The following is a 576,716-nucleotide window of genomic DNA, read 5'->3' as shown; positions in this document are numbered from 1 at the left end:
CTTGACTTTTTCCTTGCAAGTCAGTTGCATTTACCTCTCTCTGCAGATCTACTTTCTCTGTTTCTCTGTGCGTGTGACCAAAGAGGTGACCCTGTAGCTCCCAAGAGGTAATATCACTGTAGTTTAAGCAGTCTGTCCGGATTTACCATGGTACCTGCTGGTCTTCATTCCAAATTTTAGACAGAGAAAGGGAGAGGGAGAGAGAGATACAGAGAAAGAGAGAGAGGTGACAGTTCATCTGGGCTCTGGCCCAAACAACTGATTCTAAGCTGTTGGTCCGTGGCCACTACCCAAGCATTCTCCAGCCAGGCTGAGCATCAGAGGCACCTGGGGGGCAGGGGGTGGGGGCATGAAGGAAACTCAGTAAAATAAAGATTTCTGAGCCACCTTTAGCTTAGTTTGGGTGGTTGTGGCGGCACTGGCCAGAGAATCAGTGTTTCTAATAAAGAACCTCGGTCATTTCAGCCTTTGTAGGCAGGCATTTGAACTGTAATAGAATAAGAGTCAGGAATATAAGGGGAAAAGACATTATTCAAATATGGAAATATTTGGATTTTTTACGAGTGTATGTCTGTCTATACATTTCTGTCTTTCTCTACATATGTATCTGTAGCTCTGCCTACCTACCTATCTATTTAATGTGTATCTATCTTATAATTAAGTATACTCTACTGGAGTCAGCTTCTGAGAAACTAAAATTGAAGCCTATATTTTTAAGTTAGGTCATCATTTACATCTCTTAATACTTTTTATAACACAAAGGTATGGGTTTAGTGAAACTTAGGTTTCTTAGGGTTTTCCACAAATACACAGTACTGTGTTTTCTACATTTCACTGTTGAGCTAATTAGTGCTTTTGGAAACTCAGTTGTAAATTGGTCTTCATAATGTTATCAATAAGGTTATATAGCATTATTTCCTTTAGAAATAGTTATAAAAAAGACAGGTTGTCTTGAATGCCTCTAGAGTCCTATTCTGTGTCTTTATCACTCGAAAATATTCCAGTAAATCCCTTGCCATTATATACTTCTTTGTTCTCTATCAAAAGTCCTCGCAGATCCTTTTTTTAAAGTGTAGTGAGAGCTAATTAAAAAGTCTTTCCCCAAAAGATATTTGCATTTTAACAGAAATGAACATCCTGAAGCCTTGTGGTGAAATTCAGTGTCTCAGCTGTTATTAAAGTCTGGGGCATGGATTTTTCTTGTAGGCATTGAAATCATGCCATTCAGGAAGACATTTCCCCTACTGGGGATATTCTCACTATGAGACTAATTGTAGAATACTTCACTTAGCATCAGTATATGAAAGGGACAGACAGTGTTTATTGTCCATTAAAAACAAATCTTCATTGAAAATAAACACAGGATATCCATAAACAAGTGTTTATTGTCTGTTAAAAACAAATCTTCATTTGGAAATAAACACCAGATATCCATAAACAAATCAAGGAAAATTTTGAGTAGAATGAAGTTCTAGATATTTCATGAAACTGATCATGCGATGCTTCTGATAGTGCTGTTTTTATTTTAAGAAGTGCTATTTTTAATATATATTCATATCTGGAATCAGTTAAGTATGTCCTCCCTGATGGTATTCTTCTAAACATACTACTTCCTTTGAGAGGGTTTTAGCAGTCAATCAGCAAATATTTAATGAATATTTTTGACTTAAGTACTCCTCAGTGAAGAAATATATTCAACTGTGGACCACAAAGTAATTATGTTATCTTTATAACAATGATTTCAATATTAGATTTGGGGTGCTGTTCTAAAAAGAGGTGTGATGTATTTGTCACTAGAGCAAATCACATGTAATAATAAAAACGAGTTGTAGAGTCCTCTAGTGCATCTTAGGAAATAAATTCCTTCATTTGAAAAGAACTCCTTCAACATCTTCTATTTTCTTGATTTATTAGAAAAGTTTTCATAAGTTGATTTAGGTATGGAAATTTACCATAATAAATTATAGAGAATTTTCATATTGGTTATTAATCTATAATCTTATATTATAGAAAACAACACATATATTTGACATGCCATTAAAAATGTCTTCGAGATATTTGATGATCATGTCCTTTAATAATCACTTCAATAACATTTTTAAAAGACCACTTGTCTCCATAAAGAGAAATATTTTAATGTTTACTGTTTTCATATGGAGAAAATCAGAATGTGGAACAATCTTTTGTTTTGCCCCAATATTCATACTGTTTATACTTTAGGGCTGCATAGTATTTGTTTAGAAGTGAGGACATTTTAATATAGAAGGGCATATCTTCAATCTTATCCTGATGGTTTATGAAACTCAAAGCTGAGCTCAGCTGGAACTGTAAGAATTAAAAAGCCCCAAGCCCTCAAACAAACAAACAAACAAACAAACACAACCTTCTCTTAAGTTGGAGAATGTTTTTCCCTCTGTACATATCACTTATGTTTTTTAAAGATCAAAGGACTTGTCCATTTCTAGGAGTACACCCTGGCTAGAGATCATGGATTTTGAAGAACCCGGCTGACTGTGGAAAGGCAGATCTGCAAAGCCACAGTCAGGAGGTCCGGTAGAATCTAATTAAACATGAATTGGGAGAGCGGGGGAAGGGAGAGTTGCCAGCTCAGAGCACAAGTGAGCGAACTCAGTGTCCAGCTGCAGGAGTAACAGGAGGGATGAATATACTAGGTATTTGAGCAGTAGTAGAGGAAGAGAAAATAGGATATGAATATACTGTTAGCTAGGATATAGGGCAGAAACATTTGTTCACTGATGTATTCAAATATGTAGAATATTTCCTGGCATATGAAAGGTACTCAGAAAACACCTTTTAAATACACAAATGATTTAGATTTTAAAGATTCTCTCTCAATTTCAGCTTTGTGTGCTGGAAGTTAAGGGCACATGTAGTGAGGCTGCTAGATTGTGGCACTGACTGGAGAAAACACTCTTCCCCTCTCCTTCCTCCATGCTCCCATCTTGTATTAGTTCTTAACTGTATTTGAATTGGATATAAAATTAATCAGGATATTTACTGGATGTATAAATGCCAAACATTATACATAAAACTGGCCAATTTATGGTGCTATCTATAAATGATGGGGTTACTTTTTATTTAGCAGTTAGAGGAACCTCCAAAATAGTATACTATTGAGTACTGGAGAAAACTGTTCTGAACTCATTTCCTGTAACTCTCTACATTTTTTACCTTGATATGATATTTTATTGATGAAAATATAGAATCCATCAATCCTCTATGGTTAAAAAGTAGAAGTAGTAGCTGGTTGATTAATTATTTAAGGGAATAAATAGATTCAGCAGGAGGCACAGATGGATTTGAAATGAATGTTGTTTGGAAGCTTATTAGCTGAGTTATTTTAAAGTGTCACATCATAATAGAAGCACCTAAATAAAGAAAATGTAATTTGTTGAAAGTGTTGACTAACTTAGAGAATATGTCTCAGAAAGTTATATTAACTTGGAGGGTTTGTTTTAGAGATCAGAAGTTGCAGGCTCTAGGGAGAGGCTATGAATTTTCCAGGATTTTTTTCAAGACACGATATCATAGATGATGAAACACACTTTCTTCTTCAAGTGTACCCATTTGCTTCCATTCTCTCTATAGAGTGGACTCACGTCTTTACACCTTGCAGCCCAGGAAGACAAAGTGAATGTTGCTGAAATTCTTACTAAGCATGGGGCTGACCAGGATGCTCACACAAAGGTAAAGTGAATCACTTTCCATATTGTGGTGGGTTCTGACTTGGATGACTCCCAGTAGCCCCCACTCAGATTTCCCCCATTCCAAGCACCCTTCCTCAAAAGTCCATTCTGAACTATGATTCTCTTTTACTCACAAATCTATAATGGCTCTCCAGTTTTGATGGAATCAAGTCCAAGTGGAGATCATGATATCAGGACCCTTTATAAAAAGATTCTAATTTTGCTGGCTTAAGTCAGCCTCTCTCCTTTATTGCTCTGGCAATCTGGATAACTTGCTCTTTTCCTCCTGTATTTGCTTGCCTCCGGCCCTTGGTCTTGAAAATGGATTTTCCTTCTCTATGCCGTGAAAATTTTCAAGCCCATTTTAAGCTATATTTTTGTGCATCTCCTTCACATCCTCCCGTCAGACTCCGTTTTTCTTCTCTATTTTCAGACCCAATTATTCGTGTCTTTCTCTTAGCTCTTTGTCAGATGAAGTCACACACGTGTCTGATTTCCTTTGGTGTTCAGTTCCTTGTGCTCAGGGATCTGCTTCTCTCCATATTTGTATCCATAGGAAGTGTAAATAAACTGCTCAGTAATATTTATACAATGGAGTAGATTTTTTACCCTTCCCGCCATTACTGAGATTCTACCTAGTCCCTCTCCCTTTGAGTATTAATCGCTAGAGTATGTATGCATTTATTTATTTATCTATTTATGTATTTGTTATAGCTTGGTTACACTCCTTTAATTGTGGCCTGTCACTATGGAAATGTGAAAATGGTCAACTTTCTTCTGAAGCAGGGTGCAAATGTCAATGCAAAAACAAAGGTAAATGAAATACTTATATTCATTTTCATTTTTCTATAAGCAAAGAGGTTCAGGCATATGAATACTTCACTAGCTCACCATAGCTTCAAATGTATCTTTTCCATTTTAGTTCTTTTAAAGGGACTTTGAATAAGCAATATAGCTTTGTACAGTTGTTTGCGACTTTTCATTCTCTAAACCTTTGTCAGCCATGTAGGTTAGCTTCAGAACTACTTTTGTTATAGAGCTGAAGTAGCATTTATCCAGTTAACAGTTTACTACAGTAAAAAAGAAGCCTGCTGGGTAGAACAGTTTGATGATCTAGAAAATTATTTATGTTATTTTAAGGCCTTGGTCCCCCTTCCTGAAACATCCTTCTTCTGCATGAGGAAATGTAGATAGACAGCCTAGATTGTGTCTTTCATTTAGAAAAAATTTAAAAAGATTTTGTATATTTATTAGAGAGAGAAAATAAGAGAGCACGTTAGTGTGGGAAGGGGCAGAGGGAGAGAGAGAATCTCAAGCAGAATGCCCGATGAGTGTGGACCCCAACCTGGAGCTCAGTCCTAGGACCCCGAGATCATGAGTCTGGCATTCAAATGACTGAGCCACCCAGGCATCCCTCATTTAAAAAATTTTTAAACTAATATTCATTAAGTGCATGCTAGAAGTCACATATACATTATTTATGACTTTTTATATATTAATTCATTTAATCCTTAAATAATCTCATAGGTGCTATTAGCATCTCTATTTTACATAGTGAATTTGAATAACTTATCTAAGGTCACAAAGTATTAGTTGGAAGAATTGGAATTCCGGGGCACCTGGATGGCTCAGAGGGTTAAAGCCTCTGCCTTCGGCTCAGGTCCTGATCTCAGGGTCCTGGGATCGAGTCCCACATCGGGCTCTCTGCTCGGCGGGGAGCCTGCTTCCTCCTCTCTCTCTCTGCCTGCCTCTCTGCCTGCTTGTGATCTCTCTCTCTGTCAAATAAATAAATAAATAATCTTTAAAAAAAAAAAAAAAAAAGGAAAAAGGAAGAATTGGAATTCCAACTGAGACAACCTGCCTCATGGCCAAAGCTCTGTTCTAACTTCCTTCCCACTCCAGATCATTAACGTCAACTCACTATACCTAAAATCTTATCAGTGGTCATTCACTCTCTTACCTGGCATTTATTCCATGCTATCAAATCCTGTTGATTCCTTCTCCCAAGGAGTTCTCTGATCTAGTCATCCCTTTTCATGATTTTAAGTCTCTATGATGTGACCCAATGTAATGTAGGGTGCCAGATGACCATTTCATAACTTCCCTACAACTAAACTAGCTTTTTAGTGCTTCACTTTCTCCCAACTAAATATTTTCCTGTTTTAACCAGTCTTTTCCTCTCCTAAGATGCTCTCTTATTTAAATCTTATCTATCCTTAAACTACAACCTTTATAATGCTTTCTCACACTACTTGAACATTTTGATTAGTACATTCTATGAATAACAATAGTGCTTCCTTTTTTTTTTTTTTTAAAGATTTTATTTATTTATTTGACAGAGAGAGAGATCACAAGTAGGCAGGGAGGCAGGAAGAGAGAGGAGAAAGCAGGTTCTCTGCTGAGCAGAGTGCCTGATGCGGAGCTCGAACCCAGGACCCTGAGATCATGACCTGAGCCAAAGGCAGAGGCTTAACCCACTGAGCCACCCAGGCATCCCAAGTGTTTCCTTTTTTTAAATGCTCATATAAGACATATTTTTATTAGTAGTACATACTTTTAAATCTCTTTGTGTTTTTATCGGTGATGCATTATAAAAGATGTGGTATGTGGTTTAAAACAAGTGAGGTCACCTCCTCTTGACCCCTGAGGGAAGGATCCCTCCCTCTAAATATAGAGGAGATAGCTGAGAACAGGACACCCAATATCATTTAACATTTAAATCCGTTTTCTTTCACTTAAAAAAAAGGCTTTTTAACTTGTGATACCTTTCACTTATTTTTTCCAAGTCCCCACTCCCTGCCCCTAGCAACCACCAATCTGCTCTCTGTATCTATGAGTTCGGATTTTGTTTTGTTTGGTTTAGATTCCACACATAAGTGAGATCATGCAGTATTGTGTCTTTCTCTAACTTATCTCACTTAGCATGATGCCCTCCAGGTCCGTGCGTGTTGTCCCAAATGGCAAAATTTCATTTCTTTTTATGGCTGACTCATATTACATTGTGTGTGTGTGCACGTGCAATTTTATTTATTTCTTATTCATTCATCCACTGATGGGTACTTAGGTTGCAGCATATCTTGGCTATAATAAATATGCTGCAAGGAATATGGGAGTGCATACAGCTTTCTGAGTAAGTGTTTTTGTTTTCTTCCCCAGAAGAGGGATTGCTAGACCATATGGTAATTCTATTTTTCATTTTTTGAGGCACCTCCATACTGTTTTCCACAGTGGCTACCCTAGCTTACATCCCCATTATTCCCACCAACTCTGTTACATTTGGGATATCATATGGAAATGCTTAGTGAGGCAATGATGTGTAAGGTCTGGGTTGGAAGTTGTCAAGGATAACACAGAGTTGACTTGATCGTAAATGTTTTTACCCAGTGGCAGCTGAAGGGCCCTATCTAGTAAAGCAAGGTTGGAACATAACACCAGACTTCAGTGCACTCAAGTTGTTTCAAGGGAAAGAGAAAAGAATAATACAACTGCTGCTAGTATGTATAAAATAAATTGCAGCTCCAGGTTCCTTGGTCCAAAGAAATATGTAATTACATGTTTGCTTATTTTTTTAAGTTTATGTATCAGAAATTCTTAATGCAGCTATGTGAGTGGGCTCAACTAAATTAGTGTGAGTTTTCAAAGTCATCATTCAAAATGGTAATGATTAGAAAAGTAAGAAGTTTTGGAAGTCAGTCTTTTTATATTCTCTTAGAAGCAGAAACAAAATTGTATCTGTACATCACCATATTTACAGGTGAATTAAAGATAGCTATTTTTAAAATTATAAACAATATTATTGACCTTCGAGATTCAAAATTTCATCTGAGGGACGCCTGGGAGTCTCAGTGGGTTAAGTCTCTGCATTTGGCTCAGGTCATGATCTCAGGGTCCTGGGATCGAGCCCTGCATCAGGCTCTCTGCTCAGTGGGGAGCCTGCTTCCTCCTTTCTCTCTCTTCCTGTCTCTCTGCCTGCTTCTGATCTCTGTCAAGTAAATAAATAAAATCTTAAAAAAAAAAAATTCATCTGACTCTAGCAAGAGCAGCTGCTGCCTAGTTTCTGAGCAATTCTTGAGTTCTCATGACATTGTACTTTGAGCTTATTTAAAAGCTCTAATAAGAATTCTCAGGCATCAGCACCCAACACCATTTTTTCCTGTGTCAGATCACACATAAGCACACAGGAAAGACATTCCTATTGGGATCCAGATCTTCTCTTGAAAGGAATAAATGCAACTATGCAATGAGACTTTGGAGGAACTTGAAAAGTTACCGTAATTTTTTGTTAAGTGTGTGATTGTTGAGATAATATTTACAAGCCAGACCTATTGTCTAGAGAACATTGGTTATCTACCTGGGGTTTGTTATGCATTCAAATAGACATTTGGTTGAGAGAAAAATCTCATTTTAATTTTTCAGGTTTTAATTTATTCATTTATTATTTATTATTGTTATTTTTTTTTTAGTGAACTCTATAGATTTTACTTGCTTTTAGAAGTAAATATAACTTTTAATATGTCTTCAAGGGAGTGGATAGCTACATAAATGGAAAAATGTTCTTTTAATAAACATCTCAGGATTTTTTTCACACAGAATGGCATTTTTGGGAAATTTGTGTTTTCTGCCTCACATCTCATGTAACTATGGTTTTAAAAATTTGTTGCTATAAAAATGTAAACATATGTGTTGCCTTTAGTCCTCAAACATTCATGATCTGGTATAATAATCTGGAAAAGTGAACTTGTTCTATGAGACTATTAGTTGTTTAAAATGAAAATGAAATCCTACAAACATCTGCTTGAGGAAAAGTATATTTGGTTGATTATATGATTAATTTGCAAAGAGTGCATAGAACGACAGCACGTACAAGAAAATTTTCTTTATAAAATATGCTGCAAAGATCATAGAGCTCTTCAATGAGAAAGAAAAAAAGTGAAATGTTTGTCAGCATTTTCATGGCACTTTAGATGAGTTAAAGAAAAGTTTATGGACAACATATATAATCCTTCACCAGATTTGAAATCTTGGCTCTTCCCATTTGTTAATGAGGAAATGGAGGGTTAGAGGGGTTTGGTAGAACTGGGTCTAGATCTCCTAGCAGAATGGGCCCAAGACCGTGGATAAAATGTAGTTGAATGTTCACATAAAAGTTTTTGAGTTGCTCCAGACTTCCCTTGCAAATATACTTGTGCACCAGAGGTTTGGGGTAAAGGTTAAATTAAATCAGGCCTGGAAGACACCTTTCTGGACACTGTGTGTTGAGGACTCTGTAAATTGTGAGCTCTTAGGGGCAAGAATGCTACTCTGGCATTATTAATTTACATAAGCACAGTGTCTCCTACTTAGCATAAAGCATGCGGTTAGTAAATGCTTGCTGAATGAATTCACTTGGTTGCTACTGAAGAGGTGAACAAATTCGGTTGGAGAAGAAGAATTTTCAGGGAAAAAAAAATGCCACTTACTTCATGCTTCTCAAATGTGCGTGGATTATCTCCTTTGAGAGCAGAGACCCTGCAATAGTGATAAGTTTCTCAGGGTCCCTATAATTGGCTTCTATTTCCAGGTTTCCTGGGGTGATGCCATTGGAGGGAGAGATAGCTGACATGGCAGAGCTAATGATGTTCCAGACTGAAAGACATGCAGACTGATAGACTCTCACAAATATAGGGACATCCCCGTGGATGGAAAGGCCACAGCAAAAGCATAGAAGGAGTCACGGGGCACCTTGTGTACATAGACGGACACTTTATGTAGGCAGGAGTAGCCAAAGTGCATGTTGGTCATGAAGCAGCAGTGACACTAGGTAAAAGGGACATATACTCCTACAAGTTTATGGTATGAATGAGCTACTCAGAACTTTGAAACCAGATAATGGATAGAATTTTATCTGGGTGAGGCAGGTAGATAATAAAAAAAGTAGTCTGATACCCATTGGCTATCATGATCTACCCAGGTTCTGAACCTGGAATAATTGCAAAGAAATTACTTAACTGTTATTTTCCATTTCATCGTCTCTGAAATTGGAAGAAAACATTTATTCAATCATGTATACATTCACTTAGTCACTCATGGTGGTGTATGAGACACCACCTATGTACCATGCACCCTCATTTTTAGGATGACAATAAAGATTCAAAGACAACTACAAGGCCTGGCATCTGGCACAAAATAAATGTTCAGTGAGTGGTATTAGTGTTTTGTTTGCCTCCAAGGATTCCAGTGCCTTTGTTTAATGAATGTGAATATGCAGCCAACCTGTTCCATACCTGCCACCCGTTAGAATTCTGAGCAAGACTGTCTTCACACTAACCTCAGCAGCAGTTCCTCACAAATCATGGATTACAGAGCTTTCATCTAAACTTCCAGTTTAGACCAGAGTGTTAAAAAGAACTTCATTTTTAAAGTCATTTTTAATTGAGGGTGGGCCACTCATCATCCAATGAAATCTTCCATTCTCTAAGCATGGTCTTCTTTGACCAAGCTGCTCTCTGAAAGGAAGAGAAGATTTAGATTTACCCCCATCAATTTAGAATCCCTAAAGCCGGCACAAAGATTCATTATTAGAAAAGTCATGATAGGGGCGCCTGGGTGGCTCAGGGGGTTGAGCCCCTGCCTTCGGCTCAGGTCATGATCTCAGGGTCCTGGGATGGCCAGCATCAGGCTCTCTGCAGGGCAGGGAGCCTGCTTCCCCTCCCCTCCCCGCTGCCTGCCTCTCTGCCTACTTGTGATCTGTCCAAAAAAAAAAAAAAAAAAAAAAAAAAAAGTCATGACAAACAAGCATTTTTTTTGTATTTGTATTAGAGTCCTCAGATTTCTGTTAAAAACGTTACTTTCTTTATCCCTAAGGAAGAAATCATTGTGATAACGTTCTTTTGTCATTATAAATCTCTCAGTATACCCATTTTTAATGCCAATTAGTTAAAAATATAATAATAGCTCTGATTTCGAGTTTGTCAGCCCTTCTATTTCATAAGCTAGTCTTTTCGCTTTGTTTAGCAGACCATAAGGTGAGAAGGAGTGTTTGTTGCTGACACATGGGATGTTGGGGATAGGGAGCTCCAAATAAACAGCATCCTTGACGGTTTTGTTATAAGACTAAGAAATTCAACATGAAGTCTAACCGAACTTTCCTTCTCCTGCTGCAAACCTATGCTGGGTCCATGGCCCCCGTCACCTACAGAACGGCTACACGCCTCTGCACCAGGCCGCCCAGCAGGGCCACACGCACATCATCAACGTCCTGCTGCAGCACGGGGCCAAGCCCAACGCCACCACCGCGGTAAGCCAGGCGCCGCCGCCCAGCACCACGCCGCCGCCGCTGCCTCCTCCTCGCCGGCCCCGGCGGCCCCTTGTCTGAGCTGGGTTCAGACACACGCCCCTTCGATAAGGCCCCCGCACTCTGGAAAGCCCGGGAATTCTGGAAGGGCTTTCCAGAAATCAGCGTGACTCTCCGGCCGCGCTTCCCGGGGAGGGAGCGCAGTCGGCCTGACTCGGCCGTCTCTCCCGGGAGAGTGGGGCCCTGCGCCGAGGCCGCTGGAACGTGCTCTGCTCGCAGCTGGTGCTCAGATGTGAGCGCGAAGGCCGCCCCCCCACCCCCGCCCCTGCTCCCGCCCGGCCTTCTTAAGGGAGCCCGGCCCGCGAGGCTCCTGGCTCAGACAAAGCTCTTCGGGATGTGGAGCCATTGAAATGTAAACTAAGCGGTGCAATTAAACAAACCGGGGTCCCCCGTGGCCCGCGCTGGAGCCCGAGTTGCTCGCTTGGGTTATTTTGCTGCACGGCGAGCTTCTGCACAGCTGTAGCTCAATGCGTGACCGAGTTCCCTGGGGTGACGTCCTACCTGCAGCAGATGGCCTGACCTCTGACGGGGAGTAACGGTACTCGGTTCTGGCTAAATCATTTTCGGAGGCAGCGTCCGCAGTTCACGGGGTCCTTTCCTAAACACAGTGCAGTATCTTGTAGAGAATGTTTGACAACCTCAGGGTTAAAGCGTCAAGTGCTTCTTATTAGAAGAGCAGGCAGATGCAGCTTGTTGTGTTACCATGGTGACCCGGGCCATAGTCTAAAGAAGTTACAAAGAGATTCAGATGTAATGGTAAAAACTAGTGATTTTCCTAAGCTGTGCCTGGTTTTGGAAGGAAATGCTGGCTCAGGCGGAGCAGCCGGTGAGCTCATTGGCTCGCAGCGCGGTCCTCCCTCTCAGTTCTCCCTCTTTCTCTCTTTCATTGCACTCTCTTCAGAATGGCAACACCGCCTTGGCCATTGCTAAGCGTCTGGGCTACATCTCCGTGGTCGACACCCTGAAGGTTGTAACAGAGGAGATCACCACCACCACCACGGTGAGTAGCAGCTCGTGGGCGTGGGTTCCACCGTCTTGGTTTTCAAGCTACATACTTTTGCGCTTACAAACTATGTGGAGCTTTTGGTTTGGAACTTTGGGTGAATGTGTGGTACACCATAGAGGAATGCAGATGTAAGTGCATTGACACAGCTAGTGGGGGGGGGGGGTTGGCTTTCTTTCCTTAACATAAATCCATGTAAAATATAAACATAATTGTATACTATTGAGTTCCTTTTTGGGAATTTTGGAATTTTGGCGGCGGTGGGGGGTGCCGGGCGCTGCCTTGCCCTTTCACTGTAGTTGGGTGTGACACCTACTTCTGGCTAAGTGGTAGGACATCCAGAGCAAATCTTAGCCAGGCCAGCCTGTGGAAGGACCCATAACCTCCTCATGCCATGCTAACGATTGGGCCTAATGCATTCCCATGAGAACGGTTCCTCCTTCCTTCTTATTTCTGATTATCATATTTTTTAATTGAAAAAGGGAGTTGGTTGTACTTAGTAGGTCAGCTGCATCTGTATCACGACAGAGCATATATTTAAAATTTTTTATTTTTGCTAGTTGGGATATGATTGTTGATTATTTTGGAGGAGCAGGGATCATTGATGGCCTTGTGGGAGAATGAAGTCTCTGGGACTAATGAGTCCTAAGGCTCTTGTACCATTCGGTTAAAGCAAAACTGAAAGGAGGCTGCCCCACAGGGGAACTCACAGCTGAAAGAGGAAGTGCTGTTCTCTTTCACACTTTTTATTAACTTCTTTTTTTCTTAAGCATGAACTCTAAGAACAACAGCTCTTTAATTTCTCTTTTTAAAATAGAAACATAGGGTGACGGTGGAGCATTAGATGTGTTCTTCAGAGACAATAAGATCACAAAACAACATAAAAAGTCTGAATGGGGTTCTAGTAAATGCCTTAAGTAAGAAAGGATATGTGTAGAGTTTTAGAACACTTGTTTTTTTGGATAGATACGTGGAAAAAGAAAGAAATTTTATTCTTCCGACTGACACCAAGTTCCTGTTGACACTGAAGCAGATGGAATATAGTTGGTTTGATACGAAATTTTTAATAGAGTGGAGTATGATTTATTAATGAACTGCAAGACATAGCCTGAATTTAGATGGGAGAGAATAGTACTGCTTGTTTTCTCAAGCAGAATCTTAAAACGTTTGGCTAATACACCACAATATTTTTTAAAGATTTAAAGCATGGCTTTAATAAATTATATAAGAGAAAAACAAGTCTTGTCACTACCCATCGCTATACTTCTGAGTTGCTATATATGGCTGAATCTTAATGACCTTTTCTTACTGTATGATTTTTTTATACCAGGAAAATCTTCCTATTAGGAACCTATACATATGTGTCTTTATTTGGCATCTTTGAAACAATGTGAAAATCACAAATTAGTGAAGCCTGTAGTGGCAAGAATGGCCAAGTACATCTGTTCTTAGAAGTTAGGTTTTCCGTAAACTTTTCTGGTTATTATTTGCATACATTTTTATCAAGTGACCACTAGATGGCAAGCTTGCATCTTTTTTGCTACTTGACCTGCTTTTCTTCCATTCATTTCATTTACTAATCATTTCTCCAATATTTATTGGATATAAAATATGCTCTGAGCTCTGTGCTGAGTGGTGAAGAGTCATCAGTGGTGAAAACATTACCCCCCCTTCCCCCAGCAGCTTGCAGTTTAGTGGGAGTGGAGAATGGGACTTACGTTTTGTAAGAAAATAAATTCTTCTTTAACATCACAAAACTATGGAACTTACATGTTCGGTTTCAAATAGATCCCAGGCTCATAAATATTACTTGGAGGGAATTACTTTAACTATATAGATCTATTTGAAAAGAGAAACAATTAGCTTGCTAAATACTCTGACTAAGCAAGTTCAGATATCTTTCAAAAATTAGACATAGAGTCATATCTCTGCCACATCTAGCTTTAGTGGAATACAAAAACTACTTTTAGAACTCCCTGTGAGCTTTTCTTCTGTTCTGGTAGCTATTATTCTCTACCCTGCCCAGCTGAGCATTTCCCCAATTAAAAACCTCTATATTTAGAAGTCAAGTTTCTAGGTAAAAAGCCAGCAAACAAATATAAAATAAAACATAATGGCATGTTTGCTTTTAGTTGGGGTAAGAAGTCATTGCCCGTATTAACTAAACAAGTACCCACTTTTTCTAAATGGGTAATTGTATTGGTAACATGTTTTGATGCTGCCCTGTTCTTATTTTCTGCCTCTCTTAGAATTGATTCTGCTCTTAGAATTGTTGAGTTTTATTGTTTTGTGAAATTGAGTTTCGGGTGAAGGATTGAAAATATGGACTTACTCCTGTCTCTTATGTGGGCCTTCTTGCTTTGCACTTTCTCTCTTTGGGAAGAGATTTTCATTCATACTTTTTTTTTCCATAACGATATTAATGGTATTAAAAATGAGTATTTAGTGATTACAGATATGGCAGGCATTGAGGGTAGATCTAGGTTTCAAATTTAGATTGTGAGATTCTAAGGTCCGTGTTCTTAACAACTCTGACGTTACTGATCTTGACTTTACTAAATGTAGTTTAACATGTATTTTGTGAAAGAAGTGTTTTCACCTAGTTTCTATAGAAATAGTTTTCTATTAAAAACAACCTTTCTAGGGGCGCTTGGATGGCTCAGTGGGTTAGGCCGCTGCCTTCGGCTCGGGTCATGATCTCAGGGTCCTGGGATCGAGTCCCACATCGGGCTCTCTGCTCAGCAGGGAGCCTGCTTCCTCTTCTCTCTCTCTCTGCCTACTTGTGATCTCTCTCTCTGTCAAATAAATAAATAAATAATCTTAAAAACAAACAAACAAAAAAAAACCAAAAGAAAACAACCTTTCTAAAGAGTGCTTTTTGTTTCTTTCCATGGAGGCAATAATTCAATATTACTTTCTAAAGTGAATTTGGAATTGCTCACTGGTGGTGGGCTGATAATAGCACGCTAGACAATTTAATAATTATTTGAAATTAATAAAATTAAATTTAGTTTGATGTTATTACCACTTAAGTATAATAGTTAAATTACAGTTACACAACTAACATACAAATCTTACATCACTAGATTTACACCGTGTGCCTTTGAGCAGCCCTGTGAGTTTTCTTTCATCAAAGAAAGTTTCCTGTGCTAATCCTTCCGAAGTTCTTTACCCCACAGTGTGAATAAAGTCATTGTGTAGAGAGAGGAGAAGGCAGCAGTCTGTACAGGAGAAGCCACTGCTTCAGAAATTTTTGAGACATTTTGGAGTTGTGGTTTGTTTCCTTAACCTTTGCTTTTCTAACTTTACTTTGGGGAACCCAGCAGGCGCTGTGAGGTGGTTTAGCATTCTCCCAGGATCACATTCATTGCGCGTGTGCTGGAGTGGGCGTCAGAGGGCAGAGGACACATTTCGGGCAGCAGAAGCCACCAAACTCAATCGCCTCCTAAGGCAGTTTGGAAGACCGAGATGGGGCTCCTCCCTCTGCTTATTGATCAGCCGTCATTCAGATTTTGTATTATTTGCATAATTTTAAAATGATATGCTTTAAGTTGCATATAATCACTGACATGTAGACCCAGAATTACTGAAATAAAATAACATCATAAATTGCTGAATAAACTACTAAAATAAAAATGACATTATAGTTCTATTACCATTTAAACAATGGAGAAATTTTTGACAGTAAAGAAAATGTACATATTCGAAGTCTTAAATTTTATCCGATGCTGTAAATCAGTTAAAATGGGAATCTTAGAAATAGCAATGCAGTAAATACACATGAAGTCATCGGACACCTTTTGAGGTGGTGTCAAGATCTTTTCTTTGAGTATGGGTCCAACTGACTAGAAGGAGGCTAAAAGATCATTCTCACACAAAGAACAGCAGTATTACATAGTATATCCTACTATATCCTATAATACATATATCTTGACAGTATTCATCGTGTGTGTGTGTGTGTGTGTGTGTGTGTGTTTAAAGATTGATGTATTGTTTTTTAGAGAGTGTGCACCAGGGTGGGAAGGGAGAGAATCTCTAGCAGATTCTGCATCGAGTGCAGAGCCCGTCACCAGGCTCGATCTCATGACCCTGAGCTAAGGACCTGAGCCGAAATCAAGAGTCAGACACAATCACCTGAGCCACCCGGGTGCCCCACATTCATCCTGTGTATTATCTTAAAGTGACATTATACTGAGGGCAGAACCTTTTTAAACTTTCAACATATCTTTTTTTTTTTTTTTTTCTCGTCTGCTTTGTCTTAACCACACCTAATTGAGTACAAATTATTTTTGGTGACTGACCTTTGTTGAGGTTCCCAAACCATTTACATTGGTTTTTGTAGAAAAATGTTTACACACTATTTCAGTTATTACAGACACTCTATTAACATGTACCCTTGGTATAAATAGGTTTGTGAACAAAACCAAATTTAGCCTGTCACCCTACTGATGGGAGCCATTGTGTGTAGACCTTAGTAGGTGGCATATTAGCCACGATCACTCATCACGATGTGGTGAATTGGTGAGTATGTGATACAAAGGAAATGGTTGATGAGGGGTGTGGGCTAAGGGGAGGCCAGTTAAGCCCACTGTTGTGTGAAACAAACCAAATATCTATTTACAAAACAGCATGTTAAGGACTCATGTTTTATTTTTTACATCTTTCCCACATCGTGATAATATTAAAACTCTTTATTAAGGCTTCCATCTATCCTATCCTATTTATATTGCCGTATTATCTGATTTAATTACATACTATTAAATTTGTGCATAGTACACTACCCATTTTAACTTTAAATTGGTTTCTAATCTTGACTATAGACTCTTAGATTCTGTAGCAGACAGTTGCCCATGATCATTTAATTATATCTTTGTTTCCCATGTACTATTTAGATGCATTTTTGTAAAACCATATTTATATTTTGATAATCAAGTTTTCAAAGTTCACTGCACTTTAAAGAAAAGATGTATTTATTTCTTATAACATTACTCATAAGTGAGAAGAATTATTTATCATCTACTCAAATATTTATTGATGGCCTTCTAAAAGGTCAAGCACTACATCATGAACAGATGCTTGCTGTTCTTACTACATTGCATAGAGAGGGCATTTTTACTCTCTGTACAGAAAAATATCTGTGACCAGTGTGATCACTGTGTGTTACTTTTTCTGTTGCCACGAATATTTGCTGGTAATAACTTTGATAGTATTCAATGACCAAACTAAAGCAATGGTATTTCCAGTCTTAGAAATTCCAGTCCAGTCTTAGAAATTCGAAGAAAATATAGTCCTATTATCCATGTCCGAAAATATAAACAAAGTATATCAGGCAATATAACTTAATCATTTAGAAATATTTCCATCACTTATTTTCAAATAGAGAAGCATCCTCTTGTGGAATGTTTCCTGTGAAGGGCAGATACTCTAGAACATCTCCGCAAAATAAACTTCCTGGTGTAGTCTAATATGGTAGCTATCCCTTCACATTTTTGAATCATTTTATTTACACTGAAGATCTTATAAAAAGAGTTTCAGAAAATGCTTAATGGATTATCATAGCTTAATAGGACATCCCTGTCTTTCCCATATTTTAAATGCAAATCACTTTCTGCAGTTTATACACTTTTCCAAATGGGTTGTGATTTGAGCTGCACAATAGATCCATCTGAGCAACTGTTTCACAGCTGAACTCACAGGACTCTGACTTAATTGTCCTGCCATGGTATCAAAGTAATGGAGTTTTAAAATCTTCTCTAATGATTTTAATATGCAGCTAGAGTTAAAAACCATGGATACGGAACATAAGTCTTAATTTATCCATGTTAAATTTGTAAGCTAATTACTATTAAAATAATTAAATGAGGGGGGCGCCTGGGTGGTGCAGTCGGTTAAGCACTGGCCTTGGTTTCACCTCAGACCATGGTCTCAGGGATGTGAGATTGAGCCTGGCATCCCGCTCTGTGCTCCATGTGGAGTCTGCTTTAGATTCTCTCTCGCTCTGCCCCCATCCCCCCCGCTCATGCACTCTCTCTCCCTCAAATAAATAAATTAATTTAAAAAATAAAATAAGCCATACAATAGTCTTCTTAAGTTTAACAAATACTTATTGACCAGCTATTAATATCTAGAATTTTGAATGGATGCTTTTGTCTTTCCTAAAGTTGAGTTTGTTTTCAGTAAATAAGACATTATGGAATTATTTAAATACCATAATCAACATTTGGGAAAGCTTTACTCTCCAATTGTACCTTCATCCAGAGAACATGAGAATTCCCTTACTTTCTTGGTTTCTTCCCATTCTTGAACTGGTTTATCACCCCAAACAATATCTGTTTAGTTGTTGTGTGGATTTCACATATATTTTGCCTAATTTTGTATCATTGATTTTTTCAATATATATTTGAGAAGCACCTGCTAGATTTCAGATTCTTTGGAAACAGACCAACTCTTCAATGACTCACTCTCATGTGGGAGCAGAGAAGGCGCAGACCGCTGTGTGTGGTGTGGTGTCTCCCATGTCGTGACCGTACACAGCAGGAGGCAATCACGGTGAAACAGACTCATCAGGGAGGATTGGAGAATGTTTCTCCAAGGGAATTACATCTAATATGAGCCAAGAAAAGGGGAGAAAAATATTTCTGGTAAATGAAGGAATAGATGGAAAAATTTTGAGGTGTGAGAGACCGTGACCTGCTAACATGGCTGTAGCATGAGGAGAGAGGGGAGGTCTCCCTACCTCTCCTTACTACATCACCCAGCTCTCCTAGGCCATTTGCTTGTTTTCTGAGGAAATGGGGAACCACTGAAAGGGTTCACAGAATGCAGTATCACATTATGATTTCATCAATCCCTCCTGACACACAAATATTATACAGGTAGATGTGAATACATTTTCAAATTAGTTGAATTTCCTCATAAATCTATTTGAAGTTCTCTACTGCTTTCTGAAAGAAAAGAAATTGGTGTCATTCAAAAAAGTCTGTAATATCCATGTAGCAAAGCTTAAAAACCTAAGATAACCTATTTACTGTTGTATTTTAGTGACTTTAGTTGAAGAGTTGACTTATTTTGAGAGATTAGATTCTTAGAATTCCCATAATGGTGCCAGTCAGTGCACTTACTACATTTTCAGTGCAGACATTAGAGATAGGAGTTTGAGACTTCATTGTCTGTAGGTGGTATTTGAAGTAGTGTGATTTTTTTTTTTTTAAATCATTGTGGTATTCCTGGTGTCTAAAACAGTGCCTGGCATGTAGTAGGCACTCAAAATGTTTCCTGAGTGCCTGAATGACTAAAAAGTTCAGAGGATCTTAAGTTACAAGAGGAATTTAATACTGAATTATAATGATAATAATGATGTTATACTAGCTGACATTTATTGAGGGCTAACCTATTTCAAGCACTGTCCTTAGACCTCTTGTGTATATTATTTCATTTAATCTTCAAAACAACTTTATGAAGTAGCAGTATTATCCCTCTTTTATAAATGAGAAAATTGAGGTCCAGAGAAATGAGGGAACTTGTTAAGAATTGATAAAGTTAGCGTTTGAACCCAGGCAGCCAGTCTCCAGAATCTGGTCTCTTAACCTTACATTGCATATCAGGAATGGAAGGCGGTGGACTCGACAACTCGGGAGTGCCTTTGTGAAGGGGAATAAGTAACAAACCAGAATTATAGACCAGTGTAATACCAGAAGGATGATTGACTCTCTACTCTTGGTCCTCTGATCCCAGAAAAGATGCATCACATTTTCTGCCCAAATAGTTTGTCTTGCACATTGTTTACAACTTCTTTTCCAAAGGCTTTGTTTTTAGTAAATTACTACACTCATTGCTTCTTTTTAAAACTTTTCTGGAGACATTACTCAGTTCATTTTATGGAAGTCCTGAAAACATTAACCTGCTTTCTCAATATGATTAATTAATGCCATCATTAAAGAATTTATTTTTCAAATAGGAACTCAAAATAATGAACTGTTTTATCAGTTATTTTTATTACCATATAATGTATTATTTGCCCCAGGGGTACAGGTCTATAAATTGTCAGGCTTACACATTTCACAGCACTCACCATAGCACATACCCTCCCCAATGTCCATAACCCAGCCACCCTATCCTAACCTTCCCCACCCCCCAGCAATCCTCAGTTTGAACTTGTATGACTTCACTGGAGTCAATGATCATTTATCTTCCAAAAGAACAAATGAATTTTCATGAAAGAGAATAAGCTCCCAAAACATACATGTGGGGAGATGAAATGCTCAAGGACTTATGGCTTGCTGATGCTATCCACGTGACCTCCTCTGTGATTGCTTTCTCTTTTGTTTGATTTTAACTTGCATATCAATATTTTTTTTTCTTCCCAGACTATCACTGAAAAACACAAGCTAAATGTTCCTGAGACGATGACTGAGGTTCTTGATGTTTCTGATGAAGAAGGTAAGACTTTTATTTGGTCTTCATTGTCTTACACAAAGGCAAGCAAGCTATCCTTTTTCTCTGGAACTAAGCTGGTACCGTGAGTGTGGGTGACAACCTCTTAACATTTCAAGTCACTTTTTCGCTTCTGTTTCAAAACATCTACTTTTGTCATATGGGGAAAGAAGATAGTGATTTGTCCATTTTCAATGGGTATTATCTTTAATGTCTTACTAAGTAATGACTGGAAAAGGGGAAAGACGCTGGAAATTGGCCATATGTTAGAAAAATCTACCTGATAATACAATTATTATTAATACATGTTTTAATTATGTTAACATGCTTTTTTTATTAAAATGCCTTAAAGTGAAAGACTTTGAAGTATATTCTCAATGGTATATTGAGAAATCTGTTTCTGGTTGGTTCAAATAATCAGAATAAATTTTAATTCCAGAGGAGAGGAGCTTAGATAAGTTTAAAAATAACATGTAAGTCATACTAATTCAACGTAAGAATTTGTTTAAATCATAAAACATGCTCTGTATAGCTTTAGAGTTGACAAAAATTTTCAAAGGTAGTGGATTTCAGACGTTGTGAAGTCTGTTGCTCTAACGGGAGTACAGGGGACTGCCTGGGGTGGGGATGGGGCGTTGTGCTGCAAGTCTGTCCCTCCACGAGAGTTTCCAGCTCCCGACTTCTACTTCAGTTAGAGGAGTTGACTTTTCTTGAACAAAAAAATCTGCCAAAAAATCATGAATGCAGCAAATGAGGTACGTAGCCAAATTTCCATAGTACAGCTTTTGGTCAAATGTGTATGTTTGAAAGACTATTGCCGTAAAGAATTGTACTAGTTAAAACTTGCCACACACTGGAGAAGGTCCAAAAGCTTCCCACTGTAGACAAAGAGAAACTCTGCCAAGGATTAATCTGAGGGAAAGAGCAGCCAAAACCCAGCAGCAGAGTGCACACAGCACACACCAAAGACTCTGAAGCATCAGGTCCTGGACAGTGGATGATCTCTTCTTAATACAGCATTGCTTTAAGGAGCAGGGAATATAACAGGCTTTCTGCAATGCAGAAGACAGAGATCTAGACAAAATGCCAAGATGGAGGGACTCATCTCAAAAGAAAGAACAAGAAGAGAGCACAGCCAGAGATCTAAGCAAAACAGATTTAAGTTATACCCTGAACCAGAATTTAAAATAACAACCATAAGGAGACTAGATGGGTTTGAGAAAAGCATAGAAGACACTAGAGAATCCCTCACTGCAGAGATAAAAGAACTAAAAAAATGAGTCAGGCTGAAAAGAATAGCACTATTCTTAATGTTAATTGCTTTTATTGAGAAATAGTAAAAGTAGATTTTTAGGTTCTTCAAGATATAATCAGAAGGTGAAAATTTACAAGGAGATGTCATTATCTGGAACTAGTTCGTTCACTCTTTGGTAACAGGTAGTGAGTTATCTTGGCTTTTGTGAGAGCTTAGGACATGAAGGAGCAAATGTTTGGTCACTGGGTTATTAAAAGTAAATTAATAATTGTCAAAGTTAGCATTTCAAGTATTATAACAATTTTATGTTCCTTCCTAATACTTGCCAGCTAATTTTAGCATTCATATATGCACATCACATCTTCTTTTGTGGGATCATCTTTTTTAACAGCCCTTAAACAGTTTGGTGACAACTTTATTGATGGGGAAGCTCTTAGTGATTCAGGTACCTTGAGAGGAAGCTATTGGAGTGAAAGCTTTGCTTTTCATTTTTCTTAACTGGAGAGAAGCAACTTGCTTAATATTTAAATGTGCATGCCTAATTCTAACCTGTTTCTTTTGAAATAGCATGTGTGATGTGGATGGAGTTTTATATGTATGCACGTGAGCTTGTAGATTTTATTAACTCAGAAACTAAAGCCATAAATTGCTTATCCTATTAATGATGTTGCTGCTGTTGTTGAGACCTATTACTATAATTAAATTACCTAATGAGCATCATACAAATATTTTGCCAAAACTAATCTCTCTTCTAAGAATACACATTTAGAGAAAAAAATAATTCTTTGTAAGTTGACATTTAACTACCAGGAACCTGTTAAAACTAAGTTAGACTGCATGACTGAATAAACTTCATATCATTCTTGGCTGAAGATAAGTTGTAGATGTGATTAGAAATATGTGTAATTGATAGTTATCATGTGATTCTTGAAGGTAACTAGGAATAAAAATGAAAGCCCTTAAAATTATGTAGGAGGAGCTTCAGCATAGAGGGGGAAAATGACTGATATAAAATATTCTATCTCCCAAGAAGGATCCAAGGTATATGTGGTATCACTTGAAGCAGATCTCTTCCATGAACATCTAAATTTATAAATCAAATAAATTCAAGTGATTATTTAATTTAAAAATAGTTTATTTCCTAAATACTTGTTAAATAATTCCAATGCCAGTGCCTTCAAAGTATTGAGTGCGATCAAAGAAATTCCATTTATATGAAACAGTTTTGGGACCTGCTCATTGCCTAATGTAATATGTATGTATAATATCCTGTATGCTTTTATTAAAACTGTTAGAGATTAAGAGTTTTTAGTGATAAAAGGTCTTGTTTTGAGAGGAATATTGGCTATTGATCAAGAATATCTTTTATGGTGAGAGAAGCTTTCCTTCTTTTAGACAGCCAAAATCTTAGTAACATTCTTTTCCTCAGAAAGAAATTCAAGTTGAATAATTTTTATGTATAGGGTATATCTGAGTATTGTGAAGTAATTTTTAGTGCAAAGAATTAGTATAAAGAAATTCAGCTTTCATATTGCCAAACCATTTAATGTTTTATGGGCTTCAGATATTTTCATGGAACCTGTCATTCATAAGGACAAAGTGCAGCCACATGTATTTTGAAGGTATTAGTCAATTCTTTCTTTCTTTTTTTTTTTTTAATTTACAGCTCTTTTTTTTGATAGTTGTGAGTGTTATCAATACTCAAAAGGATGTTCAAGCCAAGTACAGCTGTCCTTTCAGGCTAACTTGGTAGAGTAATCGGGATATCCACCTGTGAATCCAATCAACCGATAGTAAAAGTGATTTTACTAGAACTGCTACCATTGGGGAATCAGAGGTGAACACAGTACATGTCTTTACAAAACATCGATGGAGAGATAATGTAGAAGTTAAATGAAGTAGAACAGAAGACACTATGTCACCCACTTTTCATATCTGCCTTGGAAACTAAAGTTGGAGAGACGCAGTGCAGTCCCGTGGACTTGCTGAAACTGAGAGATTTATAGGAAAGTGACACAGGTTTTCGAGACACAGTGCCTTTTAGAGGTTTTAGAGACACACTTCCACACAGTGTGAAGGCCCTGAGAGGAGAAAGTGCATGAGAGAGACACAGAGTAGCAAAATAATACAGTCATTTGGTTTGGCTCATGCATTAAAATATTCTGGACTTCACTGTTGAATGTTTGAGTTCTTACCTGAAAAGTCTGGGAAATGACGACATGTTAAACATTTTGAATAATGATGGAAACAAATCTGATTATCACAAAGATTAAACCAGCAGTGATATACTAAAGGAGTGTATTAGGAAGAAATTGGAAGGAGGCTCAGATATTTTGACAGAAGAGAAAACATTTACTAAACATCTACAAAGCTAGGGGCTTTGTCTCATTTAATCCCCAGAGCATCCACATAAGCTAGGCTATAGATTCCCCCTCATTTTTTTTTATTAAAGATTTTTATTTATTTATTTGACAGACAGAGATCACTAGTAGACAGAGAGGCAGGCAGAGAGAGAGGAGGAAGCAGGTTCCCTGCTGAGCAGAGAGCACGATGCGGGGCTTGATCCCAGGACCCTGGGTTCATGACCTGAGCCGAAGGCAGAGGCTTTAACCCACTGAGCCTCCCAGGCACCCCCCTCATTTTTTTTTTTTTCAGGTGAGGAAAGGCTCACCTGAACAGGAGGAGACTAAGACTTAAACATATTAAATATTTTGTGCCACAGCACATGGCCATCAAGTTGTGGGTGGGGAATGTAAAACCCAGTGTGAGAGCCGTTATAATAGCTCAGTCAGATTATATATAAGTCCTGGTGGGACAACATGGTGGAGACATGGAAGGAAAAGATAGAAATGGGAATTCAATCTGAGAATATGGTACCATGCATACGAAAAATGCAGCTGCAAATGTAATCCTGTACGTCTTCATAGGATTATGAGTTGATCCCTACCTTTGCTGACTCAGCTCCATGGCAGTAAGTTACGTGGTGGGGCTCAGGGGTGATAACACTTACATAGCTAAAATACCTGTAGAAATGTGACCCATGTGTCCCCTATACTCAAAGGTTTGTGTGCGAATGGTTTGTACAAACTTCTCCACCGGTTCTCTAGAATGATGAGTACTAATGGTAGTCAAGAGAACTCCAGAATGGCTGAGTGTTATGATGAAATGTACAGGAACCATCCATTGTCTCCTTTTGTCACACTTCAGCTGTGAACACTTGACAGTGGGCTCCTCCTCATGTAATATGAGTCTCCTCGTATTACATGACAGATTCTGCAGCCAACTATTTCTTTCACTTTCTCATAAATAAGAATAGAGCTTATCTTCCCAAATGTTAACAAGTTGGCTGTTTTTTTTTTTCTGGAAATAATTTAGATTTATATGCAAACCAGGTAATGCCTGTGGCTTGGTAAACCAATTCATAGAATTGATGTTAGAATTTTTTTTCTCCCAGAAATAAACAAAGGGGGACCCCAACTTACTTGACTCATAAAGTATGGCCATATATAGACTTACCAATTACATAAGAGGAAGGAAGTAGTAAGAACAATTAAGTCCTACAAATCTTATCATAAAATGTTTGATCTTATTTGATCACTATTTAGACACTGGTTTTCTTTCTGGACTTTTCATCATTGCTTACCATCACGAACATTTACTTTTGCCAAGTTACTTCACGTAGTATTCTCTAAATAAGTGATGTGTATTCCTCCTTCATTCTCACTGTTTTTATTGCCCTCCATGACCCCTTACACATGAGCCTCTCATCTGAAGTAGCGTCAATCTCTGTCCATTAAAGTTGAATCCAAACAAATGATCATCTCTAATATCCTTCTTCAGTGACTCCTTCTCCAGCTTCACTGGAATTTCCTAGGAATATCACAAGAAATTACCACAAACTTGGTGGCTCAAATTTATCCTCTCACAGTTCTGGGAGTGAAAAGTTTATGGTGGGACCATACTAACCTCTGATACTCTATGGTAGAGTCTTTCTGGTGTCTTCAGGTGTCCAGTGGCTGTCAGTGATCCTTGGTGTTTGTTCCTTGGCTTGTAGACACATCACTCCAATCTTTGCCTTCCTGTGGCATTTCCCCCTGTGTCTCAAAGAACAGTGTCATTGGAGCTATCCAATGTGATGTCACCTCAGTCCTTAACTTAGATACATCTATAAAAGCCCTATCTCCAAGTTAGGCTCCATTCTTAGGTTCCAAATAGAAGTGAGATTTGTGTGTTGGCGGGGGGGGGGGACGACACTGCTGAACCCACCACACCATCCTAAACTGATCTCTCTTTCTCCTCTCATCTTTTTGGTTCTTAAGGTTGACCAATATCATGCATTTTGTGTTTGACCCTACTGTTATCTGTAGATTGCTATTATTGTTACATCTTGCTTTGTGAGATGTTAAAAAAAATTTTTTGTTGTTTTATTTAATAGATTTTTTTTAAAAAAAAAGATTTTATTCATTGGAATGAGAGAGACAGAGAGAGCACAAGCAGGGGGAGAGGCAGGAAGAGAGGGAGAAGCAGATTCCCCACTGAGCATGGAGCCTAAGATGGGGGACTCAATCCCAGAGCCTAGATCATGACCTTAGATGAAAGCAGACACTTAACCTTCTGAGCCACCTAGGCACCCCATGAGGGAACACTTTAGAGAGGAAAATGTATGTAAGGGTGGGCGGGCACCCTTTAAACAACATAATTTTAAAAACTTTACTCACGTTTTCCTTGGAGCCATCAGATTTACGAATATTTAAACACAGTACAGTTTTTTTCTTTCTTTATGATATATACATTTAAAAGTATTTTTGCATAAATGAAATTGAGCTCGTATTTCATTGATGTGTCACATTTTTACCGTTTTGTGTTAATAAAAACAATAGCTAGCAATTAGTATATCTGGCATTTGATTACACATTCTTATGTTATTTAATTCATACACCTACTGTGTGAGATAGATTATTAGTATCATTCCCATTTACTAGTTGTGGGAACTGAGGCTCTGGAAGATTAACAGGCCAGTAAATAACAGAATTAAAATTTGAAGCCAGGTCTATCTAATTCTGAGAACTCAACTTTTAATTAATACTCTGTGGAGCCTAACTTATTCTGCTAAAACTCTGTAAAAATCTGATGGTGTCACTGAAGAAGCCATGAAAATATTTTTAATGATGAGACTTGTAAGTGTCAAATGTTAAATGCATTGTCTTTGAGAGAAAAATCAAATGGTGAATAAATGATATCTCCATTCATTGGAAGGTCTTTTTTTTTTTAAAAAATCTATCATTAGCTTTAAGTAATTTAGACAGCTAATAACCCTTTAATGTATATCTGAGATCTTAAGATCATATATATAAGCAGTGAAATGTCAGAGACCTATCCTTTTTTTTTTGAGACATATCCTTCTTATAATTCCTTAGTGTTGTACCTTTATAAATTAGTGTTGATTTAGAACAATTACTTGAAACAAATGAGAATATAATAATGAATTTTTAACTTAGTTATAGGAATGAAGTTGTCCTTCAAGTTGTCCTTTACATAGGTCATCAGGTTTAAAGTGTGTCATTAATGTCTCAAAAAGTTATCAAAAACAGTTTCTCTCAGCCGTATTATTTCTCCATGTCAGTATGTTAATGGCGTATAGCACGTCTGTGAATGAGATATTACTTATTCAGTTACCTGAAAAAGATATTTGTGAAAGTATTCTATTCCTAATCACAGGCAGGGAATGTACCTTAGCATTTGGGCTTCTGAATATGAACTACCACACTTAGTCATTGCTTTCTGCCACTACCTGATTACTTAATTCTCTTTTTTCCCCTGTTGTTCACCTTTGGGAAGCCACCTAGTTTCCAACAAAACATCCTTTTTATGCTCAGATATCTTTAAAATTGAATTCCAGGTTTCTTGAAATGTCACAATCTGCTCACTTCGTTCTAGTGTTCTTTCCCTAATGTGCATATCTTGTTAATCTTATAAATCATATCCCTCCACATACTATATCACATATTTGTTTTAGAGCAGTAGATATTTCTTGTTGTTGTTGTTAAGATCTTGTTTATTTGTTCAAGATAGAGATAGCGAGAGAAAGCATGAGTCGGGGGGCAGGGAGAGGGAGAAGCAGACTCCTCATTGAGCAGAGAACCTGAGGGAGGGCTCCATCTCAGCACCCTGGAATCATGACCTGAGCTGAAAGCAGACGCTTAACTGACTGAGCCACCCAGGTGCCCCGAGCAGTAGATATTTCTTAGCATATTGCCAATGACATGAAGAGATTGTTAATGCCGGACATTAGGTACGAAATTATTGGAACTATGTCTAGAAGTTCAGTAGTCTACATAGTAGAATAAGTTAAATAATATAGCTATAAACCAGCTATGGCAACAAAGAAATGAATAAAGAAAACTGACTGATATTAAGAGAATTACAATTCAGGTCATTTCTTTTTTTCTTGATAAGCAATAGAAAAATGGGCCAAATATTGTTTCTTTGAGTTTTAGCACTTCATGGTTGCATGTGTTTTTTATTGGGTGTGTGGTGTTTTGGTGATGTAAGTGCTTTTCTGACATTTTTTTCCACGATCTTCGCCCTATTTTGTAGTTAATACGACATTCAACAAATAATCCTTCCTCCGTCTTCCTCTGATTGCTTCAAGGTGACGACACAATGACAGGGGATGGGGGAGAATACCTTCGGCCCGAGGATCTGAAAGAACTAGGCGACGACTCGCTACCCAGCAGTCAGTTCCTGGATGGCATGAATTACCTGCGGTACAGCTTGGAGGGAGCCCGCTCCGACAGGTAGTCCCCTAGTCCTGACCCTTGGTACCAGCCAGAGGGCAATGCGACCCTTTTTCATGATGATAATTTAAAAAAATAGACATAATTAAGGATACTTAATAGGTACTGCACCCTTGAGCAACTTGAAGTGCCTATTTTAAAGAGCAGGAAACGGAGGGCTAGAGAGTTTAAGTGACAGTAAAAGCCAGACAACTAGTAAGAAGCAGAGCAATAAGTAAAGAGCTCTCTACATTTCAGTATAGTGTTTGTAATCATTTATCACTTTTTTCTCAGGCGAATAAAAAGGACCATTTTACCTTACGGGTATTTTTGTTAGTGGTACAGACTCTGTGACTGAAAGGGTGTTGTGAAGAAGGATGAAAAAGAAACAAATTCAGAAGCAAAGTGCCTGAAATTGACTTTCATAAGAAAGAATTAGACCCAAATCCTCCAAGATCTTGAATACAAAAGCAATCTGAGCAAAATCTGAAGGAGCACAGGTTTTATAGGCAAATCTGAAAAGGTTTATGTCATATTCTGCAGTATAAAATTTTTGATTATTACCCAACTGGTGTTTGTTATTTTTTGAGGCAAGCTGAATAAGAACATTCCATGGTACTTCATCAAAAGATTGACTGCCGATTTAGGTTAACATATGGCTGTCCGTGTAGTGTGAAGTTTTTCACTAGTCAGTAATCATAGGTTTGCAGTTTTCATCTTGGCTGTATTCTAAGCTGTAGTTAACATATTTGTAGTCTAAGAAATATATACCTTAAAGTGTAGTTAATTCTAAATGGATAATTAGCAAAAACAAATTTTTCTTGGAGTTTTCCAATGAACATCAATGCCTCTTCCCTACTTCCTTCTTTCTTTCTTTTTTTCTTTTTCTTTTTCTTTTCTTCTTCTTTTTTTTTTTTTTTTTTAATAATTCAGTGTGCATATAATAAGTACCTTTCTGGGCTGGCTTGTGGTAGGTGCTAGAGGTACAGACATGACCGGACTTGAAAGCTAAAATCATAGTTTGATGGCATGTGAGAGAAACTAGGCTAGTAGTATCCACAGAGTATAACTAAAGCCCCAGGGCTCAGGCTTTCTAGAGGAGATGGGCTCAAACTGAGACAAAGTGATGGGTAATGATGGTGAGGAAAAGGTGGAGAGGGCATTCAAGCTTTAATGAGATCTTGAGCAAAGGCTCATGGTATATGAGAGAAGGAACAGCACAGTTTTGGTAGAGCATAATGTGAAGGAGGGGAGAGCTCGTCTGCGTTTTGGATGGCTCCCTCTGACTATACACTAAAAGGATAAGTTTTAGAGAGAATTGTCAAAGGGCCAAACCTGGCAGTTACAAGCATCTGAAAATCTATGGCAGGAATATTAGCTGAAGCTGTTAAGAGAAGACTTGACCTTTAACCTTAGTGGTAGCAATCATGGAGAGAATTTGGGAAATGACAAATTTGAGAGCATATCTGTGCGGTAAAAGTAGCCAGATTTGGTGATGGATTTCATGGGATGGGTGAAAAAGAAGAAGAATGTTTGATTGACCCTTTGGCTTCAATGACGTAGATGGAGGGTGGTCTTTGGAGTCAAGAGACAGAAGAGGAAGCCACTTGAGGTGAAAGTTGGGGGGACTGGTGACGGGACCGTTTTTTTTATATACTGGGTTCTGACAGACAGGTAGACTGAGGCATCACTAAAATTTCTAGGAAAAGATTTCAAATTTGGAGAACATGAAATATATGGCCTTAAACAAAGTCATAATAATCTATAAATAATCACATCACTGTCAGAGGGGAAAAAAACCCTTCATTTCCAGCATGGTCTATTTTATTAAGTTCTTGATCTGATCCTTTTTTCTTCTTTGAAAGTACTAGGTTATGGAAGATTTAGAACAATACTTTCCATAAAACAGGGTCCATGGTTTGATGATTCTGCTTAAACTGAACACTTACCAGCATGTAAAGATGGTGTATGGAACAAACAAACCATGGTCTGTTCTCCAGGTCCTCACTAGCATTTCTAGAACCCCAGATTGTATTCATGATCTCCAACATGGAATTACAAGCAACATCTCATTTTCATGGATTTCTTGTTTCACTGATTTTTTAAAAAAAATTTCTTTATGCAATTCAATCGGAGTTTTCTTTTTTTGGTAACCATTTTTACTTTTCGTTATTTATTTGGTATGCTTTCAATAGTACCATGCCCAGGTAGGTATTAAATAGCATGAAAACACTGTGACACTTCCTGGATACATCCACATTTCCCTGCTCACTGTGCAATGTGCGTAGTGTGTGTGTGTGTGTGTGTGTGTGTGTATGTGTTGGCAGGAGGTGCTTATATTCTAGAATTATGGATTTGTTCTCAAATTAGGATTTTTAGCTATTGAATTGATAGCTGAGTTAGAAGGGTGAATATATTACCAGAATACAAGTCTGTGACAAGACTCTGGCCTTTTACTGTCACAGCCCCACCTTGTGGTTGATAAAACATTAGCATGGCTTCCCCAAAGGAACCTAAGTCTGTGTATGGTTAGAATGGTAGAAGAACTATTCTGATGCCTAAATTTTACATGAATGCAGGAGAACAAAAATATGAATAATTTAATGTAAATTGATAAAAATATATCCAAGTTCTTATTATTTAGATTTGATGTTCATTTAATTATTGCTTACAAATTAAATTTAGTGTAAAATGCTAAGTATCAATGGGCCACAGAAGCTTTTCCATGCATTAAGCAATTGAAATTTTTAGATATTTACTAGTTTAATGAGGTTCAAAAGCTTCATTAATTAAAACTCTAATACCACAGCTTACTAAGATAGTGATTATTACATTTTTGATGAAATTACAGACTGCCTATTATGTGTCCATAAAGTAGTTTACTGTAGTGCAGAGAATTAAAATTTAAGACCATAACTTTTGGCATAGTCCTTCATTGAACAGCACATGCAGACTTCTATAGATATGTGTTATTATGAATTTATTAACTGAATGGGATGACCTCTGACTTAATGAACAAGAAATGTTTTGGATCATAAAATATTTAACCTTGTTTCTGATGTTTTAAGTCAGGATAGAAAATTTTTTACTCAGAGACTTGACTTATTCCCAATGTTTCTGCTGATCATTATTCCATTACAGTAATTTCTCTACTGCTGGAATATTCTAACTTTATTTATTTAAGCAGATTCTATATATATAAGAGAAAAGGGCAGTTAGAAACTATAAAATTGATTAAACATTCAATTAGCATTTTAGAAGGCAGTAAACAGTAAGCCAGAAACACAGCAGTAGAGATAGTTAGGCATAGTTCCAACTCATCCCTTCTCCCTGGCTCCCTCTCTTCCCAACTTTTCTCACTCCCTGTCTTCAGATCCTAATATTTTTCTCTCTCTACCCTAATCTCCTTTTTGGTTGTAAGTCAGCTCTTTCTTTTTTTCCTTCTCCCTTCTCTTTCTTTTCTTTCTTTCCTGTTGGGACTTTAAGAAGGACAAAAAAATAACAACAATACCCCCTTCCCCCTCCTGATTCAAACCAATTGAGAGAGAGACCTGGGTATCAGGTAGATAAATATCAAAAATCCACCTTTATTATTGGCATATTGGTTGCAAAATACAGCTCTGCGCTTAGAGCCAAACAAGCTCTTTCATACCTCATTCCTACAGAGACAGACATCCACCCAGCTATGGTCTCTCCCCAAAAGTGGCAGTTGGGACCTGGCTGCGTTTTTTCCAAGTTAAGACCTTTGCAGTGGTGGCAGTTATGTCACGAGGCAGTTACGTCAGTGACTGGGTCTCTACTTGCTGTTGTGAGCGGACATGTCTAGTCCTATACCTCAGTGCCTCTTGCTCCTTTTGCACTGTTTATCCCTATCAATTTAAAACCTTTGCATGTAAAAAGTTACAGTTTGGATTTTTAATCCTAAAGCCACAGACAGAGATTCAAGTTTAGGCCAGAGTCAGTCCTACCAGCCTGCAGCCTGTTCATGAAGTGCACCATCAAAACCCAACTGCACACCTGTAAAACCAGCCCCAATATCGATCAGCTGCCAAGACTGAAAGCCCTGCAGTTGGGTACAAGAAGACATCTGGGTGGCCCCAGCCTTGGCTTCTGGAGTCTCAGTCTTCTCTAAGACCCTGTAAAACATAAAATTGTGAGTTACCAAGTTAGATTTAGATTTCATTTCATTATAAGCTAAGGTTTGTACAGGATCAGTCAGCTCCTTTAATTCATGTCACTTGCCTTCTAATATTCCAGATCTGTTTTGGGGACATAAGAACTACAGCTAGGGGTGCCTGAGTGGCTCAGTCGGTTAGGCGACCTCACCTTCTGCTCAGGTGACGGAGTCCCAGGATTCAGTCCACATCAGGCTCTCTGCTCAGCAGGGATTCTGCTTCTCCCTCTGACCTTCCCCAAATCTCATGCTCACTCTCTCTCTCAAATAAATAATAATAATATTAGAAACATTTCTTAAAAATATTTATTTAAAAAAAAAACTACAGCAGAATAGGAAGGAGAAGGCCCTCAATTATTATGAATTATCTACCAAATGATGATTTCCTCAAAGATAATGGAAGTTGGCTATATTGACACCTCATAAAAATGACAGTATACAGCTTATATTAGGTCTATTTGAAAAATGAGTTTAGCTTCTACTAAGAAATATGCTAACCAGACACTTAGTCCATAATTCTACAGTGCTTCACTGGCCAAATACCCACTAGCTGAAAGTAAATGAAACTTTGCTTCTATAAATATTGTGAAAGCTTGCATATCTTTTTCCCTATGGGCTTTGGGCTACTATTTTGAATGTGGATATTTAATTCCTGGACCAATACGAATAAAATACAGCTTCTGTGAGACATCAGTCTATTTGTCATTTGATCGTACAAATTAAGAAGGAATGAATTGCACTTATGCAAATGTCAGGTTTTGCCCATCACATTTGCATCTGTAATTCAGAACTTGGAAATTCCGACGTATCCAAAATATAAACCCTTGATTCCCAAGGCCTAAATCCCATGTTGAAGCCAAGCCTCGTTTTCGGTTGTGTCTCTGGCAGTTTGTTTCTGTGCTGACAGATGTGTTTGTGTCCTGGGCTGGTGCGTAGACTCAGTTTCTTGCGCTCTTGCATCTTATTGCCACAGCAACCAGCACTCTGTGTGCCTCACTCACCACACAGAGGACGTGCAAAGGGAACAATGCCGCCCTTTGAAATAGCGTTGTTGGAGACACCAGAGACAAACAAGAGGAACTCCACTTCCGCAGGAAGCATGCCTCTGGCCGCAGTTCATTTCACTCTGTACCTTCCAGGGGAATGCACCCGCGGGCAGTCGCTCGCAGTTGGACAGGAGGGGAATGAGGCATGCAGAGAATGGAAAATGAGCAAAGAGGAAACCCGTGCTTTCTTTCTGTGCTCTCTGAGGGTGGTCTCGTTCCCCCTCTTCATATTTTTCTTAGTTGCAGGGAGGTTAACGTTTAACACAGACTGAACCAGTCTATTCTGGCATAATTTCCTGTGTGAATCTCTGGTCCTGGCAGTAAGTGAGCTAGAGTTTGCTGGTTTCAGACATTTCTGGGAAGAAAAGAAATCAGATTAGAAGTATCAAATTTTAACTTCTGGATTCCCTTGTGCCCTTGCCATTGAGTGCTAGGAACCAGTCAAAAGATGTGTTCCTTTAGTTGTTGGACAGAGAGGTAGGGTGACACAGAGACCTGTGTTTCCTTCTCCCATGGTTGCAATTCGTGGCCCCCTGGAAGTTGCACCGTTAGCTAATAGCGCGCTTTTTTCACTCTCCTGCTCGGCTCATCCTTCCATCCTCCCAACCCTGCTCCTGCTGTTGGTATATGACCATGGCCTCCTGCCAACCTACCAGCCTCCGATCCTTCAGTTCCGACAGGTCTCACACCCTGAGCCATGCCTCTTACCTGAGGGACAGTGCCATGATTGACGACACAGTTGTCATCCCCAGTCACCAGGTATGTGACTTTTTACTTTGACGTTTCAGCTTTCCGGAGAGCTTTCCGACGGTACCTGTTGCGGGAAATGTCCAGAGAAAGTTTTTCTGTCTGAAAGGAAATTGTCTTAATTCAGTTGACAAGCTGGGATAAGAGTTGGAGGGCTTTTCTCAAGCGATATCTATACGCGGCTTGTTACTTCAGCTAGACTGAATTCTTCTGTGGAGGTTAGATGTGAAAATGAATGTCTTTCTAAAAATCTCTGGTAAAGGAAAAAGTGAGATAGGGTGCATTGAAGGTAGGAAGTGAAAGGTACCTGTGAAAATATACCTTGTATTTAAAATTGTTATCTGTTATCAGAAAACCATTAGAGATTGTTATGGAATATTTTAATCTTAGATGTGATTTTTATCAGTTTTGGCTGGTTAGATGTAGGGAAGTAGATGGGAATACCTGCCCTTTGCTATGATGACTACACAAATGTGGTCTTATGTCATTAGTATAATTTAAATAGCAACGTGTTATAAAAGATACATTTTAATGGCTCGGTCTTCTATTTTTAAATGAAAAGATGGTAATATCACCTTCCTGTGATACCACTTTTAGAGTTCATTATATTTTATTTAAGTGAAGGAAAGTATTTTTATTAAATCCAGTGCTCTCTGTATTTAGGTGTCAACTCTAGCCAAGGAGGCAGAAAGGAATTCTTACCGTCTCAGCTGGGGCACTGAGAACTTAGACAACGTGGCTCTTTCTTCCAGCCCTATTCATTCAGGGTGAGTAAATCAATATTATGTATCCAGATCAAGAGGTAAAAAGAGATGAGCGTGAAAATAACAGCTTTGTCCAGTAGCTTTAGCTGATGGCTAGCTTACAGGGGAAGTGACCTTTGTTTAAACTTGTAAATAACAAAGTTTTATCCAGTGTGGACTCTACCTACACAAATGAACCAGCAAAAAAGGTTGAAGTCAGCATAGAAAAACTGACTGTTGTTTTAAAATAACTAGTAGAATTGCATCAGACAGCTTGCTCACTAACCAGAATAAACCAGTGGCCTCCTTACTGCACACATTTTGTCTTAAAGACACCTTAGAAAGAGGATCAGGATCATTTGGTTTCTAGAAAGTTCTATGTACTAAGATTAACTGACTAGTTTAATAAATGCCTTTTCTCACATATCTGTGCATTTAAAATAATGATTATGGAAGTTTGAATCACACAAATATATAGAGGAGTTCATATGCTGTTTGAAGTAGAGATACATCAAACAAGATGACTTAGCTTCTCAGCCACCTTCTAAAAAGTCATCCAGGTAATATGTATATCACTACTAAAGAAATGCTGCCTGTTCATATAAACTCATGAAAAAGTAGGATTTTGAGTTAATAATTTTAAACATACTTAAAGAGGTTTATAAGGTGTAAGAATTCAATTATGCAGAAAATAATTTTCTTAAGGAGTTTCAAATTGTAATCTTCTTGACAATTGGGTTTTCCCTGACATTTTGGTAGTTTCAACCTGTGTAGTAATTTTATTATTAGATACAAACTTTGAAAATTGTTTTTACTTAATCACTGTCATTTTCCTTTTTAAAAAGCCCCACTTTTATTTTATCTGTGCAGTACTTCGATTTAACTTACTATCCCAAACTGTTTGTCCGTAATCCCCAGAACTAATTTGAGTGGTAAATAGATCCTTTCTTGTTTTTATTATTCTAAAATATTTTCTCAGAAAAACATTTAAAGATACTTGTCACTGGAAATTTGGGACCTTTTAGTCTAATTTTCTACTATAGGCTCCTTGAATATAAAATTAGTAATATAGATACTGAAATTAATCATAATATTCTTTTCTTTGTTAAATAAGTAAAAGCCAGTATCCTGATGCAAGAGTCATTTCAAGGGAATAAAAACCAAGTTAAACCTCATCCAAATTTACTAACATATTTTTAGTTATAAAATGAAATAATTAAAATCTGACATCTGTACATTATTCTAAAAGCATAACATTGCATTATGCTACTAAATTTCTCAACCATCCTTAAGCGGAAAAGAGGCTTGGACCTACAGTATCAGAGGATAATAGAATCTAGAAACCATAATAAAATATTTGAAGACTATATCGAGCCTACAAAGTGACAAGATTATTTTAGGCAAAGTGTGATTAATTATCAGTAGCCGAATTTGCAAGAGTCAAGGTGTTAAGTGATAATCCTTCAGTTTTCAAAATAAATACTTTACTTTAAAAAAGGAATTTCTTAGAATCTTTTAACTGCTGAAGGGCAATAAAATACTCAGCTTAAGTACATCAATATGCAAACTGATTGTATAAAATTAGATAAATGCATAAGCAATTCTAGTTGATAATGATGAGATAAGAGCATCCAGTGGTTAGAAGTTAACCACTTGTTGAGATAAGGGTCTTTAAACTCTTCATCTGTCATACACCAATTTTTTTATAAACTTCAAATATGACTACTGATTGTAAATAACTTCAACTCTGGCTGTACATTAGAATCACCTTGGAGCTTTAAAAAACGTACCCAGGCCCCAACTCAAACCAATTACAACCAAATCTCTGTTGCTGGGGCCTTACCACGGGCATTTTCTACAATCACCAGTAGTCCAAATATGTGTGTTTTATGTATTTGCCACACCATTAGAAAGGAACAAATTTGCTTGATAAAGCTTTGATTGTTGGGGAGATCTAGGTAATTAACGTATACCTAGTTCTTTCAAAAAAAATTTTTTTTAATCACTTCTATTCACTTATTTGTTCTTCCCACATTGTTGAATTCTACAAAGTACCAAACGTTGTGCTGGGCAGTAAGGAAAACAGATAAGCAAGATCTAGCCCTTATTTTTAAGAAACACACCTCTCTGTAGTTGGAAGATGATCCGTGGGAGAGAGATAACATGGTGGTTAAGAGTGTGCTTTGGGGTTAGACCAGTCCTGACCCTGACACTCTACAGTATGTGAAACTGGGCAGGTTCTGTAAAACATCTGAGTTTGTTATATTATGGACCTCATAGAGGAGGTTTGTGGATTAAATGCTTCTTAAATAATTAGCATTTTTCCTAGAAAGAGTAAGTGCTCAATAGATTATAGCCATTAGTATTTATACAACCCTCATATACATCTTCCAGATCCTTCACCAATTCCAAATCAGTTAAGCAGAATGTATTCTGAATCCTCTAAATGACAATACCACTATAGTACAATTTATAATAGTAACGTTTAACCTGTTATTTTTATCAAGCAATCTGTCACCTAGCGGGGCCTCTAGAATTTGAACACAGTGCAACAGATGACTCTAATGGGATGAATACTTATGTTGAAAACACAAGGATTTTGAGTGTCATGGTGTTTGAAAGCTACTTGTTCATTATACATGACACACCTGTGTAGTAGTAGTTTTTATGTATTTTTTAAGGAACTAAGTTTTTCCTTAATTAATTTGGAGAATTTTTAAGCCACTTCAAAATCTGCCCAAAATGTAAGAAATAAATTATTTTTAGACAGAGGAGATAACAAAGTCAGCTTTTTTATGCACATGCTATTGAGTTTGTGGATAATGTTCTATTTGATCCCATAAAGGGATTTTTGAGAAATTGAAGACACAACTTTTACCAATAAGCAGTATTAGTAATTTTATTTTTCCAATGACTAATTGTCCATGACTACAAAAGAGTAGGTATCAGTGCTTAAAAAAAAAATCTGTTCTGCCCAATATATACAGCCAACATCCGGCCAAAGAAAGGCTGACAGTAAAAATTTTTGGTTTTGTTCTTTGGATTATTCACTGATTCACAATCTAATCAATAGTCATTTCTAGCATCCCAGTCATGATCATACCAACATAAGCGCGGGCAAGAATTTGAATTTTAAAATTCTTCTCCATTTCAGACACGCATAATGAATTAACAAATGAAAGGCACAATTTCTAGTAATAGTTTTGTAATTCATTTTAAATGTTATTATTTCAGTGGTGTTATTTTTATAGTTCCTTAATGCCAGCCAAGTGCCAACAATTAAATGCCACTTCATGATGTTATGTTACAAAATATAGTAACTAGAAGTCCATAAGAAAGTGATCTTTTAAAGGACTTCTTTTTCATAAAAACATGTTGACAATTACGCTGTGAACCTAAAGCTACTCGAAAAAAATAAAAGCAGTTTAAAAAAACCTGTGAAGGCAGTTGGCTCAAACAGTGGAACTTGATCTTAGAAAATCAAGAAAGTCAAGACCGTTTCCCATTTTACAGTATTAATATTTATCACCTACCTAGATCAGTTAATTTAGTTGTTTATGTATTTCAAACACCCTAGTTTTTTTAAGGCACAGGAAGGTAAATTCCTTTGGATGAAGAAAATTATTATTATTTGTTAAGATTTTATTTATTTATTTGAGAGAGAGAATGAATGTGCATGAAAGGGGGAAGGGCAGAGGGAGAAGCAGACCCCTTGCTGAGCAGGGAGCCTTATACCAGGCTCCATCCCAGAATTCCAGGATCATGACCTGAGCCAAAGGCAGTCACTTAACCCACTGAGCCACCCAGGCACCCCAAGGAAATTATTCTTTAAGTGTCAAAACAAGTGTTTTGTAAGGTTGGATTTCTGGTCCATGAAGCATGTATCCTTTTGTATATTGTCAGGTGCTGAAAATACAAGTGAATTGTATGAAAACTTAGGGAGCGTTTTGCAGAAGAGCAGACTTGGGCAGAAGAGGCATGAAAGGACTGTAAAGTGGGATTAGACAATATGATTAGTGAGGACGGCAAAGCACAAAGCAGGGAATGAAGGTCTTAAGAAAAGCCCTCTTTGCATAGTTTTTTGTTACGTACTGTAGGTAATTCATGTTACCTGCTCTACCTTAGAGTAAATGCTACTGTTTGTGATTGAGGCTATTCTTTAAATTGTGCCCCTTTTGTTTGCATTTCTTTGGTAGAAGCCCAAAAGGGCGTTACCGTTATTTTGAACGTATTAAAAAAAGGATGAGCGAAAAGTTTGGAGACAAACTATGCCCATCAAATAGAAGACTCTGGGATGTTCATTGTAAGAACCCTTGATGTTTTGTAACCTTGTAGACCCTTAAACTTGGTCACATGGCCTCCGCAAGCCGGTACTGAATAAGGCTACAAATCCAAATCCAGAGATTTTATCATATCCCCAGGTCCCTCAGCTGGGAGTCACCGTGAACCCCCATACCTTGCTCTTCTCTCCGCATTTGCATAGAACTATATCTCATTTGTATTTCCATCTTTTTTTCAATGAATACTGTATTGGTGTATAAGTAATATATTTCGGTTGAAAGTCACTTCTGATTTCCTTCTTTATATTTCACTTTATCCATTCCTTCTCTGTGCTGAAGTATCTGTTCTGTTGCAGCCGCTCCTCTCCATGTCTTGATCGTGACAACAGCAGGTGAACTTCTGCATAATTCCTTCTCTGACCATGTGGCCTCCCCTTCTGCCCCTTTCACCATCTCCTTCTGCATATACCCCATCTCAGGATGCTTTAGTGTGAAGATACCTAGCCAGAGAAAGAGACAGATTTATATTCTCCAAAGCGTGGCCATTGCTGAATTCCCTTTCTCTATGGTGGAAAGAAAGTGGGTCCTTTTTTTTCCTCTCTTTGGAAATTAGGCGGGGTTGCACCAAAATTAATGTAGACCTACTGTGAAGGCCTATTTTGGCCATGGGTCTCCATGTCTCCATTTCTTTTTGTGAGAAAAAGTGCTCCATAGAGCTGAAGAATGTCATTTCCGGAAATTATGCAAATTGGGTGAGCTATTCTAAAGTTCTATTAAAGGTTATGATTTTAAGTGTCACTTAGCAGGGTTTGTTAGCTTTTTTTTTTTTTTAAGCTATATTCTAGGTGACCCAAAGGCTGAAAGTTTATTAATAGTGCCTTTCCTTGCTACTACAGCTTTAAGTGAAACCTTTTGGTATTTTGGAAATTGTGCTATAGGGTGATGCTAGTCAGTGTTCTAAAAATATCTATTCTTTATATTTCAGTAAGATTAGTTTTAAAGGTTCTTATCAGACTGCTGATGCTAGTATTTATTATAAAGTCATGTACCATGATGCTACAGATCATCTACAGATAACACAATTTTTATTTCCCACTTTTGGAAATTTTGTATCCGTCCTTTTACTTTTTCTGAAACACACACTAAATATTATGTCTCTGTACATGAACACAGTGGGTGATAAATAATTGGTGATTTTAACAAACTAGAACCAATTTTTTTCAAAGTGATTTTACATCCGTTTTCAGTCTAAGGAATTCAGAGGATGAGGAAAGAATTAAAGGAATTACAGAGGAAAAAGAACTCATGATGTTTTCTCACATAAACCCAGAAATCAGATTTAATTTAAGGTCCTCTTGCTATGTGTATGTGGATCACTGAAGCACCCTGAAGACTTTTTTTTCCCCACTATTTTCACCCAATAACTAACTCTGAATGCTGTAATCTCCTCCCTGTCCCCACCCCATGGTCCTGAATGAATTAAAAGTAAACCTAAGGATTAGTAACTTTTGGGGTGGAGGACGTTGTCCTCAAAAAACCAGAATCATTGTTTTCTGCTGCCTCCTCTGAAAGCATGTACCTGTTTAGCTAATCAAATTGTGTATTTGCAGGCAAATCATCTGCATAATAATGGTGGACTGCTTTTGCTTTTTATTCTTTTTAAATTGTGATAACACTGTATTCTCACAATTTAGAAAAACGTCAATAAGAATTTCTATTTTGCATGATTGCTGAATTTCCTTTGGAGAGTAAGATACGCAATTAAAGCTGAGTATATTCTGTGATAAATTTTGTCTGTACAGTCTTCAGTCAGTGTTGAGTGCAATGTGTGTACATATTTTCTCCAAAACTGTTCGTTGACTGTTTTAACCGTACAGCAAAAATAATATATTTTTCTTGGAGTAAAAGCAGTTTATTTTCCAAATAAAAATTCTTACAAAGCATCTGATAGTCATGAAACATTTCAGTAGGTTTCCTAACTTTAGTTAACAGGAAATGGCACATAGAATTTTAACACCAGATCACCATAGAGTTTATTTGGCCAAAGTCTCTCATTTTGTGGATGAGAAAATTAGAACTTGAAGACAGGAAGTGACTTGGTTGATGGTACAGCAACAATTCAAGACAGAGATCTATTTAATGGTAGCTGGCATCCAGGAGAGAGCATGGTACTTGCCGGATTTTGTGCTCTGTGATCATAGTACCTTTATAGCTTACTTAACTAGTGAAGTTCATAAACTAGTAAAAATTCCACTGTCACATTAAACTGCTTTAGCAAAGTTCCCAGTTCATTTTAGATATCCGATAAAAGTTAGTTTCTTTCTTTTTTAGGTATTGTATCGCACTGTAATTTTTAAGACACTTGAAACACATAAAATCATCTGGGTGTAGGGCAAGGAAAGTGATGGGAACAAGCATTTATTGAATTATTACTGAATTCTAAATGCTTTTCCCAGGCATGGTTGAATCCTCACTGCACCCCTAGTGGTAATATTATGATTCTCCCTCATCGACAGACAAGGCTTCATTCTTTAAGCTCACAAACAGCAAAGCTGAGCATTAGTCCCTACGTATATCATTTCCTCTGGATGTATTTAATTACATGTTTTTACTTTAATTCCATTTTTCTCCAAATGTTTGCAGGTTTATCTTGTCCCCTTTATAATCTCCTGAAGATATGAGAAAATCACATTTACTTAATCATCTCTAGTATGTGAGCTGATTTATCTCATGACTCATAGCTTCCAGCCCTGCACTTTTTCCTGTGGTACCAAAAAGTAAATGGTCTCTTACAGTCTGTTTTTTACATCGCAGAATAACCTTACTAATTCTACCACCTATCCAAATGGTGAAACCTTCTGATATCCTGGTGTTTTTAATAGAAGTGTTCAAATGCTTACCCAGTTGTATATTATAGACTATTGGGATTGACTAGCATGGTTTATCTAAAAGACATTCCATTAGCACTTGAATCATTATTTCTCTTATTCCCTCTTATTTGAAACAAATCATTCTTTCAGTGTACAATTCTGCATATTCAGCTTTTTTGTTAGTTGTTATTCTGTAATTACATTATTTGAGTCTGATTTCTATGGAGTATTTTCTTGCTGAACTTTCTCTTCATTTTGACAACTAATTTTCAGTTCTTTCCTCTAACCTTTCTGTTTCTCTCTCGACCTCTTTCTCTTTTGCTTTCCTCTCAGCCCTCCAGCTTCTGACTCTCTCTCACTGCCTCTTCCTCCTCTCCATCTCCCGTCGGCTCCTTCTACTCTCCCTTCTTCTCTGGCTAAGGACAATTCTCTTACTAAAACTTGTCACTTTTGTTAGTCTGTTAGTTCCTTTATTAATTGAGAAAGACACAAAGGCTTGTTTTCTTTGGAAATGTGATTTTTCTTTTCTCCGAATTATGCAGATTGACACCTTTCTTTTCCCAACTTGCTGTGAGTGGGTGCAGTGTTTAGGTATTACTTTCCAGATCTAGAGGATGCTGAGACTCTTACAGTTAAATATATCTACTTGCAGATTTCAGTCTTTAAATTCTTTTATTTTGATTTTCCAACATTTTTTCTTTCTTCATGAAATTTTCACTCCTCATGGAATTGTTTCCTCTGTTATATTTGAACTCTTGATTTTGGTTGCTCCCATTTTCTACCAATCATCTGTCAGGGGAAATAAACATATTGAGTCTCTCTTTTTTTCTTTTTTTCATATCGGATCTCTTATTTGGGAGCAGGAAAAGACCTGTAGAAGAAGAATATTTAACATTGAGTGTAGTCCTTCCCAAAGATTCTGCTATTTTTTGAGCTGAAATATCAGTGTAGTAATTTGAATGAGTTCTGACTGGATTGGCTGTCTAGAGTCCAAACAATTAAATTACCTTCAATTTTGCTGCCATTTCTCTTTATTAGAGATAAATATATACAACCTCTTACAACTTGCTCTTTTTATTCTTCCATTCATTCAATTATTCAACAGTTATTTATTGACTGCGTACTACGTGCTCCATGTACATTGTGCTAGGTGCTGGGGGAACATCGGAAGAACAAGGTCATGGCCAGTATGTTACTTACATGGTTCCTGTACGTGGTCATAATTCACTTATTGACCAGGAAGCAAAGTAATTTTGAGTAAGAGCTGCTTGGCAGGAACCATTATGTTTTCACTTTCAGTATCCTTAGTTCCATGCAGGGCACCCACCAATACGAGGGTAACAAACATTGCATGCTTCTCGGACAGGGGAAGGGAAATTATGGAGTAAACCAGAACAAAAGAGGATTTCAAAAGGAACAGTCAGTGACACAAAATCAGAGAAAGGAATCAAATGTGTAGTTATTGAAACACTGTTACAGCTAAGAACATAGCTACTGTCACTCACTTGTTTTTAGAAGATGCACCCCTAGAAGTCATGCAACATGTTCTTCTAGTTGGGGACATCATATAGGCCATAAGTCATCACTGGAATAAATATAATGGAAATGCAATAGCGTATATTGTAAGTGTGAAAGCTTCCTAAATGCCTTCAAAAGGTAGAAAGACTGGTAAAATTGAGTAGATGTATTATAATAATTTCTTAGGAGTTTGAGTCCCTGTTTTGTTCATCAATGGTGACAGTAATCAAAAGATGAAAAAACAGTTAGGGAAAGTCGGAAATACTGAAACGCATCTCAAGCAGCACTGATCAAAACTCAGTGTCTTTGCCCCTAGCTTTTATAAAAATTGACATTAATAGCCTAGTCCATTCAAAACAAATAAAATGGAGAAGAAACTTTTGTGTTCATCTAGACATGTTATCAGTTTTTTCCCATCCTTTCGAGCAATACTACCTTTTAAAAAACTAATATAATTTTTTAAAGAATTTATACTTAGACTAGTAATAAGAAAAGCAACCAACCTTTTTTCATTGTGTTTTAATAAAGACCGGAAACATCCACTCTTGAGTACTAAACCATTGATTATTCTCCCCAGTTTTTGCCCTATGCTAAAAACTTAAAAGGCTGGTGTGAATGGTAGTTCTAGGCTGGCTCCTGCATGTGGGAAGGATGGTGACGGCTCTTCTCATGGTCTCATTCTGCATGATGGGCTTCAGGAAGGCACTCCGGCTCCTCTGCATCCATTTTTATTACTAGCAACAGGATTTCTGTTGAATAGCATGCTTCATGAGTTCTGTGTAGTGCGATGAAGAAGATGCTAACATATTTTTCATCACTTGTCAAAAAATAACATCAATGTATTGTGTTTCTCTCCTATAACTTACTTGGATAAAATATCTTCCAAATGTTTTAAATGTTGTCATGGATGCAATATCTAGATGTGGTGAATCTGGTGTAGTTCTTGGGCTGGTTAAGCTCAAGTAGATCCGTAATACACCTGTATGTTGCTTTCCTCTTTGTTTGGCGTATAAAATCTTGCAAATGCGATGAAAATTGGGAGAGACCAAAATGTAATCTGTATAAGGGTATATACACTGTTCGTTTGTGTCTTTGTGTGTATGTGTACAACACTCGGATTGCCTGGTTTAATTTTCAGTCCTTGAGGAAGTGAGTACCTCCAAGACTTTAATGAGTGTTAGGACTATCAGAGTGACAAGAAGTCGAACTAAACTCTATCAGGATCCATGAAGACCATCACACAGGAGATAACATGAAAGTTTAAAACTAATCCTTTCTCTTGGTACTCTTAAAACGAGGAGTCACTTGGATTATAGTTCTTTTATGCATGAACAAGTAACTTAGTAAAATAACAAAATAATAGTGCTAGAAGCCTTTACATTTCTCAATTTTTAGCTGGGATTTTCCACATTGAGATTTACTATAATTTGGAAAATCATGAGGCACAGATCTCTTCCATCAGCAGGAGCCCAGGGTCTCTCACCTCAAAACACAGAGTGGAGGGGATTTATAATCCCACTTCCTGCCCATCCCATCTTTGCTTCAGTTAGACCAAGATGGCAGAGAGCTTTCTTAAGTAGGAAGTATATGTCAACCAGTGCTGATTCTATCTAAAACATTTAATTTTTGCTTTTCCTTCTTCATGAGAATGCAGTAAGTTAATAACCTGCATCCTGGGTGAGAAGACGTTAGAGCAGGATGTGTGAACATGAGCCTGGTCTTGGGAGAAGGCCTATGGATCTTTTTTTTAAGTCCTAGAATTATATTAAAATGGGTTGGACAAGATATAATTTTGAAAAGTCAGGTTGGATTAGTTTAGAAAAACTGCAGTTTGATCTCTCCTCTCTACTCTATCCTTACTATTTCCGCATGTGGATTTTTCAGGACATACCTAGACAGAAGCAGAGGTCTTTGTGTTTATAATGAAAGAAGACTCATCAGTGTTCATTATATAATTTTATTCCACTTCCTAAGTCAATTGGACAGATCTTTAATTCTCAGTTTGTATTTAATATCACCGTTGTCAACAAAAACTAGCAGAATTCTTTAGGTACAGATCAAAAGAATGCAAAGGCTAAAACAACGACACAACAGAAATAAAGGCATTAGCATAAAGTGAAAGAACTCTTAAGGACAAATAATGTGCCACCATGCAAATAAATGAAAAAGAACAAAGAATTAGGAGAAAAAAATTAACTTGACAAAGCTCGACTGTCTGCTTCCAGCATTTCAAAACGCAGCTCATCTTCTATTTTAATTTTTAGTTTCCTGGTTAGTTTTATGGTGGATGCCCGAGGTGGTGCTATGCGAGGATGCAGACACAACGGGCTCCGTATCATTATTCCACCTCGGAAATGTACTGCCCCAACTCGAGTCACCTGCCGTCTGGTCAAACGCCATAGACTGGCGACAATGCCGCCAATGGTGGAAGGAGAAGGCCTGGCCAGTCGCCTGATCGAAGTTGGACCTTCTGGTGCTCAGTTCCTTGGGTAAGGGTTTCTGCTAAACCTCCCACTTAGTCACCGATGAGCTTGTGTCCTCTACATGAGATCACTAGGATGGAATGAATAAAGGTACGTCGATAACATTATAAAAGAAGATTGGCCCCTGCAAAATTATTTAAAAAATGGGAAGTAGCACCTCAGTGCTTGACTCCAATCACATGCCTCTTATTTTAAGGCATTAATGAGTTCGACATTCAGGTGAATTATGATTCCCTCTCTTTGGATGGGACAATAGCTTCTAGGCTCCCAGTGTGAATAATCATGTTTTAACTGATGGTAGGTATTTTTGTTGTTGTTGTTGTTCTTAATTCTGAGATTCACATGGTAAAGCCCTAAAGAAAAAGCACTACCCTATTCCAAACATACATTTAAAGTCCTGTGTGGTTACGAAACAGAATGATTATCTTTGGAAAGCAGCGTTGTCTTTATAAGAGATCCAAAAATTTACTCCATCTGATGTGTCGTTTCTGTTATCAAAATTGCTATCTTGAGTCTTAAAATTATACCAACAGTCTCTGTAGTTGTAGTTTTCATTAAGACAACAAAATCCAGACCAACTTCTGCCAGGCTCATTTTAGCAATTTTGAGCAGGGATTGGCATTTCTTCCTTCTGTTTGTACCACTGCTATTATATATAAGAAGTGGTGTCTCAGTGTGCCAAGAAATGACTGGCTACTGCTGAAAACCAACAAAAGGATCAAGTTTTGGAGGGGGACAAGTTTCAAAATATTTTGAAACAAATCAATATTGTATTTAAGTCTTGTCGTATCAAGTCTTTGTGCTCAAAAATTGGGAGAAAATAATACTAATCATGAACTCTTTGCCAGGGTCGTTTGGGGGAGAGGATTTGCTTTAGAACTTGGGGAAACGTTCTAAAGCCTTGTAATTTGGAGCAAATGATTAGCAGGTTGCTGCAAATTATGTTCACACCTGAAAAGGGGTGTCTGTATTCCCCAATTATAGAAGCCACCTCCCATGTCCTCCTAAATGACCAGAGACTTAGAAGGAGCCTGTGAAGTTCTGGGTTGCATCAGAAATGCCAGTATGGTTGGAGTAATTGCCCAACGATCCCTTTCATCTTCTGTACCAGGCCCTTTCCCCTCCCTTATGCCCACATAGTTTTAGGCTTTTTACTAAACTTCCTATCTGTTGAGGAATATCCATGAAAACATCTGCCCTCTCTACAGAGTCAGAGTTTTTATTATATTCCCAACAGCTTTGTCTTTCCTGTGGAGCACATTTTTTGTTTATTTTTTTTGGCTCGTGCCCTGGCAGTGAACGTAACTAGGGACAGATCCAACAACACCCAAGTGTCTCCTTCCACGCGCCTCCATTGTACACTCTGGGTCTCAGTTCCTTGCTCTTTGTGACCAATGGAGGGGGCAGAACCAAACGCAGTGTGAAACCAAACTTCACCCTGTTGATCAGCCGGTGACGCCGGGGTTCTGTGGAAAACAATACCTGAAGCTTACTTATGTTCTTTCTTTCACTGCTGCTTTGGATGTACTCAGTAAACTTCACCTGCCAACGGCTCCTCCCCCACTTAATGAGGGAGAAAGTTTGGTCAGCCGCATCCTTCAGCTGGGGCCTCCTGGAACCAAATTCCTTGGGTAGGAGTGACTTAAAACAAATCGATGGCTGCTGGCCCCCATTCTTCTCCTCCTTCTGCAATATGATTTCTCTTTTTGTCATTGTACCCATGACATGTCCCTCCCTATGATTTAAATTCTGTATAACCTATCTTGAGTGGACCATTTCTGACCCTTGTGGTATGTGACTTTTTATTTTTGAGTGATGTTTTTTATATCTTTTCCCTTAAAGTGCTGTGACCTTCATTTTCGTTTAAAGCATGAGATCTGCCTAGTTGTACTCTGTGCTAGTTATGATGTTGTGATAATAAATTCGAAGTCTGTATCAAAGCAACCTGGACTGAAAAATCAAAAGCCTCTATAAATTTTGAAGTGAATGCGACCTAAAAACTTCAGGGCTGTGCATGTTCTGGATCCTGAGTCTAATAGGCATGGGACACAACTGGGCTGTCTGCTGAGGTGCTCAGTTAGGGCCACACTGTGTACACATGCCTATTGTTTTCTTGAATGAAAAAAAAAAGAAAAGCAAAAAACCATGAGTGCATGTCTCTTTAGTTCCTGAGTAGTTAACTTTCCTGACATCTTTTCATTTACAACACATCAAATTATGCAACATTTGAGCCATTTTCCTTCTCAAACCATTTTGTCATCTGCACCTTGTAGAAAATGTTTTAGGAGACTGGCACACATCATGGATATGCATGCACATTTCTTTTGGTTAAATGTGTTATACTTACATTGATCAAAGGAGAAGTTCCAGAATGCCACATGCACTCACAGGGAAACATTATTTGGCTTAAGGTAGCAGCATGTCCCTAAGGATTGGTGCCCCCAAGGTGGAGTGCTACTGTGTGACCATATCCTAGCCAGTGGGCTCTGGAGGACAGCCTGCTATGCCCCATCCCGAGAAAGAGAACAATTCCAGGTCACTTTGCAACAGACAGAGTCAAGGTGCTTGTCTTGCTGTTGGTTAGCTCTTGTCCACACTGAATGTTCTGCCTTGCTGTGTCAGGCCTGTGATCGTGGAGATCCCCCATTTTGCTGCCCTTCGAGGAAAGGAGCGGGAACTGGTGGTCCTGCGCAGTGAGAACGGGGACAGCTGGAAAGAGCATTACTGTGAATACACTGAAGATGAGTTGAATGAAATCCTTAATGGCATGGATGAAGGTACTTCGTATTAAGGATTTTAAAAGCATTCTAAAGAGGAAGAATTTAAATGATCTGTTTCTTTCTGATGACCTAGGGTGGTGTGTATGTGTATGGGGCAGGGAGCGGAAGGGGGCTTGGGTATGTGTGGTCTTTGTGTTATTTTAGTGCATTAGAGGATAATATGATTTCCTTTTAAAACTTTTTATTAAGGAGATAATGAAAATTAAGTTCACTCAAACTTCTACATGTAATTCAAGCAAGGCATCAGCCAGGGTAGAATTTCATATACACACCTACACATAGAGTTAAGAATTTTTTTCCCCCCATTGGGACTTTGATCTCTGTAAATCCCAAATCCAGCTTGCGCCATCTAGCCACAGGTTGAAATATCTCAGTGTGACTGAAGGGAATTGGCTCATTGTCTGGCCTTAGGCTGCACAAAAATGAAGTTCCAGTCCTAATACCAAGATTTTTTAAAATCTTTTTAAAAAAAAGATTTATTTACTTATTTGAGAGAGAGAGAGAGAGTATGGGAGAGAGAATGAACGAATAGTGAGCAGGGGCAGAGGCAGAGGAAGAAGCAGACTTCCTGTGTGGGGAGCAGGGAACCCTATATGGGGTTCCATCCCAGGACTGTAGGATCATGACCTGAGCTGAAGGCACGTGCTTCACTGTCTGAGCCACCCAGGCACCCCATGGTTCCACTTTAAGTAACCACACAAATAGGGCAAGTTCTTTGCCTAAGCGCCAAGAGCGGTACAGAACTGGACACACAGTGGTCTGGCAATTTGTCAAGTTTACCAGGCTTGTAGACTATAGTCAGAAGCTTCAGGCGTGGCTTCCGAATAGTAAGTGTAGCTGAACATCAGCCACTTTAGTATTTGTTTCTGCATCCTGCTGAGGTGGAGTAAAGTGGAATAACCCAAGAGGTTGATGGAAAATTATGCCCTCTAGATGCATAGGTCAGTCCTTTACAAGGAGGATTGAAAGATCCGACTTCTTCCTGATAAAGCTTGTTCCATGCAATATTTAGCTGTTTCTGTTTCTTGGAGCCATTTCCTTTGTCTGCATTTAGGTTTAGGATACTTTCCTCTGAGACATACCTGTCATTAACACTGCCACAAGCACTGGCGTCTTGTCCTTCACTGAGTACTCGTATAACTCTCCATAGGTGTATAAAACCTGTTTTAAAACAAAGAATCAGATTTTTATATTTTTATGTCTCTGTGCTTGAAAATGCATTCTTTTGTATGTATGTGCTAGTGTTTGCAGGTCCACAACTCTCCTGAAAATTCAGTGATCCCCTTAGTGCAAATTTTCTGCCTTTTAAACTAGTCCGATTTTCATAGTGCCCTAGATATCTACACTAATGCAATTTACAAAGAGCCCATTATCCTATCTTTCTGACAGTAGATGATATTTTTGGTAAGTTAATGGTTTAAGAGGAATACTCAAACCCTGAATTCATAATCACTGATTTTTTTTTTAAACATCTGACTTTTTCAGAGACAGCCATGTCACTAGAATAAACACACAAACACAAACCTTACCCTTAAAGACAGATTTTTATCCCTGTACTCTTGCCCTGAGAAGTGAAAGGGCCGTTTCTTCTTAAAACCACAGTAACTGGTTTTTGAGCTAACTTTGAAATTTGCGAAGAAAAGGAACCCAGAAGCCATTTCCTCTCCCTCCCGTGAAGCAAGAATAGGACAGATTTGTTTCCATTCCAGGTTTGCCCTCAAAACCCTTCATTTACAGAGGGTGCCGGGCCCTGCACTACTGCTTCTGGAACTGGATGCTTTTCTTTTCACAGTGCCCTGGAAAGACCTAGTTTCCACAGACAAATAAAACGTGCAGACTAAATGATGATAGGTCTTGAAAGACTGGAGGGTTTTTTGTTTTGTTTTGTTTTGTTTTTGCTGGTGTGTGTGTGTGTTTCTTTGTTTTGTTTTCTGGTGTTGTTAGGATAGTCTTGCTTTTTAAAAATTTTCCTATTATTAAAAAAAAAAAGGTGTTTTGCTTCTTTGCTTGTTTACTATTAACTGTGCCCCGGAGTTTGCTAGAATGGTTTTGGAAAGAAATCTTTGCTATATGAAGATGGGTCATTTCTTGTCTCAGTGCTGGATAGCCCAGAAGACCTAGAAAAGAAGCGAATCTGCCGCATCATCACCCGTGACTTCCCACAGTACTTTGCGGTGGTATCGCGCATCAAACAGGACAGCAACCTGATTGGCCCAGAGGGAGGCGTGCTGAGCAGCACCGTGGTGCCGCAGGTGCAGGCCGTCTTCCCAGAGGGTGCGCTGACCAAGAGGATCCGTGTGGGCTTGCAGGTATGCTCGTGTTGGATAGGAGTTAACCTAACATGGATTTTTACCCTAGTGATTCAAAGTCAGCTGGGAAATGTGGTGATTCAAAGTCAGGTGGGAAATACATGGTGAATGTGTCAAATGATCCACAGGTGAGCAACAGCTTTTCTTAGAGATGGGAGGTCTCCTAAAGTTTTATATGAGGGCTTAGTACTAAACTTACAGTTGCTGTTTTTGAAGTCACCAGACTGATTTCTGAGCTAAGAAACGATGCATTGAGTAAGAAATTTGACAAAGATATCGACATATTGATATATATTGGTATCAATATATATCAATACATATTGATATTCTGTGCTATTTTCTTTTTTTTGAAAAGGCTCAACCTATGCACAGTGAGCTGGTTAAGAAGATTCTAGGCAACAAAGCTACCTTCAGCCCTATAGTCACTTTGGAACCTAGAAGAAGAAAATTTCACAAGCCAATTACCATGACCATTCCTGTCCCCAAAGCTTCAAGTGATGTCATGTTGAATGGTTTTGGGGGAGATGCACCAACCTTACGATTACTATGCAGCATAACAGGTGAGTCACATAAGACTCTGATAGTAGAAAGTTCTGAAAGAAGAAGCAGATTGTTGTAAATATTAAATTACCTTTGTCATTAGATACCTGTGAGGTTATATGCATTAATTCAGGAAAAGCATTCTAATTTACTAGGCAAGTGAAAGATGAAAGAAAATGAACTAATATTTATCAGATATAGCTTGTATGCCAAACTATTAGACATTTTATATGCATTGGCATTTTAGTCCTTACAGTGGCTCTGTGAGGAAGTGTTAACCCTATGCATTGAAAAGGAAACCAAGGCTGAGAGAAGTTCTATAACTTGCCTGGTATCATACCATAAATATTCAGCAGAGTTGGAATTCAAACCCAGATTTACATACCTCAAGGCCTAAGGTTTACACCTTCATGTAAGACTTCACCTTATATTTTCCATGTAAGACTTCATCTTATATGAAAAATAAATAGCATCTTGAATAATTGTACTCAGAAGTTCAGGCATCTGTCTAGGAATGGGTTTATCTTTATCATTGATCTGTTGAACTAACTTAGGAAAAACAAAGGTTTTTAATAATTAACTGAATTTTGGTCTTTTCAGTTAGAAATTGCAGTAGCTTTTGGACAACTACCACACTGTAGAAAGACATTCCTAGAACGCTGTTTTTTTTCTGCTCAATATTATCACCATAAATGCTGAGAGGAAAAAATCCACACAAATAACCTGTGTCAGGACTACATTATTGGACTGATAGTTTCCCTATTTATCAATAACTACATTGTGTTGGCATTCAGTAAATACACTATTGTCAATGGGAATAATCACCATCCCTGGCTGTTTAGGTATTGTTAGCATTTTTTTTTTTTTTCCATTTCTCCTCCATATGGAGAGGAATGTTCACCCTTATTTTGCTCTCTAATTCTCCCTTCTTACTAGTGGTTTTTTTTTTTTTTCTGTACTTATGATAGCAAACCATTGACACCTTATCTCGTAAGTTTAATAATATGACAAGGTTTTAAAAAGCACAGACTACAATGAGTATAAAGGGAAATCTTATGCTTCATTTTCACTTTGCCAATTACCCATTTGTGGTTGTTATCAGCATTCCTGGGTGTCATTCCCATACCTTTTGTTCCATGCGTATACGATTAACCTTTCTATAACGTGCAACATGATGGCATGGAAGCAAAAGAAAGAATACTGAAAAATGTCTGTGACACATCTGCCCTTGTAAGTGATCAAATGAAGATACCACCTGGGCCTAGACACCATCGAATCTGGTTATTCCAGCCATAGATCCTCAGATGGGGTTGTACGAAACATGTCCTTACATTTATTTGTTAATTAAAAAAAACATGTTAACCACAGTGCTCGGATTTTTGTGTTTTGCTCTTTTATATGGTTCTGCTAAGAATTCCTATTTTAGAGGCCTGCTAGAATAAGTTTCCATGAACTTTCTCTGATAACACATTTCCTTCTTTAGGGAATTTTAGTGTTGCAGTTTATTCTCATCTCGAACATACATTCCTCCTACAGTGCCTTAAGACTATTTTATCCTTATCTATGCCAAGGTAATTTCCCAGTCGAATGAAAGTCCATGTCCGCCGCCTCCATGGTGATCTTTCTGTGCACAGAGGCCATCCTTCGGCACTTATTCATTTGTTCCCTCACCTTTCAGGATTACTGAGTTCTTAATATTTTCTAAGCATTTTTTTTTTTTTTGCCAGCCTTGAACTGCAAATTGAGAAGAAATTTTATTTCTTAAAAATAATTCCAGAAAATATGAAGTTCAGGAACCAAAGATTATTTGGATTTTTTGTTATTTTAGCAAAGTATTAACTCCTTGGTTGATAGAAGTTGCTTTAAAATCATCAGCTGTTACAATTTAAAATGACCTTCAAAGCCTACAATAAAAGCTTTGAAATATCAGTCAGATCTTAAAAATAGAGAACAAACTGCGGGTTGCTGGAGGGGAGGTGGGATTGGGGGATGGGTTAGATAGGTGATGGGTGTTAAGAAGGGCACTTGTGATGAGCAACTGGTGTTGTATGTAAGTGATGAATCACTAAATTCTACATTTGAGGCTAATACTACACTATGTGTTAACTATCTAGGATTTAAATAAAAACTTGAAGCATTAAAAAAAAAAAAAAGAAAGTCAGAGAGTGGAACACTTAGTAGGTAATCTGAGGCAGTTATTCAAAGAACCCCCCTTAAATGAAGTTCCTTTGAAGGTAGTATTCCCTGTTTGTTTTCAGTGTGTCATTTTTTAGCATGTGGTTTTTAGACATGTTGTTCCCAATGTCATTCTGAGGGGTGGATGGGATGACGTGGGTGAACACAGCCAGAACCACAGAGACTTTATTTTACAATTCAGAGTCTGGAGTTTTGCCTGATTTTTTTAAATGATCATATTATTTCAGGTGGAACCACTCCTGCACAATGGGAAGATATTACAGGAACTACGCCCTTAACATTTGTCAATGAATGTGTTTCCTTTACAACCAATGTGTCTGCCAGGTATGGTGATGCAGCCCAGAAAAGCCAGATATGTCTTTTGTTTTGTTTCTTATGTTCTTTGAAACTGACTCTTTTTGGTCTGCTTTTTAACATTGTCTGCATTTACTTTCATATTTTAAACTGGACACTCCAGTAAATGAAATGGTGATGAGACAATAAAGGACAACCAGTCAGATTAAAATCGAAGAAAAAGAAAGGATTGTGACCATGACTCTGTTTTAGCAGCCACCACTGATTTTTCCAGTCCCAAAGGTCTTAGGAAAGATAAATTTCCTGCTGTCAAAAAATAGCCTGAACTACTTTTTCCAACAGAATAATAAAAACACAAAACCCATCATGGCTTGCTCGAATGGTTTAAAGGTTTCAGTGACTTTTACGCATTCAGACATATGCACATGTTACCCACGCATTACCCAATTACATATCACACATCTTTTAAAAGCTGAAGCTATTTAGTTTTATATCAGGTACACACTAATTCCGTTGATAACTATCAGTTCCCATTTGCATTGGGATTCATGGATAGCTAAGCATTTTCCCATTTAATTTGATTACTGCAACAACTGTGTGACTTAAAAGAACAGGAGGTATTGTGGCCATTCTACAGATGAGAAAAGTAAAGTCGAGAGTAGTTAAAACTTAAATTTCTATTCAAGGATATAAGAAAAAAATAGAAATTCATGAACAACTCAGTAACGGCATGTGGCATACCTGGGTGTGGTGGCACGTTTTTGTTGTTTCAGCCTCTCAGGCTCAGCTATTGAGTCTTGGGCTCTGTGTGCCAGTGTGATCTGCCGCTCAGGCTTCTACACTCTAATGCAAGACAATGGCAAGTTTTAAATGACCGGTACCCAGAGGTACTAAAGAATTCAGAGGAGGGTATTTGCATTGGAATAGAGAGGATGCTTAGAAGAGGTGACTCATGAGACGTGTAGGAACCTTATGGGCAGAATGAAAGTGGAAGAGAGAGTAACATGAGCCAAGATGCCGAGATAGAATGCAGAAAGAAAGGGGAGAGCAACAGTGATCCATTTAGTCTGTGGTTCAGAAGTAATGCAGGATTGTGCATTGTTTATGGGAGGCCTCGTGGGATAGACCAAGAAGTCAGTATTGTGAGGGTACTTTGTGCCAATGAATTATACACTTAAAATGATTAAAATGATGAACTTGGTATATATTTTATCAAAAGTCAATTAAATAAGAGAGGTGGATCAAGAACTTGAAGACAAGAGTCGGTAAAACGGTAAGAAAATCTCAGCAATGTTGAAAGATTATGGGAAATGAGTCAAGAGAGGGAGGGTGATCATTGGTGGGGAAAAGTTTCAGAGCAAGAGGATGTGAACCAACCTTTGAAAGTGTGTATACATACCAAACTGAAAAAATGTCCACTGTGGCCTCTGCTTTCTTAGTGAAGTTACCTTTCATAGGGCCTCAGGTGAGGCAAGAGCTCAAGGAGTGTCCTAAAGGTTTAGCAAAGTTACTAAACAGAATAAAATAATATCTGAGGAAAAAGTTGCCAGGCAAGTCACAGACTTAGCTGAGGCTAGAACTCATAAATTGGTCACAAAACAGATGATGTCTTCTAGGAATTATGTTCAGCAATGTTTAGAAGTTCTGGAGCAAAAACAATTTTTAAAAAATGGAATTATTTCACCTTGACAACTGGAGAGGTTGTTGGAAAAGAATGAAGAAAAGCTGGGTAGATTTTATTGGAAAGGGTTTCAGGAAATGAAATAAAGAATAGGAGAGGGAATCAAGGAAAAATAGAAACTCTCAATTCAGTGAGATCCTTGTCATGTCTGACACTGAGCTTACATGCTAGAAGATTCTAAAACTCTGAGGTATAGCTGAGAAGATTCAATACTCAAAGATCCTCCAAGGAAGAAAATTATAAATAAAGCATTTGTTAGTTGATCTTAAACACCTAATCTTTCTCTTTTCCCCACCCTCCCTTCTTCCTTCCTACCTATCCTTCTACCTTTCCTTCTTTCACTTTGTCTTTCCTTTAGTTTCTCTCTTCTCCCTCTCTCCCTTCTTTTTCCAAGAAACATTTAATGACTATTTTGATCATAATGAGAGGACTGTTGTTTTCTTATTCAATTGGTGTACTTTAAATTTCAGATAACCGACCTTATTCCATTTTGTAGGTTCTGGCTGATAGATTGTCGACAAATCCAGGAATCTGTTACCTTTGCATCACAAGTGTATAGGGAAATTATCTGTGTACCGTATATGGCCAAATTTGTCGTGTTTGCCAAATCACATGACCCCATTGAAGCCAGGTTGAGATGTTTCTGCATGACTGATGATAAAGTGGATAAGACCCTAGAACAACAAGAAAACTTTGCTGAGGTGGCCAGAAGCAGGGATGTAGAGGTACTGTATTTACAAAAATAATTTCTGTTAACCTGTTGTTTATGCCCTTACTAATAGATTATATTTGAAATAGTATTTAATAAATAGAGCCATAAGGAAAAAAAGACCAGTTCACACTTTGATCAGTTAGTAGGTCAAGGTCCAAAATCTGCCATTTTTAGCCAGTTTGGATATAGGGATATACAGTGTATGTGAGGAGGTAAAGGGATTCCCATAAAATTATCTTGGGACAAATTATAAGTTACTGGTAAAGTATGTAAGTTACTATAATAGTTTAGGTATCTTTATCTTCCTTGTTGCTTTTATTATTTTTAGTACTTAAGAAAACAGTCAGGAAGCATATCCTTTGTATAAATGTGAATATGTCAAATCCAGGGCTTTCTATATTACTTACTCGTATTTCAGAATTTTCTTTCTGTGGGCCTTTGGATATTGAGGTCAAGTAACCTAACTCATTACAGTGTCAAAAACTACCCAATCAGAAATTTAAATTTAGGACTCAAAGAGATGCCAGTTTTGGGGGATGAGGTGGGGAACATGAAACAGTGTTAGAAATGAAAACATTAACCTTAAATGCCACCATGCATTTGAAGATTCCTGTACCAGTAGGAAGAGAGAGTATTAGCATGTGCTTTGTCACAGATAAGACAAAATGCCAGTCAGCAATTTAAAGATTATGTATGTATATTTTAAGAACTTTGATGTACCAAGTAGTACCACCACTTTTTGTTGTAAATAACAAGTAATAATTATAGCTCTTATGTCCTGTGTTACTTTTGTCTGTTTTCACCAGGTACTAGAAGGAAAACCCATCTATGTTGATTGTTTTGGCAACCTGGTGCCATTAACCAAGAGTGGCCAACATCATATCTTCAGTTTTTTTGCCTTCAAAGAAAACCGACTTCCTCTCTTTGTCAAGGTAGTATATAGATGGCCTTTTCTAATGCATTTTACTTAAAATCAAGTGAGGATTTAATTTCCTTTAGAAGGAGATAATATTTGCTTTTCAGTCATTGAAGTAATTTTTTAAAACCATATCTGTGAAATTTTAAAGTCCTATAGAGCCAACCATTTTTATTTTTGAAGTTCAAACTCAAGCTTAATTTTTACTTATAGACGATGTTCAAGGCTGAGAATTAAGACAAATAGCCAATTCATTGGTTAGAAAAACTGGCTACATTTTTTCCAAATTTTACAGAAAGTCTCTCTTTCTTTTTTGCTATCATCTCTTTTAAATATTTATTCTTAAATTTTAAAAACATATGAATTTCATGTGGAGACCAAAAGAATCCCTTAGTGACAGTACTTTGTAATAAGAGCTCTGAAGGATCCCAGGATCTCACTTGATCTAGTAAGAGGTTATCTAAGATAGAGCCGTGAACTGGATATATTTTCATAAATTCATCCAACAAACATTTATGGAGACCCTTCAGTACATCATGAATTTGTTTTCTCTGTTTAAGAATATTAATCCAAGTTAGGAGTTTGGCAGCGATATATACATATTTCATTCCAGAGTCCAGTTATAAAAAGGGACAAAAATGTGTGATGGCAAAATGCAAAGGAAGTAATAATACTGTACTCTATTTCTCCAGCTCTTCATTTTTTTCCCTTGCTTCTCACAGTTTATTTCACTGATCTGAAAGTCCTAATGCTCAACTCTCACAAGATGGAGGCTGGTTTCCAACAGTTTTTTACTGCAATGACTCTAGTTTGTTAGTTTGTTAGCAATGACTCGTTTTAATCCCTTATGATTTTCCAAGGATATGTCAGTAAATCTCTTTAAAATTGTTAGTCTGTGAAGCTTTCCCAAGATCTCTATTGAGTCCTTTGTTGTGCCATTTCTGGTTTGATTGTTTTACATGATTAAAGAAAGGCTCTTAGAAATCACCACATTAAACTACAGCTGCTGAGGGGCAAAGGATCCATTTAACTCAAATGGCTCAATTATTAAGCTAATACTTGATATTGTTGATGTGCAAAAGTCATTCTATAAACAACCAAATACAGAAATGAGCAAAGGACTTAGACATTTCTCCAAAGAAGGCAAACAGATGACCAATAAGCATATGAAAAGATGCTCAAGGAAATTCAAATTTAAGGCAATTCAGATTCAAATCACAAATGAGATACTTTGTACCCATTAGGATGGCGGTTGTTAAAAAATAAATCTATAAATGAAATAAAATGAAATGGTAAATACATGTTGACAAGGATGTGGAGAAATTGGGACCCCGATCATTGCTGGTAGGAATACAAAATGATGCAGCCACTGTGGAAAACAGTATGATGATTCCTCAAAAATTTAAACCTAGGTAAGAATATGATCCAGCAGTTCCACTTCTAGGTAGATACCCAAAGGAACTGAAAGTAGGGACTCGAACAGTTACTTGGCATCCCAGTGTTCATAAGAGCATTATTCACAGTAGCCAAAAGGTGGAAACATCATAAATATCCATTGACAGGTGAATGGTTAAAATATGGTCTATAGGTACATAATAATAATGGACCATTATTGAGCCTTAACAAAGAACATTTTGATACATGATGTAACTGGAATGAGCCTTAAGGATATATGCTAAGTGAAATTAACAAACACAAAAGACATACTCTGTTTCCACTTATATGGTGCCTAGAGAGGTCAAAAGCCTAGAGTCAGAAAATTGAAGGGTGGTTGCCAGGGGTTGAGGGAAGGGAGGAATGGAAAATTCTTGTTTAATGGAAACAGAGTTTCAGTTTGTGAAGATGAGGAAGTTCCGAAGATGAATGGAGGTGATGGTTGTACAACAGTGTGAATGTACTTATTGCTACTGCACTGTGCATGTAAAAATGGTGGAAATGATCAGTTTTATGTTACATCTATTTTAACACAATTCTTTTAAAGAATGAAATTCTGATATATATTGCAACAGGTTAAAGCTTGAAAATCTTATGCTAAGTAAAATAATCCAGACTCAAGAGGAAGAAACATTGTATAACTCTATCCATTCAGGGTACCTGGAAGAGGCAGATTTAGAGACAGAAAGTAGAATAGAGGTGACTCAGGGTGGCAGAAGAGAAGTGTGGGGAGCTGTCATTTAATAGGTACAGAGTTTGTGTTTGTGATGATGACAAATTCTGCATAGTAAAGATTTGATGATTGCACAAGTTTGTAAATGTGCTTAATGCCCCTAAATTGAACACTTAAAAATGCTAAGTGTAAAAATGGAAATGATAAATTTTATGGTCTATGTCTTTTACCACAATTTTTTAAAAGCTGAATGATTCTTTCAAAAATAATTCTAAATGAATATAGAAATAGAGAAAGGAACAACTCCAAATGTTTGGCATTATCAAATAAATTTATTTTTTCCTCATTCTTTTGAGTATCATCTAATTAAAATAAATAGCATATATCATATGTGGGTGAAGTACACATGCCTTTGTTGTTCAAGGTACGCGACACGACTCAGGAACCTTGCGGGCGACTATCATTTATGAAAGAGCCAAAATCCACAAGAGGCCTGGTGCATCAAGCTATTTGCAACTTAAACATCACCCTGCCAATTTATACAAAGGTATTGTCAAATCTGTTGTAGTGCAATTCAGTCTCTATAGGATTTAATTTTCAAATCCTTTAAAATAAGTCAAACAAAAGCACTGAATGCAAGCATGTAGAGCAATCATTTTTTTTTCTTTTTTTTTCAAAGATTTTGTTTATTTTACAGACAGAGGGAGAGATCACAAGCAGGCAGAGCAGCAGGCAGAAAGAGGGGGGAAGCAGGTTCCCTGCTGAGCAGAGAGCCCGATGTGGGGCTCGATCTCAGGACCCTGAGATCATGACCTGAGCCGAAGGCAGAGGCTTTAACCCACTGAGCCACCCAGGCGCCCTAGAGCAATCATTTTTGATTCCCTGTCAAATTTTTGATTTTCCATTTAAGTAAGGACAAAAAGTAGCTCTCCTTTATTTTGCATTAAATTTGCTCTGATGGAAATTTTTTTATACATACATATTGGCTATGAAAGAGAAAATATGAATTTAAGATTTGGGACTAATTTTTAAAAATAAATTGGCTTTGTCTTCATTGTTTTTATGTGCCCTTCTGGGATGATACTAGTCCATTTGGCCCTAGCAACGTATTATGAGTCCATTAGCTTCTGTTCACTGCCAGTTCACGGGTAGATTATATATTATTAAATTCAGAGCAACCTCATGAGTTTTTAATCTTATTGCTGAAATAAATACTTGTTCATCTTGTAATCCATAATATTTGGGGGTATCAAACTAATTTTTCAACTATTTTTAACATGATTAATGTACAAAATGCTCCCATGTTACAAGAGATAGGTTCCTTGTTGAAAAGGAACAATTCATCAATTCCTGACCCAAATTCTCTTTTAACAGATATTACTTTCTATTCAGACTGCTCACCATTACAGAATTCCTAGCTTACTCTGATGAAGTTGAAGACAACAACTGAACGAATTAAATGCTGGGGATAACTTAATTTTTATTACTTAAAAAAATTTTAACAAATATCTTTTCAATGGGACCCCGCCATGGTGGTCTGTAGGGGGCTGTAGTGGTTGTCAGTGTGTCTACTAGAGGTTGGGGAGGGGGACAAGTAATGGCAGGTAAGACCTGGAGGAGATGTAGAAATCTATTTAAAACCCTAAATCTTGACTCCACAAAAGAAAGCATGTTCGACACTTCTTTTTACCCACTATGGTCTATTTTTCCTAACCAATTATTCTTGTAAATAGAGATCAGACACACAGAGAAAACCTCATAGCATCATGGTTTAACATTGCAGATTCTCTTTGTATGATAAAAATAAAATATTATCTGTAGATGTAAACATACGTGTTACTCCAGTAATTAGAATACAGCAATAGGTATATCCACCCAATTGAAGATAATCTCATTTCACTCCAGTGATGGAAAATGTACTTTGGGGTTTGTAGATTTGTGAGTCACCAAAGAGGAATGCCTGATAAGAAGCACAACAAAATATATACTGTAGGCAGCCCACCTGAGTGACATATACAGATGAATGAGCTTTGTCTCTGGTCTCAGTGAACTTTCAGTGTTCTATAAAAGCATTGACTTTATTATTACACTGTATTTCTAAGTTGAAACATATCATTAATGCCATGATGGTCCAGGACAACTTTCCAGTTCGTAACTCAAAACAAAAAGGAAAACAATGCCAAACATTGTATACACTTCAGATAAACTTTAGAATTGAGTAGTTCTTTATTATAATAGAACTCCTAAATATTGCCTGTGTATTGGAAATATTTTCACCATATGCTTATTTGTGACCTTTAACATTTTCAGCCAATATCTATAATGACTGGTATATACCATCGCCATTTCTCCAGACATACGCATCAAATCCATTAGCTAGCAAGCTTTAAGGCCCTAGTAAACTAGTATCTGAAATAAGTGTATTTGTAATTTTAGTTATTTTGCCTAATAAATTAGTGTACTTATGATTTTGGGTTTTTTGCTTCTTGAATCTACAGACTTCCATATTTAAATCAATCCTTTTAAATTTTTGTGCCTGTCTTCTATAAACTGTCAGAAGAAAAAACAAGAGTATGCTGACTATATGCTTGCCTGTTGATGTTTGTTGGCAGTGTATTTAATCTTCTCTTCTAAATACTCTCTACTCTTCCTGCTCTCTTTTTCCCATCTTGCATGGCATCTTGGGGCTGCAAGGAATCAGAGTCAGATCAAGAACAGGAAGAAGAGGTAATTGTATGACATTGTCCCTTGTTGATGGCTGTATTTGCTATAACCGCTAATAAGAGCACGTAGTTAACCTGTGTTCTTAGAAGGGTTATACAGTTTTAGTAACTGAAGGGTCAAAGTTTTAGTTAACCTCTTTGAGCCTCAGTTTTCTCATCTCTTGGATTGAATTCAACAATAGTAAATCTTTCCCTGTAAATTGTTACCCTGTCTCTGTGCAGTAATTTATGTTTCTCTACTGACTCCTGAAGGCCAAGCTATTATTTCAGTTCTCAGAGGTTGGTTTGGTGATACCTGGAGGTCAAAACTTTTCTTTTTCCCCTAATATTACTAAGACATTATTTATTTATTTATTTATTTTTTGCCTCCCATGTCTCCACAAGCTATAGAGGAGTTTTCCAGAGGCTACATTGACATGATGACATGATCACCCTGACTCTGGAGTGTGTCCTTATGTGCATTTGGGTTCTAGCATTTTCTCAGTGTTAATGTATAAAATGGAAATTTACTTGTATATATGAAACATAAAAGTTCTTCAAGGTCCTCAGTAATTTTTAGGAGTGTAAAGCAGTCTTAAGACCAAAACGTCTGAGAACCACTGAGACTAAAAACTTTAAGGAGTGTGCAGTTCAACCATTAGACTGTAATATTATAATGTGGAACTCTATTAATAATGAGCACTTCTTCGAAGGTAGACTCTTTATTAAGTGTTCCATGTACCTCATTAACACTGATCCTCAAAATTGCCCTGTGAGTTCTGTGCTGTCTTATAATAGATGAAAAAAGTGAGTCTTCAAGAGGTTGCCTTGAAGAAAGAACCATTTGAATAAGACCTCTATGATAGTTCAGGCACATTTGTGTTTGTTTCCCGTATAAAGATGTGAATGCCCAAACATCATCATAGAAATGATAGGAAATTCAGTCTACTTTCCTATGTACATATTGGTTCCTGTTTCTAAGATAGACAAATGCAGTTGTTACTAGTTGCACGTAAAGATTTTCAAATGTACTTGTATTCTATTTTTAGTGTTATTCTGATGGATTTGGAATACAAAAACATATAAAGAAAAATAGGTACCCTTGTACCCACCAGTTTAAAATGTGAGGCCCTTTTAGAAAATATACATATACATATATATATATATATATACATATACATATATATATACATATACATATACACAATACAGGGCAGATAATTGCCCTGAATTGACTTTTGACTCCTGCCCTGGCAGCAGAGCAGGACAAGGGGAGACGATAGCCTCATTGTCCTGCTGTATGTAACTATATATGCAGTATCGTGACAGGATAGATGTCATCCTTTCCCTCTATTGTCCAGCCACTCCTTGTCTCACATACTGTTTCCTCTCTGCAGTTGGTGACCCCCTTACCAAACCTGTTCAAAATGGTACCTACACACCTTCTGAGAAAAGCAGTGTAATCATAAAACCATTTTTTGCTATATATATTTAAGTGAGTTTCTTGCATTAGGTTTATGATTGTTCTATTGAGGACTTTTCAGGAGTTGTGCAGGACAATAGATCCAGTTGGTATTCTTTTCAGGATTTGGATTCTTGGCTTGTAATTAATGACAATGAAACTCCTGTAGAATGTATTACCCTGGCATGCTGTTCGTTCTTTCTGCCTTTTTCTCAACTAAATTGACACTGTTGAACCGCCCCCCACCCCCTCACTCTTTTCCTGGCCTTTTCCCTCATACACATGTATTTCTAACATTAAACGCACCCTCGATCCTATCTTGCTGGAAATAACATATTTAAAAAAGCTTTCCACCTATAAAGTCTAGAAAGGAGATTTGTTTTTTCAAAGTTAGGATGAGAATCAAGGAGACTCTCAGGAAGAACTGTAGCAAATTACTTTGACCTCTAGCTTCTGTTATCTCCCCATGGGTGTGGTCATGAATAGGAGCTTATTTGCACATCAGGGGGAAACCAGATGCAGTTTGTAACCATTCAATTTATGTATGTTTTCTTTCAGATCGATATGACATCAGAAAAAAGTAAGATTTTAAATAAAATTGAGTTTGTTTGAAAGCTGGCTACACTAAAGAGAAGCATGAATTAAAATGCAGCTAGATGCCATTACTAACCACTATAATAATTATATTTTTATATTGTCCTTATTAATCATTAATGTATATTTAGAGAAGCAGCTTGGCCAGTTAAATTACAAAAAAATATCTAATTTGTGAGCTAATTAGCAGTAAAATGCAATGATTATTCATCTAAGCATTCACTTTCTTTTGATACCCCTGTTACCCCTGCTATTGCTGTTACGCTTGTTTAGAAACCCACCCTACCGTTTTTGTCCTTTTGTTAGCATAACATTGTCATCTCACTTTTTTTTTTAAGCACTGACATGACAGTATCACTTTTTATATTAAGGAACATTGACTTCGGGAGAGCTCTCATTATTTTTATAGGCTACACCTGTGAAAGTGATACTGTCTCAGTAGTTCTCAGCTACAGCTCAGCCTCCCCCACCCCACCACCTCGCACCTGTTACTGTGGTGAAGTGTAACGGACTTCTTTAGGGCTGAGGTCTAACAGACTTCTGTGAAACTTTCTGGAAAACAAAAACAAAAACAAAAAAAAAAACAAGAATGCAAAAATCAAAACCTCCTGGATGAAATTACTAATCGCAACACTGTACCATTATAGGGCTAATTTTAAATAATGATGCAAATCCCAAACATATTTTAGTACAGAGAGAACTGGTTTTTACAGACCTTAAGGGAGCTATTAGAACTCATTTTGGGTTTGTAATAATTAATTAACATTTTAGTTTTGGGACCTATTTCTGGTGATTGGTTTCTTGTGTGGAAGAAGTTAAAATTTTCAGGTTTCTTTCTTGCTTCTATGCCCCCAAAGAGTTTAGGAAAAAAAATACAAATTTTTATTTTTTTATTCACTTAAAAGTTCATTTTGATTCACTGAATTTCAGGTTGCTATTCCCAAAAGGAGAAAACTTAGAAGCACATTTAATATGGTCATCTGGCCCTATGCAATGATCTGGGACTTTTTTTGTTTGTTCGTTTTGAAGACCTAGTACAATGTAAGTTATTAGGATGCTTTTTTTTTTTTTTTGAAGATTTATTTATTTAAGAGAGAGCAGGAGCAGGGGCTGAAGGACAGAGGGAGAAGCAGACTCTCTGCTTAGCAGGGATTCGAAGGCAGGGCTTGATCCCAGGACTCCAGGATCATTACCTGAAGCAGAAGGCAGCCTCTCAATGGACTGAGGCACTCAGGCACCCCCAGAATGCTTTTAATTGAGAGTTTCTTTGCTCTTATGTTAAATCGTCATTCAGGACTAGATTATTTGAGGTTCTGGATGTTTTCCTTTGGCTTGTACTTGAACAAATTTGCATTAATATAAATTATTTTAATATATATATGCATAGTCACAGAGTATATCTTCTCAACAAATACCGATTCTCTCAAGAGAAGACTCTTAGTTGTTAAAAAAGTGACACTATTGTTGCTTTAATTAAATCCTTTTTTAAAAAAAGATATTTTATTATCCCATTTTCTTCTTCAGGACTACTATGTCTATTTAAATGGCCCTTTCCTTTGTCTCTTGAACACTAACTAGTAGAAATTCAAGTTTAATACATCCCGCTGGCTCAGTTACTTAAAAAAGAAAAGGGGGAAAGCTACAATATTGCTATAATGCCACAGATTCTCCTAAATGACTCCTAAGTGTTGTGAGTATTTTTTAAAGTTTAAATTTAGATGCATTTTTTTAGTTTAAAGATAATCCTTAAATAATCTTCATCTAGGTATAAAATAATCCATAAAGAAGGGCTCTAGTGAAGGAACTCTTTCCTAAGTCTTTTCAAGAGCAAATCCTAAAAGAGTTTGACCAACTTCTCCTTTTTGCTTTGAGTGGGTGCAGGTCCCTACTACCTGTCCTTCAGATATACTACCGCATTCAGCACTGATGTACAGACTTGTAGGGAAAGGAATACGCTTCACCACAGTAATGTTTCCATATTGTTCTAATTTCTTAACCATCCTCCTGCCCGTGCATTTCAGCAAAGCCACCGCTCCCACCAGTTTCCTTCCACCTTTGCTTTGCATGGAAATAACTTGGCTTACATAAACTGTGCGTGTGTCCCGTGTGACTGTCTCTGATTTGGATTGCCATGCATCACATTTTAACTTTGGACTCACATATAAGTTTAATCACATTTGTTGTTTTGTTGTTTTCTTCTTTCCTTTCCTTTATTTCCCTCCTTGGTCTGTCCTTTATGTGTCTAAACCAGGAGGTTGCTCCAAGGAAAGGACCATGCCTCTTAGCACAAGACCATTCGTTTCATTGTTAGGTGTGAATTTTCCTTAGATGAAATGCCGGTTTGCAGCTGATTCAGACATCTTTTATATAGTCATTGTATATTGGCAGAACAAAACACTGAATTCTGGATTTTCATATGATTAAAAAACATATATACATCATTAGGAGGCATTCTGAGTTTGCTACTACTGGCTTTCTCCTAGAGGAAATCAACTTTCTGCAATTTCTAATGCTTTTTTCCTTTTTTTTCCCCATGTTTATATTTTTTTCAACATTGATCTGTAACATCTGAACAATCTTGAGATATTTCTGTGTAATTTCACTGCGTTCGTTCTTTGTTTTGATCTGTGATGGTGTGTGTGTGTGTGTCTGTCTGTCTGTCGTGGCTGTTTGTTATAGCTTTGTTGTATGTGTGGATGTGCTATGAGTGAGAAAATTAAGCAAGTTATTTCCTGCTCATTTTTCCTTTTCAGTTTTTTTTTTTTTTTTTTTTAATTTTTCCGTTAGCCTTGCTTTGCTTTTGTATCCTGAGACCTTGTGGATCCACCATTCCCGGCCCATTCTGTTGTCCCTCCCGCCACAACAGGAAAAGACACTGTGTCGTTTCAGTCCTGATTACATTTGCCAATATATTTTTTTGATTTCCATTTTACTTTCAATGTTTTTCATTCACATCAAAGATGATGAGACAGAATCTACAGAAACATCTGTCCTGAAAAGTCACCTGGTTAATGAAGTTCCTGTCCTAGCCAGTCCGGACTTGCTCTCTGAAGTTTCTGAGATGAAACAAGATTTGATCAAAATGACCGCCATCTTGACCACAGATGTATCTGATAGGGCAGGTTCTATCAAAGTGAAGGAGCTGGTGAAGGCTGCTGAGGAAGAGCCAGGAGAGCCTTTTGAAATTGTTGAAAGAGTTAAAGAGGACTTAGAGAAAGTGAATGAAATCCTGAGAAGTGGAACCTGCGCCAGAGATGAAGGCAGTGTGCCGAGGTCTCAGTCGGAGAGAGAATTAGAGGAAGAGGAGTGGGTGATTGTCAGTGATGAGGAAATAGAGGAGGCTAAGCAAAAAGCACCTTTAGAAATCACCGAACACCCATGCGTAGAAGTTAGAATAGATAAAGAGCGCAACATCAAAGCAGAGAAAGACTCAACGGGGCTAGTGAACTACCTTACTGAGGATCTAAATTCCTATGTGTCTCCTCATGAAAAGCCACCACAGACAGTTCAAGGGATAGCAGGGGAGAAACGTGACGCTCTGGCTACTGGCAGGAGCTCTGAAAATGAAAGGAAAGATGCACCCCCACATGACACGCAGAGTGCCCAGAAACAGCACAAACCAAGCCTGGGAATAAAGAAGCCAGTGAGAAGGAAATTAAAAGAAAAACAGAAACAAAAAGAGGAAAGTGTACAAGGTAGTGCAGAAAAAAGTGAACTTAAAAAATGTAGTTCAGAAGAGTCATTAGATGAAGATGCAGGTTTAGCCCCTGAACCCCTCCCCACTGTAAAGGCCACTTCACCTTTGATAGAAGAGACTCCCATTGGTTCCATAAAGGACAAAGTAAAGGCCCTTCAGAAACGAGTGGAAGATGAACAAAAAGGTCGAAGCAAGTTGCCTGTCAGAGTCAAAGGCAAAGAGGATGTGCCAAAAAAGATAACCCACAGGACACATCCAGCTGCATCACCCTCTCTGAAGTCAGAGAGGCACACACCGGCATCACCCTCCTCTAAAACAGAAAGACACTCTTCTCTTTCCTCCTCTACAAAAACTGAGAAGCACCCTCCGGTATCACCATCAAGTAAAGCTGAGAAACACTCACCTGTGTCACCCTCTGCAAAAACTGAAAGGCACTCCCCTGTGTCTTCAAATAAAACCGAGAAGCACTTGCCTGTGTCACCCTCGACAAAAACTGAAAGGCACTCCCCTGTGTCATCTACAAAAACAGAAAGACACCCACCTGTTTCACCTTCAGGTAAAATGGACAAACGCCCACCTATTTCGCCCTCTGGGAGAATGGAGAAACATGCACCAGTATCACCTGGGAGAACAGAAAAGCGCTTGCCTGTGTCACCAGCTGGACGAATGGAAAAGCATCCACCTGTATCAACCTCCGGGAAAACTGAGAAACACTTGCCTGTGTCGCCTTCTGGGAAAACAGAAAAGCAACCACCTGTCTCCCCCACCTCAAAAACAGAACGAATCGAGGAGACAATGTCTGTTCGGGAGTTGATGAAAGCTTTCCAGTCAGGTCAGGACCCCTCTAAACACAAGACTGGACTGTTTGAGCACAAATCAGTGAAGCAAAAGCAGCCACAAGAGAAAGGCAAAGCTCGGGTAGAAAAAGAAAAGGGGCAGGTGCTAAACCACAGAGAAACACAGAAAACAGAGAGTCAGACAATCAAACGAGGCCAGAGATTTGTAGTAACAGGAGTTTCCGAATCCAAGAGAGCAGTCCGTGCTTCCTCCGTAGGGTTTAAGAGAGAAGATCTAGTTGTAGAGAAGGAGAAAGCCCTTAGCCACAAAACACCTGAACCTGTTCAGTCAGCACCAGAAGAAGAAAGCCATAAAGAGAGTAACGTTCCCAAAGAAAAGCTGACTGATGACCAGGGAGACATGGACCTCCAGATCAGCCCAGATAGGAAAACTTCCACTGACTTTTCTGACGTCATTAAGCAAGAATTGGAAGACAATGACAAATACCAACAATTCCGAAGGACTGAGGAGACAGAAGAAGCACAGCTTCACTTAGATCAGGTACTCACTAGTCCTTTCAACACGACATTTCCACTAGATTACATGAAAGATGAATTTCTTCCAGCTCTGTCTTTACAAAGTGGTGCTTTGGATGGCAGTTCTGAGAGCCTTAAGCCTGAGGGAGTGGCAGGTTCTCCGTGTGGCAGCCTGATGGAAGGGACCCCTCAGATTAGTTCAGAAGAAAGCTATAAGCACGAGGGCCTCGCAGAGACCCCTGAGACAAGCCCAGAAAGCCTTTCTTTCTCACCAAAGAAAAGTGAGGAGCAAATTGGGGAAAGAAGTGAAACAACCAAGTTAGAAACACCATCAGCAGCTCTTTCGGAAAAAGACCATCCCTCAATCAAAGACGTCACTGATGGTTCTGAAGAACAAGGTGCTGTGGTCGCTGAAGGCACAGAGCCCTCAGCTGAGTGTTCACTGAAGGAGGCCACCCCAGACCCTTCCAAAGACACATGTCCTAGACAAGAAGATGATTCCCTTGGTAGCTGTAGTGTGTTAGTAGCAAAAGAAACACCCAAAGGAGTGACTGAGGAAGCATCCTCTGATGAGGGTCAACTTACGAATGTTGGTTCTGCCCACAAGACGCACACTGATTCTGAAGCTCAGAAATCCACAACCACTGAGCCCTCAGATGAGACAAAGGCCTCTCCACTGCCTGATGCTTTTGTAAACACAGGCACAGGAACTGAATCAAAGACCCAGGGAGTTGCCAGAAGTCCCCAAGGGTTAGAACTTGCACTCCCCAGCCGAGACAGTGAGGTCCTCAGCCCTGGTGCCGATGAATCATTTGCAGTGAGCCACAGAGACTCCCTGGAAGCCAGCCCTGTGCTGGAGGATAACTCCTCACACAAAACTCCGGATTCTCTGGAGCCGAGTCCTCTGAAAGAATCCCCTTGCCGCGACTCTCTAGAAAGCAGCCCGGTAGAACCAAAGACGAAGGCTGGAGTTCTCCCAAGTCACTTCCCTCTTCCTGCAGCCGTAGCCAAAACAGAACTCTTTACAGAGGTGGCCTCTGTGCGGTCCCGGCTGCTCCGAGACCCAGACGGCAGTGCCGAGGATGACAGTCTTGAGCAGACGTCACTGGTAGAGAGCTCTGGGAAGAGCCCCCTCTCTCCAGACACTCCCAGCTCGGAAGAAATTAGCTATGAGGTCACACCCAAAGCCACAGATGCAAGCACACCCAAGCCAGCTGTAATTCATGAATGTGCAGAGGAGGATGACTTGGAAAATGGGGACAAAAAGAGATTCACACCTGAAGAGGAAATGTTTAAAATGGTAACCAAAATCAAAACGTTTGACGAACTTGAACAAGAAGCAAAGCAGAAAAGGGACTACAAGAAAGAACCCAAGCAAGAAGAATCTTCTTCATCCTCTGACCCAGATGCTGACTGTTCAGCAGATGTGGATGAACCAAAACATATGGCAACTGTAGAGGATGAAAGTGATGTCCCTGTGGTAGTAACATCAGAGAGCAGAAAAGCTTCTTCCTCCTCTGAGAGTGAACCTGAGTTGGCACAGCTGAAAAACGGTGGTGACACAGGCCTCTTACCAGAGCCAGTTATTCGAGTACAACCTCCTTCTCCACTTCCATCCAGTGTAGACTCCAATTCCAGTCCTGAAGAAGTACAGTTTCAACCCATTGTTTCCAAACAATACACTTTCAAAATGAATGAGGATACTCAGGAAGAGTGTGGTAAATCAGAAGAAGAAAAAGACTGTGAATCCCATGTACCTGAAGAGAGTCATAGTATTTCTACTAATGGCCCAGATAGGTCTTATGATGATCTGAACAGAGATGCTGATCAACCAGAAGTCTGTGAGGGCCATGGGTGTGAGACCAGGAGTCCTAGCAGCCCAGTCACTCCCGTATCTTCAGGTCTCTACAGCTCCCCTAGGGAGGATATCAATGAGCAGCTAGCTATCCATGAGGAATCAATACCTCTGCAAGACACTGATGAAAAAGACACAGAAGGAGAAGAGCTTGATGCTTCTCAAGTGGCATCTCTACAAGTAGATTGCCCCAGTGAAAGCTCTTCGTCTTTGTCCTCCTCCTTGCCTCACTGTCCAGCATCTGAAGGACAACAATTAGATGAAGACATATCCTTTCTATCTCCTGCTACAAAAATAGAGGATATCAAAACTGACCAAGCTTTTGAGAGCTTACCGAATGACTTTTCCATGCAAGACTCATCAATTACTACTCAAACAAATATATTGTCCATGGATGTTCCAGTGTCTGACCCTGCTGAGCCTGATGAAATCTATGATCCTCAAATAATAAGCCCTTATGAAAATGTTCCTTCCCAATCTTTTTTCTCCAGTGAAGAAAGCAAAACTCAAACAAATGCGGGATACACAAGTTTTCAGTCTTCGGAAGTGCATTCTGTTACCATCACATCCTCTGTTGAAGACACGGTAGTAATAAGCTCCTCCAGTACAACTGTTTCAATCCAAGAATCTAATTTTGAGCACCAAAACATGGAAGAAGAATCCAAACAAGAAAGCACCTTGTGGGAACAGCGATCAGATCAAGCCCCTTCATCTTTAGAGCCTTCTGTACCAAATACATCAGCAGTTGTTACTGACCAAATCAGCAAAGTCATCATCACAAAAACAGACGTGGATTCTGATTCCTGGAGTGAAATCCGTGAGGATGATGAAGCCTTTGAGGCTAGAGTGAAAGAGGAGGAACAAAAGATATTTGGTTTGATGGTAGACAGACAATCACAGGGTACCACCCCTGACACCACTCCTGCAAGGACCCCAACTGAAGAGGGGACTCCGACCAGTGAGCAAAACCCATTTCTCTTTCAGGAAGGAAAATTGTTTGAGATGACCCGAAGTGGCGCCATTGACATGACCAAAAGGTCCTATGCCGATGAAAGTTTTCACTTTTTCCAAATTGGGCAAGAATCCAGGGAAGAGACTCTCTCTGAAGACATGAGGGAAGGGAGTCCTGGGGCTGAGCTCCCACAGCGGGAGACATCAGCTGAGTCACTAGCTCTCTCAGAATCAAAAGAAACAATGAGTGATGAAGCAGACTTACTTCCAGATGACCTGAGTGAGGAAGTAGAGGAAAAGTCTGCTTCAGATGCTCAACTCAACACCCACATGGGGAATTCAACCTCCACTGAAACATCAACAGAAGAGGCTCCTTCTGAAGGTGCTGAGGACCTTCCCACCACACAGATGGGTGACATGCCTCCTAAGTCTAGTGTGAAAAAGCCATCTTGCCCTGACTCCCCTGAACCAGTTGTACACGTTCAGTTAGATTTTTCCACAGTTACCAGGTCCTTGCATTCAGATCGGGATGATGATTCTCCTGATTCTTCCCCAGAGGAACAGAAATCAGTAATTGAAATCCCTACTGCACCCATGGAGAATGTGCCTTCTACTGAAAACAAATCCAAAATTCCTGTAAGGACTACACCCACATCAACCCCAGCACCTCCATCTGTGGAGAATGAGAGTTCCCTTTCTGAGGATTTTTTACCCAGCCTGGATGAGGAAAGTAAAGAGGATGAAACAAAACCAAAGTCTAAAATCCCCGTGAAGGCACCTGTCCAAAGAGTAGAGCAGCAGCTTTCACATCTAGATTCCTCTCTCCAGAAAACAGTGGCTCCTCAGGGTCAGGACATGACAAGCAGAACACCAGATAGTAGAAGCAAATCTGAATCTGATGCCAGTGCTTTGGACTCAGAGACCAAATGTCTAGTAAAAACTACAAGTTACACTGAGACAGAAACAGAGAACAGAGAGAGGGCAGAGGAGCTGGAGTTAGAATCAGAAGAGGGGGCCACCAGACCAAAGATATTTACATCCCGATTGCCAGTTAAGAGCAAAAGCAACACATCTTCCTGCAAGGGGGCTGTGAGCCCTATGAAAGAAAGTAAGGAGCATTTCTTTGACCTTTACAGGAACTCCATAGAATTCTTTGAGGAGATTAGTGATGAGGCTTCCAAGTTAGTGGATAGACTTACACAGTCAGAAAGGGAGCAAGAATTAGTTTCTGATGATGAAAGTAGTAGTGCCCTGGAAGTTTCAGTAATTGAAAATCTGCCACCTGTTGAGACCGAGCATTCAATTCCTGAGGACATCTTTGACACAAGGCCTATTTGGGATGAGTCCATTGAGACTCTGATTGAACGCATCCCTGATGAAAATGGCCATGACCATGCTGAAGGTATTTGCCAGCCACTGGGATTCCCTGTGCTACGCATGTCATAAATTTGATATAGTTTTTTTTTTGTATATCTTTTATTTGGTGATTTGTGTCTCATTTTCTTTAAGCTTTCTGTAGTGGTTACTGTGTTTGTGTAAGCCCTTTGTGTTTCGTGCTTTCTCTGTGTACTCTTGTCTATGAAAACAATCTCAAGATTGAGTAATGAGAATGCTTATGGAAAACATAAACATAATAAACAGGCAATGGTGATCTTGCCTTTCTCGAGCCGCTGCACGTCAGGCCATGCAAGCTTTGAGTTTTGTTGTTCTGGAATCCCAGGCTTAGCCTCAAATTAGGCACTTTCACTTTTGCAAATGAATATGTTGGGCTTTGTTTCATATGGTAAGGATTCATAGCTTTTTCTTCTTACCCTTAAGTATTTCAAAATAATTTGTACTCAACTTAATAAATTTGTAATCATTAGGAAGCCATTTGCCCAAGAAGATTTCACATTATCACGAAATCCCAATTGTTGTGGATCTGTTTTTGATTCAAAAGGTTGGATCTCAGATACCACTGGTAAACACTCAAAGCAAACAAATACAAAGCAAAAAAACAAAACAAAAAAACCATGCTCTTTGTTTTAGTGTTAGGTGAATGGAGAATATATTCTGATTAGATGCAGCAGACAACAAAAACTCAAACTTTGCATGATGTAAGTGACTGTGAGAAGATGATGACCCTTTGAATTATAAAAAAGGAAACCATAGATGGCTTTGAGAAGTAGCCTCTGGTCTTCCAATATCTCTGCAATAAAGACTATTATTCTTAAATTTGTGTCATAGGAAAATGTCATACCTAAAATGCTGCCCATCAATTATTGGAGGTTAAAAACCAAGGGGAAAATGACAGCTTGTGGGAATAATATATAAGCTTACCTAGTAGTAAGCAGACAGAAATTTCACACAAAAGACATCTATGCCTATTGATACAACTGACACAAGTATATACGCTTTTATCCTTCCTTCTTCCAGGGTCACCAGGATCAAGGAACATTTCTCTGGCCAGACTAAAAAAAAAAACCCAGGATGGCCTGATTTAACCCATGGTCTATGTCTCTTATAAATCTTGGATATGATTTCTTTCAGACATGACCCGGAAGTGATCTATGCTGCCACAGGCAATAATAGGAGGTCCTAACCCGTTACTCTACTTCGGCATCCTATTTATGATTTTTCTGGTTTTTGATGAACAAGACGACTGTCTTCTGGTGGGCAGTATTCTCTCAGATAATTTTAAAAAGAAAGTCCTAAGATTACTAGAAATCAACAACTTTTATAATATGTCCAGTGACTAGTCTTGATTAAAGAGATATGGAAGCAGTTGGTTTTCATGATTTATAATTAAATTGACTCCCCATTCCATTCCAGAAATCAGACAAACACACATTTTAAAATGATTTGAAATATAATAGCTAATTTGTGCTATTATCAAATATTTGGACCAGTGACTTCCTTTCTTTGGATGATCAGTACTGTGGTTGCTCTCCTGTCATAGACACCCTTTGGCCATTCTGTTTTTGACCTTCTATAGATCAACAGGATGAGCAGGAACGGATCGAGGAAAGGCTGGCTTATATTGCGGATCATCTTGGCTTCAGCTGGACAGGTAAAATTAGTGTAACTTACTTTTTCAACAGATCTTGCTTTGTTTAAGAAACACAGTTGCATCAGCCAAGTGTCATTAACAATGAAAAAGTATTTGTTTCCTTGGGTGAGACCACATGGAATAGTGAAAAGAATAATAAACTCTGAGCTAGAAAATCCAGACAGGCCTTCTGTTATCTCTGGAATTTAGAAAAATAGAATTTTAAATCGGGGGATATTGAGAATATACCAAATGTCACTCTCCTCCTTTGGGAGCCATGGATATCCAAATTTTGAGGGGATTATTGTGTTTCAGAGTCATTGTTAGATGCAGTTGTCACAAAATTTAGTTGGAGATTTAACCCAGGTCTCCTTACTTTAGATACCTTATATCAGATATCTTCATTGTGAACAGTACTAAATGTGCTTTGGTTGCATATTGAAATACATAGGAATAAGATGTTTCACTAATTTTCTGAGAAATAGGATTTTTAAGTATAAAAATTGCAATGTATGTAAAATTATTAAAAGAAAATGAATTGTAAAATCAATATGAACAGAAATCCCTAAGACCCTTAACAAAGATAATTAATAACAGGGCAGAGAGAATAGTCATTTCCTCACTTTTTTTTTTTTTTTAGTTTTTTAAAAATTTAATTTAGTTTTATTTTTTATTTTCAGCATAACAGTATTCATTATTTTTTCATCGCACCCAGTGATCCATGCAATCCGTGCCCTCTATAATACCCACCACCTGGTACCCCAACCTCCCACCCCCTCGCCCCTTCAAACCCCTCAGATTGTGGACTCTGAAAGTCCATAGTCTCTCATTTCCTCACTTTTACACATTTAAGTAGTTGTTAAATACTGATCAGGTTTTTTTTTTTTTTTAATTGAGGGATTTAGGGGGAAGGAAGGACATCAAAATATCCTTGATTGACTAATTAAATAGGTGACATCCAGAATTATTTATTTTGTTTCTTAAGTATGTGTGTGTTTGTGCATAAAACGTAGTATCTATGTACTTGTTGAAAATTCAAACCCCACAACCATACAGAATGGTAGAAAATTGAAAGTGTAAAGAAGTTTCTCATACCTGCCTCTGGTCTTCTTGCTTCATACCTCAAAAATAGCTGCTTCCACTTTCTCATGTATTCAGGAAAAAATATGCAGTAACCACACCTAGGTGTACTATTTTAAAATAAGCACAATTTTTCTCAATGGTATTCCTTGTAAATATTCCATCAGCATAGACATCTATCTCATTCTCAGAAATGCTATTTAGTTTTACTGTGTGATAGTATCATAATTTTATCAGTGGCCTTTATTGCTGGACATCTAGGTTGTTTCCTGTTAATGACAAATATTGTAGTGCATTGATGTATTTTCATGAGAATCTCTATAGGGCATGTTACTAAAAGTAGAATTGAATATCTGAATAAAGGGTATGTATTTTTTAATTCTGAAAGATATTTGCTGATTGCCATCCAAAGAGTACTTATTTGCGCGCACACACACATACACACCACAGTGTATAAGTGTCCATGTACTATGTTAATGGTAGACTTTAAAGGAAAATTTTGTGGCTTTTTCCTTAGGTCAATCAATGCTTCCCAGAGCTTTTATTCAAGTGACATCAAATTAAAGAAAGTTTATCCAACCAATGTAATATAACCACAGCCAGTCTTTATCCAAATATCCAGAAATAGGATTTACAGTACTTAAAACATTATTTAATGATGATTAAAAGTGAGAAAGGCTGTTACTCCTGTTCTCAGTAATTTATTTTCCATTATCTTGGTTAAGAGTATAAGCCTGTATTAATGGTCCAGTCTGCATTTTGGAATTAAATGGGCCTGAATTAGGCACGTTTTATCATCCGTTGCCTCAAATGTAGTGTTTCCACTGTGAATGTGATCAATTCCATACCTAGTTGTTGTTGTTGTTGTTTTTAGATTTTTTATTTATTCATTTGATAGAGCTCACAAGTAGGCAGAGAGACAGGCAGAGAGAGGGGAAGGAAGCAGGTCCCCTACTGAGCAGGATGCTAGACAAATTCCATACCTAGTTTTAAGGAGGACCTCCACAGTTAGGGACAGAAAAACAAAGTCATCTTGAGAGTCACTTCTAATGCACAGGAGGAGAAAACGAACACTATTACGGCAATAGAAAGAACGCATCATTTACGAAATCACAGAGCCAGGTGTGGAGATGCTGAAGTTCTGGTATTTATGGAGTAATATTTTCTTTTCTAGAATTAGCAAGAGAACTGGATTTCACTGAGGAGCAGATTCATCAAATCCGAATTGAGAACCCTAACTCCCTGCAGGACCAGAGCCATGCTCTCTTGAAGTACTGGCTGGAAAGGGATGGGAGGCAGGCTACAGGTAGGTGGGAGCTCTATGTGAAAAGCATTAGGCGAAAGGCTGAGCTCTAAGTCTTGCTCAACAAGCCCTTTCATTTAAATTCAGTAAAACAATAAAATACTGAATGTTGTCAATCTGAAATACTGCCATAAGCAAATGAGAGCAAGCTATGACATTTCTAAAATACGCATCTTGCATAACAGTTCTTACACTATATTCCCATGAATAATGTCGGTTTAGGGGAAACTCTGGCTGCTAATAGAAATGTTATGAAAGACCTAAAATTTTCTAAATATCGGGAGTGGACACTGTTCCTTTGTCATTGTTTTCAGCTCCTGAAAATTAGTGCATTGCCTTCAGCTCCTACTCTCTTTACTCCTAAATAACTTAATTGAGGGAAAGATGTCACGTAGATATGCTTTATAATGATTTGCATATAATATTCTGACCACATCAAATCAAATGAGAGGTGATAAAGACCATTACTTCATCTCATTCTTCCGCTAGTCTAAATTTGCTACTTCCTTTAGTGTCTCTCTGAAGATCACCTAGAGAGCTCCCTTATTTATAACCAGTCTACTGGTTTTTGCCTTTCCCTCTCTTGCCATTCTCCTAGGTAGGATTGCCAGATTTGGCAAATGAAACTAGAGGACACCCAGTTACATTTCAGAGAGTTAACAAATAGTTTTTTAGTATCGGTACCCTCCATGCAATATTTGGGATATATCTATACTTTATAGTTTATTCATTTTATCTGAAATTCAGATTTGACAGTGTGTCCCATAATAATATCTGGCAATTCTATTTTAGAGCTTATGCCTAATGCTTTCCCACCTTTCTATGCATGTATCTTTTCTGTTTGCTTATTTTTTATAAAGACCTTTAATTAAGCTTTGGTTGTTTCCTATACAAATATCAAAATTCTAGTAAGACAACTAAATGAAAGAGATCTTAAAAACAGTACTTACCCCTCAAAAGTAATAAATGAGAGTTTTCTCTACTATCCCAGATACCAGTCTCATTGAATGCCTCACTAAGATCAACCGAATGGATATTGTTCATCTCATGGAGGCCAGCACAGAGCCTCTCCAGGAGCGCATCAGTCATAGCTATGCAGAAATTGAACAGACAATCGCACTGGATCATAGTGAAGGTCAGACAGTTTGTGGGTGTGGGTGCGTCTTGTATCTGTGGTTAATTTGGGCAACTGGACCACATCTTCCCTTTTTTAGAGGGCAGTCTGTGGACTTTGGTTATCACACATTTTTCTCATTTTATAGGTACCCATACTGCTCATTCTTTGTTATTTCACCATTGTCTTAATCAGTTGGGACTGCTATAACAAAATGCCATGAACTCGGTGGTTTAAACAGGAGAAATTTATTTCTCACCATTCTAGAGAATGGAAGTCAGAGATCAGGATGACAGCATAGTCAGGTTCTGGTGAGGACTGTCCTTTGGGTCACAGATGGCTGTCTTCTTGCTATGTCCACACATGGGGGAAAGAGACCTAGCTAGCTCTTTGGCCTCTTCTTATAAGGGCACTAATCCTGTTCCTGAGGGCTCTACCCTCATGACCCAATTACAGCCCAAAGGCACCTCCAGATATTATTGCATTGGGATTTAGGGTTTCATCATATGAATTTTAAGGGGATGCAATCACTCAGTTCATAACAACATGGATGACCTATCCATTTCCCTTGTCTCAGTTCCTTGATGGCTTCTGATACTTGTGTCTGTTACTCTACATGAGCTACCCATTTCAGTGCTCACAACCAAGACTGTATCATCACCACTGACTTTACTACTCCAGCGTCCTAACTTGAAGCATTACATTTACTTCCTCTTTTGCTTCCACACCAACATTTCTTCAGACCCACTGGGACCTCCAGCCATTCGCCCCGCCATCTTGTCAGTACTCATTTTTTCACATTCTCATTCTCATTTATTCACATGCTCACTCACTTTCTTTCTTCTTCCCTCTCATCTCTATTTTATACCGAGAATTTTCCTCTTCTTTCCAGCTTCCAGCATTTCTCTTCTCCTTATTCACAACTGATGACCACACTTCATATTTCCTAGAAAAAATGAGAATCATCTGAAGGAAATGTCCATTTCTTTCACAAATCTACCAACCTACATGCATCTCAGTGCCTGTACTCTGCCTTCTTTCTGCTGTGAAATGTCTTTGCTTTGCTAAAACTGTCATCTCTTCTTTTTTTCTGGATTTCATCCCTTTTTATCCAGTAAAGGACCTCATTGCTTTAGTTGTCCTCTGTGGCATTCTACAACTAGACCATGCTCAACAGCACTAAAACATGCTTTAATAGAGCCCATCTTCAAAAAACAAAACAAAGCAATTCCTTTCACCCTATATCCCTTCCTGTTTGTTCTGTTTCTCCATTTATTTTATAGAAAATCTCTCCAAAAATAAAGTCCAAACTTCCTCTATCTGCTTCATGTCTTCTGGTTCTCTTTAGAGCTGTCTCTAGAGTCCATGCCACTCAGTCTTTTGTCATCACCACCCAACAGAAAACAGTCTCCTAAAACTCACCAGTTATTTCCTCATTGCCAAATATAGTGAGTAATTTTTCAGTCTTCACCTCATGTGCCCCTTAGTAATATTTGATGAAAAAATTAATCTCTTCTTAAAATATTTTCTTCATTCACTTTCCAGGATACCCTCCTTCCGTGTTTTTTCCCCCCAATTTTACTGGCTATTCTTCCTCAGTTCCTTTCTGTAGCTTCTTTTCCTAGATTTCAGTGATGGTGTGTGTTACTGTTCAGTGAAAGCTTGTCCTATCTCCCATCTCTCTCCTTTTCCATAAAACCCAGAGACCTGGGCTCTCTGTAGTTCCCTGGGCACCTATGTGTTCTCAGGCTGTGGGTCTCAGCTACTTTTTGTTACCTCCACTCTAGTGGACTCTTCTCCTCTCAGAGCATCAATACCTCAGTACCTGTTTCTCTCACTTACTTCAGGCCTCTGCTCAAAATCATCTCCTAACAGGACTCTTTCCTGACCAATCTATCTAACACACTAGCCCTATTTGCTCTGTACTTTTACCCTGGTTTCTTTTTCTTCTAAAATATGTCATAAATTTGTATCTGCAGAAATAAAAGTTCAGTGAGGACTTGTTCATTGCTTCATGTCTAACATCCTAAACAGCACCTACTATGCTGTCGATACTCCATATAGATCTGTTGAGTGAATAAATAAATAGATGCACGTCAGTCATACCTCTACCAAAAATTTTTCAGGGGCTCCTCCTTGCCTTGGATATGGTAAAATTCCTTAGCCTGGCTTGAGAGATGCTGTGTGAAAAGGGTACTCACCCCAGAACGTTGTTAATACAAGTCAATACTTCCAAAGCACCTAGAACAGTGCCCAATGCATAATCAGTATTTAGAATGTATTACCTATTGTTACTCTTTAATATTTACCTCTTTAATATAAGTGAGCTGTGATTAAATACTGAATTAAAATTGTTGTGCCCCGCAGGGTTCTCAGCCCTTCAGGAGGACCTATGCACCACACAGCACAAGCAGAAAGAGGAGCGAGTTGCTTCTAAAGAGAGCGAGTCTTGCGAGCACCCTCCTATTGTCTCAGAGGAAGACATTTCTGTCGGTTATTCCACTTTTCAGGATTGCATCCCCAAAGTAGAGGGGGACAGCTCAGCAACAGATCTCTTTCCCCAGACTCACAAGGAGCAAGCCCAACAGGATTTCTCAGGGAAAATGCAAGATCGGCCTGAAGAGTCATCTCTCGAGTGTCAGCAGGAGTACTTGTGAGTTTCAAAAGAAAAGCCTGTCATGTGCAATTCCAAGGAACAAGCCCGTGTGACAGGAGTGCCAGGCATATACTGCTGTGAATTATTTTCAGATAGTTTGCAAAGAACCCCACCGATAACAAGGGCCAGAACTACAGACAAAGAGCAAATGTTCTGAGACAGAATTGTGACAGCATTGTGTGGGAGGCCTGCTTGCACCAACTTCCTGTTCTGTGACCTTGGGCAAGTCCCAAAGCCCTTTTGGTTTCTGTTTTCACATCTTTAAATTAGAGTAATATGCACCATATTCATCTCATAGGGTCACAAGTCAAGGACGTGCCCGTGAAAGCGTTGTTTCAACTATACAATTTCACGTGAACCTCATTCTTATTGCTTGTAAGAGTCCTGCCCCTCAGACAGGACTGAAATGCTCTGGTATGTGCCAGTTGTCCCATAGCCCGTTCAGAGCGTGAAAAGTCAGTGTAGGTGAAACAGCCCTCGGTATGTTTCTCCAGAGTGGTGGGGTGGCTAAGAGTAGAATTGGAAACACAGCAGAGATGATTCACACAGAATGAAAGACCATTAAAATAAGGTGGGGTGTGGTCAGAGTGGGACTAAAGAGAAGTTTTCCAGAGAGCTTCTGGTGAAAGGAAACGACGGAGCAGGCAGCTCAGAACTCAAGTTCTGGCCTTTCTAGAAGCGAAGGAGAAAGAGAGTTGTTTGAACGGCACTTGCTATTTAGAGGAAGAAAACAGATCTTGCAAAAGGCAAATGCGTCCCCTGAAATCTGAGACTAGTGTGTCAGGAGATTGCGTCATAGCATGGCTCTTGTCATTAAGTGAGCTTTGTGCTGGGGTCACTGGAACTTAAGAAGAGGTGAAATGGGTAAGAAAATCAGCCCTTTTTCCACTGAGCCACCACCTGCCAACCACCTTTAGATTTTAGGGGAGAGCAGAAAGAAGAGAGGAAAAAAAAGGAAAAGATGGGAAGCAAAGAGGGCATATCAGAGAGGCACTCTGGGCACTTAACATCTGTGGAGTGACAGAAATTTGCAATAAGTTAAACAGAAAAAGCAGAAAATTCTCTTACTTAGAAAATGAGATTACAAAGATTGCCTTGGAGTAACTCCAAATTATATCAGTAGAAAAAGTTTTAACTAGGTCTCTCCATCAAGTAATACAGTTTTCCAGAGGTATTGTAAGACTCCCTCTCTATTTACAATTATGATAGAGATATTAACATGCAGTTTGTATATTGGTTCTTAAAATTTTTTTCCCAAACTTTGATTCTTGTCTCGAAAGCCTTATTATCTACAGAACTTTTTCATATAAACCTCCTCAAATCTTCAAGATCCCCTTGAGTTATCAAAGAAAAGATGAAATTATAATTTATATACTTTGTGGGGATTAGGAAATGGTAATACATTTTGGGATAATTTTTATCTTTAGAATACATCTTTCCCTGTCAATGCTAGATCAATGATCTGTAACTCTATACGATATGTTACATATGATTTTTATTCAAATTTCCTTTCTTGGCCACATCTACAAAACTTATTTTAACTTCCATGGACCATGAAGATAAATTCCATTTTCCTTCTAATTCTCTTGCTTTGGGAGTAGGAAGAATGTGTATACTCTTCTGGTATAGCTTGGCTTTTCCATTTCAGTGTGACAACCCCAGGGACGGAAGTGTCAGAGACTCAAAAGGCCACGGCTGTATCTGGCTCTCCCAGCAAGACCCCTGAGGAAATTAGGACCCCTCCTGAGGAGGAGAGGCCATACCTCCAGACCCCAACATCTAGTGAGCAGGGAGACTCTCCCATCATACAAGAACCTGAAGAAGCCCCAGAACATGCGGAGGAGAGTTCTCAGAAAACCAGCCTTGTGATTGTGGAGTCTGCTAATAACCAGCCCCAGGATCTTGAAAGGCTCAATGAAGATGAAGCTTTCCATAAGGTAAGAATCTCTTCGTTTTCCTTGCCCATAGGAAGCAAAGCTACAAACCTTCCCCAGTTTCCACTTCTCTACTGGCTTATTTTTTTCCCTGAAAAAAAATTAACCTGGGTCATGTGAACCCCTCAATCCCTTTTAAAACCTGGGGCCAACCAGAGAATCTAGAAAAAAAAATGATACACATTCCAATTCTAGCTATTTGACCACGAGCTGTAATTTTACAACTGAAAAACCTTTTGCTAAGGAAAATGAACACTGGGATGAATCAAGATACCCGATAGAGCTTTTCAAAATTGATAACCACAGGAGTACAGACTAGTGGGAGGGATTCGCGGGGCCTCAGGTAGATGCCAGCCACGGCATCTTGTGGGAGCCAGACTCCGGGTAGATCTGCCTGTGCCATCAAACGATGAGCAGGCAGACTGTGGCTGTCCCATGGGGCTTACTTCCCCAAACAAGTTTTTCTTGTTAAAGGAAAAATTATTTCCAAAATAGATCTCCTTATGTCTGTTTTAAGAAGGACTTTGAAAAGGGACATGGTACGTAAACTTACTGCTGATTCAGAACATCGGGATCCCTGACTGGGGCAAGAGTTGACGTCACACTCTTGCCTTTGCCCTTACGTGAGTTTTGATGTTGCGAAGAAGGGTGGAGACCGTCTTAGGTGATTCACAGACCTGTACCCCTGGGGATAAAAATATATGTTTATAAAAAATAAAAAATTATATTTAAAAAAAAAAGAAATTCATTTAAACCGTTTCTTCTCAAAAGGCATTCTAAACTGTTCATATCCCTCAGCATTAATGGCGGGGGTTTGAGCCCTCCTCAGAGCTCCTGAATCAAAATGACTCTCAGGGAGGGAAGCAGGACCCAGAATCTGTTTGCATTAAACATAATTTAATATAAATTAAATTATATATTTTTCCTTTCAGAATTCAAAAACATTTTCTACCTCAAAGTGTTTTTGAAGCATTAATATATGTCTTAGTAGTAAAGAATGAGTTATATAAAAGAACTGAAACTTTTTGGGGAAACAAGTGATACAACTTATCTGCGGGCTTAAGGCCTACATTTATTTTGGTTCACTATGAGGATGACATCTGCTAGCAGGATTTGTCTAAAATCATAACTATAATTAGGAGAGGTTCAGGCAAATGAGAACTATGTCCCAATTTTGGCAGTTACCTTAAATAATAAATTCATCCCATGAATGGAATTTTATTTTAAGTTTACTTTTGCACAGAATTATTCATCTCCCAAGTTCTTGGCTTAAATGAATTCTAGTAAAAGTGTTTCAAAGATGCTATCTGGACTTAGAAGTTAATGAAATTGAGCCTAAGAATCCAGTGGCTAAATGAAGTATAGATTTCAAACAATTATCTGCATAATTCATTTATTTTTTTAATGCACATAAATAAATTTTGATAAGTCCTTCTGTATTCCACTTTACACAGGTCTGTTCCATTTATTCTTAATGAATATCCAGTTACCTCTGTGATGCTTCTTATTTTGACTCTTAACTTCTCATGACCTTATCTTGAGGATCCAATTTCAGTCACTTTTCGTGCTGATCATATTTCTGGGTGGCAGATTCCCGAATGTTTTTAAAGTAAAATTTGCTTAAAATTTTGCAGATCTTCCTTTCGTGGAAAAGCATGTAGAAATACATCAGGTATTCAAAAATACGTCGAAAAAATTTCATTGAGTCTTCTTTAAAAAAAAAAAAAAATCATCCTATTAGGAAAGTGATTTGATAGAATGCTCCTGAGATATGTGTTCTAATCTAAAATTATGTCTTCAGCTCCATCTCTGACTCTGGGCCAGACCCATAACATCAGACTGGCCAGTCCATCTTAACTTCTCTGCAAAATGAGTCTAGTATTCATAGGCTGCCTTTTTTGTTGCCAGGGAGATGCTCCACTGGCTAGTTAACAGCTACTGGGAAATTGTGGCTTTTTGCAGAAAGTTCTGCTACAAGCTTAAGTTATTTCTATACCTCTGAGTTAATCATTCCAAGCCTAAAGCCTGAGTGTAAGTGGCTTATAAATGGTTTTTTGTGTTGCTTGAGTTCTGTGTTTACATCTGGTGGTTTATCAGGAGTTTAAGTCCAAGCAGTGATGTGGACAAGCTGCACATTTCTTCTGACAGATTTTGACAGATGGGCACTCAGACAGCTTTCATAATTCCATAATTTTTTTTTTCATTCATTGAACAAAAAATCTATTTTCTTATATACACCTGTTTGCCCTGCTGGCTTTTCCACCAAAGCCTCCAGGAATGAGACAACTAAAGCAGAAACCAGTAGTGAAGACATTCCTTAGTGTGTTAAACAAAACCATGCTTCCATGCTTCCACCAGGAGCTAACAGAGGAATTAGGTGAGCTGGAGGCCAGCTCAGATGAGGAGGCGATGGTAACTACCAGGGTTGTCCGCCGACGAGTGATTATTCAGGTAATAGCTGTTACGTTACTGCACGTCCGGGACACTTCTGTCCCCGTAACCCTTAGAGAGTGGTAGACCTGGAGCAATGAGGGCTTGGCATGCTCTTCAGGGAGTGCATGGCCATTCAAAAGCAGATCCCTAACTCTCCTAAGTTTGGTTTGTTAAAAAAAAAAAAACAATGCAGTGGTGATGACGTTGGCAGCCCACCTCGAGAGAGCAAACAGCTAGAGTGAGAGCGCTTCTTCCGTTCTGCCCACCTCACCTCGCTTGTCCGTTTTTGTTTGTGTGTTTGTTGTACACCTAACTTTGGTCCAGTTCGCCTAAGCATGTTATCACCCACCCTTTTTTTTTTCTTTCTTTCTTTCTTTTTTTCTTTCCTTTAAACATACTACTTGACAGGACTCGGCATCTCAGCAGTGCTTCTCAGTAGCTTCCTTCATTTTCTAACATGGCTCCCATTATAAGCCCTTGGGAAGAGTTTCCCAGAATCAGTGCCAAAGACAGAAGTGACCCTTTTCTCTCAACCGTTTAGGGAGATGATATGCCTGACATACCCCCGGAAACAGTCACAGAAGAAGAATACATCGATGAGCATGGACACACTGTGGTCAAGAAGGTACCGTCCTAATGTGACTGATTTCAAACCTCCTGCTTAAAACGTATCAGTCCCCCAGTACGGTCCCTCAAAAACAAGATCCATGAATAAAATATCTTTCAGGTCACTAGGAAAGTCATTAGGCGGTATGTGTCCTCTGATGGCACAGAGAAAGAGGAGGTTACGATGCAGGGAACGCCCCAGGGACCCATCAGCATTGAGGAAGGAGATGGCTATTCCAAAGTCATGAAACGCATTGTATTAAAGAGTGACACCGAACAGTCAGAGGTAAGAACATCAGATTCTCCAACGTGATTTTATGGACAAGTGTGAAATAGAGTCAGAAGAGGTGGGTGACATTGTTTACCCACATTGGCCCCACGGCTCCCCATTACATGGCACCCTACTTTCAGTTGTACATTCATTTTTTTCTTCATGATTTTGTGGCATTTTAAAATAACCATCGAGGAGATTTGTAGCCATTGTATTCATGATCTCTGTTTGGTCTTTCTTATTTCTGTTTTCTGTTCAGTTCATGGTTGCGTACGTAACAATAGAAATCCAGAAGTCAAATTTTAAAAGACCAGAGTTCCGTCGGCTGGCAAGCAGTATGTCACGGAAAGTCCCTTGCAACTGCATTGTGGCACTTGTTCCACAGACAGCGTGGCAGCCTCTGTAGGGCCCTGTTGATAAATATTTGATATTTAAACTTGTGCATTTCAGAGTTGCTAAAGGCAGGGTCCAGAAATTCCCTTTCCTCTAGTTTTCTCTTTCCATTCTACTCTCTTTGAGAAACATTTACTCTCTTTGATGTGTAATTTGGGACACCATCACTGTTTTGCATTCATTCACATCCTCAAAATGTTATTATCAGGCACAAAGTTTTTCCAGAAATCTACTTTTTTGGTTTCTCATATCTTTGAGAGTTTCTCCTATGGGGATTAGTTTTATCTTCTTAATGTCAAAACCATTTAAACATGGAGGAGAGAGTTTATCAACAGGCTGTTATGTCTGCATTGCACTGAGCAATTGGTTTCTTATTTACAAGACTTCCTGACGGGTTTTCATTCAGGTGACTCATGAGTTTGGTGCTGTGTACGTAGACTCTTCCACAGAAGCATCACCAGTTGATTACAGGCTTTTTCTTTCTTTCTGTAACTGCTTCTCTTTTCCAAAATACTGTTTTCTGGAAGACCAGTATATATCATTGTATGGTTTTGGGTTTTTTTATTTGTTTGTTTGTTTTATATGAAAGAATTCATCACTGTGACATTGTGGCAGTCAGAAACCATGTATCGTGTGTCCTTCATTCATTAGGTAACTTTGTCTGAGCCCAGCATTTTGTCCAGTACCTCACAATTTCAGGCTGAACCAGTGGAAGGCCGTAGAGTCAGCAAAGTTGTTAAAACAACTATGGTACATGGAGAGAGGATGGAGAAACATCTGGGTGATTCTAGTTTAGCCACTGATCTTCCTTCAGCCAAAGATGACTTTGAAGAGGTATAGAAGCATTATCACTTTCATGTTTTTGTGTGGTATATGTATATTTTATGTTTGCTTTGTGTTTAAAAAGAAAATGGTTATCATCATGTCATTCCATATGTGTATTCATGGAAAGGTGCAGAAAAATTCAAGAGAGTAGAATTCCTGTGTGAATAACTTGTACAGTGAGGTAATGTTTCCACAACTTGTGGTATTCATCAATGTCATCTTAAATGCTTTTAAAAAGCTAGATGACTAGAATTCCCTTCAGCTGAATCAGAATCAGAATCTCTGGAATTAGGTCATGATTGTACATCTTGCTAGGAAGTCCCAGAAGTAAGTTCCCAATTAATAAGAAAAAGAAATAAATAGGTTGCAAATTATCTTTACTAACTAATATTCTCAAATATTTCTGAAGATTGACATTAAAGAAGATTCAGTTTTATTTTAAACCTAGAAATAAAGTAAGTATTTGTCATTATTTAAGCTCTGATTTTCAGGAACTAGGATATGGGTCCACAGTGACAGACCCACAGACCCTTACTAGGATTCAAAAATTTAAAAATTCTGAAACCGAAACAAATTTTGTAGCTTAGTAGCAAGTTAATTTGGTGGCAGAACTTAATATGAACTAATACGGAGCTATTAGGACTTGGAAGGAGTTTTGGTCCTCCCTAGAGTGAATATTCATATGGTTTGCTGTTGATATATGTATGAGTTTGATTACAGGATACTGCCCCGGCCCCTTCTGGGGTATTGAAACATACAGTATGTATCATATTACCTTGCTAAAATCCAAAAAGAAAAAAAAATTCTGGGTTCTGAAACACATCTGGCCCCAAGGGTTTGACTAAGGGATTGTGGACCTATGCAAATATCTACAAAACACTTTTTGCTATTGAGCCCTTTTGAAGTTAAATGTTACACGTGTGTCCTCTTTTTTACCCACAATATATGCCGAGATTGTATATGAAGGCGTTGAGGTATAAAAGGCATACCTTATTTAAATACTTTTAAGGACCTTGGATAATCAGAAGATGAATTGTGTGAGTTGTACACTTTGGGTCTTATTCATTTGTTGCTTGTTTTGCCTCTAATCATTATAGTGATCGGTAGAGTCTCCACTGGGAAGAGAAGGGGTGAGGTGAGGAGCAAATCAGAAGTCGGTCAGTGCAGACGTTATTTACCTGCATCGTAGTACATGTCCCTCACAAATGGGAGGAATTTAGATAAAACTCGATTCTTTTATTTGATCCCGAGATTGTTTTTATTTACCCTTTCAACTATAGCTTCTTATACTCATTAGCGATTAAGCACCGGAATAGATTCTTTTTAAGTCTATGGTTTACAATGGGTTTTGTCCTGTTTTCTTTTTTCTTTAGGCTTTGACTTACACAGGTAGCCACATGAAAGTGCACTTCCCCAGTTTAGTAGAGAATGAAATCCTGAAAGAGGATGGATCAGTCATTAAAAGGTTTGGGTTAGCATGGGGTTATGCTTTGCCAACTAACACCTGGAGTTTTTTTTCCCCAATTTTAAGAAAATAAAAACAGCCTCTACATATACCCTAACATCCCTTGGGAACTTCCAACTCTTTCTGCATCGTACACTTTTGTCAAGTGGTAGATCTGTCAGTTGTCATGCCTGTAGCGTCCTCTGGATGCTTTGAATGTAATAGCAAGGCTTGAGGAGAACGAGACACCAGTTGACACAGTCACTCCCTGGGTTTTAGCAAGGCATCCATTTCGCTGAGGCCTCCTGGCTGGGATCTTCCATTGTGTTGATAGACTTGGAGCTCATATGAGGAGAAATCTAATCAGCTGCTCGCAAATTAATCTTGTGACCAGCTACTTTCAGTTCAGTCTTAGCAAATCATAACTGTGTGGTACATGCTTTGGGTTTTTTAAAAATCTTTTTTTTTCTTTTAACCTCCTTCCAAAAGCTTTAAGCTGTTTCATGATTCCGCATGTGAGTGGCAAATAACATGAGCATGAGTTTGATATCCCCAAACCTGAATGTACCTAGCAATGCTGAAACCAGGAACTCTATGAAGTTTAGAAAGTGCCATAAAAGCAGTAAGCACCTCACTTTTGTGCCTAAGAAAGGGGGCCAGCTGTGAAACTCCCTGGTTAGCCTGTCCGTATCACCTATTTGATGTATGAACTCGAGCACCCTTGCCTCTTGCCTCATCTCCTGGCCCTTCTCTCTGGTCCTCTAGCAGCACAAAGCTAATGATGCGCTCTCAGCTTTGCAGTGAAAAGGCACAATGGAAACTCAAGTTACTATTGTGCTTTCCACTTCATTGTAAAGAAGAAGAAGATTGTCATTTATAGTACTCTACAAAGCTATTTTTAGCCCGTAGAACATAATAATTAGGAACAGTGAATTAAAGGTTCTGTCACAATTCCACCCTCCAATCCCATGTGAACAGCAGCAGCAGCTAAGAATTGAAGAGTATAATTGCTCAGAGAACTTTAAAAATGCTATGTAAATTAAGGATAAAGTGCTTTTTGTACTCTGAACTTTTAAGTCTGTTATTCAGTTACTCAGACAAAACCACATAAACCATGTGCACACCCCAGCATCATGAGCTCTTTAAATTGGACTACATTTAGGGACCAGTTAATCCAAAGTTCTCAGTCATCTCAGTTACAGCTGGTGAATTTGAAGCCAGGGATACAGACAACTCAATTAAATTCTATAGCTCTTTAGTTCCAGAACTGTATTTGTCATGTATAACACGTTTATCTTGTATGTTGCTGAAGACTTTTTATCATACCCACTGCCCCCCCAAATACATGAGTAGATTCATTCCACTGCTTGAGTTATATGCATATGCATACTCACAAACACATTCATCTATACACATCTGCACAAAATAACCAGAGTTTGCCCTATGACAGGAACATCACTCCCCCACCCCCCTACCGCCCCCACCCCGCCAACCCCCACCGCCAATGCAATGAAGGCTTCTTTAGCTCTTGGCAGAAATAATCAGATATTTGCCTTTTGGGAGATGCAAATTATGAGTGCTGAATAGTTATAAATCTAATTTCAACCACTGGAACCAAATTTGATCTTGTTATCAAGAGGAACAAATTTGGTGCGCCTGGGTGACTCAGTCGGTTAAGCGTCTGATTCAGATCATGATGTCAGGGTCCTGGGATCAAGCTTCACATTGGGCTCCATGTTCACTGGGGAGTCTGCTGGAGGACTCTTTCTCCCTTTGCCTTTACCCTAGCTCTCTCTTTCTCTAAAATAAATAAGTAATTTTTTTTAAAAAGGAACAAATTTAAGTTTGCTTTCAGATACAAAATAACTCATGTGAGGGGCGCCTGGGTGGCTCAGTGGGTTAAGCCTCTGCCTTCGGCTCAGGTCACAATCCCAGCATCCTGGAATCTGAGCCCCACATGGGGCTCTCTGCTCAGCAGGGAGCCTGCTTCCTCCTCTCTCTCTCTGCCTGCCTCTCTGCCTACTTGTGATCTCTGTCTGTCAAATAAATACATAAAATCTTTAAAGCAAAACAAAACAAAATAACTTGTGTGGTGTCGAAGGAAAGGAGAGAAGTTTGAAGGAAGGGTAAGAAGAAGAGAACATGCGAGAAGAAGGAAGAAGGAAACAAAGATGCTCACAAGAAGGTTGAAAGTATTTTGGCTAATAGAAGTCTTAAACAAAGATCAGGATGATCTTCAACGCATGGCAGCGTTAAAAGGTAGAATAATGGTAAGGGCAGAACTTCCAGCTCCTTAACACTAGGAATCAGTAAGAAAAATTCTGGGTAAAGACACAAACATTTCTTCCGTGGTTTTTAGTGAAGATGCGTAACATCATGGTTACAGATTCAGGTTCTGGAACCTTTGAGTCTTGGCCCTGCTTCATACTAACTATGTTATTTTGTATTTGGAGCATTGCTTGAAATCTCTGAGATTCATTATCCTTATTCATTTTAATAATAGTGCCTGGCACATAAAAATGCTCACCACATAGTAACGGAATGAATAATTATATTTAGAAGTAGTGAGAAGAAGAGAGGGTGTACAGGTTACAGCATAATCATTTTCAAGTAAGGATGCAGGAAAATGGTAGTACAAAATATCACAGTACATCAGAGCCCCTTTTGTCAAAGAATCACTAGTCAGGAGGGAGCCAAGAAAGCAGCAGACTCTTCAATGGCATAGAAGACCAAAAATGGGCAAAGTCTAAGGAGATCTGAGCAGATGGAGAAAGAATTTGTCTCTCGGTGTTTTTTCTCTTTCCTCTGTCTTCCCCACCATCTCTAGATGAAGTTTTGACACCTGGACAGACCCTCATCTCTCATTGGCAGTCACCTTCCTCTAGGTTGACAGAATAAGATTCCAGTTTTTAAAGATCTATAGCTCATGGAAACGTTTTTCTAGAACAGGATGCAACTCTAAGGATTAAGCTGGCAGCTAAGATGTTTTAAAAAATCAAAAAGTATTTTTCTCAGCCTGTCAAAAAGTACATATGGAATCCCTGCTTCAGGAGGAGCCGAGCTCTTTCTTTTTTTTTCCTTTTTTAAGATTTATTTTTTTATTTTAGAAAGAGAGAGCATGAGTGGAAGAGGCAGAGGGGAGGAGAGAGATTCTCAAACAGATCCCTTCTGAGTGTGGAGCCCAATGTGGGGCTCAATCCCACAACTCCAAGATCACAACCTGAGCCAAAATGGAGAGTTTGATGCCCAACCAATTATGCCACCCAAGCTCTTTCAAATCAGGGCACCTTAGCAAAACAAGAATGATTATACAGTTACTCTTGGAGAGAATCCTATTAAAGCATGGTTTTAGTTACTTGAAATAGTTCTTAAGGTTTTAAAAAACATTCTTTATTCCGAAAGACTTTAAAACATTGCATGACTCATGTCAGACGGGAGAGGCCACGTTTAAAAGAAAGATGTGGAAAGATGGCTAGTGTGGAAGTATCCATAGGTAGGACAGTAAAGTGCTTTTATGTCATGGTTACCCCCATTCCAAAGATGGCAGCTGCGTTTCAGTGAAGAAAGCATAATTCTTTCTTGTCTGCTTTCCTCCAGGACAACAATGAGTAAAGCCAGTACACAGAAGAGGGCTGTGGTGAAGGACCAGCATGGAAAACGCATTTACTTGGAGCACCTGGAGGATGTACCAGAAGCACTAGACCAAGATGACCTCCAGCATGACCTCCAGCAACTCCTTCGGCATTTCTGCAAGGAGGACTCGAAGCAAGAGGCCAAATGAGGGGCTGCCCAGTCCTCACACCAGAAACCATGCATTCATTCAATATGCAACTTCCTGTTTCATTAGCAGAGTGACCTCCCCAGCCTAATGGGATACCCTGACACTTCCACTTTTAGCAAATACACACCGCATTCTGTTTCAGTTTTTCCCCGTCCTCTTTCACTGTAAGCTGATTTGTGACCAAAGAGAGCATCCTTCAGTCTGGATGCTGTATCCACTACTTTGTTGTGTCTGTGCTAAACTGGGAACTGGCCACCTCCGTCGTTCTTTGCTCCTATACAAGCTTCACGAAAATCCATCGATCAGAAGAACTTCACCTACAGACCTCTTCAAGTGATGATGTCCAGGAGTCCTTCCGAGGGATACCCTCGTACCATGTATATAGCTCAAATGCTCAGATGAACAACATATTAAAATTAAAACCACTGCCTATCATAACTACACTGGGCATCATGGAATAAAAGGCCTCTAGAAATTGCCGAACAATGGTTAATTACCATATTGCTAACACAATCGAGTGATAATACAGTTGGACTGCAAAAGCAGCCCTTCAGACCTACCAAGTCCTTAGAACTTCCAGAGTAGCCGTTGCTCCTAGTAAAAGATGGTTAATAACCTCAAGGACTATCCTAACTAAGCACTTACTGCTGGTGCTGGCCAGCCTTGGTTTATGATTCCCCAACGGCCACACGAGGGAGGGGAGAAGGGGAGCAGAAGGCAAAAGGAAAGAAACAGTGAGGTATTCAGCGGCTAGCCACCACATCCTGTGGCATTCTAGCATCTTCAGGTCTTTTAGATTTTGGACACATTGGCAGGGTATTTTAAAAGCTATAACTACTGTAGTTTTCCAGTTTTCATTGCTGCTTTAGCAAACCACGCTGTCTTATTGGTGGTACTTTCTCCTGGCCACTGCACTGTAGATAATCCATTGGAAACAAGATTTACCCCCTACGCAAAAGGTTAAACTCCTTCACCCTGTTGGAGTGGTTTTCTTTCCTCCCCTCCGGGTTTATATCTTCTCTAATACCTGCATGTAGCATTTAAAAATCAAAACCACAGTCAAAACTCTTCTAATCATACTGATGGTTTTCATTCTTTTGACCCTGAGCAAGCACTTTTCACTCTTCTGCTGGGTCTGTTTTTTAGCTTGCAGACAAGGTTGAGAAATCCTTACAAATTTGGTTTTGGTTAAAATTTTTGATTTATTTATTTGAAATCCAAACTCCCTTGGAAACTCTTAAGTGCATTTGTGCACTTTTTTGTTTGTTTCAGAGAAGGAACTTTAATCATCTGAGTGATTTCCATGTCCTATTCCTTATTCCTCTAGTGGTTGAAACTGTGTAGCATTTTAACATATATATATATTCACAAATATATTCATATAAACAGTATACATTTCGAATCAGTTATTTGTTAAAGAAAAGTATATTCAATGAAGATGAAATTTAAAAAAAAAAAGAGTCTATCCTCCAGGGATTGAACATTTTCCAATTCTATCTGGTCTTTTCCTGTTGTGCAAAAATGACTCATTGCTCCGAAAGTCAAAAACAAATGTGACAAACAATGGCACTTCATCATTTCAAGTAATGTTGCCAAGGGAGAAAATTTCCTGGGAGGGAGGTTTCCCACAAGCCAAATCTCTTAAAGCCTCAAACGCTAGCACTTTCTGGCAGTTGGATAGGAAATAAAGCTTTCTTTGGCAGCCAAAATGAGAGAGGCTCAATGGTGAAACTTTTTGAGACACGCCATGGCCTTCTTGTCAAAACCTTCACTGGAGCTCAAGAAAAGCATTTCTGTTGTGTTCTTTGCAGTGCAGATGACGTCTGTGTAACAACATAATGGTTATTCACCTTTTTTTGATTTTTGATTTTTGCTGTGTAATCAAAAAACTTGAATACTGTGAGAAGAAGTGAATTTTCAGTTGATGAATCAGCATCTTGTTCCCATGGTGATAACACTAATTGAATATATCTATGAGGGCATGTATTAGTTACTGGAAAAAAAAAATACAACACTAACAATACATAGCTGCAATGTGTACAATGGCTGATTTAATTAAATAAAATGTACAAGTGTTAAATGTGGCAACAGTATTTCTTCTTCTTTACCACTTAATCTGTGATTTTAGGAGATACGATTACTAAAGCAATGACACAGATTTGAAGCCAAAAAGGGCACAAATCCCTCCTTTCCTTGTAGTTTTTATTCGGGGATGAATATGCTATACGGCCCAACACCGTATTAAACAGGGAGAGGAACAGAGTTTGTCTTTGCCCTCAAAAAACGTTTGTTTTTGTTATGCAAAAGGAGAAGATTTATATTTAGTTTTGGAATCGTTAGTAAATAAAAAACAGGGACTTGGGGGCCCGGAGGAAATGAGGAGAGAGTAACGAGGGATTCCTAAGGCAGCGAGGCCCATGGGGCGGGAGTATCCCTTTTCAGTTCTCATTTATAAGGCAGTGGTGTGCCAGAAACACCCTCCTTTGAGAACAGCATTTCACTGGGGTGGGTGGCAGTGTTAGGTACCTCATAGCCTGAGAATTAAACATTAAATGGATACGTCAGTATAAGTAACAAAAGGGCAGAAATATACAAAACTGAAATCAGTTGTTATTTGGAGAGGTTTCGGTTTTTTGTTTTTTGAAAAATCCCTTTAGTGCTGCTGTAGTATTTTTTACTGTAAAAACAGTACAACAAGGTTAGGAAATCGAAGAGGTTTTACATATTTAAGAATTTACATATTTAAAATATAAGGTGGGGCCAACCCTCCAGACTGAGGGATGATTAAGCACATCTCATGAATGACTCGAATTAGGTATAAAAAGGTGAAAATTACATCGAAGCACATTGGAACCGGCTTGACTGGAATTTGAACTTTGGTTCCTAGTGGTGTGATTCCATTTATGTCAGCATGGAGGGTCCGGGTGTGGGCAAGGAGACCAGGACATAAATAAAACAGATAAAGAGCATCTAACCAAGTATTTAGTGAGAACCAGCATCACTACAAGGTTTTCTTGAATAATGGAAAAAAGACGGCCAGCTTACTTTCATTATAAATGTCTTTGTCTTCGGTTGCCACTCTGCTTAAAAATTATACTCCTTTCCTTCAGCTAAAGTCTGATTTCTGTTTCTGATCTAATTAAAGCTAGAATTACAATCTTAGAATGAAAACCACCCACGTAAATACGTAATACAACTTTGGTTTCACTGCAGTAATGGAACATTTGAGAAAACCTTTGAAATATCTTCAGAAGAACCTTTATTCCTAACTCCTACACACAAATTATTCTTTCTTGGTTATCCTCAGACTCCCTGGGAAAAACAAAAGTACTCCTTTACTTTCAATAAGCTCCACAGAGTGGAATGGACGGTACATGTGAGTATCCCGTGGGCAGCGCAGCTCTGGTGGGCAGGAGCACTTGAAAGTGGTATCTGTCGTGCGCCAGCACGTCCCTTCGGCATGGGGGTTGTCCAGTGGGTAGGCCCTCGGAGGGTTTCGGGGAGGCTGTATGACAAAATGGCGAAAAAGGTGATCCCAGTGTAAGACTGGATGGAAGTCAATCCGGCTATGGCAGTACTTGGGTGACTCTGCGAGTTGACCCTCTGGAATCCTCACCAGTAAAACAGAAGAGAACCACGCCTGAGAACGCTCGCGCTATACCAGATGCAGGGAAGGGCAGCAGGCCCTTCCACTCCGTCATCCCTTTAATCTGGAGGTGCTGCAGGGGCCTACGTGCCCTGGGATCCCAGGAGATAGTGGCCTCTATTTGTGACCTTCCTCCTCTTTGGGAAGGCTGAGCCTCGATGGGGGAGTTGAAGGCCATCACCCCTAAAGATACAAAAGTAGAGTTCACCACTTGCTCTTTGGCTCTCCCAGCACAGTTTTTGTCAGTCAGGCCCCTTAGTGCACTTCCTCCTCTGAGGAAGAATTCTTCAGGTTTTCTCTTTCTCAACAGGCCTTCAGAACTCAGTTCTGGTTTCCAGTCCTTCCAGTGCCCTCCACATACCCTGTTTTGGTTCTCCACTTTTTCCTTTACCCTCAGAACTGAATTAGATAAAGGCACCCAAACTCCTCTACTGAATGTTCTCTACCGGCAACTGGTCCAGCATTGCTGCTGCAAAGATCCGTGCCGGCGGGGCCCTGGGCTGGCCTAGCGGTGGGGAGGAAAGGAATGGCACTCTCCGCGGGTGTGCAGAAACAACTGAGGGGCCACGTTGCATGACATCCACACCGGGCCAGTCTCTTCTGGGTGTTGATGGAACTCCGCTCTGATCCAGACCAGGAGATAGAATATTCATGGCATTAGGAGAGCAGCACTTTCTGGATGAGCTGGATCTTGTGTGAATTTTTCCAGTGACTCACAAATATCTGCTACCTTCAACACCTTTCCAATCACACTGTCTCACCTCAAACAATCAGAGGGACAACTTAGACTCGTTCGAAAAATCCAGTTACTGTTCAGACTAGTCTAGTAGTTTCCTAGGGCTGCCATGACAAAATACTCCAGGATGGTATTTATTTTCTCATGGTGCTGGAGGTTAGAAACCTGAGCTCATGGTCTCAACAGATCAGTTGCTACTGGGGTCTTTCTCTTTGGCCTGCAGATAGCCACCTACTTGCAATGCCCTCAAGTGGTCTTTCTTCTTTGGGAGTGCATCCCCAGTGTCACCGTATATATGCAAATGTCCTCCTTCTATCAGAACCCCAGTCAGACTTGATTAAGCCCACCCAAATGGCCTCATTTTAACGCAGTCACCTCTTTAAAGGTCTATTTCCAAATGCACTCACAATCGGAGGTACTAGATGTGAGTGCTTCAGCCTAGGAATTTGGAGAGGACAAAATTCAGCCTGTAACATTTGGGTTTAGTCCAAAAAGCAAAGCCCATGAGATATTCTGAGCAGGAAAGGATTTAATGGAGACAATTAGGAACCGATACAATTGTTGGAAGAGCTCCCCCCCCCCCTTCCCCAAATGAAGGCAGGGAAGCTGCTGCTGCCTTGAAGAAACCCATGGTGCAGAAATCAGAGCTTCTAGCTGCCATGGATGGGTTTGGCTTCATGTAGCAATGAAGTTTATGCTTTTCAGGAGAATACCCAGACGTAGCTGCACAAAACCCTTCACCTGTCTTCTGCCAAAGTCCTACACACTGCCCAGCCACCTCTAAACAAGTAATGGCTTTCCTTCGCTTTCTCTTTCAAACCTTCGGCAAACACTTGCTATTGGCAGAATCTAACACACAGCCCCACTGGAAAGGGATTCGAGAGAATATAGTTCTGAGGCTCTTCCCTCAACCTGCAGAGAATAACGTAGAATAGGGTGGAAATGATGCCAAGCTGGTAACCTTTAACCATAGAGGCTAAGCCACAAAAAAATAGTCTTCATCCATCCACCAACTCATGCATCCACGATCTGCTATATTCCAGGCATTGAGCTAAGTGCTCAGGTAGACTGAGGCCAAGATGACCATGATCTTTACTATTGCCAGTCACCATTGAAAGTGCCCTTGAGATTTCTTTAGTTTCTACCCCAAACCCATGAAGTAAATACAGATGAGGAATCTGGGGAGCAGAAAGTTTGAGTACCTCTCCCAATAATGCAGCTAGAAAACAGCAAATCAGGGGTAAGAACCTAAGTAAACCATGTTCCATCTTTGAAAGAAAATCCTTACCCCTTGAATTTATAATCTTATAGGGGAGACATATGGAGTCAATGCCTTCATGAATAATTAATTAAACATTAATTTGCTTGGAGAGAAATACCTTTTACACAAAGAAACAAACCCCGCTCTGTACCATTCTGATTTCTGTCCTTCTGCAAAATCTCTTCCTTTTTTCTCAAACCCACCTTCCCTTCCTCACCTACCTCATGCTCAGCTGATGACCTTGACTCTGTATTATAAGAAAGTAGGTGTGAATGGGCATGGAAAACTTCAGTGCTGTATGGGTCAGCGTTCCCTAGAGAAAAAGAAGTAATAGGATGTATGTATCTATAAGGAGACATTTGTTATAAGGACTTGGTGCATGTGATTATAGAGATTAAGAAGTCCCACCATCTGCAGTCAGCAAACTGACACCCAGAAGAGCCAATGGCACAGTTCTAGTCCAAAAAAGGCAGACCCAGACCTAAGAGAGGATGTCTCAGTTCAAGTTGGAAGGCAGGAAAGAACTGATGTACCAGGTCAAGGCAGTCAAGGGAGCGAGGGTCTTACACAAGGGAGGGCCAGGTTTTTTGTACTATCAAGGCTTTAGTTGATGGGATAAGGCCCACCAACATTGAGGAGGGCAGTTTGCTTTGCTCAGCCTACCAATTCAAAGGTTAATCTCATCCAGAAACATTATCAGAGACATATTCAGAATAATGTTTGGCCAAATGTCTGCCACCCATGACCCAGATAAGTTGATGCATAAATTTAATCATCACAAGTGTCCCTCCTATCCCTACCTCCAAAATTATGTATATCTACCTCCACCCTACTACATGTTAAAAAACAAAGTCTAAGTTTTACAGATCTTAATGGCTTTATTCAGAGATTTATGAATTGGGCAGCACCTTCTCTAGCAGATAGAAAGGAGTTCCAAGGAGCTATACATCTGCACAAAATTAAACACTTTTAGGGCCTCATGGGTGGCTCAGTCAGTTGAGTGTCTGCCTTTGGCTCAGGTCATAGTCCCGGGGTTTTGGGATTGAACCCCACACTGGGCTTCCTGTTCAGTGGGGAGTCTGCTTCTCTTTCTCCCTCTGCCCTGCTCTATCTCATTCTCTCTCACTTGCTCTCTCTCTCAAGTAAATAAATAAAATATTTTTAAAAATAAACACTTTATAGGCAGAAGGGAGCAGCAACAAAGAAATTACACTAGGCAAAAAGTAGGTTAGTTATTGCAAAGTTACTTTTCTTTAGGGGATGGCTGGGGTCTACCAGGCAGACTACTTCACTAACATTGATCAGAAGGTTCCTGACTGATATTTAAGATTCCATTTCTGGGAGACCTGAAACGGTAATTAAATCTTGATTTGGGGGGCACCTAGGTGGTTCAGTGGGTTAAAGCCTCTGCCTTCAGCTCAGGTCATGATCCCAGGGTCCTGGGATCGAGCCCCACATTGGGCTCTCTGCTCAGCAGGGAGCCTGCTTCCCTTCCCCCCTCTCTCTACCTGCCTGTCTGCCTACTTGTGATCTCTGTCTGTCAAATAAATAAAATCTTAAAAAAAAAAATCTTGATTTGGTGATGTGGTGCTCAGCATCAGTGACTCCATTTTCATTTTGTACCTGTGGTCTTGGTTTTAACACATTCTTGGTTCTCAGCAGTGTTCTCTATGGTTCTTTCTCCCAGCTGAGACATGCATTCGGATTTCTCCTGGTTGCAAAGGAAAAAAAAAAAAAAAATATATATATATATATATATATATATATATATATATATATACACACACACACACACACACACACACACACACATACATATATATCCTTCAATCCGGGCTTTGCATCTAACTAGTGCTTTCTCTTTCACTCTTATTTTTCTACTTCTTTTCCTTGTTTCCCTCTTACATATGCTTCCCCAGTTTCTATTTCTCAAATTCCTTCAGTCTGGCTTTGAAGAATCTAAAAATTTCATGCATTAAAATCTATGGATCTGGTTCATCAGAGGTCACAGGGAAATCAAAAGCCTGAAATGGAAGAGTCATCATTCGAATGCCTGCAGTGGCCAGACAGGAAAATAACGTATGAATTGTCTAGGCATTGGGAAATGTGGCAAACTTGAGAGAGTGTGCTGCATGTTATAAATATATTGAGATAAATATAAATCATCAATAATTAATGGACTATTTAGAATAGAAAAATAGTAAAAATACAAAATACATCTGAGAACTCTTTTTTTTTTTAATATTTTATTTGTTTATTTGACAGAGAGTTAGAGAGAGAGCACAAGTAAGCAGAGCATCAGGGAGAGGGGGAGAGAGAGAAGCAGGCTCTCTGCTGAGCAGGGAGCCCAATGTGGGGCTCGATCCCAGGACCCTGGAATCATGACCCGAGCTGAAGGCAGCCGCTTAACCAACTGAGCCACCTGGGTGCCCCTGAGAACTCTTTTTTGAGATAAGATAGATAATGGCCACTAAAATAAAGAAGAGGTAAAGAGGCAGAAATGTGCAATGGTAAAAAAGGAAATTGGAAAGGGTACTATTATGATTTATAATAAAATATATATATTTGCTTTTCATTTATTTCTGACACAGAGCTCCTAAAACCCTTAGAATTTCCTGGGCAACGAGAATATTCTTTGTTACAATATTTGATCCCTTACCTTCAATTCCTGAAATGACTTTAGAGCTGTAAGGTGAAATGTATGTTTTGTTATTCTTAACAGGCCCCTTTCCACCACACCTGAGTCTATGTTAATGAGGTGACTTTTGGGAAGCACCTAGGGATGGGGGCTGGTTGCGGGGGGGGGGGGGGGAGAACAACCATTAACAGAGGGGAGGAGCTTTAGTTCCACCTCTGATTTCCAGGGAGGGGAGAAGGGGCTAGAGATTCAATCAATGGCCAATGGACAGTGATTTAATCAATCATGTCTTTGTAATGAAGACTCCATAAAACCCCCAAAAGGAGGGAGTCCAGAGAACTTCTAGGTTGGTTAACATGTAAAGACTTTGGGAGAGTGATGGACCTAGAGAGGGCATGGAAGCTCTGTACCGCTTGTCTAACACCATGCCATATGCATCTTTTCAGTCTGGGCGCTCCTAAATTATACCCTTTTATAATAAACCAGCAACCTCGTAAGTAAAATGTTTGTCAGGGTTCTGTGAGCTGCTCTAGTAAGTTCATCAAACCCAGAGTTTGAAGAAACCTTTAATCTATAACTGGTTGGTCAGAAGCACAAGTAATAACATGGGCTTTTGATTGGTGTGGGTGTGGGGGATGTCCTGTAGGACTGAGCCCTTAGCCTATGGGATCTGAAGCTATCCCCAGGGAGGTCGTTTGAGAATTGAGTTGAATTGTAGGACTCCCAGTTTGTGTCAGAGAATTCTTTGTTGGTATGGGAAACCCTCCCCTCCTCCCACATACTGGAATTAGGAGCAGAACCCCTCTAGCAAGATAATCAGAGAAGAAATAGCAATAAGAAAATGTTACCTAACTTTATGTAAGCAAATGTAGAAACCTGAATGAAAGAGATGATTTCGTTTAAATGGAAATTAATAAAATTTACCACAAAAGAGATAACAAGGGTAAACCCCAGTGGGATGATAACTTTATGTGTCTACTCAACTGGGCTAAGCATGCCTAAAAAGCTGGTACAACATTATTTCCGGGTGTTTCTACTTGCTGTTTCCAAGAAGATTAGCGTTTGAATGGGTAGATGAGTAATGAAAACCTGCCCTCAACAACGTAGGTGGGCATCATCTAATCCACTGAGGGCCTGAATGGAACAAAAGAGCAGAGGAAGGGCAAATTTGCTTTACCTGGAACATGTAACTTCTGCCTTTGGACGTTGATGCTCCTGGGTCTTAGGCTATGGGACTTGTACTGAGACTTAAGCCATGGACCCCCTGGTTTACATGACTTTCAGTGAGGACTAGAACTACACCACTGGCTTCCCTGGGCCTCCAGCTTGCAGACAGCAGATACTGGGACCTCTCAGCCTCCATAACTGCAGGAACCAATTCCTCATGATAAACCTCCTTCTATCTGTATATGTCTTATTGATTTTATTTTTCTGTAGAACACTCTTAATATATCCAATGACCATGGAACAAATTGAGAAAGTAACCAAAGATTTAACCCCACATGCAAACTCCAGATCTAGGTGCTGTCACATAATTAATAAGCAGATAATTCCAATACCATTTAGACTGCTATAGGGCCCTGGAAGGGAAAATAAGCTCCCCAATTTTTTTTTTTAACAAAGCAAATATGTCATTGATAGCAAAACTGAACAAAATGCATTCCCAAAACATCCAAAATAACAACAAAAACTCAGACCAATTTCACTAAGGAATAACTATGCAAAAGCCACAAATAAAAGAGCAAATAAAATTTGTCATACATTTTGAAAATTAAACTATAAATTAAACTGTCTTCATTCCAAGATTTAGAATGGTTTCTTACTAATAGCTGCTAATATAAGTGTCCACATTGAAAAGTCAAAGGAGAAAAAAAAATGTATAATTATTCCCAGGGATGGCCAAGAGGCATTTGTGAAAATTTATCATTCATTCTTGATTTTTCTGTTCTTTTAAGAAAATCAAGAGAGCTATTCTTTCTTAAAGCGATCAAAGGATTTATGTGTATGTATAAATAACACTTCTCCAACAAATGTTCAAATAAATTTATGTTAACAGAATTTAAATCACGCTCATTTTAGCACAGCTTTTGCAATAATTTGCCATAATAGAGAAAACCTTATCTCTGACTCCACACCACACACAACTGGTTTGTTTCTTGTAAGGTGATATCAGTTATGGAATGTTTATGAATCCTGTCATATAAGAGGTTCAAAATTAATACATTCATTAAAATAAGTTTTTCTTTAAAGCATGAGAAATGAATGTGCAACAGAAGTTGCTTTTATTTATCATGTAATACAATTAGAAAGAATTTACATTTAAGATTATTTCACAAATGAACTTGCAGTTTTACCCAAAATTTGCGCTTCATAGGAAATAATTTTTATTTCATGCTTTTTTGTGAATTTTCTTTAAAAAATGAGTTTTTAAAAAATGTATTAAAACACTAACAGGGGATATGTACCCCTCATGACAAAATTCATCTTGCTTAATGATGAATACCAAGAGTATTCCTATTTTAAAACTGTGAACAAAACAAAAAAGTCTGTTATTTCCATAACTACATAGAATCAATCAGGAAGTATTAATTAATGCAAATTTTTAAAATCCAAAGAAATAAAGCATGAAAATTGGAAAAGAAGAGGCAAACACTATCAATATAGGCAGATGATATGTTTGTGAAGTAGGAAAACTAAACAATAAAACCAAGAGAAGGATTCGTCAACATTTTTGTCACCATTTCCAAAATGAATATAGAAAATATGTATATTTTCTTAACATAGAAAATTTCCAAATTAAAAATAAAAATGGAAGAAATAGTTCATGTAATTTACAACAGTAGTAAACAAGATGAAATGCCTAGTTATAAATTTAACAAGAAACATACAGGGCCTATTAAAAAATGCTTAAAGGTTTTACTTGGCTAGTTGGATGAACATATACTCTCTTATATATAATTGTAAAATATTGGGAAGATGTCACTTCTCCATTACTTTATTTTCTACTGTGATTGTAATAAAATTGCTTGTGAGATTTTAACTTGACTTTCTGTGACAAAAAAGTAAACATGTGAAATTAATCAAGATTCTAGGGACTTAAAAAAAAAAAAAAGAATGTATGTAGCAAATTAGCCCTACCAGATATTAAAATGTACTTTAAGCTAGTTTCTAAAACAATTTAATATTAGTATAGTTACTAGCAGTGGGAGTGTAATATAACTAACATGAGTTTGCTCCTTTGTGAGTCACAGATAGAAACTACACTAGGTGAGTTGTCACACGAAGGAAACTTTGCAGCAGATAAGATCACAGGGATTAATTTAAAATGCCTAGAGGACTAATGGAATAGATAAGAAAGCCTTGTATGTAGAAGGAGGCACAGGGTCATGCAGGTGCTTTGACAAAACATGCCTATACATACATTGCATGTTGTATAAATGAGGCTTGTGCTCCTCCTCAGGCAGAGATTTTAATATTATAATAAAGTAAAGGTAACTGTTGGTCATTCCAGCTCACTCCATGGTCCATCTGCGCAGGTGCGAGATGGGGATTTAGCGCAAGTGGGTCTGGGCGGTCTGGGCCACAGGATCTCTTCTTCAGGCGGTCATTATTGTTTGAGGGTCGTCTTGATTTCCATCTGGGATATTATGCCCATCCTGTGGGGTCTTTTGCCTGAGTTAAGAGATAAGCCAGAAAGAAGAGCTTAAGGGAAAATGTGAGACAAAGGTCAGTGGGTCCAAGCAGGTAAGTAGTAAAGGTCAGGTCTTGGGGTCTAGCTGGCGCACGTGAACAATGAAATAGAATGGAGAATCCAAAAGAGAAATCGATCCAAAATAAAAAGAAATTTTCCATATAATATGTGTAATCTTTCAAATTGACCAGAAAAGAGTGGACCATTCTACACAGTGTTAGGTCAAATGAGTAAGTATTTGGAGGAAGAAATAAAACTAAACCCCTCTTTCTTACTTCATTAAAAGCAAATTATAGATAGCTCCATTATTTAAATATAATTTTTTTTAAAGTAAAACTTATAAAGAAAGCAAAGGCCAGTTGTTTACTACCTTCAATGAGGAAGATCTTTGTAGACAAACAAATAAACAAAAACAGAAGCCTGGGTGGGAAGAAAGCCCTGTACACTTGACTATTTAACATTTGAGTATTTAACGTTTCCACAAGGAAAAAATAAAAATAAGAGATAAATGGAAAATTATGAATTTACTCATTATATGAAGAGATTGCATATGTTAACAACTAACATAAAAATAGCAAAGACCATTTGTACAGGCTTAGGAAGATATTCAAATGACTTGTTTAGGTGGGAAAATAACCCACTAGGCAGCTATAATTATACATCATAAATTTAAACACTAAGGTGCTATTTTTAAATGTATCGATTTGGAGATAATTACAATTTTCATAAGACCAAGGGTTGGCTCAAGTGTGGGAAAATGGGTTGCCTGTTCCAGTGGGAATAAAAAATGTCTTTCAGAATTAAATATGTACAAATTCTTCGACTCCACAGTTCTACCTTAAAGGATTTATTGATAGTCTCCACGTGGAAGGAAAATATTTTGCCTTTTTAAAATAATAGTTAAAAAACTGGAGACAAATTTGATATCCACAGTAAGATTCATAATGGGACCAGTATGCTGTTGTTGTCTTCAAGAATGTTTATTGAATAAGTGTGAATAGGTAAGGTCCAAAGGAGGGGGCATAATATGCCCACAGCTCTGTAAAACTTACTTATTTCTGTAGGTGTAAAGGTGTGACAGTCATTCTCCAAGCCTATAGGTAAGGGAGACTAACCCAATACCATGTAGCCTCTGGCTCTGTTTCATTTCATTCTTCTTTTTTAAAAATCACATGCTACTTGAAAGACAGGCATGAGGGTCCGGTTATATAGATGATGAAGCCCAAGTGGAAACAGATACTGGTAATGAGCTGTTGTTAAAAAAGCAGCAACCACAACAAAAATAACTAACACTTTAAGTAATTTTAAACAAACAGGGAGGTGAATTAAACAGGAAAATATTGTAAATACTCATAGCGAGGGAAAATCTCTTGTATTATTTGCACGAAAAGAATTTCAGTTACTTGTAAATCTAAATAATAAAAACATCTATTAGTTTCAGCTTTCACTTCAATATAGACAACAATGTATGGAGACTTTGCTGCGTGTCTGGTGAGTCCTCTACCAGGAAGGAAGTGGTTCGTGTGGTATCTTTCCATCGTAGCAAGAAAGACAATTCCCCAAGTCTGCCATTAGAGGGCAGCAGATGATCGGTCATTTGCGCATCACCTCCAAGTGCCGGCTGCCACAGTTAAATGGAAATCTCCCAGTTCAGGAGCTTTGAGACTGAAAAAGTTGCTGATTTTATAGATCTCAGCTTTACCAGCAGAGAGAGAGAGAGAGAGAGAGTGAGAGTGTGTGTGTGTGTGTGTGTGTGTGTGTGTGTGTGTGTGTGTGTGTAAAAGTAATATCAGACTGTGATTTCACTCAGTAAACCGTGACTGCCGTTAAGGTAAAATGTAACCATGTTAAAGTGTAACTATTGAATAAGAACTGTTTAAGCCCAAACCTGTCTCAATACTATTCTATTCTTTTAGGAATACCTAACGGTTTTTGAGAGTTCTTGTGAGCCAGATACTGTTTTCACTACTTTAGCTTGTCTTCTCTACATAGCACTCCTGTTGAGGTAAATGTGGTTATTATTCCCATTTTGCAGATGAGCAAGGTGAGGACAGAGAGGTAAAACAACTTGCCCACAGCTAGGAATGGTAGGTCCAGAATGTGAGAGCTCTGACACCAGAAACCGAGTTTTTAACAGCTCCATCGTGTAATAAAACTACCAGCTTAATGGAAGGCAATCCAACTGTCTAATAAAATCTTAACAGTTGCATATGGCTGGCAATGTTTAGCTTTGTCCTTACAGAAAATGACTTTTGGGGGGAGCTTTTTAGGGCATATAACCATACAATTGTATCCTATACTCTGTACTTCAGCAATACTTTGTTACTGTAAAAACATTGTAATGTGCCCATTGCAATGACTGTTGATCTCTGAGCTGATCTCTGCCTGCCCCGGATTCCCTAGCTGCTGGAAACCACACAGCTTTGCTGCCAGCCCCACTACAGTTCTCACAAGCTACTCCTTGAATGGTTCTTTCCTGTCCCCATGGGCCAGACTTCTTTATTCATTCATTCATTCGTTCGTTCATATGAGAGAGAGAGAGAGAGAACACGCACACAAGCACATGCCTGTGAGTTGGGGGAGGGGCAGAGGGCAGGTCCTCAAGCGGACTCCCTGCTGAGTTCACTCTGAAGTCTTTTAACCAACCTACATTTTTACACAGATTTTTTTTTCCTGCCAGTGACCTTAATGATTTTGAAGTACCTAAAAATAATTCTCTGAAAAGAATAATTCTCTGACTTTGTTTAATTCTTCAATAAGTTTGCAATGACAGTTATTTTGTTTTGCTCTTTTAAGGTCATTGTGCCCAGGTGTTTTGGACGCTGAAAACTTCATTAGCAATCTCTAGACATACTGGTATCCCCAATAATTCTGAGAACCAGAATTAGATACCTATTGTAGGGAGGCAGGGTGCAAAAACCAGTCCAGTGTGGAAGGGCCCCTGCAACTGCTGAGGGATGCAGACGACCGGCTTGATGGAGACAGCTTCTCAGCAATTTTGGAATAAACAATTCAAGTCAGAACCACATAACTTCCATCTAGAAAACCCCCTTCCTGCTTGAGGGGGTCACTGGATTGAAAACATTCTTGCTTACTCTAAAACTAGGTTGTTTCTCCTCACAGGTGCTCTGGATTCAGGCCAGGGATTATGCCTGGCAGGTAATCATTTTATGCCTCTTGGGTCAGCTCTGTTGGCTTTTGTTTGGTTTTAAACTGCCCTTTGCATCAGTTTCCATACAACTTTGGTACTTTAGGTAAAATGTCTTTCTGAAATGGATGTCTTTCTGTTTACAAAGGTATGTGGAATCAATGTCCTCAAAATACTTCAGCCTCCCACACGTTTCGAAAAGTAGCATCTCCCTCCTTGCCCTGTGGTTTTGATGGCATCCCATCTCCTCTCAGTCCTGTCGCTCTGGGACATGGGGTTCTCTCTCCTTGACTAGAAGTGTGTTTAAACTTTTTCTAGCCTAATTTAAAAAAAAAAAAAAAAAAAACAAACTTCACTAGAATCTGCTATGCTCCCCCTCTCCCCAAATGCATTCCCTCTCAAGCGCTCATGCCCTTTCTCTCTCTCTTTCTTTCTTTCTTTCTTTCTTTCTGTTTCTCTCTCTCCCTCCCTTCCTTCCCTCCTTCTTTCCTTTCCTTCCATTTCCTTTTCTTCTTCTTCTTCTTTTTTTTCTTTTCTTTTCAAACCAAATGCTCAACTAACATTCTTAGAAAGGTGGAGAAGAGCCTGGAGAAATGTCTGAGTACAGCAGGGAAGAGAAGGTGCAAAGGATATTCAGAGAGTGTGAATAGACCAGTTTTCCTGACAGAGGAAGTTTTGGGGAATGATGAGAAGCAAATCTGAATTTTTTTTTTTTTTTTTTTTAGTTAAACTACAGAAAGTCTTGAATGCCAAGCTGTGAAGTTTTGGATATGATATATTTGGCCATGTAAAACTATAGCAGATATTTGATAAGGAAAGTCCTGGGTAGAATGAGTGTATGGGTACAGACAAGAGAATTAAGAAGGCTGTTGTGTGGTCTAGGAATGAAGTCCTAATAGACAGTGCAAAGAAAATAAGACCCTGGTCATTTGATCAGGGATTAAACTTTTTGAAAAAAGGTCATTGGAAATAGAATATAGCTTACCAAGTTTCAGGGTTTGTTAAAGCTGTAACTAGTCTTAAAAATGTGTTTATAAATGTGTTTATACAAAACTGTGTTTACACATAGTTGAAAATTTTAAATGAGTGTTACTAGCATGTGGAGTAAAATGTTATTTTGCAGAGGAGAAATGCACCTACAAACAAATATATGCACAGCTAATGTTTTGAAAAAACCTTAGAGGGATTAAGAGGGACAGGTTGATCTTCTGTGTTGTGTGTGTGTGTGTGAGTGTGTGTGTGTGTGTGTGTGATTTGGCCTGGGGCCCTGCCTCCATCCTTCTCTCCCTCTGACTGCAGGTCCCATCTTGGAAGCCCGTCGCTGGCTGCTTGGTAACCACCCCCATTGGTAAATGGGGCTCTGGAGGCTGCCTCTCTCTGCCCATGTCTTCATAACGAGTCCTCAGGCAACTCAAAGCCAGTCACCTTTTTTTGTCCACTTGGCTCGGTATATTATTGTCCTATTCATATCTAAGAATTCAGAGCTGTGAGAATAGAGCTGTTTCTTCTCTCCGTTCTGCCCCCAGAGACCACTCTAGGCTTCCCAGTTTAATCTCCCCAGTTCGGAGGACATGTTTGTATTTTTGCCAGTGGCTTCCCTAACACTCCATGTGCTTAGCTGGAAAGTGAAAGAGGAATTCACAGGACATCAGCAGTCTCTGAAAAGCCCTCCATTTCAACAGGCCTGGCTCTTTCCCTACTTTCTCCCTGTTAGATTCTTACAAAGTAAGTAAGTGATGAGCTTGAGCTGCTGAACTGGTTTCACAAACTCAGCCTGTCCTGGATGGAGGGATAATCAGGCACCTGTAAGGTTGACCTTTGGGTATCTGAAAGCTCTAAGCTCTGAGTCAGAAGGAAATTTATCATTTCACATCACACACACACACACACACACACACACACAAACATACTCACATGCTTACACACTCAAGCACATGGAGAAAGGGCTAGATGGGCAATAATCAACTGAGTACAAGAATTAGCTTAATCTTTTTCTCTGTGTTTTTCTGTGTTTTCCAGCTTTCTAACTGGAAAATAAATTACTTTTTCAAGTAACAAAATAGTAAATATTGTAAAATAAAAGAAATCATAAGCAAAATAAATTTTGTATTTTATCTGCTCCAATTAAAAAAAACTCCTTAGAGAAAATATATTTTCTTTCCAATATGTTCTGGTGACCCACTGGAGTCATTTCTATTTGCAAAACCTTATGGTTTTGTTCTTTACTTTTCAGAAATCCTTACTAATTTATGTAATGAAGTCAGTGAGATATTTGTGTATTTTTAGTTATTGTACTTGAAAAGGAGACCCTACAATTGTGTTGGTTTCCCATTTCACTGAAAACTCCACCTGGGGCTTTATATTGCATTAGGAACTGTTGTGGTTCATAAATATTTATTTAGAAAATTTGATCAGTGCCTGAATATTCTTTCTTTCCTTACATAATTCCAACATAAGTCCCGAATCACACATACAACATCAATAAAACTTTGCCTCTACCCCATTTATCTCAACACAGACTGGAGGTTCTGAACTGAGATTTTGGCCTCATATATCCCAACTGCCTTACCATCTCTAGTAAGGTTCACAGGTGACCCTGCTTTGATCAACAACAAACTCGGAAATAAATTTTTGAAATCAATTTTTATAAACCAAATCTGAAATATGTATAAAGAAGTCAATCTTCTTCTTCAATTATCTATCCCTCTAATTGGAGTGAGGTCTGAGGGCCATGGTGAGTCACGTCCCCTCTCCTCTGAGTTCTTATCCAGATGAGGAAAGTTATAGGGGTAAATATCAACTTTATTTGGTGAGTAAAAATAAAATAGGGTTAGGCATAGATTTAGAACCCAAATGGGGCTTTCTTCTCTGACTTTTCCATGCAGTTCCAGGGTGGGTAGAAAGACTTTGCCCTCACGACTGACTTTTCATGCGGTAGCATGGAACGTGTCCTGGAAGAAATGTGTTCTGCAAATGTCTGGACCTGCCAAAGCATGGTGGAAAAAAAAAAACAAAAAAAACGTTTTCACCTAAAATTGTTTATTCTTAGGAAATGGAGCTCGCTCTTTAGCAATATGAGGAATCATCTATGTCACGCTTACTACGGAACATGTCAGAATGCTTTTTTCCCCATTGCTAGAAATGTAAGACTCTGTAGAAGAAATGGCACTGGTGAGTCACCTGTCACAAAGGCTGTGGGGGTTATTGTCCTCACACTTCACATATATTTTCTTCTTTTCTTTTAATAAGCCTGCAGAGGAGAGTAGACACTTGTGTGACTGGTTTTTTGAGCCAGGCTGAGACAGAAGCCATGACATGAGTAGACATAGTGGTCATCAGAATAAAGACTAGATCGTGAGGATTTTGACATTAAGAACTCCTCCCAAGAAGGTGCATTTGTTGCTGTTGTGTATTGGTTTGATACGATTTCAAATCCGCTTGTTTAGGACAAATACCAAAAGAAAAAAGTTTTTGTTGTTGTTGTTTTGTTTTTTGATACAAGAAAAAGAAAAAAAAAGGAGGGTTGTTTTGTTTTTGTTTTGTTATTTTGATATAAGAGAAGTTGTGTCAGGGTGGCATCATCTCATCTGTTCTCACTGATAACTCAGTGACCCAGCGGCTGAGGGGCCCTGCTGGGGGCTTATGGATAAAAAGCACATAAAGAAGCAACTGCCGGTGGCAAGGGGACATTTAGACTGTAAATACCGAGAGTTTGTGAGAACTATCTGGAGTGTTCAGTCTGGGCAAGGTGGTTTTTTGCTGATCTAAATAGCTCTCCGAAGACCTTGGGGCATTGGCGCCTGCATTGTAAAGACAATTGCTTTATCAAGAGTAGCAAGTGTTGTGCTGCAGCCTCGAGAGGAAAATCTCTGATCTATCAACACCGATGCTCTCGCTCCCTGGTAACAAGCTTGAGCGACAAGGGACTTCTTCCGCACTGGACCTCAGCTCTCCGTTGGCTGAGGGATCTCAGCTGGGTGTTTACTAAGGGACATTGTGTGTGCTATTGGCTGTGAAATTCACCCAGTGAACCTGTGGTAAGTCAATTGTTGGCAAAGGCAAACTCGATCTCTATGAATTGGTCTCCCAAACAAAACATTGGTCTTCCTATTTGGCCTAGGGATGGACGGAGTACACAAATCATTACGGTGTCATGTGCTTCCCTGTCGGAGGAAGATCTGGTAACTGAGCCTCACTAAAAGGACCTGTGAGTCCTACAATAAATGGAAACTGATGAATAGAGGCCTTATTTGTTTCTGGCCTCGACTCCTCAGGAGTGATCCAAGATTTTGTGCAGGGAACCAAGATTTGGTGTTGATCCAGGATTTTGTTTTAGGAGCCAATTTGAATCAAGAGCAAATTGCGGGGGAGAGGTTCAAACACCTCTCCTTGACCGAGGAGGACAGACAGGAGCAGAAAAGAGGAATAAGTCTCCTGGTGCTTTGCTTCTCTATAGTGGTTCATAGTTCATAGTGGTTCTCCTTCACCCTTAGCTGCTGCCTCAGTGGAGGTCAACCTTTTCTTCTGAACTTAAATCTCCCAGACATGGGGGGATGTGGGCATGAGGGGAAAGTTCTTCCTATCAAAGAAAAAGTAGGAAAGTGTATGCTCCCAGCAAATGCCTAATGCCCAGTACACAGTAGGTAATGCTATTCTATTCTATGAAATTGAAGTAGTTTGAAAATGGCTATTTGTGCCAGGAAAATAAATCATCTCTTATTAAATTGAGCACCAAAGCCAAAAGAGACTAATAGATCAAAGCTCCTTTGGAAGCAGCATCAGCCGTCACTTGATCCAGTGGGATTCTCCAACTGTGGTGACCTTGAGTTCCAGATGTGAGTGCCACCTTGCTCTGTGGGAAGCTCAATCATAAGCATCAGGATCTATTAAGCCCTGGAGGGGAAGGCAGCTCTTTTGGACATGTGTGCAGTGGTTGATACATGGTGGGTGCTGAGCAAATAGAGGGGAATTTCTTTTAATAAGCCTGCAGAGGAGAGTAGACACTTGTGTGACTGGTTTTTTGAGCCAGGCTGAGACAGAAGCCATAGATCCTATGAGCAGGGAGAGGATAAGGTTTGGTCTTAACAAGTCTACTACATTGGTTGGAGCAAGTTCCTCACAAAGTTGTGAAGGACACAAAGGTCACGCTCACCCACTCTTTTGGGGTCTTGATTTCTTCTTATATGTTCCTTCCTTTTTATATGTCCTCTCCTCTGTGACCCATGTCATAATCACTCCTCAGGAAACCTCTCACTGAAACTTCTCACTAAGGAGAAAATTGCCAAAAGAGCATTCATTTTATATATCCCAGACAAATTTGTCTTGTATTAGGGTTGGACAACAGAAAAAAGTTGAAATCCAAGGAGTACATTTTGGGCAGTGGAGTTTAAGGCAGTGACTTGGATAGGATAAGTGGATAAGTTAAACCACCATATCAATGGGTCAAACACAAACAGAATTTTATTTCTCCTTTGCATAGCAGTTCAGCATGGATGTTCGAGTAACTGAATAGATTTCCTTCATGTGGTAATTCAGAGACCGTGTCCTAGGCCTAAGTTACAATTTCAACCAGCCATGGAAGAAAGGAACCTGCAGAACCCAGCTTCTCTGTTAAAACCTCCCAACAGGAAGTGGCACAATCACCCATGTAATGTTTCAGGGGCGAGAACCTAGTCATACGGCCACACCTGCTTGCCTGTTAGAGGTCTATCACCCTGGAAGAAGGAGACGGTGCATTTGGCATATAACCAACAGTCTCAGCCAAAATTGTTGATCCAGGGTATGGAACTGGGTTGCTCTGGAGGGGTGCAGACAAGGAGGGAGGGTGACGGCGATCAGTATACTGTGTCCTGCAGCAGCTACCACGTCAACTGAAGCCCTATGCTGCTGCTGAAACTAATTCCCAGGATTTTTCTTTTTTTCTTTTCTTTTTTTTTTAAGATTTTATTTATTTGACAGACAGAGATCACAAGTAGGCAGAGAGGCAGGCAGAGAGAGAGGAGGAGGAAGCAGGCTCCCTGCTGAGCAGAGAGCCCGATGCAGTGCTCGATCCCAGGACCCAAGCTGAAAGCAGAGGCTTTAACCCACTAAGCCACCCAGGCACCCCAATTCCCAGGATTTTTCAAACAGATTTACTAACATCATTTTACCTCTTTGTGATCGCCCTCGTTTTGCAAAAGTAGAAATAGTCAGTGTGCTGCCGTATGTACGTCAGTGGCCACTGGACCCAGAGCCATTTACCGGCTCCTCCACTGCTCCAAGCAGACCCAAGGAGTCAATCCCAGGAGCCACTGCAGTGAAAGGGCTCCTAGTCACTGAGTTGAGGCCTTTACTTTGCTTGAAATCAGCCCCTGGGCCTCTGATTTCTCCTCCTTCCCCTGATTCTTCTCTTCTCTCTGGACTGTTTCAGTGTTGATTAGCATCTGAACCAGATGGTGAGGAGAAGGTGATGGAGGTGGCAAAATAAACATAAGCCTGTTAGTTACTTCTTACACTGTTGAACACAGGGTTGACCAGTAGCCGCTGAAGTGCAGTTAGAGCTGTGGAGAATCATCCTTTATCTTCTCCCCGTAGCATAAGTACAGGTACTTAAGGATCTCTGACATTATTTAACAGTCTAAATTTATCACATATTTATGTGAAGAAGAGTTTAATACATTTTTCTAACTATAACGTTGTACGGTTGTAACGTGATTTATAATAAGAAATATATATTTGGTCTTCACCCCCATTTCTGGCTTGGGGATTCCCAAGTGGTGAGAGCGATCAAGTTGCCTTATTATGCTAATGAGATAACTTTTGGGAAGCACTCAAGTGTGAGGGCTGGTTGCCATTGGAGACAACCATGTGATTAGAGGGTTGGAACTTTCCGTCCCACCTCCTGACCACTGGGGTGGAGAGAGGGGGCGGGAGTCTAAACCAGTTACCAATGGCCAAGGAGTCAATCAGTCATGCCTGTGTAATCAAGCCTCAATAAAAACCAGGTTGGTGAACACACTGGCAGTGTTGAGAGAATGGTGTGCTTGCAGAGCGCATGGAAGCAAGCTCCTTGCTCCTTTCTGGGTAACTGGCCCTAGGCATCTCTTCCATCTGGATGTTCATCTGTATCTTTTCCCATATTCATTCATTCATTCATTCATATATTTTTTAGAGAGAGAGAGCAAGAGCACCCGACCAGAGAAGGGGAGAGGGACGGAGAGAGAGAGGGAGAGAGAGAATCTCAAGCAGGCTCTACAATCAGCATGGAGATTGCTACAGGGCTCGTCTCACCGAACACATGAAATCATGACCAGAGCTGAAATCAAGAGTCTGACACTCAACTGACTGAGCCCCCCTGACACCCCCCCATATCCTTTTATAATTAAGGTAAGTAAAATGTTCTTTTTAGTGCCGTGAGCTGCCCTAGTAAATTAAACCCAAGGAGAGAGTTGTCGAAAGTTCTAATCTATAGCTGGTAGGTCAAAAGCACAGGTGACAACCGGTCTTGTCTTTTGGTGTCTCAGGTAGGGGTGGGGCAGTCAGTGTTAATTGAGTTAAATTGTAGGGCACCTAGCTGGTGTGAAGATTTGCTTGATATGGGGGGAAAATCTGCTATACATTTCATGGTCATAAATGTCAGAAATGAAGTGTTTTGTGTGAATACGAAAGGAGACACATGGGAAGAAAAATCCAAGAGAAAGATTTGTAGGAGGGAAAGACTGGGTTCCCCCACCCCCACACTGTATGAGAGAACTGTCGGTTTTTCTTTTCAAACATGTTAACAAGAAATAATTGTAACAGTGAATGTTTATTGAGAGATTATGTGTCCAGTGAGGTCTTAAATACTTTTCGTGCATGGTTTTGTTTAATTCCCTCTATAACCCCGGTAGTAGGTACTTTTATTGCTCCTGTTTCATAGTCGAGAAAACTGGGCCATAGCCAAACACACATACCTAATAAGTGACAGAAGCAGAGCTTTGAAATTGCATAGCCCAAGAATTGAAACTTTATGTTCTCTGCCCTCCCTACTCCAGTAGCAAACTGTGGTATGCTCATTTTTAAAAGAAAATACTGGAAACCTATTTTTCTTTTGAGGAAGTGAGTTAATCTGTGAAATTTTGCTTTCTTCCATGGAGTTAGAATGGAATTTGATATCGAATCAAGAGCTGAGAGGCCCCATTCTATGCCGATAACTCTGCCTTCAAAGCAACACTCCCTGAATGGTCTTCACCAAATCAGTGGATAATGAGCTATCATAGAATTTAGATGACCCATTACCTGCCCCCCACCCTGCCTGCTCTAAGGGGTGAAGAAAGTTGAAATGAAAATGAAAAAGGAAGGCAGAGACAGGGGGGCTACGCGGTGTACCCCTGCCCCCCATGCAGAGGACAGAATAGACACTGCTGGTACCAGTTCCTGTTGACTGGTCTACCTAGTTTACGAAGCAGATCTCCTGTGAGGTTAAATAGCAACTGTGGGCTGCCATCACGGATCCCACTAAATCTTCTTCTGTCCTTTCTGTTCTGTAACTCAACAAATTGTAAACATTGCTCTTGCAAGTGCCAAACAAGGGAGCAATGAGTACCGAGCAGGCAACTCAGGTCACCTGGGGACACACCGATTGCTGTGCCTAATGACAAATATCGGAAAGCCCAATTAGGCCCCAGAAAGTTCCCCTGAGCAATCCCTGACACACTGTTGACTTTTTGTGAGGCCTCAGCAATGCCGAGCACCTGCAAAGGGCTCATTAGCTACAGGAAATATCTTTTGCTGTTCAGCTGCCCCTCCAGCTCAGAAACATGAAACTTGGCAGGTAGAGCCTGCCAACCGCTCAGGGAAATTTATTCTTTGGTTTCCATTCACAGGCCTAAGCAACCTCTTCAGTCACCTGAAAAATCCCCAATAAGATGCCCCCGGATGCCCCCATATGTAGCAGCATGGCCATCCACACTACTTATTGTTGTAGAGTTCCAAACACTGAAAAGCACTTCAGAGAATTAGTCTCTCTGATACAGAATTCTAGGGGCCAATTCTCGGGGCCACCGCTCCGACAGAGCTCATACTTTCTTTTTTGTAACATCTAAAAATAACCTCTCACACTTATTATTACTATTTGTCTTAGTATGTTTGATTTGCCCTGTGGCGACCTTTTTGGATACATTTTTCCTGGATATATAAATTAATTTCATTTATAACTAAGCGACTTCAAAGAAAACTTCAAGGCAATTTTTTTTTTCCAAGGCAAATTTTTAATTGGTTGCTCCTTCCTTCATTCAGTAAGTCCTTATTTACTATGCTTTATGCATCTGCACTTTAGATCCTGGGAATATGACCGCAAATAAGACCCCAGATCTCTTCCCTCGTGGCCAAAGGGGAGACCTTCCTAAATAAATTAAATGAATAAAGTTAATAACACCAATGGTAAAGGTTCTGTTGAGATGACTAGATCAGGGAAGCACCATAGGAACTAGGGTGTAGGGATGGTGTTGTATTTAGCCAACTAGGCAGGGAAGATCTCACTAAGGTGACACTTGAGTAAAGACTTCAAAGTGGCAAGAAAATGAGGCCGCGCTGAGCAGGGAAGAGGGAGTGTGGTTTTATATAGACGGATTTCTTTCGGTCCTTGCATTGCAAAGGGAGCAACAATTCTGTGTTGATGGGTTGTGTTTGTGACTAAAACTTATCGTGATGGACTACATTTCTGTGTTCCTCTCAAATTCACATGCTGAACCTGTAATCCCAGTGTGATGGTACGTGGGCATGGGGGCCTTTGGGAGGCAATCCACTGAGGAGCACAGAGCCCTCAGAAAGGGAACTGGTACCCTTATAAGAGGATGTTAAAGAGCTCGCCTCGTGCTCTGCACTTGTCATAAGGATACAAGAATTTAGCAGTCTGCAACCTGGAAGAGTGCTCCCAACAGGAACTGACCATGTAGGCATCCTGCCCTTCCATCTCCAGCTTCCAGAACTGTGAGAAATAAATTTCTATTGTTCATAAGCCACCCAAACTATGGTAATTTGTTAGAACCACCCGAACGGATGAAGACACCTAGAAAATTAACTAATGAGTTTGGGAGGATAAAACCTTGTGAAGAAATCTCGAAAGATTTGGTCTAAAATGGCTATGTTGATACAAACAGATTTGATGGTTTTATTTCAGTGTTGAATGCAGGCCAAACAAAAGTGTATTTTGTCAAATAACTGTCTTAACTACATTTCATTTTGAAACAGTTATGTTTATAGCAAGGAACAACAGAAAAAGGCTTTGTCAGAGAAAGAGTGAGGGTATTAGGCTGTTATCAGTGAAATTTGGAAAAAAAAATCTTTCTTCAGGAGCACATTAATCTGACTTGATCTTCTAGCTTCTGTTTGTCAGTCAGATAAATCTAATAATTTGAAAGTATTTCCTTTAGCAGGGCTGATATGATCTACATCTCTGAATCTTTTCTTAATGACCAAGGACATCCCTAAACTGTTTTTCTGTGTGAAAGCAAAAGTTCTGGTTATCTCCTCCCTATATTGATAACCACAGTGGGGAATCCTTTATTGCCTATGCAATTATTACCATATTTGCCAACATGAGAAACCATAAGGAAGAAAATAAGAAAGCAAGGCTGCTGTAATTCCAGTGGTTTTGTTCAGTGATGACCCTGTCAAAGTCTCAAGAAGAAAAGTATGCATGTCTGTCCTGTGTCAGAGAAGGAGACCCACTCTGCTCTGGGTTTGCCGTGGGCACAACCCACCCTCGAATTCCTTGAAGGTCAGTCCAGCTTCTGAGCTCAACAAGTGTTCAGAAAAATTTTCAATGTGGGTGCAGTGATTCACTTAGTTTGAAGAGTTGAAAAGCTGATTCTGTTATTTTGAGTAAGAGACTGCACAGAGTACACGAAAGAAAAACACACACACACACACACACACACACACACACACACAACCAAAACCCAAAGGAATGGGATCAAGGGTCTGTGGCAACGCACAGAAGGTTCCAGATAGGGCTGTGCACTCAGGTCAGGTCTGATGTGTAAGCTCTGCCCTTGCAGAGGCTTCTGTGCATGTAAGGCCAGGAAAGGCTAAGATCCACTAGGCATTTAAAATCTGTCATTTAAATATTGAAATGAAAACCACGTTTTCATTTTCTTAGTTCTTTTTGAACACACTCGGTCTCTGTTGCTGGTTTGGGACTATAATACTGAGATGGCTCTCTCTTTGTAGAGACCTCAGGAAGCTTCCAGGATTTTTCAGGGTCTTCATAGTCTTTAGCAGTGGTTTTAACTTTTGGGGGTTTTGTGGGAGTTTTTTGTTTTGTTGGTTTTTTGGGGAGGTATGTGTGTTTGCTTTTAATCTGAACTGCATTATACCATTTGTCAGTTAAATGGGCTCTCCATCTAGTGTGTTGTTCTTAATGATTCTCTGTGGCATCCTTTCCGTTTCTGACTCCCTGATCACCAGACGTTAATAACAGAACTCTAAACAAATGAGCCACTATTTCCAAGGGACCATTTCTGCCAGTATTAGATTTTTTTTTTTTTTTTTTTTGGTATTGTGCGATGTTGTTGCCTAGGAGGCTTTTATTTCCAGTAACCACTGTTTTTGTTTCTTGAGTTCATGGAAGGTTAAAAAAGAAGAAGAAGGAGAAGGAAAAGGAGAAGAAATAAGCATTTTTGGAATATGTGTAGAAAAATTATCTTTAAAATCCCAGTTACCATAGCATATAATTTGCTGTAAAATTCTTACTGTGAAACCCAGAAAAGCAACCTTTTAATGGACGTGATTACTATAAGCTTTATATTAAAACACCTGTGAGGGGAGATTTTAGAAGCTAAATCCTGTATCCTCGAGTCCATTTAAGATCAGTAGGTAAACTACCCAAAACCAATTTCTGTCTGTGGAAAATAATTTTACCCAACTGTTTACCCACTTGAAGAAGTCTCTAACAATGGACCAAGACATTTAACCAATGGACTGATATTTGGTTGAACCCTATGAAATAGCCCTTTTTTCCCCCCATCTAAAATGGGATATCAGCAATTTCAGAGGGTCTGATTTAATAGACTCAAAGTGCTAGAAGAAGTTCAAAAATCCAGCAATCCAGATCTATACAAAGACCTGGAGAAGTAGGGGAGAAAAGCTTATAAGGATAGAGACCAACGAGGAAGCGGGGACCGATTCTCCAAGCTGGAGGCTCTGTTGCCATAGTTCACATTTAATGCTGTCTGTTTTTGTGGAACATTTACGAGTTAGTCATTCATCTCTCTATTATCTATGTATGCTGTCTAGAGATACCTCAGAGATTGACAACATCATGTATTTTCTTCATTTTTATGTGTCAGGGAATTGTTTCCCAGGATTGAAACAACCTTCCCAAGACTGCGCAAGATTCAAGACTCTTCTTGTCTGATCCTAAAATTTCTACTCTGAAACTTTTTTCTACTCCGACTTTTTTTTCTTGTGCCTAGAAAACCAGAGAAAGCCTGGATGCTGGAGAGTTTTGGGGGGACTCTCTTCCTTATATTATCAAGAGGAGAATCTATACCCAAAAGCAAATTTTGCAGTATTTCCCTTTTGCAGGCTTCTCTCTCTTTCGCTCTCTTTTTATATCAGAGATTTAAACCACCAGGTGTCGCAGTCTTGCAGATTTCAAAAGAAATCCTTTCTTGTCTGGCTATACCTCAAAGATTAGAGTGTTTTATTTACAGTTGGAGTGTGAGTTATAAATGCTGTCTTTTATTTTTCTGCCAAGGATGCATTAGAGGTAGAAAATAGATCAGCTGCAAGAGCTATGCATGGATAGGAACGGGGCAGGAGGATGCTAGGGAAACAAGAGGGTTTTCTTCCCTCTTCCTTAGTGAGAGTGGAGAAATGCCTTTGTGTTTCATCCTACAGTCCTGATGCACTAAGCATATCTTGGAAGATGGTGAATAGTGAACCCTCCCTATTTCCTTTCCCAATGTCTGTCTGATTTATATTTAAAAAATAAAAACGCAGGTGTATTCTAAGAGATGACATGTAAAAACGAGGAAGGAAAAAGGTGTTTTTAAAAAGTAAGGCCTTGGACAAATCTACATCTATGGTTTACAAGTGTTACTTTAGTTGGGGGGACTTAGATACAGAATCTTTAGGAGCTGTGACGATGCCTATAACATCCTTCACCCCCCAAAAGTACACCACACGTGCTTCCTTCATATTTGTAAGTTTGCCTTTTACCTTCGACATTTCGTATGTGGGAGCTTCCACTGGTATGTGTTTTTTTACATTTCTCTGCTCCATCAATCTTAGAACCAATCTGGTGAAACTGCTGCAGTGCAGGGTTGAGACATGGGGAACTGGCTGGGTAGACAGTGGGAGTTCCACTATGGGTCTGACACCACTAGCGATACTAAGAAACTTCTTAGAAGCTTGTGGGAGAAACTAGCTCTACTTTTCCAGGAGGTGTGTTATTGATTCATTCATTAGACTACTGTTTCTTCATCGCCTGACTTTAAGTCAGGCAATTTGCCAAGAGTTGAGGATACACAGATGGTTTGGGCATAATTTTTACCCTCAATGAGCAATGACAATGGGTTCAGCCAAATAAACTGTCAATGACCCAGCACTGTCAGAGGGCTAGAGCAGGGCTGAGGGGAGCACAGGTTGCTAAGCTACACTGAAGGGAGTCAGATAAAGTGTCTGCAGAAGTGATAGGGCTGTTCATACTGAAACCTTAACCCCAGTGGGATTTTTCAGCCTACCGTATAAAGATTTATTTAGTGAACAATGCTTCAGGGTCTCAAATTGAGTACTTTCCTTCATGTACAGTATTTTGGTGGTCCATAAAATAAATGTATCTTCCCCAAATGACACCAGACCAATGTGAAGAGAGGTGATAAGCTGATGGACAACAGAAAAAGAGACCTGGGTAGATTTCTATATGTCCTATGTACGTGGTCAACCATGAGGAGGATAGCTCTTTGTAAGAACTGTTGGTAGTCAGAAGAATTGTATGTACCAAAGACAAAGTTTAAGTAACTTGTCTAAAAATTAATGGTCATTTCTACTGCTAAGGAAGAAAATCCATCAGTCCCTTATTCTGTTTTTTCAGTGGCTAATGAACAACATAAAGCACCATTTCTGTAGAGCAAGTTGGCTATAAGAAGTGCTTAGAATGTAATAACCAGCAGCCAGCAACTAGGGTTAGTTAAATATCTGCGGATGTGGGGTTATCTCCATGAATGCTCTAAATCCTTTCAAATAAAATTGGTCCCTTCCTTTTTAGTTTGTCTGCTAAGGCAGGATCCGTGGTCTAGCTGCATTAGAATCCTATAGTGGCTTGTTACAGATGCAGATATGTGGGTTTCTCTTCCAGATCTATTGATTCAGAATTTCTTTAGGTAAGAACTTGAACATGAATTTTAAAAAGTAAATTTTTCAGTGATTTTTATGTGGGCCATAGTTCAGGAAGGCTTATAACAGAGTGCAATATGGACTAGATCTACATATAAAGTAAATATATAGAGAGATAAAAGGAGTACACTTAATGGATGGATAGAAAGAGAGGGAATAATATTCATGATACTGCAGTCCTGAAAACCATTGAAATACAATCTACATTGAGCAAAAAGGCATGAAGTAAACGAGTTCAGAGTTTTTTCTTGGACCTGCTAAAATGAAGTCAGCTGGACTTCAAAAGAGGTAGCCTCACTGCTTGCAGAATTTGTCAAGTAATAACATAGTCCTTCCATGTGGCCTGCAACTCCTAGACATTTGCGTATATAAATCACAAGAGGCTCACAGGTACCAAGGACAAAGACGTGGGGGATGATCTGTGAAGAGTTAAAGCACACATGCCCCTTTTCTCTAGCCTGCCTTTCCAAAAGGAGCGCAAAGTTTTCAGTATGCTCCATGCCTCCCAGCATTAGAATCATTGTTGCTACTAAATGCAAACCACAGGTGCTAACTGCTGACAAGTCTCAGACCCCGGAGTTTTAGGTAAAACTTTCTGGTGGGTGTAATTAGCATTTATACTCTGTGCCTCTTACTAGCAGTAAACTCAAGGACTGTTTCCTTGCACTAATGGTACCTTGGCAAAAATATAAATTTGAAATCAGAGTCTGTTTTATCCCATGATACTAGCCAGAATCTGGGGTGAGGGGTATCCTATCACAACCAAAAATAATTGTACAAATTTTGTCAGCTTTACCATCAACTTTCTGAATTTTTTAAAGTCTGGATTAATGAACTTGAACATTCAGAATCATCTCACCTTTCCTCGACCACTCATTGCAGATGCTGATTTCTCCCTCTTGGCTTAGCCCCTTCCCTTTTTTTTTTTTTTTTTTAAGCTTTTTATTTATTTATTTGAACAGAGATCACAAGTAGGCAGAGAGGCAAGCTGAGAGAGAGGGGGAAGCACATTCCCTGCTGAGCAGAGATCCTCATCTAGGGCTTGATCCCAGGACCCTGAGATCATGACCTGAGCCCAAGGCAGAGGTTTAACCACTGAGCCACCGAGGCACCCCAGCCCCCTCCCTCTTTACTGGGTTTAAGCACCACATATTCCTAGCGATCTCTGCTAAACTTATAATTCCAGATTATGATCCATGTTGGCAACAGCTAACTTAGATAATTAGAAGAAAACATTGAAGGCTCAAAAGTCTGCATAGAGTACTTAGGTTTTCTTGTTGTATAGCAAGAAAGAAAGAGTGACAGGAAAAGGGAAATATTGAGAAGAAAATCACACAAACATCAAAAAGCAAGATAATGCTAACAGGAGACAACAGGTGATAGTAATATTTTTATAAAGGTTAGTCTTTGAGGGGGAGACACTTTTACCTATTATTTACAATAACATCGCTTCTCTTCCTTCTTGTTATGGGTTGTATTGTGTTCTCCCAAAAGATGTTAAGTCCTAACCTCCAGTATCTGTGAAGGTGAACTTATTTGGAAATGATGATCAAAGTAAGATGAGGTCATTAGGGTGGACCCTAGCCAATAAGACTGATGTCCTTATAAAAAGAAGAAATTTAGCACAAAAAAAAAAGCAAGGATGGAGGAAAGACCATGTGAAGACTCAGGGAGGAAACCCATCTGCAACGAAGGAATGCCTGAGGTTACGGGAAATGCTGGGGGAAGGGAGAGGCAGGAAACAAATTCTTTCTTACAGATGAAGGAACCAGCCCTTTCAATACTTTGTTGACTTCTAGCTTTGAAGTTCTAGCTTAGTTGACTTCTAGAACTTTGAAACAACGTATTTTTGTTGGTTGTCACCCAGTTTATGGTGCTTTGCTGCAGCAGCCCCAGGAAATACATAAACTTCTTTAAAAATAGTTAAGAATTAAAGTGAACAAATTAGAATGCCATCGAGATATAGAACTTTGTTCTGTGGGATGTGAAAATTTTCTAAGCAATTTTCTAGTTCAGTAAATGATTGATAGAAATTGAGAGAGGGCAAATCCTTGAGACCAGCCATTTCTGTGAGCCTTGGTTCCTTTCATTGGAGGATGGTATACTTATTGCTCCTGGGATTGTTTCTTACAGGCCCTCTCAGCTCATGGAACAAGAAAACGTATGTGTGTATAATAACCCACACATACATTACAAACATATGTAACCATCTGTATCTACAGTGTAGCAGACCTACATTTTCACTCATTTGGGTAAATGTACAGAGGAGTGAGATTACTGGATTGAATGGTAAATTTGTGTTTAGCTTTGAAAAAAGTTGTCAAATTGGCTCATTTTACATTCCCACCAGCAATGAATGAGAGTTCCTGTTGCTTCATATCTTTGCCAGCAATTCGGGTTATCAAGTGTTTTGGATTTCAACCAATCTAATGAGTATGCAGTGCTGTTCTATTGCTGTTTTAATTTGCAATTTCCTAATGACATATAATGTTAGCATTTTTCCATATTTATTTGGCATTTGTACATAGCCTTTGTTGAGTTGTCCATTCAGATTTTTTTTCACCTATTTTTAAAATGTGTTTGTTTTCTTGTCAACTGTTAAGAGTTTTCTTTGTATGTTTGGGATACAAGTCTTTTATCAAACATGTATTTTGCATTTTTTTTTTTTTTTTTTTTTTGGTCTCACATGTCTTTTCATTCTCTTAACAGTGTCTTCCACAGGAAGGAAGTTCAACATAACATTTTTTTCTTCCATGAAAAAACATGGTGTTGTATCTAAAAAATTCCCACCAAACCCAACGTTATGTAAATTTTCTTCTTCTATAATTTTATATTTCAAAGAAGCTATAGAAGAACTACTATAGCTTACCATTTAATATTTAGGTTTGTGATGTATTTTGAGTTAACCTTTGTGAAAAGTATAAGGTCTATTGTTCTTGCTTCATTTGGGTATCTAATTGTTTAGCATCATTTGTTGAAAACACTAGTCATTCTGCATGGAATTGCATTTGCTCCTTTGTCAGAGATCTGTTGACTATATTTCTTTGGGTATATTTTTTGGCTTTCTAGTTCGGGCCAATGATTGGTATGTCTGTTCTTTCACTAATACCACACTGGTACTGATTACCTGGTTACTGGAGTTTTAAAGTATGCACTGAAATTGGATAGTGTAAGTCTTCCAGCTTTGTTTTTCTTCTCCAATATTGTGTTAGCTATGCTAAGTCTTTTGTCTTTTCATATAAACTGTGGAATCATTTTGTCTGTTGTCAACAAAACCATCTGATTTTGATTGGGATTGCTTTGAAGTTATAGAACAAGTTAGGAAGAACTATCTTAACAATATTGAGTCTCCCAATCAGTGACCATACAATATTTCTCTGATAATTTATATCTTTATTTCTTTCATCACAGTTTGTAGTTTTCTGCATATAGATTCTGCATATACTTTGTTAGTATGTCATTTTTTTAGTGCTATTGTAAACAGTATTTTTATTGAAGTATAGCTGACACACAATGTTAACATTAGATTCATGTGTACAACATAGTGATTCAATGAGTGGCGCAGTTTCATTCTTTTGCATGCAGCTGTCCAGTTTTCCCAACACCATTTATTGGTGTCTTTTCCCTATTGTATATTTTTGCCTCCTTTGTCATAGATTAATTGACCATATAAGCATAAGTTTATTTTGGGGTTCTCCTTTCTGTGCCATTGATCTGTGTGTCTATTTTGGGGCCAGTACCATATACTGTTTCGATTACTACAACTTTGTAATATATCTTGAAATCTGGGTTTATGATACCCTTGGCTTTGTTCTTTTCCAAGATTGATTTGGCTATTCAGGGCCGTTTGTGGTTCCAAACAAATTTTGGTATTATTCTAGTTTATTGTGAAAAATGCTCTTTGTAGGGCGCCTGGGTGGCTCAGTTGGTTGAGCAACTGCCTTCGGCTCAGGTCACGGTCCTGGAGTCCCGGGATCGAGTCCCGCATCGGGCTCCCAGCTCCATGGGGAGTCTGCTTCTCCCTCTGACCTTCTCGCCTCTCATGTTCTCTCTCACTGTCTCTCAAATAAATAAATAAATAAATAAATAAAATCTTAAAAAAAAATGCTCTTTGTATTTGATAGGGATTACCTTGAATCTCTAGATTGCTTTGGATGCTATGGACATATTAATGACACTAATTCTTCTAATCCATGAGCATGAAATGTCTTTTTGTTTTTGTTTGTGTCATCTTCAATTTCTTTCATCAGTATCTTATAGTTCTCAGATTACAAGTCTTTCGCCATCTTGGTTAAGTTTATTCTATTTACAATTGTAAATAGAATTGTTTTCTTAATTTCTCTTTATGTTATGCTATTATTGATGTATAGGAATGCAACTGATTTCTCTGTATTAATATTGTGTCAACTTCCACTGAATTCATTTATCAATTCTAACAGTTTTTTTGGTGGATTCTTTAGGGTTTTCTATGAATAGAATTATGTCATCTTCAGATAGTGACAGTTTAACTTCTTCCTTACCAATTCCTTACCAAAAGGGATGCCTTTTATTTCTTGTCTGATTGCTGTCACTAGGACTTATAGTACTATGTTGAATAAAAGTGGTGAGAGTGGAATCCTTGTCTTCCTGACCTCAGAGGGAAAGCTCTGGGTTTTTTTTTTTTTTTTTTTTTCATTGAGTATGATGTTAGCTGTGGGTTTTTCACATATAGTCTCTATTATATGGAGGTATATTACCTCTAATCCCACTTTTTAACATATATGGATGTTGAATTTTGTCAAATGCTTTATCTGCGTCTATTGAGATGACCATATGATTTTTGTCCTTTGTTTTATTAATGTGGTGTATCATGTTGATTGATTTGCAAATATTGAACCACCCTTGCATCCCCACAATAAATCCCACTTGATTGTGGGAATGAGCTTCTTAATGTATTGTTAAATATGGTTAGATGAATTCACTTGTGAGTTTATTTGGTCCTGGACTTTTTTTGGGAGTTTCTTGACTAGCAGTTTAACTTCTTTATTAGTACTTGGTCTCTTCAGACTTACTTCCTGATTCAGTTTTGGAAGGTTTTATGTTTCTAGGAATTTATTGATTTCTCCAGGTTGTCTGATTTCATGGCATAGAGATTTCATAATAGTCTCTTTTAAGTCTTTATGTTTCTGTGGTGTTGGCTGTTTCTTCTCCTCTTTCATTTCTAATTTTATTTCTTTGGGTCCTATCTCATTTTTTCTTGATGAGTCTGGTTAAAGATTTATCAATTTTATTTATCTTCTCAAAGAACCAGCTCTTGGTTTTATTAATCTTTTCTATTTTTTAAAAATTTTATTTGCTAGTTCATGTATTTCTGCTCTGATCCTTATTATTTCCTTCTACTGGTGTCACTGTAAATTTCCCTCTTCAAACTGCTTTTGCTGCATCCTAGAGATATTGGACTATTATGTTTTCATTTTAATTTGTTTCCTTATTTTTAAAAAATTCCTCTTTGATTTCTTCATTGACCCATTGTTTTTTTTGTTTGTTTGTTTTTTTTGTTTTTAGCAGCATATTGTTTAGCTCCACATGCTTGCATTTTGTCTAGTTTTTTTCCTTGTGATTGACTTCTAGTTTCATACCATTGTGGTTGAAAAAGATGCGTGCTGTGATAGACATTTTAAATTTATTGGGTCTTATTTTGTGGCCTAATATGTGATCTATACTTGAAAATGAATGTGTGTGCACTTGAAGAAAAATGTGTATTGTGTTATTTTTGGGTGGAATGTTCCATATATATTTGTTAAATCTGGTCTAATGTGTCATTCAAAGATACTGTTTCCTTATTTATTTACTGCCTAGGATGACTTGTCCTATTGATGTAAGTAGGATATTAAAAGTCCCCTTTCATTATTGTACTACTGTCAATGTCTCTCATTATGTCTATCAATATTGGCTTTATTTATTTAGGTGCTCCAATGTTGGGTATAGTTGAATACATAGGTATTAATGATTGTTATATCCCCTTGTTGGATTGACCCCTTTATTACTACTTAATACTACTCTTTGTCTCTGGTTACAGACTTTGATTTAGAGTATATTTTATCCAAATATTACCCTCCCTCCCACCTCTGACTTTCATTTGCTTCGTATCTTTTTCCCAGTCTCTTACTTTCAATCTGTATGTGTCTTTATGTCTGAAAGGAGACCCTTCCCTCCACACTTTATGTATATATTGCTTTATTTTACATCCTTTTATTCATAATTATCTTCTAATTATGGTCTTTTCTCTTCACTTAGAAAAATCTCTTTAAGATTTCTATAAGGCTGGTTTAGGGGTGATGAACTCCTTTAACTTTTGATGTCTTGGAAACTCCATCTGGTCCTTCAGTTCTTAATGATAACCTTAGCATGTACAGTACTCTTGGTTGTAGGGTTTTTTTCTTTCAGCATTTTGAGTATATCATGCCTCTTTCTTCTGGTCTGCCAAATTTCTGTTAAAAAAAACTCCAGCTGTTTGCCTGTACTTCCCTCTTGATGCTTTTAAAACTCTATCTTTAAGTTTTGGTATTTTAATTACAATGTGTTGTGTGGACCTTATTGGATTTGTCTTGATTGAAATTCTGTGCTTCTTAAACCTGAATGTTTCCTTCTTCAGGTTAGTTTTCAGCTATTACTTCTTCAAATAAGTTTCCTGCCCCTTTCTCTCCCTCTTCTGGAATTCCTAGAATTTGAATGTTTGCTTATTTGTTGTCCTGAGATCCTTTAACTTATCCTTGTTTGTTTGTTTTAATTTTCTTTCTTTTTTTCTGTTCAACTTGAGCACTTTCCATTACCCTGTCTTCCAGATCACTGATCCATTCTTCTGTATCTGCTAATACACTGATGATTCCCTCTAGTGTATTTTTCACTAGAAAATAGTGAATCAGTTATTGTAATCCTCATTTATGTTTGGTTCTTTTTTTTACATTTTCTATCTTTGTTCAAGTTCTCACTGAGTTCCTCTACCTTCCATCTAGTCCAGGGAGCATATTTATGACCATTAATTTAAACTCTTTATTGGGCATATTGCTTATCTCTGCCTTATTTAGTTTTTTTCCCTGTGGTTTTGTCTTGTTCCTTCATTTGGAGAATTCCTCTGCTTCCTCATTTTGCTTGACTTTCTGTATTTGCTTCTATAAATTAGGCAGGACTGTTATATATCCTAAAGTTGAAATAATGGTCTTGTGTGTGATCATCCCCTTTATAGACTGGTGAATTTAACTGGATGGAACTGTGGCTGGATGGGCTTGGGGTCCTGGAACACTCCATGCTGGAGCTGCCCCAGTGGGATGGCTGGGGCTGAAGTATAGGCTGGGGGAGTCCCAGGCTCTTCATATAGAATCACGAAGTGATTGTAAGCCAGGGGATCCCAGAGCTTTCTTCACAGGGGTGTCCTGGGAGTGCTATGCAGGGGCATCCTGGCAGGGCCGCTGGGGCTGGGACATTTTCTGGGCTGGGAGATTGTGGGCACCACTTAGTGGTGACCCGGTGGGGCATCTGGAACTAAGGTAGGCATGGGCCTGGGGTTCAGAGAGTTCTCTGCACAGGGGGTGCCCTGGCAGGATCACTGGAGCTGAAGTAAGAGTGAGGTGAGGAGTCATGGGGTACTTTTGTCTGTGGTACCTAAGCAAGCTGTCTGAGGTCAAAGTGTATGGGCTTGGAGTGTTCAGGGTGCTCTGCACCTGTGTCACCTTGGCAAAATGGCTAGAACTGTAGTGAGTGCTGACCAGGTGTTTCCTGGTGTGCTCACACTGGGGTTGCTTTAGTGGGACAACTGAGGCCTGGGGCTGACTAAAGTGGTAGGTTAGCTAGGGGACCCAGACTTTTCTCCTCTTCATGTTGTCAAGGTGAAGGGGGATCTTAATCCATGGTGTTTGCTAGCTCCTCCAACCCAAGAGCATTCCAGCACCTCCCCTGACATTCGGCAGAGTTCTAGGATTAGATCCTTTATCAAATAGTTGCTCTTTTAAACTGTGATATATATAAATTTTATTTTATTTTTTATTTTCACACATCTGGGGCTGGTGTGGCCTAAGGGGCTTGGACTTGCTGAAGCAATATGCTAGCTATGACCTCCAGACCCTGCTCCTGTTTGCACAATCAAGATGGGTGTGGAACATAAACCATAGCCCTTGCCAGCCTCTCTAACCTGGAGAGAGTTCTGCTAGCTTCCCTGCCACTGGGGGAGTTCTAAACCTGGATCTAATAAATATCACATTTTAAACCACAGCTTTTTTTTCTGTGCCCCAGGGCAGAAAAATCTGCCCAATGGTCCCTCAATATATCCGTCTGCACTGCAGTTCACAGTGTTGTTGAGTGGGAGATTCCTTTGTCCCTGTCGCTGTCTGTCTTGCCATTCTATATGTGGTTGCTCTACCTTTTACTGTGCAGAAGCTGTTCAGTCAGCCCGCAGTTCTCCTTCTGGAGGTATTGCTCTATAAATAGGCACAGATGTGGTATGTCCACAGAGGGAGGAGGTGAATTCAAGGTCTTCCTGTGTCACCATCTTGGAACAAAACTCATCTAAACAATATTTTTATTTTTAATTGAACATTGAATTGTTCATTCTTGGGGTATAGACAAGCAATTGAACTTCTTATATTAACTTTGTATTCCTAACCTTGTTATATTCAGTTACTCATTCCAGGAGTTTCTTTTCATTTGGAACTTTTGACATAACAATCTGTAATGACATTTTGTCATCTGCAAACAAATGCAGTTTTATTTCTTCCTTTCCAGTCTGTATACTTTTTATTTTCTTATTGTACTAGCTCAGACTTCTGGTAATATATTGAGTAGGAGGTACAAAAGAGGACATCTTTGCGTTGTGCCTAATTTTGAGGAGAGAATGTTTGTTTTTTTACTATTAAGTGTGACGTTAGCTGTTGGTATTTTGTAGATGTCAAGAAGGGCCACTTTAAAAAAAAAAATCCCAGCTTTATTGAGGTATGGTAAATAAAAGTTGTATGCATGTAAATTGTACAATGTAATGTTTTGACATATATATACATCATGAAATGATTACCACAAGCTTATTAACATATCTACCACCTCACATAGTTATCCCCCCACCTTTGTGGTGAGAACACTTTAGATTTACTCTTAGCAAATTTCAAGTATACAGTATGGTATTGTTCACAGTAGTCATCAGACTTTACATTAGGTCTCCAGAACTTGAAGTTTATTGCATCTGACCAACATTTCCCCTTTCCTTCTACTCCCCACCTCTTGCAACCACAGTTCTACTCTGTCACTATGAATGGCCTTTTTTCCTAGATTCCAAATATAAGTGATATCAGCACTTTCTGTGTCTTTCTGTGTCTGGCTTGTTTTACTTGGCATAATTGCTTCTAAATTCCTTCATGTTTTCACAAATGGCAGGATTTTTTTCTTTATTAAGGCCTTATAGTAATTTCTATTGTATATGTATGTACATTCTACTCATATATTGTATATATTATATATATGTATATTCTATATATATGAGTAAAATACATGTATATTTAGAATACATGTATATTTAGAATACATGTATATTTAGAATATGTATATTTAGAATATATGTATATATTGTATATATAGTATATATATTACATATATGTATATGTATATATCACACACAAACACACACACACACACACACACACACACACACACTACATTTTCTTGACTCATTCATCCAGGGATGGACTTAAATTGTTACCATATGTTGGCTTCCGTGAATAATGCTTCAGTGAATGTGGGATGTAGATACCTATTCAAGATAGTGATTTTATTTCCTTTTGAGATATTCCCAGACATTATATTGCAGGTTTGTATAGTAGTTATATTTTTAATTTTTTGAGGATACTCCATACTATTTTCCATAATAAGTGTAAAACTTATGTTTTCATCAATAGCACAGAAGGGTTCCCTATTCTCCATATCCTCACCAACACTTGTTATCTTTTGACTTTTTGTTAGTAGACCTCTTAACAAGTGTGAGATGATATCTCATTGTTGTTTTGATTTTAATTTCCCTGATTATTGGAGATGTTTAGCTTTTTATTCATGTAACTATTGGTCATTTGTCTTTTGTCCATTTTTAGATGATATTTTGCTTTCATTATTGAGTTGTTTCCTTTTGTATTTTGGATATTTACCCCTTGTTGGATAGATGCTTTCCAAATATTTATTCTCATTCCGTAGGTTGCCTTTTTACTTTGTTGGTTGTTTCCTTTAATGTGCAGAACCTGTAAAGTTTGATGTAGTTTAACTTGTTTTACTTATTTTGCTTTTGTTACCTGTGTCTTGTTGTCAAATTAAAAAGATCATTGCTAAGACCAATGTCCAGAAAATTTTCTCCATATTTTCTAGGACTTGTACAGTTTCAGATCAGTCTTTCATTCATTTTGAGTTGATTTTTCTGTGGGGTGTAAGATAATGGTCTAGTTTCATTTGGATGTGGATATCCAGTTTTCCCAATAGAGTTTATTGAAGACTGTCCCTTCCCTCTTGTGTATTCTTTGTCAGTGATTAGTTAACTGTATATGCGTGAGTTTATTTCTGAGCTCTCTATTCTATTCCATCAGTTTGTGTCTTTGTACCAAAACCATAATGTTTTGATTACTCTAGCTTTGCAATATAATTTTAAATGAGGAGGTGTGATGCCTCTAGCTTTGTTTTTCTTGCTGAAGATTGCTTTACCTATATGGGGTCTTTTGTAATGCCATATGGATTTTATGATTTTTCAAAATTTTCTCTGAAAATTTTTCTCTGAAAAATGCCATTGGAATTTGTATAGCTTCTGCTCAATCTGTAGATAACTTTAGATAGTGTGAACATTTTAATAATAATTCTTCTAATCCATGAACACAAGATGTTCTTTCATTTATTTGTGTCTTCAATTTATTTAATCAGTGTGTTACAGTTTTCAGTGTACAGATCTTTCACCTATTTGATTAAATTTATTCTTAGGTATTTTATTCTTTCTGATCTTGTAAATGAGATTGTGTTCTTCTATGTCTTCAAATAATTTGTTTTCGGTGTATATAAATGTAACTGATTTTTGCACAGACACATGTTGGAAATATTATGTGTCTGGTTTCAGAACTCTGCAATAAAGTGAATATTGCAATAAAGTAAGCCAAATGAATTTTTTGCTTTCCCAGTACATAAAAAAGATGTTTATACTATACTGTAGTTTATTAAGTGTCCAGTAATATTATGTTTATTTTTTTTAAGATTTTATTTATTTATTTGACATGCAGAGATCACAAGTAGACAGAGCAACAGGCAGAGAGAGAGGAAGGAAGCAGGCTTCCTGCTGAGCAGAGCCTGATGCAGGGCTTGATCCCAGGACCCTGAGATTATGACCTGAGCTGAAAGCAGACGCTTTAACCCACCGAGCCACCCAGGTGCCTCAGTAACATTATGTTTAAAAATCTTTATTTTAAGAACACTTTGTGCTAAAAAATGCTAACCATTATCTGAGCTTACAGCAAGTTGTATCGTTTTGCTGGCGGAGGATCTTGCTCTGATGTTGATGACTGCTGAATAATCAGGGTGGTGTTTGCTGAACGTTGGTGTGGCTGTAGTAATTTCTTAAAATAAGGTGAAAATGAAGTTTGCTGCATTGATTCACTCTTCCTTTCACTTAAACACTTAGAGGCCATTGTGGGGTTCTTAACTGGCTTAATTTCAGTATTATTGTTTCTCAGGGAATAGGGAGGCCCAAGGAGAGAGTGAGGGTTGGAGAAGGCTGGTCAGTGGACTAGCCAGAACACACACAACATTGATTGATTAGGTTTACCATCTTGTACTGCCACAGTTCATAGTGCATCAAAACAATTATTATAGGAATATCAAAGGTCACTGATCAGAGATCACTACAGCAAAAATAATAATAAAAAAGTTTGAAATTTTGTAAGAATTACCAAAATGTGACATGGAGACATGAAGTGAGCGGATGCTATTGTAAAATGGCACCAATAGACTTGTTTAGCTGGGTTGCCACAAACCTTTACTTTGAAAAGGAAAAGAGGGGTTGGGCGATATCAGAAAAGCACACGGAAGGTAAGTGCAGTAAAATGTGGTTTGCCTATATATTGATTTCGCATCTTTCAGTTTGACTGAATTTGTTTATGTGTCTTAACAGGTTTTTTTAGTGGAGTCTTTAGATTTTCCTCTACATGAGTTCATGTCATCTGCAAACAGATAATTTTACTTCCTCCTTTCCAATTTAGAGGACTTCCTTTCCAATTAGAGGACTTTTATTTCTTTTTGTTACCTAATTCCTTTAGCTTGGATTTCTAGTACTCTGTTGAATAAAAGTGGTGAGAGGGGACCTGCTTGTCTTATTCCTGATCTTAGAGAAAAAGCTGTCAGCTTTTTAATGTTGAGTATGGTATTAGCTATGGGCTTGTCTAAATAGCCTTTATCATGTTGGGGTGCATTTCGTCTCTACCTAATTTGTTGAGAGTCTTTATCACAAAGCAATGTTATATTCCATCAAAATTTTTTTTCTGCATCTATTGAGAGGATTTTTTGTTTTTATCCTTTATATTGTTTTTTTTATCCTTTATATTGTTAATGTGGTACATCACATTGATTTCCTTATGTTGATTCATTATTGCATCTGAGGAATAAAGCTCACTTAATTATGCCAATGATATTTTAATGTGTAACAAATCAGAATTTGATTTGTTAGTATTTTGTTAAGAATTTAAAAAAAATCTATGGTTATCAGTATTATTAGGCCTGTAATTTGCTTTTTCCTGAGAGTCCTTATCTGGCTGTAGTGTTAAGGTAATGCTAGACTTGCAAAATAAATTTGGAAGTGTTTCTACTACTTCAGTTTTTGAATGTGTTTTAAAAAGATTGGTATTAACTCTTTAAATGCTGGTAGAATTCATCAGTGAAGTTCTCTAATCATAGACTTTTCTCTGTTTGGAGATTTTGACACTGCTTCAATTCCTTACTTAATATATTTAGGTGCCCCAATACTAGGTAAAACTGCATTTATAATGGTTACATCCTCTTAATGAATTGAACCCTTTATCATTGTATAATGACTTTCTTAGTCTTATTGGATTTTGAACTTGAAATCTATTTCATCTGATAAAATTATTGCTACTGTCTCTTTTGGGTTTCCATTTGTAAGGATATTTTTTCGTCCCTTCACTTTCAGTATGTGGGTGCCCTTAAAGCTGAAGTGAGTCTCTTGTAGGCAGCACATAATTAGTCGGGTCTTGTTATTTAATCCATTCAGCTCCTCTGTCATTTGATTGGAGTATTAAATCCATTTATCTTTTTTAACATTTTATTTTTTATTTTTTTAATATCTTTTCAGCATAACAGTATTCATTGTTTTTACACCACACCCAGTGCTCCATGCAATACATGCCTTCCATGATACCCACCACCAGGCTCACCCAAGCCCCCACTCCCCTCCCCTCCAAAACCCTCAGTTTGTTTCTCAGAGTCCACAGTTTCTCATGGTTTGTCTCTCCCTCCAATTTCCCCCAACTCACTTATTTCCATCTCCCAATGTCCTCCGTGTTATTCCTTATGCTCCACAAGTAAGTGAAACCATATGATAATTGAATCTCTCTACTTGACTTATTTCACTCAGCATAATATCTTCCAGTCCTGTCCATGTTGATACCAAAGTTGGGTATTCATCCTTTCTGATGGAGGCATAATACTCCACTGTATATATGGACCATATCTTTATCCATTCATCTGTTGAAGGACATCTTGGTTCTTTCCACAGTTTGGTGACTGTGGCCATTGCCGCTATGAACACTGGGATACAGATGGCCCTTCTTTTCACTACATCAGTATCTTTGGGGTAAATACCCAGTAGTGCAATTGCAGGGTTGTAGGGAAGCTCTATTTTTAATTTCTTAAGGAATCTCCACACTGTTTTTCAAAGTAGCTTCACCAACTTGTATTCCCACCAACAGTGTAAGAGGGTTCTCTGTTCTCCACATCCCCTCCAGCACATGTTATTTACTGTTCTTTTTTTTTTTTTTTTTTAATTTTGACCATTCTACCTGGTGTAAGATGGTATGTCAATGTGGTTTTGATTTGAATCTCCCTGATGGCTAATGATGATGAATATTTTTTCATGTGCCTGTTAGCCATTTGTATGTCTTCTTTGGAGAAGTGTCTATTCATGTCTTCTGCCCATTTTTTGACATGATTATCTGTTTTGTGTGTGTTGAGTTTGAGGAATTCTTTTTAAATCTTGGATATCAGCCCTTTGTCTGTAGTGTCAGTTGCGAATATCTTCTCCCATTCTCTGGGTTGCCTTCTTGTTTTGTTGACTGTTTCCTTTGCTGTGCAGAAGATTTTGATCTTGATGAAGTCCCAAAAGTTCATTTTCACTTTTGTTTCCTTTGCCTTTGGAGACCTATCTTGAAAAAAGTTGCTGTGGCCAATGTTGAGGAGGTTACTGCTTGAGTTCTCTTCTAGGATTCTGATGGATTCCTGCCTCATGTTGAGGTCTTTTATCCATTTTGAATTTATCTTTGTGTATGGTGTAAGAGAATGGTCAAGTTTCATTCTTTTATACATAGCTGTCCAATTTTCCCAGCACCATTTGTTGATGAGACTATCTTTTTTCCACTGTATATTTCTTCCTGTCTTGTTAAAGATTATTTGACCATAGAGTTGAGGGTCCATATCTGGGTCCTCTACTCTGTTCCACTGGTCTATGTGTCTGTTTTAGTGCCAGTACCATGCTGTCTTGGTGATTACTGTTTTGTAGTAAAGCTTGAAATCAGGCAACGTGATTCCCCTAGTTTTGTTTTTCTTTTTCAACATTTCCTTAGCAATTCATGGCCTCTTTTGGTTTCATACCAATTTTAGGATTGTTTGTTCCAGCTCTTTGAAAAATGCCGGTAGAATTTTTATTGGGATGGCATTCAAAGTACAGATGGCTCTAGGCTGTATAGACACTTTAGCAATGTTTATTCTTCTAATCCATGAGCACGGAATGCTTTTCTGTCTTTTTGTGTCTTCTTCAATTTATTTCATGCATGTTCTGTAGTTCCTCTAGTACAGATCCTTTGCCTCTTTGGTTAGGTTTATTCTCAGGTATCTTATGGTTTTTGGTGCTATAGTAAATGGAATCGATTCTCTAATTTTCCTTTCTGTATTTTCATAGTTAGTATATAAGAAAGCAACTGGTTTCTATACAATGATCCTGTCTCATTACTGAATTGTATGAGTTCTAGTAGTTCGGGGGAGGAGTCTTTGGATTTTTCATATAAAGTATCATGTCATCTGAGAAGAGAGAGAGTTTGACTTCTTTGCCAATTTTAATACCTTTTATTTCTTTTTGTTGTCTGATTACTGTTGTTAGGACTACTAGTACTATGTAAATTATTAATAGATTAAAACTTTTTGCCATTTTGTTAATTGCTTTCTAGGCATTAGTTTCTTTGTTCCTCTCTTTCTCTCTTGCTGGCTTCCTTTGTTATTTAATTTTCTGTATTGATGTGTTTCAATTGCTTTTTCTTTATGTTTTGTGTATTTACTGTAGCTTTTTTATGACTGCCATAGCCTTATATAAAACGTATTATAGTTATAAGTCTATTTTAAGCTGATAATTTTGCATTCAAAAACTACTATTTTACTCTTCTACCCACACATTTTTTTTTCAAATGTGGCATATTACTCATCCGCCCCTTTTTTTGGAGAAATGATTATATATCATTGTGTAAGTTTGAGGCATATAACACAATAGTTTGAGTTACATATATTGTTGGATGATTACATTAGTATCAGCTAACCTCTATCTTCTATATAGATGAAATTAAAAAAACAAAAAAAATTCTCTGCTGTGATGAGAACCCAGAATTTACTCTCTTTTAACAACTCTCCTATATATCACAGAGCATGGCTCCCTGTAGTCATCATTTTGTATTTTGCATCCTAGTACTTATATATCTGGAAGTTTGTACATTTCGAACATTTCTTCTAGTTCCTTCTTCCTACAACCCCACCTCTGGTAACAAGTCTGATCTTTTCTGTGAGTTCAATCTCTACTTTCTCCTTTCCTTATATTTTTACATTTAAGTGGATAATATAGTATTTTTCTTTCTCTGTCTGACTTACTTCACTTAGCATAATACCTTTAAGTTCCACCCATGTTGTTGCAATGAGTAGGATTTCCTTTGTTTTATTTTTATGAGGCCAAATAAAAATCCATTATATATATAAATATAATGGGTTTATATATATTAAATATAGTGGATATATATTATGTATATATTTTATACTATATTATATATTATCATATTATAATAATTATAATATTATATTATATTATGTATTATATATATATAATGAATATATATCACAAATTCTTTATCCATTCATCCACCAATAGACACTTATTTTCATGTGTTGACTGTTATAATGATATTATAAACATCGATGTGCAATTCTTTTTGAGTTAGTGTTTCCTTTCTTTGAATATATTCCCAGAAGCAGAATTACTGAATCTTATAGTAGTTCTAGTTTTAATTTTGGGGGGTTCCTCCATACTGTTTTCCATAGTGGCTGTACCAATTTACAATCCTACCAGTGGTGCACACGGATTCCCTTTTCTCCACATCTACACCAGAAGTTATCTCTTGTCTTTTTGATAATGACAGTTCTAACAGGTGTGAGGTGATAAGCCACTGTTGTCTTTGATTTTCCTGATAACTAGTGACATTGAATATCTTTCATCTGTCTGTTTGCTTTTCAGCTTTTCATATATGTTGTTTGCAGAAGTGTTTATTGAGGTGCTTTCCCCATTTTTTAACTTTTTTTTGTTATTGATTTTAGTGAGTTTTTTTTTTTTAAGATTTTATTTATTTATTTGACAGAGAGAAATCAGAAGTAGATGGAGAGGCAGGCAGAGAGAGAGAGAGAGAGAGGGAAGCAGGCTCCCTGCCGAGCAGAGAGCCCGATGCGGGACTCGATCCCAGGACCCTGAGATCATGACCTGAGCCGAAGGCAGCGGCTTAACCCACTGAGCCACCCAGGCGCCCCAGTGAGTTTTAAAAATATTTTGGCTATTAACCATTTATCAGGGACATAATTTGTAATTTTTTTTTCCATTCTGTAGCTTGTCTTTTCACTTTGTTGATGTTTTCCTTTCAATTTGATGTGATCCCACTTGTTTTTTGTTTTCTTATGATTTAGGTGTCATATCCAAAAATATCATTGCTAAGAACCATGTCAGGGAAGTTGGTTCCCATCTTTTCTTCTAGAAGGTTAATATTTTCGGGTCTTATGTTTGAGTCTGTAATCCATTTTGATTTAATCTTTATAGATGGTATAACTTATGGGTCATTTCATTCTTATTCATGTGAATGTTCAATTATCCCATCTCTGTTAATAGAAGAGATTGTCTTTACTCTATTGACTATTCTTGGCTCCCTTTTCAAATATTAGTTGATTGTATATGCTCAGGTTTATATCTGGGCTCTTGATTCTGTTTCATTGGTCTGTATGTTTTTATGCCAGTGCCATATTGTTTTGATGATTGTAACTTTATAGATAACTTGATAGCAGGAAGTGTGATACATTTGCTTTGTTCTTTTTCAACAAATTTGGTTAATCAGGGTCTTTAGTGATTACATATAAATTTTATGAGTGTTTTTTTCTATTTCTGTTAAAAAATGCCTTTAGAGTCTTGATAGGGATTGCATTGAATTTATTAATTGCTTTTGGTAGTATAGACTTGTTAATAGTATTCTTCTTATCCATGATAGCTTTTTATTTATTTATGTCTTTTTTTATTACTTTAATCAATGTTTCTTAGTTTTATGTAGATATCTTTCACTTCCTTAAATTTATTTCTAAGTATTTTATTCTTTTTGATGTTATTGTAAATGGGATGGATTTCTTTTTCAGAAAATTTATTGTTAGCATATAGAAATACTACTGATTTTTGTACGTGAATTTTGTATCCTGCACTTTTACTGAATTCATTGATTAGACCTAACAGTTTTTTGGTAGAGTCTTTAGGACTTTCTGTATACAAAATCATGTCCTTTGTGAACAGAGACAATTTTATTTCTTCCTTTACAACTTTGATACCTTATATTTTTTTGCCTAATTGTTATAGCTAGGACTTCAGTACCATGTCAAATAGGAGTGGTGAGAGTAAACAATTTTAAAGGTCTTGTTCTTGTTCCTAAAGAAAATCTTTCATCTTTTCACCATTGAGTATGTTAGCTGTAGGATTGTCATATATGGCCTTTGCTCTTTTGAGTATGTTCCTTCTATGCCTAATTTGATGAGTTTATTATAAATAAATATTGAATTTTGTCAAATAATTCTTATGAATCTATTGAGATGATTATATGATTATTTTCTTGCATTCTTTTATGAGATGTATCACAGTGATATATTTGTGTATGTTGATCCATCTTTTCATCCCAGGGATAAATTCTACTTAATTGTGGTGAGTGATCTATTTAATATGCTGCTGAATTTGGTTTACTGGTATTTTATTAAGAATTTTTGTATCTATATTAATCAGGGATAGTGGCCTATAGTTTTCTAATAGTGTCTGTTTTGATTTCGGTTTCATGATGACACTGGCTTCTTATAATGAGTTTGGGAGTGTTCCCTCCATTTCATTTTTTTTTTTTCTTTTTGAAGAGTTTTTTTAAGAATTGGTCTTAATTCTTCAAGTCTTTCCCAAAATTCACTAGTAACACCATCTCATTCCATGCTTTTCTTTCTTGGGAGATTTTTGATTACTGATTCAATCTCTTTACTAATAATTGATCTAGTCAGATTTTGTATTTCTTCCTGATTTTGAAAATTGAGATGTAAGTTGATTTCTGACTCAACCAACTGATAAATTATATGTTTTGGAGGGTTTTAAATTTCTTCTAGTTGTCCAGTTTGTTGACAGATAATTTAATTGTTCATAGTAGCCTCTTAGGATCTTTTGAATTTCATCAAATTCAGGGATCAGTAGTAATGTCTCCCTTTTCATTTATAATTTTGTGATGCAAGTTCTTTCTTTTTTATTTCTACTTTATTAGTTTGTTCATGTCAACTTCATTTGTCTTTTCAAAGAAGCAATTCTTGGTTTCGTTAATTTTTTTTCTATTTATTTCTGTAATCTATTTCTTTTTTTTTCTCTAATATTTATTATTTCCTTTCTTCTGCTAATTTTAGCCTGCTCCTTCACTTTCTACTGCCTCTAGGCATGAAGTAGAGTTGTTTATTTGGAATCTTTCTTGCTTCTCAATGAAGATGCATATTGCTATCAGCTTCCTTCTTAGAATTGCTTTTGGTGCATATAATAAGTTCTGTTATGCTTTACTTCCATTTCCTTTGTCTCAAGCTTTATTTCCACTTTAATCTTTTTAAAAATCTATTGTTCAAGAATTGTTTAATTTCCATGTGTTCATAATTTTTTTCCTTTTTTCTTGTTGATTTCTAGTTTCATGCCATTGTAGTCGAAGAAGATATTTTGTATGATTCCAATCATTTTGAATTTGCTGAAAATTGTTTTGTGATCTAACATGTGGTCTATCCAGAAAATGTTTTGTGTGCTCTTGAGAAAAATGTATATTCTGTTTCTAGGATAGGATGTTTTATGTGTATAGGTCCATTTGGTCTATAGCGTTATTTAAGTCTCTGTTTCCTTATTGATTGTCTGGATGATCTCATCTATCCATTGTTGAGAGTGAGGTATTAAAGTCCCCAGTTGTCATTGTAATACTGTTTATTTCTCCTTTTAGTTCTGTTAGTTTTTGTTTTGTATATTTAGGTGCTCTAATGTGAGGCACATAAAAACTTATAATTGTTATTCTTGATGTTTTGAACTCTTTGTCATTATATAATGACCTACTTTGTCTTTTTGGGGGGGAGCATTTTTAGTTTAAGTCTATTATGCCTGATATAAATTTAGCACCCCCTGCTGTTTTGTTTTCTTTTGTTTCCACTTGCATGAAATGTTTTTTCCTACCCCTTCTCAATCTACATGTTTCTTTAAGGCTAAAGTGAGTATCTTGTACACAGCATGCTATTGGATCTTGTTTTTTATCCATTTAGCCATTCTGTGTTTTTTTTTTTTTTAAGATTTTATTTATTTATTTGACAGAGATCACAAGTAGACAGAGAGGCAGGTGGTGGGGGGGTGGGGGGGAAACAGGCTCCCCACTGAGCAGAGAGCCCAATGTGGGGCTCCATCCCAGGACCTTGAGATCATGACCTGAGCCTAAGGCAGAGGCCTAACCCACTGAGCCACCCAAGTACCACTCTGTGTCTTTTGATTGGAGAATTGAATCCTTTTACATTTCAAGTAATTATTGATAAGAACTTACAATTGCCATTTTCTTAATTGTTTTCTGGTTGTTTTGTACTTCCTTTGTTCCTTGTTTTTTATCCTCCTGTCTTTTTTGCGCTTGTGTTTTGATGTTGTTGGTTTGCAAAATATTTAGGGGCTTCTGTGATATAATCTGAAACTGTTCCCCCCACATAGAGGACAGGGAGAGACCAAGAAAGAGGTAAACCACTTTTAGGTTGATAGATGGCAGGGTTTTTTTCTTTTTAAAGATTTTATTTATTTATTTGACAGACAGCTTCCTACTGAGCAGGGAACCTGATATTGGACTTGCTCCCAGGACCCAAGAATCATGACCTGATTTGAAGGCAGACACTTAACTGACTGAGCTACCTAGGCTCCCAAATAGATGGAATTTTTTATAAGAAAAGGTAACTTACATTTGAGGCTTGTCTGGGGTGTCAGCAAGACAAAGGGATCCTTGCTGCTACCTATCAAACCTTAAAACTTTAAAAAGAGGCCTTAACTTGTTTCAGTCATTACATTGGGAAGATGTTCACAACCCCGTATCATAATCTCAAGACGCTGTCTTTGAAATTCTCTGGGGAGAGGAAAGGTAAGTGGAACCCATATTCAAAGGACAAGAAAGGGGAGTGAGGAGCATTGTAGTGTCTGCATCCAGCTCATAGATCAATCAGTGGTCATGTCTTTTTGATGATAGTTACAAACAGATGTCTTTGGATATCAGCATTCATTGACTTCTTTATCATGTTTGTGTAATTATCACAAGATTCTACCTTTTGGTACCATGAGTCTTACACAAAATACTATAAACCTTTAATATCCTATTTTAAACTAATAACAATTTAACTTCAATAGAATTCACCTAGTGATATTAAACTCCCTCAGTTTTTGTTTGTTTGGGAAAGAAAATATGTATCCCTTCTTTTTTTTTTTTTTAATTTTTTATTTTTTATAAACATATATTTTTATCCCCAGGGGTACAGGTCTGTGAATTACCAGGTTTACACACTTCACAGCACTCACCAAAGCACATACCCTCCCCAATGTCCATAATCCCACCCCCTTCTCCCAAACCCCCTTCCCCCAGCAACCCTGTTTGTTTTGTGAGATTAAGAGTCACTTATGGTTTGTCTCCCTCCCAACCCCATCTTGTTTCATTTATTCTTCTCCTACCCACTTAAGCCCCCATGTTGCATCACCACTTCCTCATATCAGGGAGATCATATGATAGTTGTCTTTCTCTGCTTGACTTATTTCGCTAAGCATGATACGCTCTAGTTCCATCTATGTATCCCTTCTTTATTTCTAAAGGACTGCTTTGTTGTGTATAGAATTGTTTGTTGTCAGTTATTTTCTTTCAGTATTTTGGATATGACATCCCATTCTCTACTGACCTGAAGGGTTTCTGTTGAGAAATCTGCTTATAATGTAATGGGGGTTACCTTGTATGTAACTTCCCTTTTTTCTTGATGCTCTTAAAATTCTTTCTTTGGCTTCGGTCAATTTACTTATTTTTTTAAATATATTTTTAAAGTAATTTCTACCCCCAACATGGGGCTTGAACTCATGACCCCAAAATCAAGTCACATGCTGACTCTCAGCTCTCAGCTGAGCCAGCCAGGCATTTCTCACTTCTGTCAGTTTATAATATGTCTTGGTATAGACCTTTTCAGATTCAACCTATTTTGGATTCTTTGGCCTCATGGATCTAGATGTCCATTTCTCTCTCCAGAGATTTGGAAAGTTTTCAGCTACTATTGATTTAAAAATTCCTTTCTCTTTCTCTTCTTCTGGAATTATGCAAGTAGTGTTTCTTTTCATTGTGTCTCGTAAATTCCTGTAGGCTTTCTTCATTCTTCCCTATTCTTTTATTCTTTTTATTCTTCTGACTGGATAATTTCCAATTATATCTTCCAGGTTATCAGATTCTTTTTTCTGCATGGTCAAACTATTTTGAAACTACTGAATTCTTCAGTTATTGTATTTTTCAGCTCTAGGATTTCTGGGTGGTTTGGGTGTGTTTTTTTTTGTTTGTTTGTTTTTTGTTTTTGATGGTTATTTCCTTGTCAATCTCCTCATTTTATTTGTGCATTATTTTCCTAATTTTATTTAGTTGCATGTGCTCCTATAGTTCACTAAGCTTACAGAGGAATTCTTTGTTGACAGTTCATAGATCTCTATTTCTTTAGTGTCAGTTATTGGAGCTTTATTAATATCATTTAGTGGAGTCTTATTTGCCTGATTTTTAATTATCCTTTATTCCTTATGTCAGTATCTATTCATTTGAGTCATCAGGCTCCACTTAAAGATTTTATGAGTTTGCTTTGGCAGAGAAAGTTTCTTACCAGTCAACTCAGTTTGGATTTCTGGGTGTATCTGCTGGTAACATCCTTACACAGGTAGGGCCTGTCATTATGGTATGTTTTTGAGTGAGGTTACCATCTGAGTTCTGAGGACAGGGATGGGTATTGTGCCACTGGCTGAGAAGAGTTGGATAAGACTCTTGGTTTGGTTTCCTATCCAAGTGAAGCTGTATGGTGGGCTCCATGGCTGCTTGGGTTCTCTAGTCAGGCTTACTAGATAGTCAGGACTAGATCCTATGTTCAGTATTAGTTGGTGTTATGAATTATCTTCCCTAGCCAAGAAGGGTAACAGGCTATGGCTCATAGCCTGTACAACTTGTTGTTTGGAAGCCTGAATGAGGCCTAAGTATGTACTGAATTATTTGGATAGGAGAGGCCACAGGTTTTGCTCTGCAACTGGGAAAAGACATGAACTGTATTTTCTTTTCAAGTTCCACTGTGCATAGGACTTTTGAATGAGCTATGTAGTTTCCCACGGTCTCTTGTTAGTTTCCCTGGTCAGACAAGCTAAAGACCTTATCCAGTAATAATCAGGGCTACAAATTCGGTTCTCTACTCTCCTGCCATGGGAAAAACAGCTCTAAAATTGTTAAAGCTCTTTGCTGTCTTAAATTGAGCAGACCTCCTCCCAAGTTCCCTGGCTGAATAGGGTCACTGGCTTTAATTTGCAAACTATAGCCTCTGTTTTTCTTGGCTAAAGCACCACTAACCCCACAACTTTCAGGTTTTTGTTTTTTTTTTTTTATAGTATTTCTGTTCAGATGGGGCCAGAAGACACTCTCCACAGTAAGTGGGGCTATGTTTCAATCCCTTTCTCTGGGCTGGAAGAGAAGGGGATTCTCTAGCTACTCTCAATTTTCCAAACAGGTCGTCCAGTTGTGGAGGGCATTAGTCTTATCACTAAATTAATCTCCCTACCCATGTGTGGCACAAAAGACTCCACACCCAGTACTGAATTTGTTCTGGGGGCAATAAGCTCTGTACATCTCTTGACTCAAGTGCAAGTAGGCTGCATAGCTCTTAGGAGTTGTTACCAGCCCTCTGGTCAGATACTGGAAGCACTCTGTAGTGGGTGGGTATGTGACTCAGCATGTAGTCTGGGCATAGGAAAATTGGGAATTAGGGCTGGCAAAACTCCTTTGGGAATTTGATTCAGGCAGTTCTAAGCTGTGCCAAGTTCCCTGGTTACAATGTACCCCCAATTTTGTTATGCAGAGGGGCAAAACTGCTGGTTGGGATTACTACCTGGGTACAACAGGTACAAACTCTGTCTGCTAAGATATACATGTTGCTTGTTGCTCTAGTCTCAATCACAGACAGATTTATGGTGACTAGGCCTCACATATTCTTCTGGAATTCCCGAGGAATGTGTAGGTTTGCAGAGTAAGGATTCCTACAAAATGACTCATGATGCTGGGGGAGGCTTTATTCCCCTAGGTTCTCCATTCCCACTGGAGGGTTTAGAGACTCTGGGGAGACATCTTCACATGGTGCTGTGTTGTCCTGGGAAAGGGATGATGTGAGAGAAACATAGGATTTCTCTTATTCTTCTAATGAAGTTTTTATTGGTCTCCAAGATGCAGGGGGTACTTTAGACTTAATCCTTGTATTCAAGAATTCTCTCCATAGTGTCTTATTCTTGAATAGATGTTAGCTGATGTTCTTGTGAGGGGGAACAATGTTCAGTATCACCTATGCTGCCATTTTGATGACACTTTCCCATGTTTTTGATATTATAATTTATTTATTTTCATATTGTGTATTTAACAAGCAATTGTTGCTATAGTTATTTTTAATACTTTTGTTTTATACCTTGATACCTGCTCAAATTATCTTAGAGTTAAGATAGTTAAGAGTTAGAGTTGAGTTAAGTGATTCACACACTACCATGGCAGTATTAAAATATTCTAAATATTTACCAGTTTTCTACTTTCATCTGCTTTATGTTTTTTTTAAAGATATTTTATTTATTTATTTGACAGACAGAGATCACAAGTAGGCAAGAGAGGCAGACAGAGAGAGAGGAGGAAGCAGGCTCCCTGCTGAGCAGAGAGCCCAGTACGGGGCTTGATCCCAGGACCCTGGGATCATGACCTGAGCCGAAGGCAGAGGCTTTAACCCACTGAGCCACTCAGGTGCCCCTGCTTTATGTTTTTAACTAACATCATTTTTCTTCAGCTTAAAGAACTTTCTTTAGGGTTTCTTACAAGGCAGGTCTTGTGGTCATGAAATCCCTCAGGTTTTGTTTGCCTAAGAAGGTTAACTTTTCTTTATTTGGGAAGGACAACATTGCCAGGTAAGATATTCTTGGTTGGTACTTTTTTTTTTTTCTTTTCAGCACGTTGAATATATCATCTCACTGTCTCCTGGCCTGCAAGTTTCTTCTGAGAAATCAACTGATAGACTTTTGAGGTTCATTGTATGTGAAGAGTTTCTTTTCTCCTGATACTTTCAAAATTCTCTTTGTTTTTGACTTTTGACAATTTTATTATAATGTGTCCCGGTGAAGTCCTCTTTTGATTCAGTTTGGGGACCTATAAGTTTCATATACTTGCATGTACATATCTCTTCCTAAATGTAAGGTGTTTTCAGCCTTTCTCTTGTTGTTTTTGTTGTTAATTATGCTTTTTATCCCTTTCTCATTCTCTTCTAATTCTTGGAGTTCCATAATGTGTTTCGTTGAATAGTGTTGCATAAATCTCATAGATTTTCTTCATTCTTTTTTATTCTTTTTTCATTTTTTCCCTCGAAGTTGGTCATTTAAAATTAATTATCTTTAAATTCTTAGGGTTTTTTCCCCTCTGTTTGATCAGATCTTCTGTTGATAATCTCCATGACACTTTTCACTCTAGTCATTCTACTCTCAGCTCCAGAATTTAGTTCTGTTTGGTTCTTTAAAAAAATTTTTTCTATCTTTTTTTGAACTTCTTGTTTTGTTCATGTGAACTTTTCCTCATTTTTTAATCTGCACTATTATAGGTTGCTGAGCTTCCTTTAAAACAATTATTTTGAATTCTTCATCCAGCCTTCCATAGATATCCTTTTCTTTAAATATTGTTATTGGAAAATTATTCTATTCCTTTAGTGGTGTCATTTTTGCCTTGGTCTTTGCATTAATGTCTGCACATTTGATTGAGCATTCACCTCTTCCTACCATGGACTGGTTTTTGTAGGGGAAGAGCTTCACTCACCAGTGAGTCTGAGGTCACTGGTGCAATGGTTCTGATTCTGGGTAAGGAACAGCATCATAGTTTCCATGCAGCTCCCTCAGTGAGACCAGGATTCTGGGAATCAGGTTCTCTTGCTGCAGAGCTCTTGCTCTGATGTCCTAGGCATAGATACTTGTGGGGTGGCTGCTGAGTCACTATCTGAAGCAGGAGTATATGTAGAGTAGCTGCAGTTTGGGACCTGAGCATAATGTAACAGGAGGGAGAGGTGGCAAGGGTCCTAGAATGGCATAACAGTGGCTCCTTCTTCGGGGAAAGGGGATACACAGAAATGTCTCTCTCTCCAGTGGTCTGTTGCCATGATAGATATTAGTTACCAGTGGCAAAAGCTGCATATGTATTCCATGGGGCAGTCTAGTGGGGTCCATGCTAATGAACACTATGGAGCCCTCTGCTGTAAAACCTGTGGGGAGTCTGCAAATGGCAGTTTTTGTAAGGGTCAATGTGGACCATGGTGGCACCTGACAAATGGCTGATACTGGTATTTTCCACCCTTCTTTGTTCCCAACCATTTCCTGATATCTCAGTTATGCTGGTGTCTCCAGAAATCCTTTGCATTATTTTTTTTTTCTCTCTCTCTCTTTTTTCCTCTGCTATAGTGCTACAGATTCTCCTTGGACTGTTGAGCTTTCCCAAGGCTGTTTTCATGCATGCATTTTCAGTTGTACAATTATTGGGTTTTGTTAAGAAACAAAGACTCATATCTTACCCTACTATCTTGCTGACTTCACTCAAGGAAGGCTATTTCTGTTCCTAGTTTGCTGAGTTATTACCAAGAAGTGGTGTTGAATTTTGTCTTTTTTTTTTTTTTTTATGTAACTGATACAATCATAGGATTATTCTGTTTCTTTACCTATTAATGTGATGGATTACATTAATTAATTTTTACATATTGAACCAGACTTGCAAATTTGAAATAAATTCCTCTTCTTCATGTTATATGATTTTTTAAAGTACTTTTGTATTTAATTTTTTTGAGGATTTTTACATCTAAATTTATGAGGAGTATTGGTTATAGTTTTTCCTTCTTATGGTGTCTTTATCTCATTTTTATAATTATGGTTATACTAGCCTTGTGTGTGTACTCTGCTTGTATTTTCACAAAGAGATTGTGAAGATTTTGTATTTTTTTTCTTCCTTTAATATTCGATAGGATTTACCAGTGAAACCATCTGGGCCTGGTACTTTCTTTTGGGGTGGGGTGGGTTTATAATTATTTATTTAATTACGTTAGCAGATATAGACCTATTCAAATGAACTTGTGTGAGTTTTGATAGTTTTGATAGTTTATGCCTTTCAAAGGATTGATCCATTTGCTTTATCAAATTTGTGAGCATGGAGCTTTTTATAGTTTTCCTTTGTTATCTTTTTGATGTCCAAGGGATCAGTATTAATGACCCTACTTTCATTCATGATATTGATAATTTGTATCTTTTCTTTTCTTTACTTAGTGAATAACTTTGTAAATCTCTGAATTTATAAAATTTGCTTCCATCCAAGAAATCATTACTCACCATATCATGAAAATTTCTCTTTGAATAACTTTGTAAATCTCTGAATTCATAAAATTTGCTTCCATCCAAGAAATCATTACTCACCATATCATGAAAATTTCTCTTATTTTAAAAATAAACTTTATCAGTGTATATATTGGAATGAATCCCTCCTGATAAGATACACAATTCTTCAGATACCACTTTGCCCAAGGGCAGGAAGAATTCACCAGAGATGGATTCTAAACTCACATTTTAAAATTTACAGCAGGTTAAAATTCCACCAAACTGAAGAAGCATCACAGACAAATAACCTCAAGGCTCTTAGTAAAGTTGTTAGAACACATTATTTTGAGACTCTACTTCTTGAGGTTAGCAGTCTTACTTGTTGGCATATTAAATTATAGTGTAAGAAATGTTACCATGCATTGTCTTGAAAAGTTTGCAAATATGTATAAAAAATTACTAGTCTACAATTTAGTACAAATTCAACAATATTCTAATTAAATTTTACTCTCACTCCATTCTCAGTTTCCTTATTAAGTTCATCATACCCACATGCAAAGAAAGCAGTAATTTTCAAGAGACAACACTGTACCATTGCCTCATTCTCCTTGAATTTCTCTAGATGTCAGTAATTATTTTACTTAAGGGAGTGGTCATCTCCCAGACATCGAGAAATAGATGAAAATTTATTTAGTTTGATTTGGATTAATTAGAAGATATGATTTTAAACTCTCAAACTACATAGAAGATAGATCATATAAAATATAAAATCATCATAGGACAATGCCATTAAATCAACACAGATGTTTTGATTTATTTTTAAAACTCAAGTAACATAGTCATTAAATAATTAAAATCTGGAATCAGAAAGAAACTGAATCATAGTTCTACTGTCACTAACTGTAGTCTTGGACTATAAGAGTTATGTAATTCTCTCTAAACCTCAATTTTATCCTAAATAGAATGTGGGTAATAATTACTAGTTGTTATAGAAATAATAGATGCAAAGGGTTTTAGAAAAGTGCCTGGTGTGAGTGTCTATAAATATTAATGATGATAATGATGTCAATGATAATGATGATCAGTTGAATAATTCAAAGAACAGGAAGTATATTTGCCTACCTTACTTCAGGGTGACCCTTTTAAAAAACATTTGTGTTGAGATCTAATTGACATAAAATCACCAGTTTAAAGTGTATTGGTTTTAAGACACCATTTAAAAGTGTATCAGTGGTTTTAGTGTATTTAGAGAGTTGTGCATTATCACCATCTAAGTTGAGAATGTTTTCATCATTCTCAAAAGCCATCCCATATCCATTAGCAATCATTTCCCACTCCAGCTCCACCCTAAGTCCTAAGCTACTACTAACCTTCTTTCTGTCTTATACAGAGTTACCTATTATAGATACTTATATAGAAGACATGCTACCATATGTGGTCTCTTATAACTGGCTTTTTTTCCCCCACTCAACATTGTTTTTAAGATTTATCCAAGCTGTGGTATCTATCAGCACTTCATCATTGTTTTTTTTTTTTTTTTTAATTCCCAAGTAATATTCCATTGGATGGATGCACATTGTATTTATTCTCTCATTAGTTGATAGCTCTTTGGGTTTTTCCACTTTCTGGCTGTTATAAATAATGCTGCTCTAAATATTCATATATTATAAATTTTTGTGTGGACAAAAAGTGGTGATTATTTTAAAAAGACTTACTTACTTATTTTAGAGAGAGCATCTGAGCTAGGAGGAGAGGCACAGGGAGAGAATCTCAAGCAGACTCCCTACTGAGCACAGAACCTGACTCAGGGCTCCGTCTCACAATCCTGAGATCATGACCAGAACTGAAATCAAGAGTTGGATGCTTAACCAACTGAGTCACCCAGGTGACCCAGAAGTGGTGATTTTTAAGAAGAAATTTGAAAATTTCCTTTGGTAAATATGAAAAACTCTGCCCAGACCCCCTCTAAAGAAAGTCATGCTGCCCATTTTATGGTGTGTGTGAATGTCAGACAACCTGAACTGTCTGCTCCTTCATAGTCTGCCTCAGCTACAGAGAATCACCTCACTCAAGTTCATGCCCTTCCTGAAGCAGTCCACATAGAGTAACTGATTGGAAAAGGAATATAAGGACCAGCTATTTCAATTTGATATGGGACACTCTGATGGGTCCACTTGTTCAAGTTTCCACTGTTTTTGGCTAAGGTGTGTTGGCACTCCATTGTAGTTTGACTACTTCTTATGTTCAGACTTGCTTCCTCCCCTTTTCTTCAAAGATCTTGATCCTTAATAAGTATCTTGTGCCACTAACTCCGTCTCATCATTGCCTTCCTGGTAATCCAACCTGGAACATGTCTGAATGGAAATGATGTTGGGAAAGAATTAATGATAATGATCACTTGATGATGATAATCATAAGTCCTTCCTATCTCCAATCCATTGATTCTAGGATTGCTTTGAAATCATAAGACCAAGATATCCAGAATGGTGGCATTTTATGGCCCTTGGTAAAAAGTAGATACAAGAGATTTCAGAGAAAGGGATTCCTACATATCTAACATCAGGGTGACTGAAAGCCGAAAACAAACAAATGAGCAAAAATATAAGCTCTGGAAAGTTCAAAGGATGAATCTGTGAATGGACTGACTTTTGCTCAAACATTTGCTATCCTATGGAACGATCCTTGACAAAGTAAAAATTCAATACTACTTGATTCATCAAACCTTCTAATCATTATTCTGTTGATCCAGACTACCCCAACTAGATATCTGCTAAAAAGAAAAAGATATAAAGATGATCATATCTCAGATTCTCTGTACTGTTTCACTTAGGGCTTATAGTTCAATTTATAAAGAAACAAAATTAAAATTTTGGATAATGAATTATTAATCTGACACTTGAATGTCTCTCAATGATGAAAAGGGATTCCTTTCCTTGATCTTTAAGCGATTCCTTTCCTTGATCTTTAAGCATGCTTCCATCTAAGATTGAGTATGAAACAAAGTTTATATCCATGATTTAGTCAGAACATCTGTTCTCTGATGGCCTTATTTAAGGCAACCTTAAAAAGGGAGAAAAAGAGAGGGAGGGGTGAGAAAAGGAAGAGAGAGGGAGAGGAAACACTAAGCAATTATCTGTCTGAATTTCCTAGTTAAGGTAGATTTCCCAGGGAACTCAGAAAGAGGTTTGCTAGTAGTCCTTAACATGAATAAAGGACAAAGGGATGTTAGTAGATCTTAAGCACCACAGACTTTTAAAGATGATTTTATATTTCTTCAAATATGTTGCCATCAATCTTGCCTTCCTAATATGCACTCTATAATTGACGACTGTCATGTTCTTTTCTGTGGAAAATCATGTGTCCATCCAACCCAAGCACAATCAGACTGTGTTAGGAAATGTGAAATTCAATTGACTAGCACATTTCAGTCCAAGTTTAGTCACTGGCTCTTTATTTCCTCCACTTGTTTAGTTTACAATTCACATTTGGCTATTTCCTTAGAAATCTCACTTTGTTAGTGGTCTCTGGAGCCTGGATCTATTTTGTTTTCTTTCTTGAACTTATTCCAGTGCTTTGTTCTGAGAAATCATGGTCACTTTTCCTCAAAGCACCTGAGAGTTTATTTGCTATAATCCATCCACAGTTGCATCTTTGACCTTTGGAGACTTCTTTTTTTTTTTTTTTTTTTTTTAAGATTTTTATTTATTTATTTGACAGAGAGAAATCACAAGTAGGCAGAGAGGCAGGCAGAGAGAGAGAGAGGAGGAAGCAGGCTCCCTGTTGAGCAGAGAGCCCGATGCGGGACTCGATCCCAGGACCCCGAGATCATGACCTGAGCCGAAGGCAGCGGCTTAACCACTGAGCCACCCAGGCGCCCACCTTTGGAGACTTCTTAAATTGCTATCCAATTACAAGTGTAGCTGTATATTTCAGCTCCCAATGCCATCCTGCATAGAATCTTTCCCTCAGTTTTGTTGTCTTCTTACTAAATTCTATGTTGTAATGTTTTTAATAATAGATTGTATTCACTTGTATTCTTTAAAGATCCCTCAAGTTCTTCATAACATATTGACAAATTATTTGTCTTTACTTTCATCCTAATGAAGAATTATTCTGCTGTCATTTCAACTTACAAGATGCACTCTTTAGAACCAGGATCTTAGCAAGGGTCTCCACATAAGAATGCTGGCACCATTATTGTATTAAAGATTGTGAAATTTTAGAGTGTCATATTTACAGGAAAAAAATGGTGCTTAGATTCCATGTCAGGTATTTGTGCTGTAGTCTGTCTATATATGTAGGAGAGAAAATGAGGGAAAATTCTAGTTTGAACTCTGTATTTTCTTGTGTGTGTGTGTGTGTGTGTGTGTGTGCGCGCGTGTAAATCTGTGAAAATGTAATCAGAGTCCTTACTTCAACAGTAAATTTAAATTGAACAGCCGAACCGTCTTCATAGCCTTTCTCTTAACAAAACATATTTACAGGTCCAAAAGCCACATGGTTGCTTCAGAATGTTCTCAACCACTGAACTGGCTCCTCTCCACACAAAGCCATTTCTGGGGTTTCTATTTCCTGTCCACTCAAGCCTCCCTTTTAGCAACAGGAGGGCACAGTCTCTCTTCTGGCTCCAGCTCTCTTCTGAAGAGGCATATTCAGTCAGGAACTCTTCACCATCACAACCCTATTTGTATTTCAGGACTAAGTGGAAGATGGTTTTGGTTTTCCTGCACTGGGCATACTTTGATATTTTCTTCTGACAACAAGGTGCTTCTCACTCTTTGAAGAACATGTACATCTAAAGGGCTAGTGTAGTTTTCCAATTTTTATTTTTTTGTTCATGTTCTTCTCTCCCATAGCAAAATTGGGCTTTGGAATTACTTGCTGGAATACTCACTGGCTGGCTGTGTAATTTAATTCATTTGGTTAACTATTTTTTTGTTTTGTTTTGTTTTGTTTTAAATCTGGTTGTTAGCAGACAGAAGGGCTACACCATGTTAATGAGGCCAAAAGTAATGACTCAGCCTGTGTCTGGAAGTGCTGATTTACCCTCATGGGATTGAGAGAAGAAACCTCTTTAATCAAGATGAGATGATCAGCCTTGCTGCCATGGTGATAGAATGCATGTTTCAGAGGTAGTCAGAACTGGATGGCACTCGGCATTCCCCTGGGGAGAAAGACACCAGTGCCAGAAACTCCATTCTGCTCCCAGGCGATTTCAGGAACCAATTGCTTACCATGATGACGGTTCTTAATTATGAGTCACAGCAGTATTAGGTCAGGCATGTCTGGAGGGCTGTTGTTTTAGCCTTACCCTTCTTAAATTTTGCCTGTGTAAAGTTCATTACAGTGTTATTTTCTGGACACTTATTTTTTTTAAACGACTTATTAATAAAGTTCCTTTTTTTTGTTGAGAAAACAGCATCTACAAACTCAAATCTGTTTGGTTTTATTTTGTGTTTGTATTTTTATTGGATTATAGTTGACATACATTAGTTTCAAGTGCATGACATAGTGATTTGACAACGTTATCTATTATGCTATGCTCATCACCAATGTAGCTACTCTCTGTCACTATACAGCACTATTACACTATGATTTACTCTGTCCTCTATGCTGCGTCTTTCATTCCTGTGGCTTAGTCATCCCATGACTTGATGCCGGCTCTCCATTCCCATTCCTCTTCCATTTTCCCCATCCCCTCACCCAACTTCCCTCTGGCAACCACCAATTTGTTCTCTGTTTTTATGTACCTGTTTCTGCTTTGTTTGTTTTGTTTTGTTGATTCCCACATAAATGAAATCATATGGTGCTTCTCTCTGACTTACTTCACTTAGCATGACACACACACTTGAGGTCCACTCATGTTGCTGTAAATGGCAATATTTCATTTTTTATGGTGGTGTAATAATTCATTATTTGATTAGCTACTTCTTTTTGCAACTTTTTGTGAAGGAGCACTTAACAAGACACAAAATGGTAACATTCACTGCATCGGTATTGCTTTTCTTTTAAATTATTTTATCCTTTATCATGGAGAAATGATATTATGGAGAAAAAAAAACTTCCATGTTATAATTATGCTTATATAATTTTATGAAAAATGTAAGCACAATGTGTGATATTTAATAACATGGTTCAAAATAGAATAGTACATTAAATATATCTATGCATTTGGTCAAACAGTTCTTGTTTTGTTTTAAATTACAGAAAGGAAAATAGCAGCCTGAACTCTAAATCTAATATATGCCAGAACTCAAATTTTCAGATTTGCAAGGCTAATCTGTTGTATTATTGTTGTATCTTCACTTAGCATGACACACACACTTGAGGTCCACTCATGTTGCTGTAAATGGCAATATTTCATTTTTTTATGGTGGTGTAATAATTCATTATTTGTATGTATTTGTGTGCATGTATATACACACCATGACTTCTTTATCTATTCTTCTGACAATAGGCACTTATGTTGCTTCCATATCTTGCCTGTTATAAATAATGCTGCTGTAAACATAGGGGTGCATGTATCTTTTCATGTTAGTGTTTTCGTTTTCTTTGGGTAAATACCTTGTAGTGAAATTACTGGTCCATATCGTAATTCTGTTTTTAATTTTTTGAAGACTCCATACAATTTTCCACAGTGGCTGCACCAATTTACATTCCCACCAACAGTGTATAAGGGTTCCTTTTCCTCCACATTCTTGCCAACACTTGTTATTTCTTGTCTTTTTGATTCTAGTTATTCTGACAGATGTCATTGTGGTTTTGATTTGTATTTCCCTGATCATGAGTGATGTTAATCATCTTTCCATATGTCTATTTGCCATCTGTATGTCTCCTTTGGGAAAAATATCTATTTAGGTCCTCTGTCCATTTTATTTTTGTCCATTTTTTAATTGAATTGTCTGGTGTGTGTGTGTGTGTGTGTGTGTGTGTGTGTGTGTGTGTGTTGAGTTGTATAGTTTCATTGTATATTTTGGATATTAACTCCTTATTGGATATATTATTTGCAAATATCTTCTCCCATTCAGAAGTGTAGCCCTAGGGGCTCCTGGGTGGCTCAGTGGGTTAGGTCTCTGCCTTCAGCTTGGGTTGTGATCCCAGGGTCCTGGGATCAAGCCTTGCATCGGGCTCTCCACTCAATGGGGAGCCTGCCTCTCCCTCTCTCTCTGCCTAACTGTGATCTCTGTCAAATAAATAAATAAAATCTTTTAAAAAAAAGTATATCCCTACAAAAAGTAGGTTAACTTTTCATTTTGTTGATGTTTTCCTTTGCTGTATAAAAGCTTTTTATTTTGATGTAGTCCCAATAGTTAATCTTGCTTTTGTTTCCCTTACCTGAGAAGACATATTTAGAAAAATGTTGGTATGGCTGATGTCAAAGTGATTACTGCCTATGTCTTCCTCTAGGAATTTTTTGACTTCAGGTATGCACTCAGGTCTTTCATCCATTTTGAGTTTGTTTTATATGGTGTTAGGAAGTGGTCCAGTGCCATTCTCTTGCTGTCTAGTTTTCCCTTCACCATTAATTACAGGGACTGTCTTTTCCTGCTTGTATATTTTGCCTTCATCATAGATTAATTGAGCACATAAGCATGGGTTTATTTCTGGGCTCTCTATTCTGTTCCATTTATGTGTCTATTTTTGAGGCAAAACTGCACTGTTTTACCTACTACGGCTTTGTAGTATAACTTGAAATCTGGAATTGGAATACCTCCAGCTTTGCATTTCCTTAAGATTTCTTTGGCTATTCAGCGTCTTTTGTTGTTCCATACAAATTTTAGTATTAATTGTTCTAGTTTGTGAAAAATGCTGTTGGTATTTTGATAGAGATTGCATTAAATCTGTAGATTGCTTTGGATAGTATGGACATTTTAATGATATTCCAACTTATGTACATGGAATATCTTTCCATTTGTTTGTGTTTAATTTCTTTCATCAATGTTTTATAGTTTTCAGAATATAGATCTTTCCCTTTAGGTTAAGTTTATTCCTAGATATTTTATTATTTTTGGTGCAATTATAAATGGGATTGTTTTCTTAATTTCTTTTTCTGCTACTTCTGCTACTATTAGGAGAATATAAAAGTGCAAAAATTTTTTGTATATTAATTTTGTACCTGGCAATTTTAATGAATTTATTTCAGATCTAATAATTTTTTGGTAGAGTCCATAGGGTTTTCTATATATAGTTTTCTGTCTGAAAATAGTGACAGTTTTACTTCTGTCTTACCAATTTGGATATCTTTGCTTTCTTTTTATTGTCTAATTGCTGTGGCTATAACTTCTAGTACTATGTTGAATAGAAGTGGCAAGGTGGACATTCTTTTCTTGTTCCTGATGTTGAAGGAAAAGCATTCAGTTTTCCCCTTTTTAGGATGATATTTGTTGTGGGGTTTTCATAAGGCCTTTATCATGTAGAGGTATGTTCCTTTTAAAAATTTTGGTGAGCATTCTTATCATGAGTAAATATTGTATTTTGTCAAATTCCACTTCTGCATCTATTGAGATGGTCATATGGTTTTAATTCTTTTTCTTGTTTGATGTGTCACAGTGATATTGGACAACCCTTGCATTCCTGGAATAAATCCTATCTCTTTGAATGATTTTTAAAAAAAAAAATATTACTTAATTCTCTTTGCTAGTATTTTGCTGAAGATTTTTGCATCTATATTCATTGGAGAAAATGGCCTTCAGTTTTCTTTTTCTTTTTTCTTTCTTTTAGTGTCTTTGATTTTTGTATCAGAGTAATGATGGCTTCATGTAACATGTTTGGAAACTTCCCTTCTTCTATTTTTTTGGAATAGTTTCAGGAGATAGATATTAACTCTTTTTTATTTTATTTTGTATTTTTTTTTAAATTTATTTATTTATTTGTGTGTGTGTGTGTGTGTGTGTGTGTGTGTGTGTGTGTAAGAGAGAGAGTGTATGCATTAACAAGGGGAGGAGTAGAGGAAGAGAAGAGAGAGAATCCCAAGAAAAATGTGCCAAGCCTAGAGCCTGTGGTAGCGCTCAATCCCATGATCCCAAGACCATGACCTAAGCTGAAATTAAGAGATGTTTAACCCACTGAGCCATCCACGGACCCCTTAACTCTTCTTTTAATGTTCAGTAGAATTTACCTATGAATCCATCTGCTCCTGGACTTTTGTTTGTTGGAGGTTTTAAAATTACCAGTTCAGTGTTGTTAACAGTAATTGGATTGTTCAGATTCTCTAGTTCTTCCCGATTCAGTTTTGAAAGATTGTATGTTTCTAGGAATTTATCCATTTCTTCTAGGTTGTGCAATTTGCTAATGTATAATTCTTCATATAAGGCTCTTAGAATCCATTATATCTCTTATGGTGTTAGTTGCTACTTCTTTCATTTTTTATTTAATTATTTGGGTACTCTTTTTTTTTTTTTCTTGATGAGTATGGTGAAAGGTTTACCATTCTTTTTTTTTTATCCTTTCTTGGTTTAATTGGCATTTTCTATTGCTGGTCTCTATTTCATTTATTTCTGCTTTGATCTTTATTATTTCCTTCCTTCTACTAACTTTGGGTTTTGATTGTTCTTTTTCTAATAACTTTAAGTATAAGGTTAGATTGTTTGAGATTTCTTTTTGTTGTTGTTCTTTGAAGTAGGCCTTTATCACTATAAATTTCTGTTTTAGAACTGCTTTTGCTATATCCCAAAGATTTTGAATCATTGTGTATTTATTTTCATGTGTCTCCATGTATTTTTTTATTTCCTTCTTGGTCTTTTTCATTTGCCTGTTGGTTGTTTAGTAGCATTTTGTTTGGTCTTCACCTGTTTGTGTTTTTTTTTTTTTAGATTTTTCTTTGAATTGATTTCTAGTTTCATACCACTGTTGTCAGAAAAGATGGTCAATATTATTTCAATCTTCTTATATTTATTGATACTCTGTGGCCTAATATGTGATCTATCCTGGAGAATGTTCCACGTGCATTTGAAAAGAATGTGTATTCTGTTGTCTTTAGATGGAGTGTTCTTTATATATCTGTTAAGTCCATCTGGTCTAATGCATCATTCAAAGATACTGTTTATTTATTAATTATCTGCCTGGATGATACATCCATTGATATAGGTGGGGTGTTAAAGTCTCCTACTATTATTGTACTACCATTAGTCTCTCCCTTTATGTGCTAATATTGGCGTTATGCATTAAGGTGCTCCACTGTTGGGTATATAAATATTTCATGTGTTATATCCTTTTGTTGGATTGACCCCTTTATCATTATGCAATGTTCTTCTTTGTCTCTTGTTTTAAAGTCCATTTTATTTGATATAAATATTACATCTCTGGACTTTTTAATTTTTGGTTTCCATTGGCATGGAATATATTTTTCCATCCTTTCATTTTCAGTCTGTTCATATCTTGAGTCTGAAGTGAGTTTCTTGCAGGCAGCATATATGCTGCCCATCTACAGATGGGTCTTTTTTTTTTTTTTAATCCATATTATCACCATGTCTTTTGATTGGAGCATTTAAACAATTTAAATTTGAAATAATTCAGTATGTACTTACTGTCATTTTAATTGTTTTTTGGTTGTTTTTGTAGTTCTTTGTTCCTTTCTTCTCTTGCTGTCTTTCCCTGTGATTGAGAACTTTATTTAGTGTTATGCTTGGCTTTCTTTCTCTTTATTTATTTACATATTTACTTTTGTATCTCTTAAAAGTTTTGGGTTTGTAGTTAGTTATCATGAGATTCATATATAATGTGGTGACAGTCATTTAATAAGTATATAATAAGTATATAATAAGATGACAGTCATTTAGGTTTGAGCACATTCTAAAAGGACTTCATTTTTATTACCCCCTCCACATTTTGTGTATATCTTGTTACACTTACATCATTTAGTTTTGTTAATCCACTTAACTGATTTTTAAAATATAATTGCCTTTGTCTTTTAACCTTAATATTAGCCTTACAAGTGATTGCTCTACTACCTTTGCTGTATATTTTTATTCATGAAATTTTTTCCTTTCATAATTTTCTTCTAATTATGGATTTCTCTTTTCCATTAAAGAAGCCGCTTTATTTCTTTTACGGCTAGTTTAGTGGTGATAAACTACTTGAACTTTTGTTTTCCTGGAAAACTCTTTATCTCTCTTTCAGTTTTGAATAAACTTGTGAGGTTGAATATTTTTGGTTGTGGGTTTTTTTCCTTTGAGTAATATATAATATTACTCCCTTCTGACCTGCAAAGTTTTTGCTGAAAAATCAGCTGATTGCCTTATGGATCTTCCCTTGTACTTGATGAGTTGTTTTGCTCTTGCTGCTTTTAAATTCTCTATCTTTAACCTTTGACATTTTAATTATCGTATGTTGTGGTATGGACCTCCTTGGGTTCATCTTGTTTGGAGATGTCTGTGCTTCCTGAACCTGGATGTTTTTCCTTCCCCAGGTTATGAGAATTTTCAGCTATATTTTCTTCAAATAAATTTTCTGCCCCCTTTATCTCTTTTTTCACCTTCTGATACTCCTATAATGCTCTTATTTCCTTGTTTGATGTCATCCAAGGGATCCCTTAATCTGTCCTTTTTAATTTTAATTTTTTTTTTTTTTTCTGTTCAGCTTGGGCCACTTTCCATTACCCTGTCTTCCAGATGGCTGATTCATTCTTCTGTATCTACTATCTGTTGATTCCTTCTCATGTGTTTTTCATTTCACTTATTGTATTCTTCAAATATGATTGCTCTTAAAAATAATTTTTCTTTTCAGAAATGTCTGTTCATGTCCTCTGCCCATTTATTGATTGGAAGACATCCAGATGGCCAACAGACACAGGAATAAGTGCTTCACATTACTTGGCATCAGGAAAATACAAATCAACACCACAATGAGATATCACCTCACACCAGTCAGAATGGCTAAAGGTAAGAAGTCAGGAAATGACAGATGTTGGTGAGGATGCGGAGAAAGGGGAACCCTCCTACACTGTTGGTGGGAATGCAAGCTGGTGTATCCATTTTGGAAAACATGGAGGTTCCTCAAAAAGTCAAAAATAGAGTTACCTTACAACCTAGTAATCGCACTTTTGGGTATTTATTCTAAAGATACGAAATGTAGTGATGCGAAAGGAGACATCACCTGAATGTTTATAGCAGCAATGTCTACAATAGCCAAACTATGGAAAAAACTAGATGTCCATCAACAGATGAATGGATAAGATGTGGAAAATATATACAATGGAATACTATGCAGCCATCAAAAGAAATGAAATCTTGCCATTTGCCACGAGGTGGATGGAACTAGAGAGTATTATGCTTAGCGAAATAAGTCAATCAGAGAAAGACAATTATCATATGATCTCCCTGATATGAGGATGTTGAGAGGCAACATTGGGGGTTTGGGGGTAGGAAAGGAATAAATGAAACAAAATGGGATCAGGAGGGAGACAAACCATAAGAGACTCTTAATCTCACAAAACAAACTGAGGGTTGCTGGGAGGAGAAGGGTAGGGAGAGTATGGTGGGGTTATGGACATTGGGGAGGGTATGTGCTGTGGTGAGTGCTCTAAAGTGTGTAAACCTGGCGATTCACACACCTGTACCCGTGGGCTAATAATATATTACATGTTAATAAAAAATAAAAAAAATTATACAAAAATTTTTTCTTTATTTTAATTGCAGAATATTAATATACAGTGTTATATTAGTTTCAGGTGTGCAGTATATAGTTATAAAAAATTTCCAGGGGCGCCTGGGTGGCTCAGTGGTTTGGGCTGCTGCCTTTGGCTCGGGTCATGATCTCAGGGTCCTGGGATCGAGCCCCGCATCGGGCTCCCTGCTCCGCAGGAAGCCTGCTTCCCTCTCTCTCTCTCTCTGCCTGCCTCTCTGCCTACTTTTGATCTCCGTCTTTCAAATAAATAAATAAAATCTTAAAAAAAAAAAAATTTCCATGCATCACCCAGAACTCATCATGACAGGCTTGCCTTCCTTAGTATCCATTGCCCATTTCACCCATCCCCTTACCCACTTCCCTAGTAAACATCAGTTCTTTATAGTTACTTGATTTCTTTTCTCTCTCTTTTCTTTTCTTTCTCTTTTCTTTTTCTTGATTTCTTTCTCTCTTTCTTTTCCTTTGTGCTTTATTCATTTGTTTTGTGTCTTAAAAATTCCACATATTCCATATCTGACTTATTTTCCTTAGCATTATACTCTCTAGCTCCAGCCATGTCCTGCAAATGACAAGATTTTATTTTTTTTCTTGACTGAATAACATTCAATTATATCTATATATCTGTATATAGATATACACAACACCCCTTCTCCATCCATTCATTTATTGATGGACATGGGCTACTTCCATAATTAGACTATTGTAAATAATGCTGCTATAAATGGGTGCATGTATCTTTTGAATTAGTGTTTTTATATTTTGGGGTATATACCTTATAGTGCAATTACTGCATTGTAGGGTAGTTCTATTTTTAACTTTTTGAGGAACTCCATATTGTTTTTTACAGTGGCTACCCAAGTTTGCTTTCCCAACAGTGCATGAGGGAACATTTTACTCTACATCCTCACCAACACTTGTTGTTTCTTGTGATTTTTATTTTAGCTATTCTGATAGGTATGAAGTGATAATCTCATTTTAGATTTGATTTGCAATTTCATGATGGTGAGTGATGTTGAAAATGCTTTCATGTGTCTGTTGGCCATCTGAATGTCTTCTTTGAAAAGTGTCTGTTCATGTTTTCTTCCCATTTTTTAATTAGATTGTTTGCTTTCAGGGTGTTAAGTTTTATAAATTCTCTATATATTTTGGATACTAACCCTTTACCAGATATTTCATTTGCAAATATCTTCTCCCTTTCTAGGTTGCCTTTTGATTTGTTGATTGTTTCCTTTGCTATGCAAAAACATTTTATTTTAATGTGATTTCAGTAGTTTATTTTTGCTTTTATTTCCCTTATCTCAGGAGATATCTAGAAAGAAGTTGCTGCAGAATATTTTTTAACCTTTTTTTTTTTTTTAAGATTTTATTTGTTTATTTGACAGAGAGAGATCACAAGTAGGCAGAGAGGCAGGCAGAGAGAGAGAGAGAGAGGAGGATGAAGCAGGCTCCCTGCTGAGCAGAGAGTCAGACGTGGGACTCGATCCCAGGTTCCTGAGATCATGACCTGAGCAGAAGGCAGCGGCTTAACCCACTGAGCCACCCAGGCACCCAACTGCAGAATATTTTAAAGAGGTTATTGCCTATACTCTCTTTTAAGATTTTTGTGGTTTCAGGTCTCACATTTAAGTTTTTAATCCATTTTTTTTAAAAGATTTTTTAAAGTAATCTCTATACCTAACATGGGGCTTGAACTAACAACCCCAAGATCAATAATCAGATGATCCACTAACTGGGCCATCCAGGTGCCCCATTTTTAAATCCATTTTGAATTTGTTTTTATAAATGGTGTAAGAAAGTGGTTCAGTTTCATTTTTTTGGATATTGCTATCTAGTTTTCCCAGCACCATTTGTTGAAGAGATAGTCTTTTTCCCATTGGATCTTTTTTCCTGCTTTTTGAAGGTTAACTGTGTGAGTATAGGTCCATTTCTGTGTTTTCTTTCTATTCTGTTCTATTGATCTGTGTGTCTATTTTTGTGCAGGTAGAATACTCTTGATTAGTACAGCTTTGTAATATTACTTGAAGTCTGGAAATGTGATACCTCTCACCTCCTTTTTTTTTTTTTTTTTCAGTGTTGTTTTGGCTAATTGGGGTCTTTTGTGGTTCCATGAAAATTTTAAGATTTTTTTTTTGTTTTAGCTCTGTGAAAAATGCTGTTGGTGTTTTGATAGGAATTGCATTAAATGTGTAGATTGCTTTGGGTAGGATAGACATTTTAATAATATTCTTAAAATCCATGAACATGGAATGTTTTTCTATTTCTTTATGTCATTTTCAATTTCTTTCATTACTGTCTTATAGTTTTCAGAGGGCAGGTCTTTCACCTCTTTGGTTAGGTTTATTTCCAACTATCTTATTTTTAATGTTGCAGTTGTGAATGGGAATGATTCCTTAATTCCTCTTTCTACTTCTTCATTATTGGCGTATAGAAATGTAGCAGATTTCTGTGTGTTGATTTTATATCCTGCAACTTTACTGAACTCATTTATCAGTTCTGGCAGTTTTTTGGTGGAGTCTATATAGAGTATCATGTCATCTGCAAATAATAAAAGTTTTACTTCTTCCTTATTGATGTGCTTACCTTGTATTTCTTTTTGCTGTCTGATTTCTGTGACTCAGACTTCTAAGACTATGTTGAATAAAGGGGTGAGAATAGATATTCCTGCCTTTTTTCTGATCATAGAGGAAAAGCTCTCAGTACCCTCTCCCCACCCTGTTAGGATGATATTAGTTTCAGGTTTTTCATATATGGTTTTTTTTTTTTTTAAGATTTTTTCTTTATTTATCTGACAGAGATCACAAGTAGGCAGAGAGGCAGGCAGAGAGAGAGAGAGGAGGAAGCAGGCTCCCTGCAGAGCAGAGAGCCCAGTGCGGGGCTCGATCCCAGGACCCTAGGATCACGACCTGAGCCGAAGGCAGAGGCTTAACCCATTGAGCCACCCAGGTGCCCCATATATGGTTTTTCTTATGTAGAAGAATGTTCCCTCTAAACCTATGTTGTTGAGGTTTTTTTTTTTTTTAAATCATGAATACATGTTGTACTTTGTCAAGTGTTTTTGCTTGAAATGATCATATGGTTCTTATCCTTTCTTTTATTAAGGATGCATTTTGTTGACTGATTTGCAAATATTGAACCACCCTTATAGCCTAGCATTAAATTCCATTTGATCGTGGGGAATGACTTTTTTAATATATTGTTGGATTTGGTTTGCTAGTATTTTCTTGAGGATTTTTGCATCTATGTTTATCAGAGACATTGCACCGTAGATCTCTTTTTTGTGTGGTGGCTTTATCTGCTTTTGGAATCAGAGTGATACTGGACTCAGAATGAATTTGGAATTTTCCTTTTATTTTTTGGAGTAGTTTGAGGAGAATAGGTATTAACTCTTCTTAACTGTTTGGTAGAATTCACCTGTGAAACCATCTGGTCCTGGACTTTTGTTTGTTAGGAAGTTTTTGATTACTGATTCAATTCCTTTGCTGTTTATTTGTCTTAAAACAAACTCTATTTCTTCCTGTTTAGTTTTGATAATTCATATGTTTCTAGGAATTTACCAGTTTCTTCTAGGTTGTCCAACTTGTTGCCATTTAGTTTTTTATAAAATTCTCTTGCAATTGTTTGTATTTCTGTGGTTTTGGTTATTATTTCTCCTTTCCCATTTGTGGTTTTATTTATTTGGGTTCTTTGTCTTTCCTTTTTAATAAGTTTGACAGGAAAGTATCAATTTCATTACTTTTTTTAAAGAAGCAGCTCATGGTTTCAATGATCCATTCTACTGTTTGTTTGTTTGTTTGTTTAGTTTCTATAATATTTATTTCTTATTTAATATTTGTTGTTTCCTTCCTTCTGCTTTAGGCTTCTTTGTTGTTGTTGTTGTTGTTTTTAAAGATTTTATTTTATTTATTTGACAGAGAGAGATCACAAGTAGGCAAAGAGGCAGAGAGAGAGAGGAGGAAGCAGGCTCCCTGCTGAGCAGAGAGCCCCATGCAGGACTCGATCCCAGGACCCTGAGACCACGACCCAAGCCGAAGGCAGCGGCTTAACCCACTGAGCCACCCAGGCGCCCTTCTTTGTTGTTCTTTTTCTAGCTCTTTTAGGTATAAATGAGGGTAGTTTATTTGAAAAATTTTTTTTCTTGAGGTAGGCCTGTTTTGCTTTAAACTTAGAACCATTTTTGCTACATCCTAAAGTTTTTAAAATGTTTTGTTTTCATTTTCATTTGTTTCCATGTACTTTTTGATTTCTTCATTGATTTCTTAGTTGGCCCATTCATTGTTTGGTGACATGTTATATAACATTCATGCATTTGTGGTCTTTCCAAGTCTTTTTATTGTGATTGTTTTCTAGTTTCATAATGATGTGGTTAGAAAAGACGCATGGTATGATTTCAGTCTTTTTTAATTTGCTGAGACTTTTTGTGGCCTAATATATGACCTTTTCTGGAGAATGTTTTGTGTGCATTTGAAAAGAATGTGTATTCTGTTTTAGGATGGAAAGTTCTGAACCTATCTGTCAAAACCATTTGGTCGAATGTGCAATTCAAAGCCACTGGGTTTTTTCTTGTTGTTGTCATTGATTTTCTGTTTGAATGATTTGTCTGTTGATGTAAGTGGGATGTTAAAGTCCCCTACTATTATTGTATTACTATAGATTAGTTCCTTTATGTTTGTTAATCACTATTTTATGTATTGGGTGATACCATGTTGGGTGTGTGAAGATTTATAACTGCTATATTCTAGTTTGATTGTCCTCTTTATTACATACTGTTCTCCTTTTTTTTTTTTTCTCTAAACAGTCTTTATTTTAAAGTCTATTTCGTCTGATAGAAGTATTGCTATCCTGGCTTTTTGTTGATACTCTTTTGCCTGATAAATGTTTCTTTATCCTTTCACTTTCATTCTGCAGGCATCTCTAGATCTGGAAATGAGTCTCTTTTAGGCAGAATACAGATGGGTCTTGTTTTGTGTCCACTCTGTCACCCTGTCTTTTGATTGGAGCATTTAGCCCATTTACATTTAAAATAGTTATTGATAGGTATCTATTTGTTCCATTTTGCGACTTGTTTTGCTATTGTTTTTGTATGTTTTCTCTGGTCCTTTCTTCACTTTCTCCCTTTTATATTTTTTTGATTTTCTTTAGTGTGATGTACTTGGACTCCTTACTCTTTATTTTTTGCATATCTATTGATTTTTTAAATTTTGATAACCATTTGGTTTATATATATCATTTTTCTGTATATGGCAGTTCTAAGCTGATTCTAAGTTAATTCTAAGCTGATGATTTCTTCATTTTGAATTCTAATTTCTTCATTTGAAGAAATTAGAAAGAAATTTCTAATTTCTTCAATTGAATTCTAATTTCTTCATTTGAATTCTAAGCTGATGGTTTCTTCATTTTGAGCCTATTCTCTACTCCTTTCTCTACCACATTGCAGATATTTGGTATATTTTACATTCTTTATTTTGTGCTTCTCTTTACTGAGTTTTGCAAATATACTTAATTTTGTTTTGCTTTGGGTTTCCTATTCTCACTCTTATGTTTTGTTGTTGTTTTTCCCTACTCAGAGTTTCCTTAACATTTCTTCTAGGGGTGATTTGGTGGTCATGAACTATTTTAACTTTTGTTTGTCTAGGAAACTCTTTACCCCTCCTCTATTCTGAATGATAGAGTATTCTTTGTTGCAGATATTTCCCTTTCAGCATTTTGAATCTATCATACCACTTTCTTCTGGCCTGCAGTTTCTGCTGAAAAATCAGCTGATAGCCTTATGGGGTTTCCTTTGTATGTAATAGTCTTTTTTCTCTTTCAATCTTAAAATTCTTTACCATCTTTCTTCTTCTTTTTTTTTTTTTCCATTTTCATTACTATGTATTTTAGTGTGGACCTCCTTTGGTTGATATTATAGGGGGATCTCTGTGCCCCTGATTCTCCATCTCTATTTCTCTCCCCAGATTTGAGACATTTTCAGCTATTATTTCTTCAAATACATGTTCTGCCACCATTTTTCTTCTCCTTCTGGGATCCTTATGATGTGAATATTGTTACGCCTGATGGTGTCACTGAGTTCTCCAAGTCTATTCTCATTATGCAGTGTTTTTTGGTCTCTCACATGTCCAGCTTGATTTCTTTTCATTACTCTATCCTCCAGGTAACTGAGGTTCTTTGCTTCCTGAAGCCCATTATTTGTTTCATCTATTGTATTTCTCACTTCCTTTATTGTGTTCTTCAACTCTGATATGTTATTTTTTATCTCTTTATCAAGGGTCTCACTGATGTCCTCTACTCTTTGCTGAAGTCCCATGAGTATCTTTATGATTATTTCTTTAAATTCTCTATCACGCATATTACTTATTTCTGTTTTACTTAGATCTCCTGCTGTTATTTTTTTTTAAACTTTTTTTTTTTTAAAGATTTTATTTATTTATTTGACAGAGAGATCACAAGTAGGCAGAGAGGCAGGCAGAGAGAGAGGAGGAAACAGGCTCCCTGCTGAGCAGAGAGCCTGATGTGGGACTCGATCCCAGGACCCTGAGATCATGACCTGAGCCGAAGGCAGCGGCTTAACCCACTGAGCCACCCAGGCGCCCCTCCTGCTGTTATTTTTGTCCCTTTTTTTTTTTTTAATTTGGAACATATTCCTCTATTTCCTCATTTTGTCTACCTCTATGTGTCTATTTCTGTATGTTAGGAAAGTTAGTACATCTTCTGTCTTGAAAGTAGTGGCTTTATGAAGAAGAGGTCTTCTGTAGTGCAGTGTGCCCTGTTCACCAGAACCTGTCACTTCAGGGTAGTCTCCTGTATGTGTTGCTGTGTCCTACTGTTGTGTTTGAGTCACTTTTTCTATCAGTCCAAACATCTGCATGGACTCTCTACCTCTGGTGGTGTGTGCTTGATCTCTGAGGTGTTAGTGAGACATAGGCATGCTGGCTCTGAGGGTGCTTGACCACAGGAGGGCTGGAGGATGGGGTGACAATGTTGGCAAAATTTATACTGAGCCACTAGTCCTGGATAGTTGAAGCAAGGTAGCTTCCAGGGGTGTGGTGCACAATGGAGGCAGTTGGGGATGTGGTACTCAGTGGAGGTGGTAACCAGGTGTGCAGTGGTTGAGTGGGAGCATGTGTGATGTTATCAAAATTTGCACTAAGCTCCTAGTCCTGTGCTGGATCCTGAAGGTGTGGTGGGTGCTGGGAGCATTGCTTGTGGAAGCAGTAGCCAGGGACATGGTACTTGGTGGCTGGGCATGGTATGGCAGATGTTAAGAAAATTTATGTTGAGCCCATGTATGTTGAGCCCAGAGTTGAGGCCAGCATTCTTGGAGTAGGTGAGTCTTCAGGAGAGCTTCTGGGTGGGAGGCACTGTCAGCAGGTTAGGTAAAAACTATCTGTATAATGCTACCTTCTGTAGCTGGCTCTGTGTTTATGCTGGAGGCAGGGAAGGCAAATGGTGCATACTAGCTTATTTGTTTCCAGAGAAACCCCCCAACACACTTGAAGTCTATATAAACAGATCTCTGTCTTGTTTGCACTGGTCATGCAAACCGTCACTTCTACGTTGATTGTCTGCTGGCTGTGGTCTCTTTAAGGGCAGGGACCCATCTATCACTTGCCTTTCTGGCTCACACAATACTGAGTCAGCTGAGTTTTAAGGCTCCAGACTCCAAGTCCCTCTTGTTATACAAACACCCAACATTCAGGCCCTCCGGTTTAAAAGGCCAGAAGTTATGGAGACTTGTCTTCCACATGTGGGCTTTGTTTTATTTTCCTCTCTGTGCCAGCTGTTCCCTCCATCTTGGAGAAAGCTTCCCACCACCCTTCCTGTCCTTTTTAAACTCTCCAGTGCATCTTCTTCTGTACATTTAGTTGTGAAGTTTGTTCTGCTAGTCTTTGGATTGGTCTCTGGTTATTTACTCAGATGTGAGTGATGTCTAAATTGTAAACTTGGGATCAAGTGTCCTCCTCTTCCAAAGCTCCCATCTAAAATCTTTTCTATCTCTTTGTTGAAGTTTTCACTGAATTCTTCCACCTTTCTCTTCAGTCCAGTGATAATCTTTATTATTAATTTACTTTATGCTCTTTATTATGCATATTGCTTGTTTCATTTCATTTAGTTCTTTTTCTATGATTTTGTCCTGTTATTTTGTTTAGAGCATATTCCTCTTCTCTCATTTTGTTTAACTTCCCTTGTTTCTATGAATTAGATGGAACAACTTCTCTTGAAGTTGAAGAAGTGGTCTTGTGTAAGAGCCTTCCCTGTACAGACTGTGTATGCCTGGTGACTTTGGCTTGTGGCTGAATATGTGACTGCTATAGACTATGGGTTCTGTGGTATTCTGTGTTTATGCTACGCTGGTGGAATGGCCAGAGCTGAAGTGGGCATAGGGTGGAGAGGTCCTGGAGTTTTCCACACACAGACTACATTGCCAGGACTGCTGAAGCTGAAATCAATGTTAGCTAAACTCTCTGTATAGAATATATCTTAGTAGGACAGCTGATGTTGAAGTGGTTGTAAGCAGAAAAGACCAGGTGCATTCTGCTTGAAGTCCACCCCATTGGGCAGCTGGAGCTGAGGTGGGCATGAGCCAGAAGTTCTGCGATGCTCTGTGCTGACATTGCCCTCACAAGTCATTTGAAGCTAAAGTGGTGTGGGCCTGGAGAGTTTTGAGGTGCTTTGTTCTTCTGTCATTTTGGCAAGGTAGTTGAAGCTGTAGTGAGTACTGACAAGGGATATCCTGGTGTGTGCCATGTTGGGGCCATTTTGGTGAGATTTCTTGGGCTAGTGTAGGCTGCAGGCCTCGAGCTCATTGAGGTGATAGGCCAATTCGAGCACACAGATAGATAATGCTCCTGACCATCTTATCAAGGTAGAGAGGGAACATAAACTGTTGTACTTACTAGGTCCTCTGACCTGGATAGAGTTCATATCTTTCTCTTTGTTTGGTGGAATTATAGGGCAGAATCTTTTATATTCTGGTAGCTCTTTTAAACCACAGATTTTTTTTTTTCTGTGCCCCATGGCAGATGAATTTGCTCATGACCTCTCAGTAGTATCCATCCTCACTATAGTTCACACCATCAGTGGTGGCCATTCCTGTGTCAACATGTCTCCATCTCTCTTGACTTTGCCTTTTCACATATGATCTCTCCATCTTTTGTTGTGCAGAAACTGTTCAGTCAGTCCTCGGTTTTTTTTCTCAGAAACAACTGTTTGTAGATAGGTATAGATTTGGTGTGTTAGTGTGTCCATGGAGGAGGTAAGTTCAGGTTATTTCTACATTGTTGTCTTGAACTGAAAACCTCTTCAAACCCAAATCAGGAAAAGCACCTGCATTACCCTCCATCTTTGTTGTATCACCAACCCATGAGAAACTAAAGGCTATATGAGAGCTTTCACTATCATCATTATTATCATCATCACCATTAATGGATATTAGTTGAGTCCTATGTGCCAGGACCCACTAGTAATCGTTTATGTTCTAGAGACATTCATATCTGGTTATTAAGATGTACATCTTTTTTTTTTTTTTTTAAGATTTATTTATTTGATTGAGAGGGACAGAGAGACTGTGAGCAGGTTAGGGAGGAGCAGAGGAGGAAGGAAAGGGACAAGCAGACTGTGCTGAGTGCAGAGCCTGACTCAAGGCTCAATCCCAGGACCCTGAGATCATGACCTGAGTCTAAACCAAGAGTTGGATGCTTAACTGACTCAGCCACCCAGGTGCCCCAAGATGCACTTCATTAAAATATTCTTTTTCTTTATCTGAAAAGATTTCATTTTTTTAAAAAAAGATTTTATTTATTTATTTGCAGACAGAGATCACAAGCAGGCAGAGAGGCAGGCAGAGAGAGAGAGGGGGAAGCAGACTCCCTGCTGAGTAGAGAGCCTGATGTGGGGCTCAATCCCACCACCCTGAGATCATGACCTGAGCCGAAGGCAGAGGCTTTAACCCACTGAGCCACCCAGGCACCCCTAAAGATCTCATTTTAATTATAAGAGGGCATTCTAAGGTGGTGCTGATAGCTGACAGCTGAATTCCCTGGTAAAATTTTTCCTCATCCGGAACCTTCCCGTGATCCACACAAATGGGATCCTCGTTCCACCACTTTTCATTGTTGACTCTTAGACCAACTCGATTGATCCTCTGAATATGAATTTCTTTACCATAAAATGGGATAAAAATTATTTATAGTATCTTTTCTGCCTGTTTCATGGGATTGTTATAAGGAGGACAAAAATGAATGACTCAGAGTTAGTAACAGGCTTATCTTAGAAGAGCAAATAGGTCCCACACTAAAAAAAATAAAAATGAATTTTATGCCAGAGTTAATACTCATTTGTAGGTTTCTGCACAAAAATATATATTTTTGTATATTGAAAATTGAATCAGTGTGTTTAAAAATAGTATTTGTTACAAGTCCCTTCAATCTAGAATTGAGCCAATATGTTTAGCAATTAATATAGATACAAAGAATAAGTGTATGTTCAGCATAGTCAAAAAAGGTATAGAGAGCACTTAGAAAATTTGGAAAGCATCAAGAAAAAGGAATTATCAGTATTACCAATATTCAGACACATTCACTAAAAATTTAATGGTTTAAGTCATGAATATTCTTCCTTGATTCTTCTATTTCTATAGGAAGTTATCACAAAAATGTCATGATTCCATACATTTGTGTGTGCATTGCTTGTGTGTGTGTGTGTGTGTGTGTGTGTGTGTGTGTGTGTATTTAGGCATCTAGCCTTTTTCCATTTGTGTTTTGCCTTCTAAAGTTCCAAAATGCATTGCCTTCAGTGCCATATGGAGGGGAAAAAATGGAGAATGCACACCTGTTTCACAGAGTCTAGGTTTGAAAGTGACCTGCATCATTTGCACTAACATCATCTTCACATTTCTGGGAACTAGTCACAGGACTTTACTTAGTCATACAGGAAGTTAGGAAATGTGCTCCCTACCTGAGTAGCTATTTTCCAGTGACAAACGTACAAAAGAAGGGAAATACAAGATTCTGGTGAACAAATATCTCTTACATGGTGCATTCTTCTGGGCTACCAATATCCACTTAACAACTTGCCTCTAAACACAGAATACAACCACTCCTCCCAAAAGAACCCAAAAGATATCTCCTACCTCAACCACTTTATCTCAGAATCCCAGATCTCTAGATAAAGAGCAGTCCTCTGTATGAGGTTTGGGTGTGACTTCTCATGGTTTGGCAACATTTGGGTTAATATGCATCCATTGGCACCCATATGTGATAGAGCAGGAGCAGGATAGGTAGAATAGGGATAATTGAGACTATGTCAGTATGATTTAGATATATACTGTGGACCACCACTATGTTGCTTGTTCTAGGAAAACTTAGACCTGAAAATACATGGCTGCAAATCAAGAAATAACTACCTGGTTTGCTTTAGGAAATTCCCATTTAACTGTTTTTTTCCCCCTTCAGATATAATGGTTTGTTCATCTGGGCTCTATTATCACTAATAGCTTACTTATCAAAGCTTTGCCTCAAGCCTTCTTTTCACTTACACTTACAAATCCTAAAATAATATGCCAAAGACTTTTCCTTGTCTCAAATTTTTCCTCACATTGAATGACTTATCTTAAATCATTTGATCCTAGACTCTGAAACCTATTAACTATGCTACTTCTGACTTCTCCCTGTTGGGACACTGCTAAACCTCCACTGATGTGGTAATCTCTCATACTGTGGTAAGTTACAAAAAAAAATTAATTTTGTTTTAACAGAATATTCATGACATTGGGGATTCAACAATTGAGGGGGGAAATGGGAGTCACCTAGTGATCACTGGTCCCTGGCAACACTGAAATCATGTGAATTTGTAACATTGTGAAGTTTCCCTGTCTTGATCAGGGCATGGGTGGTGGTGGTCTTTGATTAGATACTGAACTAACTCTAGTAGGGATTCCGTTGGTAGGAAAGGCCACATCTGAAGTGGGCAATAAAGAATGTCTTTTGGTTCTGCTGAGCATTCTGTTTGTGAAAGTTTTGTGGCTTTGGGATAATGCTTAATATTCAACAGCATTTTTGTTCAGGATTGAGGATTCTTCACCAATACAATTCCCTCACAAGTAGAATTCTGTTGTATTTGTTTCTGGGCAGTTCTACATGCCAGAACTTAGAGTTTTATCCCAGTCCTCATGCTTAGGCCTACTTTATGCCTTGACTTTCTTGTCCATGCCTTTGTCTTAACAGTGTCTATTTAATAGTTAAAAATTCCTTATTATTTTTTTTTAATTTAATTTTTTTATTAAATTGATTTATTTATTTTCAGAAAAACAGTATTCATTATTTTTTCACCACACCTTATTTTGATTTTTGTTCTAAGACTGAATTTTCTTTGACTGAAAAAATAAAAGGCTTCTGATATTAAAATCCTTTAAAAATCTTATCTATTAATGTTTAAGTTCTAGAAATATGCAGATTTTTCAATTGTAAGAAACCCAAGAGAGTTGGATTCTCTCTGTTCCCTTTCAGTGTTTGTTTGCAAACTGGTCAATTCTTGTCTGAGCTAGTTTTTCTTCTGAGAGCCTGCTAAGAACAGTCAGTAACAAGCTGACATAAGCAACATTCTAATTTCGAGCTACCAGCTTGGCAGCGAAATTGTTTCAAGTCTGTTGCCACTGCACAACAGGACACTCTATCTTTCCTATATAGATTTGTCTCACTCACTGAATGATGGCACATGGTTTAGGTTTCTGTTAGGACAGCATTCTAGTTGTACCAATTTTTAAGATCAAAATAAGTAGGCCTTAAAATCAGTACCTTAAAGAAAAAGTGTATGGCTTGGTCATCACACAGATGTATGTCATGTAGGTGTTTCTGATCAGCAGAATACCTTCCATGTGAAGATTTAGGGGCCTTTCATATTTTGGCTCTCTACTCTCCTGCTCTCCTTGCCACCCAGAGACTCAGAATCCTCATTCAGCCAGAGGACGGGGAAAAGGGAGAGAGTTTACAACACACACCTAGTTTCTGAGATCTTTGGCCTTGGAAGCAACACATGTTTCTGTTCCTATGATAAGAAGTAATCACAAGACTGCTGGTTGCAAGATGATTGAGAAATGTAGTCCATCGCTAGGCAGCAATTTCCAGTAACACTATTGTACTTTGAAGAAGAAAGATTTGTGGTGACAAATTAGTCAACTTCCATACTTTCTTTTTAGAGAAAATTTTCTTTTGATTTGGAGACCAGAATACTAAGTTTCTGTGTTCACAACTCTACTAAATGCCTGGTTTTTTATTCATCCAGTTACTCATCCCCTCTTCTTCACATGCACTATGACATGCTCAGGAGTCTCCATCATTCACCTGGATTACTGCATTAAATGCCTCGTTGAACACTGTATTAGTGTCCTGTTACAGCTGGAACAAATTACCACAAATTCAGTGGCTTAACACAACTCATATTTACTATCTTACAATTCTGAGACTTGGAACTCTCCCTGGGCTAAAATCAGTGTATACCTTCTGGATACAGTCTGAAAGGTTCTGCTCCCTTGCCTTTCCTAGCTCCTAGAGGCCAGTTGCATTCCTTGGCATGTAGCCCCTCCTTCCATTTTCATGGTCAGTAGTGTAGTACAGCACTTCAGATCTCTCCTTTCTCTGTCTCTGATGTTTTCTTCTGTAATCTTCTCTAACCTTCCTTTCTTTTTTTCCCCTTATAAGGACTCTTGTGATTATGCTAGGCCAATCTAGATAATCCAGGATAAACTTCCCCTCTCAAGATCCTTAACTTATTCACATCTGCACAATCCCTTCTGCCATGAAAATCGACCTATTTCCAGATTCCCTGGGTTAGTCTGTGGACATATTTACAGGTTATTTTTCCTACCACAGAATCCACATATCTAATCTGACATACTTTAGTATACACTCCACACTGCTGCCACAATAATCTCCTTAAATACAGAACTAACCAAATCATTATTATTTAACTCTTCTCCCCTCCAAACAATAGTATATTTCATTACTAATCTGGTAAACTTAAAAAAATCATTTCTCAAAACAACCTAATGCATGAAGAATCAAATGAGATCACACAATTAAAGAATAGGTGTATAGGATTTAGAAGCATCAGCACTTGTAATTTCCCAGTCAACTTTGTTGTGTTCTATAACATACATGATATAATTTTTTTTTAAGTAGGCTCCATGCCCAGCCTGGAACCCAATGTGGAGCTTAAACCCATGACCCTGAGATCAGGACCTAAGCTGAGATGTGGAGGCAGAGGCTTAACTGACTAAGCCATCCAGGTGCCCCATGTGATTTTTTAAATTGAGGTATAATTGACATATAGCATATATTTGTTCCAGGTATACAACATAATGAATTAATATTTGTCTACAATTTAGAAATGATCAGCATAAGTATAGTTAATATCTGGTCCCATAGTTGTAATTTTTTTCCTGTTACAAGAACTTGTAAGATTTATTTGCTTAGCAACTTTTAAATAGTCAATGCAGTATTAATATAGTTTTAACTATAGGTACTTTGCTCTATACTACATCTTCATAATTATTTATTTTATAACTACAAGCTTGTACCTTTTGGCCCATTTTACCCAATTTGTCAATTCCACCCTCCCACCTGTCAACTACTAGTCTGTTCTCTATATCTATGAACTTGTTTGTTTTTTTGTTTGTTTGTTAGATTTCACAAAGTGAGATCATATGTTATTTGTATTTCTCTGTTTATTTCACTAAGCATAATGCTGTCAAGGTCCATCCATGAGGTTACAAATAGCAAGATTTCCTTCTTTATTATGGCTAAATAATATTCGTGTGTGTGTGTGTGTGTGTGTGTGTGTGTGTATTGCTACATCTTTAGCCATGCATCCATTGATGAATACTTACATTCCTTCCAAATATTGGCCATTGTTAATAATGCTGCAATGAATATGGCAGTACATGTATCTTCTTAGTACATATATCTAGTGCTTTCATTTCCTTTGGTTAACTACCCAAAAGTGGAATTAGTAGATCATATAGTGGTTTCATTTTTTATTTTTTGACGATAGCCATTCTAGCAGGTGTGAGGTGATATCTCATTATGGTTTAGTTTGTATTTTCTTGATAATTAGTGTTGTGAGCATCTTTTCAAGTACCTGTTGGCCATCTGTATGTCTTCTTTGGAAAAATGTCTGTTTAGATTTTCTGCCCATTTTTAAATTGGATTGTTCTTTTGCTATTGAGTTGTATGAATTCTTTATATGTTGGTTATTAACTCCTTATTAAGTATATAGCTTGCAAATATTTTCTCCTATTTTGTGGGTGGCCTTTTAATTTTGTTGGGTTTGTTTTGTTTTTGTTTTTTTGTTGTGCAGAATACTTTTAGTTTGATATAGTTTCACTTGGTTTTGCTTTTGTTGCCTTTGCTTTCCATGTAAAATCCAAAAGTCATTTTCCAAGACCAATGTCAAGGAACTTATCACTTATGTTTTCTTCTGGGACTTTTAATTGGTTTCAGAGCTTACATTCAAGTCTTTAATCAATTTTTAGTTAATATTTGCATATGATAAAAGATAGCAGTCCAGCTTTTATTCTTTTCTTATGGCTATCCAGTTTTCTCAACCCATTATTGATGAGACTGTCCTATCTCCATCATGTATTCTTGGCATTTTTGTCATACATTGACCATATATGTGTTGGTTTATTTTTGTAGGTTTAATGTGCAAATAATTCCATCTATTCTATTTTAATCTCAGATATTGTAGTTTTCATATTTAGAAGTTTTTAAAACTTTTTCTACATATATTAGAATTTTTCTCAACACACTCAAATTGTTTCTTTCCCTTCTTGAACACAAAAATATGATATATTTTGATGCCCTTGTCTACTAATGTTCCATTTGCATTCCCTCTAGACCTGTTTCTTCTATTAATTTTTCTTCTCATGGTGGTTCATATTTTCCTGCTTCTCTGCATGTCTGGTGACATTTATTATTTGCAGACTTAGTGAATTTGACTTTATTTATTGCTGGATATTTTGTATTTCTGTATTCTTAAATTTTTCTTAGGCTCAGTTAAGTTACTTGGAAACAGTATGGTCCTTTTGAAGTTTATTTTCAATATCTGTTAGGTGGGATCAGGAAAGTCTTTAGGGCTAATTTCTTTCCCACCATAGGTTTAATACACTTTTGAGTCCCTATCTGATGCCCTGTGAATTATAAGAATTTTCTACTCTGGCTGTTGAAAGCACAAACTATTTCCAATCCTGTGTGAGCCCTGGGGATTAACCTTCATGTGCTCCCCCCAACCCACCCCCCAACTCTGCTGAAGACTCAAGAAGATCTTTTGAAATCTCCATAGCAGTTCTCTTCCTTCTCGAGGTTTATCCTAAGAGTTCTACTTGCCTTGACCTCCCTGTTCTCCCACCTCCATCTACTCGACTGAACAAGACTACTAAGCAATGCTTAGACTCCTTGTGTTATAGGCTGGAAACCTTTTCCAGGCAGTAAACTGGAATAAACAGTTTCAGGATCACCTGGTTTCTTCCTGTCTTTCAGAGATCATTGTACTATGGAACTTAATATCCAGTGCCTGAAGACCCTTTTTCATATATTTCATTTGTTTTTTAAACTGTCTTAGCAGTAGGGTAAATCCAGTCCCTGATACTCCATCTTGGCAGACCTAGAGCAATTTGGATGTTTGGCTCTTCTCCCTTCCTTCCCCATCCTGCAAATATCGTATTCACACAGTTGATTACTATGTTTGGCTGCTCTTTTTCTCCCTGTTTCTGTCCAAATTTATTTTCCAGCTTATCCTGCTGATCAATGATAACCTGTAATTTGTTCTCATCCTAGTTTTAATTAATTCTCTATTTAATATCTCTATTTATATCCATCAATAAATGTATTGAGGGAGAATGGAATCCAAATGCTTTCTTGGTGCTTAAGCCTCCAGGAACATTACTACATGTTTGATTAGTTACTCTATGCTTTTTTTTTTTCCTACTTCCTCTAGGCCAGAAGTTCTCATTGTGACCCAAAAACATATGAGGGGACCCTGTGACATTTTTAAGGATTGTATGAGGTCAAAGCTATTTTCATAATAATACTAAAGTTTTAACTACCTGTTTTCTTTTTCTCTCATGATTGCACATTGGAATTTTCTAGAGGCTGAGTGATGCGTAGTGACGTCATTGCTCTAAGGGCTAATGGATGATGTGCTTGCATGTTATCATGCTTTAAAGCCTTCTTGGTTTTAGTTCATCATGTGGTAAATGTCAGTAAATAGATCCCACATAAATAATAGCTTCATGAAGATGTCAATTATTTTTAAGAGTATAAAATGTCCTATGACTAAATTGTTTGAGAAACATTGTTTCAGGTTTCATAAATACACCATTTTTCATTCCATTTTAAAAATTGGCAATAACTGGGACGCCTGGGTGGCTCAGTTGGTTAAGCAGCTGCCTTCGGCTTAGGTCATGATCCCAGCATCCTGGGATCGAGTCCCACATCGGGCTCCTTGCTCCGCAGGGAGCCTGCTTCTCCCTCTGACTCTGCCTTCCACTCTGTCTGCCTGTGCTCGCTCTTGCTCGCTCTCTCTCTGACAAATAAATAAAAATAAAATCTTTAAAAAAAAATAAAAAATAAAAATTGGCAATAACCATTCCTTAGGATTTCTTACTCATAAAATGGATATTAGATTAGATGCTATCTACAAGATATCCATTTATCTCTTCTTAAAAATGAGACAGATTTTTTTTTCTTTTTGTATTACTGCTAATATTTGTATAATGATTGATTTCCTATGTCAACTTGACTGAGCCAAGTGGTACCTACATATTTTAGCAACATTCTTCTGGGTGTGTCTGTGAGGATTTTCTGCATGAGATTAAAATTTGAGTAGACTGAGTACAGCAGATTGTCCTAATGTGTGTGGGCCTTATCCAATCAGTTGACAGCCTGTGTAGAACAAAAAGGCTGACCCTTCCTCTTGTAAGAGGAAACTTTTCCTGCCTTTTTTTTTTTTTTTAAGATTTTATTTATTTGACAGAGAGAGAAATCACAGTAGGCAGAGAGGCAGGCAGAGAGAGAGAGAGGAGGAAGCAGGCTCCCCGCGGAGCAGAGAGCCCGACGTGGGGCTCGATCCCAGGACACTGGGATCATGACCTGAGCCGAAGGCAGAGGCTTTAACCCACTGAGCCACCCAGGTGCCCCTTCCTGCCTGTTTTTGAGCTGGGGAGTTCATTTGGTCTTTTCCTCCTTTTGGAGTTGAATTGAAACATTAGCTCTTCTTGGGTCTCAAGCTTGCTGGCTTTCAGACTGGACCCATGCAATTGGCTCCTCTGGGCCTCCAGCTTGCTGACTACAGATCCTGGGAATTGTCAGCCTCCATAGTAATGTGGACCAATTCCTTTTTATATTCTCCATTTATATATATAGAAAACCCTGACTAATATAACCAATAGAGCAAAAATAGTAAGAGAAAGTTACAGTAGATCTTGGATCCTTTTGAGTTCTCATAGTTATTTCCCCCAGTCTATAGTTCCCAAACTGATAATCCAGACAAATTCCATCAGAACTTCCTAGGCTTGTTTAGGGAACTTGCCAGCCCCCCAAAATAATTAAGAGCAACCTAAATGATATCTAGGAAAATGTCAATTTTGAAGCCCAAGATGAGGTGAAAACAACAACAACAACAACAACAAAAATAGGACACTATACAGCAAGGTCCATGTACCAAACATCTAGAGGAGAATGTAGTCAAGTGGAAAGAACAACTTGAGAACAGCATTTCAAAACTAAAACAAAGAATAGCGACAGTGTTCTGAAATTTCCCTCCTATGTGGTATCTTGTCCTTCTAATGTGGTGACCAGAGTCTAGCATGATAGCTTGAAGGAGATGTGGTTGTTTGGACAGTGGAGAATATATTGGACATGCAATGAGGAACATGGTAAAATTTGCCAGTGAATGAGTTTGGATATTTAATTTAATCTCTGTGATATTTTCTGCCATATACATCTGCTTTATCATTGCTTTTGTGAGGCTAAGGTTGAATGCATGACTCAGTATTTTCTTCTCTGATAGTTTCCCCAAGGAAATAATCAAATAGCAAAAATTAGGTATGTAGATGCTCATTGCTTATTGTTAATAGCATAAAAATAAGAACATATGTGTTCAATGGTGGGTAATTGATTAAATAAATGGCATGTCATTTAAATAGATTAGTATGAGGCCACTAAAAGTAATGCTATAGGACATAGTTTTGAAATAAAATCTGTTTTTATATTGTAGTAAATGAGAAAAGCAAGTTATATAAGAATGTATAGCATGATCTTTTTGTTATATGTATGTAATTAGAGCACCGAGCATCCCTATTTCTTTTCTGCAGATGAAGAACGATAAGAAAAAAAAGATCCTTAGCATTTCAAAGACTCCCCCTTGAAATAATAAAAGCAGTAAGGTTCTTTAATTTTTCTAGTTAGCTTGAAGAGGAAGTAGGAAAGAAATGAAACATGTGAGGAATGAGAAAGTACATTAATCATGAGGTAGCTGGTGAAGTATTTTGTTTCTGTGTCCTGGAAGAATTAATATTTGTTCTTGAGTGTATTCCTGCCTTTAACAGATTTTTTTTTTTTTTTTAAATGAGTGAATGTGGAGCACAGAGATGAGATTAACTCAAAAGAGAAACTTGACGTTTTGTGCCGCTGAGATCCTGGAACTTCAAACTTCCCTTTCTTGCATTCTTTCCTTCCTGTCTGGTGGCATCATACCATCAGAATAGAAATCACACAGTACAATACAAGGCCCAGATGCTTCTCTAGCCTCAATGTCTCAGACCCTCTAATGGCTACTAGGGGATGAATAATGACTGTAATTTCTCCCAAAAGTAGGGTATGTTTACTTGGGTAATTTAAAGAAGGAGTTTTGTGTCTTCAGCATGAATCAGCGGGCAGTGGCACCAGGTTAAGAATGAGATAGAAGCCCACAGCTGCCATCTGGCAAGAAGCTCTCTCCTTTTGGGAAGATTTTTATCACCATGGCTCTAAGCTAGTAGACACTTAGTGGATGCTTCTGTTCTTGTTTCCTGCATATAAGGAAATTTTGTTTTCTTTTCTTCCCTACTCACCATTTCTAATTGCCAGCTTATATCCGTGTTTGTCATCCTAAAGTGCTTCATTTTCTATATCTCTTCATACATTGACATGTGTGTATATTAATCTTTCATCTTTTTGCAGATGGAGTCTCAAGATGAACTTGCTTTTTTTTTTTTTTTTAATGAACAGAAAGAGGGGAATGCATGTGTATGAACTCAGTTGTCACTTTAAAGTCATCCTCTTGGGGGAACCTGGGTGACTTCAGTCAGTTGAGTGTCCAACTCTTGATTTCAGTCCAGGTCATGATCTCAGGTTCCTGAGATCCAGCCCCGTCTCAGGCTCTGCACTGGGTACAGAGCCTGCTTAAGATTTTCTCTCTCCTTCTATCCACCCTCTTCACATACCTATCCCCACTCTTTCAAATCATTCTCTTAGTCCCATGACTTCGAGGAAGTCCCTTCCTTATAGTTTGAATAATAGAGAATCTAGTTATTTTGTTTGGGGTGAAAGGGTGATCATGAAAATATTTTAAAAGCAAATATGAGAGGAAGGTTAATTCTGAGTATTAAGACTTCTTCTTCTTCTTTTTTTTTAAACAAAGACTGGTGATTAACCAACCTCATCTTTAATAGAAGATGTCTCTGAGTCACCTATATTTGTAACAAGAGTACTGACAAAAAGGAGCATTGTACACATAACACCACTTAATCACAAATCAGCTAGCTAAACACTTCTTCCCACACAGCAGCAAACTGTTGTTTCAGACCATGCAGGGACAGGTTCTATAGATGAACTGCTTGTTCTTTTGTTCCCTTTGCAAACAGGCAGTATCAAGTGGGTGGACGGCGAGGAAAATCATTGATGTTTACTTAGTTGTTACAGTATTCCCCTCCCCCACCACCATTTTCCTACTTTATTTAAAGTAATAAACAAACAAACAAAAGAGAAGCAGAACTGAAGAACATTGGTCACTAAATGTAGTTTTGGGTACCAAGTGGTCTTCACTTTGTATTAAAAAACTTTTTCATTGAAGTTAGGGCAGAGCAAAGATGGTATCTGGAGGGGGCAGGATGTAATTGTGGCTTAATAGGTCCTGCTTGGGACTAGAGTTCCAGGAAGAAATCCAAACCTAGTGAAATGACTAACCTTCCCTCGTCCCAAAGACTTCTGTGCTGAAAGCACTCTCCAGTGCTTTGAACCGACTGGGCAAATCAGGAACACACACATGAGAAAATGCATCAGTGGAGGAGATTTGGGGTTTGGAGAAGATAGTTCATTTCCTCACATTATTCAACTCCTCTCATGATATGCATTGAAGAACAGCTTTAAAAAGGAGAGTAAAAGCAAAGATTTATCTGACTTCCTTGAGGTACTTACTATACTGGACAATGTTGGTTCTCAAATCCATTCTTTAAAAAAAGCAGTATAATCCAGTCTCAGTCCAGATATCCATCCTTTGCTGAACACTCATAATCTAAAGAAGAGTGGCCCACTCATAGCTCCGGTCTAGGTCCTTAAATCAGGCTGAGCTGAACAGGATGTGGCTACTGAGCCACTTCTGGGCCAGCTGGGCTACCAGGATGTGTTTCTTTACTGGGGGCTGGGGAGTAGAGGAAAGAGAGCACGAGTCCTTCAAATGAATGCTGGCCTGTCTGGTGGTAACACTAGGAACCAAGTCATGTATTTCGGGACCATTATTAGGTCTTTTAACCTGGACTATAAAGTTTATACTCTAGAAAGGGCAAGCTAAAAAATGGGTAGAACCTGGTTTCTTTTTTATGTTGTTGAGTTACTGAAATAAACAACACTGGAGCTAACTCCTCTGTATCTTATTCTGTAAAAAAGAAAAAAAAAGTATTTTCCTTATTATTTAAGATGTCTGGAATTAAGTTTTCTGTTCCATGCAGTCTAAAAAAGTACCAAATTTGTGCATTAATGCTAAAAGTTTTTTATAATAGGTTTCCCCCCCCACACACATAATTATGTAGGCAATGCACAACCCCAGGGATTACTCTGAGGGAACTTCTAAATGGGCAGGGAGCCACAGGTTTTCTAACTGTAAGAGAAGAGAGGAGTTCATTAATTTATTTGTTCAATTACAAATATTTATTCAGCAGCTGCTATGTTCTAGACACTGTTCTAAGAGCAGGTAATGTATCAGTGAACAAGAGACAAAAATCCCTGTCCTCAGACTATATTTTTTACTGGTGGAGAGGACCGATAAGTAAAAAGAAAACAATATGTTAAATAGTAAGTGCTAAGGAAAAAAAGTCTGGTAAGGAGAATACAAAGTGTCCAGTAAGGGAGTTAAGTTTGAAGTCTTGGATGAGATGGTCAATGAAAGCTTTACTGAAAATGTCACTTAATTCAGTAAAGGAATAAATAAGAAAGCAAAGGAGATAGCTACTAAGATCTTAAGAAAGAGTATTCCAGCACAGTAAATAGCAAGTGTAAAGGCCCTGGAGTAGGAGCATTCCTAGCATGTTTATAGAAGAGTGAGTGAGAAGGGTAGGGGGAATCTTTATCCAGTTTAACCTCAGAGGTCACCCAAAGGACCTTGATTTTTACTCTGAGTGATAAGGGAAATTATCGAATGGTTTTGTGCAGAGAAGCGACATGTTTTGGCTTGTATTTTAACAAGCTCATTCTAGTGGCTGCATTAAGAGTAAAGAGAGACAAGAACAGAAGCTGAGAGACTAGTTAGGGGGATATTCCTGTAGTTTAGAGGACACGATGGTGATCTGGCCTAGGGATGCAGCGGAAGGCATTGTGAGAAGCAGTCCTATTCTGGTTACAGTTTGGAGGTAAAAGTGACAGGACTTCAAACAGAGCAGAATTAGAAAAGAAACTAGGATGTCTAACCTGATCAAAGGAATAACGGAGTTGGTAAATACTTGAGATATGGGAAGGACAGAGGGGAGCTGGTTTGGGTACAGACTCTCAAGAGCTCAGTTCTGGACCTTTCACTTTGAGATGCCAGTTAGATAGACACTATAGATTTCAAATAGGCAGTTGGGTCTCGATGTTTAGAATTTAGGGCAGTCATCCAGGGTGGACATGTATACTTGAGAATCATTAATATAATCTAAAGCCACTGAAGTTGGATTAACTATCCTGGGAGCAAGTGAGGACCCCCCCCCCCCCAAAAAAAAGTTCCAAAATTAAAAGGCAAGTTGATGAAAAGAGAGCAGTTAGAGATTAGAAAGGGGCATCTAGAATGGTAGGAAGACAATCAGGCAAGTGTATTGTCTGAAAGACAAGAGAAAAATGTGTTTCAAGACTGAGATGGTGAACAACTTGAGAGATCAAGTAAAATGAGGACTGAAAGTCGATCCTTGGAATTAACAGGGTGGTCACTGAAGACTGAGAAAAACTGTTTGGTGAAGCAGTAAAGGCAACTGGAGTGGGTTTAAGAGGAATTGGGAGGGGAGGGACTGCCAACAGCAAGCGCAGACAGCCCTTTTAAGGAGTGTGTCTACACAGGGAAGAAGCAGGCATTGGTGGGGATGGAGGAAATGATTTATAATGCTGGGAAGTGGGGAGAGTTGCTAGAGCCATCCCTATGCGTGGGTGCTACGGGATGGGTGTGGCCTTCCACAGGCGCGTGAGCTATCTACCCGTAACAACTGGAGAGAAGGCAGAGAGAAAGATGCTGAGACTACTTCATCACTTGCAGGGAAATTGGAAGCAGGGCCCTCTTACTGAGGATGGGGAAGGACTGGTTGGAGGTAGGAGGCGGAAAGGAGAAAGTCTGAGCTAGTTGGTGGAAAATGGACTAGGGAACTAGGAATCCTGGGCAGCCACAAGGATCTGCGAGGGGTGTGATTCATTCATGGCCATGAATGTAAAGAACACTTGTCAGCAGAGTTGGGGCTTGGTTTCAGCCACATTCAGCTGCAGGAATATGACCATGGCCCACACAGATGGGTGGGGGTCACCACGATTGTGGGATTCCAGGGGAGTGAGAAAGAAGCAAGAGAGTTATTAAGTTCAGACTACATTATGTGTTAGTATCTGAGTCCGGGTTTTGGCCTTATGGTAAATTGCCACCCCTGAGCCCCTAAGCAGTTTCTAAACATCTAGTTATAGATAGAACACTGCTAGGATTTATATAAATAGCTCACAGTTATCCTGCACTGCCTATGTGAACCTGGCAGTATAAGTTTCTTGGTGGTTCTTGGCCATTCAAGACTTGGAGAAAGGAATAAATTATTTTACATGAAAATAGCAGCTGCTCTTCCTTTAATACATCAAGTAGTAACTCAGAAAAATTGTGTGCTTTGAGTTTATTTTTGTGGATCCTAATTTTCTTGTTTAAAATGAAATCAAAATAATTCTGTGTACTTTAGCTGGAGAGACCTACAAGGAAGACAGCTGCCTAAGTAGTAGGGTTTAGGAAGACCAGGACCTCTCCTCCCAAACCAAATACCCGTGCCTCTGCTGAAGCCTGAGGTGCCCATAGAAGTGCTCTGTGATGTGAAGAAAGGGGTTAACCTTCGGCACCCGCAGAAGCTGGTGGCAAACTCAGAGTAGTAGTGCATCTGGAGGTGGGGACAGGCAGGGCACTCAGTCGCCTCTAAAAAGGAGCGTTGGGGGCGCCTGGGTGGCTCAGTGGTTTAAGCCTCTGCCTTCAGCTCAGGTCGTGATCTCAGGGTCCTGGGATCGAGCCCCACATCGGGCTCTCTGCTCAGCGGGGAGCCTGCTTCCCCCTCTCTCTCTGCCTGCCTTCTGCCTACTTGTGATCTCTATCAAATAAATAAATAAATAAATAAATAAATAAAAATCTTTAAAAAGGGGGCGTTGGCTTTTCTGTTACCACTGATGAGCACAGGACCAGTGGGGCAAAATCCTGCAATTTTTTCAAATTAACCCAGAAATCATAACTTTTGCACGGAATCTCCAATTCTCAAAGGTTGGCAGTAGTTTTTCAAAAAGTTAAGAACATTTTTATGGGCAAACCAGAAAATTTTTGTCTTGTGTTGTAAAGCAGTAAGTGCCTTTAAAAATATAAATCCTTTTGGGGTAATAGTAATACTTTATTTCATCCATTTTTCTTACTAGAATCTAGTGGAGAACATTTTAGCCTCTTTTCAAGAATTGGTTTTGTTAGTTAGAAATGTAGGAATACCGTGGCTGCTTCAGTCAAGGTGGCTTATCATGGCTCATTGTTCAGATCTGGATACCTGGTCTAATATGCTGATGTTCATTATAATCTTTTTATATATTCCCACTTCTTAAAACCAGACAAAAGATACCATAAAAACAGTTGAACTGTAGATATCAAGAATTTTATTTAATGAAATCACTCAAGTGTTGGGCCATTTATGTTTACCCTTACATTATATATGATTACTTATACAAGGATTCAGAATTTCAGTTACTTAAGAGTAGGATTCCTTGAGAGTTTTCCTAGAATGTATTGATTTACTTCATGCCATTTCTCTGCTTTCGGCTAGATGACTACCTTATTCAGTATTTCTCCTCTTCCCACTGAGATATTTGAAATGAATATCAGCAATATCAACCTACATAAAGAAAGCAGACCATAAAACAAGAGTGCTCCACTCCCCTGAGCCAGGAACAATGGGAGTATTAGTATCAGTGATTATGTCAGTTGCAGTAGCTACCATTTAATATTATCTACCAAATATTAGTCTAGGTACTTTGCCCATAATCTCTACTCCTCATAATACCCCTAGAAAATTGGTATGTTTGTTCTCATTTTTCAAATACAGAAACTAAAGTTCAGAGAGAAGAGGCACCATGCTCAGAGTGTCAAAGACAACATCAACAGAGCTGAACATTAAACTCAGAAGGGTCCGATTGTATCCTGACATTCCCATTCATGGTTTGGCCAACAGTCCAAAACTATTAACAGTTTCTCTATTCCTGGCCCTCTTGGAGTTTAGAGATATAAAGATGAACCCACAGTTCTTACCTCTAGAGCCATTATACTCCATCCAGTAGAGGAGACACAGAGATGTATTTTCAAAACCGCATGGCTGGCAGGAGAATTAGACCCAAATTACACTATATGGAGAGGATGAGCAAGCTTAGAGCAGGGTCTAGGAAAGTTTAATCAAATGGATGATTTTCTAAATTGGATTTTTAGGGATAAGAATTAGGTTGAAGAAGTAGCAAGGGAAAGAATACAAGCATAAATAGATGCATGATGCCTGCAGTAAATTGAAAGATGTTGTACTTCTGTACATTCAAGTTCAAGTTGAGGAGTAGCAGGAGACAAGGTGCTTGCCTGCATACTGAAGATAACACTGAAGTGTTATACAGTCAGATTTAGATTATACCCTAGCAGTCACTGAAGGATGGACTGGAGGACATATTTAGAAATTTTAGGACTCTTGTTTTTAACTATTTTGTTCCCAGAAAAATCTTCCCAGCAGAGTTTCTTATTTTGTGCATATAGTAAAGTGCCTTTATCTTTACATCAAAGGTAAACTGCTATGAACTAATGAGACCATAGCAGGACACGTTGCTGTTGGCACTAGCCAGCATCATGCATACATATAGTACCAATTCTCAAGAAAAAAAGATGGACACATTGTCAGCAGAAATCACAAATTTATTAACTCTTAAATATATCAATCAGTCATTTACCATTATGGCAAGAAATATATACAGTGTCCCATGGTAAACTGCAGTGTTTCAAAATGATAGAAGATAATAAATGTGTAATTCAGTTGTGGTGGAGAGAACAAATCACAATTTCCTCACATCTTAGTGCGGAAGACATACTTGATCTACAGTAATACTTCAACACCACATGCTAAAAGTGTAAAAAAAAAAAAACCACTCTATACCTATTATTTTTAAAATACATGTATGCCACGTGTAGCCGGTTCACAAAAAGGTAAAAGAAATCAAAAAGGGAAAAACGAGGCCATTACTTTTCACAGATCTCATTGGCAGGTTAACATGGCTCAATACATTTCATTTACTGTATATATTTATTTTAAATATATATTTTTAAATTGTGTAATTATCAGAAAAGCTTCAATCCATCTACCATACATCCACTAGCAACAATATCTAAGGTGATTAGTCAACACAGAAAGGTGAAATGAGAGAAAGAGGGAGGGTTGTTTAGTTTTTTGCTTCTGCTTTAAAAATAGGATTCTGAAGATTGTGAATTACTATTGTTAAAATAACGCTGATGAAGATATCATGCACTATAAAGCATTTCAGGGAAGAAAAACAGCCTTATAGGAGTTGAATAAACAAAGGAGAAATGAGAAGCACAAAGAAAATCTGGGCATTTCCCTTTTCTTTTTAAACTGGAAAATCTGAATCCTCAGAGGGAGATAATGTTACTGACACAAGAGAGAAGCTAAGAGAGCACAAGCCACAGAGATCGAGTTCTAAACACTTATGAGAATGGAAATCCCTCGCCGGCCTCTCTGATTTTAGACAGCTAGAGGGGCCCCTCCCACCACGCAGAACTAAGTGTGTGTAGAGGAAACCCTGCTGCACTACAACCTGGTATTCTTGCCAGTCCCCCCAGCTGGTAGTACACTAGGAACCTCACTGTTTTTACCTGAAATTTAAGCAATTCTAATACCGCTGACCTAGGATCCCTATGTCCAAACTAGAGCCGAAGCAGAATAAGAAGCCTTTAAAATCTTGACATTTTTGTGGGTCCGGAAGATGATCAAAAGTGCTAGTTTAGTTACCTCCACGATGCAAATTTCACTTTCCTTTCTGTCTTGTAGTGTGTGAGAAAAGACAGAAGAGGATGGAGAAAAAGCAAACAGCAACGAGTAAGAGCAAATGGAGAAAAGAGTGCACATATTTGAGAAAGGAACATGAAACTCAGTGAATTCACCAAAAGTGTAAATATATCTTAAAGCGATCACTCATAAATTATGTGAATTTTTCCAGTTTACAGTTTGACCAAAAACAACATGACTTTAGGTGGTAGCAAACCAACTGATTCTCATTTCCACATTCATGAGTGATTTTACCCACATATTAACCTACTTTGTTAGACAGCAATAATAACCAGGATCACACCACAAAACCGAAGATGTGTGTGTGTGTGTGTGTATATATATATATATATTTTTTTTTTTTTTTGCTTTTTGTTGAATGAGCCCAAAACTGATTAACAGCAAAGAGTTTTAAAAATTTACATTTCTCTTACAAATTGTCATTCAGAGAATAATTTTGAAGTCTGTTGTATCTTGGCATAAACAGAAACTTGATGAGTAGGTTGTACTTGGAATATTGTGGAAATTTTTTTTTTTTGTCTGACCTCCCCCTATTGTTTGCCAACAGTAATTGAAGTTTGCATGGAACATCCCCATAGTGCAAGTGTAAACAATGTATAGGAAGGAATATATGACAAGATGGTGCATCACATATGCATTACACGTAGGACCTTCACAACTTCATGCACTCAGAAACATGCATGAAGAGGAGGAGAGGACAGCCCAGGGTTACCATCCAGGTGCCTTGAGAACAGAGAATGCAGAAGTGGCACTGTTGATATTTAGCTGAAAAAAAGGGGAGGGGGAGTGAGAAATAAGTTATATTGTTTTACAAAATATTGTCCAATGTTTTGCCAAAGATGTGACCAGGCTACAGTTTTGTAACTCAGCTAAATTAATAGATCAAAAATACAACTGTATAAAAGATCTTTGCTTGTGATCATTAAAAGATGAAATACACAATGTTAAACAGAGACAAAATTAAAATAGGAAACAATATTAGTTATCTATCAACTTGTCCACACAGAGGTAAGCTGAAAATAGAAACAGGAACCCAGGCTTCAATCACATTATTGAACTTAAATATGCATTGTAAGCACTCTTGTTTACTAAACATATCATTTTGTTGAAAGAGTGAGAAGTTTAAGTGCATTCTTAGCTTTTGTCATTTTTCATAGACTCCTTGGGAAGTTAAACCTGGAAGTCCATTTAATGAGGAATACAGCCTCAAAGTAGGGAAAACATATTATTATTTAATTGGAGGTCTCTTTCTGTTTTTTAATCCAATAGCAGGGAACACTATTTTTTAAAAGCTCTGACAAGGTTCAGTGCTTTAAGTAGAGGAGATATTCACAATATTAGCACACATATCTGAATCCTAATCCAAGTTAAGAAACAAATCTTAAAAAACAACACGGGCATGAATTTAATTACAGTCAACTTTCAATTATCCTCTGGAATTACCCACTATGTAAGTTTTAAATTTTGGCTTGACTTCCTCTTGTGGCCTGTCTTCACAGTCAAATACCATTACAGTCAGTCAGGCAAAGCAAATTAATTGATATATTAACCTTAGCCCAGTGCGTAACACAAGTGACTACCTCTAGAAAGACAGAGACCAAAAAAATCCTAGAGATTGACTTTTATTAGGTCTGGATAATTGAGAGTTGTCTGAATTGACCAGACTGGACTTCCGATGAGGAACTCCAGGATATCTGAAAATGCCAAGATCCATATGCTGAAGGGAGGCTCTTCTCAGCACTTAATACCTTTAAAACAAGCGTTATGCTATAAAACGAGGCCGAACATTAGACTCAAGAGCTCATGCAGAAATCCTTTAAGTTTTCAAAGACCTTTTATATTTTCCATCAAATATAATGCAAAAGAAAATATCCTTAAAGGCAAGAAAAAACAGCCATGCAGCTTTTTAGTCATTAGCTCCATCCACAATGTATCATGGAGCAGGATGTTACTTACAAGACCCATATGTGAATGGTTTTCAGGCCTTAGATGTTTTGCCACAAAGAGGTGCTTCCTGAGAAGTTTTCTTTCCCATTTGGAATACAGGATGGCCTATTAAGAGAAGCCCCATTTAAGCCACCTGGCATAAAATGAAGTTTTCTTAAATAGGCTCTATCCCATACACACTTTAGGGAATTGCAGAAAAACCTTATCCTATTGTACTGTATGAACGTAATCCCTTCCATATTAACTGGCAATTAGTGCTGTACCTCTTTGGGGTAAAAAACACACAAACATTATTATATTCCTTTTGTCATTCTCTTAATATGCTGGAATTCATTCTAAAAATAATAGCTATCTTTTTTCCCTTCATCTACTTTTTACAAATCCAACAGTGAAATCTAATTATTAAGGCTATAGAGAAGGCCTTTGAAAACCACTGTGGTATGTTATTAAACTAAGAAATTTTGATAGATTCTTTGGAGTTGAATGGCTGTTTGTATCAATTTGACTCTCCCATCCCACTCCCCGCCAACCCCCCAAATATTACAGGTGATTCTGGTGAGAGAATTTGGAATGACATCAGCAGTGCGCTGAACCTGAGTCTAAATTCCCCTTCTTGTTTTCTTTACCTATACTCCTCTACCATATGAAACTAGCATCCTGACATTGTCATATCCTTCTGATATTCCTTGATTCTCTACCATTTATTTGTTCCAGGTCTCCAAATGCCACTTGGAATGTTGGACAAGGTCTTAAGTGATATCTTCTACACAAGGTATACTTCCAACCTGTTATTAACAATTTGCTACATTGGTCATTCATTCCATTCTACTCTGAAATTATGAACCTCATAATTTTTCTTTGGTATCAGTGATAACTTGCTTTCTAAAGTAGAATTTAAGTTTTTTTCTAAACTAGAATATAACTTTTACCTTGTGTTTTATCTGGTACAAGTTAAGCACCTAGAAGATGTACAATAAGTATTCATCCAATTACTGACTGAAAGAGCAGACATAACGTCCAAGGTTAGGGAGGAAGACCCTGAGGTACCTGCTACTTATATTTTAAATGTTATGTTTATAAATTTCTTCTAATATCCGTAACTGAGCCCAGTAGATAATCTATAAAGTTCCTGACACTATATTGGCCACTTTAGAAACTCTTCACCTTCCTCTGCCAATTGTGATGATGAAGTCACAGTTTGCCTCATTACATGATTTAACAAAAAGAAACCCGCTTGCTAGGGTATCCTCCAGTTTCTACTGTGTGTGTTTCAGCACAAAAACAGCTGGTCTGATCTATCTACAGTTACAATCTGTTTTTCCCTGAGCATTCCCACCTATGTAACTGACCGCTAGCATTAAATAACATATATCATGTTATTAACAATGGAGTAAGTAAAAAAACGCTGACCATGGGTATATTAACAAAAAAGCTGACAGCCTGGAAATATTTACTTGATGGGTACTGTTGGCGACCCAGAGCGATGAAAATGAACATTCTGCCACTTTCCATCCCGGCGATGCCACACACGAGTCTCTTCCGACTGCATTGTCTTTGGCATTCCACTGCCGTCCATGTACTGTGTGAGCCTAATGTATGCTATGCAGGCAGCATCATCACCTACCAGGTGTACATGGGGGTTCAGGATAATTGTGTGGATTGGTTTATTGCTTTTGGACAAAGCTGAAAGAGAATAACATGAAAAACAGAACTTAGTTTCTGCATAAAGTAAATCAAAACCAGTAACTTCACCTGGGGCTAATGTACACAACGCCATTCAATCATTCATTCATTCATTCATTCATTCACCTTGAATTGTTTGCACTAATTGAGTCCCTGGCAAAGTATAAAGGAAAAGAGAAAAAGCAAAAGTAGATAGTCATTATTTTCTGTGTTTCCCTTTATAGAGAATTTAAATGTTGCTTTGGAAACTGGTGGGAGATGTATTTATTTACAATGGGAAGTGGTTAGAAACAGAAGCCATGATACAAAAACAGAGGGAGAAGGCCTGGCCCAGATGCAGGGAGCAGGTGACAGGATATCCTGTGGCCTTGTTCATTTTTGTTAGTTGGTGAAGTACATGGAACAAGGGAAATATAACAAATATCAAATATGCAGATAATGGCTTCCAAAACAAAACAAGAAAAAACTGGCCATAGCATGGATTTGTTTTCCTATTTCATCCTGTGACTCCTTTACTTCATAGAGTCCATTCCATAATAGTCCAGTAGTGGTCATCCACCGAAAAGCCAAAATTTGGTTATTGGTCATCTAGCCTGGTTCTGATTCTTTAGTTCAGTCTTTGATTAGGCACCCCTCTGCAGGTTCTAGCCTTTGGTGTGTTGACAATAGCTACACATTCTAATTATTCAGTGATCAAGAGATGTGAAGATTTAGTGCAAATGATGATTGATGTCACTCTTTTAGATCACTACCACAGCCTGTACTGTTGCTACCTGCTGTCCAAACCTGCTTCCTATTCTCAGAAGAGATCGGAGTAAACTACTCAGTGCCACAATCATATACAGAAGAATACCTCACTACGAAGAATATGTATTTATGGTAAGTAATGATACATAGTTTGTGTTGAAGTAAGTTAAATATTTAATGGGTTAATTATTCTTTTACTAGAGATGAGATGGTGTCAATGGAGAACCAACTGAAAGAAACATTATGAGGATGAGAAAATTTACTGAAGCTTTGTAAGGACAATTTACCATGTAATTCTTTGTCTCGCAAATGCCCAGCAAATATAAAAAAAAAAAAAAACCAACCCATGCCAAGGCAGACATTCGTGCTAATGCTTATAATTACTAGAACTGAGCTTGATTATCGTAATCATTAATACCCTTCATTTACCAAGATATCACTGAAAAGAGGTGAATTTATTCTTTCCATCATGCAAAGGAAACACAATACCTAGTCTTTTGTGTGGCTCTTTGCTCTGAGACCACTAAAATTCTTTTAATGGAAACTGAAATATTTACCTGATCACTCATTTTCATGTATATTTTGCTTTGAAAATGAGCACTAAATATGCTTGAAAGCATTCCTTTATGTCAAATATTCTGACACGCTGTGGTGTCTTTTATTTTTTCATATACACACAATGTTCTAAGAAAACTTACTTTTTTGGTGATTCATTTTACAGCTTATACATTTACTGGGACTTATATGGGGTATATTCAATCAACATTACCTTTTATAAATCAGACAGTTTCAAAACACCAAAGCTTTTAAGCTTGTCATTAAAAAAAAATTTCAAATACAAAAAATTTTATGATATAAAATGCTGGACTAAGGTGAAAATTCTCATTGTAGAATACAGCAAAGAAAACTGCAAATCTGGGAGAAATTCAAAGAGAAGTTGGAAAAGGCATGTTATTAAATTTAGAATAAATGTACCATTTTCAAAGTAGAATCGGTGGAAGTCCATCCCTTCCACTAAATTACCCAAAGCTTCAGGTTCAAAAGCAGTAAGGCCGGGGTCACAGATTTTCCTGTAGGGACAAATAAACAACAACAATAAAAACCAAAAATATAATTAAAATAACCAATACATGAGTTAATACATTTTGTTTCCCACATATTCACTCTTACTTATCAAACAGTGAAGGGAGTCTCTTTAAAAAAACACTAACCATATAAAATTTCTTTCACAGGCCTGGTGGGTTGAGGAGCAAGTGCTAAAAAAGCATTTTGCAGAGAACTCTGATGAGGAAAGATAATATAGCAAGTTACAGCCCATGATAATCTATACTACTTTAGGAATCTCTCTTTTTTAAAAATTTCTGCTTTTTCATATTTCCAAGGTGGATTTTCTATTCTTTCTCCAGTTTTTCCCTTAGTTTTTAAATACTAAGTCCAATACACTCTCCAAGTCATATAAAACCAACTTTGTCTCTGACATTAAATAATTTGGAACAATTTCTGATACCTTCTACATTCCTGTCAAGTATCTATATTATTGATTTGAAGGCATGTGTCACATCCTTTACTTCCTGGAAAAGCTGTATTCAAAGTTTATTGAACTTTTAAAATAAAACTAATAAAATGTAAAAATTAGTTTTCTTTTTAATCCTAGAAATGTAATTCAATAAAGAGATGCAACATTTTTAAACCTTCTTTGGATTCAACAAAGAATTGTAAACACCTACTATGTAGCAGATATTTTTTGAAACAATTACAATGCAACAAAAAAGACTGAAATAGGAATAAATACAAAGTGCTTAAAAAACAGATTACTTACATATGGGACAGACAAGATTTCAGAGAAAAAACATGTGAGCTGGGCTTTCAGGAATATGTAGGAATTGTCCGAGTGTGTGGAAGGTGGTAGGAAGGAGGAGGGTAGCAATGACAGTAGCATAGTAGTGTGAGAACATAGAGTATGTCGTTTGATCTGGTGAGCCCTGGGTATGTATGTAAGTCCATGGAAACAAAGGGGGGAACAATTCCTTGGGCTTGTGGTGATCAAGGTAGGCTTCTCAGAGGAAGCGACAGAAGATCTGGATTTGACAAATTAGTGGAAGTTTACAAAGTAGATAAAAGGATTTGGGACTATTTTGGGGCTACATCTAAAACATTCCCCTTTGGGGAGGTAAAACAATTTAACTGTTCAACAGAAATAAAGTTTCAAAAGGCCAGCTCACTATGGTTCTTTGCAATATTGTTCATAGAATGTGGAACTGATATTAAGGAAAACTTTAAAAGTAGAAAATAAAAAAAATAAAATAAAAGTAGAAAATACTTTAAAAATCAAACATCAAACCAGTGATTAGCCTTTGTGTTAAAAAAAAAAAAAAAAAAAAAAAGCCTTAAAGGCAGGGCTAGCAGGTGTAGTGGGGAGGCATTTTATATTTTGCCTTAGACTTGCTGGTGGGCAGGTACTACCAAGCTCAAAGTCAAATATATATAATCTCTAAGAGGCAAATGGGAAGAGCACTGTTTCTACGGTAATGGAATTTATTCTGCCAGGGGATACTACTTCCTCTATAAATTTGACTTTTGGTTGTCAACATCGGTGAATCGAAATTTTTTACTACCATATATTGGCACTAAAATCATCTAAGAATCACTGTGCCATGATTGATCTCTTTACCTAACCATCAAGAGAGTCAACAGATCTGAAAACCTGTTAATCTGTTCTTTCTCTCTCCTATGTATGTATGCATTTATCTCCTGTCATAGGCTTTGGATTAATAAAGGATTCACAAAGCTTCCCCTTGATGTATGTGTGTGGCACACATGCTCTGAACAGGTATTCTAAGGACTTCACCAATGTAGTCTATCATCCAGAAAGCTCCCAAGTAGAAGGTCCTGTTGGATTATCAGCAACCTCAGGCCAGATTACAGCCTCCCTAGGCAAGCTGATGCGATTCCAAGGGATTGCATTATTTAAAACACCTTATATTGAACTGTCAGAGAAGATAGGAAATATCCCAGTTTTGCCTGGCTACCACCCCCACCAAAACACACTTTTTACTATTCCACAGGAGAATACTAGTACCAAAAAATACATATATTTTTAAAGAGTATTTTCATGTTTAGAGAATCCTATTGGTCTAACAAAGTTATCAGCAAAAAGCATAAAAGAGCACGGACTTCTCAACTGTTTAAAAGGGAACTCTGGTCTCTGACATAGTTTTCTTTCAAACTTCATATTGTACTATTTCATTTCAGGTATTTATTTTAAATCATGTTAAATAGTTGATACAAATACATATGTATATGCATGTGCTTGCATCTATATGCACATATACAATTTATAAGTAGCAATCTTGGATTTAATTCTTACCCTCAATTACTCTTTTCCATTATTTTATATTTGACTCTTTGTAACTGATGATAAAAGAAATACCTTACATAAAATTGGGGAAAAAAAGAAAAAAAACCCTTCAGACATAATTGCATTTCCCAAGGCAATGTTCTTTTATCCTTTTTAAAACCAATTGGGCATATCTCATTCCATTTTTAATGCTTTTTAAAAATTGTAGCTGGAATAATTATAGACATCATGACTATATCATAAGCATTTTGCCAGAGTGCCAGAAACTGCAAAAACATCTACCGTACCAAATGCACAACATATTACTTACTGGTTACCTCAATGTTGGACAGATGTTTCCAATTTTTCACTATTATGAATGCTGCTTCAAAAAATGTTTGTTTATAATTTTTATCCATGCTTTACATGAAAAATCCACACCATGTTACATTTTTGTTATAAGTAAAATTAGAGGGCTAAAACAGTTTGAAACTTCATAAAAGCTTTCTGGTATTTAAGATCTACATGTCCCCCCAACTCCTGCCACCACAACTAACCTAAAGGTTTGTTTCTATTTATACCCCATCCAGGAAAGTCACCATAGTCCTGCAGGATCTGCACCCCATTGATTGTAAGCAGTTCTTATCCCTGCTGAACTGATGGACAGAAAATGCTCTTGCCTTGAAATTTGCAAATTTTGGCTTTTAAAAATTATTATTTTGGTTTTTTTTTTAAGTATACAAGTTTTATCTATTTGGGTTGCCTAATCATTTTATCTTCTCATTTGTGATTATTTCCTTTGCTTTTAAACTTAGAAAAAATTTTCCAATCAGAGATCAAATTCAATCTCTTTTTGGCATTTAACTCTTTCACTCAAGAGGGGCTCTCTTGTATGGAATAAGGGGAAGGCTTAGACTGATTTTTATCCTCACCCAAATAGCTAGCTTATTGACCCACATACTTTGTGAAATAAGCCTTCATGCCCTATTTATTTGAATGCTTTATTTTTATTTGATTGGAGTAATTTCCTTTACACACTCTATGATCCAGTAGTTCATAAACTAAGCATTGGGACCTTCCTTCAAATAAATTGTTACCTAAGAAACAAACTCATAAAAGAGATGGAGATAGAGTTGAGGTGTACTGGCTGAAGAGGAAGAAGGCTGCCTTACTATGCCTCCTGATCTCTCTCTGTCCCAGAACCTCAACAGAGTGTGAGGCAAAACATTTCTTAAAACAAAATGCCTTTTTTTGTGCTTTTCTCTCTCATAGTTTTGCTCTCATGGAGCAAATGGCATGCCTTCCCCACACAGAGGTGCTGGTGATTACAAGTCTGTAAATTGCCAGGGAAAGCCCCAGTCCTGCTATGAGAAGTCTTGTCTTTCCTCTCTAGATCCTACATTTATTTCTCCTCTGGGGACACTTAATTTATACCCTGAAATAAAACTACTGCTAACATCAACCTGGGGTTAAACATACATGAATTCTGGTACACTGGAGAGTGCATTCAAATAGAAAATATTTTGTCATATGCACGAAAGCAAAGTAAGTGTGCCTCTACTCACGTGTAAGCTTCAAAGTCTCCATTGTTGATGGCTTCAATCAGTTGTTCAGTGACTTTGATAATTTCTTGCTTTCGTGCTAAAGGCAAAGATAGAGCATTTTATGTGGCTTTTGTCCTTTATTATCAGAAAACTCTAACAATATTGCTACTTTCCTTCAGTGGGGTTTTACTGTTGAAGACCTAGCCCTCCCTGGACCATGGTGTTATTCTCTCTGTGCAGAGACCAGCATCATCTACTTCTTCAGAGAAACTGATGGACACACAGATTCTCAGGTTCTACTCCAGACCTACAGATTCAGAATCTATATTTTTAACAGGACCCTCAGGCAACTGAAGTTCAAGACTATTTTTTTTTTTAATAAGCTCTCGTTACCTTTATCAACTTGAGTTTGTAAATGTTTTTTCTCTTGAATATTAACAAATGTCTATCTTCAGAGCATAGATGATCTTTTACAATGAGACACTTTGTATATTTTTTACACTTCAGCCCAATCAACTCTAAAAATGGGGGTGCCAACACTGTAACTGCCATCATATTTAGACAAATGGCCTTCAGTAAATTGTGAACTGGAAAACAAACATATGAATCACTATGTGGATGTAGGCAGATAATTAGATAGAAGCTGCCCTGCAGAGCTGTCACTCCAACACCAAACATGTTTGTTTCTATTTCTAGCCCACAATTGGTAAAATTATTAATAGTTGGCTTGGCTCAAATCCCACCTATTCCTGTAAATTCCTCTTTGATTACATCTGCAAGTGTCCTATGCCTTTTTTGAATGCCTATAGTGTATCACTCATTGGGTAATTAAGCATATGCTATATACCATGACACCTTTAGTTAAATTACTGGTTTTAAATTCTTATTAAACTTTGTTCACTGTGTAACTACCTTTCTGTTAAATTAAAAGCTCCCTGTGTGTGTGGGGGGGGGGTTTGGTGGGGTGTGTTATTATTATTATTATTTTTTGTTATTCTTTAAGTTTTATTCCAATGTCTTTTTTTTTTTTTTAAGATTTTATTTATTTGACAGACAGAGATCACATGTAGGCAGAGAGGCAGGCAGAGAGGCGGGGGGGGGGGAGGTGGGGGAAGCATGCTCCCTGCTGAGCAGGGATGTGGGGCTCCATCCCAGGACCCTGGGATCATGACCTAAGCCGAAGGCAGAGGCTTTAACCCACTGAGCTACCCATGCGCTCCTATTCCAATGTCTTTAATAAAAAAGATGCTCAATAAGTTTGTGAATTTGATCAACTGCTATTAATGATAATCTTTTGACTTCAGAATACTATTCTGTTACTAATGAAATTCACGAAATTTTTAAAAATTAAATTTCCCTGAGTTTTGCTTTAAGAACAATGCAAAATTTCCTTAAATCACCAGAAATAAACTGGGAGAGTCACACAAAGTTATATCCATTCTATCTTAGTGAAGTTGCTATTCATCATAGAAAAAGGTAGGTTTTAGTTTGTTATTGATTAAAGGCAAGCAGTATGTATTTTCAATGAAACAGATCTTCATTAAACAGGTTTTAACCACAAAATTAAATGTTCACATTATCCAGGTTATGATACTCCTTATTTAAAATAAATATTCAGTAAACTGAACTTGACTTCATTTATACTATATGAAACCAAACTATAAAATATGATTTGTCCATAAAATGGTTGCCAATAATGTCAAGGTTGATAGTATCTAAAAATCACTATATAGACTAGATTTGACATTTAGTTACATAATTAGTTTTCATTTATATTAGGGGAAAAAAGAACATAAGGTTTTTTAGCTCCTACACACATTTAAAACATTTTTTGCCTTTGTTTATTTGATTTATGAATATAATATATCCAAGCATTCAAAATATACTGACACAAGTAGTAGCAGGGAATAATTCTGTAAGAGAGATGCTGCCAATGGCACATTTTAGCTTAATTTAGTTTGGCAATAAGTGATTCATCTGTCTCTGACCTCAACAGTATGAACATTTGGCAAAAAATGCATGTGACAGCTGACCCGATTCTGGAATATAAAGGATGTTGGTGAGATGGTGCTCAGGAAATGAGATTAAGAAAATGTGACTACCAAAACTTCCTCCTCAATATTAAATCCTTATTTAAAACTACTAAATTTCTCAGTTCGCTAAATAAAAAACCACAGGTTAGAAAACCATGTCAATTTTTAAAAACAAGGAGGGGGAAAACAAACATAAGATCAGTGCCCTTTGTAGAGCTTCATTAGGCAAACACAATTTATTGAGTTTGAAAAGTTCAAGGTCACTTTCTGAAATTTCCAAAAGTCTCTGCATTCCCTGATAAGCAAAATATGGAATTGAAATATCAAGTATATGTATGGCCATCTCTCACCCTCTGAATCACTGTGGAAATACTTATTAGCTCTTTAATAGTTTACATACTACCACTGGCTTAATTTTGGCCTGCATAATCAAAGCAACACAAATTCCCTTTTCTCTTAGTCCTTAGGCTCAGAAACAATGGTCCTTTAACTGGCAGGAGAGCATGTGGGAATTAGTGAGAATGCTTCTGTGCTGCACCATCATAAAAACAACATGACTATCTTGGCTTCGGAGGAGCCTGGAACTCGGGAATCTTGAGAGTGCTTATTTCCCTGGGGCAAAGGAGCTTGAATGAGTCACAGGCAGCACATGACAGCTGACTCTTTAAAGGAAAGCAGAAGTCTGGAAATGAATCATTTGTACACAGTAGTCTATTGTGGTTGAGACTATTACCACAGTGACCTACAGGAAGAGTGAGGTTTCGGTGCTAGTTAGCTCTACTTTTCAGCAGTGAGGGTAAAGGACAATCACTGTCCTAGATGACTGGATGTCTAAGATCTGCAGGAAGAGGCCCCTATCGTCTGGCCTTCCGTCTTTGAAAAGATTAAGTGGGGACAGCTTGTGATGTGTCACTAATTAACCCTTAAGATGAAGGAAGAGTGTACCAATACAGCATCCTCTGAATACCAAAAGTTTTTCCATCCTTAGCCAGCACTTTAATCACAGAGAACTGATTATCCAGTGGTCTTATTTACAGAATGGAGGCACTCAAGCCTTGACCCACAAGTCCCAAAATAGTTTCTGGAGACTTCCAGGTGTCTAGGGGAACTGCAGGAGAGAAAAGTAAGCGGGAGAGACGCTCCAGATCCTGAATATAATTGCTTCCATGCAACTATGCAAAAGAACTAGGAATATTTTCATGTTCAAATTCCTATCTTTTTGGCTCTTCCATTGTTCTAAAGAGGCCTGGAAGAGTAAGATAAGAGTTTGAATGGTCCCAGTGTTAAAAACCAACCAACCAAACAAGAAGCCCTGGGAATGTAGAATGATTACATAATAAAAATGACAGATTTCAACATTTCTCAAACATTAGCAGATCTTATCTGATCAGAGCAACAATAGCAGATCTGATCAACAATGATCTGAGATATGCAGACAAACATTACCTGTTTAACAGGTAAACAAGCAGATTTTAAGCACTGCCCAAAGGCACAGTGTTTGCTGATTACTCCTTCCCTCCTTCCTGAAATACTCACTTTTTTCCTGCTTTTCTTACTAATTATGTGGTCACATGATCTCACTCTCATCTGCTATGTTATCTTTCTCTACCTGGACTTTATATGTTTTAATTCCTTTTAAAGGTTTGAGTCGAGGCCCTCCTCTCCGTAGACACTGTTATCCCTATGATCCTGTCCACACCAGTGTTTTATATCGACATTTATGGTCCAATGACTCCTGCCTTGTTGCTTCCTTTTTTCTAGTTCTTTCCTTCAGATGTGTGTGTCAATGCCTATTTTGGAATCTTCACCTGGATATTTCAAATATTTCTTTAACTCAACATACTCTAAACTGAGCTTATGAACTCCTACTCCCCCACAAATCTATTTGCTTTTCCAGGGATCTCCCTCTTAGTAAAATGGCAACATCATCATCCAGTTGTGCAAACCAGAAAAAACCCCGAGATTCGTCTTTGACTCCCTCACCCCACCCACACTAATTTTTAAAGTTCTGCTGATATTATTTTTTAAAATGTCTTAAATATTAGTTTACTTCGTTCCTTCTTCACTACCACTCTGGTGGAAGCACCCACCACTTCTTTTCCAGAATAAATATCTGGAGACATATGAAATCTTCAATCATCTAGACTCTGCCCATCTCACCAGACCCATTCAAAGGCTCTTTTACTTTATCCTCTCCAATCAATCCATATAGCCTACTCTCAGAAATTCAAAATGGCCATGCTTCCTTCTTTTGTCAGCCCTTCATATGTATTATCCTCTCTTTCTGGAAAACTGTCCCCTATCTCTGCTTCTACTTTAATCAAATCTCAATTATTATTTCTTCAAAAAAAGCCTTCCCTGTCCCTCATTTTAGGAGAGGTCTCGATCAATGTGTTTTAAATTCACACATATCCTACAACTGCTATTTAAAATCATTTAGTACACATGTATTTAAGTATTTATTTGTGTATATTTGATTACATTTTCTCTATTTGTAAACTCCATGGGGGCAGATACCTTACCACTGCAACCCAATATCTAGCACAGTACATGTTTAATAAGTATTTGAATGAATAGTGGTCCAGAACAAACTCAAGCACTTTCTGACTCCCAATCCAATGGCCTTTCCAACATATACATTTCTTAGTGAGGGTCAGATAGCCTTTAAAAATATATATAATTGATAAATGGAAACAATTTAGATATAAAGCATCATGTCTTGTTGCCTACTGATGATGAAAAAAAAAATCTTCAACTTGTCTAAAACTAAACATCAAATTTCCTTCTCTAATTTCCTCACTTTTGCTAATGAGACCACAATTTTACCAGTCTTGCCCTCATATTCTGTCCTCCACAAGTCATAACTTTTCATTATCAGCTATGATGATGTTTCCCAATGTATATCCTCAGCCTGTTCATCTTTTTGCTTGTCCTTGGCAGTCTTACTTATTCTCTGCCTTTGACCACATAAAGAAGACTGCCAAATCTCTATTACTAACCTTAAACCTTTCTAGGCTCCAAGTTCATATTTCTAACTGCACTGTAACATCTCCGGTTATTCTGGCATTTCAGACCTAGTAGTGGTGCCCAAGATGGACCTCAAGTATCTCCCTTGCATAATCCACTGCTTCTCTTATATCACTCATCTTGGATAATGAGGACATTATCTACTCAGTTGTCCAAACCAAAAGCCTTGACACTTACTTTTCTTTCAATTCTTCATATAGCTGATCACCAGTCTTCTTCACTCATCCAAATCTTTCTCAGATCCATTTCTTCCTCTTTAGGCTAATGGCCACTACTCAAATTCAGGCTTTTAGTTGTTCCTAACCTCTCCTGCTCCAAGGTCACATCCCACACCCTCCCACCATCCACCCCTCACTGTTGCAAAATCATCTCTACAGAATAGAGCTAACCGTGCCTCTCCTCCACCGTCTAGAGGCCAAGCCCAAGCTGCTTTGTTCTTGAAAGGTCTCCCTACTTTATTTTTCTAGCTTTGACTCTTGACACTTTCCCCCCCCCCCCAGGAGTCCCACAGAACCTATTCTACAACTTCACCAAAGGCTTCACTCTTAATCAGGGGTCCTGGCTCTAGATAATGCTGTGCCTTTCCTCTCCAGAAACCCTCCCTCTTCTGTCTGAAAATCTTCAATATTCTGCTCCAAAATTATCTCTTCCTTATAGACTTTCCTTTGGCTCCATTTGCAGCTTTTTGGTCATATTGCAGTTCTCCTAAAGCATCACCACAGGATGTTCATATTTCTGCCCAGGACTTGACTGTTTTCTAGCTTCAATGCCTAGCACTGAGTAAATGTCTATAAATGCATGCACATATGAATAAATGCACAGGTAAGGCCTATAAAATATCATGTACATTTTGAAACATTAGAATAATGCCAAGTATATAGGTGATGATGATGATGTCTGATAGCAGTCTGAATGTGAGGGTGCTAAATGAAAAGGCGCTCATGGATCTTGCATATCTCAGAATCAGTAGAGGCCATGGTATTTTAGATGCCAGAGTAATCTGCATAGGCCCAGGAAGAGAAACTAGGCATATCTAGTCAATGTTTAAACTTGTAATTTCTTTTCAAGGGAATTGAGTACAGAGAAAGGTTCTAGTTATTCAAGCTTGAGCTTTTCAGTAGTTATAGATTTTGGATTAACCAATTTGCTGAAATTAAACTTGATAATAAACCTTATTCAGAAGGCTATCTGGCCTACTATGGACTTGGACTAGGAAATGAACTGAATTTATTGATGCAAATTGATCTCTACTAAAATGTTAGCAGAGTATCACACACTGAAATCTTTTAGAGAACTGTGCCTAAAGGTTAATAACTTATTCAATGATCAAAAGTTACACAATTAAAATTAGAGCCTTTTGAGGTATATTAGCTTATTAGCAATTCTGCTCACTTAAAAAAAAGATTTATTTCTTTATTTGAGAGAGAGCGATCAGAGGTGGGGGTAGGCAGACAGAGAATCTCAAGCAGATTCTGCTGAGCAAGGAGCCCTGGATAGGGTTCCATCTCCTCACCCTGAGATCATGTCCTGAACTGAAACCAGGAGTTAGATGCTTCAACTGACTGAGCCACCCAGGTGCTCCACTCATCTACTTTTTGCCAACAGGTACAGTTCTATTTAATTTAACTTCTTTCTACATTTCTCAGAGGTATTGGGCAGAGACTTAAAGGACAGGGAGGTTAAGTGACTTGCTCAGGTCATCCAGTGAAGTCAGAAACTGTGCCAGGGCTGGAGCTTTATTTGGCTGAGATATCTGTTTAATTCACTAATCTATGTTCCTTTCCAGACCACAGTGCCTAATTCAATATTTTGAAATCATAAACTTAAACGAACCACCTAAGTGACTTTGAACTTACTCTGGCAAGATGACTGACTACTGAATTACTGGGCCAAGGTTGTAATTAATTATTATACCAGTTTCACAAAATGAAGTGCCCCATGTTTTTACTATTTTTTCCCATGCTGCCATTAACAAAAAGAACTCTTAGGAATAGTTATTATCTTAGACAAATCTACAAATTAGGATTATTTTCATGCTCTTGATAGTTTTAGAGAAAAAGGTGCCTATCAACTCAGCTGTCTAGCATTTCCTATGCAATTAACAGCTTGTTTCTTAGTGATTTCGTTTTTATTTCACTAGTTTGATGTATTAACATTTAGGAGAGTAATTTACATTATTTTGGCTTTTAAAATCAAGCCCATAGAAAATTTTAGAGTTGACTGGTTTAATCTATAATATTTTATTCAAATTAAAGCCTAGAAATTACCAAATTTCTATTCAAGAATTGTTGTAAAGCTCACTTATCCAGAAACCACCTGTTCAGAAAGTCAACAACTCACCTCTTTAATCACTAGAGGCCCTCAAAATTAAAAAAAAAAAAATTATTCACATCATCTTTGTGCTTTGTTCTATAAAAACAGAACAAAGTTTCAAAGTTTCAAAGCATAAAATGTTAATTGGTGGAAGAAATACTATTAGTCTTAGTCCTGTTAAGTTGTTATTACCCAATAATAAAATGATTAGCAAATATTTGAAAACAGAAAACTCTAGCATTAGGGTCATTTAGTATAAGTGAAAATAGGATTACATTTTTTAAAAAGTTTGTGAGGATATCACTGGGTTTTAAAGTATGGTGAGGTCATTCCTAAAATGACTGTAGATCTAAAAAATAACATATTTACTATTTTTAAAAGAAGTTAAGGGATGTGTATTTAGTTTTTCATTAAAAATGGCTTAAGTAAAAGTTTTAGAGTTTAAAAAACTATATATGGTTATATAGAATATTTGCTTATATGAAAGAATTCAGTCTAGCCACATTAAAAGCAATTGAATAACTGTTCAATCCTCAGCTAACTTAAGCTAGAAGTAGCACAACATTGTGAAGACCATTGAGTATTTAATATTTTTTTTAAGGTTTTATTTATTTATTTGAGAGAGGGAGAGCACAGAGTGAGAGGGAGAAGCAGACTCCCCGCTAAGCAAGGAGCCGGATAGATGTGGGACTCATCCCAGGACCCTGAGATCATGACCTAAGCCGAAGGCAGATGCTTAATGGACTGAGCCACCCAGGCACCCTGAGTATTTTAGTATTAAGATGTGTCTGAATCAGATAGGTGTGATAGTGCTTACAGTTAAGAGATGACGACATGGAAGAAAAAGATTTTAAGAAACTAGTTTAAAGATTCACATCAGCTGCTTGAGGATTAAAATTGTAGTCTCCTCAATAATGTGCATTCACCTTGTGGGCATTATGTTAAGTGAAATAAGTCATACAGAGAATGATAAATACAGTATGCTTTCACCTATATATGGGATCTACCAACCAGACAAACAACAAACTCATAGAAAAAGAAATCAGATTTCTGGTTACCAGAGGCAATACCAGGATAGGGGAAGGGGAGTTGAAGGTAAGTGGTCAAAAGGTACAAACTTCCACTTATAAGGTAAATAAGTCCTAGGGATGTAATGAACAACATGATGACTACAGTTAACACTATTGGATGGTATAAGTTGTTAAGGAAGTTGATTCCAAGTGTTCTCATCAGAAGAAAAAAATTTTTAACATTTCTTTACCTTTTTTTTTTTTTTTTGCTATCTATTTTAGATGTAGAACTAAACTTATTATGGTAATCATTTCACAATATATGTAAGTCAAATCATTACACTGTATACCTTAAACTTATATAGTGCTATATATAAATTATATATTTAAAAAAACTTGTAGTCTCCTGGCATTCAAGTTTATACTGAATGATAAAAGATATACTAGGCTTTCTCAAGGAGTATCTCTTTCATTGCAGAACTAAGGTGACAAAGTTATTTTCTCAAAAGCAAATAGTAAGACTTGGAAAAGAGACAATGAGACTTAGAATTTTTAAGTATTTGGAAAGTTGTTTTTGTTTTTTTGATATGAAGGAAATTTAACTTTCCCCAAACCCCAAAATTATAATGAGTCCAATTAACAACTTCAATCAATTTTACATAGTATCAGCAAACCCCCCCCCCCCCCAACCCCCAAAAAACAGCATGTGTCTTTCAGGTCAAGGTAATTGTCAAAGTATTAATGCTTTGTCCTTTAGTATGAATATCCAGAAGTAAAAAAAAAAAGAAAAGAAAAAAAATCTGCGAAGGGTTAAAAGACTGTGCAGTGATGAGAGTAGGCTCTCCCCCCCCCACCCCCCGTTTCTACTGTTGTTGTTTAGCTTGATATTTTATTTTTAATAACTTATTCTGTTGCTATATAAAAAGTATATAATTTGTATTTAACAAAGAAATAGAATTCAGTACATTCTTGGGTAAGTTTATTGATAACTACACTTTCCTGAATAATTCAACTGGTAGATTTGTGAATGCAAGAGAAGCTTAAGAGCATGTCCTCTATATACAAAACCATTTTAAATCCTTGTTTTGCAAAAACCAAAAATAAAAAGCAAGCAAGCAAACCAACAAAATCCTACCAAAATTAACTGAAGTGTGATATCCTTGGATTTGCTATTAGAGAAAGAATTAGGCTAATTATAGTAATAGAGTATAGTAAGAGTATACAATATTATTCTGCCTCCACATTTATTGAGTCCCAGCTGACCTAAAGTCTTTTCTCCTTGTCTCCAGGTTCACACAAGCTTAGTCATATTTCAGTACTTCTCACGGCAGTGTTATCTCAGTAAGACTGAAGTTAAAGCAGTTTTTTTTTTCTCACCTACCACTATATGGATATTTTAATTCAAAGAATGTCATTTTGCATTTTTGTGTTAAGTACTTCTGCTTGTCCCATTTTGAACCATTCCCTTTGATGAAGCTGCTAAGATAACACAACAGATCTTACTACCACCCAAAAATATGCAACACCATCTCCTGTAATTGTAATTCTACACTTTCTAGCTAATTCTCATTTTCAGCAGCTGCAAAAATAGTAGCTTGTGCTTTCATTACAAAGTCTATCATTATCCAATCCATAGCTTCCAGAATCAATAAATGAGAACTGAAAGGGCAGATGAGGTCCAATGAAGTGGGAAGAGAGAGGCCAATTCACAAACACATCATAGAATCCAGTTGCACTCATACATTATTCAAGAGTACTAGAGCATGTATAATCAATAGTAAATTAGGGAACTAGTGGAACAAGCTTATAAGACAAATAACATAAATAAGGAGCTTTTTTTTTAAATTGGAAAATTATGGAATAATGATAAATTCTCTTGGTAAGTCAGTTATATAATACAGTTGTTTATGACACTGTAGGTACAAAGACCAAAGTTAAATGTAATATTTATGTACCTATATGCTTAACTTTGATGATCATTGTTGCCTTTTGAGATGCCAGACCACTGGATTGAAAAGGCATTGTTGCAGTCAGTCTGGATATAAATTTACAATGGTTTGTCACAACTTGTGACTTAGATTTAGAGCAAAACTGTTTACACATACCTCCCACTTTTCTCTCTCTCTCTCTCTCTCTCACACACACACATACACACACACACACACACTTCCTCTCACAAAATGATGTAAATTCCTATAACTCTTCTGTTGTCCCCATGCATCTGACAGATCACACTGGTAGGACTCATAGGACCAAGAGTCATTTCTGTGACTAGTTACTACATTTTTCAAAGCTCAATTTGGAAAGGTGAAAATATCCTATTAGACCAGAATTTTCAAGTGAGTTTTCAGAGCTAATGCTTTTTATTCAAGTGATACCTCACATTGGCACTATATTAAACTATATTAACAGTTCAGCTCTAGGATATCCTGTGCTAAATTCAGCTTGGGAAATTAATGTAAAAGTACTTGTTGGACTATCTTGGCCAAATTTTATAAACCCAGTGAAGTTATTCTTGGTTTAACCAATGTGACCACAGTAATAATTAAATTTATGAACCATACATTTCAGAACATATTACTGTCATCCCCATTTATTCCAGGAAGTATTATAAATGTAAATTATAATAAATTAACAAATTATTACAAAATGTAACTCAGAGTGCATACAGTATTTTTGAGTAGGGAATAATATTGCTTTGCCTTTTTCTACTGAATTCAAATGATGACCATTCATCAAAGACACCATTCAGGTTATTTGATGAGTAATTAACAGTCCAGTCCACACTTACAACATACAAGTCTATATTATGTTAACTGAGATTAAGACAATAATAAGAACCTTCCACAGAGAATAATTTTGAGCTAAAAAGGAGATACTGACTTAGGAGTTCAGCAGGGTAGACCACAGGAAACATCTTTAAAAATTATCTCTTGCACTTCTATAGGCAGATTACACAAAACAAAAGGGTGAGAAGTGAGGTATAACTTAAATAACACTAATAAGGAAATTCTTCAATAACTCACAACACTGCTCATGTTAGAAAATTCTAATATAGACTCTAAGGATACCAACTCTGGTAAAGATCCTCTGACATTTATCTCAAACAGTTTTCTGTTGTTTTCTCCTCCATACCAAGTAAATACCACATTTCATTTTTATTAGCTCTTTAGTTAAATGATACTATTATAAAATCCCATCTTACACTACCCTTCTTTCTACTTGTATAGGTTATGAATGAAAACCTTCTATTTCTTGAAAAAAGATTTAAAAATACACAATCCCATATACTCACACTTTTTCTGTACTAGTAAAATACCTCTAAAAAATTATGGCAGTCTCTTTTAAATAGGCTACCTTTTCTGTCATTTAATACCACTAACCTTTTCAGAGGTACGTCTCTACCATTCAGGAATATCTTTACATTTTTGTTCATCTTAATTTTATATAATGTGATACAATACTTCACTAGAATACTAGAAGTCTGAGTAAAGTAGGCTAGGTATGCAATAAAAAATATTCTCTACTCAAAACAGATACCACCACCACAAATTACTTTCCCCAACTGAAAATATGCCCTAGTTCAAATTATAAATGAATGAGAATTTGGAGCAGCATTTTTTCTTCTTTTCTCACATTTTAAATTTGAAAACATATAATAGCAATGGGTTTTCTATTATTCAAACTTCCTAAAAGTTTGAGTAATAGAAACCAAAATTCTCTCCTTAACATCTGTCATCTGTGTTTTGCTATATGGACATATACTAAATAACCATATGTAGTGGTGTTAAAGAAATTGGTAATCCTGTGTAATAAATTATTTAACAAACAAATAGGTCTTTCACACTTGATTGGCTAACTTCTACGAAGATGGTTAGTGGCCCTATGAGGAAACACTGAACTGGAAAATTATAATCTCCAAGAGGGATATTTTATGTTATGGTTCTTAAGACATTTTGCTTTGAGAAGTGTATAAATAATTTTGCATATATATGCTTCTTTTTAAGTAAGTGTTTTATTTTTGTGGAAAACGGTCAGTCTACATATTTTTAACTCTCAACAAGAATAATCAAAATAGCCAAAAGTGAGCTAATTTTTCAAAACACTTGAAAACATTCAAGGACAAAAGATAAGTTTAGATGAGGGAATACTGAATCATTACTTAAAGTATTTATGTTTAATTAGAAACAAAGTATGTTTCTGAACTCAAAATTTTAATGTAAAAACCTCATAAATAATTTACTAATTTATTGAATGTCTACCATATTGTACCATAGAAGGAAAAAAGCAGTGAATTAAAATAATCTAACTTTAAAGTTCATCAGTTAAAAGAATACTGTTACTTTAATAAAAGCTTTAAAAAATATGAACTTCTATTTTAAGGCAAAAAAATGAAATTTTCTGTACTTGGGCAGCTTTTATGTTTATGTATGTAAGTTGGCTGGATTATATATATGGATCTTAACACTTAGAGATATTTAGCCACTTATCTGAAATAAATGGCTTAGAAAGTAGAAACACTGATGCTAAAATTAAAAAAAAAAAGGTCCCTTTAAATTTACAGTTTCTTTTAATTGTGAACCTTTGTGCTTATATCATCTAATATTAGGAAATAATGGCAGAAATAATATAATTTGACTAAGCAACTATCATGGGCCAGGCATTTAACAAGCATTACGAACATGACCACGCTTTATTATTATTATTATTGCATATGACACTGTCACTTTTGAAGGTAAAAAAAATGGTTAAGAAGTGAGATACTATGAACCTCAGAGAGGTTTACATGAGCAATTGGATTACATAGCCCATCAAGGAAGGGCTGGGCTGGGATTCAAACCTAGTATTTTTGACATCAAAGCACATGCTCCACCCAAACAGGAAAGAGGATTCTATGTGGGTTACTTTTTAAATTTGCAATTTTATATTTTTAGCTCCTAAGTATGGAGGGGAGGGGGAAAGGACATGTTTATAAAAACCAATAAAGATAAAAAGTGTGATGAGATCATAATTTTAGAGAATTTTTATCATTTTACTGGCCAGTAGGAAATGGCATGGTTGATATCCACCATATTTCCTTCCTCCATCAATTAAGTATTTGTTATTCCTACTATTACCAAGCACTGGTCTAGATATGGCAGATACAGCAGAGGACAAAATAAAAATCTCTCCTCTGAAGAAATCTACATTCTAGTAGAGGAACAGAGAGACATTAAACAAGTCAATAAATATTGAGAGCACGGAGAGTAGCTAAGGAAGTCATGTCAATGATATGGGCAACAAAAATGACAGTATCTTGGACCAGGGTGGTAGAAGTGGAGGTTGGTGAGCAGTTGTTAAATGGGGGGAAAATGTGCATATTTTACAAGGAGAAACAGTAGAATTTGCTGATTGACTGATTGATAGACTGGATGTAGGGTGTAATCAAAACTGAGGAGACAAAGCTCTAAGATGATGACCCAGGAGTATTAAAGGATATAGAATATACCATAGGTATGTCAAATTCAGTTTTCATAGATGCATTTGAACACAGATACATGAAAAAAGTTGGAGATATGAAATATTGGAATAATGCAATTAGATCAAAACATTGCAGACTTGCACGGATAGGATGATGTAGGTGAGGAGAAATAAAGAGGAATGTTTTCTGGAAGTGTCAGTAATCACTGACATTTTAAAAGCATGTCTCAATCTATAACATGAAACAGTTTTACAAAGAATTTTTAGGTTTTTTTTTAAAGAACACACAACTGAATAGTTTGGGAATATTCAAACTTAAGTATAGGTTTTTAATTTTCTGTTCTAATCTAAAGAGATCAAATGAACCATCCAAAGGTATTTGCATAGTGCAAACTGTTTCCTTTGGGTACTGAAATATACATAAAATGAAGTATACACTTTTCATATAATTAGTAGTATAGCATGGCTTTAGCAGGGACACTTATTTTACCATAGTTAAACAAATCATAGCAATCCCAATAACTAAATCAGTCCTTTTGTACCAATCATGATGCTTATTTTCATATAATGGATTGGCAAATTCTGCTAAACAACACTGGCCAAGAGAACAATGTTACATTACATATCAAAAAAAGGAAAGGAAAGGAAAGGAAAGAAGGAAGGAAGGAAGAAAGAAAAAAGAAAAAGAAAAAGGGAGGGAGGAAGGAAGGAAAAAGAAAGAAAATAGACTAGTTCACTAAGTATTAAGTACAAACATTTTATTCATGTATCCTGGAAGAAATTTTCTTTAACAAAGAACAAAACTGTAATGCGAAAATAGCCATTTACTGCGGAATGTACCAGCAGGTATAATTTCATTAAAGAGGATACTTTAAGACTAATAACTCCTTGAGGAAAAAGGTAAGCCTTATTAGCCTCAGCCTAATCTACCATATCCAGTACACAATGAGTGTTCAATAATTCTTTCTAAAAATCAAAATTGGATCAAACATTTCAAGTAGAGGTCTCTTTTTTAGAAATTACATATGTTACATATGTATACATATGTTACATATGATCCAGCCCTGTCTTGGGCTAGGTACTCAGCTGGGAGTGGGCTTGAAGATTCTCTTCCTCTGAGCCTCCCTCAACTCACAGGTGCCCATGGGCAACTGCACATATATGCACACTCTCTCAAATAAATAAATCTTTAAAATAAAAAAGGAATTACATGTATTACAAGCATCTGAAATTTTCTATGATGCTCACACATGACTCTGTGCCCTTATATTTATTTAATGAACATTATTTCTTGTTTTAGAATTATCTGAATACCAGCCAGAAACAAAGAAGGTATATTATCATGCAGAATCATCTCTGTCTTTTCTAGCCTTGTTTATGAGGGCCAGAAATGTGGCTAGTGCCTACTTAGTAAACTTACATTAGAGGTGCCCACAGAATATTCATTGACTATTTGAATTGAATAATGAAGAAATCTACATTCTAGTAGAGGAACAGAGTATCTAATATATTCCAAATGCAAAAAAAAAAAAAATCCTTTACTTCTACATAATCTCTTCTATCAAGATCCTCATTCAGTAATGCCTTCTCTGTTTCCTCTTGTAATATCTTAGTTTTCCACCTAACATGGTCTGAAATTGAATGATCTGTAATCAGGTAAAATAGTAAAAATGCCCAGGAGTCAGATTTATTTGACTACTTTACACCTAATGCCTCTGCGCAAATCAAAGGGGTCTGAGCAGAAGTACATACCACCATCACCACCAACAACAAAGGCCATTTTACTGATTCACTGATGTATAAGAAGAATCACTAAATAATACAGACATAATTTCACATAATTTCTAGATATAGTTATTGATAGAAAATAATACAAACTCAGCAAAGGAGATAGTATTTTATTAAAGCATTTTAATCTAATAAATAATTTCAGAATTATATAATTCATAGCTAATAAAAACATAGTTGTAATTTAACTTCTGCATGGAAATATATGAAGTAAAATAATTTTATATAGTAGATATTTTATATTTTATATATATATATTTGAAGATATTTTAAAAACATGAAATATAGCCTGATAATAATTCTTAGTGGGATGTATTTAAAGAACTAATTTTACAGTTATTAGTGCCATGATAACATTTTGAATATACAGTCTGGTAGACACAATTTTTTTCCATTGTAATAATATTCCACAAAACTGCAGCAATTTATTCCTGTATTCAACTTTGAATTAAATGTCTTTTTATAATTGCTTTGGATAATTTATATTATTACTATCTATATTTGTTATATATTACTTTATAATGTATAATTGCTCACACATAAAAAATATAAGACCTCATAACAATCTTAGTAGTATTGCATTAAAGTAGGGTAGATAAAAGCCTTACAACTCTGTATTACTGATTTCAGTATCTAAATTCTGTAACCAGGAAGGCTGAGGCACAAAGTTATACAACTTGCTCTAAGTAAGTTAGGTAAAAGAACTATAAACAACAGTGTAAACTCTGGATTCCAATTACATCCTTGCTAATAATTTTTTAAGTCATTAAAAAAAGTAATGAAATTACAATCTGAAAAGGCAAAGGAGACAGAGGAAAGTAATAAAATACATTAAAACTTGCACATAACTTTAAATGTAGTTGCTTATTCAATTGGACCATTTTTATTAGATAACAGGAAATAGAGATACATGGAAAAAATAAAGTTTTACACTCAATATATATGCAACTATAGTATAATGTAAATTAAATCTTGTTGACTACAAAATTTTTAATTACATAAATTGTAAGTCTCATTACCTCTTTTAACTTCCACATAAATATCTAAGAATAGTATTTGTTAGATTTTTAAACTCTGAATTATTAAAATGAATTCAAAGTTATAAAAATGGTAGTTTAATCATGATTTGGAAATTGATCAAAGAAGAAATCATATTAAGAAATCATATTAAGAAATGAAAATGAAAGCAAAATGGTCCAAAACCTTTGGGATGCAGAAAAAGTAGTTCTAAGAGGGAAGTTTATAGTAATACGGGACAACCTCAAGAAGCAAGAAAAATCTCAAATAAACAAGCTAACATTACACCTGAAGAAGCTAGAAAAAGAATAAATAAAACCTGAAACCAGCAGAATAAAGGAAATAATAAAGATGAGAGCAGAAAGAAACTTAAAAAACAGAGAAACAGATCAATGAAAGCAAGACCTGGTTCTTTGAGAAGATGAACAAAAGCCAGACTCATCAAAAAGAGAGAGAGAGAGAACTCAAAATAAGCAAAATCACCAGTGAAAGAAGAGATAACAACCAACACCAATGCAATACAAACTATAAGAGAATATTATGAAAAACTACATGCCAACAAATTAGACAACCAAGAAGAAATGGATACATGCCTAGAAACATTTGACCTCCCAAAGCTAAAGCAGGAAGAAAGAGAAAATCTGAAAAGACCAATTATCAGCAAGGAAATTGAATAAGCAATAAAAGAACTCCCAATGAACAAAAATCCAGGAACAGATAGCTTCATAGGTGAATTCTACTAAACATTTAAAGAGGAGTTAATACCTATTGTACTCAAACTATTCCAAAAACAGAGAAGGAAAATTCTCAAATTCATTCTATGTAGCCTGTATCACCATGATATCAAAACTAGATAAAGACACCACAAAAGAAAGAAGAAAAAAAAAAAAGAAAAGAAAAGATACAAGAAAGAAAAGGAAAAAAAAAAAAAGAAAAGAAATTAAAGGAAAAAAAAAAAAAGGAAGGGCATCTGGGTGCTTCAGTTCAGGTCATGATCTCTGGGTCCTGGGATCGAGTCCCACATCAGGTTCCCTGCTGAGGAGGAGGAGCCTGCTTCTCCCTCCCATTTCCCCAGCTTGTGCTCTCTCTCTATATCTCTCTCTCTGACAAATAAATAAAATCTTTGGAAAAAAAAAAAAGAAAGAGGAAGAAAGAGAGGAAGTACAAGCCAATGTGTGTGATGAACATAGGTGCAAAAATCCTCAAAATACTAGCAAACTGAGTCCAACAATACATTAAAATAATCATTAACCACAATCAAATGAGATATATTCCTGGGATGTAAGGATGGTGGTTCAACACTTGCAAATCAATCAATGTGATATGCCACATCGATAAGAAAAAGGATTAAAAGCATATTTCAGGATTAAAACAATCATTTCAATAAATGCAGATAAGCATTTTACAAAGTACAACATCCATTCATGATAAAAACCCTCAACAAAGTAGGTTTAGAGAGAACATACCTCAACATAAGAAAGACCATATATGGAAAACCCACACTGAACATCATACTTAATGGGGAAAAACAGAGCTTCTCCCTTAAGGTCAGGAACAAGACAAGGATGTCCACTCAATACTTTTATTCAACATTGTGCTGGAAGTCCTAGCCATAGTGATTAGATAACAAAAAGAAAGAAAAGGCATGAACATTGGTAAGAAATAAGTAAAAATCTAACTATCTGTAGATGACATGATATTACACACAGAAAACCTTTAAGACTCCACCAAAAAACTAACAGAACTGATCAATGAATTCAGTAAAGTTGCAGGATACAAATTAAACTTACAGAAATCTGTTACATTTCTATACACTAACAATGAAGCAGCAGAAAGAAAAATTAATAAAGCAATCCCATTTACAATTGCACCAAAATACTAATGAATAAACCTAACCAGAGAGGTGAAAAACCTATATTTTGAAAATTATAAAACACCGATGAAAGAAACTGAAGGTAACACAAAGAAATAGATACTCCATGCTCAGGGATTGGAAGAACAAGTATTGTTGAAATGTCTATACTGCCCAAAGCAATCTACAGATTTAATGCAGTGCCTATCAAAATACCAAGAGCATTTTTCACAAAACTGTAACAAAAACCCCCCAAATTTATACTGAACTACAAAGACCCCAAGTAGCCCAAGCAATTTTGAAAAAGAAAAACAAAGTTAGAAGTCCCAAATACAGACTTCAAGTTATATTATAAAGCTGTAGTAATCAAAACAGTTTGGTACTAGCACAAAAACAGACACATAGATCAATGGAACAGAATAGAAAACCTGGAAATGAACCCTATAATTACATGGTCAATTAATCTTTTACAAAGCAGGAAAGAATATCCACTGAGAAAAACACATTATTTTCAGTAAACAGTGTTGGGAAAACTGGGCAGCAACATGCAAAAGAATGAAACTGGATCACTTTCTTATAGCAAACACAAAAATAAACTCAAAATGTATTAAAGACCTAAATGTGAGACCTAAGACCATAAATTCCAAGTTGAGAGCACAGGTAGTAATTTTCTGACATCAGCTATTGCAACAATTTTCTAGATCTGTCTCCTGAGGCAAGGGAAATAAAAGCAAAAAAAAAAAAAAAAACAAAAACCTAAAACCTATTAGGATTATATCAAAATAAAACACTTCTGCACAGTGAAGGAAACAATAAAAAAACTAAACAACAACTGACAGAACGGGAAAAGATATTTGCAAATGACATATCTGGTAAAGGATTAGTATCCAAAATATATAAAGAACTTATACAACTCAATACCCCAAAAGCAAATAATCCAAATAAAAATGGGCAGAATACATGAACAGACATTCCTCTGGAGAAGACAGAAGGCCAACAGACACATGAGAAGATGCTTAACATCACTTATCACCAGGGAAATGGAAATCAAAACTGCAATGAGATATCATCTTGTACCTATCAGAATGGCTAAAAAAAAAAAAAAAAAAAGGGCAAAAGGAACAAGTATTGACAAGGATGGGGAGAGAGCAAATCTCATGCACTGTTGGTGGCAATGTAAACTGGTGCAGACACCATAGAAAACAGTATGGAGGTTCCTCAAAAAGTTAAAAATAGAACTACCTCAAGATCCAGTAATCACACTACTGGGTATTTATTCAAAGAATACAAAACAGTAATTCAAAGGGATGCATGCACCCCTATGTTTACTGCAGCATTATTCAGTAGAGCCAAATAATGGAAGTGGTCTAAGTGTTCATCAATAGATGAACAGATAGAGAAGATGTGGTGAATGTATATACACAGACAAACAAAGGAATATTATTCAGCCATAAAAAAGAATGAAATTTGCCATTTGCAATGACATGCATGGAGCTGGAGAATATAATGCTAAGTGAAGTAAGTCAGAGAAAGAAAAATACCACATGATTTCACTAATATGTGTGATTTAAGAAACAAAACAAATGAGCAAAGGAACAAATAGGGGTGGGGGGAAAGAAATGAAGAAACAGAGTCTTAACTATAGAGAACAAACTGATGGTTACCAGAGGGGAGGTGGATGGGGGAGAGGTGACATAGGTGATGGGGATTAAGGAGGGCATTTGTGTTGAGCATTGGGTGATGTATGGAATTGTTAAATCACTGTAGTGTACACCTGAAACTAATAAAACACTGTATGTTAACTATACTGGAATAAAAATAAAATAAAAATTTTTAAAAATACCAAAAAAAAATCCCAAATAAGGAGAAAGTAAAAATAAAATTTAAATAGGAGTTCATCTGTTTTCAAAAAATAATATAAAAAAATACAGCAATTAGCAAATATTTTTATGCTTCAGTTTTGAAAGCCAACTGCTAATTCAATTAACAAGTTTTGCCTTGATCTAGGTCCTTGATCTTGGTCATTTTAAATATAAGTATTGGTAAAGTATGTTAAAACAAATTACATTTTTTTCTTATGAGAGAACCAAACCTGACCAAAATACAGTACATTAATATGTTTTCTATGTCACAAGTCTTTGTCAGTAAATATACTAAACCTGTAGCCTAGTCTCAATACAAACATTATAAAAAGCACGTTTTGTAAATACCAAGATTTTTACCTAATAATAAAAAAGATTGGGAAATTGATGGGAGGAGTTTTAGAGTATACGTGATTTAGAATTTATGAAGTATTTAATAAAATAATGCTCCATTATTCTCTAAAAGTATATAGAATTTTGCAAACTTGCTAAAAAAGAAACTTTGAACTGAGAAAATTTATTAATATAGGATGAACCTGTGTTTTCTTAATGATAAAATGAGTAGCTACATGTTTTTGTTAGTTGGTTTTGTTCATTTTGATTTAGGACTTTGTTTTAAGTGAGAGTGGCAGCTGTTTTGACCCTGTATTTTGTCAGCATGGACAAAGAAGCCAGAGGTTATCATTGACAAATTTAAGATTTGTCAAACCTAGTAGGAGGCAAAGAGTAAATGGAAAAACCTGAGTATGGAGGTAAAATAAAGGAATGTAAAAAAGAAAAAGGGGCACCTGGGTGGCTCAGTGGGTTAAAGCCTCTGCCTTCAGCTCGGGTCATGATTCCAGGGTCCTGGGATTGGGCCCCACATCGGGCTCTCTGTTCGGCAGGGAGCCTGCTTCCTCCTCTCTCTCTCTCTGCCTGCCTCTCTGCCTACTTGTGATCTCTATCTGTCAAATAAATAAATAAAATATTAAAAAAAAAAAAAGAGGAAGTGAGTCTTTCACTATTGAAGTATGGTTTAAAAAGAAAAAAAGAAAAATAAAGAGAAATGAAGTTATTTTATATTGGTGGTAGAGTGAATAAATTCTGCCTCAGTTCTATAAGTTATGGATCCTGATTTAAAAGTTAAAAGATTAACAGGCAGATACACACATGCAGACATGAATTTTTCCAAATAAACCTTTTTAAAAATCAAAATTGGATTAGAAATCTGAAAGAAGTTATTATGCACTGCACTACAGGTCTTCTAAGACAGTTTTAAGCGAATGGAATGACATAATTATCAAAGGTTCTTAAATAAAATAACCAGAAGTTTCTTGATATGCAGATTCTTTTGAAGAGAGAAAGGCATGCAGGACAAATGCTGAGTTACAAACCACAAAGGGATCTGAAGAAGACTGGTAATATGTGATCATCTGCCTCAGGGAATTCTACCCAGCAGTGAAGGTTTTCATTGAACACAGAACGTAAGAATAGTTGAATCTGAGTATTTAGTCATCACACTGTCCATTAATGTACAGATTCACAAAGATATACACAAAAAGCTCATTAACCACATGATTCTGCAGATGAGCCAAGGCCTTTATATCCAGATGTCATCAAAACGGCCCCACTGAAATGCTAAGGGTGTCAACCCTTACCCATAATTGGGCCTTTTGCAAACAATGCAATCTCATTATCATCATCTATTTGTCAGCAAAAGAAAAAGAGGATAAACCGGAATGAAGTCCCCATACCCAGTCCTGCTCAAAGCAATACATTTCTGCTTGTTGCACAAAGCTCCACTGTAAGGAAAAATGAAATGCAGCAAGAGATCCAAGCAGCTACTCAATAGTGAGTTGTAAGCAATGAGACGCTGGAAGCAGGAGGTATAACAGAGATGACATAAGGGCACAGAGGAGACCAACTTCGATAGGTGTTGCACAACTCTGGAAGTCTAGGGAAGAGCAGCAGAAGGACCAAACTGATGCATACCCATCAGGAAGAAGTAGCTGGCTCTGGGCAATGGTGCTGGCAGGTTATGAGGTGGAGAGACATTGTGGCATACAGCGACAGGCCCTGCAAACTGTGGCTATAGCCACAAACCAAAGGACAGTCTTCAAATGTATACAGTGCTGAGAGGACCATTGCTATGTATCATTAGCTTTAAGGACACCCGTACTCATAGAGAGCCGCAATGTTAAGTGTTGCCATCTAAAAGTAATTGTTTTACTAGAAATGTACTCAAAATGAAATGACTACTTCAACAATTTTAGACCTAAAAATCTGTGTTTTGGAAACACTAGTGAATTCTAATAGGAAAGTTTTTGTTTGTTTTTGGGTGCGTAAAGCTGTTTTTACTGCACAGTGCTTCTATGGTCATAGCTATGCCTCATTGCGACTCCCATTTATTTTTAAGCCATTACGGTCTTTCCATTACACGGAATTTCCTGCTGAGTTACAGACATAGAGTTAGAGATAATATTTGGCTTTTGAATATAGGACAAAATTAAGAAATGGCTCAAGAGGTCCACACTAGGAAGTCCACGTTGGCTTGGAAAGAGAAAACAGTGAACTTAAGAAGCTTTTTAAAAAGCAAAATTGTAAAACAATCCCTTAGGAGGACTGTGAGCTTAGGAAGGGAATTGTAGTTATAGCTAAATGCTAAAGTTTTTTTTAAAAATGAAAAAAGGACTTTTAAAAATAAAACACATTTATCTTGGGTCACAGTTTTTAAAGTCAAATTTATTGATATTTATTGAATTAGCTGAGAGAAACAGCATAAATTATAGCATAAAAGCTTCATGTAAAGTGTACAGAAGAACATCTTGACTCTTGAGTTGATGAAAGCTCTTGAATAAGACTAGTCACCAAGAAAAGATGTGGAGCTCAAACAGTTAGCCATTCAATAAATATCTGCTGAATGAAAAATTGAGGTAGCCTACATACAGTTCAAAGAGTAACACATAGATTGGGGCCTTATGAAAACTAAAGGCCTTTCTGAATGGAAACTAACAGGGAGAATTCAAAGAAAATGAGTTTTCTACAAATTCTGGCTCTCTAGGTGCTCCAGGTTCCCTGAATGTGAAGGATCACTCATCTACTATGACTAATACTTTCTTCTTCCTTAAGAGTGGCTGGCCTACCTTTTTTGTCCCTGAAAAGGCCAACAAAAGGTATTCTCCTGTTGACTTTCATTTCTCCCCTTGTCTAGATCACCCTGATGTGTTAATATTCTCCTACTGTGTTTCTTTTCTTTTTTTTTTTTTTTTAATTTTTTATCCTACTGTGTTTCTTTACAGAAGAGAGTGTGTAGAACTGTCACTTCCAGGTTGGTCCTTGGGGATCAGACAGAATGTGTACTCCATTGGCATGGAAGCATGTACTATGGGAGCATGTACTACGGTATTCCAGGGATCGTATGCTACCATGAAACAATAGAAGTCTAGGTGTAGGGGTTATATGGGACAGCCAGCAGGAATGGATGGAGCAGGTGACTGAATGCAGGAGCATGCTAGGGGAATATGCATTTAAGAATATATCCTGAAGTCTGGTCTTTCACCCTAATAACAAAGTAGTATACAGAAGGGAAAGGATTGGAAAGTATATGTGGAAGAAAGACAGGAAATTTTGTACATAGGATACGGCTTTGTAGAGATGCTGTGGCTTTGGTCAGGTTATATAACTGATGTCTTTTTTGAGTTCCTAGAGCTTAGATAACAGGTAATTTGGCTTCTAACAGAGCTAGTCAAAAAACACTCTCTACCAAGCTACCCAGAGCTATATATAGCAAACTCTGAGGTAAAGAGAAAAGAGCACAGTCATATAAATGCAGAAATCAATTAGGGTCTTTCTGATGGACTGTGTCCTGATTAATGAAGAGATTCCCATATAAGCACATCACCAGCACAATAAATACATTAAAAATATTTATGACAGTTTTTTTTTTAATGACAGTTTTATTTAATGCTTGTTTTGGAGTCAGAACAATGGCCTCAGTGATTTTTTAAAGTGTCTTCTAGTCTGACAGGTTTCTGACATCATTCAATATTAAAAAAGGTCAGCCACCAAAGAGCTGTGTGGGTCTTAGAGAACACAAACGATGCCTAATGTGCTATATCTGTGATTCTGTGGCCACATTCATGCAAAGAAAATTAAGCAAAAACTTCAATAACTTATTCACTGAGTTCAAAGAAATAAATAAAAACATTTTGGGGTCAGTAATCAACTGGACATTTCTTTTCATCTCAGTATTATGCTTTAATTTTGCTAATATTTGGTGTGTGTAGCCTATATTCATAAAGACAAATACTATCTCAATTTGTGGAATCCCAGAGGCAAAGGAAACCAGTATCATTGTTGCGATATGGAGAGAACTGTTTTCTGAGAGGTGCTGATACAATTTTATTTCATCAAAAAAGATTATAAACTATAAGGTAGGGCTGACAGGGATTGTTTATATGTTGATATTTACATGCATTAACAGCGATCATCCCAAATCAAAACTTAGTAAAGAGTCCAATTCAGGTGAGAAAGACCACTTATTAAAACCCTGCTTGTGATCACCAAGGAATGTTTATTAGGACTAATTGCACATTGTGAGGTGTTGCTATTATAATACTATTCAGCTGTTTAAAGATTCAGTCTTTCTAGTGGATAATGCACAGGTTTATTTCCCCTGATTCTTGCTCAAGAGAAGAATGTATAAAGTCATATAAACATTTTTATGGTTTTTTTTATACATTTATGGCTGAAAGAGCTAATGAATCCAAAATACTTACAAAGATGATGCTTTCTGAATCACTGAGAAAGCTAAATGGCATATCTGCTTATTTGGTTAAAAAATCTCTTTATCTAATGTGACTGGCATCAATGATTCATAAAATTACTTCTGTTCAAATTTTAGCTCTGGGGCAAGAGCGAGATGAACAGACCTACTAAATAAAATCCTTGACATAGCTATCCACCTTTCCACTGTAAGAGGAAAAAAAAAATGACTGACTACCTCTAGCAGAGTTAGGTCAGTGCACTAAATTATAAATAGAGAACACACTTTAATATAATAGAGTCAGCTCTTCTATTCAGCCAAAGAGGAAAAAGTCAGCATAGGTGACTGGTAACTTGCAGTCTATATGCATTTTTATTTCCTAAATTTCTTATCTGTTTCCTTGACCTGAGAGTTTCCAGGTTCTTTATTCTATAACATGAATATAGTTTTCCAAAACTGTGTCTTACTAATGTCACTACAAAATGAAAGCCCATGTTGACACTATTAGGTAAATAATCTTTCCAAATAATGTTTATTGGTGAAACATTTCTCTGAATTTGTTTTATGCTTATTTTCCTTTAATACATCTTTAATACTTTTTTAAAAAAGATTTTATTTATTTACTTAACAGAGAGAAAGAGAGAGACACAAGCAAGGAGAGTGGGAGAGGGAGAAGCAGGCTTCCCGCTGAGCGCAGGGCTCTATCCCTGGACCCTGGGATCATGACCTGAGCTGAAGGCAGACGTTTAATGACTGAGCCACCCAGGCGCCCCATCTTTAATACTTTTTAAACATCCTATTCTTACCATTTTTTTTTTTTTTTGGAATGGCTTCTCGACAAATGGCCAGTAGAAATTGTAGTTACATACACAGAATTACGAAAATGAGAACACAAAACTGTGAAAGCAACTGAAGCAAAATTAACCCTTCTAAAATAGCCAGCAGACCAAAAAGAAGTCAAAGTATGTTTAGAGGCAGAGGCAATGAGATTTCCATAGAAATGCTGGCAATGACTCATTTATATTTCTAAAAGAACCTGGGCAACTCAAGTGAATGGAGGTCAAGAATATATTAGGAAAGTGCACAAAACCCTAGGATAAAAAGGATGCCAAATGTTGAACTCACTGAGACCATTAAAGGTTTTAAACAATGGTCCTTTCCATACTCTGTTCTTGAACATATGCTGTTTTCTAGACATAGATAAACATTTTATATCACCTTCTAACTGATAACATTTACAATTTGATATTATGTCCCCAGACTGTCATTACTAGTTTAAAATTACAATGTACCCGAATGTCCTATGTTTGTGTATATTTCAAAACAGAGAAAAAATATAATGTGAAAAAATCTATATATATAATCAAAATAATGTGTACGTATGAAAAGTACTTTTATTTTTTAGAAGAGGCCTAGTTCCCAAACTTTATTTGAAACAACTATTTTCCTGATTTATATGGAACTCTAATTAGGATTTTCCACTTCTGATTTAATCATACCTTTCACATCTTCATCCTCAATTGTTGTATTTGAACTCTCAGTTGACTCCTGTTGAGAAGAAAACATGTGTTAAGTTGCAAACAATGGAAAACTTCACTTTTTTTCTTCTTAAAATTGGCAAGTGATAAACATATCATGCAAAATTCATCAGCAAGCTGTGTACATATATTGACATGCAGATGGACAAGTACATTATGTGGTTTTAACAGAAATAAAATGCCAAATGCTGCAAACTCTTCAAAAAGGGAGTGCTCTGGTGGCCTACTCTGAAGTATGATAAATGTAGGTTATTTGTAGAAGCAGCCAAAGTATGCAACTTATTTTAAGAGCTGTGTAAGGCCATATTTGGTTACAGTGCCCCATAGGGTGTGCTTTTTCTATATATTTATCAGAATTGAATATATTAGCCAAATGAATTTGACCCTAAAATAGATCAATTTCTCTTACCAATTAATTAAAAGTAAATAACCCCATCTTTGTATAAGGAACTATATCAAGCACTGAATTCACAGCCTATTTGTCTTATTTTTGTGTAGAGACAGAAAGCATTTCATTGTATCAATTCGATCAGGAAGCTAGGGGTACTAAGCTGAATTATGCTGAAATTTGCTTTTTTTTTTTTTTTTTTTTAGATTTTATTTATTTATTTTAGAGAGAGAGAGTGCATGAGAGGGGAGAAAGTCAGATACAGAAGCAGACTCGCCATGGAGCTGGGAGCCTCATACAGGACTGGATCCCGGGACTCTGGGTTCATGACCTGAGCTGAAGGCAGTCGCTCAACCAACTGAGCCCCCAGGCGCCCTGAAACTGCTTTTAACAAGAATTTCCATGTTTGTGATCAGTGCAATGGAATTATATGAATAATTTACTTTCAAGGACAATTAGATTTTTTCATCCACTTCTTAATTAGAAACTGGCTGTTATCAATAAGAAACCCGCTCCCATAATGGAAAGACAAAGCTATTTCTTTGTTAAACTAAAAATAAAGTTGAAGATTAATAAGCACAGTTAAAAGGATACTGTAACTGCCAGTATTAAGATACAGTTTCTTAAAATGGTTTGATAAATTTTTTCCACTAATAATGTGCTAACAAAATATTTTTTAGCAAAGAAATTTAGTAGTATTCATAAGAAAAACACAATTATCTACTTGAAATGATTAAAGGCTAGAGCTGAAAGAAGTTGGAAACAAACTTCCAATCCAGAGCTATGTGCTCAGTGATGAAAAACAGATTTTGGAAAATGATGCAGATACCAATCAGTGTCCTTGTAGAGATTCAATAACCAAAAAAGCAATCAATTTATATAAATATTATATATAATATTTAAGCCAAAGGGTCAGACTAATTAAATGTGTATCCAGAAGCTCTCCATATACACAAAACAAAAGCAAATAGTCTTCATGCGTTTCTTAATGTGGCCTAGTGTTCAAATTTAAACTCAAGATGAAGGTAAACCCATGCACTGTAAAAGTAAATGAATTCATGTAAGCAGAAATGTCATGCAGCAACTCTTACAAATGATATAGCTAGAACTATTGAAGTATCCACTCCAGCTGTTATGCTTGGTCTTTCATTTGCTAATGATATTTTTAAAAAGTTTTTCTCCTATATGATGCTCATGAGTCCTATATGTCTTTTAGGGACTTAAAATATTTTGTGTTATGACCATAAAACACATCTCATATTAAAGAATACTTGACTTTTTTTTTTTTTTACTTTAATGATTTTAATATTGATCAACTAAATGTTAAACCAGAGGAAATGTGTTCTCTAAGACTTAAACATTGTTGATAAGAGTAAGGAGAAATTAGACCTGTGATTATATTTAGTATTTGAGAAAAATCGATGAAATATTTTTTTTCCTTCCCTTAGAGATACAATAATATATGAGAGTTAGTAAACTGGAAACATGGAATATGTTCAGAAAATGTCTCCTTTCATCCTGTAGACATGTACACAAGTACTATTATGTAGTTAACATGCTACACAATCTATAACAGACAGAAAACATTACAGTCTTCTTTCAGCATAAGTGGTTAAATATCTGTTACTGAAATGCATATAACTCAACAAAAACAAACATTTCATAAGAACTGAAACTCCCTGATTATCCTCAATTTCATGCCAAACAACAAAAACAACACCAACAGGGAATTAACAGAAAAAGCACTATGACAACAGAATAGATAAAACTCAAAAGCAACATTAAATTTAAACAAACACTAATGAACTCAAGTTGATTTTTTTGAAGACAGTGAAATGAGATAGCAAGAAATTCTAAAATTTCATGCAGAATATAACTAAAGTACAATGCACAAACGGGCATGGAGAAGGAAAAAAAAAAAAAAAAAAAAAAAGACCAGATGGAATTGCTTAAGATACACAGTCATCTTGACATAAAGACTTTGCTTAACCCGACTTTTACTGGCTAATGGTTCGATTCATTTCTTTTTCAAGATGTCATTCATTTTTGTTTTGAAAGAAATATGTGTAAAATTCTAGATAAATGAGGTCCCCCCCCCAAAAAAAAGTATGGTAGAAAAAGGGCAAGAATTTTCTTTCCCGTATTTAGATAATGAATTTTGCTTTGGATATTTGATGAAATGTGTCATCTTGTTAAAGCAAGATGATGTTGATTCTTTCTGAATACCTTGTTTCCATCAGGGTTGTGGATTACAGTAGTTTGGGGCTCCTGAGTGAGAACAAAATAGAGAAAGAAACAGTTCGCATTGGTAAGTACATTCTTACTAGTGTGAGGGACAGAGCAGAGTGAGCCAGCTGACAAAACTAAATAGTGACAAGAGCTTAAGCGATGTTAACTACTGTCAGAGGTAGCAGCTGACAAGACCACTGATGAAAGATCTCCCTGATGAGCCCATGAGATAGGATACCTCAGTACACAGCAGCAGCATGCAAAAGACCTTATTCGTGATCGGTACACAGACAAGGCTTTGAAGTTTGGAGACCTAAAGAGGCACTCACTGTTTCACAAAGTTCTGAAACAGAACTTTTCTTTTTTCTTTAGTGAGTAGGCTGTTAATGTGTGTCCTAATAGAAAATGGACCAAGAACATTGGAGATTAGAACTCTTTAAAATGATCTTGAATCCTTTCTGAGGACTTTTTTTCAGGTGCATCTTTGAGAATGGATTATGATGTCATCACTATAGTTAGTAATGTATAGTTAATACACAGATAAATACTCTGAAAATCTAGAACACTGTGCCTTGCTTTAAAAAAAAAAAAAGGCTATCCTAAAGAATGTATTTCCAAAGTCCATTAGCAATTCTATGGAATAGTGAAAAGGTTCATTTAAAGGATTCTAGGACTAATCATATAATCACTATAATCTGAGACATAACTGCTATTAAATGCCATGCTAATTTATACCTAAAAAATAAATTTTAGCTTTATGGACTACATATACAGATTTGCTTGTAAAGTCATGCTTTACTAAGAAGAAAATATTATTCCTTTCTGCTTTCTACCAGAGATTTGAAGAAACATCCCCAAGTGGAAAATAACACTCAAATGACTGATGTTAAAAAAGATTCAGTGTCCATATATTATTGGCATGCTTGGCACTTTCATTGCATGATGTCTTGGTAACTGAGAGTTACTGCAGCCCACTGAAAATTTTTTCCTACTATAAGCACTCTTCTGTCCTCTAGGATCTCCTCTTCACCACGGTTTATGCCATAACAAAGAACACAATTACTGCTTCCTTTCTTCCTTTCCCTGGCGAGAGGTGTGATTGACATTGTTTTCTACTCATAGATAACACTGTCTTGATATGTCCTTTTTCCTTTAAGTGTTTTTAAACTGAACCTTCTGGTTAACCCAAGTGAAATAATCCCTTACTATTTTTTATTCATTAAAAATTAACAGTACAGAGGATAGTAAAAAATCAGAACTACTTCAGAAAACCTGTATCAAAATATATAATAGTTTGAACAAACCATTATGGAACTCAGAGTACTGAATGCCAGTATTCAAATCTTGACTTTTAACATAACACTGTCTCAAAGTATTAAAATGATTTAGTTGTCAATAGTGTGAATTGATTAAAAGGGGCAAAACTCGTTTCCACTGATCATTCAAAGCTCTCTGCTATACACTTCATTCTTTGGATTAAAGTGAAACAGTGATCATTTAAAACACAGCAAACAAGAAGCTCAGAATTACCCAATGCCTCTTTATCTCAAAAAGTGAGGTCTTACAAAGCCCTGCTGTCTTTTAGTAAGAGGGAATGGGAACTCTGAATAAGGTCTACATTACTGTTGTCTAGCAATAATCCCCTTAGCTCTCCTTGATGCCAATATTTCTATCATGAAAGGAGGAAACCGTTTTTTGCATCATCTAGCGCTACCATCAGAAGAAGAGCTAAGAGCAACCAAAGCGCATTCTACTGTATTATAAAGCAGCATGCAACAGTTTCAACTATAGAGACCACAGCTATCAGAATAATGTTCGACAATGAAATGAGATCATCTCATGTTAGAAACACACTGCTTGGCAACTACCTTAACAACGACAACAAAAAAGAAACGAAATGAACTTTTCTCATTATCTTTGTAAGCAAAACAAAACCCAACAAAATAAAGTACTTATATAATATATGTATCTATAGAGTGAAAGCAAATGAGAGAAACAACAAAAACAATAAAGAACTTAAGAAGGGTTACAAAGAGTCCAGGTATACCAGCGCCGGGGTAGGAATATTTTCTTTGGGGCTGGTTACCACGTTGGCTTTGTTGTTTATCTGTAGGTATGCAGAAAATAGAAACAGAGATGCCTTAAACCCCTTCGTAGCTAATGTTTCTATATTGCAGCACGTCTATGTGGAGATACAGACTTGAAAATAAAGAGCCACTGAGGATGAACGTGAAAGACACTGTGATATCTGACAAGAATAATAATCAATTCTACCATCATACAGGCTAGTACCATGTCTCTGACAGTGGAATGATAAAACAGACTTGGGTGCTTTGGCTGTGGCACATTAGCCACCAAAGAACTGCTTCAGTGGAGCTCAAATCAAGTTTAGAGTATGAAATAAATATAAACATTTTCACACTCTTCAAGGTGGATTCTGTTCCCCGCTTCCAATTGTTCTCTGTTATGAACACTTATTTTTTTCATTTTATTCTTGATCCTGAAGTCACACATAGACCGTCTTTCTCTGAGAAGCCATCATCACTTTGCTTAGTAGGCATCCAATTCAAAACCTCTATCTTCTGATGAGATGCATGCTTTATATTTTTTAAATGGTACATCTGGGCCTCTTTAAAAAAAACACATCTCCAATTATAAATGGGCAAACTGAATTCTTTACTATATTCTGAATGTCAAAAGACCTTTTCCACAATTGTTTGAGAGGAAAACACTGTGTTTCTTGACAAAGTGTTACTCCTTTGCTTTTCTTTCAAAGTGCTACTGTTGAAGATTGTGTTTGGTCATATCACTCCTTTGCTTTAACATATTGGGGTTGACCTTAAAGAAAGATCATATCACAATGGAAGCCACATTGTGAAAGCAGCTCAGGCGTCGATAAGTATTATAATGGGTGCACAGAGAAAAATCAAGGTAGACAAGTGACAACTTGAAAATACAACTGAGTTTGGGCACTAAAGGATCGAAAACTAAACAGTTATAGTCAACATTCATTGAAACTCATGTACGATAACTTTACATTATGGTTACCAAACAGAACTATTAATTAACATTCATTCTCTTATACTACATTATCTACTATTTTCTTTACATATTATTATGTAAAGGAACACATCCCATAATTTTAGTATAAATGTTCTTAAGGGTCTCAAAAAGAAAAACATACTGTATAAAACAGATGAATACCAAATGAGTTTATAAGCAATTACACCAATTTAATTGGACTTTCTGGGAGTTTTTTTCTTTTGTATTTTATACCTGAAGATCATACTGAAACTGCTACTGGGAAGAACATAGAAGGTTAAAGAAATTAATTTAGGTATATAATATTTTGCTTTTCTATTTATTCACATTTGTGTGATTGTTTGGTATCAGTACTATTTAAATAAGCTATAATATTATGCTCTGTGACATGCAAGAAAAGAGAAAACTTCCGGTGCCCTTTACTGAAAAACTCTTTAAATGTTAAACCATCAATCTCTATTTTGCAGATGGTCTAAAATTTTTCTTTACATAAAAGTGTACAGAATTTAGTATCAAATTTGTGCAACATCCAGAAAGAGATAAGAGATAATGGAATCTATTAAGAAGAGATCAAAATTTAGTACTTATGTTATGTTAGTATGAAATACATGATAAAAAAGGAGGGATTCGCACACAATTTCCTATCAGGAAGAGTATGTGGCAAAACACAGATGACTTCTTGTCAAATGATCAGAAGTACTTATAATTAAAGCATCACATGTATTTATTATGCTATATTCAGTTTATATCAGTGGATACAAAAAGTAAAAGAGGAATATATTGAGATACTTTTACTTCTTTTTTTGTGATACTTTTATTTCTGTTTTGAGAGAAGAGACTTGATAGTTTTCTAGAATGGTTGTGAAGAACTGATTTCTTTCAGTGAAAACGTCACACATGCACACCTATGCACACATACTTCTCTGCACAAATGTGTGCATACACATACAACACACACCCCTAGACACATTCACACACAGATGCACAGTGTATACACACTACCAAGTCAACCTTTCCAGTTGAGGGCCATTCTTCCTGGATGAGCTATGCTTTATTGTCAGACATGGCAAATAGGAGTTAAATATGAGCCTCAACCACCACTTTTAATTGTATTTAAATGTACAGTACAAACTTTTTAAGTTAATGTAAAGATAAACTTAATGATCTTTTATTACTATGGGAAGTCTTTTGAAGGTACTTGTAATTTTAATTAATTAGTTGAAAAATAATAGAATTTCTAAGTAAAAGTAGAAGTAAAAGTTTTCTAAGTTAAAGAACTTCTAAGTAAAAGACTAGGAGGACTTCTTTTTTTATTAAAGAGTCAAATATTATATAGGAGTTAAACTATAAGCTGTCTTTTAAACATAAAAACTTCTGTTTATGAAATATAGTTATTTCATGCTATGGAAGCTATTTTTCTTTAACAAAACTAAATCAAACCAGATATTTCAGTAATTCACTGAATTACTGTTATGAGGCATGGGCAAGATATTTTTATTTCTCAGGTGTTAAGGTTATTTGAGGCTAATATATGTTTCCTCTATAAGATGCTTAACTAGGATGGGTCCATTGTAAGCTTACTTTCACACTATTTATAAAGTTCATAGTAGATACATTATAGTGTATCTGACCTAAAAATAACTCCTGTTTTAGTAATCATGATCATCATTTAAAACTAATCCAAGAGTATTCTTTCATTTATTACTAAACAGGCATTAACTACATCATGATCTCTTCAGTGTCAAAAGAAAACTAGACCCTGGTCTTATAAAAGATCCTTTAATAGCACATGGATAAAAGTATGAACTTTTTACATATTTTAGAAATTCAACTTCAAAGATTAACAGTATTATGTGAATGTGGGTACTGTGTTTTGATAGTTAATTGACACTGATTTGTAATGGTTCTATACTTTCTCCACTTAAACTAACTTAGGTAAATAAGACTGTTTTTATTCCTAAGTGTGAATATTCACAGGAGGAGAAATCTGGCAGATAGAGATCCTCACCATCATCTGAACACTCGAACTGGACTTCCTTTTCTGAATTGACCAGTCAAAGAGAAAGGAAAAGAAAAAAAATATGACCGGTTGAATTTTTAAAGTATCAAAGCAAGGAGCACAGAATAAATTTCTCTTTAAAGAGGAGCTATAAGTGGTCTACAAGAAAAAAAGCTCTGGAAATGTTTCTTTCTATATAAGGATAGTAGTAAAAATAAATATCTTTATAGGGATTGTGGCCTCTGCATGACTGAAAGGTACAGAAAAACACACAATGAAACATTTTGAAAATTTAAAATATCACACTTTCACCAATGTAACATTGGGAAAAAGGCAACATCAACCATCATTAATGAAACTGAATAGACTAAGCAGACGGAAGAGAACCTTACAGGTTGAGGAAAGCAATCGGTAAAAGGCAAATGCCATCTTAATGGGAATCACAAGTACATGGTAATCACAGCTCTGGAAATTCCCAAATCACATATAAACAGAAGGTGAAGAAATGATTGAGCATGAACATAAGATGTGACAAATGATTTCCTATGTTATATTTTCAAAATAAACTGACCAACTAACTTTAGGTCAAGTTCAAATGTTAGAATATTAACTAATTCCCAAGAATGTTTAAGTGTTCATGAGGAATGTACACATCTGTCATTGGAAGAGAAAGAAAAGGATTAAAGAAACAAAATACTTAGGTAATACTCCAGAAAGATAACAAACATAATACAAATATAAGGTTACATTCAAAGATAAATTCCCATGAAACAAAATAGAACCAATAGAAAATAAGTCGTATTACTTTCTTCAGAAAACCAAGAAGGCCAAAAGATCCTGTTGTTATCTTTTCTGGAAAATTTTTCTATAATTTTTCAGAATATTCATCTTGAGTATGTCTCAATACCTTATGATAGAAGAGCAAGAACAATTAAGACCATTATAAAAACTGCCCAAGCAGAGAAATTTAATCATTTGACATTTAATTTCCCAGACCCTATCACTTGATTTTTTTTTTTTCAGGTTATACATTTCAGCAGACTTCAAGACCATAGCATAACTACTTGCAAAGCATTTGGTTTTCATTGATTTTTCAGGTCACTACGGTAGTTCAGGACTGTAGTAAAGCAGAGAGGATTTAGACATTCAATTTCTACAACTCCATATAAAAGTATTATTTTGTCAGATTATTTAATTATAATAAAATAGAAAATATATACTTTTTCTTGCCATACATATTCGTCACCATTACATATTATTTTAAACTTCAACCTGTATCCTTTATAGGAACTATAAAAAATACAAGCTGTGAAAACTCACAAATTAAATTTAACATTTAAAAATGATCCAGCATCTGAAAGTCAGTAATGATTTTAGGAGCACCTGTTTAAGTTTAACTTACCTTTACTCCATCTGGTTTCTTCAACAAACTCTTGGCTGCTGCAAAATGAGAGAGTAAAATCATTTCAGTGAGTTATCCACAGAAATCCATGCCAGGCAACAAACCAGATTATTGTTTCCTCCTACCACCTTTACTGAGTTATGGCCAACATATGCCAAATTATCAAGGTCACACTGATGAGCACGAGTTTACAGGACATTGAAATACAGTATCACTTTTCTTAGTTTTGCCATATCAAATTTAGCACTAAATTCTTATTTAGTTCATTGCATATAATTGAACACTTTGCCAGTTATGTTACTGGACTTTATTCCACTGTTGGTTGCGAAAAGGATACTGGAACTTTAACTGGACTATGCTTTTGTAATCCAGAAAGTTGCTTTCAGTCTTCAGACATTAGCTGACAGATTGTATTACATGTTCATTCATACCACAAGTATGGTGACCATGTCAGTTCTGCCACTTAAGCCCCTCTTTCTAAAGGTTTGAAATTTATTTGTGAAAATTTGCTTTGACTAAATAACACCCTTTTAAAATATATGAATTTGAAATCAGAGCTTTCATTTTTACAAAAATTGATATTAATTGTATTTAAAATAAAAGGGATATTATTGGTCAAGAGCAAATTTTTAAACAGCATAGGACCTTTAAAAAAAAAAAGGCACGATGTCTTCCTTTATACTTCAAAATCAGAATATAAGGCTTTCATAAGCAAAAGCCTTTTACACAAAAAATTAAAAATAGTAAAATTTGAGTTAAGATATAAAACAAAACACAATCTTCCACTAAATTAAAGAACCGCTGAAGTATATGGTCTCATATGAAACTTCAATTTCTCCAAGCACAGCTTTTAGCATTCTTTCTGTTACTGAGCTTCTTGAGTATATCAGAAGGTGAAGTCATCTTTAAAAAAAAAATACTTAATGAATGGGTACATTCATACACAGTGAACAGATTATGTAACTGCTAATGACAATTAGTACAAGTGTAGAACACTTATGAATATGCAGGACAAAGTATACACCTGTTTCCATTTAATGTTTTATATATATGTGTGTGTATGTATAAAATATATATATTATATATATGTATGTTTATAATTACTTAGTGTATCAGTATAGACTTTGGCATCTGAAATGGAAATACCTAGCTATAATAGAACTGCATGAACATGTAATTTCCTGACATCCATTTGATTTGGGATATTATTTTGATATCACTTTGGTATAATTTTAAATTTATTTAAAATACAAAAATGTTAATTATATTTAGTCCTTAGCAACAAAGCTACTAATTTATTATTAATTGACATTGTAAGAATAGTTGCCTTAGCTATAATACCATTTGCCTAGAGTTAAAAAGCAATATTAAGTAAATCCTGTGGCAGTTAATAGGTTAGAAAGCAAACTCAGAATAGTTGAAATTGCAATAGCAAGCAAAGAGAAGACAATGATTCAGGGTAAGCAGGGATTTGGCCTGGGAGATGCAAAAATGTCCCTTTTGGTTACTATTCACCTTACCTCACAAGAAATACATTCCACATAAAGGGAGAAAAGAAAAAAAAATAAAAACAACTTTATAACCATATACTTATGGACAAATTACTATAAAGAGCATGTTTCCTAATGAAACAGAATGAACAAAATACTCAAAACTAAAATGCAGTATCAAGTACAAGATGTTGTAACTCAGTCCAAAGTTATTCAGTTGGTTTTGAAGTGATGGATTAAAATAAAAAGTTTGCCTTTCATGTTAAGACATCAGAAACAATATAAAATTCACACATTAGTCATGAGTTTTTAGTTTACACAATGATGAAAAGGAAAATGTGATGTACACAGAAAGCTTCTATACATGAGTGTTTTATATATTTAAGAAGGCCCAATTTATGCCTAAGAGTGTATTTAAGACTTTAACAAAATACAAAATATTAAAGATTTTTTCAGGTTAGTTTATCTTTAACAAAATATGTTAATCATCCTATCTTTTATTAATTCACTAATTTTTGGGCCACAATGAAATATTTATTTGAATATAGTATATATTAGTTAATATTTAATGAGATGATATTGAACTCACCCATATAAATGTCAACTATATTAATCAACTGTTCATAAAACAGGTAACTTGACAAAGGCAGTAACAACGTTTTATTACACCAAACAAACTGGACAAAATACATACATTAGACTAACACAGTTCCTCAGTTTGTAGCATTACTCATTGTATTCTCATCTTTGTTGCTGTTTAACAGGTCACTGGAAGCCTTTGGAAAGCCTCCTATAGTTTCACATTATATATAATTAAATAAAATGGGGGGCAAAAGCTGACCATTTAATATAGTCAGGAACAGTAATGAAAAATAGGTTGAGAAGGTTAAAGAACATCTGATAAGGTTATGGATTATCACCTGATAGCACTATAATACTCAGGAGTTAAATATGTACAGGGAGAAATCACTGAAGAATAGTTAGATAATTTGATGTCTCATATCTTTCTTATATAAATAGTAAGCAAAGTAAAGTGGTAGTATTTTTGGCAAATTTTTTGATAATCCTTCCATGTCTCAACAGGCACTTCACCAAATGCAGCTTTCTTGCTGTTTCAGTTCCTCCCCATACATAAGATTAATTAGCATTTACCAAAATTTGATTTTTGGAAACATGGTCCTTTGTGATAATCTATTGAAGAAAGGGGTTCCAAAATTCAAGTAATTTCTGGACATATTTATGTCCATTTTAGAAAGTCTACTCCTATAATAAAGAAATGGCTTAGCTTCTTTTATTTAAAAAATTATTTTTAGCATGGAATCATTTATTTATTTAAACTTTATTTCTTTTCAGTGTTCCAGAATTTATTGTTTATGCACCACACCCAGTGCTCCATGCAATACATACCCTTCATAGTACCCACCACCAGACTCACCCAACCCCCCACCCCCCTCTTCCAAAACCCTCAGTTTGTTTCTCTGAGTCCACAGTCTCTCACAGTTTGTCTCCCCCTCCAATTTCCCCCAACTCACTTCTCTACCATGGAATCATTTTGAGGAACATTTATTATCCTGTGATACTACTGTGAGGTAGGGCCCTCTGTCAATTCTTGAGTTTAGATACCTTTGAAATATGCAACCATTCTTATAGTGTGCCAAGATACAACTGTACTTTTGAAAGAACTTGGGCCTAAGAGAACTGGGTAGAGAACTGGATTCCTATGAGATTCCTATGAGAACTGGATTCCCTATGAGAATGAGACAAACAAAAAAATTTTATTTATAGCTATTAGTTGATGTAATATCAATGAACTAATTCTAGGTTTGAAATGTTGAGTTTTAAAAGCAGGAAGTACATATTTCAACTTGTGTGTACCCCAGCTAGGATGACAGGTGGGTTTCACAGGCTGCATGGCACTGACCAGGGGAGGGACTGCTTGAGAGCTCTCATGAAGAGTGCAGTCACATGTCTAATGTCTCTGTGGAGATAGTACCCAGATGAATTCCTAATGACAGGCACTGTGTGGAAAGAATCCATGCCATATATTTGCTATCCCTAAACAACAGTGTTTTTCTATTACTAGGTTTTTCTTTAATTCTAAGATGATTACTAAAGAAGAGAGCAGTGAATAAGGAGAATTCTTAATACATGTACCTGAAAAATTCCTTGTAGCCAGCATAGTTGTCAAGATGGCACCCTGTCAGAAAAATAAAGAATATGAAATTAATATTGCTTAAGCCAATCTTTGTCCTGATAAGTAAACAGTCTTTGATAACATATCTTCTCCTAGCCTTCCTTTCAGCTGGGAGATTTTTATTTGTCTGTTTTTGGTTTTTGTTTCCTGAGAGCAGCAGGTTTATATCTTACATAATGCTGGGGCTGCCCTCATGTGTGTGGCCAGATTCCAATTTCCAAGTTGTACAGTTGTTTTTCTCTGAAGGGAAAAACCACAGCACACACTGCACAGAGATTCTAACTCTTCACTGCAGACTTAACTTCCAATGTGCTATTCCATTTTCTGAAGAGCCAGAAGAAGAGGGACTACTGAGGTCTTTACATTTAAAAGTCTTGCTGAAAAGTTGTTTTCTCATAGAGAATCTCTTTTCTCACTCTGCCAAGTCTACCTCCCCACAAAAATGTAGAATTACTTACCTTTAGCTTTCTTCTAGCATTAAATTTCTTCAAGCAGTCTACAGTCTCCTGTCTGTGCATCATGGAAGCAACAGTAGAACGTTGCTGGAAGAGGAAGAAAGGAAACTTAGGATATTGAAAACATACTAAGTATTACATTATCTCAACTTCATCAAATCTGCATTAATGGTGCCTGAACCCATATGATGAACTTGTGATAATTTACTTGCAAAAAAAGTTCCCTAATAATGGATGACTAGTTTTGCCAAGACTATTTTTGCAACATTTATCTATAAAAAGTATAGAAATGAGTATCAATAGTTCCCCAAATCACCTTTATTTCAATGTCTTTAATTATATTTATATTGGACTGTCTTTCATTTACTTAGGACCATATTTACTGCCCTAACATTTGACACTTCACCCTAGAAACGTACTGAAATCTCTACATTTCTTCCAAATTTCAGTTTTCCTTAGCACATCTAAAGTATATTCAGGCTACTATGGCCACTCTTTCTAACTTTACTACAAGCTTCTAAACCTTATTTTTTCCCCACTAAAGCTGTTTAATGATAAATAATTGAACTTTGTCCAATATTCTCTACTGGGGTATAGTTAATCTTGGTGTCATTTCCTTGCCCTCTGTTCATGAGTATTATCAATAACTGGTAGGGGAAATACTCATTCCTTGTATTATTGTAGGCAATATTCATCAATCTATGTAAATTAGATTTTGTTATCCCAAACAGCAATCATCATTACAAATTTATTTTCTTAAACACCTTGAGTGAAATATTCATTCATTTTTAGTCTCATCTTTTTCCTGCAAAAATTATTTTAAACCCATGAAAACAATTTTAAAGAGGAATTTATTTTTAATTTTTCTCCTAAGGTCTTTACAGAATTGTCACTTACACAGATCCATGGATGTTTCAGTGCCTCTGAGGCTGTGATACGCTTGGCAGGGTTGATAGTAAGCATTTTATTGATTAGGTCTTTGGCTTCAGGAGTCACTGTGTCCCACTCTGGTGATGGAAACTTAAAAAATACAAATTTATAAAGAGTTCAAAAAATAGATACACTCTGTCAAACAGGGAAGAACCAAGCAAACTAATCATTTCCTTAAGTAGTGAATTTCTTCATACATTTACTTTTTGTAGAAGTTATATTTTATCTGCAGATAGATAATCTGATATATAGCAGTATATATCCCCTCTATCTCTATTTACATAAAGAAAAATAACCAATAAGGGCTAAGTATCTATTCTAAATTGCATATTATACCTAGTAAATACACTTTAAAATTTAGAAAAATAAACTTAAGAATCTTCTAGTCCTCTCAAGGCATCCTTATTTGGTTTGAAAATAAAATTTTATGCAATCTTATAATTATTTGCAAATATCAATAAAGCTGACAGGCTGTCACATGTACTGATGTCATCATGCTATTACACCAAGATTCAAAAAAAGGTATTACAAAAAAAAAGTAAGGTATTACATACTTTCATAACTCATGAGCAGGAATAGTAGAGATAATAACACAGCTTCCATTACCTATGCCCAAACTGACCTACTACTTGTGGCTATTTGTAATACAGTACTGGAAGAAATCTCAGACTACAAGAACCTTAGCAGGACTCCATTTTAACATCTCAGAAAGGTTAATCTGCCTGATTACAAATTTCATCAAAAAGCAAAGTTCTTAAAAGGAACCAGTATTCATAACTTCTCTTAGTAATCCATCTGTGTACGAATAACTATACAATAAAACTATTTATTCTAAGTTTCTTCATTTAAAATTTGTGTTGATAAAAATGCAAGCTTTTTTTCACATAACTTATTAGTAGAAATACTATTCTTGATAGGTTCAGAAAAATTTACATCACATTAGTTTCTAAGCAACAGACAGAATATCAGGTCCTTTTCTCAGTTCATGAATTTCTATAGATAATCTTGGAACAAATGCCACTGTCACTGTATCCTGGACTTTAGTTCACTTTTAGTAGTTATAAAATGGGTATTTTGTGACCCACTGGCAAAATGAAATAAGAAATGATAGTGACTCTTTAATACTTCAAATTTTACCAGTTTAACAACTGTCATTTTAATTCCAATTATTATTATGGGCAACTGTAAAAACTTGTTAATGATTAGGAGCTACTGAAGAAATATTCAAGGCTGCTCCTTCATGGTGTACAGATCTTCCGACAGCAAATTGGGAGCTGGTTCAGCCTGAATAAAGGTGCGCCTTTTTCTCATTTTTTAAATTTTAACAAAGTCCCTCCTTCACGTTGATCAAACAGTGCATTTGTATAGCTGTATCTCCCAGGGGGGGAGCCTAGTTGTAGTCTGTAAAAATGATGGATGTGCTAGCTATGGCCACATAAATCACAATTTGGTCCAATTATTAGTCTGACTAGAATGGAATGCTTCAAAATTAAAAGAATATACATTTTAAATTCTTGCAATACACACATCCATATGTAGAACATTTATTTTTTTATTGTGTTATGTTAGTCACCATACAGTACGTCATTAGTTTTTGATGTAGTGTTCCAAGATTCATTGTTTACATATAACACTCAGTGCTCCATGCAATACAGAAATGACATGCTGAGTTCATGAGGCCTGATACGATATAATACAGACTTTTAAAAAACTCCTTTCACTTCCACATTGAGCTTTTAACTTGGGCACAGCAAGATAGACCAATAATGCCTATTTCTTTTAGTAACCCCACTTAATAATAAATGGAAAGCATCTCCAGACTTTGAACTCTAATTTTCAGAGGGCTGACTACGTGAGGTATACTCAGAGGTAGTGGTAAATTATATTTACAGATATATTTGTCAAAGGAGAGAAAATTGTATCAATGAAGTTAAGCCATAAAGAGAAAATTGATAAGGCCTTACTTTTTAGATTTAGGACTTAATTCATATTCATACTTTTAAATATTCTTAACTGTAAATTAAATGTATTAGAATGGTGATTTTCAAACATTTTAAAATTACAAAACCCATTTTTCAAATGAAAGCTTGCACAGAAGCCCATTATAGAAACAGGACAAAAAAAGTCAAGCTAATGCAATGGAACAATGTTCTATTTGATACATGGATCACTGCAAAGTACTACTGATATACTATTTAAAATTATGTGATAAACATTTGGGAATATAATTCAATTTAACAAGCAGTAATCATTTCTAAAACAAAAATGTTTTAATTTTTCTATGTTTTAAAATGCATTCAGATCCCAAAATTTTTACAAACAAGGTCCTCTTCCTTAGAGACTTCCAACTGTATTTCTTTCCATCCTAGGAGATAGTGAACTAAAAGGAAATATAAACTGAATACATATGCTACATTCCTTACTCTTTATCTCCCTTTCCCTAGGAGAGAGAAAAAAAGTAAGAGGAACAGTTGAAAATTATAGTTAAACCTGTAATGAAAAAATCTGGTTCTTGGTCAAAAGACAAAACACAAACACTCATCTACAGCTCTATGAACATTTATTACATACATCATAAGCTCCAGCCTTAATCTGCTGATACAGTCTGTGTTGATCTTCATCCCAGAAGGGTGGATATCCCACCAGGAGGATATAGAGAATGACACCTGGACAGAATGAGCATATTAACATAATGTTTAATCATTCAGGCAACAATAAGTTAAATGTGGCAGATTCACAATGACACTAAGCCACACCCATCCAAAGAGAGGAAACACGGTATTTGAAAAACTTTCCAAAGACATTCTTTGATTTAATCTGAAGCATTTGGTGGAGGGTGAATACTCCTGTTCTTATGCTCAAGAACTCTGATAATATGTGGCAGTTTGAAACATAAACCAAAGAACTCTATGTACACTTGAAAAGAATGTGCTCTTCAGTTGCTTTTGGATGGGAAATTACATATATTTCAGTTATGTGCATCTGGCCTAATGGGTCCTACTATCTAATTTCCTTATTAACTTAAGGACCAAATAATCCTGAAGAGGCATAGCAGGTCAATAGCTAAAGATGAAACTCACCTGTCATCGGGATGACATATTCTTTGTGTCCCTGAACAAGACTTGCTTTGTGGCCTAACATATGATCTTTCCTGGAAAAGGTTACATGTGCATTCAAGAAGAATGTGTATTCTATTGCTTTTGGAGGGAATATTCTGTAATTATCTGTTAAGTTCATCCAGTCTAACATGTTTAAGGTGAATATTTACGTACTGATTTTCAGTCTGGATGATCTATTCATTGATGTAAATGGGGTATTAAAAACCTCTACTACTACTGTAATGCTATCTATTTCTCCCTTTAAGGTCTGTTAAAATTTATTTATTTAGATGCTCCTATATTGGGTACATAAATATATACAAATGTTATATCCTCTTGTTGGATTGACCTCTTTATCATTAAGTAATGCTAATTTTTGTCTCTTATTACAGCCTTCATTTTAAAGCCTGTTTTGTCTGATACAAGTATAGTTACTCCAGCTTTCTTTAGGTTTCCATTTGCTGAAATAGTTTTTTCCATCCCTTCACTTTAAGTTTATGTGTCCTTAGATCTGAAGTGAGTCTTTTATAGGCAGTGTAAATTTATTTTTTTAATTTTTTTTCCCAATCCAAACAACCACTCTATGTCTTTTGATTGGAGAATTTAGTCCATGTGCATTTAAAGTAATTATTGATAGGTATGTATTTTTGTCATTTTGTTAATTGTTTTTGTAGTTCTTGCTGTTCCTTTCTTCTCTTGCTCTCTTCTTTTGTGGTTTGATGACTTTTCCTTGTGGTATACTTATAACCCTTTCTCTTTCTCTCTTCCGTGTATATTATAGGTTTTCACCTGTGGTTATCAGGAGGTTTAACATATAACAAGTTATAATTATAATAGTCTACTTTTAAGTTGATAGCTTAAGTTTGGTCCTATTCTAAAGCTTACATTTTTACTCTTCCCTGTCCCACACTTTGTTTTTGATGTCACATTTTACTTCTACATCCTTTAGCTAGTTATCATGATCATAGAATTTTTACTACTTTTGTCTTTTAACACATATACTTTATAATTGATTAATTCAGTACCTCTACCATGTATTTACCTTTCCAGTGAGATTTATTCTTCCATATGTCTTCTTGTCACCAATTAGTAACCTCTCTTTTCAGCTTAAAGAAATCCCTTTAAAGTTTCTTGTAAGGCTGGTTTAGTTTGATGATCTTCTTTAGTTTTTGTTATATGGAAAAACTCATGATCTCTCCAATTTTGAATGACTTTGCTGGGTAGAATATTCTTAGTTGGAAGTTTTTTTTCCCTGTCAGCACCTTGAATGTATCATGCCACTCACTCTGGCCTACAAAGTTTCTGCTGAAACACTTATTTTGGGGGTTCCGTGGTACACAACTATTTGTTTTGTCTTATTGCTTTTACTATTTTCTTATCTTTAACTTCTGATATTTTAATTATAATGTGTCTTTATGTAGGGTGCTTTGATTTCATCTTATTTGGAAACCTCTAGACTTTGTGGATATGAATGTCTGTTTCCTTCCACACTTCCTTCCTTATCTTCCTTAAGGAAGTTTCTAGCCATTATTTCTTCAAACATGTTTTCTGCCTCTTTCTCTCCTCCTTGTGGGACCCCATAATGTAAATGTTGGTCTGCTTGATGTTGTCTCATAAGCAACTTAAGTTATTTTCATTTTTTTTTTTTTTTTTTTTTTTTTTTTGCTGCTGTGATTGGCTGAGTTCCACCAGAAGCTTGGATTCATGTTAACTGATCCTTCTACTTCATGCAATGTGTTCTTGAACCTCACTAGCATGTTTTTCACTTACTGTATTCTTTGGCTCTGTGATTTCTATTTGGTACTTTCTTTTATTTTCCATTTCCTTGCCGAAGTTCTGTGTTCATCCATTATTTTCCCACATTTGATGAACATCTTTATTAGCATTACTTTGAGCTCTTTATTAGGTAAATTACTTATCAGCATTTTATTAAGGTTTTTTTTGGTGAGGTTTTATTTTATTTTTCCATTTGGAATATATGCCTCTTTTTTTTTTTTTTCATTTTACTTCAAATGAAAAGTGTTGATCCCTAAAGTAGATAAAACAACAGCCTCTCCTTGTGTAGAAGATGAACCTTGTCTTTCAACTCTGCTCTCTCTCAAACCTTTATTATTATCCAAAAAGCCTACTATATTTTTATGAGCCCTCAGTAGGTGAGGATGTCCCAAGACCTGTCAGTGACTGAAAGAGAAGGAGCTCATTACCTAGATTCAGGCTGTATGGGAGCCAGAACCTCAGGTACCAGCTTTAAAAATTATGCAAATATGTCAGTCCTGTGGAATAAGCATAAGCCCCACTGACCAAGCAATTTGGCGGTCATCTCGGTGACAGTCACAAAAATTGAGGCTCCAGATGAATGTATCATCTCTTTTCTGAGAGATACTGGCAAGCTGGAACAAGGCAGAAGGAGAGTGCCAAGATGGTGTCTACAACCTACATTCCTAGAGAGTAGCTCTTAATCTGCTAGATGTGTACCAAACCTGAAGCCTGCTCCTCAGGCCAAAGTTCTAAGACAAGCCAAGAGGCCCCCTTCACAGAAAGACTGGAAGGAGGTGTGACTCAATTTGCTGTCTGTGCAGTATCCTGGGGTGGCAGCCAGCCAAGAATTCGGTCTCCAACTGCCAGTCCTGTGGGACCCAGGAATGCAAGTCTTCCTGATCAGCCAGGCAATCAAGGGGCATACCCTAGGGGGCAGATGCAAAAACAGGGCAGACGTAAAAACCAGGACACGAGCTGCATGCAAAGCTTCCCTCCAGGAGACAGTGGCGCTCTGGAGTGTGGCAGAAGGACAGCATGAAGATAGTGGTGTTCTCTGACATCTCTGGAAAGGATTATAGTCATTCCTTAGATGTGTGTTTAACTAGAAACCTGCTGCTCAGGCTGCACAATGGTTTTTAGTTAATAGGCCCTCTTCACAGAAAGACCAAGCTCCTAGGCCTGTTGCCTCTTGTTGTACGGTGGGGCTGGTAGCTATTTAAGAACTATCTCTCCATCAATTACTGTCCTATGGGATCCACAAATGGAAGGCCCACTGACCAACAAAGCTGGGTAATGTGGAGGTGTCGCCTGGCAGCAGGTGCAAAAACCAAGGTGCAGACATGGATATAAGCTCCTCTCTGGGTGATGCTGATAATTACAGTCTTATGAGATGAAGAATACAAAACCCCTTGGCCTCCAAAGCCAGGCAGTCAGGAGGCATCCCCTGGGCAGCAGCCACAAAGATCAGGGCACCAGACACATGTAAAATCTTCCTTCCTGGTGCTCTGGAGCACAGCAAAGGGAGAACACGGACACAGCACTTGCCAGTCTCCACCTCAGAGAATATTCCCAGGTTCCCAGATATGTGTGTTAAGTTAGATGCCTGCCCACAAGCTGATACTGTAACATAAGCAGGTCAACCTCCTTTACTTTATGTCTGGATGCAATCAGTTTGCCTCTGAGCTGGGCCCTAGGGCAGATATGTCCAAGCATCCAGGCCCACTAAGAGCAGTCTTTCAGATCACCATACCCTTGTGCATCTGGGACATGAGTCTTATTGATTTTCAAAATTAAATGTTTTTGGTGCTCATGTCTCAGGTGCATGTCCTAAAAGTTGAAGTGCTGGCTGTGGGGTATGAACCCTTTACTCCTCAAGGAGAAGGCCTGGGTTTTGAGTTTATTCCTCATTGTTGGTCATGGAACCATGGGCAGGGTTTATCGTGAGATTGTGTCCCAGCCTCTCCTATGAACATCAGTGTGGTTTTCTTTTGCCCGATGTACTCAGCCAGCTTTTAGTTGTTGTTGTTGTTGTTGTTTTTATTAAAGAGGAAATTTTTCCATATGAAGCTGCAGAGTCAGGATATCCATGGGGGGAGGTGAATTTTGGATCTTCTAACCTTGCCATCTTGAACCAATCCCCTTCTACTTTTGAAAAGTTTATTGACCTGCATGAGGTCTTTAGTTTCTGCCACCACTCTGACCTCTAATGTTTTGTTTGTTTGTTTTGATGTTTCCCTTAAACCATGGGAACAAAGTAAGACAGGTAAAACTTTGCCTGGCATGGCCCAAGATTCCTTTTTGTAAACCAGCATCGATCTCTAGGATTTCTTTAGCTTTTCTTTGTTAGGGAGCTCTAGCCATGCTCTTGTCCATCAGACTTGACACATCTTTATATCGTAGACAGTATGGCAGCTAAAATGGCTTTTAAAAGGTGGTTTAATCACCGTAGACTATGACAGCCTGTTTCAGGAAGTTCCATTTCAAAGCAGATTCTTAAATTTGTGTGAATCACAACCAGAGTAGAACAATTTAAGTAACAATATATTTAAACATTCTTAAATAAAAAACTTAAAAAGCTTTAAAATCAAAACTGAAAAGTATTTTATAGTGGAGTTAAAAAGGAAAAAAAGACCATGAAAAAAAATTTCAATATATTGCTACCTCATCTTCACAACATAAAAAAATATTTTTTCTATATTTCACCACATTATAAACTTAGTGTACATTAACTGAAATTTATTTTTATATTATTTTTACTATCAGATGTAACAGATGCATCTAATGATAAGGATGATGATAAGTGTCTGTGTTTGTGTTCCTAGGACACAGGTAGAAGAAAGGCTATATCTAAGTAGTTTTATCCCTCAGCTATGGTTTAGGGGGTAAAGAAGAAAATTAGCTTTGTAATGGGAATAGCCTACATTAATTTTTTTATTAACATAAAATGTATTATTAGCCCTAGTGGTACAGGTCTGTGAATCGCCAGGCTTACACATTTCACAGCACTCACCACAGCATATACCCTTCCCAGTGTCCATAATCCAACAACCCTCTCCATACTCCCCCTCCCCCACAAAACCCTCAGTTTGTTTTGTGAGATTACGAGTCTCTTATGGTTTGTCTCTCTCCCAATCCCATCTTGTTTCATTTTTTCCTTCCCCACCCCCCCAAACTCCCCACTTTGCCTCTCAAATTCCTCAATCAGGGAGGTCATATGATAAATGTCTTTCTCTGATTGACTTATTTTGCTCAGCATATTACCCTCCAGTTCCATCCATTTTGTGGCAAATGACCAGTATTCATTTCTTTTGATGGCTACATAGTATTCCATTGTATGTATGTGTGTACACACACACACACACACACACACACACACACATATATCACATCTTCTTTATTCATTTTTCTGTTGATGGACATCTAGGTTCTTTCCATAGTTTGACTATTGTGGACATCGCTGCTATGAACATTCAGGTGCATGTGCTCCTTTGGATCACTATATTTGTATCTATAGGGTAAATATCTGGTAGTGCAGTTGATGGGTCTTAGGGTAGCTCTATTTTCAACTTTTTGAGGAACCTCCATGCTGTTTTCCAGAGCGGTTGCACCAGCTTGCATTCCCACCAACAGTGCTGGAGGGGTCCCCTTTCTCCGCAATCTCGCCAGCATCCGTCATTTCCTGACTTGTTAATTTCAGCCATTCTGACTGGTGTGAGGTGGTAACTCATTGTGGTTTTGATTTGTATTTCCCTGATGCCAAGTGATGTGGAGCACTTTTACATGTGTCTATTGGCCATCTGGATGTCTTCTCTGCAGAAATGTCTGTTCATATCCTCTGCCCATTTCTTGATTGGGTTATTTGTTCTCTGGGTGTTGAGCTTGATAAGTTCTTTATAGATGCTGGATTTTAGCCCTTTATCTGATACGTTGTTTGCAAATATCTTCTCCCATTCTGTCTGTTGTCTTTTGGTTTTGTTGACTGTTTCCTTTGCTGTGCAAAAGCTTTTGATCTTGATGAAGTCCCAATAGTTCATTTTTGCCCTTGCTCCCGTGCCTTTGGTGATGTGTCTAGGGAGAAGTTGCTGCAGCTAAGGTAGAAGAGGTTGCTACCTGTGTTCTCCTCAAGGATTTTGATGGATTCCTTTCTCACATTGAGGTCCTTCATCCATTTTTTAGTGTATTTTTGTGTGTGGTGTACAGAATCGGTCCAGTTTCATTTTTCTACATGTGGCTGTCCAATTTTCCCAATACCATTTGTTGAAGAAACTGTCTTTTTTCCATTGGACATTCTTTCCTGCTTTGTCAAAGATTAGTTGACCATAGAGTTGAGGGTCTATTACTGGGCTCTCTATTCTGTTCAATTGATCTTTGTGTCTGTTTTTATGCCAGTACTATACTGTCTTGATGATGACAGCTTTGTAAGAGAGCTTTAAGTCTGGAATTGTGATGCTACCAACTTTGGCTTTCCTTTTCAACATTCCTCTGGCTATTCGAGGTCTTTTCTAGTTCCATATAAATTTTAGGATTATTTGTTCCATTTCTTTGAAAAAAAATTTTGATAGGGATTGCATTAAACATGTAGATTGCTTTCGGTAGCATAGACATTTTCACAATATTTCATCTTCCAATCCATGAGCATGGAACATTTTTCCATTTCTTTGTGTTTTTCTCAATTTCTTTCATGAGTACTTTATAGTTTTCTGAGTTCAGATTCTTTGCCTCTTTGGTTAGGTTTATTCCTTGGTATCTTATGGTTTTGCGTGCAACTGTAAATGGGACTGACTCCTTAATTTCTCTTTCTTCTATCTTGTTGTTGGTGTATAGAAATGTATCTGATTTCTGTGCATTGAATTTATATCCTGACAGTTTACTGAATTCCTGTACAAGTTCTAGTGGATTTGGAGTGGAGTCTTTTGGCTTTTCCACATAAAGTATCATATCATCTGCAAAGAGTGATAGTTTTGACTTCTTCTTTGCTGATTTGGATGCCTTTAATTTCTTTTTGTTGTCTGATTGCTGAGGCTAGGCCTTCTAGTACTATGTTGAATAGCAGTAGTGATAATGGACATCCCAGCCATGTTCCTGATCTTAGCAGAAAAGCTCAGTTTTTCTCCATTGAGAATGATATTTGCAGTGGGTTTTTCATAGATGGCTTTGATGATATTGAGGTATGTACCCTCTATTCCTACACTTTGAAGAGTTTTGATCAGGAAAGGATGCTGTACTTTGTCAAATGCTTTTTCAGCATCTATTGAGAGTATCATATGGTTCTTGTTCTTTCTTTTATTAATGTATTATATCACATTGATTTGCAGATGTTGAACCAACCTTGAAGCCCAGGAATAAATCCCACTTGGTCGTGGTGAATAATCCTTTTTATGTACTGTTGGATCCTATTGGTTAGTATTTTGGTGAGAATTTTCACATCTGTGTTCATGAAGGATATTGGTCTGTAATTCTTTTTTCTTTTTCTTTTTTTAAGATTTTATTTATTTATTGGAGAGAGAGACAGTGAGAGAGAGCATGAGAGGTGAGAAGGTCAGAGGGAGAAGCAGACTCCCCATGGAGCTGGGAGCCTGATGCGGGACTCGGTCCTGGGACTCCAGGACCGTGACCTGAACCTAGGCAGTTGCTTAACCAACTGAGCCACCCAGGCACCCTATAATTCTCCTTTTTGATGGGGTCTTTGTCTTGTTTGGGGATCAAGGTGATGCTGGCCTCATAAAATGAGTTTGGAAGTTTTCCTTCCATTTCTATTTTTTGAAACAGTTTCAGGAGAATAGGAATTAATTCTTCTTTAAATGCTTGGTAGAATTCCCCTGGGAAGCCATCTGGCCCTGGGCTCTTGTTTGTTGGGAGATTTTTGATGACTCCTTCAATCGCTTTACTGGTTATGGGTCTGTTCAGGTTTTCTATTTCTTCCTGGTTCAGTTTTGGTAGATTATACGTCTCTAAGAATGCATCCATTTCTTCCAGACTTTCAAATTTGCTGGTGTATAGTTGCTCATAATATGTTCTCATAATTGTATTTCTTTGGTGTTGGTTGTGATCTCTCCTCTTTCATTCATGATTTTATTTATTTGGGTCCTTTCTCTTTTCTTTTTGATAAGTCTGGCCAGGAGTTTATCAATCTTATTAATTCTTTCAAAGAACCAGCTCTACTGATTTGTTCTACTATTAGCCTACACTAATTTTTAATTAGACATTGTTCTAATAAACATCTGAGGTATGCTGTTATGTAATTATAAAACAGACTCCCATTGGAGTCATTTAGCATTATGGTCCTAGGTTGGGTTGCAAGCATGGCCTACCTCTGAAGCTTTGTCTTTGTGTGTTATGTCTACAGCCCTGCTGGCCAACACTTGATACAGTCCATCTCTGTGAAAGGAAAGGCCCACTGATGACTGGTTCCTCAAGAACTGTCAGCCACTACATAGATAAATGCCCATAATTTAATTGTTTGATTGAGGAGTTTCTACCAAAAAAAAAAAAAATCTGCTTTTACTAAAATAATTATACAAATAGAGACGATTTTAAAACAGGCCAGAAGTTTTAAGACAGAAACTACACAGGTATTATTAAGTAGACTGATGTTTAATTTCAGTGCCTATTTAAATAAACATTATTTTGTAAGCTTACTTTGATTTATCATTAGATTGGAGTCTTAGGTCTTCCTGAATTATATACTTTTGGAATCCTATTTACTGAAAGTTTAGAATAATACGAGAGTCATGCTACAATAGTAAGTTTTATTGTAGGCAACATTTTTCTGAGCAGCTACATGTGCTTTAGTGCATTACCTCATTTACTCCACATACAATGATGTGTGGTAGATAATGTTATTGTCCCAATTTTACAGATGAGGAAATGGAGTATGAGAGTTTGTGTGATTAAACTGTTTCAGCCACAAGTAGGCTTGACAAAATTATGTCTTAAAGGTTCCTTGCAGCTACTTTTTCTTCATCTATGAAATTTAACAGGAATGGTCATTTTAAGTTTTAAATTGTTTGTGTTTAATTGAGAGGCCTTGACTCTTACTGGTAAGATTTCAATTTGGTCCTGCCTTAAATGTTCCCTAGAGCCACTTTTTCCTTTAGCTACGTACTTTAACTTGATTATTTTAAAGTTTTTACTGTCTGAGCGTCTTTGCCCCATTAGTAAGGGGGCAATTTACTTTTTTCTTAATTTATAACTCTAATATTTTACCTTTTTTTAACCTTTTAATTTATATTTTACCTTTTAATTTTATTTAATATTTTACTTTTTAATTTATAACTCTAATATTTTACCTTTTTCTCCTAGGTCAGAGAAAAAAAATAAAAAAAAAACCCTTTTTAAATTTCCCTATAACTAAGGCAGCAAAATTTTATTTATTTATTTGTTAAAGATTTTTATTTAATTATTTGTCAGAAAGAGAGAGGGAGAGAGAGCACAGGTAGACAGAGTGGCAGAGGGAGAAGCAGGCTCCCTGCGGAGCAAGGAGCCCAATGTGGGACTCGATCTCAGGACGCTGGGATCATGACCTGAGCCGAGGGCAGATGCTTAACCAACTGAGCCACCCGAGTCCCAAGGCAGTGAAATTTTAAAGGCCAATCAAAATCTTCACTTTTATTTATTTATTTATTTATTTATTTTTGCAAGAACACTTCAGGGATGATGACATAACCTCTAAAGGTTGGATGTTTCTCATGACATTAGTGCCTTTGATGATCGCTACCTAGTAGTTCATTAGGGGTTCAAAATAATGACATCGTAATTCTATTATACCTTCCTTAGTCTGAGAACAAACTTATTTAATCAATTAATTCGTTATCCTGTCTTACAGGTCATATAGGAAAGGTAGAGTAACAGATTTTTTTTTTCCTTTTGCTAATCAGTTTTCGAAATGACACATAGCTTCCTCATTAACTATTCCCCTAATCCAAACGTTAAGATTACTATTGTATTTTGATTATCATCATGAATGCAGAGATTTAAACTCATTTGATGTGTTTTAATCCATTACTGCTATTTTTCTCATTTATGCTCTAATTGTCCCATCATTAGCCAGAAGAAGCCTCTTCAAGCTGGGTCCTGAGTCCTGTTAATATCTAGGTAGAGATCATCAAAGGCCACTAACATCATGAGACACATTCAACTTTCTGGAGGTTATATCATTCCTGAAGTGTTCTTGCCAGGAAAACAAAAAAGTCTGTGGCCTTTAACAGTTTTCTTTGTTATAACAAGGTACACCTGTATCATCTTGTGCTCCAGATCCACCCTTGCAATAAGCCACTTCTACAAGGAATCCTGGTTGCTTATAGTGGCAAACATTATGTAGAGAACAGTATCACGTACTCTATAGGAGTGCTCTGTGGGAACTGCAGGTTTTTTCAACAAACAGAAATAGGAAGGGAAGTAAGAAGAGGGAGAGAGAGAGAAGCAGGAACTAAAAATCAAAAGAGACCTAAGAGATGAAAATAATAACAAAACTAAGGGATAAGAGAGCAAATCCTCCCCCCACTAGAAGATATTTGAAGGTTTTAAGTAGTTATTATTATATTAAATTTTGAAGTGTTGCGATCTTTGTCAGTCTTTTAAAAGAACTCCTTTAGAAGTAAACATTACAGTGTGTATAGATGTATTGATATTATGTTTGGATTTGACTAAAATAATCTGGGGGATGAGGAATGAATAGGATGGTATAGATGAGATAAGATTAGCCATCAGTTCATTACATTATTCTATCAACTTTTGTACGCTTCAAAATTTCCAAAACAAAAAGTTTAAAAAACTATTTTGACATAGTCAGCTTCATGTAACATTTAAAAATGGAAGTTAAAATTAGTTTTAACTGTCATATATACATATTTGTGCTTGGGTGATGTTAGAGATATTTGATTAGTAAGAGGTGAGAAGCACTGATTACTGATTAGGTAGAAAGATTACATTATCAAGAACATTCAAAAATGATTTTAATAAAAGTTAGAGTTAGAAACATGATTAAACTTATAATCACATTAATGATTAAAGCATTCTAATGACTGCTCTGATGAAAGGAGAAAGAAAGAAGCAATGCTGAGAAACTCAGAGTTCCGTGGGAAGTTAATGGAACAATCTAACAAGACACCCACTTAACGCTCTTAGTCAATAAAGGGCATACTATGAGTGGAGTTTAAAAATGCATAATTAACTATATAAGGAATAGGTATGGGTCTCTTTTATGGTGTAATATCTTATGCAGAAAAAAATCACACAATTCAAATAGGAAATGTTTAATTAACTCTGACCTACAGGGCCAATGATCAGTAGAACAAAGATCTAGGCGTTCAATGTCAGTAAGATAGAAAGTTATTTTCCAGATGATGGAAACTATACCATTTAATAGGGGTGGCAAACTGACATTTCTTTCAGCATCAGACCGAAATGAATGCCTGAGCCTGTACTGTGTATGCGGGCCAGGGGCACTGGTAGCCAGGGGAGAACACGTGTCCATTATCTGACAGGTATAGCTGCTATTTAAGGACAAAAGCACTTTGTTATTAGTTCTTTTGATTACTTTAGAGAAGCCAGAAACTGGTAGTTTTACAAAAATTCTCCTGATAATAAATATAAATATAAATAATAAATGTCAATACTTCCCAAAGTGAAAAGCCCACTAGTCTTACCAACCTATCTGTAAACCACCTGTTTGCTACCTCTGCTATATTGTGCAAGAATCCTAAAATATGCTGCCCTAAAGAAATCTGCAACTAGCTAGGGAAATGCTGTTCAATGTTGGTGTGAATGAGGATTATCTAGCAAGCCTGATGAAATGGAAATTCTTTGGCATCACCATAGAGAATCTTATTTAAGATTCATGAAAAGTCATGATCATTCTGTGATAGTTACTAATTCATTATCACTCATAACTGTTCTGAGTGATATCTAATTCAGAGAGAGACATAGTTAAGACAAAGATGAGTGTGTGTGTGTGTGTGTGTTGGCTATGTTTATGTGGGCTTACATTTATTATTTTTTGAGCTAAGATGTAGAAGAAAGTTTTATTAAAATCCATTGATTCAGGGACATCTATAAAGAACTTTTGCTCATTCCACTGGGGAATAATGGAAACAGCTATATATGCAAGAAAGCCATTAAAATCAATTTACTGTTATTAATGGTACAACACACAAGATATGTTCTTGCGTCATCAATGTCTATTATTTGGCCTAGTTGCTTTCAAAGACTGAGTACAGGTCAGATTACATTCCATGTGAGGTCTCAAAAGCAAGGTAATGCTGGTAAGTATTTGAAATTTCTTAGTACCAATATTTGCATATTTCTAATAAAGATAATGTACAGCCTTCTTTTAACCATTATACCAACAGTGTGCTTCACTCTGCTCTATGTCAACTGCTAAAAAGACAATCTGCTGTAGTGAGCATTCACAGCTTAATTCACAGAAGATGAGTTGCCATTCTGCTAAGTGTCTTATTCTGCATTTCTTTTGTTATCTGGGCAGTGTCATTTCCTATCACACTACCCAATGTCTAGATTTGAAAAGAAGTCTTCAGTAGGCAAGAGCCAGTGCTGATGAAAGGCCAAAAGAGAGTTCCTCTCAAGATGTGCCATTACTTAAAGCAATCTAATGATGTGTACATTACCTTGGTGGTTCTGTGAAGAAGGGTGGATTGTCTTAGAAATAAAGAGAATTTAATGTAACTTTCATGTTACTGGAGTGAAGTGAAAACACAATAAAATGGTAAAACAATATTCCAAACCCACTGCAATGTTCTAGGAATGTAAGAAAAAGGAGAAGACTCTATTTTGATGTTCATGGAAGGGAGACCATTTCCCCCAAATATGTGATATTGGAATATCTAAGACATTTCTGTAGTTACCTGTGTGATCCCAAATGCATTTCAAGGCACACAATTTTTAAAGTCACAATCTCTAAGGAAAATGAGAACTGTTAGGAAATATATACTCTAAATGGAACATGGCTTGTCACGAAGGGAGTTGGCAGTTTGTAGAAAATTGTGGGAAGAAAGCAATGGTAAGAATAGAACTGAACAAAGTGAAGGGATTCTGAGTGGCTGTCAGTTAAGCATCCAACTCTTGGCTTTGGTTCCGGTCAGATCTCAGGGTTGTAAGCCCCACATCAGACTCAATGCAGAGTCTGCTTGAGATTCTCCCTCTCCCTCGCCTCTATCCCTGCTCTCTGTCTCTTTCCCTCTCTCTCTCTGAAATAAATAAATTAAATTTGGGGAAAAAAAAAAAAGAACTGAGCAAAGTGAAAGGTGGCTCTTCCCATGGCAAAACTGAGGTTGAAATCTGGGAGATGCCCTATGGCTCTAAGCTTCTAGAGTCATCATGAGACCTGTATGTGTGTTCACATGTGCCATGTGCTATCTACTATTTCCTCACAGTTCTTAAGAAAGTTCTACAGCTCAAACAATAAGGAAGGAAGAAACTCTTTGCCCATCTTTTTTCCCTCTTCCAGCCAAGAGAGTTAGAGCTTCTACCCTATAAATTACCTCACATTTTACAGATGTGAAATCCTATTATAAAATGTACCATTATTTTAAAATGTTGGCTATACAAACAATGCACTCAAACAAAATATCCAAAAGCCAAGTATACTCAAATTTACCAAAGTAAAACAAAATTGAGCATAGTGTGTTTAATGAGTCTAAGGCAGTGAGTTGAAACTCTGATGATATGTCAGTTTTTAAAAATGCAACTGCCTATACTCAGCTCAGACCCACTAAAGCAGAGAGCCCATGCAGGGGCTGGAGATATACATCTATATCTATATCTATATCTATATCTATATCTATATCTATATCTATATCTATACTTATTCTGCTCCACAGAAGAAACGCTAATACAAAATACCAGTTTTGGGGGGTTTCTTTTAAATAATCTTTTATTCTTCAGTACCAATAAAATTGATATATTATGAAAAAATGTTTCTAATGAAAGAATTAAATGAATGGTTTATTTGGAGTATTTGAATGAATGAAATATGATTCAGAAGCTGTGAAACTGGTCCACAATAACACATTTGGAGAGTCAAAGGCATGCAAGAGAAGAACTGACATGAGAAGAAAGCAATGAGGGAGGCAGACAGTTGGTATTCAGGTAACCAGGTAAAGTTCTAATATTTAATTGATGATCCAAACACTAATGCTGGATCATCTAATAAAATGTGCATCTCTCACATGGCTACTTATCATCTATCTAGGAACTTCATTTTTAAAGAAATACTTTCTTACTTTCCATTTCCCACAAGGAAGCTGAGATACCAGGCCTACTTAAAATTGGTGCCAGGTCCTACAGCAAGAGCACTGAAGAGCTGGATGAGGGTTCTCAACCCCTGCACATACCGCCTCCTGCCCCTGAAGCAGGTTGGCAGGAGGAGGAGAAAGAGGAAAAGAAGAACGGTTGAAGAAAAGGGGAGACAGGAGGAGGTTAGAGGTGACGTTTGATGAAGGCAGCAAGGAAAGACTCTTGAGTGGCCTGCCTCAGCTACTGACTGGTCTCTACCACACGAACCTACTAGTGGTCAGGGTCTGAGCACAGCACACCAGCTACACTGCCCTCAGCTGTATGTATCCTTTGGAAAACCCATCTGTGTCTGCCTGCCTCTCAGCATGCTCTTTGCTGCTTTTCAGATTCATCAGCAAAGACAGATCTGTGATGAGATCGGTTGCAAGGGAAACATGTGAGTTATTTGCCATTAGCATTTAGATTGGGGCAAGGACATTCCGTGACAGTGCTCTAACCCAAAGGCATAGAGTTCATGCTTAGAAGATCTCAGATAGGGAAGAGGAAGTCAGAGCTTGGGGCACACCTACAACTTTACCCTTTAATTTATCCAAACTTTTAGAGTAATAGTTGTTGGCATTTTAAATTTCTTTACAAACTATAAAATGTCTTTGTTTGAACCCCATACAATCAGTTCCTGTGAGGGTAGTATTTTCCTGTTTTACAAGTGAAGAAACCAACTCTAAGATACTAGAGATAGGGTTTGTAGGTGTAAAGCAAAGACTTGAATGCAGGTGTTGTGACTCCTCCCATAACTCCTTTCCTAGGCATGGAGGTAAGCCTAGAGGCCCAATATGCATCCAGTTTAAGACTGCTAATAAGATAAAGCTGACAAATACAGGGTAGTTAGATATAGATTAGGGATAACTACGAAGTAGAGGTAATGAATTTATTATTATTTTTCCAGTAAAACCAAATCTAAAAAGTTACTTTCAGAATCAAAGTCTTTTCTTTTCTTTCCTTTTCTTTGTAAAACCAACTCATTGCAAGCTTACTGACAGACACCAAAGGCAACAAGGTCTGTCTGCAGCACATTAAAAACAATTTACAGACTTATAGTGATGATACAGTGTCAGGAAACTAGAGGACTAGTTTGTGTCGATAATCCCAGTTGAAAAATCTTTCAGAGTATCCTGTAGTATCCCCTTTATTTCAGTTTTTCACCTATTTGCTGTATATGTTAACCCATAGAAATTTCGTTGAAAAACTGTGGTGGGAATCCTCCACATTATTACATCTTGGAACCTGCACTTATTTGATTGGAGTTGGTTGCTAAAGGCCTAAATTAGAGTTCAGTCCATAGGACAGACCAGTGTCATTCTTTTCCAAGATCCACTTTTTTCTCTTACTTCCTGCCAAACATGTGGTGCAAACATGGCATTTGTGGTAAGGGATGCTTGAATGAGGTAGGACAATGGCAGCGTAAATGCACAGCAGCCCCTGGGGACGCTCTGTGTCCCTGGTCTCAAAGTGCTCCCTGACCCTGGAAGCACTAATATTGTCTGGGAACTTGAGAAAAAACACAGATGCTCCTACCCTAGACCTACTCAGTACAAAGTACTAATCTGTGCTTTAGCCAGCCCTCCACGTGACTTGTTGTAGGCTGAGGTTTGAGAAATACTGCTCTAAGTTGGTCACAAGAGAGCATTAACTTCATATTTGAAAAATACTATTTGCAACTATACTGGTGTATTTCAAAATTTGCATGGAAATATGATTCCTTACCGCATGCCCACATATCCACTGGCTTTCCATAAGGATCTTTACGTAAAACTTCTGGAGAAAGATATCCAGGTGTGCCAGCAAAACCTAGGGAAAATGGAAGTTAATGAGTCAAAGCTGACTGGACAAAACCAATGTGAAACAGGAAACAAAGGAGGGAAACATTTTGAGACTTTTAAATAGGATGATTTGTTTGCCAAAGTAAAACGAGGCCTGAAATAATATACAATAGTTTCTCTCTATAGCAGTATCAACACTAATCTGCTTTATAGCTTATTAGGAAAAAAAAATGCATTTTTCCCCAGATAGGGGGAAGGCTACTCTATTGTGCTATATAGTCAGCTCATATACTTAAGTCTATTTGGTTAGCAGTTCTTATTCTCACTTATTTATGCAGGATTTGAAACTAAACCTGTGAAGGGGATCAGAACACACCACCCCAAAATACACCACTGTGGTATACTGATTATTTTTAGCTGAAGTCAACTGAGAATCAGTAGATGTATGACAGGGTTTTTAATCTCCTTTCTACCTAAAAGTAGGGCATACATTTCTTGTGAAAAGGTGCCCTCACTGTACAGGAAGAGGAGAACATTCCTGGAATGGGAGCTGGTGCCAAGATGGATATGTGCAAACCAACCTTACTAAAATAACTTTAATCTTCCATTAGTTTCCCTATGTGTTTCCTCATTATTTCCCCCACAATTTAATATCCCGAGTCAAAACCCCTTTTTCCTTAGTCTTATCAAATCTCCACAATTTATCACTCTTCATTAAAATGGGATATATGTCCCTTGGTCTGGCCTTTCTTTAAGGTCTTCATTTATTTTCTAGAAAGGCCTCCGTGTGTACATAAAAGTTAAAATATTAACATCAAAAAAAATTGTATGCTTTCCTCCTGTTCATCAGTCTTTTGTCAGTTAGATTCACAACCTTGAGCCACAGACCTAAGAGGGGAGAAAAAAAGTCCTTCCTCCCTTATACCTGACAAGAAATAGGGAGAAATTTGAAGACAGGATTAGAGCTCTGCAAGAGATTATAGTTTTCATGATACCGATATAATTTTATTATGAGAAGCATTCACCTACAAAACAAAAGAACAAAAAAGATAGATCCTAAGTAAGTATTTTTGAAAGTCGAGTAGTCTATGTGGTGGGGATGGGGCTGAGAGTAATCAAAGAATTCACCAGAAGAAGAAATAAGTCCTAAATATATCAAAGAGATCTCTTTGAACTAAAAAATAGTGTGTACTTATCACTGTCAACTAAAGAGAAGACTCAAGAACATTTGGGTGAATCACTACTGAACAAGTACCAACTAAGATTTAGAGAGAGAGATATGGTAGGAGAAACTAGATGGCAAAATAAAGTTTCATTATTGTATAAATCAGTATAAATTCCAGTAAGGTATGTTTAAATAACAACCAATTTAGAGCTGGAACCTAGAGTGACATTTTCCTTATTTCTGAAAATAATAGCTTTCAAATAAAAATAGGTACTTTTAAAAAGACCCGAAATAACCACCTGGAAGTTTTATTTAAAGGCACACCTAAAGCCTGGAAACATTTCTTTACAAGGATATGTAATCAGGAATTCCTCCGACCACAAATCACTGAAGAAGCTCATTTTATATTTACTGGGATTCAAAGTGTCCAAGAAAGGAGTCTTTTCTTCCCATTTTTAAACTATTAAGTACAATGTGCAGACAGATATAAAAATAAGTATATATATATGTGTGTATATATATGTGTATATATATATGTGTATATATGTGTATATGTGTATATACACACATAGATAAAATAGCATGGTTATTCCTCTGAACAAAATTACCTTGGAAAGTAAGGCAAAGGATTGTGGATTTTAACCTCTAGGCCCCTTTATTACTATTCCTTTCCTTTGTTATAGCGGAAGATGGAATGGACAGTAAGAAGGGACTCTAAGAAAAGATGCCTGTATTGTAGTTTAAGCTTCACATGGACCACAGTGGATCTACCCCTATTCTCAAAGCTTACTTAAAGGAAGCATTTATTTGATAGTTGTGAGGAGCAAGAATTCCTAATAATCATGGTGGTTCCATTGCCTAAACTTTGAGGATGACATCAAGGAGTGAGGTGAAGTCAGCTAATTCCAAGGTAAGGATGAACGGGAGAGTTCTAAAGAGCTACTGGTATGCCACACCTGCTCTTATTCCAACAGTCCCTTTCCAACTCCTCCCAGGTTGAGACACAGACAAAGGAACTCAATGAGACACCAATGCCAAACTCCAGATTAAAGACCATGTTTCTAGCCTACACTTTAAGACCCTTTATTTCCAGGTTTCCCTTCAGTCATTCAGCATGATTTCTTTCTAGTCCTGAGAATTTGACCTGATTAATCTATTTAAGGTCTCTTGAAAACAGACTGTTCATTCTTGCACTTGATGTTACTTTTTCTATTCCTTGAAGCTTCAATTTCTATCTCTACCTTTTCTTTAACAGACTGGGCTCTAGATTATTTCCATTTAAAGATCTGCTTAGCTAACTACAATTCTCAGTGGTCCTTCCTTACTCTGAATTTTTACCACCTTTTCATATACAATCTATAATCTCCTTTCTAGAATTAGTAAACCTTAATATATGTCTTAAATATCTTAGTAGAGTACATTTCCTGGGGGGGGGATGTTAATGATATTTCATCTAGAGAGAAAAGATAAGAAGCCATTGTGTGACTAAGAAATGAAAAGATAATTTTAAACATAAATTATTACAAAACTTCTCTGGAGTCTAAAATGCTAACAGAACACCACAATGTTCATTCTTATTTAATATAATTATCATTTGAACAGTCAGTGTGGTCCTTACTCCTAAGAGTACTGAAGCATACTCTAAATGGATAAACATTAATGAACTGTGTACTGTGCAATGTGTTCTCACAAACACCAAAATACTGAGGGTAAGACAGAGAAAGTCTTTTCTAGCAGGAGATTAAACTCATAAGAATCTCATTTATCATGATAAATGCTATTAACAGGGAAATTAATGGGAGCTTACATTCTTTACAGATAATACGTGTTTCTCACTCTGAAAAACCAATAGGAGTATCAGAGCAGACCAAAAACAAAACATACTTACTGTTGGCAATGTATCCACTGCCTTAAGAAAACTCATACTTCAAAGAGAGACATAATAGTAATCAAGCAAAACAATTATTCCATGAAGGAAGATGGTGGTATCCTTTTTTCCTAGTAGCAACAAAGAACTAGAAATATACTGCAAACACCACTTCTAATCCCATAGGAAAAATGGGCTGTATTTGCATATTTCTTTTTGGTAAATTTTCTAGCCATCTTAACAAGTGTAGTGACACAGGGTGTTACTCCTAGCATTTCTGGCTAGTAATCAAATAGATCAGGGCTAGGAAGACAAAAGAAATTATCATGAGAAAAAGAAAGATTTAGGCTTAAAAATGAGAAAAAAACCAATAAATAGCTGCTATAAGCCTTGTGTAGTTTTATTTTTCTTATTTGTAGTAGACCTCTTATATTTATTGAAATAAAACTGGGGGTTCCTGGGTGGCTCAGTGGGTTAAGCCTCTGCCTCTGGCTCAGGTCATGATCTCAGGATCCTGGGATTGAGCCCCCCATCAGGACTTCTGCTTAGCGGGGAGCCTGCCTCCCCCTCCTCTCTGTCTGCCTCTCTGCCTAGTTGTGCTCTCTCTCTCTGTTGAATAAGTAAATAAAATCTTTAAAATTAATAAATAAATTAAAATAAAATAAAATTGAGCAAAAGCCTGAAATTCTGGCATTACATATAATGAAAGAGTTCTGCTCTCCTCTTAATATTAAATTAAGTTACTTTATTAAAATAAAAAGGCTTCCCTCCCCATTACTGATAATACATTTTAAAAGGCAAAATTAATCAGTCACAGATGATGGGCATTAAAGAGAGAACATGATGTAATGAGCACTGGGTTTTACATGCAACTGATGAATCACTACATTCTACCTTTGAAACTAATAATACATTATATGTTAACTTTAATTTAGATTAAAAAAATCAAATACACGAGACTATGATGGTAGATAATATCGAATAAATATACTATCAAGTCATTCATACTAAAACATGCTTTTACTTTAAAAAAATCTATGATATATATCTTGTACTACAACCAAAAGATATATAGTATATCACATGCTTCCATTTCCTCAAGTTGGTTACCATGAGGATTCACTTGCATAGAATAACATGAAAAAATAAGCTAAACAAAAAGAAAAAAAAATTTGTGCATTCTCTTAAGCTTATAAACAATGTTTTTTCTACATTTTTTGAAATGCGGAATTTTCTTGGGACTTAAAATGCACCTCTTTTTAAAATTAAAAAAAAAATTTTTTATTTTTAAAGATTTTATTTATTTATTTGACAGAGATCACAAGTAGGCAGAGAGGCAGACAGAGAGAGAGGAGAAGGCAGGTTCCCTGCTGAGCAGAGAGCCAGATGTGGGACCTGATCCCAGGACCCTGGGATCATGACCTGAGCTGAAGGCAGAGGCTTTAACCCACTGAGCCACCCAGGTGCCCCACCTCTTTTTTAAAAATAAGTTTTTATTAACATATAATGTATTATTTGCCCTAGGGGTACAGGTCTGAGAATTGTCAGGCTTATACATTTCACAGCACTCACCATAGCACATACCCTCCCCAGTGTCCATAACCCAACCATCCTCTCTATACTCCCCCTCCTCCAGAAACCCTCAGATTGTTTTATGAGATTAAAGGTCTCTTATGGTTTGTCTCTCTCCTAATACCATCTTGTTCCATTTTTTCCTTCCCTACCCCCAAACTGCCCACCCTGTTTCTCAAATTCCTTATATGGAGATCATATGATAATTGCCTTTCTCTGATTGACTTAACTTCGCTCAGCATAATACCCTCTAGTTCCATCCATGTCGTGGCAAATGGCAAGTTTTCATTTCTTTTGATGGCTGCATAGTATTCCATTGTGTATGTGTGTGTGTGTGTGTGTGTGTGTATCTCACATCTTCTTTATCCATTCTTCTGTTGATGGGCATGTAGGTTCTTTCCATAGTTTGGCTATTGTGGACACTGCTGCTATAAACACTCAGGTGTATATGTCCCTTCAGACCACAACATTTGTATCTTTAGGGTAAATACCCAGTAGTGCAACTGATGGGTCGTAGGGTAGCTCTATTCTCAACTTTTTGAGGAACCTCCATGCTGTTTTCCAGAGTGGTTGCAACAGCTTGCATTTCCCACCAACAGTGTAGGAGGGTTCCCCTTTCTCCACATCCTCTCGAACATCTGTGGTTTCCTGACTTGTTAATATTAGACATTCTGATTGGTGTGAGGTAGTATCTCATTGTTGTTTTGATTTGTATTTCCCTGATGCTGAGTGATGTTGAGCACTTTATAAAATTCAGCTCTTAAAAGTTGTTATTCTAATAGGTATCTTAGCAAAAACAACAGTCATAGTATCATACTGAAGAAGAAATGGGATTTTATTCCCAATCTGTCTTTTTTTCTCTGGAATCAGATCTCTTTTATTTTTTTTTTATTTTTTTTTAAAGATTTTATTTATTTATTTGACAGAGAGAAATTACAAGTACACTGAGAGGCAGGCAGAGAGAGAGAGAAGAAAGCAGGCTCCCTGCTGAGCAGAGAGCCCGATTCGGGACTCGATCCCAGGACCCTGAGATCATGACCTGAGCCGAAGGCAGCGGCTTAACCCACTGAGCCACCCAGGCGCCCATCAGATCTCTTTTAAACATAAATGATCACAATTTGAAATTTGTGTACTTTCATTTGGATGCTATTGCTTTCACTAACTTGATAATTGGTTTTTCACTCATCGATTTGCTAAACAACTTTCACTGAGGAGGCAGAGAACTGTGGCATTGTGTTTCATGCCTAGGTGGTTTTGAAAACTTATTCAACACCTTTCAAAGCCCAGGCATATTCTTATGGACTCGTAACAGCCTTGCAAAGAAATGTTTATTATTACTGCTTACAAAGAAGACATGGACCTCACAGAGTTAAAGTGACTTGCCCAATATCATATGATTATTAAGAATCAGATCCAGGACATAAGCTTGGGTACTCTAATTCAAAAACCAGAATTTTTTTCTACTGCACAAAATCCTACTGTCAAGCAGCTTGTGATCTAGCACAGGAGACAAAACACAGAGCTCAAAAACAAGGGAGATTTAAGGTGGTCAATTATGTCACTCTTTTATGTACCAAGCCAAGTTATTGATGTTAATTTGTAGCTTGGCTCTGATAATAAGGCTTGTCTTGTTCCTAATATCCTATCATCACCTTCTACCCAGTTCTGGCAATTACATCCTTAGCCTATGTCTCTGTTTTGGTGTCCTGCTTTATACCCTGCGTCTTGTGAAGCAAATGGGACTAGATGGTATTAGAGTCCAAACTCTGGAGCACTGATTTCCTCTAAACAGACTTCCTTAGAATTTAGAGTCACCCACTGTTCTGTCTATTATCTGGAATTTGCTTGCCCTTGCATACTCCTTAGTTCAAGCTGTCATCATACATAATGTGAACTCCTGTATTAGCCTACCTGGTCACCTGCCTTCAGAGTAAGTATCCTTAAGCCACCCTCCACATTGCTACCTACAACATCATTATATAACATAAACCCCATAATGTCCTTCCCTACTGAAAATTTTTCACTGGGTTCTTGAAACTTCCAGGATAAAAGCCAAATCCTTCAAAAGCACAAAAAATCCTTTTCCACCTAATTAACTACCACTCATCCCAGTATACTTTATACTTTAGCTAGATCAAACTTCTTGCTATTCCATAAATAGAAACAGTAGTTTCATGCCTCTGAGATGTTTGCATGTGCTGATCCCTCAGTCTGGCCTTCATCTCCTTGCACATTAGTCAACAAATTCTCATTCACCCACTGGGGAAGCAGAAGTACTACCCCAATCACCAAAATGTTCCCCAGATGCAGAATTTCACCTTTCTCTTATGCTCCAGGGCACCTTCCTGCATGCCCTCTTAAATGCTCTCACACTCCATGGGAAACAGTTTCTGATACAGAAGTTTCAGTATCTTGAGGGGTATGACTTCTTGCTTAATTTAAGCATCCCCATTAATTTTTCTGCCCACCTCTGTGACAGCCCTCCTACTTTCTATTGGACCTCAATTCCAAGTTACCATATATTCTTTATCTGTATCAACTGTGTCCTTATATAGTATACAAAGTTGCCTCTGAATCAATTTACAGTACTTATTCTAGGTCCTACCTTCTTTCAGTTTGCATTTAAGAGGAATAAGCTTATTCATATGTCAAAATATGACAAACCAAATGCCAAGTTTGAAGACTGTAAATTCATTTGGTAGGTGAGGAGAGACTTAATGTAAACAGCGGTATTAAGCTTAGGAGGAATCGTGGACAAGGGTAACAGTCAGGTACTACAGAAATAGGATGGGAAGCAAAAAATGAGGTCCTAAATTAAGCTGCCTGTAGAGGAAAGGCTGCCTTGCCACCCCCTCCCACTTATTAGCTGGGACAGATTAGAGACAATGATGAGCCCTGGGGGCCCTATTCACACCTTAGATTTAGGAAAACACAAAAAGTCTCTGCATATAAAATGAAAAATGTAAGCACTTCTTGAGTGCTGTTTGCTGTTGTTGTTCAGAGGAAAAGCAATTAGAAGTGAAGGGCATTTTAAAAATGATCTAACCTCAAACACTGAAAGTCAGAAAAAAAGTTAGAGGCTTGGGGAGAGGTTATATTTTGGGAGATTACGTGGAAAAAAAATGGGTCAGTACTGGGAAATGGCAAAAACAGAGGCATAAAAAAAGAAACAGTGAATAAAATAATCCAACAGGATAAATATTGAAACAATACACAAGCCTGGTTAGAAATGCTCTAATTTAGAGTTAATTTCTTTCTTAATTGTAAAGAAACAGATATTTCACCAAAAAGAAATTTTGAAATTATCAGAATTTTACAGCAGAAACTGGCAGTGTGAAGAAATAGAAGATAATTAAGATGAACATACACACACACACATATGCCATAATATTTTTAAACTTTAATTTGCTAACTACGAAGTATGTGGAAATATTCTTTATTTCCCGAGTCCCTACTATTTACACAGCAGTTTTTGGCATCAAGTAAGGTTCTATGTGAACAATTTTCTCTGAAAAAGTCCTCTTTTAACAATGCAAACCTCCCAGGGTGCCTGGGTGGCTCAGTGGGTTAAAATAATGCAAACCTTCCTTATTAATTCTTAGTACAAGGATCCCTTTTCTCACTCATGTTTTAAGAAGTCTACACATTACTGTGCTCCTATTAATATTTCTCTTAAATTATTTCTAGATTATATACCTTCTAATGTCAATAAAATGAAATGCTTATAAAGGTCTAATGTCTTCAGTTTAATCAGGCTGTTGTTAGAAGGAATATTTCTGTTTTACTTTGGCTGGGAAGTGGGTTATGATGAGCCAGAAGAGAATGAGCAACATAAAGTAGAAAGAAGCCCTACTCACCAAACCACGCCTGCTGGTCTCCTTGAACTTCTATGGCTAAGCCAAAGTCTGCCAGTTTCACAGCTGCTCCCTTGGATTTGCTAGCTAAAAGCAAATTCTCAGGCTTTATTTAGAAAGAAAAAAAAAAAAAAGAGACTGAAGTGAGAACCTATTTTAAGTGACTATTCAAAACTAACAACATTTTGTAAGATTGGGGGGGGGGAAGTCATGCACTGTCCTCTCTCCTGGAGACTGTCATTCCTAAATCCCAGGGAAAATATGGTTAGAAAAACAATTAAAAACTATCATGTGTGCAGGTTTCAGACAGATGCATAAATGTACTAGAGAGATACTAGGCAGAAAAGATAAAATAGTTGGGCACAGATCAAATGAATGGAAGCACCTGTCTTGACCTGCTCACATGCTTCCAAGGGCTGCTGAGGTCCGGACTTGGCCATGGACATTGACTTAGAAGCCTAATAGAGTACAGACATTTTCAGCAGAAGGAAACTTGGCAAAATGATAACAAGAGTTGGACCAATCTACAGACATTTGGCAAATGAAACTGTGCAAATTAAATCCTAGTTGACTTCAAGAGTTTGGACCTAAATGTAGTCATTTGATTCCTCAATGTTTCCAAACAATTTCTGTACAAATTTTGGAGTCTTATTCTGAATTACATATTAAATTGCTGTCTTTAAGAATCTGTTTATTCTTAAAGGCAGAAAGAGTATACTATTTGCCAAATGTTAGAGTTAGCATTTTTTCTCTTATAAGCCAGTTTTTAAAGATATAATTTAGATGTCTACAAAGTGTGATTCAAAGCATTCCTCATATATTTGTTCTCGCATCATGAAATACTATAACAAAGATACATTTTCATTTTCTTGGGTATTAATCATTACTCAAGGACTGATAACTCGGTGTTGGAATAAGGCTGTGTTTATACCACTGTCTCCCAACCAGGGCATCGAGACACACAGGAACTCTGAAAATAGGCATGAGGGCAAAGACTTGAATTTCCCCCAACCACCTTTGTGGACTTTGGGAATTGAAGTGAGAAGACAGTCAGGAAAAGGAGGCTGATTAATACATACACTGAAGTCTACCATTGCTAAGTATCTGGATAAACATCCAGCTGGACTGGTACATCCACATTTAGAAGACTAGTTCAACATCTTACCTTGGGCTAAAACCCAGCAAATTTAGAGGTGTGCCTCGGACTGAAAGAAGTTGGGAAACAATGGAGTTTACAAGTGCCAAAACAATTGTCTGGAAATCTAAATATTCAGGTCATTCAAATTGATTCTGTTTCTGTGTTGGCAAACTAATTCAATATTTTTTTTCATGAAATGGCTACTTTTTTCTTACTGAATTAGGCAATTCTGTTGGCTGTTTTGACCTTGTATAAACACAGCCTAGACCAATATTAAATTTATTAATTAAGCCAGCCATGCAAATTAGCAAAGACTCATAACCAGAACTTGAAAAAATTAGGTTTAGTCTGTAAGAAATAAGAGTGTAGGCAAGTAAGTTTTAATCAAGTACCAGACTTCTTCAGGCTATTGCTGTTCACTGCCATCAGATTCATCACTGTTATGACAATAGGTAACTGTAAGGAAAACTTTGTAATTTCTTAGGGCTGATAGGGCTTTTTAAATCACCTCAGCACTAAATACATGATAATTTAATTTGGACATTGGGATGAAGATGTCTCAAGACTATGAAAGATGTCCATGCTGAAATATCCTTCAGTGAAAAACCTAACATCCAAAATGGGGACTCTGGTTATCTATTAATGTAGTACAGTACCTAACCATATCATATTATTAATATTTGACATTTTATTTTCACAACTAAAATTTATGGCCTACTACATTCATGCATTTTCTAATTTAATCACAAAGTGATTTCCAGCTATTAATTTATTAAATAAATGACTTGAAAAACTGTATCAAACTGTAAGCAATAGTTTAATTCTTTGTAACCTTTACACTCAAAAGCACTGAGATGTCAGAGTTCTCTGCTAATACACATCTGTCCTAATTTGTCAACCACAGACTCATTCAAGGAAAGAGTTTCAATTACTTTAGAAATCACAGTCATTTTAGATCTTTTAATGAAGTAGTACTGAAGTATCCTGAGCAAATGTCAGTGCCATCAGTAAATAAACTTTTAAAATATTTAATGTGCTTTTATTCTTATCACTAGATCAAAAAGTTCTGGGCAGTGCTATGTGCATTACGCCCTTAAACACCAAGTATCTGCCAATTCAGAAGAAATGGAACACCTTAGAGTTTTATCATACATGGCCTCTGAATGACTGGGGCAAATATTCATACCTAGAGATGACCTAGAAGACCTCTCTATTGGGCCTTGTGAGTCATCCAGGGAAATAATTAATCCGTTTGGATCAGTGTTTTACCTTATACCCATTAAGACTGTTCAGCTGCAGTTATGTACAGGAAAAGGCAGGGCTCTTTCAAGATTACTGTGGAGATTTAAAAATTAATAGAACTAAAATGGCTTCATGTTTATACATATCTTTTAAGCAAACCTAAAATACAGAATTATGGAATGCAAACTGAAAAATAAAGGTGCTTACTGACTTTACTAAAGGGTTATTTTCTTTATAAAATATTTCATCACAAGATTGCTTCTAATGGCCAGCTTTAATGAAACATTAGAAATAGCATACAAATGTGATTTATACACAACTCTTTGGAATATATTCAAAATCTGAATAATCCTGTTATCACATTCTGTCATTTATATGGCATCCAACTTAAATACGTGTTGTACTGCAGAAGTTCACTAGCAGGTAGGTTAGTTCAAATTCTGAACACCTACAGAAAAGAAGATAATTTGCGAGTGTAATTCACAAAAGCTGAAATGGTAGACTCAATCAGCTAATTAGTGGCTGCTTCCTTAAAAGGACCACCACCATTATCTGCTACTATTCAGTAATTTGATTTTCTAAAGCAAATGAGAAAGGTGAAATCAGAAACACAGGTCTTCCAATGTATAGCTGAACATGAGAGAAATGGGGAACACGATGATCTAGAAAAAAGATGCAGAGCTAGGTCTATGTCCTAGGACAGACTGTTATTAACTGTGTGGACATGGGTAACTCATAGACTGTTGGAGCTAATTAGTTCTTTCATCTCTCAAATGAGCATTATAAGCATATTTCTCATAACAGTATATACAAAATTATAAAATCTCACTGGATTTTATCACCAGAGCTCTGTTCTCTGTATGGAGCAATATACACATTGGTGATTAGCTGTTACACTCCAGTGCAGCTGGCCATGTCAATGTGCAGGACGCTGAATATTTTCAGCGAATGTTCATAACTTGGGGGAGGTCTATATTCCTAAATTTAATGCAATCTATTATGCTAATCTTTATATATTGAGATTATTTCTAAATTCCGATAATGCAATCACTTTTTAGGTTGGGTTTTAAATAGATTCTACTGATGTTCTCACACACAGGTTCCTTCCCCACCCAATTGCTTCCTAATGATGCAGGATTTTCCATGACATCTGGTCTTAGTGTCAACAACCATTTATAGCATATCAGCTGTAATGAGCAGCAACTGTTGGCAAGTTTTGTTCTGTGCTTCCATATGGATGCAACAGCAACTTATTTCATTGTGATCTGAGATTTTCTTGAATCTGTCCAAGTATCTCAAAGTACCTAGGCAGGTTGCTGGTGTCACTTTTAGGACTAGGAATGACTTAGGACATAAAATAACTCAAACCCTTCAGTCTCAATGAGGTAGGATCTGTGCACATATGTGATTATCTAGCCAACAAAACTCAAACATTAGGAATTTTTATGCGTAGTGAAATCATGTATGTTTTACTTTTTTATAGCTTTTTAATGAATATCATAAAGTTATTAGTTTTACCATTCTATATTATCTAATCCCTTCATTTCTGTAGATACTTGTTTCTAAGAATTGAAATAATCTTTTTAGATTTCTTTCCTCTACTGGATAGTATCAATTATTTCAACACGAAGTTAAGAATTCCGTGTTTTGGTGTGTTTTCAGTCACTTTTCCTTTGCCACAGAAGGTGTAACAACACTCCTAGAGATAAACTAAGTGAAAGTGCATGAATTGAAAAGCTTGAATATCAAGCTCACTCATGTACATGGCAGAAGTTCTTTTGTGCACATGGTACAAGGACTTTTGCTTTTATTTTTATATGGAATGGATATTTGAATTTATGTACCTAAGCACACGGAATTCTCAGCTGATGCCATGTGTTGAAAATCTGTGGTTATCAAGTACTATTTCCATCATCAAGCATACATGAGCAAGTTCCTAAGAATCATCTGTTTTCCTTTCCTGTTTTCTTATTTACTTCTACCTTATTAGCAGATACTATCAGCACATACTTCTATACTATCAGCAAGTACTTCTCTGAAAGAAGCAGACCAGTGGGACTCTGCCAATTACCTACTGTTTCTCCATGGCCTGACACACAGCTGTCAGGTTCAACAAAGAAACATAAGAATGACCGATGAAATGTGGAATCTATCACTTACACAGTTTGTATCTAAAACACCTAGACATTCTTTATACACAAATGATAAGTTCTTTAAACTTTTATCTGAGTATACTTCTGAAAAAAGAGGAACAATTGCAATTTTATAATTATTCAAAATGTATCTACTACTAAAGAGGATTTACTGAATACATGTCATATTCCCCCAGAAAATTAATTTCTCTCCTTTCTGATCTTTAATTTTATTCCTATATTTAATTTAGACTTAAAATCCCTTCCCCTATCTCCAAAATTATTATCCTCATTAAAATCTATTCTCTCTCTCTCTCTGCCCTTTTCCTCTCTTTCTTTTCTTCTTCCTCTCTCTCATATCCATCCCCTGATCTGATGATTTTTCCATTAAATAATATTGTTTTTCAGGAGGTAGGCCAAGGAAAAAAGCACCATTTTCTGCTGAGACAATTCACAGATGTTGATGTGTTGCTAAAAGATTGTTTTATGTATGAAGCCTTCTGACCAGATGCTGTTCATGAAGTTTGGTAACCATCTCTGATGTACCTTGAACCGAAGAAATCTTACTATTTTGTGTGGAATATATGATAAAGCAGAGCTATAAAACTATCTCCTTTGACTTACTTCTGTTCCCTGATTCACAGAAACTATATTTTCAGACTGTTAAATGAGAGAACACATCTCTCCATTTCTTGTGACCTCAAGAGTTGTCACTTGTTACTACCAGTTTTTGTTTGACCTATCTCCTTTTTTTCTGGGAGGAATAGCACTGATACGAATTTTTAAATGATCTTTAATTCATGGCCTGTATGTTCTAGCCACACAAGGTTTGTTCTGATTTTGCTCTATAATTTGTGCCCACCAACTCTGACAGAACCTCAATAAGTGCTTAAGAAATGTTTGATGAACATTTAATCCTCTCTTTTTACACCTAAATTTTCAATTATTAGCTCACAAACACTCAAGACTAAGTTACAGTAATCTACTCTTTATAAACAATCTATTTTTAGGCACTCCAGATTGATTGTCTTGATGTGGCCTAAATCAAATGTGCCAAATGCATTTCATTCTTCTCTGTGTCTCATTTTCCAAAGGCTATGACCAATGCCACCTTACTAATTTGCTAAATAAGAATTTTTTTCTTTGGACATCTATTAACAAATTATGTTGCGCACCGCCCCCCCCCCCAACTCCACACTGTATCTTAAACATAACTTAAACTTATTCCTTATTTCTAATAATACAGATCTTATACAGCTCTGGAAGATCCGTAAGCAGGATCACTTTAATCATTTGATTCACTAAACTTAGACCCATTTCCCAATTCTTCATGTTGCTGGCAAAATTACTTTCCATCATTTTTTGACCTATTATTTGGCCTTTCTTAAAGTTTTTGATTTATCCAGCTAATGAGCTGAGACGTGGTAGAAATTAAGTATGCAGACCCTGGAACCAAAATGCTTGGGCACAATCACAATTTACTAGCTGAGCAACCGTGAATAAGTTCTTTCACTCATGGTGGCTAAATCTCTCCTTATGCAATATGGGGAGGATCAAAGTGCCTTCCTCATAAAGCTGTTGTTAAGATTCGTATGATAACACAGTACAGGGTACATGGTAACTGCCGGAAAAATAGTAGCTATTATCATTTTTATTACTAACGTCCCGCCTTGATCCGACTCCCAAAGACGAGAGTCATATTCCTGAACTATAGTACTATAATTATGTCACCGCTACACTCCTTAATACTGCTTGGATCTGACAGTGGATTCACCTCAGATGAAAGGTCTATGTATCCACTGGATACTGCCTGGTTGTGATTGATGGGCTTCCTTTATGCTAATATCCCACCACATGGAGCCTTCTCCTATTGCTTGTTTCTGGGACATCGTCCAATTTTCTGCTGTGCCTCAGCCTTGTCTCTAGGTTCTTAGAATTTTCCATCTGGTGGATTCCACCGTCTAATAAGCTCCCAAGAGTGGCAGTTATTCAAATAATGATCTCAATGATATTACTGTATTAAAGAGTGATACTTGCCCTCTTTATTCAATATTAATTAACATACAGAAAAATCTATTTCATTCAGTGATGCCTTTTATATTATAAATGTGCTTTTGATTGAATTTCATTCATTCCAAAATTAAAAGCATATGCCACAAGTATTTACTAGGTATTAAGTCCTATATTAGATACCATGGAGTAAAACAGTATTCTAGGTAGGTACAGAACAGTAATACAGCTTTTGTTCTAGAAGAGGCTTATAAACAAAATGTACAGCACTCATATGCTTATAGATACCTTTAATAATGAAGAACATAACATTTCCTGTGGTATTCTCTCAGTGATACGGACAAATTAAAGTGTGCACCGAACATACGTATTCTAATGAATTAACATGTAAGTCAGGATAGGGAAACAAAATATATGACCTAAGAATAATAAGGGCAAATTTTTGTTTAAAGCTTGGTAATAAGAAATTTTACCAATATTTTCATTTTAATATACTGGCGAATATGCTTTCACAAGCTATATACTTATCAGATAAAGTATATGTGTGGGTATAAAAGACATAAAACAAAGCCAGGGATTTAGCACATTCAGGGTGTGTGTAAAATGCCTCTAATATACTCTTAGTGTGTTATGAAATGGCCTACTGAAACATGCACCAAAAACTAGACTCAACTGAAGTCTGTTCTAGTCAGCAATCTGACAGAAACCAAAAGAATTACAAAAATTATAACTAGCTCTATAAAAAGTTCACCCCTGTTCTCTCCTAAAATCAGAATAAGAATGGAGAACAAAAACACTTTTATCCCTTGAAGGAAATTTGATGGGTGATTCAGCAGGTTATTTCTTTTGGTAGTTAGCCTCCCTAAAAGTCCCCTGCCTGAGTTTTTAATTAGTCGATTTAGCTCATATATCAGAAAATAGACCTTCTTCTCAGCCCACATCCTAGGCCCACTGCTATCTCTGGTTAAAGTTCCAGTTTTTGAAGCGCTCAGCTGAACTTGAACACTTAGAGAAGTCTAATATCATAACCCCAGAAGATATATTTTAAAGGTCATGTAAGAGAATTCACATTTTTCATCCTTGGTTTTTAGAGTATACTTCTAATTATTTAACATAGAGTAAAATGTTTCAAATGACAAATTTATTAAATAGAGTCTGTAATAAATACGCATGCCCATATATATTCACTTACAAAGGAAAAATAGTACTGTGAGTTCTGAGAAGTTAACAAAAAGGGGCTCTCTCTCTCTCTCTACATGGCTGGTAAGGAATTCTTGAGGTGATTGCCAAAGATATGAATTTTTAAAGGAATATACTGTTTTCCCTTAATCATGATGGGTACATTTGGTAAAGTGTTAGCAGATGTACACAGTCTTATCTTGGCTCTCCAAAAAAAAAGAAAAGAAAATGCCATTAACCATATCTTTGCTTTTGACATTTAAAGCTCTAAGTCTCAAACTGAAATCAAAGGAAAATTCCAGAAACCTAAGGCAATGCTTTGCTTACAAACCACATCTTCAAATAACTTATTATGGATCCTTAGAGATATATTCTTTTAGAGCATACTAAATGAATGGAAACTACAGATTTATCATTATTAAAGAAGTCTGCACATGAGAAACCAGCCTAGGTCTTCCCACTGAACACATACAGCTGAAGACATTGCAACCTTTGTGGCTCCTCTAGATATTAATGCCTGACTATGGATGAAGCTTGAAACTATATAGTACTCACACTTGCTACTTTGCCCACCCAGTGGTTTCATTTAAAGTTTTAGGCCTTCACTGTATCTCTGAAATTCTATGAGTGAAACTAGACTCTGAGAGAAGGGGACAGAAAAATGAATGAAAGAGTAGTCTCCTTCTGAACTATTTAATTTCTAAATGATCTAAACATTCCTCATTCTCAAAGGTATCAGAAACTGAGTGGAGTCTTAAAAATATTAGTCCATATATATGTTATATAAATATTAGTCCATATATATGTTATATAAATATGGACTTAAAAATATTAGTCCATATATATGTTATATAAATATTATTTTATAATAAAATTTGTTTTACTTTTTTCCTTTCTGTTTTAAAAGGCACTAGTATCTTGCTACCTAGGAATGTAAATAAACAAAGAACCAGGAAGTCTCAATGCCCTCTGAATTCCTGGGACTATTATTAAGGAAAAGAGACTTCAGAGCCCCAAATGGAGATTCTTTAATGCCAAAAACCTTTGTCTCTATTCTCTTTATAATTTCCATAACTATTTACATAATATTAGGTATATACAGTATGACTCTAATATAGTATGCTTGATCAATGTCCACAGAACAGGTTTAGAATGAAGAAGAGATCATCAGTCTTACACAAAGTCACATTAAATGCTATATGCTTAGGAGGAAGGAAATACAGCACCCTATTTATTGTTAATGGTAGGACATTATTCCTCTGGATGAAATGGAATTTATGTAAATCTTAAGTGTGGATGAGGGAGATGAAATAAGGCTGTGGTGAGGGAAAGTGTTTTCGTAATGTGTTGGAATGAGTCCACACAACTTTCTTGCTCATATTTTTGCCTTTACAGGCATAATTGCAGCTGAACAGTCATTAGGAATTGTGTGGTGGTTTATCTTCTCCAACAGCATTACTCACCTTCAGGTCCCGATGGACTACGCCCATCTGATGGCAGTGTAGCACAGCCTCCAGGATCTGCTGAATGCAATGACTGCATGCAAACACCAGGGGGCGTGTGTTAGTTCCAAGCTTACACTCACTGTCTGTACACCCTCAGAGAGACCGGGTTAAAGTGCAAAACCAGCAGACAACTGGGGTTGTGTTTTACCACCTTCAGTATTGTAAACATATTGCTCAAGTAGAGTGACTACTACCTCAGAGCAATCAGAATCTTGCCAGATGTGCGCGAAAATGTGGACCCACTTGATCTAGAAAAAAGCCATCTTAAAAATATTTAATTCAGTAGCTTATTTCCTAGTTATGAATTCTTATAGGAAAAGAACTGGAATGCAAATAAAATTTTTATAGCTGTTGTGGTCCACCTCCACCCCACATAAAAAACTGTTTCCCTATTCCCTCCCATTTTTCTAGTATCATTCCAAAGCCCTCACGTTAGCGGTCAAGGCACTATTAAGGTTAAATTAGGATAAGTAATGAATTTTTGATAAATCATTAACTTCTTGTGCTTTAATTTAGCTGGCAATTATTATCTCTTGCCTGAGGGTTCATCAGACTCAAATGGAGCAATGTGTAACCAGTTGTTTTGCTACAGCAACCCATGGTCTCAGAACAGAAGTGGTGTTTAAATCTACAGGCGGACATACATCACAGGCCATGTTTATCTCCAGGCAAATGCTGGACATTTCAGGAAAGCCTGCCCCCAAACCGCCTCTGGTAGTTTACTGCTTGGAAACTTGACAGGTTGTGTTCTTAATATTGTCCTTCCCTTTTCGCTATGATGTATATTTAGCCTGTAGATGAGCAAACTGAAAGAGGCATCATGCATTATCATTTCATCATGTAGTCATTTTAGGGAAAAATTGGGAAAGGCAAGGGAACCATTTTAAATACCCACCCTCTGCCCTTTCCCCAGAAATAAAACAAAACAAAACAAAACAAAAACCTCCTTTGATTCAGATTTATGGACTCCATATACTGACCTTCAGGTCCCTGTGAACTATGCCATTTAGGTGACAATGATTTACACTTTCTAGAATCTGCTGTATACAATGACTGTAAAGATACAAGGGCAGAATGGAAGGGAGAACATTTTAAAGGTACATAATCACATTGAATACAAAATAAAATGAAAGTTAAAACGAAACAAACAAACAAACAAAAATTATATTTTCTCACATCTTTTTTAGCTTTACACTGGAATTTAATAATGCTGAATAAAGCTAATTCTGGTTCTAACAAAAATGACATCCAACATAGAGTTTGTGACATGTTCAGACAAAACAATTTGAGCTGTGTTTTTTTTCCCATTGAAAATGTACAAATTAAATCAGTTGTATATAGAAGATTTCCATATTCAAGGAGAAAAATTTATAAATATTCCCATAATGTTCTGGGAAAATTCTTCAGCAATATAAAATTTATGGGTATTTCTCATACACATCTAAACTGTTTAAAATCTGAGGTCACAATTAAACATAGGTGTTGAAACAAGAGGGTACACACAGATGAAGTGGCGGGTGAAACAAGGGTTAAGAAAAATGGAGGGACACATTCATCATTTTGACTTAGAAATGGTGCTTCTTGAAGAATACAGTAAGAGGAAAACTAATGCAAGTCTCCAATAACAGAGGGGAATTTCAAGTAAACCCATGACATAAAATAAACCCCTCTTCAGGACAGGCATACTCTGGAGAAGGACTAGGCACTTATGGAAAAAAAATTTTTTTAAATCCCCTGGAACACTGGTAATTGTCAGATATATTTCCATCTACCTCAGTGAAGGAAAACTTTCCTTACTACTATGTCAAAAGCACAATTTATACTATTCTTATTAAAGGCCCACTGATGTCAGACAGCTAATTAAATTAGAGGGGATAAATCACTGATTGACACCCGTAAGGTCCCATGAGCTTTCAGCTGACATAAAATAATATAGACCACACTGACACATTTGGTATAAATTTATATTTGTGCAACTCAAATGCATGATATGTACTGAGCTACATTCATATAGCAAACATTTTAATAAGGACATTTCAATTATTTAATGTACAAAATAATATTACTTGAAAGTAAATTCTTGAATTATAAAAAGTAATCACCATCTGATTTTTTACAATGTGAATGTAAAAAATCGATCAAGATTATGATTATCCAGTCCTAACTCTATAAAGAGTTCCACCAAAAGAGCTAAACATTGGTTGGTTTTTGGTAACAGAGCTTATTTGAGTGTTGGTAATTATTTTTTAAATACTGTGACTTTTTTCTCCTTCACTTTGTACTACATTTTAGAAATATTTCACTTTCTCTTCTCAAATGACAGACATAAGTCATTAGGCTTAATGAATAATGCAAAATAAAGTACATAATAATTCATATTAAATAAACTTCGTCATTTTTTTACTGGTGAGAATGGATTCAATTCTTCAGCTCCTGAGGACTAGTAGGGAAAGACTTCTTTATGTTTGTTCTTGGGAAGAGAATGTTCCTTCTGCTTCATTTTGTGTGAGACCTATCCTAAAAAATACTCACTTCTAGTGAATTTGAAAACCTAATATAAACATGCACATAAAATGATCCAACCTATAGGGTCTCCCCTATTATCTATAGGGCTCTTCAACAGTGAAAAAAATTTCTATTTTAAATTCAAACAATACTTTTCAAACACAATGACCTGTTTAACATAACTTTAAAAAACAAAATAAATCTAACACCCTAACTTGTTAACTACCTTAATTAAAATTATTATTCTCTCAGGGCAAGTGGGCAAATAGCTACTCACAAGGCTACTCTGAAGCCCCTTTCCAGGGCCGTAACATGGGAACTGGAGTGAACTAAGCAAGTGATGATTCACTCATGATAGTATAAATGACACAGAAGTTTCTATTTGACTTTGACAGTAAAAATTCCATTAAAAATTAGACTGTAGCCATGTACAGATAAGATTCACAGAATGTCATAAACTGGCATAAAACCAAGAAGATTAATTAGAGATTTGCAAGTGAGCCTGTGTGTGCATATGCTATTTTGAAGAGACGGGGAGGGAACCTGCTATCAGCTGACTATCTGCTGAGTGCAGGCTACAGTGAGATTAGCAAGCTTTAGGAAGCTCTGAAAGAATTAGAGAATGGGAGCAGACAGTAAGTAACTAATATTCACATCTCATTTACATTGTTAATAATGAGTCAATAGCTCAAGGCCAGATCTTTCAAATTAAGTACCAACTACTGAATATGTATAAAGAAATGCCAAGGAAAACTAACATGAAAAAGTCTAACTAATGTCTAAGCAAGTAAATCAATGTCACTTCACTCCAAAAATGTTGGCTTTGTGTAGCCTAGGAAATTTCAAATGAGAGAAAATGTATAGCCATTGTTAACCTCTGTAAAGATGATGCCAGTTAACAAGGCTAGAAAATCCTTTTGAATCCTTTGAAATATCTGAATAAATATTTTTCACATGAGGTTTCCAAAAGCCATCCTGGAACTTCCAAAGAGTTAAACAGCTAATAATGCTTTAAGGAGACTACTGGATTTTGTAGTCTGTTTCTTTTTATGGTCTCTGATTAAATAAACATGGGCTATTCAGTGGAGCTTTCTGTGATGATGGAAATGTTCTATATCTGCTATGTCCAATTGGTAGCCACTAGTCATTTATGGCCACTCAGCATTCAAAACGTAGCTAGTACAACTGAGAAGCTAAATTTTTTATTTAATTGTAATTAACTGAAAGTGAAATAGCCATGTGTTACTAATGGCTGCCATAATGGGCAGCTCAGGACCTAGAGACCAGAGGATCTGAATTTTTGGACTCTTAACTTCACTAAAAAAGTAAATTTCTTTAGGAGAAATCTTTCCAGGTAGAGTACAGATTTTATTATTTATTTTTAAAAACACTAACTATAGATGCTATTTTAGACCAGATTCTAGTTTTGTTTTCCCCAAACAATTACCCTGGAAATCCTTGAGAGAGAAACAGCAATTAAGAGGGACTCATTATGAGAAGTTGTCCAAGATGGTATTCTGAGAGTCTCATAAATACTAAGGATTATGATGCATTTGTAAAGAGATAAACTGAACAAGTATCATTGAATGTTAAGTCTTGTATCTTGCCCCTGGGGCAAGTCACTTACCTGGCATCAGCTTCACTGTAATACTCTCTTGCCACTATGTCTTCAAACAGTTCACCTCCAGTAACTCTGTAAAGACAAACAAGATACTGACATTAGAAAAAAAAAAACAAAAATATGCATCAATGGGTTTGTACCATATTCATGTAGATTTTTGTTTTCAGATTACTTTGAAAATTACTAAAACAAGGTGTTGTAAAACATTACAAGACTTAACAGTTCTCATAACAATTTACATTGATCTAAACATGTCCTCTTTGCTACATGTCTTTCTATTGCTAGATCCTGAGGACACAATTTTCTGTATGACATAAATATATTCAGTGATATCTCTTATACCAAATAATCTCTATGAAACTCTTCATTTAAATTCTCTAAATATTAACTAAGATCTGATGAAGTGTGTGAAACAATTTAGAAACATTTTCTGAACAATAAGAGAAGATGATTACTATCAAGCCTGCAGAGTATATGTTTGCAGGTTTTATCTCTCTGGAAGGGCTTGTTTTTTAAAATGCAATAAACACGCCTTTATGGGCTAGAGGTGGCCTTTCAAAATACATACCACTTTTGGGCTGAGTCCTACCTAGATTTTCTTTGTTAAGCACCCCGATTTCCTTTATGCTCCATGCATTTGCCAGTGAACACAGACCTAGGGCTTTTGGAAATGTTCCTAGAAGGCAGCACTGATCCCTTGCCAACTAAGAAGCCACATCTATTCTCCATCTTTAAGTGAAGACTTTCCCACAACTCAGCAACTGGATTTAGTTACTCTATAAAATACATTCAAACCAAGGATTTCAAGGCTCTCTACCTAAATAGCTATAACTACCTTTGGGATCCATTTCTGCTGTTCTGGGGCTAGAATTCCCCAACCAGTAATTCTCTGGCTTAGGCTCCTCCTCACCCCAGTACATGTTTTTAACATAATTTTTTTGGCAAAATTAAAAAAATATGGACGTGTACCAAGCCCTTATCTCTCAACACCAACTCCACTGTCCGGAATAAACTAATTTTAACTATTCATATCCTTTTAACTTTCTGTGTATCTTTAAACACACTACTCCCTTGCAAACACACCAAAAACCAACCAACCAACCAACCAAAAAAAAAAAAAAAACCCACGTATTTTTTTTCTCACATTTTTCTCACAAAAGTGAAATCATGCTAATTGTATTTTCATTTCACTTTAGGTCAAGGGCACCATTTCATGTCAGAACATTTTCTTTATTTAAAATACGAAATAAAGAAATAGACATTTATGTATACGAGGACAGGGCAAACTGCCTTCCACAATGGTTGCATGTTGTGAAGGTGCCCGGTTTTTTTCCAGTTTAAAAAAAAGTTAGAAAAGTTACTGCATATTAATATTTCTTGATTTTTAGTGAAGTGAACCATTTTCTCATGCATTTATCAGCCATTTTTTTCTCTTTTATGACATGGCTTGATTTTAAAGGGAAATTTCAGCTTTGGAGCTTAACCTTGTGATAGTTAACATTTGCTTACTATGTGCTACACAGTGTACTATTATATTAACGCAAAAATACTTGCAATTATTGTCTGAGTTTTACCACTAACTCAGTTTACTGACAAGAACATGGATGTATAGAGAGTGACTTGCCTAGGACTTAAGCGGCACAGGTGGGCCATCCATTTCACAGCCCCTGCTCTCAATCCACACACAGTGTAACCATTCCAATTACACTGTCAGTCTTCTCAGAAGTTTAGAAGGCATTTGAAAATGTACTAGAAGGGGGCTCCTGGGTGACTCAGTTGTTAAGCATCTGCCTTTGGCTCAGGTCATGGTCCGAGGGTCCTAAGGTTCTGGGATTGAACCCCACCCTGGGCTCCCTGCTCAGCGGAAAGCCTGCTTCCCCCTCTCCCACTCTCCCTACTTGTGTTCCCTCTCTTGCTGTGTCTCTTTCTCTGTCAAATATATTTATTTGTAAATAAATAAAATCTTTAAAAATAGGAAAAGAAAAAGTACTGGGTGAAGGTATAAAGCTTGGTGAATGTTCTTTATGGAATGGGAGACAAAATTACTCTTAAGATAGCTTTTCAAAAAAATTTTCATTTGCTTTAGTAAGTTCTAAATCATCAAATAATAATGTTCCAGAGATGACCAGTTATTGTTTTCTTCTGTATTTTCCTTTCCTAAAGGAAAAGAGGCAATACTAAAAACTTAATGTGTCTGAAAGTTTATGCAACTTTGACTCTTCTTCATGGTATTCTGGATATTTACAAGACCACTATTTTTATTCTTTACATTTAGGGACACCTGGGTGGCTCAGTGGGTTAAGCCTCTGCCTTCGGCTTGGGTCATGATCCCAGGGCCCTGGGATGGAGCCCGGCATCAGTCTCTCTGCTCAGCGGGGAGCCTGCTTTCTCCTTTCTCTGCCTGCCTCTCCCCGCCTACTTGTGATCTCTCTGTCAAATAAATAAATAGAATCTTAAAAAAAAAAAAAAAAAGACTTGAGTCATTATTTCATTCTTTACATTTAAAATGTGCCTCTAAAATTATTTAATACTACATATGGGTTTGTTCTGAAAGCCACAGTTACAGGTACATGTACTTCCGTTTAATAGCTCAGTTAGTTTTTATCTCCAGTTAGAGTAACAATAATAATACAATCACATAATGTACCCAAAATAAATTATAATACAAAATAATTAAATATTAGATAGAATGTACTTCCAACAAATCCATTATCATCCCTATAATGATAATAATAGTTTGTGGGATTTCTTTCTTTGAATGTGACTAAGTTGAATATGATATATATCCATATTTATCTTTGTTTTTGATCATAGGTACCTAGAGATTCTCTATTATACACAAGTGTGGTTTGTAAAGTATTTAACAGATACTGAATAAAAAGCTCATTGCTAAAAAAACAAACAAACAAACAAACAAACAAACAAAAAAAAACCCTTCTTGCCATTAATGAAATTGCTGCTTAAAGTAGCTCCCTAAGTATACTGTATATTCTGTCATGTCTTAAATCACTAGAATCACAACTTACTGACCTTTTCTACCACAGCATCTAACCCATAGTATTTGCTCAATTAAGCAGTACTGAAGTAATGATTACATGAATTAACCAAGTCAGAAGTTCATGCTGTCCATTTACTCTAAGTCTGGACTTTATGTGCACTTAAAAAGGAAAAAGAAAACATTAATTTAGCTCTCTATAGCAATAGGTTTTATTTCTAGGTGTTTGTATTTAAAGATGAATATTAAAAACTCTTGCGGCCTACCATTCTGGTAATTTTCAATGAACTATCCTAGCTGTTAAAGAAATTTAAGGTGTACAGAGTTTTATGTTAAGCATCTCTGACAGCACTGTTTCTCATTTTCTAACATTCATTCTTCCCATTACTTAAAAATATCCTTATGCAAATGACGCCATTTTATCATTTCTGTTACATGTATAATAAATGTCTGGGAAGGAAAAAATGGAGTTCTAATAGAACATGCGGCTGTGAAGATAAACTATTACATTTTCTAACTTTTAACACACTTCTATACTAACACTATTGCTTAATGGAGCACAAAATTAAGCAGCAGTTATTACAGATTTAAAAAAAATTTTGTGTGCTATGTAAAATTTCATACAAAGTCAAATTAAATCAGTCTCATGAATAAACTGTTAACTAAGTAGAGACTTAGTGAATAAATGAATGTTGGAATACTGCTATGATGTGAGGCATATCAATTATACATCTGAAGCATTAATTATCATTTATGAATCCCTAGAATATTAGGGCTTCCAGGGGAAAAAAAATAAGATAATCCTAGAATCATGAAAAGATGAGATTTCACATACCAAAAAGATAAATACTTTTGTTGCCATAATTATTTATAGGGATGTTGGTTCATTTTGTGTTATCCAGCAGAATGAATTGTTCCTTTCTTCCTAGTCTATATATGATTTGTATCAGAAATAGTTGAAAGTAGTAGTAGCAATGATATAGTGATTAGAACTGCCCAAGGTGGTGGGGGGAAACCCAGGAATCTCAGGACACAGCCAAGTTGGAAAACAGGAACCAAGAGGAGGGCCTAGCTAACTCACGGTAGGAGGTAACGTCACAAGAGCAAGGCCAGGAATATCCCCTGGAAAAAGAAGCAATTCCTCCCAAACACTAAGTATAAAGCTGAAGAAACAAACCCAGTGAGTTGAAGCTACCAGACTTTTAATCCAAGGCTCTGAGCAGAATCTCCAGAATGTTAGGGCTTTCAACACTGGCTGGAGTCATGTTAACAAAGAATCACTACAGTCAGATTTTTGTCAAAAAACATATCATATGCTGCCTTGCATTTGGGTGATAGGCATGTCTACTAGTAATCTCCCCCAAGACAGAAGCTACAATGGTGATGTATTAATCTCTTACCTTCATGATGCCCAGCACACTGCCTTCTATGTGGTTGAACAATAACAGCAAATACCCACTGGGTGCTATGTGCCAAGGCCATGTGTTGTTCTAAGTCTCTATAGTTACAATACATGCCCATGAGGTAGATGCTAGTGCTATTTCCGTTTTGCAATTAAGAAAACACAAGTAATGAAAATTAAGGGCTTTTCCCAAGAACACATAGCACCAGAGGGAAAAGGGGTTTGTTTTCATCTGTGCTGCCCTAATAGGAGCCCCCTGGACACAATCTGGAGAGCAGAGGAGCAAGTCAAGGGTCTCTAGAGAGCCCAAAGGAGCACGCAGAAAGACTGGAAAGAATACTGATGTAAAGGCATTCCATGTATATCTTTTTTTTTTTTTTTTAAGATTTACTTATTTTTTTGACAGAGAGAAAGAGAGTGAGAGCACAAGCAGAGGGAGCAGCAGGCAGAAGAGAGGATCACGACCTGAGTTAAGGGCAGACACCTGATTGAGCCACCCAGGTGCCCTTATATCTCTTTTTTAAAGTCAAACTCCTGGCCAGGGCTGGAGACTAAGTCAGTGGTCAAAGTAAAGCTGACCAGTGTTCATCAGCAGGAGTGTTACCGCCTTTTTTGGCTATGTGGGATGGTCCCTTCCATGACGAGACTGTTAGCACCAGGCCCCACACTAGGTGTCAACAGTGCTACCTTGTCAGTGTGGCAATGAGTGTGTCTATTTATACCATTGACAGTCACCCCCCTCTGGGCTCCCAAGACATGCTTGATGAGAACCTCCGAGCTAAGGGAATAAAATCTACAGAGATACAATTAAGAACTTAGGTCTTCTCAGCACCATGCTTTAACATCTATGGTCAATCAAGCTAACCACTGCTGCAAAGGACCTTTAGGCAGACTTCTACAATGGAACACTGTATTTTCAGTATCCTTACAGGTCCTTGACATACAGAAGGACCTTAATAAATCTGCTGAGTGAATAAATGATTACATAATTAAATGGGTGAATGAAACCATAAGCATCTGTCCACAGTTTCATGGTTTAACCTGTAAGCTAGAATCTGAGGGTGAAAGCTTTCCTATCAATTGTATTATTTATCTACCAATCTCTAACTAAATCCTGCTGATTCTATCTCTGAAATAGATCTTGAATTAAGACTTCTTTCTATCCTCACTACAATGTTACAAGCCCGAGGAGTCACTATCTGTCACCTGTACTTCTCCAAAAGCTTCTTGATTGGCCAAACTTCCCCTCTGCCATCAGTTCTCCAGATAAAAGCTTTAAATATGCTTCATATTTTGTCTGATGCCTACAGGAAGCCCTTTAAATAGCTGTCCTTTGCTACTGGACATGGGCCTTCTGCCTTCTGACCCTCCTTCTCCTTCCTTGATACTTACTGCTCCAATCACAAATGGCCTTCCTTCAGTTACTCAAGTACATTAAACTCCTTCCCATCCCTAGATCTTCTCACATGCTTATTTTTCTTCCCTGACATTCCCAACCTGTCTGCCACTATTACTTGGTGAGTAAATCCCTCTTATCCTTAAAATTTGGTTTTAACTTTATATCTTTAGACCTCCACTCATTTATATTATCTTATCCCCCAGAACCCTATGTTACTCTTCCTAACACCTGTCACCCTTATAATTATGTGTTTGCTTATGTAATCATTTGTTTAATGTTTGTCTCTCTACTAGTATGGTAGTTTTGGGAAGGAAGAATGTCCTGTGTGTTCACTATAAAATAACTAGAGCTGAGTCATAGTGCCTTTGACAAGCACATTAAAATGCTTTCAAGTGAATGATTCCAGAGTTTTATATCTCAAAGAGAGGTATATGTGTGAGAATATCCTATGTCAATACTATAATGTTGGTTAATTCCTGGTATCATATCACTTACCATTATATTTTGATAAGATGGTAAGGACTTCTCAAGGAGTTTTCCCCCAGAAATCCTTTACCTCAGTTACGGATCTTGTAGTATCTTTCCCACAAGACAGAGTTTGTCTATAAACTAATCATGTCAGATCACAAATGCAGAATTATTTGAATTCATTATAAGCATATGTTTGGATTAGAGATTGAGAAGGGAATAAAAGCATGGTGTTTTTACAATTTTTGGAAGACAGCTAGCTGTATTTCAGTTTTTAAAGAACTGACCTTATGCTTCTTGTCACTATAAATAGAACAAGAACATCTATATGTCTAACTTCATTTGACATTATGCCTCTCTCATATATTTGGATACTTTCAAAGTACATGGTCAATGATCAGTGTTTCAAGATGAATCAAGTGGCATAACCATAACATGAGCAGACTCAGTTGTATCTTGCAGTCCCATTAAAGCTACAGTGGTAAGATGCCTGGGTGGCTCAGTGGTTAAGCATCTGCCTTTGGCTCCCATCATGATCCCAGGGTCCTGGGATTGAGCCTCACATCAGGCCTCCTGCTCAGTGGGGGGTCTGTTTCTCCCTTTCCCTCTGCTCTTCCTCTCCACTTAAGCTCCCTCTCTCTCAAATAAATAAAATCTTTTTTCAAAAAAGCTACAGTGGTAGGTATAGGGGGGAGCTGATGCAAATTGGGGATGGAGGGATTCAAAGCACAACCCTGGTTTCATTCTTAATACCATTGTTAGTATTTTATTTAGCTAAGATCGATTTCTTATCTTTCTTTTTTAAAAAGATTTATTTGAGAGAGAGAGAGCATGAGCACAAGACAGAGAAAGAGAGTGAGTGAGAGCGAGCGAGACAGGAGCAGGGGGAGAGACAGAAGCCCACTCTCCACTGAGCAGGGAACCCAACAAGTGGCTCAATCCCAGTACCCCAGGATGATGACCTGAGCTAAAGGCAGGCACTTCACCAACTGAGCCACCTAGGCACCCCTAAGATCAGTTTTTATTTTTTTTTTTTTAAGATTTTATTTATTTATTTGACAGACAGAGATCACAAGTAGGCAGAGAAGCAGGCAGAGAGAGGACGAAGCAGGCTCCCCACTGAGCGGAGAGCCTAATGCGGGGCTTGATCCCAGGACCCTGGGATCATGACCTGAGCCGAAAACAGAGGCTTTAACCCACTGAGCCACCCTAAGATCAGTTTCTTATGTAAGTTATTTTCTAGCTGAACACCAAATATTTGATGACACCTCTGAAGTAGTGGACTATCTGAAGTTGTTAAAAAATGATTTTCTGAATGAATTCCAAATTGGATTATGGAAATTTAAAAAGGCTGAGAGTTTGCTTTAATAGAAGGTCCAAAGAGTTTCTTATTGATCCTGATGTAAACAGATTTGCGGAGTCAGACAAAGAATCATAATTGAGATGATAAAACTGAGACGGGCCATTGGAACTGTTCCATTCAAAACTGATTCTAGCCATAAGGAGAGAGGCAACTTACTGGGGGAGGCACAATTTGGAATAGTAGAAGCAGGGTGGAATATTCACGGGCTCTGTCCAACCTATTTCACTAAGCAGAGTGGGAAAGAGGAATAGGATGGCATGGTTCAAAAGCCTTCAAAAGAACACTTACTTTACTCCTGTTTTTCTGCCTAATCTCTAATTGCTGAATCTATCCCTTTAGCATCATACTGGATTTCATTTTCTCTCACCTTACTTTTACACTTGATACCTTCTGTATCCTCCCTCAATCCTAAAACTCATGCCAATTCTACATTACAATTCCTTTCTCATTCCACCTAGCTTTCACAAATGCATGTGAAAAATATAATAATTCACATTCTTAAACTGTTTTTCCTATTCAATGACCAAGAAAAAGCATGAATGAAAACAACACTGCTAACCACAATTAAGGGCACACAGAATAAAGCAAAAGCAGAAATGAATGGTTTATTTTTTGTTCTGTTTATATCACCATCCTCAAATGAGAAAATCAGCCATTAGGCTTATTATATAATGTGTGTGTGTGTGTGTGTATGCGCGCGCGCGTGTGTGGTTTAACAAGATGCCTTAATCTAGGATTGTTTGATTAAAGACTCAGGCAATGTATTACTAAGATGTGCATAACAAAATGAATGCGTCTGGAGGGAAAGGTATAAATTGTAAAGCTATACATTAAGAAAAAAAGTTTGATGCAAATTAAAACCACAGTGAGATGACCACTTACACCCATTAGGATGGCTGACTGACAGAAAGAAAGAAAGGAAAGAAAGAAAAAGAGAAGACAAGTGTTGGTGAAGATACAGAGATTGGAACCTTTGTGACTATTGATGGGAATATAAAATGGGACAGCTGATGTGGAAAACAGTACAACAACTCCTGAAGAAATTAAAACTGAATTACCATATAACCCACCAATTCTGTATTTAGATATATACCCAAAAGAACTAAAAGCAGGCTGTTGAAGAGATATTTGTACCCCCAAGTTCACAACAGCATTATTCACAACAGTTAAAACATGGAAGCAATCCAAATGTTCATTAGGAGATAAAGAGATATGCAAAGTGTGGTACCTATAGATAAAGAAATATTGTTCAGCCTTAAAAAGGAAGGAAATCCTGTCATATGCTACAATATGGATGAACCTTGAGCACACTATGCTAAGTGAAGTAAGCCAGTCACAAAAAGATAAATACTGTACTGTGGTACTTAGAGTGGTCAAATTTGTAGAAACAGAAAGTAGAATGATAGTTGCCAGGAACTCAGAGGAGAGAGGAAGGTGGAGTTACTGTTTAATGGCTATAGAGTTTCAGTTTTGCAAAATGAAGAGTTTTGTAGATGGCTGGTGATGATGGTTGCACAACAATATAAATGTACCTTAATGACACTTAACTATAATTAAAAATGGCTAAGAGAACAAACTTTATGCTATGTGTATGTTACCACAATAAAAAATAAATCAAACCAAAATACCTGATGAAGATGATGACAATGAAGAAATAAAAGGTATAATTTAATGAGGACTACATACTTCTATTTCCTATTTCTCTCTGTGGGTTCAGAGGACTTTAGAAAATTATCTATACCAAACTCTGGAAAGCTAATGTTTATTTCCTATGTTAGCCAGTTACGAATATTAGTAATTTGTTTCACTGTTAGGCAGCATGGTCAAATAGAAATGAAATGGCCTCAACATTCTGGTTTGATATTAGCTAACTGTATGAGGTCAGGTCAGGCCAAAATTTTTCTTTGCTGTATTTTGCTTATTCAAAAATTGCAAAAAGAGAATACAGCATTTCTCGCAATTTACACCCACCAGATAAAAGTTGTGCAATTTGTGTTTTACACAAAGGCACAAACTAAGGAGGCAAGGGAGGGCTGTAATCCAGCCTTATTCCATTCTCTGAGCAAAGTGCCCATACCAGGAGCTTTCTCTAATGGCACAGAAAATACCTAACAGGCATATTGTGGCTCTGTTGATATCTGACAAAGTTCCCTAAGTAATTCAGTTCATGCTATCCCCTACTCACCAAGATTGACTATTGTAACCCCAGAACCTCTTTGAAATACACACTCATTGAGACAACCAAGGTGTTCTCATCCTGGAAATACCAAATGTGACAGAAAATGATATTCCTGTGGTGTCTGTGAGGTATGACACATTTATAGAATCCTTTACTAAGTCCTCACGGAAATTTTAAAATTATATAGTGCTGTGCAAGCTATGTTTGAGAGACCAGCAGAATTGTTTGCCTCTTTCATGTCTTATCATGGTACTTCTCTCTTCCAACTTGAGGCTGGTCAACTAAGGGGTAGCTTACCTCTTTGGCAGTTGATAACTTGAAATTATGTAGCTTTGCACCAGTCTCACCAAAATCCTGCTTATCACATATACTCACATTATGAGGATGGATGAATTAATATAGTAATACACTCAACTCTTTTGAAGAAGATATGACAACTGATATCACAGTGCCTGTGTGTGTGTGAGTATATATAGTATGTGTACACACAGATAAAGTGAGAGAGCTGATATGAACACTGTATTAAAAACCATTGATGTACCAAACAGTGGCTAACTGAATATAAAAAAATAAAATAAAATAAAAAGCTGATAATTCATTCAGGTAGATAATGATGAATGGTCTGTTGAGACACGAGGCCCACCTGCCAAGCATCAGGTCTACTCTTTACATTTTCAGTCCCTATAGTCGAAGCTGGGTTCATATCCAAATACACAAGACTCTTTTAAGTAAGGGATCTAGTTGAAAGAGAGTCATAGCCTGGACCCACAGCTGGGCAAACATAATCTTCAGTTGAAGATGTGAGACCAAAGGAGAAATACTACTTAATATACTCAGAGGATTTGCAAGGTAAATAAACCAATACATAAAAATTCCATTCTTTTAATAACCACTTAATTTTCTGCATTATCCATAAAAATTAATTGCATATCTTAGTCAAATTTTTATTTTTTATTTTTTAAAGATTTTTATTTATTTATTTGACAGAGAGAGAGACAGAGAGAGAGAGGGAACACAAACAGGGGGAGTGGGAGAGGGAGAAGCACGCTTCCCGCTGAGCAGGGAGCCCCATGAAGGCTCTATCCCAGGAAGCAGGGATCGTGACCTGAGCCCAAGGCAGATACTTAATGACTGAGCCATCTGGGTGCCCCGTTAGTCACATTTTTAAAAGATGTTTTTACATGCTTATACCCAGTGCTATCATATATATATATGACATCATATATGTATGATATATATATAATGTTTATATCACCATATATATGATATATATAATTTATATATAATATATATATATAATTATATATATATATGATATATATATCATATATATATATATAATCTATTTATAAGATCTCACTTGTAAAACAACATAGCTACTTACTTAAGAAATGAAGGGAAAATTTCTAACATACACCAAACATCTTAACAAGATACTGGATACCCTATGCTTTAATGTATATAAAAAATATATAAACCCTCAAACAGAAGTAAAAGCAATGCCCATTTAAAGATTTACATATATTACAGGTATTCTAAAGAAATACAAGAGAATATTTACAAGATATGTTTTAAAAAGAGTAGAACAGGGGTGCCTGGGTGGCTCAGTGAGTTAAAGCCTCTGCCTTCGTCTCAGGTCATGATCCCAGGGTCTTGGGATCGAGCCCAGCAGGGAGCCTGCTTCTCCCTCTCTCTCTGCCTGCCTTTCTGCCTGATTGTGATCTCTGCCTGTCAAATAAATAAAATCTTTAAAAAGAGTAAAACATTTCACCTAATTAGAAATAATTTGAGTACTGCAGAGAAATAACTTATGAACTACACAACTGGAATTCAGTAAATCTATCAGAAGTACTGCTACATAAAAGCTAAACTAAAATTTTGAAACCTGTGCTATCTCTTATCATTCACTAGACTTGAGTTTCAAGCAATATGGACATGATTATTTTTAATTTATCTGCATATTAAAATCATTGCCACAATTTTTGCTCATATTTTATCATGCCTATGTGATCCTCAGAGAAAAATTATAGTCACTTTTTAAAAATCTGCCATTAGCCCTCTGATGAATGTTACTAAGTGATCATCATCACCTTATAAACAACACATCATTAATATTTTTACTGATTGCTGAATAGCCTTGGAGTCCTGCTGAGGCTATGCTGAATCTTCCTGTGAATATAAGATTTCATTGTTAGTGTCAAGGCAACTGCCTCTGACTGAAAAACAAAAAACAAAAAGCAAAACAAAACAAAACAAAAAAAAAACACTGCAGCTAAAATTTCACAAGTTAATTTGGCTGAAACACTTTTTTTTTCTTAGTAATTCATCTAAAAGTTGGCTTTAGTCATCAGAGAAATGAGCCCATATTTAGCCACAAAATGTTTAGATCAGGTTATAAAAGCAGCAAAGTCTGTATAAATGATCAGTGAATTTATACCCAAAGCTAAGACTTTAACGTATTTCTGACAAACAGTACTCCAGAAAGAATCCTGGAACAAAGGTGACAGATGAGTCAACCTAGTAATTTGACAATACATCCCCCAAGACATCAGGTTTTCCAGATTCTGGAACATTAGAGTTTTCTAAGATGACAGACAAGAGGAGACACTAGCATTTATCAGTCTTAAATACTCAGGAGAGCAACAGAGTCTCTGCTGCAGAGGACATACTGTTATTGTTGATCACAGTGAGTGTCTAGCTGTTTACAAAGGAAGGGCTCAAGCTACCTGTGGCTGCGAGCTATTAAATGGTGCTTATTGTTTTGATAACCAGGAGGAAAACAGAAGTTCCCCTACTAAGTTCTACAGTTAGAGACACATTTGTTCTCATGGTTTTCATTCTGGTAACACAAGTAACTTCATGGAGAATTAAGCTTGTAGCTTATACATCAGTGTCATTTATACACTAATTCCACAAATATTGAGCTATGACTCTAGTATATATGAGGTTTGTCCATACTAACAAATATAAGGATATAGATACACACACACACACGAATATAAGGATATAAAATCTATTATATGGTCTTATCGAAAAAGCAGAAACCTAAATCAAAATTAGATTTCTGTGAAATACACTTTAACAAAAGCATATGTATGAATATAAAGCAAGGATCCTTAAGACATGGCAAATCCTAATGAATGGGGGATCTTCTCATTCACAGAGGAAGAGTTTCACCCAACACTCATCATTTTGGTGAGACAGAAGGAAGAAAAATTAGCACAAATACAAGAACATATGTAGACTCTGTAAGAGCTCACTAATGAATAAGCAGTAAGTAACATGCACAGTGGAGCATTTTATGATGCCCAATGCCAATAAGGCCAGGAGTCCTTTCACATCTTGTCACTTACTGCAGTTTATGATGAATTCTTGCTACCTGTCCCATTTTCTAGGCTTCACAGAGGCCTGTTATCTGGACCACTGTTATCTGGATTCAGGAAATTACAATCTATAAAGACTTGCCAAGAAGATAGGAAGAAATAAAAAAATTTGCAAATAATAAAAGAAAAGAAAGGAAAGAATTGTAAATTCCCTCTGGGGGGTCAGAGAAACTTCACAGATGAGGTGTTGAGGAGGAACACACATAAATGAGGAAGTTAACCAGAAAGAAGAGTGGGACAGGAATGCCCAAGCAGCCTTGGGGTCTAAATGGAGAAAGGAGAGAGAAAGGGAACAAAAGGACAGAAGTGGGAATCTCATTCTCTTCTTATTTGGTTCCAATATTGCTTCCTTCCATTCTTCACAACAGGTACTCATGGAATACCTTACCACTATTAGAAATTCCAGAAGCTACATTCTCCCAAATGTTATCAATGTTTCACTTTCTACCAAGATTCTTTTTGGTATGGGATTATGTGATTATGCTTTCACACTGGTAAGTTAATTTCTGGTATCACAACATTTACCCAAATATCTGAATAAAGAATCATCCAATGAGGATTAAAAAAAACAAAACAAAACAAAACAAAACAACCAAACACTAGTGGTTTTTCAGAGAGATAATATTGGACTAATTTTTATACAGGGTTATAGAAACAATGCTTCTTGAAGGGATGCCTGGGATAGTAAGTTCATTAAAAAATACCAAGAATTATTCCTGGCTTTATTCCCAGACTTTTGATTTAGTCAACAATAAACAAGTAATAACATTTATGCTCACAGGTTCTTCTCCAACCTTCAGCTTGAGTATCCTACTGCCAATGTAGTACACTTGTTCTTGAATAACAGATTTCTTGTTTTGCTTGCACCTTTAGTTGGGTCGCTAGAATAGTAATGAATAGTTTATTGCACAAGTGTATGCATACACTTGCAAATATACCCACTTACTTAGTAGGTGTGAAAAAATACAGCACCATTTACTGTGTAATTTAATCTTACTTTTTATTGGCTATAAAATGTTCAATGAATTTCAAAATTAAAAAAATAGCATCACAGTAAAGCTGCAGTAATTCAAATTAATTGGCTGGTCTAAAGAGCCATTTTTTTAATTGAAGTATTACAATTAACATACAATATCCTATTAGTTTCAGGTGTACATCATGGTGACTCAATATTTTTATACATTACAAAATGATCCCCACAATAAGTCTCGTTACCATCTGTCACCATACAAAGTTATTACAATATTATTAATTATATTCCCTGTGCTGTACATTATATCCACATGATTTATTTATTTTATAACTGGAAGTTTGTACCTCTTAATGAACAGCCATATTTCTGAATTACAGAATATTTTTCTAAGGAAAGAACGCTATATTTTATTTTAAATAAAAGGTAATAAACCCTACTTTGCCTTGTTCTGCCAGCGTTCCATTTAGAAATAGCTAAGAACCTTACATCAGCATGCTACATGCAAATTACAGTGTTAAGTACTTATTTTGAATCTTATACTCATTTTCTAAGCATACTGCCTATCTAGAATAGAAAGACACACTTAGACTGAGATCACTCAAATTATTATCAATTTAAAAATTATTCATTTATTCATGTATTTGTGTGTTACTTATGCTACCTTCTAAAAGGGGTGTGAGATACCTTATCAAATAATCTAAATTATCAAAATTCCTCACCTATGTACCTATGTTTCTTATTCAGGCTAACAAGCAAAAGAAGGAATAACAAATTTATACTTAATTGCTAACTACAAAAATCTTAGATTACCTGCATTTTTTAAAAAATCACAACAGCTCAGGAAGATATAATGTACTTGAATTTAATAACCATTTACTGAATCAAAAAGTATTTATTTGCTGCCTATTATGTGAAAGTCACTCTCTTAAGTGCTTAATGTACTGAAGCTTGGTTTAGTCACTTGGTTTAATGGAAATATTTTTCCATAGACAATTAGGTTATCAGGAATATAAAGCTTAATTTCATTAATTCCTACAGAGCTACAAACTCCTAATTCACAGTTAGTAGTAGTTTTAGCACTATTTGGTGATAAGTTAATATGATCTTTAGAATGTGGATTTGAAAATTAAAAAATATTCTTACACATAATATTCATAGAGATCATTATTGAGACCAATTCATCCTGGCCAGAAATGTAAATGTTAAGTTAGTATAATAAAATCAGATTTAGCATGATGTCAAAACATAAAGCATCCTCGGATACCCTGGATCTGGGTGTCTAAAGTATAATGTGTGGGTTTTCTTTCACTGACAGATTTCTTCACTTTGCCTCTCATAGAAACCTCACTCTGGTTTTTCTTGTGTATTCTTCCCCTCCCCCTGCCTCCAGCCCCAGAGAAAAGAGGGTATTGGACATTCTATACCATTTTGAGACCCTAAAAAGGAAACCCTAGGATGTTTCAATGTCTTGTATTTTCAACTCTTAGATGGGTTGCTTGATAGATAGACTGATGGATGGTGCTATTCTGTGTATCTTTAATATTGGGGAAAGAGAAGGTACCTCTAGGAGGTACTTCTTGAAAACGATGGAAGAAGAGGTGGTAGAAGAATTCTTATTTTAAAGATTTTATTTATTTATTCGACAGAGAGAGATCACAAGTAGGCAGAGAGGCAGGCAGAGAGAGAGAGGAGGAAGCAAGCTCCCTGCCGAGCAGAGAGCCCGATGCGGGACTCGATCCCAGGACCCCGAGATCATGACCTGAGCCGAAGGCAGCGGCTTAACCCACTGAGCCACCCAGGAGCCCGAAGAATTCTAATTTAGATGCCCACTCAGAGCTTGTCTATTTAACCTCATTATTCAAGTCTGGAGTATACCTGTACTCAACTCTTCACTACATAAAGATCACAATAAGCAAATTCAGCAGAGTATCATATATCCCCCAAATATAATCAATATCAAGATGTGTAGTTTGTAGTTTGCTTAAATAAATTTTTCCTTGGGGGAAAAGGGAGGAAAAGAATTTAATAAAAAATATTATAGATTGTGGTAGTGTAAAAGGAAGCTATCCTAGAATTTAAAAATTCTTTAGTGCATCTATGATACAGAGACTTCCCTTGCAGATAACTAACTCCCACTTGGGTCTATTAAATATCTACTTTCCATTTACAAATTTCCATTCTTTATATTGAAACTAATTTACTGCCTGGCAACCAAATTGGAATAGATTAATATAAAATAGGAAGATTTAAAAAAAAAGAAAAATAGGAAGATTTTCACACATAAATGAATTCTCACCTTCTTAAGGAAAACATCACACCTACACTCTTACACTGTTAGTAGGAATGCAAATTGGTGAAGCCACTCTGGAAAACAGTATGGGGAATCCTCAGAAGTTAAAAACAGAGATGGGGTGCCTGGGTGGCTCAGTGGGTTAAGCCGCTGCCTTCGGCTCAGGTCATGATCTCAGGGTCCTGAGATCGAGTCCCGCATTGGGCTCTCTGCTCAGCAGGGAGCCTGCTTCCTCCTCTCTCTCTCTGCCTGCCTCTCTGCCTACTTGTAATCTCTCTCTGTCAAATAAATAAATAAAATCTTTAAAAAAATAAAAATAAAAACAGAGATACCCTATGACCCAGCTATTGCACTACTAGGTATTTATCCAAAGGATACAAACATAGTGGTTTGAAGGGGCACATGTACCCCAATGTTTATAGCAGTAAAGCCCACAATAGCCAAAAGAGCTCAGAGGTCCATCAACAGAAGAATGCATAAAGAAGAGGTGAGAGAGAGAGAGAGAAAGAGAATATATTATTATATTATATTAAGATATATTATTACTAATACATATATATGTATATATATGCATATAGATATACACATACATACACCCACCTACAATGGAATATTACTCAGCCATCAAAAAGAATGAAATCTTGCCATTTGCAATGATGTGGGTGGAATTCAAAGGTATTATACTAAGTCAGAGAAGGACAAACACCATACGATTCCATTCATATGTGAAACTTAAGAAACAATACTGATGAACATAGGGGAAAGAAAGGAAAAAGAAAATAAGATGAACACAGAGAGGAAGTCAAACCACAAGAGAATCTTAACTCTGGGAAACAAACTGAGGGTTGCTGGAGGGGAGATGGGTGGGGGATGGGGTAACTGGGTGATGGGCATTAAGAAGGGCATTTGAAGTAATGAGCACTAGGTGTTACATGCAACTCATGAATCAATGAATTCTACCTCTAAAACAAATAATATCCATATATGTTCATTAAGCTGAATTTAAATTAAAAAAAAAATTTTAAAAGAAAGAAAAACATCACCCCTGATTCTCTGAAAGTAAAACATTCCAATTCCTTACTCTGACATGACTTTTTCTCTGTGCCCTTTACTCTCACCACCGTCCTTGATTCTTTGACTTAAAGTATACTATGCTTAGAGTATCATTTGTTGGATAAAAATAGGACTATTAGATTCACAAAAGGAATCTAAGATTACTTAAAAATTCCTCTTTAGGAATTTTCATTTTATGATGTTTGAAAGCTGCAAAATTACTAAACTTAAGAAGCATCTGAATTAAATTAAGAAATTCAAAGCTATATAATTGGACCTATTTAATGAAGCATTATCTCTAATAGCAGAAGTATAGAAAACAACCTAAATGACCACCTTTACAATAATACGTTATTATGATGCAACAATACAATGAGATGCTACACTAAAACTAAAATTACAATAAGGAGGATGATGTATGAACATGAAAAAATGTTTACAGAATAAGTGAAAATATTAGAATACAAAATAATTCAGTACATGCTTATCACTGCACAAATACAAATACATATGAATTCTCCCTCATTTACCTATAAAACATCCTCCTTCAAAGCTTGTGCCATCTGCCCTATTACCATGCATCACCCCCTCATCTCTGTTACCCTTACCATTATGTATGGTCACTTTCAACCATCTCCTCCACATATCCTGCTATTATTTTCATTGAATTCACTGTCCATTTGGTCAGCCCTTCCCACATCTATCCCTTTAGATCCTTGAAGTAGTTCTGGGTGATGACAAGGTTAAAGGTATGGCCATTGGGAGGAGAAGCTGATATGAATTTAAAGTTTGAATAAATAAATACATATTAGAATCTGTGACCAAAAATGTGATTTTTCCTCAAAAAGAATCCCAGCCCTTTGACTCCTCCATTTCCTCCAGGCTCCTTCCTAATCTCATTGATGTTCTCATCCAGCCAAGTGAGAGGGAATGATCACCAGAACACACATCAGCATTCTCAAAACTCATTTAAGCCACTATTCATCTTATATTGGCTCTCTCTACTACTTTTGACATTGACGACTATTCTATATAATCCTTTGTTTCCACAACCCTCTGTTCTTTGGAATTTCCTCCTACTTGTCTTACTTATAGACACTTTCTTTTTGTCACCTCCTTAGTGTTTGATATGGAATAAGGTAATTCCCTTGTGAAAATGACACTTATTATATAAGCTGGCATGTGCATGCCAATGAATATGGAACTTGATGTCCCACCAGCATCTTAAATTCAATTAACATTATTGTCTCCCAAGACCTGCTGCTCCTCCCAGATCCCAAATCTCATTTAACAAAACAATTGTCCACAAAGCCAACCAAGCCAAAAACCTGGCTACTCATCCTTGACTAATTTTATCCACTTTTCTCCATCAATTAATAAGCTCTGCTAATTTTGTCTTTTAAATATTTCTTGATTCACAATCCTTTTTTTTTTTTTTTTCATCCCTTCTAATGCTGTCATGGCCATATAATCTTTCAACTGGAGAAATATATTGATCCCCCTCCTTTCAGTTCTATCTCCCTTCACATTGCAACCAGCATGATCTATCTAAAAAGGAAATCTGCCCATGGGAATTCCCTGCTAAAAACTTCTTCCATGGCTACCCATTCCCTATATCAAGGCTTCCCACTAGGATCATCTTACATACATGCTTCAAGTGCAGTGTCCAGGCATCAGTGACCTTTTTCCAAAAACCTAAGGTTCATTGGCCTGGAGCATATAGTTCCACATCCTTACCATGACATACACAGACTTCCATGGCCTGACTCTCACTTGTAAAGCTCTCTCACTTTTTCACTCCATACTGATTGCCTTGGACTCTAGCTATATGCATTATGTTTTCATGTATTTTAATATTATTCACTGGTAATAATGCCTACATAGCCTTGATTTTTGTTTTCCCTGAGCTTATACTTTCTTCAAGAGAGAGGCCCTAGACTTCTCTAAGAAGTCTTCTCTAAAACCCACATACAACACACTGTGCTTAGTTGATTTAAATATCGCAAGACACTAAGACCATCTGCTATACACCTAAATCCCCAACTGTATTTCAAAATCAAAAATAGCAAGAACCATGCCTTATTATTTTTTTTGTATCCTCTGTGTCTAACACATGAGCCTATCACAATGCCTCAGACATATTAGTAGCTCAATAAACATTATTGTGAAGAAGGTGCAAATATGAAATCAGTGAAATAGGGTAGAATTCTGAATAATTTTTACTAGTTTTTAAAAATTTTTAAAGTTTTCCTTTAAAGGGGCGATTTAAAACTCCTGCCCTCCAGTCATTTGCACATTTATTCTTTTAATAAGTATTTACCAAGTGTCAATGTATTAGAGCCCATGTAGTAGAGCTTAAAAAAAAAACCCCAAACCTAGAAAATACACAATGTGTTATAACATCATCAGGTATAAGTAAATACCCACAAGCAATACATAAAAAGACATCAGCTTTAATGTTCAAAGCATAAATGCTTAGTTATTACCACAAATAAGTCAGTGGGAACATCAAATGAAAGCAGTTAAGACATTTAAAAAGTCTTCAAAAAAAAGAAAATAACATGTAACCACAGGATGTGGTCAGTCCCCAATCAGACCACAAACATCTTGCCACTAGGTCACTAGATGCAGATGAGCCTGTCATTAGAAATGTTTTCTAGCTAGTGCCACACTGCACTGGTTTGTGAATGAGAATAAATGGGGTATGGGGGTCAGTGATTAGACAGGGTTACAGTCCTATAAATTTGTTCAATATACTAAATTAAAAAGGGTTCATGCAATACTTTTTTTTTTCCCCAAATGCCTGGAAGAATGCCTTTTTATAGAAATTACACAGTAAAAGAATGTATGAATCTGTGCATACAAGACAAGTGCTACTGATCTTTGCATCTTTGCCAAGAAAACGACAGATTCACCTTAATATGAGATCTAAATCACTTCTGGGAATGATGAAAGATGTTGAGGAAAGATAGTGAAGTAGAGGAAGATTTTCTGAATTCAGAGTTTAGCTTCTTGCAGAACACATGAATTTAGCAGAGGCTAGTAACGATCCCAACATGTACCTCTGGAAGATTTTGTTGTGTTACCTGATATTCTGAAATACCAAACAGAATTTTTAAATCTTTTCCTCATCATAAAATATGTTTTAATCTATATTAGTTATTCTGTGACAATGCCACATTTTTCTTTCAATATTATCTTGAGTTCTGACTATCAATAGGAAAGATTCAATCAGAAGAAGGACCAATGAAGGCAAGGCTCTCTACAGGGAAAACTCAAGTCATCATCCTATGAGCCTGAAATCATCTCTAATTCTGACCTAGATTGAGGAGCAGGAATTCCTTTTGTTTAAACCCATACTCTCCCCTAAAGCCCTGAGTGTCTAACATTCTTTATACATTGGCAATGCACATGTTCACCTTAAAAAGTCCAATTTACCCTTTCAACTGGCACTTCAGTTTCTCTCTCACTTACCCTCACCCTTCTCCAAATAACAATTTTTCCCCTTGAACTTCGGTAATATCCATTTCCCTCGCTTCCCTTCTGGCCTCCAATAATCCCTTCACCACACTATAGCAAAATAAGGCTTTGTAAAATGAAATCAGATCATTTAATTTCCTGGCTTTTCTCCTTCTGCGGTTCCCCACAACACACATATAACATCCAAATTCTTTTTCTTGGCCTACATGGCCTTCTGAGCTCTGGCCTATACCTGTGTTATGTGTTGCTTTGGATCCCTATCACCTAGTACTTGTGATGTTTTAAGCCACACTGGCCTCCCTTCTGCTCCTCACGGACGTCACTTTCTCTTAGGACTGTGCCTGTTGCTCACTGTGTGTGGAGTCTCTACTTCCAGATCTTTTTAACATTTAGGCTTCTGCTCCTGACACCTTATAGCATCCCCTAACTATCCCTTTAAATCAGCCATCAGCCTCTCATCACTCACCATTTATCATCCTGTTTTCTTCAGAGCACTACAAATGATCTAAAATCATCTTGCAGAGTTTAATTGTTTACTTATTTATTTATCTATTTCCTCCTCCCCTAACTACTACAATGTAAGTTTATCTTGTGCGTCACTGTGTATTTCCAGAGCTTAGAAGAGTAAATGCAAATAAAAGGCAAGACACAAATGTCTGCTGAATGAATTATTATATTCATTGGCATTAAGACTGATTAACAAGAAAAAGATCAGAACTAAAAAATGAACACTATAACAAATATGGATAAAATATGGATATTATAACAAATATGGATAAAATCTGAGACTGGTTAAAATGACAAGGTTAGAAGTTAGCCATCTTGTGTTAGAATTATGGGTCTGCTACTTAGTTACTAGCTGTGTGGCTGAGGAGAGTCATTTCACCTCTGAGCTTCAGTGCCCTCATTGATAAAATAACAAAAACTAGTACTTAGTTGATGTAAGCCTTAAAAGAATTAGTATGGTTGAGGATCATAAATAGTGTCAAGTACACAATAGGTACCCAGTGAACATTAGATATAATTACTATTATTTCAATATAGTGAGTCCACTTTGATTAATATACAGCAAGTACCTAACTAATCATTACTGTACTAGATATCAAGTTTACAAACTTAGAAGTTTATTAATAATAATTTGACACTTAAACCTCATACTTATAAATAGAAAATATCCATATAGTATGTTTAGATGATCTCTAATAATTTTTTGTGGTAAAGTGATATTTTTTAATTGTGGTAAAGGACACATAACAGAATTTATCCTTTTACTCATTTCAACTAAAATCAGTGGCATGAAACACAATTCACAATGTGCAAACATTATCACTATCCATTTACAGAAATTTTATCACCCTAAACAGAACTCTGCACTGATTAAACAGAAACTCATTTCCTTTATGAATCCGCCTATTTTAGATACTTCATAGAAATGGAACTATACAATGTTTGTTTTTTTGTGTGTCTGGCTTACTTAGCATATTTTTAAGGTTCATCCATGTTATGGCATGTACAGAAACTTCATTCTTTTTTAAGGCTGAATAGTCCACTGTATGTAAATATTTTATTTATCTGTTTATCTGTTGAGGAGCAGATAAATAATGTGAATATTGTGAATAATGCTAGGAAGTTTGGTACGTAAGCACCTGAGTCCCGATTTCAATCCTTTTGGGTAAATATTGAAAAGTTAAATACTGCAATTCTGTGTTTAACTCTTTGAGGAACTGCCAAATTTTTTCCAAAATGACTGCACTACTTCCCATCCCCACCACCAATGCACAAGTGTTCCAAATTCTCCATATCCTTGATAAAGCTTGTTTTTTATAATTCCCCCTCTAATGGTTATAAAGTGGTTTTTCATAGTAGTTTTATTTTGTACTTTCCCTAACGATTAGCAATGCTGAGCATACTTTTATAGGCTAATTGGTCATTTGTATATATTAAAAAAAAAAAAGTCTATTCAAATGCTTTACCTAATTTTTTTTTTTAAAGATTTTAATTTATTTGACAGAGAGAGAGAGTGATCAAAAGTCGGTTGAGAGGCAGGCAAGAGAGGAGGGGTGGAGCAGGCTCCCCGCTGAGCAGAGTCCGATGCGGGACTCGATTCCAGGACCCCGAGGATTATGACCTGAGCCGAAGGCAGCGGCTTAACCCACTGAGCCACCCAGGTGCCCCACTTTGCCTAATTTTGAATTGTGTTGTTTTGTTATTGAATTTTTGGAGTTTTTATATATTCTAGATTTCTGGACATTAATCCCTTATCAGATATATTATTTACAAATATCTTCCCCCATTCGGTGGGTCATCTTTTTGCTCCCTTGAAGGTATCATTTGATACACAATTTTTTTTTTCTGCTTGCAATTAGCTATTTATTATAAGGGATACAAATGAAGGAATCAAATGAAGAGATACATAGGGCAACGTCTGAAAGGGTCCTGAACACAGAAACTCTAGTCCACCTGTGAAGTGTGCCACTCCGTCAGCACATCAGCGAATAAATTTTTTTTTTTTAATGAAGTCCAATTTATCTTTTTCTTTTGTGGCCTGTACTTCCAGCATCATATCCAGAAAAATATCAAATCCAATGTCATGAAGATTTTTTCCTGTTTTCTTCTAAGAGTTCTACAATTTAGTTCTTACATTTAGGTCTTTGATCCATTTTGAGTTAAGCTTCATATACGGTATAAGGTAAGGGTCCAATTCCATTATTTTACAGATTATTCTGTAATGATTTTGGTATAATGGGAAAATAGCTGAGAGAGCTATCAAAGTTTGTATACATCTATAGAGATTAATTAAAAATGCACTCAAAGTTTCTTTTTATATATAGATTATAAAAAAAATACAGCATATCTATTACCAGAATTTCAAGCAATTCACTTCTAAATATCTTATACAGTTTTTTGGGAGAATTTGCTCATATTTAATCCAAGCCATTATAGCACAGGACCCTCTTCACAGGGCAGAATTCATGCAATTCTACCCTCTCTAAGGGTAGTATCTCTGGACAATATTAAATTGGCTTTTATGTTGAAGTTTAGAAAAACCATTTGTAGCAACAACAACATACATATGTACAAATAGATTCACTTAAATTGTAAATACTTTAAATAGCACTAGTAAAGCAAACGTATTCTTGTTTTTTTTCTTTATAGTGAATATAATCTAATTAAAATTAAAATTAAAAATTAAAAATGCAGCTTTAAACAGATCAGAAAATTCTCTGCTCAGGCATATACATCTCTATTTCTTTCCCACAACTTCACTAATTGAACCCGAGACTGCAATTCTCCACAATTTCAAAAGAGGTAAAACAACTTGCTGACATAACAAGGTATATATATCAAACCTTGGTGTGAGATGAATCACCCCTATTGCCAACTTAAAGGTATACAACTTAAGAGATCCATAAATTTCCATCCATTTTTCTATAGGGTATAAAATATTACTAAAAATTAAGACTATAATGTTTCATTCTTTGTAATCAAACTAATTTTAGGTAACATTATTCTTTATGAAAGGATTTTAACTAATTATTCCAATATGAAAAAACACAAGAATAACAAGTTATTTTGAGATTTTTTTTAAGAAGCAATGCCTTTTATCAACTAGGACAAGGGCATCCTTGTATAGAGCAGCACAAATAAGTATAAGGAAGAAATGAGTAGAAAATGTAAAGATGAATACAACTTAGGAATAATGCAATAATAAGACTTAGATACTCTTAGTAGCATTCAGGAAAGTATTTGCCATCCACAAGGTCCTGGAATTAATCCTCTGAATTAATTTTTGCTGTACCATTCACTATTCTTTGGGAAGTTATTAAATTTATTTTTCCATCATTTATATAGTAACAAGATCAATAGTTGTCTTCGTTTTACATATGATAAAGCTTATGCTCAGAAAAATAATTAGCCTATGTTAATAGCTCAACAATGTTACCTATTATTATAGGATAGAAAAGCATAAACTTTTGCTGTGTCTACAACTGTTATGTCTTGTTTCTATTCTTGAAGGTAATGTAGCATGTAGAGATTTGCAATGAAAAGTCTATGTAGAAACTGAAAAGAATAAATCTGTGTGAAGGAAAGAATTAAAAAGAATATTATACACCATTCTAAATAAAAATACAGAGAACCATATATTATTGGAGCTTTTTACCTAAGTTATAGGTTATTCTTCCAATTGTCTTGTTTATCCAAAGACACTAAGGCACAGAGAAGTTGGTGCATCCAAATATACATTTATAATAAGCAAATTATTAAAACTTCAAATTTCAAACTTCTGCAGTCTTTTTTTTTTGTCAGATTAATGCAGTAGAAGTATAAAATGTATATTTTTGCACCCCCTGAGTTCTATCAACAAGGAAAAATCATAAATGGATACTCCATAAATGGATACACACACTTCATAGCATAAAAATTCATCTTTCTTAGGTCCCACCATCACAATATTTTTATATCTAGCACTAAACACTTGTTTCCAGATACGTTTTTCTCATTACGTTTTATTCTTTCCTTTGTAAGACCGATCAACTGCTTAAAGACAAGATGTTTTTAAGGGTTCAAAAGAGCCAATATACCTGAGACTTGGTCCTTTGAAAGATTAGCCTAGCCCAGCTTCCTCTGTCTTTGGCCTGCCTTCCATGTCCTTAATGGGAGGGGTACAGAGTTCTATTCACATAGCTAAGTAACTGAGATGGAGTCATCAAGGGAGCCAATACCAAGTGTGATTTCACACTCTGAGGGTATTTGCCATAATAGCTGATATTTAAAGAAAAAAATAAGATTTATTAAGCACTTGCTTTGTTGGGGCACACTGTGACTGTCTTATTTAATCTAGTCAAACATCTTGTGAATAATATTATGTCAATTTTCAAGATGAAAAACATGAGGCCTGGCAAAGATAAATTGCAGAAAATCACATAGCTAGAAAGCAGCTGATACAGGACACATATATATGGATCTGAATTTATATATCATGTTCTCAACCACAATGTTTACTGCATCCTACAATGATAAGGTACCAAAAACAGCACATTTAGATTTTACCATATTTCTAGGCATGGATTTTTATCATAGACTATACTATATCTAACACTTACTTTGCATCAACTATATGGAATTGTATTTGACGCTAGAAAAATATATAAAATAATAAAAATGAAACTAAACTCTAAAATGAACACATAGTACAGTAAATGACATTAATCTTGAAAGCTTAAGCAAATGCTAAAAATTAAATGTAAATGTCTGAAAAAAGAGAAAGCAAAAAGGAATTATCTCAATCAAAGTTCTATTATAAACAAGACTAATATAGTTTTGCTTATATTTGGGGAGGGAACTTGGTTTTAGGGCAGAGGACATGTAAAAAAGGCTCCTCTGATTTAGCTCCAGGTGATTTGCCTTAGAGGGTTAGGTTAACTTTGATAACTATGGGTTCTGCATCCCTCCTCCTCACTGGGAAAGCTTCAGTGTTTCAAATGGAGCCACAGCCCAGTGACACTGTATAGACATTGGGTTTTCATTCTCTGTGACCTATCTCATTCACCTCATATTTTCAAATAAAGGCATATTTATAGAAGCTTCTAGGTCAGGTTACTTCAAAGTTGCCTTGGAGAAAATGCCAGTTAGACAACCGAAAAGATTTCAGATTAAAATCCTTACAGAAACAAAAAAATATATATATACATTTGCATGTTAGTATAAATGATCAAAGATCTCTGTTCTGAGATCTAGCCTCTGAATATCAACATAGTGTCAATGTTAAAAAGGCTTATAAGACAAAAAGTAAGTTAATTAGAATCTATGATTTGCATGAAAATACTTTCATTCAATTTGTTCTTTTAAGTAAGGAGTTCAAAATTGCTAATAGTTCATCATTTAAGTTGACAGGTAATTAGAAAACTTAATCTGTATTCTTTGTTTAGTTAAAAAAAATCCTGGAGACTACAATGAAGACAGACCAAATTAAATACCATGTTTTCCCCAATAATATTCACAAAAGTAGAAACAGTAAGTGAGAAAAACAAGTTATATAATTTTTAATATTTTAATTATTACTTATGGATAGCTGTCCAATTTCTTTTTATAAAATCTACGTACAGCTGTCTGTTGATCCAGTTATCTATCTATATTAAACTTTTTCTTTGTGAGATGCAAGTTTTAAAAATATTATTAACAGAATACAGACTGCACTAGAGAGTTGAGAATACCAATTTGGGCACAATACATTCAATTAACTCAAAAAAATATTCTCAAAGAACTTCAAAAGCCCACATCAGTCTTGTTTATGTGGAGAGATATGTTTATTCTGATTCCTGCAAGATTATTTTACTTCAAGACAGGTAAAAACCAGAACCATAATAACAGTCCTCAAAAAATGAAGCAACAGACTCAGTACCTGTTATTTAAAAACAAAAACAAAAAAACAACGGCTATGGTACCTTCAAGAAATGGTCCCTTCTTTCTCTTCATAGTATGGCTTAGTAAACCAAAGAATGAATTGTTTTATTATAAATGTTGGCATGTAAAGGGAAAAGTACCTGGAAATAACATCATTAGCTGACAAAGACTGACTCATCTTGAAATCTTATTTTTATGTTGAAAGCCCTTTGAAATCATTTAGAAGATAAAAAAAAAATGGTAAAAGTGGTCATCTCTCATAAAAAATAAAAATATTTATTATTATTAGTAAATAGTAGCAGTTACTAATTAGTAGCAGTTATCAAGCTGGTAGATGGGATGATTAAAACACACACACATGAGCGTGCGCACGCATCATCTTTAAGGAAGTTGATTTTATTAGCGGGAACTAATCTTTTTGATACCAATTTATTCAGAAACTATGTTTCTGATTTGCCTGGGCATTTTGACTTCCATTCCCTCCTTTTAGGAAAAACACAACATATGAGGGTTTGAAGGAATTACCAACCATTTTTCCTCAACTAAGCTCCCACTTGGCCCTACCCTGAATACTACAATAAAACACACTAGGCCCATGGAGAATCTGCAAGTGAAAAGACAGGGAAATAGCAAAGACCCTCGCTCAGCAGTATAATGAATACCGATTCCTAATAAAACCTTCAGACTTTGTACAATTAAGCAAACAGAAGCTTCTGGATAACAAGTGGACAGGTTTTACAGAATTATCTCTATACATTTTCAAACACCCACATTTGAACTGCTATAAATCCAGACTTACTCTTCTCTCTTACCTCAGAGAAAGACCTCTCCCTCCTTCAAAGATCAAAGGCTTCAGATATGATCTTAGTTTGTTCCTGATTTTTTTCCTTGTGAACTTTAGTCTTTAGTTCCCTCACCCCACTTCTTTTTCCTGGGTCTTCAATATCCCCTTCTCCACTGGCTTCTTCTGATTAGCCTAATAATGAATCTCCCATCACAATCTGTCTACCCTCATTCTCTCTCCTAATATATATATATATGTGTGTATATATATATATATATATATATATATATATATATATTTAAATATTTTATTTATTTATCTGACAGAGAGAAATCACAAGTAGATGGAGAGGCAGGCAGAGAGAGAGAGAGGGAAGCAGGCTCCCTGCTAAGCAGAGAGCCCGATGCGGAATTTGATTCCAGGACCCCGAGATCATGACCTGAGCCGAAGGCAGCAGACTAACCCACTGAGCCACCTAGGCGCCCCTCTCTCTCCTAATATTAACCTCCCATCTTTTACCTAGCTCCAGCCAATGTCTCGTGGACATCCCAAATGCATCGTGCAAAAATATATCCATTTTAGTCTACCTTCTCATGTTACAATGGAGTTACTATTTACATAGCCCTATCTCAGTTAAGCTAAATTCCACTTTCTTCCTTACCACACCATCCAGGGGTTTATCACATTCTGCCAAATTCTAGCTCCAAAACATCTCTGGACTTGTGATCACCTCCTCTCCATCCTCTACCGCAAAATTAGTGCTTTACCATGTCTCACCTTAACTACCAGACTGCCTCTTATGGCCAAATTCACTTCTCCCTTCTACAGATATCTTCTCCATACTGCTGTTATGTTATTATTCTAAAATGTAGTGTGAGTATATTAGATTTCATGAATAGCACCTGAATAAATTATAATGCTTTGGAGCCCAGAAAGGACTGCTGAGATAATTTACTGTAGCACAAAACAGTGGGTTAATATTTCCAAGGACATTAATCACTAAGAGATCTAGTGTTAGAATCCCAAAATCCGAGTCCTGATTCCTCATCATGTACATGTCAAAGCTTATTTCCAAATTTGAGTCTTGGTTTGCAAACTGAGACACTTATTTTTCACTGTCAGTACTACACAATCATTAAGTGCTTTCTGAAACACACATCATAAGGGATTTGTAAAGCAAAATATGTTCTAGAACTAAGAAAAGTTTTAACAAAAGTGTTTTACTGGACAATCCTCACTGAGGACAATATTTTTCTCTGTTGAAGCCAATGGGAAAATGTAGGACTATTTGCCAACTCTCAAACTCTGTTAAATGTTAAGTATGCATTCAAATATGGCTAGAAAACATTGTACACAAAAACGTTAATTCAGTGGACTGCAGAAAGATGCTGTCATTCACCACTACCAGGTTTGAGAACTCCAGAAAGGTTCTTGTAAGGCTAGGACATGTCATCTTTATAAACAGCATATGGCGTGATAGGTGGAACAAGTTGAAGAAAAAAATAAATGGAGCATCTGTGCACTCACTTCTTCAAGTTTTAACAACCAATTAGGTTTTCTACACTAATATTTATAGCTCTACAAAACACAGGCAATAAAGGTAGTTATTTTCCCCTCTGGAGAATATTATGCTGTTAAACTACCAAAGTTAAGAGGGCATATTCTATGCACTTGTTGTTTCAAGGAACTTAAAAAGAAGGATAATTGTTTATATGAAGACTACCACCCATTCCGTAGACAGAAAGAAAACAGACAGATTAATGCTATGTGCCTATATGTTAATTGAGTGTTTTCATGAAATAAATTGTACAACAATTAGAGAAATGCCTCATTTTCCTGGCATCATTAGGAATGGGATATTTTCTTATTTTTCCAAATAATAAAATCATTCTTTTAAGTTACAAAACTCAGTGTAACTATTTTGATGGGCACACAAAAACGTACTTTGAATACCTCTGAATTCTTAATATATAAAATAAAATGTTTTAAATGGCTCAGGAGCATGATTATGATTATAGAATTCTGTGTTCTGCACAGTTTTTGGTGCCTAAGAACTAGATTTTTCTGCTCCCACACTAAGCCCTCTCTGGTTCTGCTTTGGTTTTCCCCCTCATTTATAATGCACTTATTTCCTCCCTCAGTCAGGCAGTCAAGCTCTTTCTTCCTTTTGTTCCTGCAATCACTATATCAGCTTCCAGGGACTCTTTGGTCTCTCTTTCCCCTCTTAAATATCCAGCTTCTAATTGTCAGCAGGTTTGGATAGATCAAAAAACCTGTTAAAACATATGAAGCTGATATATTCTGATGGAGGGTCTGGGATTCTTTATGGAATGAAGTTCATGAGCTTTAGCAAACTTTTTTTTTTTTTTTGATAAAAAATTTACTTATATAAAGACCTTACTTGCTTACTGAACTCCTTATAAGTGGAGATTTAAAGCATAAACTGCTTTGATCTTTTTTTTTTTTTTTTTTTTTGGAGAACACGTTAATCTCTTATAAGTATCTTCTAGTTAAAGAAGATATGCAAACATCAACTACTAAGTTGTTTTAATACTTTAATTTTTGACATTTTAAGAAAACACAGAAAATAAAAATCTATATTTGCAGCTTCCCCAGATTTAATCCTGTTTACATACTGATGTATTTGTTTCCAATTTTCCCTCCCCTGATTCTTTTTTAAAGAAAAAAAAATCAATTATTTTTAATTTTGCTCAGTACAGAGAATTAAAACAATGCAGAAAAGTGCAAAATAAAAGTGAAAAGAAGGAAAATGTATTCCAAATCCATAAATCAGACACTGTGTGTGTGCAGGGGTGTGTGTGAAAGATAAATAGATGATAGAAACGTGAAGAGACATTTAAAAAAAAATAGAACTCATTAACCTTAATTTGCAAAATATTAATTAAATTTGAAATAGAAGAAAAAATAAAATGAATTTTATCTTAAAAATTGTTAGCAGGCATATTTTTTAAAGGATTACTCTGAGGCTTTGAAAAAAGAGAAAGGGGAATCCTCTTACCCTGTTGGTGGGAATGCAAGTTGGTACAATCACTTTGGAAAACAGTGTGGAGATTCCTTAAGAAATTAAAAATAGAGCTTCCCTATGACCTGCATTAATGGGTATTTACCCCAAAGATACAGATGTAGTGAAAAGAAGAGCCGTCTGTACCCCAATGTTCAGAGCACCAATGGCCACAGTAGCCAAACTGTGGAAAAAACCAAGATGTCCTTCAACGGACAAATGGATAAAGAAGATATGGTCCATATATACAATGGAGTATTATGCCTCCATCAGAAAGGGTGAATACTCAACTTTTTTATGAATATGAACAGGACTGGAAGAGATTATTCTGAGTGAAATAAGTCAGGCAGAGAGATTCAATTATCATATGGTTTCACTTTTGTGGAGCATAAGGAATAATACAGAGGACATTGAGAGCTGGAGAGAAGTGAGTTGAGGGAAATCAGTGGTGAAGACAAACCATAAGAAACTGTGGACTCTGAGAAACAAACTGAGGCTTTTGGAGGGGAGTAGGGTGGGGGATTGTGTGAACCTGGTGGTGGGAATTATGGAGGGCACATATTGCATGGAGCATTGGGTGTGATGCATAAACAATGAATTCTGGAACACTGAAAAGAAATAAAATAAAATGAAAAAAAAAAAAAGAATTTTGAACAAAAGAAACTAAGAATGTGTTTTAACTACATGCTCTAATTTAGATGATACCAATAAACTCTCTGCTTTTAATTATAGGTAAGCACATTAATATTCTCCTGTTCCCTTCTTCTTTAATTTTTAAAAAAAATTTTTAAAATATTTTATTTATTTACTTAACATAGAGAAAGAGAGAGAATGTCTGCCAGAGCACAATTTGGGGTGGGGGTGGGGGAAATAGCAGAGTGAGAGGGAGAAGAAGGCTCCCAACCAAGCAGGGAGGGCTTCCCAGGACCCTGGTATCATGATCTGAGCCTAAGGCAGATGTTTAACTGAGAAACTCAGGTGCCCCCGTCATGTTCCCTTCTAATAACCCTCCCTCACCTATTTGGTTAATTATGTTATAAATTCTAAATTGTCTGGATTTAATACATTCACATTCTGTTGGTTGTCAATGATACCCAGAACGTTTAGTATTCATGTCATCTCAGAGAGGATTAAATGCTCATAGCCAGACCTTTTATCACAGCCCTTTTCATTCATGAATTCTTAATTTTGTTTCATTCTCTGGATTTCAATTTTTCAAGTAGTTCCTTGAGCTCTCCTACCCCCAACCCCTACCTTGGCCCTGTAAGAGCCCAGTGAATTTTGTATTTTGGTAGTGTTCTTATATTTGAGAATTTTTACAGTCTTCTCTTCAATAGCATCTTAAGCCCAGATGCCTAAAGAATTCTCTCTTCATCTTACAAATCTTACAAATGTATCAGTCTAAGTACGACACATCTCAGATTCATGTTCTGATTCAGAATTTCCTGGAACATATTGTACTTTTAATATACAGATTCAATTCTCTCCTCATTTTATAGAAGTTCTCTTGAGTTATATATTCTGTTCCTTATTTGGGGTTTTCTATTCAGAGATACCAATTACTCTTATGTTGAATTAGCTTAGTTCTGTTCTACTCTATTTCCTAAAATTATAATATTCTCATCTCTTTCATCCACATAAACTATAATTATCACAAGTCTTTTTATTATGTCACTAATTAGGTAATCAGTGGTGTTCACTTCATATTTTGTCAGTCATTTACCCAATAATGATGTTCATTTGGTCCTCAATTTGTTTCCTCAGGTATAGAGTATCTCTTTTAACTTCTAGGTTTTGGGTTCTTAATTTATTGAGTGTGTTCTTAGTAAGTTGCTCCTGAGTGTGTTATAATTTTTCTTTGGATTCTTTGGTGCATACTATTTTTTTCATTTAACTCTAGTAGGTTTGTATAATTATTTGCATTAAGTGCTGTGTCATAGCTCCCTTTACATTCTCCCACGTGTTTGGGCATCTCAGTCAAGACCTTGTATTTGCTCTGAAGGAGTATGCCTGATTTGAGTATCTACTCACCATAAATAAGACCACATGCTTCCTCCTCCCCATCTTCCAAGTTACTAACAACTGTGATGTTTCACACTCCTACCATGTTTTTGTAGCTTGAGAGAATGACAGGGTGGAGAAAGTCACAGAGTCTAGGTCTGTGGTATGCAGTCTTTCTCAGAATACCTGGGGATCTACTCTAAAGTTGAGGTACATTCTTTGTATCAGAGTTCAACCGACCTCATTGGAGAAAGAGGTTCCCGCTGAAAGAGATCCTTCTATCTTGGATCATTTTTTTTCAACAATGAAATACCCATTCAATTCTGAAACAATCTGCCCTTTTGTCCAAATTTCCCCTTTTATTATTAGTCCTAGTCCTCTGCTTCAAATGCTTCTCAGTCAGAAGAACAAAAGGATAAGGGTCCACTAAGTTTGTTAATTTAAATACTTGGGTATTTGTGAGAATTGTCAGGATTGGATCAACTCAGTGGTACAAGTCTAGAAGTATAGAGAGTATTTAAGAACTAAGCTATATTATGCCTCTCTGTTCCAACTCAGAAATCATTTGCTTTTTATACTGGAAACAAGGTTTTCAAATATATTGCATTAATTTATGCCCCATTCCTTATTTGGTTCATATTAATTTTGGGGTTTTTGTTTTGGTGTGTTTTTTTTTTTTAAGTTTTTTTTTTTTTTTTTTTTTTGACAGAGACACAGGGAGAGAGGAAACACAACCAGGGGGAGTGGGAGAGGGAGAACAGATTTCTGGCCAAGTAGAGGGAGCCTGATGCATGACCCCAGGATCATGATCTGAGTGGAGGGCAGATGTTTAACGCCTGAGCCACCCAGGTGCCCCTTGATTTTTTTTTTTTTTTTTTAAAGTCTTAGCCAGTTTTGCTTGTGTGGTAGTGATTAGATGGCAGGGGTGAAGGGGGAAGAGGTAAAATTTTTGATACAGTTTCAAAATGACATCTTAAGCCAGAAAGATTACTAAAACTCTTTTAAAGAAAGGATTTTAATAGAGCTAAAAAGAAAGAGAGAGAGAGAGAGGATTATTCATTTATTTATTTATCAGGGCCAGAATTTGTTTATGCCAATATTTCACAAACATAAGATATACTAATAGTTAAGTTCCTAAAATTCTCTTTGGGGATACAGACTAATTAATAATGATAGCCAAAACAGAGAAATGAAAAAGGTAAGATGCACCCAAATATTTTTCTTTTTTTTTTTTTTTTCTAAATACTTGTCAAAAAACATTCCTAAGATTTTTAACTGAGAAGTTAAGGAAAAAATAAGAGTTAAAAGCTATTTTCATGTCAACTCACATCATCTAAAGTAGTAAAGAGCAATTTGGACAGGCTTGTTCTTGCCTTTCACAGATAGCAACATTGAACTATAGTTTGCTACCACTGTTAAATGATAATTACTATTACAAATTCTCAAAAGCTGAGTTCCTTTGAAGAATGAAAAATACTTTTAACATAAAGATTAATATGGTATATTATGGTATATCGAGTACTGGTTCTATAAGACTCACCACATTTTCTAAAACCTATATAAAATTATCTGTCTAGTTAGATAAGAGATTCAGATTAAATCCAAAAATGATCTGACGATTCCTTCGTTAGCTCTAATACTTTGATATATTCTTCATTGCAGTTAAGTGCTCAGACTGAAGGGGCTTCTAACTAGCTCACTAGGTAGAGCATGTGACTCTAATCTCGAGATTATGAGTTCAAAGCCCCACATTGGATACAGAGATCACTTAAAAAAAAAAAAAAAAAAAAAAAAAGCTCAGACTCAAGAGTAGGTCAGAGTAGGTCAGTATGGGCTCAAATTTAGGTGTTAGAACTTACTACTATGGAGCTCAAAGTAGTTTACTTAACTTCACTAAGGCTTATTTCCTGTTAACTGGTGATAATAATTACTTCATCAGACTTTTAGGATTAAATAAAATAATATATTCAAGGCATTGGGTGCAGCCACTAGCACTTGTTAAGCACTTAATTAAAATTGGCTATAGTTATCTTTTAAAGCTCTACTCCAATCTTTGGAAGTTTTCTTTTATCTTATTTTATTTTTTAAAATTGATTAGTCATCAAAACTTGGGTTTAAAAGTAAAGGTGAGATGATTTCTTTACAAAAAAGATAATTTTGTGAGTAGAAGGAGCTAAAATAAATCACTATGATTCTATTTAAAGTTTTTGTATCTAAATAATTTTCTAGGAAGAAAGAAAAATGCCAAGTAAGGCATCAAATTCTTACTCTGATGGTACTTTGTTTAAAAAAGAAAGAAAGAAAGAAAGAAAGAAAGAAAGAGAGAAAGAAAGAAAGAAAGAAATTAATTTCTAGGTGAAAACAGAGCTAACAGAAATGGCTCAGACTTCTGTAAGATTCCGTTTTTCTTTCCCCCTACTAGAGCCACATATTTTAGGAATAAAAAGATGATGCTATCAACAATTTGTTATTGGCCCATAATTTGGGATGAAGAACATCAAATTTCATTGGATAATTTTTCTGACCTTTACATAAGAACCATAACTCACATTGGCTACATTAAGTAAATGATTTGTGGAGGAAGAAAGTCAGAGAGACCCATTTCAAGTTCAGCCAAACCTCTGCGAAATTGAAAATCATTAGGGTATTATGTTCATTTCTCTTCCTATGAAGATACAAGGGCTCTTATTCAGTGCTCCACATACCCACTCAATATTTCTTCCTTGATACTAGCTTCTTCTGCATTTTGGGAATTCCCTAGAACTCACTTTTCCACAGATTCATGGAGCACATAGTTTGACTCTGGCCCCAAATCTATTAACTTACAGTTTCAGTCTGTGTCTTGGTTCCAAACCCAAGTTGACCTAGCCCCAGTTAGGTGTCCATACCTAACCCATAAATTGTGTTTAGAAGGTCAGAATCATGTGATATGCAGGGTGGCTCAATCTGGGGTGTGAGTGGGATCTGCTCTCCATGAATAGAATGAGGGTAAAGCATAAAACAAATAAAGCATTCAGGACACATGACTTCCATTTCATACAGCTATCTCTTTGACCTGCATTTATGAAGGTATAATTTGTATATAATAAAATTCACATTTTAGTGCATAGTTCTATGAGTTTTGACAAAAATATATAGTCATGCAACAACCACAGAAGACTGAGATAGAGAAGGTTTCCATCATCAACTTATATCTAAAACTTCTCAAAATTATATATTTCAAAAGTTCCTCTTTCCACCTTAAAGAAACAAGCTTATAAGCTACTATAGGAGCTTTCATTAAAAAAATATGTCTTTAAGAAATAACATAAAAATTACATATATTGATACTTGGACTTGAGAGACTGAATTGTATGTAAAACAGAAAACAGAGACTATTTCTACTAATAGCCTACCTTTAGGCGTTTTCCCCCCTTACCTTAGGCTCTTATTTAGATAAATAAAGAAGGTACTACTCTAATCCTCTAATCTAGGACCTAATGAAACCCATAAGAGGTCTCCAGTCTCTAGGGATTGACAGAGTGCCTCTCAGTTGAGTGGTCTGTACAGTACATACAGTAGACACTTTCTGTCATGAGCTTTAGACGATGACTGAATTTAGACCACAACTTGCTGATAAATATACACTATCCATGGCATTCTGCCAAGGGAGAGGTAGAAAAGCTTGGGAGATAATCAAAGGTCACAGCTTTATTGAACACCATCACACACTAAACAGGAAGACAGGCACTCCCTACTGGGGCAGAGACACTCTGTCCTCCCATGACTGCTTCTCTCTTCCACAGAATCAAATCCTGCCTTTAAAAGGTGGGGCTCACCTAGAAAACTAAAACAGGTCTCATCTGTCATCAAGAGCTTTTAATTTTAAATTACTGCCACGGTGATTTTGATCTTGATCATCTCCCTGAGTCTCCACCCAGTTTGTTCAGGTATCCCATTGGTTTTTAATAAGAATTTTCCAGGGCTATGAATTTTAATCTGTACCTTTTAATGCACAGCCTGCATGGAGTACAAACAATGTAATTTAATTAAGTTTTACAAACCTCATGTATTTGTTTTTCATGTATTTCATGTGGGTATACCTAAATTAACATACAAAAATACTTATCTCTATTGGTATCACTCTCTGTGATGACAGAATTCACTAGGGAGAAAACAAAAACAATTGTTTCCTAGAAAAAAAGAAGTCCTATTCAAATACTACTTAAAAATATGCTGTGGTAGCGTTATGGGTGTTACCTGGACTCCGTACAAATAGGTATTATCATACATTATGAAATTCAACTCCTCTAAAAAATGAGGCAGCAGGTTTCCTCAGAAAATGCTCAAAACTAATACTGTCAACACTTATGGTTCAAAATTGAAGCATTTGGGAGAAAATGAAATTTGCAGTTTTACTTGCCACAGCTAAACTTATGTAAAGGGTATAAGCAAAATGTACTTAGAAAGACATAGTTCATAGTACCAACTACATGTTAATTTTTTCCATGTGTTATACAATATAGATTCGTACACATAGATTCATCTCACCTGAGTGTGCATTTTATTTCCATTGTAAGTAACCTCCCATTGGCTCAGTGTATGGTGCAGATAGACTGAAATGTCTAAAATGCTTTAATCAGGGTCACCATTGCTCTGATGGTACATGCTACCCATGCCTTCATGGACCTGGAAAATCTAAACCATCCTTATATGAAGCTTAATCATTAGCAGGGATGCAGAGAAACCTCTTTCTTGTATTTGCATTATAAAATGTAACGTAAGTGTGGCCCTCTTAGCGCAGTGGGCAGCGTGTCAGTCTCATAAAATGTAACGTAAGAATCGTGTGGGGATATCTCAAGTATTTCCAGCAATCTCTCTCCATTGTCGGCAGGAAGGAGCTCCTTATCTACAGAAAGTGGGTCAAGAGTTGCTAGTCCTTCAGTGCTCCCTGGAATGTGTCTTCTGGGATCTCAGGCTGTCAGCATCAGAGTACAGTAAGGCTGTACAAAAGTTTCTGGGGAATAGAATGTAAGAAATGCGGAGTGACCTGAGAATCTGGGGTATCTTAGGGTGACTACCAAAAGCAGGGGTAAAGAAATACATAATGAATTGAGTTTAAGTGGATTCAAAGCACCAAGGCTGGGTGAGTTGTAAGATGTTGGGGTGGGGACAGGAGGGGGTTTTCCTGGCCTCCTCCTTCACCCCTGATGATGGGGATAAAAACACAGGAGAGGATGGGGCGCCTGGATGGCTCAGGTGGTTAAGCCGCTGCCTTCGGCTCAGGTCATGATCTCAGGGTCCTGGGATCGAGTCCCATATCGGGCTCTCTGCTCAGCAGGGGGCCTGCTTCCCTTCCTCTCTCTCTGTGATCTCTTCCCTTCCTCTCTCCTACTGTGATCTCTCTCTGTCAAATAAATAAATAAAATCTTAAAAAAAAAAAAAAAACACAGGAGAGGAAAGTCATTGTTGGCAGGCCTCTTCTTGACTCCAGGTGAAGAGGGTAAAAGACATCTTAGCCAAGCCAGGTTATTTATTGTCACTCAGACAAAATATACTTCACCTCTCACTTTTGCTCAAACTGATCTCTGACTACAATTCCTAATCTATGTGCAAAAGCTTAAACATATTAAAGATCAAATATAGGTAATGTTTTTATTTCTTTGTTGGAAAAAAATCTTCTCCAAACTCCCCAAGTACTTTTTCCACATTTCTGACAGCATCTTTCTGACCTGCATTATATCTAATTGCATCAACCATCAAATCGTATTGTGAGCTATTTGATGGCAGAAACTGTTCCTTTGTCTTTGTATTCCCCATGGCACCTAGTACAATATCACACATTAGTGTTCAATAAATTATTACTGACTGACCTAATGAGGTATAAATGAGTTAGACAGAATAGAAACATTTCTTTTCTTTCTATACAGAGCTCAGATTCATAATCACAGGTAACACCTGTTAAGTGCTTGCTCTAAGCCAAGCCTTGCTCTATAAGTTTTACATCAACCAAATCATTTGATTCTCACAGAAATCCTAGAAGCTATATGGTACTGTTACTTTTGTTTAAAAATAACTGAGGAAAATGAAGCCCTAAGAGATTAAGCAAATTGTTTAAAGTCAGAGAGGAAGTAGCTGGCAGAGCTGGGGTCATATCTAAGCAAGTGAGTATCAGGACTTAAGAGTCACCACCTTACCACCTTACTCTCAGGCTGACAGAATAAGAGTGGAGCTGGAGTTTTCAAAGTATTATTTCTGGAGGAAAAATGAAAGACAATTCCTTGAGACTAGACAGGGTGAGGCATGGGTCCTCTTCTCTTTCCTCAATTACTTTATTCTTTTCTTTCCCTTTCCTTTCTGTTCTCTCTTTTTTCACCTTACTTTTTTGTTCTACTTCAACTATGGTTCATTGCCTTGAAGGCCATGGAAACCCACTCAGGCATATGCATGATGGAAAAAGTTTATTGGCAAGCATGGGATCGCTCAGAATCAGAGATAAGCCTGAAGTAGCAGGCCCAGAAGTGAAGAACTGGGAAATCTTTCTGTCTCCAGGCCATAGCAACTACTGGGGATCTTCTAAGCAACCCCCACCATGAGTCTACTCCTACCATTTTCCATATTTCAGTTACTTGGTTTAGGTTTCAAATTCTGGATGGGATGAGGAGCACCTGACAGGTCTGGCTCAAGTCATGTGTTTCCCCTTTAGATAAAGGAGCACAGGACACTTTCTATGACAGATCCATGGGGCTTTACATAATGGGAAAGAATAGGTGGTCCCATAGTTAAATTGATGGTTACCAAAGAAGAGCAGAATAGATGCTGGCCAAAAAATTATTCATAATGCTTACTGTTATGTTTGTTGTGTATAATTGTCCTCCATGTCTATCTATTTTTGCCTAATGACCCATTAAAACCAGTAATGGGATCATTCACTATTCACAGATACCTGCTGATACTGAAACCAGAGGCTGAGTCACTCTCCTGCTGTTTCTGTGCTTTCCTTACTGACTTGCTGTCCTTTCTCATCATCTCACTTTTAACCAAACACTAACTAGGCACTTTGCAGCTTATTTTTAGTAACTGTTAGTTAAACATTATGTTTTCAATTCCTTAATCAATAGCTTCCATAACTTTTTCAAGTGAGAAGAGGCGATAAAATAAGTTAGATATTTGCCTATTTGTTCATTAAAATATCTATAGATAATATAAGAGCAGGTATTACTTGGATTTGAAACTTAGAAATTGAGTAATAAATTAAAAAATAACAAAAAGATAGTATTTTTGTATAATTAACCTAAGAGATTTCAGTTTTGAAGCTGAAATTCTAAAGTGACTTTTTTCCCCTAAGCTTCATTGAATGTCCCTCCCCAGCCTCATGTGTGTATATATATATATATATGTACATATACAAATATATACGTATATATATACATGCATACATATATACACACATATATGGGTACTCTTTTTATATGATAAAACATATGTAATATGTTTTATATGATAAATATGATATGATAAACATATTACATATACATATTACTTATGTTTTATCATATAAATGTAATTTATATGTAATATATGCAGAATAATTCACAGGTATTCTCCAATTTTGTTAAATTTATACTACCTTATGTATCTTTATTATTTTTGACATTCTGAATCAGAGAACATGATGAAAGACTCATTAAGCAGAAACACAGAGTCATCTGATTTTATCTGATAATGAGTGAACTAAATATGCAAGATTTTAAATTTCCACTAAAGATAAGCATATAGATCTTTATGTTTAAAAAATAAAAAGTATTTAGCTCCTGTTATGTAGATAACTTCTAAATACTGCCTCCAGTAGTAAAGTGGAGGTAATTGTGTTTATTAAGAGAATATTACTAGCATATAGCAAGACTTGCTCCTATTCTCCTAGACTACCAACTTCTGGCCCTTATTTCCTCTTGTTCGAAGACATTTTCCTTTGGCTTGACTCCCATCAGCCTCTTTTTTTCCTGCCTACAGTGGACCTCTGTTGTTTTCATCTACCTGGCATTATTTGTCTTCTGAGAGCTGCACTCCTTTTTCTTTTGGTAAACTGTTTTCACCACCGTCTTCATCTAGGTCCACAGGCTACTAACTGCATAATTCCCTTGGTCAGAGTAATTGGTTCAGGGATGCATAATGCAATGCAATTTTGGTACGATTTGCTGGTTAACTGGAAAAGGAGGCTTTCTTTGCAAGGAGACTTATTGTCGTAAGAAAAATGTAAGACTGGAACTGTTGGGGGCCACCATAATGGGAGAATGTGTCTAATAATAAACTAGAAAAGAGTACATGGAGTCAACTGAAACTCAACCACTTTTGAGCACATTTGAAACCAGATCTACAACAGACTTTTCATTTATTTGAGGAAATAAGCCTTTTGGCTGAAGCTATTTTAGACTTCTGTCCTTTGCAACATAAAGAGTCCTGAAAGAATACATCAACCTTTATATGTTATTGTCACCACTTCCAAGCAAAACTCAAGTTTATCTCTTAGGTGATTCTATCTACCAAGTGATTCTAGCTCCATTTCTCTCAACAGAACCACCTAGGATGGGAGGTTCTGTTCAGTCTCCATTTTCCTAAATATGCTGTGATTGTGCACATTTGGATTTAATTCAAATGTGCCAACTCCTATAAATCTAGAGTTTATTTCTATATTCAACAAATGAGCCATCTCCAATACTACTGACTGAGGTCTGTAACTTTCAAAGGTTTATAGAAAATCCCCCCTCTTTTCCTATGAAAATGTGATAGTTATGGTAAGAGGGGGATGAATTTGGTATTCTGTTAGCTCCATATTAAGGACATGCAGGTAAGAGTAGACCCACGGAGTGAGGGAGGGGTGCAAAAGGTAGACTGAATGAAAATAACAGAATTCTGAGAACCCTACATTAACATTTGGGCTAAAGAGGGAAAAGATAAAACAAATCATTCAATGCAATTACTTGGTATACCACCATTTAAGTTTTGCAAGTATAGAACACTGCATTCCATGTCAGGAAAATCTAAGTCCTAGCAGAGCCACTTATGCTGTGACCTTGGACAAAACAAGAAACTTCTCTTGCTTCAATTTCCTTATCTGTAAAGCAGAATTAAATAATACTATATGCCTCAAAGAGATACTATGCAGTATAAATGAAGAAGTATGTAAAAATATGCTTGTCATGGTTTGGGAAGGGAGGTTCATAATACTTAATAAATTTTTAGCTCTGATGACAGACACTCTTTTGCAAAAACCAAATGCTTTTCCAATAATATAAAGTGTCAATAAGAGCAGTTCAATAACATACATCTAAACAAATTTCATTTGAGTATGTTTTCTTTTTATTCTTAAGTTTTATTCACATAGTAACTGTTTCATATATATACTCATACTTCTACTCAGAGGAAACCAAGTCATCATCATAGTCCCTAAAATTATACACTGCAACACTTAAAACAAAGAATATGGTGTTTCTTTTTAATCCCTCTCTGTTTTCTTTAAGTAAAGAGATTATCTAAAAAACCAAAGAACTCCCTTTTTGAGGTGGCCAACAAGAGAAATAATTAAAACTGAAGTCAAAGTTATAGAAACAAGGCTTTAAGAAGTCTGAGCACATTAAGTGTTGTTCCTTCCCTAGGGTATAAGTAACCATTGCTTGCAAAGTTTTTCCAAACTCCAGGCATAAATCTTGAGGGTCTAAATACCTGAAGTCTTAAGGCACTATGCCTTATCTATTCACCATTTCACTTCTATTCAGTCCCCACGTGTTCTGGGTTTTAAGACTGCCTGTTAGGCAAGTCCTTAGGAAATGTCCATATTATCACTAATAGCTGGGACAAGAAACCAAATGCTGACTATGTCCTGCACCCAGATCAGTGGTTTCTTTGTTCCAGTAAGAGCAGGTAGAAAGGATTTCGTATTGCCCCTGAAAATTCCCCAGTTGGGTCAACATATCTGGAAAGGGCTGAATAGTTTTCCAAATTCCAAAATAAGAGATGAAAAAGCAAACAAAAGAGTCTTTCTTTCTTGAGGCTCCAATGACAAATATGACTGCTAAAGAAATACATTAGGCCATGTATACATTGCGTGTTTCAATCTTGGCACCTTGTGGGTTTGAGAAAGAATGAGAGGAATGACTTCAAATGCCTAAATGATTAGTCATTAGCATCAGGCTTGCAGGATATCTGAATATCCTGCTTTGTTTGCTGGCTAAAGATAAGTAACCAAAATGTCCCTAAGAAAAAGTTAAGATAGATGGTAAATATCAGCTAATTGAGCATTCATAACAATAAAGAAAAATCAGTATTTGAATTTAAATACATCATAATTACCATGCTTGAGAACATTATAATCCATTTTGACCATACAGGCATAGCTACTTCACATTTCTTAAAATGTGTGTTCATAATGTCACATTTTGCTCCAAAATAGATACTTGGCTAAAGTAAATCTCCATTTTTAGTTTTGGCAATAAAAAGAAAAATCTACTTCTATGATTCTGATTAACTAGTAATTAGGCAACTGGACCTTCAAATAGCTGGCACTGTGGCACCATATGTACCCAAAGTAACAAGTAAATAAAAGGAGACCTAAAACATTTATTTTAAACTCTCTAAACTCTTTACAAAATAATTGTGTATTCTTTCCAAAGCTTCCTCATATACTGTTATGTTGAATGCCTACTATTCAACATATTTGTTGAATATTCTAGGAACTGGGGATAAGAAAGTGAACAAAAGAAAAGTCCCAGAATTCATGGAGCTCACTTTCTAGTGGGTAATATAGATAGCTAACCACATAAATTAAGTTTAATTTATCCTAGATTAATAGTGATAGGTGTTGGGGGGGGGGGTGAAAAAGGCAAAGAAAGAGCTGGGAATAGTTGATGAAGAAAGAATGGCAACTTACAGATGGGTACCTGGGAAGGCCTCCTTGAGAAGGTGACTTATGAGCCAAGCCCTGAGGTGAGCCAGGCAAGTTTTAGGCATAAGAACACTGAGGGCCAAAGAAACAGGCAGAGTAAATGCCTAGCTTGTTTCAAGCTATGAGGAAGGCAGTGTGACTGGAGCTGAGGTAGGAAGGAGGAAGGTAATAAACAATGACACAACAAAGTGCTCGGGGCAGAGGAGCGCCATGCTCTTGGATTTTGATAGGATATTTCTGTGGATGATGTATTGGGAGTAGATGCAGAAAGGTGGGGACAGAAACTTGGAGACTAGTCAGAATGTTTTTATGATGATCTAGGCAAGACAGGACAGCATTTGGGGTCAAGGTGATACTACAGACATGGTGGTAAGATACCAAAATCTGAACATATTTTGAAATTAACAGTTGATCAATCAGATAGAGTATGTAAGAAAAAGAGTCAATAATTATGCCAGTGTTTTTGGCCTAAACAACTGGGATAATGGAGTTGCCATGAACTGATAAGAGCAGGTTTTGCTATAGGGAGATGAATTGGTGAGTTTCAGATATTTTAAATTTGAAACATCAATTAGACATCCAAGTGGAGATGGTGAGTAGGCAACAGAATATCCAAGTCTGGAATTCAGGCAGAGATCTGTGCTGCAATTATAAATTTGGGTGGCATTAGTTTATAGATGGAATTTAAAACCATAATACTGGATAAGATACTTAGTAAGTATAAACTGAAAATATAAGATACCCAATGACCAAGACCTTGGATCACTCCTATGTTTAGATATCTAGGAAATGAAAAAATACTAGAGGAGATATAGAAGAGTAGAAATAAATTACTAATATGGTAAAGCTAGATAACCTCTACGGTATTTTGAATATATGTATATTTAATGAATATCTAAAAAAAACCTTCAAATGCCTTGAAGAGAGAGACCAAACCAAACTCATCACGGGCCCCAGGAACTAGCACTGTACCAACTATATAATAAATACTAAATGCATTTGTTGCATGAATACATGAATGAATACATGAATTCAGGATCCTATAGTTGTTTTTGAGCACTTTCTTATTCCTGAAGAAATAAGAAACTGAAGAAGACACTGGAAAAAAAAATCAGTAGAAACTTAACTGATACAAAAGAGAGCTAAACTTAGTAGTAAATTGATTTAATTTCTTGTCAAGGGCAGCACCAAGCCAGTAAACATAAATATATCAGGTATGGGTAAAAATATTAGGTTCTTCAAAAGGAAGAAAAAGTCTCCCTTTAAAAAAGTATTAATTAAGGGGCGCCTGGGTGGCTCAGTGGGTTAAAGCCTCTGCCTTCGGCTCAGGTCATGATCCCAGGGTTCTGGAATCAAGCCCTGTATTGGGCTCTCTGCTCAGCAGGGAGCCTGCTTCCTCCTCCTCTCTGCTTGCTTCTTTGCCTGCTTGTGATCTCTGTCTGCCAAATAAATAAATAAAATCTTAAAAAAAAATTATTACATCTGTATCTTTGGGGTAAATACCCAGTAGTGCAATTGCAGGGTCATAGGGAAGCTCTGTTTTTAATTTCTTGAGGAATCTCCACACTGTTCTTCTCCAAAGAGGCTGCACCAACTTGCATTCCCACCAACAGTGTAAAAGGGTTCCCCTTTCTCCACATCCCCTCCAACACATGTTGTTTCCTATCTTGCTAGTTTTGGCCATTCTAACTGGTATAAGGTGATATCTCAATGTGGTTTTAATTTGAATCTCCCTGGTGGTTAGTGATGATAAACATTTTTTCATGTGTCTGATAGCCATTTGTATGTCTTGATTGGAGAAGTGTCTGTTCATATCTTCTGCCCATTTTTTTGATATGATTATCTGTTTTGTGTGTGTTGAGTTTGAGGAGTTCTTTATAGATCCTGGATATCAACCTTTTGTCTGTACTGTCATTTGCAAATATCTTCTCCCATTCCGTGGGTTGCCTCTTTGTTTCATTGACTGTTTCCTTTGCTGTGCAGAAGCTTTTGATTTTGATGAAGTCCCAAAAGTTTATTTTTGCTTTTGTTTCCTTTGCCTTCGGAGACATATCTTGAAAGAAGTTGCTGTGGCTGATATTGAAGAGATTACTGCCTATGTTCTCCTCTAGGATTCTGATGGATTCCTGCCTCACGTTGAGGTCTTTTATCCATTTTGAGTTTATCTTTGTGTACGGTGTAAGAGAATGGTCGAGTTTCATTCTTCTACATATAGCTGTCCAGTTTTCCCAGCACCATTTACTGAAGAGACTTTTTTCCACTGTATATTTTTTCCTGTTTTGTCGAAGATTGACCATAGAGTTGAGGGTCCATATCTGGGGTCTCTACTCTGTTCCACTGGTCTATGTGTCTGTTTTTATGCCAGTACCATGCTGTTTTGGTGATCACAGCTTTGTAGTAAAGCTTGAAATCAGGTAACCTGATGCCCCCAGTTTTATTTTTGTTTTTCAACATTTCCTTAGAGATTCGGGGTCTCTTCTGATTCCATACAAATTTTTGGATTATTTGCTCCAGCTCTTTGAAGAATACCGGTGGAATTTTGATCGGAATGGCATTAAAAGTATAGATTGCTCTAGGCAGTATAGACAGTTTAACAATGTTTATTCTTCCAATCCAAGAGCATGGAATGGTCTTCCATCTTTTTATGTCTTCTTCAATTTCTTTCATGAGTTTTCTGTAGTTCCTCGAGTACAGATCCTTTACCTCTTTGGTTAGGTTTATTCCCAGGTATCTGGATATTTACCCCTAAGATACAGATGTAGTGAAAAGAAGGGCCATCTGTACCCCAATGTTTATAGCAGCAATGGCCACGGTCGCCAAAACTGTGGAAAAAACCAAGATGCCCTTCAATGGATGAATGGATAAGGAAGATGTGGTCCATATACACTATGGAATATTATGCCTCCATCAGAAAGGATGAATACCCAACTTTGTAGCAACATGGACAGGACTGGAAGAGATTATGCTGAGTGAAATAAGTCAAGCAGAGAGAGTCAATGATCATATGGTTTCACTTATTTGTGGAGCATAACAAATAGCATGGAGGACAAGGGGAGTTAGAGAGGAGAAGGGAGTTGGGGTAAATTGGAAGGGGAGGTGAACCATGAGAGACTATGGACTCTGAAAAACAATCTGAGGTGTTTGAAGTGGTATGGGGGTGGGTGGTTGGGGAACCAGGTGGTGGGTATTAGAGAGGGCACGGATTGCATGGAGCACTGGGTGTGGTGCAAAAATAATGAATACTGTTATGCTGAACATAAAAAAAAATTATTAATTAAGACTTGACTCCCCACACTCCTTTTAGCAAGATATATAAAAGTTACAGTAAAAGTTAATGGAAAATTCATGATTCATGTTGGTAAATCTAGTATATAAAAAATTTTCATAAACACATCATCAGTACACTAAAAGAGCAAAGCAGAAAAATGGACAATATCATAACATATAGTTTTCTTCAAAATTTTATGATAAAACTTTTTTCTTGAGGGTTTAATAAAAGTCCTGATTGAGGTCAAGTTACCGACATGGAATTCAAAACATAAAATTCAAAATCATTTATGAAAAATAAGACTTCTGTTTCTTTCTCAAATATTTTTCAAAACAAAAGAAAGATATTCCTTTAAAACAACTATTATTTTCTGCCAAAATCTTGACAAATTTATAGCCACACCGACACATACACAAAACACATAAATCACACACACATATACACACACACGGCTTGCTGGATGTCTACAGAGACCGATGGCTAAACAGAGAGGTAAGTAGGCTGAAAGACTGACAGATAACAGGCATAATAAAAGAAACAATGTTTAAATACTGACTCATACTGAAATTATATTATTAGTCATATATTACCTACAAAATGATTTCTAAATCATAAATCACCATTTTTAATATTTCATATATTTTAGTTTGATCTTTATAAGGCAAATAAATTAGCAAACCAGTAATTTTCACAAGTTTTATCCCGACTACTGGGAAAGAATATTCAATTGGATATTTGCCCTTAACCCTTCACAAAACTGGCACACATCACACAAAAGGAGTTTATATTATGTATATATAGATCAAGAATGAATATGCGCTGTTAAAGCTGATGTAAGTAATCTTAATAATTTCTTCTACTTTTCCTGAGTTACTTAAAATGTTAAATAATTCAAGTCGTTTATTCAACAAGTATTTGTGAAGTGCCAACTATGTTTTAGTGCCGTTTACATCCTTGCTTTAGAGGATAAAGAGAAGTCTTCTTGTTTGTCAAGCCACATACTTTTAGATGTTTTACTTGTTTTATTCACATAGTCAAAATTCCAAAACACTGACCTGGTAACTATTTCTGAGTCTGCTAATTGTCTAGTAACAAAAGGTCATTGTTCTAACTGTTCTCAATTGCACGGCTATCATTTAGCTAGTGAAAGCATTAAGGAGATAAAATATTCTTTTCTCTAATCAGATTATTTTGGTTATTTTAAAGATGGAATGTTCTCAAGATACAGAAGGCTTCAACAAAAGAGTTTCAAGTCCAATTAATCATCATCTCTATTACCTTTACCTCTTAAATTACTCTCAAATCTTTCCATTTTTCTTCATTCCCATTGCACTCTTTAGTTCCAGAAACTAGTATCTCACATTAGGATGCCAATATGTTCCTCAACTTGTAGCTGGAATGATTCTTCTAAACATGTATCTTATTATATCATTTCCATTAACTCTCCTTTTAAAAAACAGGCTTTAGTTCATTTCAGGTTTTAGTTCAAGGAATGATAAACAAGGAGAAAGCTGTGAGAATTGGTTACTTCCCTGCTTCTTCAGTCACATAACCTCATAGTTCCTGTTTATCCCTCAAAAAACTTGATGGTTCATCCACACTGAGATACAAATGTCTAGAATTGTCTACAGTCTCTGCTGGATATTGCATTATGTTGTTCCTCTTGGCATTGCAGGGAGGAGTTAGAATCAATGACTAACTAGATTCTTCTTATCTTTTAAATCTCAGAGTAGAGTTTCCTCCTCTATGTTCTCACCCCTGAACTCATTAGGCACCATTCCTTCCCACAAGCTCTCCTGTCTTAGGGCTCAGCATAGTTAACTATCCTTTTCCCCCAATCTGTCTATAAGCTCCTGGTGGGCAGAGACTGTATCTTATCCACGGTTTTTATCTCTAGTATTTAGCAAAGTGCTTGGCATATAATTAGCACCCAATCAGTATTCTAGTCATTGGATGAATGTATTATAATAGCAAATCTATTTACAGAGAATGTCTAAAGTACCAAAGCTAGGGGGAGAATTAACTGCAAGCTAATAGCAGCACCTGCCAATTTTGGGTGTCTCTAGCAGAAGTGAAAAGTAAGCAGGGATCAAGTGGGACTTGGGCTTCCTGCCTATAAAGTCCAGGCTGGGAGACGGAATGGATGAGAGCATTGCAGAAAATATCACATACTGAAGAAGTGGACTGCTAAACTTAGTCTAACATCTTTTAAATTGTAACTTTTCCAGATTCTCTTACACAGCAGAATGTCACTGGCAGTCCACAGACACTACCTGTCTCTAACATGACAATACCTAAGATAGTAATGTCAGCCTTTCCCAAGGAGTATCATCTGACCCAGGAGGTGAAAGGCATTTAATTAAGAAGTCAGCACTTCAATAAACATCCCTTATTTTATATATAACTAACTTCTTGAGAAAAATTCGCTTTTAAAATCTGAACAAAAGAGGTAGTAAATTTCTTTAATGACTCTGGACAGAAAATTCCAATGGAGTGTAATTAAGTACGGTTTTAGCTCTTTCCTGAGAAATACTCAAACTACTCATTCTATCACTCTTGGTGGCCTACAGTATACAAGAAACACATAGGTCAGACTTCTAATTGTCCTAAAACAGGTCTTAAAAATTAAAATTTCTAGGGGTGCCTGGGTGGCTCAGTGGGTTAAGCCTCTGCCTTCAGCTCAGGTCATGATCCCAGGGTTCTGGGATGAAGCCCCGCATTGGGCTCTCTGCCTGCTTTCCCCTTCTCTCTCTGCCTACTTGTGATTGTTCTTTCTGTTAAATAAATAAATAAAATCTTCAAGAAAAAATTTAAATTTCTAGCCTTGATTTCTGACTTCCAGCTAATAGATGACTGAGCTGTCTTTTTAATTCCCAATAATATTTAAATTTTTTTTTTTAATTTTTTTAAAGATTTTATTTATTTATTTGTCAGAGAGAGAGGGAGAGTGAGAGAGCACAGGCAGACAGAATGGCAGGCAGAGGCAGAGGGGGAAGCAGGTTCCTTGCCGAGCAAGGAGCCCGATGTGGGACTCGATCCCAGGACGCTGGGATCATGACCTGAGCCGAAGGCAGCCGCTCAACCAACTGAGCCACCCAGGCGTCCCAATATTTAAAAATTTTTAATTGAATTTTATAAAATTTAAGATTAAAAAAACATTGTGAGGACTTCTGGTTTCTGCCTGAAATATAGGGAGCTTAGAAGTTGTCATTCCCTCCTAACAACAAATACCTGAACAAACTGAAAAATTAACAGTTCTTCACAGATCTGTCAAATAAGGTCACAAGGCAGACTGATGCCCCCAGAACTAGAAAGACACATAAATGACAATTTAATGGAGCAGAAACCTCTGCAGGAACAAGTATGTGACAGGAAAATCTGAACTATACTTGATAAATTACTGAAGGCTCACTGGACAAGCCTGGAAGATAAAACTCTAGGAGGACGAGTCAGGGGGTACCCACAGATTTTTGTACATTTTCCTTCAGGAGCTCTACCAGGTCCTCGCAGTGACTATCAAAGAAAAATCTCATGTTTCTAGCAATGAGAGGAGAAAAGGAACCATTCTGAAATACAAAGAAAAGGAAATACAAAGGAATGAATGCCACTGATAAGCTCATTAGCAGACTGGACACAGTTGAAGAAAGAATCTCTGAACTTGAGGAAATGACAACAGAAAGTTCCAAAAAAAAATTTTTTTTTTGAAAAATTGTGGAAGATAAAAATATGAATGAAGAACAAGGAAAATAAAGAGACAACAGTAAAAATATGGTAGATATTAACCCAACTACATCAATAATCACTTTAAACATCAGTGAACTAAATAAACCAATAGAGACTGTCAGAAAAACAAGACCCAACTACATGTTCTCAGAAACTTACTTTAATTATAGACATATATAGATTAAGACTAAAGGTATGGAGACATAAACCATGCTAACACTACTCAAAAGAACATGAGAGTAGCTTTATTAATTGCAGACAGAACAGACTTTAGAGAAATGGAAGTTATAAGGAAAAAAGATGGACACTATTTAATAATAAAGGAATCTTCAAGAAGATCTAATAATCCTTAATATGCATGTGTCTAACAACACAACATTAATATATGCCAGGCAGAAAATGATAGAAATATAAGAAGAAATAGGTGAATCAAAAATAGACTGATTCAGCAAGCAGAAAATCATTAGCAACATAGCTGAACTCAAGAGCACCATAAATTAACTGGATATAATTGACATCTTTGACTACTTCATCTAACAACAACAGAATATACATTCTTCTCAAGCTCAAATGGAACAATCACCAAGATGGACTACAATATAGGTCATAAAACACCCCTTAACAAGTATAGAAGAATAAAGATCATACAATGTCTTTTCTAGACTATATGGAATTAAACTAGTAGTTAATATCGGAAATATAGCTGAAAAATCTAAAATACTTACAAATTAAACAACACATGGGTAAAAGAAGAACTCTTGAGAGAAACTTAAAAATATTTTGAATTAAATGAAAATTAAAATACAACTTATCAAAATTTGTGGGATGCAGTACATATAGGGAAATTCATAGCACCAAATGCCTGTATTTGAAAAGAAAGATATAATATCAATAATCTGAGCTTCCATTTTAAAAAACAAGAAAAAGTAGCAAATTAAATCCAAAATAAGCAGAAGAAAAGAAATAATAAAATAAAAAATAAAATTATAAAAATTATAAAAATAAAATAATAAAATAATAAAAAATAAAATAATAAAATTAGAAGAAATCAATAAAATTGAAAATGGGAAATCAATAGAGAAAATCAACAAAGGCAAAAAAGCTAGTTCTTTGAAAAGATCAATGAAATGCATAAGCCTATAATCAGGCTAACCAAGATAAAAAGAGAGAAGACACGAATTACTAGTATCAGAAATGAAAGAGAAGACATCATTACAGATACCACAGACGATAAGAGGATAATAAAGAAATATTACAAATAACTCTATGCCCTCATATTTGATAACCTAGATGAAGTAGAACAATTCCCTGAGAGACACTATCTGCCAAAATAACACAAGAAGAAATAGATAATACAAATAGGCCTATCTATTAAAGAAATAAGATCATTAATAACTTCCCAAAACAGAAAATAGGCTTAGATGGATTCACTGGTAAATTATACCAGACACTTAAGAAATAATACCAGCTCTTTACATTTTCAGCCAGAAAACAGAAGTAGAGTGAATACATGTCAATAGGTCCTGTGAGGCAAGCATTACTCTACCACCAGAACACGATAAAGACACTACAAGAAAATTATAGACCAACATAGATACAAAATCCTCATCAAAATATTAACAAATTGAACCCAACAGTATATAAAAAATTATATATCATTAAAAAAGGGATTTATTTCAAGTATACTAGGCTGGTTTAACATATGAAAATCAATAAATGCTATCTATCAGATCAACATAAAAACAGAAAAATCACATGATCATATTAGTTTATGCAAAAAAATTTGACAAAATTCAGAACCCATTCATGGTAGTAACTCTCAGAAAACTAAGAACAGAAATGACCTCCTTCAACTTGATAAAGAACATCTACAAAATATCACAAGCTGACATCAATTTAATAGAAATTTGAAGCTTTCCCACTGACATCAAGAGCAAGATAAAAATGTCTTTTACCAATATCATACTGGAAGTCCTAATTAATGCAATAAGACAAGAAAAAGAAATAAAAGGCATACATACAAATTGGGAAGGAAGAAATACACTAGTCTTTGTTCACAGATAACACGATTATCTATGTTAAAAACCCTGAAGAATCAACAACAAAGTTTTTGGTACTAATAAGCAAATATAGCGAATTGTAGAACACCTGGTTAACATACAAAAGTCTATCACTTTACTGAAATTAAAAACACTACCATTTGGGGCACCTGGGTGGCTAGGTCAATCAAGCGCCTACCTTCAACTCAGGGTGCTAGGATCAAGCCCCACATCGGGCTCCCTGATCAGTGGAGAGCCTGCTTCTCCCTCTCCCTTTGCCCCTCCTCTTGCTCATGCTCACTCTTTTTCTCAAATAAATAAATAAATAAAATTTTAAAGAACAAAAACACTTTACCATTTACATTTCACTTCCCCAAAATGAAAACTGAGGTATAAGACTGACAAAATATGTAAATATTTCCTATATAAGAAAAAGTACAAAACTCCGATAAAAGATCTCAAAGAAGAACTAAATAGATGGAGAGATATTCTACGTTTATGGAGAGGAAGATTCAGCATCGTCAAGATGCCAGTTCTTACCAACTTGATCTATGAATTCAACACAATGCCCCTCAAAATGTCAGCAAGTTATTTTGCGGATATAAACAAACTGATTCTGAAATTTATACAGACAGCCAAAAAACCCAGGATAGCATACAGCACTAAAAGAGAAGAACAAAGATGGAAGACTGACACTATCTGACTTTAATACTTAATATAAAACTATGGTAATCAAGGGGCATGTGTGAGGCTCAGTCAGTAAAGCATCTGACTCTTGATTTCAGGTCAGGTCATGATCTCAGGGTTGTGCGATTAAGCCCCATGCCTACTATGGAAGCCCCATGCCTATCATGGAGCCTCCTTAAGATTCTCTCTATCCTTCTCTCTTTGCCCCTCACACTCTCACTCTTTCTCAAAAAAAAAAAAAAAAAAAAAAGAGAGAGAGAGAGAGAGAAAGCTACAGTGCTCAAGATAGTGTGGTATTAATGAAAGGGTAAACAAACTGATCAATGGTACAAAACAGAAAGCCCAGAAATAGACCCATATATAGTTACTGATCTTTGATGAAAGAGCAAAGGCAATACAACAGACTGTTCAACAAGTGACGCTGGAAACCTGGACAGCCACATGTAAAAAACAAACAAACAAAAACCTAGACACAGACCCCTTACACATTCACAAAAATCAACTCAAAATTGATCTTAGACCAAAATGCTAAATGCAAAACTATAAAACTCCTGGAAGATACTGTGGGAGAAGATCTAGGTGATCTTAGATATGGGGATGACTTTTAGATAGAAATTTAAGGCCATGATTCATGAAAGAATAAAATGATAAAATAAACTACATTAAAACTAAAAACTTCTGCTCTGCAAAAGACACTGTTGTGAAAATGAAAAGACAAGTCACAGACTGAGAGAAAATATCTGCAAAGACATCTGAAAAAGGACTGTGATCCATAGTATACAAAGACTTCTTAAAACTCAAAAACAAGAAAATGAACAATCTGATTAAAAAATGGGCAAAAGACCTGAAAAGATATCTCACCATAAGCATATGAAAAGATGCTCCACATCATATGTCATTAAGAAATTGCAAATTAAAACAATGATATACTGCTGCACATCCATTTGGGTGGCCAAAGTCCAAAACACTGACAAATGCTAAATGCTAACAGGATTTGAAGCAACAGGAACTCTAATTCATTGCTGGTGGGAGTGTAAATAATACAGTCACTTTGGAAGACAGTTTGGCAGCTTCTTACAGAGCTAAACATACTCTTAAGATATAATCCAGCAATTGTGCTCCTTGATATTACCCAAAGGAGCTAAAAACTTACGTCCACATAAAAACCTACACCTGAATATTTATAGTAGCTATATTTGAACTGCCAAAACTTGGAAGCAACCAATAGGTCCTACAGTAGATGAGATAAATAAACAGTGGCTCATTTAGAGAATGGGGTATTACTCAGTGCAAAAAGAGATGAACTATCAATCCATTCAAAGACCTGAAGGAAACTTAAATGTATATTGCTAAGTGAAAGAAGCTAATCTGAAAAAGGCTATATTCTGTCTGATTCTAACTATATGGCATTCTGGAAAAGGCAAAACTATGGAATCAGTAAAAAAGATTAGTGGTTTCCAGGGTTTAGGGAGGAGGATGAGATGGATAGTGGAATACAGGCGATTTTTACTGGAGTAAAACTATTCTGTAGAGTACTTCAGTGCTGGATACATGACATTACATTAGTCAAAACCCATTCGAAGTCCACTTCTAAAAGTAAACCCTAATGTGAACTATGGACTCTAGGCAAAAATGATGTGTAAATGTAGATTCATCAGCTGTAATGAATAACAAACTGTGGTGCAGAAAGGCAATAGTGACAAAGTTGGATGTGATTAGGAATGGGCATATGTAGGATTTCTCTGTACTTCATACTCAATTTTGCTTTGAACCTAAAAGGGCTCTAAAAATATATACTTTATTAAAATTAGAAAACAATTTTATAAATATTATAAAGTTTCAAAAATCCTGAATTCCTAATTTCTCCAACTTCATAAACATAAATATGGGGCTGATATAATATCAAGAAATTCAGATTGCTATTAAAGAGTAAGAACTACAAAATGAACAAATGAGAAAGAAACTGGCCTTTTGGAATTTAAGACAATTATCCCCGACAAAAATTCTAAAGAAGCCATCAGGTAGTATTCATCTCAAAGAGCCTCCTTTTTCCTTTAGGTTATTAACTAATTGATATTCATGAGACAGGTTATATATTATGTCATACAAACTGAAAGTGTCCATGAACATTAAAGAACCACGATGTGTGGGTAAAAGAGCTGAGTTTGCGACTTTGTAGCAGCACCACAGTACATGACAAAAGCTGAGTATTTACTTTGCTTTCTATTCAGAAAGAAATCAAAAGAACATCTCTATAACTTTCTATTAAAAAAAGTATATTATGTCAGGGTCATTGAAAGTGTTTTTCTGGGGGCACCTGGCTGGCTCAGTAGGTAAACATCTGCCTTTAGCTTAGGTCATGATCTCAGGGTCCTGGGGTAGAGCCCTGTGTCAGACTCCCTGATCCGTGGAGAATTGGCTCTGCTTCTCCCTCTCCCTCTGCTCCTCCCTCCTCCCCTGCTCGTGCTTGCTCACTCTCTCTCAAATAAATAAATAACACCCCCCTCAAAAAAAAATGTTTTTATGTAAAAAATATAACAGATGCATTACTATTTTATTCATTTTCTAACTAATAGGACACTGAAATTATTTAGTATAACTTTGTAAAAGCTGTATTTTCCCAGTGACCCTCTATAATTCTAGAATTAGAGAGTTCCACTACAGTGGACATTACATTTATTTTTAAAATAGCCAAAATATTTTCATTCAAACACTTTTCTAAAACCAAATGAGAAATGCAATGCAATATTTTTACAGCATTAGAGTTTCTTTTGTTATTTGAAATATCCTCTAATTTAAGTAGACTGTTTCTTGCATATAAAGTGCCATCTAAAAACAAAATTCAGAGACTCAACTTGGTTCTAAAAAGTATATTCAGAGGGCCTATACCTTATAACTTCCTTTTTTGTTCCTACCAACATCTTACTTCAGGTACTTACTATCTTCTACCTGGATGTTAGTGTAGTCAATTTCTAACAGGGTTCATACCTTTGATCTGATCTCTTTGCTTCAATTACCATGCTCACAACAAAATATACTTTTGTTATAATTACTGATTCAGTTTTCTTTCTTTGGACAGGAGTTCAACCCAGAGGCCTATTCTCAAGTGCTGTTTACAGTGCACTGATAGCAATCAAGTAATCTTTAATCTGTGTGCTCCACATTTTGATCAGGGAGTGGATTATTTTTGCCACTACTTCCTATATGTACTGTTATAAATCAAATGTAACCAAAAAATACTAAAATCAAATATAAGACAAATGAAATATACCAGGTTTTAAGAAGGATAAAATTTGCTGTGACTAATAGGCCAAAGAGGTTCAGAAAAATCAGACTAACCCTCTACCCCTAAAAAGATTTAATAATCATTAGAATATAAATGGAATATCTATTCCTTGTGAGACACAGAATATTATCAGCATAAGAGAAGAATTTTACTAAATAACCATAAAGATGACCAAATAATGAGGGCACACACAGGTGTGTTCCCAGACTCTGTGAAACTTATTACACTATATTTGTGTGTTTTATAAAATTGCTGACCTGTGGGTTATGCAGTCAAATATTCTAGAAGATCAAAGAATGCTATAACAGTACGAGATTGCTTTTAGTTCTTTTGAAGGGAAAAACTGTCATTCACCTTCCCCTCAATCAGTTTATCCACAGTTCCTGATAGAGAATAGTGCAGACTAAGGGTACATTTGTTGAATGAAGACACAGAGGAAGACATAATTACATCTGCTTCAACTTCAGTTCTTCCCATTGCATCTGCAGGTATTCCTGACTAAGTGAATGTTGGCTCTTTCTCCCAAACCTCACCTACCTCTTAAGAGCTTCTATCACATTAGGTCTATACTACAGGTATTTTTAAGCTGTCTAATCCCCTTTCTGAACTATAAAATCTTCAAAAAAGGGAATAGTGTCTTTTCTTTTCATTTTTTAGTCTTGATATTGCCAATATAATAATCAGCTCCTCACCAGTCCAAGGGGCATAGTTTCTGAAAAGTATTTAATACTGATATAACTTCAAATTTGTAAAAATGAAAAATATACATGTCTTCCCAGTAGTAACTACAAAGCAGGCAATCTGACCAAGCTTTCTGGTTGGTATAAAAATGATAAAATGAGATACAGGGAGGGAGCACATCAGGTTCTCTGAATATTCAATTTTAAAATTATCAAAATGGGACATTTATTTTTAAATGTTCAGAAACACTACCTTTTTTCCTAAAACATTAGGCATAGTGTCTTGCATTTAGTAGGCACCCATTACATATTTGATGAACATAATTTCTTATGTGGGAACAAAAATACAAATACTTTAAAACGGCGGTGGGGGGGGGAAGTATTTCATGTTCCAAGATGTGTTTTTGCTAGGGGAAAAGAACGTTTTTTTTAAAGACGTAATAATAGAATTTTTCTCTAATAACTTAAAAGCATAATAAATTTTCTAATATTTAAAAATGTCACCAGGAGTCCTTACTAATTCCACCAGAAATCTCAAATTAATGAGAACAGCATCCTGGCCTCACAGAACAGGAAAGGACTTGAGACAAATTGTTCACCTGGTCCCACAGCCCCATTTCGTATGAGAAAAATGATTAGAGAAAATATAATGTTAAATTGTTAGCGTTGGGTAGCTCTGAGACTGAAACTTAAATCTTTTCATCCTGGATCAGCACTTTTGCCCATAAACCTTAATCTAATCCATCTATTTTATTTCCCTATTGAGATTACAAAATTCAACCCAAGTGTTATTCTCTTACACATTTACTTAGGACTGTGATATTTCCCTACTTCATTATACATTCACCCAACATGCACATAATACAAATCTTTGCTGACATTCAGTTCCTGAAATATATATGTCACATTCAGATGACTGCCCTTGTCAAGGCTTTATTCTCAAAGAAATGAACTGAATCTGCCTTATGTGCCTAAGGCCAATGGCTCTGACTGCAGGCCTCTCCCTTAGGGATTACAATTCTAGCTCCATCATTTCCCTGCCTGGCCTTCCCCTAGATTTCAGATAAAGCCTCAAGTCTTATCTCCTTGAGCTGCTGAGGTGTGCCAGGAAAACCCTGCTGGGTGCAAACCCAGAGCAAGGAAGATTTCATCATTTGCTGTGAAGAGGTCTTTGCTTTCAGGCAGGTCTTTTCCACTGATTACTGAGCCTATTTGCAAAAGTGATTACTACTGCTGTATAGTTCGAAAAGGTGGCTAGATACCTGAATGAAAAATGTAAATTTAAAATAACAAAAAAAACCTTTTTTTTTTTTATTTAAATGAACTGATTGCCTCTTCTGTTTGGTTTTTAGAAAGGGAAAAGTATTCCATTAGAAGAAAACTCAGGGCACCTATAAAAATAGAGCTTCCCATTAGATTGTGAATAGCTGACATTCCACAGGAAGTATGCACAAGTACCACACTGCCAAAATCATCATCAAAAGGACAAACACAGGAACATTCCTTCTTTAGGAATTTAAGTAGTTATTTTATCTTGGAACTGATTGGCTAAATGACTTCAATTTTCCCATATGAGTATTTCATTGATGTATAAAATATTCATTTTTCTAAAGCCATCTATTTTTCTTTATAGAGGAAGTACCACAATTAGATAGTTTAGAGGGAGTACATCTGTTTTAATTTCTTTTTAGTCACTGAAAATCTATACTTTAAACCACTGTTTTCCAACTGTCTCTAAAGCTGGGTGCTTTATTGGACTGTATTTAACTAGTTCATTAATCTCATTTACTGGCGAAGAATTCTGATGAAAACTGCTCATAACTCCTCTAAAACTTTAAACATTGAAGAACAAGTGCAAAGAGTCTGAGCTTTTCAGTCTAGCAAAAGAGGTTCAATTGTCTGATGTAGCATATTTGATGTTACTATGGTTCAAATGTAAACTTACACTTTGGTTTCAGACATTAATAACACAAGTATCATTGTGACAGATACAATCCACTGTAACTGAAAATCTTATTTTGTATTCACATGAACTGCTTTTTTATATGTTCTGTACCAATTACTTAAAATATGATGCATACAAAAATAAACTTTATTCTGAACTCCATGATTCTTATCATTCTCTCCATTTAATAATATAGAACACTATACAATTTTAAATGTGAATATAACTTGGTAACTATAGAAAAGTGATATGGTATGGCCTGAGAAGAAGAGTATTGCCCTTTTATATATATGACCCAACACTGATGTGCTTCTTGAAGCTGAAGCAGATCAGAATACACCACCCTACAATATACCAGTTTGGCAAAAAGACTATTTTGAGCTCAAGTCAACTGAGAACAAATAAATACAGGAAGAGTTCTTTACCTTTCCCTTATCTGCCCAAAAGTAGGGCATACATTTCTCTTTGAGGAAGGTATCTGTTCCAAGTACCAGGGAGGGAAGAGCAATTTTTATCATCTAAGACAAGAATTTGACACCTTCACTGCTTCTTTCACTTCTTTTCTACAAACTCTCATGCACATATTAATAAAAACCATGTGCCTTTTATTCTGTTCATCTGCCTTTAGTCTAATTCACATGGTTCTAATTCACATAGTTCATGCACTGAACATAAGAGGGTATAGGAAAGTATACCCTCTCTGATAGAGCCACTATCAAATCCAATTCTGAATAATGGTACTCAGGTAAATGAGCATTAGCAAAAGTGTTTTTCATTTCAGCATTTATCATAGCATGAAAAACATATCCCAGTTTATAATACTACATCCGTGATTTATATAGCAAAGGATAATTAACAAAATAAATCTATTAAGAAATAACAACAGGTCTGAAAAAAAATAGGGTAGATACATTTCTCTAACTAAACGCATTAAAAAATATATATATTCCCTGTTCTCCCAAGCCCTGTTCAGCAATGAGGAGGAATACCCCTGGGGTGCCATGGGAGGCTAAACAGAAAACCTGGACTTCCACTTCCACCTGAAAGTATTAAGATGGTACCTAATAACTCCTGCCAATGTGTTATCAAAGGAGGCCTGTTAACAAGATCAAAATTAGATCCTCAGTCTCATAAAATAATATCCAAAATGTCTAAGATATAATACAAAATCACTGCTTATATCAAGAACCAAGAAAATTTCTATATGAATGAGAAAAAAACAATGAACAGATGTCAACACCAACACCACCAAGATGACAATCTAGTTGGAATTATCTGACAAGGATTTTTATCAGCCTAATAAAATGTTTCCATGAGCAATTAAAAACACAGTTGGCCAGAAAAAATAGGAAGTCTCAGCAAAGACAGAGAATTTATAAAAAAAAAACCAACAGTCTGTAGTAGAACTGAAAAAATTACAATAACTGAAATGGATGCATTCAACAGCAGAGTGAGGAAAAAATGGATTAGTCAACTTGAAGAAAACAGTATAAATTTTCTAATGTGAACAAGAGAAAAAAGAAGATTAAAAATGAACAGAGGCCCAGGAATTTATGACTATAACAAAGGATCTAGCATTCATGTTATCAAGTTCCAGAAGGAGAAGAGAAAGAAGGCAAGGGTAAAAAAATGTATTAAAAAAAACCAGTGTCCAAAAATTTCTCAAGTTTGGCAGAAGACATAAACCTGTATATTCAAGAGGTTAAGTGAACACAAAATAAGATAAACTCTTAAGAAATCTAAGCCAAGGCACATCCTGGTCAAACTTCTAAAAACTGCAGGCAATGAAAAAAAATCTGTAAAGCAGCTGGAGAGAAAGAACACCTTACTTTTAGGGGCAAAACAAAATGACAAAAGATTTTTCATCAGAAATCAAAGAATCCAGTAGGAATTGATGTAACAGTAAAAGAATATAACTGTTTACTAGAATAAAGGAGTTAAGAGGGAAATCAAGACATTTTTAGAAAAAGGAAAGTAAGAATTTGTTGCTAGCATATCTACTCTGAAAAAATGGCTAAGGAAGTCAGTAAGGAAGAAAGGAAATCATTAAGAAATAAAAAGGATCCTACAACATGAGACTGGAAGAAAGGACAATGGAGAAAGTAAAAATAGGAGTTCTGAGGAAGGACTAGTGCAATATGGAGTGGTGCCAAACTACAGGCATGTGAACAAGCCATGGGTGGACTGTGACTATGGAGAGGAGCACTACAGTGGGGCTGTGCATAATCAGAGCTTCGGTCTCTATTCTCCAGCACACACCAATCACGAACATGGTAGACACACGTGGCTGTTTACCTAATATGCAAAACTCTCCTATTTTCTTGTTAACAAAGCCATAATTTAGATCTTACCTAACCATGCACATGGTGAATCAAGAGAAGCCAGTTCCCTCCCAAGAGCTACATATTAAATTTATAGTTGGTCAAAGCCAATTGTTACAGTTCCATTCCTTCATCAATACCTGATTCAGGCAGGGGCATAAGAAGAAACTCTAAACAGTCATTCATTAAAATAAGTAAATAAGTGAATAAATAAATAAATAGCAGGGATTCACTAACAGATTATCTCCTGAGGTTCTGCTGAGAAAGGATAAAAACATAGGCAATGGCATTAATACTGTCCATTTTTCTCACTGTGAAAGTCACTAATATCTGAAAATGTGGCAGCCAACCTGAGAATAAACTCACATACTACAGAGCACAAACAAAAAGATAGAAAAAACTTGATTTCTTAACTACATCATCGAAGGGCTGAATCAACCAGATCTAACACTAACCTACCTTTAGAATCATATTACAAAAAATATCTTTTTCTTATCTATTTCCCAAGCATTACATGAAAATGCTGGACAGTAGTCTAGCATATGAATTTTCCATAATTATGCAACTGTTTCTCTATTATTGGATCCTTAAGATGCCTTTTTTTCTTTTCTTTTTTTCCCATTATAAAAGCTGATGCAATGAACATCTTTTGGTATAAAGTTTTATCTAAATTTAGGATATGATCTCCAAGGATTATATTTCTAGAAGTGAAATTACTATGTCAAATGATATACGACCTAATCCTAGCCAGTGAGAGGAAATGAAACATTTACTGGGTAAATTTTTCACTCTTATAAAGAACAAGAGACAATGACTTTCACTGAACATTAGCATGTCATATATAATACCTTGAACCATACCAATTTGAGAACAAAGCCAAGTAATTAAAAGATGGACATCTGATACTGTTGTTGAACCCCTGAATTAACCAACTTCAAGGACCCTACTTTTAGTCTTTTTCCATTGTTTATAGTTCACTTTCAATTTTTTTTATTTGACACACAATGTTGCATTAGTATCAAGTATACAACATAGTGATTCAACATCTCCATACATTATGCTATGCTCATAAGTTTACCTACCATTTGTCACCATACAACGCTATTACAATATCACTGAAAATATTCCCCTATGTCTCTTATTTCTGTGATTTATTCATTCTATAACTGGAATCCTGTATCTTCCACTCTCCTTCGTACATTTTGCCCTTCCTTTTCACACCTCCCCCGACCCTCTAACCATCAATTTGTTCTCTGAATCTGCTGTTTGTTTGTTTACTCACTTTTGTTTTTTAAATTACACATGCGAGTAAAATCAAATGGTATTTGTCTTTCTCAAGACCTCATCCTTTCTTTGTTGCAGTGTAATGTTCTATTTTATGTGTGTGTCTGTGTGTGTGTACATATATACACACCACATCTTGTTTATCTATTTATCTACTGATGGACACTTAAGTGTCTTCCATATCTTGGCTACTGTAAATAATGCTGCAATAAACATAGGTGAGCTTATTTCTTTTCAAATTAGGACTGTCACATTCTTTGCATAAATACCCAAGAGTGGAATTACTAGATCTTATGTTATTTTTATTTTTAATTTTTGGAGGAACTTCCATACTGTTTTCCAGAATGGCTACACCAATTTTTACATTTCCACCAACAGTACACAAGGGCTCTTTTTTCTCTACATCCTCATCAATGTTTAATATTTCTTGTGTATTTTGTTTTAGCCATTCTGAAAAGTGAGGTGGTATGTCACTGCAGTTTTAATTTGTGTTTCACTGATGATGAGTGCTGCTGAGCATCTTTACATGTGACCCTTACTATCTGGATGTCTTCTTTGGAAAAATGTCTATTCAGATCCTCTATCCATTTTTTAATTAGATTGGGTTTTCTGGGGTTGAGCTGTAAAAGCTCTTTATATATTTTGGATATTAACCCATTATTGGATATGCCATTTGAAAATACCTTTTCCCACTCAATAAGCATAATTTTTTACTTTTGCTAATGGTTTCCTTTGCTGTGCAAAAGCTTTTTATTTTGATGTAGCCTAATAGTTTATTTTTGCCTTTGCTTCCCTTGCCTTAGGAGACATATCTAGAAAAATGTTGCTATGACTGATATCAAAGTTACTGGGCTTTAATCCATGTTGAGTTTATTTTTATGTATGTGTTAGGAAGTGGTCCAGTTTCATTCTTTTGCATGTAGCTGTCCAATTTTCTCAGCACCACTTATTGAAGAGACTGGCTTTTTTCCCATTGTATATTCTTGCCTCTTTTGCCATAGGTTAATTGACTACATAAATATGGGTTTATTTCTGGGCTCTCTGTTTCATTGATGTATGTGTCTTTGTGTGCCAGTACCATACTGTTTTGATTACTACAGTTTTGTAGTATGTCTTGGAATTTGGGACTGTGATACCTCCACCTTTGTTCTTCTCTCTCAAGACTCCTTTGGCTGCTCAGTTTTTTGTTTTGTTTTGTTTTTTTGGATGTGTGGTTCCATACAAATTTTAGTATTATTTGTTCTAGTTCTGTGAAAAATGCTGCTGGTATTTTGATAGGGATTGCACTGAAAGTATGGATAGCTTTGGGTAGTGGTGACATTTAAACAATATTAATTCTTCCAATGCAAGAGCATGGAATATCTTCCTATTTGTTTTTGTTGTTTTCAATTTCTTTCATCAGTATTTTATGAGAGTTTTCAGAGTACAGGTCACCGTCCTGATTAAGTTTATTCCTAGGCATTTTATTATTTTTGGTGCATTTTTAAATGGAACTGTTTTCTTAATTTCCCTTTTCTGCTACTTTGTTATTAGTGTATAGAAATGCTACCAATTTTTGCATATTAATTTTGTATTCTGCAACTTGACTATTACTTCTAATAGTTTTTTGGTAGAGTCTTTAGGGTTTTCTATGTATGGTATCATGTCATCTACAAATAGTGAAAGTTTTACTTCTTCCTTACCAATATGGGTGCCTCTTATTTCTTTTTCTTAACTGACTACTGTGGTGAGGACTTTCAGACTATGTTGAATAAAACTGGTGAAGTGAACATCCTTATTTCTGATCTTAAGAGAAAAATTCCCTTGTTTTTCACCACTTAGTATGATGTTAGCTAGGGTTCTTTTTATATAAGACAATAAATCATACAAAGTCCAGAAAATTCAATGGAAAATTAGCTCATATCAGCCATTTGTATGCCCAGAGATAAAACTGAGAACTGCTTATGGTATCACAGTGAACAATTCAAACAGACTCCTGTTTCAGTTATGAAGATTAATGTAAGTTTTAAATAAACACTCCTGAACAGTCACATTTTTTCAAAAAGAATTAGAGTTGAATGCTATTTGCAGAACATCTAAAAAAATATATAGGGTCATTAATTTAGACTGCAAATTAGAAAAAAAATCACATTTAATTCAAAATGGTCTTCAAATAGCAAAAATAAGTGAACACAAAGTATGTTGTACTTACAAATCAAACACCAAATAATGGAAGCCCTCTTCTGATATGCTGTCATGAAGTCGCACTAAAAAAAAGGCAGGGGGAGAAAAAAGTTTATGTTATACATATGCCAATGATGAACATTAAATCAGACTTCTACTGGGCGTCTGTCTCCTAACTAAAAGTGCTGGTAACATCTTTTTTCTATGCTCTGATAACTAGTATCCTTTATAACAAGGCTTGGGTTCAGACAAACCCAAGTTTTAGATTCTGGTTCTGATTATTATTACTGTATAGAGTTCATGTTTTTCTTTTTCTTTTCTTTCTTTCTCTCTTTTTTTTTTTTTTTTTTTGTTAGGAGAGAGGGCAAGCAGGAGAGGGAGAGTCAGAAGGAGAGGGAGAGAGAAAGAATCTTAATTAAGCAGACTCCACACTCAGTGCAGAGCCCAATGTGGGGTTTGATCCCACAACCCTGAGATCATGACCTGAGGCGAAATCAAGAGCCAGATGCCCAACTGACTGAGCCACCCAGGTGCCCTTGTGTGAGCTTAATCAAATTAATCAACTTATAATGACAACAGTACCTATACTTTACAAAATGGTTGAGAAGGTTAAATAAGACAACAAAAGTAAAATAATCCACATGTTGCTGGGATAAATAAATATTAATGACTGTTATAATACTAAATATATCTATTCGAAGTTACCAGGTTCTAGGACTTCTGCTCTCCCTGCCCCCGCCTTTTTTTAGTGGGGGTCGGGGTAGAGAGAGTTTCTACATAGCATTCCCTGGCCAACCTGTCAACAGAGTTTTTATTATGCTACTTCTAAACTCAAGTCACCAAAATACATTTAACAAGTCAGCCAAAAATACATAAGTAGTACTTCTAATAAAAAAAATCTACTAGTTCCTCAAATTAATACTACTTCGATTTTTCCAATGAGCTAGACTTTCACTGATAGCTATCCAAAACAAATATTTTGCTCTTCTGAATGGAAAACACTCTACTGTATCTCCAAAGTAAACTACACATATATATAACTTACATACTACTTTTCCTATTTATTTTTGCACAAGTCCCCTGCCTCCCCCAATGCATCCCCATAGATGGTTAATGCTTCCTATTTATCTAAATCACCTGAAGTAGCTTGGCCTTCACTGGGAGCAACAGAGGGCAGAAAAAACAACAAGCCTGCAGGATACAACTACTTTTGAAAAGTCACCACAAAAAGATAATGATTTCTACTACCACTGGTCCTTAGCATGTTCCCCATGCAATGATGACCACCACATAGAAAATGTGGAAGAACATTTAGATTGTTACACAAACTCTAATGATCTACAGAGGGAGTCTGCAGTACCCATGAAATTCTCAAGGTCACAGACTTAATATAATGTCCATTCTTTACAATCTAGTTCCATCCCCTTCAGACACCATCCTTGGGCCACTATTAAAAATTTTTTTGAATCTCTCTTTAGAAATATTTCTAAGGTACAGAATGAAAGACTTTTTGTTCCATTATATAGAATTTCTTTCTCATCATTACTACCATTCAGTTATCGTATTTCACAGGTTTTTGAATCCCTCCCAGAGACCTGACAAATGGTAGATGGTCTTTCATATAATTGCTTTGAGTACTTACTATACTATGTGCTGGGCATTCTTCCAAGTCCCCCCACCACCCTGCCACCAAAGCTTGATATACCTATATATGTCTAAAATAAAACTATTAATATCAAACAATTCTTCCATAACTTTAATTGTGTGAAGGGTATTCTTTAGTTTACAAATATCAAAGATGCCCACTACCTTTGTTTAAACTTATACTGCCAAAGAAAACCGAAAGTTAGTCTCAATGATGTATTCTGTTCATAGTCATTCAGCACAGTAAGGAAAGTCGGTGATAACAGGTAATTCAGTGGCTTTCTTGAATGACACAGTCTCACAGACTACCTACCTCACTGAGCAGCTGTAATACAACCTGTGTTTAAATAAGCCCAACGAATGGTATGTCTACTTAAGTCAGACAGTTATTTGATGAAAGTAAGATGTTTCCATCCTATTGAAGTTAAAATGAGAAGTAAAATTACAATGTGAGCAGGAGGAAATGATTCTTTCTTTCTTCCACTGTCTCAAAATAAAAAGTTGAAGTGGAGATGGGGATCTCAGGTTTTCAGATCAAAGGGTTGTAGAGCTAAACAGAAGTGGAAATTTCAGGTACAACTGGAGAAATATTACTTTCTGGTTCTATTTGGAATAAAATCTTCTTAGTATGATTATCACTTTCTTATTAATAATTGCACATCATCATTTAGAAGTACATTTTTTTTTTTAAGTTAAGAGTTGCTCGGATGCAAGCCTAATGAACAACGCATACTGGTTTTGGTGAAGACTAGTTTCACAAAAGTATTTAGCCAGCAAGCACATAATAATTACTTAAGGATAAACCATTTGGCCCAAGTTCACTACTTTTGCATCACACAATTCCAAAACAACCTCCACTATTTCTAAGCAGCCATTTTGACCAGGTGAGATCAATTACAATTGAGTGAGTTTGTTGATATAGCAGAAAAAACTAACAACTTCTTTACTGGGGATAAAAATCTACATATTTCCTTCCTTCCTTATGATCTCTCCACCTCCTTCCACTCTTAAAGAACTAGAAAACAAAACTAAATGCAATCATCACAATTTTTCATTTATTAACCAAACTCTATAATTTCATCTTTGCGTGGATGTTCCACTGTTTACAACTACTCTAAGGATGGGTTGGTTTCCTCTTGAGACTTTGAACTCTATCACTTTCAGAATTGATGATATTTTTATGTAGTCTGAAGACAATGTCTTACACACCACAGATATTACTTTTTTTTATCTTCAAGCCATTGCAGTCAATAAACAGTATCCATCTTCCATCCTTTCCCTCTTTTTTTAAAATTAAATTAAATTTTTTTTCAGTGTTCCAAGATTCATTGTTTATGCACTACATCCAGTGCTCCATGCAATATGTGCCTTCCATAATATCCAACACTAGGCTCACCCAACCTCCCACCCCCTTCCCTCCAAAACCCTCAGTTTGTTTCTCAGAATCCATAGTCTCTCATGGTTTGTCTTTTTTTTAACAGTTTGCCATGGATTGAAACTGTGTTTACTTTCACAAAAACTCACATTAGTTTCTCTCTATAAGTAACTGTCAGTTCATTTCCATGCTGAAGGAAATACAAGATATTCTGTTCACCAGAGATGTTAGCCCAAGATTGCAGACATGGCCAGCCTTGAGAGGACTGTAGCTGCTCCATGTTGAAACATACTGCACTATGTTCTTGCTATGACTGCTCTTTGTATTGCCATAAACTGTACATATGGGTGGACACAATTAACTTAATCACAGTCATCATTAAGAGGTTTTCAGACAGAAACAATAAAGAAGATAATGAGAAAAGCATTTGAGAACACAGGTTATGATACATCCTGGTAGTCATTCTTTTCGGAAGTTTGCTCAAAGGTAAAATAAAGTTTATGAATAAATGAGTTTTCATAAATGGTAACCATGTAACAGTTCTTATCCAGGATAAAATTTAAAATTCTAGTTCTCTTATAAGTATTAGACTTATAAGGGGAGAAAAGGTGTTCCTGAGGCTAAAATGTTTCCAAAATTCAGTTGACCCATGGCCTAATTATTTTTATTTCTCCCCCTCATATATTATTCATTTGGTCATTTGTATTCAAATTATTATGGGATCACTGCTTTTTCTTCTGGTCCTACAATCCTGTATGATTTCACTGCAGTTTCTAGTTAAGTACTGGTTCCATAAAGGGGTCAAACAAGACTAAACAGGACATTGTAATTATCTGAGAAATTAATTTTATTTAAGTGCAAAAGAAGCTTCCTATTTATTTTAAAAATACCTTTTCATTTATGGGGTTAAAAGATATAATAACTACAGTCTTTACTATGTCAACACAATGCAAATAATTTTTTCAAGAGTTTAGTTAATATATAAGACCTTTTTCCATCATGTTTTGCAAATGAATATGTATAGACCTGAAGAGGTGAAAGAAACTTCCAAGGTTTAACAGCTAGCAACTGGCCAGGCTAGGACTGTAAACCAGAGCTGGAGGATTCCAAAGACCTGGTTCTTGCTCAGAGTACTATATGGACTCCCTAAAGTACATCTGTTAATGAACTACTTCTCCTCACCCCAAGATATAGAGTACAAATTAGTTTGTCCGGATAAAATAATATTTAAAAAAGAATTAAAGAGGAAGAAATAGTTAATATTAGACTAGAGAATGAAAAGCAGTATTAAGGGAAAAAAAAGCACTTACACAAAAAGAAAAATATTTTGAGTTTAGAAAGTTTAAAATATGATGCTGTAGTTTGGGGGATATAGAGACAGCTAGATGATATCTAAGATACAGAGCCAATACCAGCCACATTTGTCTTTCTATGCTGTCCCTAAATCCCTAGAAAACTGTTAAGCTCCTCTTCAAATTAGGAATGTTAGAATATCCAATGACTCAGCTATTTTACCTGATAGGACATTTAATGTACCAAAAATCCTAATTAGTTAAAGAATCTGGAAAACTTGCACAATGTGTAATATACCATAAATTTAACTATTTGTTTCCAAAATTAACATTCCAATGACATGGATACTATGATAACATGGCAAGAGACAGAGGTATGTGTGTGTGCGGGTATTAGGAAGTGGAGATGGGTATGTAAGGGAGAAAAGGGAAAGACTAGGAGAATTAAATTCTAAATAGAAGCACATTAAAATTGCTCATTAGGTACATCTTATCTATTTTGATGATGCATATTAAGAACATTTCTACAAAAAGAAAGTGAACATATTCTTTTACGAAGATTTATTATCTTTCAAAAAAGACTCATAGCACACAAAGTCACTTGTTTCAATCGCAGCATACTTCCCTCCCTGTTTATTTAACAACATCCTCTAAATACAATCAAGGGTGGTAAGTATAATTTTGTGAAATTATTTATACAACATATCATTTGGTTCAAATTATACTACTTATTCTTCCCTTCAACTATACTCACTACCTGCTGTTCTCTATTAGAATTTATTATGGAGATGTGGCAGCCTATTACATTGGTGGTTCCAATAGACCATGTCTATCAATGTCTATTAATATTCATGTCCTTATGTAGTCCTCTCCCACACTGACTCTGGGTTTGGCCATGTGAGTTGCTTTGCGTGATCAGCATGTGTGATGCAAACAGAGCCTTTATAATCTCTTATACATTGGAGTTGTCCTTTTAGAAACAACATGTTATGCTAAAAAGAAGTTTGGGGTAGACTTAGACAAGAGGCCACATGGAGAGAAACCCTGGAGGATGAGAGGCCATGTTGACATTCCACTGCTAGCAGAGCTCACTGCTGAAGGGAAATGCAATTATCACCTCAGTTACATCATGTGGAGTAGAACGACTATCCAAATAAATCCAGTCAGTCCACAAAGCAATTAGAAGTAGTAAACTGATGTTGTTTTAAGCCACTAAGTTTGGAGTGGGAGTTGTTAACCAACAACAGATAAATAAACAAGAAAAACAATCTGAAATTTGTGACTGACCCATTATCCTCAAAGAATTCTTTCCCTATCACAAGGAACTTTTTTAGCAGAAAAAGAGAGTTGTACCTCAAAATATCATTTATTAGAAACGTCTAAAACTAAACATGGCAAGGCAATGCTGCCAATGTTATCTTACTGCTAATAAAATAATTCATACAGATTATATTGCATTTCCATAATCATTATTTGTCAGCTCTGAGCAATAGTCCTGGTTATAAATGAGGTAGATTTTGCATTTTGAGCTTTATTATGTTACAAGGATTACGGTAGTTGGATTTGGATTTGGTTCACACACTGGGATGGAAAAACTGGCATCTTTTAAGTCAAATGCTTTTTCTATTCCCATCAGTAGTTAATTATATTTCAGAGCTAGAGTAAGCACTAGCCAAGTATGGCCATGCAATGTACCATAGCCTTCTTAAAAGAGGGATGCCAACAATGAGTTTATTTGTTAAATTAAAAAAAAAAAAAAGAAAAGAAAAAAAAGCACATTGTAACATTCAAATGGCACTATTCTAGAGAGAAATTTGAGCTCAGCCATTGCTACTGGGTCTTTTGTGACAAAGCTGATCATTTCTAGAGTGGAAAGTTTTTAAACAGACATAAAAACACTGAAAACCAAATTCAAAATCAAGCTAACATTTCTAAAACACTGAAGGCAAACCTGAATGTGCATGTTTTCTAAATTTCTACTCCTTATAACACAAGTAATAGTTAATAAAACAATACCATTTAAAATATATTTAGATTTGCATAGTTGAAAAATATACACACTCAACTTCTTTGAAATATGGATTCATGTACATTGTTCACATTTTGAGTAAAAACACAGTCAGATTAATAAATATTTCTTTATTATTATTATCAAAGTAATACCCGAAGTATTGAGTAAAAACACAGTCAGATTAATAAATATTTCTTTGTTATTATTATCGAAGTCAATAGTTTTGTACATTTATTCTTTGATTCTGTTTGTCTTAATATGATACTTTTAAAATTTAAGCATAAAATGTGGAAATTTGACTTTGTTGGCTAGGCAAATAAACAAACTCAACTAGCACAGAAACCATGATCTGTCCTAATCTTAAATACCTGAACTCAAATTCCTTGAGTTGCATGAAGGATATATATTTTTGACAAATACTTACCAGTATGTTCTCATTAATAAATGCCAAATAAACTTTATTATTCAGTATTCAAATATTAAAATAACTTTAACATCAGAAATACAAAAATTTTAATAAAATTTCAAATACTTTTATCTCATGAGGAAAGCGAGCATCCTTCTCCCTCTCCCACTCCCTCTGCTTCCCTTTCTCACTATGTCTCTGTCAAATAAATAAAATCTTAAAAATAAATTAAACTATATTTAAAAGCAATTCAGGGCTTATACTTAAGAAAAAGTAATTAGTAACTCATTTTTGAAAAGCAAATATAATTATTACATGAAAACTCAGTGGGGAATGTCAATGACATTAATTTTAACACTATTTTAAAAGTACAAAAAAGTCATCGGATCATAACATCAGTGCTGAAAATCAAAGCACACCAATTATGCTGACCATAATCTCCATCCTTATTCCCAAATTCTCACCCCATTTGCTGGTTCCAGATTAAAAATAAGAAAGTTTAGATTAGCTTCACTATCTATAAAATCAGATTAGTAACATTCAGGGCTGACTAGAACAAATAATGATGTCTTCTAATAGGCCAGGGCTAGTCATAAACACAGATTATTCAAAGAGGATTCTGACTTGTCAAAATATGTATTATTCAGAAAAATTTCAACCTGGGAAGATGACAGAACATGAAAAAACATGACCAGTGGTTGCTAATTGTATGTTTACCTGCTATAGCAATCATGTAACACCATGAGTAACATGAAAGAGCAAGCAATCCTTTTGCTTGAAAGAAAAAAGTCATAAAGAGCTAAATATAGAATTTCAGAGATGATTAATAAAAAAAATCAACGGATAATTCATTTAATACACTTTCCTGATCATTTTTAATAAAACTATATATGTGAGGAGAAATTAGAGGTTTATCACTAAGCCTACTAGTACCTAGAAATATTGTTTCCTTTAAAAATAATTTGAGATTATCTTGTTGCATATTTTAATTGTATGAATCCATTTTACTTGTTAAAATTTGTTTTTTCTTTTTGGAAAAATGATTTCACTTCTTGGAAAAGCTAATATTTATTTTAAGTTTCCTTCATTTAAAAAAATCTTTCCTTTTTCAATTCTGCATCAAAATTATTTATGTATTTCAGTAAGTGTTTCCAGATTTTTCATTTTCTTTTTCCTTGCCCCATCTTTTAGTTATTCTACTTTCTAATACTTATATAAAGCTAATCAGTGATCACTCATGGATATTCTTAAATATTAGGAATTTTTAAAGGAAAAGAAACTATTGTTATTATATGACTTGTATATTACAGAAATCTTAAGATGGTGCACTTTCATATGTACTGTAATTATAAGGACTTAACAGCATTGGACTAATACCATCTTTTTAAAAAATATTTTATTTATTTATTTGTTTGACAGAGAGAGATCACAAGTAGGCAGAGAGAGAGAGAGGGTGAAGCAGGCTCCCTGCTGAACAGAGAGCCTGACGCAGGGCTCAATCCTAGGACCCTGAGACCATGACCTGAGCTGAAGGTAGACGCTTAACCCTGAGCCACCCAGGTGCCCTGGGCTAATACTATCTTTATGTTAAATTTATTCAAAATGTACACACCTATCTACTATTAAATGTATTAAATGTATAAGACTGCCTGGTTAAGAGGATAAAAAATGGCCATTAGTAATTTCTCAGCTCTAAGTACCTGAACAGCATTATTATCTTTCTGATTGTGGAATCCAAAGCAGGTTCAACCACTCTGTATTCCATAGTCTGGGTCAAAAAGAGAAGCCCTATCAGTAATTTCACACCACCCTGCTCAGTTGGGTCCATATTTAACAGCAAGACACAAACACATTAAATGTCTTAAAGCAGTACAGTATTTAGCTACTTTTTAAGATTAAATAAGGCTTTGTGATTTATGATAAACTAAGGACATCACATAGGAGGAGACTGCATCATGCCAAAGGACAGACAAGATAAGGATTTTTTTTCAAAGTGAAGATCAAGGCAGCATTTAAAACAAAAAAGATTTCCCATCTAAAGTAATCATAGCTTTGTGAAACTTTTCCTTGACTAAATACATATATGTTATATGCTGGGTCATGATATAAAACCTTAATTTTTTTAAACTGTAGATCACATGAAAAATACTTGATAAGCACTATATTGCATAATCCTTTAAGAGGATCCTATAAGGTTTTTTCCAACTTTTTTACATTTCTACATTTCTGGATGATTACAGCTAATAAACAGTAAACAAAATAAACAATACAGTTATTATCAATACAAGGTTGAATACAATCCCCTAATTAAGACTTTTTCCTCGAATATTCAAAGAAATTTAAGTTTAAAACACACTTAATTTTATTTTTTATTTACTTTTAATGAATAACTAGAGGGAAAGCTTAAAACATTTACCTTGACAAATTAAAAAGAAGGCTTTTTCAAAAATTACTGAGCAGATGAACTGCTTTTCTGACAAAAGACCTTAGAGAATAGAATGAATGGAAAATTTACTAGATCATCCTCTCCTTGCAGCTTACTACCATATTATCTTAACACTTGCAACTAAATTTTCCCTGAAGACACACATGCCCAAATAGTCTCATCTTTCAAATCCCTTTCCAAAAAATCATTCCTTACATAAAGTATTTTACAAGTTTGATTCGTACCACAAGCATAAAACACCTGAGTTTAAAATTCTACTAAAATGAGGGGCACCTGGGTGGCTCAGTGGTTCTCTGCTCGGGTTTGGGCTCTCTGCTCAGTAGGGATCCTGCTTCCCCCTCTCTCTCTGCTTGCCTCTCTGCCTACTTGTGATCTCTCTCTCTGTCAAATAAATAAATAAAATCTTTTAAAAACTGATACTAAAATGTTAAGAAATTTACTATAAAACTAGTGTCTGTATTATACTATCTCATAATGGTTTTCAATTAACTATTTTTATGCTGAAACTACTTAAAAAGACCAGTTTATTTCCTCTGTATAATTATACACAAAAATGAAACACATGAAAAGGAACTGTGATCTTAGGCTCACAACTGAAGAAAAGCATGTTATGTGTGAATTTATTCACAAATTCAATACTATGGGAATAGTAAAGGATATTAATAAATTTAGCTAGAAGCACCATTACAGCAGTCAGCAGCAATCAGCATCAGGTACCTGGGAATATGCTTCTGGATAAGCATTCAATGAACAGATAGTTCACCTGGGTCAGTGATTTTAATTTATTTTTAAGTAAAGACTAAATTTCTCTTATCATGACATCAGGGAAGTTGTAACAAATGTCAGACATCTCAAATACTGGGGGCATCTGCCTGCCTCAAAGATATCTCAAAACAAGCCCAAAGAACTTACGATCTTGCTTCTAAAACCTGCTTTACCTAGTGTCTTCCATATCTTTCCAGTTGCTCAACTGAAAGCAAATCCCTCAATAAAATATATATATATATATATATATATATATATATATATATATATATATATATATATATTTCCCTGTCCCCTCACTGTCTTTACCACAGAACAACCCTGTTAAAACTTAAATCTGATTATTGCTCAGAACCTTCCAATGGCTTTCCAACTGTGGCCTATAAGATCCCTCAAAGTCCACCCTCCACCCCACATCATCTCTCTGTCCTCTCCGACCACCACTCTTCCTCTGGCTTACTGTGCTCCAACCACACTGGACTTCTTGCTGCTTTTGGAGAACCCCTGCCAAATTTCTGCCTCAGATCTTGCACTTGGCTGTTTCCTCTGCCTAGAACTCTTTTCCCCCAGATATGGCTCAGCTAGCTACCTCATCTCCTTCAAATCATGACTCAGCTTTTCTCCTTTTTTGTAAAGTTTTACTGCAGCACAGTCTCATCCATTTGTTTATACATCCATTTGTTTATATATTATATATATATATATATATATATATATATATATATTTGTTTATATATTATAATTGATGTCTGCTTTCGAGCTAGAACTACAGTGTTAAACAGTTGCAACAAAGACTATAAAACCAGGAAAACTGAAAATATTTACTGTTCGGCCCTTTATAGATAAAGATTGCTGATCCCCTAGAGTAGAAGAAAAGATTATTGAAAGGGAGAGGACTGGTTGTGAGAGGCCTGGGTGTGGCACCCACAATCTAGGTAGCTAATTAAAGCCATCAAGACTGATGGTTTTAAGTGGTGAAAGAGAAGGTAGTTCCTATAGAACACAACAAATCAGGTGGTAACCAAAAGAATGGCAGGAAATTGTTGCACTAAGTGTAGAATGTTAAAATCTGAGAAAATGTTTCAAAGATAGGGGGGTGGGGAATACTGAGGGAGGAGGTGTTAATAGTGGTTTTATAAAAGCAGCAAAGAGCAAGAAAACACTTCCCCACCCCCAGGTTCAGCAGTATGTAGAGGAAAGAAAAGAGCCAACTCAAGAGAAAGGCAGATTGCAGTTACAAGAAGAAATAATTCAGAGAACAGTGGGAGAACAGAGGGTCTTTTGCAAATATTATGACATCAGATTTATTACCATATAATTAAAGGAAAAAAGAAAACAATAAAATGTATTAAAACTTGGCAATATTCTCTCAATCTAGATATTAACCCAATAGTTAAACAAATTGTTGAAGATCTTCTTTGATAAATTTTCATATTTATTTTTTCTTTTTTAGGATAGACATATTTTTAAATAAATATATTAATTTTTAAAGATCACATTTAAGGAATATGAGTTTCTGTCATTTTATTACTATCATACATACTCGTGGGGCGTTATAATCTTATTAAAGTGTTACTGTGATTGTAAATGTTTATGCAGATTTCCTGTATTTACAGCATCTAAATTATAGGAGGATAATCTGATTTTTATTCATTTATATCATAACAATTTTAATATATTCATAATCAGGTTAATTTTTTTTCTTCTTGGTTATTTTCCAGATAGGAATACTAGGAAAAAGAAGATACATTTTAAATTGTTCTCAATAGAAACTACATGACATTAAGTATTAAGTCTTTTTTTGATGGAAATTGGTTTGCCATCTTTATTTCTAAGCAAAAATTATGTCAAACTATCCTTTAATACTGAACAGAAAAACATTCACAGGAAATATGTTTCAGATTTGTTTAGTAAATATTTTTATCTCTATAATCTTGACCATAGTCTCCACTCAGATCTGAGCTTATGGCATAAATGTCAAGGAGCTTTATAAATGTTATACCTAAGATTTTTAAGAAATGAAGTTCTTGTTAGAGGTGGGGAGTTCATTCCGTCAGTCACTCAGCCAGTTTACTTAGAGGCCACATGAGGGGTTTAACTATGAACAAGTCAGTGGTGATTCCCATCCTCACACAGTGTGCAGTCTTTGGGACAAAATGCCCTTGCTAATTTTGTGATTCTGTAGTCCAGAGGATCAGACTCACAGCTTTACAAAGCATATCCTGATAGTTTAGTTTTATGGTCTCTCATTATACACCCCTATGGGAATACAGGAACACAACATGACGAGGTGACAAACAATTCTACACAAAGCATCAGTGATAACTAAATATACTGTAAAATGTCTTCACCTGCTACTGGCTACCGAATCAACAATCTGTATCTACTGACCAACTGATTTCACCAAACAACATAGTCCCTTGATTTTTTTTTTTTCCTGGATTGACTTGCTACTGAGAAAACTTAACAAGCTGTTTAACCTGAAAGATAAATTTCCTAGTAAAAAGGAATTTCACATCCCTGTGGCCTACCCAAATCCATTATCCACAAGCCATCACTTCAAAATGTGAATCTGATTAGATCACACTTGCCTGGCTTAAAATTCTTTAATGTCTTCCTACTGATTTAATCACATAATTTATCATCTAAATGGGGACATTTTGAGAGTAAAAGAGGGTGATTAATTTTTACACCAGTAAATCAGGACAGCCCTTGGAAAAGAGGTTAGAGTGGTCAATCCACCCACCAGGCTCCACCTCTTCAACTTCCCTCACACTTGCCCTCCAGCTCCCTCCAGCAACAGCAGTCCTCTTTGAGACTCAAGGGACTCCACTCCCTCATATAGCAAGCCACATCCTTACTGCTAATTCTTTGGGTTGGCCTTCTCTTCCCTTCACTCCAACTTAACCCATAGCTATGCTCCAGAATTTATGCATCACTTCATCAGGAAAGTCCCCTCTGGCCTCTCAAACAAATTCCCATAGCATCACCCGTCTCTCCCTCATAGCAAGGGACACACCTACAATGATACCTCTGATTGTTTGATCCTTCAACTACCACTGTCATGCCTGCTTAACTGATTTCCTTGGGTGACTGGGTTTGCATGTCCCCAGAAAATACTTTCATAGCATCAGAGACCTCAGTTAAAACAATGCGTATATACCCCAAACCTGCAAATGGGAAAAAGGATGAATACATGTCTCTTGAACACCATAATGGAACACGGTCTGACTCATCCAAGGATTACCGAATTCTCTAAGATAGATCTTTGTTCTGTTTTATTATTTATTATTGATTAGGCCTTAATCAGGAATGTGTAAACATGGTCCACAGCCCGAATTAGGGCAGCAATCTATTTTTGCACAGCCAGTGAGCTAATTTTTTGTTGTTGCCATTTACATTTTTAAAAGACTACAAAGACAAATAAAATGAAAAACATAAAACACAAGGCAGAGACTTTATATGGCCCACAAACCTAAAATATTTACTACTATATAGAAAAAGTTTGCCAGTCTGTGGGTTAGAGTATTTCACTTGTACAAAACAGATAACAGTGCAAATGATTCTTGTCTGATAACAATACAAATGAGTGTGTTATGCCCGAGTTTTTGTATCCGAGAGACCACCAAGGAGCCAAGCACCGATGCAATCACACAAGGGTTTATTTGACAAGCTTAAGCCTGGGCCCAAGTATACCCGGCACAGCAGAGTAGGGACTTGGACCCCCAGCCAGATTATAGTCAGAGTTTTTAAAGGCAGAGTAGGGGTGGACTCAGAGGTGGGTGAGGACCAAGGGGATTAGGGATGGCGTAAGTCTCTAAGGACTTTCGGAAACAAGGTCTCCAGGACCTTGAGGGGCTAGCTATTGTTGGGAGAGAGGTTATTTATTACCAATAATAAAAATATTCTCGTGAGACCCTTTAGATGTGTATCAGTGGGCCATATACTATCATAACACTATCTTGGAGGTTTAGAGATAAAGTTTCCTAAAGGAATTGTTAAAGTAGACTTACAGGATTCTGGTCAGACCTGTCGGTGTAGGGGGTCAGTCAGGCTAGGATTGTTCTCAGCAAAACCTCAGGGTGAGGGCAGTTAAGTCCCCAGGGGAGAGCCACTCTGTCTGTTTCAAGGGCTTGTCAGTAGGTGAGGGATTATAATGTTTTTCTTCTGCCTCTGTTTCCCACATCAGCTAAACTTGAGGTGGGATGGCCTTAATTTTCTCTACCTCCACAAGCACTTTGTTATAGAGACATAAATAGATTCTCAAAGGTTATAGTTTTATTGCCTATAGGCAATAACTGCCTATAGCAATCACATTCCAGAATTCTTTCTGTTATTGTAAATATTTCTGTTACTCTTACAGGTTTTTAAACTGGCTTTGACACTCTGTGAGTTCTCTTATTAATTAGTAAATTTTTTGATATTTTAAATAATATATAATACTTTAACTGGGGTATACTATCACACTATATGATACACCAGAGTCTACTTAACCAGTCTCCTCTGAAAGATCGTATGGATTGTTTTCGGGCTTTTGTTCTTTAGCTCCATTGCTATCACTTGTCCTCAATGAGCTTCTCATTGTTTATTAAATAAATATGCAACAACATAGGAGCCAGGCTTTCAAGGCCTTCTTTGGCCTAGAGGTACTAACTGATGATCTATTGTTTATACTTTATACTCTAGACAAGCAGGGCATCTTACTATTCCCTAAGGGACCTACCCTTTTTGACTTTTGAGACTCGAGAAAGTTTCCTTTCCTAGAAGGTTGCCTACTCTAGTCTCTACTATGGAAATCTTATCTACTTCTTAAGCTTCAATGTCAGCTGTCCTTGGTCCATGGGCTCAACAAGGACTTCTCTTCCTTTATTTCCTATAGTCCTTTGAGCTTCACTTCAGGAAAATTTAAAAAGGCAAAGTAAAAATTACCCATTGAAATAAAAATACAGAACATTATCAATCTTGAATTAGTTTAATCCTTTTGGAAATAACACATTTTAAGGTTTTTGTTGATACATATCAAGTAAAGAAAATCAGAAATTATATCAAATTTCCATTCAGGCCCAAGGTGTATTAGGGAAACATGGCCTGAAAGTAACTGATACAAAATAAAATCAAAACTGAATCTTTTCAATAGACTTGTAACATGCTTGATATAATATTTTTGTAAAATGATTTTAAAAAAGGAAAGAATAAGAATGCTGTTGCCCTTAAGTGCTTTAGTCAGTTAAAATGAACATTCTTGCTTACTTGATAGAAAAACCTTGATTGTACAGAATTAAACAACTTCCTGTTCTTCATGTGCCTTCTAATGCAAACTCTTATAAAAATGAGACAACATATTGTACATTTGACAACACAGTGCCCCACAAAATCTGGTGCTATATTTCTGGTCTCTGTATTCTCCATGACTAGTATATTCTGGCATATAAAAGAAACTAGCAAATGCTTATTAAGGAACTAATGGACTCTGGTATTAGCATGTCAGTGGGTTGGCTTAGGCTAAGCTGGTCTCCTAAAACGACTCTTAGTGAACAATAAGACCACATTTCTATAATTATAAAATAGAGTTAAACTTTGGACCATGTGGTGACCTATAATCTACATACAGGCATCCTAAGGATTGCTTTTAACTTCATACAAAAAGATCATCTTAGCTATAATAATGCTTATCAAACCTTGTCTTGTCCTAGAGTTTTGTTTATGTCCTTGATAGAAGCAAAATCTTCTTTTCTCTCCAACTAAGTAGGTGGAATAATGAGGAAGGGACCACCTGCCTAGCTAGCCAGATGTCTGGTGATCAGTGAAGCAAACACAAGAGATTGCAGCCAGGTCAGACTTATCTTCTAGTTATTTATATATGCCTTGCTTAAACCACAAAGTGTTGAAGGCAGGGAGCAAGCATTCAATAAATAGTTGCTGATGATGAATTATTTTTCCAGTGATTATTTCTTGAGTGCCCCTCAGTGTACTACAGTTACTAGGAATGAAACTGGGAACAATATATTCACAACCCTCACAAAGCTAATGTTCAAATGTGCGAAGACAGATCAATGTCCAACAAATAGACATATATATATTTGTAAGAATGTGGTTAAGTGCTCTGAAAAAAAATAGAGAAGAGTAAGGGGCAAGTGAGTATCAAAAGGGAGAGTGGAGGGTATATGGAAAAAACTTCATTAATAAGGTAAATTTTGAAGGGAAAGCAGAAGGAAATGAACAGAGCAAATCACGGAGATGGCTCAAAGAAAATGTGATAGAAGACTACAACTGATACATCTGAGAAACTGTGTCGGGAGCAGAGTCAACAAGAGAGAGGATAACAAAAGAGGAAGTCAGAGGTGTGAGCAAGCTTTTGTTGGGGTATGGGGTGTCAGGGGTCTATAGGGCTTGAGAAGAGGCCATTAAGGGCTTTGATCTTTCCTCTGAGCTATATGCGAATTCACGACAGGCTTCTGAAAAGGGGAAGACTGTTCTGCTTGTTTTAAAAATAACACTGTAAATGGTGTGCTGAAATACACTGTAAGGAAGCAAAGACAGAAACAGAGAAACTAATATAAAAAGCTAGGTGATGGAAAGACCATGGAATATCAGGCAAGAGTAGTGGCACTGAAAGCACACATGTCATCGGATTCCGGATATATTTTGAGAGCAGAGCTGAGAGGTACTGCTGATAGATGTGGGATATCAGAGAAAAAAAGGAAGAAGGTAAGATTTCAAGGGTTTGTTCTGAGTAACTGGTATATGAGACTAAGTAAAGATGAAGCAGTGGCAGGCTGGGGCGATGGAAAGAAATTAGAAACACCTAATATACATCTTACTGGAGAAATCAAGAAGGTAGCACATAAATGCATTCACTCTTTAGTAAATGAAATCTACTCTTGGCTTCCCTGAATATTATATGAAAAGAAGATATCAGGGGGCATATGGGTGGTGCAGTCAGTCAAGCTCTTGGTTTTTGCTCAGGTCATGATCTCAGGGTCCTGGGATCATCAAGCCCCACACTGGGCTCCATGCTCATTGTGAAGTTTGCTTAGGATTCTCTCTCCCATCTACTTCTGCCCCCCTACCTCCCATACTCTCTCTCTCAAATAAATAAGTAAATCTTAAGAAAAATAGATATCAGAACATTATTGGGTTTAAGAGCAAGAGTTCTTAGGTTAGTATTCTTAGGCTCTAATTTTGATTCTGTCACATATTAACCATGTGATCCTGAACACTTACTTAACCTTTCCATGCCTCAGTTTCTCCATTGTAAAATGGGGATAATAAGAGAATCACTCCAATAGCCCACTGTCAAGAGCTCACAAAAGTTCATTATACATAAAAGCACTAAATGTGATATTATTAAGTTAAATGACTATAATCATTATATGAAAATAATTATTAATAAAAGTAAATTTTGGTCTATTTTGGAGAAAGTTCCATGTCCACTCGAGAAGAATGAGTATTCTGTTGTTTTAGGGTGGAATGTTCTGCATATATATCTATGAGGTCCATCTGGTCCAATGTGTCATTCAATGCTCTTGTTTCTTTATTGATTTTCTACTTGGATGATCTGTCTATTACCGAGACTGGGGTGTTAAGATCCCCTACTATTAATGTATTCATATCAATATGACTCTTTATCTTGATTAATAGTTGTCTTATGTAGTTGGCTGCTCCCATATTGGAGGCATAAATATTTAGAACTGTTAGATCTTCTTGGTGGATAGACCCTTTAAGAATGATGTAGTGTCCTTCTTTATCTCTGACTACAGTTTTTAGTTTAAAATCTAATTTATCTGATATGAGAATCGCTACCCCAGCTTCCTTTAGAGGCCCATTGACATGGATGCTTTTCCCTCCCTTCATTTTCATTCTGAATGTATCCTTAGGTTCCAAATGGGTCTCTTGTAGACAATATATGGACAGGTCCTGTCGTTTTATCCAATCTGCAACCCTGTACCATTTTATCGGAGTGTTTAGGCCGTTCACATTGACAGTTATTATTGAAAGATACGATTTTATTGACATCACGTTGCCTGTGAAGTTCTTGTTTCTATAGATGGTTTCTGTAAATTTCTGTTCTATGCCTCTCTTGCATTCTTACTTCTTTTACAGAACCACCTTTAATATTTCTTGTAGTGCCGGCTTGGTGGTCACATACTCTTTTAAAACTTGCTGGTCTTGGAAGCTCTTTATCTCTCCATCCATTTTGAATGTCAGCCTTGCTGGATAAAGTATTCTTGGCTGCATGTTCTTCCCATTTAGTGCCCTAAATAGGTCTTGCCAGCCCTTTCTGGCTTGACAGGTTTCTGTGGATAGATCTGACCTTAATCTGATGGATCTTCCTCTGTATCTAAGGAATCTCTTCCCCCTACCTGCCCTCAAAAGTTCATCTAAAATTATGATTCATCAGACTCACAATACAGTGCCTCAAGATCCTTCTAGATTCATTGATCTCGGGAGGTGTTCTTTCTACCTCTAGGACATGAACGCTCGTTCCATTCCCCAGACTGGGAAAATTTCACCCAGAATTTGTTCAACTATATCTTCTAGTCTTCTCTCTTCCTCCACCCACTCAGGGATGCCAATAATTCCAACACCGGAACGTATCATGGCGTTATTTCCCCAATTCTGTTCTCATGGCTTCTAAGCAGTTTATTCCATGCCTCCTCCTGATCCTTTTTCTCTATCAGTTTGTCCTCTAGATCACTAATTCTATCTTCTGCCTCCAATACCCTAGCTGTTAGAGTATTTAGATTAGATTGGATCTCATCGATAGCATTTTTAACTTCTTCCCAGACACCTTTCACTTCTGCCCTTAGAGATTTCTATGTTGTCACTTATGGTTCTCTCCAACCTAGCCATTGCCTGGATAACTGTTACCCTGGATCATATATCAGGGCTCAAACAATACCAAAAGATTGAGATTATTCCCTGCATATTTCTCAGACCACAATGCTTTGAAACTGGAACTCAACCACAAGAAAATGTATGAAAGGAATTTAAACACTTGGAAGCTACAGACCACCAAGCTTAAGAATGTTTCGATCAACCAGGAAATCAAAGAAGAATGTAAACAACTTATGGAAACCAAAGAGAATGAAGACACTTTGGTCTAAAACCTATGGAATACGGCAAAGGCGGTCCTAAGGAGGAAATACATAGCCATCCAAACCTCCCTCAAAAAAACTGAAAAATCCAGAATACACCAGCTCTCTTTACACTTAAAGAACTGGAGAATCAACAACAAATTCAGCCAACCCCACACACAGGAAGGGAAATAATTAAGATTAAAGCAGAGATCAATGAGATAGAAACTAGAGATAGAGTAGAACACAGGAACAAAACTAGAAGCTGGTTTTTTTTGAAAGAATCAATAAGATCGATAAACCACTGGCCAAACTAATCCAAAAGAAAAGATAGAGGACCCAAATTAATAAAATTATGAATGAAAAGGGAGAGATCATGACTAACACCAAGGAAATAGAAAGAATCATCAGAAATTATTATTGATGGTTATATGCCAATAAGTTAAGCAACCTAGACAAAATGGATGCATTCCTGAAAACCTATAAACTTCCAAAACTGAACCAGGAAGAAATTGAAAACCTGAATATCTAGTAATGAGATAGAAGCAGTGATCAAAAACCTCCCAAAAAACAAGAGCCCAGGACCAGATGGATTCCCTGGAGAATTCTGCCAAACATTCAAAGAAGAAATAATACCCATTCTCCTGAAGCTGTTTCAAGAAATAGAAACAGAAGGAAAACTTCCAGACTCTTTTAATGAAGCCAGCATTACCCTGATCCCAAAACCAGGCAAAGACCCCACCAAAAAGGAGAATTTGAGACCAATATCCCTGCAGAATATGGATGCCAAGATTCTCAAGAAGATCCTAGTTAATAGGATCCAACAGTACGTTAAAAAGATTATCTATGACCAGGTGGGATTTATCCATGGGATGCAAGGATGGTTCAACATTCACAAATGAATCAATGTGATTGAACAAATCAATAAGAGAAGAGAGAAGAACCACATTATCCTCTCAAATGATGCAGGAAAAGCATTTGACAAGATACAGCACCCGTTCCTGATTAAAATGCTCCAAAGTATAGGGATACAGGGAACATTCCGCAACTTCATAAAATCTGTCTATGAAAAACCCGCAGCAAATATCATCCTCAATGGGGAAAAGCTGACAGCCTTCCTTCTGAGATCAGGAAAATAACAAGGATGTCCACTCTGGCCATTGCTGTTCAACATAGTACTAGAAGTCCTAGCAACAGCAACCAGACAACAAAAAGAAATAAAAGGTATTCAAATTGGCAAAGAAGTTGTCAAATGCTCTCTCTTTGCAGACGACATGATCCTTTATATGGAAAACCCAAAAGACTCCATGCCTAAACTACTAGAATTCATACAGCAATTCAGTAATATGGCAGGATGCAAAATCAATGTACAGAAATCAGTTGTTTTCTTAGACACTAACAATGAAAATATAGAAAGGGAAATTAGAGAATTTATTCCATTTACTATAGCACCAGGAATCACAAGATACCTGGGAATAAACCTAACCAAAGAGGTAAAGAATCTGTACTTGAGGAACTACAGAACACTCATGAAAGAAATTGAAGAAGACACAAAAAGATGGAAGACCATTCCATGCTCTTGGATTGGAAGAATAAACATGGTTATAATGTCTATACTGCCTAGAGCCATCTATACTTTTAATGCCATCCCGATCAAAATTCCACCAGTATTTTTCAAAGAGCTGGAACAAACAATCCTAAAATTTGTATGGAACCAGAAGAGACCCCGACTTGCTAAGGAAATGTTGAAAAACAAAACTGGGGGGATCACATTGCCTGATTTCAAGCTTTACTACAAAGCGGTGATCACCAAGACTGCATGGTATGGACACAAAAGCAGACACATAGACCAGTAGAACAGAGGAGAGAGCCCAGATATGGACCCTCAACTCTATGGTCAAATAATCTTCAACAAGTCAGGAAAAAATATACAGTGGAAAAAAGTCGGTCTCTTCAATAAATGGTGCTGGGAAAATTGGACAGCTATGTGTAGAAGAATGAAACTCGACCACTCTCTTACACCAGACACAAAGAAAAACTCGAAATGGATAAAAGACCTCAATGTGAGGCAGGAATCTATCAAAACCCTAGAGGAGAACATAGGCAGTAACCTCCCCGACATTGGCCAAAGCAACTTCTTTCAAGATATGTCTCCAAAGGCAAAGGAAACAAAAGTGAAAATAAACTTTTGGGACTTCAGCAAGATGAAATGCTTCTGCACAGCACAAGAAACAGTTAATAAAACAAAGAGGCAACCCACAGAATGGGAGAAGATATTTGCAAATGACACTACAGACAAAGGGCTGATTTCCAAGATCTATAAAGAACTCCTCAAACTCAACACATACAAAACAGATAATCACATCAAAAAATGGGCATAAGACACCGAGAGACACTTCTTCAGAGAAGACATAAAAATCACTAACCGACACATGAAAAAATGTTCATCATCATTAGCCACTGGGGAGATTCAAATCAAAACCATACTGAGATGCTACCTTATACCAGTTAGAATGGCCAAAATCAATAAGAGAATAAACAACAAGGGTTGGAGAGGATGTGGGAACCCTTTTATACTGTTGGTGGGAATGCAAGTTGGTGCAGCCATTTTGGAAAACAGTATGGAGATTCCTTAAGAAATTAAAAATAGAGCTTCTCTATGACCCTGCAATTGCATTACTGGGTATTTGCCCCAAAGATACAGATGTAGTGAAAAGAGGGGCCATCTCTATCCCAATGTTCATAGCAGCAATGGCCATAGTTGCCAAACTGTGGAAAGAACCAAGATGCCCTTCAACGGACGAATGGCTAAAGAAGATATGGTCCATATACACAATGGTCCATATACACAATTACACCTCCATCAGAAAAGATGAATACTCAACTTTTGTATCAATATGAATGGAACTGGAAGAGATTATGCTGAGTGAAATAAGTCAGGGAGAGTGAGTCAATTATCATATGGTTTCACTTTTGTGAAGCATAAGTATTAATACGGAGGACATTGAGAGATGGAGAGAAGTGAGTTGGGGCAAATCGCAGAGGGAGACAAACCATGAGAAACTGTGGACTCTGAGAAACAAACTGAGGGTTTTGGGGTGGGGGGTGGAGCACTGGGTGAGCCTGGTGGTGGGTATTATGAAGGGCACGTATTGCACTGGGTATTTTGGAACACAGAAAAAAAATAAAATTTTTTTTTAAAACTAAATTTTGTATCAAAAATGTGATCAATTTATTTGTATAAAAATATTGTGTGAAATAAAATCTTTCACACTTATGGTTGTCACTAAGCACTTATTGGTGGATGTATAACAGTTGGGTTTCAGCAAATAAACAGCCTAAGGAAGAACAGAAATACTTCACTGAATATGGAATCTTTAGTTCAGACCCTAACTACCAATAGCTTGCTCTTCAATCTTGGCAAAGTACAGAATGGATGTGGGCCTCCATTCCTCATATGTAAATTGGCGGGCTGGAGTTAGATGGGTCTTGGCTATCTGCTTCATCTAAAACTGCACCAGCACCAAACTTTAAGCAACATTTCTTATAAAATTGATTATACAAATAAAGAGTAAATATTTTCCACAGGGATTGTTAATTTTTTTAAAAATAATAGGCTATATTCTATCTATGAATAAGGCAATAAATGATCACTTGGAAGTTATCCAGTATTTCTTTTTGATCATTCATTGCCATATTATGCTCTCTTCAAAGCTAAAGGAAGTAGAAAAAAATGTCTTTCCAATAAATATGCTATTAATTTTAAGTAGAAATATGTTCCCTTAAAAGCAAAAGTAAATATGATTCTTCCAATTCAAATCATTTTTTTCCCATGATTTTTTTTCCCTATAACAAACTTCAGACTGCTGAAAACAGTCATTTCTCATTATTTTTGGTAGTTATGCTCTACAAAGTCACAAAGGATGCTGCATTAGTAAATACTGAACCAATGCTTATGGGAAAAATACAGGGTTAGCTGCCTGCAAACCTCCAGTCACAACATTTTGTCAATTTATCAATGCATAATTTTGCTTTATATTTGTTTCTGGTTAAAGAAGCCTTATTTAAATTAATCTCTATTGCTGACTCATTAATGATGAACTCACAGCCAACAGTGCTATACCTCATGTCTGAAGAAAGCTTTGCTACAAAACATATAACATGTGTTTTTCTGCAAAAGGCACATCACAACCGTTCTGAGCTTAGAAAATAAACAGGACTTCGGCACTATGCTTGGGGACCATTCTAAACAGAAAAATTACCAAGAAAAAGCAAAAAAATATGGCATTAAATAGTGAAAAAGACACTTGCTTCAAGTATGAGAGCTGACGTAAGACAACAGACTGTGACCTTGTCAGACCTCAGCTGGGAATGCCATGCACATCAGGTGATCCAACTTTTTGCTGCTCTGCACATGTCTGTGAATGTCCAAGAATGATTACAAAAGTGCCCCAGGTGCTGATGGGATTATAAATAAATTTAAGTAATCAAGTGCATTTGCAAATATGGAAGCTGCAAATAATGAGGAATATATAGTCAAGAAGTTTCAACTGACCATGGCTCTTAGGTCAGTTGCTCTTTAGCACTACTATCAAGTATCAAGTATTATTAATAAACACAAATACTTAATTGTAGATGAGGAACTCAAACCTATGTGGTTAATCATTTATAAAGTAAAAATATATCAGTTATCATCTGATCAATTTTATAATCTTACCTTTTTCCAGATACAATCTTCCTAAATACTTAATACTTTATGTATAACCATAAACATTATTTAAAGAACGCCTATATATGATGACAGTGTGTTAGACACTACACAGCAAATTATGCTGCAGTTTATAAGGTGGGCTTCCATTCAGGAAAGAAAATAAAAAAGAAAGAAAAAAGGAGTAAGAGATACAGTCTCATTAATTTTAAAAAGCCATCTTTAAATTAAAATGAACTATGATTAACACTAATGTGAAAATTATACTTAAATATGAGCATTAAATCAGAAGTCTAGGTGACCTTCCTTCTGGATTCCTGCCATGGAACAGTAAAGTGTGAATAGAGTTCGATATCTATCACCTTCTCTGATTCTCTCAAAGGACTTTCTTTCCTCCTACAAAGCTTCTGGGTGTTCAAATTATTCCTCATTTCACAAAATATTTGGGGCCCTCTGGCAAGAGCAAGAGTAGAAAAGAGAGGTAATTAAGATGAAAGCAATGGTTTCTATTTGGTAAAAGCGAATTCCTTTTTTAAAAATTATTTTCATTTTTTAAGAGCAATAAAATCTTAGAAAAATATCAGTTCAGTGTCGTATTGGGAAACTTAGAATTCTTAGTATCTCCTAAAGAAAAAAGTTTTGAACTAGGTTGAAGGTTTGCCTGAACAATCTTAAGAACTGAAAAACAACAACAACAACAACAACAACAAAAAAAAAAACAGCTGTACCTGTTCCTCTTGCTTTGAGCTTCCAGCAATTCAAAGTAAAACTGCACCCAACAATGTCAAGCACAGGTGAAAGAACATTTCCACAAACTTGAAAAATTACTTACTTCTAGAACTGGACAAAACAAAACCTAAACAGTAAAACAACAACAACAACAACAACAACAAAAACCATGAATGAATCACACACTGGATTTAAGGAACTAACCTGTTTTATTTCAAACGTATTCTTTCAACTGTATAATTCATTAAACATATACAAAAATAATGAAGAAGAAATTATGCTAAGTGCCAGACTGAAGAGAACTACCCAGTGGGCTGAAACTCAAATATCTTTTATAAACTGCTGATGTAACTGAATGATATGAATAAATAAGTTTGCATCAGAAATTCCTAGGGTCACTATTTCTGTGTGACCAATTATGACATAATTAATTTTAAAAACCAAAAATGGACTCAAAAGAATTTTAATAATTTTTTTTAAGAAAAGATATATGGCATCAACTGACTAAATGTAAGCTTTTGGTCTTTTTAACTTTCTCAGTAAGAAACAACTCTCAGTAGAAATTATATTCTATATAGCATATATGTAAAAATACATACACATACATAAAACCAAAAAAATGTTACACAAAATGATACTTAACCTTACTACATGTAAGGCATTTTGATATCTTTTATTAAATATTTATTTCATTACATCTAGCAGTAATGGGTCATGATATACAGTTCAAACCAACACCTGACAACAGTATTTGTCCTATGTCTCCCAGCTCAGGGTCGCTGTGCTAGTAGTGAATTGATTTAATAGTAAAAAAGATTTCACGTCTTCTTAATTTCTTTAGATAATAATATATGCCATATAATTTTACTCCCATCAACTGGATTATATTCTTAGTAAAAAATAAAGGATAGAAAAGTAAATTCTCCATCCTGCCATTTTCCTTTAATAGTTCTCAAATCCAAATACCCTCAGCAAGACTTATACAAAGGAAATGATGCATAATTTGCAAAATTTAAAAAGCTCTTCAGTGAACATTTAGGATGTTGACTAAAAAGAACAATCTAATTTAGCAGATGATGAATCAGGTCCATATTATTCATAGACCAGGCAATCTAGACATAAATCCAACACTTTACCTAAGTTTATCTTTATCTTCCTATTCACATCTAATTCAAGTCACTGTACTAAATATCCATTTGTTGGACAGCAAAAAAATGTTATTTTCAATGTGAGAAATATTTACATAGAGATGCCACTAAATCTGCCACCATTAATATCAATAATGTACAACTGCCAATGCCTCCAGGATAAATGTCAATTCTGTGTCAAGAATTGGATATTATGTAACTGCTAGTGTCTCAAACCAGAGCAATACACTAGCATACTCACTAACAAAATAGAATGTCCATGCAAAACCTGATTCCTGACAATGATCAATACCCAATTTACATATGGTAAAATTTGTGGGACTGGACACTCCTAGGTAACGTGACTGCATACTAGCTGCAAAGGAGGCTGAAAATTTGATTTCTGATTTCTAAGTTAGTAAAATGGGACTCAAAATGTGATTTCCGAACTTTAGAAAGACTACTTAAAAAAATCATAGGTGGGTCGCCTGGGTGGCTCAGTGGGTTAAGCCGCTGCCTTCAGCTCAGGTCATGATCTCAGGGTCCTGGGATCGAGTCCCGCATCAGTCTCTCTGCTCAGCAGGGAGCCTGCTTCCCTCTCTCTCTCTCTGCCTGCCTCTCCATCTACTTGTGATTTCTCTCTGTCAAATAAATACATAAAATCTTAAAAAAAAAAATCATAGGTTGTGGCAATTCCATGACACCTAAGAGGACAGGCATGTGCTTAGGGTGGTGGAACAGGGCCTTGGGGACAGGGATAGGGCCAAGACTTGGCCGAAGGAGTAGTCTCAGTTTGCCTGGCCACTGTGTGCAGAACGGAGGCAAAGAGTCCAGTAGAGGAGCCAAAGTCACCTGTGGATCAGTCATAGTGGTGGTGTGGGCCAGGTTGGTGGTGGTGTAGCTTAAGTCGGGAGGCAACTTAGGAAGCATAATTTGAGCATGGAACAGCCAAGACCTGCTAATGGACTGGACTAGGCACTGGGCAGGGAAAGTGAACAGCTGGAGGTAACTGTGAGGTCAGGGCCCAAGCCACTAAATGATTTTCTCTCAGGAACTCTGGCATAGTAAGTTACAGAGTAACTATAGTTGTATCTCAGAGGTATTGTGGGTTGTTTCAAACCACCATAATAAAGCAAATATTGCAATAAAGTGAGTCAAATGATTTTTGTTTCCCAGTGCATATAAAAATTATGCTTGCACTAAACTGGAGTTCAAGTGTTCAACAGCATTATATCCAAAGATGGGCATAACTTAATTAAAAAATGTTTTATTCCTAAAAAATGGTAACCATCATCTGAGCTTTCAGCAACTTGGAGTCACTGATCACAGATCACCATAACAAATAAAATAAAACGAAGAGGTTTGAAATACTGTGAAAATTACCAAAGTGTGACATAGAGACATAAAGTGAGCAAACACTGTTCAAAAAAGGGTACCAAGAGGGCGCCTGGGTGGCTCAGAGGGTTAAGCCTCTGCCTTCGGCTCGGGTCGTGATCTCAGGGTCCTGGGATCGAGTCCCACATCGGGCTCTCTGCTCAGCAGGGAGCCTTCTTCCTCCTCTCTCTCTCTCTGCCTGCCTCTCTACCTGCTTGTGATCTCTGTCTGTCAAATAAATAAATAAAATCTTTAAAAAAAAAAAAAAGGGTACCAAGAGACTTGTTTTGATGCAGGGTTTTCACAAACCTTCAATTTGCAACAAAGCAAAACAAACAAAACAAAAAATGCAGTATCTGAGAAACCATAATGCAAAGAACAATAAAATGAATTATGTCCGTATGGTAGTAAACATTTATTATCCAATGAAACCTTATTGATGTAAATAGAGAGGATCCTGAGCAATTGAAAACCCTCCCCAAATTCAAATCCATGAAGTGCTTATCAAGGTTCTTGTAGCTTCCCTGTCATTCTTGAAGTTAAGGGTCTTCATGTTTCCCTCTGGTTTTCAAATCTTTACCTCTGCTATCAACTTCAGTGTTAACACCAATGGAACATAAAACAGGACTCATTTCCAAATAGAGACATAACTCTTAGAGCAAAAAAGAAAATAATCTCTCATCCATTATTCTGTCCTCTGTGTTATCATGAGCATTCCAGCTCCCTGACTTAATTTGCAATAATAAATTGATTCACACAAGGACAGGTTCAAATCATAAAAGTATAACTTCAAAACATTTTCAGAAAACTTTTGAAAATAGTCAACCAAATGCATTTCCTCCCACCAAAAAAATTTTAAAAAATTAAAAAAAATCAAAGGAGATAGAGCTAATAGAAGTACACCTATGACTTTCAGGTCATCAACTTGCCACAGTGTAACACATGATATGGTCACTAAATGGTACCTGTCCTGCTGGGTCTTGGTTTAAAAGTCTATAGAGATAGGAGGCAGTCCAATATGGTGACACAGGAAGATTCTAAACTCACCTCCTACCACAGACACACTGAATCAATAGCTACAGAAGGAAAAATTCCCTTTGAAAAGATCTGAAAACTAGCTAAACAGCTCTTTCCATCAAACGAGAAATGGGCCACATCAAAGCAGGTAGGAGAGGCTGAGATGTAGTCTCACCATAAACCCCACCTCCCACATGTCAACACATAATTAGGAGGAAACTCACAATTCAAAACATCCCCCCTGAGGAGTGAAGTGTTCATACTCCAAACATCAGACACCCTAGCTCTTACAACCAGCACCTGGAAGAAGAACCTTCAAAATATCTGGCTTTGAAAACCAACAGGATTTGAGTCAATGAGAGCCAAAGGGCTGTAGCAAACTGAGAGACTCCTCTTAAAGGGCAGACTCATTTTCTCTAGGGCCCAGCACAAAGTTAGCAGTTTAAAAAACACCCAGAAATTATGTGAAGAAAATTAATTTGCTAATTTTTAAAGCATCCTCTGGTAGGGTAGGGGCCTGTTGGGATTCTCCCTGGGCACAGAGGTGCTGAAGGGTGCCATTTTTTGCACTCTCCTTTCACCTTGCTAAAGCCAGTGGGAAGTGGGCACATTTTTAAACTCATTTTCATGAAGAATGCCATATTTAGACTCCAATTGGCAGACACTGTCTTTGCATTCTTCCCCTGCCTTGCTAAAGCCAGTGGGAACCTTACTTGCACCTCCCTCTGCCTTCCTACAGCCAATGGGCAACATTCTTGTGGTTTATCTCTTCCTTTCACAGGTGGCAGGAGCCTACCACACTCTGAATGTCAGTCCTTTAGAGGAGAGCTTTTAGACACAACTGATGGTTTTTTTTTTGTTGTTGTTCTTTTGTGTGTTTTTGTTTTGTTTTACTTATTATTATTTTTTTTAACTGTGGTGCCTGATTTTTCATATCAGCAGCCTATGGGACACCCCTTGAGCACCTGGCTCGGGAGCACATAGGCTTACATTCTTGGATCTCATAATTCTATAACAACAGGAGACTTTCCTTGGCAAACTTCTAGCCCCAGGGCACTGCATAGATAGCATACTGAAACACACCCCAGTCTTTCTGAGAAAAAGGCCTATGTGAGTTCCTAGTAGCTTTGGCCTTGGGGTAAACTCCTTGTCTTGCAATCTGAGAGGCCTCCTAGAGGCCCTGAAAGTGCTCTCAGGAAACAGAAACCAGTACATGCTGTCTTTGTATTCTCCTTCTACCTCACTGTAGCTCCCTGGTAACTCCCAAGAAGGAGTTTATATGCTTGTCTAGAGCCCCAACTTTTGTAACTATTGCTTGGGGATGACTCCAGATCACCTGGTCTGGAAGCCATAATGGTTTACAATTGTTTTCTCACAGGACTATATATATTTGCATACTTTGTAAGTTGCTGCCTAAAATCCTAGCTTCTCATCAACCTGAAATTAAGTGCAGATGGCCATCTCTTCTACTGGGACACAGACAAGTCTTGGCACAACCTCAACAACTGAGAGGTATTAAAAATAAAATAGGCTGCTATGATAATCACAGAGGTTGAGAATCAACCAAGAGTTAAAGCAAGGTTGAACAGTAAGGTTCATACCCTACACAAGGCCCCTCCTACAAGTCAGAAAGAGATAGCTTTTTCACCAAAAACATAACACAAATGGTCATAAAAAATAAGGAAACAAAAAAATATGTTGCAAATGAAAGAAGAAGATAAAACCTCGGGAAAAAAACTCAGTGAAATGAAGATAAGTCATTTATCTGATAAAACATTCAAAGTAATGGTCATAAAAATGCTCATCAAATATGGGAGAAAACTGAATAAATACAGTGATAACTTCATTAATAGAGATAGAAAATATAAGAAAGTACCAAATAGAAGCCAGAGTTGAACAATAACAATAATTGTACAGAAAAACTCACTAGAGGGGTTCAATTATAGATTACACAATTAGAAGAAAGGATCAGTTAACTTGAAGACAAGATAGTGTAACCCACTCCATGAGAGCAGTAAACAATCACAATGATGATGAAAAAGGTGAAAACAGCTTAAGGGACTCATGAAACAACATCAAGTGAATCAACATTCACATTATATGGGTCCCAGAAGGAGAAGAGAAAAAAGGGGCAGAAGACTTGTTTGAAGAAATAATGGATGAAAATTTCCCAACCTGGAGAAGGAAACAGACATCTAGATCCAGAAAGCCCAGAGAGTTCCAAATAACTTACAACCAAAGAAACCCACACTAAGGCACATTAAAACTAAAATATCAAAATTAAAGACAAAGTGAGAATTAAAAGCTGAAAGAGAAAAACAATGAGTAGAGAATAAGATAACGAGCCCATCAGAAGATTTTTTTTGCCAGAAATTTTACAGGTCAGAGAAGAGTGGCATGTTATATTCCAAGTGATCAAGCAAAAAATTCCAACCAAGAATACTTTACCCAGCAATGTTTTCATTCAGAATTGAAGGAGAGCTAGTTTTCTAAATAAGCAAAAGCTAAAGGAATTATACATCACTGCTAAACCAGCTGCTAACAAGAAATGTTAAAGGGACTTCCTTAAGAGGAAAAGAAAGAGTGCTAATTAGTAACATTAAAACATAAACTAGAAATATCATTGCTAAAGGTACATATACAGTTAAGGTAGTACACTAAACACTTATAAAGTGAATCTGAAGGTTAAAAGACAAAAGTAGTAAAAATAATAGCTACAATAATTAGTTAAAGGATATGCAAGATAAAAAGATGTAAAATGTGACACCAAAAACATGAATTGTGGGTGAGTGGAGGAGTGAATGTAGACCTTTAGAATGCATTCAAATTTAAGTTATTATCAACTTACAATAGACTGTTATAAATCTAGATTGTTAGATATAAGCCTCATGGTCATCAAAAAAATGCAAAAACTTATGGTAAGTACACAAAAAAATGAAAAAATGAAAAAGGGATCTAAGCATACCACTGAAGAAAGTCATCAAACCACAAAAGAAAAGAGCAAGATAGGAAGAAAGACACAGACAAATATCAAAAGTGAAGGGATGGAAAGAGATGTTCCATGCAAATAGAAACCAAAGAAAAGCCAGGATAGTTTGTTTATATCAGACAAAATAGACCTTAAACCAAAGATTGTAATAAAAGACAAAGAAGGGCATAACAAAATGATAAAGGGGCCAATCCAACAAGAGGACATAATGTTTGTAAATATTTAAGCACCCAACATAGAAGCACCTAAATATATAAAACAAATATTAACAGATACAAGGGGAAATAGAGAGTAATACAACAGTAGGGGACTGTAATACCTCACTTACAACAATGCAGAGATTATCCAGACAGAAAATCAGTAAGGAAACATTGTCCTTAAATGACACATTAAGCCAGATGGATTTAATAGATATATACAAAACATTTCATCCAAAAACAGTAGAATACACATTATTCTCAAGTGCACATGGAACATTCTCCAGAGTAAGTCATATGTTAGACCACAAGACAAGTCATAACAAAAGTAAGACTGAAATTTTATCAAGCATGCTTTTTGACCATAATGGTTTAAACTAAAAATCAATTACAAGAACAAAGGGAAAAATCACAAACATGTGGAGATTAAACACCATGTAACTGAATAACAAATAAGTCAATGAAGAATCAAAGGACAAAACAAAAAATGTATTGAGACAAATTAAAATGGAAATACAATATACCAGAATTTATGGGGTACAACAAAAACATTTCCAAGAAGGAAGTTCATAGCAACTCAGGCCTACCTCAAAAAAACAAGAAAAATTTCAAATAAACAATCTAACTTTATACCTCAAAGAAACTAGAAAGTAAGAAACAAATGAAGCCCAAAGTTAGAAGAAAGAAGGAAATAAATATCAGAGCAGAAAAAAATACAGCAGAGACTAAAAAGACAATACAGAAGATCAATGAAATTAAGAGCTGGCTCTTTGAAACGATAAATCAAATTGACAAGATTTTGGCTAGACTCACCAAGAAAAAAAGAGACCTCAAATACATAAAATCAGAAATGAAATAGAAGGGGAGACATTTTAAGTGATACCATAAAAATACAAAGGATCATTAGAGACTACTAAAAACAATCATATACCAACAAGGTATATGGGAAAACTAGAATAAATTGGACAACCTAGAATAAATTCTTAGAAATATATAATCTTTCAAGACTAAATCATGAAGAAAGAGAAAATATGGATAAACTAATTACTAGAAAGTAGAATGAATCAGTAACCAAAAAACTCCCAACAAAAGTTCAGGACCAGATAACTTCACTGATGAAGGCTACTAAACATTCAAAGAATAAGTAACACCAATCCTTTTCAAGCTCTTCTCAAAAAAATAAAAAAACATTTTGTTTCCAAATTAATTTTACAAGACCAGCATTACCCGATACCAAAATGAGACAAAGATCCCACAAGAAAAGAAAATTATAGGCCAATATCCCTGATGAACATTGATGGAAAAAAATCTTCAACAAAATATTAACCAAATTCAACAACACATTAAAAGAATAATATATGGACACAAAGATAAATTCGAAATGGATAAAAGACCTCAACATGAGACAGGAATCCATCAAAATCATAGAGGAGAACATAGGCAGTAACCTCTTCGATAACAGCCACAGCAACTTCTTTCAAGATATGTCTCCAAAGGCAAAGGAAACAAAAGTGAAAATGAACTTTTGGGACTTCATCAAGATCAAAAGCTTCTGCACAGCAAAGGAAACAGTCAACAAAACAAAGAGGCAACCCACGGAATGGGAGAAGATATTTGAAAATGACAGTACAGACAAAAGGTTGATATCCAGGATCTATAATGAACTCCTCAAACTCAACACACACAAAACAGGCAATCATATAAAAAAATGGGCAGAAGATATGAACAGACACTTCTCCAATGAAGACATACAAATGACTATCAGACACATGAAAAAATGTTCATCATTACTAGCCCTCAGGGAGATTAAAATTAAAACCACATTGAGATATCACCTTACACCAGTTAGAATGGCCAAAATTAACAAGACAGGAAACAACATGTGTTGGAGGGGATGTGGAGAAAGGGGAACCCTCTTACACTGTTGGTGAGAATGCAAGTTGGTGCAGCCTCTCTGGAGAACAGTGTAGAGATTCCTCAAGAAATTAAAAATAGAACTTCCCTATGACCCTGCAATTGCACTACTGGGTATTTACCCCAAAGATACAGATGTCGTGAAAAGAAGGGCCATCTGTACCCCCATGTTTATAGCAGCAATGGCCACAGAAGCCAAACTATGGAAAGAACCAAGATGCCCTTCAACAGATGAATGTATAAGGAAGATGTGGTCCATTTACACTATGGAGTATTATGCCTCCATCAGAAAGGATGAATACCCAACTTTTGTAGCAACATGGACGGGACTCGAAGAGATTATGCTGAATGAAATAAGTCAAGCAGAGAGAGTCAATTATCATATGGTTTCACTTATTTGTAGAGAATAACAAATAGCATGGAAGACAGGGGGAGTTAGAGCAGAGAAGGGAGTTGGGGTAAATTGGAAGGGGAGGTGAATCATGAGAGACTATGGACTCTGAAAAACAATCTGAGGGGTTTGAAGTGGCAGGGGCATGGGAGGTTGGGGTACCAGGTGGTGGGTAGTAGAGAGGGCACTGTTGGTGCATGGAGCACTGGGTGTGGTGAAAAAATAATGAATACTGTTATGCTGAAAATAAATATATTAATAAAAAACAAAACAAAAGGCTGAAAAATGCACAGAAAAAAAATAAGTTAGGCAAGGAAAAACAAATACATTATGATCCCACTTATATGTTGAATTTAAAAAACAAAATGAAACAAAATCCAGTTCATAGATATAGAGAACAAACTGGTGGTTGCCAGAAGGGAGGGACTATGGGGTGGGTAAAACGGAAGAAGGGGATCAAAGGTACAAACTCCCAGTTTAAGTCATGGGGATGTAACACACAGCATGGTGATTGTGGTTACAAATACTGATTGTACATTTGAACTTGCTATGAGATTTAATATTAAATTTAATATTAAAAGTCCTCCTAAGAAAAAAAAATTATAAAAATTAAGTCTATAGACACTGAAAAATGTTTTTAGGAAGAAACAGAATATAATCTGAGCAATTCAGGCCCCAAAACTCAAGTTCTTCTCAGCTTCAACTGGAAAGTGGCAAGAATGGCACACAATCTCCAAGTACTATAGTAGCATGAAGTAATGTTCAGTGCATATATTCCTAGGATAGCTATACCTCGGCATAAAAGGTCATTCATATGGTAGCTTGTTTCCTACAGCCATCTGTTCTAAATGGAGTAATAGTTTCTTTCTCTTGCAAAGATCAAAGTCAGGAAATCTGGCCACTATATAGACTATATAGTAAATTGTATTGAAGACTGTATTAGGAATTTTATAAGCGAATCAATTTAAGGAAACTAAATGTAGACATTAAAAGGTATCCTATGTCAACAGTTTTCATTGATTTTAAGAGTGTACATATAGAAAATTGCATTCTTTAAGGGTTATCTATTTACTCATTTGTCTCACTGCCAATTTGGGGGCAGAGCAATAATGAAAAGGTAATTCCCACTGCATGTAGGTTTTATTTCCACACAAAGCCTACTTCAGCATAGTCACCACCTTTACTTACTTCTCTTCAGATGGCTACTTTGAAAGGACATGATTAAAATAGCCTAACAGAAAACACAATCAATGTGTGGAGGGCAAAAACAGTAGCATCGACTGCAACAGGATACCAAGTCCAATACCAGCAAAGCTCCAAACAATGTCATTTGTAAATCAATTAAAAACTGCATTTACAGAAATCAGAAATTCATTCAGTTTACCAAACATAATCAAATTACACTTATAGGGGGAATTAATGTCACAGTATATTTGGTCATTACTGCAGCTGTCCCTTCAGCAGGATAAACAAAATAATCCCAGGCCTCCAGAGCCATCATGGAGTGAGACAGCACAGAGGCAAGTGTGGGCTCTGGACACAGAACACCTGGCATGCAGTCCCAGCTTGGCCACCTGCTAGGTAACTATGCAAGGTGCTTCATATACCTTGCCTCTTTACTTCATTTGTAGAAATGAACACAATACTGTATTTAAACTCAGAGGGTTACTATGACGATTAAAAAAGATAATGTAAACAGAGCATTTAGCATCAGTCCTGGCATGTGACATACATTCAATAAAATATTAGTAGATATTATAATTTTAAGAATTAGGTTAAAAATGTATAATCACATAACAGTTGGGAGGTATTGTACATGTTTTATTAGAAATATTTCTGGTGAAATTCTTTGCTTTTAAAAATAGGACAAAAAGCACAAGTAAAAAGCATAGTCTGATCTGTGGTTGAGTCCTACAAAACACTGAGAAGCCTTTGCCAGCCTTCCAGACTGCTGTTAACAAAACAGCTGCCATCAAGGTTTCTCTGTACTTCTTTCCCTTCTCTGATCCTTCAAAGGTGTCCATATTTTCATGTTCAACTGGGGGGAATCAGCAGTTTGAATCATGGCTGTGTCCACAGCTGGATTCTGACATTTAGCTTATCTAACAAATTAGAAAAGGGATCTACTTTATAGAGGGCCTGAGATTTCTCCAAGGAGAGAATTCTTTCCAAGAAAAGAGAGAATTGGGCAATTAACATTGACCCAGTAATTAAACGTGAACTACAGTATTTTCTCTCTCTTTGATAGGAAGAGAAACCTTGGTAAGTAAAATCCATAATTTTAATGAGAGGAAAAAGCCAGTAACATCAAGCACAACAGGACATTAAGTCTAATACCAGCAATCATAGCTAGGTAATGATATTTACAAATCAGTTATAAGCTACATTCACAAAAATGAGATACTCACTGTTTGTTTCCCTCAAAAATTCTGACACCAAGGTACAACTAGCATCATACTACTTTGTTTCTATGTATTAATTTAACAAACATTTCTTGAGCACCAATTTGTGCCAGCAAACTTTCTAGGCATTAAGGAATCAACAGCAAACAAAACAGTCTCTGACCTCACTTCCACCCATCTGGGAAGACAGCCAAGGCATTCTCCCCACATCTGTCTAGAACAAAGTTGCATCAGTGACTAGAATGTGCAGGATCTTCTGAAGTTTAGAAAACCAGACTCTCCTCTACCCGACACATATATACCTGGTCCTGTAATTATCTTCACATAATGAAAAATCAGAGCAAAAAAGAAAAGAATCTGTGTCCTTATAGAAGCTTACCAACTAAGCAGTGGTAAGGGGTTCACCACTGCTTAGTGATGGTATAACAAGCAAATACTTATATAAAGATATACTGATGGCTTACACAGTATAAGAAAGCATTTTCTGGTAGATTTTCAAAGTCTTACTTTATAGTAAGGAAAGAACTAATCAAAAACAAGGTCTTTCCTTTGATAACTACTTATATTTCCTTTGGTATGCATAAATCTAAGTCCAAAGATTTCTGAATGCAGATTATATTCTCAATCCAATTTAGGTGGCAAGAATATTACCATAACAGTTTGACTATTATTACAAACATAAGAGAGGAGTCCAAGATGGCAGAGAAGTAGGAAACCTTAGTTTCATCTGGTCCTAGGAATTCAGCTAGATAGCTATAAAATCATCCTGAACACCAGAAAATTCAACCAGAGATCTAAGAAAAAAATTGATGCAACTCTACAAATAGGAAAGCAATCACTTTCTAAAAGGTAGGAGGTGCAGAGAAGTGAATCCAAGGTGATATATGGGAAGATAAAGGATGGGGGAGGGATCCTCTGTAATCTGGCTACCAGAAAGTGATATAGCAGTGGAGCACAAATCAGAACTTTTAGAAGTCTGCTCTGGTGAGGGATGTCCCGGCCTGAAAGGTGCTCAGGTGGTGAAGAGCAGAATCCTAGGTGAGACAGAATGCTCTCAGGATCCTCAGGGTCACTGGAAGGCTGGGGGTAATTGAGTGCAGCAGAGTTCCCAGGCATTGGAGTGAGGAAGCTGGCTGCAGTGAGCCCAGGACTTGGGTTGCCATAAACATCCAACTGTGCCATAGTCAGGTGACTGCTCTCCAATCAGGGGCCCAACAAGTGGCAGGACCAGTGAGACCCTCCTTCCTTCCCAAGAGGAACGGCATGGGTGTGCCCCACAGGAGGTTGCTGGGTTTGGAGACCCAGAGCAGGGTCTTGTGCCAGAGATAGTAATGCTTGGTCACAGGCTGGAAGGGTACAGACTATTGACAGAGACCAGGGAGACAGGAGTAATTGACTGCTTTTCTCTGAGGGCTCATTGAGGAGTGAGGCCCAAGCTTTTGGCTCTAAGGCCAGAGACTGGGAGGCTGCCATTATCATTTTCACCCTCTAAAGCTGCTCAGAAAGACTTCACAGAACAAAAGCCACATGCAGCAAATTGGAACAGATTACTTAGCCTGGCTGCCTGGCAAGGGTGGTAAAATTCCACCAGGGGACAATGCATTCAAGAATCAAAACAACAGGTCCCTCACCAAGAAGATCAGGAAGAACATCCCGCCAAGACCAAGTTTACTGATCAATGAAAACTGCAAAACTCCAGCACTAGGGTAATATAGCACATAGAATTCATGGTTTCTTTCTCATAATTCTTTAGTCTTTCAATTTTATTTTATTTTTTCTCTTTCGTTTATCAACCAGTTTCTTATTTTATCAACTCTTCTCTTAAATCTTTTTTACTTTTCATTTTTACAGTTACATTCTATCCTTTCACTGTATTTATTTTATTTTTGTATATATAGAAGTTTTTTTTCTTTATAATTTTGCAATTCAGCTTCTTCTAACAGGCCAAAATACACCCAAAATCTAGTGTATAGCTTTGTTCTATTCATCTGATTGATCACATTCTCTTTTTTGCTTGTTTTTTTTTGTTTGTTTGTTTTATTAAAGTCATTTTTAATTTTCATCTTACAGTTACATTCTTTCCTTTCAATGTATTTAATTTTACTTTGGTATATATGTAAGTATTTCTTTCCTTACAATTGTAAAATGTAATTTCTTTTAACAAACAAACCAAAATACACTCAGGATATGGTGAATTGTTCTCACCTGTCTGTATATACACCTTACTTTTTTGTTGTTTATCTTTTAATTTTCATTTTTACAGTTACATTCTATCCTTTCATTGTATTTAATTTTATTTTTGTACAAATATAAGTTTTTCTTTCTTTATAATTTTGGGATCCAATTCTCTAACAGACCAAAATTTAAACAGGATCCAGTGTATTGCTCTATTCTATTCAGCTGTCTGATGATATTCTCTCTCTCTCTCTCTCTCTCTCTCTCTTAATTTTCAGTTTCAGGGCTCTTCTGATTTGTTTAGTGTATATTTCTCTGGATTCACTATTGCCATATTAGTATTGTGTTCTTTTGTTCACCTATCCTCAGGGAAGAATGACAATATAGAAAACTCACCTGAAAAAAAGAGAACAAGAGGCAGTACTGACTGCCAGGGACCTAATCAGTATTCACATAATTAAGATCTCAGAATTAGAGTTCAGAATAATGATTATAAAGATACTAGCCGGGCTTGAAAAAACATAGAAGACCCTAGAGAATCCCTTTCTGGAGAAATAGAAGAACTAAAATCTAACCAAGTAAAAAAAAAAAAATCTATCAATGAGATGAAATTAAAAAAAAAAAGGGCGCCTGGGTGGCTCAGTGGGTTAAGCCGCTGCCTTCGGCTCAGGTCATGATCTCAGGGTCCTGGGATCGAGTCCCGCATCGGGTTCTCTGCTCGGCAGGGAGTCTGCTTCCTTCTCTCTCTCTCTCTCTGCCTGCCTCTCTGCCTACTTGTGATCTCTCTCTGTCAAATAAATAAATAAAATCTTAAAAAAAAAAAAAGAAATTAAAAAAAAATGGAGGCTCTAACTGCTAGGATAAATGAGGCAGAAGAAAGAATTAGTGATATGGAAGACAAAATGATGGGGAATAAAGAAGCTGAGAAAAAGAGATAAACAACTATTGGATCACAAGGATCCAATGTGAGATCACAAGGAGAGAATGTGAGAGATAAGTGATACCATATAGCAAAACAGTATTAGGATAACTGGGATCTCAGAAGAAGAGCAAACAGAGAGAGGGGGGCAGATTTTGGAGCAAATTATAGCATTCATTTCCCTAGTCTGGGGAAAGAAACAGGCATCCAAGTCCTGAAGGCAATGCCCCTCAAAAAATCAATAAAAATAGGTCAACCTCCAACATAATAGTGAGACTTGCAAATCTCACAGTCAAAGAGAAAATCCTGAAAGCTTCTTGGAACAAAGGTCTGTAACCTACAAGGGCAGAAACATTAGATTGGCAGCAGACCTATCCACAGAGACAGGGCAGACCAGAAAGCTCTGGCATGATATATTCAGGGTGCTACATGAAAAAAGTATACAACTAAGACTATTTTTTATCATAGGATGTCATTCAGAATAAAGAGTGATAAAAAGCTTCCAGAGCAAACAGAAACTAAAAGAATTTGTGATCATCAAACCAATCCTACAAGAAACATTAAAAGGGATCTTTCAAGCAAGAGAGAGACCACAAAAGAACAGAGATAATATACAGAAACAGTGACTTTACAGGTAATACAATGGTATTAAATTCAATAGTTACTTGGAATATAAATGGGCCAAATGCCCCAATCAAAAGACAAAGGGTATCAGTTTGGATAAAAAAGCAAGACCCATCGATATATTGTCTGTGGGAGACTGATTTTAGACCCCAAAACACCCCCAGATTTTAAGTGAGGGAGTGGAAAACCACTTATCATGTTAATGGACACCAAAAGAAAGCTGGGGTGGCAATCCTTATAACAGACAAGTTAGATTTTAAACCAAAGACTATAATAAGAGATGAGGAATGTGATATATCACTATGATATAGCGATACCATAATTAAAGGGTCTATTCAACAAGAAGATCTAATAATTGTAAATATTTGTGCCTAACATGGGAGCAGCCAATCATATAAACAAATTAATAAAAAATTAAAGAGGGGCGCCTGGTTGGCTCAGTGGGTTAAAACCTCTGCCTTCGGCTCAGGTCATGGTCTCAGGGTCCTGGGATCGAGACCCGCATCGGGCTCTTTGCTCAACGGAGAACCAGCTTCCTCGTCTCTCTCTGCCTGCCTCTCTGAATACTTATAATCTCTATCAAATAAATAAATACAATCTTAAAAAAAAAGAAAATTTAAGAAACACATTGATAATAATACAATACTGCAATGGAAAGATCATCTAAACAGAAGATCAGCAACAAAACAAGGGCTCTGAATGACACAATGGACCAGATGGATTTCCCAGATATATGGAGAACATTCCATCCTAAAACAACAGAAGACACATTCTTCTTGAGTGCACATGGAACAGTCTTCAGAATAGATCACATCCTGGGTCACAAATCAGGTCTCAATGGGTACCAAAAGACTGGGATCATTCCCTGCATATTTTTGGACCACAACTCTTTAAAACTGGAATTCAATCAGGATACTGGAAAGAATTCAAATACCTGGAGGATAAAGAGCACCCTATTAAAGAATGAATGGGTCAACCAGAAAACTAAAGAGGAATTTTTTTTAAAAACGATGGAAACAAATGAAAATAAAAACAACTGTTCAAAACCTTTGGCATCCAGCAAGGCAGTTCTACGTGGGGAACATACATCAATATAAGCCTTTCTCAAGAGACAAGAAAGGTCTCAAATATACAATCTAAACTTATACCTAAAGGAGCTGAAGAAAGAACAGCAAATAAAATCTAAACCCAGCAGAAGACAAATAATACAGATTACAGCAGAAATCAATGAAATATAAACCAAAAGGACAGTAGAACAGATCAACAAAAACTAGGAACTGGTTCTTTGAAAGAATTAATAAGATTGAAACTCCCCTGACCAGACTTACCAAAAAGAAAAGAGAAAGGACCCAAATTAATAAAATCATGAAGAGGAGAGATCACATACAACATTGAAGAAATGCAAACCATTATAGCAATGTATTTGCCCAAAAAATTAGGCAATCTGGAAGAAATGGATGTATTCCTAGAGATGTATAAACTACAAAAACTGAAATAGAAAGAAATAGGCCCATAACCAGCAAGGATATTGAAGCACTAATCAAAAACGTCCCAAAAAACAAAAACCCAGAAATCAAATGGCTTCCCAGGGGAATTCTACGAAACAACGAAGAATTAATACCTATTCTTCTGAAGCTGTTTCAAAAAAGATAAATGGAAGGAAAACTCTTTCTATGAGGCCATCATTACCTTGATCCCAAAACCAGACAAAGACCCCCACCAAGAAGGAAAATTACACACCAGTATCCCTGATGAACATGGATGCGAAAACTCTCACCAAAATACTAGCCCACAGAACTCAACAGTGCATTGGAAGGATTATTCACCACAACCAAGTGGGTCTTATTCCTGGTCTTCAAGGGTCACTTAACATCTGTAAATCAATCAATGTGATATAATACATAAATAAAAGAAAGGACAAGAACCATATGATCCTTTCAATAGATGCTGAAAAAGCATTTGACAAAGCACAGCATCCTTTCTTGATTAAAACTCTTCACAGTGTAGGGATAGAAGGAACATAACTCAATACCATAAAAGCCATCTATGAATAGCCCACAACGAGTATCATTATCAATAGTGAAAAACTGAGAGCTTTTCCCCTAAGCTCAGAAACATGGCAGGGATGTCCACTATCACCACTGCTGTTCAGCACAGTACTAGAAGTCCTAGCCTAAGCAATCAGACAACATAACGAAATTAAAGGCATCTGAATTAACAAAGAAGTCAAACGTTCACTCTCTGCAGATGACATAATGCTCTATGTGGAAAACCCAAAGACTCCACCCCAAAACTGCTAGAACTCATACAAGAATTCAGCGAAGTGGCAGGATATAAAAATCAATGCACATAAGTAAGTTGCATTTCTATAGACTAACAACAACACAGAAGAAAGAGAAATTAAGGAGTCAATCCCATTTATAATTGCACCAAAAACTATATGATACGTAGGAATAAACATAATCAAAGAGGTAAAGAATCTCTATTCAGACTACTATAGAACACTCATGAAAGAAATTGAGGAAGACACAAAGAAATGGAAAAACATTCCATGCTTATGGAATGGAAGAACAAATACTGTTAAAATGTCAATGTTACCTAGAGCAATCTACACATTAAATGCAATCCTTGTCAAAATACCATCAACTTTCTTCACAGAGTTGGAACAAATAACCCTAAAATTTGTATAAAACCAGAAAAGACCCCAAATAGAGGAATTCCAAATAGAGGAATGCTGAAAAAGAAAACCAAAACTAGTGGTATCACAGTTCTAGACTTCAAGCTTTATAACAAAGCTGTAATAATCAATACAGTATGGTCTGGCACAAAAACAAGACAAATAGATCAGTGGAACAGCCTAAAGAACTTAGAAATGGGACCCTCAAGTCTATGGTCAACTAATTTTTGACAAGGCAGGAAAGAATATCCAATGGAAAAGAGACAGTGTCTTCAACAAACGGTGTGGGGAAAATTGGACAGCCACATGCAGAAGAATGAAACTGGATCATTTATTTACACCAAACACAAAAATAAACTCAAAACAGATGAAAGACCTAAATGTGAGATAGGAATCCATCAAAATCCTGGAGAACACAGGCAGCAACTTCTTGATAGACACATCTCCAAAGGCAAGGGAAACAGGCAAAAGTTAACTATTGGGACTTCATTAAGATAAAAAGCTTTTGCATAGCAAAGGAAAGAGTTGACAAAACCAAAAATAACCCACAGCCTAAATTTGCAAATGATGTATCAGATAAAGGGCTAGCATCCAAAATCTATAAAGAACTTATCAAACTCAACACCCAAAGAACAAATAATCCAATCAAGAAATTGGCAGAAGATATGAACAAACACATTTCTCAGAAGAAGACATAGAGATGGCCAATGGACCATAAAAAAAAAAAAAAAAGCTTAACATCACTTTTCATGAGGGAAAAATAAATTAAGACCGCAATGAGATACCACCTCATACTAGTCATTATGGTTAAAATTAACAAGTCAGGAAACAAGATGTTGTCAAGGATGAGGAGAAAGAGGAACCCTCTTACACTGTTGGTGGGAATGTAAGATGATGCAGCCACTCTGGAAAGCAGTGTGGAGGTTCCTCAAGAAGTTGAAAATAGAGCTACCCTGTGATCCAGCAATTGCAATACTGGGTATTTACCCCAAAGATACAAATGTGGTGATCTGAAGGGGCACCTGCACCTCAGTGTTTATATACAAGCAATGTCCACAATCGCCAAACTCTGGAATGAGCCTGGATGTCGATCCACAGGTGAATGATTAAGGAAGATATGGCGTGTATATATACAATGGAATACTACTCAGCCATCAAAAAAAATGAAATCTTGCCACTTGCAATGACATCAACGGAACTAGAGGGTATTATGCTAAGTGAAATAAGTCGATTAGAGAAAGATAACTATGATGTGATCTCAATCATATTTGGAATTTAAGAAACAAAACAGAGAATCATAGGGGAAAAGAGGAAAAAATAAAACAAGATGAAACCAGAGAGGGTGATAAACCATAAAAGACTCTTAATCACAGAGAAGAAACTGAAGGTTGCTGGAGGGGAGAGAGGTGGGGAGATGGAATAAGTGGGTGATAGACATTAAGAAGAGCACGTAATGTACTTAGCACTGGGTATTATATAAGACTGATGAATCACTGACCTCTACCTCTGAAACCAATAATAAATTATATGTTAATTAACTGAATTTAAACTTAAAAAATAGAAATATAGCAGAAAGTAAGGTCCTTTCAATATCTAAAATCTTATGGTTTAGATAGGGAATTACACCACAAATAATGGACAGGATGATAGGTTTTTTACATATTGAATTTTTTTTTTTTAAAGATTTTATTTATTTGACAGAGAGATCACAAGAAGGCAGAGGTGCAGACAGAAAGAGAGAGAGGGAAGCAGGCTCCCTGCTGAGCAGAGAGCCCAATGCGGGGCTCAATCTCAGGACCCTGAGATCATGACCTAAGCCGAAGGCAGAGGCTTAACTCACTGAGCCACCCAGGGGCCCCTACATATTGAATTTCTAAACCTCATTACACAGTGAGGTGGTCTTTTATTCAATTTTATAGATTTTTTTCAGGAAAAATAAACTTGTTTCTATAAATATAAGTTTTACAAAGATCCAGGACTCCAAAACAGGTCTGTTGTACTTGAAAGCCAATACTTTTAAACTAGTCTTTAAAAATATGTCAGTATGTTTCAGGGGTACAGGTAAGTAAGTAAGTACATAAATAAATAAATAAAGTATGTTACTATGTCAAGTATTTATATTTAACCCCTAAGGGAAAAGGGAAAATAGTTTGGGCATAATACGAATCAGGAAGTAGAAAAATGAGAACATAATTGTGCTTACACTTTCTAGGTCATATCTTTTTAGATTTTACAGGAACTCTACATTTATGGTTTATCTGTTAAAGCTATAGTTTATCTGTAATAAGTGAGAAGGAATGTTCAGCAAATGTGATTTATGTTGTATACTCTGCTAATGCAGAGCCACACAGCCATGTCTGTTGTTAAGGTAAGTACCCATCCTGGCTGGTTTGTACTCAGGCCATACTAGTTGTTGAATTATTTTAAATTCCTGGTTAATCTCAACTCCTGATTTTTCATCTCTAGCCCCAAATTCCCACTGAACTGCAGACTCATATGTAATGACTTATTTGACATCTCCATTTGAAGATTTATTTGTCAATTTAACTTTATGTGTAATGAATCCTCTACTCTTCCAACATATCCCAACCCTGAGCCATGCTCATTTCCACCTGGGCAACTCTATCCTTAGAGTTTTTCAAAATTTATCTTTGAGTCCCCTCTGTCTGACAACCAAACCACAACATACTCAGTTTCACCTTCAAAATACATCCTGAATCTGACTGTGATGCCCCCTCTCCACTACTGTTGCTCTGACTCTTAACTCATCCCAGCAACTGTCCCTAACTGGTCTACCAGGCTCTGCTTTGCCCTTCCAGGCCACCAGCAACATAGTAGCCATGGTAATTCTCTTAAAACAGAAGTCAGATCAGCTCACTTTTCTCCTCAGACCTTTCTAAAACCTTCACATCTTAGCTTAGGCTGTCATAACAAAATACCCCAGATTTGGATAGCTTAAGCAATGTGGTAAGCTCTAGAAAGTAGGAAATTCTAGATCAAGATGTTGGCATATTTGGTTCCTGGCAAGAATTCTTTTCTTTGCTTGCAGAGGTCAGCCTTCTCAGTGTGTCCTCATATGAATGGGGGCAGGCAGACCTCTAGTCTCTCTTCCTCTTCATATAAGGGCATTAGTCCCATCCTGAGGGTCCACTCTCATGACCTCATGTTAATCTAATAACCCCACAAAGGCCCTACAAGTACCACCACACTGGAAACACACACATTTAGTCCATAACACCATCTCAGTAGGAAAGAAAGTGAAGGTCTAAAGCACAACCTGAAGGCCCCTGTCACCGCTCTGGTGGTGATGTCACCAAAAACTGCCTGACCCCTCAATCCATACCATACCATGCCACATGGGCCTGTGTGCTGCTCTCAGCCATGCCAGGTAAGCTCCCAGCTCACTAGCCTTGCAAGGCTCTTTCCTCCTCAGATATTGCTGTCTGTCCTCTCACTTCCTTCTGGGTTTGGCTCCCTTATCACAATTTGTTTATCCTAAGCCCCTACCCTCAGAATAAGGCCTAGAAATTTTATCAGCTTTGTTCACTGCCATATCATAGGTATTTATCATAGGTATTTACTCTTATGTAAATAACATGACAACAAATATTCAACAAGTATTTGCTAAATGGATGAATAAATGAGTAAGGCTGATTTTGTAAGCCAAGTATAATTCTAAACCTATAATGATTTTCCTACAATTTCCAAAATAGTTCTATATCCAAAATGGAGCATGTCCTCAATTTTATTTTTCAAAATAACATAAAACATATCAAGCAGGACAAGAAAGTTGAGGGAGAATAAAGCATAAAGGGGAGTTACTTTAAATCCTATTAGCAAGTTTCATAAACTTATGAGCCCTTATCTTTCTTTCCTTGGTTTCATTCGTGTTTGGTTTCAGAAATCCTCATTCAAGAAGTTAAATGCATTCTTTTGTTTTGGTTTGGGCACATAATTAACAATCTTTAGCAGCCAACAAACAATAAGCTAACTATTCAGTAGGTCCTTTGAAATCTATCATCTATAGATATACTCTGATATAAAACTTAGATACAAATAGCTATAAAATATCTATCAGGTAGGATAAAATCTGAATTTTCTTTCAGAAACTACAAAAGTGTAAGTTTTTTACCTGTAGATTGGTTTGTAGGCCTTTAGTGTGTAGGCCCTGGCTGACTTGGCAAATAAGAGTTGAAATGTTCTTGAAATAATAATCAATTTTAAAATTTCAGACAAGGACTCTGAGTCTCTGAACTGGTTCCCCAAGGTTCTATGCCCACAAGAAAGAACAGCAACCCTGTCCCTGTGTTCCCTTAAATGGATGTACAGCTCATTATCCTCCCTCTCCCAAATCACTTCTTGGAGCCACCTGATTTGTAGCTGAAAAGCCTGACCCACCAGTCACCCTAAATTCCAAAACCTCCAAGCAGAAGGTATGAGCTAGTAGTGTCGGCAAATAATTCTGTACATTTGCATGGGCACAGTATAAAGAAATTTAGATGAAGAAAAGGGAAAACAGACTGGGAAGATGAGGCTGAAAACTACACAGCTGAACAGAAACACGGAAAACAGCTGCAATTAAACAAGTGTGTTGGTGGGGGGAGTGGAGGGGGACACAGAGAGAGAGAAACAGAAAGGAGAGAGAGTATGAGAGCAAGAGTGAGAGGTGTTTGGAGAAAGTGGCCTGAGGATGAAAGTACCAGACAAGAAATGTCCTCTTTCCTAAGCTGTGATTCCTACTGGGGTTATTTCCTTAGGGGGAAAGGTTGGATACTTACAAGGAGCAGAATACAATGTTCTCTCTGCTCTACAAAGTATACTTTTAGAAAAACAGAGTTAGGAGGCAATGGATCAGTTTATGGCCTTAGCAAAGACAGATTTTGAAAAATTAAGAATTTCACCCTCACTAAGTAGATACCTGCTTCCAAAAAGCAAACTCATCAAGGCTATGCTCCTATCCAGCTTTTGTTTAAGCAACTCTAGAGAAGGTACTATTTAATCTGGGGCACCTGGGTGGCTCAGTCTGTTAAGGATCCAACTCCTGGTTTTGGATCAGGTCATGATTTCAGGGTCATGAGATGGAGCCCCATATTGGGCTCTGCACTCAACACAGAGTCTGCTTGAGATTCATTCTCTCCCTGCCCATCTCCCCACTCCTGTGCTCTCTCTCAAATAAATAAATCTGCCCCCAATTTCACCCAGCCAACAGGAAAGGAATGATTTAGACAAACAGGGATAATCCAAAGTGCCCTGTCAGGGGCAAAATGTGGTAAGGGCAGCGCTTCCCATCTAAAGTAAAAGATAACATTTTCAGCTACTTCCTCCCCTTCCCAGGTAGCTAATGACCTAAGCTCACTGTGAATCAGACAAAAATAATAAATATAAAAATTCACACTAAATTGTGAAAGCAACATAAATAGACATGATTATTATGCCATAGGTTGTGCTGGACTTAATGGCAACTTACTTGCGAGGCCCTGAAGAGAAAATGCGAATGAGGTCCCTAAAGCCAATGAACTAAATCTGGGGGGAGTATGCATATATACATAGGTAATATACAAGAGTAGCTGTTAACCTGCCCAGCTCCTCTGTGAAATTTTAAAAAGGTAGCCCTTGCAATCAGCCTGACTCATCCCTTCAGCTAGGCACCTTTGTACACTGAAAACCTTTCCCCAGACTACCCATTAGAGGTGTCAAGGATGGCAGAGGGTTGATGGCAGAGATAGGCCTTTAAAAAAAGAATTAAGGAGGGCATGTATTGCATGGAGCACTGGGTGTGGTACAAAACAATGAATTCTGTTATGCTGAAAAGAAATTAAAAAAAAAAAAAGGGATTATCTATGCTTGGGGTAGCAACTTCCCACAAAAGCAGTATAAGTAAAAAGGCATCTAGAAAAGATGGCAAACTTAGAGTCTGGGGCTAGAGAGAGGAGGAGGTGTGGTCTATATCACTGAAGAGTAGAGAAAAATTAAGGAAACTGAAATGTAAAAGATTTTTGCAAAGTTGGAATTTTAGAAATTAACCTGAGGAGATAGAGAACCATGGAAGGATTTTAAGGGAGGAGTGACATATCTGATCTGCATTATTAAAAGCCCCCTACTCTTAAAAGCAAAGTGAAGAGTTGAGAAGAGCAAAGGTTTATTAGAGCCTATCCTCGGATATGTGGATAAAGATGAGGCAACAGATTTAAACGTCATTTAGGAACTTAAGTAAGAGGAATTGCTAAGTAATTACATAAGTCAGGCAAGGGAAAGAGAGATGGGCAGGATGATACCAGGTTCCTGGCTTAGGTAAGGCTACAAGGTAAGGCAGGGAACCCAAGCAGAGGAGCAGGTTTGGGTGGGCATCAGGTGGGGCAGCAGTGGAAAAGGAGTCCATTTTATGCATGGTATTACTATTAAGGTACCAATATAGCACTCAAGGAAATATTCCAGTAGGTATTAGGAAACACATCTGGACAGAAATATTAAACCAGTAAAAAGTAGGTTTGGGGGTAAATAGCAAATGAATGAGATGTTCTGGGTAGATTTAAGAGGCAGACAAAGGAAGAACTCAGGGCGATTGAAAATAAGTTGTTAGAAACAAAGAAGAAATCTAGAATACACAATGTGTTACCAAAGCCAAAGCAGGTGACTCACACTTGCCACTACAGAGAGATCAAGTAAGACCAGAATCTAAAAGGTTTCACTGAACTTAGTAACAAGGAGGTGACTGCTAATCATGAGGAAAGCAGTTTCACTGTAACATAAGAGAAGAAGCCTGAATGCCCAAGCTGAGGAAATAGAAACAAAGTCCTTCTTTAAAAAAGCAAAGAAACAACTATTCAATGAGAAGGAAATGGGGAAGAATTTACTTAAATAACTGATTGTTTAAATAATTTTTTAAATAGAGAAGGATGATTACCCAGCAATATCCCTAGAAAGAACTCCTTTCAACTTCTATGGTTTGGGGAAAACATTGCTCCCTCCTTAAATCTTGTCCTTAGAGGTGCTCAAATCTAACCAATATCCTACATAAAACATTCCACAGACAACATGAGACTGTTCTCTGTATATCTAATTTGGGCACTTAACTGCATGCACTTTTAAACTGTTGAGTATTTTCATGCGCAAATGGGAATTTCCTGCACAGGGAAGTTACATGTCAACAATATTTGGTGGCATGTAGGCCATATCCTAGGGCTTTATTTAAATAAAAAGCAATGCAGCTGTACAAAGAGCTCACATAGCATTGAGCAGAAGAGGAAGTAAGGAACAGAAGGCTTGTATAGTAGAAATGTGAACTTTGGAATCAAACAAATGTATTTGAATCTTGGTTCCACCCTTCATAAACTAAGTCACCTCAGGCAAATTAATTAATCTCTTTGAGACTGAGCTTCTTCATACATACAAGGAACATAGCAGGTGCTCAATATCTATTGAACTGAATCAAAAAATGGAGAGGATAATATCTAAAGAGTAGTTGTTGGGGAAATTAAATATCAACATTAAATCAATATTTATTAATTGAATAAATAAATATTATTTATTAATAATATTAAATTAAATATTATATTTAATATAATTTATATATTATAAATATAATAATAAATATAAATATAATATTATATAATAAATATAAATATATTATATTTATATGTGTGTTTATATATTATATATAAATATAATATAATTATATTTAATTTAATATTAATATTAAAATAATACTAACCATAATTATGAAAAGTGTTTAGACAATGGGTTTCAGTTTGCAAAATAAACAGGGATAAGGATAAAAATGTGAATGAGGGGGGCGCTTGGGTGGCTCAGTGGGTTAAAGCCTCTGCTTTCGGCTCAGGTCATGATCTCAGGGTCCTGGGATTGAGCCCCGCATCGGGCTTTCTGCTCAGCAGGGAGCCTGCTTCCTCCTCTCTCTCTGTCTGCCTCTCTGCCTACTTGTGATCTCTGTCAAGTGAATAAATAAATCTTTAAAAAAAAATGTGAATGGGGGGGGTCAGGTGAAATAGGTGATGAGGATCAAGGAGTGCACCTGTGATGAGCACTGGCTGATATATGGAACTGGTGATTCAATAAATTCTACACCTGAAACCAAGACTACACTGTATGTTAACTGGAATTTAAATAAAAACTTAAAAAAATGCAAAATAAAAGACATATAATTTTAAAATATGAACAAGAAAAAGAGAACACCCAAGCAGATTACAAAATCACTTATAAACAGATCTAAAATCAAATTATATTAGGCACAGCAGGAATATTCTTTTCTGTAACTTAAGGATTAGAAATTAGAAATTAGGGGCGCCTGGGTGGTTCAGTGGGTTAAAGCCTCTGCCTTCGGCTCAGGTCATGATCCCAGGGTCCTGGGATGCAGCCTGCTTTCCCCTCTCTCTCTGCCTGCCTCTCTGCCTACTTGTGATCTCTGTCTGTCAAATAAATAAATAAAATCTTAAAAAAAAAAAGAAGAAGAAGTCACTCTCCATTTCCCTTAGCCTCTCCCTACCATGGGTTTACTCTATGGATTTGTCTATTAAAAAAAAAAAAAAGAAAAGAAAAGAAATTAGAAATTAGACAATAAATAAATAAATCCCCAGAAGTGAAAATCTTTCTCAGAAGACCAGTTGTATTTCTTCAATCTGTATCTATTCAAAATGTCTTAAAAAAAAAATGTGACTTTGAGCAGAATGGGATAATTTTGTCTTCCACGATATTAGAGGTAAGTCAGGTAGCAAGGGCAAGTAGCATTAATGTACAGAGAAGAAGGTCAAGGCCAAAGAAAGCTATCACAGGTTCAGGTCACAAACAGGGCTGTCTGCAAAGTCACACATGGGGACTCATGAGCCCAGACTTCAAATGTGTAGAACAATTAGTCCCAAGCCCAGAAAGAACAAGTCAAAAAACTAGAGCTATGCCACAGTATCAATTACCAGCAGTAGGACAGGGTCTGGGACTGTATTAATGGTCTTTTGAAACCAGGAATTCTGATAAGTTGTCGACACAAAGTAAGAATTGTTCACCATGGCTGGCAGTTTGCAGTCGACATTTATACACAAATAAGTGAATGAGAGTGGGTCAGTATTTCCCAGGGTTAGCAGCGGAAACCAGAAGTCTCGCCTTCCACTGACCATCTTGATAACCTACTGAAATGGCTCTGTGCCTAAATGTGGTTTGTTCATTTCTCCCACCAGGGGAAATTTCTGTTTTATCTGAGGTGCCAAGATGTTCAAAATGGAGACAAAGGATATTGCCCTGTCTGAGCAATATCAGGCTGCCCATGAGGGCTCACATTCTGGTTAAACTGGGCAGGGTGTTTAAGGAGATCCATGTCAGCTCCAAAAGAGCAAACAGATTTAAGGAATATAGGGATTTCCTTATGAGATACTTGTAAATCAAGATAAATACAGTATGTCCTCTTCTGTACTCTTATAGGAAGTCTCCTCTATTATATCAAAATTAGTTCATACGTACTGTGGTCAGAATGTTTTTGCATTATTAACAAAGGCAAATTCTCAACTGAGGCCATTCATGAGAGGTGCAGACCCTGGTAGACTCAGGGTGTTTTGGGAAGGACAGCAGGGGGTGAGGGGGGATGATTAGATACAAAAAGAAAAAATACCTCAACAATATCAGAATAAGCAGAAAAGATAACTCCCTGAGAAAAAGTCAGGGCTCAAAATTATTTTGGAGATAGCACATGGATATGTAAATTCAGATGTAATCTGAAACAGAAAATCAATTTTCAAGTAAAAAAAAAAAAAAAAACAAAAAACCTGGTAAGCTTTGAGTGATATCAGCTCAAGTTATAAACTGAATTTGACATTTGTAGGTTAGGCATGTGTGGTAGTTGGCTGGTGAGACATAATAGGTGGGCAGCAACTGTTTAGAAGCTCTTTTATGAAGTGTGTGGCTGCTCTGCACTACAATGGCAAAGCTGAAAATAAGGACAAGAGATGGCATGGCCTGCAAAACCTAAAATACTTACTACTGGGTGCTTTACAGGAAAAGTCTGCCAATCCTTGCTGCAGAGCAAGGCCAAAAGAACTAGTGAGGACAGGACAAGCCCATTACAAAAGCAGAAGTTACACTGACAACCAACCCTCCTTCTTTACTCAAAAGTTTGGCAATTTTGTCTAAACAGTAGGCATTGGCTTTGAAGTGTGGAGCAGTCAAACTAAGGACTATCCCATAAATGTCTAAGAATGAGGTTCACTAACCAAATCTGTAGATGATCTGGCAAAAGAAAAAAAAAATGGTGACTTTTATTGATAGTATAGTTCTGCTTCCTGGGTATCATTAAAATGCTCCCTAAGGTGAGCAAGCAGCTGACAGTTTTAGGTATGGGCCAGATAAAAGTGACAGTGACCCTGACACTCAACAAAGATGAGTCAGATTTGCCAGGTTAGGTTGTGTGAGAAACCCCAAGTGGGGTCTGGGCCAAGATTCCAGTCAATAGATGGGAATTTAGACTAAGTGATAAGGGTTGCTCAGGAAGACCAGGCAGTTAAAAAGAGGTATGCTAATTCATATGGTTTGTTGATCTTCCAAACCAGGTAGAAGCTCTGTTTGCTCTCCTGTTTTTGTAGTCTGTTTAGGTATGGGCTTACCCTAGCCCACTAATACTCATTTTAACAAGAGGAAAACCAAAGTTCTGTAGACAAACCCTCTGCTTGAATAAAAACAGCTGTGTCATAAGCTAAAATGTATGTTTTTTTCCAATTACATTAATACAAGAGTATGTTCCCTTTCAGATTATCTACACTTAGTAAAAATATGCTTATTGTTTAACATGTATTATTTAATGGCTGCAACATTTATTTATTGAGCACAGACTCAGTGAAATACTATTTTAGGTACAGGGGATAGAGTTAATAAGCAAAGCCCTTGCCTTCATTGGGGTTTACAGAGCTAATGAGTATAAAATCAATCAACAAGTAAATTCAGTATCATGATAAAGGCTACAAAGGAAAAAATAAAAGGAAGGAAGATAGGCAGTGTGGGTGGGTGGTAGGTGGTGGGCAGGTTGGGGAGGAAGGCTGCCTTTTTATGCAGAGGGTTCAGGGAAAGCCTCCTGGATGAAGTAACAGTTGAGCAGTAGCCTTAAGGAAGGGAGCCAGCATCCTTGTGGGGAAGGGGGAGCAGTGCCCTCAGAAGGAACACAGGGTACAGATCAGGAACCTCTCCCTCTCTCGGGGCCCAGAGGGGCTGGGGCAGAGCAAGTGAGAAGGAGAGAAAAAGAGCTAAGATCAGGAAGGTAAAGGGGCAGGTGAGCCTTGTATAAGGCCTCAGACCACTGTGAGGGCTCTAGGACTTGTCCCCTGAGTAAAGTAGAAAGACACTAACCAGCTTCTGAGCTGAGGAGAGACATGGTCAGACTTACAGTGACCAGAAGAATCCTGTTAAAACTAAGTGGAATTTGCCACTTCACTAAACATTAAAATGTTCCCAAATTAATAACAAGTAACTACAATATAAACATGCCCCTTCACTTACTGTCTCAAAAAATAACATTTTCTAGTTTTTGGAAAAACCTTGGGAAAGTTACATTTTTTCTTTTCATTTTATTGAGAGATGCTTTGCAACTGCTACATTGACACATCACTGATTTGGATTAACTGAGAAGACCTGCCCAAATTACTTAAAAGATTTTGGTTTGAAGGGGTGGGGGGGTGGGAGGTTGGGGTACCAGGTGGTGGGTATTATGGAGGGCACAGATTGCATGGAGCACTGTGTGTGGTGCAAAAATAATGAATACTGTTATGCTGAAAATAAAAAATAAATTAAAAAAAAAAGAAAAGAAAAAAAAAAGATTAAATGATCCATTTTATTTAAATAAATTTTATTATCTTTAGCATGGAAGGAAGAATGCAGGCTTGCCAAAATTGCTCGGTAAAATATGTTTTAAACAGATTTCTTTGGGGGGGGGGGTGGAAGGAGGAAAAGGAGAGGGAGAGAATCTTAAGCAGCCTCCACGCCCAGCATTGAGGCCAATGTGGGACTCCATCTCACCACCCTGAGATCATGACCTGAGCCAAAATCAAAAGTCAGATGCTCAACTGACTGAGCCATACAGGCATTCCAATAAACAGATTTTTAAAGGATTTTAATTAGTATATGTCAGCACTAGTCTATGCTAGGTTAACTTCTGCTTACAATGAAATCTCTATGCTTTGCTTTAATTAGATATTTCTAAACTATGTCAAAAGCAGTTTATTCTCTATACTAGATACATAACCAAAATGTTACATTATTCATTTTCTTTTTTAAAAGATTTTATTTATTTATCTGACAGAGAGATACACAGTGAGAGAGGGAACAGAAGTAGGGGGAGCGGGAGAGGAAGAAGGAGCCTTCCCCTGGAGCAGGGAGCCCATACGGGGCTGGATCCCAGGACTCCAGGATCATGATTTGAGCTGAAGGCAGACACTTAACGACTGAGCCACGCAGGTGCACTAGATTATTCATTTTCTTAACAAATTCTTTGGATGGGGGGGTATATTAGTAATCTAGAGGTATAAATAGGCATAAATAAATATAAGACTAGTTTAGTTCAGTTTCTGCCCAGATTTTTTTTTTTTTAGATTTTATTTATTTATTTACTAGAAAGAGGGAGCGGGAACAGAGAGAGAGAGAACACAAATCGGGGGAGAGCAGAGGGAGATGCAGGCTCCCCGCTGAGCAGGGAGCCCAATTTGGGGCTCGATCCTAGGACCCCGGGATCATGACCTGAGCTGATGGACACTTAACCAACTGAGCCACCCAGGTGCCTCAGTCCAGCAGTTTAAATACCAAGTGAGCTAGATGGTATTTCTCCCTTCTACAGTCAGGCTACATCCCCAACCCAAAATGCACACCATAATAAGACAGGAGTGGAAATGGAGAGAAACTTGTAAATCTTTTTACGTGAATTACAAGGTCATTAAGACTAACGTGAGAATCACATTTAGGATAAAGAGACCACTGAACTATATTTCTTCAAAATAAGGTTTGTTCCATTTTAATTTGAAATCTATGGAGAATGGTCCATATTTGGGCTCTACTAGTCTATGAAATATTTCAAACTACATGAAAAATTTGGTGTTAATATGCAATTTTGTGGATAAGAATCACCTTTGGTGTTAATATGCAATTTTGTGGATAAGAAGAATCTATGTTCAGATAAAAAAGTTTATCTGAACAAGGTTCAAGATCCAAAAAGGATAAAATCAAAATGATTCATAATGAAGATAAAATTATTTCCCAGAGAATTACTTCTCTTTTTATGATTCTTGGGAAATACTCTCCTCATTTTACTTCAATACTAACTTAAATAGTTTACTAGTTTACTCCTCACTTTAAATTTAGAAAAAAAAAACTTTAAATATATAAATATCCTTTTTCAATGATTTAGGAAAAAACACCAATATTCTAATCTGTGACTACATTTCATTTATGGCTGACATTGAAATTTGTTCTTTATTTTTCTACTCTTTGGTTAAAAGGGAATATTCTAGAAATCTCTGTTCACAGGATAGTCTATGTAAGTGTCATTGCTTACTTGTCCTTCACTTAAGGGGACATATTGACTATTTTCTTCTTAATATATATAAAAAATTACATGGGTCCAGAGCTAAACCAAGTAGTCTAGCTCTTTGCCGTATTGTTGTTGTTATCTTAAATCAGGCCTTCCCAATCTCAGCACTATTAATATTTTGGACCAAATAATTCACTCTTGGGAGATGCTGTCTTATCCAGTATAGGATATTAGTGGCATCTGTGCCCTCTCTTGGACTGATGCCAGATGGACACCTCCAGTTCTAATGACCTAAACACAAGTGCCAAAATATCCCTAGGAAGAGGAAAGAATAAATGCTACAAAATCTCCCAAGGTTGAAAACCTACCTTAAATCAATGGTTCCTTGGTTTTGGGGGATGGGGGAAGGGGAATGGCCTTATCTCATTTTATGAATGTATTCTTGTCCATATTACGAATGTATTCTTCGAAAGTGACCAGGAGATGTAATTTAATTTTAAAGGGCAGATTTATAAAAGGAATATCAAAAGAAAAGGTCACTGTAATATCTACAGATATGAGAATACAAATCTGAGACACTGGAAAACCATATTTTAACAGAGCTCTTCTCTTGTCATGTTCCAGCAAATAAGTTTAAATATGTATCTGGTACTACCAGTTTCTAAACGAGACATTGTTTGGAGGATGGCAACTGGAAGAAGGAAAAATATGATCTTCAATATAGTAATTTTATTATAGCTCCAACAAAATTAAGCCTATTAAGCAAATATAGTCTTGGTCCTTTCCTTACGGATATAAGAGCAAAAACTGATATAAGCCTATCTAAAATCAACACATTTAAACTATTATTGCTAAAATGAAGCTTAAATTGTTATTTTTATACTATTTTGTCCCCAAATGTAACTTCCTTTTTTCATCCAAAATAAAATGTTAAATATTTTATGTTTGTTTTAAAGCACATTCAGATTAAAAATAATCTAAGAATATTACTATTGTTATTGTTCTTAAAAAATAATTTTCATGCCCCTCATGACTAGGTATTACTGATCACCTATCTTTGACCCTCTTCATAATACAATGCTGTGTGCATTTATCCACTTTTACTCTCCTACATGTAAATGTCTCCAAAATACATATTCACAGTCTCTAGAGCTCTATGCAGTATCCCACACACAAGTCAAATAGGTTATATCCTAATTAAAGTAATTATCAAGTTACTAAGTCATTTAAAAGATATATGCTTCACTAAAGCACGAGAGATCCATGAAAAGTGAGCCTTACTCTAGTTGACAGAATGTGGGGGAACATTCTAGAAATGCTCAGCTACAGTTATGCTATAAAGTTGGTACAGTAACTATCTTATTTATTCAAAAGATACTGTGAGCATCCAACTTGACAATCTTTATTTCCTGCATGAAAAAAAAAAAAAAAAGGATACAAAACCAAAAGTCTAGTTACATTCTCTTCGCCCTAGGAGGGATGGTCATAACCATTGCCAACCACTTCCATCCTGAAGAGGAATGCCCAAATGGGGAAAAGCTAAGAGTTTTTAGCAAAAAGTAAATGATCAGGGTCTTATGGATGTTGTTTGCTATTTCTATTATTCCTTCTTTGTCCATGGCCCCCCTTAAAAGGTACTTCCCAATCTTTAAAAAATACTTTCATTAGGGGTGCCTGGGTGACACAGTTGGGTAAGCCTCCAACTCTTGGTTTCAGATCAGGTCGTGATCTCAGGGTTGTGAGATTGAGCCCCAGGTTAGAGTGTGTTTGGGATTCTCCCTCCCTCTCCCTCTATCCCTCCTGCTTGTGTTCTCTCTCAATTAAATAAATAAATCTTTTTAAAAAAATTAATGTCAGCATGTTCTTTTTTTTTTTTTTTTTTTTTTAACTTTTTATTTTTTATAAACATATATTTTTACCCCCTATCATATGATCTCCCTGATATGAGGAAGTGGTGATGCAACATGGAGGCTTAAGTGGGTAGAAGAAGAATAAATGAAACAAGATGGGATTGGGAGGGAGACTAACCATAAGTGACTCTTAATCTCAATGTCAGCATGTTCTTAAATCAACTAAGTTTCTAATTTCTCCCAACTACCTTTTCCTCCTTTGTTCCTTATTCTTAATGAAATCAATATCTCTCCAGTCACCCAAATTAAAAACCTCTGAGAAACCACTTTGTATCTTATTCATTTATCACAATTTAACTACTGCCCAAGATCCCATAATTCTACCTTCACATTATGTCTAGTATCTTTACCTTTTTTGCCATCTCTGTTCCCATTATCATGGTTCAGGAATTCATCATTTGCCTTATATATAAATTAACTGTCTTAATATATAAATTAAACATGGTTCAGAAATTCATCATTTGCCTTATATATAAATTAATTAAATATCAAGACTTTCAAATACTCTTTTAACACAAATTTCTCCCGACTCCAGAAAGTCATGGGTATTACTGCCAAAATTGTTTTCCTAAGAAACCAATAAAATCATATGAGTCAAATAAATAAGTCTTTAATAATTCCTCATTTCTAAAGATTAGAGATCAAACACTTCAGCAGAGAAAAGTCAAAAGACTCTGTTATAATTCCCAATCAAGCTTTATAGCCAGCAAATCCAGTTACTCCAGTCATTCTGATTTTCTATCATTCTTCAAGTGTACCATGAACTTTTAAAACTGATTTTTTCCTTTTGTTGTTTTGTCTTTCATTTACCGCTATTGAGTACAATACCTACTTCTTTATGGCAAAAATTCTTTTCATTATCCAGTGTATTTCAATTAAAATTCTTAGTTTATTCCTTAGTGCTCTCTTACTAAATAGCGTCATTAAACTACATAACCACATTCTATTTTAGTTGCACACAGAACTATCTGCCCTCCAAAATCATGAACTTGTGGTCAAGGACTATGGCTCATTCATCCTTGTAATGATCTTTCAGTATTTTAACTCCAATAGAGTTAGCAGTATTCAACTAAATGCTTAATACTAATCACTGGGAATAGAGACAACATGCAGATTATATATACTTTCGTTTTGCTCATTTATTTTTTTTCATTTTACCTTTACCCAGGCTGGTATTATTCTTAACTCTGAAATCAAATGTGGATTTAAAAAAAAGATTAATCCAATGAATTGTTTCAAGAAACTGGAAGAAAAAATAATAGGTAGAAAGAAACAAAATCAGTATATTTTTCATAAGCTTTTAAGAAATATTTTTAAAGCTGGGGCATCTGGGTGGCTCCATCAGTTTAGCAACAGCCTTCAGCTCAGGTCATGATCCCAGAGTCAGGGATTGAGCCCTACATTAGGCTCCAGACTCAGGGGGGAGCCTGCTTCTCCCTCTTCCTTTGCTCCTCCCTACTACTCATGCTTGCTCTCTCTCTAATAAATAAATAAAATCTTTAAAAAATTTTCAGATCTAATTAAAATAGAACACTAGGCTTCACCACTTTAATTTGAAAGTGAGAGCTCTGCTCTTAGTGAAAAAACAGATAAACAATTAAAGCATAGTTGTTCATGTTTTTTAATAAATATCCAATGTAAACTCATCTATATGTGCAAAAATACTGATACCAAAGGAAATCACAATTCAGGATATACTTATGGGGGGGGGTTACACAATTTGTTCCCCATTTTCATAAGTCAATTCTGAGCAGAACAAATGAAAGACAAGATTTCCTACGCTTCAAAATAAGAGACTCATAAAAATTATTGCCATCTACCTCAGTAATTAACATTGTAGGCTACAGAAATTTTTCTTATACTGAGCCTTTGGTTGAACTATCTACAAAATAAATTCATGACTAAAAGCTGAAAGTAATATTTAAAGAATAAACTACAAAAACTACTGAACTTCAATAGTGTGAACAAAATCTTACCAAATAACTTCTATTATTTTATAGGAAATATGTTATAAATTACTACAGAAGTACAAAATGTGAAAGAATAAGAGAAAGAATTCAAGTCATATAACTGCATGTACCTAATTTCTTCAACATAAGCCATTAGCTTTTTAAACTAAATAATCATCAAAATGAATCTATCAAATAATAATCTGACATAATCATTACTCTATGGCAAGCTCATTAGATCTAGGGAAATTTTTGTGAAGCAGATGCAAATCAAATACAAAGAGCAAACACTTCTACCTGTGGAACATTTTAAAAGAGAATGAATTCTTATTTTCAAATTTCTAAGTAATAGGAATATAGAGTTACCTCCCCTAAAATGGCAACTTTAAACCATGGTTTACATTACAAATGCTAGAAATGAATGCTATAACTGGACTCTAAATTATACTTTCAAAAGTTATCTCAAAACTCTAAATTAGTATTCCCTCTGTATTCTATTAAAATTCATTACAAGCAAAACTAAATAAATAAAATAAGCTATAAGCAATGATTGCTTAAAACACTTGCCTCCCCCCCTATACATAACATACAACTAACTCCAAGGGCTTATCTGATTTTAGAAATCCACCATCTCATAAGTGTTATATCCTGATCTTTTTCTACAATTTAAAGAAGAGCTTTTTAAAAAATTTGTCGTATGTTACACATCAATTACTGTTGTTGGTTTGTCTCCTTAACCTTCATTGTTTTCTGACAAATATTTGTCATTCATTTTCCCATCAATAAGAAGAGAGTAAAAAGGAGTCTTGCATGGCAAGTAAATAATTAATTCAGGGCCAGATACAACCACTTAAAAGGCTTTGCATAAAGACACTGAAAATTATTGTCATTAAAACATAATTAGTTCTATAATATCTGCATTTTCCTGAAGTGTTTCAATAATCTTATGTTATTTCCCCCTAGAGTAAGGACTAGAAATAAACAGTAAAATTACATAATATCTCTAGGAAAACAGTCTGCTGTTATTACAACCAATCTTCATAAAATCTGGATGTTCTTCACTTATTAAATAACAATGTGACTAATTTAGAGTTCTACAACCAAAGGCAACACAGTGTGGTGTTGAAGAGTATAGATGGTGACACCAGGCTGTGCAGGCTGGAATCTCAACTCTACTACTTACTAGCTGTCTGACCTTAGTTGACTCTGTGACCCGTTTGGGCTTTCTATTCCTTGTCTGTAAAATGGAGACAAGAATGACACTTGTTTGTTTTGAAGATTAAAAGTCTGGATGCATGGAAAACATTTAGATTAGTATCTGATAACACAGTTAACAGCTCTGCTATTAATTGTAGTAACAAAGTTCACTAGAATTCCAACCCAATTTTTTTTTCTTTTATTCAGCTCATTTTCAAATCTTAACACAATAGCTTATTGTATCTAAGTTTATTTTTATTGTCAAAACCATCAAAAGAAAGGGAAAGAACAATGATTTTTAAGTGATGAAGAGATTCCTCCGCTCCTTTCAGCATTTCCAGGCAACAAGAGCTTTTCTTACCCAGGGTGAGGTAAGGGAGTGGAGAGTGATTCTGTATAGCCCCAGCCAAACAAGCAAGTAAAGAAACAAAAAGGTGCTAGTAATGTTGGGAATTATTTTTTTCTTTCAAAGTTTCAGTTTAGGGGACAATTCTGAGCCGAAGAAACTATTACAAGCTTCTAATATTCTGGTAAAAGATTCTACCCTGAACATAGTGAAGACAGGACAAGATGGAAATAATAGGTTTAGTAAAATAAAACAGAGGATATATTTGAGTATTATGCATTGACAGATCAAAATGCTCTATCCAGTAAGTCCAAATCACAAACTGTCCTTCATTTGTAATAGGAGAATCATTTTTTTCTCCACAGTTTCATATGAAATCCAACGATTCTAATATAACTCAGGGAAGTGGCCATTTCACTGATATATGGAAAAATAATTTATTTACAGAGGAATCAATAAAAATGGATTCATATCCAAACTCATCAATTAAAAGAGAATTTAAAATGTTATCTTGTATCAATAATTTTTATATCCATATTTTATCTTTCTACTAAATAGTCTGTTTACTTAAGGTAATGATGAATTTAACTTTCGACCAGGAATTATGAAGGGTACATCACTGGTATCATATTAAATGAATAAAAGAAAAAAAAGAAAAAGCTACAGTAGATAATGAGAAATTTTGAGAATAATTATTTGCTGGGAAAAAATATCTCTGTGCTGTTTCTCACATTTGTTAAGAAAGGGTAATCAATTCTGCAGACAGTAAGATATTCTGAGAAGTAATTTAGCCTTCACATCAAATAATCAAGATAAAGAGGTGAGATTTAATCAAACAAAAGGTGAACATAAAACAAGAGTACCTTGCTTTTTCACTACTGAATTATGTTAAATTACCTTTTATCTAATGTTGAAAAGTTGGTAGAGCAAGTTGTTTAGCAACAAAAATTACTTATTCTTGTATAATTACAAACTTATGAATATTAGGCATAATTGTCAATAATGGGGGAGGTCATAGAGAAAAACTTTAAGTATTATTTTCTTGCAATGTTCAATTTTTCAGAACACTGATTCAAGACTTGAGTGTCATTTGAAATCATTAACTTTGTTTTCTCAGCATATCAATTAACATTTACTCTGCACTAACTCTGTTCTCCTTTCCCATAGGACTCTTTCAAATTATTCAAAACTGAAATATTGTAGCAACAGATGTACATATAAGGCAGTTTAATCATTTGATAACTACTGGGAATATTTAAGATAAGTTTTTACTGAATTTAAACTTGTCCATATAATATGATTAGAGCAGTTTCTTATAAATTCTAGCGACCTGGAAGAGGACTGCAGGTAGAGTAGAACAAAAAGGTAAAATGTTAAAAGCAAAAAAAAAAAAAAAAAAAATCACTTAATTTTGTCTTATGAAAATTAGAGGTATGATATTTAACTCATGGATTATTTGCAAAAAATAGGTAGATCTAAGATTGAGGTTAAAATATTAATTTTATGGTATTACACCAGGCCTCCTAAGGTCAGGGAAAAGGAAAAACACTGCATGCAAAGCAAATTGTGCATTTTTAATCCCCCTGGAGATCTGCAAGTGACCTTGGGCATTACCTTCCTACTGAAACCTCCAAAATTCCATGTGCAGAATCTACGCTGGATTTAGATAATTCCTAAGGGTTCTTCCAGTTTTACATTTTAGGAAAAGGAAATTATGTATATCCTAGATACCATAAATTATCCCTCCTGAGCATGGAAAACCTGTTTATACAGTAAGTAAAGGCTTTATATATTTTCTAATCTCTACCTGTCAGCATATGGAACTTGATGTATTGTTATATATGTCAAACCATAAAAGCTGTTAGGTATATTTTTATGGAACGTGTGGCTCCATAACAGAATAGACAGGTATTACTTACGTTCACCCAAAGTTTTCTTTTCTTCTATTAGTATCGGAAGTTTTTAACTACTGTGGGTTTTTTCCCTATGTGGGGGGAGGGTTGATTTGAAGCAAAAACAACTTCAAAATTCTCCTCAAAAGGGAAAATTATTACCAATGCCTTTTCAATCTTGCTGCTGCACAGGTTCCCTTAAACATGAGTACCTCTTTATACATCATTAAAGAACTGTGACTTTGGATAAGTCATATAGGTACAGAAAATTTTAGTTTCCTCAATTATAAAAAAAAATGTGAGAGTTTATATAATTAACTATAAGATCTTTGTTACTGCAATATTGTGATTCTCTGATTATATATATATATATATACACACATGTATATATATGGATATATGAATATATAGGACTATACATGTATGTGTATATGAATGATACATAAAAGTTTTTGAAATGTTTTTCCACTGTTGAGTATATATCTCTCAGGAAAAATCTACTAGACATTAAGAAATGATCCATTAGTCAGTATATGGTATAAGTAATGCCCCTTGTAATTTACCCAACTGTTTATTTACATTAAGTATCTTCCAAAGTTTATTAACTCCTCACCAAAAAGATGAACTACCTAGTTCTCCCTAATAATTCTAAGAAAATAAAATGGCAAATATTTTCTCTGCTTTACAAAGAGAGCAACTAGACATTAATAAGCAAATGGAATATGCTTCAGCAGTTCATTGGACAGACTCGGTGTCGGAAGCAGAATAAAGTGGAGTTCACTTAGTCTATAGACTTTTCCATTAATACCACGTCTTTATCTATTATGCCTTACAACAATGAATGAGTGTGTTTATGTGTTTTGGTGCAATGACTGAGAGAGCTGGTAGGAAGGTGATAATCATTAAGATATTATGATGTGATCTCAGAATGGTTAACTCATTGTACTAGAAGCCCAGGGCCCTAGAGCAGACTAGTTCCTTTTTATTAAAGGCCACATAGCCTTTCCTTTAGCTCTCTAGCTACTGGGATTCATTGAGCCATATCACTCACTAAAAGGCTTACCTTACAAAGGAGATATTGATCTTCTACAAATATAAATGTTCCCTTACACTTTCAAAAACATCTTGCTCTTTCTGAAGTCTACACAAAGTGTAAATTCAGGTCTTTAGAGAATGGGATAGCCTAGCCACAAAATTTATCATCCCACCAACTGAAAAGTTGTCTCAAATATTGATCTCCTTACAAATAAAGAATAAGTGGTTATCTTTTCCCTTGAAACCTCAGATGAACCAGATCAAAGTTCCTGATATTTTCTCTTTTCCTTTCCTGGCCCACTTTTCAGATTTATACAGTTGCATTAAATGAGCATTTTTGCCTGATATCCCTAGTTTCTCTTGTTTTGAGTTATTTGGATTTTGCTATAGGTTTAAAAAATTCCTCAGTAATAATAATGCTTATCAAAAAACAAGTACAAAAACAGTGAAAATATAAAATAATTTTGAGAACAATTTGGCTATTACCTCAAGTACTTTATTTCACTGCCTTAAAGTTATTGTCCTTCACTTACTGGATATGCTAACATATAGCTCAAATTATTTGACTTATTACATATCTGTTTATAATTCAAGAGAAAATAATCCCATTTTATTAAAATAAAGGATAAACATAATGATAAAAATAAGCTAATTAATAGAAGCTTGAGGTAAGATCCTTTTGCCAAATTCATTCAACACCTCAAGAGAAGGTTAACTATAATCTTTCTCATTTGGGGATCAAACAAAATAGTCTGTCTAGCTCCTCTGAAGACAGAGCAAAGATGGAGCTGCTTAGGAAATTGCCTACACTCCCAAATTTGTTGAGCCAAAAAGTGCATGGTACTTTTCATGAACTATGAGGAGCACACAGAAAGGAGATCTATTTAAATTCTTACCGAAAAGATGGAGCCAAGTGTGATAAACACTGGATTCTAATGAAACTAATGGGGCACTATTATCTCTGATTGTGCTCATGTGACTACAATCCATTTTACACACAGCAGGCAGAACAAATCAGATGATGCGCTCTTGCTTATCATTCTTCTACTGGCTTCCCACTGCACTTAGAATAAAGCCTAAATGCTCTAACCTGATTTCCAATGCCCTATGTGGTCATGCATCTACCTATCCTTTTGACCCATCTCAGGTCACTCTCTCGTTCACTCATGGTAAGCTACACACCAATCCTCTGACTCTCTAACAGGGGAAATTTACTCTGCCTGAAACCCTGTTTCCCTGAGCTTTTCCTTGATGGATTCTTATCTTTTAGATATCAATTTAATATATATATATTTTTATTTATTTTTATTTATTTGACAGAGATCACAAGTAGGCAGAGAGGCAGGCAGAGAGAGAGGAGGGGAAGCAGGCTCCCTGACAAGCAGAGAGCCCAATGCGGGGCTTGATTCCAGGACCCTGGGATCATGACCTGAGCTGAAGACAGAGGCTTAACCCACTGAGCCACCCAGGTGCCCCAATTTAAGTATGACGCCAGCAGACTATCTTGCCTGACAAGCCACTCAATGTAGTGACAAAGACTATCCCCAAAATTAGGCAGGCTCCTTTGAGCCCTCTTTTTGACTAGGCCTTTTCTTGGGCCCTATACTCAACCTGCCTAAGTTAGTCTTAGCAAAGAATTGTACAAAGTCATACTTGCATCTTTGATACGTGATCACCCTTGACATCTGATCAAGTTCTTCATCCCTCACCCTTGATGTCTGAACCTCTGGCCTTCCTTTAATAAGAATCTCGTCAGTAGTTTAGTAAGTTCAGGAAGAATCGCCCTATGTTTGATATCTCCTCTCAGCAATTTTCAATTCTCATTCTGCTCCCTGGCTATAAATCTCCAGTTGTCTTTGCTGTATTTGGAATTGAGCTCAGCTCTTTCTCCTAATACAATATATTGAATAAAATCTGTCTACTAACTTAAACACGTGTCTGATTCTGTTTCTCTTTGATAGTAGTCACCCAATCCCCTGGTGAAAATTTATGCTATTTTACTTCTCTGCAGAGAACTAACCTCTATGACATTATAATGATGGTCATTTGTTTATGGCCTATCTCCTCACACTAGGGTATGACCTTTGGGTAAGCAGAGATACTGTTTCTCTTGATTACTACTTCATCACCAGTGTGTTGAGCCTAGAACATGGCCGGCAATGACCACAATACTAAATAAATTTTATGAAGATAATTTTAAAAATTATGTTTTCATGGTTTGCCTAAATGGTATGAAAATATGTAGAAGAGAATACTGAAAGTTATCATAAGATTTATCAACAAAAGGTAGAAATGAATATAAGAAATATTAAAAGTCATTTCCTTTGGTTTCATCTTTAGACATCACTGTATTTTCCAAACTTTCCACTGTGTTTTACTTTGAAAATTAGAAAAACATTAAAAAAAACTAAAGAAAAAAAAGTGGTTTATGAATTACCAATTTTCGTTGGTTTATGTGTTTCTCCAAGAGAAAACTTTTACTTGCAAGTTCCCAGATTATTGATTCTGTGCCAAGAGAAAGGCACATTAAAAAAAAAAAAAAAAGTAACAAGCAAAAATTTCACCAGAGGAAAAACTGTCCAAAGTAGTATTTCCTTCCTTCAAGTTTTAAAACCTGGCAGATTTTAAGATAACCTACCACATAACAGAATGGAGGAAAATGAAGAAGAGGTAAGAGTCTCACACTGGGTATCACTTTATCTATTTCAGGAAAATCAAGACCAAATGCTTTTTCCTGAGGAAACTGAACCAGTGCGAGTGACTCCTGTGAAGCTGTTAACGAAGAGTGACAAACAGGAGCAGCAGCACTCTGCTTACTGCACTGTTTGCCCCTGCTCTCCAGGATAATCAGATATCCATCATGGCACCTATCTTTAAACCATTCCTTTGTTTACTGCTGCTTATTATTTTTTGACAATTACTATTGGCATTTAATCATTTCTCTTCAAATGAGTAAATACAACATTGTCAAACTGCATAACATGAAGATTAATTAAGATAATCAATTAAGGTAAAGTAGAATGAAAAATAATTCATCCACATTTCTCCAATTAGAAAAAAAGTTTTGGTGGAATCAAATAGGCAAACTCTTGCCTCAGGGTTTTTACACAAGCTGTTTGTTTCCTCTATCTGTTGATGCTCCCCGCCCCAGGAAGCCAAATGACTTGCTTCCTCCTGTTCTTTTTAAGGTCTTTATTCCAATTTCATTCTCAATTACGTCATCTCAACCAAACTATCTGAAATCATAATCCCCCAACAAAACCAATTTCCACACCCTTGTTTTCCCCCTTAGTACTTATGACAATATAATATCCTATACTTTGCTTATTGTCTGTCTATCCCCAAAATGCAATCTATGTGAGGGCAGGTATAATGGTCTGCTGTATTCCTATTGTATTCCCAGAAAATGAGCTTGCTGAGTGAATTAATAATATGAGTAATTTGCCACTGTTATGAGTTTTGAGTGTGCCATAGTTTAATCTATTGATTCCCATCTTGCAGTACAGAATCACTACAAAATATCTCTTGTGATTAGAAATGGATCTTGGAATTCAGGACCTGACATTTCTATAGATGCTTTTGTACTCCTGAAATCTTGAAAGATCGAAGAAAATCTCAAGTGAAGTGACCAAAAAGCCACAGCATTGGCGGCTATGGACCACTGAAAAAAATTACATGTAGTGTCAGAGTGTGTTAATGGTGCTGTCTATGTCAAAAAACTTCAGAAATTTCCCCAATATACAACTTCCCCTTTGTTAGTAAGGTTATTCTGCATGGGGTTTCAAAATGAAAATTGTTCTTGTTTTAGTTTGAGTGTCTTTAGAATGTCTGACTTTGGTCTCCTAGAGGAAATGAGGACAACCAGTTTTATTTTCTCAAAAAGCAGAGTTTCACAGAAAGACCTCGATTAAAAACAAAACAAAAAACAACTCTTCTTCACAAGAATAACAAAGTGAACCAAACAAAAATTTCATTTATCTTAAACCTGAGCAAGAACAGTGCTCTCTGAACCATAGTGGGTCATACTGTATAATTTCTCATTAGCCAATATTATGGACTGAATATGAATAGTATCTCTCCAAAATTGTGTCTCAACCTTGGGATCTCAGAAAGTGACTGCATTTGAAGTCTTTGAAAGGGCATTTAGGTTAAAATGATGTCATCGGGGTGGACCCCAATATAATATAATGGTGCTGTTATAAGAAGAAAAATTTATAATAGAGACAAGACCACGTGAAGACATCTATCTTCTGTCAACCCAAGGAGATGAGTCTCAGAAGAAACAAACCCTAACACCTTGATCTCAGACTTCTTGCTTACAGAATTATGAGAAAATAAATTTCTATGTTAAAGCCATCTAATCTGTTACACTTTGTTATAACAGCCCTTGCAAAATAAGATAGCCAACCAAGAAATGCCAAAGATCATCAGGTAAAACACTGAAAAAAAGGTAGATTTACATTTCAGAGTTGTTCTCTCTCTAACTAGAAGGTTCATATTAGACAGCTGCTGGTTTGTTCATGCTCCAGATTTTCTTGGTAGTGTCCATTCATTCACTTAAGAATCTAAGAAGCAATCAGGGTGCTAGAAACTTCAAGTCAGGAATAGAAATTTAATGGTCCCATTCACAAAAATAGAAGAGCTATAAACTTTCTCAGTGAATGATTTTGCAATTCTACTGCATTATCACTCCTTCTCTCATAACTTCTACATCACAAATAATTTGGCTGACAATAAAACTCACAGAGCTGGGGCAATGACATTGATCTAAAATAATCAACACCACTAACAGAATCATGTTCTTGTTCTTTTCATTGTTTTTCTTTGTATTCTTTTTCTTTCTTTTGTTTCTTCTATTTTTCTTATATTCATCAGTTTTTAAATTTTGAACATTATATTGTTATTTCATAATTCATGGGGGATAACAGAGAAAAATAATTTTACTAGTTTCTGGAGGAAAATCAATTTAACTATACAAAAAATTCCTTGCAGGATAGGTAAAAAGTAACTTAGCTGACTAAAATAATGACATAAATTCCGTCTCTCCAAACTTCAGCAGCAGCAGCTGAACAATCCTTGAAGATATATAAAAGCACCCCAATTAATAAAACTTTGTACCATTTTTAAAGTATTAGTATATTAACTGTTACGTTTTGAAAAACATTTCAAAAACTCTTGAAGAATCAAATGTAACCATAACCAAAACCAAAAATTAGGAACTTATTTCTTAAAAGTTGCAAACAGTCTAGATTACTAAAGTAATATTACTAAACCACATGTTGTGGTTAAAAAATACATAACATAAACATTAACATTTAAAATACATTGGAAAGATTTCCTTACCAATATTGGGGTGCTTCAGAAGACGGCAGATTCTAGCTTCTCTTTCCAGTTTCTGATGATCTGTTTATAAAAAATAAATCACAAGTCTTAGAAAAGAAGGTTAAAAGAGAATAAAATAGCATACTGACATAAAGCCTTTACATTTGTGTATCTTTTGATCTTTTGAAAAGTGATAATTTCTTGTATTGACAGTTATAGTTATCTGTAAAAGAGAAAAAGTTGAAAAGAATAAAGGCACACTTGTTTTAAAAAAAGTGATAATTTGCAATTAGGTTAACATAATATAGTTTAAAAATCTAATTTCCTTTCTTTTTCATTAGCTTGATGCTTGATAGAGTGAGATATAGAATAGAGCTGAATTTAGACAGGGCTGAGAAAACAAGGAAAATATCACAAAATAGTAGTATTCTTTATTTAACTTAAGTATATATTATTATAACAACTTAAATAACCCAATATACACATACACATTTAATCAAAGAATGCCTATCTGGAATTTGAAATACCAAGGAAATAGTGCTAAGTATGGTTCCAGTCTGTCGCCAATGAATAAGTATTTCCTGTCCAGTCATATTTTCTATCAACTACTCTTCACACAATCATTGGTCCAACTTCCCAGGTTTTGTTTTTTTTAAGATTTTTTTTTATTTATTTGACAGAGATCACAAGTAGACAGAGAGGCAGGCAGAGAGAGAGGAAGGGAAGCAGGCTCTCTGCTGAGCAGAGAGCCTGACGTGGGGCCTGATCCCAGGACTCTGAGATCATGACCTGAGCTGAAGGCAGAGGCCTCAAACCACTGAGCCACCCAGGCATCCCCTTCCCAGGTTTATGATGCTCTTTATTATATTAGAGACTTCCAACAATCCCAAACTGCTTTCTCATCTTTACCCTTCTATGTTTCCCTAACCATTTCTTTGAAGGGGCATGAGCACTGTAAACTTGCAGTGTATGAACTATCTGATACTCTTCTTTGGTTTCTTTGTGGTGGTTCATATACATATATTTAGAACCAAAATCACTGGCCAAAGCATAATAATAAATGACAAAAACAAGCAATAACAGAGCAGGAACACACGTTGCCAATAAAGACAGCACTGCAGAATGGTCAATAGTTAAGAGCCTTATATAGATACCTGACTTACACCTTACAATACTCCTCTGAGGATAGGCAATATTATATCTCTATTTTAAAATTATAAACACTAAGGCATAAAGAGGTTAAGTTACTAGTGGCATCTACCAAATCAGCTCTCATTAACTAGAGACATAAAATAGCCTTAAAAGGAAAAGAGGAACACTTACCTAACTACCCACACATAATCTAGACCAACGGTTCTCCAACTTTGTGGTCTCAGAACCTCAACACTCTTAAAAATTATCAAGGACCCCAAAGAGTTTTATTCATATGGATTAGATCTATTCATGCTTACTCTATGAGAAACAAAACTTAAAAAAGAAAAAAGTTAACTATATATCAATTCATTTAAAAAAATAATGAACCCATTACATTAACATAAGTTACTGCATTTAACTTTTAAATGCATGATTTGGTTTTTATTTGGAAGTAACTGAAACTTACAGAAAATTTGAAGAACAGTACTAAAAACACTTATATAACAGATTACTCAGATACATCTATTATTAACATTTTGCCCATTTAAAAAAATTATATCCTATGTATGTATATATGTCTGTGTATGTGTATATGTATTCACATATTTAACACCAAATACATATATATGTGTATGTATACACATATACACACACACGTGTTTATATTTATACCTATTTTTTTTTCTGAACAATTTGAAGGTAAGTTACAAAGATGAAGGCCTCTTTTGCCCCTAAAATTTCAGTGTATATTACCTTAAAATTGTGGTACTCTTAAAATCATTGTATAGTTGTCAACTTCAGCAAATGCCACATCAATACAATATTTTACCAGCCATATGTTAATTTTGTATATTTAACCCAACGATGCCCTTTATAGGGTTTTTGCCCCCTAATTCAGATCCAGCCTAGGGTCAGATGGAGCATTTAGTTGTCATCTCTCCTTAAGTTTCCTTTACTCTGGAGTATTCCCACACTTTTTGTCTTCCATGACCTGAGAGATTTGAAGAATCTTCAAGATTCTGAGAGTTTTGAAGAATACCATGTCTATCTTTTAAAAAGAATGATTCTCAGGGCGCCTGGGTGGCTCAGTGGGTTAAGCCTCTGCCTTTGGCTCAGGTCATGATCTCAGGGTCCTGGGACCAGAGCCCTGCACTGGGCTCTCTGCTTGTCAGGGAGCCTGCTTCCCCCTCTCTGCCTGCCTCTCTGCGTACTTGTGATCTCTCTCTCTCTCTCTCTGTCAAATAAATAAATAAAATCTTTTAAAAAAAGAAAAGAAAAGAATGATTCTCATTTGTTATTGTCAAATGTTTGCTCATTATTTGATTTAGGCTATGCATTCTCAGCTAGAACACTATCCTCCTCCGGCTGTCACATATGGAAGTAAACACTGTCCAACTGCTTCTCAAAAATGGTAACTTTGATTGCCAGGTCAATGTGCTGTTGAATTTCTCTGCTAAATATTCTCTTTTAATTTTTCCTTTGTCACTAATAAAAATATCGTGAGACTTTTTATGGCCAAGAAAACACCCTGGTCTTCATCAAAATTCCCCTATAGATTGTGCATTCTGTGATGATTCCTGCATGAACCAGTCTTTACTATGATAGTAGCAAAATGTTGATTTTCTAACTCCAGCACAATAACATTTTCATGGAAAATACTGTTATTTAAAAAAAAAAAAAGTCAATGACATTATAATAAGAATGTATAAGGACAATTAGTAGCTCGCTTAGAGTAAGCAGAGCATGTTTACCCAATCATTATGTTGTACACCTGAAACTCCTATAACATTGTGTCAATTATACTTAAAAAATGATTTTGAAATGAAAAAAAAAAAAAAAGAGTAACAATGTTTTACATCTTTGCCAAATCTCTTTTTGATGTCTGGCTTAACAGAAGACAGCTGTATTCTCCATGTTTGCTTCTATATTCAATCTACTGTACTAGGTTGTTTTGGTTGAAGTATACCAATAGAATCTGAACTTACAATGATGAACTTACAATGATTACCATCATTACAATAATGATGGTAATAATGATGGAAGAGAGTACGTCACAGCCTTTTCAAATAATGGTGTATACTGTTCTCAAAAATCATCCCAAAACTAAACAAGTGATAGTTTTTTTTTTGTTTGTTTTTTTAATTTTTTTGTTTTTTTTTTTATAAACATATATTTTTATCCCCAGGGGTACAGGTCTAAGTGATAGTTTTTTAAAAGTTAGTTGCCCTGTGAAATCTGAAACTTTATCAATGTACTTTATGAATTATATCAATAGTCACAAACTTTAATGTTTAAATCAAATTAATTTTCAACATGAATATAATAAATTTTCTAATGTAATAAAATTTTATTCTGCTACATTAAAATTCATTGCTCTTTATTGTACTTCTTTGACACCCAGGCATAATTTTATAACATGATGTACCATTTGGAAAATACTGGTTTACTATGTTATATGGTTCTTCCAAACATGGACACATTTAATTATGTACTGTTATAAAAACAGTATCACCACTAACATCACCATAACAATTTTTAAATTTGGAATTCCTCATGTTCTCATGGATAAATACAAATTTTCCAAAAGTCTGATTTTTTTGAAAGCCTGACCTGTGTTATTGCCAATAAATGCAGTCAGTTGCTTTTTATTAAGCAACAGTCTCATTTTGTTCATTTTGAGAAAATGTCTCTCAATAACCTAAGTATGAATAATCATAGTCAGTTTTTCAGTTGTAATTTCAAGTAAAAATGGTACCTCATGAAAGAGTATCTAGTTCAGCTTACAACTCAAACAACTTCAAGGTATTTTTCCTGAGACAACCACTGTATATCAGTATGGAGCAGAAGTGCTTTACACATTCTTCTCATTTAATCATGTAGAATGTTGCAAAGATATATAATCAAAGGTCAAGATTTAATGATGGTAATAATTTTAACTGGTTCATCATGTAAAATCCTCAGTGAAGAAAGGTTTATTTAATCTGTAAGTGCATTGAGCTGAAAAATACAGATGAGTACTATAGTTTGATGTCACTACCTTTATTCATGCAAAGGTCCAGCAATTACATTCACTATTTCTTTTGTATTATCAGTATAAATGTCAAAACACATACACACTCACACAAAGCATACAGTATCTTAGATTTACTATGATAGTAGTTTTGAACTTGTAGATTTTCTAAGAAGGTTTCAAGGGACTCCTGGATCTACTACACCTTTGAGAACCACTGGTATATTCTACAAAAAAAAACCAAAAACCTGTGTCATATAACTTTTTTTTTTTTAGCAATTTCAAAAAATATTTTAAACATGTATAGTGTTATTGTTTTAAGCAATCTCTATACTCAGTGAGGGCATATGGTGTTATTAATAACTCAAATAGAGATAGTGTTTTAAAGAATCAGGACAGCATTCGATTGGATCTAACAGTGTATCCATTATATCTGGATTATGAAATATAAAGACAGGTATTCTCTGGTCTTACCATTGCCTAAAACTAGAAGTGCCTCAAGTAAATGTAAAATGTAAATTCTTCAAACGCCCTATCTCTTTAACAGGTTCTCATTCTTAAGATAAGCTACTTCTAGAATATTCTCATTTAGAAATATACAAGTAGGGGTGCCTGGGTGGCTCAGTTGGTTAAACATCTGCCTTAAGCTCAGGTCATGATCCCCAAGTCCTAGGATGGAGCCCCATGTCAGGCTCTCCGCTCAGTGACGAGCCTTTTTCTCCCCCTCTCTCTGCCTGATGCTACCCCCACTTGTGTGCTCTATCAAATAAATAAATAAAATCTTAAAAAAAAAAAAGAAATACACAAGTAAACACAAAAGTTTAAATCCAATTTGAAACAGCATCTAATACTACCTTAAATCCTGCAAAGTATCCTATGTAAAACATATGCTTATAGAAATTATAATTTTGTTGTGGAGGCAGGGATATGCAAATACATATGCTATACCATGTGATATATATTATGTATATATTATTATTTAATGTTTATATACATCACCAGATAACTATATATTAAAGAAAAACAAGATGACAAAAGATCTTTACCAACGGTATATGGTAATATAGTTTTAGCTATAAAGATAAACATAATTCTAGAATTTTATATAAAGCTTATTCTTATGGGTTCAACTATGTCTAGTAAAATTCCTATGTTGAGCTTCTAACTCTTACTACCTCAGAATGTGTGTATGTGGACCCAGGGTCTTTAAAGGGGTAATTAAGTTAAAATGAGGTCATTAGGGTAAGCCCTACATTAACATAACTGGTGTTCTTGTAAAAAGAGACATTTAGAACAGACACACCTTGAGGGAAGATCACATGAAGACATAGGGAGAAGACATCTATAAGCAAGGAGAGAGCCCTCAGGAGAAAACCAACTTGTTGAAACTCTGATCTTGGACTTCTTACGTACAGAATTTGCTAAGATAAATTTCTGTTGTTTAACCCCTCATATGTGTTACTTTGTTATCGCAGCCCTAGCTGATAAATACACCAAAGTATTAGTTTTACATTGCTATATAAAAAATAGCCACAAATACAGAAGCTTAAAATAACCGCTCATTTATAATCTCACAGTTTCTGTGAGTCAGGAACCTGGGCATAATTTAACTGAGCCCTTTGCTTTGGGATTTCTCAAAAGGCTGCAATGAATATATCAGCTAGGGTTGGGGTCTCATCTACAGACTAAAGAAGGATCTGTTTCCAAGCCCACATAGTTGGTGGCAGTATTCAGTTCCTCAAAAGCTGTTGAGTTGAGGGTCTTTCCTAGCCAGCTCTTGGCTGGTTGTTGCCCTCACTTCCTTGTTATGTATCAACATGCTTCATCAACTAGCTTCATCAATGCCACTCTGGTAAAGAGTCTGCCACCAAAATATCTAGCCTAATCACAGAAGTGACATCCCATCACATTTGCCATATTAGATGGGTTAGAAACAAGTCATGAAGATGGCCCACTTTTAAGGGGAGGTAAGTATACAAGGGCAGGAATACCAGGAAGCAAAGATCACTGGAGCAATCTTAGAGATTGCCTGCCACATTTAACTTTATAATAGTGCCAATGTTTTCATGAGCTTTCGCTTCATTTACTTTTCTTCCATACAGTCACATAACTTAGTGATCTCCTATGACTTCTATGGCATTCTGCACTCTCCTACTGGGGCATGTTCTGACATTCCAAACACAATGATAGAACTAAAGTTTTAATTAAAAGCAGAATTTAGCAATAACCTAAATGCTTCACATTTGGTATCAAGTTTACGACTTTCCTTTAGAGGGAGAAGACAGGGGAGGAGGAGTGATTAAGTACCTATTAATACCAAAAGAACATTTCTGTATTTATCCTTCTAAAGAGATGATTAAGTTTTACATTTAAAATTTCCTTTACTTTTAATTCAGTCAGCAACAAAAAAATCATGCATCCCTACCTCATCATTCCCAGCTCTCACAATGGTAAGAGACAAAAAGACACATGAAAAAATGTTCATCATCACTAGCCATCAGGGAGATTCAAATTAAAACCACATTGAGATACCACCTTACACTAGTTAGAATGGCCAGAATTAGCAAGACAGTAAAGAATGTGTGTTGGAGAGGATGTGGAGAAAGGGGAACCCTCTTACACTGTTGGTGGGAATGCAAGTTGGTGCAACCACTTTGGAAAACAGTGTGGAGATTCCCCAAGAAATTAAAAATAGAGCTTCCCTATGACCCTGCAATTGCACTACTGGGTATTTACCCCAAAGATACAGATGTCGTGAAAAAAAGGGCCATCTGTACCCCAATGTTTATAGCAGCAATGGCCATGGTAGCCAAACTATGGAAAGAACCAAGATGTCCTTCAACAGACAAATGGATAAGGAAGATGTGGTCTATATACACTATGGAATATTATGCCTCCATCAGAAAGGATGAATACCCAACTTTTGTATCAACATGGATGGGACTGGAAGAGATTATGCTGAATGAAATAAGTCAAGCAGAGAGAGTCAATGATCATATGGTTTCACTTATTTGTGGAGTATAACAAATAGCATGGAGGACAAAGGCAGATGGAGAGGAGAAGGGAGGTCAGAGAAATTGGAAGGGGAGGTGAGCCATGAGAGACTATGGACTCTGAAAAACAATCTGAGGTGTTTGAAGTGGTATGGGGGTGGGAGGTTGGGGAACCAGGTGGTGGGTATTAGAGAGGGCACGGATTGCATGGAGCACTGGGTGTGGTGCAAAAACAGTGAATACTGTTACGCTGAAAAGAAATAAAAAATTAAAAAAAAAAAGAAAGAAATTGATGAAGACATATGTAAATGAAAGACATCCATAATACTGTTTATTATCATCTAAAGATTTTCTTTCATTATTCAGACATGCTGCAGCTACTATAGAACCAGAATGATTTATCATTTAATATTTATTAAAATATTCAAACTTTAGTAGTTTGACTTTTTTCTTCCCTTGAAGCTCAAGTCCACACTGTTATATGAATAAAAATACAACCCTTCAGGCTATAATTTGTCAGGTCTGAAAAGATACATGATGTTAGCAATATGGCTAAGATCTACTCTACAAACAATGCCATAAAGAAAATATATCATCATTCAGTTTTTTTTTTTTTAAGATTATTTATTTATTTATTTGACAGACCGAGATCACAAGTAGGCAGAGAGGCAGGCAGACAGAAAGAGTGGGAAGCAGGCTCCCTGCTGAGCAGAGATCCTGATGTGGTGCTCAATCCCAGGACACTGGGATCATGACCTGAGCTGAAGACAGAGGCATTAACCCACTGAGCCACCCAGGTGCCCCTATCATCATTCAGTTTTGACATGGTATCAGTAGGTAACAGTATTTACTCAGGACAAAGACCTCAGCATTTTAAAAGTTTCTGAAAATTTTGAGATAATGTAGTCACTTCTCAGCTTTAAGATTCTTTTTAGAAACTTTTTAACCTTAATAAGGCATTTATTTCAAATAAGGTCCTAAATGTGAGTTCAAGCCTAATGAAGTAAATCCTTCACTCCTGTTCCAAATCAAATTTTAATCTTTATGGAAAATAACTCTGGTCACAAATGAAAATTAAAAGGCTAACCCTTAATCACTTCCACATAGAAACAGGAGTATCACTAAAGCTACATAAAGCAACAACTTCTTTACCCAGCCAACATCAGCCAGTGAAATACCATCAAGTAAATTTCAAAGGTAACTACTTCCCCTACCCCAAATGACAACTTAAAACATTAACCTCTTGGGGATAAATCTATTAATCATTGTTTTCTTAAATAAACAACATACAAAATAATTTAAACTTTTTGACACCCTTGGGTCATTATTACTCTCCTATAATTCAGCGAAGCCCTCAGAGGCTACAGAGGTGTTAAAGTCCACAGGGTACTGCCTTGTGTTCAGTCTGCCCCACACCCCTCAATATGGAATCAACTTGTCAGCACAGGCAATGCAAAGGGATGGTTTGGGCAGGGAGAGGTGGGTAGCTATCATAATTGGTCACTTACCCCCTTTCCCTCCAAACACACATATGAGTATAAACATGCAACCTAAGGAAGACATGGATTTGCCACACCCAAGAGGGTTGAGTTCTTCCAGATGCCCCTCCTCACAGACAGATTCCCACCCATAAAATTATCTTATATAGCATTTATGCAGGAGTCACCCCTCATGCCCATGAAAACAGAATGTTTACAATCCAACTCCATCATTAATGTTTGTTCTGCTGACCTTCTGGCTTGTCAGCTTAAGCTGCAACCTTCCCTGCTCCTACCTCCTTGGTTGATCCTTGCACCAGTATGAGATCAATGCCTTAGATCTATCAGTTTTTGAGGGCAGGTTAATCCTACTTTTCCGGTTTCTCCACTACAACCAACCCAACTGGATTCTTAACTTTGTCACATTTGTTTGGTTTCTAAGAAACGACACTCTCCCTGCTTGCCATCTAGAACCACACCTGCCTGGCTATCCATTTTCAGAAGAGGGACAATTAAAAAAAATGGACCTAAACTACTTTAAGTTTTATATTGTCGCATCTGTTTATTATACCTTTTCTATTTCTTCACATGTTTTTCACTATCTGCTCTTAACTGCTGTATCTTCAGTACATAAAACGATTTCAGGTACACATAACAGGCATTAAATAAACCTTTGTCGAATGAATAAATGAATTAATGACAACTGCCCTTTCCTTGTTTCATAACTGCTTTGAACTAAGGACAAATGAAAACAAGGATATGAGAATATAAAATAATTACAAATAACCTAGCAGTGAAAACCTGAAGAGACCTTTTCTGAAAAAAAGGTATAGTCTTTAGTGCAGGAATTCTAAAGTACTATAATGTGGCTACTCAGAGGACTTATTCCTAAAGATTTTTTGAATTACATTCTGAATACATTTTTCTTGTTAGAGAAACTACTTCAAGCTAAATGAGGCATTTCTTTGATAGGAATATAGATTCTGTCCATAAGTAGGTCAGATTTAAAACCACACTGTAAGTTAGAAAGAGCTATTTAAAGGGTTCACTTCATTACAAAGCTTGAGTATGATGTATATGGATTTAAAGCTATCATATTCATTTAACAAAGGTTTTTTAAAAATTCATAACTAAATATTATCTTTCATTTTATCCTTTTATTTTAAACAAGTTTAATCCAATCATTAATTTGATTTTTTTTTAACTATTTGACCTAGATTCTATTATTTCTGACATTAGGTACTCGTCACTTCCCACTACTTTCTGTTGCCCACTAATATCCTGGGTAAATCAGTAAGATTCTATAATTATATAGGATAATGTTCTTCCTTTCATGGTAAAGTAGAATTAGATATATGTGCTAAAAGTTCATATATCTGAACTTAGGAGTGAGACCTTTTGAATAGCTTTTTTTTTTTTTCTCCCCTGTGTGGGAAGCTCACACAAATGTTAAATTCTGAATTATGATGTCAGTCAAACCTTCATTCTATATGAACCACAAACCACGGTTTATGATTTCTACAGAAAACCCCTTTTCCCTGACCTTTTTAAACATCCATCACATGGGAGATAAACCAGGCATCTACTTCATTTTACCTTCTTTCTGAAGTTTCACCTGTGGAGGAAGACGGAATTGTCCACAAGGGCCAGAAAAATAAAAGGCTCATCATGAAAGCTCCTGATAGTGCAGAACTAGACAAAGAGACAACCCAGAGGGATGGAAAGACCTCAGGTTTCAGAGCAGAACACCCAAGAGCTGCTCTCTGGTTCTACCACTTACAACTAGCTGGGTATCAAAGTTCCTTGACTTCTCAAAAGAGTCATCTATAAAACGAGCATAAAATATCTAGCACCAGGCAGCATATTTGGGACAAAGTGGTACTCAATAAATTATGGTATCACCATCATTATTTCTATTATTACTAGAAACCTGTAACTCTAAAATAACAAAATTCTTAACAGATGTTATTAGTTCCATCAAGCATTAATAATTTTATATGTACTTTAATATACTATGAAAATAACTTATCCATAAAATCATAAGATAATGCTTTTTAGGCATTCATTGTTAATTGAAACAGTGGGATAACCACTGAGATCTATGGTCAAAAAGAGACAAATCAATGTAGTAAAATATGAACAAAAACTCATAGTTATTCAGCGTTACAGTATAATCTAAATATCTCAAAAACAAGAATACAAGGGAAAAATGTGCATGTAAAATTTTTAAACAAATTAAACTGACTAGTTTTATATCCAAAATATAAATTTTATTCATTCATTTCACACATCCAAAATGAATGATGTCTGACAAATAATTTATCATATCCTATTATTTCAGAAAAAGCTACTGGATAATATATTTAGCCTATTTTCTAGGAATGTAAAGGAATAAACAGTGAAATTTGATGGTACCACTCTTAAGCTATCCTGTAGGAGAAATGTTTTTCTTCTTCCACTACAATGACATTCTTTTTTTTTTTTAAGATTTTATTTATTTGAGAGAGAGAGTGTGAGTGAATGAGCCGGGGGGAGGGGCAAAGGGAGAGGAAGAAGCAGACTCCCCATTGAGCAGGGAGCCTGACCCAGGGCTAGATCCCAGGACCCTGAGATCATGACCTGAGCCAAAGGCAGCCACTCAACTGACTGTGCTGCCCAGTTGCCCCACAACAATGACATTCAGTCAGATACATGACATTATATCTGTTATGAAAACAATGCTTTACACAAAATTATGAAATGCAAGACAAAATATTTTTAAAGGCTTTTGTTGAGTAGCAATTTAAACAAGCACACAATATGTATAGGCCTCTTAGAACTACAAATAGTAAGGATTAATTTATGTAAAATACTTTCATATAAATATTTAATATATAATTATACAGAATATATAGAATGTCTAGATACCTACCAAGAATGTAACAAGGGATGGGAATACTCTGCTCTGACAAACCAGAAATCTTAGGAGAATCTCCTAGTAAGCCTCTCATTAGTTCTAGGTAATATGCTAAAAGAATACAAATTGAGCTTTTTCCTCTGAGAGGAAGAGGCAGTGTAACTGTATAGAATTTAGGCATGGGGCAGAAAATGCTGGAAAAATTCTTGCTAGAGTGTAGATATCCTCCAGATGATTAAGGGAAGAGATGGATAGGAAACCCTGCTTACACCCCTTGAGTACTAGGTGACATCAGCCAGCTTTCCTCTTAAGTTCAAAGCCTCTCATAGGAGGTGCTTCTGCCTGCCTGTGTGACTCTCATTTTAACATGGTGGCATCACTCATTACATGTTTTAAGGCAAGGAACTTTAAGGATTTTGTCAGGAGAAACAAATCAGGAAGCAAAAGACCAGAAGAGTGGTATCCAGAAAAGAGAGATAGCTAGGACAAGTCTCTGCAGCAAGTCACAGTCAAGGCATATTCACAGGAGGAGAGCAAACTTCCCTACATGGCATTTAGAACACAAGGTGTCAGACTGAGAGTTCACACAGAACAGATAGATGATTCAGTAATATGATTTTAAGCTGTTTTTGCTCAAGTAACTGTTAACATCATAAAAAACTAACTTTTTTTTTTTTTTTAAGTAGGCTCCATGCCCAATGTGGGGCTTGAACTCATGACTCTGAGATCAAGAATCCCATGCTTTACCGACTGAGCCAACAAAACTCCAAAATAAACCTTTATATAAACAAATTATGAGGATATTCATTGATGCATATTAAGAATTACAGATATTTAAATTTATATCTTTATTTTAATTGTATATTAATAATTCATATGGCATTTTAAAAAAAGATTATTTATTTATTTGACAGAGAGAGAGAGAGCGAGATCACAAGTAAGCAGAGAGGCAGACAGAGAGAGGGAGGGAAGCAGGCTCCCCTCTGAGTAGAGAACCCGATGCGGGGCTTGATCCCAGGACCCTGAGATCATGACCTGAGCCCAAGGCAGAGGCTTAAGCCACTGAGCCACCCAGGTGCCCCAATTCATATGGCATTTTTAAAAAGATTTTTTTTTTTTTAATTTGACAGAGAGAGATCACAAGTAGAGAGAGAAAGGAAGAAGCAGGCTCCCTGCCTAGCAGAGAGCCCAATGCGGTACTCGATCCCAGGAACCTGAGATCATGACCTGAGCTGAAGGCAGTGGCTTAATCCACTGAGCCACCCAGGCACCCCTGCATTTTTAAAAAGATTTTATTTATTTATTTGACAGACAGAGATCACAAGTAGGCAGAGAGGCAGGCAGAGAGAGAGAGAGAGAGAGAGAGAGAGAGAGAGAGGAGGAAGCAGGCTTCCTGCCAAGCAGAGAGCCCGATGCAGGACTCGATCCCACAACCCTGAGATCCCGACCCAAGCCGAAGGCAGAGCCACCCAGGCACCCTCATATGGCATTTTAAAAATTACTCTGATCATATTCCTGTAGAAGGGTAATGAGATGAATTTTGTATCTTATTTTGTCCTCAGTTTCTAGAATTTGGTCTATATAGTACTCTCCCCTCAGTGTAATTTTACTTGTGCTTTTAGAAGAATTTAGCTGCACAATTCATTCTCATGTTTAGGCATAACAGAGATAAGTCACTTCAGACATTCTGTATTAAAATCTTTTAAACTTATTACCTAGAGACCACAGGGACCCAGAATGGAAAGAAGGCATACTGAAGATAATACAATCCACGTTTTACCATTTTTTCCACTGGTCCAGATGATTTTTATAGGCAGTTGCATAGTAACACAAGAGAGCATTTACTTTAGTGATTTCACAAAAAATAAATTTTTCTTACTGTGGTAAACATATTTTGCTGTTCTTAAATATGTTTTTTTACTAATCAAATACACACAACTTATTCAAAACATGAAAAGGAGAAAACATACAGTTTTCACAGGATGTTTTTCTTTATGTAGTTTAATATTAATACATTAAAAACAAAGACAAAAATAACTTTGGATAACAATTTAAAGATTTTATTTATTTCTTTATTTGAGAGAGAGGAAGAGAGACAATGGGTGAGCAGGAGCAGGATGTGGGGTTTGGGGGAGTGGTAAGCAGAGGGAGAGGGACAAGCAGACTGTATGAGGAGTGCAGAGCTCTATGCGGGTATTGATCCCATGACCCTGAGATCATGACCTGAGCAGAAATCAAGAGTCAGATGTTCAACTGACTGAGCCACCCAGGCGCCCCTGGATAACAATTTAGAAGAATTAAGGAAAGAAAGGAGATACATGGACTTTCATCATTCCTTTAAGCATCTGGAACATTCAGTTATTCACTTTTCTGCTCATGAGTTTCCCTCGTGAAGAGGTAACTGTGAAGCTAAGAAATCTTAAACTTCAGGCCCCTAATGGGATCTTAGCTATATGATCATACATAAAACCTGCAAAACAAGGTGTTTCAAGACAATCAATTATGATCATTGTTTCCTTCCACTACCTCTTCCCTTCAATCATATCTCCCCTTATATTTAGTGATACTATAGTGGCCACAAACATTTTTGAGATCTAGCCAAGGGGAAGCTAAGTAGAGGATACAATTTAGTTTGGATATAATGAAACATATTTAAACCTGGTTCACAGCCACTTGTGGGTATAGTTGTGTTATGACTGGTCATCCCAAAGGAAGAATGCTTCCTGGAATACACCCACCTCCCAGCCTGTGGTGAGATGAGAGGGCAAGGACACCACAGTGCATGAACTTGCACTACAAATCATCCCACGAGTGTTGGTGTACAGAGGAGAAAGAGCAACTTTTTGCTATTTTTCTAAATTTCATTTTGCCTTGCAATATATGTCAGCTTCTCAAAATTCATAATTTCTCATGACTATTTTAATTCTAAATATATATTTCCTTTTGAGTTTCATCTTGTGTTTGTAATTTTGTTTTCTCTCTTTAGGGAGAATCTCCTAAACTGCATAAACTGCAATCTCTGGGTCCATGCTCACTTATAGTTACAAAAAAAGTAGAAAAAGGTAGCATTATTCAAATTCTGAACATAAAAAAATCACACACAATAAAGTTCTTCACAAAACTTATATTAACTTTAAGTAAATAGATACTCATTTATATTGTTAAGCTACTCATTAAAAAGCTGTACATAACTTATATTACATTAGTCATGACATAAATATCATAACAAAAATATCACCAACTTGAAAATGAGGGAGAAAAAGAATGACTTCCAGTGTAAGATCTGCAAGGAATTAAGGATAAAAAGCAAATCTTATAAAAGTGAAGAACTATAATTCATATATACTCTCCCCTGAGAATGTTACATATTTGAGATGATTTATGCTTATATTTAGGGGGAAAAATACCTAGATCAGACATGATACTTAAACATATCCATTATGAATGTACTTATTAAGCATTTTTATTAAGCAGGCACAAGGACATGGATTGATGTTTTGGAAGATAAAGTAATTTATTACAGTCTAACTACTCATGAACTAATAATTAAATCAGAAATCACAGATTTAATAACAATAATAATAATACCCTTCAAGTTGGAGATGGAAAGTGAAACTATCATTTATTGAACTATACTCCCCAAGTTGAAAAATTCAAGACACCTCATCTTGTCTCTATATATTTAATCATATATTTCTATTTTACCCATATTTTGTGGATGCTTTTATTTCCTATAGACACTCAAAAAGACACACACACACATACAATAGGAAGTTTAATGTAGCTACCTAAATTTAAAAAAAAACTACTTCATACAATAGGAAGTTTAATGTAGCTACCTAAATTTTAAAAAAAAACTACTGAAACAAGATATTAAAATAAAATAATTTCATTTTTAATTGAAATTCTGAAGGTTAAAAATTAAACATTTTCAGATACAAGATGCTCAAACCATATATTCAGGACTTGTCAAGTGGTCAGGCGAAGCCATACTGCCATTATGAGCCCATTTCTCACTTCCAGCTGTACGAGAGCAGACAAAGAGAACATGAGGGAGGACTGTTCTGCGTAGAATCCTCAGAACACTCTACATCCCCTTTTACCCCACACTGGAAAGCTTACTCAAGAGCACTAAATCGAGGGAAGAAAGGTATGTCTGAGAGAAATATTTGAAAAGATTCATCTCCTACAGTTTGAGAAAAACAAGAATAGCTTCCTATTTAAATTGGACTCTACAGGCATGAAACTTTGTCTGGCTAGTGGGATAGATTGTCTTACAATGGACAATCCCCATGAGAACTACATGGAGAGCCAATGTGACCCAAAAGTGGAGTAGAATGGCAGAAGCCCAGGAGCTGGAAAGGCAGCTAAAAACATGGCCATCCAGACAGGGGAAATATGGCCATCATTAGCAAAATGGTCACCAGTGGTCCCTAAGAGGAACTGCCCCAAAACTCACAAAAATGTCCCATGAGATCAGTAATCACGCATTTCTCAGACAGTAGCAGTCTGGATTAGAACTGTACCAGTGAAATCAAATAAGCACATCTCCTTATAGCTCCTTATAGCTCCTAAAGGGCCACACACAGGAACCAGGGAGTGGGAGAGGAAGTGAGGTGACAAAGTGTTGGGTACTATACCTTTCTCTGGTCCCTGGAGTCTCTCAAGTATGAAACAGACCTGACTTGGCAGAGGAGAGAAGTTTCAAATGATTTTACACTGGCCAGAACTTTTTAATTCTGAAATGAGACTGTTTTTGTGACTCAAAGGAAGTACCAAAGCTCTGAGATCTGACCAAGACTTCTTCCAGGGCAGGAGTGAATAGGTTACATGGATTTCTGGGAGCTGAGGAGGGGGTGGTCTCAGTGGGGTACACATGATCTGTTTATAGGACTTTCATAAAATAGAGGTTACAAATATTTTCTTTAATGAAGTCTAAAACCATCTAGAATTTGGATTTGCTGAATATTGTTATTTCTTTCACATTGCATTCTTCTGCTTTCAGAGTTCCCATGTCCAATTGCATTAGAAAACCTGCGAGATATGTTTGTGTACTTTACAATCACCTAAAAACTTTCTAGATCACTTACAGTTTAGAGTGTATAATCTTATTCCATCAGATCTTGAAGTTATAATGTATCTAAAATGCAGGACAGAATTCCCTGAACTTAAGCGAGTGTCATTCTTAGTTCAACATTCTAGATGTCCTCCTTTATCATTCATTGGTAATGAGTATTTATCTTTTACCTAGAATATTCTATCTCAAGTGCTGTATCATTTAGAAGATATATTTGCCATTGGCATGGCATTATAGACTGGGCCAGCTCTAAAGCAAAAGCTTTTTGTAACCCCGCTTGGCTAGATGCTTATTGTTTATAAGGAGGCCTATTAAATGTCACCCAAAGTGAAGCTGGTTCCTTCTAAACTCTAAAGAGGAAGATGCTTGCCTCTCTGTGGAAAATTTTAAAGCCATCAGCAAAAAAAAAAAAAAAAAAAAAAAAAATCTGTCCTGGACTGACACATGAAATTAACTTTTATTCCCATTATAAGGAACAGACCCACGGCCCAGATGCTAAATGTCTACTGTCTGTAGAGCGACACTGAAAAAATCTGATTTATGTCAATCCACAGGTATTATGAGAGTCAAAACAAGACTCCCTAACAGCTGGAAAGAGGGCAAGGTAACCCCTGGGAGTTCAACACTTGTTTGTATCACAGCTAAAAGAAATCAATGGCTACTTCTCCCCTCACCCAGGGAATAAAATGCCATTGGCACTAGGGAGAAACCCATACCATTTGCTCCTTAAAACATGAGACTGTAGGAAGTCTGCCAAGTGACCTGGAAATATGGGACTGTGACCAGAGGTCTTTGAAGAGAGCATCCTGCATTAGCTTTTCACAGCAGAATCAAATATGCAGCTATAGTCCCCCTGTGGATATTCCATCTTTAACAAGTCATCTATCTCCTACATAATAAATCTTTTTTTTTCCTTTTCACAATCTTATTCCTGACTTATTTGCCCCCATTCCTATTTACCTTCTCTCACCCTAATATTATTTTTAAAAATCTTATTGTAAAAATGATAGATTTCAACTAGGAAATGTAGGCATATATGTGACACATTTTAGTTAAAATAAATATTACTTAAAATACCACTATCCAGATATATCGTCATTTACATCTTGATCCATGTCCTGCCAGTTTTGTTTTATGTTTTTTTTTGCATATTCATAACACACTACTTTGGACTGTAAAATCACAGTTTATATACTTTTGTAAACTACCTGAATCTCTAAAGCAATTGCTTAGTAAAGACAGACTTCTGGATGGATGGCTAAACAACTGAATGATAAAAGCTTACAAACTGGAATTTGGGGAGGCAGGAAGATCCTTCCCAGATGAAACATACCCTAATCATACCAGATGCTCCTCCTTGCAATTTCTGTCAAAAGGACGTGACTAATTTGCTCCTCAAAATATTTGCATAAATGGTAAAGTTCCCATGGAATCAGAGGGAAATTAATTAATCTAGTTAAAAAGTTCACTTTTTGGGAGAAAAACACGAGACTAATATGTAAATAGTGGACATGCAAATGCAATTATAGTCACAGAGGTAAAAAGTCATGTAAAATTGATAAAATTTGCAGGCTTGTATGAAAATAAAATAAAATCTTCCATCTAAAATAGGTGCACTGTCTACTTCATTCATAATTTCTTGCTTTATTCATCAACATCTACCATTTGTCTTTGGGTAAGCCAAGATCTACACAGGCTCTATAAAAGTGATTAAGACACAATTCCTGTCATCTTGGAATTTGTAACCCAAACATGAAGACTGCTTTAGCTCTGATTTTTATGTCTATTTACTGGCCAAAATACAAGGAAAATATGGAAAAGAGATCATTCAAGATCCAGGCTATCTCTATCATACAAACCATTCAAAACTTGGGAAATTTTTATTTGGTCTTAGTGGGTCTTCTTCTCCTATCTGTACCCCAACCATTCACTCTTCTTTGTTTATTAAAGATGTAGTACCTAGCCAGTTTTCATCTGCTGCCTGCCAACATGTTAGGCTACTTCAACAAAGGGATAGCTCGTTCACACAGGGCTTCTCAGTTCCTTGACCCCTTTATCTCCAGTGATCTGGAGATTACTTTTTGCCCATTTCAGTTACTTCTCTTGTAGTCATTTCTTGAAACTTGGCCATTCTTCTCCAGAGTCAGGAAGTAAAAAACCCCAACCACCAACTGTTCATTTTCCAAACAGTGTGCTCAAAGCCTGATAGGTAACTTTTTCCAACCATCAGGACCACCAATCCACTGACACATCCACTTCTCCCAATCCATAAGTCCTCTCCATTATTCACTTTCCTCCCCATCCCTGTGCGCTCTCACCTCCAGCCATTTGGGTCCCTCAAATGTGCCATGAGTTCTCCACCTCAGAACCTTTGAGCATGCTATCACCATCACCGGAATACTCACTCCTTTACTTACTTAATTTATACTTATTCATTCTTCATATCCTAAAACAAGTTTTTCTCTTCAAGGAAGCCATTTCTAACAGGCTCAAATACTGTATTATTGGCTCTCATACATAGTACAAATCCCACTTCATTGTTAATTGCCACATTTGTGATTTTTTAAAAAATTCGGTTGTAAGATCTAAAATAAAATGATTATCTCAATAAACTGTAAGGTTTGGACAGCAGGATCTACTGATTTTTTGTTCATCATTTTATATTTTAGACCTAAGACAATGTCTGACACATAGTAAAGAAACAATAAATACATATTAGTGACTAGGTAAATAAACAGGGAAAATGTGGTACAATTAAGAAAGCAGGAGTAAAAAAAGAATGGAGACTACTCTTGATATAACTTGATTTATTTCCTTCTTCAGTGGCCACAGGTATATGAGGATAATCTGGCTAATCAATAGAGAGGCTTCTGTAAGAATCAGACAAGACAAAAAGCATCCGAATAAGAAGGCCCTGTGTTAGCATTGGGCACTGGATGAGAACTGAGCATAGATTCTAAAAAATTCAGTGCTTGTTGGGTTGACAAAGATGGGATTATTCATTATATTATCAGAAAGGTAAAAATCAAGTTTATATTATATATATCGTTATATAACATAATATGATAAAATTAAAATCTGAACTATAGGCCTTGAGTGAAGTAATTGCTCAAGTAAAAACAGCCCCATGTATACAGTAAAAAAAAGTTGATTTTCCTGGTGGCCAAATAAGTACAAACCTAAAGGGGATAGCATACTAATGTTATGTAGGAAATCTGCATAAATACACCTAGAAGAGTACCTAGTACCACCTTGACCCGAGTCTCAAAGATCAAAGATTTTTTAAAAATAGCTGTGAAATAAATTGCCATGAAACTAAAGATTTTTTATTAATTTATTTTTGACAGCAAAGATTTTAAAAGCTAGAGTAAAATTTCAAACAAACAGACTATTTTATACCTTGACCGTTCTGGTCAGATGAAAATCAGGTTACCTGAGGGTTAAATGAAAGAAAATCTTTGTGTACGAATTGTCATTAGAAGTCTTTATAAGCTATGTTAACTAAAATCCACTGTTTAATAAAGAATAGTCCTATGAAGAAGCTACTTTTTTGTGACAGGCTGAGCCCCACAATAGGAAGAACTCAAGCAAAGGAGCAGCTGGATCAGGGTATTTTTCAGCAGGTGTGACCCCGCTGTACATCAGTCTCCTTGGTTGTAAGATGTGAAATCATAGCACCATAGGACACTTGCAAGACTCCAAAGCCTTCTAGGCAACTACACCCCCTCATGACATAGTGGGGTAGACTGAGATGTTTTCACTTCAGTGATTCTATATTTGATTCTGGAATTCTTAAAATCTAAGTGGACGTGAAGTACATCTAACCCAAAGGCATTTCCCCCATCTGGGATTCTAAAAAAATATATTTATTTAGGTAAAAAAAAAAAACATGAACAAGCACATGGGATTATATATGCCATAAGTATGTTGTGCAATGATCTTTCACAAAATGCACACACCCATATCCGCACCCAGATGAAGAAACAGAACATGACCAGCTCCCAGAACCCTTCCCAGCCCCAATCTCTCACACCCGAGTAGGCACTATCTTAACTCCTAAGAGTTTAGTTTAACTTGTGCCTGTACTTTACAAGAAAGAAATAATACAATGTGTACTTTGCCTTGGTTTTATTTTATCCCTAGAAAACATTCCATTCACACAGTACTGCTCTGGGAGTATGGTGTACCAATATCATTAAGAGATGAAAATTTGTTAAAATGAATGCATGGGTAGATGAAAAAAAAAATAGTATGAAACACTGTTACTGCTAAAGAGCCAATTAAACTTACAAAGGCTTATTGTAACTGACATATTTACTCTATGACCCCAACATAAACAATAAATGGGTAAAATCAAAAGTAATTTAAGGTTTAGTAACACCCACATGCCAGAATTTAGTCTCTTATTCTCTGTATTAACACGTGTTATTTTTCAAATGCTTGCTTCTCCCAAGCCCCTTTACTTCTCTTTAACTGTTCTCTAGATGCCAGCCATACAGACCAGCCTCTGCTCTTCTGGGTTAAAATAAAATCAACAATAATATGTAAAAGAAAAGAGAAAAATACTAAGTTAAATCTCTAAATCATGGATAAAGAGAAATCAAATGTTCAAAAAGTCACATAATTGAGTTTGTAGAACTGTCATTCCAAAATCTCTATGCCAAATCTCTAAATGCAAATTCAAAATGAAAGCACAAACATGGAAACATCAGCCCTCCATTACAATATAAAATTTAATTTCTTGGAAACACTCAGCATACATTATTTACAAGGATACAGCTCATAGTAGCTGTCAAATTTACTAGTATTTTAGAATAAAGACAACCAAATCCAAACCATAAGAAAGGAATAAAGGAAAAAAGAAAGAAGAAAGGGAAGAATGGCTTCTGTTAACACAATGATGTATTTGAGGACCAGGTAAAAAATACTTTATATATCTCTAATGAATACTGGAAAAAGCTGTAACATTTGATGTACTGATGTTTCTTTCCAAAGACTGATAAAAGTCAACTAAACACAAAGAATAAGGTAGATTTATTTAGGGATTAAAATGATAATAAAAATTTTTAAACTTATTATAAATATCACTAATAGAACTAAAAAACTTCACCTCTCAAAGGCTCCATGTCCAATGGAAAAATCCTATGCAACTATTATATATTAAAATTCTATCAAAACCTAATAGTGACTGAACTCTTTCTTTCTGAGTAAGCTTTTTTTTTTTTAAGCTTTTATTTTATTTATTTGACAAAGAGAGAGAGATCACAAGTATGCAGAGAGGCAGGCAGGGGTGGGGGGGTGCAGGCTCCTCACTGAGCAGAGAGTCCGATGCAGGGCTCAATCCCGAGACCCTGAGATCATGACCTGAGCCAAAGGCAAACGCTTAACCCACTGAGCCACCCAGGCACCCTTAAGCTTTGTTTTAATATGAAAATATTATCTCCAAATTAATAAACTACAGAACACAGCACAAGTCTATTACAGAGAAGTCTGTTCATTTCTGGCTTGAGGAATTCCTTTCTACTAGTCTTGTTTGCTTATTATGTTTAAATTCTTATCACTGTTCGGGTTCTGGTGGAGGCAGAAATTAAGACAGTCTGGGGTACAAGATATTTAAAGAGATCAATACTTGTAAAAGAATGGGGAGGGAAGAAAGGTCAGGCTGAGTGCGAATGTGAACTATGATGCAATGCCTTAACCAACTGGACCTTGGGAGAGCCAGCTCTCAGCAGCTGAAGCTGACTGACTGTTAGAGGCTCTGTTGACTACTCTCCCCACCTTGGGCCATCAAGGCATTCCTTAAAGGGGGATCTGAATGGCCTATCTCAGTGTCTGCCACAGTTCTTTAACAGCACATGAGCTAAAAAAAAAAAAAAAAATTGTTTAAAAGGTCAGAGAAGCTAGGGAGGCCAAGAGAAGAAAAAAAAATTATAAATTACAGTTACCCTAGGGTAAATTCCCATAGGAATTATCTGCTCGGGGCGCCTGTGTGACTCAGTTGGTTAAGTGTCTGACTCTTTGATTTCAGCTCAGGTCATGATTTCAGGGTTATGAGAATGAGCTCCACAGGCTTGGCTCCATGCTGGGCATGGCACCTGCTTAAAATTCTCTCTCTCCCTCTCGCTCCAACCCTCCCCCCATGCACACACACTCACTTGCTCTCTCATAAATAAATAAATAAATAAATAAATAAATAAATAAGGAATTACCTGGCTAGGGACTGCTGCTTTTACAGATGAGGACACTGAGGTCCACAGAAGTAGAAATCTGCCTGGTACATAGAACTAGAAGAAAAAAATGTGTTTGATGGGAAAACCTGCCCTTGGCCTGAATATAGATGACTCGCATTGGAATATGGAATAATGGCACCACCCCATTCAAGGACTGGAGACAAACAAAGGCCTCCTAATGACAGGTGAGATTTATGCACCACCTTTCTCTAGGGCAGGCACTAGACATTTGGCTGGCAGGGTCTAATTAATCAATACCATCTCTGTGAAATAGGTAGGTCACAAAAAGCAGTACCCTAAATTAAGAATCAGGAAGAATGAAATACAAAAGAGTTTTCTGTAAATTTCCTATAATTATTCAGTAAATTAAGAAAGTACCAGTAGAAGACCAAGTCTCAGGTCCCTGTTGACTATATTTAACAAAGCAAACATTTAGTTTTATTGCTAGCTGTATTTAAGCTTAAGCTACGTTTCTTTTCCTTTCCTCCCTTTCATCTCTCTTATAAGATGCATCTAGATTAAAAATGGAAAATGAGATACACTGTATATTCTTTGTTTTCAGTGCAAAGTTAGTGAGTGACATGGCCAATCCCAATAAGTCATTCACTAGCCACAGAAAACTTCAAAACTGTACTAAAAAACAAAATATGACCTCAAATTTTACCCTGAATTTATTCCAAGCTCTAAATACAGGTGATTATATTATCGAGGGAAAAAATCATAAATACCGGGCTAGCCCAATATTTAATCAAAGTCTCTTTGAATTCTACTCTGCTCCTTATTTTCTGGAGTAATTGCTGAGCTCCCTTTCCTATGTTTACATGATAAAAGAGGACAATGCTTTACAAGGCAACTGCAAGAATTAAATTAGATTATATATATAAAACCTTCCATCACAGAATAAAGCTAAATACTTTAACTATTTTGATAGAAAAGGAAGAACAATATATTATTTTAATGTATTGAGTTTTTTAAAATAATTCTAGACTATTTTAAAAACAGAATAAATGAGAAGAATAAACACTCAGATTTTTATAAATTAAGTTAAAACTGGTAATTCTATTAATTTTTCTAAATTGTAGATGATCAATGTATTGACTCATTTTAAAAGTGTACAAGCTTTTAAAATTAGAATCCCTAATTTATTGCAGTGCTTTTCAGCTTTCAATTTCAAATCCAATAATGAATAAATTATAGTGCAGTTATGAGTTGTCCAATCTTGTCATCTTGTTTCCTCTTCTACTCCAACAAAGGTGTCTAAAATCCTCAAGTTATCTCCATGTCTTGTCCTCTGTTTTGTTAAAATCATGAAAAGACCTCTAATTTCTCATTTACCTTACTTAAAATTAGAAATTATATCATCTTATCATTTAATACAGTAAACACAAGAAAGTGTTCTTCTACTATTATTATTAGAGTAAATGTTTTAATTCAAACATTCTTCAATTAAAGTCAAAATAAACTCATCAAAGTTTTGCTGTACCAAAGAAGGGAAAACACACAGTGCTCTATGACTGTAAAGAATCTGACTGAATTCACTACTTTCCTTGGAGAAATAAAATGCTCTTGGTTTCACCATGTTCTATCACCTGCCAGTTTCCCTAAATATGCTTGCATCAGATGACCTATAATTAAGAAAACAGAATAAAAGAGGGTACTGGGAAATCAGTCAATGCTCATCCGACATCTGGAAACTGAGTTTCTAAATTAAAGTGAATAGAAGAATGGAGGGGCAAAACATTTTAAACTCAACTCAGAGGTGTTATTTTACCCCATTCATGACATTTTCTTGGCAATCTCAACTCCAAGAAATAGTCTGTGTACACTAATTTTTTCCCACCTACCTCTTATCATACACAGACAAGAGAAACTATTTTAAGTGGGTGTAATGGTTTAGTTTCAGGCATTTCAAAATCCTCCACCACCTGCACAGGAAACTCTGACTGCAAACCAGGCAGGGCCCCTCACAGCAGCACCCAGAACATGGCAACATGCCCAAAGGTTGAGTGTCGTTACGAGACAGTCACATAAAATCATCTGTGGGAACACAGCACTCCCAGTGAAAGGTACATGATACCTTTTCTTGTCAATCGAGGTTTGCAGCCAGATTCAGTTTGCTTCTACCTTCTTGTAGTCCTAGGATGCAACACTGTGATTTAGTGTTGAATTCAATTTAATATTGACACTATTTCATGAGTGCCTACTATAAATCACGCACTTGTATTAGCTGTTCTGAGGATACAAAACTGAGGGAAACAATCCCTAACCTCAAGAAGTCCCATAGATCAAGAAGAAAAAACATGAATAAACAACACTATATGATGAGACAAGTACCAAAACAGTTACATATTAAGTACAGATGAAAGAGAAAACAATTTTACCACAATGCATAAAAGAGGTAAAGTTTGAGCTAGGCCAAGTTAGCATGTCCTGCAGCAGAAAATGTGGGTTTTAGTTGGAAGGCTGAAGAAACACATTTTTGTTTGGAAGGCAGTATGATATAGTGGTTAAGTGTGCAGATTCTAATGTGACACTGCCTGGGTTCAAATATCAACTCTACACTCAGGAGGTTTGCGACCTGGAGCAAGCTCCTTGACCTCTCTGCACTTCAATTTCTACTTATATAAAATGAAGATTTTTAATAGTACCTAATTCATGGAGTTGTTGAGGAGTTTATGCATAAAAAAGAAAAGCGCCTGGCATATAATAAGTACTGGCTATTGTTATTTTAGAAAAATATAGAAATTGTAGAACATCAAACCAGAGAAGATGAAAGGCAAGAATTTTAATTAGGAGGCTAACAAAAACTGTATCTGCAAAAATTAAATGGATTAGTGAAGACATTTCTCTGTATAGGTATCAAATACAATAACTATGAACCATATAAATAACCCACAATACAAAATACATATGCATGTGTGTGTATATATGCACATATGTAAAATACATATGTATATATACATACATATATACATATGTATTTTACATATGTGCATATATACACACATGCATATGTATATACATTGTACATATATACATATGTGTATACACATGTGTGTGGGTATATATACACACACACACATATACACACATGCGCGCACACACACACACACACAGAGTTAACTATTTATACGTTCCAAATCAGATGTGTGTGTGTGTGGCTGGGTGGGTATGTGTCTGCCCATCTCCAATCTCTTAGGCAAGCTAAGAGACATGCCAGGTTACAACTTATAAACATAAACATATTCTCTATAGACAACCTAGTAGATACTATATGTGTAACAGGAATTTAAAATTTAGTAAATTGGAAAGTAGATAACTATAAAGAATGAATGATTCTTTCTCCTTCTGTATATTAGGGAACTCACTCAGAATGTGTGACAAGGAAAATTATGTACCCCTTCCATGGCAGTCTTCCAGTCTTTGTGTCCAAGCTCAGCAGAAATAGAGGAAGCACACTGCTCCCATCTCTTTCTGCCCAGAAAGCCCTATTTACTGGAAAAGCTTCAGAATATTTACCCAAAAATCCATTTAAAATCCCCAAATTCAATTTCTCAGAAAAATAATATTACTCTTCAGTCTAGAAATAACATCCAGGCCTCAAAGTGCTCTAGTGTCATTATTTCTAAAAATAAACTGAGCAGTTCAAAGTCCTGAGGTCAGTTTTAAATAATGTGCTTCAGCAACTACATAAGCAGCAGAACCACTCTACCCCACTGTCAGCAGCGGGTTCCCCGAAAAGTTAGGCCTGCTTTTCCTCTTCTCTGATGGGCACATGTGCCTCTAAGAAGAGATGAGCAAAGTCGCTCCTTCATTACTGACCCAGCCTTTAGTAAGGCACCCGAAGAGAGCAAATAAATGAAGGGGAGATTCTCCAAATCCAACAGCTTCTCCAAATGGCATCTCAATCTATCTCCCAAGCCTCTGTAAATGATTCCCTGGGCCCACCATCATGTGTAAGAAGCCCCCGATGCCACCTTACATCATCTGAACAGATGTACATAAATTATATTCTAAATTTTAAAAAGGAAACTCATAAACCTAAAGGACAGTAATAGATCTATAAATTATAAAAACAAAAACAGGTAATACTGTAAAGTGTTGAGACTTTTTAACTTTATGTCAATATAGTCATGAAAATTAACCATTTATTAGAATAAAAATAGAGATCTTTGGGAACTAGGAGAGATAAATATTTTCTCATATTTTCCTTGAAAGTTACAATTTAAAAAGATAAATTATATAAATGAATGATGAATAAATGTCAAATAACTGAAATGTACTATATTTGATTCTAAACATCTTTCACAGTAATATTTAAATTAATTTTTACCTTGAAAGTAATGGGAAGAATTTATCAAAATATTTTCACTTGATCTTAGCCAAAAGGCCGAGAAGCGATATATCAAAATATTTTCAAATAACTGAGTCCAAATAATTGAGATTTATGTATATGAAAAGGTAAGCTCTGGTACACCTCTGTCATGTATCTGTAGGTTTTCTCCATTATCTTTAAAAACATCCACAACCAATGGTACTAAAGAGAATAGTTTACTTTTCCTCTATTGCAAACAGCAAACCAAAATCTTAAATTATTTTTCTAAATACCATAATAATTCTAATATTTTGGGGGGATCTCTAATTTTCTTAAAAGAGGATTTTTATTGCCCCTTTGAGAAGTTTACCTTTAAATTTAAGAAGGAAGTACACAACTTACTTCTGGAATCATTTTCTTCCCCAAATAATTAAAAATTGGGGGAATTAAATCTGCAAAAGTTTTGAGGTACAAACCAAGTATTTTATAAAACAATGAATATATATTTTAATATGATCATTGAAAAAAAAAGTTTTCAACCCTGATTGATCACTAAAAGAATGATTCTCATCCATCCTGGTCAGTGTGGAATTTTATGCCATAAGTTTTAATGCAAACATGTTAAGCTCCTTTCTTGTATTTAATATGTGTGCATATACACACACACTGAATTGCTCAAATGATTTTTCCTTAAAATAAATTTCCCTTAAGAAAATAACATAAGTAGAAGGCAAAAAAAAGAAGAAAGTGACAATATAATAAACAATATAATATCACCTGGGAACTAGCCAGGAGCACCAGTGCTCTCTTCTTTGAATTTGTTTCTATTGTGACCTTTCCTAAACTGAGCACAAGAAATTATTAATAGTTTTTTTCTGTTTCTGGCTTTCCCTCACTTGAAGGAAATAAGTTCGTGAGTCCTTACATTAGATTTTCAGCCATTTTTAAAAGATTTTGTTTATAATTTGTCAGGAGGGAGAGAACAAGCAGGGGGAGTGGCAGGCAGAGAGAGAAGAAGCAGACTCCCCACTGAGCAGGAACACACACCCCCCACCCTCCTCACCCCACCCCGACCCCCTAACCTGGGGCTCTATGCCAGGACGGATCATGACATGAGTAAAGCTTAACCGACTGAGTCACCCAGGTGCCCCTCAGCCATGTGTTCTCAAAGGGGAGGAAAATTTATCTCAGAGCCAGTAATAACTTTTTATGTTTCCAGCTAATTGGTTACAAATCATTACTTAGCCATTATCAACAATAGTAATAAAACCTCTAACAGTACAATGTTTATACAAATGGGTGATACATAAATGTTTATTGACTAAATAAACATCAATTGTCCTATGGTCATAAATCTTTTTAAGACTTTATTTATTTATGTGAAAGAGAGAGAGGGAGAGTGTAGGAAGGGGGGAGATGATAGATGAGAAGCAGAATCCCTGCTGAGCAAGGAGCCCAATGCAGGACTTGATCCCAGGACCCTGGGATCATGACCTGAGCCAAAGGCAGATGCCTAATCGACTAAGGCATGCAGGCACATATGAACCATTTCCTTTTTTTTTTTTTTTTTTAAGATTTTATTTATTTATCTGACAGAGATCACAAGTAGGCAGAGAGAGGGGGAGAGGAAGCAGGCTCTCTGCTCAGCAGAGCCTTGATCCCAGGACCCTGAGATCATGACCTGAGCCAAAGGCAGAGGCTTAACCTACTGAGACACCCAGGAGCCCTATAAACCTTCTTAAGGGCAAGATAGGTCATCATCGATCAAATCCAATTCAAATGGTTTAACCAACTAGGATGAAAAGAACTGACAGCCTAAAAAATTGTCAGTCCTGTTATTAGGAGCACTAGTAACTGGAATGGATTGATGGAATTGCCTTCTAACTCAGAATTAACTACAGTCCCACAAGGGGTAATAAAACAGTCTGCCACAGTAAGACCAAGTTTGTCTTGTGCTTGAACAAGGAAATCTTGGGGCACCTGGGTGGCTCAGTCAGTTAAGCATCTGCCTCTGGCTCAGGTCATGATTCCGGGTCCTGGAACCAAGCCCCATATCAGGCTCCCTGCTCAGTGGGAGAGTGTGCTGCTCCTCTTCCTCTTGCCACCCTTACCCCCACATGTGTTCTCCCTCTCTCAAATAAATAAAATCTTAAAAAATAATAAACAAGGAAATCTTGTTTCTAAAGCCTTTTATCTGATGTATATGCTTTTTAATAAATAAGAAACTCAAGAACTTCTTGAATATCTACCCACCAGCTGAAAATGTGTAGCTCCTGACTGATCTGGTCAATAAGATAAAAGCAGGCAAATACAAATGGGATATTTTTATTCTCCTTTTACTCTTAACATGAAATATTAAATCTTTAGGAACTCTGTTTCCTATATCTCTTCTTGGCTCAATCATTACAGAAAATCTCCTACAAACACTGTGATTTTCTATTACAAAATAATACATGAATTAAAACTTCCAAGGCAGTATGACAGAGTAACACCTACATTTACAAACTGAAAAACACACAGGAAAAAAAAAACCTTCTCTCAATTAAATAGACAGTCATACCTTACCAAATAACACAATGATTAGATAGATCAGACCCAGCAAAGGAAAAAAAAGTCTCTTAATTATTAAATAACAACTGATTTCTATAGTTGCTAAACTTGAACAAGTCTTTCATAAAATTCTGCACTCCAACATCAACTATCAAAACTAAATCTATTCCAAAGTAGTCTGAAACTCCTGCCATCCAAAAGCAGCACAAGGCCAACTAGATGGATCTTTCCTTTACATTATGATCTGCCAAACGTGCGAACTTTACAAGATCTGTATCTTCTCAGAATTTCATCTGGAAAGCAGCCTTATTCAAAAGACCTTGAAACCCCTGGGGGTATGGACGGTCATTCTCCTTTCTAACCAGGCCCCTATCTTTAAATATGTGAGAATAAAACAATTTTCCACCATTTTCCAGTTAAATGACATGGTTTCTATTACATGTATTTGACTTTAGAAATAGCAGAGTAAACCATCTATTCACACAATTATCCTCTCCACATAAATGTTTCTAAAATCCATGTCTGTAGCCTGACACCTATTCTGATTTCCAAACATCTCTGACTGCCAGAGGTTCATCTTCATATAGTTGTCCTGTGAGGCACTTTAGAAACATTCTCTCTACAACAGAACTTATCCTCTTCTAGTCCCTGCAGCCTAAACATGCTCCTCCCCCTTTTACTCCTTTCTTTCCTTCATTTATGTATTCTGACACAGAGTAACAACTCTCCAAAACTGAAATACCTCAAATCTACCTCACCTTTGCCTTCCAACTTCCACTGCCCTAAGCCACATCATCGTTTCCTGTATAAACAGTTAAGATGGATTTATAACACTGTCTTTAGTCTCTTTCAAAATTGGTCCTCTACTAAAAAGTGACCATGGAAGAAAAAATATCAAAAGGGGTTAACGTATAAAGAGAACTATGAACACATTTGAAAAAAATAGCTAAACAGAGAAATCAGAACAAAACAAAAGATAAAGATGGGGGAAAAAATGAGAGAAGACTCTTCCTAATCCCTACACCTTTTCCTGTCCTCCTTCCCTGAATGAAAACAAAACTGTTTGAGGTGTGTATGTATATAATTGGGTCTGCTGTCACCTCATTCATTTACCAACTATTTAAAAATATAAGTGTAAACAGTGTTCTGAAAAACAAGTTGAACTTTCAAAATTGAATGCTTAGTGTGATAAATGCTGAGGCACCCTTGTTCAGGACCAAAGCACTCATTCCTTAGCTACTGAGATTGTTGGAGGTGACTGGCTCTTAGCGGAGGCCTTATCCAGGAGTTGTGAGCTGGATCAGCTGAGTCCTCTCAGTGAAGGTTGTATCTGCATTTATTAATGATCTATTAATAGGTCACTGTTTTAAAGACCCAGCTCCTTGTCTAAAGATGGGACATTGTTGAAGGGCCAACCCCATTCTATGGCCTACCAAAAGACAGACTGAGGCCTTTCTGGGGATGTACTATATATAGTTCCAACACCTGACTCTGCCCAGTCCATTGTCACTCCCTCACAATTCTCCCATAACTTTCCTTCATGCAAATCTCCACCTCAGAGTGTTTCATGGAGAAAACAATTTAAGACTCAAGGCCTATAACAGTAAACTATATAAACCAGTCACTCCCTAACTCTCCAATCTCATTTCATTCCACTCTCCCTTTTATTTGTTATATTCCACACAAACTACCACCTTTTCTTTTCCTCTATCATGCCCTTCTTATTCTTGCCTCAGAGACTTTGCACTTTTCCCCTCCTCTGGTATAACTACTATTCCCTTAGGTTTTTTTTTTTTTTTTTTTTCCCAATGGGTAGCTCCTCCTCATTATTCAGGCCTCTGCTCAAATGTTACCAACATACCTCTTCTTACTATTTTTTCTCAAGCAGCCCCACTATCATCTTATTAGTCTGAATCACATTGCTCTATCCTGTCTATTGCCTTCATAGCACTTAACACACATCTGAATCTTAACACAATGTGTTTGATTACTTACTTAAATCTGTTTCCATCTCCTCCCATTCTTTAACTCCCACTAAAATACTGATTTCTTAAAAGCAGAGAACTTGTTGTCATGTTTAACACTGTTTCTCCAAAGACTACATGCCAAGCACGTAATGGGTGCTCAATAATTATTAGTTGACTAAATGGCAAAGCTGTGCTTGCTTCGGCAGCACATATACTAAATGGCAAAGCTACTGCATAGGAATTAACATTAACTTGGTTTGAATACCCAAAGTACCATGGTGGGGAAAGAGGTGATATGGGAGAATATCCATGTAAAAATGACACATGAAACCAGATCAAGAATGGTAAGATGAACCAAATGTAGTTACACCAAAAAAATGTGATGACCAAAGAAAGCAACAGAAGATTCTGGTATAATTCAGCATGATTTATAATTCATCTCCAATGAAACCTCACCCCCATTCTTGAATTCATACTGGTAAATGTGCTGATAAAGTATAAGAGAACAAGAGGTCACAGGTCTAACCACCCCAGCCAATAAAATATCTTGTTTGAATTCCTACAGCACAGGGCAAGGAATGTATGGGGGAGGGTTCCAGGACATTTAAGGAAGTGATCTGTGAAATAATGGAAAGTGAACTCCCAGTTGTGAGAAGGTCCTCCTAAGCAGATCTGTGCTTATGCTAAACTCTAGTCCTGTGTCTCCAGTTATTACCTTGGAAAAACTGAAGCAGAAGAGTAACTGGAAATATTATCATTATTATTATTATTGAATAACCAGAGTTACATTTTCAAATGTCTACTGAATGGTTTCCCCAGGCAACCACCCACATATGAGGATGATTAGACCTCTCCTCTACCTTAAAAGAGCTAATTTTTTCTTACTAATGTTGAACTACTTCCAAATCAATCCTAGGCAGCTTTAATTTGACTATATTTGACATATTCATTGTTTTTACCATGTATTGTGCTAAATGTATAAACTACAATAAAATCAAAATTCAAGAACTGCAGTTCTGTATATATTAGTTTTCCCGTAGTCTTGTGACACGTACTCCACAGGAAATAAAAAAGGGACTGTTTGTGAATGCCCTGAGACATAAAATGAGATTATTTTACTGCACTAAAAAATTATTACAAGCACAGAATAATTAAGATACAGGATTGTCTTGAGATTTACAACACAAAGTATTTCTTAATAGAGTGATCTCTATGCACGAGAACTCAAATGCATCAAGGCAATTTACCATTATATCTGTCACAAAAAAAGATTCTTCTAAAGAATGGAACACTCTCCATGGATTATCCATTACAACACTCTTCCTAAACTCGAAGATTGATAACCCTGCATGTTCTGTATAATTTCCTAGGCTTAAGTATCATACTTGCTTTACCAATATTTTAGGACATGAAGATGCATACTGTCTTATAAGATTAGAGCTAATTATACCTTTCAAATTGGAAAATTGGGTGACAAGAAATCTGATGGTGGGAATAAAGGCAATGCCATCAGGCCGAATAGACTTTCCTGGGCACAGCCATTCTGTAGCTACATTTACATTTAAAAAGATTTATAGATGTTCCTAAATGACTGGGGAAATCCCAATTACATTTGCCACACTATTTAAATGGGTGGTGAAGGAAACTGGCCAAATTACACAATGACTCTTCTGTGAAGTGTGGCCAATAAATATAATTCTGTTTTGTGTTTTAATGAAATTTTCTTCCTACTCCTGAGAAAAGGACAAAGAAAAATAGCAATACATGAGAAGAATAAAGTCAACCATGAAACAATTATATAAGCACAACTTAAAATGCTTCTGAGGAAATCACTGAATACCTTGAGTCCTTGCTTAGTGTCTCAGTCTTAACCTCCTCTTATCTAAGAAAAGATTATTTCTACACTCAAAGTTTGTCATTCATTCCAGATGCCTTGTCTCAGCATAAGAATTTCTGTTGACCATATTTCTTCCATTCGTACACCAAAACACCAATGCAACCCTACCAGAAAAGGATGAAAACAAATACCCTTAGCCCTCCTAATAAAATATATTTAAAATAAATTATCAGACTCCATCAAAATAAAAAGCTTCTGCACAGCAAAGGAAACAACAAAACAAAAAGGCAACCTACTGAATGGGAGAAGATATCTGCAAATGACATATCTGACAAAGGGTTAGTATCCAAAATATATAGAGAACTTATACAAATCAACACCCAAGAAACAATAATCCAATTAAAAGTTGGGCAGAAGATACGAGCAGACATTTCTCCAAAAAAGACATCCAGAAGGCCAACAGATATATGAAAAGATGTTCAGTATCACTCACCGTCAGGGAAATGCAAATCAAAACTACAATGAGAGATCACCACATAACTATAGAATGGCTAAAATCAAAAACACGACAAACAAGTATTGGTGAGGATATGGAAAAATAGGAACCTTTGTGCACTGTTGGTGGGAATGCAAACTGGTACTGCCACTGTGGAAAACAGTATGGAGGTTTCACAAAAAATTAAAAATAGAACTAACCTATGATCCAGTAATTACAGTACTGGATATTTACCCAAAACATACAAAAAACACTAATTCAAATGGATATATGTACCTCTGTGTTTACTGCAGCATTATTTATAATAGCCAAGATATGGAAGTAACCCAAGTGTCCATGGATAGATGAATGGATAAGGAAAATGTGATACCATATATATATATATATATATATATATATATATGTATACATCTATACACACACACAGTGGAATATTATTCAGCCATAAAAAGAATAAAATCTTGCCATTTGCAACAACATGGATGGAGCCAGAGTATAATGCTAAGTGAAATAAGTCAGTCAGAGAAAGACAAATACCATATGATCTCATGCATATGCATAACTTAAGAAACAAATAAGCAAAGGGAAAAAAGAGAGAGAGACAAACAAGAATCAGATTCTTAACTACAGAGAATAAACTGACAGTTACCAGAGGGGAGATGGGTGGTGAATGGGTGAAATAGGTGACAGGGATTAAGGAATACACTTGTTGGGATGAGCACAGCATGATGTATGGAATTACTATATTGTATACCTGAAACTAATGTAACACTGTATATTAACTATACTGGAATAAAAATAAAAAAAAATCAAGTAATATCAATTTGATAATATCCACTAAATAAAAATGTCTATAATCTTCACAGGGTTAACTTTTTGAGTAATACTAAATTTTGATAACTTACATTTACACAATGTAAATTCCTATTGCACAAGAAATCATAGAAATAGAAACATGCATCCACAAAACATCAGTGTATACACCTAACATATTTCCTGAACACAAGAGTATAAAGTTTATATTATTCTTAGGAGTATTATCTTCATTGACTATCATTAAAACAAAGCTATCATTGACATATCAATATAACTCTCAGACTTGCTTATAATGATTTTCATCAAGTCCCAGGGTAAAGGAAACATTATACTTACTTCCTTATTTAGGCAGAAGCCCACAGGAAATCATTTAAATTCCCTCTGACCCACAGGAGATGTGACAAAAATAAATAAAACAAATCTGCAGCAGCTGGCTATAAAGTGGTTCTTGAGCTAACCTTCCTACCAATATCTGGACAAAATAGAACAATGGGCAAGGAAGATTCTGAGTAAGGGGTCAGGATATGAAAGTCAAACCTAAATAATCTCCTTGGGTAGCAGTCCTTCCCAGTGTGGTTCCATTGTGTTGTCAGAAGCAACATTTGTAAAGTTTATGGGCTCCAAAGTTCCCATAAAAAAATTCCTAGGAGACCAGCGTGGAAGTCAGGAGAGCCAAAGACAGACTTAGCTAGTTTGGCTAAATTCCAAAGTGTTAACAGATTTTTTCCTGAGACTTCTGTGACTGAGACTGTGACTTCTTCTTCTCCTGAGACTGATGTGAGGTATTTGGAGATGACCCAATAAAATACTGCCTTTTATTGGTAGCTTTAGTCAAGCCCTTGCAAAAGATCAGCTAACTCACTTCTTCATATTTAAATACTCCTCTATTTCCGATCCTTATAGTGAAAAATGGAAACATCAAGCAAAGGCAACAAGCTGCAGAGGAAAAAAATTAATGCCTTATTTCCTTTCTCCTTGAGTCTAATTGTTACTCATAATCCCTACACTCCAACTGGGATGGTTTTTGAAAGTTAATAGGGTTCTACTGGACCTATTAGGAACCTAATAGGTTCCTCAGAACCTAGGAATTTAAAAATTTCTCCTATGAATTTTAAGGTTGGATATGGTTATTACAAAATGTAAGTATAAAAATAAAACAATATCTTATTATTGTAAAATGTAAATGTAAAAATGTTTTCACCTGTCTAGATGAAAACTCTTTAGGGATTATTCAAAGGAAATGTTTCAGACTTTCCTATCCTAAATAATATTTTAAATGCAAATGAATACTAAAATGAACCCAAGTAGGAAGACATTATCTACTATAGAACCATTCTATTAAGCATCTCAAAGTTAAATGAAATTGAGTTTTATTGTATCCACTCTCCCTCACTTTTGTTTACCAAGCAAAAACCAAAATTCTCTTCCTCTAAGTACCTCTTATGTTTTTTAGACTTTAAAAGTCTTATATGCAAGTAAAAGATGCATTCATTATCCACATGAAGTAGTTAGTTTACTGAGTTAGTGGATTAATCTAGGGGTGTAAGAATCAGCCAATCTGTCCAGAGAATGGAAATGCTATATGATATCATCCGACCTCAAACTTTAGGAGTTTCCTGACCTCTAAACCACTGGAGCATGGAGATACATTAAGGTCTTCAGGAAAAGGAAGATCTAGTTTCTTACCCACTGGTGATTTATTAATGAAGCATTAATATAACCTTTCATTAATGCTTTCAGCTCTTGTAACAAAGCTGCTCTTCAAGTGTCACCAATATGTTTATATTTTGAGAAGTTAATAATCCAGAATAAGAGGCAGTCTGCAACCCACTAAAAAATACTTTATTTTTCAAAAAGTGAGCATTTCTATGAATGAAAACATCAACATCTGGGTTTACAAGAGGATCTTACTTTGGGAATGCTGGTCACACGCTCATTATCCTCAGTGAGAAGTAGCTAGTGACATTGATTCTAATACCTCTCGAGGGAATCATCAAGACCTATGAGTTATTGGGCACATGGCAGGGATACCACATCTCACCCATATATGATGAAAATAAGGTAATTTATCAGGACATTACCAAAAATATCAATATGTCAGTTTTAATAAGCTCATCCTTATACTGTTAAACTACACAACCTAAGGCACAATTGCATATTGTCCTACATTGTGTTTAATTGGTTTGCAGGTGTGTGTCCAGGTTCTCAACTTAGTAAGTTTTCCGAGTCCAGAAATTTTCAGAAAAACACTTCTATAATATCATCCACAGCATAGGTACCTAGTGCCTACACATATTTATAGACTGATCCATGGATGGGTAGACCTTGATTAGCACACAGCTGATAAAAAATACTGTTAAAACAAACATAAAAATTAATTTCTAATTTCCTATTTAGAACAGGATCTATCACAACTAGAGTCATCAAGAAGAATCCTTCATCTCACTAAAATGAATACTTATTTCTGATTATCTCAAAATGAGAAAAATAGAATGACCCTCCACGTCAACCAAGCTGAATGATAACTTAAAATACTGTTATTTTGGATTTTGTGGGATGAGAACATAAATAAGAAGAATGATAGGGGCACCTGGGTGGCTCAGTGGGTTAAGTCTCTGCCTTCAGCTCAGGTCATGATCTCACAGTCCTGGAATAGAGCCCCACATCAGGTTCTCTGCTCAGTGGGGAGCCTGCTCCCCACCCCCAGCCCCTCCTGCTGCTCTGCCTACTTGTGATCTCTCTCTCTCTCTGTCAAACAAGTAAGTAAAAGCTTAAAAAAAAAAAAAAGAAGAAGAAGAAGAAGAAAATAATGACAGAGAAACTAAATGGAAAAAAGGTATGAGAGGGCCAGGAGAAACCTGCAAATTATTCACTATCCAATCTCTACCTTTCTAATACTATCTATATATTGACAATCCCAGCTCTAGATCTCCAACTCTGACCTCTCTCCTGAATTCCAAACTATATCCAAGGGTCAGCTCTCTATCTCTACTTGACTGTCTAAAAGACTTGCCAATTTAACATGTCTAAACTTAGCTCTTGTTCTTTCCCTCCAAACCTATGATTCTTTAGTGTTTCCAATCTCAGTAAATAACCCTATCCTTCTAAGTTGCTCAGCCCACAACTCACCCCTTATTCTTCTCTTTCCCTCATACCTCAGATACAATTCTCAGCAGCTCTTATGGGCTCTACTTTTAAATGATAACCAGAATCCAGCCGCTTCTCACCACCTGCCCTACACTCATCCAGGTCCAAGCCAACATTATGTCTCTCCTTGATCAGTGCAATAGCTTCCAATTTGTCTCCCTGCTCCTGCCCTTGCTCACTTTAGTCTTTGTTCAACACAGCAGCTAGAATAATCTCACTGCAACTTAATCAGAAAATATTATTCACACACACAAAACCTTCCCAAGGCTCTTCACCTTACATAGCATAAAAGACGCAGGTATTGCTATGGTCTACAGTATCGTATGTGATCTGTACTTGCCCCAGCCCAACACGCACTTTACCTCATTTCGTATTCCTTTCTCTCTGACTCATCCTGCTCCAAACACACTGGCCCCCTTGTTGTTCCTTGAAGACAGCCTGTATGTTACCAACTCAGGACCTTCACACTTCTTGATCCCTCTGGTTAGAAAGCTTCCCACAGGTATATATATATCTTTACCTTCTTCAGAATTTTTCTTAAATATTTTTCCTAAATACGAAGTGAAATCTTTTCTAACCATCATATTTAAAATTGTAATCCACACCCCTTGATAGACATACACACATATGCTTCTGTGTATCTACAATTTACCCTCTTTCTGCTGCTTCATTTTTTCCATGGCCCTTATTACCATCTCACATACTTATATTTTACCTATGACTAAAAATATAAGTTCCATGAAGACAGGCATTTCCTTCTATTTTGATTCCTACTGTATCACCAGAACCTAGAATGGTGCCTGCCATATAGTAAGTAACCAATCACTGTGTATTTAATAAATTAGTGGACCCATAAGAAACAACCAAGAAGAATTAAAATCTCTACACAATCACTCTTAACAGATTTCCATCAACTCCCTTGTCCTCTTAAGGGAGGGTTCTCATCCACCTTACTAATAATCTATTAACAAAAGCTATTAAGCAGCAGTATTTGTGCAGTCCAGAAGCAATCCCTACTTCCTCAACTTCAGAGATAAGAAAAAATACACAGAGAAGCAACCCGTTCATAATAGCTAACATTTAATGAATGTTTAAAATATGCCAGGCACTGTGCTAAGCACTTTAATAGATTAGTGAGTCCTTACAATACGCTAAAACACAAGTTTCTAGGACTTTCTTTTTAAAAGGAGATTGGGACTCAGAGACTTTACCAAATTTTAACATGGGTAGGAAGTAAAAGAATCACCATTTGAATTCAGGTCATCTGTTTGTAGGCCATGTTTTTAACTCTTGCATCTAAAAGAAGGATGGTTCCATCATGAGGCACAGGAAAGATAATGTGTAAGTATGTTTTGAAGTAGTCTGAAAAACACCCTAATAAGAAATAATACTTGGACATATGAGGAGCACAATGTCCCTAAACTTCGAAGGAGTCTGGATTTGGTACAGGAGTCAGTGGGACTGAGCCAGGCGGTCAGCCATACTGACTAAATGTCTCTCCATAAGTACAATGACTGGTGCAAAGGTTTTGAAAAGGTTGAGGAGAGAAAGGAAGGGAAAGATCTACATATGGAAATGTGTACATGAAAGAGCATGAAGACCAAAATGAATGCATTCATTCACTATTTGTTTAAAAGCTGTAAGTCTCCTATGGTACAGGCCCTGTTATGGATGTCAAGGACACTAAAAACCTTGTGCTTAAGTTCATCTCCTGGCAAAAATAGCTCCAGGGCAATGATGAAAATGCCAGACTGAACAGGACAGTTGATGCTGACAGAGTTTCCTGCAGAACAGTGAAGAAAAAAGTTAATTGACACAAAGGGAAATGATTGTGGAAGATTTTGAGAGCCACAGGAGTTTCAATTTGGTTGTTAAAATATACAAAATTACAGGTTTATCAAATACACAATAAATATCTATTGAATGAAAGAACCCTATTCTAAAATGCATTCAAAGCCTTTCTGTAGTCGGATAACTATTGCAAAAAAGAAAATCACTTGTTAGCATCTCTCAATAATCTTGGAAAATATGAAAATGATTTTTTCTTACTTTATGAGGCCAGTTCTTATGAGAACCTCTCTGTTTTGAAATACCTACAAAAAGTTCCCAAGCATAGTTGATCTCTCCCCTGGAAACAACTCCCTCAAAGAAGCCTTTGGAATTTATCAAAGAGACATTTTTCTCCTTGAATTAAACTCCTAAGAACTGCTGCAGAAGTCATAGGGTAAAAGAACCTCCATTCTCTTTCCTTCCTCCTCATAAAACTAGGAAACCACAATGTTTAGTCTTGTAGGTCACAAAAAGAGAGATCATTTATAAATGATAACATTGATTCTATACCAATGCCATTATCTCTTTACTCATACATTGACTTGGACATAAAACTACATTATTTCTTCGTACCTAGACTCACCAACTAAAAAGCAGAGATCACAACAGCTCTACCTGGTAGGGTGTCTGTGATAATTTAGTGACTAAATATACGTCACATGTATACAACAGTGCCTGATCCACTATAAGCATTCAACAAATATTAGCTACCATTATCATTATTATTATATATGTGTGTGTATATATATATATATATATATATATATATATTTTATTTTTCTATCAGTGGTTAACATTTAAATTTAAAATATATTACAAATACATTTACTGCCAAAATAATTCAAACAGTACAAAAAGGAAAATGTAAACATGAAAAGCCTATCTTCTTCACCTCTGGCTCCCACTCTCCCAAAATTTCACTGCCTACATGTCCTTCCAGACATATCTGATGACAGGAAACAGTTATATACCCAGGCATTTTCTTTTTTATCTAGCTACATTAGATCACACTACATAAACTATTCTGCAATTTGTTTTTCTTTCATCTAATGATATCTTGTACATCCTTCTATTTATATGAACTTTTTTTTGTTTTTTTTTTATCTTTTATTTATTTTTTTTATTAATTTTTTATTTTTTATAAACATATATTTTTATCCCCAGGGGTACAGGTCTGTGAATCACCAGGTTTACACACTTCACAGCACTCACCGAAGCACATACCCTCCCCAATGTCCATAATCCCACCCCCTTCTCCCAAACCCCCTCCCCCTAGCAACCCTCAGTTTGTTTTGTGAGATTAAGAGTCACTTATGGTTTGTCTCCCTCCCAATCCCATCTTGTTTCATTTATTCTTCTCCTACCCACTTTTTAACATGGCATTCAATAATTTGGTTTATTTAATTAGTCACCAATTGATAGACATGGATATTGTGTCCAGTTTTTTCTATTACCAAACAATGCTTCAGGAAACATTCTGTATGTGTATACACACACACATTTGGGATTATGTCATTCTAGAAGTATGTCTATTAGATCAATAGCGGTATCTGTATTTCAATCATATAAGATATTGCCCACGTACCTCTAGACAAGGATATACCTACCTCAGTAATATATTTTTAAAGTCTTAAATGTTACAGTAATCTAGTAAGAATAGAAATACAGGGATTATACCAACTAAAGAAATATGGTATGATCCCTGGGCTTATCTACCAGTACAGGGAGTTGAAGGAGATTAAGGAACCAGCTTGAACAGATTAAAGGCACAGAGGATGTTTTCTGGAAAACAGTAGAGGTAGAGCTGTATCTCTAATTTGCCATGAAATTAAAGTAAAAACCATCATGTAAAATGCTACTTTTATTCTGCTTAGCTGATATCCTTTTCTTATTTTATTTTCCATAACAACACTCACACACTTGTACTACCAAGACCAAGACGTTACTTTCCAGACAACCATATTCTCCCAGAAATATACTGACATATTTAAGTACTATAGATGCCTTTTAATATTGTGTCAAGATGCCTTTTAATATTGTGTCATGAATGCTCAAGCATACAATCTAAAAGGTTTATCAAAAGTTAACTATGATTGATCAATCTAAAAGCTCTAGAAGACAAGTGACACTACCACATTCTCCCTCCCATTCTGCCCCACTTTCCAATCTTCCTCCATATCTAAAAAGTGATTGAACTCATTATCATCTTGTTCCCATCCCTAACAAAGTTAAGATTTATGGGAAATAAAAAGTTAGCCCTATATAAAATAAAAACAAAACACACTTTGGGAATTCTGATATAGTTATAGAGAAAGCATACACAGAATATTTTTAATGTATAGACCAAATTGTTATGATGCAAAGTTAAATTAAGAAACCCATTCCTATGGATCTGCATTCATTAAAAATATTTCCTGTCTTAATTTGTGTTTTGAATCAGTGACACTAAGTTTTAAGAAAAGTTTTGGGCAAGAGATAGTCATTCTTTTAAGAAAACACTAGGCACTTTTATAATGCAAATGTTGCAACTATGAATCATCTTAAGAAGCTAATTCTACTATTTGTTTATTTCATTTCAAAGGACTATGTACTTAAGCATCCTACATTCCTACTTATCCATAATCTCTCCATCTGGTACTTTTTGCATATCAAATTTTACAAAATTATTTCATGGAAAGACATGCATATAATATTCAATGGCCAACTAAAATTGAATTTACTTCAGAGATTGTGACCAAAGCCAGCAAAGATTGAGGCTACTTTTTATAAAACACCTTAAGAAAATCTGCCAATTTCAAATAGGCAACCATTTCACTGCCTCGTCAAAGTGTTTTCTTTTTTTTTCTTTAAGATTTTTATTTATTTGACAGACATCATAAGTAGGCAGAGAGGCAGGCAGAGAGAGATGGAGGAAGCAGGCTCCCCACTGAGCAGAGATCCTGATGAGGGGCTTGGGGCTGGATCCCAAGACCCTGAGATCATGACCTGAGCTGAAGGCAGAGGCTTAACCCACTGGGCCACCCAGGTGACCCAAAGCATTATTTTTAATAAGCTCACAATTGCATGTTGCCCATCTTTGCTTTTGTCAATGAAATTTAAGTAAAGTAAATTCCAGCAATTTTTAATAAAAGCGAAGGGAGGATTAAACCTTTCAGGTTGAGAAAATTACCATATATTTTATATATATACATGTATCTGTGTGTAAGTATAAATAATATTTCTTTTTCCTGCTGGTTCTTGAAGCTGCAACCCTGGTAAGAGAATAGACTATTTCAACTCCAGAAGGGTCACTGACACCGGCTCTGTTTGCATAATTCTAAAGCCTGTTCTTGTGCCACACTGCCCAACCCTAGTAACAAAGGCTTCTCCTTCTTAGCTCTAAATAGCAATATCAAATAACCAACTCCTTCAGATCAAGAAACAACAACAAAAATAAAACATTTCCCTTCAAATCAGACAGAACAGTGTAAAACTGTGAAGGAAACACAAGGGGCCACAGATAAACTGCGTCATCTACCTCTCTAGGAAGACCACCCAATTCAGTTTTCCCCTCCTGATTCTAGCTGTAGGCAACTCTGTTTTCTCTGTAGAAGAGAAGAAAGTGGTCACAGCAAACTCAACTGTGTCAGCTCAGCTATGTCAGCTGGCATTTGGAAAAACTGGAGTGGGTAAAACGCCAGGCAACCCTTTGGATGAGCCCAGGACACTCTAGAAGGGCACTCTTCCTACCCTCTTTGGAACTGGACTCAAGACAGGGAACCTGATCCAGCCTTCAAAATAATTTCAAATTCTCAAATCTCAACTAGTAAGATTTTAGTTAAACAATGCATTCAATCATCACTTACTGATAACCCACAGAATGAGACACTGATGAAAAATTAGCACAGAAATGGATATATTTTTAATAATTTTGCTCTTATAATCTGCACTTCTCTTTACTAGAGTAACTCCCTTAAAGCACTGTTTTCTTTATGTCACATCCCTGTTCAAAAAGCTTCCTGTTCTCCCAGGAGAAAGCCCTTTTGGCAATCTTCTAGCCTATCTTTTCAAACATAAACATGCTACACTACCCAGGTAATTAATTTCACTGTCCCTAATAGAGCTTTTGTTTGTTTTTGCCTCTGTCCCTTTGTCACCTCAACTCTCAACATGTGGAATACTATTTACTTACTGTTTCTGCCCAATGCAGGTTAGATTCTCTAGGTAGCAGACCGAGATAGACTTTAATAGGTAGAACATGAATTAGAGAATGCCCTGGGGATCAAAACCTGAGGAAAAGGGAGGAAGGATGCAGAACTGGGGAGAGGGAAAAGCTGAACTATGACAGCCTCAACCAACACTTTCCAGGAGCTCTGTAGCTATAATGGCCCTTCAGAATTATCTAAAGTTTGCTGAAATGGTGAGACCTGTGTATTTATTCAACCTGATCGTTCACTGGAAACCAGCCACGCTGGATGGGTGTGACCTTGGGCAGGGTGGTGCTCTACAAAGGCAATCCCCTAAAGGGGTTGATAACATCCGCAGCCAGCTGAGAAAGTAAGCACATACTGAAGGGGAATCTGGAAAGCACAGCAACACATCCACTACTCTGCCTACCCAAGTCACCTAAACGTTCTACCTCTGGTCCACTTGTTCTCTTATAATGCTTGAACACTGAACATTCTCACTTAATAAAACTTCAACTGTGTTATATAACATTTCAAAAATGTTATTTCCATTAAACTACATGGCACTGGAGGGTAAGAATCATGACTTATATCCTCCTAATTTCTTTAGAACAGGGATAAGCTTTTTATATTAAAGGCCAGAGAGTAAATATTCCAGGCTTTGTGTATCTCATATGGTCTCTGGTGCATACACTTTGTTACAAAAGAAACAACCCCTTAAAAATATAAAAACCACTTTTAGCTCATGGGCCACATAAAAATAGGCTAGATATGGCCCATGGGCCATCATTTACCAACTTCTGCTTCAGAACAGTATTGTCAAATGGAAATGTAATGCAAATATATGTACATATATTTGTAATGGTATTACAAATATATGTAATTTATTTATAATTTATTATATGTAATTCCCATTACAAATATATGTAATTTGAAATTGTCTAGCAGCTATTTTTTTTAAAGCAAAAAATGTGCACTCAATTCTAATGGGTTTTATTTAATCAAAAAATAGAAAAGATACTCTCATTTCAACATGGAACTAAAATAGAAATATTAACGACTACTTTACATTTGAAGTCTTTGAAATCTAGTGTGTATTTTAGACTTACATCAAATTTCAATTCAGACTAGGTACATCTCAAGTGCTCATTAGTCACATATAGCTAGTGGCTACCATACTGGATAGCACAGCAAAGGATGGTGTTTTGACAAATGTGAATTTATTAATTTAAATGGCATTTACTGACTTCTACCTATTGAGAATACAGACTGATTTGTGCTAAATGTGAAAATATAGATTTAATAGGGTTCAATTTTTGCCCTTCAGCAGTCCAGAGTTGAGTGGGGAACACATTTTAAAAAGTTAAAATGATTCAGGCTTTTAAAAATATTTTTCTTTTTTTAAATACCCTCTGAATGAAAAAAATAAATCTGAGATGCAATGAAATAACTATGACAACTAGGTAAGAACTGCATAATCTCTCATGATTAACTGATTTTCTACTTTATAGAAGGCATAAAATATAAGGTATATTTCCTCAAAATATATTTCAAACTTCTGCCACAGGTACAGCTTTCTATTTCTTATAATAACTTTTTTTTTTTAAAGACCAGATGCTTCATGTGGCAAAATCATGCTTTCTAAAATCTCAATAACTCAAAAGCTTTTTTCTTGTTTTTGTGCAAATTTTATGATTCCCCCGAAAATCCAACTGATATAAAATAGCCTTAAAAACACAGTATTGTACTTAAAGAGATAAGAGGTACTTACCTAGGAGTCAGAAGGGTTACTAAAATGAAATTTGAATGTCTTCTATAAATATATAGGATTAGTATTTCCTGGTAACCTAACAAGCTTCCCATACTTTTTGTCCTTAACATTTCTAGTATAAAAGTTAACATAATCTGTATTTTTTTTTCTTTGTGCCTACTAAAGTTTCATGGTTATAAGCTATTTAACTACCCTTGAGATATTCTGGCATATTTTACAAATCATAAAAAATAAATTTTAATGTTGTAAGAAAAATGTTATAGGGCACCTGGGTGGCTCCTTTGGTTAAGCGTCTGCCTTCAAGTCAGGTTATAATCCCAGCGTTCTGGGACTGAGTCCCACATTGGGCTCCCTGCTCAGTGGGCAATCTGTTTCTCTCTCTCCCCACTGCTGGTGCTCTCTTGCCATCTCTTTCTCTCTCTCTTAAATAAATAAATAAAATCTTTAAAAAAAATAAAGTTATGTTCTCACAGGCAGAAATTAAAAAAAAAAAAGAAAAAGAAAAATGTTATAATGTTTTAACATTTTTGATGTTATAAGAAAAAGGGAAAATTAATTTTCCGGACTGGAATTTAAATTTTATTACTCTAAAGTAATTTTATTTAGAGTAAGTCAAAACTAAATTTCATTCTGGATAGAAACATGTATTTTTTTTGAGAGAGAGAGAGAGAGACAGAGAAAGACAGAGAGCACACATGTGTGCAAGGTGGAGGCAGAGAAGCAAAGAGTGGGGGAGAGAGAGAATCTCAAGCAAAGCAGGCTCCAGGCCTAACATGGAACCCAATGCAGGGCTTGATCTCAGGACCCAGAGATCATGACCTAAGCCAAAATCAAGAATCAGGTGCTTACCTGACTGGTCCACCCAGAAACATGTGCCTTTTTACCTGTACTAAAGAAAATATACATTTAAAATCCCACTAGCAATGTGGAATATCAATCTAATTTATCTGACATTTTCTAAGCTGTCTTTCTCACACCAGAGCAGAAGAGTCACTAATTTGGGGATAAGGAAGAAAGCAGGGAGTGATTACACACACTTCTGAAAAAACTCATAAAATCTATAGATCCCCCTTTTAAAAAAATCCAAATTCCCATACACACTCTAAAGCCCACAATGAATCAACTGAAGTGCATCACCAGCAGGTTAAGAATCTATCTAACTAAAAAGTACATCAATCAGTCAAGAACAAAGCAGTGAAACTGAATTACCAAAAAAGTATTATCAATAAGGTTTTTATAGAAGTGCAAGTCACATGAGAATAAGTTGCTTCAATAAAATAAGAGTGTCTAAAGTTAAACTAGGGGGGGTCAAACCACAGTGGGAAAAACAAAAGAGAACAGCAATTACTTTGACATTCTATGTCAAAGTTGCTGCCATTATTCTATGTTTGATTAGAGACAAGAGATTCCTTCTTAAAAGTGGTAGATGTAGCTTAGCACTCCCTACTTCAAATAGATTGTTCAGGGGCATGTGAGTGGCTCAGTCAGTTAAATGCCTGCCTTTGGCTCAGGTCATGATCCCACGATCAAGGGGTCCTGGGATCCAGCCCCATGTCCAGCTCCCTGCTCAGCAGGGAATCTTCTTTGCTCCTGGTCTCTCTCTCAAATAAATGAATAAAATCTTTAAAAAAAAAAAAAAAAAAAGCTTGTTCAGACACTTCAGCAGCTATGTGCTCCACAATACTACCATCTACAGATAATCAACCATCCAAAGGCCTTTGCATATGCCTTTAAAAGGGAGCCAGCACCTGGTTTTTAAACAGGAAACACTGTAAGCTATTCTGCCTTTAAAACTTTTAGCTCTGAACTAAGTGATGTGTATCTGAGAAAATTTTATACTATCTTTGCAACTGTCCCATAAACATAAATTCTTTCAAGATAAAAAGTTCTAACAAAAGTGCACTTATGAGAGACTATTCAGTAGTGATTTTTATTTTCTCCATGGATCTGTTTAGACTGGAGATTGAATTTTCTTAAAAACCGATGATGAATGGAATTTAAAGGGACTATTACATTCATCATGTTAGTAAGCCTCCCCAACATCTTAAAAGGAAGTAAAGAATTATGTCTAGAATTCAAAGAAGAAACCCATTCTATTAGTCTCTGAGCAAGGCCTCAGAGAAAAGCAGCACTGGAATAGTTGTCAGGAAGAGGTATGTACCCCTGTGTCACAAAATACCACTGCTGAAAGTGGTGGAAGGGAAGACAAGAAGTGACTAGACCCAAGCAGTATGTCTCATGTCAAGATCAAGGCTAAAGAGAGAATACTATTACTTTCTAAAAATTGTCCAACTTAATGGGTCATTGTTACATAAGGAAGATGCTAACCAACTGGCAAGAAGAGACTTCAAAATGCTTCTCCAATAGTTGTACTCAGCCAAAATTTTTTTAGGAATACATTTTATAGAGAGAAGCTAATTTTTATCAAGGATTGATTTGATGTTATTAAGCCCAGTGATAAACAGCCTTTCAAGAACTTTATGTAGCACTTACTGAGAGAACACAAACTTTTAATTAAACTGGAAAGCATGTGCGAAAACTTCCAATTCTGAACTGGCAAATTTACAACACTGCAATAGAATGAAAATGGTAAACACTAATAAAAGCTATCCCACTTAAGTTGGATAAGAACAAGACATTCCCTAGCTAAATAAAAATAACTTTAATCTCCTTACCCCCCCCCCTTTTTTTTTAAGATTTTATTTATTTGACAGAGAGAGACACAGTGAGAGAAGGAACACAAATAGAGGGAGTGGGAGAGGGAGAAGCAGGCTTCTAGCAGAGCAGGAAGCCAGATATGGGGCTTGATCCCAGGGCCCTGGGATCATGACCTGAGCCGAAGGCAGATCCTTAAGGACGGAGCCACCCAGGCACCCCTTAATCTCCTTACCCTTAACAAAAAAGATAATGTACTGGCATTAAGTTGAGTAATAAAATAAGCAAATCAAAAATTGAAAAAAAAATACTACAGTAACAACATTTTCCAGGAAACAAAGTGATTTTATAAAATAAAATGTTCTGAAATGGGAACGAAACAAATGCTGTCTATTTTAATAAAGAATGTGCATTTTGGGGGCGCCTGGGTGGCTCAGTGGGTTAAGCCGCTGCCTTCGGTTCAGGTCATGATCTCAGGGTCCTGGGATCGAGTCCCCCATCGGGCTCTCTGCTTGGCAGGGAGCCTGCTTCCCTCTCTCTCTCTGCCTGCCTCTCCATCTACTTGTGATTTCTCTCTGTCAAATAAATAAATAAAATCTTAAAAAAAAAAAAAAAAAAGAATGTGCATTTTGGAGTAAGTTTTAAAAGATGGTATGGTTAAAACTTGACCTGATATTTCATACTACTTAATATTTCCTCAGGAAAGTAGATCATTATAACAGATAACAAACTTCAGTTCCCCTTAGTAAATAAGCTAGAAACAAGGAACTTTGATGGATTCAAATAGTATTCAAAATGGAGTTGGTATATTAGAAAACCCCTATGTAATTAACTGAATTATTAAGGCAAAGCTGCATTATCAACTATTTAGGTATACATGAAATATTTCAAGATCACACTGTATATAAAAAACAAAGCATTTTTAATGTGTTCCAAGTGATTATATTGTTAAAATCTTCTAAAAGTTTCTTTACCATCAAAATAGTCTTCATACTTATGCAGTTCTTATTTGTCATTTTGCAAAATAACATGTTTTAGAATATGAAATACATAGATTTTACATAATCTAGGTAAAATAAGTGAAGTACAACAGGGGGGGGGGGGAATCCTGCACCATAGCAGACCTCTAAGTGAAATGTGAGAGCAAGCCACCATTCTTGTTGTGTTTTAAGCAAGCACATTACTGGGGTTCATAAATAGAAAATTAGTTTAGGAACTCTGAGGTAAGCTTCTTATTTTACTCTTCACTGCTTGACTCACACTGGATATCCATGCCCAGTTATGATCTCCACATCTGAAAGGGAATGTAGAGAAATAAAAAGGAAGGAAGCCCACACAGATGATGAAAGGGTTGGAAAAAGAAGAAAGATCAAAAGGACACAAGTATTCTGGCTTTAAAGAAAGAGTTGAGGGGATACTTTTTAATGTCCTTGAAATATATGGACTATTATATTGAGAATGGTAACCAGCTGTTCTCCATTTCTATATAGGACAAACAAGAAGAAAACGGCTTAAATCCAAGCAATGACAGATTTAGGTTATTAAGGGAAATAATGGAATCTTTTCCAGAATTATTTAAAACTACACAGAAATCTGATTTACCTAGAGTGGTTAAGGTACAGCAGTAAGAACTACAATCTGATTTACAAGATCCTTTTAAACTTTATTTTTTACATATTCTTTAACAAGACATATTAAATTGCATTTAAAGAACTATTTGCTATTACTAAACATCATCAAATACTCTGAATTATAGGAAGCAATGCAAGGAAAATTGCTTTGGATCAAACCATAATGTGACACTGGGCAAGACTTTGAACCTCAAAATGCTTCAACTCTGTGGAAGCATTCCTCACTAGAAGGGGATTATAGATAGCAACATTCACCTTGTAAAAGTGAGGATGATAAAAAGTGAGATAATCTGTGTGAAGTATCTGGTATAATTTCTTAGACATATTAGATGCTCAGGTAATGTTAGTTCCCTTCCATTCCTTGATAGACACAAACACATGAGGTTTTCAATTTTCCAAAAGGAAGAGAGAGATAATAACTTAAAACTTAAAACTGAATTGTTGCTCTCACTATTCACAGAACTATAAAGTAGGAAAGTACTAGTACCAACAATCAAAAAAAGACCTCTCTTCAGTCTATAATTTCCCATCCTCTAATTTTTTTCTTCTCTTCTTGTTTCTCTCTTGTTGGAGTTCAAGGATCTGAGCCTTATTTTGAAGAGCACCGTGTTACTGTATCATAGGCAAACTGGAGTAAATCAAAAGAGCTCCATATTTTCCCTTACAGGTTAACACTTTTTAAGTGGTCTATAGCAAGGTCAATGTTGGTATAATCTGAAGTCTTCCAAGGTGTTTCACATTCAGAAAACAAAATCTGGGGACAGATTATCCATGAGCAACTAAGTCTACAAACAACTGCCAGGAACTGGGCTGCATGACTAGAGAATCTCTTTACTGACAATTAAATTCAAGAATTGCAGCTCATATCTTTTAGCCTGCTATTTGTTGCCAGGTAACTAGGAGTACTTCTGCACTCTGACCACTTCACAGGCACTACAGTAAAATTATTCTAGCATGCAAATCACCTAGCAATTTTTACATCAAGAGTGGGGAAAGTTTTCTTCACAGCTTTACAGAAAATCTTTTTAAAAGCTAAACCTTCCTAATAGTCTATCCCATAAAACATGTTATCAAACTAAGGCATCTGTTATTCCCTTTGAAATAAGAAGGAGTGTGTGTGTGTGTGTGTGTGCGCGCACACACACATTTTATTGGAACCAAACTACAGGAAAAAACTTTTTAAAGATTTATTTGAGAGAAAGAGAAAGCACAAACAGTGAGGAGGGGCAGAGGGAGAAGGAGAAGCAAATTCCCTGCTGAGCAGGGAGGCTGATGTGGGGCTCTATCCCAGGACCCTAAGATCATGACTATGCCAAAGGCAGAACTTAACCAACTGAGCCCCCAGGAGACTCTATGTATTTTTATTTTAAATGCACTGATATTCACTAAATAATATTAAGTTCCAATTTGAAACAAGTGGTTAAAACACTCGTCTATTACCTTCCAATTCAATTAGAACATAGGACAAGCAAAAAAGCTAGCAGAGAAGAGATTATTTTTAAACAGGAGAATGTGCACCTAAAAGGTAAAAGGAATAGGGTGGGATGATTTAAATACTTTGGGAGCTGATTATCTAAATCTAACAAAAGTGCACTAGATAACTGATATAGTCTGACAGCCTTCCAAATGTCATATATCCCCGTACGCAAAGTGTCCATAAAAACCCAAATGTCACAGGGTACCCACATCGATAAACAGTCCGATCTGTTGTGGTTTCCATACACATTAGAAGGAAAAAAGCTAACTACTACAAGAGATATAGGCTTATATAAGAGAGCTTTCAGAACTAAATATAAATTTCCCAGAAAATAAACAGGAATTAACTAGGTAGAACTCCATTTTTGTTGTGAGCAGAGCAACCTGGGATTGGGGATGGCACTTATTTTTACTTTAATGTCATGTGAGGAAAGGGACAACCCTGCATTTTTATCTTTAACACTATTTCCATTGTCTGATGTTGATATGAGAAGTAAAATATAGAAAGAAATTAAGATATTTGGGAGGCAGAAGTCTAAAGCTCCAACCTTTTTAAATACACCAAATCTCAGAACTGCAGACTTACATTTCAGGATATTTAAGAACAAAGATACTTTGATAAGACTTACTTATGTATTTGTGAAAGAGTCAAAAGATTTCCATGACATATATGTCTGCAGCAAGTTAAGCTTATATGTGTTTTCTAGGCTACACAGGACATAATCTAGAAACTCATCACTACCTAGAGGCCAATGAAAGAGGACAATTCTAGAATATATAGGACATAGTAATTAATAAATCCTTGTCTGGATTTTGATTCTCACCTGGCACAAACTGAAGACATCCAAATAGGTCTTTAAGGTGGGAGGAATAAAAGCCGAGGATCTAAAACTATGAATACAGACACATTCTGAGCTCCCAGGACTATTTGAGGCCATGTGCTTCTATCCACGAAGAAGACAATAAACACCTTGCTCTTTGGCATCTAACTGAAATTTTTCAACACACACACAAAATCAGTCCCAAGTGTCAATCAATTATTCCTTTTCCTTATTTATTCAAAGATGAAAACAGAGGTATTATAATTAAGGGATAAATATATTGATTGGTAGAATGTTCCTGTATTAACCAAACCTGAAACACATCTTAAAATCTTGTATGTGGCTGCAGTCCCATCCATAAGGACTATTCCTCCTGACACTGTGCTGCTGTCTCAGCTCTTGCTGCCACCACAACTTCAGCAGCTAGGTGAGGCAATGCCAGAAGTGGAAGGCGAGTTTGTGGTATTTTCAGAGAAAATTCAGAATCAAAGATCACTGACTGAAGATATACTAAATTCATACTGAGTAATGGGAAACGGCCTTAATAAGCCCTTAGATATTGATCAAGGCACAACTCCTACAGTAAGAGATCAAATGTTTCTCTAATACATGTCTTCTTTGGATTAATTCTGAAATGCGTTCTACATAATAAATACCATCTAGCTCACACTCTAAAATCTGAATCCTGTGGAACTGTCAGAAAGTTTTGTATAAACAAAACCATACCATAAGGTAGTTTTAATTTCTGATACTTATGAATTTATCAAAAATATAATTTTATTAAATGTAAATATATAAATATTTCTGCATCTAAACATAGTTGTGAATATATAAAACATATACTATCAATTATGCTGTATTATCTATTTTATTATCACATATAAAGTTAAATATATACATAAAATATGTGTATAAATTAGAACTTCCCAACTTATTCTTTGCAATACTTTTTCAAAATACTAATACAGCCAGGGATAATGCCATTGGTTCTCCCATTTTTACACAAACTATCTTAATGGAAACTGTAAGAAACCTTAAAAAGAAAATATTTAATACTGAGGAATTCAAATTATTATTGAATATTATATTAAAGCTTTTATCTTTATTATAGATATCTACTTGCATAAGTGTGAACATATTTCTACTTAGCGATTTATGCCTGTTTAAACTAAAAGAGAAATTTAAATGAGTTGATGAAATCTGGCCTCAAGGCAACTGCTAAACTAAATTGAAATAAAATAATAATATTGGTTTGCAGTGAAATAGTTATTCCCCAAAGATTCGTATCAGCATGGAACTAGCCTTTATGTTGACCTAAGAAAATAAATGATATAGGAAATTTATTTTATTATAGTGACTATGGAGTGAAAATGACCCTATAGTCAACTTATTGGAAGCTTATCACTGGGCCTTCACTAACTCCGCTCTTACATGATCACCTTAGCCTATACTTCAATCTATGAATATAAAGAGTATCTGAACACTAAATATTTTTCAGGGTAAAGAGAGTGTATGATTTCTAATTTGTCTCTAATTTGTAATTTTAAAAATAACATTATCCTTTCACTAAATAAACTTTTCCCTCACTTTATTTTCCTTGTTAAAAACAAATATTCATTTGTCTCATAAGTATAGCATAGACATATGCTATATGTCTTTATATGCTATATGTCTCTCATATGCTCTCCAATAGACAGGAGCATATACTGTCTCCTCAGTATAGGTGAGAGTCATCACCTCTCAAAGTGATGGATTTGAGAGGTCACAGAAAGGCACTTATCAAAACATCTACCCCCAATCTACAGAAGAAAGCCTTAACTTGCACTTTTAGAAATTCATTATTTTGGTGTAAGTCTTTCAAACTACTTAAAATGCAAGTATCATTAGAAAATAAAACTCATTACTCATCCTCACTTATATTTTATTGCATGTAAATTTATCAGCTCATGACATATTTTTGTAGAAAAGGCTGTAGTCACCAATTCCTGAGCGAGAGTCAAGCTTGAGGGAAGCCTGGGGTAGACAACAATTAACTTTGACCTACTTAAAAATGGGTCCAAGAATGACCCAGGAGAACTATGGTTGTTTGTAGTTATTTTAAATTACTCATTATCTTTGGAGTTAGGTTCAAGTTCATAGACATATAAAGAGTTATAATTTAAAGCTGATGGGAATTTGTGTTTCCCAAGCCGGATGTCTAGATGTTGTACAAGTATACTGCTATTTAAAGACCTTAACTACTCCTGGCTCACTTAAATGTAACTACCAGGAAAAGCTATATGCCATTAGTTCTTTCATCTCAAATTAGACATTTTGGAAGTTTCAAGGTACATTCAAACATCATTAAGGCACAGGCTATCTTTATGGTAACTGTAAAAGTCTCCTCTTCCATGCTTCCCTAACACTAAAACTACAAAAACTCAAATCTCTGTGAATGCACTTTTTCTGTGGTTTTAATTATATAGAATATAATGCAATAAAACAAAATTTACCAGTCACCATGTTCAAATCCATATTAACATTTCACCATATTTGTTTCCAATCTGTTTTCTTACAAGAAAAGAAAGTCAGGTTTAGGATATATTTCTCAATTTCTATGCAGCACTATCATACTTCCTGATATTACAGGTGGTTTATGTGATCAAGTGGGTTTTGGCAACACCAAGAACCATACATCTCCTTCTTAGAAATTCACAACATATGTCTCTACACATTGGCTCTGAGATATCCTACAGTAAATACATATACATATATTTTTGATTAACAAAAGTTTCTCAAACTGACTTGATCAAATAATTATCTTTTCTCAGAAAAACTCACTGGCATTTCCAGAGCATTACTGTATTGCAAAATACTGACAACACCTTGCTTTGGAGTAATTTCAAGAGTCATTAAGCTTTATCACACAAATTAAGAGATATTACCCGCATTACTTCCTCTGAAAAACTTAACACTCTGAAACAAAGAAAAGGCCATATTCCTGTCACATCACCAAAGACTAAGATTGCTAAGGAGTTTATTCCCTGGATTGCCTCAAGGTATAAGACCTCTAAATATGTACACACACCACCTTTCTCATGATTGCTCCATCTCAGTCATTTGCTCTGACAGTAGTAAAAAATATGGATCACAACTGTTAGACTACTTAAACTTCATCTATATTTTTCATCAAGTGCTTTTATCAAACAAAACACAAATTTGAAGAGCCGATTAGTGTTCTATTATATGCCACAAGGAAGGGTTTGTTGCTTGAATGACACTGTTCTCATCTGATGAATCTTGAACAAATCACATGCCTATAGAATTCACCTCTAAGTCAAAATCTTTCCTTATAATAAAAAACTACATAAAATAATGATATCCAGCAAAAGTGTACTAGTAACATAAGGAAGGACACTCATTAACAGCAGAATGTTTAGTTTTATGTATTTCTAAAAATGAATCTCCACAAGTTCATATTTGGTACTGTATGGGATATTTTTGCAAACCAAAAGAATAACAATCAATGATACTGTTACGAACACATAAAAGTAAACAGACAAAACCTCTTAATATTCTAGTTATTCCTATAAAAGATTAACTTTTTCAAACCTATTTTGCTCTTCCTAACTTTTAAAAGTGACCAGGTCCAAATAAATCCACAATTTCAAAATTTACATTTGCTGAATAAACCACTGAGATACCTCTTTTCTCTCTCTCAGAATGCAACTACTGTTACAAATTAAGATGGAAAGGTAGATGTCTCAGAAAGCAATACATTTTAATTTGTAGGTAGTTAATATTTTCCAGAATTGTCTATCCTTTATATTAATTTAAGATCAACTAGAAATAGTATCAATAAATAAATGCTTGTAAAAATATTATAAAACATAAGAAATCAATATATATCTCACCTTGCTGGCAGAAAAACTGTCTTTGATGTTTTTCATTTAATATAAGTTTAAAAATACAAGGACGATAATATAATGGTTTTTATTTATTTTTTTAAAATATTTTATTTATTTATTTGACAGTGAGAGATCACAAGTAGGCAGAGAGGTGGGCAGAGAGAGAGGAAGGGAAGCAGGCTACCTGCTGAGCAGAAAGCCCGATGTGGAGCTTGATCCCAGGACCCTGAGATCATGACCTGAACCGAAGGCAGCGGCTTAACCCACTGAGCCACCCAGGCGCCCCAATATAATGGTTTTTAATTTTATGGAAGCTCCTAGGAGAATCCAATATAATAAATTTTTAGAGCATGCTCATAATTAAATTTTCAAAAAATGCAGGGGCTTGGAACTACCTGACACTTGTGCAATATATTTATATCTCAAATGTACTATTATCATTTGCATGGGCAACAGTAAAACAAAGTATTTACTTCCAAAAGTGAGTGTTGAGGTAAACCAAATACCTTTTTTGTAAATACAACTTAAATGATCTACTAAATCTCTATGTTCTAGTTTTAAATTACGAAGGCAGAGGAGGGGAAGACTGAATTTGCCTTCCTAAAATCTTTGATTATTGAATAGAGAACTATTCATATACTTGTCTTTTATTTCCTTCTGAAATTAGTAGTCCCAGTTAAATAACTACACCTACTAATCTTACACACAGGTAACTAATAGATAAACCGTGATTATTTTTGCAAAGTAGAAAGAGGGTTTGATGAAGAACCTTTCAAGTTTACACTATATAACCATGGCCTATTAAATTTTACTCCAAAGAAGAATTACTCTTAATAATACAAAATATATTTTAAAATATGTGTATGCCAACTCTCTGCATCAAATTTACTTTGCCTAGAAGGAGCAAGCCCTTCTGTCTTTTAAGCCACTAATGTGAAGTAAAGCTTTCTTGCCCTAAATAGTTCACAAGCAGCTTCTAGTAGCTACTAATAGGTTTAATCTGCTTATAACAAATCACTTTAAAATTTATCTCAACATACATTTCTGGAGTAGCCAGGAAACACTGGAAACAACTTGGGCACTTGTATTACCAATAACTCAATTCTTTTATAGTGTTCTTAAACACTCTTTAAAAACTGAAGGATGATCTCTTTGTATCCTATAAGAACCATTTATACACACACACACACACACACACACACACACACACACACACACACCCATCTCTAGAGAAGTTATTTTAAAATAATAATGACACAACAGTAACAGTATAGTTAAAACTGACTGGTTGGAGAAAGTATTAACTTCTCTCTTCCTCTCAAAAATGTTCCCATGGATTCTGTCCTCAAAATATATCAAAATCCAACCATTTCTCTCTACTGAATGACTACCCTATAGAAAATCACCATAACTCTAGCTGGGATTAATAGCTTCCTAACTGTACTGCTTGATTATACCTTTGCCCTGGTACAATTTATCTTCCACTGGACAGCCAGAGTGATCTTTTAAAAATATGTCGGATCATGAGGCACCTGGGTGGCTCAGCCTGTTAAATGCCTGCCTGCAGCTTAGGTCATGATCTCAGGGTCCTGGGATGGAGTACACCTCCCACCCTGGGCTTCCTGCTCAGTGCAGAGTCTCCCTCTCTCTCTCCCTCTGCCCTCCCCCTGCTCATGGTCTCTCTCTCTCCCTCTCTCTCTAATAAAAGTCTTAAAAAAATATGTCAAATCAATGAAAATTTTCAAGTAATCTACAAAAAAAAAAAAAAAAACCAAGGTCACAGGAAATAAAATCAGTACAGAAAAATCAATAATATTTCCAATGAAGATGTGGAAACCAAAATTAAATACCTTTTACAACTGCTAAACAAACAGAAAAGGGAATTCCATGGTACAAATATAACAAAACTTGTATAGGATCTGTATACTGAAATTACAAAATAATGATGAGACGAATCAAAAATCTAAATAAGAGACATACTATAGGATATAAGGTCAAAAGGATGGAAAGGCCAATAAAGATGTTAATTCTCCCTAAATTAATCTACAAATTTAATATAACTCCTATCAAAATCTCAGCAATACTTTTTGTAGATTTTGACAAGATGATTCTAAAATTTATGTGGAAATGCAAAGGAAGTAGAATAGCTGAAAGAACTTTGAAACAAGAAGAATAAAGGAGGAAAAATCACTCCATAGGATAATCTTACTAGATTAATCCAGTCAATGTGGTACTATAGGAGAGGTGGATATGAAAATCAGTGGAAAAGCACAGACAGCCCAGGAAAAGATCCACATTATATGCTCAAGTGATTTTGACAAAGGTAGAAAAGCAATTCAATAGAAAAAGGACAGCCTCTTCAACAAATGGTGCTTGAGCAACTAGTTATACATAGCCCCAAAAAGTGAACATCAACCGAAATATACCATTATACAAAAATTAATTCAAAACGTAAAACTTTAAAAATAAATGAGAGAAAACTGTCAGGATCTTGCGCTAGGCAAATAATTTTAAACTCAACACCCAAAGTACAATTCATAAAAGGAAAAGCTGATTGTGGACCTCACTGGGATTAAAAACTTGCTCTGTAAAGGGCCACGTTAAGTAGATGAAAAAACAAGCTACAAAGATGGGGAGGATACTTTTGCAAACCACATATCCAAGAAAAGACTAGTAACTACAATATATAACGAACTCTCAAAATTTAAGAGTAAAAACAAAACAATTCAATTAGAATATGAAAAAAAAAACTAAACATTTCATTGAAGAGGAAATACAGATGCCGAATAAGCACATGAAAAGATGTTTAACATTAGTAGCCATCAAGGGAGTTCAAATTAAAAGCACAATGAGATTATCACTATACACTTATTAGAATGGCTAAAATAAAAGACAGTAACAAATGCTGGTGAAATGCAGAGAAACTGTATCACTCACATGTAGCCAGTGGGAATTTAAAATGGTTCAGCCAGTCTGGAAAACAGTCTGGGAGTTTCTTATAAACTAAACATGCAATTACCATATACCCAGCAATTGCACTCCCAGGCATTTATCCCAGAGAAATTAGAATTTATGCCCATACACACACCTATACACAAATGCTCACAGTAGCTTTACTACTACTAGCCCCAAACTGAAGCCAGTAGGGATGTCCTTCACTTCAACAGGTGAGTGGTTAAAACAAACTGTGGCTGATCCATACCAAAAAAAAAAAAAAAAAGGAACAAAATATTGATACATGCAACAACTGAATGAATCTTAAGGGAATTACACTGAGTTTTTAAAATATTAATCTCAGGGTGCCTGGGTGGCCCAGTCAGTTAAGTGTCCAACTCTTAGTTTCAGTTCAGCTCATGATGTCATGAGTCATGGGATCAAGCCCCATTATGAGGCTTTGTCCTCAGCTGGGAGTCTGCTTGGGATTCTCTCCCTCTGCCCCTACCCTCACTTAGCTTCTCTCTCTCTCACTCTCTCTCTAGTAAGTCAATATTCAAAAATGTTTTTTAAAAAAGCTAATCTCAAAAGACTATATGCTATATGATTCCATTTATATAATATTTCTCAAATAACAAAATTATAAAGTTGAAAAAAATTAGTGCTACCAGGGTTAGGCATGAGATATGGGAATTCTGCAGGGTGGGAGGAAGATCATAAAAGGACAATGGAAAATATAAGTACATTAACTGTGGTGGTGGATACGAGAACCTACACAAGTGATAAAATAACACAGAGCTAAGCATGTGTGTAAATTGTAAAACTGGTGGAATAAGATTGATTGTATCAGTGTTCACTTTGTGGTTGTGGAGTTATTCTAAAGTTTTGCTAGATGTTGCCACTGGGAGAAAATCAGTAAAGAGTACATGGGCTCTCTTAATATCACTTCTTACCATAGCATAAGAACCAATAATTATCTTGAAATAAAGTATAATTTTAAAAATGTGAGTTTAAAAACTCAATTTTAGAGAGAAATTTCTATCTTTAAATGCTAATATTAGAAAAGTCTTAAAATCAACAATATATCCTTCTGCCTTAAGAAGCCAGAAAAAGTATAAGCACATTAATCCAAAAGTAAATAGAAAGAGCAAAAGTCTAGGGCGCCTGGGTGGCTCAGTGGTTTGGGCTGCTGCCTTCAGCTCGGGTCATGATCTCAAGGTCCTGGGATCGAGCCCCACATCGGGCTCTCTGCTCCGCAGGAAGCCTGCTTCCCTCTCTCTCTCTCTCTCTCTCTCTCTCTACCTGCCTCTCTGCCTACTTGTGATCTCTGTTAAATAAATAAATAAAATCTTTAAAAAAAAAAAAAAAAAGAAAGAGCAAAAGTCAATGAAATAGAAAAATGAAAACAAAAATCAATGAAACAAAAAAATCTGTTCTTTGGTAAGATTAATAAAATTGATAAACCTGCTTGCTAGACTAAGAAAATAACATAACATAAAGCACCAATGTCAGGTATTGAAAATGACATAATTCTATATTACAAAAATAATTAAAGGATATATAAGGGAATATTATTCTAATAAATTCAATAACAAATAAAATAGACACATTCCTTGAAATAAAAAAAAGAACACACAAAAAGTAACACAGAAAAGGTCAGAAAATATGAATTGCCCATCATTTATTAAGAAACTTAATTCATGGGGCACCTAGGTGGCTCAGTAGTTAAGTGGCTGCCTTTGGCTCCAGTCATGATTTCAGAGTCCTGGGATGGAGCCCCACATCAGGCTCCCTGCCAAGCTCCCCCTCTTCCATTTCCCCTGCTTGTGCTCCCTTTCTCTCTGTCTCCCTCTCTGTCAAATAAATAAATAAAATCTTTAAAAAGAAAGAAAGAAAGAAACAAACAAACAAACAAACAAACAAACTTAATTCATAATCAAAATCTTCACATGTATAAGATTTCAGGCCCAGATGATTTCACTGGTGAATTTTATCAAATACTGACCAAAAAAAAAAAAAAAATCATAAGAATGATAGGAAGAAGGAGGAGAGATGGGGGAAGGAGGAAGACTCCAGCAAACTAAGCACAGAAAACACTTTAATCTGATAAAGGATTTAAGAAAGATTAGCTAACATGATATTGAATGGTAATAAGCTGAATGCTTTTCCTTTAGCATCAGAAACAAGTCAAGAATATCTACTGTCTTCATTCATATCACTTTTATTTAATACTGAACTGGAGGTCCTAGCTAGTATAATACAGCAAGAAAAAGAAATAAAGGGCTAAAGTTGGGAAAGGAAAACGTAAAAGGATTTTTATTCATAAACAACTTGATTCTGTGCATAGAAACTATTTAAATATCTACAAAAAAATGAGAGAAGTGAATTTGACAAATTTGCAGGATAAGGCAGTATATAAAACTCAAATTAATTTCTATTTTATATACTAAAAATGAACAACTAGAAAATGAAATTCAAAACACCATATCATTTACATTAAAATAAGTATCTTGGGATACAGTTAATGAAAATGAGCAGAACCTTTATAATGAAAATTACAAATAACTGATTTAAAGAAGACTTTTTAAAAAAGCTATGCTTTTTATTTTATATGTCACGTTCATGGACTAGAAAACACAATATTGTTAAGAAGCTGATTTTCGGGGCACCTGAGTGGCTCAATGGGTTAAGCCCCTGCCTTCAGCTCGGGTCATGATCCCAGGGTCCTGGGATCAAGCCCCGCATCAGGCTCCCTGCTCAGCAGGGAGCCTTCTTCCCCCACCCCCCCCCCCGGCCCCCACCTGCCTCTCTGCCTACCTGTGATCTCTCTCTCTGTCAAGTACATAAATAAAATCTTTAAAAAAAAAAAAAAAGAAGCTGATTTTCCCCATATTGCTATGTAGATTATTGTTATGCCAAATATAATCCCAGAAAAATGTGGTAGATATTCACAAACAAATTCTGAAATCTACAATGAAGTACAAAATACCTAGACAAGGGGCGCCTGCCTGGGTGGCTCAGTTGGTTAAACATGGGACCCTCGATTTCAACGCAGGTCATGATTTCATGGTTATGAGATTGAGTCCACACTAGGCATGGAGCCTGCTTAAGATTCTCTCCCTCTGTCCCTCCCTTCCTGCTCATACATGCACGTGGTCTCTAAAATATATATGGTGGGGGGAGAGGGACAAGTTTAAACAATCTTGAAAAGAAAGAACAAAAGATTTATTAAACTGATTTCAAGATTTACTATATAGCTACAGTAATAAGGTATTATAGAATTAGCAGAAGGATATATAAAGAAAATACATGTCAGGGTCCAGTAATTGTCCAATAATTAGGTGATTAATTTTCAACAAAAGTAATTCAATGATATAAAAGAAGCCTTTTCAAAATCAGTGGCAGAATAACTGAATACATATATAGTACAAAATGTATCTTTAACTTTACTTCACACCATAAAAATTACATCTAAAAATAGATGTAGACCTAAACATAAAAGCCGAAACTATAATCTTTCTAGAGAAAAACAGGAGAAAAATCTGTGCTCTTCAAGTAAGCAAGAACTCTCACAGAAAGTACCAACCATGAAAGAAATATTGCTGAATTATTAGACTTTATCAAAATTTAACCCTTTGGATCATTAAAACACATAGTTAAGAAAATGAAAAAGTAATGCACAGACTGGGGAAAAATATTCTCAATATATTTATCTGATAAAGGATTTGTATGCAGAATATATAAAGAGCTCCGTCAAGAACAAAAAGAACTACCCTATTTAAAATAAAATTAAGAAAAAATACTTCACCAAAAAAGAGGATAAAAATAGCAATAAGCACAAGAGATGTTTAACATCATTAGGCATTAGAGAAATGAAAATCAAAGCCACAATGAGATATAATTACACATCCACTAAAATGACTAATAAAAAATAACTGGTCACACCAAATGTTATTTAGGATTACAGAGCAACAGGGACTCTGATACACTGATGGTGAGAATATAAAATGGCCTAACTTTAGAGAACTACTTCAAAGTTTTTCATTTTTCTAGAGTGGGGGCAGAAGAGAGAGAGACAGAGAGGGGATTTTAAGCAGGCTCCACCCCCAGCATGGAGCCCAAAGCAGGGCTTGATCTCACAACCCTGAGATCACAACCTAAGCCAAAATCAAGAGTTGAATGCTTAACTGATTGAACCACCCAGCTGCCCACTACTTTGAATTTTCTTAACAAAGATATATAACCTAGAATTCAGTAATTCTACTCCTTGAAATTTATCCAAAAAAAATTATCCAAAGACCATAAATCCACAAAGCCTCATATAAGAATGTTTCTTAGTTATATTCATAATGGCCCTAAACTGGAACTATATATACACATACAAACATGTATACACACACACACACACACACACACACACTATGTATTATATACAATTTAAAGTACATATATCAATAGAAGTGGTAATATTCATATGATAAAATACTACTTTTCAATAAAAAGGAACAAATTAATGATAAATGCAAAAAGAAAGAATATCAGAAACACTATGTTGAATGAAAGAAGACAGACACAAGAGTACTACATGATTCCCTGACATGAAGTTCTAGAATAGTATAAAATAACCTGTGACTCCATTTTTATAGAATTCCAAAAGAAACAGAAGTAATCTATGGTGACAGAAATCAAAACAGTGATTGGTCGGTGGGATGTAGGGCACAGGAGGCCTGGAAAATGGCCCTAGAGAATTTTCTGTAGTGATGAAAATGATCTAAGTCCTGAGTTATATAGGTGAATACATTTGACATCCCTCATTAAACTATAAATTTATGATCTTTCCATTTCACTGGAAACTTAAATTAGGCTCCAGTAAAAAAATTAATTAATTTTTTTAAAATGAGAAAACAAAGCAATTTAATTAAAAATAAATGTCTAATCACTAAAATAAATAACACAAGAAACAAGTGTTGGCAAGAATGTGAAGAGACAGGAACCCTTGTGTACTGTTGTTGGGAATGCAAACTGGTGTGGCTACTCTAGAAAACAGTATGGAGTTTCCTCAAAAAGTTAAAAATAGAATTACTCTATGATCCAGTAATTCTATTATTGGATATTCACCCAAAGAATACAAAAACACTAATTTGAAAAGATATATGCACCCCTGTTTACTGCAACATTATTTCCAACAGTCAAGTTATGGAAGCAACCCATGTCCATTGACAGATGAATGGATAAAGAAAATGAATAAATGTACACACACATGCACACACACACAAACTTGAATATTACTCAGCCATAAAAAGGAATGAAATCTTGTCATCCATGGATGGGTCTAAAGGGTATAATGCCAAGTGTAATAATTCAGTCAGAGAAAGATACCATATCATTTCACTTACATGTGGAATTTAAGAAACAAAGGAAAAAGAGAGAGAGAGAAACAAAAAGCCAGACTCTTTACTATGGAGAACAAACTAATGGTTACCAGAGGGAAGGTGGATAACCAGATGAGTGAAATAGGTGAAAGGGATTAAGAGTATACTTATCAAAATGAGCACTGAGAAATGTATAGAATTGCTGAGTCACTACACTGCACACCTAAAACTAATATAACACTGTATGTTAATTATACTGGAATTAAAATAAGGAAAAAAATAAAATTAAAAATAAATAAATGCTTAATAAAAACCCTAGCAAGTCATTTTGTGAATATCAACAAACTGATTCTAATATTTATACAGAAAGTCAAAGAATCAGGAGAGTCAACACAATATTGAAAGAGAATAACAAGTTTTAGAACTGACACTATATGACTTTAAGACTCACTATTAAACCAGATTAATCAAGATAGTTAGGTACTGGCAAAAAATTAGACAAGGATACCAATGAAACAAAATACACAGCCCAGAAATACATTCATAACTACAATCAACTGATCTGACAAACACAACAGAGAAAAGTTAGCCCCTTCAGAAAACAGTGCTACAATAAATGGACATCTACATGTCAAAACGACTCTAGACACAGCCCTAACATGTTTCACGAAAGTTAATTCTAAATTGATAATAACCCTAAATAGAAAATGCCAAACTATAAAGTTCCTAGAAGAGAACAGTAGGAGAAAATCTGGATGAACCTGGGTATGGCAATGACTCTTCAGATATACCACCAGTGGTGTGACCCATGAAAGCAATAACCGGTAAGTTGGACTTCATTAAAATTAAAAGTTCTGTTCTACAAAGACATTTCAAAGAATTGAGAAGATAAGCCACAGACTGGGAGAAAATATTTACAAAAGATAAATATGATGAAGCACTATTATCCAAAAAGTACCAAAAACTTTTAAAATTAAGCAGTAAGAAACAATTTGATTTAAAGATGGCCAAAGATCTGAAAAGACATCTCACCAAAGAAAATGTATGGATGGCAAGTAAGCATATAAAAAAAGATTCTACATTATATGTCACTAGGGAATTGCAAATTAAAGCAACAATAAAATACCACCATACGCCTACTATAATGGTCAAAGCCCAAAGCTCTGACAACATCAAATGCTGGCAAAGACGTGGAACAACAGGAAGTCTTACTGGCAGGAATACAAAATGGTATTGCCACTTTAAAAGACAGTTTTGTGGTTTCTCCCAAAACTAAACATACACTTACCATACAATCCATTGACTACACACGTTCGCATTTACCTCAAAGAGTTACAAATGCATGTCCAGATGAAAACCTGCGCAAAGATATTTATAACAGCCTTATATTCATAATTGCTAAAATTTGAAAGCAACTAGGATGTCCTTCAGTAAGTGAATGGATAAATAAATTGGGATTCATCCAACAATGGAGTAATACATGGTTCTGAAAAGAAATGAACTATCAAAAGCCATTAAAAAAAATGGAGGACACTTAAATGCATATTATTAAGTAAAGGAAGCTAATCTGTAAAGGTTACATGCTATATGATTCTAACTATATGACATTCTAGAAAAAGCAAAACTATAGAGACAATAAAATGATCAATGGGGGGGTGGTGCATGGGTGGCTCAGTCATTAAGTGTATGCCGTCAGCTCAGGTCATGATCCCAGAGTTCTGAGATAGAGCCCCACATGGGGCTCTGTGGCCACCCACCAGAAGCCTGCTTCTCCCTCTCCCAATCTCCTACTGCTTGTGTTCCCTCTCTCACTGTCTCTGTGTCTGTCAAATAAATGAATAAATCTTTAAAAAAAAAAAAAAGATCAACAGTTTCCACCACTTAGTGGGGAGGGAGACTAAAGAAACAGAGCACAGAGGATTTTTAGGGCAGTGAAACTGTTCTGTATGGTACCATAGAGATGGATACATGTCATTATACATTTATCAAAACCCACAGAGTGTAAACACCATGAGTGAACTCTAAGGTAAACTGTGGACTTCAAGTGATTCTGATGTCTCACTGTAAGTTGGTCAATTGTAACAAATGTACAACTCTGAGGAAAGATACTGATAGTTGCCAAGGATGTGCATGTTGGGGCAGGGAGTATTATGGAAAAGCTCTGCACTTTTGCCATGAACCTAAAAGCTCTAAAAATTAAAAGTCAGTAGATATACAGAAAGAAAGAACAAACATTCATCTTGAGAGCACAGAGAAAGATTTTAAAACCAAAACACTTTTTGTGCCTTTTTGTGTAGCATCATACACTATGCTCCCGGAATTGAGAATATTTTCTCTCAATTTATATTAATAAGGTGAATCCTAACACTAAGGAAGATTTCACTCAGTCCTCTGAATTTTGATGATTCAGTTATGTTTTTAAAAAATTTATTTATTTTTAGAGAGAGGAAACATGGGCAGGCGAGGGGGCAGGGGAGAGAGAGAATCTCAAGTAGAGCCCAATGCCAGGTTCAAGATCACCAACCCAAAATTACATCCTGAGCTGAAACCAAAAATCAGTTGTCCAGCCAACTGAGCCATCCAGACACCCCAATAATTCAGATACATTATTAACAATACATTCTCACACATCTCACTCCTTTGGTTCTAACAAGTTAAAAACAAGCATGTAATTTTTTAGTGATAAAAAAGTATTTTTTCAAATTGAGTAATTTATTTTGAAAACTTACTGTATTTCAAAGCAATTTTTAATAATATATACAAACATATATAGACCACATCCATATACACATATATAGTTATACATATAGTGTCTTTTTATTTCCTGGCTGGGGGGGGAGGTTTAGTTGATCAATACAGCTAATCAATTTTATTTGGTAGAAATGCTGAATTACCATCTTGACAAGAACTTTTTATTCTCAAAGGTATGATAATGTGAAAAGCCGAATACTGTTCATTTTTAAAATTCAATTATTTTAATGTCAGGACACAGCATGCTAAGATGCTCTTTGTTTAGATAACCTTCCTTAAAAAATACCTGAAGTTACACAGTTTCTTGAGTTTGAACCATCACATCTGGCTTCCAATATGTAAATCCTACTGAATCTAATTCTGTTATTGGATTTATTTGTACCAATAATATCTCTTAAAATCTTTATACATAAAACAATTATAAAAATTATAATTAAACTATGCTTAGATAAACAAAACTCAAATAAGAAATAAAGCACCTAGTAAACAGGATAGTGAGTTTAAGTAGAATGTTAAATATTTTAGTGGTTATGTTTTTTAGGAGATCTCATAAAAAACATTTGTTTAAAAGATGTGTTTATTACATAGAATTTTATCTTATGTTTTTCCAAATACCCATTAAAGACTTTAGAAATCATGAACATTATGTCACTGGCTAACTGATGTTGGCAGACTAAAACTGCCTTGGGGGTGGTGATGGCGGGGAGAAACCATTTATCTCTATAGTGTTGCAAGTGAAATGCTCCAGCCATAAAACAAAATTTCAAACCAAACAGTATCTCTTTCCAATGTAAAATCATATACCATTTAACACCTAAACATCAAATCATTATTTGGAAATAAATACACCCTAGGTTCCCTGGCACACTGCCAAAGAAGGGTAGCCCTATTTAATCTGCGTATTACTTAAATTTGCAAAATGGATTTAGAGATATGGAGATAAATTCACAACACACACAGAGACATACATACACACACAGATGTTCACACACTAGACACAGGAAGAAAAAGGAGTCTTTAAATTTAAGTCCAATAATAATGCATAATATTAATCAAAGTATTTGGAATAAAATTCTATTTTTATTTATATTTAAAATAAATGATCCTCTTGCTAATCATTTGTTTTCTTAAATAGGAGACAAAAAGCATTAAACAACATTTACATACATTCCTTCTTCCTTTCAGGCTTCCCTATCTCCATCTCTGACTTATATTCAGAGCTGATATCTACATTGAAAGCCCATTATGTTTATGTAATAGTAACAATTTATACCAATTAGCTGCACATTACAAGTAACACCATTAAAGATGATGTGATATAACATCTCACATAATGAATATCTTAAAACTCATTATAAAGTAGGAATCAGAAGTAAAAAACAATTCATACTTTACTGTTAAGGTAATAACAAATACCATGACTTCATAAATTAGTTTCTAACACTGGATTCAGAAAAAAAAAATATGGAATTTCTTTAAGTTAGCAATATTTTCAAATCCAGTGAAAGAAAAAAAAAATACTTCAAGTTAAAATAGATAACTAAGGTTTCATCTATCTATCCATCTATCCACCTATCAATTAAACAGAGTGAATGAGATGTAGGACTCAAAATTAATGTTTGAGAAAAGTAGAATGTTTACAAAAAGTCTGAAACTGAAGTCCACAACAGCATTCTAAAGCAAAAGCACACGAGATTACACAGGTTGAACACCTGTACCCAGAACCCTTGGATCTAGATAAAGATAAAGAGATAGAAGTTTATGGACAGATTACCCTACTGCAAGCAATGTGGTTGGCACCTGACAAAGATTTTCTGCTGTAATCATCATAGTAACCCCATGAGTTACATATTCTGTTACTCCTCCAGTGTTACGTATTGAAAGATGAATACTCTGAATCACTATTTTATTACTACTGGCAAACTCAAATCCCAAAAACTGTTATTTTCATTAGTTCTGTTGTATTTATAAGGCAAACACATTTTCCCTAGACTTAGAAAAGGTAACCACTCTCATAGTTACTTTAAGAGATTTTCTGTCTCCACATTCTACATGCAATATTTTATGAGAATACTAGTCACCACAGACCAGCTTATTAGGTAAATTAAAATATGACAGATGATATACTTTCATCAGTATAAAAATACATTTGTAGTCAAAAGACTACATATTTTTTGGAAAACAGTGTTTCTTAAGAACCATATATAATGGTGAAGTTTTAACTACTCCTCATAAGGTAATGAAGCACACATACCTCACCCGCTTTCACAGGATAACCACTCAACACCAAAAGTATATTTTTTGAGAATTGGTGTTTTAACAAACTTAAAAGAGAAAATATCCTGTGTTTGCTAAGTGAGCATATATTCTGGACTACAAAATAAATGTAAAGAAAATACCATATATGTTGATCAGAAGACTCAATATTAATAGGCCCATTGTTGCAATATTGGTCTATAGATTCAAGGACATTAAAAAAAAAAATCCTAGCAGTTTTTTATGAGAAATTGACAAGCCATTTCTAAAAATTATATAAAAATAGAAGAACTAGAATAACTAGTTTGAAAAAAATAAACATATGCTACCTGATTAAACTATAATAAACAAGATACTGTCATACTGGCACTAACGACAAATGAATCAAGAAAGTGTTCAGAGACTGACCCACATATATATGGTCAATCAACTTGACAAAGGCACCAAAGCAATTCAAAGGGAAAAGAAAGTCTTTTCAATAAAAGTGTTGGGACAAGATAAACATGGGGGGAAAAAAAGTGAATCTTGCCCTTTACCTAATACCACATACAAAAATAAATTCTAAATGGATCAAAGACTGAGCTCTAAAACTAAAATATATCTTCCAGAAGAAAACACATGAGAAAATCTATGTGGGGCTATGAAGAAGGCAAAGATTTCTTAGGACACAGAAAACAGTAACTATGAAAGACAAAACTGATAAATTGGACTTCCATAAATATTATACATTTCTGCTCATCAAAAGACACTGATAGGGAAATGAATAAGCAAATACAGTTTTGGAGAAAAGTGTGTGTGTGTGTATTCTGACAAAAATAAATGTACCTGGATCATATCAAGAAACCTTAAAAATCTATAAGAAAAATGCAAATAGGAGCGCCTGGGTGTCTCAGTGGGTTGAAGCCTCTGCCTTCGGCTCAGGTCATGATCCCACCAGGGTCCTGGGATTGAGCACCGCATTAGGCTCTCTGCTTCCTCCTCCCTCTCTCTGCCTGCCTGTCTGCCTACTTGAGATCTGTCAAATAAATTTAAAAAAGAAAAGAAAGAAAAATGCAAATAATCGAAGAATTTTTAAAAGGCAAAGATCCTAAAAAAATAAAATACTAACGGACAACATATTAACACATTAAAAAGCACCCAACATCATAAGTCTCTAGGGAAATGCACATTAAACCCACAGTAAGATACCATGTTGTATCCCCACTAGCACAGCTAAAATAAAAACACTGACAATACCAAATGTCGGTTATATGTCCAGCAACTGAAATTTCCATACACTGCTGCTGGCAAAGTATAATGGTACAAGCACTCCAGGAACTGTCTGGCAATTTCTTAAGAAGGTAAATACATAGCTTACCTTCTAATCCAGAAACTGTACTCCTAAGTATTTACTTAATAGAAATGAAAACATAATCTTGCACACAAATGCTCATAGCAGTTTTATTCATAAAACCGCAAAGAACTGGAAACAATTTAAGTGTCAGGTAAACAGGTAAATGGATTGATACATTATGCTATATTCATATAATGGAATACTACTCTTTGGGGATAAGAAAGAATAAGAAATAAACAACAGAATAGATGAGTCTCCCAAAATATCATGTTAAGTGAAAGAAGCCAGACACAAGAGAATAAATTGTTTTCATTTATATGAAATCTAAGAAGAGACATAACCAACATATGGTAATGGAAGCTAGAAAGTACTTATCTGTAGGGTGGGAAGATGCCTGGGGAGAACTGACTGGAAGGAACTTTCTGTAGTTATAGAAATGTTCTATATTTCATTTGGAAAGGTGGTTACATAGGTGGTTGCAATTGCCAAAATTTATACAGTTATACACTTAAGATATGAACATTTTATTACGTCTAAATTGTTTCTCAATAAGAGATATGTTTGTTGTTGTTTTATAAGCATTTTAGCTGTGGTATCACAAAGAACTAGGTTCACATTCTGACTGCACCACTTTTTGTGTGTGTGACCTTGGAAGATTCCTTAACTTCTCAATCCCTTGATTTCTTTATTTTCAAATTGTAGATGATACCAGTGTCTCCATCACAGGATTATTGTGAAGATTAAATGAGAAAATGGATATGTAGTGTACAAAATAAGAGTGAGTTCAAAAAACCATCATTATTATTAATTCATTATTAGTCAAAGCTTTATAAAGAACATGCCTAATTTAATCATAAGTAAGTGCATATGCAATCTCCCCCTAAAACTAATTTCTTACCACAGTAGTTTACAACAAAAAGCTTCTTATGGCATTGTTCTGATAAAAAAGCAGTGATTATTGTAAAACTGCTTTCCAGTGGACAATGGAAAAACACAGGAATGAATTTTCAGCCATAATAAATGTAGATTATGGGGAGGAACCCCACAAAATTCAAACATACATCCAAATCAGCATCATAACCACCACTGACTATTTTCAGCAGTCTCCTAACTAAACTACTCTTATAGTTTCTGCTTTTGTACTTTCCCTCAATCTGTTATCCTAGGAAAGCCAGGGTTGATTATTTTATAAACATACTTTAGATCATGTTGTGTGCCTGCTTAAATTATTTCAATGGCGAAGCAATGTTCTCAAGATAAAAACCACATTTCTTACCATGGCTCACAAGACCCTGCATGACCCAACTTCTTACCTGTCCAGTTTTGATCAGCCCCTCCATCCTAACTGCATTTGAACTACATCCGCCCTATCTATTGTTACAGCATGTCAAATCTGTCCTATATTTGCACTTGTTATCTCTTCAGCCTCTCTCCTCTTCCCTTAAGCCTCAATTCAAAGGTTTTATCCTCAGAAACCTTTCCTGGATATCATATTTAAGGCTGGTCTTCCAGAATCAGTTTCTATAACACATCACCTTGACAGCTCTTATCAACTCCTGCATACACCTTACATATATGTTTGCTCCACCTCCCATCACTACACTGTAAGCTTCATGAAGACAGAAACTCACTCAGCATCCTAAAAGATGGTATGTGCCTAATACAGATCTGTTATATTAATTATATAATTATATTAATTAATGAACCCACAATGGTGATTATAACTTGTTCTTAACTTCTTGGTTAGTATTAATACTAATTCATTTCATTTCAGCAACATACTGTCAACTTTTTTTTTCTAAGCTCTTCATTATATGGTTCTATTCACTTATTATTCTCATGACTTCTGCTTGTTTTGTTCTTATTCTCATGACTTTTGTTTTGTCTTTTACTTCTTCTAAGTGACATGATAAATTAAAATTATGAGGATAGTAATGAAACAAAGCCCCCCTTATCAGGTGAAAGAATTTCATACATATGGAAATAAAGTTCTTCCTATTTCTTAGAGATGTTTTACTAAGTACTCATGAATAATATTAGTCATATATACTATATATTATAGTCATATTAGTCATATATACTATATTTTAGTCATACATAATATTGGTCATATATACTATATTTTATTTGCTATAAAGACCTTTTCTACCGAACTACAAACAATATTGCAAAAGAACATTTATCTTGAATATAACATTAACAGAATCAATCCTACAGTGAAGGCCCCTTTTCCATTATATGACATTTTCTTACTCCAATTCATGAAATTCTGGGCTTTTTTTTTTTTTAATTTTATTTATTTATTTGACAGAGATCACAAGTAGGCAGAGAGGCAGGCAGAGAGAGAAGAGGAAGCAGGCTCTCTGCTGAGCAGAGATCCCGATGTGGGGTTCGATCCCAGGACCCTGGATCATGACCTGAGCCAAAGGCAGAGGCTTTAACCCACTGAGCCACCCAGATGCCCCCAAATTCTGGAATTTAATGTAATTCCTTCACCTGGCTATAGAAAGATTTAAAGTGTTGCTTTTAAAATCAGTTTTTTCATACCAACTTTCTTCTACTTACTCCCTAGTTCAATTCACTGTCTTAACCCTCCTTATGTAGATTTGTGTATGTAACTGAGCTTTTTCTATCCTTGTTAATTCTTATAACCCTTGTATTATGTGTGCCATGCATCTAAGGTATCACGTTTTACATCTTCTTTTGTCAACTTACATGACAGTTATAAGACTTACCACTGAATAGAAGCACCACAAACAGGAAGTCACTTATTTAGCAGTTACTGTATTACCAAATATTTCAAATCACTGACTTTAAAAAGGCAACACATATAACCCTTAAATGTTATTTAAGTCATCAATTTCAATACATTCGTAAACTGATTTTCCTCATAAGTACTAGGAAAAAGCCAAATCAATTGCCTAGCATTTCAACCTTTCTGGTAAATCTGCCTCCTTGCTAAAAAACATAGAAAAGCAAAGACATGCCATAAAATTAAAACATAGGTAATAAGCACAAAATAGAACTGATGGTTGAGACCCATATTTGAAGACAGAGAAATCCATGACTACAGGCCATTCATTGAACTTCTTTGTGTATCAACATTCCCAGGTCTTAAAGGGGGGACTCATCAAAACTTTATACAGATATTCTCAAGGCTTTATAAAGAAATTAAAATATCAAAATTATAATTATAAAAATGATTTCAAAAAGTTTAAGAGTACTATGAAAATAATGATTGTGCTATTACTAAAAGTAAAAAATTAGTAGTGTAATAAATGAACCCATTTTCATAACCACTTTGTTTTTTTTGTTTTTTTTTTTTCATAACCACTTTGTAATACTATCTCTATTCATCAAGCCTCTTATTCCCTGTTGAAAAGTCACTTCAAATTAAAACTAATCTAAGAAAGGGTCATTGCTCTTTGTCCCACCCACTCACAAATTCCATTCCCCTTTATGAAGACCATAACTCTAATGAGAAGTACTATGATTACAAGTCACTGGACACCTGAGTTCTGCTCTAGTCTTAACTCAAATAACACTCTCTTCATGAGGCCAGATGGGTCATTTCATTTCCTTAGGCCCAATTTTCTCACCTTTAAAATTAGGCAACTGGACTCCAGCAGTAGTGCCTAGACTCTTGGGGTACTGGTACCCTCTTTCAATGTCTAAGCACTTGACTGCCACATGACAGTGATGGGGTTTTTAGTATTAGTGGTCAAGCTTTTACAAATTCAATAAAACTTTTCAGTGAATTTGCCTTTATTAAAAATGGCATTAATTCATAATAGTATTAGTTACATGGTAGTTCACATGCTTTCACATATGTTAATCAGTGTACATGAATACAAAGACCTGGGCCCAAGGTTTGGGAACTTTTAAACTGGAGCTTTCCAAAATCCCCCATCCTGCTCTGTGCCTACTTATTGCAAGACATGATCCTACACAAGTGGAGAGCATAAGCTAAAAGACAAAATATCAACATTCACAGTAGAAATATCAGCAACACCCGAAGAGTAGGTTAATAAGTCAAAGCAAACACTAGTTTTTCTAAAGCTTTCATTTAATAAATCCCATTTAAAAGACTTGAAATTTTTCATTCTATAGTAACTTTTCTTCAGCGCTCTCCAAGGTGTGACTTTTCACACATTTAAAAAAAAAAAAAGCTAAATTTGAGTTTTCACTAGCTACTGAGTGACATGAATAATTCATGCTTATTGATTTACAACTTACGGAATATCTCATCAATCTAGTGCACCATATAAAAAAAAATATGTGGTAGGAAGTCATTCTCTACAAGAAGTGCTACACAATACAAATGAAGACATAGGAGTGGCTATCCCGTAACTTCCAAATAATTTCAAATTAATATAGGATAAAAATTAAGTATGTAATGAATATAAAGTAAAAGAGGTCACATAGGGCAAATTAATTAAGAAGTTTCCCACTAAGAAATCTGAGTTCAGTTTGAGGAGGTGAGAGCGACTAGTGGAAAAGAGGGACAAAAGCAGTTTGGGTCATGAGAGTTATATGTGCAAATAGGCAGAGACTGAAATGTGCTAATGACTGCTTGCGGTGTCCAGCAAACTAGAATCCAGAAAAGTAGCATTTTGTGATGCTTCTGAGCAATTAAAAAAAAAAATTCTTTGTGACTCTCTCATGCATCTGAATAGCAGTTGCTTTGTATATATGGAAGGAGTTTTGGTCCTCAACATCTTTTCTCCTGTGTAAGCATTTTATCTTTAGTCAGTTTTAAAATGTTGAGGCATGACATGAAAAGATCAAAGACTAATTAAATGCTGGTCTGATTTTAAAAACTGTTCTCAGCAAGTACAAATCCTTTTATAATTGCTTAACTGAACATCTGTTTTTTCCTACTTTTTTTCAGACACATTTAAGTGAATTAAAAATCCCCTAAGAGAAGAAAAGTCAAATGAACAAGCACAATCAAAAATTCAAATAAAATACTAATAATATTAAAATTATCAAAAACAATTTGCTACTCTATTGAAAGTTTGGCCATCATTCTAAAAGCATAGCAATGGAAAAAAAAAAGAGTTGTTAAACATGTTTTTACATATAGGTACAAGGCCTTTTCATTTTTAAATGTAGAAATATAGGCTCTGCTCAAGCATGTAACTTTCAAAGTATGAAATTATATAAATGTTACTTTCTTCATGAGTAAATTGTGATGCACTCATCTAATTATAATGAACCTCTTTATAAGGTGATTACTTGACATCTGCCTTTTAAAATACATACATTAAGTAACTTTGTTCATGACTCAACCACTGGTAAGCCAAAGGGTAGGCCAAATATGTACAAATAAGAATAAGTTCCCATTCTGGCTTAAACAGAACTGAGAAGAAAAATGTTTATTAAGGAAAGAAAAACCTTCAATTTTCAAATATCAAAAAGATTCTCACCTGACTTCTATAATAGAACAAAAGAACAAGAATTTTGTTTGAAATTCTGATGTTTAACAGTTTTTTTTAATAAGGGTAATTTAATGTGTTTTAGCTTTCATTCAAGGGTATAAAATAAAATCTTTTTGCACACAAAATCCCTAAAAAACACAAGAAGTTCAAGAGTAATATAAAAAGCCTTATTCTTGACGTTGATTATTAGACATTAGTTCAGTTGTTTAAACTTTTTTTTTTAGTTCTTCATAAAATACAACATTACATGGGTACAGAGAACCTTGTGGTGATTTTAACTGAATCTACTTCAGAGTTGGTAACTGGAAGAAAAGCTCAGAACCACTTACTGAATCATCAGCAACAAATTTACAGAATAATATTCTACTATATTCTAAGAGCAGAGTATTTGGTATTTTTCATTCTTGTAGTAATCTCCTGGATTTAGTCTTTTCAAAATAATTTTTCCAAATGGATGGCATAAGTGCAAATCACTTAATGAATATGCAAATCAAATAGTTCAAATTGTTCAGTATTATCTATTGACAATAAGAAAGTAGAAGGTTTCACCATTAATGCCAAAGCAGCTTTAGCATTTGAAGAACTAGCTGACAGCCTAGAAAGACTGGTTATTAAAAATGACAAGGCTTTCATAATCAACAAGATATAGCAATTTGAAAAGCTGATGGAAAAACACATTTTACTGTGAACACGTATTTCTCTAAATACAATACATTCACTCGTATTAATACCAAGGGAAAACAAGACTAAAACACAAAGACTAAATCTTTTTAAATGCTTCAGGATGTTTTTAAAACCAATTTTACTCCTAACAGCTTTAGGAAGATGGGGGGGGGGGTGGAGAAAAAAAGCAATTTAAGTGAGTCAGGATTTTTAAATTATTTTATATGGTAAACTTCTACGTTTTGATGTAAAATCACCAAACTAATAAAGTGGATTCTGAAAATTATTCAAGAAACATAAGAACTAAACACACACATATACAAAACAACACAATTTGCCTAACAGAGAAACTGCAACATCAAGAGCAAACAGGAGCCTTGTCAGCACAACAGATAGGAAATAGTATATGTGAAATTCTGCCTTTAAAAAACTTCTATAGTATGCAACTGTATCTATATTTTATAGAGATAAATAAAATGTATATGGTCTTTCATAATTTGCAGAGTGTTTTCATATCAAATCATTTCATTTTCCCAATAACCCTAAGAGATACATAAGACAAAGGTTATTTCTATTCTAATAATGAAGATATGAAGCTCAGAAAGATTAAAACAAAACTATAGTAACTTAATAAATAGCATTTTTCTAGGAAACAATAAGGTGTCTGAGAAATTTTTACACTTAACCTAAAACAATTAGAAAGAAAGGAAAAACAAAAAAGAAGACTGGCTTGCTCAGTGAACACACAGCTTTTGATCTTGGGATCATGAGTTCAAGCCCCATGTTGGGCATAGAGTTTACCTAATAAAAAAAAATTTTTTTTTAAAGAAAGGAGACTCAAGTACACAGATAAAAGCCAAATCACATTAAAGAAACTATATTTATATAAGTATATTAGCACTCTCACCATTGCAAATAGCAACAAAAAATGAGTTCCCATAACTTTCTACAAAAGAAAATAGCCAGTATTTTGAATATCAGAAATAATAAAAATTAAAAATATCCTTTTATCTTCTTCTTTGTTAGATCATCAGAAAGACTTAAAGAAGCTCTACCAACTTTATATAACTCCTAAGCAAGGACATATAGATGAAGATTATTTAAAAGGAAGTTATCTCCTCATCTACAACCCATACTCAATTAGAAGTCTACCAGATTCATTATCAGAATAAAAGACCTCCACCTACTAACAGCCCCATAATTGTATAAGAGTATATTTGGGGTCTGCCATCTTTGAACAATAAACCCATCACTTTTTGGCAGTGGAACTATGATCAGATCACTTGCTCAAATAAATCCTTAAAAAAACCCACAAAAACAAATTTTAAGCAAAACACAGCTTTCTTTCCCACTCACGACCGTAATTTTACTTTTAAATATTCATATACAACCAGATCTTCCAACTCATCCAACTTATTCTGAAGGTTTTTAGATGCTGTTCCTTAATGCTAATGTATTCTAAATATAGCTTTATTCTATCCAGTGTTAGATGTTAAGTGCACAATGAAACATACTAAACCATAAATTCTTCATTTAGATTATTCCCAGAAACCAAAACAACATGCCATACTTCAATATGTTCTAGCATGTAAAAGATACTGATTGGGGCACCGGGGTAGTGCAGCCAGTTAGGTGTCGGACTCTTGGTTTCAGCGCAGGTCATGATCTCAGGGTCATAAGACCAAGCCCTGAGGCAGAAGGGCTCCACACTCAGGGCAGAGTCTGCTTAAGGTTCTCACTCCCTCTCCCTCTGCTCCTCCAGCTCGTGCTCGCTCTCCCTTTCTCAAATAAAGAAATAAATCTTTAAAAAATAAAAGATACTGATTTAGAAAAGTAATTCACTGCAAAAGTTAATCAGCTCAATTTAATTAAACTTTGTTTCAGTTTTGTTGTATTGCTTTAAAACAAGAGAAACGAAGGAAGAAGCAGGTAACGTAAAGGCACATACTCCCTCCCTTTCAATGGCATATACTCCCTAAATAAGTACCTGCAAAAGTTTAGTAAATGTTTGCAGATACCTTATAAGTCTAGGGCACAGACAATACTCCATATCACTTCAATTAGATACTCAACAAACCAGTATTTCTTCAATAACAGTACAGGACATTTTAGATTTGAAAACATAAATACTATGGTCTTTTATTCATATTATCATTAATATGATAAAACTAGTTAAATGAAAGTAATTATGAACGCCAGAGCAAAGGCAAAAGAAAAAAATATATACTGCAAAGCTAAGTGTTAGAAAAGAAAGAAATATCTCTCTGGCTCCTCTTGACTTATTAAATCATATTACTACACTAAAAAGTCAAAATACAAATCAGAGTTTAGAACTAGCAAACTGCATCAGAATATTAAATATGTATAGTATAAAGAATTCCATTTTTCTTTTCAGATAAATAAATATGTATCATGACTTTTACTGTAATATCTCTATTCATGTAGTAGACTATTCAACATAAGCAACTTACAAAATGAGAAAACTATCTTGGGGTAAAACAACCACACACATTCCTGTGTATAATCAAAAAATCAAAATTATAAGGTATATAATATATATTCCTTCCTCCTTTCCCTCCTTTATTCCACCCAATTAGAATTCAATTTAATGATCATAAACAACTTTTTAGATAGCACTCTTAAAAATCCCTACTGTTCATGACTGCCAAAAGGTAGAAGCAACCTAAGTGTCACCAGCAAATGAATGGATATACAAAATGTGGTATATCGATAAACAACATTATTCAGCCTTAAAAAGGAAGAAAATTCTGACACATGCTACAACATGAATGAACCATGAGGATATTACACTAGGTGAAACAAGCCAGTCACAAAAGGACAAATAATGCAGGAGTCCCACTCATATGAGGTCCCTAGAGTAGTCCAAAGCAGAGGCGGAAGGAAGGAAGAATGGCAGTTGCCATGGGCAAGAGAGAGGAGAGAATTGAGAGCTATTATTGTTTAATGCGTTTGGAGTTTTCTGTATGAAGATAAACAGATTCTAGAGGTGGATACTCGTGATTGTTACACAACAGTGTGAATATACTTAACACCACTGAATTATATACCTAAAAATGATTAAAATTGTAGATTTCGAGACAATGTTCCTTGCAGGTTCCCTCATTATTTCTCACAAATCCAAATTAGGCTTTCAAATAACAAAACATTAAGCATATTGCTTAAGGTCATCTCGCTGATGTTAGAAATTAAAGTTTACAACTCTGTATGAGAGAAATGGTAAATTACAGTTTTTATATATTGCACTTGCAAAGAATGAGCAGAGAATTGATTTATTTCTTTGAAAATCACTTTGTGAGAAGGAAAAACTAAGGTAGATGAAACAAATTAAATGCCTATTTATGAAATCACTGTACTTTGTTTTCTGATAACTCTCCCCAAATTAGCCCTGATTATTATACAAGATGGTCTGTACATGTTCTCTTCCAATCCATCCTCCATAAATAATGGTTTCATGAGGCTGTTTAAATATACCCATATAAAAAGCCACAAGGAAGAAAGAATGTGTAGGAAAGTTAGCCAGTCTCATATTTCCAGCTCACTTGCCAATCTGATTTTTTAAAATGAAAATAGGATATTGCATAATGAATGAACACACAAAATATTTAAATGTGTTGTCGTCCTACTTGGATTCTGGCAAAAATTAGTACTTTTCATAATTTCTACATATCCTTCTTAGGAATCGTGTGTGTGTGTGTGTGTGTATTCAAAAAGACTACATAATAGATGTCTCTATTATGCTTCCATTCGTATACACATGGTCTGAATGAAAAATACGATACTAAAAAACAGAATGAAAAAACATGACCAGATATTCACTATTTCAAATACTAAGGCAAACTTTTCCAGTATAGATTTCTCCATGTCACCAAAAATTTCTTGAGAAAAGTCAACTGTGAGAGACATCAATCTCTCTAGCTATTGATCTAGCTATCTATCTAGATATCTAGCTATCTAACCTAGTCTTTAAAATTAATTACAGCATTTTATGAAAGATGTAATGTGGGGAACAATACTTATTAACACACTTGAAATATACATCAAATTATTACTATATACAATATAGAACACACCCAAAAATGTCCTGCCATCATTGCAAAGCAGGGTTTTAATATTAGGAAAAATAAATACTAATGTAGATTAGAATATCCCTTCTAAAAAGCAACTTCCTTAGTTTTTTGGGGTCTTTTTTCCCACTCCTAAAACATTTACAGCATTTAAAAGTACAGTACATGGAAATACTCCGTAGAGGGATTAATCTTGTATTGTCAGGCAGGTCAAGAAAACACAATGCTGCAGAAGAAAACAAATTTGTCATCCAAATTTTATGGGAAAGAAAGGCAGGGTGCTGCATTCTTAGGCCTTCACTGAATCCTGAATTCACTTTTCAATGTAGAAGATGGAAATGAAACTTCTCACTGATTATCAGCTAATCTGGGGTTTTAGTGAAAGACAACTTCAGCCTGCTTATCTCAGCCTCATGGCTCTTGTTGCCTCCAACACTCCCCAAAACAGTTGCCACCTCAAAAGCAAAAATCCTAGCAAATTTTCCACCAATGTCAACAGACTACGAGTATACACTACAGCCTGGAAAGTAATGTGCAGAAACACGCACCTCTCTGACAAAGGAGGAGCAGAAAGCATAGGTCTAGGATAAGAATTTAACCACACTTTCCACTCAATGAACAGAAAAATACCCATCTGCATCAATACTCTAACAAAAACCCAGGATACAAATAATGATCCCCACACCAAATTCTTTCTAGTAACAGCGAACATGAGCAAAGAGATCCCAAGGAATAGACAGATGGGATTGATGATTCTTTGACATGAAACAGATGTTCCTTTCAACTGTGGGCACAGCTATTTTAAAATAATGGTTAAATAAAGACCTTCTTATTTGGTGTGCTATCTCTATTCCTACACATGAATGGAAAACGGTCATAATTCACTTTTTTACACTGAAATTCTATTTCCATTTTTATCTCACATCAAAATATCTAAATTACAATACTTTGTTACCTATTTGTTACATACACATGTGTCAAAATGCAAATTAATCAGGTTAATAATCATTAATTCTTACACTATAACTATAGGGTACTATCTACGTTGAACTCTTCACTTTGCATTTCTTCAATGTGTGTGTGTGTGTGTGTGTGTGTGTGTTTACATGTGTATAGCATTTCCTCCACTCCTGGGTTTATATAAGAGAAATAAAAGCATAGGTCTATATAAAAGCCTTGGGACACAAATGCTCATAGCAGCATTATTCATAGTGGCTGAAAAGTGGAAACAAACCAAATGTTCATCAGCTAATAGAGAGACAAACAAAATGTGCTATGTCCCTAAGATGGAACATTATTCAATAATAAAATGTGCTACAACATGAATGAACCTTGAAAACATTAGGCTAAATGAAAGAAGTCAATCACAGATGACTATATAATGTACGATTCTACTTAATATGAAATGCCCAGAGAAAAACAAATCTATAGAGAAAGGAAATATTAGTGGTTGCCTGCAGTTGAGGGAGAAGAAGAGAAGCAAGAATGGCGAATGCTAAAGAGTAAGAGGTTTCTTTTGGGGGTTGATGAGTCACATTTAATATCAAAACCTTAACTCCTGATTTCTCATCACAATCTAATTCGACTCCACTATTCTCCATCTCAGTTAACAGCATCACCTTTACAGCTGAGTCAGCTATAAGTCCAGTAATCATACCCCTTCATTTTCCTTCATATCTCACAATCTTTCCAGGAGCAAGTCCTATATTTTCTCCTTCCAAAAAATATCTTCTTCCTTATCATCACATCTCCCATAGACTGCAAGACTCTCCTGGTCTTGTTCTCATTCACACACCCTTACAATTTATCTTCCACCTGGCAGCCAGAGAGATTTTTTACGCCAAAAGCTGGTCACATCACTTCCCTGCTTTTAAAATAAGTTCCAAATTCCCTAACATTGGCCAAAGGGCTCTACTCAATCTGTCCTCTGCCTTCCTCCCAAGATCACTGTGTGCTTCTTTCCTCCTTGCTAATTATACTCCAGCTATGATTACTTTCTTTCTATCCTTGTGCAAGCTCATTGTCACCTTGTTCCTTTGGCCTGGAATTTTCCTCCCTCATATTTTCTCATGGTTTGCTTCTTCTCATCATTAATGCCTCAGCTCAAACGTTACATCCTCAGAGAGGCCTACCTAAAGCTACCTCACTTTAGGTCACTAACTTGTAGCCGCTTTTTATTTACTTCATATCCAGATGATTCTTCCAGCCTCTCCTATACCAAATTTGCTCACCTCTGTATCTCCCAAAATCAAGAACTATGTCTACACTAGCAGCTGCTAAGTATTTGATCATGAGTGAATTAATGTGAATAAATGAATTAATGATGACAAATATAATGAGGGTAAGATAAGACACAAGATAGTATGGGAACCAGAGAAACAAAGTCCAGAGCTAAAAAACTATCAGCATAAAAAACATAAAATTTCCAATTACTACACAAAAGCTAAAAACTGATAAAGTCGTAGAGATGCTTTCTTTTTAGAACTTAAAAGATCTGAATCCAAGATAATTTTCTATATGAGAAATTGAATGGTAGAGGGTCAGAAAAGTAGGAATAATTATGTATTAAACATCAATAGTTAATAGCAAAAGGAACCCATGAGAAAATGAGTAAGGGACCAGAAAAATATTTTATGCAATAAAAAAAGAAAAAATGACCCACATTCTGATCACATCTACCTTGATAAAAATTGTTGGGTTCATTGCTTTTCTCAGGGAGCAAAGAAGCTTTGTTTTTTTTCGTGAACTTAGAAAAGCCAAATGAAAAATGACAGACTTTAAGGGAAATTAAGAATACCAATGCTTTGGGGAAAATTTGTCAAACTATGGTTATCATCATAGTTGATGAACCAAAGATACGGAGATAGGAAAGTATGCAAGGCACACAAGAAATAAAATATTCGCAGTGATAAACCTTACAAACTTTGGTAATAAAACATCTAAAATGAACTAGCTTATGTCTTTACAGTTTTATTTCATATTCCTGATCTACAGTAATTTTTCTACATAAACAGTGCCTTCCTACTGATGAAATTATGTACAACTCTGAACCATTAAAAGCTGCCTGCAGAGGCTTTTGTTTATGCAGAGAAACTGAATGAAATTGAATAGAAATAAGGGAAATTTAGATTCTGAATTGAAGATTCCCCCAGGCTTCTCTTTCCAGATAAAAAAAGAAATCTGCTACCAAACATTCCTAAATGGAATTATTCTGTCATTCTTGTAGAATAAAATTTTCTTTCCAAGCTTCTGTTTTCTAACTGCCTCCCTACCTCATCTCTCCTGCTGGATATACCCAGAGAACAAAATAGAATGACAATGGCAAGGGATTTTTCTATTACCTAGGGGTGGGTTTTAAATTCTAGCTGCTCTATTTTTACTACCTATTCAAACTAAAAAAATTAATGTGTTTTTTTTTAAAGCCTTTTATTTTTTCTTTTAACTTAAATATTTAAAAAGCACCAGGATCCCTGTTGTCCCACCCTGTCAAGCCCTAGTGGGTTCCTAGACACCTCCCTGGTCATCATGGGGTGAGATTCATGTTAGCTCTGTTAAAGATCCACTGCAGAATGCTTTTGGTAGACTCTTCTCTACAAACCCCAAAGACCATAAGGAATATGTTCCCTCTAAACTCTCAATCCTACTTCTATTTCTACTAATCTCAGCTGAACTGCAATGGTCTTCTTCTCCATCTCAAAACACCTCAGCATGTATGCTACCTTCTCGCTCTCCTGCTATCCTGCTCTCTCTAGGAAGAAATGTCTTTTTTGCTAAACAAATCTGTTTCCACTAACACCCAACAGTCCCTATGACTGACCAATATATTTCACACTTTTGCCTTGCATTAACAGTCTTTCTATTCCTTACTGATTTTTTGTTTCTCTTCCTACAAATAAGCTTCAGCTTTATTTATCATCAAAGTTAATTCCCTTGACCTGGCTAATCCCTGGAATTACTCCTGAGTATGTCTGTCTCTTTTTTCCTGTTTTATTAAACAAGCAAGGTTTTTCATGTTATCTCCATTTATTCTTTAATCCCAAGAAATAATTTTTCTTTATCCATTCACCAAATACTTATTAAATACCTACTATATTTCACACTACATGCTCAGTCACAAGAATGTAGTGATGAATAACATATTGGCCCAATACTCATGATCACTTCCTGAAATTCTGCCAAATGAAAACACAAGGCCTTTTCCCAGTCTTCATTTCTGTCTACTTCTCAATCACACTGCATGTGTTTATTACCATCCCCTCCTTTGCAAAACTTCTCTTCCTCAGAGTCAAAGCACTGAACTCTACCAGTTTCCACCTCCTTTTTTGACATACCTTTCCATTTCTCTTACACTAGTCCTACTTCCTCCTTTCACCCATTAAAATGGATGTACACCCCCATACCACTGTCCTAGACTCTCCATTCCTTTCTTTCTATATTCTCCCCTTTCCAACCTTTCCCACTAGTATGGGTTTTACCATCAACTCTGGGCAGACAAATCACAAATAGTAGCTAAACTGATTATTGCTATTTAATAGGTGAGGAAACCAAGGCTTGGCAAAATCAGGAAGTTTTTCCAAGATCCCAAGGACTAGGACGTAGTAGGGCCAGGTCTTGAACGCTAGCAATCTGGTTTCAGAGCCAATGCTCTTAACCAATATAATATATTGCCCTGCTTCCTTAGGCCCTTTCTCAAATATCACACCCAATTTTCAATGGTGTTTTAGATCTTTCAATCTGAATATACTACTTGTACATCAAACACATGTCAACTCATCATCTTTATCAAGATCAGCTGATTTTCACTTCTTAATTTGCTACATGAACAAACATTCCCCTTTATTCAAACTACAAACTCAGTTATCCTTGTATCCTCTCCCTTCCTTATCCTTTCATATCATAAGGTTTCAGAACTCAGTATCTCACACTCTTTGCCAATCCATCCTGCTTATTCACTGCTGCCAAGTAATGTCCTAGATGCCCTCTTTAATGTGTCTTCTCCCTGTATTTAAGACAATAGTCTTGGCTTGGCAATCAGACACATTACATGATTTTAAGCTTTTATTCTTTTAAAAGATTTATTGGCGGCGGGGAGGCAGAGAGAGAGGGAGAAAGAGTCTTAAGCAGACTTCCCACTGAGTGCAAAGCCTGACACTACACGGGGCTCCAGTTTACAACCCTGAGATTATGACCCTGAGATTATGACCTGAGCTAAAACCAAGAGTCAGGTGCTTATGCCACACAGGTACCCCTAAGCCTTTTTTCCTGATTTCACACAGATCTTTTTTTTTTAAAGATTTATTTATTTGAGAAAGAGAGAGAACACAAGCAGGGGCGGGAGATGCAGACTTCCTGCTGAGCAGGAGCCAACACAGGGCTCAATCCCAAGACCGAGATCATGACCTGAGCTGAAGACAGATGCTTAACCAACTGAGCCACCCAGATGCCCACAGATTATCTATCTTTTGCCTAAAAGAGTATTTTTGGTTCTTCCTTGAATCTTACATGACCCTCTGCACCCCTGTGTCTTTGCTCTTCTTCCCTCCTTCTATCCACCCACCCTAATTTCTACTTCCTCAATATTACTTTGCTTGTTTCCACAACTAAATGTCATTTCGGTACACTGAATCATCATATTACATTTTTCTGCTACTCATCTTTATCTCTTCTAAAATTATGTGTGTCTCCTATTCTCCAAACCAGACTCTAAGTTCTTTGTGGGAACTGACCATGTCTCATTATTTCCATGACCCTTACAGCTTGCTTTGCCCAAGAATAATACAAATGATTCTATTCTACTGTCTTTAAAGAAAATGCTAACCTTGCTTTCTTCCCTCAACAATAGTACATATTAACTATCATATTCCTCACTACTAAATGTTAAACTTCCAAAAGTACACAGTCACACAGAGGAAAAGTGAGATAGTTTATTTTCTCGGGGATAAAGCAGCATATTAAATGTTTTAAAGATAGAACATTTTTGTAGGAATGGACTACTGACACAGAGACTTAGCTAACTTCCAAATTAGGTAATTAACTCTTTATTACCTAAATCTCTCTGGCCCTATGCTCCTTCACCTGGGTTAATACTGCCTCCTCCATTCCGCTCTGGCTCTGGAAGGAATGTGATGTGCACCATGAAACAAATGCAACATGTCACTTGAGGATGGCAGGCCTTACAGCACTGGGCACAAGAATCCCTGAGTGTCCTTTACCCACACCCCAGAAGTACTAGGAGGTTCATTAGGGAATGTCTTACAATCCTTGAATCCTTAAAATCCATGAAAGTTCCTAAATACAAGAATTTTTCAGAAGACTCATTTCACACTCCCCCTCCCCAACACATTTTTTTCCCCAAAGCTTATTACTAAAGGTCTGAATAAAACATTTTCATGCAGGGTGGGGAGAAATTATCCTTTCAAAGCTAAGCACTATTTTTAAAACTGACCTGTGTGTGTTCACAGAATATTTCTAATGCTGGTCTTTCTAAATTTGGATTTATTCCATTTGGATTATTCAAACATATACCTTAAGGTCTCTACCTAATAAAGTTTGCAAACATTCAACAAATATGAACTACGTTTCTAAGAACCATTACTATTTTAAAATATATTTTATATTTTAAAATATAAACTATCCCAATGATCCTTCAGCCATCCCTGTTCATGCCTTAGGACCCTCTCTTTATAATGTCGTTGGCAGAATACAGACTCTATGCTTATCAGGACTAAATGAAGGATACAAAGCTATGGGCAATCCAGTAATAGGTTGTCAATATAAAATATCATTTCTTCTTTCAAATCAACTTAAGGTTAACAATTTTTTTTTGCTCTTTTCCTGAATGTAAAGATGCATAGGAAGCTGTCAACCCAAAGGTTTTCTCCAAAAATGATTTCCAGATCACATAAACATTAGAGAAAAGTAAGTCTCAATCCTATTTACAGAAGGCAAACTTCTCTTTGACAATTTTTTCTTTGCCCTGTCCAATTCTACTAGAATAAAAAATCAGAAGACTGATCTACACTCAGGAGAACAGAGTAGACTTTGACCGTGAAATTTCTGCTAGCAATATGGAATTCGAATTTTTTCCAACCTACATTCTAATGACTATATCAACCTTGAATCACTGCTTTTGAAGTGAATAGAAGATTTTCTGCTCAACAAAGCTCCTACCTCAACTCCAAAATACTCTATCAAGAATTTTATGGATTAGAGGGAGAGAAAGTAAAACAGTATTTCCTCCTTTGGCTTATACAGTCCTTAATATTAATAAAATGGGGAAATCTAACAATTTTTTTAACAGCTATAAGATCCTTTTAAAGACAGAGAGAATATACTGCATGACTGAACTTGGCTAGGGAGTTTAAATATCTAAATTGAAGTTAACTTCTAAGTAGTAAATGAGTAAATTCCCATTATGTAATGATAGAAATAAATGACTTATTTTTGAAGCAACAGGTTGTGCTAAATTATATCACAGAATTAATCTGCCTATGCAACTGTGAGCTTTCCTTAAAAATTTTTTTTGAAAAGGCAACAGTTGGAAATAATGCATACAAATCTTAGTGCTAAAAGTTCTGGGTCCCTAAATGCATATTCATTAATCCTAAAATGATGCAGTTTGGGAGTCATGGAATAGTTCATTTTATTCAATAGATATCTGTGAAGGGTACCAGATACTAATCCAGACATTAGGAATTCAGGCAGAGAATATTAAACATCTTATTTTTGGTTATGAACAGAAACCTACAAACATTTTTTTTACAATAGTCATTAATCTAATATCACAACTACAGAGACTAAATTTCCTTGTTTATAAACACCAATGGGATGCCCTAGGGCACTTTTATAACACTCGTTAATAATAAAAAAATTTTAAAAAAAACTCTAATTATCCTCCTCTCCTTTATCTTCCACTTAGTCACTGAAATTTCTTTCTTTTTTTTTTTTTTTTGTATTGCCCCAGAGCTAAATAAAACAAAATGTGAGGTTGATAAGAAGTTGCTATTCCTCTCTTATCAGCTGTTCATCCCTAATGACTCAGGGCTATAAAATCCCACAACCCACCTTATTTAATACCTTCCTACAGATCTTGCTGTACTCAATAATTCACTGCAAAAAGAACTTTCCAACACTTTTCACCAGTTTTTTGCATGCTTTTGTGAAAATCTATACATGATAAATCAGTCATTCTGGGTAAAAAAGTATTCATCTATCTTCTTTTAAGTTCACTCTTTACTGACACTTCCTGAGTACCTCTCATAATTTTTTTTAAAAGATTTTATTTATTTTAGAGAGACAGAGAGAGAACATGAGTGGAGGGAGGGGCAGAAAGAAAGCATCTCAAGCAGACTGAGCTGAGCATGGAGCCCCACCTGGGGCTCAGTCCCAGGACCCTGTGATCATGACCTGAGCCAGAATCAAGAGTCAGATCCTTAAGTGACTGATCCACCCAGGTGCCCCCTCATGAATTTTAAAAAAAAAAAATTTTTTTTTTAATTCATTTGACAGACAAACATCACAAGTAGGCAGAGAGGCAGGAGGAGAGAGAGGAAGGAAAGCAGGCTCCTCTGTGGAGCAGGGAGCCCGATGCGGGGCTCGATCCCAGCACCCTGGGATCATGACCTGAGCCGAAAGCAGAGGCTTTAACTGAGCCACCCAGGCGCCCCCTCATGAATTTTTAAAATAATTTCCTATTAATTTATTTTTTCTGTCCATCTTTAAATTCAAACCTGGTTATTTTCAAAACCCAGTTCAGTATCAACTGCTCTAGGAAGTCTTCCCTTATCTTTCACCAACCCAACAGTTTTGTCCTTACACCTCAAAAGAGTCAACATTTCCATTGTGACACTCAACAATCTGTATGGTAATTTCCTTGATTCCACATCTATTTCACTGTGAGATGAAGGACCTTAACTTTGTACCTTTGTTTATCCATACCTAGCAGAGGGTCTGGAAGAAGGTGAGTAAACCGAAAGTTAAGATCATGATCCCCCCAAAGCAGAAACGAACTAAACTTGCAAATGCAACCTGGCAATAATGCATAAAAAATTTTGATATTACATCCTCTAACCTATTAATTCTCCTTGTGAATATCTCCCAAGGATCAAAAATATGAAAAAGTTTCACCAATGCTTAACTCTTTTGACAGTTATCATACCAAAAGGCAAAGTTTTTTTAAAAAGTAATAATACTAAATATACGAATATTTTACTCAGTGAAGTATAATTCAGTTAAGAATTCAAAAGATTTGTAGTAACAGAGAAATTTTAAAATATTGTGCAAAAAAAGCAGGAAACAAAACTGTATATTTTAGTACAGTATTCTGACCAATTAAAAAAAAAAACCTCATCAGTAACTGGGAAAATTGAACAATGAATATGTTGCCTTCTTTCTGTTTTTCTGTATTTCTCCAAAATGCATAATTAGTATACATATATTTCTATGATACAATTTTTAATGTACTTATACAAATTGGTAATAAATAATTAAAAATTATTTCAGAGATATGTCCAAAGTATACAATACTCTCTGCACCTAGCAAACATTAATGTATATATAATCTTTAATATAAAAGCATATACAACTTGCTTTACTAAAAAATTAATCATGGATAAAATTTCTACAAAATGGCCATAACGTTCAGCTGAACGAATTTCACAAATCACAAATCACTTTTCCCCCAGATTACATACAAATATGTTGCATGTCTTTATGAAAATAACAGCATATCTTCTTAAAATATGTGTGTGAATATATGTTATATGTATACATACATATATGATACACCATAAAATTATAGAATTGTGAAACCCCTAATAAAGAAATAAGTGCTTTAAAACATATATTGTTCTAAGGGAGTTCCAATACTGAAAAGCACACTTTCTAGTCCTTTTACCAAGTTTCTGAATTGGCAGACACAGCAGTTCTAACAGCTGGCCTCCAACTGCCTTTACTAAAAAAATCAAATACTCTCTAAAAACAAATAATATCTATTATTTGTGTATCCAAAACTATATAAAGTATCGCCAAAATTCTTTTTTGAATGAGCTTCATTAAAAAATTTGTCCGGGACACCTGGGTGGCTCAGTAGGTAAAGCATTTGCCTTCAGCTCAGGTCATGATCCTGGAGTCCTGAGACTGAGCCGAGTCCACGTCCAGCTTCCTGCTCAATGGGGATTCTGTTTTTCCCTCTGCCCTTAAACCCTGGTCATGCTTTCTCTCTCTCTCTCATAAATAGTTAAAAAAAAAAAAGTCAAAAGTAAGCACCTCTGGAGAATGGATTGAAACCTAAAAATCCAAACACTTAAAATAATTTAATGATAGCATGAATCTGGCATTACTGAAGTGGTACTAATGTGGTGGTACTACACACAGACCATGAAAATGTTAACCCCTTATTATTAAGCCACTTTACATTACATGATTTAAAAAAACAGCAATAAGAATTTACATATAGCTGTTCAAAAACTTATTAAATTATATACTCTTTCCAACAAAGCATAATTTGTCATCAAGGAAACAATGAAATAATTTATGAATTAAAAATTATTTTATAGAGTTACTGTATCCCATTTGACATGAAACCCTAACTCAATTTTCACTTACTTTCTCTGTCACAGGTCCCTCTGTGTTAAGCATATGTGTAGTTCTGGAGACAGAATCTTCTTTGTTTACTCATTATTTTGTCCAGCATCCAACAAACATTTACAATTATCTTCAATATTGTTATTACTGTACCAGGCACACAGATTCAAAGATAAGCTTAAAAATGCCCACAAGATGTTTGAAATCTACAACATATATAACTAAAATACAAAAGGAGAAATGTGATCAGCTGCTTAAGAAACATGAAAAAGCTATTCAAAGGAGGAGGAAAAGAATCACTTTGGACTAAAGGAAAGGAAGGGTAGAGAATGAGTTAGAGACAGCATCATGGGGGCAGCAGCACCTGAACAGAGTCTTAAGAATCTCAACAGCACTAGTTGTACTCACTCTTCTGGAGGGTGGAGCCAGAACGCTCTCCCTTCCTCTGTGTAACAGGTTGCTTACTTTGCCTGGACAACCATTTCTCCCTCCTCTGCCAGACTCAAATGCCATTCAAAAACACAATCTCACACATCTCTTCAAGAAATGTGTGACAGCAACCTCCTTCAGCCTCTATCTACATGAAAGCCCTGTGCATAATTCTATTATAGTCCTCAAAAACTATACAGTACTTGCTAAGTGATCATCCACACTAATAGACCACAAAGTACTTGAGGGCAGATCTCTTATCTTTTCACCTCTGTATCCCTACAATTTATCAAGATGCCCAGCACAGTGTGTACTGAAAGGTCTAATGATGAACTGAATAAATGAATTTTAAAAACGTGGAAACCATCAGCTGGAAAACCTGTTTAGGAAGCTGTTTAAAAGAGCTGAAGCAAGAAAAAAAGACCAAGTTAGACTGGTGAAAAAGGGAGAGATGGAAAGCACTGAGATGCTGTAAGAAAGAAAACCAAGCACGCTTGAAAGTCCAGGAAAATTATGGCACCATTCATAGGAGGAAATTACTGAGTTCATCAGGGAGGAGTAGAGTTTGGGCCTGGATTACTAATGAATACACTTCACAGCAGAAATTCAAGTTATCAGAACACAGTTTCCAAAAATATTTCTTTACCAAGATATCAAATTGTAATTTAAACACTAATGGCATGATGTGACATATCTCAGCTCTGTAACTTCTCTATAAGATAGAATAAAAATCTAATTTTCACTAATTATATTTACCTTTAATAAGATAGTTTTGTATAACTTGCTCTTGCTTTATTTCAATGCATAGGCATCATCATTAATGAAATTACTTCAGAAAGACATAGGAAGAAAATAATTTCCTATTACTAAATTCCAAATAATTTACACCTTCCCTAGCCTTAAGGAATAGAATAAAATTATATACTAATATGAGAATTAATGCAGTTTATTTCATAAATTGATGCATGTACAATATACATATATATGTATACATGCATACATATACAAGACATTTACATACATACATATACATATACAAGACAATTAAATATACCTAGATAATAAGAGCATAGATTTTCTACTGGTAATTGATTGGCCAAGTGAAATCAACCAATTAATTAAAAAGTTCCAGGGCATGGAGAAATAAAAAGAGATTTCTCTCCTTAAAAAGTAAGAGATAGTGATTAACTCCTGGAGCAAGGCAAGAGATGGGAATCAGAAAGGGACACACAGGTAGCTTTAAAAGTAGAGGGAATACTCTCGCTATTAAATAGAGGTTTATTGGGTACTCGCTGTTTCATAATATATAAAACACAATTTCATTTTTAAGATTTTATGTAAAAAAATTTTTTAATCCCTATATAATCTAACTAAAAAAAAAGAGAATAGACTCTTAGATAGAATAATTAACAGTACATAAATATTACATGACAATATTATCTATATACCTTTATATGACTTACTAAAGTTCTTTTTCCAAAAAATATAAAAATGTCAAGTTTTATAATTTATAAATTTTATAAAATATTTATAACACTTGACAGTTTTATATTTTTCTCTCACTTGCCACTTTTTTGTATGAATTTGACACATACAACAGTGTTCTCTAAGAAGAAACAACAAAAAACAACAAACATTTGTCTTCCATTCTTCACTGGTTAAATAAGTTGAGCCAGGAGAAACAGAATGCCTGAGTAACTCTGTGCTTTAAGGACTGAGTTTCTCTTTTCAGCAAAAACTGAAACATTTACAAGAAGCAATCCTAGAAACTAACTGTAGATTGAGATATTTTCAATCAGTTTACTGAATTTATCAAAACACTTAATTCTTCTGTAATCATTTTCTTAATGTTTTAGTAAGATTTTTCACCACACTGTTTTCCTTCCAGAAAACAGCATGGAGGGACTGTCAAACTTCAATTTGATTTTATGTTACTGTAGCAATGAAAACACTATCTTCTCTCACAAGTTGGAACTCTATATCTTCCCAAAGAAATACTTGATTCTATATGTTGCACTGAGAAAATAAAAGATGTGTAAGAGATAGTACTTTTTACGAAAGACCATGAATAATCTCACTAAATTGTTTATTTAGACTTCAGTACTTGAACCCTATCTGCATTATAGTTTTAAAATTTCATTTAAATCCATACTATATAAAAGCCTTTTATTATCTGAGGCAGAAATAATCTTTCCCTCCTTTGAAAATCAGCAGCACTTTCTTCATGCTAGACTTAAACCATTTATGTCATCTATGATGTCTATTTGTGTAACTAGACTTACTTTTCCTAACACTCTGCCTACTGTATTCATTCAATATTTATAAATAAAAATATATAAAATAAGGCCAAAGAAGTGAATGTGCTTAATAATCTATAAAGTAGTGTGAGATGTAAATTACTACAAAGGTTTTTTTGTTTAGAATAAAAATATCGCTTAGACTCCACTTAATGTATAGCTGCACAAATTACTAAACAATCATGAACTAATTGTCAATAATAAGAAACACTGTGTACACCATACGCTAATAAATGCAGAGGGACAGATGTTAAAAAAAAAAAAAAGAAAAAAAAGAAAATGCCAACTCAGTCCTAGAGATACTAAAAGCTGGTCTGCCTCAGTATCAGCCCAAGAAAGACTTTTAAAAATTAAATAAAATTCTACTTAACAAATTCTACTTAGCACTTAATGAGGTTAAATGCCCAAGATAATCCCAGTGTGTGCTTTATAACAATTCATGATTATTAACCTTAGAAGGGCTCATAAAAATTTACTACTAAATTTTAATTTTTATACTGAGTTGATTCAATATTTCAAGGGAAATGAAAAGTATTAATCTAATTGTATAAACAATGAAGGTTCTTCTCCAGGTATTCAATTCCTACTGCGTGATCAGTTGACACTAGTTATTAATATCACAGTGAGGCATCTGACAACCTACTCTTTATTAAGTTTGCCTATCTGAATAATGCTGGAATACAGAAAAGATTATTATTTCCTAAAAATGCAGATATACATTTTTATCTCCTAACTAGTTGGAATATCAATAATTCTCTCATTCACCAAAAGAGGAATATAAATATCTAATATTAAAACCTACATAAGAATGCAAATATGACTAAACATAACTAAAGGACACTAAATGCTAAAAATGATACATGCCACTTTGGGGCCCAGTAATTAAAGAGCTGTAGAAACTCCATATGCAAAAATAAAAATAATTTACTAGTTTTTTCTTAAAACACTGCTCAAACCAAGAAACTTTAAAAAATATTAATTTGCCTAATTAGCTCCAAACTGCCAAATCAATAATGTGTAATCAGAACAATCTGATTCAACTTTAACATCTCAGTTCTGCTTCCAATTTAAAAACAAGTAACTACGAGGCTGAAAAGCTGCAATAATTTCTTGACTGCCTGGATGCCAAGAAAGAAAAAAAGTAACAAAAGTTAGTTATTGACATCTCTATTATAACGTAAAAAAAGACTATTTGAGGACATATATGCAACATTCAGATTTCACAGAGGAGACCTAATTTGTGTATACGGTCAAGTAGTTTTAAAAAGTCCTGAGTCTACTAAGATCATCAATTTGGGAATTAACAAAACTAGAAAATCAACGAATTCCAAATGATTTAACTGTGTTGTATCTATGAAGTATTACAAATATATAAAATGTAATTTTTTTTAACTTTACCAAGGGAGTAGAGTTAAAATATCTTTGTAATAGGGTAAACTATTTCAAAGCTTCTACTGTAGTTTACATTTTACAAATTCAATGACTTTTGGCATATCAGACCCCATGTAATAAAAAGTGCTTTCTAATGATCAAAAATTACATTGGAAAATGAACATCAAGAAGTCATTACTACCATAAAAAATCTTTTACCACAAGAAGCCTTTAAAATATGAAATAAATCACAAATACTATTTCTAAGGACATCTTCCATCAGAACCAGCAGTCCACTGGATTCTGAACTGCAATCACAACCCTTCATTCATTCCACATAACCTGACAAATACATTACAGTTATAAACATGTCAAAATCAACAAAATATCAAAACTGCAGAGCAAATTAGCATTTGTGAGTACCAACCTAACTGTTTGGAACCAAAATGATACGATTTCCACTTCCCATGGTAAAAATAGGAGATAAAATTCTATCATCACTAACTACCACTTATTAAGTATGCCTTCTAATCCCATCTAATGAAAAACTTAAGACAGAAATTTCATATAAAATATGTTTGAAACTTTTCTATATTATTTTTAAAACAAGCCAAATTATATATCAGTGTACTTGATCTGATCAGTATCATATAATGAATGCTCTGTGCATGCACGTGTTAATGTAAAAGGGAAGAAATTCTTCAACAGACTCTGAGTCTCCCAAATATGGTTTGTGTGACTAACAGCTGAGAGGAAATGCAACTGAAACTGTCTGTTGGAAATCCATTAACATCTAGGCACAGAAAAATGCCTGGGTGACAGTATAGTTGGATGTGCAAATTTGTGCAGGAAGATAGCCAAATTTTTGGCAATCCCTCATGATCTTAAATGTATTGACAATGGTCTTTCCTTTTCAGTTGTAATGCTACATTTAAAGAACATTATTTGAGTTGGAGGACTTACCTCGTCTTTAAAACAAACAGGATTAAAGCTTAGGTTTACAAAGGCATGGTATTTTAAATAACACAAACAAAAATTTGTACAAAAAATTACATGCTCTACAAAAACTACTAAGTGCAGTCAAAAAAAATCAGAATGTTAAGGAAAATAAAGTATGCTAATTTACATTTCATTCTAATTTCCCTTTAAATATATTATCTTAAAATTTTTCTGCAAAGATCATTTTAATGATTATTATATTCTGAGAAGGGAGTGTTTTTAAAGGAATGTTGAATGTTCATATTTTAAAGCATATGCTCTTAATACACTACTTTATAGATTACATCTAGTATTTGGTTGTTCTTAGGGGTAAACTAAGTATTTAACTTATTCACAAACCATTTAATATGCACATTTGATCCTAGTCATTCTGTACTGAGCCCCTCCTATGTACTCAATGCTGTGAAATGTTACACTAAAAAATGAAAGCTTGTTTTAAGAGTTTATAACTTAATACGGGCATAGTTTAAACAAAAGTACACATTTAAAGTATAAATATGCTATAAGCAGCTCTAATTATTGTGGTGATAAAATAAATTGAACATTTTGCGGGAAAGTACTGTAACATTTTACAAGAGAGCAGTAATAGGTAAAACTGACTCGGTACTTTGCAATTAAGAAGTGATTGTCAAAAAATTCACTGAATGCTCAAAACAACCCATGCTACCCTATGAGAACTTCTGCCCCATTTAATGATGAAGAACCTGAGATCAAGAAAAGTTAAGTGACTAAACCAAATTTACACACGAAGTAATAAAGCAAAGATTCAAATTGGGTTCTCACAGCTAAATCAAGGCTGCCCCTGGATTTATAATTTTCACATTCTTTCATATAAGTAATCTCATCTGATCTTTACAATAATCCAAAAGATAATAATAGCAGCTAATATGCACTGAAAACATATTATGTACTAGATATTCTTCTATACCATATTAATTCACTCCTCACAAACCCTATAAGAGGAAGGGTTACATTATTACTCCATTCTACAGATGAGAAAATGAAGGCTCATCGAAAATATGTAAATTGCCCACAAGACTGCACAGCTAATAGGGAGGAGAATCAGAATTTAAACCCAGAGCATTTAGTTCCAACACCTGCTTCTTTACACCTCACTCCTCAGAAGGGTTAACACAGGCAGGTTAAGAAACTTGCCCAAAATCAGTCACAAGGGAAGAAAACTGGAGAAGGAGAAGAACCATGTCTTCTAGTACTTCACCCTAATTACTTAATTGGAATCATTGAATCCAGATGAGGCAAAGTGGCTTTGGGTGTAGATGTTCTTTAAAGCAGAGTATAAGCAGGTGAGGAACACTGGCAGGAAGAAGGAATCCCATCAGGTTAGAGAAGACTTATCTTCCATAGACTGGAGGCAGAAGAAAGGAAAATAAAATATGTGTGAGCAGAGACACGTGTATTTGCCTTTCTGATGTAGGGAGTATGAATTAGGGTAGATGAAGAGGGAGGACTCTAACTAAGAAAATCAGTAAAAGTGAAGCATAAGACTGATTTGTTTTGAGAGAAAATATAAAGCCACTGAGAGATTTCAGATAGGGGTCGTAATGCCTCCAAAAGAACTGATATCCCTACTCTTGCCAAAAGTACCTGGCACACAGAAAGAAAACATACAAGCACTGAAAGAATTACACATTTTCATTTTTTTTCTTTTTAAAAACTAAAATGTCATTTACAGTTTAGCAACTCCTTTTGAGTGGGGAGAAAAGGGAAAGGGGAACATAATCAAGCATAGCGTGCTTCTCATTAGTTCTCAAGCTGTGAAGCTATGGTATTAGTTAGTTCAGCACATAGATTTTCCTCAGAATACTGTTAAAATCGGATGGAGGAAATCACAACAAAATCTCACTCCAATGAATAAACTGAAATGCCAATCTAAACCTCAAGTTTGCTAAAAGTAGAATTTGTAACAATGGGGGTGGGAGGAGGGGCTCATGGCACAGATCAAACTCAAGGATACCAAGATACTACGAAGCAGGACTTTTTAGAAGACAAATTAAATGAGGCAATCTAACCCTAATAGGATTTCTTCTCTCATTACTTAAAATAAACCAGGTCACCGAAATGGGCTTATACTGTGGCATTTTGTTCATTTTAATTTCATTTAAATTTCATTAAACCATAAATTCCCATGGAAATACCTCAGACACGTGCTCACAATAATTAGAATGCCTAACATTTCAGTGTAAGTACTTTCACATGAGTTCAACAAAATAGAAAGAATGCAGTGAGTTCCCTTCAAGTTTTTTTGCGTATGTCAACAGCTATTTTATGATAAGAATTATCTCTGTGGCTATAAAATATGTAAAATACATTACAGGAGTCCATGAGAAGGCTTAATGCGGAAGACCCAGTAAAGGTCTGGAGTGCACACAGAAACATGAAAATCAAGCTGAACTTCCTAGAACATAGAAATGATAAATTTTTCCTCCCAAAGCTATTACTGTTAAATATACCTTGATGAATTAAGTTCAAGTGTAACTACAACTGAAATAAGATTCAACTGAGCTGTGACCTATTTTTCCTCTTAAAAGCAAAAGAGAATAATGACAGTTGTGAGACTTACATTTTTCCATTCCAGGGTATTTCTGAAAGTTATTTCACAGCACAGCTAAAGGCAAAATGCACTTAGTGACACTTACTTGCTTTAAAATAGAGTTATGTATGGTACAGCTCATAGACAGTTGTAATTATTTAATACTTTGTTAAAATTCTTTGTGTTCACTTACTTTTCAACTATACATACCAAGAGGCATTCAGGAAAGAAATAATCCAAAACGTAAATCTACAGTTCAGTTAGAACTATATCTCTACACACAACAGAACCAACATCAACATGACAAATTAACATATATTGTATATGTGGTTGAAAATACCCACCCCTAGCAGAAAGCTTTTTGGTGTTGATAATTTTGGCAGCATATTCTTGTCCAGTAGGGATTTTCATACATCTTCTCACCACTGAGAAAGCCCCCCTGAAAACCAATAATTAGCATGTCATCAATATAATCAGCTCTGATATCCTTTTAAAAAATTATAGCAATCTGACCGTTTTTATTGCATTTAGTTATTTGTAAAATATCAGTGCACTACAGTAATATCCAGAAAATGAATGATTCTTCCTGGAAACCCAAACCTTCTTTAATGTTGAAGAATAAAAGTAAATTTTATTTAACTGGGAGCACACATTATTAATCAACAAAATGAAAGGAACTGCCAATTATGATGGCTCTTGTTTGCACATGAAATTTGAAAACATTTTACAATTCACACTCACACAGCACCAAATGCTCTGAGAAAAAAAAAAAAAAGAAAGAAAGAAAGAAAAGAGAAGAAACCCTGCAAAGAGCATGGCTGAGGAGGAGCAGCAAAAATCTGCTGCCTATTTATTTTGTTACCAAAAAAAAAAAAAAAAAAAAAATTAATGTGGCTCTGAGTAAGTACATATGGCGATTGTTTTCATTAAAATATAAATCTTGGAAATATTTGTGTGGTTTAATAAACCCTGATATGGTGATTTCTCTGTGCCCTGTTTTGAGCTGGGGGAAGGGAGAGATTTGAATTAAGCTGCTCTTCCGACATATTCTCCATGTTTTAACAGCAGACAATATATAAATATATAAGGACATAATTTTCATTACATTTAAAGAATAATTACATTTTCTTGAATTCAATAAAACAACCACATATATATATAAATGCACCCCTTTCATAAGTAATAGTCGGCACTAGCGATAGAGGAATTGGGTTTGGGTTGGATGCTACATAAATCAACATTCACGATTTGGCCCCTAGGTCCCTAAGCACAAGGTCCTCAGGAAGTCTCCGGTTCCCTTCCTTAAATTCTCCGAGTAGTTCTGCCAGTCGAGTATAGGAGGTCGTTTTATACAACGCTAGGCTACCCTTGGGAAGCTTTCTCTCGGTCTCCAAGTCTTTTCCGCTGTCTGTATAAATAAATCCTCCCAGAGAATGCCAAGAGGTACATGTAAATCGTAGGAAGGATGATGATGAGCGAATAATCTGGTACAAAGAATAATTGTGGATATGGGGTGGGGGGGTCGAGTTCCTTTGGGTGACCCTTTTCCTGGACAGAACAACTACTGGATGCGAAATAGACTCTACGCCAAGTTGAACTTTCGGCATCAATAAATATGGCACCGTCTGTGGCAGTGAGTTCTCATCCGTACGTGGGTCGTACGGCCGACACGCCGGCTAAGCAGGAGGCATCTCTATTTACAGAAAACATGATCTATGTTGCATTTTACATGGGTTCTTGTTTCCTCTATACACACACACACACGCTCGCACACTTCTCAGGATGACATCTACAACTGCAGGGATCGTAAATCCACTAAGTCTCTAGTGCAAGAGGGTGGGGGAGCGGGAGAAGGTGGGTTTAGGATTATCGGAATCGGCCACAGCCGGGGTGGAGGGTCTGTTCCCGTCTCTGTCCCCTCCTCTTGCTAAGCCAGAACCTTTCTCAAAGCTGCCACACCACTGGCCCTCCTCCCTCTCCTCTGGTCTCCCAAACTCCCTCGCCCCACGCGGGGAGGCCGGTGGGTCGGGGGTAACGCGACCCGCCCTCTGCTGGAAAGGGGACGTGCAGATGCAGGCTTACTTTCCGAGCTCCTCGAAAAGCTGATACTCGTCCGTGAACCTGGTGCAGGTTGTGGTCGAAGCCATCCTCGGTCCCTGGCTGGGAGCGTGGCAGACAAGACTTGAACAGACGCGCGGCTTCCCCGGGACTGGCCCCGCGGCGCTGTCACCCAGAGCCGCCCTCACTTTCCTCGTCCGAAAGTAGCTCGCCCGGGAGGGAGTGTGCGCAGGGGCGGGGCGGGAGGGGAGATGACCAGAAAGGGTGGTGTGGGGTCGCCTCCCCAAGGTCCGGCGATTCTCTTCCTCCTCCTCCTCCACCGGCCCTTGCTTCCTTCTCCTCTGAGCGCTCCCCCTACCCTCTTTCCAGCCCCTCTCCCCAAATGCGGGGGGCAAACTACTCAGGAAGAAGGGGCCGGGAAATGGAAAACAGCCGGGCACGGGGCGAGAGGCAAGCAGTTGCGAAACTAGCGCACCGGGGCTGGAGGGGTAAGGGCGGAGAGGAGGGAGCCCGAGGGGGCGGAGGCCGAGTAGCTGCGAGCGGACGGCTGGAGCCCAGCTGCAGCTGTCAGCAGGCGCGGGCGCAGGGCGCGCCGGGGCTCGGCCGAGCGTGCGCGCCCGGGGCCGGCCTGCCTCCCGCGGGCACCTCGGCTGCCTGACGCTTCCCCACAAGTCCGCGCCGCCTCGAGACTGCGCGGCGAGAGAAAGAGCGCTCGGATGGGGCGAAGCCTAGCCCGCCGTCCCCAGCCCTCCGCCTTCTACCCTCTCACCCCCTCCCGCCTCTTCCCACTACTCTCTCCGCCGCCAGCCCCCTTCCCTTACGAAGCCCCCTCCTCGCCGGTCCCACACCTCCCTCTAGCGACTCCCAACCCTGCGCGTTCGCGGATCTCGCTCTCCCGCCCTAGGTCTCACCCTCGGGCAAACCCGTCTAGGAAGAGACCAGGTGGGCGGAGGAGGATGTACGAGGGAGAAGCCTGGAGAGGGTTTAGGAGAACGAGGCGAGACGTCAAAATTACCCAGTTAAACTCATTATTAAGCTGCCGCCTAAATCTGGGGTTTAGCGGAAAGGTGCGGGGTAAATCGTGAGCTGCCAGGGGGTACTGCCGGGGCCCGAGGAGGCCCCCGGCCCTGTTATGGGCGCGGGGCACTAGAAACCGCTCCAAGCCGACCGGCGAGCCGCGGTGCCCCGGGTGGGAGCGTGAGGTGCGCAACCATTTCATCCCGGCGTCGCTAGGTGTTGACACAGTGGGGGCCGGATGTGGGCAATTGACTGCTTCCTTAGAAGGGTCCCAGCCTCCCACAGCCTCCCGGTGACTCTCGCCCCCCCTCCCCAGCAGAAGCCGCGCCGCCGGCTCCCAGCCCGTTTAGCGAGGGGCGACGCCCGCCTTGCGCCACGTTTCACTTCTGATATGACTGCCACCTTACTCTCCACTTCCCCCCGCCGTTTTCTAGTTTGGGTTGCTGGGTCACCGGCAACCCCCGAAGGCCTTTGCTTCGGCCATGAATGCTAGAATGAAAGCAAAAACTCCCCCCACGGAGCCACACCTTCTCTTCAGAGTAACTCCCCTGTAACCTCAGTAAGTTCTGATAGTAAGGCGGTCTCTCGCGAGATTTCCGGCTTAGGAGGCGGGGGCCGGGTGCTGAGAAGGTTGGGTGTCGGTCACGCGACCCGGTTGGGACTGACGTCACTAGCATCACATGAACACAATCTAGCCCGTTTCGTTTTGCAGAGGAGAAAAGGAAAAGGAGAGGCGGAGTGTGCTCAGCTTGTGTGATCAAAGATCTGGCTAGATAGTGACACATAACTATACTCTGTAAATGACTGTCTGCAAAGCCACTTAACAGTTCAAGAATACTTCCTATTCATTAGCATACAGTAGATAGGGGAAACAATTATGCCTTACATTTAAAATAAATCACTGATTTTAAAACAACCTCTGGGCCTTTCTTATTGTCTCTGTCTTTAATAAACTATGTAGTTGTAAACTTAAAGGCAGAACAAAAGGGTTATGAACAGTATTTCCTTATTGTCCTTCGTTTTACAATATGGGACCCTAAAAACCTTGCAGTTCTGATAATTTGTTCACTAGCATTATATCATGGACTCAAAATTCCACAGCTGGAAGATAAAAGATAACTTGAATATACGTTTTGAGAAATCGTTGCTCGCTCCCAGGGGCTGCTGTTGATTAGTAAACTACCTCGCCCAGGGTCACACATAATTGTAATTCCCTAATTTCCTCCTGAATGCCATTCTGGCAATAGTAGAGCTTTTACTGAAGTTTTCAAAATATTTACAAATTTTAACAGTTATTGTAATGAACTTGAATTTTATACATATCTTTCACACCCATAAAAAAGCAATTAGAACATTGTGTAAAATGTAATAATACAAGATGGTACCAAAAGTTATATAAAGAAAAAAACAGCTGTCTCAATATTAATAATTGAGCTATAAAATTTAAAAAAGGAGATTTGGTCCATGCTTAAGATTTTAACTTAAATATTTAGCAATATGGTTCCAGGTTATAATGCAATCATTTAATATTCTCTGAATCTAAAAATGAAACAAAAAGTAAAATTAAAACAATAAAAAAGATAATATTAAATTTTACAACTCAGGGAAAAAAGTTTTCTTAAGTATTCAAGTAATGAGGCCTACATAATTACAGTATTTATCTCAGTTATTTAAATATCAATAATTGTGAATGGTTATGATGATTATATGATGCAATGAAGGAAACATAACAGTTTTAATATTGATGTATTATTTAAAAATAAATATGTATTTTTAACACTGCTTGCTCAATATTTGTGCTGTTTCTTCACTTATATCTTAGACTGATTGAAATGTTTATCTTATTTAAACAAATATTGACATTATTTCTGAAGTCGGGCTTTCTTAATAATCCTAAAGTTACATAGAAATTCCACTTAGATTATCATCTCTTGCCTTCTTCCTGGTCTCCTACTTCTGCCTTTGACTCCCTTCATTCTAGTTTCTTCACGGCAGGCATAATGGTCCCCTTAAAATCTCAGTCAAAATAAATCATGCCTTTGCTCAAAAACTTCTGAAGTCTTAACATCTCAATTAGACTAAAAACCAAAATTCTAAAAATGACTTACAAGGTCCTCCAAGATCTGCCCTCCACCCTGACTCCATTAGTCTTCCTACCCTCAATTTGTACCCTGGATCATTCTGCTCCAGCCACATTGGCCTCTGCTATTCCTGGAGCATGACTTGGCATGCTCCTGATTAAGGACTTCACATTTGCTATTCTCTCTTTCCTGGAATATTCATTTCTCCTATTTCATTTTTTCCAGTATTTTCTCAAATATCACCTTATCGATGTAGCTTTCCCTAGCCACTCTATCAATTACTGCACATTTTTCAAACACGATTTCTATTTGCACTGTCTGCTTTATTTTTCCCCTTAATATCTATTACTATCTAGTATAACTATAAATTTTATTTTTTTCCTTGTTAATTGCTTATACTTCCCAACTAAAATATAAGTTCCCCAAAGGCGTTGAGTTATTGTCTACTTTGTTCACTATTTCCAGCAACTAGATAGTAACTTCTGAGATTCTTTTCACATTTATGAATTCCTATTTATCCCATCATAAGATGGATCTTTTTTCATAGTAGTAGTGGTATTTAACTAGTTTAGGGATTACGAAAACTAATTTCAAAGCCACATTTTTCATTTCCTCACATTGACTTGTGTCTTCACAGTGAGATCTAATCATTTGAAACTTTGGCATCTGTCTATTTTTTTTTTTTAAGATTTATTTATTTGACAGACAGAGATCACAAGAAGGCAGGAAGGCAGGCAAAGAGAGAGGAGGAAGCAGATTCCCTGCTGAGTAGAGAGCCCGATGCAAGGGCTCTATCCCAGCACCTTGGGATCATGACCTGAGCCAAAAGCAGAGGGTTTAACCCACTGAGCTACCCAGGAGCCCCTGGCATCTGTCTTTTATTACAATGTAAAATTTAGTAAGGCTGGTATATCTTTAAAAAAAAAAAATGGAAATTCCTTCTTCCTTTATGGACCTCAAGAAAATTTGTACTAGATCCTTTTCCTTTGATGTAAATTTTTAATGTATTTTTAAAATCCATTTCTCTGAATAAGCACTTTTAATCATGGGATACTGTGACTATGCTGACTGAAAATGATCACCTTTTGACTGAAGTTTTATTGGCATATTAATTGTCAACAACTAACTTTAACAGGCGTGAAAGTATTGGGCAGGTACAGAAACCCAGATAAAATTCTGACTTACGCTAGAGTGATCCAGAGGCTGAGAAAAGGAGCTTTAGAAAACGTGTGGGAGGGGCATCTGGGTGGTTCAGTGGGTTACCCCCTCTGCCTTCGGCTCAGGTCATGATCCCAGGGACCTGGGATCGAGCCCTGCATCGGGCTTTCTGCTCAGCCTACTTGTGATCTCTGTCAAATAAATAAATCTTAAAAAAAAAAAAAAAAGACAGATGCCAAAGTTTCAAATGATTAGATCTCACTGTGAAGACACAAGTCAATGTGAGGAAATGAAAAATGTGGCTTTGAAATGAGTTTTTGTAATCCCTAACCTAGTTAAATACCACTACTACTATGAAAGAAGATCCATCTTATGATGGAAGAAGTAGGAATTCATAAATTGAAAAGAATGTCAGAAGTTACAGAATGGGAATGAAGGATTACCAGATTAAAGTTAAGGCATTTTCTTTCTTTTCTTTTTTTTTTTTTTTTTTTAGGTTTTATTTATTTATTTGAGACATAGAATGAGAGGAGAGAGCATGAGAGGGGAGAGGTCAGAGGGAGAAGCAGACTCCCAGCCGAGCAGGGAGCCTGATGTGGGACTAGATCCTGGGACTCTAGGATCATGACCTGAGATGAAGGCAGTTGCTTAACCAACTGAGCCACCCAGGTGCCCCTAAAGTTAAGACATTTTCTAAAATTTGAAGATCATATACAAAATAAAATACGTTGTTCAAATGTAAATGTAAAAAAATTATAAACATGTACATACTTGGTTTCTCAATTGACTTAGGTTAATCACAAAAAAATTGAGATCAGCTAGTGTTATAAGCTCTTAATGTTCTATTTGCTAAGGTGGAAGAAAAGCATTCAAATGTAATCTTTTTTTAAAATGTTTTTGTTTTTAGGTTTTATCTATTTATTTGAGAGAGAGAAGAAAGTACCAGAGAGAGGAGTCAAAGGGAGAAGCAGACTCCCCACCAAGCAGGGAGAGCCCGATGGAGGACCGGATCCTGGAGCTGGAGGATCATGACCCAAGCTGAAGGCAGATACTAACAGACTGAGCCACCAGGTGCCCCTAAAATGTATTCTTTAATACAGGAAAAGGTAACAGCCAACAAAGGAGGAGGGGTAAAGTATGAGGAGAGGGGCTTGTGGGTAAACTAGTTGTAAGCAGAGCCCTATCATTATCTAAATTGCTAGATTTCTATCAGATGAAATCACATTAGTACCAAGACCACACAATATTTTGCTCTAAATATATTCCATCCCTTTTGTGTGTGTGTGTGTGTGTGTGTGTGTGTGTGATGGCATCAACTAACAAAAAGTGGCAAAGGGATGGAAGACAGACTGAAATGATCTCTACATACAAATACACCAGGAAAACCAAAGATAGAAGATTTCTTTTTTCTCTTTTAGGCCGTTTGCAATTAAAAATTGCAAGTGTTCAGTAGACCCGCTAAGAAAGGGCAAGTTACTAATACTTAAGTAAACAAAATGAATATTAACAATCATTGATTTTCCTTGCTACAGAGTTACAAGATAAGAAACAATGAACATATGATACTATCTCCATAGCTCTCCAGAGTGAAGACTATCAATAATAAGTAGACTGCTTTGAGAATTTTAGCAGGTCTGTATTGTAGCCACTTTTTACTGAAGATTTAGAGGTGAAGAGGAGAAAGCAGCTTGCTGGTGGTGTTTCCAGTTAGCCTTCTCAAGGTATAATAATTTAACCACGGAAAGCCAGACACAAATATAGTACCTAGTGAGTGGATAATCTATTCACCAAACTATCCATTCATGGAAGATGAATTTTCAGATGAAGAAATGACCTATTCATAAAACAGGAGCTCACAACAGAAAAGGTATTCTTTGTTTCATCATGTCCTGAAAGAATTAATTTTTCCCTATAAATAAACATAAATGTGTAAATGAATGAGGAAATAAGGGATAGCCCCACAATGAAGAAGTAGCTTTTTTCCAATTACTTCCAAGTATATGGGTTAGCATATTTGATCCTCCACCAGGCTACCTAACACATTGCTAAAAAGAACTATAGCTGGAAATTACATTAAATACAATGCATAAACCCAAACAACTGTATTATAAAACAGTTGTTAACCATTAACTAAATAGACACACAAATTGGCTGGTGTTGAGTCTTCCTCTGTGCATGGGTAATGACTCTCACTACTGTTGCAACACTTACCCCACTGGACTGTGACTATCTGCTCTGTGGAGGCAGGAACTGTCAGTCTCCTATTGCAGTGCTGGTATAAGGCTTGTGCCATAACAGGTACCTTAAAATACCTTTTATTTAAAAAAATACATATATAGGGGCACCTGGGTGGCTCAGTGGGTTAAGCCGCTGCCTTCAGCTCAGGTCATGATCTCAGGGTCCTGGGTTCGAGTTCCGCGTCGGGCTCTCTGCTCGGCAGGGAGCCTGCTTCCTCCTGTTTCTCTCTGCCTGCCTCTCTGCCTACTTGTGATCTCTCTCTGTCAAATAAATAAATAAAATCTTTTTAAAAAATACATATATATGTTATTATCAGTGTTGGTCTCCAAAATATTAAAAATGCCCAATCTTTTATAGTGTACAATGTGTTCTTTTTCTGTCTATATATAATAGATCATTTTCAATCCTTCCATTCCTTGACTTCTCTGGATCATTCCATACAAGATTTAGAATGTTCTCCATGGGTTTCCATGTCTAACACCACATTTTCCATTCACAGCACCTCCCTGTCCCCACAGTATTTCTGTCTACATTTTTCAGGCTCATTCATGAGCTTTTTTCTCTCCACCTTTATGGTAAATGGTGTGCTTCAGCCCTCCATTCTAGGCTGCTCTTTTTCTTCTTTTACACACCCTGCACAGGCTACTTTACTAACTCATTATTTTGATTATTGCCTGTCCTAAATTTGGCTCTCCAGATATAGACCCTTAGACAAAAATATCTAGACAAGTGATTTATCGAGGCAGAGTTCTCAGAGAAAAGGATAAGGATGTGGAGGAAGCCCAACAGAAGACAACCAACCTACAAACAACAACCCAGTGTGTGACTTCAGGCAAAGTCCCAGCCTCAACTTGACCTACATGCAGTTCTAGAAGAGAGATCACATCTAGATTTTGTTCCCTTCCACACATGGGCTTTCCTATTTCATCACCAGTCAGTCGTCCTTCACCCCTAGGTAAGGGGAAGGAGAAAGAAGGGACATAACCCCTCAAGGAGTCGAATAGGCCCTCTCCCTCACAGGCACACAGTGAGTGGGGAAGGAGAAAAATAAGAGTCTGTGAGATATTAAAATGCTAATGACTCTGAAATCTTCATCTCCAACTCTAGTCTCTCCCTGAGCTTTAGAGATGTGTTTCCAACTCCCTATTGGAAACTTCCTCTTAGATATTCCACCTCTATGTCTGGTTTAACATGTCAAAAATTCATCTCCTATATTCCCTCTTCACTTGCACTTCTGTATCTCGGTGAAACTTGAGGGTCACCTGTAACAGTCCCTCTCCCTTACTCCCCCAGCCAGTCACATGTCCCTATATCTCATGCCATTCCCACTGCAAATATCTTCCTTTAGGCCACCACCTTTTCTCACTTGGATTATGGCGCTAGGTCATGGTTCTGTAGTGAATTCATAGTAAAGGAATCTAATATGTCACTCCTCAGCTTATATCCTTAGAAAATAAGTCCAAAATCTTTAGTTTGCCCTATCAGGCATATCCTGGTCTGGACCCCACTCAGTTTCATAGATTGATCTCTCTTGTCACCACCCCATACCTTGAGTCCCAGATATTTCTAGAATTATCTGTCTACTTCGTATTTCTCATCACTGGCATTCTAGACCGAAGTGGTGTCATCTCTCTATCAGTTTTCTGAGAAAAGCCTCTCAATTCCATTAACTCTTATATTAGTTTCCATCTCCTCCATATATCTAAAAAAACTTTTGAAAACAAATTGATCCCACAATTCCTTTGCTAAAATATTTCAATCACTTTTCTAGTTATCTTGAAATGGAGACCAAAATCTTACATGTATTTTAGAATGCCCTGCATGATCTGTTTATGTCTGTTTCTTACAACTTAAGAAGACTTTCCTATTCACAAGGTTATGTATTTGCCTATATTTTCTCCTAATGCAGTTATGATTAGTATTTTAACCTGTCTAAAATTTATTGTTGTGGGGCGCATGGGTGGCTCAGTGGGTTAAGCCTCTGCCTTCGGCTCAGGTCATGATCTCAGGGTCCTGGGATCAAGGCCCATATCAGGCTCTCTGCTCAGTGGGGAGCCTGCTTCCCCTCTCTCTTCCTACTTATGATCTCTCTCTCTCTGTGTCAAGTAAATAAATAAAATCTTAAAAAAATAAAATAAAATAAAATTTATTGTTGTGAAAGGTATGAGGCAGTTAACTACTTTCATCTTTTTTCCCCTAAAATAGCAAGTTTTGCTAATCTTTTCCCACTTCTTGAAAAGACCTTTTAAAAAGCCATGTAGTTATTTATACATGGAATTGCTTCATTACTTTCTATGTTCTATTAATCTATTTGTTTATTCACTTTAAAAAAAATTTATCTATTTATTTGAGAGAAAGCAAGCATGATCAGAGAGAAGGGCTAGAGAAAAGCAGAAAACTCCCTGCTGAGCTAGGAGCCCAATATGGGACTGGATCCCCCTGGAGTCATGACCTGAGCCAAAGACAGACACTTAACTAACTGAACCACCCAGGTGCCCTTATTGCCTTATCTGTTCTAAAACTCCTCTCAATTCAGATGGCTTTAGAGGAGGGTAGCATTTCCCTCATCTTCCTTCATTTCCAAACTTAACTTAAATTATCTTTGCTAAAAGTCAAAGATTGTTTTTTCTTCATGAAGGGGTCAATGTCAAGGCTTTGGTATATCAACTAGGCAACACAAACTCAAATCAGAACAGATTTTAAAATGTTTTCTTACTCAGTTTATTATCACCAAATCCTATATAATTATAGTAACTTATTTGCATGACAGATTTAGATAATTTGTTATTATTTATTATAATTTGTTATTCAAACACTATTTATTAATTTTCTAGATCACCAAGGCCTCTAATATTTCTCAACTCTCTGCTTCTTTACTTCTCAGAAGTTGGTTGTAGACATGCCCATTCATTTCTTTAAAATATAGAAAGAGAAGTGGCTTTAAATTTTTATTTGGTCAATAAGATAATACATGTGGTTAAACCTATACACCAGAATCTGTTCTATCCTTCTAAAAAAAAAAAAAAATAGGGCTGGAGCAGAGCATATAGGTAGAAAACACCTACCAGACTTTTCTTTTCTTTTTTTTTTTTTTTAAAGATTTTTATTTATTTATTTGACAGAGATCACAGGTAGGCAGAGAGGCAGGCAGAGAGAGAGGAGGAAGCAGGCTCCCCACCAAGCAGAGAGCCCGATGTGGGACTCGACCCCAGGACCTCGGGATCATGACCTGAGCCGAAGGCAGAGGCCTAAACCCACTGAGCCACCCAGGTGCCCCTACCAGACTTTTCTATGTCCAGATTAAATTCTTGGCAATGCGAACAGAAATGATGTATACCACTTCAGGTTTTGCATTCTCCCCAGCTCCCAGCCCTCCAAAACAACTCCCCATGCATGCTCCTTAATATCCTTCACATTTCCTGAATGACTGGGATGGCATATCCCAAGATAATCTTCTAAGGGTCGTGTTGAAGATAGTAGACCCACTGTCAGCCCGGGTCCCTGAAAGATTTCATGAAAGCAGAGCTTCTAGGGCTGCCTGGGTGGCTCAGTCGGTTAAGTGTCTACCTTCTGTTCAGGTCATGATCCCAGGATCCTGGGATCAAGCCTCACATTGAGCTCTTTGCTCTGCAGGGAGTTTGCTTCTCCCTCTCACTCTCCCTCTGTGCTTTCTTGCTCTCTCTCTCTCTCAAATAAAGTCTTTAAAAACAGAAAAGATAGAGCGGAGCTGCTGCTAACCTGGAACCCCTGCTCTAAACTAAAGAAATAAACCTTTGTTCTAAAAGGAACTGAATTTTAAGGATCCTTTCTGTTTCTTAGTTTAGCCTGCCCTTATTTAAAACAAAGCATGTAAAACAAACAAGCAAACAAACAAAAACCCTCTTAAAATTGAAAGTCCTGTATAAAGGTAAAGTATCACTATAACTTAAAGTTTATGAATAAAAGTATAATTAATGAATGAATGGAAATAGGTGGTTTGTGGGGCACCTGGGTGGCTCAGTGAGTTAAAGCCTCTGCCTTTGGCTCAGGTCATGATCCCAGAGTCCTTTGATCAAGCACCGCATGGGGCTCTCTGCTCAGTGGGGAGCCTGCTTCCTCCTCTCTCTTTCTGTCTGCCTCTCCCCCTATTTGAGATCTCTCTCTATCAAATAAATAAAATCTTTTTTAAAAAGTTTTAAAGGAAATACGTGGTTTGGGTTATGACCATATTTTACTTTTTCATATTATGCCAGTTTCCATTAGTGAGGTTATTGAGATTTAGCTATGTTGTAAAGTGGTCCAACTCCAGTCAGAACAAGGTTCAAGTTAAAAAAATAAGTTAAAGAACCAGTTTACCATTTTCACTCACCACCACCACCACCACCACCGCTACTACTACTAGTACTACTACTACATACACACATTTCATTCAATAAGGGAAACAGATTTTTAGAGGTCCTAGAAGCTCCAGCAATACCACTGCAAAGGGCCAGGCACATTTTTCTCTAAAACTTTCCCATTTTTCATGTTTTCCTTTTTTTTAAAGATTTTATTTATTTATTTATTTATTTGACACAGAGAGAGTGAGAGAGAGAGAGACAGCGACAGACAGAACACAAGCAGGGGAAGTGGGAGAGGGAGAAGTAGGCTCCCCACCGAGCAGGATGCCTAATGCGGGGCTCCACTCCAGGACACTGGGATTATGACCTGAGTCAAAGGCAGACACTTAACGACTGAATCACCCAGGCCTCCCTTTAATGTTTTTCTATTTCATTTCTTACTCCAAGAAAGAAAAAAAATAGCTTCAATTAATGGCTTCTTTGTAAGCAACACTTTTTTCCACAACTACTTGGTTTATTCAACAAAGAAGTTCTTCCCTCAAATTAAGAGTTTAAAGGTGTTTTTGGAGGCAGAGGCAATTAAGCTGGGTGGGTTATCAAAGTATGTGGAAAACAAAGAACTTCTTTCTGCAGCCCACATGTGAATGTTGCCATTAATTTTGAAACATTTATTGTATAAATTGTGTGTTCAAATATTAGACCATGTATTCTGAGGACAGAATATAGAGCTAAATAAATAGTGTCACGACTATTTGTGAGGTAAGCATTAAACCAATTATTTAAATATTATAACTATTTAAATATATAAATATATTTATATTATTAAATATATGAAATTATTAAATATTTAAATCATTACTTATTAATTACATTAAAATGTAAATAGTATAAAGGAAGAATATAGGGAGCTATGAGAATGTATTTGTCTGGTGGAGTAGGCAAAGAAGGTTTTTCTGAGAGTGGATGAGCAAATGAGAGCTGAAAAATAAGTAGGAATTAACTAGATTAAAAAGAAAACAATCAGAGAAAGACTGGGCACCTGTCTGGCTCAACTAGAAGAGCATGTGACTCTTGATCTCAGGTTGTGAGATCGAGCTCCATGTTGGGTGTTGAGATTACTTTTTAAAAATAAAATCTTTAAAAAAAAAAAAAGTACAGGTTAGAGCTTTCTAGTAGATAGAACATGGAAAATTCAAGGAACCAAAGGAGGTCTTCCTTGGATAGGATGCAATAAACCAAAGCGGCTGTAGGGATGGGTCTGTGAGCCTCACAAGGAACTTAAAACTATATGAAAAACAGTATCGAAGGGGTGCCTGGGTCGCTCAGTGGGTTAAGTGTCCAACTTTTGATCTTAGCTCGGGTCTTGATCTCAGGGTCGTGAGTATAAGGCCCACATTGGGCTCCACACTAGGTTTAGAACCTACTCAAATAAAAAAAAAGAAAGAAAGAAAGAAAGAAAGAAGAAAGAAAACTGGAAACACTGCAAGGATTTTTCAATGCATGCATCCCATAATTCAGTCTGGTTGCCTTGTGGAAAATGAATGCTGGCAATCTAAAGCCATCAGCTAGAAGGCAATGTAAGAAAAAGTGATAGCGTGGATTTAGGCAGTAGTGGTGAAAATAGAGATAATTGAATATTTAAAATATACTTGTAAATTTAATATTAAAGTGATTAAAAAAACACATTGAAAATTGAGACCATCTGTGTTAATAAGAATTAGATAAAACACTAGACTATCTGTGTTATCATGACTTAGATTTTGTTTTTTCTGTTGTTGCTTTTAGGGAAACTCTGCCCAGGAAGTATAATACTATAAATCAATAAATAACTTCACTGTTTGCTTCAGGGTAATTCCTTCAGATCAAGTTATCAGAGAGAGTAATCTGCTCACCTGCTAAATAACATATTCATCAGTTTAGTTATCAAGAGTTACTTTACAGTACCTGCTAATTTTAAGCTCTTATATCATGGACTTCATCTAATTCTCCGTTTCTCTTCTTGGAAGACTTCTTTAAATATCTTGAGGCCAGGCCCCAAGTCCTATGCATATCTCATCTCTGACTTTTTTATTCTGAAACATTACTTTGTATTCTCCCTCTTGTAATGAGGTGGTAATGTATTAACAGGTTGTCTAAAGATAATCTGGAGGAGTTCAACAATGGAAACTCAAGAAGCTCTTTCAAATACCAGCAAGTCGTACAATAAAATATATGCAGCTATCATTGCATCAAATCGTGCTTTGCAAAGTTCTGGCATGGAGAAATGTCACAATATGTTAACTAAAAATTCAAGTAACTGAAGAGTCTATTTTAATCCCAATTTAGTTTTGTATAGCTTAATCTCAGTTTTATATTTGGTTTTTGTTTGTTATTTGGATGGATGGATGGATAGAGAGAGAGCTAAGTGAGAGATGAGAGATAGATAAAATTCTCAAACTTCAAACAATTTCCTAAATTTTAACTGTGAATATCTTTGGAGGTAGGTGTATGAATTATTTCTTTCCAGTGTTTTTGGATTTTCCTTCACTGAATACCTTTTATGTGTGTACTAAAAACAATGAATGTTCTTAAGAGGTAAAACTTTTGAATTTGAGTGGGGTTATGGACATTGGGGAGGGTATGTGCTTTGGTGAGTGCTGTGGAGTGTGTAAACCTGGCGATTCACAGACCTGTACCCCTGGGGATAAAAATATATGTTTATAAAAAATTAAAAATTAAAAAAAACACCTTTTGAATTTGCATATATTTGAGAATTCGAATGTACATTCCATAATCAAAAAGAAGCTTAGTATTTATCAATTCTGTGGTTTCTTCCTGGAGATTTCCTTGTTTGGTGTTGGGGGAAAAAAGGATGGAGGAATAGTAGTGAATATTCTTTGCATGTCAGTTTCCCAGTAATCATGTAATCAACAGGACACTTTTCATCTCATGGAATGAGAAAACTGGAGCATTTAATGTTTAAATGTAGAAATAAGGACCACTTCAAGTTTTATACTCAAGTTTTAGACTAAGCTTATAATAATAGGTCATATTTTTTGAGTGTTTGCTTATGATTCACAACCCTCTGAGATAGTTTTCTACTACAGAGCCACAAAAGGTGTACTTTAAATTACTATATATTATCTTCCATATTTTTATTCATTTTAAATGCCACTGCTAGATACTCATAGATACACTTTATTTTTTTCAAATGGTAAGTCTGAAAATATTTAGCTAATTAAGTTTGTCTGCTCTTTGAGGGGATAATCAGTGTGGAGTAAACACATGGACTACTTTAAGCCATGTCTTCAGGAGTGAATTTCCTACTTTGATATTTAGCTACACTAAGGCCTAAGTGGGTAAATAATATTAGCCAATTAGCAACTGCTTTTCTAGAGAGATAGATGACTCATTTTCTAAACATATTGCTTATGTAACTATCACCTCTTCCTACAGAGGTTTAGCTGAATACACCCTTCCTCTCTTTTGTAGGCCTTGTCCAATTTTTATTTCGCCCTGGCTCTGGTACTTTCGTTCCTCAACTTAGTTTCTTACTTCATCTACAGGCTAATCCAGGTTAGGATCTGCAAATGTGACTAAGTGATAAGGGGGAAAGTTATTAATAAACTCCTAAGCCCTCAATGGATATTTCAGTGACTAGAGGCAAGCCCTATGCCTTAACATTCCCAGCACACCTTATTTGCACAGCATATTTCTGTGCTCTACTCCCTGAATTTCAAACCAGGCTCTTCCAACAGGCTAGCAAAGCCAGATTCCAAGTGGTCCTCAGAAATATAAAAGAAGGGGGTGCCTGGGTGGCTCAGTGGTTAAGTGTTTACTCCCTGCTTCCTCCTTCCCCACTCCCCCTGCTTGTGTTCCTTCTCTTGCTGTGTCTCTCTATCAAATAAATAGACACAATCTTAAAAGAAAGAAAGAAAGAAAGAAAGAAAGAAAGAAAGAAAGAAAGAAAGAAAGAAAGAAAGAAATGTAAAAGAAGGAACTCATTCAGATGGGTTCTATCAAAATCTACCACTGTCATCTGTTTAAGTCTGTGCATTCTCATTTCCATCCCTCTTGCCAGTCTGAGAATCCTACTACTAACCAGGGACTCCCAATGACCAAATCCAGGCAACTTGACTCAAGGCTCATCCTCATGAGAATCTGTGGGAATCTGCATAGCCCATTACCACCTTCTCTTAAAATGAGTCTTCCTTTGACTTCCTCAATTCCAGTTCTTCTGGTTTTCCTACTGCTAAGAATTATTCCTACATTATTCATATTTCTGCCTTGTTCTTCTTCCTTCCCCTTTTCTTTAAATTTAGGCCTTTCCCACTGCTTTGGAGTGGATAACACTGCCAAAATCCTTGCCTACTGGCTCCATATAGATAACTCCCACATCATAACCCCTAGCCTCTATAGCCCTCCAGAGTTGCTCATTCTTCTATTGCACTTCCTGTTTCGGTCCACAGTGTATCCTTTCCAAACTCCCAATCTCTGTTAATGGTACCATTTCCCCACTTGTTCAAATTCAATCCTTAGAGTAATGTTTGATCTCTTCCTTGTATTCCCTATTTCCTGTAGATACTATAGGAAACCTGTAGATTCTATATTTAAAATATCTGCATTAAGACTACCTTTTGGGGAAAAAAAGCTACCCATAGGATTTACTTCTTCCTACTTATACGTCATCATCACAGAGGGAGTCTATTAGCATGGTGTTCAGTGACTGCAATGGTCTTCTGAGTATTTCACCTAGGGAGCCCTCTCCTCCAAATCACCAGCCGACTTCTCTAGTCTTCTATGATGCCCACTAGTCACCTTCTATATTAAAAATGAAACCAAGTTAAAAATGGAGAACCTAAATTATCAGGCTCATCTGTAATCCCCTCATAGTGACTATTATTTATTTTGCATCTACTATGTGCCAAACACCTTGTTAACCCCTTTACATATATTTATATTTTTAATCTTTTCAGAAACTGTGGAAAGTAAGGCTTATTATACTTGTTGGACATTTGAGCAAACAAGATTCAATTAGCAGTATGTTTGCTTTTGTAATTTCACATGTACTAGAAGGCAGATAGAACTATCATTTGATTCAGGTCTCTAGGATTCCAAAGCTTTTTCTAAGACTTTAACATCTGTACAAATATGCATAAATTAGACAATCACTGGATGAAAATTTTTATTTTATATGTGATTGTATGTCAGAAAAAAATTATAAATTATTCAGTGAAGTTAAGAAACTTGATCTTGGGATTTTTGTTGATGTAGGATGAGATTACGTATAAGTACAAGGAAAAAAAGTACTAATACTTTAACCTATTCTAAATTTCTTGGTCAGATTCAAGAAATGGTAATTTCTCTGATGGCCAAGTATGTATTTATACCCAAACTATGATTGTCAAGAAGGAAAACAATGGTAGGGGGATTTTCTGGATGATACTGTGTGAAATGGAAGCTTCAACAGATGATTCTACACAAGATGTCTGTAGTGAACTGTGTGTTAAAGTGAGTTTACCTCTCATATAAAATGGTAGAAAGACAATGAAAAAACAGCTTCCTATATCTTCACCCGGAGGAAGGTAAATGTCTATGAAAATGGCTCTGTGAAGACTTGAGATCCCACAGTTTATGAAAAAAGCAGAGTCTCCCCCCACAACAGTCATAAAAACAGAACAAAATAGAACAAAACAAAAAGCTTTGGTAAAATGTAAGCCACTGCCCAGAGAGGTCTTAGTAACACATTAAGTGGTTCCATTCTTGTTCCTATTTATTCCAGTGTTTCTTTCTTTCATGTCATTAAGCTGTTTTTGTATAAAACCTTCTGATTCCTTCTTTTTACTGCCTCTCTAATTCTATGTTTATAAATTGTTCCCAAAAAAGAAAAGGCATCTATATCAAACAACACAGCTTATGGTCCAGCCTGAGGAGCTCATTATTCACAGGAAGTGAATGAAAATGAAATTCATTCTGGATGCAGTTAAGGCAAACCTTTTTGTTCACGGCAGGATTTGTCAGCCTCTGAAACCAAGATCAAACCAGAAGTGAAATGAATGCATGTTGCTATATTCAAATGTCAATTCAACATAGATTATTGCCAGAATCTTATCAGAATCTGCCAGTGATTCTTAACATTACTTTAAAGCCAATATTTATGTAACTAATTACAATATTTTGTTTTCAAGTGTCAGGAATGAACATGATCTACCTTAAGCAAAATGGAGGGAAATGGAGGAATTTCTTATAAATATTCAAGAGAATTTTTACAAAACACAATGACAGAAAGAGACCTTTGTCTCAAGGAGATTTAGAATTTAGAAACAGAAAAACATCATAGTACCAGCAGTAGCCTTATGTCACCTGCCATTTACACTTCTTTCTGTGCTCTACTTTTTTATTTTGCAAGGCATAAAATGGCAAGGCAATTCCATAAGATTGTACAGGTTGTTCACTACACAAGGGTGTCCAGCCAAGAGAGTCAAAATACAATCTGGCTCTGCTAGCCAAGCTGTGAATCCTCAGGGTCGAGTTGTCCTAGAAAGGGTGACTTTTTCTGGTTTCTGAAAAGCAGCATATGGGCAAGTAGAGATCCTATCAAATGGCCATGGTTTTGCATATATCAGGTCTAGCCACACAAAGAAATTTAATATTGTTCAAGCTCTGAATCCCTGGAGAAGAGATTTTGATTGACAGTGATTCCCACTCCTGGTTCAATTAGCTATGACTCAGAAAGTAGGATATGTTTTTTAAAAATTGTGAGTTGGTTAGACATTGGTAGGTAAGGCATTTATTCACAATTCCTAGAATTTTTATATTTCAGACTGTCCACTAACCTTTAACTCTTAGAGATCTCCTAAGCGCCAATTACTCAATAAATTTATATTGGAATGGAAATTGTGCCAAGAGCAGCAGAAACTCTCTAGATTTGGAAGAACTAGTTCTTTTTCTCTCTCCATATTCATAAGATTGTTTATGTACTAACCTTGCATTTCTAGTGGACTGGAGATACACTTTGTTTTTTCAATTAAAATATAAGGGATTATTGTTGAAATATTTATTTTGCATTTTCTTCCAAAATAAGTTTTATCTTCCTTTTATGGTTACCAGATTTAGCAAATAAGAATATAAGGTACCCAGTTAAATTTGAATTTCAGATAAATAATGAATAATTATTTAATATATGTTTAACCTATGTAATATTTGGGACTTAGATATTCTTAAAAAATTATTACATGAGACATACACTAAGTATTCATTGCTTATCCGAAACAAATTAGAGGGCAACTATGCTTACCACTATACCACCAACGCTGTACTGTTTGAAACAAATTGAATTGCACTTCTTTTATTTTATTTGGCAAACTTGCTTCCTTTTTATTATAAGTTGAACCCTGCAGAACTACTTTTAAACATTTCTAGATCTAAGTTTGGCAGAGGTATGAAATCAAGGAAATAAAAACAGATGTATATCCTTATATATAAAGGACATTAAAGCTTGGGTTTATGATTTTACTCACCTGGTCTATATGAATAAAAGGTTTATGTTTTCTTTTGTAGAAGAAAATGAATGAAGACTATGTTGTATTATTTCCATAGTAATATACACATACTTAATCACACAATGGAACAAGGATATTTTATAAGTAAAACGTAACCAGCTACATAGCACATAATTTCATCAGAAAGTTAGTTTACTTTTTTAGATTTGAAAGAAGTAAGATATTCTACATTAATATTGTCACATCTCTTTTTATTTTTCATTTCTATTTTAAATACTTGTAATAGTCCTAGATTGACTCTATGTAATCACTGCCATTATTTATAATTAGTTATTTAAAACACACACACACACACACCTAATGTTGCCTTAGTCCTTGAGATTTAGCCTTACTTAAAAAAAAAAAAAAATGGTACACAGTATCTGTGTTAAAGTTAGAAACAAAACCCATACAGTTTTGCAACAGGGTAACCACCTTATCAAGCTATATACAACTTAAAAAGTTGGAATAATTATTATTTAGGTAGACATAAAGTGCACCTGAATTTAGACTTAATTAGATAATCTCAGTAAGAGTACCATTTTTGTAAGAAATTTGAGAAATATGTTAGGTTTCCTTTATCACTCAAAAGTAGCACCACCACGATTATTTTGTTGATTTCATGACCACTTTTCTGCTCCATGCAGTATGCTAATTAAGGTATACATTTTAAGCTTGTTTCCTTTTCATAATTCCTATAAGATTCATATTTTGATCTAGATTTTTTACACTAGTAGAACCTGATATCTAGAAACATTTATTAATTCCTCTAAGCCATGCATATAATAAGTAGTCACATTTGCTCCTAAAGCCTATATTATATGCCATAATAAAAAATTAAATATATTAAATATTAATAAAAAATTAAATACAGTATAAAAGATATGACCCAAACGCAAGGCAGGATTTATTGACAATTTTATTTTGGTTTCTCAATTTTTTTTCTATTAAGAGTAAAGATAGGTACATGATTTTAAGAATTAACACTGGTTTTCACAACTCTTTTTTTGATATAATAAATTATTCAGCTTGAACTTGAACATGATACACTGTTTGGCAGACAAAGATAATGGTCTGTCATTTTATGGTGGAAATGTTTTTGGAAGGTGTAGTATTTTTTATCTTTGAGGAAGTCAGAATGAGCAACATGGTATTGACCACAAGAGGGCTTGAAATTTGCAGTCCTTGTTAATAATGTAGAAGTACTGATAGATAATTTTTGTCTTAGTTTGAGTGCATTTTATTTTTAGACAACCTATATGATGTGGTTTTTTTCCCCTTAAAATAATGCCTCTGCTCTAAGTAAATCAAGCCCCAAATTAACGAAAAGCTCAAGATGGCTTCAGTCTCATTTGTCTTAAGTCCTGGTGTTGTACGGATGAAAAGCAGCAGTCATTACGACAACAGGTGATAAATCCAAAGTAACAGCCAAATTGGTTAACATTTTTCCATTTCTAAGCCGTCCTTAAGAAAATCATAGACCGGGTCACACTAGCCTCACAGTAGTCCAGTCAAGCAGCCATGTCATCTGGATTCATTTTACTAGCAATAAAGAATTGGTAGTTTGGGGAATTAGCAAGAAAGTGCTGGGTTTGTTCTTCAGCCCCTGTCATAAAAGGTTTTGCTCTTTTTGGTCTCTGTTCTCCAAGTCTGCCTCTGGTTATGTTTGTGTAATCTTTGAGGTGCTTGTAGGCTTCTTTTGTGAAGCTGGTTTTCCCTCCAGGGATGGTTCATGACAATATCAACAACAGTGACAACTGTGCTTTTGCTACCTTTGCCCTCGGGGTCTTCACGGGTGGCATTTTCACCAATGATCTAGTCATCAGTGTTACCCACTGTTCTACTGACCATCTTCCCCTCCACCTCCAGGCATAGGATCTGGGATCTCCCAGATCTTATGGATGTTGAAGAACATATCATCATGGCTGATGAGGCCCTGGCAGATGACTATGAGGGCACTTGAAAGAAGCAAGGGCAATTCTGGTTTAGCAGGAACCCAGAACTCTCTCCAAGTGTGGTGCAGCAGGAGCAGGGCTCAAGTGGAAGCTAGTAGAGAGCAAAGAACTGGATAGACATTGCACTAAAGGCTTCTGGTAAATTGTGAAAAGGGAAATAGATACACTGACTACGGATCTCCTATGACTAACAAATGTTAAAATTAATTTTAATGTTTGTTGGAATCTTTACTTCTAAACAATTGTACCATTAGGATGGTTATTAAACATTTATTATTTTATAAATTTCCCAGATAATCTTAATGAAATTGGAATATAATGTAATTGAAGTGAAGTATTACAATTAACAATAAGGATAGGGAGAGGCCAATAAATACCTACTGGGAAGAGAAACAAATAAAAGACTGGGAGAGATTGCCTGGAGAGAAGGAAAGAAAAGATGACAAATGAGCAAGGACAATTAACAAAGAAAAAAAATGAGTATTTTTCCCTTGGACTGGCATGCATTTAGCAATGTGAAGCCTGGGATTGAGAGATGGGTCTAGATAATAATCATAATTATAAAAGCAACATTTATTGAATTTTTACTGTGTGCTAGGATTCTACTAAAACATTTTTTGTATAGTAACTCATTGAAACATCACAAAAATCTCATGATATTTGTTCTATTTTTTTTATTATTCTACAAATAAGGGAACAGAGACTTTCTCCATAGTCTCTTGCCCCACCCCCTTAAACATTCAATAAAGGATGCAGTAAATATAAAGCAGCTTTCCTAAAGCAGACTTAGATTTAGGTTTATTAAATTCAAAACCCAGGACAAAGCAATGATTTCAGATGAGGATGTATCTTTCATGAGCTTTCGGAGAACTGAGGTCAGTGCATTTAATAGTATCTGATAGCAGGAAGCTAAATGTCATTTAAAAATATCTGACAATTTGGGGCGCCTGGGTGTCTCAGTGGGTTAGGGCCTCTGCCTTCGGCTCAGGTCATGATCCCAGCGATGTGGGACGAGCCCCACATCGGGCTCTCTGCTCTGCAGGGAGCCTGCTTCCTCCTCCTCTCTCTCTCTCTCTCTGCCTGCCTCTCTGATCTCTGTCTATCAAATAAATAAATAAAATCTTAAAAAAAAAAATCTGACAATTAGAAGTTGGGAAATTGCACATGGCCCAAAATCTTGTATGGGGGACCAGGGTGAGAGAGAATGTTAGTATAGTGTTAGATGGCTAGATATTTAAAGACTGATCTTGCCATAGATTCTTAATGACTTTAAGTGGTAAAACAAGGCAAGACACAATAGGAAACAAATGTCTGATACACTAAGTATGCATAGCAATTTCTGGCAATTAAAGTTTTGGTCCAGCTAGTGGTAAGGAAATCCTGCATTTTGGGACTCTCTGAAGAGCTGAAAAAGAAGTTGTGAAGGGTCATGCCACTGACACATGGAATATTACCTAGAGGGAACACTATGTGAAAGTGTACTTATAATGGTTTTAAACATAAACATGCTCAAAGTTGTAAAACACCATAATAAGTAAATATACCTAGGAAAAAGATTTCACATAGGAAGTGACAGATGAAGACATTAAATAGCCACTGTTTGGGGCAAGATGTTGTTCATGGGTGACTCCAATAAGCATGATTATGTAATATTCTTTAGGAGTATTTAGCCACTTGAATGCAGGATAGATTAATGCATCCAACAGATAGGTGGATTTGAGCAGCAGAGCTTAGGTTTTGGCAGGAAAGATTGCTTGAGGGAAAAAGGAAAAAGGGAGTTAAAGACATTCATTTGAGAAATAATTATAGGGCAGAATTGTGAAAAACAAGCCGGATAATATGACATGTTTAGACATGGGGTTATGATGAATAAAAATGGATTATAGGGTCAAAGAATCAGTGGTCATGATAAGCTGGTGAATTACATGAGTGGAGTCCTAGAGGGAATAGACTGACAGAACAGGAGATGACAATCAAAATGAGATGTTTGAAGGTATGACATATAGGTCATGGAGAAAGAATGGAAAAAAAGATTATCAGAGCTAATGAAAGAAAAGAATTTAAAGGCCAAGGTGATAGTTGGATCGTCTAGCTGGGTTTTGAAGTAGAAAACCATAATGGCAGGAAAAGTATCAATGAGTGAAGAACAATGACTCAGAGGTCCATATGTGGCCTGACAAGGAAGGATATAGGGTGGTGCAGTATGAGAATGTATGTTTCAAAAGACATGAGAGTTTCACAGGGAGAAAGGAGTGTTTGGAAGTAAGAACAGGAAGCAGAAAGGACCCTACCTCAAGCTCCAGGCCTGTATAGTACTTAAGCATGAGAGGAAAAAATAAAAACAAGTCCTTCACTTTAAGGGTCCAGGAAAGCAGTGTTTTCAGGAACCACGTTAAATATCAGCAAAAATCTGAAGAACATGTTCATTGAAGACATTAAGGAAGGAGAGGACTTTTCTGTTGTCAGGAAACAAGTTTGAGTGAAAGGGCTTGGATAGCCAAGAGTGTGGGAGATATGGTCAGATCCGTAAAGGCTGGGAACAGGGTGCAGAGGAACATCTGTGTGAAACTGGGTCATCTGGGAACCTCGGACTTCTCGTGGTGATACAGGAGAGCTGGTGTTGAGGCATGATGGGATTTGTTTCAGAAGCCACAGGACAGTGATTAAAGGTCATGTGGTGGCTGGTCTTGCCTGCAGCTGGAGGCGGGGTGGTGGTGAGGAAATAGTCTCATCCCAGAGGCTTCAGAGCAGAGGATAACTAGAAATCTTGGGTCTAGTATTTCTGGTGAAAGAGCAGCAATTCAGTGACCTTTGCTTCCCATTAAGGCCGTCTCTACTAAGTAATTTTATTTATTGGGAAAATTCCTGCCGAATCTCGAAGCCCAAAAGTCCCCTGCTCTGTGAACCCTTTCCAAACCTCCACGTCTCATGGTTAGTCATTTCCTCTGTAACCAAAAGAGATTTTCACAAATAGCTCATTGGACTTGTATGGCATTTCATTGTCATTATTCATGTATCTGTCTCTCTCAGTACACACTGAACTCCTTGACCCACAATTTTTTGCACCACAAAGTGGATCATATCCACACAACTGGGTACCAGACTTGGGACCTATTAAGTGCTGGATAGAATTAAAGTGGATTAAAAGACTGCATCAGCAGTGTTACGAGCCCTTGAGAGTTTCCTATGGATAAGCATTGTGCTGGGTGTTGTGTGTATCCAATCTGGACTTGCGAGTTGTCGGCTGGGGCTGCTCCACAAATACACTTCAGACTGGGTAGCTTGAACAATAGACATTTATTTCTCAGTTCTTGAGACTGAGATCAGGGTGCTAGAATGGTTGGGTTCCTGGGGAAGTTCACAGCTGGCCCTCTTCATTTTATCCTCACCGGAAGAGCAGAGAGAGAAAAGAAGCAAGCTCTCTCTTGTGTGCTTCTTACAAAGCCCTAATCCCATTCATGAAAGCTCTATCCCCATGACCTAATTAATCACCAAAGGCCCTGCCTCCTAATATTACCACATTGAGGGGTATGATTTTAATGTATAAATTTCGGGGAGACACAAACATTCAGATCATAACAATAGATGACATTATTGTCATTTCACAGGTAGGAAAGCTGGGAAGGTTATATAGTCAGGAGGATGTAAAACCAGGAGTCAGTCCTAGTTTATCTATCAAATTGCTCTCCTGATTCTGCTTATGTTCTCATTCTAAGCTATAAGAGTTTAACTATTGCCAATGCAGATTTAATACTATAGTAATAAAAATGAAGAAAGTAAAGGTTGTTAATTTTGTTGCTATATTTACTATTTATTAATGTGACTCTTTTCTAAAAAAAAACAAAAATATCTTTCTGGAGCATAAACGATATAAAAGAAAAATGGCTTATATAATTCAGATTTGATCAAAACTTACTTAGGACAAAATACGCAAATTATACTCTGAGAATAATCTCAGCTCAGAATATGCAAAGAACTCTAATTCTACCTAGACAGAAAGAAATATGGAAATATCCTAGAATGTCATGAAGTTTCTCAGAAATCCTGATGTAGGTAATAAAATATAATACTCTATTTTGCATTTAAATTATTTAAATTATAACACTCTTCTAGAATATAAGAGGCCAAGTAGCCTCATGCATTATTAACTTCATAGTACTCTCCGTCCCTAAGCAGAATACAGTTGACTATCCAGGGCCCATGTTGGGTTTGAGCACGTCCAAATACCATAGGATCCCTGCTGTGAATTCTATGCTGTAAATTGTGCAAGAGAATCATACAAATCTCCTTCACTAACAAAAGTTTAAATGTGTAAGGCCGGAATAGGTGTTCTCTGTCATTCTGGAGAGAGGAAGATTTTAGCCCGTCCTCAGATCTTAGAAGTAACAAAGAATCCTATTCTTATCTTCTGGAGCATTTGTAGGAGTATCGAGTTCAATCTGGACAAATGAAAGGATTCCAGCTACTCAGTGATCAAAACATTCAGTTGTTGATACTATGCACATGACAGTAACTTGACTATACATAGAAGACAAACAGTAACATCAGCAACAGTAGGTATTTTTTTGGAACACGAAACGGTTGTGAGGATTGGTGTCCATAAAGATATCCTTAATAAAGCATTTATTTATTCAACTTGATCCAACTGGCCAGCTAAATCAGATGATCCCATAAAAGAACTACAGCCAGTAGAACTCAAGGTCTTGGATTATATAGTTTGGTGGGTTCATATCCAAATGGGCAGATAATTTGCAAATCATCACTTCATTTGATGCTTCATAGGCTTATCTTAAGGTTTATAGGCAAATGGAGCAGTAGCTGATTCATTATATAATTAAAGGTCTATATAGGGACGAGTCCAGACTGGCAAAATTCAAATTTAATTCTGTGGGTTACAACCTCCGAAAGATTGGCACTTAAGTTTCTTTTTTTTTTTTTTTTTAAGATTTTATTTATCCATTTGTCAGAGAGAGACAGAGACAGAGGCAGAGAATGAGCTGGGGGAGCAGTAGGCAGAGGGAGAAGTAGACTCCCCGCTCTGCAAGGAGCCCATTGTGGGACTTGATCCCAGGACCCTGAGTTCATGACCCAAGCTGAAGGCAGATGCCAAACCGACTGAGCTACCCATGTGTCCTGGCACTTAAGTTTCATTGGTTAATCTGCCAAAACTGCTGGACTCTTACCAATCCTTTAGGGGCTTACCCAGGTTTAGCTATTTTAACACTCAACAATTTCTGTCTAGAGTAATTAAGATCAGACAGATTCTCTGACAAAACTGCTAGATACATCTCAGTTGAGTATTTAAAAATTTGAATGGGATACAGAACAAACAGGAGCTATTATTATTAGCTATCCTCAGCTGATTAAACTTATGAACTATCATCTCAGAAATCCTATCTTTCCCTTTAACTTTTATCTACTGACTCTCTTGCCAGAGATTTAAGTCTTCTCCAAAAATCAACTATCCTGATAAGACTTGGATGCTGAGGGTACAGAGTAAACCAGAAGTCAGGATTTGGGGCTGGCCATGTAGGAATTGTACTGGATGATATGGTAAACCAGAAAGGCAAAAGGTTATGTTCAGAAGGGTCAGCTAGAACACAGAGAGATAATACAAAATATCAGAGCAATCAATATCCTTCTAAAATTTATGATTCTATTTGCAATGAAACAAAAAGATTAGTCCTTATTTTCTCACCTGACATGCTCAGAATATATATTTCCTTTTCTTTAAATTTTACCATGATGGTGACATAGTAAAGGAAAAGATTCTGGGTGAGGGACACCTTAGGAGGTGGAGCAGAGGAGGAAAGTTTTACGTTGGTACTTACAATGAGTTAAAATTTATTTTTTAATAATATTAATAGGCATAACAAACAGCTCTAAGAAAGGGAGAAGGTGTGTATAATAGATAAAAAATTGAAGAGGAAATACTAATGCTGTCAGAAATTTTGAGTTTGACACTCTAAGAATAAAGTATGACTGGTTAGGATGAGGGAGAATTCAGAGAGGGAGAAGAGCTAAATGTGAGTTATTGACTGCACAAGTCCCACTCCGTTCCCCAACAAGGTTGCTGGCTACTCCCAGAACGTACAAGCATCCATTTTTTCCAGGGGTACTGCCCTTCCATTCCATCATATGGAATCCATATCATTCCATATCATAATATTCAGTCTCCATGGGATCATCTAATTCAGCATACACATATATTATAGTATCTTTCACCTAGAAAACAAAAATAAAAACCATTTTTATAACATCTTCTGTCCATGTTATACCGCTTTGTAGAAAAACTCAAGGAAGAATTGTCTATACTCTATTTTAAATTCTCTCTTGAACCCACACCACAAGTCCTTCTTCCCTAGTCAGCTAAAATTACTCTTGTCAAGGCCACTTGTGACCTTTTGTTACTCAATCTAACAGTCTATTTTTAGTCCTCAAATTACCTGACCTCTCATAGAATTTGGCACAGTCAATTCGTACTTTTAATTTGAAGCACTATCTTCTCTTGGATTTTAGGACAACACTCTCTCCTGTCTCACTCATCATTTCCCTGTCTGCAGTGGGTTCCTCTTCATTTTCTCAGTCTCTAACTCTAGGAACCTCCCAAACTCAGTTTTTGGAACACCACTGTTCCTTAATTACATTCACTTCTCAAGTAATTTCTATCTAATTTAATGTTGCTCAATGATATCTATACTGTTAGATTCCAAAGTTCACAACTCCAGCCTAGGCTTTTCTCCTCAACTTCACTTTTGTACATACAATTACACACTTGACATGTTCACACGGATAAAATAAACATCTCAGACTCTTTTTGTCCCTAACCACACACCTGATCCCTCGCCCTAAACATGTGAATCTGCTCTTTCAGTAGTCTCTATAAGTCAGGGTACAGTTAAAGAAAACTTTTATCTTTGAAGTTGCTTAAGACAAGACTCCACAGTCTTTCTTATTTCTTTTCTTCATCTCCCATCCAACCCATCAGCAAATTTTGTTGGTTGTACCTCAAAATATATCCTCCATCTGTCATTTCAATATCTCCATTGCTACCATTCTCATTCAAGACACTATTAACCCTTGCCTCAATTACTGCAAGTCACTAACTGGTCTCCCTCCTTCTGCTCTAGATGCCTCCAATCTATTCTTCATCCAGGAGTTGGTGTGAATTTTAAAGAACATGTCAGATTATGTCATTTCTTTCTGCACTCTGTAAAATCCAAAGCCTCTTCTCTGACCCTCAAAGCCCTACATGTTCTCCCTTCGGCTACCTCTCTGAGTCCAGCTACTCCCACTCTATACTCTTTTACTCTGCTCCAGCCATACTGGCCTCCTTGCTGTTTCCTGCCTTTGTACTTGTCATTCCCTCCCCACAAAGGGGATAGAAAACCAAAGCATGAAGTTCTTCCCTCATTTCCTTTTTATCTCTTTTTAAATGTCCTCTTATTGTGAGGTATATACACCTTTTTCAGATTCTGCTTGTCCTTGAAGCTCTGTAGGGTGTTGGACTAGGGTGCTCCCTGGCTTTTGGCTTAGACTCTAGGCCTCAGAACCTGATCTAGTACCTGCCTTGCAACTTATCTTTCCTGACTCCACTTAATCTCTACAGCCAGTGGCGAGCCCTAGCGTTGGCCCAGTCTAAGTTTAACATTGATTAAACCAGCCACCCACTGGAGCAGTTCGTCAAGACGGCAGATCAGTTCCCTAGCCTGTTGCTCCCTATTGCAGTAATTGTTATTGTCCCTTTGGACTCTGATGATGAAAGAGGGACATCTTTACAGGTTGTAGGAAACACAGCAGTGAGGGGTGAGACCTGGAATAAAATGTGCCAGCCAACTGGTCTTGGCTTCATAATAGCTCTTGGATATATTCCGATCTTTCCCTAGAATTTATTTCACAAAATCAAGTAAATCATACTGTGTCCAAGAAATAAACTTTATGGGGGCACCTGGTGGCTGAGTCAGTTAAGCGTCTGCCTTCTGCTCAGGTCATGATCCCACGGTCATGGGATGGAGTCCCATGTCAGGCTCCCTGTTTACTGGGGAGTCTGCTTCTCTCTCCACCTCTCTACTCGCTCTCTCTCAAATAAATAAATAAATCTTAAAAAAAAAAAAAGGAAATAAACTTTACTTTGATATAATTAAAAAATATATAACTGTATTTCTTATAAATGTGATTGAGAGTTTAGGGCATCAGGAATTGGGCAAAAGTAGAAAGTGACTTTATTATTCAAGAAGAGAAGAGTTTGAACACTTTTTAATAGATTTAAAATTAAAGCAAGATGTCTCATATTAGTATTTGCAGATTATATACATTTAGAAATCACTTAGGTCTGTACCTTTAACTGGAAATCTATTGGCATTTCTAGCAATTTTAAGTTTAAAGATAATGAGCTAAATGGAAATTCAGCATGATAAATTTTTTTAAAATCCTGGCTAGGAAGAAAGGCTTCAAGAAAATTAGATGAAAGAGATTGAAGTATTAAGACCAAAATACCTTGACCATTGTTATTTGAATAGCAATTTATTTTTATTTTTTTTTTTTATTTTTTTTTTTTGAACTTTTAACTTTTTATTTTTTATAAACATATATTTTTAAATGGACTTTTCTATTGTCATTTTTTTCTCTCTCCTCCCTTTCTCTGAGCAAACAATTATTTGTCTGAAACAGGCCACTGACTTGCATAAAAGCATCTGTAGCCCTCCAACTTCTGAAGAATCAAGCCCCAAATTCATTGCATGGCATGGAAACTCTTAAAATTCATCCCTGACCGTCTGTCTGTCCACGGCGTAGTTTTATCTGTAAAACTGAGGTTCCCTAACTATTCAGGCAGCTTTACTCTTCCAGGCCTTTGCTTGGATCGTTTTTCCCACCCAGCCATGCTGTTATCCTTCTTTCCTGGCAGGGAGAATCCAGCCTATTCTTTAAGTCCAAATCAAAATTCATGTCCTACGGAAGGTAGTTATTCTCACTGAAGCAGGATTTAAAAAATCTTTTCTCATTGATCAAGGTGAATTACAATAAAAGTGTTAAAACATATTTGAGGTTAGTATTTATAACATAAGGACATAAGACATGCTTATGTAGAGTTTCTTCATTCAAAACTTAAGTCATTCTATAAATACAAAAATAAATTGTCTTTCCCTCCAGAATAGAAAAATAATATGAAATTAAGTGTGATGTTATGATCAAAAATACCCACGTAAAGCCCACTGAATGTTTAACACACCAATAGCCCCTGGGAATACATTATACTAATTCTAATGTTTGCAAGGGCCAGAAACAAAGGAACATTGAAGGAGTTCCTTGCTTTAGGAAGTGTTCAAAAATATTTGCAAGATACATTTAATTAACAGTGTGAGTGTGTATGTGTGTTTGAAGGATCTTAGACATGGCTAAAGTTTTTTCAGAAGTACCACAGGTAAAGAACGCATCAGTGGAACTGGACAGTTATGCTATGCTTTTAAAACTGCTAATGTGAACTTATATTGTTTGCTAGTATGGTCAAAGATTTAAAAAGTCCTGAGAATTTCTTGAGCAGCTGTGTAGTAAATCCAGCAGCCAACCCAACTTTTTTTTTTTTTTTCTTGATGATTCTTATTTTATAGCCAGAGTTATGAAAAGCCAAACATTCAAATTATAGGCGTGCTTCCTGTGTGCACTGGCAGGTTCTGTCTGTCTGGCAGACAGGCCTCTGTGGCAAAATTCAGACCTCTCATGTTCTAGAAAAGGAAAATGTTGTTGATGGCTGGCCCACAGGCCCTGATTCAGAAAGAGTCTGAGTCATGATGGATACATTACAAAAAAAAAAAAAAAAAAAAAAAAAATTATGCTAGCATTGGAGTCATCTGATTCAAAACTATTAAAAAAAAAAAAAAGAGGCACAAAAGCAAAAGATAGTTTTAATGACATTTGTTACTTTGGATATACCAGGTGTTACATATCTGTTGTTTTCCTTGTTCAAAGGGAAAGCCCATTAGACAAAAACGTGACAAAGGAAAGGAAATCCTGACGTGATTTAATGAGTTTATTGCTAGTTTTCATTTAAGTGATATTTTTTCCCCACAGGGTTATGAAAAATGTCAGAAGATACACAGAGCTTTAGGTAGGATTATTCCATTAAATTTAATGGCTCTGTTTTATTATTCAGAATATGAACATCTTAATCATTGCAATAAATATTTGTAATAATCATTGCAATAAATGTTTGTAATAATATCTACCGTAGCTCATTTTCTTATTTATTTTTCCTTCCCAGTTTTATTCATTACCCTTATATTATATCCTTTAGGGACTGTATGTCTATAAATATTCAAAGGAATCTTAATATCACATGTTTTAAATACTATTATTTATCGATGTTGTTCTAGAAATTTAATTAAAAATGTAAAATATCTTCAAACAGTCTAGAAAAGTGCATGCTTATAAACTAAAAAATATATTGTTTAGGGGAGAAAAAAAAAAACCTAAATAAATAAAGGTGTGATAGGATCAAACTGCTTTTGGTTAGATGTGACAGAAAGAGACTCCAATTAGTGTATCATAAATAAATTGAGTTAAATTTAAATCTAATGGTCAATGGTTTAATGGAAAAAATAACTATGGTGCTAGGATTTATAAAGAGAACTATAGCATAAAGGAACTGAATTTCTATTTTTATAATGACTATTAATCAGGTTTTATACCAGAGTCATGATAGATTTGGGTTCTGCAAATTGCTTTGTAATGCGGAGAATTTGCAGTGAGATTCAAAGAAGAATCCATTTACAGCTTAATCTTGAGAAAAATTTCTTGTGCTAAATACCACAACCAAAATGTGTCTGGTGATGATATTTGGGTGATCACCAACAGTTGATAGAGGAGCTCACTCTTTTAAAATTAATGATTCCTTCCATCCCGGGTATCTCTCACTTCCTCTAGTATTTAAAAGTGTAGATGTTGGGAGGGTCACTTCAATGCTTCTGGAGATCACAGATTCTATTACTTGCTCAATTACCTATCATTGTTTTAAATTGAATTCCAAGTTCTGTGCAAAATCAACAAACTTGTTCATTAACTAGCCAGCAATATCAAAAGCCAGCTGAGGATTGTAAACTCTGTGATGGCTTACACTGTGTATTAGTTATCTATTGCTGAGTAACAAATAATTCCCAAATTTGGGGGCTTAAGACAACAAACATTATTTCCTAGTTTCTGAGGGCCATGCATCTACGGATGGCTTAGTCATGTGCTTTTGCCACAAGACTGTAATAAAAGTGAAAGCTGTGGCCGTGATCTCTTCCAAAGGCCTGACTGAAGGAGGATACAATTTCAAGTTTGTTTACAAGGTTATTGGCAGGATTCAGTTCTTCATAGACTTTTGGACTGAGGTCTGAGTTCCTTACTGACTGTTGGCTGGTGCCATATGAGCCTCTCCATAGGGCAGCTCGCAACCTAGCAGCTGTTTCCATCAGATTGAGTGAATACGTGAGTCAGAGAGAGCATCACATCAGCAGCTACAGTCACTTTGCCACGTAACCTTGAAAGTAGTCCATTATTTTTGCCATATTCTATTCATTAGATCAGTGAATCACTAGATCCAGCCCATGCTCAAGAAGAGGGTTTATTATACAAGGGCAAGAATACCAAGGTATGGGTTTCCTTGTTTACCATATGTCCATTCACAGATGCGGAAACAGAGAGTTTTCATAACATTTCCAAGCAAAACAGATAGTAAATTTAGGAGCTGGAATAATCAAATTGAGGTGTGATTAATTTCAAAGCCCAGAGTGTTTACATTGCAACACACTGCAACCTTGTGGCAATGAAAGAATAAGAAAGAGAGTGAGGAAGAGAATTTTCACTTGGTATGAAGCTCGCAAAATTGCAGGTGGCGCTGATCCAAGGCTGGGCAATAAATCAAAGGTACAAACTCCCAAACAGACCCACACATATATGGTCACTTGGTTTTTAATAATGTTGGCATTTCGAGTGTCTTTTTAGCAAATGGTACTGGGTTGATTGGATATCCATATGAAGCAAGACGAATTACACCACACACAAATATTAATTTTTAAGTAAAAATGTGTATAGTAAAACACTACCCTTTTAGAGGAAAGCATAAGAAAATAGCTTCATGAATTTGGAACAGGCAAAGATCTCTCTAAAGTGACACCAACAGCACTAATCATACTGATTGTCTCTGGACTACAGTGGAATTAAAACCTTCTATTAATCAAAAGATTAATAAAAAATTTTAGAAAGATTAATACATCAGAAAGACACTTTGTGGGACAAGATATTTGAACCCCTTATAACTGACAACATTCTGTATCCAGGATGTATAATGAAGGCCTTATAAGTAAGTGTGAATACAAAAGAAAGCCTGATTTAAAAAGGGGCCAAGAGAATTAAGCAAGCAGAATATGATACCCTAATGGTGAGTAAATAGATAAAAAGAAGAATTAACCTCCATGGTAATCAGAAAAAGCAAATTAAAACTACAATGAGGTGTAACCATACACCTGTAGGAAGACTAAAGTTCAGCAAAATTAAACTTGTAATCACAAGCATTTGCAAGGATGGAAGCTGGTAGGATCATAAATTAGTGCAATCACTTTTGAAAACCCTTTGGCATTATTCACTAATGGTGAGCATATAGTACCCTGTGACATGGAAATCTTGGTTTATACCAAACCAAGATGGGACAAAATACATGTTCCAGTTTCCCCTTATGGGTATAATTTTAATAGACCCAAAATGGAAACACCCCGAATGTCCGTAAGCAGTAGAATAGGCAATATATATATATATATATATATACAGCAATGAGACAGAATAGAACATGGAGGATTCGACAAGCATCATACTGATGCCTGCTGAGCAAGAATATGTACTATGTGATTCCGTCTATATAAAGTTCAGTAAGGGGTGGATATCTAGTAAGATATTTGAGAGATCAGGTTTCCAAGCATATAGTAGAAGAAAAATTAGTTCCACTAGAAAACGTATTGTTATAGATAACAACAAATCAAATTAATGAATTAAAGAAAATTAAGTTGATATAAAATTTTTTTAAATTTACTATTCATTTAAGCACTCCATCTATTCTGAGTTTTGTCCCTTGAAACGGTAGTATTTTAAACTGTCTTGACCTCTCTCCTTTGTAGTGGTAAATTTTTTATCCACATAAACAAGTCTGATGAGTGCACCTGGAGATTTTTAAAAATTTACCTAAAATGCTAGAAAGCAAATTAAATGAAGTAACTCTTCTAAAATAAATTTAGGACTCACTAGCTTTTAATAGTTACATAGTCTTAAGATTTGAGAGCAAAGTTTTTTAGTAAATTTCACCAACAGCAGGTACATAGACAAGGCATAGGAATGGTTGCAGTGATATTGGGCCACAACACTACCTTTTGTGCATGTGTAATGGGTGATTATGGGATGGCTGTTTGATTTGGAAAATTTAATTAATTTCTAGACAGAACACTAGATGCTGGCAATGCTCTACCATGTTTTAAATATTTCTGAAAATACATTTCTTTAATTAGAGTCTTAGATAACTTAATTCAGTAACCTGATTTTACAACATCTCTGTAACTCTCTCTTCATATGTGAAAACTCATACTCTGGCTTAGCAAAAGCACAAAAAGAGATTTAATAGCTAACAATTTAAAACTCTATTTGCATATGGCATTTTATCCGAGCAAGATTGACATGATCGTGTTCATAATTAGTATTTAGGATCCTGCAGAGCATCCTAAAAGTAAGGGCATACATTTCTTCACTCCTGATGTAGAGTCAGAGACGGCAGCAGGGAAAACACTTTCTGTTATAGTTAGCTTAAGTCTGGCTAATCATAGAATACAGGAGCCTCTTACCCTTTCTGCATTTTGTTTCTAAAGATCAATTTCCTTTTCTTGAAAACACTCACATAATCAAGAGGGGAGCGCATCTCTTTGATGTGTTTTATTTATTATAAGTATACATAATGCATCAGGCTAGGCTGTCTGTCATGTATAGGACATCTAGATGCACATTGTCTTTAAAGTCTGTGTCAAGAAAACTAACTAGCATTGCACTGATTAGGTGCATGTGTGGAGTGGACTGAGAATCTGACACCTGGTCTCCACAGCTAGACCATCATCTAGCTGTCTCCAACATAGGAAATCAACGAACATCCCCAAACCTTATTTTTCTCATGTCTAAAATAAGGGTGTCGGGCTCATTTAAACAGGTACAATGTTTTCATCTTGCTTTATAAAATGATGTGGCAGCCATGTGATGAACAGTGTTTACAACTCAAAGGGCAAAAATTACATGGATCACAGCATGCTAGACTCCAGTAAGAAAATGGAGAGAATATTAAAGTATTGGATCCGGAGTTGGGAAATAGAGAGAATCCCAGCCCTGTTGTTACTAGCTTTGGAGTGTTGAGAGAAAGTCACCAATTTTTTTAAAACTTTAATTTTATTCTCTTTGAAATTTCTGCCTCTAGGAGGACTCACTGTATGTATCATTTTGGGTTATCCACGTTTCTCCTGGAGCAGCCTCAAGACTGAGACTGCGTGTGATCTGTACACAACTTGTGATATATTCCATGCACAGTTTAAAGATAATAAAGACTCTAACTGAAAGCATATTAGATCAACCAGTGAACCAGCCGAAGCTATAGCAAGGGTGCTGAAACCCAGTGTTGTAGCGAGGGGAGTTGTTGAAAGTGCTGCTTGGTTCAGGATGTCAGTTGCCCACCCTGCAGACAATCACAGTTTCTGCCTTTAAATTTAGGCATTATTTAAATTCTTGTGAGGTCATCTGATTGGTGTCACTCGGCCAGTACACTGGATGCACTCCAGTCAGAGTCCAATGCTGGAAAAAACAGCTGTGGTCCTAGTGGTAGAGTTAAATAACAGAACCAGGGCCATCTGAGACACCCAGGAACAATGGGTGGGATGGTGTCCAGCAAAGGAGGTCATGAATGGAAGCATAGTCTCTGAGGAAAGGGTTCGTTAATGTGCCTTGATGTGCCCATCATCATGAAGTGGGGCCCAAAGACAAAAACTGTTTGTGGTGTTTGGGCAAAGCTGAAAAATAAGAATATTAAAACTTGCTAACGTACAATGATCTGTGATCTCCAGATTGCAAACTTTAACTCTAAGATTACATATGTTTTTAGAGTTTAGATAGCAAATTACTTACTACCTCGGGTAATAATTCTGTGCTATGCCATACGGTGCCATTATTGTTTATATTTTTTCTCATTTAAGTCAGTTCTTCATAAAAGAGATTGAAGATATATGAGTACATTTCTAAGTTAAAGTTTATCTGAGTCTTTAAAATCTTTTTTTCATGATTTATACTTTGAAAAAGTATATAAAGTACTTAGACTTTAAAAAGAAAGAACTAAAACTCAAGAGGATTAAATATATCTCAATCATTCTGAAACCAAAGGCTAATCTAGGGTAATATTTTAAGAGGGAAATACTACTTATTTTGATAATTTTACTGATTTTCATAGATACGCTATTCTAGCATTGGTTTGATTTTGAAATATGAGGAAATAAATTGAAGGAGACTCTTTTCCTAGGATAGCTGCATGATAATAAACTATACATGACATCATCAAAATGTTGGCTTTATGTGAATTCAGTACTGACCTAAACAACTCAAACCAAAAAGGCTAAAAATTGTTTTCTCATACTACCAGCATCCAACTATTGCAATATTTTTCCTGATGGCCCTTTAAAGGGGAAGTTAAACAGTCTTAGAGCAAAGGGAAAAAGTTGCTGCAGGTTGATGGGAGTGGAGGGAGGGGGGGGGGGTTGGGGGGGGATGCTGCTGCTGTTGTCAGCTTGAACAACTGTACTCTTCCCCACCTTGGGTCATGCTCTGAAGCAGGGCCTGTGGTGGAATGTCACATTACCAGGGAAGTGGACTGTGCTTGTCATCACATTATAGCATTTGCCAGTCTAAAGTTGTCATTATCTTAGTGAGGCATTTCTTGGTGGGGAGGGTGCAGTGAGAGCAGGAAGGGGCTGTCTTGTCTGCTACACTATATTTGCAGCTTCAATCACATCTCCCCGTCCCTCTGGTATTGCCCTTTAAAAGAGAATAGTAGTTATAAAAGCCACCAACAAGCATGATATTCTTAGGAATATTTTCTTTTCACTAACGTCCTTAAACAAAAGTCTTAAAATGGATGCATTTTGAAAAAAAAATTGTAAGTTATTAAAATAAATTATTATATAAACCATTCAAATTATGGTAGTTCCATTATGATAGAACTGGATAATCACCTCATTAGTAGTGATTATTTGGATATTAATAGAAGTTCCTATCCCACAGATTCCTTTTGCCAATGTTTAATATGATTTACAACAAACAATGTGCTACAAAATATAGCTACATATTTTTCACTTGCCTTTGAATTGAAGGGATGAGTCCTAAGAAGATTTACGAGATACTGAATGATGTAAAATTTATTGACTGTCTGAGAATTCTTGTCTTAAGAAACAGCACAGCTCTTTTGCTTCTGGAACCATTTTGATGCGTTGTAGACAGAAGTGTGTGTGTGTTCATCATTTATTTTCTTGTGTTGTATTATTACATGATGAATCAAATTACATATTGAACTGGATACTAATCTTAGGAAAAGCACTGTACTTTAGTAGTGATTTTGTATCTTATAAATAGTTGGTGGTAACTTACATGGCATTATTGGAGACTTTTCCTGTATCTGAAAATTTAAGGTATCAGATACTGAGAGGCAGAATTTCTTTTCCTCCTATTTTCTATTGCTTATATTTTTCCAAAAAAAAATCACTTTAGTAATTCAAATTCTTCTTGCTCCCTGCCTTGATAGGAGATAATTTGATGAAAAATGTGAACCAACATTTTGTCTACCAGAAACATTTTTCCTTTTTTATGGGCATTTTTCTTAATTTAAAAAGATTAATTTAAAAAATTATTTTTCTTAATTTAAATAATCAAGACATTCAACTGGATACTTTTTTTTCAACTGGATACTTTTTTAAGTTGAGAGATAAGAATTAAAGCAGCCATTTGTTAATTAAGAAGATACATTGCTTAATTCTTTATCCTCCACTCTTAAAAGATAGTCCTTTTGCTTTGGCCAATATCTTCACATACTTTTTGATGATGCAATTACTCATGGCCTGACTTAAAAGACATTCACAGGAGGAAAACAACTAGGATGTGAAAAAATCTGGTTGTTGCATTTCTAGTACATTTTTAACATGTTATTTGCTAGAAGCAAAAGCCAAAAATCAAACCTTTCTTCTCTGAAAGAGAAGATGTTTTTATAAATCAAATTAGTACTTCAAAAGGGACCCTGGAATGATTACATCATCCATGAACCCTACATTGGTTAAAGTGAGTACTTATAGTGGGGAAAGTGCTTTGTAAGAAATGTGATAAAAAGATGCATTATAGGGAGATACCTGGCAAAGCGCTTAGCATTATATAATCAAAGTTTCCCCTGAAATGCATTTTTCTTCTGCCAATTCTAGCATATAAAATTTTAAATGTCTCTTTGCAAAACCAACTCATTCTATTTCCCCTTATACTTTCTTTGGATAAAAGATGACAAGACTATCAACTCTCCAAGATGCCCATGAGGACATCTCTGACACAGCTCTTTAGGTGCTTTTAGTAAAAGTGTTTTTAGTATTCTGCCATCCTTAAGAGTCTATCTGATTTAGGAAATCATTCCTCGGCAGAGTAGTCTGTCTTTATGATGGCAGGATTCTCTGAACTCCCTTTCTACACCTTCTGGTTTCTAGATTCTTGTGACATTTCTGGAGAAAAAGTAACAGAATAAAATTCTTAGGAAATCTAAATGTTAAGTCTTCTTGAGAGCCTTTTAGAAAGAAATCGTAGGGCTTCCAGAGAAAGACCTTGTCTAGGCAGATTGCAATGGAGCAATAGGTCATAGGCTGTCTGTATTCTCTTCTCCCCATGATGCAAGAAATAGGAACTAATTCTGGTCCTAATTCAGGAACAATTAGCAAAACATTGAACTGTTAAATGTTCTATTTAAACAAGGAAGAGCTTACAATGGAAGGAAGAGGTTTTAATGTCAGAGGAGATTTCTACCAGGATAAATAAACCTTTGTATTTGCTTTGATATTTAACACCCCACTTGCAAAGCTACTGTAAAACTTCAGGGACTATCTGTTATATACGTTTATAAATGAAACTGAATCATACTTCTATTGATGCAGACAATTTGTCATCATTTAAGAATTAAGACTTTTGGCATACTTGTAATAAAAACACAAGTTGTGCTCCCTGAAGTGGAAAGTTACAACATCTGATCATTGATTCTCTGCCTCTTGTTGAAAAGGAATGAAGTCTGAGCTGCAATGGAAATACCAGTTTTCGGGAATTCTATTTGGTTTCTTCAAGGGACGAGCAGGTTTCACTCCATGTCTGGCTTTTCTCATTTATTGTTCAGATTTAAATATCCCTTTGTTATTTAAAGACTGGATATGTACTCAAGTATGCAAGTAGGCATGGAAACATTGAGTAGAAACCAGACAGAAATTAAGATTCTTATGACGAAGCCAGAGACCAAACACAAGGAGTTCCTCATGTATTGATTAGTTACAAGAGTTACAGCGAGATATGCTTTGAATCATGGTTTTCCTTATTATTTTCTAGTCCCCTATCATTTTCTTTGTGTTTTTTTCTGGAAACCTTAAACAAACATAAACAGCTGTTTCAGAAAAGCTATCCAAACCCAAACTGGTGAGTTTGACAGTATTCCTTGACTCAGCATTTTGACCCCTACCCTAATGAATGCAATATTAAATAGTTTTTTTCTTACAGTCCATTTAAATTAGGGATCGGGATTCATAGACAGCAGTATTATCTTCATTTTGATTATTGGGATATTTCAGAAGATTCTGGTATTCATTGCCTAAGTATATGCATAATTTCAGAGAAAATTGGTTCTTTTGATCTACAGAAGTCTACATGTAACCTCTTATGATGCTTAATATGTTGCTGCCATTTAATATTCATAGAATTTTCTAAAAAATTGAAGCATTTGAAAAGAGGGATGAAACTTTGATATAACCTCCCATGTCTTTCATTTTATATATGAAGACAAGTGAGGCCCCTCCAGCCATTTGTCCTTGTCAAGACCAGGGGAGCTGGAGTATCATTCAAATTACACATTCCTAACACCTGAAGGCAACCAATTATCTAACCAACCAAACAAGGACCCTTTGTAAAGACATTATAATGATTATTTACTGTCATGTAAACTTTATGCAAGTAATTTCAACTCTTGACCTAAGTTTCTTTGTCTGTAGATGAGAAATAAAAATTATAGTAGAATCTATTTCATTAGATTAAGTAAGTCCAGTAGTATAAATTATATAAAAGTGTACTTGCTGTGCTGATGGGAAAAGTATCTTGGTATAGATATGAAGGTCCTTGTCTTCACATATTCTTGATTCACTGCTTTACTATTTACTATGCTAATTAATGATACAGTATAGGGTTGTCTGCCCACAAGGTACTTGTTTTATTCACTCTCCTATCTTCTACGAAGTGTAACCCAAGTTTTGCCTGCAGTAGATACTTAAATTATAAAAGAAAATGTGACTTTTTGGAGGTTTGAAAATTTGACTATGGTAAAAAAAACAAAACAAAACAAAACAAAAACAAAAACAAACAAACAAAAAAAAACAACCCAAGTTCAACAGAATAAATTTAAAGATCTTGTTGGCTTTATTCCACAACTCATGAATCAGGCAACACTCCATCTTACAAACAAAAAAGAGCTTTGAAGAGCTATTCAAAAAGGAAGATTTTAAAAAATAAGTAAAACAAAAAATTTGAAAAGAAAGGAAGATTTTTATAAGTACAAGGAGGTGGGACAAGGGAGTTATTCTAGCAAAACACTGGACAGGAGGGGTCTGTCAGCCAGACTACCTCATTAGTGCTGACCAGAAAATTCCAGACTGACCAGATAAGATTACATTCCTGGAAAAGGTTGAAAAGGTTGAAACTGCAATTAGGTTTGGTGTTAAGTCTTGGTTTGGTGACATGGGCTTGGCATAGGTGACTCCATTGGGGGCCTGTTGTCACCTTCTTTTTTACAACTACCTTTCTTTGTTTTTTTGTTTTGTTTTTGTTTTTAAGATTTTATTTATTTATTTGAGAGAGAGAAAGACACAATGCAAGAGAGGGAACACAAGCAGGGGAAGTGGGAGGAAGGAGAAGCAGGCTTCCTGCTGAGCAGGGAGCCTAATGCTGAGCTAGATCCCAGGACCCCAGGGATCATGACCTGAGCCAAAAGCAGAGGTTTAAGACTGAGCCAGCCAGGCACCTCATACAAATACCTTTGTTTGGATTGGTGTTTGCACCCATCTAACCATAGACATTCTCCATTTCTACTTTGTTATTATCTTAGCCACTTTTTCATACCTACTCTAAATTCTATGTCAAAATCTAAAGAAAAAAAGTTTGTTCATCATATTTTCTATCTGTGACTATGTGCATTGCATTTTAACCCATTTGACTGCAAAGAACATGCATGCTTTTTTTCTTTTCTTTTTTCTTTTAAATCAGGGTCAAGTGAAAGGAGCTGCAGTTGTCTAGTGAGAGTACATGACAAATGTGGGCCTTGGCTTATAAATGTTTATTCTTTGGATGATTTTGTCTATCTCCAAAGCTAATTAAATTTAAATATTGAAAGCATAAATATTCTAAATATTTCATTAGCTCTTCATTGTGCAAATGATTGAAATGAAGAAGCTACAGCCTATCTAAAGCATAGGTATGGTAGTGGTAGCTAAAAATTCAATTAAAATGTGGTTGTTGTTTTTTAAATAACAACTGATCCACCTCACCTTGTGCACAGTATGACAATATGTATGAAAAACAATTTTTTTCTAAATCCCAATATATAGAGAAAATTAAATGCCCAATTGCTCTTGCTCATCCTTTCTTTGTCTCTAATACTTGCCAAATACAACACTATGGTAGGCTTAGGAAAGAACACATCAGGGAGAAATTACCCTGTGTTCTCACTAAAGGATTTTCAATAACCATCAGTAGTTTATTAACAACCACCACCACAGGGTAATAGTTACTGGTTGTCTTCTGTGAGCAAAAGATACCGAAGGGTTAAGGAGATAGAAATTTAATTTTTATAATTGTTCAATGATATCTTCATTACACATAAGGAAACAATATATAGAGAGATTAAGTAATTTGTTCAAGTTCACACACACCATAAATTGACTTGAACCCGGGGTGTGTGTTTGTAAATGCAATCCACGAAGAGCAGGCTGTCCAGGAGTTGGGGTAAAATATGTGCATAAAAAATGTGCCACAGACTGCCCAGGGGAATCTGTTTAGCAGTGTCCCCATTGCTGGAAATACTTCCATCCATGTCACTTAAGACTAGGTTGGTCATACTGGACAATGCTTGTATTTTTTCCTCTTTGCATTTGTGTATAAAATAAGGCTACAGAAAATAATTAAATGGAAAAAAAAATCATATATTTACTAAATATCTGTGAATTCTACGTAAAAATTATGATGCCTTCTGGACCAAATCTTAATGCAGAGAGACATTATAGCATAGTGGTTAAAAGCATAATCTTCGAAGTCCGTGCGTCATCTATTAGCTTGGGTAACTTACTTAACCTCTGAGGGCATCAGTTTTCTAATCTGTAAAATGGGTTTAATAATAGTACTTGCTCATAGGGTTGTCACACAATTAAATGAGTTAGTAATACTTGTAAAACACTCTGCACAGTGCTTGGAATATAATAAATGCTGAATAAAAATTAGTTGTTGCTGTCGTCGTATTATTATCCTTACATCTAAGTAAATCATAAGAAACAGCCTTGTTTTCCTAAGTGTTTCTCTCCAGGCTGTCAGAAACCACAGTGGAAGCTCTTCTTTTAGGCTTCTGGAACCAGTATCTGAGATATGGTCAACCTAGTGACATGGCGCTTGTGCTTTCTTGCGACTCATTTCCTTTCCTGGTTAACATCATTTTTCCTTTCTCCCCTTTTGCCAATGACCTATTCTCTTTTCCCTCTTTCTGGGGTAAAAATGGCCAACAACAATGACAACAACTTCTCTCTGCTGCCCTTTCTTGCCTAGGGTCCTGCAGTGGTAGGCTGTGCATCTTTCCTCTTCTCCCTCCTCAGCTCCTCTACATGCCACACAACGAGGAAAAAGTACTATGGGAAACCCAATAAAGTGCTGAAGGAATTATAAGAAAGATCTATCTGCATGGGGAGCTAGATCTGAGCAGAAATGGAAAGAAGAGTATTGTGGAAAGCAAACATAGCAAAAGCAAATGAGCTGCATGATGCATAACACTCTGGAGAGTTCCTTTGGAAAGAAACTCTTCCAGTGATTGTCAGGCAATCTCATGGATTTTGAATGCTATGACTCTTCTAAACATTTTTGGAAAAAAGATGAGGTATTATTCTATGTGGAAATTATGCCACTTCTAGTTCTTTTGGGTTGTGATATGTTTAGGGCCATTTACATCATGGAAGTCCCACAAGCAGGAAACAAACACGTGGCTATGGTCCATGAGCTACAGTGTGGCTGCTGCTAAATAGGAAGTTTTGCCAAAGCCAGCTTAGCTACCTGTCCACATTTGGGATGCAAATTGTGCTGCAAAACCCCTAAATATCTCCAGAGCCACGTTTGCAAGCAAGAGCAGATTAAAGAGCCCAGAAATATTTCCTCTTCACTTGTGGCTTCCAAATTTTGCATAGGCCTATCTTATTGTCAGCACCTCATTTGCACTCAGAACCTTAACTGTAAAGGACTTAGAGGAAATGTAGCTTTCAGGTTTCCAGCCCACACATGATGACATACCAGCGGGGAGGGGTACACTCCCAGCACCTCGAACCTTAGTATTTACCATTCCCTTACATCATGATAGCCTTTGTAGTTCACACTTGGATGTTCACTTGGAAATAGGATCCTTCATATTGATAAGCCTGCACAAGCAGGTTAGTCTGAGATCTTTTGGAGTCTGAGTTACCCCACATTTTTGTCACACAATTAACAGCCTACAAGCTCTTAACAGCAAGGTGCACTTCACAAACAGATACCTATAGACAAAATGGAGAAATGGCTGAACTACCAGGGAGTCAGGAACCTGAGGTTTGTGTGTATGCTTTCTTCCCTCCAGGCTCCCAATAACTGTGTGTCTGTCACCTTCAACAAGATATCTAACCTCTCTGGGTTTTTCCGTGTTTTCTCCACTGTAACAAGAATAATGGTCTTGTCACTTCCCTGCCTCTAGGGGTGTTGTCAGAATTAATGAGACACAAGGGTAAAAAGCTTTCCACCTTTTTTTCCCCTCGGAGAACGCTGGAATGTAAATAACAGTAATATCTCTATTTTGTGAACGCCTTTCCCTCCTGCATCTCTTAATAACATTCAGAAAAGATTTTTTGAAGCAGTAGCAATTACCGTAGGTGTTACATATAATGAAGGAACTGTATCTGCCAGGAAAAACAAAGGAGGAACCAAAAGCTTGAGTCAGAGAGAGTCTGCTCCTGGCTTACTCTCTAATGGAGTCAGTAGGAGGGCTGGGGTAGTCGCAAGTAAAACATTACAGTACAGAGAGCATATGAGAGTAGGAGGAGAGACTACTAATTAAAGTTGCCATCCTGCGAGTAGAAAGAGAAAAGAGATGCTGACTGCTGACATGTTGCTGAAAGGTTCTTAGATATGCTGGAGGGAGAAGACGAGGGGTGGAGGTCAAAATGTTTGTGCATTAGCGTTGAGCAGCTCAGAGCAATGAGAATAATACCACTGCCCATTTTCTCCACCCAGAAGTTGGGCCTTAATAGAATGAAAATGTTCTTAGTGATTCCCTTGATTGATAGGCCGATGAATTGTCTGTTAAACATGGACACCATGTACTACAGCAATGTTGTGACTTTGGTGGGATACAGTCCTCTGGTTTTGATTGACGTTAATGATGTCAAAAATACACATCTTAAAAAGATTTATTCTTTTCCATCTGTAGATGATGGGTTTCTAAATAAAGCCTTTCCCAGGGATAGAAAATAGCCACCTTCACTGGGATTATACTAGGGTCTATATTTATAATAAAATTGCTTTCTTTGCTGAGACTCTTTCCTTTTGGCATGCTAAGCAGTTAGAAAAATATCCTGGGGGCATTTATGATGATCATTTCTGATGGATAAGGTGACAAAGCAAAGATGGGCCACGTGTCAGTGTGGGCTCTAGTCAGATTGAGAACTCAGGTCTCTCACCCAACGATCACATTCGCCAACCGGCTCCTGAAGAAACACAGCCATCATTTCTTCTTTCCAAGTGACTTTACGAGTACAATATTCCTGGAAATATTTAATCCAGTTACAGAAAATTTTCTATTTTCTCACCAATTTTCCCTAACTCAGAACAAACCTTATTAGTCCTTTTCAGTAATCACAGAACCTTTTCACATCCATCTTTTACCACATTGATCTAACAAAGCTAAAAAGAACTCAGCTTAACAGAATGATTTATACTAAGTTCAAAATCTGACCTTTTCTTCTAATAGGTCATCCCAGCTTCACTTCAAACTTCTTGCCTTAAATTTAACATTTTCTTTAGGATAATAATAGCTTATTCAGAACTTTTTTTTTTTTTAAGTAAAAGTATTATAGAAAAAAGGACTCCAGGTAGTTTAATAGAGATATAATAGAGAGTATGGTGGCTCATTCGTATCTCAAATATAAACAGGATTAGGAGTTAAGACAAGGTCCAAATAGGGTATTCAGAGTAACATACTTACAACCTTTGCAAAGCCCCTCAAAAAATAATATTTGGAGCAGTCAAAATAATTTACATGCTTCTCTGCAAAACAAACAAACAAACACATTTGTTTTTTCAAAGAGCAGGATGCAGAATTATAGTAAATCCAGTAAAAATGTTTTAAGTGTCTGGAGCTAAATTCTCTGAAAGAGTTTGTGATGGAGAAGCAATCTCTTCATGGAAATCCTTATGTTTCAGAGGTGCTGATCTGAATGTCTGTGTAATTTCTTGCAGTGATGATCATTTATGCGGTGGTGGGGGATGATCATGAAACCCTTGGGTTTACCATTTTTGTGATTTAGCTGGGCAGGAGCAGGACAGGATAGTTGTACAAGAGGATCAATGGTGCAAGTCAGATAAAAATTTAGGTCATCAACCAGGTCCAGGACACACAGGAAAAAGAGCGATACTTGGAGAAGTCTGTAAAGAAGACTTATAGGCATCTGAAAGATCAAGCGACTAGAAGTCTCCAGCTTCCAGCACTTAGAAGTGAAAGAATGGATAGGAAATATGCTTAGAATATCAGATAGCTTAGTTGAAATTTCCAGAGATTTTAGTTCCCAGGGAACAACAAGGTGTCAGGTCGACCTATGCCAGCAGGTACCTATTTTTTGGAAGAAACATAAAGGGAAATTATTTCCTCAGTTATCAATTGCTGTGTAACAAAATACCACGAATTTAGTGGCCTCAAACATTTATTACCCAAGTTTCTGTGGGTCATGAGTTTGAGCACAGCTTAACACGTTCCTCTGCTTAGGGTCTTACAGGGTTACAATCAAAGTGTTGGCTGAGCTATACTTTTATCTGGAGGTTCGACTGTCGAAGAATTTGCTTCCAGGTTTATTCAGATTGTTGACTGAATTTCTCTGTGGCTGTAGGACTGAGGGCCAGGGCTTTTTGCTGGCCATGGGCCGAAGATAGCCCTTAGCAACTAGAGGTTACTCTCATTTTTTAGAGGCTGCCTGCAGTCCTTCACCACGTGGACTTTTCCAGCCAGCCCTTACCTCATGAAAGCAGCAAAAAGAGTTGCTAGAGAGACATCCCCTCATCTCTGCCACATTCTGTTGGATGGAAGTCAGTCACAGGCTGCACCTAGATGAAGGAGTAGGGCTTGTACAGACATGTGAACACCACGAAGGGGGAATCATAGGAACCTCCTTAGAGTCCTTCCTTATTAAGGAAAAAAACTCATTATGACTTTAAGATTTTCTACAATAGAATGAACCAGGTGCCAAAGACAAATAAATGCAGGAGAATAACTAAGGACCAACAGAGCACAAGAGGGACAAAAGCTGAGCTAGTTGTATAGTACTGAATCTTAGAGGCACAGGGATTTTTCTATGTGGCTGGAGGTGGAAAACAGGAAGCTGTATTAACCTCAGAAGGAAAAAAGCCCACAGCAGGCCATATAGGAAGCTTGGGAGAATTGACAGCTTCCACTTAGAGGTTTCAGGTTTAATTTTGGTTAAAACTATGGAGTGGAAAGATCATTTTCTACTCAGGTGAACAGGTTGATATGTGAAAAGCATTGCTTACATGGAATAAGTTGGAACAAAATGAGAAGAGCCATGAAATAAAGGAGAGCAGTAGGAAGACGAGTCAACCTGAGTTACTTTTACACTGACTTCTAGTTCATCAGCATTTGCTTTTGCTGCTTTATTTTTGACCTTTTTCTGTTACTGGTTATAGATGCGTCTCTCATAAACCTGGGTTTTTTTTTGCTTAGTCTGAGTCTCTGTTACTTAATTTAGGAATTTAATCCATTCACTACTTTTTGTTTACTGTTAGACTTATTCCTGCCTTGTTTTATGTCTTCATTTTATAATGCTTGCTTTTTGTCCATCTTTTGTATGGTTGATACAGTAGTCTTTGTTCCATTTCTTATCTCTATCTGCCACATCCCGCCTTTTTCCTTTTATTGCTGAGTAGTATTCCACTGTATGGATTACCATGGTTTGTTGATTTATTCACCACTGAAGAAATTTCAAGTTGTTTCCAGCTTTTGGAGCTTGTGAATAAAACTAATATTTAGATTCACATATGGGTTTTTGTGTGACTATTTCTTTTGGGTAACTACTGACAGTCAAACTGAAATCTCTGAACTGATTTCCAATGTGTTTATACCATTTTGCATTCTTACAATATTTTTTAATGCATCAACTTCTTATTTAGATGGATTTTTAAGTTTACTTAGAAACCAGTTAGATTAATAGGGATATAATTTATTTATAAGTCAAGGATGTTAGTAAAATGTAGCTTATTATTCACTCCAGAAATTATATTTATAGAATCATATTTAATAAAGTCCTTTTTGTTATGAAAAATGTCACCCACTTGTAATTATATAATGATATAAAAAAAGATGGGAAAATGTGGGTGAAATTTCCTGTGATCTCTGGATAATCAGTGTTATAGTTAAGATTCTTGAAAGTCACAGAAAATTCCATTGAATATTGTGAATATATAATCTACATGAAGTCCAAAAGTAACAGGAACAATTAGGTTTCAAGAATAATTGGGTTTAGGATTTGCAAAATGTCTTTAGGTAGCAGTTTCTCCCATCCTTCTACTCTGTTAATCACTGTTTCACATTCTTCATCTCCATGTAGTGGTACAATTGTTATAGCAGTTCTATGTTAGAAAAGAGAGAATATCTTCGTCCAAGTATTCCCAGCAAATATCTCAAAGGTTTCTTGGATTGGTCTGGGGCAGTATATGTGTCCACCCCTGATCTAATCCTATCTTGATAGGATTTTGTAGCTCTGATTGGCTTCTATTCATGGGCTGAATGGGGAAGTGTATCTGCACTACACAGATAGAAAGCAAAGAGGGGTGAGATGGGGCCACATGGGGAGATGGGAGGTGGATCCCAAAAGAAAACTGGAACTTTTGATGCCAACAGCCCCAGTGTTTATAACATTATACCAACCAATGTTTATACCATTATGTTTATGGGACATATATGTCTCTGTGTATGAGTGTGTGTATACATACTACACAAGTGTGTATCAGTACTATATAATTTATATATTATAGTCAATTATATACATTATTGTATATAAAATAACCAATATTACAGTTTTAATAATTATTATCTGTATTTATACATGTAATATTATATACATATGTACCACTAAATTTCTACATTATATACAATTATACATAAACACACACACACACACAGTATTTTCCTTGATTGGCATGTATCACTTTTAATATAAGACAAAGTAAATGTTAACAAACAATGTTGTGGCAACAATCAATATTTCATACTCTTGGGGCTAAGAATTTATCAATTTAAAAAGAGTAGTAATAATTATGTGTTTAGATGTAAACTTTATGTCTTCAGGCCTTGAGAAATACCAAGAAAGCATCGAATTCTACCATAAGGTCAGTTATAACTTTATATACCTAAGCAGATGACACGTGAATCTAAACACGTAAATTTAACAGTGGCTTAACAGTGCTTCAAGTAGGCATACTAAGCATAATTTAGTGGTATTTTGGAACTGTTTTCTTAATTTTCCCCAGGCTTTTGAGAATGGAAACTAGCAAATTCTAAATATTAATCATATTTTACAGTATTAATTTGAGAGAAAATGCTTTCCATTCATCATTTTAAAAAATCAAGTCAATTAAAAAGAAGCAAATGGAAATTAAACCCGTGGTTCCAAAGGGAAGCATAGAAGGAATTTTGAATCAGGCAGAGATCAATGACTAAATTTTGAAGAACCACCATTCTCAAAAGCTAGTGATATTTAATGCAAACAGGGCAAAAAAGAGTTTGAGGAACCCTGATGGCTTACATTCTGTCCCCTCCCTGCTAAGCCTGGGCAAACTTTCAAGAGCTCTCATACCTCTCTCAATAAGACATCCTGTTTTCTCCTTCCCTGTTCTCTCTCTCTCAGTCTCGCTCTGAGTCTATGTGTCGATCTCTTTTCCTGAAAGTGCTAAGTAGTTTTAGATAGATTGAATGTGGGAAAAGTTCAGGTCAAAGATGGTCAGGAGGATTGTGGTGGAAGAGGGATAAAGCGCAACATTCCAGCTCGTGTCTTCCTCCATCTCAAAAAGAAAAAAGAAAAAAAAAAAGGGCAGAAAAAGCAGCAGGAAGAAAAGCAAAAAACAAACAAACAAAAAAACCAGGCGCCTACGTGGCTCAGTTGGTTAAGCAGTGTCCTTTGACTCTGGTCATGACCTGGAGTCCCCTTATCAGCAGGCAGTCTGCTTCTGCCTCTGACCCTCCCCTCCACCATGAGCCACCCAAGGGCACCTTATCTCACAAATAAATAAGTAAAATCTTTAAGAAAACAAACAAAACAAAACAAAAACAAGCCCACCATTGAGAGGAAATTACAGAAAGATGCTTGTACAGCATGGCTAATGTGAACGATGGTGCCAGATCCTGCTTTCCAAGAACAAAATAATCACTTTTATGTCCTTTCCTCTCCCGTCTAAATACATATACCAATTCTGAGATTCTCAGAGATCTAGCCTAACATTGAGCCCTTTATCAGACAGAGAAGGAAGAAAAATGATCGGTTGGCTAGGTTTTCAAGGTCAAAGGAGGTCTGCCTAGCTTTCACATAAAGTTCATGTGTTAAATAAGTTCTTTTTAAAATTACTCCTATTCAAAGAAACAATTCATAATCACTTGATTAAGTGCTTCAAATAACAAAAATTGGAATATAATCAACTTCTTTGATATTTTCACTGCTCTTTTACTTTGAATATTCAAACTGGTTGCTGAATAAACAAACAAATAAATAAATAAATGACAAATCCTTGAGGTAGTCCAAAAGTGAGTGTTGGAGCAGAACCTAGGAATGATGGTTGGGAATAACCCACATTGGCTGACACTTGCTTCTTATGTAATACTTGGCTTATCCAAGCCTGGAAGAGTCTGTGTTTAAACACCATGTGTGCAGTTCTTCCTGCCAGAATGCCAATGTTGTAGCTGTCTCTTATTGGACTCTATGCTGGTGGCCTCCAGGTGGTTGAATGCTTCTGTCCAGTTCAAATGTGTTTGTTTTACAATGGCTGAATAGGTTATTTAACAAAGGATTGTGGAATACCACAGAATAACTAGTTGAGGAAAACTTGAACAACATAATGATAAACTATACATCAGGGTACTCAATAATTAACTTAAACATACACAGGTAGTGGGCACCTGGGTGGCTCAGTGGGTTAAAGCCTTTGCCTTTGGCTCAGGTCATGACCCCAGGGTCCTAGGATCGAGCCCCACATTGGGCTCTCTGCTGTGCGGGGAACCTGCTTCCTCCTCTCTCTCTGCCTGCCTCTCTGCCTACTTATGATCTCTGTCAAATAAATAAATAAAATCTTTAACAACAACAACAACAACAAACCCAACATACACAGGTAGCTAATTACCTGTTCTTATTTTCCTTTGTAGTTTTAAGTAATCTCTCCACCCTACCTGAGGCTTGAACTCACAACCTGGAGATCAAGAGTTGTACTCTCCTTTGACTGAACCAGCCAGGTGCCCCAGCTAATGACCTATTCTTGACGAACTTGTAGTCTTCCCACATTAGCATCATTTATTTTTCACACTTTACTCTTTGCAAACCAAAAATCTACTGAATGCTTATTTGTATCAGACAGTGTTCTAGGGACCCAGACACCTATAAGTGCAATGGGAACCCGCCAGTCCCCAGGGAATATGCGCTCAGGTGGAGAGAGGCATACACTGATCAAATAGTGATTAACAAATGTAGAAATCACAATTCTTCAAATACTGCAAAAGAAAGGTGTATGAGTAGACTTCTCAGGGCACCAAATAGGGATGGTGGTTGGTAATAGTGGGTCCTCTTATGACTACAGCTAAGAAGAAAATTTTTATTCTCTTTAATGAAAGGTTCTTCTTGAACCCATTCCTGACCCATTTCATCCCTCATCATCTTTTGCAGACTACATTCATGCTTTGAAGCTCAGGTTTCTCCACTACTTACTATCTAGTCTCCACCATTACTATCTAGAGGGGTCTCCTCTTTCATATCCTCTAAATCATCCTGTTTCTAGAAGAGGAAAAGCCCGGGTTTCAAGTGGCTTCAAAACCTTTTCATCTCAAACAGTGCCTAATGGCTCCATCCTTTGGGTCTTTGGATGTGGGTTAGGGGGAAATGTCCTCAGAGTGCTATTTAGAAAGCAGAGGGAGAGACAACACTCAGAAAATATACAAATTACTACTTTTAGGTAAAGTGCTGCTCTATTAGTAAAGCAGAGATGTAGATATCTGGCACAGAAGAAGCCGTAGTGAGTGGTGGTTAGGCACAAAACAGGATGAAATTCAAAGCAACTAGTCAGAGATGAGCAAGACTGTAGGAATGACAAGGTCAGATAATAGCAAGATGGATCCTTAACTATGTACATTAATTAAATTCAATAAATATATGAAGTTCCAATATCACCTCTAAGTAATTTCCTCTGCCAGGAACAAATCATAGCAGACTTGCCTGGATAGAGCAGACAGAGGAGGTGGTTGGAGATACATAGCACGGTGAAGGAGTAAGGACATTCAGCTGAATCTATTAGGGAAGATTTTCAAAATCATGTAATCTCACATCTTGTGAAAGGCTTTTGGAATAATTATATCCTTTAACACTGGGCTAAAAGTAAGCCCTTATCTCACAACACTTTGTCTGGAAGACAGAAGACATGATAGTTATCTTGAAATAATTAAAGTATTGTAGTATTAAGACACATGAGGCCTATTATTCAGGACTCCAGAGGACAGGGGTAGAATTTTGTCTAATAAAGAATTTCCTGACAGTGGAAGTTCTTTGAAACAGGAGTAGGTAACCTCATGGAGTACCTCACATGGCAATGTTCTGAGGCAGCATGGCCTTTTGTCAAGAATGAACAGAAATTCATGCATCAACCAGAGATTTGAAATGAACTCTAAGCTTCCCACTTGCTCCACAACTTCTGCAGTGAATATTACCAACCAAAAAATCTCCTTAAGGAGACAGTGCTTTTAAAATATTTTCATGTGAAAGAAAATGTTTTACAGGTACTACCACAAAACATGTAAGAAGTAATAACACAACCGCATATTGCGTGTGATACTTTCATTTTGATTTGATTTCATTATAAGTTGCTACAATAGTTTTTTCTGGATTTACATTGAACATGTGGGTATGCCTTAGGAGAGGAGGTGGGTATTGGATTGAAAAAAAAAAGAGAGAGAGAGTATCATTTCTTTTTAACATTTAATGTTTCAGATGTTTTTCTTTGTTGAAATATGCAGAAGCTTAGTGATCAACTCCATTATAAGATATAAATTCAACTTATCATTTAACACAAAAATAGTCCTCATGGGTTTGTGGGGGGATTTTTTGTTGTTTTTGTTTTGTTCCGTTTGGCATGAAGCATGGTTATAGTGGGTAATGTAGAAAACTTTGGAAATGATTGCTTCACTTTTTCTCCAAGGTTGACTGTTAGAGATCCAGCAAGTATTCTTTAATTAGATAGGCTCTTCAAAACAAAATTCTTTTCTGCCTGAGTTGTAGCTTCTAGAAGATAAATAATTGAACACAGTCACTGATGACTAATATATATAACTATACATACCAGGCATATCATAAAAAAGTCAATTTAAGATTTGCAAACTGTTCATTTCTATGATTTATATGATAATTTTCTGAAGATACGCTCCATGTCTGAGTTTCTTTTTCATGTTCATTCATGTAATATTTAGTTGATCTACTACTACGTGCAAGGCATTGTTTTAGATCCTCCGAGAAATACACAGATGAATAAAAGATGGCATTTTCCTCCCTCGTATTGGAAGAGAAAATAAGACAACTAACCACACAGAACCAGAACTTAAGGTATATTGTATAAGCATATTAACAGTGGTATAAACCAAGTACTCGTAAGATCAGAGAGACAAACTTCTTCTTATCGAGGAGACCCAGATGGGCTTCATGGAGGAAGTAGCACTTGACCAGAACTCTATAAACAATGAGTAGGATTTTATAAGTAGAGATGGGTTGTTAGATTTTGATGGAATAATGAGAAAACAAGGCAGAAGAGAGGAATGTTCAAGAAATAGTCATCAACACAGCTCAGTTGGTTTTTTCACAAAGAGGTCATGCCAGATATATCTAGGGTAGATCAAGCATAATCTTGCAGCATCAGGCTAGAGGTTTGGACTTGAGCTTGTAAGAATGGAATGATCGAAATAATGCTTTAGATCACTGGCCTGAGAATAGTGCTGGAAGGAGAGACGTAAGATAGAATGTGCGGCTGGAAGGCTACTGTAGGAGAACAAGCATGAGGATAATGGCAGCAGGAATGGGATGGAAGCTCTGGGTAGGATGGATATTGGGAATAATAATCTACAGAATTTAGTGTATGTGGTGGGGAGTGGAAGGAAGCAGGGTAAATTTATAATAATTCCAAGGTTTTGGTCCCAAATGGTTAGCAAAACATTAATAAACTAGTAAAAATACTGTAGAGAGGACAAAATGCAAGTTTTTGATTTTTGAATTTAGATGTCTTGATTTTGAGATGCTTATTAAAAAAAAAAAAGTTAAGGCATAGGAATTAGGAGATCAGGCTCTGAAGTAAGATACACTGAGACATGAATACTTCCCCTACCACATATTTGGATAAATTACTCCATTCCCCTGAGTTTCAGTCTCTTCATCTGTAAAATGGGGATAACTTTCACACTTAATCATAGTATATAGATCCATTGAAATTGTTTATGTAAGATTCTTCTCATGGTGAGGGATATCATGCAGCTTAATAGCAGCCAGCTGTTTTTACTGATAGTCTTGTTAGAGGCAGGAGGAAATAAGAGTCTAGAAATTATGAGAGAATCCAGGAATAAAAATATAGTTGTTGGGCACTTGGGTGGCTCAGTGGGTTAAGCCTCTGCCTTTGGCTCAGGTCATGATCTCAAGGTCCTGGGATGGAGCCCCACTTCAGGCTCTACTCAGCAGGGAGCCTGCTTCCCCCTCTCTCTCTGCCTGCCTCTCTGTCTACTTGTAATCTCTCTCTCTCTGTGTCAAATAAATAAACTCTTAAAAAAAAAACCAGTTGTGCATGTCATCCTTGAAGCTTGGCTGGTTGAAGTCATTTTAACGGATGAAAATGGATTTTCAAAACCTGAGGAAGTGTACACATTTAGCATAGGGAAAGAAAAGGGTTTACCAAAAGTATCAGAAAAAGAGTAACAAGAGATAATAGAGGGAAAGCTCTTAAAGTCATGGAATTCAAAACATGCACATTTCAATTAGAACTGCTAAGCAGGTCACTACATTTGTATCTTGCTTAGCAGTTCCTGGTGATTCACAGACCTGTACCCCTGGGTACATATAAAAATATATGTTTATAAAAAATAAAAAATTTAAAAAAAAAAGGTAAAAAAAAAAAAGAACTGCTAAGCAGGTCAATTTTTGTTAAAATTTTAAGGATAGAAGGCTATTGAATTACTTAGGTCATCAGTACCATTCAAAGGCATTTACCAGAGGATTATGCTTCTGGATTTTGGCCTTTGGCAAGACTTCCTCCAAATTGTACTTGGTGGCCTCATATTCCATACCATTAATTATGCCTGTCATTCACCAGCTTTGGCCTAGTTTTAAACATCTGAATTGAGCCATATTATAGATTGAGAATTTCTGATGCCTTCTATGATTCCTCCAAAGCCAGGAGACTCTTTAACCATTATTCCTGTGTTTATTTGAAATAAATGTAATAGTATTATTTTGCCATTGAATAGTACTTTTTACTTTTAATATATTTTTAGTTAGACTAATTTTATCCTTACAACTACCTTATTATTTAGGTAGGGGAAGTATTATATTTCCTCATTTTATATGCAAGGAATTTGAACTTTCAAAGTGTAATAACGTGAATAACTAAAAAACATTTGACCTTAAATTTAATAAATAGTCAAGAATTTGTACCAGAATATACTCTGGTCCATTCCTTTCTTTATTTACCCTCTCTTTCCTACTTTGGAATCTTTCTCTGTGTTCTCATTTAGCAAAATTCATTCTTTTTTCTTACATCATTTGTTTTCATTTCCATTCCTCCTTCTATTCTTTATAAATACCTTTAGTTGATACCTCATGTAAGTAATCATATCAGGTCAGAGTAAAAGTCCAGACTTTTTTTTTGTTTCATGTGAAAGGGAAATGGTGAACTCTCTATACAAACCTGATTTTGGCTCTGACAGAAAGAGAAAGGAACAACAACCAAAAACACAACCCATGATTAGGAGTTTAGCAGAAGCACTAGATAGTCTTGGTTGTCATGGAGACCACCAGTGTTACTGCTTTATATGCAGATAACGTACAGGAAGGGTAGGCAGGAAGATTAGACATAGATATGGCTCCCAAATGGTGAAATGGTAGCAGTAAAATATGCTATCAGCCGAGGGAGGTGGGGAGAGCTAACACAGGTCAGGGCAGAAAGTCAGAACTCGAGGGTGAGGTAGAGGGTTTGACTGGGAAGCCCAGGCAGGCAAGGTCTATGAAAGAACATATTTGGCAATCATTAGTACTGCTTCTGGAATATTTCTGGCTCTCTTCCTCCAAAATAAGTGATAGGACTAATACTTTTGGCACCTTTGTGGGTAGGAGGAGCCATACAACTAGTTCTGGCCAATGAGCCGACAGCAGAAGTAACGTGTCATTTCCAGGTTTAACGTCTAACTGCTGGTACAAGACCCTTCAGAGCTCTATTTGCCCCTAGGCTGGTGATTGGCAGTGTTTATTAGCTTGAGTCCCTGAGTGGCTAGGATGAGATGAACTTCCCTGTTGACCCACAATAGACATGTGGTGTGAGTAAGGAGTAAGAATCTGTTCTTTAAAACCACTGAGATTACTGGGTTGTTTTCTGCCTTAGTGTGGCCTGGCCTGGCTATTACAGTTGATGAATGATAAGAGTCAAGTTGGCAGGCCATATAGGAGAACATTTTTCATTTATTTACTGCTGTGTAGGAAACCCCCCAAAACTCAGTGACATAAAATAACAAGTGTTTTATAGTGCTTATGGATTCTGTGGGCCAGGAATTCAGAAAAGACAAAGTGGGGTTGGCTTTTTTCTGCTCCGTGATGACTGGGTTAACTAGGATGTCTCCCTAGTCAGAATCATCTGCTGGCTTTTTCTCACAATGCTTGGTGCTTGGGCTGGATGGCTAAAGGACAGGCCAAAGTGGACCTGTCTCCTGGAGCCCTCATTTGTGACTTCCCTGTGTGGTTTGGGCTTTTCACAACAGGGCAGCCAGAATTGGAGAGGAAGCATCCTGTGAATGAGCATTCCAGAAGGTCCTTTTGGAAGAAGCTTCATGGCCTTTCATGACACAGTGTCACGTCGGTGCGTTCTATTAGTTATGAGAGACAAATAAAAACAGCCAAGAATCTAGTGGTTAGGGTGGAGCAAGGAGGGGGGCATGGAATTGAACTTCACTGCTCCATGAAAGGAGTCTCTAAGAATTTGCAGCCATTGACAAAGTCATCATGGGAGGGTAAAGAAAAGCTTACATAATCAAGGAAGAAAACTCACACGCAATGTGGTCAAATCAGTTTATTTTGTAAATGTAAGATCCTGTCTCTGTAGAGTGTTCTGCAGCTTATAATACACTTTCATATGCCTTGCCTGTGTGATCCTCCCCCAAATCCCATGCTATAATGCAGCGCTGTTAACGTTTATCTCTAGAATAAAAGAGTCAAAGAAATTCTGAGAGAAACCTGAACTAACTAAATGTCATGCCACCTAATGGATAGATATGTAAATTTATCTTCTAATATTTTGAGCTATGCCCTATGTCTTATGCTGTATTGAATATAATATCGGATGCTTATTCATTATGAAGCACTCTCTTCAGTACTGTGAGTATACAAAGACAGGCAAACTATCTTCATAAGTTAGCTGAGGAGGCAAACTTTTAACAGAGAATAAAACAAAAGGGCTAGGGTGCCTGGGTGGCTCAGTGGGTTAAGCTGCTGCCTTCGGCTCGGGTCATGATCTCAGGGTCCTGGGATCGAGTCCCGCATCGGCCTCTCTGCTCAGCAGGGAGCCTGCTTCTCTCTCTCTCTCTCTCTCTGCCTGCCTCTCCGTCTACTTGTGATCTCCGTCTGTCAAATAAATAAAATCTTTAAAAAAAAAAAAAGGGCTAACAATAAGAGCCCAGTGACAAGGATCTGTAGAGGAAGGCACAGGTCCTTCAGACTATAAGGAAGTAGTATGTAAGCGAAAACTTAAAAAACGAGAAACATTTGAATTGGTGGAAAAGGGTTTGCCAGGTATATTTTGCATGGGCAAAAGCACAAGATATAACTAACCATAGATGTTCAGAATTTATTCTAGAAGCTGGAATGTGGCTGGAATCACAGGGAATCTAACACCGTAATTAGTCAATTCACCTCCAATTGTCTCAAGCTGTCCTATAATGTCTTTACTGGAGAACTATGCAATGGTATGTATTAAATATTTTTTATGTATAAACCGCTTTCTGTCCCTGGAAGTTGATTCATCATCACTAATCTCTCCTTCTTCTCCTAAGTTTCTTCAAAATCGTCTCTCAATTGATAGTTTCACTCTCACTGAACGCTACTCTCTTTGGTTATAAACTGAGTATCCTCCTGGCAGAGTCTTTATTAGTCATTTACACTCTCATATAGGCTAGAGCAGAAATTAATAATAACTCAGGTGGTCTTAAAATTTTCCAAAAAACATACACGAAGGCATAAGAAATAATTATTACAGGAACAGGTAGAGAATATCAGCTAACTTTATAGAATCACCCTTACTATGATCTAACTCTAAAATTACATTGAAAAAATAGAGCATCTTCCTTCTAGGCTGATTTTCAAAAGGATTTTTTGATTCAGCTGTTAACACCCTTCTCTAGGCTACTCCTTCTTGCCCCACCCCTAACTTCAACTCTTCTCTCCTCCCCCTCGAATTACTCAAAATCCATTACCTATTTGTCTATTTCCTGTCACCCGCCATTAAATGCCCTTCTGGTTATAACAGCCGGGATTAAATGCTTTGCACTTACAGGAAAATATTATCTCCCCGGGATTTTGCTATGTAACTTTTCACGACCACTAGGAGATAGTGAGCGTGTAGTGATTAAATAGGAATGACTTTGAACTACTGTTGCTAAGAGTATTTAATATATTACGTTGAAAGTATAATGGCACTGAGCATATGGATCTGATTTCGTTTTATGCTCCAAACAGGAAATTACTGTCTTGCCTAAAGACATTCAAGCCCTTGCGAAGTTCCCACAGCGTGGAGAAGAATATTGGTCCCGCAGAGAGAATGGAGCAATTAAAACAGAGGAAGCTGATCTTGAGCTCCACCCCCAGCACTGCTTCCTGCAAACAAGGCATCATATCACATGGCCGGCGTGTTAGAGCACACCTGACAAAGTGCAAGGCCTTCTGGAGAACTCCACCGACTCTGAGGAAATCAACAGGTACAGTGCTTGCACATGTAGCAGCTAAATAAATGCCTGTTAAGAGAAAGAAAGACCAGTACTAGAAAACTGTATTTTGGGCAAGTACATAAGCATAATTAAAACCTATTAAGAGCCAGAAAGAATCAGATACTCTAGAACCAATTTCGTAGGAGAGTGAACTGGATTCTATTTTGATTTCTGGAAGGCTAGAAATTTTCTAGAAATTTAAAAAACAAGAGTTTTTTTTTTTTAAATAATCAAATCGTTTGGAAGACTATACTAACAGACCTCTTTGTACAGTATAGATAAGGTTATGCCATGCATTTGGTGTATCTGTCCTCATAGAGTGTAGGTTCGGTTAATTAACATAAATATTGTTATTTTCGTAAAGTTCACAATGAAATAACCCTGATAAGCTATTGTTTAATGTAGATTCCTAAACGCAGTGACCGAGGTCTGGCTATTCCAGTTAATATTCTAGTGTCTTGATTGG

General features: G+C 36.4%; 2 protein-coding genes, 2 long non-coding RNA genes and 1 pseudogene across 89 annotated transcripts in view; 2 read left to right on the top strand and 3 right to left on the bottom strand.

Annotated features, from left to right (window-relative positions):
* Positions 1–12,015, bottom strand: part of LOC309863310 — a 28,811-nt gene extending 16,796 nt beyond the window's left edge. Inside the window, exon 1 of the long non-coding RNA XR_014310988.1 lies at positions 11,542–12,015. This is a non-coding gene — a long non-coding RNA (uncharacterized lncRNA). The remainder of the gene's footprint in view (positions 1–11,541) is intronic.
* ANK2 (ankyrin 2) overlaps positions 1–95,429 on the top strand; it is a 661,731-nt gene extending 566,302 nt beyond the window's left edge. For 7 of the 50 annotated variants that reach the window (XM_082727947.1, XM_082727901.1, XM_082727946.1 and 4 more), the window contains 32 exons: positions 3,610–3,708; positions 4,422–4,520; positions 10,885–10,983; positions 11,942–12,040; positions 20,410–20,482; positions 28,384–28,528; positions 34,384–34,486; positions 35,138–35,241; positions 39,854–39,889; positions 46,150–46,374; positions 47,901–47,999; positions 48,991–49,145; positions 51,246–51,457; positions 51,813–52,017; positions 54,421–54,517; positions 56,665–56,893; positions 57,687–57,812; positions 60,328–60,450; positions 62,598–62,630; positions 64,626–64,647; positions 67,622–73,879; positions 75,452–75,526; positions 77,760–77,891; positions 78,880–79,023; positions 81,370–81,655; positions 83,307–83,595; positions 85,951–86,043; positions 86,567–86,650; positions 86,753–86,917; positions 87,947–88,129; positions 89,494–89,585; positions 93,162–95,429. In XM_082727947.1, coding sequence (XP_082584073.1) covers positions 3,610–3,708; positions 4,422–4,520; positions 10,885–10,983; positions 11,942–12,040; positions 20,410–20,482; positions 28,384–28,528; positions 34,384–34,486; positions 35,138–35,241; positions 39,854–39,889; positions 46,150–46,374; positions 47,901–47,999; positions 48,991–49,145; positions 51,246–51,457; positions 51,813–52,017; positions 54,421–54,517; positions 56,665–56,893; positions 57,687–57,812; positions 60,328–60,450; positions 62,598–62,630; positions 64,626–64,647; positions 67,622–73,879; positions 75,452–75,526; positions 77,760–77,891; positions 78,880–79,023; positions 81,370–81,655; positions 83,307–83,595; positions 85,951–86,043; positions 86,567–86,650; positions 86,753–86,917; positions 87,947–88,129; positions 89,494–89,585; positions 93,162–93,345 — 10,368 coding nt within the window. In that variant the 3' untranslated portion in view covers positions 93,346–95,429. The remainder of the gene's footprint in view (positions 1–3,609; positions 3,709–4,421; positions 4,521–10,884; positions 10,984–11,941; positions 12,041–20,409; positions 20,483–28,383; positions 28,529–34,383; positions 34,487–35,137; positions 35,242–39,853; positions 39,890–46,149; positions 46,375–47,900; positions 48,000–48,990; positions 49,146–51,245; positions 51,458–51,812; positions 52,018–54,420; positions 54,518–56,664; positions 56,894–57,686; positions 57,813–60,327; positions 60,451–62,597; positions 62,631–64,625; positions 64,648–67,621; positions 73,880–75,451; positions 75,527–77,759; positions 77,892–78,879; positions 79,024–81,369; positions 81,656–83,306; positions 83,596–85,950; positions 86,044–86,566; positions 86,651–86,752; positions 86,918–87,946; positions 88,130–89,493; positions 89,586–93,161) is intronic. The other 43 variants (XM_082727928.1, XM_082727926.1, XM_082727923.1 and 40 more) reach the window with 27 other exon arrangements.
* A 20,034-nt stretch (positions 95,430–115,463) lies between these two features.
* Positions 115,464–229,190, top strand: LOC309863309. Of its 3 annotated transcripts, XR_014310987.1 has the most exons (6): positions 115,464–115,527; positions 115,616–115,830; positions 193,344–193,401; positions 195,057–195,191; positions 198,987–199,027; positions 200,120–201,205. It is a non-coding gene; the product is annotated as an uncharacterized lncRNA (long non-coding RNA). The 3 variants fall into 3 exon arrangements; XR_014310985.1 differs by lacking the exons at positions 198,987–199,027; positions 200,120–201,205 and adding an exon at positions 227,179–229,190; XR_014310986.1 differs by lacking the exon at positions 198,987–199,027.
* On the bottom strand, positions 189,500–519,553 carry CAMK2D (calcium/calmodulin dependent protein kinase II delta). Of its 34 annotated transcripts, none has more exons than XM_082727990.1 (22): positions 517,694–519,553; positions 515,956–516,050; positions 416,384–416,443; positions 346,974–347,028; positions 281,438–281,503; positions 278,286–278,358; positions 268,103–268,205; positions 259,586–259,669; positions 243,285–243,379; positions 240,681–240,803; positions 239,787–239,870; positions 239,289–239,331; positions 235,645–235,682; positions 234,252–234,284; positions 231,249–231,308; positions 229,199–229,240; positions 226,546–226,594; positions 199,962–200,037; positions 196,035–196,129; positions 194,084–194,312; positions 192,639–192,734; positions 189,500–191,447 (listed from the first exon to the last, which is right to left on the bottom strand). In XM_082727990.1, the coding sequence occupies exons 1-21, from the start codon at positions 517,756–517,758 to the stop codon at positions 192,668–192,670; spliced, it is 1,635 nt and encodes a 544-aa protein (XP_082584116.1). In that variant the 5' UTR covers positions 517,759–519,553; the 3' UTR covers positions 189,500–191,447; positions 192,639–192,667. The 34 variants fall into 34 exon arrangements, with proteins under 34 accessions (XP_082584116.1, XP_082584098.1, XP_082584087.1 ...); XM_082727972.1 differs by having other exon boundaries at positions 235,645–235,679; positions 517,694–518,393; XM_082727961.1 differs by lacking the exon at positions 278,286–278,358 and adding an exon at positions 277,264–277,336 and having other exon boundaries at positions 517,694–518,393.
* A 17,886-nt stretch (positions 519,554–537,439) lies between these two features.
* LOC309863117 (translationally-controlled tumor protein-like) lies at positions 537,440–572,369 on the bottom strand (annotated as a pseudogene). The gene is made up of 5 exons: positions 572,274–572,369; positions 562,236–562,319; positions 558,990–559,074; positions 545,737–545,839; positions 537,440–537,960 (listed from the first exon to the last, which is right to left on the bottom strand). The product of its transcript is annotated as a translationally-controlled tumor protein-like (transcript).
* Positions 572,370–576,716: the final 4,347 nt, after the last annotated feature.

The sequence above is a fragment of the Mustela nivalis genome, assembly GCF_964662115.1.
Source record: "Mustela nivalis genome assembly, chromosome: 4".
NCBI classification, from domain to species: domain Eukaryota; kingdom Metazoa; phylum Chordata; class Mammalia; order Carnivora; family Mustelidae; genus Mustela; species Mustela nivalis.
This window is presented reverse-complemented; position numbering and strand designations above follow the sequence as displayed.

Coding starts and splice junctions, on each gene's coding strand:
- CAMK2D (XM_082727990.1), bottom strand. CDS start 517,758: ATGGCTTCGACCACAACCTGCACCAGGTTCACGGACGAGTATCAGCTT. Junction 229,241..231,248: donor ATATTCCTACCCCGGCGCTG/GTATACCTGGAC, acceptor GTTCTCACTCAG/GAGCCCCAAACTACTGTAAT. Junction 196,130..199,961: donor GGAGACTTTGAAGCTTACAC/GTGAGTAGAGGC, acceptor TTGTCCCTACAG/GAAAATCTGTGACCCCGGCC.